Source organism: Schistocerca americana, chromosome 1 (genome assembly GCF_021461395.2).
Source record: "Schistocerca americana isolate TAMUIC-IGC-003095 chromosome 1, iqSchAmer2.1, whole genome shotgun sequence".
NCBI classification, from domain to species: Eukaryota; Metazoa; Arthropoda; class Insecta; order Orthoptera; family Acrididae; genus Schistocerca; species Schistocerca americana.
This window is the reverse complement of record NC_060119.1, coordinates 817,851,037-818,418,584: the sequence shown is the minus strand read 5'-3', so window position 1 is coordinate 818,418,584 and position 567,548 is coordinate 817,851,037. Positions and strand designations below refer to the sequence as shown.

At 41.7% G+C, this 567,548-nt stretch overlaps 2 protein-coding genes across 3 annotated transcripts; both read right to left on the bottom strand.

Annotated features, from left to right (window-relative positions):
• Nucleotides 1-101,453: 101,453 nt before the first annotated feature.
• On the bottom strand, nt 101,454-392,619 carry LOC124612984 (thyrotropin-releasing hormone-degrading ectoenzyme-like). The gene is made up of 19 exons (XM_047141525.1): nt 392,520-392,619; nt 374,800-374,891; nt 366,182-366,444; nt 361,458-361,652; nt 360,649-360,693; nt 354,794-354,949; nt 354,589-354,713; nt 299,797-299,989; nt 278,832-279,000; nt 271,419-271,494; nt 245,490-245,571; nt 227,359-227,542; nt 211,780-211,981; nt 190,309-190,589; nt 182,395-182,573; nt 161,551-161,697; nt 133,447-133,575; nt 126,711-126,792; nt 101,454-102,252 (listed from the first exon to the last, which is right to left on the bottom strand). The coding sequence occupies exons 2-19, from the start codon at nt 374,872-374,874 to the stop codon at nt 102,097-102,099; spliced, it is 2,739 nt and encodes a 912-aa protein (XP_046997481.1). The 5' UTR covers nt 374,875-374,891; nt 392,520-392,619; the 3' UTR covers nt 101,454-102,096.
• Nucleotides 392,620-414,185: 21,566 nt separating this feature from the next.
• Nucleotides 414,186-506,877, bottom strand: LOC124546137 (solute carrier family 22 member 7-like). 2 transcript variants are annotated; one of them, XM_047125014.1, is made up of 9 exons: nt 506,630-506,877; nt 493,590-493,962; nt 484,508-484,735; nt 477,539-477,696; nt 460,983-461,151; nt 452,741-452,962; nt 448,522-448,736; nt 423,927-424,114; nt 414,186-414,543 (listed from the first exon to the last, which is right to left on the bottom strand). In XM_047125014.1, exons 2-9 carry the CDS (start codon nt 493,958-493,960, stop codon nt 414,331-414,333), a joined length of 1,764 nt encoding a protein of 587 aa, XP_046980970.1. In that variant the 5' UTR covers nt 493,961-493,962; nt 506,630-506,877; the 3' UTR covers nt 414,186-414,330. The 2 variants fall into 2 exon arrangements, with proteins under 2 accessions (XP_046980970.1, XP_046980971.1); XM_047125015.1 differs by having other exon boundaries at nt 506,634-506,877.
• Between the last annotated feature and the right edge of the window lie 60,671 nt (nt 506,878-567,548).

Here is a 567,548-nt window from a genome sequence, read left to right as displayed (position 1 = left end):
CTGGTGACATCTTCCCCTCCCCCCCAAAAAATTATGAAAGGAAAAAAGTTTATCATTTACTACACTTTGGCTGTTCATGCAGTGATAATGCTACATCAGGCATAATGTTAATTTATTACTTCCTTGCTATATTTGTAACACGTTTCACAGACAGTATCCGCATATGCCACTGGAAGTACGTGCAAAATTATATAACTGTAAGACACACAGTCAAGGAGATACAACATAATAAATATTGTGCTGCTTGAAAAAGAAACTACCGTTTGAAATTCGCTAGAGATACAGTTCAGTTTTGTGTACAGATGTAGGTGAAATTTGTTATATATAGATGACAAGTGCGTATGCAGGCAAATTCCACGGATAAAAAGATCTTCTTAAACCCCTGAATCGAATTCAACCAAACTTGGAACACATATTACTTACTATCTCGAAAGAAATGCTGTGGGGGTAGGAACCAGCGACTTCCTATTGAGGTGGGGGTGATATACAGAGTGGACCATAATTAACTTCAAAATCTGATATGTGAAAGCAGAGGCCATTTTTGTCCCCTTTAGTAGAGGGTCTCTGTCTCGTTCTCTCTTCCTATATTCAGCTTCTTGAGGTTTTCGGGTTGTATGGAATCATACACTCTCGAAACTTGGACATCTGTGTGGTGTTGGCAACCACAGACGATCTTACTAATAAGAATATCCCTTCACTTTTTATCCAGGCTAAGGATTGGCTATGCACATAGTACATGAGCACATTAAAACGATTTTTACTGTTTATGTTTATTTGTTTTTACCTTTTATCTTTCTAGAGCATTATTGCAGCAAATGATTGAACGTTTTGTCCCACATTTTAAACTATAATTTGTCACTCAATTTTGTTGTAAGAAAGCCAGGTATTTTCACATCTTCTAAAATTCCCTGAGTGATTTAATTTTTGTAACGCATTTTAAGATTTCCTCAAGATTTATGTATCTTTTTTGAAAATACGGGCCAATACAATCTTTGTTAATTTCAAATATAGCATTGAGCTACAGCTTCCTCCTTCGGGTTACTGATCAGAAAGCATGCATTCAGATGTTTTTGATTTCTTGAGGAGTTCAGTTTCCTGTGGCAACCATCGACAGCCTTCGTGGTTTTGTGCCACTGGTTAAAAAAAAACACACACACACATTTCAGTCCATATGGCCAGTGACACAAGCCACCACATGACGCCAGGCTGAGAGGGGTGCCAGAGACGCCAAGGCTGTAATGTTTCTTCTTTTATTGAAGATGGAGGAGAGGAGAATCGTAACGAATTTGCAGTTCATGAAAGTTGACATAAATTCCAGCTTATTATGTACAAAGTGCCTAAAAATGGCGGCGACAAAGGCAATTTGTGGTATTTGTGTGCTGTTAGAGTAAATAACTGTAAATGTCTAGACACGCAATCGAAAACGAAGAACTGTGTTCTGTGCCACATAGCGATCAAAAACTCATAACGGACTCAACATCGAAATCCGAAATAATTAAAGTGCTACAATAGGTAGAGATGCACTTTTAGCAAAAATCTGTGAGTTGGGGCAAAAACTAAGCAAATACATAACAAGTGAAAAGTGCTGTACGGTAAAATGTCTGTCGAACACAGATAATTTAAAATCGCAACTGAAGGCAAATTCATGTTAAACGTCTACCCTGTACTAAGGCCATCCAGAAAAAACAGGTCAACCCAAGTAAACGTACTTCCAGATACTGGTATTGTTCTAGCAAAAAGGCAGTGCAATATGTAAATGTAACTAAAGGCAGTGTTTCTATGCCAATCAGCGAAAACTAAACTGTGGTTAACGACACCATTAGCATTCTGGTAGATAAAGCACATAAACATACGAAATAAAATTACGAGTCGAGGAATACAGTACAGAAGCTGGAAGTTTTAATATTGAGTGACAGTCAAGGCAGGTAAACATACTGGAAAAAAAAACTCGAATTAAAGTATGACATTCAAAGTTTCATTAAGCTCAATGCTCCTTTTCGCCAAGTTTTCAGTGGAATTCATAACTTAGCAGAAGACTTCACTGGGAGTCATACTGTTATATTGACGGCTGGGTCGAACGATACTGAAGTCTCAAATAACAATCTTGAAAACATTGATAACGGCTTACCAAGCGTTCTCCAAATCAATAATAAGACCAATGTTATTTTACACCCAATTCCCAGAAGATTCGACAAAAAATATATAAACAAGAAAGTCAGCATGGTTAATCACCATTTAATGCAAACAGTGAACTGTTCGAAATCGTGTGAAAAAGCAGAATATCCATAAATTTTGAAATGGAAAGACTGTCGCTTGATAATTTCACACGTCTCAGTTTTCGCTTGAACAGACACAGGAAAGAGCAAGTATGCAATAGGCTTTCCTCATCAATTAAAATTAGATGTCGTGTAAAACGGGTGCATTCATCTTTGAAGCAACAAGTCTACCTGAAGACGTCAGTGATTCAACAAAATAAATACAGTGTGAAAGCAAGCGAAACACAAGTGCTATAAATGAAACAAATGCTTCTTGACAAGGGAGTTATAATTAGAAGCACCACAGCATAAGAAAGGCAGGACCCAACCTAGCACGAAGACATTACCCACCTCTCAAAACGAGGACGATTTTTTACAGCTAACAACGCTATATCGAAAAAAGAGGTAAGTGGTCAAGCAGTACTCAATAAAATCCCTAGTTCAAACTTTAAATTGCTCATCCAGAATGTTCAGTCTCTTCCCAACAAACTGAACGAAATCTTAAATAAAAAATCTTTGAATAAATCTTGTTAAAAGATTTGAATGATATTTCTGCTTTATCTTTCACTGAGCACTGGCTGAGTAGAGATATGTTAGAACTGACACACCTGCCTCAGTCCAAATTAGCAGCAATATTTTGTAGAAAAATACTCACACATGGTGGGAGTTGCGTATTTGCCTGAGAAAACATAGAGTTCAATAATAGAACCAAATTTTAGCTTATCCGGAGAAAGTTCAATTTTCTGGAAAGCAATGTTTCATTCTACCGCAGAAAAGAGCAGCAATTCACTCCCTTTTTTAACATGCAAGATAGTCTTGTGGCATTTGTAGACATAAACGGTCTAATAAAGGCTCTCAGAATTAATTACAACCCTGATAAGTGGAGACTCTTTACTTATTCCTCAAAGTTGAGCTCAAAAGCAGTGCTTTTACATATTGGTAATGAGCTTCCTTCTATTCCATTTGGGCATATTGTGCGTATGAAATAGTCATACCAAAACATGAAAATTTTATTATAAGCCATCAAATATAATGACTCTCAATGGCAAATTTGTGGTGGCTTGTAAGTGGTTTGCTATTAGGTATGCAGTTAGGATATACTAAATATTGCTGCTTTCTCTGTGAATGGGATAGACGAGCTCGTGCATTTCATTACAGTAAACATGAATGGCCCACCAGAAAATCTCTTTAACCAGGTATAAAGAACATTAAGAGTAAACCTCTAGTAGACCCTAAAAAGAATCTGCTCCCGCCCTTGCACTTCAAGTTGAGTCTCATGAAAAACTTTGTTAAGGAAATGAACAAAGATGGTGATGCATTTAAGTACTTAAGGCAAAAATTCCCATGCTTACGTGATGCCAAAGTAAAGGAGGGCATCTTTGTAGGCCCACAGGTTCGAGAGATTTTTAGGTACTATAATTTTGATGGAATCATGCAAGTTGAAGAGAAGCATGCATGGGAATGTTTTAATACATTCTGTTTGCAGATCTTATGGAACAAACGAGCAATAAATTACAAGGAGATTGTAGATGAATGTTGTCATCGCATGAAAAACTTGGTTGTCATTGAAAATGCATTTCTAACATAGGCATCTTGACTTCTTCCCCAAAGATTGTGGTGCATTATGTGATGAACATGGGGAGCGATTTCATCAAGATATTGCCACATTTGAGAAGAGGTACGCTGGAAAGTGGAGCCCTGCAATTTTAATAAATTACTGCTGGACTGTCATAAGGGTTGTTCCCAAAGATGTGTATAAACGTCAAGCCAAACGAAAACAGTCATCTTCTGAATTTATCTCTGAACAAAATATGCAGTTGTATATACTGTACATATGGACATTTAACATTTGTAATCCTTTATATACACTCCTGGAAATTGAAATAAGAACACCGTGAATTCATTGTCCCAGGAAGGGGAAACTTTATTGACACATTCCTGGGGTCAGATACATCACATGATCACACTGACAGAACCACAGGCACACAGACACAGGCTACAGAGCATGCACAATGTCGGCACTAGTACAGTGTATATCCACCTTTCGCAGCAATGCAGGCTGCTATTCTCCCATGGAGACGATCGTAGAGATGCTGGATGTAGTCCTGTGGAACGGCTTGCCATGCCATTTCCACCTGGCGCCTCAGTTGGACCAGCGTTCGTGCTGGACGTGCAGACCGCGTGAGACGACGCTTCATCCAGTCCCAAACATGCTCAATGGGGGACAGATCCGGAGATCTTGCTGGCCAGGGTAGTTGACTTACACCTTCTAGAGCACGTTGGGTGGCCGGGGATACATGCGGACGTGCATTGTCCTGTTGGAACAGCAAGTTCCCTTGCCGGTCTAGGAATGGTAGAACGATGGGTTCGATGACGGTTTGGATGTACCGTGCACTATTCAGTGTCCCCTCGACGATCACCAGTGGTGTACGGCCAGTGTAGGAGATCGCTCCCCACACCATGATGCCGGGTGTTGGCCCTGTGTTCCTCGGTCGTATGCAGTCCTGATTGTGGCGCTCACCTGCACGGCGCCAAACACGCATACGACCATCATTGGCACCAAGGCAGAAGCGACTCTCATCGCTGAAGACGACACGTCTCCATTCGTCCCTCCATTCACGCCTGTCGCGACACCACTGGAGGCGGGCTGCACGATGTTGGGGCGTGAGCGGAAGACGGCCTAACGGTGTGCGGGACCGTAGCCCAGCTTCATGGAGACGGTTGCGAATGGTCCTCGCCGATACCCCAGGAGCAACAGTGTCCCTAATTTGCTGGGAAGTGGCGGTGCGGTCCCCTACGGCACTGCGTAGGATCCTACGGTCTTGGCGTGCATCCGTGCGTCGCTGCGGTCCGGTCCCAGGTCGACGGGCACGTGCACCTTCCGCCGACCACTGGCGACAACATCGATGTACTGTGGAGACCTCACGCCCCACGTGTTGAGCAATTCGGCGGTACGTCCACCCGGCCTCCCGCATGCCCACTATACGCCCTCGTTCAAAGTCCGTCAACTGCACATACGGTTCACGTCCACGCTGTCGCGGCATGCTACCAGTGTTAAAGACTGCGATGGAGCTCCGTATGCCACGGCAAACTGGCTGACACTGACGGCGGCGGTGCACAAATGCTGCGCAGCTAGCGCCATTCGACGGCCAACACTGCGGTTCCTGGTGTGTCCGCTGTGCCGTGCGTGTGATCATTCCTTGTACAGCCCTCTCGCAGTGTCCGGAGCAAGTATGGTGGGTCTGACACACCGGTGTCAATGTGTTCTTTTTTCCATTTCCAGGAGTGTACATTTGTGACCAGTTAATTTACATATCTTCTTTTGTGCTTTACACAGTTCTGGTACAAAATAGACTTACAAAGTATTTTCATTCATGTAATATTATCTTAATTTTTTTTCTTAACATTTTGCTTTTGTACTTCCAGAATGGCACTAAAATTTATCACTGCATAACACATAAAATAATTCAAGTAATTATTCACTTAAAATTTGTTATGCTGAATCTTGGAACATGAATGGATATTTAGTTAGTTAGTTATACAAAAATGTAGATTGCTTTTTTATAAAAAAACTAGAGCTAAATATTTATGAAAGATGATGATTTTGTATCATTTTATACTGAAATAAACATAACTAACCCAAAATAATGCAATTTATGCACTTTCACTTCAAACTTGTTGTTCATTATTATTGAGCATATCTGAGATGGCTTGCAGCGTGCTGTTCAGAAGAGATCTCCATCCCCTTGTACTCTAACAGATTTATAGACAGATCTGCAGGATTCATGGAGTCAGTTCCCTCAAGCACTACTTCAGACATTAGTCGAGTCCATGCCACGTTATGCTTCGGGACTTCTGCATGCTCGTGGGGGCCCTATACGATATTAGGCAGATGTACCAGTTTCTTTGCCTCTTCAGTGTATTTCCATTACTCACAGTGATTATAACTAAAGTAGTATAGGAAACTGCACAGAAATGAAGGTTGCCAGTGAGGGCACCATGTGACTGATGGTGACGACACATCCACTGCTGGTGAACAACCGGTATAAATCAGCATGGCTCTGGTTGGAAATATCGCTCTGAAAAACCAGTTGGTCGGAAGTGCCACGGTACCCGCTGCTCCTACAGTAGGATCAGAAATGCCGTGGTCACAACATCCACATAGATGGTTCTACCTGTGAACCCTAAACTATGTCGGCTTTGTTGGCAGCTGGTATGGCTATGTGGTGTTTCTGACCTTTTGTAGGTGCCACAGTTACCTTGGGACTTCCGATCAACCAGTTTTGCACTGTGGGTTTTCCGACCAGCGCCTCCCCCATTGCTGTTTTACACGAGTCATCCACCAGCAGCAGATGTGTTGGCGCCATCAGCCCGTCAGAGCCTTCGCCCAGAATTTTTTTTTCTATACAGTTTCCTAGGCCTGAGCTACTTGAGTTGTACTCATTGCAAGTAATGGAAATAATTACAACAATGAAAGTGTGGTCATCGCTACCAGGTTGCATATATAATGTGATGAGTATCCTATTTGTGCGGGAATTTCGAAAGGAGTAAGTGCCAAGGCCGTTTAAAAATTGGAAATGACAGGATCATGATTGAACAGCGCAGCATCATTTTTGCGCATCTGACAAAGTAGGTATGCAGATTAAGAAACAAATGTATAACTGCAGGAAAAACGTCCACTGACAAAAGAGAATCCCTGTTTTCCAAATTTTTGAAGAGTAATTCCAGGATTTGACAGATAAAGGCTAGATTCCGTAGCCAGTATGTCAAATTACGAGAACTCCAAGGCTGCACTGTGTAAAACCAAACAGGAAGCTAATGGTATGACCTAGAAACATGATGCTAGTTTGGAGATTCCGCTGAGTGAAGACATTCTGAAATTAACTAAAAATATTATTTTTTTGAAAATAGACGATGGCTCTGTTTCTGAGAAAAGAGTCTGGTGTTTGATTCTGAAGAAGCAGAGAAAATCCTGTTTGAACAGTCCTTGTGGAGGGAACATTTGATAGTTGTTCAAAACAATTCAATACTTTTCACCACACACATTTAAATCAGAAGCATAGAAGAAGAGACAAAGACATTTCCTGTTTTATTGGCTTTGATCCCAGATAAAAGTCAAAGTACATATGAAACACTTTTTCTGGATTCAAAAATAAGATGCATGGGCAGTCACCTAAAGCTGCAGTTTCAGACTTTGAAATGGCTACAGTTAAAGCTATGAAAACAATCTTCCCCTAAACTTTCCTTTCCGGTTGCAATTTTCTCTTCACCCAAGATCTGTGGAAGAAAATACGTGAACAGTGGTTAACAGAGGAATACACTTATAGTAAAGAGCTCTGATTGTTTTCCCATATGTGTGCTGTAGTGACACATCTCCCATTAACCAGTATTGATGAAGCGTGGATGGTAATAGTGGAGAGAACGCCCAGTGGAGAAAAGGTCATGAAATATGCAGACTTCTGTATATGCTCAATCAATGGACGGAAAATCTTAGCATTTCAAGTAAAATGTAGTGTGTTTTTAACCAGCAGCACAGTGTGGTCGATGTTGTTGATGTCTGGCATAAGAAACCAAAGCTATCACTATTTCAAAAACAACCGAACATATACTTTCCGATAAATAAGATGAAGGAGGAAGCAGGAAATGCTACATTTGAAGTTCTTATCAGTTTTCAAGAAACAAAAAACATTTTGTTTCTTACAGTGGTAGAATAATTATTCATTGCTACAATTCAGCATAAGCAGTACCATTATCCACCTGTTTCCTCAAACAGATGTGGATGTTTGCAGCAGACCTTTGTAGATAATCGAGCGGTAAGTTTTCAAGAACTTGTCGAATTCGCTCATCCAATTCATCAAGAGTTTTTGGTTTAGTGCGAAAAACTTCATCTTTCACCCACCAACAATGGAAGAAATTATAGGGCGTTAGGTCAGGCCTCCTACCTGGCCATTCAAGGGGGCCACGGCGTCCCAACCAGCGTCCTAGAAAATGGTTGTCATGCCATGCGCGGACAGGTTATGCGAAGTGAGGTGGAGCCCCATCTTGCATAAAGATTACGTCATTATAACTGTCACTTGTGGATACAATACCGTGAACATAACTTTTAAGCACATACCATTCTGCAATCATAGTGCCCCGATTGAGATATGGACCCACAACATTTGTGGATATCATGCCACACTACACTGTGACCCTTGGGCGATGTTGGCTTTGTTCGTCAGCCATCCTCGGATCATCTGTTGCCCGATAATAACGACTGTGCCAGTTAACAAACACCTAATATGACATGCGGCTTCATCTGACCACAGGATTAAACAGAAAATATTGGACCAGTCTTCATATGAAGCAAGCATCAGCTCCCCATATTCCAACCAATGAGCACAGTCTTCCTTGCAGTAACGCAGTTACCGTGAACGATAATTCAACTCTTTCTTCAGAATAGTTCAGACTGCGTTCGGGTTAAACCAACTTCGTGAGATGCTTGGCTTTGTGAATTCTAAGGATTTCGGGTGAGCATTTTCTGAGCCCCTTGCACATTTTCCAGAGGGTCGACCACGTCTTCTGATAGTTGCAATTTCTTATGGACTTTGCACCTAATGAGGCACGAGGTTCTTTCACACTTCGCCAACATCGTTGTACTTGTACCACAGATCGCCATACTTCATACTGGGATGCCAGCTGAGTCTGCTAACGCAAGTTTAAACGTTGCGCCGCGGTGCGCCGCTGATATCTATAATGAAATAAACGAGATGCGTGATATAATCAAAATGTAACGGGAATTTGATAATTTCTCGGTCTTTATAGATAGGATTTTTAGTGTTTTATCTTTTTAGTACACATGTTCCACATGTATGTTTGCATTTTCAGCTATTATGAATATGAAGTTTACTGTTGATAGTCGAAAAGGTTATACGTGTTTTCGAGTGCTCGGCGAATTTTTTCTTTCGAAAGAAATGGATCAAAGAATTTGCATTAAATTTTACTTGAAAAATGGGATAAAGTGCAGCACACCATTCGAAATGTTGATTGTGGCTTTTGGCGAATCGACTATGAGTAAGACAAGAGTTTACTACTGGTATAACCCTAGCACGTCAACTATTGACGACAATGTGAAAGAAGTAAAGAAAATAGTTCTGGAAAATTGCCGAATCACCATCAGAGAGGCTGATGATGATGTCGGCATATCCTTTGGCTCATGCGAAACAATTTTTGTATGTTTTTGGGCATGAAACGTGAAGCAGCGAAGCCTGTTCCGAAATTGTTGAATTTCGACCAAAAACGAAGCTGGGTAGATATCGCTCAGAATTACTGACTAAAGTCGACAACGATGCAAAACTTCTGAAGAATTTTATAGCAGGTGACGACACAGAGGGGTACGAGTATAACGTCGAAACCAAGGTACAATTGTCCCAATGGAAACTACCAGAAGAGCCAACAGCGAGAACAATTTCGGCAAGTTCGTTAGTATGTGACGGTTCTTCTCACTGTTTTCTTCGACTACGATGGGATAGTGCATCATGAGTTGCTGCCTTATGGTCGTACGATCAATAATGAACACTACCTTGAAGTTGTGTTCCGTTTGCGTGAAGCAGTACGAAGATAACCACCATAATTGTGGTAAAACCACTTGTGGAAATTGCATCACGATAATGCTCCCGCTCACACCTCGTTGCTTGCTCATGTCTTTTTCTGTAAAAAAAAAAAAGTAAATAAAAGGGAACAAAATCGTTGTGTTGCCCCAGCGAACATCGCTGGACATGACCCCTGCGACTTCTTTCTACTCGCAAGGCTGAAGAGAATCAGAATTATGAAAGGACGTTATTTTGCCACCATTGATGAGCTAAAAAGAGAATCACTGCAGGAGCTGAACACTGTTAACGATAAGTGAATTTTAGAAGCACTTTCAAGATTGGAAGAAAACGCTGGCACAAGCATATTATATCTCTTGGGGATTACATTGAAGAGGACAAAGACGACGTTGATGAATAAATAAAGATCCTTCAAGAACAACATTTTGATCATACCTCGTATAATATAATAAAGTCAACCACTGCAACGAACAAAATGTTTTTTGTTTCGTGAGAATTAGTTAAATTTAGTAACAATTTTCAGTTGAGTGTTAGTTCCCACTCACCCCATATAACAACGGGAGGGGGGCTATAAGAAGTTTAAAATGTCTGTTTTCCTTACAAGAAACCAAGTGAGAAATTAAAATTCGTAAAATCAACAAAAGGGTTTATTGATTTGCTGCATGTAATGTTGTAGAAAGAGAAAAAAGGTAAAAAAATTACACATGTCTATGTGCGTAGGCAGTCCTAAGCCAGGATAAAATGTCTACCTATGATCTTATTACTAAACGATTGACAAACCCTCTGTCGTCTGTTGCGACTTCCCTTGATGGTCGGAAAACCCACAGTTTAAATACTTGTGGTCGGGAACAACCGAGGTCCACGAGAAATACGGACCTCGCAAAGAATTTGTGACTTCACTCTAGTCGGCTTCTCAGCCATTTCGTGAACGCTCAGCTCCGTGCAGGGCTCACAAGTAATCAATATGTAATTGAAAACGTACCCACTAAAGGTCTTAAATTTTTCGTGTGCTATCGAGAGCTTCCATGTATTTAAGCGCGCAGTCAAGACCTGTTAAACTCGTCTGAAAAAGTTACTCTCCGCTGTTGACGGCTGCTAGCACTTACAAGACCTGCAGTGTCACGTGCTGTGACTTGGCGTCACCGTCTGTCTTTCTCATAGGCATCAGATAATAACATGTTGACGTTACAAGTCGCAAAGCTCAAGTCACCACAGGGTACTGCCTGTCTGTCAACGAGCGCCTTCACCTGGCCGCGATGTTGCCAACGGGCCGTCCGTCTGAGTGAGCAGCAAGCAACCGAAAAGTACTCCGTATTGGAAGTGGCTTGTAAGCTCTAGAATTACTTGCCACTTACGAGATTCTTAGCTTTCATGCTACTTTGCTCTCCAGAAGTTATCTGTGAAATTAGGAAACTGAGATACCGTACGTAAAAATATAAACGTTTCTACTAATTTTTCATTTTGTGAAGTGGAGTCATGATCCTCATTACCACAGTTCTCCGTGGATCTCCAACTGAACTGAAACCACTGTCCTTCCAACTGCAACAATTTAACATATATGAAGTATCCTTGACATATGAGTACATGAATGCGTTTAATAATGGAAGGCAGACTAAATAACATTCAGGATATATTCTTGCTATTTGTGGTCCCAGAGAAATCGATCAATAGCGTAAGATGAAACGACATTCACAGTGTTTGAACAAGGGCTAAACTACCTACAACGGCCACGAAAACCAAACTGGATAATAATAGCGGAGGTTAAGAAAATTAAGTTCTTTTTTAAAATTGTGTAAGTCAGGGTTGTGGCTTACCACAACTGTTGTTCAACTTGTGCGTTGAAGAAGCAAATACAGAAATGAACGAAACTTTTGGGAGATGAATAAAAGTGCAGGGGGAATAGTTACCAAGCAGAAGTAGATTTTCAGAGGTAAAGCGATCCTTCTTCAATAAATGAGCTTTAAGGGGCACTCACACATTCAATACTATTGTCAGTATATTGACAATGTACCTATATATTGACCTTTTGAAGGTAAGTATTTTGAGGTAACGGGCGGGTTGTGGTGCCCTGCAAATATTCTAAGTTCAGAGTTGGTGGCCACCGCTCCGGCCGCTAGGCAAGCAGCGACTCGTTAGCAACCGCGCAATGCCGCACAACAGCCGGACCACGTGGTCCATGGTCCGGCGACCTTTGGATTACGAACCCGAGCGCTGACCGCTGCGCCACGACGCTGTAGAAAATTGTTAATCGTAGAGAGTATTTCACCGCAACGGTTTCTTTTAACTCGATTTTCTCGACAACGGCTGAGAAGTGCATCTTGGTGCTTTGCCACATTACACCTCTGGCCATGGGCTTTTATTATGCGCAGTATGAATCGAATCTGAGTTTCACAATTGGCGCCTCCCCTTGTTAGTGCTAACAGAAAAGCAACACTGCGTGAAATAACCGCAGAAATCAATGTGCGACGTACAACGAACGTATCCGTTGGAACAGTGTGGCGAAATTGGACGTTAATGGGCTATGGTAGTAGACGTACGACGCGAGTGCCTTTTCTAACAGCCCGACATCGCCTGCAGCGCCACCCTTGGGATCGTGACCGTATTGATTGGACCCTAGGCGAGTGGAAAACAGAGGAGTCTCGATTTCAGTTAGTAAGAGCTGATGGTAGAGTTCGATTGTGATGTAGACCCTCGAAGCCATGGACCAAGGTTGTCAACAAGGCACTGTGCAAGCTGGCGGTGGCTCCATAATGGTGTGAGCTGTGTATATACGGGATGGACTGAGTCCTCCGATCCAACTGAACCGATCATTGACTGGAAACGGTTATGTTCGGGTAACTGGAAACCATTTGCAGCCATTCATGGACTTCACGCTCCGCAACAACGATAGAATTGTCACCGGGCCATAATTGTTCGCAATTGGTTTGAACAACATTCTGGACAGTTCAAGTGAATGACTTGGCCACCCAGATCGCCCGACATGAATCCCATCGAACATTTATGGAACATAATCGAGAATCAGTTCGTGTACACCATCTTGCACTGGCAACACTTTCGCAATTATGGACTGCTATAGTGGCAGCGTCGCTCAGTATTTCCGCAAGAGACTTCCAACGACTTGTTGAATCCAGGCCATGTCGAGCTGCTGCACTACGCCTGACAAAAGAATGCCCGAGACGATATTAGGAGGCATCCCATGAATTTTGTCGCCTCAATGCATTTAAATGGATTCAGCCTAAACAATTATGGCTCATTGCGTGTTTCGTGATCATTTTCAACGGAAAGCATCGGTTTGTATGTACCTACAAATGAAATGTATTTTAAAGTGGAAATTTAAGTGACCCTTCGATAGAATCGTCCCAAATTATAGTGTAATATTCAGTTTAATGAGACGCGTTGACGTTCGACATATCAAGCAGAATATCGGGCTTGGATGACAGAAGCTCAAGGAGGACAGGAGGATAGAGACGAATATTGAACCAATGGGACTGCAGCACCACTTGTTCAAACCTTCAGGCTCTGCGTTTTCGAGTAAATAATATTGAAAACTGTTGGTGTACAATGGGGCAGTGGTGGGATTCTCAGACCAATCTGCTCAGGGCCATTTTCACTCACCACAAATCGCACATTTTAAAAATTTACCACATTTTTTTAGAAAAAAGGAAGGAACTGTTTCCACCATCTTACATTTTTTCCGCTATTTGTTTCTCGGTGTATTGTGTTTTCGAATTTTCACCATTTCAGCTTGACTCTTGCTTTCCCAGTCCTTTTCCAGATGTATGTATCTATATAAACGATTTGGGAGACAATCTGAGCAGCCGTCTTCGGTTGTTTGCAGATGACACTGTCGTTTATCGACTAATAAAGTAATCAGAAGATCAAAAGAAACTGCAAAACGACTTAGAAAAAATATCTGAATGGTGCGAAAAGTGGCAGTTTACCCTAAATAACGAAAAGTGTGAGGTCATCCACATGAGTGCTAAAAGGAACTCGTTAAAATTCGGTTACACGCTAAATCAGTCTAATCTAAAAGCCGCAAATTCAACTAAATACCTAGGTATTACCATTACGAACAACTTAAATTGGAAAGAACACATAGAAAATGATGTGGGGAAGGCTAACCAAAGGCTGCGATTTATTGGCAGGATACTTAGAAAATGTAACAGACCTACTAAGGAGACTGCCTACACTACGCTTGTCCGTCCTCTTTTAGAACACTGCTGCGCGGCGTGGGATCAGATAGGACTGACGGAGTACATCGAAAAAGTTCAAAGAAAGGCACCACGTTTCGTATTATCGCGAAATATGGGAGAGAATGTCACAGGAATGATGCAGGATTTAGGCTGGAAATCATTAAAAGAAATACGTTTTTCGTTGCGACGGAATCTTCTCACGAAATTCCAATCGCCAACTTTCTCCTCCGAACGCGAAAATATTTTGTTGACACCGACTCACATAGGGAGAAACGATCACCACGATAAAATAAGGGAAATCAGAGCTCGTACGGAAAGATATAGGTGTCCATTCTTTCCGCGCGCTATACGAGATAGGAATAATAGAGAATAGTGAAGGTGGCTCAATGAACTCTCTGCCAGGCACTTAAATGTGATTTGTAGAGTATCCATGTAGATGTAGATGTAGATAGTGTGAGCGTGAAACGCCATGTTTAAGGTATTCTTATTCACACGTGCTAACGAAGTTGACCGTGTGTTGTTGTAAAAACACATTAACAGTGCGGGGTGGAATATGGTAAGTACGTTATATGATTAGTCGAAATACAGGCATATAAGATCTCCAAATGCAGGGTGATCTCGACATCTCATACTTATCCATCTCACATAGCTATTGAAATTTCTTACTCTTAAAAGAGGAGAGACTATGACCAGTGTATGTCATACCATAGACTGCACATAAAATAACTTGGCCCCTACTAAACCAGATGACATGGCTTGGTAGAGCAGGTGCAGCACAACAGCTGTAAGTTACTCACAATCAGAAGTTGTAAGCTACTAGCGAGTCAGCAAACTATTGTATTAACAGGTGATTCCAGTATAACTAGTAATTCGAAAATCAATCATTTATTATTAAAAACACAATTGTTTGTGGGATTACGCAGAAACTGCAACAGAAAGAGCAATTGATTTTCGCATGACTTGTATATATTTCCTTTCTGTCCTTGTTGCCATGTTAAAAATAACTACTTTTGTGGGAACATAGCAGAGTTTACACTACTTCATCTCATTAACATGCTAACGCAGTTGTAACTGCGACACACTCTTGAAACAGTTTATTACTAAACAAACAACTGAAGATAAATCAGTGTCTTATAAGAAGTTCATGCTCAATGAAAATATAAGTGTGTAAGTTCTTCACTTATGTTGGTTGGTTGGTTGGCTTGGGGGGAGGGGACCAAACAGCGAGGTTCAAAATGGCTCTGAGCACTATGCGACTCAACTGCTGAGGTCATCAGCCGCCTAGAACTTAGAACTAATTAAACCCAACTAACCTAAGGACAGCACACAACACCCAGCCATCACGAGGCAGAGAAAATCCCTGACCCCGCCGGGAATCGAACCCGGGAACCCGGGCGTGGGAAGCGAGAACGCTACCGCACGACCACGAGATGCGGGCAAACAGCGAGGTCATCTGTCCTATCGGATTAGGGAAGGAAATCGGCCATGCGGTTTCAAAGAAACCATCCTGGCATCTGCATGAAGCGATTTAGGGAAATCCCGGAAATCCTGAATCAGGATGACCAGACGAGGGTTTGAACTGTCGTCTTCCCGAATGCGAGTCTAGTGTGCTAACCACTGGTCACTTAGGTTGTCGCAAACCCATGCTAATCCCCATTTCACCAGCTACTGATAGTCCTTAAAATAATTACATCGTACACTGACGGAAAAAAAATCGCAACACCAAGAAGGAGTTAGGCAATATAAAAGAAAGATGGTAGGCGTGTTTCTACATCTGGAAGACGGTGTCTGTTCAAATTCCGCGGCAGTTACATAAGAGTGGCGCCAGTAGCGACACTATGAGGATGCATAGCAGACTTGCTTCGAATACACGCTGTAACGGTCGTGAGCGTTTGTTACCTTTGAGATCGGACGTGGTGAGTTGATGTTAGTCAAGAACGTATTTAAGGCGACAAAGACGCCATTATCAACACCTCATTGAATTGAACGAGATCGTGTAATGTGGCTACAAGAAGCTAGATTTTACTTCTGCGATATTTCACAAAGGCTTGACAGAGTGTAGCCACTGTACATGACTGCTGCCATCAGTGGTCACGAGAATGTACAGTCGCAAGAAGACTGGGGCCCGGGAGGCCACATGGCACTACCAAGAGGGAAGACCATTGTGTTCAACATACGGCTCTGACCCATCGTACTGCGCCTGCAGCAGCAATTTCAGCACCAGTTGGCAACACATTGACACCCTGTAGTGTGCTTCCCGCTGACCCCAAACCACCTTCATTTAGGATTTCAGTGGTGTCAAGCGAAAGCTCATTGGAGGGCAGGGTGGAGGTCTGTTGTATTTTCTGATGAAAGCTGGTTGTGCCTTGGTGCCAGCGATGGCCATGGGTTGGTTAGTAGGAGGCCAATTGACGGCCTGTAATCAACCAGTTTGGGTGCTGGACACACTGGTGGTCCGGGTTGCAATTTCATATGACAGCAGGAGCTATCTCGTGGTTATCGCACGTACCCTGATTTGTACGTCAATGTGGTGATTCGACCTGTTGTGCTGCCGTTCATGAACAGCTTTCTTAGGGGTGTTTCCCAAAAGGATAGCCAGCCGGAGTGGCCGTGTGGTTCTAGTCTGGAGCCGAGCGACCGCTCCGGTCGCAGGTTCGAATCCTGCCTCGGGCATGGATGTGTGTGATGTACTTAGGTTAGTTAGGTTTAATTATTTCTAAGTTCTAGGCGACTGATGACATCAGAACTTAAGTTGCATAGTGCTCAGAGCCATCTGAACCATTTTTTTTGCAAAAGGATAACACTCGGCCACGTACTACTGTTGTAACGTAACGTGATACATACAGTGTCGACATGTTGCCTTGGCTTGTTTGGCCATCAAATCTGTCTCCAATTGGGCTCGTAAGTGACATAATCGGACGCCAACTCCAGCGTCATCCACAACAATCACTAACCGTCCCAGTAGTGACCAACCAAACGCAACAGGCATGGAACTGCATCCCAGACACTGATATCCGGCACTTGTATAACAAAATACGTGAGTGCTTGCATGCTTGCATTCAACGTGCTAGTGGTTACACTGATTACATTTAGGGACCAATGACCTGGCACTTTTGTTCCTCCCCCCCCCCCCTCCCCCCACCTCATTAAACCAACCAACCGATTATTAATGTACCAGCATTTCACATTTGCAACGGCTATCTCGCACATATTTTAACCTGTGTTCTTGCAGTATTAATCACTTAAATATGTTATCTAGACAAATGCATTCCCGAAATTTCATTACTCTACATTAATTATTTTTTGGTGTTGCTATTTCTTCCTTCAGTGTATAACGGTAAACAACGAAGTTTTGCTTGTCAACTACATTACAAAATACTGCCTGCAGATGAGAAGTATGCAAGCTGTAGGAATGCAGCTGTGGATTGTGCCCTTGGTCTACAGGGGGATGATGGGACATTAGGACATAGTGTTTATCGTAAGCCCACGCATACGGACCAATATCTAAATACATCAGGTTGTCATCCATTGTACCAACGCAACCGGGTCTTACGTACATTGATAAAAAGAGCTTACGCCGTCTCAGATGCAGATCGTTTGACACAAGAACTGGACCATCTAAAAGCTATGTTCAAACAGAATGTTTGTACTGACAATAAGGTCCGTCATTCTCTACAAGTTGGACCTTTGCAGGAACCAACAGAAGATACAAGCAAATCGGTGGCATTCCTACCCTTGGCAGGGAGCATATCTTCAAAAATAGGTAGAATTTTAAAGAAATTTAATACTAAAAGTGTATTCCGTCCATCAGCTAAGACCAGAGCCCTGGTGGGCCCAGTGAAGGATAATTTGGGTTTGAGAAAGCCTGGAGTCTAAAAAATTCCCTGCCATTGCCAGAAAGTCTACATTGGACAAACGATTCATATGGTCTGGGATCGTTGCATGGAGCACCAGCGTCATGCGCGTTTACTTCAGCCAGAAAAATCTGCACTGGTAGAACATTGTCTTACTGAAGGACATAAAATGTTGTACGATGAGCCACAAATGACTGCCCATGCATCACAGTATTGGGACTGTGTAGTGAAAGAAGCCATTAAAATCCGTCTATCTGACAATATTAGAAACACAGATGAGGGGTATCCTTCAAGTAAGAGTTGGAACCGTGTTCCTTTTGACGTTAAGAAACAATGGTCCTTGTTTAGGTCTTCGAAATTTGTCAATAGTGTTTGAATATTATGAGAAGGAAAGTTGCTACTCACCATATGCTGGAGATGCTGAGTCGCAGATAGGCACAATAAAAAGATTTTCATACTTAAAGCTTTCAGCCAACGGCATCTGTCAACAATAGATACACATAAGCACAAACACACTCACACAAACGCAACTCACACACATGACTGCAATCTTAGGCAACTGAAACCACACTGCGAGCAGCAGCACCAGTGCATGATGGCAGTGGCGACTGGGTGGGGGAAAGGAGGAGGCTGGGATGGAGAGGGGGAGAGATAGTATGGTGGGGACGATGACCAATGAAATGCTGCAGGTTGGGTGGTGAGGAGTGGGGGAAGTATTGGAAAGGGAGAGAAATAAATAAAAAAAATAAAAAAAAGAGTGGGTGTAGTGGTGGAATGACGGCTGTGTAATGCTGGAATTGGAAGCAGGTAAGGGGCTGGATGGGTGAGGAGAGCAACTAATGAAGGTTGATACTCAGAGGTTTATGGGAATGTAGGACGTGTTGTAGGGAAAGTTACCACCTGCACAGTTCAGAAAAGCTGGTGTTGGTGGGAAGGATCCATGTGGCACAGGCCATGAAGCAGTCATTGAAATGAAGGATATCCTGTTTGGCAGTGTGCTCAGCAACACTTGCTTCCTGGCCACAGTTTGTCAGTGGTCATTCATGTGGATAGACAGCTTCTTGGTTGTCATGTCTACATAAAATGCAGTACAGTGGTTGCAGCTTAGCTTGTAGACTACATGACTGGTTTCACAGGTAGCCCTGCCTTTGATGGGATAGGAGATATTGGTGACCGGACTGGAGTAAGTGGTAGTGGGAGGATGTATGGGGCAGGTCTTCCATCTAGGTCTATTACAGGGGTATGAGCCATGAGGTAAGGGATTGGGAGCAGGGGTTGTGTAAGGATGGATAAGTATATTGTGTAGGTTCGGTGGATGGCAGAATACCACTGTAGGAGGGGTGGGAAGGATAGTGGACAGGACATTTCTCATTTCAGGGCACGATGAGAGGTAATCGAAACCCTGGTGGAGAATGTGATTCAGTTGCTCGAGTCCTAGGTGGTACTGAGCTACGAGGGCAATGCTCCTCTGTGGCCAGATGGTGGGGCTTTGGGAGGTGGTGGGAGACTGGAAAGATAAGGCACGGGAGATGTGTTTTTGTTCAAGGTTGGGAGGATAATTACTGTCAGTGAAGGCTTCAGTGAGACCCTCAGTATATTTCGAGAGGGACTGCTCGTCACTGCAGATGCGGCGACTGTGGGTGGCTAGGCTGTATGGAAGGGACTTCTTGGTATGGAATGGGTGGTTTCTGTCGAATTGGAGGTATTGCTGGTAGTTAGTAGGTTTGATATGGATGGAGGTACTGATGTAGCCATCTTTGAGGTGGAGTTCAACGTCTAGGAAGGTAGCTTGTTGGGTTGAGTAGGACCAGGTGAAGCAAATGGGGGAGAAGTTGTTGAGGTTCTGAAGGAATGTGGATAGCGTGTCCTCACCTTTGATCCAAATAGCAAAGATGTCATCAATGAATCTGAACCAGGTGAGGGGTTTAGGATTCTGAGTGTTTAGGAAGAATTCCTCTAGATGGCCCATGAATAGGTTGGCATAGGATGGTGCCATGCAAGTGTCCATAGCCGTACCTCAGATTTGTTTGTAGGTAATGCCTTCAAAGGAGAAGTAATTGGGGGTGAGCATATAGTTGGTCATTGCGACTATGAAGGAGGCTGCTGGTTTGGAATCCTTCGGGCATTGGGAAAAGTAGTGTTCAACAGTGGTAAGTGCATGGGCATTAGAAATGATAGTGTACAGGGAGGTCGCATCAATAGTGATGGGCAAGGTACTGTGAGGTAAATGGACAGCAACTGTGGAGAGTCGATGGAGGAAATAGTTGGTATCTTTTATATAGGAGGGTAGGTTTTCGGAAATAGATTGAAGGTGTTGGTCTACATGAGCAGAGATTCTCTCAGTGGGGAACAATAACCGGCCACGAAGGGGTACCGTGGGTGATTATGGTAATGGACTTTAGGAAACATGTAGAATGTAGGAATGTGGGGAGTGGTGTGTAGAGAGATGGACTCTGGGGAGAGGTTCTGCGATAGGCCTAAGGATTTGAGTAGTGACTGGAGATCCTGCTGGATTACTGGAATGGGGTCACTGTGGCAAGGTTTGTAGGTGGAAGTGTCTGATAGCTGGTGGAGTCCTTCCGCCAAGTAATCCTTGTGGCTCAGAACAACTGTGGTGGAGTCTTGTCTGCAGGTAGGATTATAATGTTGGGATCAGTTTTTAGATGGTGGACTGCGGTTCTTTCTGCAGATGTAATATTAATCTGCATGTTGAGAAATTTGGGGAATGATGGTGAGGCAAGGTTTGAGGCTAAGAAACTCTTGAAAGTTAACAGGGGCTGGTTTGGGGGCAGTGGGGATGGATCACAGATGGATGGAGGAGTGAACTGGGTTAGGTAGGGTTCAATATTGGTCTTTGGTTGAGTCTGATTGGTAGGGTTGGTGGCGAAAAGTGTTTCCAATGTAGGGACCGGGAAAAGGAGAGAAGATCTTTAACAAGTCCTGCATGATTGAATTTGGGAGTGGGGCAAAAGGTGAGGCGTTTGGAAAGGACTGATATTTCTGTGGGGCTAAGGCTTCTGGAGGAAAAGTTCATGACTATGTTGCGGGTCTGTTTAAGTTCTGGATTCTGTGTGGTGGTGGGAGGGAGTTTTGGAGGGTGCGGTAAGTGTAGTAGGTCTGCGAGACAGGGTTTGTCAGCTACTAGGGGGCGTGGGGGAGGTTTGGACATGACAGCGGCACTCCAAGGTGGGATTAGGAAGTGAGCAGGATGAAGAGCTTTTTGAGGTGGCGTCGTGCATGTTACTCAAGTTCCTGCAGGGCAAGAGTTTCAGTATGTGTTATGGGTTCCAGGAATTTGGGATTGCATAGCAGGAGCATTTTGTGGATGGAGAGAAGGTACTGCAATGAGGTTTGGGCTTGGTTGATATGATTTCGCAGGACTATGTTGGTGAGGGCTAAGGATTGGCGGAATTTGAACCAGTAGGGTCATTATGGAAGGAGGGGTGGCAGCCAGAGATGGGTAATTTGATGGTAAGGCCATTAGGAGGGATTCCATGAGCCAAGCAACAACAGTATGTGGGACTGGGATCTGGCTAGGGATGAAGAGACTTTTCTGTATTGACGCAGATGGAAGGAGCAAGGATCTACCGTGGTCGAAAAATTCGAGAAATTACGTATATAATGTAGAATTACGTCCAGAAAATTTTCGCAAAAATACACTCAAATAAGTGTGAAAATATACTAAAAGAATGAAATGCATGCAAAAGGGGGAAACAAAATGAAATCTGAGGGAGTCGACTATAGCGAAACGAGAAAACTCGCTAAAATTGGCGAGAAGTCACAAGGATAATAGTAAAGAATAACTGATAAAAAATATATATTACTGTGGTTGCAGGTCTGAGGGTGGACAAGTGGGAAGAAGGGGGATGGGAGATGTGACTGGATGGTGGAATTAGTGAGTGCGAACTGGGATAGAACGAAGGAAGTGTCGGGGGTAGGGAGGGGTTCGTAGGATGAGATACAATATCGTACCTCATTGGTAAGGCGCGGGAGTAAACACACACAAAAAAAAAGTGAAATGACGCAGGAAGAGTGATCAATTTGAAAGTATAGTATTAATTATATCAGCGGTAGTAATGTGGGGCATAAGATGCAGCACCAACAATCAGCGTGGTTTTGTAGCCGTCTGTTGTGAGTGGTCGAGACGGTTGATACAGTGTGACTCATTTGGACAGTGATGCCATCGTGTCCATTATGCTGATCAGATACGCATGATGGCTGTTTTGATTGTATTGCTTGTAACATGCTTTAGATATATTTTTTGTGGCTAGTCGTTTATCCCCATGAAGTAATCAATGAGTCTCTGTTCCGTTTGTGGTTCAGTTGGGGTCGTAGCTAATGTGAAGTACCGATTCAGTTCTTTGACTAGGACAATGAGATTAGCTGCACGTTTTACTTTCCCTATGGCAAGACCACGCAGGTTTCTCCATAGGATCGCTGGTCTATTTCAATTGTCAGTTAATGCATTGAGTTTGCATTTCCCACAGCTTGACTGATTCTGTTGTGCTTCTTCTTGTAAGTAATATGATTTTCAGGTGTCTGGCGTAGTTTGTACGCCCGATAAGCAGCGTCTCTGACTTCATAAGCTGTTTTAGTTCCCAGTTAGCCAAGAAGCAGGTATCCTTCTTGCTTTTCTGCTCTTTGGAGGAGCATATTTGTTACATAGTTGAGTAAGTTTGTTAGTAAATCATTTATGTCCGAGAAAGGAATAGAAGGCCTCCCCTGAACTACTTCTTGCAGCTCAGCTGTAATTCACATAAATTAATGCGTTTGAAATCTTGATATGTGGTCGCTGCGGTTTCTATCTGCGATATTCTATCGAGTACATCATGAAATTTGTGCCGTCGGTGAACATGCTAGGTGCAGATATTTGAGAGGTACGAATTACTCTGTTTGGGGATTTCGTTGCAAATATGTTTCGGGATTTCGTTGCAGATATATCTGTGAGAGAGTGACTATTGTTCTTATGATGGGTAGGAGCAAGCTGAAGTAGCGACACGTTTCGAGATGTAAGTATCTGCTTAAATTTCACACTGGGAAGACTCATTCATAGAAAATTTGTGTTAGTGTGACCAGATATAATTATATACTTGTATGTTGGTTGGAGGCTTGAAAGAGCAGCTTCGAAGCAGGCAAACCCGACTACTTCAGAAGTTTTAGGGACGACACATATCAGACACTTTCTTTTAAGAGACTTCATCTCTATGATTATACTCTAACGGAAACAAAAATCGCAGCATAAAGAAGTAGCCGTGTGACATAATCGAAAGACGGTAGGCGTGTTTCCACATCTGAAAGATGATTATTTAAATTTCGCACCAGTGGCGCTAATAGCGTCATTAGGAGGATGGATATCGGGTTTGCTTTAAAGACGCGCTGTAACGGTAGTGAGCGATAGTTAACTTTGAGATTAGACGTGGTGAGTTAATGTTATGCCTTTAACGCGACAAAGAAGTCATTATCAACACCTCACTGAGCCTCGCGGGATTAGCCGAGCGGTCTTAGGCGCTGCAGTCATGGACTGTGCGGCTGTTCCCAGAGGAGGTTCGAGTCATCCCTCGGGCATGGGTGTGTGTGTTTGTCCTTAGGATAATTTAGTTTAAGTAGTGTGTAAGCTTAGGGACTGATGACCTTAGCACTTAAGTCCCATAAGATTTCACACACATTAAAACAACACCTCACTGAGTTTGAACAGGGTCATGTAAAAGGCTACGAGAAGCTGGATGTTCCTTCTTCGATATTTGCAGAATGCCTTGACAGGATTGTAGCCACTGTACATGACTGCTGCTAGTGGTGGTCACGGGAATGTACGGTCGCAAGAGGCCCGTTTCTCCTGATGGCCATGTCGCACTACCGAGAGGGAAGACCATCGTGTTCAGCGAATGGCTCTGGTGCAGTGTACAGCATCTGCAGCAGCAAACTGAGCAGTAATTGGCACCACAGTGACACTTCAAACTTTCACAGATCGTTTACTTCAAGTACAGCTCCGAGCCAGAGGCCTTGTAGCGTGCATTCCACTGACCCCATACCACCGTCATTCGTGACTTCAGTGGTGTCAAGTGACAGGTAGGGGTCTGTTGTCTGTCCTGATAAAAGCTTGTTCTGCCTTGGTGCTAATGATGGCCATGTGTTGGTTAGAAGGAGACCATTTGAGGGCTTGCAACAAACCCGTCTGCAGCTTAGACACACTGGACCTATACCTTGAGTTATGGTCTGGGCTGCGATTTTGTACGACAGCAGGAGCACTCTAATGGTTATCCCATGTACCACGACTGCAAATTTGTACGTCAGTCTGGTGATTCAGCCTGTTGCGCTGCCATTCAAGAATAGCTTTCCAGTTGGTGTCTTCCAACAGGATAACGCTAGCCCACGTACCCATACTGTAATTGAACCTGCTTTAAAGAGTGTCGACATGTTGCCGTGGCCTACTCGATCACCATGTCTATCTCCAAATAATGGTTCAAATGGCTCTGAGCACTATGGGACTTAACATCTATGGTCATCAGTCCCCTTGAACTTAAAACTACTTCAACCTAACTAACCTAAGGACATCACACAACACACAGTCATCACGAGGCAGAGTAAATCACTGACTCCGCCGGGAATCGAACCCGGGAACCCGGGCGCGGGAAGCGAGAACGCTACCGCACGACCACCAGCTGCGGACAGGTCTATCTCCAACGGAACACATATGGGACATCATGGGACGTCAATTCCAGCGTCATCCACAAGCAGCGTTAACCGTCCCTGTATTGACCGATCAAGCGCAACAGGTATGGAACTCCATCCCAAATATTGACATCTGGCACCTGTACAACATAATACATTACACCTGCATGCTTACATTCAACATTCTGACGGTTAAACAAGTTATTAATCTACCAGCATTTCGCAACTACAATGGCTTACTTCGCGCTTGCATTAACCTGTGATCCCGCAATGTTAATCACTTAAATAGCTTACCTAGACAAATGTATTCCCGAAATTTCATTACTCTACATTAATTTTTTTGTGTTGCGATTGTTTCTATTAGTGTGTATTCCTCTTGTTTATCTTCGTTATTGTTGGATGCGTGTGGCACAGTAGGCGATAAATCAGAGGATATGTACGCACCTACTCCAGCCCCTCATTGTTTACATCTGTCATGTTTTAGGAAGATGTAGAAGTTTAGAATTACTGAACTTGTGGGAATACTTGACTTGAGCCAGGTCTCCGACAGAAGTATTATATGAATGTCCATGTATTGAAAGATATCATGGAACTCGTCAAAATGAGCTGGCAGAGACTGGACATTTATGTGTGCAATATGGAACTTAGTGTGCTTGCGTGCAAAGCTCGACAAAATGCCACTGTTGGATGTTAGCAACTCTGGGCCAGCGATTTTGGGGGAACAAAGCGTACTGGGGCGCTTTGAGGTAGGGGAGCCGGGTTCCCGGAAGTGAAAGAGGCAGGTATCTTCAGGGACAAAGTAGGTTTTAGTGGCCAAGGCTAGCAGGCTTTGCACAAGTCGTTGAACAGCCGACTGAGAACAGGAGGAGAATCTCGCTTGACAGAGCTAGAATAATCTGCGCGCAACACATAACCGGAATAAAAACAGAGTGTACTATTAATGGTTCTAATGATGAGTAACAACAGTAATATGATAATAAATTGCTAAATAAAAGTGGAAGTAAGGCAGTGAATTAATCAACTGAAGCAGAGTCCTGCGAGATTAGTGAAGTAATAGTGAAATAACGAATTGTACTGGTACTAAAAGTATGAAAATTGAATACAAAATTTATAGCTGGTACTAAAAATAAACCTAAACAAATAAAGGATAATAACAGGAAGCTGAATAAGGAAAGTATTTCAAAAATAAATTGTTTCCTTACAAAATAAAGACACAAAGATAAACACATAGACTACTATCTCGTCTGTCTATCGTATTGTCTCAGTGTGAACCGCTCCTAGTGGGCTGATGTCTAATTTCCCGAATCACTAACATTCTCAAAGCACTTCGAGTTCCAATAATATCGAGGGCTGCGTTTTGTGGAAGTTGTGATCAGTTTTCCTTGGGGTGGCTGTAGAGCCCTCCAGGAACCACTCATAGGCTATGCATCAAATTAAGTGGAGAGGAAAATTGTTCATATCCTCTTCTACCCATGTCGAATTACCGCCCCAGTTGGCTCTGTCATTGTTCTATTCGCCTGACCCAGCTATATCGAGAGGAGATAGGCTTGTTGTGAAAGTGATCAGAATAAAAAGTAGATGGGCTTGTTTTGAAAGTAGTCAGAGTGCATGAAATGATGCTCTGACCCCAAAGTGGCTTTCAGGCGATTTCAGAGGGAGAGATGGAGGACAGAAAGAAATATCAACACTTAGTTGGACCGATAACATGAAGGTACGTCGTTTAACAATATAAGACTGTAGTCTGCTAACAGTTGAAGAAAAGTTGCGGCATTTCAGTCCGTTGCCTGGAACCCCCATACTGTATCATGAGCTTTAGAGTATCGAAAATTGAATACGTGAGGTGTCTGGGTCTCTATGAAAATTTACACTGGTCTCTATGGGCAATAAAATGAAATTATAGTATATCAACTACCAAACAGTTTTTACGTCCTGACATGAACTCCAGTGGTAACTGTAGCGTTCGCAGTACTGTTCAGTGCTGGCACTGCAGAGTTTAGCGGATGAATAGGGCAGTGAGTGTCACATTTCCCAAGAATCCGATTTTGTCATATTATGTTGTACTTGAAGGATCTAAACAAGACGTTAAACCCAAATCATGTTTTAGAAATCATCAGAGTCAATGGATAAATGATATAGACTGCAGGGAGCAGTCTGTTAGCTCTTATGAGTCGTGTGTGCCACTGGAGGATTCTACATCCCATTCGTTGAACCGATGATATAGATGATACTGTCTTAAGAAAAATGATGGGTATCTAACTGGTCCTGGACAGCCTGATATAGTAATGCTACAAAAAGCATATATATATATATATATATATATATATATATATATATATATATATATATATATATATATATATACCTCAGTCTCATAGGTCACGACCTGACGACCCTGCAGCTGATGAACTCCAACACCTCGATCCTTTTACCAACAAACAAAGTTCAGACGCAAATTTATCGTTTAAAGACTACATCTGAACTTTGTCTGTTCGTGGGCGGACGAAACGTAGCATGCGGACTGGCCTTTAGCCTGAATTAATTTTCATTGTATGTACGTTCACAGATCGTATATTGTTCCGGCGTATATAATATAGCCATACCGCATCCATTACCCTTTCGTCAAACTATCCTACTTTGCTATAGTCTATCACCCCCTTATCCACATCCTCCCCTGACTTCTACCCACTTTAATGGACAAATTAAATCCGCGCATAAAACCCCCACAAAAGCTCGTTCAGTACATTCTGTTAAGGGTATTTTGCCGTGAGCCGTATTTATCTTCATTGCCCGCAATTCCTATCATTATTTGCTGGTACAACGTGAATTTAATTTGTTCACCACCTGACTCTTTTTGTTTTTCATATTTGTTTAACGTGTTTTTAACTCATATAAATATAAATATCTTCCGACTTTCGCTATCCTGTACAGTTACACAGCAGACATATCATCTGATGGTGTTCTGACTGCTATTGCAATGCTTTCGCGATTGTCGACCTTAACACCATAGAAACGTATGCAGCGATCCTTCTACCACAGAGGATCTGTCCCTCGTCAAAATCATCAGACGATCAATTCCAATTACAAAATGATCCAGAGAAAATTTTTGTATGGTGCGAAAAGTGGCAATTGGCACTAAACAGAGAAAAGTGCGAGATCATCCACATGGGTACTAAAAGAAATCCGATAAATTTTGGGTATACGATAAATCACACAAATCTAAGGGCTGTCAATTCGACTAAATACCTAGTAATTACAGTTGCGAGCAACTTAAATTGGAAAGACCACATAGATAATGTTGTGGGGAAAGCGAAACAAAGGCTGCGCTTTGTTGGCAGAACGCTTAGAAGATGCGACAAACCCACTAAAGAGACAGCCTGCATTACACTTGCCCGTCCTCTGCTGGAATATTGCTGCGCGGTGTGGGATCCTTACCAGGTAGGATATACGGAGGACATCGAAAAAGTGCAAAGAAGGGTAGCTCGTTTCGTGGTATCACGCAATAGGGGTGAAAGTGTCACTGATATGATAGGCGAGTTAGGGTGGCAGTCACTGAAACAAAGGCGGTCTTCTTTGCGGCAAGATCTATTTACGAAATTTCGATCACCAACTTTCTCTTCCGAGTGCGAAAATACACTCCTGGAAATGGAAAAAAGAACACATTGACACCGGTGTGTCAGACCCACCATACTTGCTCCGGACACTGCGAGAGGGCTGTACAAGCAATGATCACACGCACGGCACAGCGGACACACCAGGAACCGCGGTGTTGGCCGTCGAATGGCGCTAGCTGCGCAGCATTTGTGCACCGCCGCCGTCAGTGTCAGCCAGTTTGCCGTGGCATACGGAGCTCCATCGCAGTCTTTAACACTGATAGCATGCCGCGACAGCGTGGACGTGAACCGTATGTGCAGTTGACGGACTTTGAGCGAGGGCGTATAGTGGGCATGCGGGAGGCCGGGTGGACGTGCGGCCGAATTGCTCAACACGTGGGGCGTGAGGTCTCCACAGTACATCGATGTTGTCGCCAGTGGTCGGCGGAAGGTGCACGTGCCCGTCGACCTGGGACCGGACCGCAGCGACGCACGGATGCACGCCAAGACCGTAGGATCCTACGCAGTGCCGTAGTGGACCGCACCGCCACTTCCCAGCAAATTAGGGACACTGTTGCTCCTGGGGTATCGGCGAGGACCATTCGCAACCGTCTCCATGAAGCTGGGCTACGGTCCCGCACACCGTTAGGCCGTCTTCCGCTCACGCCCCAACATCGTGCAGCCCGCCTCCAGTGGTGTCGCGACAGGCGTGAATGGAGGGACGAATGGAGACGTGTCGTCTTCAGCGATGAGAGTCGCTTCTGCCTTGGTGCCAATGATGGTCGTATGCGTGTTTGGCGCCGTGCAGGTGAGCGCCACAATCAGGACTGCATACACCCGAGGCACACAGGGCCAACACCCGGCATCATGGTGTGGGGAGCGATCTCCTACACTGGCCGTACACCACTGGTGATCGTCGAGGGGACACTGAATAGTGCACGGTACATCCAAACCGTCATCGAACCCATCGTTCTACCATTCCTAGACCGGCAAGGGAACTTGCTGTTCCAACAGGACAATGCACGTCCGCATGTATCCCGTGCCACCCAACGTGCTCTAGAAGGTGTAAGTCAACTACCCTGGCCAGCAAGATCTCCGGATCTGTCCCCCATTGAGCATGTTTGGGACTGGATGAAGCGTTGTCTCACGCGGTCTGCACGTCCAGCACGAACGCTGGTCCAACCGAGGCGCCAGGTGGAAATGGCATGGCAAGCCGTTCCACAGGACTACATCCAGCATCTCTACGATCGTCTCCATGGGAGAATAGCAGCCTGCATTGCTGCGAAAGGTGGATATACACTGTACTAGTGCCGACATTGTGCATGCTCTGTTGCCTGTGTCTATGTGCCTGTGGTTCTGTCAGTGTGATCATGTGATGTATCTGACTCCAGGAATGTGTCAATAAAGTTTCCCCTTCCTGGGACAATAAATTCACGGTGTTCTTATTTCAATTTCCAGGAGTGTATTTTGTTGACACCCATCATCATAATAAAATAAGAGAAATCAAAGCTCGAGCGGAAAGATTTAGGTGTTCCTTTTTCCCACGCGCCATACGGGAGTGGAATGGTAGAGAAATAGTATGAAAATGGTTCGATGAACCCTCTGCCAGGCACATAAGTGTGAATTGCAGAGTAACCATGTAGATGTAGATGTAGATCGTGGTGTTGGAGTTCATCAGCTGCAGGGTCGTGGTCTAATGAGGCTGAGGCGTGACGTTCCGCAACACTGCTTCTCACGTTGGTCAGGATCTCTACGATTCCACAGGATTAGCGCCCGAGAGGCTAAACATGTTGTTTAACTGGACGTGCAGCACCGTACATCCACTTCATGTGTCTTTAGTTGAGAAATGGGCTTGTTTATATCAAGTCAAGTATCCATACGGACAGCGCGACGACGTGTGGAGGGCCACGTGTACTTTCGACAGTGGCGTTTCAGACGCTTTTGTGGAAGCACACGTGCTCGTTGGGTTTTAAGTTGAGAGAACGGGCAGGCTACTCCATCCGCCAAATATCCATCCTTTTCTAGAACTCCTCTATTTGCAATGTTCGACGCAGTCGTGCATTTTCATCAGTAAAAGTGAAGTCAGGTCCGAACGCACACGGGAAAAGATGCACATGGCGAAGGAGTACTGTGCCACAATAATGTTGACCAGTGAGTAAGTGTACTGTGTTCAAAGATCTGGAGGTGAATACCCCCATGCAACATTATGTATCACCATAACATAACACACGACCGCCAAAACGATTATGTTCGACAACGTGTACTACGTGTTCCCACCTGCCGCCATATGAAGATTACAGATATCTATCATCAACTGCAGTGGCTACTGAGTAGTGGAGCCGGCCGAAGTGGCCTTGCGGTTCTAGGCGCTACAGTCTGGATCTGGGCGACCGCTACGGTTGCAGGTTCGAATCCTGCCCCGGGCATGGATGTGTGTGATGTCCTTAGGTTAGTTAGGTCTAATTAGTTCTAAGTTCTAGGCGACTGATGACCTCAGAAGTTAAGTCGCATAGTGCTCAGAGCCATTTGAACCATTTTTGAGTAGTGGACTGCCAGTCTCTCAATAACCCACGAGCAGATGCTTTCAGTGGATGTGAGATCTGAAGCATAGGCAACATGCAGTCCTGAAAAAATGTTGTCGAAAGGTAACTTCATTGAGACTTCAAGATACTTGTAAAATTTGTCATTCAATAAAAGTATCATTTTATTCGAATCATTGCATATATCTTTCATTCAACTTCTATAGTATGTTGCAACAGTTCTTTCTATGTATACTCCAAATTACGTCGAGCTATATTACTTGTCAGTGACACATCAGGCGAAAGTTATTTTCGTGTTTAATTTATGCACATCAGTTTAGATCGAGAGAAAGCAAATGAGGTGTCTCACAATTTAAAGTTCAGTATTTCACTTCGAATTTTAAAGCGTACTAGAAGATATGTATCTGGTGGATTTTTCTTAATTACCTTGATTACTTTCAAGCAATTTAATCATTTCCAGAATGAATTTTCACTCTGCAGCAGAGTCTGCCGTTATTTGAAGCTTCCTGGTAGATTAATACTGTGTGCCAGACTGGAACTCGAGCCTACAGCATTTGCCTTTTGCGGACAAGTGCTATCAGTGTACGACTCACCACATGCGTTCACAGCTTTACTTCCCCCAGTTGGACGTACCCTCATGCAGCGAAAGATGGGAACGGGTAATGCACCCAGGAACACTGTCGGAAATGATCGTGTTGGTGGTCCATGTGTTGTATTGTGTGAGTCTTAATGTTGCGTGAGGGTACTGACCTCCAAATCTTTGAACACTTTACACACACCGGTCAAAGTTACCCCTGCACTGTTCTTTCTCCATGTGCGTCTTTTCAGTGGTGCATTCAGCCCTGACTTCACGTTTATGGATGACAATGCGCGACCGCATCGAATTGGACTGGTGGAGGAGTTCTCGGAACTAGAAAATCTTCGGCGAATGGGTTGGCCTGCCCGTTCCCCCGACTTAAATTGCATTGAGCACTTGTCAGACGCGTTGGAGAGACGTATTGGAGGAATGGAGCGCGCTACCACGAGAACTCGTTGCCAACCTAGTGGCCAGCATGGCAGCACCATGTAGAGCATGCACTGCCGTCCTTAGTAATCACACATCCTGCTGATAACTGTGTCTAGCCTTTCGTAATGTCTGTGTTATTATTGTCTTTGAATAAAAGTGTCATTTCTGTTCGCCTTATTGCGTATTTCTTCCGATTACCTTCATTGCTATACTGGAGTAGTTCTTTCTATGTTTGGTCCAAGTTTCATCGAGCTATGTTACTTGACAGTGACACATCGCGTGAAAGTTATTTTCGTAACTAAGGTTCGCACACCAGTGCGTATTCAACAGTAGGGTCCTGTTTCTTCTGATATACACTACAGGCCATTAAAATTGCTACACGAAGAAATAATGCAGATGATAAACGGGTATTCACTGGACAAATATTATACAAGAACTGAGATGTGATTACATTTTCACGCAATTTGGGTGCATAGATCCTGAGAAATCAGTACCCAGAACAACCACCTCTGGCCGTACTAACGGTCTCGATACGCCTGGGCATTGAGTCAAACAGAGCTTGGATGGCGTGTACAGGTACAGCTGCCCATGCAGCTTCAACACGATACCACAGTTCATCAAGAGTAGTGACTGGCGTATTGTGACGCGCCAGTTGCTCGGCTACGATTGACCAGACGTTTCCAATTGGTGAGAGATCTGGAGAATGTGCTGGCCAGGGCAGCAGTCGAACATTTTCTGTATCCAGAAAGGCCCGTACAGGACCTGCAACATGCGGTCGTGCATTATCCTGCTGAAATGTAGGGTTTCGCAGGGATCGAATGAAGGGTAGAGCCAAAGGCCGTAACACAAATCGTTCAAATGAGTATGAGCACTATAGGACTTAACATCTGAGGTCATCAGTCCCCTAGACCTTAGAACTACTTAAATCTAACTAACCTAAGGACATCACACACATCCATGCCCGAGGCAGGATTCGAACCTGCGACCGTAGCAGCAGCGCGGCTCCGGACTGGAGCGCCTAGAACCGCACGACCACCGCGGCCGGCACAGACGTGTAACCAGTGGCACCCCATACCAACCCGCCGGGTGATACGCCAGTATGGCGATGACGAATACACGCTTCCAATGTGCGTTCACCGCGATGTCGCCAAACACGGATGCGACCATCATGATGCTGTAAACAGAACGTGGATTCATCCGAAAAAGTGACTTTTTGCCATTGGTACACCCAGGTTCGTCGTTGAGTACACCATCGCAGGCGCTCCCGTCTGTGATGCAGCGCCAAGTGTAACCGCAGCCATGGTCTCCGAGCTGATAGTCCATGATGCTGCAAACGCCGTCGAACTATTCGTGCAGATGGTTGTTGTCTTGCAAACGTCCCCATCTGTTGACTCATGGATCGAGACGTAGCTGCACGATCCGTTACAGCTATGCGGATAAGATGCCTGTCATCTCGACTGCTAGTGATACGAGGCCGTTGGGATCCAGCACGGCGTTCCATATTACCCTCCCGAACCCACCGATTCGATATTCTGCTAACAGTCATTGGATCTCGAACAACGTGAGCAGCAATGTCGCGATACGATAAACCGCAATCGTGATAGGATACAATCCAACTTTTATCAAAATCGGAAACGTGATGGTACGCATTTCTCCTCCTTAGACGAGGCATCACAGCAACGTTTCACCAGGCAACGCCGGTTAACTGCTGTTTGTGTACGAGAAATTGGCTGGAAACTTTCCCCATGTGAGCACGTTGTAGGTGTCGCCACCGGCGCCAACCTTGTGTGAATGCTCTGAAAAGCTAATCATTTGCATATCACAGCATCTTCTTCCTGTCGGTTAAATTTCGCGTCTGTAGCACGTTATCTTCGTGGTGTAGCAATTTTAATGGCCAGTAGTGTATCTGTGAACTCAGCCATTTCACACACCTTTGAACGTCGATAACTCAACTGCGTATTGTGTACATCGTCAACTTTGTTGTTGCAGTTTCGGTACGTTTTGCACGTGGATCGTCTCCAATAGTGATACGAGCTTCTTCTCCCGTTGCAGGACCACATTCTGGGAACGTGCGTTGTCAGACGCGGCCTTATTCCGCCTTCTGAGGGAAAGGTTAACAAGGCCGCCCCTGGGTTCCACGTACCGCTCGCCTCGCTCAAGCGACGAGACGCACCGCGCAGCTGCGCCGCCGCCAGAGCTCGTGCTGCACGGCCGGCCAGTGGGCGGAGCTTCCTGCAGCGTGGGACGCCGCGCCGCGCAGCAGCTGCCGGCTCGCGTTTCCTCTGCTCTGGCGGGTCTTCTTGCGGCCAATCGTTGCTGATTCGATAGGAAAAAGATAAGCTGTCTTCTAGCGATTTTCCTTATATTCTGTTTATAATGCGATCGGTTCTAAATGCTGCAAACCTATCTACAATTACACCGACGGATTGGAAAACATACATCATGAATCACACCAATCAGATATGTATCAAACTTTGCGGATATGCTCATTACATTGTGTTGTAGTTGTGGTCTTCAGTCCAGAGACTGGTATGATCCAGCTCTCCATGCTACTCTATCCTGTGCAAGATTTTTCATCTCCCTGTACCTACTGCAACCTACATCCTTCTGAATCTGCTTAGTGTATTCATCTCTTGGTCTCCATCTACGATTTTTACCCTCCACGCTGCCCCCCAATACTAATTTGGTGATCCCTTGATGCCTCTGAACGTGTCCTACCAACTGATCCCTTCTTCTAGTCAAGTTGTGTCATAAATTTCTCTTTTCTCAAATCTATTCGATACCTCCTCATTAATTATGTGATCTACCCATCTAATCTTCAGCATTCTTCTGAAGCACCACATTTCGAAAGCTTCTATTCTCTTCCTGTCCAAACTATTCATCGTCCACGTTTCACTTCCATACGTGCCTACACTCCATACAAATACTTTCAGAAACGACTTCCTGACACTTAAATCTATACTCGATGTTAACAAATTTCTCTTCTTCAGAAACGCTTTCCTTGCCATTGCCAGTCTACATTTTATATCCTCTCTACTTCGACCATCATCAGTTATTTTGCTCCCCAACTAGCAAAACTCCTTTACTACTTTAAGTGTCTCACTTCCTAGTCTAATTCCCTCTGCATCACCCGACTTAATTCCACTACATTCCATTATCCTCGTTTTGCTTTTGTTGATGTTCATCCTATATCCTCCTTTCAAGACACTATCCATTCCGTTCAACTGCTCTTCCAAGTCCTTTGCTGTCTCTGACAGAATTACAGTGTCATCGGCGAACCTCAAAGTTTTTATTTCTTCTCCATGGATTTTAATCCCAACTCTGAATTTTTCTTTTGCTTCCTTTACAGCTTGCTCAATATACAGATTGAATAACATCGGGCGTTGGCTACAACCCTGTATCACTCCCTTCCCAACCACTGCTTCCCTTTCATCCCCCTTGACTCTTATAACTGCCATCTGGTTTCTGTACAAATTGTAAATAGCCTTTCGCTCCCTGTATTTTACCCCTGCCACCTTTAGAATTTGAAAGAGAGTATTCCAGTCAACATTGTCAAAAGCTTTCTCTAAGTCCACAAATGCTAGAAACGTAGGTTTGCCTTCCCTTAGTCTATTTCCTGAGATAAGTCGTAGGCTCATCGTTGCCTCACGTGTTCCAATATTTCTACGGAATCTAAACTCATCTTCTCCAAGGTCGGCTTCTACCAGTTATTCCATTTGCCTGTAAAGAATTCGTGTTAGTATTTTGCAGCCGTGTCTTACTAAACTGATAATTCGGTAATTTTCACATCTGTCAACACCTGCTTTCTTTAGGATTGCAATTGTTATATTCTTCTTGAAATCATAGGGTATTTCGTCTGTCTCATACATCTTGCTAACCAGGTGGTAGAGTTTTGTTATGCCTCGCTCTCCCAAGGCTGTCAGTAGTTCTAATGGGATGCTGTCTACTCCCGTGGCCTTGTTTCGACTTAGGTCTTTCAGTGCTCTGTCAAACTCTTCACGCAGTGTCATTTCTCCTATTTCATCTTCATCTGCATTCTCTTCCATTTCTATAATATTGTCCTCAAGAACATCGCCTCCTTATAGACCCTCTATATACTCCTTCCACCTTTCTGCTTTCCCTTCTTTGCTTAGAACTGGGTTTGCATCTGAGCTCTTACATAGCGGATATTAAATGATTACATCCATTCAAAAGTGATGTCCATCATTAACATGAGTATGAGGAGTGACCCCAACGGAAAAAAATGTCCTCTTGCATTTGTTACGGTGTGGAAGCAAACAATCCCTGAATGTAATCTTGAATTTATTTCCATGTCTGAAACGCATGCAGTGTCATTTGATGAAGACTGATGCCTGGAGGCTGGAATGAAATTATACATCTTTCTATTGCACCACAGATCTGTGGCTGGCAAATCAGAGGACTGACCAGGCCAGTCAAGGTTTCAAGCATCCGTGCACTCCTCAAGGAATTTATGGTGTGAATTACAGTATGATGTTTTGAATTATCCTGATGTCATACAGTGCCATGTCCACATATACAGATGGCGGTAGTATCGCGTGCACAATGTATAAAAGGGCAGTATTGGCGGAGCTGTCATTTGTACTCAGGTAATTCAATGAAAGCGTTTCCGAAATGATTATAGCCGCTCGACGGCAATTAGCAGACTTTGACAGAGGAATGGTAATTGGAGCTAGGGGCCTGGGACATTCCGTTTCGGAAATCGTTAGGGAATTCAATACTTCCATAGCCTCAGGAGTGTGGCGAGAATACCAAATGTGAGGAATTACCAGTCACCATGGATAAGCCAGTGGGCGACGACCGAGTGTAGCGGTGTTTCCGTAGAGTTGTCCGGGCTAACAGACAAGCAATACCGCGTGAAACAACCGCAGAAATCAATGTGGTACGTACGACGATCGTATCCGTTAGGAAAGGGCAGTGAAATTTGGGGTTAATGGGTTACGGCAGCAGACGATCGGACCGAGTGCCTTTAGTAATAAAACGACATCGCCTGCAGTGCCTCTTCTGGAATCGTGACCATAAAGGCTGCAACCTACAAGACTGGAAAACTATGGCCTGCTCAGACGAATCCCGATTTCAGTTGCTAAGAGCTGACAGTAGGGCTCGAGTGCGGTGTAGACCTCACGAAGCCTTGGACCCAGGTTATCAACAAGGTGCAAGCTGGTGGTGGCTCCGTAATGGTGTGGTCTGTGTGTACGTGGAATGGACTGGATCACCTGGTCAAACTCAACCGATGACTAACTGGAAATGATTACGTTCGGCTACTTGGAGACGATTTGCAGCCATTCATGGACTTCATGTTCCCATACAACGATGGAATTTTTGTCATGATAGTGCACCATGCCACCAGGCCACAGTTGTTCACTATTGATTTGAAGAACACTCTGGACAATTGGAGCAAATGATTTGGCCATCCAGATGGCCCGACGTGAATCCCATCGAATATTTATGGGTCATAATCAAGAGGTCAGTTCGATCACAAAATTCCTGCACAGGCAACAGTTTCGCAATTATGCGCGGGTATAGGGGCAGCACGGCTCATTATTTCTGCAGAGGACTTACAACGACTCGAGCTGCTGCACTATGTCGGGAAACAGAAGTTGCGAAACGATATTAGAAGGATGCCGTGACTTTTGTCGCCCCTGTATGTGCAATTTGATGTTCTGGTCATGAACGCTATGACGGCAGGGTTTACCTTCTCGACACGTCCTGATGAGGATTCTGCCTTCCTCCAATAGTTACCCAATCAGCGCTTTTGTCATGTCCAATAACTCCTTTTATTTGTTTTTAAATAATCAGCTCCTCAAACCGTGACTCCAGGACGAGGAGATATGTGGACCTGCTTCCTGTGAGATTTCAGCAGATCCTCTACGGACACGTTGCCATTCATCTGATCTCCACAAGCAGAAGACAGGCTCATCAGTGAACACCACAGAATGCTACCCAACGTTCCAATTGATTCTGCTTCTACGCCATGCAAGTCTCTGTTGTCTGTGGTATGATGTCGGTGGTAACAGAAGTACAGCAACTCGATATCTCAATTGTGCTGCCAGTAATCTGTCTCCGACAAATTGTTGCGACACCCTCCTTGCACATCTGATCGAATTTCTGCTGTTGTCATCAGTCTGTTCGTTAGAACCAGTTCAAAAATCATATGATAGTTTTGGAAGGACGCGTGCCAACTCTTTTGCCACACTGCTCTTCTGAGTCGATCTCGTCATGTTACGTTCTTCGATCATTTTTCTACCTTTCTCAGAGTCCAAAAGATGGTAATACGCTGCTTATTCACCTTCTCTGAGCATGCTGTATTTCAATCTCCGCCTAAAATATACCGCTAGCGTTAGACATACCCAATAGTCATCATATACTGACAATCATTCTTCATCTCAATGAACTATTTATTTCTGTATTGAAAGTACACTAAGGTGACGAAAGTCATGGGATAGTGATATGCACTTATGCAGATGACGATGATATCTCGTAAATAAGGTATAAAAGAGCAGTGCAGTAGCGGAGCTGTCATTTGCTGATTTTTATGAAAAGGTTTCCGACGTCCCGACGGGAATTGACAGACTTTGAAAGCGGTATGGTAGGTGGAGCTAGACGTTTCATTTTGGTAATCGTTAGGGAACTCAATATTCCGAGATCCACAGCGTCAAGAGTGTGCCGAGGATACCATACTTCAGGCATTACATCTCACCGCGACAATGCTGTGGCCGACGGCCTTCGCTTAACGTCCGAGTGGAGCGGCGTTTGCGTAGAGTTTTCAGTGCTAACAGACGAGCAACACTGCGTGAAATAATCACAGAAATCAGTGTGGGCCGAACGACGTCAAGCGTTGGTTCCGCTAAATAGGTCAGGAGGCCACTACATGCAGGAAGCGGCTACGCGGGTAGCACGGGCTGTGTGGCGTGGACGGGGAGGTTTTTTAGGTTAGAGGGTCTCGGGGAAATACAAAAACGGCTTCATTCTCAAAGGGTACAGGTCGAATACAGGAAGAACGTAGATCCAGGAACCATCGGTATAACACCTGTAAATTGTCGTAGCTGTGTTGGGAAAGTACCAGAACTCCAATCGCTAATAGGAGGCATTGATGCACAATCGTTATAGGCACTGAAAGCTAGCTAAAGCCGTAGATACGTTCAGCCGAAATTTTTGCGAAGAACCTAACGGTGTTCCGAAAGATAAGCTGTACACAGTTGGTGGTGGGATGCTTGGTACTCTTAGAAGTAGGTTATCTTGTAGAGAAATTGAAGCAGATAGTTCCTGTGAGTTTGTACGAACAGAGGTCATTCTTGACAACCGCAATAAAATGATAACCCTCCAACTCAGATAATACAATTGCTGAAAGGTTCATAGAAGACTTGAGTTTAATTTCAAGCATGAACCCGACTCATACCGTCACGGTTGACGGTGACTTCAATTTACCCTCGATATGTTGGCTAAAACACTTGTTTAAATCCGGAGTTACACATAAAACATCATCCGAAATTATGCTAAACGCATTCTCTGAAAATTATTTCGAACAGTTACTTCATGAGCCCACGCGAGTTGCGACCAGTTGTGAAAACACGCTTGACCTCTTAGCAACAAATAATCCTGAACTAATAACGAGCATCAAAACAGATACAGGGATTAGTGAACACAGGGTTGTTGTAGCAAAATTGGATAATGTAACCCCAAGTCTTCCAAAAATAAATGAAAAATATACCTATTCGGAAAAGCAGATAAAAATTCGCTTAAAGCCTTCCTGAGAGATAATATCCACTCATTCCAAATTAATAATATAAGTGTAGACCAGATTTGGCTTAAATTCAAAGAAACAATATACACAGAAACTGAGATATTTATACCAAATAAATTAACAAACGACAGAGCTGATCTCCCTTAGTACGAGAAACGGGTCAGAACACTGTTGCAGAAACAACGAAAAAAACATGCCAAATTTAAACGAACGCTAAATCTCCAAGATTGGCGATCTTTTAGAGAAGCTCGAAATTTAGCGCGGACATCAATGTGAGATACTTATAACAATTTCCACAACGAAACTCTATCTCTAAACCTGACAGAAAATCCAAAGAGATTCTGGTCGTATACGAAGTCAGCTAGCGGCAATACATAATCAACGCCTTCTCTGCGCGATAGCAATGGAAATACTATCGACGACAGAGCTGCCGAAGGAGAGTTACTAAACACAGCCTTTCGAAATTCCTTTACCAGAGAAGACAACGTAAATATTCCAGAATTCGAACAAGAGCAGTTGCCAACATGAGTAACTTAGAAGTAGATATTCCCGGGATAGCGAAGAAACTTAAAACACTTAATAAAAGTAAGTCTTCCAGTCCAGACTGTTTACCAATTAGGTTCTTTCGGAGGACGCAGATGCAATAGCTCCGTACTTAACAATCATATACAGCCACCCGCTCGACGAAATATCCGTACCCGAAGGCAGGAAAGTTGCAAAAATGGTTCAAATGGCTCGGAGCACTATGGGACTTAACATCTGAGGTCATCAGTCCACTAGAACTTAGAACTACTTAAACCTAACTAACCTAAGGACATCACACACATCCATGCCCGAGGCAGGATTCGAACCTGCGACCGTAGCGGTCGCGCGGTTCCGGACTGAAGCGCCTAGAACCGCTCGGCCACATCTGAAAGTTGCACAGGTCACACCAATATTCTAGAAACGTAATAGAAGTAATCCACTGCATTACATGCCCGTATTATTAAGTTCGATATGCAACAGGAGTTTGGAAATATAATGAGTTCGAACATTAGGAATTACCTCGAAGGTAAAAGTCTATTGACACGCTGTCAACACGTATTCAGAAAATATTTTTGTGAAATACACGCGAAGTTCTGAATGTAGTTGATACGGGATTTCAAATTGATTCCGTATTTCTAGATTTCCAGAAGGCTTTTGACACTGTACCACACACGTGGCTTGTAGTAAAATGCGTGCTTCTGGAATATCATCTCAGTTACGTGACTAGATTCGTGATTTCCTGTCAAAGAGGTCACAGTTCGTGGTAATTGACTGAAAGTCATCGAGTAAAAGAGAAGTGATTTCCGGTGTTCCCCAAGGTAGTGTTATAGGCCCTCCTCTGTTCCTTATCTATACACACGATTTAATGGACAATCTGAGCGCGTTTCTTAGGTTGTTTTCAGATGATGTTGTCGTTTATTGACAAGCAAAATTAACAAAAGATCAAAGCAAGTTGATAAACGATTTAGGAAAGATATCTGAATGCTGCGAAAATTGGTAATCTACCCTAATGTGAGATCATCTACATGAATGCTAAAAGGAATCCGTTAAACTTCGGTTACACGATAAATCAGTCTAATCTAAAGGCCTAGAAATTACAATCACGAACAACTTAAATTGGAAAGAAAATACTGTGTGGAAGGCAAACCAAAGAATGCGTTTTATTGCAAACACTTAGAAAATGTAACAGATCTACTAAAGAGACTGCATACACTACGCATGTCCATTCTCTTCTGGAGTATTGCTGCACGGTCTGCGACCCTTACCAGATAGGACTAACGGACTTCGTGGCCGAGCGGTTCTAGGCGCTTCAGTCTGGAAAAGCGCGACCGCTACAGTCGCAGGTTCGAATCCTGCCTGGGGCATGAATGTGTGTGATGTCCTTAGGTTAGTTAGGTTTAAGTAGTTCTAAGTTCTAGGGGACTGATGACCTCAGATGTTAAGCCCCATAGTGCTCAGAGGCATTTGAACCATTTGAACTAACGGACTTCATCGAGAAAGTTCAGAGAAGAGCACCACGTTTCTTATTATCGCGGAATAGGGGAATTTGTCTCATGGACATGATATAGGATTTGGGATGTACACCGTTACAACAAAGGCGTTTTTCGTTGCAGTGGAATCTTCTCATGAAATTTCTATCACCAACTTTCTCCTCTGAATGCGCAAATACACTCCTGGAAATTGAAATAAGAACACCGTGAATTCATTGTCCTAGGAAGGGGAAACTTTATTGACACATTCCTGGGGTCAGATACATCACATGATCACACTGACAGAACCACAGGCACATAGACACAGGCAACAGAGCATGCACAATGTCGGCACTAGTACAGTGTATATCCACCTTTCGCAGCAATGCAGGCTGCTATTCTCCCATGGAGACGATCGTAGAGATGCTGGATGTAGTCCTGTGGAACGGCTTGCCGTGCCATTTCCACCTGGCGCCTCAGTTGGACCAGCGTTCGTGCTGGACGTGCAGACCGCGTGAGACGACGCTTCATCCAGTCCCAAACATGCTCAATGGGGGACAGATCCGGAGATCTTGCTGGCCAGGGTAGTTGACTTACACCTTCTAGAGCACGTTGGGTGGCACGGGATACATGCGGACGTGCATTGTCCTGTTGGAACAGCAAGTTCCCTTGCCGGTCTAGGAATGGTAGAACGATGGGTTCGATGACGGTTTGGATGTACCGTGCACTATTCAGTGTCCCCTCGACGATCACCAGTGGTGTACGGCCAGTGTAGGAGGTCGCTCCCCACACCATGATGCCGGGTGTTGGCCCTGTGTGCCTCGGTCGTATGCAGTCCTGATTGTGGCGCTCACCTGCACGGCGCCAAACACGCATACGACCATCATTGGCACCAAGGCAGAAGCGACTCTCATCGCTGAAGACGACACGTCTCCATTCGTCCCTCCATTCACGCCTGTCGCGACACCACTGGAGGCGGGCTGCACGATGTTGGGGCGTGAGCGGAAGACGGCCTAACGGTGTGCGGGACCGTAGCCCAGCTTCATGGAGACGGTTGCGAATGGTCCTCGCCGATACCCCAGGAGCAACAGTGTCCCTAATTTGCTGGGAAGTGGCGGTGCGGTCCCCTACGGCACTGCGTAGGATCCTACGGTCTTGGCGTGCATCCGTGCGTCGCTGCGGTCCGGTCCCAGGTCGACAGGCACGTGCACCTTCCGCCGCCCACTGGCGACAACATCGATGTACTGTGGAGACCTCACGCCCCACGTGTTGAGCAATTCGGCGGTACGTCCACCCGGCCTCCCGCATGCCCACTATACGCCCTCGCTCAAAGTCCGTCAACTGCACATACGGTTCACGTCCACGCTGTCGCGGCATGCTACCAGTGTTAAAGACTGCGATGGAGGTCCGTATGCCACGGCAAACTGGCTGACACTGACGGCGGCGGTGCACAAATGCTGCGCAGCTAGCGCCATTCGACGGCCAACACCGCGGTTCCTGGTGTGTCCGCTGTGCCGTGCGTGTGATCATTGCTTGTACAGCCCTCTCGCAGTGTCCGGAGCAAGTATGGTGGGTCTGACACACCGGTGTCAATGTGTTCTTTTTTCCATTTCCAGGAGTGTATTTTGTTGACACCAACCTACATAGGGATAAACTATCAGCACAAAAAAATAAGGGAAATCAGAGCTTACACGGGAAGATATAACTGTTCATTTTCTCCGCGAGCTGTTCGACAGTGGAATAGTAGAGAGATGCTGTGAAGATGGCTCGATGAACCCACGGCCAGGCAATTAAATGTGATTTGCTGAGTATCCATGTAGATGTAAATGACGAAAGTATCCCTTACGACAGTGCGGCGAAAATTGGCGGTTAATTAATGGCATCGCCTGCAGTGTCTGTCCTCGGCTCATGACCATATTGGTTGGACCATAGACGACTGAAATACCGTGGCCTGGTGAGATGAGTCCCGATTTCAGTTGGTAAGAGCTGATGGTAGGGTTCGAGTGTGGTGCGGACGCCACGAAACCATGGGCCAAAGTTGTCAACAAGACACTGTGCAAGCTGATGGTAGCTCCATAATGGTGTAGCCTATGCTTACATGGAATGGAGTGGGTTCTTTCTTCCAACTGAACCCATAATTGACTGGAAATGATTACGTTCGGCTACTTGGAGACGATTTGCAGCCATTCATGGACTTCATGTTCCCAAACAACGATGTCAAGTCACCACGCCACAATTGTTCGCAATTGGTTTGAACATTCTGGACAATTGGAGCAAACGATTTGACCACCTAGATCGCCCAACATAAAACCCACCCAACATGTATGTAACATACTCGAGAGTTCAGTTAGTGCACCACATTCTGTACTGGCAACACTTTCGCAATTACACTACTGACCATTAAAATTGCTACACCACGAAGAGAAAGTGCTACAGACGCGAAATTTAACCGACAGGAAGAAGATGCTGTGATATGCAAATGATTAGCTTTTCAGAGCATTCACACAAGATTGGCGCCGGTGGCGACACCTACAACGTGCTCACATGAGGAAAGTTTCCAACCGATTTCTCATACTCAAACAGCTGTAGACCGGCGTTGCCTGGTGAAACGTTGTGATGCCTCGTGTGAGGAGGAGAAATGCATACCATCAAGTTTTCGACTTTGATAAAGGTCGGATTGTAGCCTATCGCGATTGCGGTTTATCGTATCGCGACATTGCTGCTCGCGTTGGTCGATATCCAATGACTGTTAGCAGAATATGGAATCGGTGGGTTCAGGAGGGTAATACGGAACGCCGTGCTGGATTCCAACGGCCTCGTATCACTAGCAGTCGAGATGACATGCATCTTATCCGCATAGCTGTAACGGATCGTGCAGCTACGTCTCGATCCATGAGTCAACTGATGGGGACGTTTGCAAGACAACAACCATCTGCACGAATAGTTCGACGACGTTTGCAGCAGCATGGACTATCAGCTCGGAGACCATGGCTGCGGTTACCCTTGACGCTGCATCACAGACAGGAGCGCCTGTGATGGTGTACTCAACGACGAACCTGGGTGCACGAATGGCAAAACGTCACTTTTTCGGATGAATCTAGGTTCTGTTTACAGCATCATGATGGTCGCATCCGTATTTGGCGACATCGCGGTGAGCGCACATTGGATACGTGTATTCATCATCGCCATACTGGCGTATCACCCGGCGTGATGGTGTGGGGTGCCATTGGTTACACGTCTCGGTCACCTCTTATTCTCACTGACGGCACTTCGAACAGTGTACGTTACATTTCAGATGTTTTACGACCCGTGGCTCTACCCTTCATTCGATACCTGCGAAACCCTACATTTCAGCAGGATAATGCACGACAGCATGTTGCAGGTTCTGTACGGTCCTTCTGGAGACAGAATATGTTCGACTGCTGCCCTATCCAGCACATTCTCCAGATCTCTCACCAATTGAAAACGTCTGGTCAATGGTGGCCGAGCAACTGGCTCGTCACAATACGCCAGTCACTACTCTTGATGAACAGTGGTATCATGTTGAAGCTGCATGGGCAGCTGTATCTATACACTCCATCCAAGCTCTGTTTGACTCAATGCCCAGGCGTATCAAGGCCGTTATTACTGCCAGAGGTTACCTGATTTCTCAGGATATATGCACTCAAATTGCGTGTAAATGTAATCACATGTCAGTTCTAGTATAATATGTTTGTCCAATGAATACCCGTTTATCATTTGCATTTCTCCTTGGTATAGCAATTTTAATGGCCAGTAGTGTATAAACATCTGTAGAGGCAGCATGGCTCAATATTTCTGCAGCGTATTTCCACGTCAAGCTGCTGCACTATTCCGGGCAAAAGGAGGTCAGGCACTATATCAGGAGGTATCCCACAGCTTACTGAAAATAAGTTGACGTTGGAAAATTTTAATCAACATGTGCCACAGGCAAGGAATAGCTGGAGCATCAGTTTGGTAGTGTTATGCCGAAGTGCTCATGATAACTTTCCTTTTTCGTCGGTGTATTTTATCCATGGTAACCTTTCGTGTACTTCAGGATAGCATAGCAGCAACCTTACTGTTCATATGACTTACCATTAGCGACACAAAAATTATAAATTTTCCTTCAGCCGTGTTTATTGATATAAAGAAAATTATATGCGGTAGATTTAGATGCAGATACAGTTGCTTGTTTAAATCGAAACCTGAACTCACGCAAATTCAATCGTACTTGGGCACGCACTTCATTCTTATTTACGTCAGATAACGGACTATATTTAGGCAGATTTATTCTGTCAGTTCGTGTGAGGGGGGCGGGGGTGCCTATATTTAATAACTTACAAAAGAACAGTAAAAGAACAGAAATTATTGCCATATCCACAATTACGGTGGTCGCTAGGCTGACTAGTGGGACTCCGATGACATTTTGCCCCCGGGGCTGTGGTGTGGATGGGGATGAGAAGGGTAGAACACATAAACGTTCGGAAAAGACGTATTTTGGTGTTGAATCCTTAGTACATCTACATCTACATACACACTCCGCAAGTGACTACATGGTGCGTGACGGAGGATACCCTGTGCCACTACTCATTTCCTTTCCTGTTCCACTCGCACAATATAGGTAGTAGTTTTCTCCTCGCGTAATAGAGCGAGGGTATAACGACTATCAATATGCCTCCACACGGGCCCTGATCTCTCGAACCTCCTCTTCATGAAATGCACGTTGGCAGCAGTAGAATAGTTCTGTAGTTAGCTTCTCTAAACTTTCTCAATAGAGCTCCTCGAAAAGAACGTCGCCTTCCCTCCAGTAATTCCCATTTGAGTTCCCACTCCGTAATACTTGTGTGTTCTTTGACCCCACCTGTAACAAATCTAGCAGCCCTCCTCTGAATCGAGAGGTCAGTTCGTGCACAAAATCCTGCTCCAGCAGGAACTGCTTCGATGTCTTCCTTTAATCCCACCTGGTGCAGATCCCAAACATTCGAACAGTACTCAACAACTGGTCTCACCAGTGTCCCATTTGCAGCTTCCTTTACAAATGAACCTCACTTCATTAAAATTCTTCCAATAAAACTAAGTCGACGATTCGCCTACGATCTTAACGTGCTCATTCCATTTCATATCGCTCTGCAACGTTACGCCCAAATATTTCATCGACGTGACTGTGTCAAGCAGCACACTGATAATGCTGTACTGGAACATGATGGGTTTGTTTATCCTACTCATCTATCAACTAAAATTCTTCAGCATATAAAGGTAGCTGTCGTTCAACACACCAGCTTGTGTCCTTCTAAAGCCACTCCACGACGACACCTTCCCATACACCACAGCATCGCGAGCAAATAGCAGCAGACTGCTGTTTAACATATACGCCAGATCATTTATGTACATAGGAAACAACAGCAGTCCTATCACACTTCCCTGGGACACTCCTGACAATAACCCTATCTCTCATGGATACTCCCCATCGAGGATAACATACAGTTTCTGTACCTGGCAGCCTGTTCCATATGCTTGTAGCTTCGTTTGTTAACAGTCAGTAGTGTGGCACTATATTCTGGGTTTATAGACTGATTGGCGACATGCTGATGGTAATTGAGCCATAGGTTAGTGTGTCGGTAAGGGGGTGGGAGGGGGGCGAGGTGAGGATAGTAGCAGGGGTGTCATGTAAAGTATAATTATGGATTGCATAGAACAATTTCTGCCTAACTTGGTGTAAATAAATAAATGTACATTGTGAGGCAATCAGCTAATATATTACATTTGTTGCTGAAAAACGAATCGGATCTCTATGGGAATAGGTGTACTAGGAGCAACGACGTCAAGTGATCACCAAGACACAAAGTGTCACAGAAATGTGAAGAAAAGTATACATCTTCAGGAAATCATGACATATGTCACATGAGAGCTAAAATCATGTCAAACATTCTAAGTGCCAAATCTCATAGTGGTCACGAGACTAATAATAATAATAATAATAACAGTAATAAATGTATCTCTTTTCGTACGTAACTTATTTGTATCCAGAAAATCTGAGAAGGTATTCTGGTACTACCATAGAATTATGCTTTTCATCTCATCACTGAATATTATAAGTCCCATAAAGAAGTTACGGTTTCAGTTGCTGTTAATAATGAGGCACAACATTCCGTTTCTCATAATACAAGTGCAGAAAGACAGCAGTAATGTTTTACTAGTAGAGCATCCGTAAACACAAACCATTTCTGATACACTTTAAATTTTTTACAAGAGAAAAGAAATTAAATTCAAGGGAAAAATCTTTTACTACTGATTTCCGTTTCTTACACAACTGTATCCTTGGGCTTATATGTTACGAACTCTGCTCTAGAGAAAGAAATGACATCATCACAGGTCTTCTTGTTTTGCAACTGATAAACGTGTCTGGTCTTTCCAATGAAGGAGAAGCTCATGCAAGATAACTTGACCCCTGGACAGAAATGCTTTATCATTCCCAGCACTGGGCGAGTTCCCCCCTCTGTTCCGAAGGGGCAGCCACCACAGTATTTGCCGTCTACTAAATTGTGCAGTACAGACCTGCAACCGCACAGGTAACCTCGTGGCCAGCATACGCCTGCGGCGTGCGAGTGAGAGCTCGAGTACGTATGGCGAACGTTAGCGGAAGTTTCCGAAGATTACCGATGTTAATGACACCCGTGAGCGGATGTATACCTGCCACGCGACTGGCTTAGTCGATTGAGAGTTTGTCCGCAGCCACGCGGATTTCACAGACCTGAACTCACTTGCAAATAGGCTGCGAATTTGCGGTGTGCACATGCGCGATACACTTCGCTTAGCACCAAATTTGGCGAAATTTATACGAATGACGAATAACGAGACAGATATAAATTACTATTCGTAATTCGCAAATACCGAATATTATTCGAAACGTTATTCACTTACACAAGAAAAAACACTTGTTCATCATCTGCGAATAAAATGTGTTAAGAATAATAGATAAATCTGAATTTCAATTGCATTTCTTGTCATTTGTGAAGCGAATGTACTTTTCTTTTTTTTACATTAGTTTTCAAAACAACTCTTTTATTGAAACATGCTAAAGGGTACTTTATGTGTTTTATGGAGATTTACCGTTGTGACACTGAAAAAAGTAGTTTCTACATATGCAATGCACTCCTAAATTCGTCATTAATCATGACTTCGATGTATGACTGTCAGCTCAGCATCTTCTTCAGCAAAAATTGAGAAATCATCGGTTCCACTGCAGCTTTTGGCAAGTAATTTGTTGTTATTTCACTTTAACTTCACTTCTCAAATTATATTCGAAATGAAATCTCCTTTTCACGCCATAATGTTATTCGAAACTCGTGACCCAATTAATCTGACATTTCTTTGGCTATTCTGTATCTGAGTTTTGTTGTAAGCCTCCCTTGGTCTTGGAGAGCAATAGAGACGAACTACTTGTTTTTAAGTCGTGGATAAGAATTTGCTGCAATAATTGCAGTTGGTATAGAAAGGCAGAAGTCTTCCAAACGCCTCTTGACACCTTAATGGTACGCAAGTTGCAAGTGTGCTATAATATTACGAACTTTAATATATTCTAGAACCTAGTTTCTCTTCCGAAATTTTTGAATCCTCAAAGCTCTACATAATTGGATAGACGGATGTCGGATCTAAAAACTATTCCATATTCTATCGGTAAACTTACACAGAGTTAATCTTAAAAACATTTGTATGGCAGCATTCCATGAAAGTTGAAGGAGGCTTTAGACTAAAAGTCTGGTGATGTTAATCGTTAGTAACCACTGAGTACTTGCTTGGTTCGCTCATTTTGTAGCATTACAACTACGAATTGCGTAATTATATAAGGAGACATGTACATCCCATAGTGTTAGCAATCTAAGAAAAGTTGTGAGAACTGAGAATTTTTGTCGGCAGCTTTCTCATCGTTGGGTGCTTACGTAGAGTTCTTGTGCCATGTTAGCAGTGGGAGGGGGAGACGTACTGGCAGGTGCAGAGACAACTGAAGGGGGCTTAGTCGGTAGTGCAAGGGCTGTAAAGGCGGAATTCCGCGGAGGCAACACTGGGCAACACGTTGCATCAAGTCGAATGCTACGTGTCGCCTACTGTTGCCTATTTTTAGCGTGCGGCATTGAACCATGCAACAAAGTTGCTGTTGCTCAAAAAATGTGTTGCTTGGTGTCGCATGCTGCAAGTTTCCTGTGTTTGTAGCGTGCGCCTCAGTCAATTCCACTGAAGCAACATCAGGAGAGTGCATCATGTCTCTGCAAACGGTAGCAGCTGCTGCGCTCTTGGTGGTAACCTTGAGTAACAGAAGAAAAAGAAAGAGAAGGAAGCCAAGATGATAGAGAAGAGGATTATTTGTGGATGGTCAAGAATCTCGCAACGAATTTTTCAGGAAACTAACGAGTGACGATGAAACTTTGTTTGAAATTTTTACCCGAATGAGTTTAGAAGAATTTAGGTACCTGCTGCATAAAATCGCACCACTTATAAGAAAATCAGACACCATCTTTCGTGACGCAATACCGGCTGATGTCAGACTATTAGTGACTTCGAGATATTTTGCTTTCCGGATTTCGGAACCAAGTATTTCAAGAATTATTCCACAAGTATGCACAGCTATAATACGTGTTCTACAAGATTTTGTACAGGCAAGCAAGAAAATAGTGTCATAACAAACTTATGCTTGTGTGTAGTACACTTTTGATGTGGAAACATCTTGCAGAAATAAAATATTCAGTTTGAAATGCCGTACTGGACGTTTATATTTTTTTCAATTTTATTCAAATTACACTGTGGTATATTTTCATTTAAGTTCACGATGCTGCTAGGTCAGATCAAAAAAGATCAGTCAGTATTCGTAAATCAGAATCCTCTTGATGTTGTTCTGTTGTGCTAGCAGAGGTTTCAGAGTGAATCAATGAAGGACTGTGTACTTCCAGTTCGTTATCAGCAACGAATACTACTGTAGGACTATTGGGAGGATTTTCTCCATCGTATCTACCCATAGCCGCATGGAATAACATATTTATGTGATGTTTCCCTAGCATTTCTGCTCTATGCGACAAACGCCGTACCTCGTTTGCAACATGCTCGCCGTAGGTTGAAAATTCATCTCTCGCAGCTACTTCTTTTAAGATAGCATATGCTTCTTCCTCGCGTTCTGATTGAGATATAGACCTTAAATTCCTTCTTACTCTCTTCTTGAAGGAAAAAAACAATTTGCCTCCACATCTCGGCCCTTCTTTCTCAACTTCATGACAAGAAGATGCATATTATACAGCTACTGTGTAATCATTGCTTAATGTGCTCGGAGTATCGGGAGCGCTTGACATAGCATCTTCACTCTGTAAAAGCCAAATACGTAAAAAAGTTAATTAATTTCTTCCTTGCCTGTTGCCGTCACTATTTCTTATGATTAATTCTGGGCGACGGTTTTAAGACATAACCCATATGCAGACTTTAAACAAAAATGGTTCAAATGGCTCTAAGAACTATGCGACCAGACAGCTTAGGTCATCAGTCGCCTAGACCTAGAACTACTTAAACCTAACTAACCCAAGGACATCACACACATCCATGCCCGAGGCAGGATTCGAACTTGCGACCGAAGCAGCTGCGCGGCTTGTGACTGCAGCGGCGCAAGCACCACAGCCACCGCGGCCGGCAGACTTTAAACATAATTACAATAATAATAATATTGTTGTTATTGTTTTTGTTGTGGTCATCAGTCCGAAGACTGACTAGTAATACACTGAAATTGGAAAACGCAAAGCACATGCCACTTGTTATGTGTGTGGAGCTATGCAGTTCTCTCGTATTACTAATACTATAATGGTATTTATGGTCATGCAAACTGATTACATCCGAAACCCATGGCACAGAATATTACATCAGTGACTGTGATGGCAAAAACCGCAAAACAACGATGTATCTACAGATTTTTTTTTTTTTTTTTTAGATTCCATCCACTGAAGGCAAATGGAGAAACATTGCAAAAGATTTTGATGTGTCCTGGAATTACCCGCACTGCGGGACTTGTGATGGAAAACATATAGTGATTCAAAACCCAAAGAATAGTGGCAGCATGTTTTTCAGTTATAAAGGGACTTTTAGTATTGTGCTGGTGGACATTGTTGATGCTCACTATTCCTTTTTTACGCTAATGTAGGGTGCCAAGGCCGTATTTCAGACGGTGTATTTCGAGAAACATCGTTCTGCAAAAGAATGGCGAAAAATGAGTTGTCCCTACCGCCTCCGGAACCTCCTTCTGAAAGGAATATAGTGGTACCATACGTATTAGTGGCTGATGATGCATTTCCACTACAGGAGCACATTATGAAACCCTTTTCAGGCTTCCACGAAAGAGGTTCTTGCAGAAGACAGTACAACTACAGACACGCGTTCGCAGAGTAGTGGAGAACAGTTTTGGGTTGTTGGCGTCAGTGTTTCGTGTGTTTAGAAAACCACTATTGCTGTCTGTGGAAATTGCAGAAATCTTTACAAGCTTCGTTTACCTTCATAACTTCTTGAGAAAAAGCTCCACTTCAGAACCACTCTATTCTCCTCAAGGAACATTTGACATTGACACAAACGATGGAAATGTTGTTTGTGGATCATGGAGGTCCGTAATTCAGAATGATTGTGGCATGGACAATTCGCAACGCAAACCCCGGAGATCAGCATTAGAAGCAGAAGTACGGGATCAGTTTATGACGTACTTTGCCTCAAACAAAGGACGCGTCCCTTGGCAAGATCACTACTGACGTGTGCAAACCAAGAGGAAATGCAAGTTGTTATAATTCAAGGAAATGGCAACTTTGAACTGAACTACACGCATTTTTATGTATGTAATCTGTGAAAATGGCTCTGAGTACTATGGGACTCAACACTTGAGGTCATCAGTCCCCTAGAACTTAGAACTACTTAAACCTAACTAACCTAAGGACATCACACACATCCATGCCCGAGGTAGGATTCGAGCCTGCGTCCGTAGCGGTCGCGCGGTTCCAGACTGAAGCGCCTTGAACCACTCGGCCACACCGGCCGGCTATGTAATCTGTGAATAAAAAAACATCCTTTTTGTGGTTCACGGAGACTGACGTAACAAATCAAATGTTCAAATGTGTGTGAAATCTTGTGGGACTTAACTGCTAAGGTCATCAGTCTTTAAGCTTACACACTACTTAACCTAAATTATCCTAATGATAAACACACACACACCCATGCCCGAGGGAGGGCTCGAAACTCTGCCGGCCGGAGTGGCCGAGCGGTTCTAGGCGCTACGGTCCTTAGGTTAGTTAGGTTTAAGTAGTTCTAAGTTCTAGGGGACTGATGACCACAGCAGTTAAGTCCCACAGTGCTCAGAGCCATTTGAACCATTTTTGACTCGAAACTCCGCCGGAACCAGCCGCACAGTCCATGACTGCAACGCCTGAGACCGTTCGGCTAATCCCGCGCGGCACTGACGTAACAGGCCCTAATAAAAATTGCATTAAATTTGGTGATTTTTAAAAGTATTGTACCTCTTTAAACGTTGTTAATATGAACCTAATACTATGTTTAAAATAAAATGTTTACGTTTTTCCTATTTTGCTGTTTATTGCCTACAGTTTCTGCCAACGTATGCCTTTTTGTTGGCTAATGAACCTACTTTATTCTGAATAATTTAATCACAATTAACAAAATGTAGAACAAACTTCATCGCACTTGGGAGAATATTAATTTTGTGGCTCGAAATGACTAAAGGAGTCAGCTACATAAAACCTGGGGAGCACGCCATTAACATAAAGACATGAACTATAATTTTGTAACTACAGAGCACTACAGCAAAGTTGACATCTTGTATCCCGAAATATAACATACATTATCGTAAAAAAGACGTAGTAGTAGATTGTCGAACGAAACCTTACAATAAATAAAATCATTGATGACTGTATACAAGTAGTGAAACATGCTTGAGAATTAAAAACAAAAACATTGTCTTACAAGACGTCGAGTATTTAAGTCAGTATTAAATCTGTAGGCACAGAGAGAGCAACAAAAACACCCACTATGATTGAATAGTCGTAAGTTCACTATTATGAACTTACCTCAAAGTCATCCCCTTCGCTTGTGGTTGAAATGGTTCTCATTGGTTCGTCAACGTCTTGAAGGAATCTCAACAGCTCAGATGCAAACTACTTTCATCCTTTTTTAGGTGATGAACCACTTTTCTTCGTGATTTGCAGTTTTTTATGTTCACGATGGAATGATGTTCGTATTTTTTCTATTTTCTTCTTTGCTTCCACAACACTACAGTCATATTTTTGGCGAGCTGCTCCAGTTTATCGTATCTTAGTCTAATGTCTTTGTAATTACTACTTCGAATGTCCCACAACTCACGCGCATTGTGATGATCTTTAATAAACGTAGTAGTTTTCGCAGTCGTCCACTCCATGTCGCAAGCAACAAGCTGCACGGATCCACTGACTGTTGGATAGCTGACGACAGGGGGCAACAAGTCGTTTCTTGTCGACAGGTGAGGCATGCGGCTGGCAACAAACTGCCTGGTGTTGCATGCGATAATGTCGCATGCGGCGTGTTGCCATGTGTCGCCTTGGTTGAATTGATCCTCGTAGCCGCTCGGAGTGGCCGTGCGATTCTAGGCGCTACAGTCTGGAATCGCAGGACCGCTACGGTCACAGGTTCGAATCCTGCCTGTGGCATGGATCTGTGTGATATCCTTAGGTTAGTTAGGTTTAAGTAGTCCTAAGTTCTAGGGGACTGATGACCTAAGAAGTTTAGCCCCATAGTGCTCAGAGCCATTTGAACCATTTTTTGATCCTCGTAGCATGCGTCATAGCCGCATGCCACATGTTGCCCATATGTTGCCTAGGTGAAATTGCGCCTTTTAAGGCATGAGGCAGCCAGCTTGCCGCAGCGAATAAAACAATGACGTACACTGTAGCTCTCCCAGCTGAACCGCTGTGATTTCGTGGCTCCGCGCTGCCAGTTGTGAGCAGGCTATCTCGAAGGAGAATGAATGTAGCTGCCTTCGGTCTCTTTGCACTTTTAAAGCAGCCAGACCTTGCTCAATTTGCCCGCCGAAGTGGCCGTGCGGTTAAAGGCGCTGCAGTCTGGAACCGCAAGACCGCTACGGTCGCAGGTTCGAATCCTGCCTCGGGCTTGGATGTTTGTGATGTCCTTAGGTTAGTTAGGTTTAACTAGTTCTAAGTTCTAAGGAACTAATGACCTCAGCAGTTGAGTCCCATAGTGCTCAGAGCCATTTTGAACCTTGCTAAATTTCACAATGAATTTCGACAGCACGTAGAACCTGGAGGAATTTCCGTTTCTGGAGGGACGTACAATACGTCTTTAAATTGATAACATTATGAATCACCTCGAAGGGAACGATCTATTGATACGTAATCAGCATGGTTTCAGAAAACATCGTTCTTGTGCAACGCAGCTAGCTCTTTATTCGCACGAAGTAATGGCCACTATCGACAAGGGATCTCAAGTTGATTCCGTATTTCTAGATTTACGGAAAGCTTTTGACACCGTTCCTCACAAGCGACTTCTAATCAAGCTGCGGGCCTATGGGGTATCGTCTCAGTTGTGCGACTGGATTCGTGATTTCCTGTCAGGAAGGTCGCAGTTCGTAGTAATAGACGGCAAATCATCGAGTAAAACTGAAGTGATATCAGGTGTTCCCCAGGGAAGCGTCCTGGGACCTCTGCTGTTCCTGATCTATATAAATGACCTGGGTGACAATCTGAGCAGTTCTCTTAGGTTGTTCGCAGATGATGCTGTAATTTACCGTCTAGTAAGGTCATCCGAAGACCAGTATCAGTTGCAAAGCGATTTAGAAAAGATTGCTGTGTGGTGTGGCAGGTGGCAGTTGACGCTAAATAATGAAAAATGTGAGGTGATCCACATGAGTTCCAAAAGAAATCCGTTGGAATTCGATTACTCGATAAATAGTACAATTCTCAAGGCTGTCAATTCAACTAAGTACCTGGGTGTTAAAATTACGAACAACTTCAGTTGGAAAGACCACATAGATAATATTGTGGGGAAGGCGCGCCAAAGGTTGCGTTTCATTGGCAGGACACTTAGAAGATACACTACACTCGTTCGTCCTCAGTTAGAATATTGCTGCGCGGTGTGGGATCCTTACCAGGTGGGATTGACGGAGGACATCGAAAGGGTGCAAAAAAGGGCAGCTCGTTTTGTATTATCACGTAGTAGGGGAGAGAGTGTGGAAGATATGATACGCGAATTGGGATGGAAGTTATTACAGCAAAGACGTTTTTCGTCGCGGCGAGATCTATTTACGAAATTTCAGTAACCAACTTTCTCTTCCGAATGCGAAAATATTTTGTTGAGCCCGACCTACATAGGTAGGAATGATCATCAAAATAAAATAAGAGAAATCAGAGCTCGAACAGAAAGGTTTAGGTGTTGGTTTTTCCCGCGCGCTGTTCGGGAGTGGAATGGTAGAGAGATAGTATGATTGTGGTTCGACGAACCCTCCGCCAAGCACTTAAATGTGAATTGCAGAGTAGTCATGTAGATGTAGATGTAGATGTCTCTTTCTAGCACATTATTTTATAAAACACTGCATACATTTATTATGACAATTGCAAATTCTTTTCGAAGAGCCATTGAGACATGAAAAATTCTCCATTCTCCGTTTATTTGCCAGAGGGACAAATGGTTCAAATGGCTCTGAGCACTATGGGACTTAACTTCTGAGGTCATCAGTCCCCTAGAACTTAGAACTACTTAAACCTAACTAACGTAAGGACATCACACACATCCATGCCCGAGTCAGGATTCGAACCTACGACCGTACGGTCGCGCGGTTTCAGACTGTAGCGCCTAGAACCTCACGACCACCCTAGCCGGCCCAGAGTGTCAAAAGTGCATTTTATAGACCAGCTAGTCCAACACAATCGGGTTTTAAAGGTTCTTTTATTGTTTGCTAAACTCCTTCCTCCATAAGGACGCATTAAATTGTCAGCCATATCAAATTCCTCTTCTCCAACGACACACGGCATCGGTACTCTTCCGTTTGATGTGGGGCTTTACTAATGATATTTTCAAGTAAAATTGATTTCATAAAATAGTGAACTGGTGATCTGTACGGCACAAAGACAGTACAATGATGGAAAAATAATTTTCATGATTATAGTAAGGTTATGAGAAACAATGCATAACATATTCCACGTCCATCTCTTTCAGCTGATCAGTCACGACTGACCGTCAGCTGGCTGACTGAAATGGCTGCTCAACAATGCGGCTGCCTAGTGCGCTATAGCCCAAACTGCTGAGGCCGCCCACCTATAAGGAAGTCCTTGATTTTCTCCCATCTCTGAATAGACTTATACAGCCAGTTAGAGGGGATCTACATTTCTGCACGCACTCCGAAACACGGTGCAACGTGACTTGGCATTATTGTTATTGTTATAGGTGACAGAAGCGATAAGAAAAGAGAAATTCGCAAGACCAAGTTTAGTCTGCAACTTAAGCCATTGAGCCACAAAGGCGCATTTCTCGACAAACCGTTAATAAGTAATTTATCAAACAGAAACTGCACTGAGCCAAGGCAATAAATATTAATTCTGTACAAAAAGTAAACAAAGAAAATACGATGGCATTATATGTTGTTCGTTATTTAATTTGCAGATAATTTATTGGCGAATAAATTTCTTTGAATGATACACTTATTCAAATAATTATCCACAGTTGGTGGAGGTAAGTTCCTAAGAGACCAAACTGCTAATGTCATCGGTCCCTAGGCTTACGCACTACTTAATCTAACTTACACTGACCCTCGCTAAGGACAACATACACATGCCCGAGGGAGGACTCGAACCTCTGACAGGGAAGCCATGCGAACCGTAGCAAGGCGACCTAGACAACGAGGCTACCCCACGTGGCAATTATCCACATAGAAATCTATCTCTTTTCATCACTACAGCTTATATTGCTTTTTATTTATGTTCATATTACCAAATGTGACGAGTTCTACTAGTTCAAATTTGCTCGGTTTACTCAAGAAAGCCCACAGTGAAGTTCTTTTGTTAGTTAGAAACGAAATTGACAGTTGTAGTCTGTTGTCACACTTCTCAATGTAAATCTTTTTATTTGTTCTGTTCAAAACATGCCAGTGCGATTTTAGCAGCTGACTGAAAGCGAGCATTAATTCGTCATCTATCAATTCACGGAACTATATAGTTTCACAACTGAAAGAATGACGTTCATTAACATTCAATATTCGGTTATCGCTTTAATGTTCGTTATACTGTGGTAACACTTGGTGAATCTTTGGTATACAGCACACACCTTCCTCTGAGAAAACGTGGAAATTCTAACTATAAATGATCTTGAGCCTTTTCCGGGTCCATTTATGCCACTACGTTGCGTCGGAAGCTGTATAGGTAGAGATTATGTTTTCTTACCCAGGTGCAAAGCCACGCGGCTGTTACCCGTCACCGCGTGAGTGAGCACCACCTGATACCGAGTGAGTGAACTGCCAGCCCTCATGCTTCAGCGTACGCGTGCATAGCGAGTGATGTAGACGAACGCTACCCATGTGGATTTGCTACGCGGATGCAGTGCTCTACCTTGGATGCCTTGGCTGTGTTTGCGGCAACACAGCAAGATCACGAGTGTCCTGGAGCACGCCGCAGCCGCCATTGAGTGCTATTGCCCACCGCTGGACGCGACGAGCTGTCTGTGCTGCGCCAAGCACGCTGTCAGTGGCCATATCCATCCTGCATCTAGCAGAGCATTGGCTACCTGCCTGTACCGTCTACACCAGGGCTTCTCAACCTTTTCAGCTGGCGGACCCCTTCTTCAGGCGAAAATCCATGGCGGACCCCTAGTCAGTCAAGAGCACAGCAACTTTAAATTTCAGAGCGGAAGCCATGGGAACTGAAAGCTTCTTAATGCAAGTGCCATGTTCCCAATGACCGCCCCCCCCCCCTCCCCGAAGTATCGATAGTCTTTGGTTTAGAGATGAATGAAAAGAACTTGAAGGTCAAAAATGGACTTATGAAATAGGTAGTGCACTGACAAAGCAAGTTTAACATTTAATGATGCCTGGGACCGCATACGAGCCAGCGAACTCTGTGATTGGTCGACAAAGCTCGATCCACTCAGGCGTAAAAGGTTTCAGCGCAGTCGATCAGAGAAGACGCATTCTCCGGCACTAAACTGTGTATGCGTTCTCACTTTGGAACCGCAAAGGCTGCTTGTGAATACGACCTGAAGTAAAAGTACACATGTTTTTCACACGAAAAAAGTGATGAATTTGATTTTCACATTTTTATTCAATAATTTTACTCATTATTTTACACGATTTGGTGAAACGTGGCCGCGGACCCCATAGAGACCCCTAAGGGGTCCGCGGACCACACGTTGGGAAGCCCTGGTCTACACTGTTGTCGAATAAAGAGATTCCTAGACAGTACAGCTTTAATGACGGATCGTCGGATGACAAAGTGGCATTTACCACCACACTACCGCAACCATGCTCAGGCTGGTGAAAAACAGGCTATCCTGACCGCTTGCAGCCCAGCTCTACTGTGCACCATGGAGGTCACTCATCACCGACACCCTGTAAAGACCTAAATTACTGATTAATTTTATGCTCTTAGTGACCTAAACCTTTACTTAAATGAGTTTTTCCTCGTTCTTGTATTTGCAGATTGGGCTATTGTGGTGTCACCGCCAGACACCACACTTGCTAGGTGGTAGCCTTTAAATCGGCCGCGGTCCGGTAGTATACGTCGGACCCGCGTGTCGCCACTATCAGTGATTGCAGACCGAGCGCCGCCACACGGCAGGTCTAGAGAGACGCCCTAGCACTCGCCCCAGTTGTACAGCCGACTTTGCTAGCGATGGTTCACTGACAAATTACGCTCTCATTTGCCGAGATGATAGTTAGCATAGGCTTCAGCTACGTCATTTGCTACGACATAGCAAGGCGCCATTATCAATTGCTATTTATCTTGTGATGCATGTACCGTCAGACCGATGTTCATCAATTATGGATTAAAGTTAAGTATTCCAGAAGCTACGTACTATTTTTGCTACTATAAAGACCTTGTCCTGTTCCAGACCTCACGCCATCCTGCGTGAGCTTAAACGCGTGCCCTTCAGCCTCCCGTCCTAGTGGATTGGCTGTCTTGCCAGTCCACAACAACTATTTTTTTCGAAAAATCAATTTTTCGTGCTCCTTAACTTTCCACATAGTACGAGGGTCACTCCAAAAGAAATGCACACTATTTTTTTTTAATCCATCTTTTATTCTACTTGTTAGAAAGTTTTACAGTGTTTAGATACATCCCTTAGGAACAATATTTTCATTTCTCCACATAATTTCCATCCCTCTCAACTGACTTACGCCATCTTGGAACCAGCGCGTGTATGCCCGCACGGTAAAATTCTGGACCAACCTGTTGGAGCCACTGTTTGGCAGCGAAGCACAAGGGAGTCATCATCTTCAAACCTTGTTCCACGAAGAGAGCCTGCCAGTTTCCCAAAGAGATAAGTCATATGGAGCTAGGTCAGGACTGTAAGGCGGGTGTTTCAGTGTTGTGCATCCGAGTTTTGTGATCGCTTCCATGGTTTTTTGACTGACATGTGGCCGTGCATTGTCGGGAAACAGCAATACATTCTGCTTTTGCCGGTGTGGTCGAACACGACTCAGTCAAGCTTGATGTTTCTTCAGTGTCGTCACATATGCATAGCAATTTATGGTGGTTCCACTTGGCATGACGTCCACATACAAGAATCCTTCGGAATCGAAAAACACCGTAGCCATAACTTTTCCAGCAGAAGGTGTGGTTTCGAATTTTTCTTGGGTGGATTTGCATGATACCACTCCATTGATTGCCTCTTCGTCTCTGGTGAAAAATGGAGCCATGTTTCATCACCTGTCACAATTCTTCCAAGAAATTCATCTCCACCCTTCTTGCACTGTTCCAAAATTTCGCTGCATACCGTTTTTCTTGTTTGAGCCACTGTCAACTTCCTGGGAACCCACCTGGCACAAATCTTTTTTAACGCCAACGCTTTCAGTATTCTGCAAACACTTCCTTCCCCTATCCTAACGTAGCGTGGCAATTCGTTCACTGTGATGCGTCTGTCAGCAGCAGTCACCAATTCATTAACTCGCTGCACATTGTTTAGAGTGTGTGCAGTACGAGACCTTACCGAAGTTCTTATCAATGTTAGCTGTGCTGGAAGCAAAAGAAAATAACGTGTCATTGAAATCTTAAGTGCTTAATGTTTAAGGGCTTTATATGGCGACTTATGCGTGTGTAACATAATTCATTCCTTAATATCAGATATTTAGTTGTGAATACATGTTGGCATACCGGATAAAAAAGTGTTACCCTAAGACAAATTATAGCCTATATAAGCTACTCGTTCTCGCAAACTCGTCGAAGTGCTCCTCTGCTGCTTTAATTCGTTTGTTAGGCAAGTTACACTTTATGGTTCATCTTTCACAGATTACGCAGTTTTCGTGAAGTATTTTGTCAAATGATCCTGTGGTGCTAGATATTTCTCACACCCAGTGAGCGAGGCGGCGTAATGGTAAGACACTGGACTCGTATACGGGAAGAGGATGGTTCAAATCCTCGTGTGCCGATCCAGACTGAGGTTTCCCGTGTTTTTTCCCCCACATCACTTGAGGCAAATGCTGCGTTGGTTACTCTGGATAGGGCACGGTGTATTTTCTTGTCTGGCGTTTACGTACCCAAGTTTGTACCCTGTTGTTAATGACCCCGTCCTCTGCGGGACGTTAAATCCTGATCGTCTTTCTTTTATTTCTGACAGCGCCATTCCTGAAAGTTCATATGCAGCTGTTACGTCCATACTCTGACACTGTAATACATAACACTTGTATTTTACATTGAAACTTAAAAGCGCAAAAAGCAGTAGGATCCGATTATGGCTTTAAGATATATTGTTTTTGTTTCATTTCTTACTAGTACCGATTACTTTTGTCGTATCCCACGTATCCTTCAGAATGTAAATGAACCTCTCTTTATGTATGGTGGAACATCTATGGATTTAGTGTCTCAAAAGTACGCAAGGAAGATGATTTTAATCTTGCCATCATATATATATAAATATATATATAAATAATTGAATATTCTCAAATGACTTGAAATATACAGGGCTGTTTCTTGATTAGCCCCTTACCTTCTACAACGTCTCTAGGAATAAATTTAAACTGTAACTGGATTGCTTATTAGGTACTGTATTCGCCACTCATGACTGATGCATCGTCATAGCCTTACCACAATGTTTGATCACGCCTAGTTCCTTTCCTTCCTCGTATTCAGTTAATTGACGTTCGATTGCTAAGGCAGATTTGTCTTTTGATCTGGGGGAAGGAGGAAAACGGTTATTTGCTACCTTTCCCTCAGAACAATTTCCATAACAGTATTAGATTATTTTAACTTAGCGAATTATAAGTCTTGACTGAACGATTCTACTAAATTTTTTCCTTCTCATTTTAATTTTCCCTTATTTTTACGTTTCGTTTCAGGGCCACGTCGTTTTTGGAGGCAATGCGTCGGTCGACCCACCCTAGTTACGCCCTGGCTGTTATTGCTGGATAGTTTCCTTGGTTGTGCAGCGATTGTTTTCCACACATTCTCTTAGAGTAAATGTGTCGCGACATGACGTAGTTCTCAACAATAGAGGGGTCTCCCGCAGCAGGCCACGCTGTTGCTCAGCAATAGTTAGAAACGAGTCGACTGGCGAAGAACACAAACGTGCACGTCCCCAGTCATAAAAATTTTGGGGAAAACCGAGAAATGCAGGAAGAGCACAGAGTTTCTACAGCAGTCTGAAGGTAAGACGTCAGCAGACATCTGTATTTCGCCAATATGCCTCACACAAAGTACTGGCGTCAAATCGATTACACCGTTCTGTGAACACTTCACATAAATTTTCACAGGCGTATATATTTAATGAATATGGAAATCTTCGGCATTGTAGTAATATTCAGGGTAATTTTATTTTGCAAACCAGTTATCCAGACTGTTTATATGATTTTTATAATTCTTGTAACTATGGGAAAATCAGAGCACTACAAATTCTACGTTCTTGGGTCTAGTGCAGCAGGGGATACAACCCGTCGGCTTTGATCAATGACGTCATTCCTTAGTCATAGATCGTAATGTCTTCACTTCGAGCCATAGATAATAAAGCAGTTCTGTGTTCTAATAAGCACTATCATTAAAATAACTGAATGTTAATATAAAAGCGATCGCTTGATATTCAGTACATCATTAAACGTGTGATTTAATTAACTTAATATTCGGCCGGTACTTAATATTTATTTCACTTTCTTATTCCACCAATATGTGTATTTCCGTGTTGCGAAGTAAGTAACAGAAATTTGGGAGCTGGCGATCTTTTTTCGTTTTCCAGCTCTAGTATCAGCATGACATTTTCGAATGTGTACTTCCGAAACCCCCATCACAACAACATCTTTCACTTCGCCTTTACACTGACGACACAACTAAAATAATAATAAAGCTGTTATGTTTTAGTTTCGTTTCTTTACTGATTGCTTAATGAAGTAGGATCAGTTTATTCTATCTCGTGAGATTTTTTTTTTTAAAAAAGCCAAAAAGCTCTTATTACGTACTGAAGGGAGCTAGAACACTGAGAAGAATCGCTTCTCGGCTTTTGACAAGATATTGCTTAATACAGTAGGATCAGTTTATTCTATCTCGTGAGATTTTTTTTTAAGTCAAAAAACACTTATGCTTTTGACAAGATCAATGTTTATCTCTCTCGCATTCCTTTGTTTCTCAACATTCTCCTCAGCTCTTTCATCTCTGTAATACATGCTCTCTGGCGACTTGTGACGTCATTGTTCAAAGCCGACGAGTTGTATCCCCTGTTGCACTAGTCCCGCTCCCTTCAGTAGCTGATAAGTGATTTTTGGCTTAAAAAAAAATCTCACGAGATAGAATAAACTGATCCTACTTTATTAAGCAATCAATAAAAAAACTAAACTAAAACATAACAGCAAAAGCGAAAATGGTAAACTGAAAATAGAATAGATTACGAAGTCTTCGTTTTCGCTTTTGCTGTTCTGTTTTAGTTTAGTTTTTTATTGATTGCTTAATAAAGTAGGATCAGTTTATTCTATCTCGTGAGATTTTTTTAAAAAGCCAAAAAACACATCAGCTACTGAAGCATATTGGTGGAATAAGAAAGTGAAATATGGCGAAATAGTGAAATACCTCAATATCATTACGAAAAATATTAAGTACCGTCTGAATAAGAAACAAACAATTAACTTAATTAAATCACACGTTTAATGATTTAGCGAATATCAAGCGATCGCTTTTAGATTCACATTCAATTACTTTAATGATAGCGCTTATTAGAACACAGAACTGCTTTATTATCTAGGCCACTAAGTGAAGACATTACTATCTATGACTAAGGAATGACGTCATTGTTCAAAGCCGACGGGTTGTATCCCCTGCTTCACTAGACCCCCGATACCACCCGTCGGCTTTGACCATTGACGTAATGTGTGATGTTATTTTGTTTGTGCCACAGATTGCTGTCGATTAACGTTAAATGATTTCTCTGGATTTTCGGGACTAGTGCAGCAGGGGATACAACCCGTCGGCTTTGAACAATGACGTCACAAGTCGCCAGAGAGCATGTATTACAAAGATGAAAGAGCTGAGGAGAATGTTGAGAAACAAAGGAATGCGAGAGAGATAAACATTGATCTTGTCAAAAGCATAAGTGTTTTTTGACTTTAAAAAAAAAAAAATCTCACGAGATAGAATAAACTGATCCTACTTTATTAAGCTGCTCCCTTCAGTACCTAATAAGCGTTTTTTGACTTAAAAAAAAAAATCTCACGAGATAGAATAAACTGATCCTACTTTATTAAGCAATATCTTGTCAAAAACCGAGAAGCGATTCTTCTTAGTGTTGTAGCTCCCTTCAGTAGCTAATAAGTGTTTTTTGGCTTTTAAAAAAAAATCTCACGAGATAGAATAAACTGATCCTACTTTATTAAGCAATATCTTGTCAAAAGCCGAGAAGCGATTCTTCGTAGTGTTGTAGCTGCCTTCAGTAGCTGATAAGTGTTTTTTGGCTTTTAAAAAAAAAAAAAATTCACGAGATACAATAAACTGATGCTACTTTATTAAGCAATAGTGTTTTTTTGGCTTTTTTAAAAAAAAAATCTCACGAGATAGAATAAACTGATCCTACTTTATTAAGCAATCAGTAAAAAAACGAAATTGAAACATAACAGCAAAAGCTTATCCGGAACACAGAACTGCTTTATTATCTATGCCTCGAAGTGAAGACATTACGATCTATGACTAAGGAATGACGTCATTGTTCAAAGCCGACGGGTTGTATCCCCTGCTGCACTAGACCCGGATTTTCTTGTTACGCGTGTACATCAAAAATTCGATGTAGATTGTTTTGATTTCATCTCGTTATGTTTTCGACATCTTTTGGTAATGAAAGTAGTCGTGATTTGCAAGTTCTTGATTTCTCACGCTGTGCGTTATGGATGAGTCAGTTGTTTTTACTGCGAAAATTCTGCTTCAGAAAACGAGTGACCGTAAATCAACTATAAAATTTTTGCGATCATTGGGCGTCATTGCTGAATTTTGCAAGTGCAGTGTCTGTGGAAATTATATGGTTTTGACGCAGGTTGGGTCTACATCTACATCTACATTTATACTCCGCAAGCCACCCAACGGTGTGTGGCGGAGGGCACTTTACGCGCCACTGTCATTACCTCCCTTTCCTGTTCCAGTCGCGTATGGTTCGCGGGAAGAACGACTGTCTGAAAGCCTCCGTGCGCGCTCTAATCTCTCTAATTTTACATTCGTCATCTCCTCGGGAGGTATAAGTAGGGGGAAGCAATATATTCGATACTTCATCCAGAAACGCACCCTCTCGAAACCTGGCGAGCAAGCTACACCGCGATGCAGAGCGCCTCTCTTGCAGAGTCTGCCACTTGAGTTTATTAAACATCTCCGTAACGCTATCACGGGTACAAAATAACCCTGTGGCGAAACGCGCCGCTCTTCTTTGGATCTTCTCTATCTCCTCCGTCAACCCGATCTGGTACGGATCCCACATTGATGAGCAATACTAAAGTATAGGTCGAACGAGTGTTTTGTAAGCCACCTCCTTTGTTGATGGACTACATTTTCTAAGGACTCTCCCAATGAATCTCAACCTGGCACCCGCCTTACCAACAATTAATTTTATATGATCATTTCACTTCAAATCGTTCCGCACGCATACTCCCAGATATTTTACAGAAGTAACTGCTACCAGTGTTTGTTCCGCTATCATATAATCATACAATAAAGGATCCTTCTTTCTATGTATTCGCAATACATTACATTTGTCTATGTTAAGGGTCAGTTGCCACTCCCTGCACCAAGTGCCTATCCGCTGCAGATCTTCCTGCATTTCGCTACAATTTTCTAATGCTGCAACTTCTCTGTATACTACAGCATCATCCGCGAAAAGCCGCATGGAACTTTCGACACTATCTACTAGGTCATTTATATATATTGTGAAAAGCAATGGTCCCATAATACTCCCCTGTAGCACGCCAGAGGTTACTTTAACGTCTGTAGACGTCTCTCCATTGATAACAACATGCTGTGTTCTGTTTGCTAAAAACTCTTCAATCCAGCCACACAGCTGGTCTGATATTCCGTAGGCTCTTACTTTATCAGGCGACAGTGCGGAACTGTATCGAACGCCTTCCGGAAGTCAAGAAAAATAGCATCTACCTGGGAGCCTGTATCTAATATTTTCTGGGTCTCATGAACAAATAAAGCGAGTTGGGTCTCACACGATCGCTGTTTCCGGAATCCATGTTGATTCCTACATAGTAGATTCTGGGTTTCCAAAAACGACATGATACTCGAGCAAAAAACATGTTCTAAAATTCTAAAACAGATCGACGTCAGAGATATAGGTCTATAGTTTTGCGCATCTGCTCCACGACCCTTCTTGAAGTCTGGGACTACCTGTGCTCTTTTCCAATCATTTGGAACCTTCCGTTCCTCTAGAGACTTGCGGTACACGGCTGTTAGAAGGGGGGTAAGTTCTTTCGCGTACTCTGTGTAGAATCGAATTGGTATCCCGTCAGGTCCAGTGGACTTTCCTCTGTTGAGTGATTCCAGTTGCTTTTCTATTCCTTCGACACTTATTTCGATGTCAGCCATTTTTTCGTTTGTGCGAGTGTTTAGAGAAGGAACTGCAGTGCGGTCTTCCCCTGTGAAACAGCTTTGGAAAAAGGTGTTTAGTGTTTCAGCTTTACGCGTGTCATCCTCTGTTTCAATGCCATCATCACCCCCGGAGTGTCTGGATATGCTGTTTCGAGCCACTTACTGATTTAACGTCAGACCAGAACTTCCGAGGATTTTCTGTCAAGTCGGTACATAGAATTTTATTTTCGAATTCACTGAACGCTTCACGCATAGCCCCCCTTGCGCTAACTTTGACATCGTTTAGCTTTTGTTTGTCTGAGAGGTTTTGGCTGCGTTTAAACTTGGAGTGACGCTCTCTTTGCTTTCGCAGTAGTTTTCTAACTTTGTTGTACCACGGTGGGTTTTTCCCGTCGCTCACAGTTTTACTCGGCACGTACCTGTCTAAAACGCATTTTACGATTGCCTTGAACTTTTTCCATAAACACTCGACATTGTCTGTGTCGGAACAGAAATTTTCGTTTTGATCTGTTAGGTAGTCTGAAATCTGCCTTCTATTACTTGCTAAACAGATAAACCTTCCTCCCTTTTTTATATTCCTATTAACTTCCATATTCAGGGATGCTGCAACGGCCTTATGATCACTGATTCCCTGTTCTGCTCTTAAAGAGTCGAAAAGTTCGGGTCTGTTTATCAGTAGGTCCAAGATGTTATCTCCACGAGTCGGTTCTCTGTTTAATTGCTCTAGGTAATTTTCGGATGGTGCACTCAGTATAATGTCACTCGATGCTCTGTCCCTACCACCCGTCGTAAACATCTGAGTGTCCCAGTCTATATCTGGTAAATTGAAATCTCCACCTGAGACTACATCATGCTGAGAAAATTTATGTGGAATGTATTCCAAATTTTCTCTCAGTTGTTCTGCCACTAATGCTGCTGAGTCGGGAGGTCGGTAAAAGGAGCAATTATTAACCTAGCTCGGTTGTTGAGTGTAACCTCCACCCATAATAATTCACAGGACCTATCCACTTCTACTTCACTACGGGATAAACTTCTACTAACAGCGACGAACACTCCACCACCGGTTGTATGCAATCTATCCTTTCTAAACACCGTCTGTACCTTTGTAAAAATTTCGGCAGAATTTATCTCTGAAAGAGAAAGTACGAAAGTGGGCACAAAGTTGTTGGGCTTTGGGTCTTTGGAGTAGTAGTTTCTGGAGGAGATTATGCTGATGTTGTATTTCGGGTGTTACCAAATCGGAAAAAGGAAGTCTTGACATCTTTAATAGAAGAATGTGTGGAAGAAGGTTCTGTAGTTCAGTCTGATGGGTTTGCTTCGTGCAAGAAGTTGGGTGGAAGGGGTTATCATAATTTGGTGGTGTATAACAATATTCAGTTCAAAGATTAGAAAGGGGGGGGGGGGCATTCCAGAAGGATTCCAGTGTTGCAAGGCCATTTAGATGAATACTGTTGGAGAAAGAGTATTCCTAAAGGTTATTGTTTATTTCTTGCCTTTATGAAAGTAGTCAGCAAAATGTACACGCTTCGTTTTGTTAGTTAGGTGTTGGTGGGTCTGATACTTGTTTTCTTGTTTTACGTTGCGCTTTTTTATGGTACTATATTGTGCGAGTGCTACTTTTTTAGTTTCTCTGGAGGGAGGATTTTCTTTAGTTTTCATATTTTCTGGTTACAATGATGGGCCGAGGGGTACTGCTGTGTCTCTACCGAAGGGTTTATGTGATTGACTCGTGGTTTCATTTTTTTATTAGGCCTATTTTAAAATTTTGCGTCTGATGGCTGGTGGTAGGAAAGAACTGATTTGGGTGGTACCTCATTCGTGCCTGGCAGTTTGTATTTCTTATTATTTTTTCATTAGTTATTCTGGATTTTGCTTCTTTCGTTACGTTTTGACCTACCATTATTATTTCTTGTTATGTCCTTATTTCGTTCTTGTCAGCCTCGATCTTTGACTCCTCTGGAAGTTCATATGCGGTAAGTTTATTTTAGTGTGTCCACTTTCATGTTTTCGGCGTTTTTGCTGTACTGCTCTTAATTTTCCTTTCATTCCTGATGTATCAGTTTTACTGAGTGTTGTTCTGGAGTCACTGTACCTGGCTTGACTTTCGTGTAGTATAGTTATCGGTTCTAGGGTTTGGTCATTTACGCGTTTCATTTCTTTGCGTATGCAGTAATGTGTGTAAGGATTTTTAATTTTTGAAGTCTAGTCGTATTCTGTAGTTCACCAAGAGGATCATTTTTTAAGCACGTTTCTGATATGTTATAAGACTTTTGCGCAATAAACAGTAATATTAGAATCGGTAACTAGAAATGACCTCCAACATAGGTTGCTTCTAATTAACGATTCCAAATATTCGGTGGTTCATTATTTAGTTCGTTTTTGGAGTATATGTGGAAAATATAATATATGCACTCGTAATTGCTCTCGTGTTCTTATTTATTTGTCATTTTCAATTCGTTTAAATGAAATTCGCAAGTAAATAATAGTCGCGTTAAATGTATTTTATGGCATGCTACATTCATTTGTTTACGAGTATGATCCGTTCCATTCAGATTGTCCATTGCAGCATCTTTGCCTTACGTATGACGTCATTGGTCAAAGCCGACGGGTGGTATCGGACACTAGAATTTATCCGTATGTATTTAATGAATATGGAAATCTTCGGCATTGCATCCAGACTGTTTATATGATTTAGATAATTCTTGTAACTATGGGAAAATCAGAGTACTAAAAATTTTCGTTACAGATGATATCTTTATTTGCTGGTATAGACACTGTTTGGCATGTGGAGCGTGTCACCATAGCGGCTTTAAACCGATGTTTTCCATGTACATATCATAAGAAATAATACATTTTTATAAGAATTTCTAATTTATAGACGAATTTAAAAACTGAGTATTTTTGTCAAAAAATTAATTTGCGGTTTAAATCGTAGAAATCTTATCAAAAGAATGAAATGCCATTTGAAACTGTAGTTTTTGCTTATGTCTGAATAAGAGAAATTTGTTAGCATCAAGTATACATTTAAGTGTCAGTAAGTCTTTTCTAAAAGTATTTGTATGGAGTGTAGCCATGTACGGATGTGAAACATGGACGATAAATAGTTTAGACAAGAAGAGAATAGAAGCTTTCGAAATGTGGTTCTACAGAAGAATGTTGAAGATTAGATGTATAGGTCACGTAACTAACGAGGAGGTACTGAATAGAATTGGGGAGAAGAGGAATTTGTGGCAAAACATGGCTAGAAGAAGGGATCGGTTAGTAGGAATGTTCTGAGCCATCAAGGGATCACAATTGTATTGGCGGGCAGCGTGGAGGTTATAGATCGTAGAGGGAGGCCAAGAGATGAAAGCAGATTCAGAAAGATGTGGGGTGCAGTAGTCAGTTGGAGATGATGAAGCTTCTACAGGATAGAGTAGCATGGAGCGTGCATCACACCAGTCTCTGGACTGAAGAGAACAACAACATGATTACACTACTGGCCATAAAAATTGCTACACCAAGAAGAAATGCAGATGATAAATAGGAATTCATTGGACAAATATATTATACTAGAACTGACATGTGATTGCATTTTCACGCACTTTGGGTGCATAGATCCTGAGAAATTAGTACCCAGAACAACCACCTCTGGCCGTAATGTGGCCTTGATACGCCTGGGCATTGAGTCAAACAAAGCTCGGATGGCGTGTACAGGTACAGCTGCCCATGCAGCTTCAACACGATACCACAGTTCATCAAGAGTTGTGACTGGCGTATTGTGACGAGCCAGTTGCTCGGCCACCATTGACCAGACGTTTTCAGTTGGTGAGAGATCTGGAGAACGTGCTGGATAGGGCAGCGATCGAACATTTTCTGTATCCAGAAAGGCCCGTACAGGACCTGTAACATGCGGTTGTGCATTATGTAGGGTTTCGCAGGGATCGAATGCAGGGTAGAGCCACGGGTCGCAAAATATCTGAAATGTAACGTCCACTGTTCAAATTGCCGTCAATGCGAGCAAGAGGTGACCGAGACGTGTAAGCAGCTCGGGAGTAGCCGAGCAGTCTCAGGCGCTGCAGTCGTGGACTTTGCAGCTGACCCTGGTGGAGGTTCGAGTCCTTCCTCGGGCATGGGTGTGTGTGTTTGTCCTTAGGATAATTTAGGTTAAGTAGTGTTTAAGCTTAGGGACTGATGACCATAGTAGTTAAGTCCCATAAGATTTCACACAAATCTGAACATTTTTGAGACCTGTAACCAATGACACCCCATACCATCACGCCAGGTGATACGCCAGTATGGCGATGACGAATACACGCTTCCAATGTCCGTTCACCGCAATGTCGCCAAACACGGATACGACCATCATGATGCTGTAAACAGAACCTGGATTCATCCAAAAACAGACGTTTTGCCATTCGTACACCAAGATTCGTCGTTGAGTACGCCATCGCAAGCGTTCCTGTCTGTGACACAGCGTCAAGGGTAACCGCAGCCATGGTCTCCGAGCTGATAGTCCGTGCCGTTGGAAACGTCGTCGAACTGTTGGTGCAGATGGTTGTTGTCTTGCAAACGTCCCCATCTGTTGACTCAGGGATCGAGACGTTGCTGTACGATCCGTTACAGCCATGCGGATAAGATGCCTGTCATCTCGACTGCTAGTGACACGAGGCTGTTGGGATCCAGCACGGCGTTCAGTATTACCCTCCTGAACCCACCGATTCCATATTCTGCTAACAGTCATTGGATCTCGACCAGCGAGAGCAGCAATGTCGCGATACGATAAACCGCAATCGCGATAGGCTACAATCCGACCTTTATCAAAGTCGGAAACGTGATCGTACGCATTTCCCCTCTTTACACGAGGCATCATAACAACGTTTCACCAGGCAACGCCGGTCAACTACTGTTTGTGTATGAGACATCGGTTGGAAACTTTCCTCATGTGAGCACGTTGTAGGTGTCGCCACCGGCGCCAACCTTGTGTGAATGCTCTGAAAAGCTAATCATTTGCGTATCACAGCATCTTCTTCCTGTCGGTTAAATTTCGCGTCTGTAGCACGTCATCTTTGTGGTGTAGCAATTTTAATGGCCAGTAGTGTAGATAAGACGTATCCGCTGTCATCTTTAACCAGAGCATTTTGTTTCCTCAGTCCCAGTAAGTGGACCAATAAGTCGTTGGATTCTTGCCTTTCCAGTACTGAGTCCGTCTACAGAGGAGACGGCGTAGAGGACAGTAGTGGAACGCATTCTTTAGTACTGCTCGACTGTTTGGCATCCGCACCAGGTCAGATTGAAGGAAGACATCGAAGCAGTTAAGTCACACTGCTGGATTTGTTACCGGTAGGTTTGAATAGGACGCAAGTATTGCGGAAGATGCTTCGTGAATTCAAATAAAAATCCCTGGAGGGCAGACAATGTACAGTAGTTTATTTCATGACAAATGCTTTAGCTATCCTTACTAGTAGCCAAAATCCATTGTGTGTTCTGACTTTCTACGAATCAGTGCTGAATTAATACAACTGCCTGCTTGACGCGGAAGGATGCAAGCTCGGTTTGAGAAGTTTTTTTCTCCTTCCGCCTCCCCCCCCCCCCCCCCCCCCACCCTCGCATTTCCACTGGCACTTCGGCAGGTACGCCTTTGCGCCTGTTGATCTTAATCATAGTCATCCTGTTTGGACAAAATGCGCACAGGTGGGCGTTTATATAAGAAGATAGAACATTTTGGATTTTCATCCCTGCAGTTTGTGGCATGTTTCTTAGCGCTCTCATAGGCATCAGTCCCCCTCCCCCCCTTCCATTCCCCCCCTGACGCAGTAGCCTACCATATTCTGCTATCCCTTCCTGAAGCTAACGTAAAATTTTAAAGCAATATTTCAACGTAAATATACTAGTGAGTTATATTAGCACTAACAGCCCCAGATCTTCGATATTTCCGAACAGAGGCAAAAGCTTTATAGTGGCGGAAAACTTAATAGTGGTGCCCCCCCCCCCCCCCCCCCCCCACCACCTCGACCGTTTGAGATAGGACGCCAAAAATTTAAAAAAAAATCGATTTTTCAAAAATATATTTATTTTGCAGCGCACATTTTCTGAAGAGTTTGACACACAAAACATGTATGTTCGAGGCATTGTAAGACATGTTATTTGGTCTTACGTGTGCCAGAGCGCAGTGCCACGTCTCTTCTCACAGCATTCTTCTATCGCACGTCACAGGATTTCGTTCTGTGGAATTCAAACGCGTATATTTTGTAATGGAAGCCATCAAACCGATATTCAGGACAGAGGAAATTAAAATGTCGTGGTTCAAATGGCTCAGAGCACTACGGGATTTAACATCTGAGGTCATCAGTCCTCTAAAACTTAGAACTACGAACTACTTAAACATAAGGACATCACACACATCCATGCCCGAGGCAGGATTCGAACCTGCGATCGTAGCGTTCGCGCGGTGCCAGACTGAAGCGTCTAGCACCGCTCGGCCACTTCGGCCAGCGCGAAGTGGATTCCTCTGGCAGAGACATCACGTACACTATGCACGCACTAAAAGATCAGCTTATGATTCGTTCAGAAATCAACTTAGAATGTGTTGAAAATGTTCATAAACCAACAGGGACGCTTCGTAAAACTAGTAAAGACAAGAGACAAGCAAGACAGCACACATTTCTTCAATCCTTAGGTCCCGGCATTTTTTCCCCTCTAATCTTGCTGCAGCTTTACAGGCCGTGCTTTCCTTTCTGCGAAAGAATCTATTACCTCGTCAAAGTTCGTCAAACGTTTTACTATATGAAAAATCAAAATGTCGTTGTCTAATACTGAAAAAGCTGTTTAGTACCCAAGACTGGTACGGTTACTCAATATAATTACGTCTATTTTGTCACTATCTGCTAGATAAAAAGAAATAGGCCTTTCTAATATTGCAGCAATTGTAACAAACGCGAAATAAGCGAGACTGTTTTGTCACAAATGGTAATTTTTATGTACCTCATTTACATAAATAACGCAACAGAATTTAATTCACGAAGTGCCAATATCAATTAGGTCTACTGCAAGCAAAAAGTTTTATGTTAGGAAACAGTTTCACATTTTATTAATATGCTCCAGTTTCCCAAGCATCTGATCGAAAAGTGGTATTAGTAGCATGAAATTTTTACATAAATTTGGACTCGTCATATTCTTCCATATAATTTGTATGCTGTCCCCGTTTCTTCTTCTTCCTCGTTATAACAGACAATCTTGTCATCACTAATTCTTTAATTATTCCTGCCATTGTCAAAACTTATTTTGCGGTTAACTTCACTAACCCTGCCAGAATCACTGATATAGTTACCCCACGTTTATTCTCCGGCTAGACGTTATTACATGTTCGTACAACGCGTTCTTCACGCTATTTCGATAATAGAACTCAAGCGGTTGCTAGCTGGGGAATGTACAACTGGCTATTAGTAGTGTAGCCATCTTGCAAAAATTTTGTCAAAAGTTCATTTTCTCGGATACACTGAAAAGGTAATATGTAATCTTTCCGAATTGTTATTCTTGTTAGGCGTTTCCATCCATTCTGGTAGTCGGAATCTATGGACTTCGCTAGTAATTATAATGACGCTTATCATTCGCAAACCCAACCAACCACATGAACAAACAACGAATGGCATTCAGCCGTTGCGGTTTATTCAGCTCATCTCGTATAGTCCCGTCCCCTTTTGTCTGCGGGAAGTCTTTTTTTCCCCTATATGCGAAGGGGATTAAAAAAATGGTTCAAATGACTCTGAGCACTATGGGACTTAACTTCTGAGGTCATCAATCCCCTAGAACTTGGCACTACTTAAACCTAACTTACCTAAGGACATCACACACATCCATGCCCGAGGCAGGATTCGAACCTGCGACCGTAGTGGTCACACGGTTCCAGATCGTAGCGCCTAGAACCGCTCGGCCACCCCCGGTCGGCTCCGCAAGAGCATTGTTTTTGTAGTTCATATTTGCGTTAAGGAAGGTCGTTATCATAGCTTTTTTTTCCATTTGCCTCCTAGTCAATATAAGTTGCTCCAGTGGCACCAGCCGGCCCGGGTGGCCGAGCGGTTCTAGGCGCTACAGTCTGGAGCCGTGCGTCCGATACGGTCGCAGGTTCGAATCCTGCTTCGGAGATGGATGTGTGTGACGTCCTTAGGTTAGTTAGGTTTAAGTAGTTCTAAGATCCAGGGGACTGATGGCCTTAGAAGTTAAGTCCCATAGTGCTCAGAGCCATTTGATCCATTTTGAACCAGTGGCACCAGCCTATGTAATCCCATCGTATTGAGCATCTTTGTATTGTCTCTTTCTGGCAAACATTTCGGTTTCTTCACGAATGGTGGCCTCTCATATCAACTTTCTGTAGAAAAGAAATTGCTTCCTGTTTTATTCTCTTAGCTTCCGGGCGTTGTGATTTCTCTAATAATACAGGATACATTTCTAAGGGCGTGCTTAAAATCATTATTGTACTTTCTGCACGTATCAAACGTTCACCAGAATCGGATTGAGGACACTTTTAATTGACAAATCACTTGTGCTCATTCAGATCAAACAAAGCGAAAGTTAGTCTTACAATCAACAAGCAGCGAAAACTCGGATGCCCGCACGTAATGAACGCTGCTCACAGTGCAGACGAAGCAGATCGGTAGAAGCTTGTGGCTTTGTGTTAGAAGTAAATGGCAGGAGGGAAAGGTAAAGGTTATTCATTCAATCTGAAGCAGAAGCTTCGCTTCTTCCTCTTGCTTGCAAGTAAATGCTCTGATTTCCACTTTAATTTCCCAAACTTGTGCTTCAGTTTCATTAATGCGTCCACATGTCTGTCGATAAAATGGTGATAACCCACCGTAGACCCATGTGGAACAAAACGTGTAAATGAAAGTTTCGTGTCAATTTCTAATATGTGAAATGCTGTTTAATAAGGCAGAACTGTAAGTACCCTTTATTCCTGAAAAGTGAGAAAACACACGTAATCTCTCACCCATTACAGCCGGTGCTTTAAAACTACTGCACAACTACGCACGCTTAATCATAAATAGTGTCATTATTTTCAATTCAGTAATGTTAAAGCTTCAAATGTGAGTGCATGTGCGGCGAAGTGCCGGGCCTGTAGCTTACGCGACATGGATAAAAAAAACCGCTCTGATAACAAAATGCTCTATGTGCAGAAACGTCGCCGTCGGTAATCCAGTTTCTCATATACCACACAAGCGAATCAAAACAACCGATTCAGTCCGTTGTTGGAAAACAGCCAACTCATTCCGTTGTGTCTTACGTATCGGTTGAATTATTCATTCATTCCTTTGAGAAAACCACTGTGTCGAAACAACCGAATGAAAGCAATCAATTCAATCGGTAGAGGTTTACGAGCCAGTTGAACCGTCATTCATCCAGTCTTTCAAGCGAAACCAGTCTGTCGGAGCAGCTGACGGAACAATTGACACAGTTTGTTGTAATTTTGGACATTGACTCAATCATTCATTCTTTCTTTTCAAGAGAAATCAATCTGCAGTTTTTTTGACGGTTGAACCATATATTTGTTCTATAGGGAAACCACACTTCTGAATGAATGCAACCAGTCTGTAGTACTTTCATCGCCTGAACTAACGCAATTATTCACTACATGGTTGGTTGGTTGGTTTTGGGGAAGGAGACCAGACAGCGAGGTCATCGGTCTCATCGGATTAGGGAAGGACTGGGAAGGAAGTCGGCCGTGCCCTTTGAAAGGAACCATCCCGGCATTTGCCTGGAGCGATTTAGGGAAATCACGGAAAACCTAAATCAGGATGGCCGGACGCGGGATTGAACCGTCGTCCTCCCGAATGCGAGTCCAGTGTCTAACCACTGCGCCACCTCGCTCGGTTCACTACATGGGTCCGGATATCCCCGGAGGATACTCCAACCAGATTGGGTACATGAAGACACCTCAGGGGGTACGCCAAAACTGAAATATGCATTATGCATGTTCATTTAATTGTGTATTGAACAGGCAAATTTTTCTTTTCACATTTTTAAACTAATTAACAAAAATACCAAGGGCAGAGTTGTTCTAGTTACAGTTAACGCATAAATATTGTTAGGGGTACAAAGTCGAGCGGAAAATGTTCCCCTAGGGGTAATTTTAGCGATAGTTGACACTCCGTTTTACTCATAAGTTATGATGATATCCAAAAATAAAAAATCATTTCAATCAAATCCTTCAACACTTGTTAGTGTCAAAGATAAATATTTTATACAGAATTTCACCGGCAACGTAGGTACAAATCATGCCCGTGTACACGAACCGGTTAACATTTCACAGCAGGAACAGTGTTTCACAGGTATAAAGTACTACTCACATTTACTATACAATTTCATAGTCAGCCCTATCTCTGGTCAACACTGGAAAATGTGAAGTTCTGTGATCAATTTCGCAACCCTCTGGAATGCTGGGGAGCTACAGTGGACTCACCAGATCCCGGCACATTCAATTCTGAGCGGAACAATCGATCGTTTTGGCGTTTTATTATTATTGACTGTGCTCTGTTGTCTCCTACCGTCACTGTCATTGACGTTCCTGTATTTGCTTTTTATTCAGTACAGTCTTTGGTCTGCGTTCATGAGTAGTACATTTACTCAATAGTGAACTTTGCATCTGGATCAATAATGTTACATCGGCAACTGGCTGCCGACTAGTTGGCAACGCAGTTACGCGCACGGGGCAACTCAAAACGAGAAACTGCAGGTGCCGTGTGCGACCTCGGTGGAGAGGGACGTGTTACACACGGCGTGTCGAGAACAGATTCAAGCGCAGAAGTAAATGTAGTTCTCTATTATTATTACATACGAATAAAAAAATAAAGAAAATTTTGGATTCATTCGTACATCCAAAGAAGAATAAACCGCAGGCTATACGTAGCAGCCAAGGAGCTGAAACAGGCAGATTCCAAATTCATAGCTTTTTGTAGAACGGGGGTGAGACAGTGATTTGGCGCAGTAGACTTCTGCCGTACCACATCAGTACTTTTATTTTGAAAACTCAAATATCTTGAGATATATATCCACGGAATTGTGGTGATGGTGGTTAGTGCCTTAAATCATTTGCATGCTAACACTGTTGTATTTGGCCGTATCGGAGATTTATGGATTTTCACTGTTTTTCACTCGAAATGTAATTTTACAAAAGGACACAGGCTGCAAGTTACACGTACTATGGGTATGATTTACAGTTGTTAGTACGTACTTCCAACAACGTACAGATGATTTAAACAACATATGTGCTGCACGCTACATCAGCCCCGGATCTACATTTCAGAAACGAGGCAAAAACTTGATAGTGCCCCCCCCCCCCCCTCCCCCGCCCCCTCACCCACTCAAGAGCTTGAGTGTGCACACAAAAATTTTTTAAAAAATTAATTTTTCAAGAATATCTCCATTTTGTAGCGCACGTCTTTCGTGTGACTTAAAATAAAATTTATGGAACACAAAACCAGTAAACACAAGAGGCAGGCAAGACAGCACACATTTCTTCAGTCCTTAGGTCTCGGCAATTTTTTATTCTCTCTAATCTTGCTACAACTTTACAGGCCGTGCTTTCCTTTCTGCGAAAGAATCTAATACCTCATCAAAGTTCGTCAAACGTTTTACTATACGAAAAATCAAAATGTCATTGTCCAATACTGAAAAAGTTGTTAATACGAATAGTACCCAGGACTGGTATGCTTATTCGATTTGATTACGGTTATTTTTGTCACTGTGTGCTAAATAAAAAGAAATAGGCCTTTCTAATATTGCAGTAATTGTAACAAACGCTAAATAAGTGAGACTGTTCGGGCACAAATGGTCATTTTTACGTACCTCATTTTCGTGAATCACACGACAGAATTTAATTCACGAAGTACCAGTATCAAATACCTACTAGGTCAACTGCAAGCAAAAAGTTTTATGTTACGAAATAGTTTCACATTTCATTCACACACTCCAGTTTCTCAAGCATGAGATCGAAACGTAGTCGTAGTACGAAATTTTTATATAAATTTGGTATTGTCATATTCTTCCATATAATTTGTGTGATGTCTCCATTTCTTCTCCTTCCTCGTTCTAACAAACAATCTCGTCATCACTAATTATTTAACTATTCCTGCCATTGTCAAAACTTATTCTGCGGTTAACCTCACTAACCCTGCCAGAATCAGGCACCAGTACTGGTTTAGTTATCCCGCATTTATTCTCGGGATAGGTGTTATTACGTGTTCGTACAACGCGTACTCCGCGGTCCGTGAATACCAGCGTACTCCGCGATCCGTGAATACCAGGGGAAACTTTGAAAAAATCCTGTTTTCTAAACGGTGTAACTCAAGGAATAAGATATGTAAGCCCCTAGAATGCTTACCATCTTTTAAGACATCTTTGGGCAACATTTTTCTGTATGAACCACAGATTTAGCTCACACACTTTTTTAATTGCATTTTTTGTTGCAAGTGAGATAAACCGTACCAATTATTTATGTACATCGTAGGTACACATTATTCAAAGTACAAAGTTTATTTTTTTCGTGTAAGTTCTTTACACTATTATCGTCAAAGCAGACTGTTGAAAAGATGGTACTATCATAAATTGTGGTACAAAATTTTTTTTAAGTATGATTAGCAAAAATTTTGGAAATTAATTCAAAGTTTTTCTTCCAAAAAAACATTTTATTTTAAAAGTTAAGTCACAAGAGTAGTCTACTATTTAGTTAAGCATGTTTTTAGCCAAAGTTTACTAGAACATGAGGTCACTTAACTTTCAGGAAATTCAAGTTAAAGTTAAAACTTGCCTTTTCTATTAAACTTGCTTGGCACTAATGCATCCCAGGTCCATATTCATCTTTTTGCCTGTGTTGTTCTTCCTCCCTTCTCTTTTTCACACTTCTTGTTCTTATTCTTGCTTCTTTGGTAGCTTCCAACACTGATTTTTCTGCTTTGAAGAGTCTCCTTCAGTCAGTGGCTATTACAGGTCAATGCATTTTTAGTCCAACAGGCACTCCCATCAGTTTCATAACATTAAGCCTTGACACTCCACAATGAAACATAGAACCATTTTCAAAGTATTTAGTCCTACTAGAACAGCTTTGTTTACTGTTCCCATATACTATTGCTGAAACAGCAAACAATGACTAAACTATTCCATGAGATTTCGGGATTGCAGCCGGATCATGTTGATTTCTTGCCACGATATTTCGGCTGGCAATCGTCCAGCCATCTTCCGGTGAGTGTCCGTCACTGGAGACAAGTTCCCAGAGTCAACTTTATAGCAAAAAAATTGGCGCGAAAACGCACACGCAGGAGCGTCCTCTATCGAAATCCGCCAACGCCACCTAGGAACAAGGCCTCACAGCGTGACTCGTGACGTCATGACTAGGGGTCTGAAATGACGAGCGGCTTGTTAGGCTCTGGGCCACGTACATGAAAACATTAAACACTTTCCTGGTAGACTACTCATATTATACATAAATCTGTAAACAAATGCTAATCCTTCTCACTGGAGAATTAATTTGTTCAAATTTCGTAAACTATAGCTCCAAAGGTGAAAATACTTTTTCCTAATTCCCGTCACTCATGCGTTTTGCAACTGGGAATTTTTATAATCAGCAGTGTCACGTATATAAAGACATTCAACACTTTCCTGGTAAATTATGCATTGTTTTTTAATTAAAATGTAAACAAACATTAAAACTTTTCATTTCAGAATTAAATTATTCAAATCACATAAACTGTAGCTCCGAAGGTGAAAAACTTTTTCGTTTTGAAAATGCGAATTTCTAATTCCATAACTCTGACAGCACTATTTTCACCGTGTAAGCCGCCTTGCATAATTTAATTGAAAATGAGGTACCGTAATTGGAAAGACTGACAATGAATGGAAGTAGATATTCTGAGACTTGTATCTATGTCAAATTTTATTTCCGTGTGACAGATACCTCATTTGGCAGTCATCTACAGTGTTATACTTAAGAAAACATTACCATACAGAAACTTGCGCAAACTTCACTGAACCTTCTACATACTACTTAGTTTAAGAGATTTGCCAGTAGAAGTTATTAGGTATTATAAATTGACATGGGAACCACACATTAGAATCATTACAAACTCTGAAAAACTTGCCCACTGTAAGCCATTGTTTATCAATTTGAAAATATTAACTGTTATAAACTTGCACATTTACACTGTTCTACTGTATACAAAGACTAACTTACCAGAATACCAGCTTAGGCAGGATTTACTCTCATGGAAATGGGGTTTAACTGAAGAATGGGACACCACCCATCAGCTTCATGTAATGACATATCTTAAGAATCTGTTATTACTTTTTACAGTACAAAGTGATCCATTTATATTGACCCATCCACATACTGATCCCCATCTTTTAATTAAAATATTTGTCATTTGATACACTGATCATTGGCAATGGGTATTACAGTGTTGTAAAAATTTAAAATGTCATCTATAGGGCCATTTGTGAAAGCAGATGAGTGGTATCCCAATCTTCGGTAATGCCAGAACTAGAAATAGTAGGCATCTTCACATACCTTACTGCAGATTATCTAAATCATAGAACAGCAATGTAGTAAGCATGAAGCTGTTTAACAAACTGCCTCTAGAATGGCAGAAGTTTTATTTGATTTATTTAAGCACAAGTAGTACAGTTGGTTATCGGTAAATCCTTCCTACTCACTTGAATGTATGAGTATAAATATCACAATGATAACTGCTCGGTGAGTGTACCATAATTTCCTTAATGATTTCGATTTAAGATGTACTACACAAATCGTTTTAGCTCGAATATTTTATTTATGGAAAATCTGTTGTAACATATTGTTTTTTAATTTGTGTAAAGTAATTTTTGTATACATGCTGTATACTTTTTAAACATTTGTAATTTGACTGTCTATTGCTGCAATAGCTAAATGACAATAAAATTCTTTTATTATTCACTATTTAATGTTGTCCCAGAGGAAATAAAGCACTGCTATTCCAAACTCCAAAAACCTTATCAAATGAAATTGCATAGAATTTCTCTCAAATGAAATATTGGTTGTATTGACAGACTGGACTTGTTCTGCAGATTAATATTTACTTATGATGGCAGACTAACATGCTAATACTGGCAATGAATTGTTCTCCTTGTGAGAATAATTAATTTACTGACTGGACAAAAGTATCTACAAAAACCTGTCAGCCATAGAGCAGGAGCAGCATTAATTATATATTTACTGATGACCAGAAAAGACTATTCCCCTAATTCTATGAGATTGGGGTTTCACAGAGAATTTGTGATAACAAATCAATCTGTAGCAAAGCCTCATGTTTACGGCTGCACCATATTGAAGTGAGCAGAAGGGGTCCAATACATAACATTATCAACAAGATGTATGGGATACTGTGCATGAAATAACAGAAAATAGAAATAAACATTTATTTCACATCATCTTCCCAAGCCTCAAACAGTGAAAATATACAACCACAGTATAATTTAACATTTTTTCAATCTTTTGTACAGTTACTTTTTTAACAATGGTTTCATCATTTCTCCTCTCGGTGAAATTGTTTAGCAAAATATTTGCACAGCAAAACAGTATGCAATTTATGACTGAATCAAGTGAGTGTGTATTTTTACAGTGAAACCCATAAAAAGATTGCTGGGAATGTTGTGGGATGCTACCTTCACAAGTACATTTCTCTGATTTGCCTGTTTTAAAAATAAAATTTCCTGGTCTTTCAGAATTTTCTGTAGAGTTAAATAGACATATGTCACACACACTATTACATCATCAGCAGGATATGTCAACCCTCATCTGTCTTTTACCATAATCAAATAGTCACCCTGCTTCATTTCATCTGTAGTAAGGAATACCTTACAATATTCACAATGGTTTTTTATTAATAGCTTGGTGTGAGCAGTAATCTGCTATGTAATGCAACAGCAGCCAAGTATTCTCATCTATTCCATCATCTTTTTCATCTACCGCTACATTTAAAAATTCTGGTATTGATGTTTCTTTTAATCCCTGAATTTCAGTATGAGTAGAAAAAATATCAGTGGTCTTAATAACAACATCCCCAACTACTTTTGACGAAGCACAAGGGAAAACATAGACTGTGCCCTTAGTTTTTGTTCAGTTTCAAAAACTTGTCTTAGAGAAACATGATAATTTATCCCACATAGCTGGCAGTATTTACCAAACCTGTCTTCTAAACTGTCTGTACTTTTCCTAACAGCAAATATGATCTGTTTTTCTCAGAAAGCCAGTAGTTACTGAAGTCGATGAAAGCAACAGTTGTGTGTTTCAAAGTGCGATGTCTCTTCAGTAAGTTTTCTTTCATCACTACAATCTTCCCAAGAACATAACCATGAGCTGAAGCGCTGTAAGAATTCTTGTATGTGATGGGAATTACTAGTCACAGGTTCTTGGAAAATATTTCTTAACCTCTGTAAAGTTTTTACATTTCCAAATCCCACCAACGATTAATTATTTTTATGAATGTTGCAGTACTTTCCCAGTTGCTAATTGCTTTCTTTGAACCAAATGTGTCCAAAGCAACAACTGTCGTATCATTGAAAATACACAACACTAACTTGACATTTTGTCGCACAATTGTTAGGAAATAGAGACTTCAAAGTTAAGGAACTGCCATATGGTAGTAGTTAAACTTTTTCTATCAAGTGCAATTCTTCCAGTGCTCCAAAAGATGGCAAACCTCCATTCAAACTGTCACCTAAGTCAGGAAAACACAAGATCTGCTACTTTTGCTTAAACCCGTTATTGTGGATACACTTCAGAATATGGACAGTGTCCACAAAATAATACAAAATGCTACTATACCAACAACCTCAAATCCAACTGCTTCTAATTTAAGAATGACTGCTTTAATGTAAGAGAACAGAACATCACCCTGAATAGTATGAACTGGCAGAATAGATACCACATCCTTGTAAGGTGATTCCATGCTCTGAACCATAAAAACTTAGGCACTGGTTGCACATAAAAATTTGTCAGTGTTAAAGGCACATCCTACAATATTTCCAGCTTTGTAATCAAGCTGAGATTACAGATGAATTTCATCCATCAACAGGAGCACAGTTTTATCATCTGAGGATAAAGTACCTACTTTATTTGTGATGTAGCTCATAAATTGATCACCCTGTTGCTCAATGACAGGATTTGTTGAGAGTTTACTACAAAGCCTTGAAAGGGTGTTAGGACTAGGCATAGAAAAACTGTCGCTGTTCCTCAAAAATATGTAAGCATGTGGGCTAATTGAATGGACTAATGACCACATTATCATAGAGTTGATATCATACCTAAATTGAGTTGAACTTCTGCACTTCAAAAATGAAATCTGCTCCTTCAAAAATGTAATTTTAGTTTCGTTTCCTGGCAACTTTTCTAATAAATTTTGCAATAACTGGTCAATTAAAGACAAAATGTTATCTGCAGGAACCTCAGAACTATTATGCAGAAGATAAATGTTCTTAAGAACATCACTTACCTCCTGTATGTTGTTTACTTTCATGGGAAATTTCATGTTTCCAATACATTTCAATTCAATATCATTATTGAAGACACTGAGTAATAAACCACTGCTTATAACTACGTGGCAAAAAATTCTTGGGTAATGATTATGCTTTTGTAACACTAGGCTCACACTGAGAGATTTGTTTATCACTACCCAGTCACTGCACTTTTCACATTCACTCAAATTTGTTTTCAGTTGTTCTAAACTATTGAACGATTTCGCATCAGTCATTTTCGCATGTGTCCACAATTTCTTTGGTAACAATTTGAAGAGCACGATTTTCTAAACACCCCCTGCGAATTTCTGGGTCCTCTCGTAATGCAGTTTGATGACTCGACAAGTAAGATGGGCGTCCAGGCAACTTCGATGGGATGGCAGCTGAAAAATTAATAATGAAATATGAAACCGATCTCACAGCATACTAGTGAAATAAAGATAGTTCTTATGCCACTGTACTTGACTAAGAGCATGTTTCGTAACTCACCTTTTCTCAAGCGTTGACGACCCAACGGTGCTGTCAAGAGTGTACCAGTTTTCGGGTCATACATGCTGGTACTGATTAAAATATCGTCATTCTTGAAATGCAGTTCACTTATCTAAAAACAAGCATACAGTTCTCTTTAAAACATATAACAAAAATTAATGAGGTATGAGATTAAAAATACATTCATCTCTTTAAAATATATAACGAAAATTAATGAGGTATGAGATTATAAATACATTCTTCCGTTTACTGTATTTTGTTCAGTTGGACTACATTTAAAGTAACTATGACACACTAACCAAACAAACACACTGATACTTACAACAGAGTGCTTACTCCGTGTCCAGTCTTGTCTGTGAACAGCTGATAACCATTTTTGTTTTAAATTCTCGTCCGATGGAAAATAAAATACACTGACTTTAGGTCCATTATCGTAACTGCCCCTGCAATTTGGCATACAACACCTTTGGGGCATTGTAACTGAGTATAGATCAAATAACCACTCACGATCAGCACAAAGTGCAATATGGAAACGCTTCGAATCACATGTGTCAATACCTAGCTTCTCGGACCCCTATCCGTGACGTCACAGGCTCAGTAGACTCACGATGTGAGGCCTTGTTCCCAGGTGGCGTTGAATCCGCACCCTCTGGAGCTACTGTTGTATCTGTGGTGCGCAGGTGCATGCATAAACTTGAAAACTACATGACCACCCTCTGTTGGAATGCGCGCCCGCGTCGCTAAAAACAGACATCAGATGTCGCCTGACGCTTCATTATGGATAAAATGTCTTCTCTCAGAGGAAGTTAGAGAGATCACCAGGTCCCAAGCCTTGTCCAGTTGAAAACCGCCATCACAATTTATAAGATTTTGCGCTAGGCGTATCTCCACAGATTCTTTAATTACTGAATCCCAGAAATTTTTCGCTGGGGCCAAGATTTTCGTGGCAGAAAAATCCATAGCGCGTCCTGTGGTAATACAGTGCTCAGCTATGGCCGACTTACTGGGCTGCGAAAGGCGAGTGTGGCATTCATGTTCAACGCACCTTTCATGTACTCTGCATGTCGTCTGACCGATGTAAGCTTTGCCACACTGGCAAGGAATTTTATAGATCCCGGCCTTCCGCAGACCCAGATCATACTTTACTGAACCGAGAAGGGCACTAATCTTCACTGGTGGCTGGAAGATTACTTTAACTTGATGTTTCCTTAGGATCCTGCCTATTTTAGATGAAAGGTTGCCAACGTATGGAAGGAATGCCCTGGACTTGAATAGCTCCTTATCTTCTTGATTTTGTTGGTGGTCATGTTTCTTCCTTCTTAGCACTGTTCTAATCTGATTTGGAGTGTAACCATTACCTCTGAACACCGATTCTGGTTTTCAATTGGACAAGGCTTGGGACCGGTGATCTCTATAATTTCCTCTGAGAGAAGACATTTTATTCATAATGACACATCTGGCGACATCTGATGTCCGTTTTTAGCGATGCGGGCATGCATTCTGACGGAGGGCAGTCATGTAGTTTTCACCTTTACACATGCGCCTGCACACCACAGATAGAACAGTAGCTCCAGAGGGCGAGGATTTCAATAGAGGACTCTCCTGTGACAGAGGCCAATGTGCATGCGTTTTCGCACCAATTTTTTGCCATAAAGTTGACTCCGGGAACTTGCAGTCTCCAGTGACGGACACTCACCTGAAGATGGCTGGACGATTGCCAGCCGAAATATTGTGGCAAGAAGTCAACATGATCCGGCTGCAATCCCGAAATCTCATGGAATATTCAATACGCCAGGAAAACTTCAAGAATCACAATGACTAAACTCTCTGTATAAACAAAAGATAAGCAATTGTAAAGCTTTTGCAGGTTAGCCAACTTAAGGGACTAAAAAGTCATAAAAATGAAACAAATAAGAGTAAAACTTTATTTTTAACAGAGCTGACTGTGTGCCTTCGGGACATTGTGTGTGTGCAGCCACTTTTAAATTCCTCTAATTTTGGTACTTTCCGAGGTCCATTTTCCTGGAAGTAAACTTTTTCTTGTTCAGAAAATTGAAGAGAATTTTTTAAGACAATCATTAAAAAATAGATTTTTTGACAGTTATTCATGTACAAGTCCCTTTAAGTGGCTATTTGGGGACTGTGCAACTGGCCCTTAGTAGTGTACTGATATGGCAAAAGTTTTCTGTCAGAATGTCATTTCCTAGGATACACTGAGAAGATATTTTGAAATATTTCTTACCTATTCCTGTTGGTCATCTATTTTCACTCTGGTAGTCTGAATCTATGGATTTTGCTAATAATTATAACAATGCTTATCATTTGCACACCCAATCAACCATTTAAACAAACAACAATTGGCAGTCACTTGTTCAAATTTATTTGGCTCAGCTCGTATAGCCCCAGTCCCTTTTGTCTGAGGAGAGGTGTTTTATTTCTTGATGCAACAGGTATTCCCCTGGCAGAGACATCACGTACTGTATGTATGCATTAAAAAGTCAACTTATGATTCATTAAGAAATCAACTTAGAATGTGTTGAAGAAAGTTCAACAACCAACAGGGACATGTTTCAAAACCATATGAACAATTAATAGACCAAGGTGTAGTGGATGCTAGGCGCTTTGTGTAACAAGATCTTTTTCTTCATAGAACATGAACTTGGCACCCCGTGAAATAGCCGCCCAGGGCAAATACCCCGGTTTCCCCCCCTCTTGATCCAGGCCTATACTATTCATGTAACATGAAATTCTTTTTCCGCTTAACACCTTGTTTTCTCTACAGATCTCTTCTGCAGTAGCCTGGGAGCTGATAGCTGTGTTAAATTGTGAACGTTTTTTTACTTCTTGTAGAAAGCTAATGTTCACAATCTGCTTGCTCATCTTCAAATTAAACCAATACAGAGCTGTGTTTGACAACACAATGCAACTCAGATTGTTTGGCAACAAGGGCACCAAGTTGTTGGCGGCACCAAGTTGTTGGCAACTGGTTGGCAGCACATTGCCAGTGATTGACTGGGGAATCACTAGGCAGTCACACCCTTTGTGGAGACCAATTTAACTACACAGGAAGTGATTCGCTGTTGATCTGTTACCAACGCATGTCAGCAACGAACTGCTTTCAAGTCGCTCCAGGTGCAGAGGGCCTGAGAAGCATGATGGGAGATATCATACAGCTTGACAAAAAGGGATCCTCAAGATAAAGTCCATGCCAGGAGGGTTCCTATTCTAAAAGTACATTAATTATATAAATTTAAAGAAAATTCAAGAATGATAAATATTTTTTGCAAAAAAATATTTCTATGTGGCAGTATATGCTTAAAAAGCAAATGTATAAGTGGACAAACAATTAAAAAGTATCCTGTATGCTTTCTCTTTGCGTCATGTTAGCAAGGAAACTGAAAGAGAATTATTAGTGATGTGTAGAAACCAATGAGAAGAAAGACAGACCTTCAACAAAACCAAATTCAAAAAGTACTTGTTCATTTTTGGACTTAAATTTACAGTCCAGTTAATAAACTTTTAAAACCAACAGAAATTTGATATTCCTTGCCACAATATGGAAAGTTTGTGTTTAAATAAACAAATACATAAATTTTGAAAATTTTTCATTTTTGGAAGTATATTTCATATTAAGCCCCTCCTTGAAATAAGGTAAAAACGTTTGTAAACCTTAGTAGTGGTTCATGTATAACTGAGAAGGCTGAACTACTATGTAAGTGAAACCACTCAATCTGCAGCTGCTATTTTTGCCAAGTCAAAAGTCAGGCAACTTCAAATAAAAGATACCAGAAATGTTTAATATATTAAAATGTAATGCTTACTAACATTCATCAATTTTTATCCTCTCACTGAAAGTAAACTGCAAATACCACACTTGAGACTTAAAATATTTAAAAGTTGAAAGTGTTTACCTCATACATTGGTGAAAACAATGTGGCCGAGACAGGAACTTATAGACGTATCTGGATGGTTGGATGCAGGTTTTAACCGTCATCCTCCTGAATGTGAGTCAAGTGTGCCAACCATTGCACCACTTCATTTGGTATGGTTTCATGGACTCCTCCCATGGAAAGACACCCTTCCTCATTACAATCTTAAACTTTGCAGCCTCAGGATATGTGCTTCAGGTGATATGCGTGTCCTTCTGATGCATTGTCTCGGCAAGTTTCTGGGGAGACGCCAGTGTGAATTGTAGAGATTCTGGGCATTAATACATGATTTTTTGGCAGCAGTATCTTTCCGTAGAGAGATTAAACTGGACTCTCCCCCCCATTAAGTAGACAAAGACATGCTAGTATATATCGAGGAGGAGTGCATGGCTGAGCATCTTACTGGATCCTGTTTTCAGTATTTCAGAAAATGGCCCAGAACGATACTGTAGGTAAAAGTTCGTAACAACTCTGTGATAGTTGGCCCTCTGATATGACACCATTTGTCCCCAAAATTTGAATGGTGCTCTTCTTCTGAACAGTGTAACTTTCAGGAGGTGCAGGAGTTAACAGTTCAGAACTGCTTTTCACTTGATGGTGGGACACCATGGGTTATGTCCTATCTGGGGAGCTTCCTTTTCAGTACAGCTTGATGAACATTAAGGGATGTTAGAATCTTGGTAGTCCACATTCATGATGGTAATGTTGGCCTGAGAGATCCTGTCACCATATGCTCATGGCAGTATTTTCATTGAGTACACATTGAAACAGCAAAGAACACATCACCTTAGTAATGCATGCAATTGTGCAGCTAACGATCATATTATTATTGTAGTATTAGTACAGAAAGACCTACTACTTACATATTTGCTCCTCAACAAATGGAGTCATCCCCCTTGAGCTGAAAGCGGAGAAAGGTGTCAGCATATATATGGAGTTCTCTGGCTCTGTTATCTGACGTCATCATTTGAATCAATTTCAGTAACTGACTGCAATGCTGAATTCATTTTTATTGGCCTTAGTTATACCTCATCCACACTCATAGCTGAGTTTTCATTGAAGAATTCTACAACAAACAGAAAAAAAGCTTAATGTTAGGTAACTATATTATTCACACACACGGAGAGTGAGAGAGAAAATGAGTATTTATGTTCACAAGATTCAGTAGTTACCCATGCACCATTGTCTGGAGCACCAAGATGGTACATCAAATCCTCCAGCTTTATGAATTATAGTTCCAATCCTCAGTCAACCACACAGGCAGTGTATATTGAATGCCCTGTTAGAGGAATATGTGAATAAATATATTAGGTTTGTGCATAAGTTTGTAGAGTTTTGTCTTGCATGTTGGTATTCCGGTTGCTAAGAGTTTATTTATCAATTGTCATTTTCTACTTGTAGTTCACTGTTGCTGTTTGAGTTTACATATTCTTATTTTGTAACTGGCAGTAGTGAGCTGCACTGTGAACACTAGAAAATGGAGTACCAAGTGGAGAAATCAGAACATTTACAACATATTCTGTTTGAGTTCAATAGAGCGGTGAAAGCAGCAGAGGAGCTAGAAACAGTTCCATTATGTGTGGGGATAATGCCATTGGACAGAGCATTACAATAAACTGGTTTTATTGTCGTAAGGAGGATTGTTTTGCCATTAGTGACACTCCACATTCAAGAACACCATTGGGGTCTGATGAAGAAAGTTTAAACACATTAACCCACAATAATCCACATCAGTGTACTTGATAACTGAGAAAAGTGATGAACTGTGACCATTCCACCATCATGTGACATTTGCATGCAATGGGGAAAGTTTGTAAATCGGCCGTAAGAGTACCACATGCTGTATGTTAAATTTTACAGGAGGTCGTATGGGCCTCTCTGCCTGCTTTTCATCAATTGGCTCATGAGCAGCATTGATCATTCCTATCCTGCATCATTACTGGTGATGAGAAATGGTGTCTTTATGCAGACATAAGGAAAAGAATGGTTGATTTCAAATAAATCAGCAACTCCCAATACAAAGACCTGCATATGCAAAAGATAATGTTATGCATCTGGTGGAACAGGGCTGATGTCGTGCACTATGAATTGTTTACCTGACATGCAACCATCACTGCTGACATTTATTATCAACATCTAACAATCCAAGAGCAATGACCAGGAAGACTGCTTGAAGTGATGCTGCTCCACAATAACACCTGCCCGCATTTTGCTACACTGATGAAAAATGCTTTGTAGGAGTTGGGTTGAGAAGTAGTTCTGCATCCACCTTATTCACCTGATATTGTATACTCTGTTTTTCACCTTTCCCATACACTAACAACCTTCAAGGAACTTCCTTTCCAGATGAAAATGTGCTCCGAACATGGTTCAATGAGTTCTTCACCTCAAAACTACGTGATTTCTACAGTCGTGGAATCGAAAAGTTGCTCCAGCCCTTCCAAACTGTTGTAAATAGTAAAGGAGGATATATTATTGATGACTAAAGTCTCAGTTATGTATATCTGTTTTTTTATTAAACTTATGGAAAAACACTACAAAATAAAAAAAAGAAAGGCAATATCGTTTACTTACAATCCAACTTATTTGTTCATTTTCCAAAGCACATATATTGTCACCATACTTTTTCCTTAGTCTCCAAAGAGGTGGTTGGTTGTAATTCAAGATTCCATATTTTGAAAATGTCACAAAGGCACAACACATTTCCATGGTCTTTGGCCTAAACTATGCTGTCATTATGATCATAGATTATTATTATTATTATTATTATTATTATTATTATTTTAAAGAGCGAACCACCATTTGACTCTGTATTATTATATTTATCTGCTCTACTATCCAGATTTTGTCTTTTATGCCGTTATCAAATACAGTGCTAAAGTTGTCAGAGCATTATGAATGACAGGGTCCTGATCCTATCTAAACAGATAAATAATGGTCTTAAAACTTTTAGCATTGTACTTGATAATGGCATAAAAGCCAAAATTTGGATAATACAGAAATAAATATAATAATACGCAGTCAAATGGGGTTTACTCTTTTAAAAATGATTGCATGACTAAGGCTCAATGCCATTGGAAACTTTTAAGATCATAGGTTCAGAGTGATGTTGCCATATACTGCAATCTGTCCTCTCCCGCTGCTTTCCATGGTAATAGTGAGGCAACCAAAAGCTATTTGTCAAATCTTTGTACCCTGTACTGCACTAAGTGGTTTGGGTGAAGCAAGGATAGTGGAGAATGTGGCCAATACCTGTCCAGCGTAGATCAATGCAACAAATGCAATGTCTTTAAACACAAATTGTCCAAACTGCACACCTGTGACAATGTTTGCACTTTGACACGCCATCATGGAATGCTTCTGGTGTAGAGGAGCACCACCACATTTATTACTAATCACTTACAATTCCTGTGAGAGGAGAGTAATTAATATGATTGTGCAACAATGTGTACACCACTATGTTTGGTGGAAAGATGCCTGATGATTCGAATTCCATTTGGTTGTCTATATGGCCTGTCTTAACACACCCATTTTGCTTTGAGTAATCGATCACACAACTGGTACTAATTCTTTAAACTCCTGTGGGCTGAGCATGCATCCAAATTCATTGCCTTCATAGTAATAAAAGCAAAATGTCAAGTAAATATTGTGCAGTACATTGATATTGTCATTGTTCCATTCAAGTTGTAAATTATCATGTGGTTCATATATGGAATTCAGGAACAATTTTGCATTTGTTTGGTTACATGATCAGTTACACTGGAGTTCTTATTCACATCCCCTCTCCTGTCTGTCTGCCACAACAGAGGAAACAATTGAGGCACTTCTGGTTGAGCAGATGTCTTTATTGATCACCTATGCCTTGATGTTGTTGATAGAACTAGATACTTATATAGGTCTCATGAACAGAAACTTCATGGTAGGTGAACTCCAGAACTTAGCACATGCAAAGGTTTCAGACAGTCCTCATCTGACATGGATATGTGCAGTACTTTCAACACCAACCTATCCAAAACAATTTTATTCTCATTTGCTTGTGCTTCTTAATGCATGCTTTATTACCTGTAACACTTCAAATGAGAATCAGTTCTTGTTTGGTGTTCATAATGACACATTTATTATCATCAAAGGGCCCTATAAACAATTAGAAAGGGATACATTACTAAAGTGATTATATCTGGCTCTGTCAATGAACCATGCTGTGTTTTTAGAATACTCAGCTCTGAATTTGATGTAGATATGTAAGTTTTGAATAATGATGTGATTTCAGTGTTTCAACTCCATTAAGTTTGTATCATATTTCTGCTAGAGCACCTCTTTCAGTCTTCATAAAGTTGCCTTCCAAGGAAAGGAAACTGCTGTTCAAATTTCTTAAATGATCATGATGTTGAATCAAAATTTTTATCATGTCATTATTATTGAACATCGCCACAGCAAAAGGTTTTCTGTGAGATATATTCCTGACAAGTGATTCGTTTGGCATGTCAAACTGTAGTTGTTATACCGAGTGATGTCATTTCAAGGTTTCAGTTCTATCCACTTGAAGACTCATAATTCTGAAATGTTGCCACCTTTTCCTTCCACTAGCTAATTGTTGTACTGACTGGTGTGTGGCCTGCATTTAAACTTTATGCCAACAGTACTGCACCATGATTTCCTCTCCTCATAGATTGACTAGATGGCATAATGTCAGAACACTCACAGAAATGTTGTAACCTACATATCCTTTTTATAGCTCCTGGTAGTATTATAAAAAGCTTCTGTCTATGTCTATGTTGTACACACATTATGTTTACACCATAGAAATGAGTGTCATGTCGTGACACTTTGAACTAAAAGTAATAATGCATTTGCAACTGCTCAGAAAATGTGTTAGTTAATGAAGACAATAAAAACAAGAAGTGGTGTTCTTGTAAGGAGGATCAGCTTTTTTCTGGTCTAGCCATCAAGATGAGATTTCCACTCCTTTTCCAAGCCTGGGATATTGACCATGAGTGTTCTCTTCCCAGACCCTGCATATCACCAATGTGTAACTTTTGACACATCCCTCAGTACCTCATTTCCACAGTTCACAGAAGTTCTGCTTCATACCTTGTGGGACTAGCACTACTGGAAGAAAAGAATTAAGTTTAAAAGGGAGGAGATGAGGTACTGGTTAAAGTAAAGCTCATGATTTGGGCTTGGATAGCAGTCAGTAGAGCAATTATCCATAAAAGGCAAGGGTATTGGTCCAAGTCCTCATCTGGCATATAGTTTTAATCTTCGAGGAAGTTTCAGATCAAATTATAAAGAATGTAGCAACCAGTTGCGGAAACATAATTTATTTATCTTGTTGCAAATCAATTTTGACTGATATTAGTCATCATTGGTGAATTTTTCTAACCGATACATGCCAGAAGTAGAAGTACTTTCCTTGGCAGTACTTCTACTTATGGCATGTATCGGTTAGCAAAATGTGCCGATAATGACTGATATCAGTTGAAATAGATTTGCAACAAGATAAATCAACTATGTTTTCGCGACTGGTTGCTACATTCTTTATAATTTTATATTCCATGATCGCTGCACAGAAAGGGAACTTTATGGAGCCCAACATTCAGAAGTTTCAGATCAGTGCAAACTCTGCTTCAGTGTGGAAATTCACTATGGAAACAATCCCCCATGCTATGGCTTAGGCTTGAAAAATTCTGTGGAGTTTGAAAGGTTGGAGATGAAGTAAAGCTGTGAGGGGAGGGGCTGGAGAACTTCGGTGAAGTTTGAAAGGTTGGAGATGAGGAAGTAAAGCTGTGAGGGGAGGGGAAGGCCCCAGGTTCAGTTCCCAGTCCAGCACACAGTTTTAACCTGACAGGGAGTTTCAAATCAGCACCCACTATGCTGCAAGGTGATAATTCATGATGGAAATGATTTAATTGATGAAAGTAATCAGTGTAAGTAAGAAAAATCTACCAGAAAAAATCCTCTAGTATTCTTTAAAATAGTAAGTTAAACACTGAACTTTAAATTCTCAATTGACACCTCATTTGCTTTCTCTTGATCTATATACCCTTAATAACAATAGGATACTGATCATTATTCTAATATACTGTATTATATTTCATGCTTTCTGAACAAAACATGAAACTAAAAATAATTTTTAGGAAGAAAACTGTCAAATGTTTTGTGAAATGATTTTTCTAAAAGTAAGAAATAAACCAGGTTAGACAAATAGTTGATGTATTTTTGAATGAAGCTTGAAAGACTGTACAGCAAATGAGGTGCCAACTGAGAATACAAAGTTCAATGTTTAACTTGGAATTTTAAAGAGTACTAGAGAATATTTGCCTGATGGGCTATGTCGACAATGCTGTCTGTTGTTGTGTGGCCTTGGCATATTTCTATCATTGTCTATTAGATGACATCTATGCCCAGAGGTGTAAAGAAGTCCAATAATTTTTCAGTTTCAAATGTTTTTCAGTAGAGAATCCTTCAGACATTCAGAAAAGAGAATGTGTGTGGTACAAAAAGACGACGAAGAGAGAAAGGAAGAAAGAAAAAAGACAAAAAGGAATACACTGGAATCATAAATAAGAGAGCAATTCCAGACAGACTGTATATTCTGCTTACAAGGAAACGTCATGAACTTGATGTCATATGATAAGGAGAAAACGCACATTTGCAAGATACCAGCCCCAGCTATCAGACCTGCATAAAAATTTGGACCATAATTCTAATAGTAGCCAGTTAAGACCCTCTGAATGCACAGCTTTTAAATTTTGCATGCACCAGCTGTTGTCACTCACTCTGCCTCATTGCAGCTGCTTAATAGCTAAACATGAAGTACTTTACAGTAAAGTTAGTGAAAGATTTTTGAAATACTGTTTAACATTGGTAACATGCTTTGTCCATTGTGTCAAAGTGTGAGGTTTCTAATAATGCAAATGCATTATTACTTTTAGTTCAAAGTGTCATGACATGACAGTCATCTCTGTGGTGTAAAGATAATGTGTGTACAACATGGACATAGACAAAAGATTTTTATAATACTACCAGAGATATTTTTGCTATGAACATTTTTATGTCACCATGCACAAATGCAGTGTAAATTAATGAAATAACAGTGTGTCATTAAAGAAAGAGTGCAGGACTGTTTAATTATTAAATTTGCTGTTGTGGGTTATTTTCTTTGGATTTTAAGTCTGACACTACTTGCAGGAAATGTTATTCTTCAGTGTGATTGGCATAATTAAACTGCTAATCTAATATCATTAACTTCATTTCATACTAATTCTTCAGTTGCTTAGGTTTATTCATTTTGATGTGTGTACATAGTTGCACTATATCAGTGCAAGAATAATATTAAATGTATGTGAATGCGAGGTTGAAATTACATACTCTTATTAAGCCATCTACCTATTTTTCCCATACAATAACATGTGTTCCCAAACAAGATATCAAAACACGATGGGGAGGTATGTCCACTCCGCACCTCCTTGTCCCTTGCTTTCACCACTAACAGGAGGTCTCTGGTTGTCACTCCACGATATAGTACTTTGTACTCAGGCATTTGGTGGTTGCAGTGGGGCAGAGTAAGTGACAAACAACCAGTGCAGGTGACTTTTAAAAGCTGTACATTCAGGAGGTGATGACTGCATTCTGTTAGAATTATGACCCAAATATGTTGGGGCTGATAATTTGTAAGTGTACTTTTTTCTTCTTAAAATTCAAGGCCAGGTTGGTGATGTATCATTTTTAGTGCTCTTTATATGTAGATAATACACACATCAAAAAAAGTTTTGCATTTCCAAGAGTTCCGGAACCTGCACAGAAAATTGGAATAGAAATCAACGTAAACATCATTTCCGCCCCTTTTATTGCTCATTAAAACCACACATTGCATGTTGTACCACCATGCAGTGAGACCTTCAGAGGTGGTGGTCCAGATTGCTGTACACACTGGTACCTCTAATACCCAGTAGCACATCCTCTTGCCTTGATGCATGCCTGTATTCATTGTGGCATAAATCCATATGTTCATCAAGGCACTGTTGGTCCAGGTTGTCCAGCGCCTCAATGATTCAGTGTGCATCCCTCAGAGTGGTTGGTGGACCATGTCAGCCATAAACAGCGTTTTTCAATGTATCCCAGGGATGTCTGACAGGGTTCATGTCTGGAGAACATGTTAGCCACTCTAGTCCGTTATCCTGAAGGAAGTCATACACAAGATGTGCATGATGGGGGCGTGAATTGTTGTCCATGAAGACGAATGCCTTGGCAATATGCTGCTGATACGGTTGCACTATTGGTCGGAGGATGGCATTCATGTATTGTACATCCGTTACAGCACCTACCTTGACTGCCAGCAGTGTTCGTCAGTCCCACATAATGCCACTCCAAAACAGGCAGGGAACCTTCACCTTGCAGCACTCTCTGGACAGTGTGTCTAAGGCGTTCAGCCTTACCAGGTTGCCTCCAAACATGTCTCCGACGATTCTCTGGTTGAAGGCATATGCAACACTCATCGGTGAAGAGAAAATCATGCCAATCCTGAACACTCCATTCGGCATGTTGTTGGTCCCAACTGTAAAGTGCTGCGTGATGTCATGGTTGCAAAGATGGACCTTGCCATGGACATCAGGAGTGAAGTTGTGCATCATGCAGCCTATTGCGCACAGTTTGTCATAACATGACGTCCTCACAAAAAGCATTATTCAACATGGTGGCATTGTTGTCAGGGTTCCTCCAAGCCATAATCCATAGGTAGCTGTCATCAACTGCAGTAGTAGCCTTTGGGCGGCCCGAGTGAGGCATGTCATTGACAGTTCCTGTCTCTCTGTATCTCCTCCATGTTTGAACAACATTGCTTTGGTTCACTCTGAGATGCCTGGACACTTCCCTTGTTGAGAGCCCTTCCTGGTACAAAGTAACAATGCGGACATGATCAAACTGTGGTATTGACTGTGTAGACATGGATGAACTGCAGACAACACAAGCCATGTACCTCCCTAGTGGAATGTCTGGAACTGGTTGACTAGCAGACTCCGTCTGCCTAATAGGTGCTGCTCATGCATTGTTGTTAACATCTTTGGGTGGGTTTAGGGACATCTCTGAACAGTCAAAGGGACTGTATCCATGATACAATATCCACAGTCAAAATCTATCTTCAGGAGTTCTTGGAACCGGGGTGACGCAATTTTTTTTTTTTTTTTATGTGTGTATGTGCATGTTCCAGATGCTATGGTTCATTGTTTATGATTTTAAGTATTACATAGTGTACTTGATTTTGCACAGTGGTGTCAATCACATTTTTGCTTCAGTGTTCAAATTGCTGTACATGATTTTGAGCATCGGTTCAGGGCACATCAGATGTTTCTCTAATCTGTTATATTTCTTGTTTCTAGACATATCATTTCACAAAATATTTGATAGTTTTTTACTACAGATTTCTTGCAAGTTCAGTAGCTCTCCCCAGCAATAAAGGAGTATTCTGGGCATATCTTGTTTGAACTCAATTATAAGCACCTGCATAATCTGCGTGCTTAACTGATCTTGCTAATTTTCACTCTTGCTCCAACCTACAGCACTCAGGTATTGGTGTAATATGATCTCTTTTGTTATTGTTGGCAGTGAAGGTTCAGCAATGACAAACTATTTACAGATTCTTTTTTTGACTTCCATTTTTCACCAACCCCTTTAAACAGCTATACCTTCATTTTAAGTGAAGAGGTGGTTTGTTATCATTCTCAATTCTCAGTCATTGAGCTTAAGAAAGCAGAAAAACCTAGACACAGAATTGAATTAGTTGTGCCCAAATTTTACTGACTTTGAGACACTTAGTATTGAAATATTTTAACAATGCCACTACCCAGAGACAAGCAGTAAAATGAGAGCAGTAGCAACCATTGTTGATCTGTTAAGTGTGATGAAAAAAATAAAGATGATGTCACAGCTGCATAAAGCAGCCATATTTGTTCATCCGAGAAGTGAAATATTTTGTACTATACAATTTTCATTTCGTGTTAAAAGAAAAAAAGTTGAAAGCCTGCTTTGTTTCTTTGAACTAAACTGTGTACACCAAATGAAGTGAACTGAGTTCACAAAATATGTGACTTCTGTAAAATTCCCTGAAAATTTGCCTCTTTTACACAAAATATTGACCCACACTATATGAATATGACTTAATGGAAATATTCAAGAGTATAAGATGCTTTCACTGTGCAACAGGAAAGAAATGAAGGCGTGAACAAATGTATGAATGATTCTAAGTCACAGTTGTACATGGTATTAACCTTGTGGGACTGAAAGGAGTAGATGTGACCTCCATTATAAGTATATTATGTGCAAAGAGGATGTTTATCCTCATATGGTAACCCTAAGTCTGTTCACAAAAAATGTGAAATATAACAGTTGCAACTAACAAAATCTTGAACAGTGTGAAACCTCATAGCCTCAGCAATGCTGACTTTCCTTACAGGCCATGAACGCGTGCAAAGAATTCGAAATATTCCTGCTGGTATCAGCTGCTTTCTGTTTGACTAATAATTTCATACAGTTGCTTGAATGAATATAAGAGCATGTATGTGATACAAACATTATGCACGGCCATCCTGATTTAGGTTTTCCGTGATTTCCCTAAATCACTCCAGGCAAATGCCGGGATGGTTCCTCTGAAAAGGGCACGGCCGACTTCCTTCCCCATCCTTCCCTAATCCGATGAGACCGATGACCACGCTGTCTGGTCTCCTTCCCCAAACCAACCAACCAAACATTATGCTGATTTCGTACATGAGTGAGGGAAGAAAATAAACCAAAGATTCTGTTGTTAAATTCCTGACTATTAATAAGGAAATCAGACACCAATGACAAACAATGAATTTACATTGTCTCATGATGGGCAGCAAGGCATACAAGTCCACAATATATGAAAATCAGAACAAAAGCAAATTCCGTACACACCAGAATATTTTAAACAATATTAAATCAGTGCATGTGTAATGAACCAATGCGCTAACTTCACTGAAGGACCAGTGCATTACCAATACTGCACCAAAAGCATGTAGCAAGATTTACCACATAAGACACTATGGACTAAAAGACTCAAATTAATTTTTAAGCAGTTTTCTTTAAATAATATTTTTACTATTTTTATTGTTAGATTGCAAAGCCAGACTAGAAAAAAATTATATTATAAAACTGAATTGACCTTTAAAATCCTTGAAAATCGCCATTTGAACTTTCTTCTCCTTCCTTTTCATAATTATTGATGTCCTCTTCATATATAAGGTGGTCTTCAACACTATCAAGAGCATTAATTATGCCACACTTTGTGAAAGAGTTAACAATAACGTCTTCTCTCACTCTAGACCATGACTGTTTCATCAACTGACACACTTCTTTGATTGTAGACTGTTTTAAAGCTCCCTTTGGTATGAATTCATATTGGGTCTCATCCATCACCCATATGTTCCATTCCTCTCTCATGTTTTGTGGAGCTTGTGAATCCGTACAACTCATGTTCATTGCATTTGTGCGCTGCTGCTGCCAGTTGAGGTCATTTATGACAGATAGATAGGTTTCCCATGGCATCGAATATATGGCCATCAAGTATAAGATGCACCTGAATTTTTGAGGCAATATTTCCAAGAAAAAAAGTGTGTGTTATAGTCTGCAAAATACAAATTCTCTGTGACCAATGGAAATTAAATCTGAACATGAATGACTGCATATCTAGAGACTTGAAAGCATTGCAAACAAAATATTATGCCTGGCAAGTAGAATATGCTGTGGCCTCATGACAGTCCTTACAGGTTGTAGCATGAGAACTGCTATCAGAATGTAACCTCAATTCAAATACACACCACCCATAAGCCAGTTCCAACAATTTCTCAGAAGGCACATCAGTTGTCCTTGGCATGGCAGAAATGGAAACAGAATTAATAAAGTTTTGTCTTCCATTGTAAATGGCATGCTATCACATGATCAGGCTTTTGCAGGCCACCTATTGACTAGCTCACTCTAGGTCCAAAGTATCACCTAGAAGCATACCTCCACTTTACCAGCCAAAGACTGCGGTACACTTAGTAATTGATAATCTGGACACAGAATGTCTTCCCAACAGTTTAACAACTCAAAGTGCACATAAAATTAATAGTCTGAAAGATGAATGTTTCATGAAAATCTTTCAAAGTTTATGATAGGCCGGAATCACACTTTTTCAGAATGTTATGGGAAATGGTTCAGGGAAGTTTGGCCATAGAGTGCAAGTCTCATTTCAGTTGATGCCACACTGGATGACTTGCGTGCTGGTGATGAGAATGAAATAATGATGAGGACAACACAACACGCAGTCCACGAGCGGAGAAAATCTTCACCCTGGCCAGGAATTTAACCCAGGCCTGGAGCAGGGGATGCGAGCATGTTACCACTCAGCTAAGCAGGCATACATGTCATCAGAATTATATTTTCACAGATGAGTAATTTTGTAGAACCACAATTAGGTTCAGAAAATTCAATAAGAGGACAATCACTTCCTAATGTCACTGATGAAGGAACAACTTCTAACAATAGGACACAGAAAGGAAAATTAATGGTTCTGGTGTGAGTCACAACACAGTTTTATACTAACAAGAGATGTTCCCAAGTTTTCTGAACTGGCAAAGTCATCCAGTTTTGTTGATTACTAACAGATATTTGAAAGTAGGCTATCTGTTCTCTCTGTCAATTTGAGTAAACTGCTGGAAAAAGGTCAACCATAGGCAGTATGCCATGGGGAGGAGAGACTTCTTTAGTCATGGCACAGAATACAGTGAATGTACAGTGTAATTTAAAACTATCGTCTGAAGTCAGTAACCAACATTTGTTCAGGAAACAGCTGGAGGCATATCATCTCAAGATGGTGCTCTTGTGAATTTGTGTTACTGAAAAGGATATTGTTTCATAGCACATATTCCAAGATTTTTTTCTAGTGACATATGAATTTATTAATTTTAGTTTCCACTGTTATTCTTCCACATGTGCATGTAGATCAACTACTTATCTCTTCAAGTTTCTGTTAACACAACTTATTTCCAAAAACACATGTTAATATACACATGCCAACTAGTACATAAAGATAACCAAACCTACAGACAGATTTGCTGCATTACACTAATGCTTAGTAAAAGGAACAATACAAGATTTATGATACCCAAATTTCAATACAGAGATACCATTTGATTACACTTCATCATACAGTCATACAAATCAGCTAGACTTGTAAATGTATAACTGCTTCTATAGTTGTTCATTAAAATCTACTGTCTACAGCAGAAGCAAATACAAGACACTTCAAAAAACTGCAATTTCTCACATGAAACATAAAACATGGAAAGAAAATTTTTATTGATAGTACACATTTACTGGAAATATTTTGATATGTATTTGTTTCAGGAGTGAAACTAAAATGTGAAGAGTCCAGAGATATCTGCACTTAGTATTCACTGAGATATTGATGTATCCATGATTCAATCTGTGAGACACTGCGATCAGTCCACTTTGTGTGTTCCTTGATGGCTTGCATAGTGTTTCTCAAAACTGGCAGCAGAGATGGTGTGTCACGCTGACGAGCTGCGTAGAAGTCTGAAACCTGGAAGCATTAGCAACACTCAGAAAACAGCAAGTAAATGGAGTTGCTTTGTTTTGAACATTTATGTACAATGTGTTAACTTTAGATGACCAATCATCTTCATAAACCTGAATCTACAGAAGTGGAAATTTTCTGCTGGTAGTCATATGTTTTTTTGTTTCAGCCATCATTACCTAGCTGACAATCCTGTGTGAAGTAGCCATTGTTGTCTGCTGTGTTAAATGTTTTGCGCTTCACTCTCTTTTGTATTGTTTATTTTTTGTGATAAATGTATCCAGTTGTTGCAGTTAGAATCTTTATTAAGCATGCCAATACTTAAGAACTTCTATGTGAAGTGCTTTTAATAATTTTCACAAAGAAACTCTGTCTTGAAATCTGAAAGTCCAAAGACATTCTAGTCATATGTTAAGTATACCAGCAACAAAGCAATCAACATCTTCATTGTGAAATAGCAATGGTAACCGTACTGGTGATAGCGCCATTAAAGCAAACCTACTAATCACATTTTTCTGACAGTCCTTCACCAAAGGAGATGTGGTAAATATTCCAGAGCTCAAATCAAGAACAGCTGCCTTTATGAGTAATCTAGTATACCCTCAGTATAGCAAACCAACTTAAGTCACTTAATAAAGACACGTCTTCTGGTCCAGATTGGATACCAATTACTAAATTTCACTCAGAGTACGCTGATAAAATATCTCCAGTTTTAGCAATCATATACAACCACTACCCATTTGACCTAGGACTAGAAAGCTGCAAGTCACACCAGTACACACAAAAGGAAATACACAATTGTTTGAAAATTGCAACACCAAGGAGGAATGGTCTCAATGATTTCAAAATTGGAGGATTTGTAGAACAGCAGAGCCATAATAAGTGGTTAAGGTTGCAGAGAGATGGCATGTATGTAGGCACAGCAATACCCTCTTATTTGTGACCAGATAGGCCTGTGTTACACCACACTCACTCAGTACAGGATTGTCAAGCAAAGTGGAAACATGAAGCAATTGCTGATATGCCTAGATGATGTCAAAGGACACAATATCAGCATGTGAGTGAGTTCAAATCTGCAGAGTGCTTGGTCTCTGGGAAACAGGTTTGTCGTACCATGATGATATGGGTTGTACAGCACATTCTGCTGTGACAGTGCTGCATGCATGGAACCAGAGGATAAAAGAATGTCATACATAGTGACGAGCAGGTACTGGACCACACAATGCAAACACTGTGCAGGATGACTGCCATTTTGTCCACATGGCTGTAACCAACAGAATAACTTCATCCTCAGTGTTGGCTCAACATTGGAGCACTGAGATGGGTGTGTACGCATCTGCATCAATGGCCCAACATCATTTTTGAGGGTGGATTGTCTTGCATGGCACTGGGTTGGCTTCCACTGACTACCTGTGTTTCAAACTGGAATGGACGTGTGAACACTATCACTGGTGTGCTGAATGTCAAAATGCAGTGTTCTCTTGCAAAATTCCACTTCAATATGTCCTGCAGTGACATCTCCATATGTGTTTGATGTTACCATGGTCAAAGCAATCGAGCAGACTGCTTTGTTGTGTGGCATAGTGGAACGAATGCTGTTTTTGGGGAATGAAGAAAAATCTCTTATGTCATCTGTTGATATTTTATAGCGAACAGTAGGCCGTGATACCATCTGTAGCACATGGTGTGATATGACTACTACTATAATAGATGCTGTGATGTAAAGCTGTGTGTGCTAAAACTACTTTGTTTGAATTCTTTTAAAAAGTAGTAAGTACTAACATTTTGGGGCCAAAACCAGGAGTGTCAACTATGTGCAAGATCTATAGGCAAACTCCACTCCCATACAAGGCCCCTCAGTCATGTGTCTTTGATGATTAGTTTAGCAACAGTCCCAGTGAGTGTGAACAGACCAAGAAGGTCATAAAACTGAGCTGCTACTCAAAGAACACTTCTCTTAGTTGCCAGTGTGTCAGTCAGGTCTTCAGTTATCTTCTGGTAGTCAATGGAGATAGTTATCTTCATAGTTGATTGCCAAGACTCACATTTCAGGCTTTGTTCCATGACCTTGGGTAGATCTTTCAGACTAGTTCCCCATTTGGAAAGGAGAAGGCTTATTTGCAGGAATAGTGTTGTCAGTTCATAATAAACAGTTGTAACCTTATCTCTCACACTAACTATAAAATTGTCCATGAATGTAGAATTGTCTGAGTGGCAACACACATAGATATTTTCCACTGTGTAGTGCTGCTAACTGCCTTATGCCTGCTGACAAAAGGAATGGTCTCAATGAAAGTGGAAATTGCAAACGTTTGAAGTGCTATGATGTCATGTCATTCATAGTGTTGTAGGCACCATTCTCAGTTTTTTTGACATGATACCACTAGAACCTAGAAAGGTTCAAGATCAGTTATAAGAAGGCTTGCACCATGTCAGATGCTAGTCAAATTGGAAGCTGTCAGAATCATAACAGGGTTTTGAGGATGTCTTGCAGTAAATTAGGTCTCATTTCTAGGGTGTGTGATGATGCATTGAACAATATGCTGTATCTGATAAGCCTACTTCCATTGCTGCATTCCACCACTATACAGTGAAGTTTATAAAATATGTTTCCAACTGTATAGTCCTTAGGTGCAGCTTCTACCTGATCCCTCTTAATTTGGTGTGAGGTGTTCTTACAATAAATAACCTTCAGTTCCTCATTCTTTTGCAACTTGTTTTGTAAGGAGCAAATTCACACTTCAGTAGTTATGCCTGTTGTCTCCAGGTCCCAAATGCAATGCAGCTACTTATAAAAAATCTCATTGAAACCACCCTGAATGAGGTCGATGGTTGCCTGGTTAACTGCAGTACCTGCGATTATATTTTAATTGGTAGTTTCAAAGTCACAGTTTTCCAATAATAATCAGTGCTGATTGTGACTTCAATAGGGACGTCTTCAGAGTCTCCTTTCAGATCTGTCAACTGTGAACCCTCCCTCAAGGGCATATCTCCTACATTTCGTAGTACTGTCGGTTTGTATGTGTATTTGTCGCTTTCTAAAGCTGTAGGTTATAACGTGAATGGTGGTGGAGTATTCCATTATGTCAAAATGAAACTTCTTCCTTGAGAGGGATGAAGTGTGGGATGAATCAGATGCCATTATCTTCTGAATTGTGTTTTCAGTGACAGTGATTAAGAGAGATTGAATGGTGAATAAAACTTGACTGACTCCCTGTGCCTAGCACTGCATGTGTCAACGTGCTCCTAACTGATTGGTCCAGTGATACTCACAGGAATGGTTTGCAAGTATGTGATGTAGGGAGTCATCTTTCTTGTCTTATTCACTGTCACAAGGTGGCTATTGCAGATGGAAATGTGGTACACACCCTTTCATTTCACACATGATGCTGTTTCCTGTTTAAAATGCTGATTTTTGTTATGGCCACATCTAAGGCATAAGGAGGAGTGGTTCGATTTATTTGGGATGTCTATGCAAGTCTGTAAGATAACAGCTTTCTGTCAATTTTGGTCCCAGTGCCCCCTTTCTTCGCAGTACATGCAAAAAGGGTCTGAAAGTTGTTGTTCCTTCTTCCTGTCATCCTTCGTTTTACCTTCACATGAAAAGCAGATATGTGGGGTACGTGATCTTCTTGTAGAGTGGTACATCCATGTATATTTCATTCTGAAAATTGCCTCTGTGACTGCACATAGCAATTTGTGGGTGAGCACTCTCCTAGCACTTGGATCTGCTTATGGCAGTCAATGTAGGTAGTTTCGAGAGCCTGAAGTAGAAACATTAAGGTTCTTGAGCAACTCGACTATACTTTGGATAAGCCTGTTCTTATCCTGTGTTTGGATTTTAAAATTTGCTTTGTCTACTCATACATGTTAGCCATAACAGCATTCCCACCAATGAAATCATTGGCTTCCCCAATGTTCCAGAGAGGAACATGTGCTTACTGATAACTGACACTATAAAATTTTTGTCTATGGAAACTGTGAATTGCTGCCATCGAGGTCGGGCTTTTGTGTCACCTGAGAAAGGTGGCAGTTCTCATCCACATAGTTGAATTGGTGAGCTGCAGAGGTTGACAAACATGTATCAGCTGTATTTTTATCCCCCGACTGTATTGTTACTAACAGCCCTTTCCCATCTTGAACAGTGCATTCACATTTGTCTATATAGTTCATGCATGCTTCTGTATTGGCTTCATATTTAGTGTCATCAGGAAATTTCTGTACTGAATCATTTATTGTATACAGCTCTTCTAGGGTTTCCCGCAGGTGGTCCTGACAATGTCTGATTTCCTCTGCAGGCATAGAAACATCAAACATAGTCATCTGGCTCATAAAATGCTTAGCATTTGAGCGTAGAATTGTCTGCTTGTGTCGCAGTTTTGGGAGAATCGGGTCTGTGTCAATCATGTTACATGGTTTTTGCTACTGTCCCAAGGGTGCACCTGTTATAACCACCCCCTAAGAAATGGTCACTGTTGTTAGGAGATGGTACCACTGCTCTGTAGTTCACTGTCTGTATCCTTTAGGAATACTTCCTATTTACCAAAAGATGCCCTTGTTGTCTAGTAGTGCATGCAGTTTCCCTTGGCATTGCACCATAATACTCCTGCTGCACAATATTTTTCTGCCACTAACATCCCTGCTCTGACATCAAACAGCACTTGTAAAAGACAGCAGTGCTGGAAGACATGCAGAATGACAGAGACAACAAAATAAAATGCTTCATTCTCTGTCTACTGGATGTAAAAAAAGACCTGTCAACTGGTCCAGTTCGTCATCTTCCTTGAGATAGGCTGGGATGCATGGGGTGCTGGGAAATGAGAAGTGATTCTTAGGCCATCTGTTGAAATTTGTAGCAAACAGTAGACTGTGCTGCCTTCTGCAGCACACATGTGATGTGGTTGCTACTGTAATGGAGACTGTGAAATAAAGCTATGATGCTTGTATCCCTTTAAATGGTAGCAAGTGACAAGTGCGATAGTTTGGAACACCTTTGGCAATCATGCCTCCTGTGTACTGAGTGAAATGTTAGTATCAACTACTACATCAGGGCAGTTTCAGAGCCTGGGACACTGCCCATCCTGCAGGCAGCTCCACATTTCATATTTCAGCAGGACAGTGCACAGGGACATGGGAGAAAAGTGCAAAATTGTGAGAAAAGTGCAAAATTTTTTTGGTGAACGATGGTTACCACTGCTTTCTTGGCCCACATATTTCCCAGACATGTCACCTCTCAAATGTCTGGGGTATGGTAGTATGGCTGCTTGTTTGTTCTGGTCCTCATGCAACAACTGTTGATGCTTTGTGGATGCTCCTACAAACTGTGTGACAGTCTGTTCCCCAGCAGCATAGCCAGACCCTCTTTGAGTCCACGCCATGATGTCTAGAGGTTCTGACTGCAGCGTGTGGCAGCTTCACACTGTACAGAATTCTCATAGTCAAAGTGCATCTGCAGTTCTGTAATTCACTTGTGTATTGTTATGTCACTAATCCGTGGAATAAATTCCATTGTAGTCACATGTCTCATACTTGGTGTTGCAAATTTCACAAACAGCAGTGCAGAAGTAGTCCACTTTGGAATGTACCCTGCATTAGAAAATTATAAAATACCTTGAAGAAAATTATCTATACAGCCAGCATGGATTCACATAATATCACTCTTGTAAAACACACCTGACTCTCTATTCACACAAAATAATGAGTGCTGTCAATATGGGATCTTGGGTTGATTCCGTATTTATGGACTTCAATCAAATAGCATGGTTATGAAGTATCATCTCAGATGTGTGACTGCATTCATAATTTCCTGTCACAATTCATACTAATCGATGGAAAGTCATTCAGTGAAACAGAAGTGATACCTGGGGTTTCCCAAGGAAGTGTTATAGGCTCTCTGCTGTTCTTAATTTGTATACGTGATTTAGTAGATTATCTGACTAGCTGTCTGAGACTGTTTGCAGATGATGCTGTCGTTTACTGTCTAGATCACACTTCAAATCACACATCAGGTTGCATTATTAGTTACATGTTCCATAGATCATTTGAACAATTCTTTTGTTGTGGGTGAGTCAGTTTATGGGATATGTATACATGATTAGCATTAACATTAATGAATATACTTCATGGCAAGAAAAAAAATGAAACACCTCAAAGACTGTGTACAGTGGCATTTGGGTGTATGAACAGGATTGCATTGTGGACCTGCAGGAAGCTGGACAGATGTAACAACGGATTACTGTACATGTTAGGCACAATGTATTGGTGGTGTGTTGGTGCTTCCTGCAGTGGTGTGTGGGACATTGTCATACCAATAGCCCAGCTTCTGGATGTCCATGTAATAAAGACAGATTTCAAGATCAAAGCATGATGTGAGCAGCAGTGTCCAACTGAAAATCATCCAGGGGTGAAATCTAGATGTATGTTACACCTGCTGTACCCCCATGGACCATTGGTAACCATCTGCTTGGAGTAGGACTAAGATCACATGTGCCCTGGCCAGGTTGTTATTGATTACACATCATCACCAGGCGTGGTGTCTCTGATATTGTGAAAGAGTTGAATGGAAAGTGGAGTGGCATTTACATGTTGTAAGTGATGAGAGTAGGTTCTGTCTGTATGTCAATGATGGACATGCAGATGTATGGCATAGACCTGGTGAGTGACCTATTCTAGAGTGTATTCACTCACGACACACAGGACCCATTGCAGGCTTCAGGGTGTGGCAAACCATCAGTTACAACTTGCGGTCACATTTGGTGTTTCTGCAGGGTAAAGCAATGAGTATCTGCCACATTGCACAATCTATTATCCCCATGTTACTGCCATTTCTTCAATAGGAAGGTGATGTGCTTTTTCAGCAAGATGATGCCCATCCAAATACAGGTGTTGTGATGTAACATGCTCTTCATGGTGTAAAACAGCTGCCTTGGTCAGCAAGGTCACATAATCTCTCGCCAATTGAACATGTGTGGGACATGATAAAGTGGGAACTTACTCATTCTTCAGTGTACACAACAACCATTGCCAAATTTGTAACAAAAAGTGCAAATTGCCTGAGACAGTTTATTGCAAGATGTCATTCAGCACCTCTATGATCAGTTGCATGTGAGAAGACACATTACTGTTGCTGCCAGATGGGGGTACATGGTCTGTTGATGGGACTGTTTGGACAACCTTTACTGTGACATGCTTGTTTCTCTTGGTCTGAATTTCTTTTCATATGCTCTCAAAATGATGAACTGGAACAGAAAGTGTTGTCCAGGAGAAATTATTTTGGTTAGATTTAAAACTTGCTTTGCTACCTATCAGACACTTTGTTTTCAGACAGAACTGCTGCATATTGAACTCCTTTCTGTGCCACTGACAGCTTTAATAAAGTGTAGTAAAGGTCACTTTTCTCATCTAGTGTTGTAGATAAGGACATCACTGTTCTTTTCAAATTGTGATGGATTATTTATAATGAATTTCATTAGTGAATGTGTATTGTGATGGTGCAGTTAAAATGCATCATTCTGTGAAGAGCTGCCTGTGGGGTGGACCCCACATATTATTATTACTGCTTGCTTTTGTGCAATCTGTATATTCTTTCTGACTGTTGAGTTACCCCAGAATATTATTTCAAAAGACCTTACTGAGTGGAAATTTCAGTCATTCTCAGTGTTCGCAATTATACGAAGAGCAAGAGTAGCAGTACTTAATTGTTTGAAAAACTCCAGTTCCAGTTATCATCAGCATGTACACTTAAAAAATTGTAGCATTCTACCCTGTTTACTGACTCCTGCTCATGTGCTACATCAACTGTTGGTATGACTATTTGTTGTGTAGAATCACATATTCAGAATTTAGGGAGAGCTAATTTTCTAATAACTACTTCTTTGGAAAATATGATTTACAATCTCTTCTGTTGCTTTCTCTCTAATGAGATTAATTATAACACTAGTACTGTCTGCAAGAAGTACCAATTCTGCTTGTTGAATGTTACATGGGAGATCATTCTCATACATAAGGAGTAGGTGTGGATTCAGAATTGAACACTGTAGGACTCCATTTGTGATTTCTCCCCAGTCACCAAAATTTTATACCCTGCCAACATTATTTGAATTATTCAGCACGACTTTTTTCGTTCTTTTTATTACCATTTGCATTTAAAGCCACCGATTCCATAAAACTCGAGTTTTTTTTAAGAGTTTAACATGATTTACAAAATCAAATACCTTTGAAGGTCCATAAAAATCACTAACTGGTGATACTCTATTACTTAACGCTTGTAGTATTTGATGAGCAAATGTGTAAATAGCACTCTGTCAAGCAACCCTTATGGAATCCAAATGTGATATTATAAGTAAACTGTTTATACCTAAATGTGAGAATCCTCTTACTAAGGAAATTGGATGATAATTATTTAAGTATTTTTGTCACATTTCTTATGAAGAGGTTCAACAATTGCATCTGACATTTTCTTATCAAGTTTGGACAACTTTTCAGATAAATCATACAAACGAATAGGCTGTCAATTCAGCTAAATCCCTAGGGATTACAATTACAAACAACATAGATTGGAACATATCACACATAATATGTTGTGGGTAAGGTGAACCAAAGACTGCATTTTTTATTGGCAGAACACTTAGAATAAGCAACAAATCCACTAGAGAGACAGCCTATACTACGTTTGTCCATCGTCTTCTGAGGTATTTCTGTGAGCAGTGTAGTGATCCTTAACAAGTAGAATTGACAAAAAACATCAAAAAATTTCAAAGAAGGGCATTTTGTTTTGTGTTATTGTGAAATAGTGAAGAGTGTGTCATTGATATGAGATGCTAGTTTGGGTATCAATCATTAAAACAAAGGGATCTTTCATTGAGGCAAGATCTTTTCATGAAATTTCAGTCATAGATTTTCTCCTCCAAATAAGAAACTGTTTTGAGACTTCATCCACATATGGAGAAATGACCTTCATAATAAAATAAGATTATTTAGATATCACACTGAACGAATTAAGAGCTCATTTTCTAATCTGCTACTGGAGTGAGAAGGTCAAGAAATGTTCTAAAAGTGGTTGTAGGAACTGTCTGTCAAGCACTGAAGCATTAATTGTTGAGTACCTACTGCCAAGCACCGAAGTCTTAATTATTGAGTAGTCATGTAGAAATACATGTAAACACAAGGCAGTTTCAGTTTTGAGTACAAACAACATTTAAGCAGTTTTAACCACCTTGCATGATTTCTGCTTTTGCGGAAGCATGGGACACTGGTTAAGGGCCCTACACTGAGGTAGACAAAGAGGCCTTTTTCACCTCCTCCCACCCATCCCTCACCCCCCATTCCTCACACTGCTCCTCGTCCCATGACAGGTTTGCACTATGGCATTTCTGACCACAGCTTCTGGGAAGAACCAGTAGCTGTTCCAATTACACAATAAAAAGAATAAGTACTTTACAAAAGACCCATATATTTTGGCAATATTGATAAACAGGTTGTCAGGGGACGGACACAAAATTTTCACATGACACATGTTCTTTATTTCATGTATATTATTGTAATAAGCCATGTTGTCCACTATAGTACATTTTTACACCTATTTAGCTTTTTGTTCAAATGTTCAAATGTGTGTGAAAGCTTATGGGTCTTAACTGCTAAGGTCAGCAGTCCCTAAGCTTACACACTACTTAACTTAAATTGTCCTAAGGACAAACACACACACCCATGCCTGAGGGAGGACACGAACCTCCGCCGCGACTAGCCGAATAGTCCATGACTGCAGCGCCTTAGACTGCTCGGCTAATCCCGCACGGCTTAGCTTTATGAATGCTCCTTCTGGCAGTGTATGGTTTGCTTTGGTTGATGCTTTGTGTATACACTTTGTGTATGTGAGTATTTTTTGTACTCTAGTGACAAACTATTGATTTTGAACACCTGTACTTGTCGAATTATTCATTGTACTGATGTAAACTGTTAATAAAATACAGTCATTTGAACACTCACTAAGTAGCTGTAGTTTACAATTTTTTCCATAGGCTTCAGCTGTCATCCTGTGGCACACCTACTGGGTGGTAGACATTCACAAGGGGCACCAGACACTATCATTGTCCTCCCTGCTGTCTTTGCAAGTATGGCCAAGTTATTTTGTGCCCACTCTTTGTGGAGTGACTTAGTGTTTAAAGTATATTTTTGAGAGTATGCAAACAGCCACAAGAACTGTGGTCTTGATTTCACTAATGTACATATGCTGAGTAAGGAAACCAACATTTATAGAAAAAAAATCTGAGAAACTATTGAAATTTCTAAGAGCGTATGTAACTTCAATAGAGAGGATGGCTGTAGGTTCCTACATCATGGCTCCCCACAATCAAGGAAGTGAATACACAGTTGTGGTGTGCGAGCAGTAACAAATAATGCCCTGGAAGCCATTTCTGTGGACAATAATATTTTGGATAAACACTTCCCTCTTTTGCTCTGTCTGTTTTGTTTCCAGCTGAATGATAATGGCCCATGAATAGCTGCAGGGAGAACTTTAGCCAATAACTCTTCTCCAACATAAGTGCAAAAAATCCCTTTGGCAATGGCCCATCAATGGTAGCTACAAGAGATATAGGAAATAATCACCTTCTTTGGCATTAGCATGGGAATACTTCATTTACTATCCAGTGGTGATAACCCACCAATGGCAGCCACAAGAATTTATCCATTACTCTTACTTCTCCAGCATAAGTGTAGGAACTCTCCACTTTATAAGAGTATGCAACACTGGTTTTTGACAGTGTTAAATCAAAAGTGAACACCACAAGAGCATGTAGAATATCTCACTACAAGGGTTGAAATGTTTATCATTTAGAAGAAGTATGATGTGGCCTATCAGTCCAGAAGATTTTAACTTTGATAACATGTTTGTTTGACTCATTGGGTATTAGCACAAAAGAGCTGAAAAATATGAACTGATAGCATTTGGAGCAAATGCCAACTGTCCCAGGAAAGAATATGTATGAAGTTTCATTAACCTTTTTTATGTGATAAATCTAGGATTATATTGCAGCTCTTTTAAGTATCACTTCAATAAGGCCTGCAAAGACTAGCTTAGCCTAATTATAGGACACTCAGAGTCCTTTAAGCAGCAATTCTCCCTCTGCTCTTATACACACAGAATGGGAAACCATGATATATTGTGCAGTGGAAGTATCTTCTGCCATGTGCTTCACACTGGTTTGCAGAATGTGGGTGAAGATGAAGATGTCATATCAGAAGTTGAGAGTTCATGGGAATATGGGGCCAACAATCATTTTGCAATGGTCAGTTACTGAACAACTGTGCACCACTACCTAGTTTGATTTGATGGTTAACAAATTTGGCCCCCTTAATTGAAACCAACTCTCACTTGTTGACTGATTTCCAGAACTGAAATAAACTGTGCAATGATGCCTCCACTATGAATTCAAAGAGAAAAGGCTTCACAATATATTGACACACAACACACAAATTCTCCAGCAGTGCTAGTTTTTTTTCATACAGAGATATAGATTTTAGGGTGATTACATCCAATTATTTCCACTGTTTACATTGCCACTGAAGTGTAACCATTCTATGCCACTGATATACTGTACATTCAATTAAGTTTTGACATTCCTTGGTAGCAGACAAAGGACCAAAAATCTACCAAGCACTAATGGTTGTTCCTTCGGTTCTTGAATGTGGCAGGAAAGCACATCTTCATCACTTTCTGAACACTTCCATATGCAATTTATAATAATTTCTGATACTCTTATCCTGCTGTTTGTAGATGACTTCAGCATCATTACTGTTACACACACTACAGTGCAGTACACTCTTTATAACTCAGAAAATATGGGTTCACTGTAATCAATATATAGTTAACAATACCAGTCTGTGACAGGTCATCATAAATGTGGAACATACCAAGAGAAAAATCCAAATAGTCCAGAGTCAAGTACATCAATAATGTGTGAAATAGCTTTCCAAAATGTCATTCATGTCACAATCCATTAAACAGTCATCAAGTAATTAAGGTAGGGACTTTAGCACAGCACAATTTGTAGTGCCTTCTGGGGTATAGCAATTACATTAACTTTTGGAATCTGTGCACAAGCCGCGTGGGGTAGCTGCGCAGTCTAGGGTGCCTTGTCACGGTCTGCGTGGCTCCACCTGACAGAAGTTCAAGTCCTTCCTCAAGCATGGGTGTGAGTGTTGTCCTTAGTGTAAGTTAGTTTAAGTTAGCTTAAGTAGTGCTTAAGCTCAGAGACTGATGAGTTCTGCAGGTTGGTCCCATAAGACCTTACTACAAATTTCCAATTTCTGTACACAATCAAAGTGCTCATATGTAGAATTAGAGTACTGTATAACAAAAAAAGTGTCCATCCTGTAAACAAAATTCATTTATTGTTTGTATGAGCCCCAGGTCACAAAATGCTTAGAATGGCAGTACTCTTTACCTGCAACTGAATGCGTTTATAAAGGTGCATGATCAGTGTGTTCATTTTGAATTGCCAGGCATCTCTGCACCGTGTGTTTATGTTGAAACATGTTTATAAGATAAGGGATAGCAGGAAAATCTCACTCATTGAAACTTCTTACTGAAGAGGATACATGTCTGTCTACCTACACTGATTTAATACCATTCACAGAATTGCTACATTATAGTGGAGGATATTGTTGCTCTTAGTATCCCAGTAGTACCATCTAATGACAGAAGATTTAATTACAGCAAATGCAACTTATCTTAAGAAAACAATCGACTTGATAAATATGATTTTTCAATTGCCCTGTGTTGAAAAAGTGCTTGCAATAATAATTACACTGAAGCATCGATGGCTCTCATTTCTTAGGCTAGCAATGTGCATTTATGGCAGAGAAAAAGGGAAGTAAGAGAACTGCCCTTCTCTTTATATGTAAAATATCCCTAGTTAGTCCTGTTTGTTGTGAATCTCTCAAATTTGAGCAATATTCTAGGATGGGGTGCATGAGTGTTTTGAAATCAAATCTGCATTTATTTCATTTTCCTAGTATCCTAAGTGAATGAAAGTCAGCAGCCTGCTTTACCTGTGACTGAGCTTATAAGATTGTTCCCTTTCATATCACTACAGATTGTTACACGCAAGCATTAATGTGAGTTGCCTGATATCATTGATACTGCAGTAATAGGATACTACATTTTTTTATCATTTTTGAGTGCACAATTTTATGTTTTTGAACATTTAAACTAAGTTGTCAGTCTTCACATCTATTTAAAACAGCAATTTTGTCTTTAGACAGATGAAAGGATCTGGTTCAATTTGAAATCTTATCAAGATTTATGGAATATTTGTTCAAATTCGTTGCACATTGCCACGGGTAACATAATTCATTTAGTGTAAAAGGGATTTTACTTCAAAAGTAATGCTTATCAAACCACCACTTGCAATATTTTCCTGTGATCTGTTAGAAATGTAAACAGTAGTGAAGTCACACTTGTGGAATGCAGTTCTTGTTGTGAAGTATTACATAGTGTTTGTCCTAAAGTCTTTTATACATTTTGCTGTTGACAAATGCTTGCATGTCATTGTGTTTTGTTGTTGTGAATGGTGCACTTTCTTTGCAACTTAAGTTTTATTTAGGTGTTATTCTCTTGTTTTATTGCTGCAGTATTATTCAGCCATAGCAGGCTAAAGCAAAATTATTTGTTAGAGTATCTGTTCTTACCAGTCAACATTTCAAAAATGTAACTGAAAACTGAAGCAGTGAAAAATTCCCAGGATTTTCCTTGGAAGAAAAATTTCTCATATTTATCCCAGAACCTTCTAAGTAAGTTTATGTACTGAGGCTGTATTGTAAGTTTATTTACATCATGTAAACTATTTACATAAAATATCACAAACTTCACACAGTAAGTTATATTCTGTTCGGTATTCTATGTATTTTTGCTATTAAATTGTGCACTGTATTCACATGGGTGAAAGAAGTGGAGAAATGCATCCAGAAGAAAGGAGAAGACTGGACCAAGGTGAAGACTGGACCAAGGTGAAGATGGAGAGATGGTGGCAAGACAAGACAATGGAGAGGCCTATGTTCCAAAGAGACCCAGCCGGAGGCTGAAAACTGTCCAAGATTATTTTATATTGTGCACTGTATTAAGTATTTATGGTTATTTTCCTTACGTTTGCATATACAGTCTCATACATGAGTAAAATGTATGTAACTATGATACAAAAAATTTTTAAAAAATGAAAATTAAACAATATTTAGAAAAATATAAAACAAAGTAATAAAAATAATAAAAAATAAAAATAAATAAAACAGAAAACCTCCCGTGAGTATATGACCCTGACATGGTGGAGAGGCTCGCATGCTCTAAAGAAACCATACAACACACTGGACAGATTCAACCATACTAGGCAGGTAACTGTAGAGAAGCTGACTAATGATGTCAAGCTCAAGCAACATAGTTTGAAAGACAATAAGAAAAACCTATACTGGTTCAGTCATCACCTGTGTCAACAAAAATCTCCTCTCATAGCCCAAAAAAGTCTAGTGTGTCCTGGGCAGAGTTAGGGATGTAGAAGAAGGGACCTAGCTTTTTGACTTATCTGGCAGCTACAAAGGCATTTAAATCAAAACATCTTGACACATTTGACTTTTTTTTTACATGTTAATCCTACTTTCCCAGTGCAGCTCTCTTAGAGTAAGTTGTTGGCACACCTGCATCATGTAATTTATAGGCTAAATTAGGTCTGGATTGCAGAAGGTCAAAATCTGGCCAGCAAAAGGTATTTTGAAAGTATAAACTTTGTACTCAAATTATTTAAAGACTATTTTTCTGGTATATTAAAAATCATTTGAGCATCACATTATAATTTTTTTTGTAGTAGTGTACAATTTCTGCTGAATAATTAGAATTCTTAATGGTTAGTTATAGGTAAATTAAATATATGCTGCTATGTTGTGCAGCATAGGAGAGTGCGCTGAAGAGCAGTCTGGACGACTGGCACAGTATGTTACATTGATCCACATCAAAGCTCTGTACATACGAATACAACACAATAATTTTATTTAATGAACAAGGAAATTTTAAATTGTTTTTTGTCTCTGCCAACCTCTGAAACCTCTATTAAATTGAAGAGTCATATTCATTTAAACATCTATTTTGTGCTTGTAACTAGAATGATAGCATAAAGCTACTAAATGAAACTTTGGGTGAGTTCACTCATCGATGGTGATCTTTGACAACGAAGTACCTCGTCACACATCAGTAGTTCCATAAAAACTTTCCTCTGGGTAGAGAAGGTCATCAAAAGAATCTCCAGGCATATCTAGCTTCTTACAAGAAAAGCACGGCCTTTCCAGTTTGCTCTATATGCAGAAGCAGTGATGCATGTGTGTTTGGTGCTTAATAAACATCAGAAGCCATTTTCAGACTCTGATAAGCAAAAAAGGATGTTGTTGCTGCAATTCAAGGTACTCCATTGTAGACAAGGACTGAAATTTTGGCTGCTGACAAAAAAAGCTGTTTGCTTGAACTTCTGCAGAAGGTGCCTTGATTCTCCATAGCACTAGATGAATCATGCAACATTACTCATGAGGAACAAATGTCCATTTTTGTGTGATTTTTGGATATTGAAAATAGACAATTTAGGCAGAATTGCTAACAATATTGCCGTTGAAAGGCAAGACTTGCAGAGGAGATTTATGCAAGACTTCTGATGACTTTATGACAAAATGAAACATTAGTTATGATAGAATGGTATGTCTTTCAACTGACAGGACTCCAGCGAAGATCAGGAAAAACAAGATAAGAATCCTGGGCTACTATCTTATCAATGCATAATTCACTAAGCAGTCCTTTGTGGAAAACTAAGTGTTCTCTGAAAAAAGTAATGGACAGATTGATCAAGTTGATTAATTTTATGAGGTCTCATTCTGCTCTTCTGCATGGACAGTTCAAAGAGTTTGTTTTTGACTGTTATTTGGTGCTTTTTGACTTACTACAGTACAACAATGTTCTTTGGCTAAGTAAAGGTTATGCGAGTGAACATTTTCAGTAAATAAAAGAAAACGTAACATCCTTCTTAGGAAACTTGGATCCACAAGAAGCAAGAAACCATTTGGAGTTATTAGCAAATGAACACAGTATGCTAGCTGTAGCTGTCTCAAAAGACATTCTGAAACATTTAAATGCATCCAACACCAAGCTACAAGGAAATGGGATATTCATGTGTGAGCTGATACAAAGTGTGTCTTCCTTCTGTTACAAGCTGAATAATTTTCAAAAAGATGCTGCAAGTCAAGAATGTTTTCCTTTTCCAACAATTTTTGAATATAAAAATAATTCTCAAACAGACATTTCAATGTTTTCAAATTTTATGTCAGATCTTAAGAAGGAATTTGCAGCAAGATTTGAAGACTTTTCACAGACAGAGAAGCTGTCGCAATTCTTAAAATTGCCTTTTATAGTTTATCCAGTGGCAGAATGGACAGATGTGGCTGTGAAGTTGTTCTGCCTTTCACAGCCTTTACTCAAAATGGAGATAATAGACTTGCAGGAATACATTTCTTTGTAAATCTATAAAACTACATCCACTGAAGAATTTTGAAGTAAACATGTCCCAGAAAAATACAAAAATTGCCAAAAAAATTGTCTGTATACCTGGCTACTATGTTTGATTCCACATATATTTGCGAAATTACATATTCAGAAATGAATTTTTTGAAGAACAAGTATCACTCAAGATTAAAGGCCCTCCAACTTGGAGACAGTTTTCACATAAGCTCCACCCAACTTGAACCTAATTTTATGAAACTGGGTCAAGACCACAAATGTAATTTGTCCCATTGGTTTTTTAACTCAAATATGCAAACCTATTGTGTTCCATATTTTGTGAGTGAAGATTAAAGTAAAAAATAGCACTGAATATTTTTTTTCTGGATTTTTCAGAACAAATATGCCTATCTATTGTATTTCATATTATTTATAGAGGACCATAAAAATAAAAAATAGTGAAGAATATGGGGTTTTTCTTCTGGACCTCTACAAAAATTTTCAAAAGCATCCGGACCCCACCTAAAATTACTTTCCGATCCCTGATCTAGAAGATTCATCAGCACTAATAATCAATATACTTGTATAATTTATCATATGGATGAAGTGCATACTTGTAATAGCTAGAAGGTTTTTCTGGGGTGATGAAATTTTTGGTGGTGAATTTGTTCCTGGAGAATGCTAAAACTTTTTTTTTAAATTTCTGGGTGGGATAGGGATGTTGCTTTTTTTCTGCAAGAGGACCATTTATTCCACAAAGCCTGTCCTTGTTACATGTATGGTGAAGGGTATAAGCACAAGTAGACACAAATTTATGTGCTGTTTGAGTGGGATGCATGTACAGCAGGAAGTATCTAAGAGTGGAGATATATCTATAGTGGATGCAGTTTTATATCTATAACCTAATTTTTTACACACAGTTCTTGTATTTTTGTCAGGGTTTACAAGAGAGTTATGTAAAGTGAGTCAATAGTCATTTTTTCATTTATTTTGAAAGGTAGTGATCGCTTATTGGCATTAGTCAGCCAGTCAGGCAGCTGCAACCAGCTGAGATAGAAGCTGCAACAGGGAAGTAACAAATTTTGTGACTTTTACGAGCTCCTATCTAGGAGCAAGTTGTACAATTTCATCTGCGTGCTTTCATAGTTTAGTTTCTTGAGTTTCTGCGTGTTATTTTAATATCTAATAGACACAGTTCTTGCATTTTTGTTTGCTTCAGAAAGTAAACCAGGTTTGTGACATATTACAAGTTCCCAATAGGGGCGAATTATTTAGTCTCAACTGAGTGCTTCAGTAGTTTGGTTTCTGAATCTGTGTGTTAATCTAATTTATTAGATACAGTTCCTACACTTTTGTCAGGGTCTGCAGCAGAATTCCGCTGCACATGTCGATAGTCGTCCGTTTGTCTGGGTGGTTCAGTTTTCCACAGTCTTTACTATGGGTAGGGACTATGATTGTTGAGTGTGTATGCAAGCAGAGTTGGTGACACTTTGCTCTCAACTCCAGGCTGTGATGGCTTTGGTTACACAGCCTGAAGCTACAGTGGACGGGGACCACTGTTGTGGGCCGGACGTGGGTATCCAACAGACTTCCAGCATGTCAGAGCCCTCTGATCAGTCCTTACTGGTGGCCAGCCCAGTTACTGCCCACACTGAGGTTGAGTGGGAGGTCACCTAGGTGCATGGCCAGCAGCAAAAGACTTCCTAGGGGGCCACACATAAGGCATTCCCAGTTAGTCTAACAAACAGATTCCAGATACTGTCTGTGGCTGACACTGTCACTCAGCCAGATGCAGTTGCCTGTCCTGTGTCAGAGGAAACCTTTCAGCCTGCAACATCCAGGCAATCACAGAGGATGGAATCATTGGTAGTTGGAAGCGTCAATGTCGGGTGTGCTTTGGGCTCCTTAGGGACATGGCTGCCAGGAAGGGGAAGAAAGCCAATGTGCACTCCATGTGCATACCAGGTGAAGTCTTTCCAGACATGGAACGGGTCCTTCCGGATGCCATGGAGAGAACAGGGCACAGCCAACTGTGAGTGATGGCTCATATTAGTACCAATGATGTGTGTTGCTTTGAATCGTAAGAGATTCTCTCTGGTTTCGAGCAGCTCACAGAAGTGGTAAATGCTACCAGTCTTGCTTGTGAGATGAAAGCAGAGTTCACCCTTTGCAGCATAGTCGACAGAACTGATTGTGGACTTCTGGTACAGAGCCAATTGGAGAGTCCAAATCAGAGGCTCAGATGGTTCTGTGACTGTGTAGGTCGCAGCTTCCTTGACTTGAGCCATAGGGTTCTGTTCTGCTGAATGGATCAGGAGTCAACTACATGCAGGAGTGGCTACACAGGTAGCAGGGGGTGTGGACTGGGTGGTTTTTTAGGTTAGGGGTTCTCAGGAAAAAACAAAAACGGCTTCAGTCACAAAAGGTGCAGGCTGAATACTGGAAGAATGTAAACAAAGAACATAAATACAGTAACTATTGGTTTAACAGTTGTAAATTGTTGTAGCTGTACTGGGAAAGTACCAGAGGTCCAAGCACTAATAGAAAGTGCACTGAAAGCTGGCCAAAACTGGAGAGAAGTTCCTTTTTTGCATTGAACCTAACAGTATTCTGAAAGAATAAGCATGTTTGTTGCTGTTAGAAATAGTTTAGCTTGTCATGAAATTGAAGTAGATAGTTACTGTGAGTTAGTATGGCAGAGGTCATTCTTGGGAACCAGAATAAAATAATAATTGGATCCTTTTACTGACCTTCCAATTCAGGTGATACAATTGCTGAAAAGTTCAAAGAAAACTTGAGTTTGATTTCAAACACTTATGTGACATTAATTTACCCTCGTTATGTTGGGAATGTTTAATTCCAGAGGTACACATAAAATAGCATCCAAAATAGTGCTAAGTGCATTCTCTAAAAGTTATTTTGAGCAGTTAGTTCATAAGCCCACACGAATAGTAAATGAGCTAATTATGAGCATCAAAACGGATGCAGGGATTAGAGAACACAGGATTGTCAAAAGGAGATTGCATCTTGTAACCCCAAATCTTCCAAAAATAAACGAAAAATATGCCTATTCAAGTGATTCTGGCGTTCCCCAAGGTAGTGTTATAGGCCCTTTGCTGTTCATCTGTATAAATGATATAGGAGACAATATGAGCAGCCTTTGTAGGTTGTTTGCAGATGATGCTGTCATTTATTGACCAGTAAAGTCGTCAGAAAATCAAAACAAGTTGCAAAATGATTTAGAAAAGATATCTAAATGGTTGGAAAATTGGTAATTGACCCTAAATAACAAAAAGTGTGAGATCATCCACATGAGTGCTAAAAGGAGTCTGTTAAACTTTGGTTACATAATAAATCAGTCAAACCTAAAGGCCATAAATTCAACTAAATACCTAGGAATTGCAATTACAAATAACTTAAATTGGAAAGAAGACATAGAAAATGCTATGGGGAACGCTAACCAAAGACTGAGTTTTATTGCCAAGACTCTTTTAGAAAATGTAACAGGTTGACTAAAGAGACTATGCTTGTCCATCCTCTTTTAGAATACTGCTGCATTGTGTGGGATCGTAACCAGATAGGATTGATGGAGTACATCCAGAAAGTTCACAAAGGGCAGCATGTTTTGTATTATCGTGAAATAGGGGAGAGAGTGTCACTGAAATGACACAGGATTTGGGGTGAACATCATTAAAACATAGGCGTTTTTTGCTGCGGCAGAATCTTCTCATGAAATTTCTATCACCAACTTTCTCCTCCAAATGCAGAAATATTTTGTTGACAACAGCCTCCATACAGAGAAATGATCACCATAATAAAATAAGGGAAATCAGAACTTGCACCAGAAGGTATAGATGTTCATTTTTGCACACACTGTACAAGGTTGGAATAATAGAGAATTATTGTGAAGGTGGTTTGATTAACCCTTTGCCAGGCACTTAAATGTGGTTTGCAGAGTGTCCATGTAGGTGTAGATGAGATAATCTCAGAGTGGGGATGCATGCATCGCAATGATTAATGACCCATTGTGTCTTATTGCTCGATGTGACAAATGCTGTGTTGGCTGACATGGAGGTATGTGTCATATTATACAACATGGCAACATGTATCAAATTACTTCATTGACACAATGCATTATATTACATGACATGAGTAAATACTAATAAGTAAAAAAGTGTGAATATTTCATGTGGTTTGATTGAAATATCTCTGAAGCAGCTGTCAGATAAGTTTTAAAGTCATTTTCCATGTTTTACAGTCTAATCTCTGCCTAGGACATATTCACCATTTTTGTGCTATGAAAGGAGCATTTTTCATTCTGGTATAGCATATGAGAATACTTTTGACAGTAAACATATATGTGGTAGTGAGTCAAATGCATTTTGCAAGTCAAGAAATGCAGCATTTACCTGACTGTCTTGATCCACAGCTTCCAGGATGTCATGTAAGAATGTGTGATTTATGTTTTCAGAGTCCATGCTGAGGAGATCAGTCTGTTCAAGATACTTCATTATGTTTGAGCTCAGATTATGCTCTAGTATTCTCCAACAGATGGATGTTCATGGGATTCCAGGAAAAACAAAGAAAGAAAGCAAACAAAATTTGGTCGGAAGAAAGGAGGAACCTCATTGGAAGAAAGGAACAACTGTGGGAGGAGACAAGTCAAAGCAGCAAATAATACCCTCCTGCACCAACATAGACGAAACTGATTATGAAGAACAGAAATTACTTTGTTCATTGTTCTTCACTGGTAAAAAATGGATAAAAATGAACAGTCTTCTGTTTCCACTTTTATGCTTCATATCTATCACTGTCAGCTTCAGTGCAAAAGAATCAGATCTAACTTTGAGTGCCATGATCAACATTTTGCACTGAATAGTAAGATTTTTGTCCAGTCCTGCTATAGTGTGATAATCTAGGCATACATATATCTATTAAATGTTCCTGACAATGTTATGAAAAGGATAGATTGCTACTCACTATATAGAGGAGAATTGAGTCACAGACAGGCACAACAAAATTCTGCTATCCTTTTCATAATACTGTCATGATTCCATTCTGTATTTTCCATTATTAAACATTTACATTATATGAGATTGCAACCACAGATTATCAGCATGCGCACATCAATGCACGGTAGCAGTATGTTCCAAAAAGCTGCGCGCAGAAATGTGATTTTGGAGGTTCTACTGATCAGAGAGATAAAGCTGTCAACTGTTTTGAATAGCCCTTGGCCTAGTGACTATTTGAGTGCTTGGGCATACTGTAGCTATCCTACACTACAGGGTTAACATTAAACATTACTCATTTTCTCCAGTCCAGGCAAACTAAGAAAATCAGTGTGTTTTTTTGCATTAGATATGGTATAGGATCGACCTTAGATGGTTTGTTCATGGGCAGTTCTTGTGATAAACCCGAAAAACCATGATTTTTGGATACCAAAAGCAGCAATTTTGGGGATAGCCACTTCTATAATTTCTATTCATGACAAATCATCAAAATTTTGACCATACGTGTTTAAGATAATGGGAGAACCTTTAACCTTTTCTTGGTATGGTTAAGCATTACTGAGATCCAGAGGTTCAAAGTTACTCCAAGCATAAATTTAGTTTTAATTGAGGTAGTGGACACCAACTTACGCATTTAGTTGCCTTTTTTTACCAATAAATCTTATGAGGCTCTGTCTCTGTATAATTGGCGCATACACATCTATGTCTGTCTTGACCTGTAAATTAGTCGATGGTATACTGTATACTGTAGGAGTAGCCTAAAAATGTTGTCCGAAGTGAACTTGCGTTGCGTTAACTTTATATTATACATACACATTTGTTGATTATATGTGTTGAAGTATATAAATAAACTGCCAAAACTTTCCTGAGCTACAGAATTCATTTTATATAAGCAGCAAACCCTGCTGTAACAGGTAAGGAAGGGAACCAGCTGAAAAATGCTCCTGTCAGAACACAAAAAAGGCAAATACAGAGGGGTCATAAAAAAGTATCCACTGTTTAAAATTTCATAACTGGCAAACTAATTGACAGAGTTGTCTCATCTTTGGTAGTGTAATAGTTTGTAGTTCCGGCAATCGCCACACAAGCGTTGTTTTGCATTGTTTTGTTTTGTCTGATGACAGTCGCCAGATAGTCAGTGTTTTTGTTTTCTTAGTTGCACCTAGTTACACGAGTAAACATGGCTGGCACAAGGCTTACATTTGATGAAAGGAAGTCAGTTTTGAAGTGGTATTTTAAGTACGAAAACATTAATGAGGTTCAACAGTAATGGGGAAATGAGTATCAAACAGAGCCACTGACACGTTTAATGATTCGTCGCATTCGAGACAAATTTGAAGCCGAAGGCTGTGTGAAAGATGTACACAAACAACAATCTGGACAACCTGTAACAGTAACAAGTCCAGCTAACTCCCGTCGTGTGTTACAACAATTCACTCACTCACCACAGAAGTCTATGAGACAGTGTGCCCGTGAAACTGGAGTGAGTCGCTCAAGTGTTCACCGAATTTTGAAGACAGCAAAGTGGAAGTGCTACATCCCACGATTGCTACATGCTATGGAGGATGACCCAGATCGTAGAATGGGGTACTGCGAGTGGTTTACTAACATGGTGCGCAACGATGAAGAGTCTGCAGAGATGATTGTGTGGTCTGATAAGGCACAGTTCAAACTCAATGGTACAGTAAATTGCCACAATTGCATTTACTGGGCCACCAAAAATCCGAACGTCCATGTAGACAAAGCCATGAATTTGCCAGGAGTAAATGTGTGGTGTGGATTGTCTTACCGGGGCTTGATTGGGCCATTCTTCATTGAAGGACAGCTACTGGTGAGGTGTACCTTCAGAAGCTTCAGACACCCATTTTACCTGCCATCCAAGACTTGTATGGAGATGGATGAGTTTACTTTCAACAAGACGGTGCCCCAGCCCACTACCAAAATAATGTTAGGGCGTCTCTCGACAAAAATCTACCAGGAAGATGGATTGGCTGTAGAGGTCCTGTGGAGTATCCACGCATTCCCCAGACCTAACTCCTCCGAACTTTTACCTGTGGGGAACACTAAAGGACATCATTTATCAACAAAAGCCATGCACATTGGATGAACTTCGAGAATACATCATACATTCATGTGCAAATATCCAACTGAACATGTTGCAGTCAGTAGTTCGTGCTGCAGTTCGGTGGCATCGCTTGTGTGTGGATGTTAATGGTGACTATTTCGAACACCTACAGTGATATCTTTAAGTTGGACTTTAAGCTACACTTTTACTAAAAATGAGACAACTCTGTCAATTAGTTTGCAAATTATGGACTTTTAAACAGTGGATACATTTTTTTGACCCCTCTGTATGCTACTTCTTTAAAGAGTCCTACAGAAAAGTAGAGAACCAGTAGGCTCCCTTTCTCACCAAAAATTTTAATATGCGAACATATTCACACTTTTTTGTGCTGAAAGAGTGTAGCAAAGAGACAGAGATGATGACAGAGAGAGGAGACAGTGCCAGTGTAAGAGAAATGGAGAGAAGACAGTGATGGTGGGAGAGAAAGTGACAGTAAAAGGGAAAGAGAGATGAATGAAGACAGTAGCACTGGGAGCCACAGAAAGAGGAGACAGTGATAGCCAGTGAGCTACAGTAGCAGTAAAAGAGAAGGAAATATTGCTAGAGATATAGTAGTGGGACCAAAAGAAAGAGGAGGCAGTGGAAATGAAAAGGAAGAATGGAGACCATACATAAGCTTGTGGGGTCTGGGATGAGGATTAAGGCAGTTGGTTCCCCACTTTTCAGTGAGTCTTGTATAGAGGAGCGTATTTGCCTTTCATTTGCTCTGACAGGAGCATTTTTCAGCTGTTGAATTTAATAAAGGAAACTGATGTGGCTGAAACTTATGTCATTCTTTAAATGGTTCTTACTTAGTATTTCTACTTACGAGATCATATCCATCAGATGTAACAAACTTCGATGTAATTTCACTGACAAGCTTTTCCATTATATCTGGTTTATGCTCGTACCTGAAATAAATGAAGGAGAATATTGTCAGTGTGCAACTCAGTAAGATACACACAATATTATATCCACTTTAGTTTTTGTCATATTATTCGCTCACTTTAATCCAATTAAAAATTACAAATTTCCTCAATACATAAGGACACATACTGAAATGTAGCTCTGGAGGATAAAAGAATAAAGTGTGCACTGCTACCAACAATTTTGAATATTTATTGTTATTAATTTGAAATAATGCACCACATAATCACACAGGACACTGCACATAAAGTGTACCCTTAAATATTTCATAAACAGTTGAAGATGTAGGGACAACATTTTGGGAAACAATAGTATCTAAAGGGGCTAGTATTGGCACATGTTGCAACACCTGCAAGAAAATGTCAAAACGAAATAGCCTGCAATGTGCAATGTGGTGAGACAATTCATGGCTCTTGCTGATGCAACACCTGGACATTCATCCCTATTGGTGCGTGACTATTGCACAAGAACCAATATCACTGTGCTGTCTCATCCTCCACTCTAACCAGATCTGACCCCTTGAGACAGTTTTTAATTTCTAAAGTTGAAAACCCCATTGAAAGGACAAAGATTTGCAATGACAGATGAGATAAATGAAAATTTGCAGACGAAATTCACATGATCCAGCAAGAGGCATACCAAGACTGCTTCCGGAAGTGGAAACGACATTGGAAGCAGTGCGTCAATTGTGGAGCAGAGTATTTTGAAGGAGACCATATACAGTAAGTAAAAGATATGCCTAGAAAAATTTTGTGGAAAAAGTTCTGGAATTTTTTGAACAAACGTCGTATACACACTTAAAGATATAGGTGAGCAGATATTTAGCACAGCAACCATCAGGTCGAGTGCAAATAAATAATAAAGAATAGAATGAGAAAATTACCTTCTATTTTATTAGTCTGGAAACAAAGCGTGTACAATTATACTTTATTTTCATAACCTTGAAACTAGATATAGCTATTGTTGATATGATTATAGTATATGGTCTTGTGCCTTTATTTTGCTGAAATTCACAATAGCACCTTTGAAATATATTTTATTTTAGATTTTTCTTTTATTTGATAAAATGGACAGAATAGCTAGTCAGTCTTGATTTATCCAATAGCAAAGATAATTTTTTTAGTAGTTTCAGTTTAGAACAACTGAGACACAAATGATAAAGAAGTATAGAAAGGTGTGTAGTGTATGAGGGAGTGATTCACTGTAGTTCCATTTAATTATAATTTGAAGTATTTTTCTGGCTGTCCATCAGGCAGTGTCCACACTTGTCTCAGTTTTATGTAGATGCCTATAATACCTTTTTATTTCTTGCAACACATGCACCTTATCAAATTAGTTGTAAATTTCTATCAGATTCTCCAGTGCTACAGCCAGAGCATTTCATGTAGGACAATTGTGTCTAGCAGGCAAATGGTTATCATTTTAAAGTTTTTAAGTTTCAAGCAACACTTTTACAAAAATTCTAAGAATTCCAAACACACCCATTGATAACTGCCAAACACCAGTATTCCTGATGAGGCAACAGTTTGTTGCGAAAGCTTGAATTTCATGTGTATGTTTGTGTTTGTTTGTGTGTCTATCGACCTGCCAGCACTTTTGTTCGGTAAGTCATCTGTGTTTTTAAGTACATATGTATGTTTATATTTTGCATATGTATGGGGCCTCTAACTGCAAACTGCCCTTTATTTACTGAACATATTTTGGTGTTGTTCGGAATTTTTTTAAAAATTGTCTGGTCCTGGGAGGGGCTCGAAATATCGTGGTCCTCAAAATATGGAGGCTCTTCCAGGATCATAGACCCAGGATGGGCTACCCTCTCTGCCCCCCTCAGTCCACCACTGATGATAGTTGTCATTGTTAAAAATGAAACTTTCTGCAAAAATACCTGACAAAGATATATTTATGGAATTCCCATTATTTCAGCCACCAAGCAATGCCAAAATCATGTAAGCAGCCATAGTTAAGCTGAACTGGCATATTTTCGTCTAATACTTCTACACATTTTGAGATATTCCTGTGAAAAATTTTGCTGCAAATCTTGACTCATTTTAATATTCTCTGTTGATCCATCATGGACAGGAGACATGATCTTGTCAAGTAACTATCAATGAAATTCACCAATAGCTGTGTAATTGAGATGTTATTTTATTTTATTTTGACTGCAAATCTTGACTCATTAACATGTTCTCTGTTGATTCATCATTGACAGGACTCATCATCTTGTCAAGTAATTATCAATAAAATTCACCAATCACCGTGTAATTGAGATGTTATTTTATTTTATTTTGGCTATCAGTTTTGGCATTCCACTGTGCCATCTCCAGGCCCAATATGAATCTCTCAAAAATAAATGAGATTGTCATACAGTGCCATATATTCCTGGATGTCATGAGTTCAAAACCATTTCCCAAGTACTTCATTCAAAGACTTGGTAGTAACCCAAGTTGCTTTCATGTCTACCTTCAATCAATCTGACATGGTATGGATCCCAAACACTCGAGCAGTACTCAAGAACAGGTTGCACCAGCATCCTATATGCAGTCTCCTTTTCAGGTGAACTACTCTTTTGTAAAACTCTCCAAATCAACCAAAGTCGACCATTCGCCTTCCCCACCACTGTTCTCACATGCTCATTTGATTTCATATTGCTTTGCAATATTACATCCAGGTATTTAAACACCTTGACAGTGTCAAGCAGGATGCTAGTAATACTATAACCGAACATTACTGGTTTGTTCTTCCTACTCATCCACATTAACTTACATTTTTACACATTTACAACTAGCTGCCATTCTTCGTACCAACTAGAAATTTTGTCCAAGTCATCTTGTATCTTCCCACAATCACTCAACTTTCACAATTTACCATCCATCACATTCAACATCTTACCATACATCACAGCATCATCAGCAAACAACCACAGATTGCTGCTCACCCTGTCTCCCAACTCATTTATGTATATAAACAACAGCGGTCCTATCACACTTCCCTGGGGCATCCCTGATGATACGTTTGTCTCTGATGAACATTTGCCATTGAGGACAACATACTGGGTTCTGTTACTTATAGAGTCTTCAAGCCATTCATATATCTGTAAACTTATTCTGTATGCTTTACCTTTGCTAACAACCTGCAGTGGGGCACCGTGTTAAATGCTTTTGAGAAATCTAGAAATGGAAACAGGCCTGTTGCCCTTCATCCATTGTTTGCAGTACATCATGTGAGAAAAGGGCAAGCTGAGGTTTGCACAAGTGATGCTTTCTAAAACCATGCTGATTTGTGGACATAAGCTTCTCAATATCAAGAAAGTGTATTATATTCGAACTGAGAACGTGTGAGGATTCTGCAGCAAACCAAAGTTAGGGACATTGGTGGGTCCATTATTTTATTCTTCTTATATACTGGAGTCTCTTGCACTTTTTTCCAGTTGCTTGGGACTTTGTGCTGGGCAAGAGATTCATGATAAATGCAATGCCATAGATTTTTCTTTGTAAAACCAAACTGGGATTGCATCCAGATCTGGTGAGTTATTTATTTCAAATCTGTCAGTTGTTTCTCTATGCACGAATGCTTATTACTATATCGTTCATATGATAACCTGTCCAATGGTCAAATGATGGTATATTTGTATGATTCTCCTATGTAAACAATTTCTTGAATGTGAAATTTAAAACTTTGGCTTTCATTCTCCTTGAGCCTGGCCCTGGTAACATATCAACATCACATTTTTGGGAATGAGATGTAAAAAACTATGGGCTCCTTATGTCTGTTTAAGACACAGTGCCCAAATTTGGGCATCCGTATTTTGGTAACCCAGTGCAGACATGGCTGCAGAATCACCTTCAGATGTAGATGGAACATGTCCTTCAGGAGAGATAAGTGTACAATAATTTGTAATGTATAATGTGCTGTTATTGTCAATGTTGACCTAGGGTGAAATTTGAGTCCAGACAGATGGGGAATTAATTGAAAAGTTTACATTTCAAACTGGCTACATTTCATATTAGGACAATATTTCACACTGAAGTCAGAGGCAGCTCGTAACTGCCCCAGCTAGCACTCAAGCTTATTTCAAGGTGGATATTGAGTTTAGGTTCAGTTGAAAATTCAAGATTGAAAAATCAACCTGTTACACAGCTTATTTCAAGGCGGATATTGAGTTTAGGTTCAGTTGAAAATTCAAGATTGAAAAATCAACCTGTTACTCAGTTTACATCAAGCTGTAAAAATTTAGCTTGAATTAAAATAATTTTCCCAAGCTTGAAATAAACTGTAATTTCCCTGGAAGGCTGTACAGCAGATGCGCACGCAGCATAGCTTCCATAGGTGTCCACGAGAAGCGCCACAAGCGTTTATAAGCCTTGCACTGACTCTGCTAGGTTTACGGCCATTTTACTTTTGTGACGCGCGTTAATGATTGTTGACTGTTGTGAAGTTTGTTTTATACTGGAAAATAGTTCGGAAAGTGTGTGGCGTCCCATGCCTTACAGCTACACTGTGTCTGAAGAAGATATATAGTGTATTACAGGTACATTGGTGCATTTTTCTCTAGTGGTACGTTAATATTACAAATGTTAAATGTTATTACGTAACGTAAAGAAATATCATATTGTTTTACGTAGAAAAATTGAGCCTGGATGAAAGTGAAATGGATTACCAGCTAAGAATACATATTACAAGTTGTTCAGCACCACTAAATTAAAACTTAATGTTATTTTACCTTTTTAAAATCTCGCCTTTTTATATATATCGCCCTATTACGTTTGTTTACTTGTAAGTACTCGCGTGTGTCACACTATGAATGAATAATCGTGAAGTGTGAAAAGTGTCTTTGCGAATACAAATAGTAATGACATGGTGAACGGGAAAAAATGCTCAAGAACCAGTCACTACATGGGTGTCAGTCTTTTTTATTTACATAGCTTTGACTGCTCTTCATCTGCTCTTAATTTTGTTGTTCCCTAGGTGAAATAATACTGCAAGGCCTACAGGTACTTTTTAATTTTATTGTTATTTGTAATGTGGCTGAAATCTAAAAAAAGGCAATATTAAAGTATGACAAGGAGAACATTTTTTGTTCTTTTACATTTCAGTTCCACTGAACTGGTAATTTCTTAAATTCATTTCGATTTCATCTTTTATTTCATTTTGATTCAGTTTTACTCACCAAAAAATAATTGTGGATAGAATAAAATGTCTACATTTTTCTAAACCGTAGTTTCCTTATAAGCTTACAGTATGAGGTGTATATGATTTCAAGTAATTGTTTCTTTAAAATTCAGTTTAAATGGCCCTGAAACTGTTAGAAATAGTGACGTGTGGCTTCTTCATGAAGTCATCACAAAATTACCCAAATATCATCTTTACTTTAAAAATTTCAAACAAAAGTTATTTCAAATTACTTTAAAAACTCTTTGGAATGAAGTCACCAGAAGCAGCTGCTTACTCAGTGACGTTTATACTAGTTCATGATTTTTACTGCATCAGTGAGTTTGAAGTTATTTTGCTAATCTGGGGCATAAATTATATTTAGGTTGATCAGTTTAAACTTTTTATATTTTTTATGTTTAGGTATGGCTAACATTTTCTTTTATCTTTTACAGGATCATTATACCGGCAGAAGTCAGCGATAATTGATCCTGCTCTGGTCTGTGTGCTGGGGCCAGAGGGGCTTCAGAATAATTAAATTTTAAAATAAAACAATTTTAAACACTTTGAAAATAAAAAATTTAAACATACATGTCTTGATAATTTTTTTCACACCATTTCCATTCTGGTATTTATTTAATTAGTTAGGTTCAATAAATTCAGATTAATAATTATGTAGCTTAAAACAAGCTGTAAATACCAGGCTGTATTCCACGTGTGTAGATACAGCTGGAGCCAAACTTGATAAGTCAAGCTTGAAATATAGCTTGAACTCTGCCAACTTTGATGTTTGTTTCAAACTTGAATCCAACTAACAGGCCTGAAAATTCCAGCTTTGATCAAGCTTATATACTTGAACTTTACATCTGGAAACAAGTTTGAATCCGGCTTACTGTGCTATCTGGGGTACATTTGCATTTATCTCTGGCTGATATCCCACTCCATTTTTTATCAGACTGAGCTTGTGACCCTTCTCTAATGGCCTCCTCCCCAGCAGGATGTTAAACTCTAAACTTCGTTAAACTCTAAACGTTTTCTTACTTCCAGCCAAACTGTTCAGGAAACATTCCTAAACAACAACTGAAAGTTCTTCAGTAGAGTTCATATTCAATTTGTAAACGATAATTGAGATAGGAAGTTTCTTGAGAAAGAGCTTTAATGAAACATTAGTCAAAAATATCCTTTGATCATGCGTGACACCTTCCAGTAATTCTGTTAAACAACTTTTGTCCAGAGAAAATGCATTTTTTTTTTTTTTTTTTTTTTTTTTTTTTTTTTTTTTTAAAGGGAAAAAGAAAGAAAGAAAGGACAGAAGAGGCATTACATGTCTGGCCAAGAGAGGCATCAGCTACTTTTTGTGAATGGTGTTGTCACCTTTTACCACAGTTTCTCAGTAGCAAAAACTGGCAAAATGATGTCACAAAGCAAACACATTACTGGAAATCTACACAGATCAGCATTATGGAGATAAATATTTTCATGTTACTTACTTCTCTTTAATTTCAGACCAATTGTATGACATAAAGTTGAACAACAGATAGGGATCACCAATCTTGTTGATTACATCTAGAATGTCTTCATCACACAGTGAGTTATTCAGCACAACAGCATCCAGCAATCTGCGAAATCACAAAATATCAGCACAAAAGTAACATGCACATTAATGTTTTAGCTGTGGAATATTATGTAAGGTATCATAATTAATTAGAGCAATTTCCAGTGTTAAGACATAACATATTACATATGAATAATTCTCAAGTTTCATAACAATCCAGCCTTTTCTGGGTCATGAAGTGCTGCAGAAACACTTTCTGTAATGACATCCTAACTAAGCTCTTGTATTTTGATCTATCAAAAATATGATAATCATCTTGAGTATTCAGACTTCTGATATTATCCTCTTCATCACAGTTTTGAAAATGTGATCTATCTCTTACTCGCGCCCAGTTCATTGTATATTCCATTTGTAATCATACACAATGCATAGTCATAATGTTTTAATTATTGCCTCAAGAAATAAAGTTATGTAATTAAATTTCTTTGTGTGTCCTGGTACACACTGAAATCCACACCTCAAAGTGCCATACTATGCTACTATAGGAGCCAAAGTGAAGTGAAGTATCATACAGTAATTGATCTACTGCATTTGAAGGGGGGGAAAATGCTACAACAATCTGTACTGTGAATGTGGAGTGCATGGGAACAATGCACCATTGCTGGTTGTTGGGGATTAATTTGAAATGGGACTCATTACTGAAGATAATTCTACTCCACTTGATGAGATTCCAGGTTGACAACACGTCTAGAGACATCCCGGACAGTGTTGGGATACCAACCTGACTGTTCTACATCTACATATATTCTCTGCTAGCCACCAAGCAGTGTGTGGCAGAGGGCACTATTCGCACCAAAGTCATATTTCTCCCCCTCTGTTCCACTTGCGGATCGCTCAAGGGAAGAATGACTGAACACCTCAGTATGAGCTCTATATTCCCTTGTCTTTGAATGGTGACCATTGCAAGATATGAAAGTTGGTGAAAGTTGGTGATATATATGCTCTACATCCTTGGTGCAGTCGGATTTTGGAATTTAGTGAGCAGCCCCTTCCATTTGGCACGTCATCTATCTGCAAGTGTGTCCCACTTCAAACTTTCTATGAGATTTGTTGCACTCTCACGATGACTAAATGTACGTCATGAATCTTGCCACTCTTCCTTGGACCCACTCAATCTCTTGAATCAGACCCAACTGGTAAGGGTCCCATACAGATGAACACTACTCTAAGACTGGACAAACTAAAGTATTGTAAGCAATTTCCTTTGTTGAAGGACAGCATCGCTTGAGGTTTCTACCAGTAAACCACAATCTAGAGTTCACCTTACCCATTACTTGTGTAATCTGATCATTCCATTTGAGATCATTTTGAATAGTCACACCTAGATACTTGATGGATGTTACCACTTCCAAAGACTGGGCATTTATTTTGTAATCATACACTAATGGGGATTTTTGCTTTGTTATACACAGTAGGCTACACTTAATAATACAGAGAGATAGCTGCCAGTCATCAGTCATTAGACCACGCATTTACTTTCTGCAAATCCTCATTGATTTGTTCACAACTTTCGTGCGATACTACTTTCCTGTAGACTTCAGCATCATCGGCAAACAGTCTCGTGCCACTGTCAGTACCATCAACCTACTTTCCTGTAGACTACAGCATCATCGGCAAACAGTCTAATGCCACTGTCAGTACCATCAACCTACTTTCCTGTAGACTACAGCATCATTGGCAAACAGTCTAATGCCACTGTCAGTATCATCGACCAGATGGTTTATGTAATTCGTAAAAAGCAGCAGATTTATTACACTGCCCTGAGGCACACCTGATGTTACACTTGTTTTTGTTGAAGTCCCGCCATTCAGGACCACATACTGCTCTCCAGTCTGTTAGAAAATTTTCTATCAAACTGCAGAGTCATTGGATAGACCATAACTTTTTGGAGCAAGCGACAGTGTGGAACTGAGTCAAATGCCTTTCAAAAGTCAAGGAATATGGCATCAACCTGGGAGCCGGTATCTAGATCCTGTTGTATATCATGCACAAAGAGGGCCATCTGTGTCTCACATGACTGCTGTTTCCTAAAACCGTGCTGGTTTCTGCAGATGAGCTTCTCAGAGTCTAGAAAGGTCATTATGTCTGAACACAACATATGTTACATAATTCTACAACAAATTGATGTCAGTGAAGTCGGCCAGTAATTATGTGCATCCAATTTTCTACCATTTTTATAGACTGCTATGATCTAGGCCTTCATCTCAGATAGATGATGGATAAGAATGGTGCTATATTTGTAGCATAGTCAACATAAAATCTTACAGGGATACTATCTGGTCCAGATGCTTTCCTAGTGTCTAAGGATCTTAACTGTTTTACAATCCCAGATACACTAAACACTATGTCAGCCATCCTTGCATTTGTTCAGTAATTGAAAGGGGGAATGGTGCTTCAGTCCTCTACTGTAAATCAGCTTTTGAAAGCTAGGTTTAGAATTTCAGCCTTCTGTTCATCATCATCTGTTACATTAACCGTACTGTCAGGAAGCGAAGGTATTGAATTATTTGTAGCGTTCATAGATTTTATGTATGACCAAAATTTTTTGGGGTTATTTGTAGAATCTGCAGATAAAATATTGCTTTCAAATTCATTAAAAGAATCTCTCAGTGACCTTTTGACAGCTACTTTCATTTCACATAATTTCTGTTTGTCAGCGGGGCAGTGACTACTTTTAAAACGACTGTGCAAAATTCTCTGCTGTCTCAGCAACTTCCTAATATGTTTGTAGAACCAAGGTGGATCCTTTCCCTCCCCTATATTTTTACTAGGCACATACATCTCTAGCACGTGGTGGACAATACCTTTAAATTCCGAACAAAGATGCTCAGTATCTTTGCGTCCCGCGGTGAATGCTTAGAGGTGACTGTGAAGATATTCATTAATGACACTTTTGTTTGCTTTCCCAAATAAGAAAACTCTACACTTTTTCTTTGTTGTTGTTTTTTTTTTTTCCGACTTCCACTGACATAAAAGCCAAAATGACATTATGGTCACTAATACCTTCTTCTAGATTAACTTCCTCAAAAAGATGAGGTCTCTTTGCCGCCAAGATATCTATTATGTTCCCATCTCGAGTTGGTTTTCTAATCAATTGCTCAAGGTTGTATGTTGAGAGTGCTCCTATAATAAATTCACACGAGTCTTTGCTTCTGCCCCCTGTGATAAATATGTAATTTTCCCAGTCAATGGACACTAGATAGAAGTCTCCACCGATAACTAATGAATAATTTGGATATTATTTCCTATGTACTCAAGACTTCCCCTGAAACATTCTGTGATGTTTGTTGTGGATGCTGGTGATCTATAAAAACATCCTAATACAATGGTCACTCCTTGTCTGATTGACAGCTTTATCCAGACTATTTCACAGTCTGTCCCAGTATCAATCTCAACTGCATTTAAACAGCTTTTAACTGCAATGAATACACCACCTCCCATAGCATCAGTCCTATCCCTTGTAAACATTGTCCAGTCTGAGTTCAAAATTTCACTGCTATTTATGTCTGGGTTCAACCAGCTTTCGGCACCTTATACAATATTGGCATTACTACAGTTTATTTCAGAGAGTAACTGGGGGATCTTGCTACAGATACTTCAACAATTTATTAACAAGAGATTTAGCATATTTAAATCCTTCGGAATTACCTGTTTAGGCTAACTAATAATTTTTACAATTGGTACACCAACATCAGTGTTATGAGCCCGTAATTTTTCAGGCCATGGTGGTGAACCTAAACTAAAAAACCCCCATGTACACACCTGAAGTACTGTGCTACCTGTGTAGCTGCTCCATGTGTGTAGTGCACCCCTATCTATCTAGGGGCACCCTACAACCTTCCACCTCATAGCATAAGTCAAGGAATCTACAACCATTTTCGTCACAGAGTTGACTTAACCTGTGTATGATGCTGGGTATGACCCTACAGCCTGACAACCGGGAGTGATGGTCTGGGGTGCCATTTCATTTCATAGCAGGACTCCTTTGGTTATCATCCACAGCATCCTTACAACATGGTGGTGTGTTGATGGTATTCTAAGCCCCATTTTGTTGCCCTCAATGGTAAGCTACTTAAGCTTACAGTTCAGCAAGATAATGCCCACTTGCACAAGACGAGAATTTCTGCTACTCTCCATGCCTGCCATACTCAAGCTATCTTAAGCTTACATTTCAGCAAGATAATGCCCACTTGCACAAGACGAGAATTTCTGCTACTCTCCATGCTTGCCATACTCTACCTTGGCCAGCATGGAAGGTTGAGAACATTTAGCACATTGTTGTCAGGGCTCTCCAGCCAGCTCAGGATTTTGACAAGCTAACGTGCCACATCCAACAACTCTATCAGTCAATTCTAAACCAAATAACTGCTTGCATGAGGACTGGAGGTGGACCAACACATTATTGAGTTGTTCAATTTGTGAAGATCTTTCTCTGGAATAAATCATCCATTTTTTTCTGAAGTTGTGATTATTTGTTTGCCTGTACATGTACATCACATCTACTGATTTCTATCATATTCAGATAATTCCTATGTGGTGTGTTTGTTTTCACCCCTCCAGCCTCCCCCTAGAGTGTACATCAAGTTTTATTTGAGATATGACAGTACTCTCAGTTTATCTCGTCTAGTGAACATATAAATCTTTCTACTTGTTCTAGTTACTCTTTTTACTTTGGCAGTCTTTGCTGTTACTACTGCCTCAAGGTCACTAACATTGTCTTTGAAGTGAAGTGGATGTCCTCAAAGAGGTCTGGTTTATTTGTTGCCAGTATAACTAATATTTCTATCATGTGCAAACTTCCAAACTATTCTTCTATGTGGTTGTGAGGGAAAACATTCAGTATTTTTTTCACAGGATGTGCTGTCATGCCCACCACTTATGAAAGAGGAGAGTACTTGAAGTACCTTTGGTATGGTACCTCTGGTAGGTGTCCCTTGGTAGCCATCCTACCCTCCAAATCCATTTTTAGCAGCTGGAACCAGCAGTCCAGGCAGTTTACAGCTGCTTGAAACAACTACTAACTCATCACGACAAAAGGAATCATCATGGGGATGCTTTAGTTGTTTTTGGAACAATCAACAAATATCTTTAAGACTGCTGTTTTCCTTCAAGTTTCTGTATCTGTTTCACTATAAAAATTATCATGCAAGTTCACTTCAATACTAGAGCTATGGAAGAGGTCAAACTGACTGTTTTGAAATTTTGTCTGTCTAAATTACAATATTTTTTTTTCATGAAGCTTAGAAATTTTTGACCTTTTCTTTTCAACAGTAGGAATTACAAATCTGTAACTACACACATTTCATTTATGTCTCGCTGTACATCTAGAACTTTGGAAGTAATCATTTTGACAACTTAACATCTATGCATGTTTGTTGCGTGAGAGTTCTGCAAATGCTCAGATGCACTGCACCCCACTGTGACATGGTGCTACATGTATGCTGTAGCTTGTTGGTTGACTATTTACTGCATTTTGCTGTACCTAAAATGATTCTCTGTAAGCCTTAAAACAGATATAGTACTGAAAGTGGCTCATAAGTTGTCAAACAAGGACAAAGCAAGAGTCTAAAGGTATTGAACGTGGAAGACAAATTTGTAACTGTGCGTGACTGTTATATTCCTCACTGTGTTCAGTCAGATAAAAGTACTTGCAAGTGTCCAGGGGAGATATTCCAGGAACTGTTAGGGCCTGCAGCAGCAAGATAAACTGCTCCATCAAAACAGTAAGTCATTCAGGTATGACTCAGTTATGTTAACCATTTTTTGAGAACTTTTAAATTCTGGAATGATGGGACAGAATGGGTGACTGCGGATCATATCTTGAACTAATGCCATACATGAGGACTGACACCGTTTGTGAAGAGAAACATGAAAATTCACGGCACTGCCAATCCTAGGCAGCTGTTCATAGATGGCAGAAGAAACTGTACACAGTGACAGTATACCATAGGCAACATTGGAAAAACAATTAGTGCATTCCTCATTCTGAACTACATTCATTGATTGCAGTTTTATGAACTCATGGATTTTTCTGTGCTGAGGGAATGGATATTGACAACTGAAAAGAATGGAAATTACCTATCTGACACAATGTCAAAAGATGTATTTAGAGATATCATGAATGTTTTGTCTTTGTATCATAAACAAAGATGAAGACTCAAAATGAACAAATTAACTTCAGAGTCAGAAGTTCAGAATTGTGTTACAGAAAACTGTTCTCTGCTTTATAGTCTGGAATGTAAAATCACAAGTGATTGACAGCTCATTCTCATGAAGGCCAGATGCAGATACGCAAGATACACAGCTTGTAAGCCAGATAAATTTCGCATCAAATTTTGGTTAGTAGTCAGTGGAGACAACCAGTATCAATTGAGCAGATTTCTGTATATGGGAAGGATGAGTATCAACCACAGAATCAAACCCTTTTTGCAGCATCTCATTGTGAAGATCTATGACCTGAACATGTGAAAAATGGTGCCAAAGAGTGTTTTCTGTAGTCAACAATGGGACAAATGATGAAGACAAACATGGAGCAAGTAAGTAATATAGGTGGAATTGCAGTGTTTCACAGTGCAAGAACAATTTGATATCAGTTACATGACACCAATGACAAACCTATGTGTGGGAAATGTATGAACGTAATCTCAAACTAACACCTTGCTTTTAGGGCTGTTTATTATAAGAACATAGAATTTTATTTTCTATAGTATCCTTATCCTAAAATGAATTGGAATATACTTTTCATAAACAAACTTTTTTTACATATAACAATGTTTAAATTACAAAAACGGTTTCCAGAAGCTCTGTTACTGTAGACAATTTGACTGTTACCTCATTTTCTGATATGGCATATAAATGTTCAATGTTCATATAAAAGGTGAAGCTTTTAATACCCAAGAAAGTGGTACAACAAAAGAAGTATCTGGAATAAAACTTTGAGTGTTGAACTTCTTTTCCCTTTCTTCTGATGAGGAAATAGAAAAATAGCAGAATTTCATAGAAAAAAAGACACTATACATTTACATTAAAGACGAAAACTAAATGAAAGATGGCATGATAGTTTTTATATGTGCATAATATGGTTTTGCAGCACAGCAGTCAACTTTATAGCTGTATAGCTACATTTACATTCCACTCATAAAATTTCAAATACTGTCTAGGAGTACAGTAGCGAGTTGGAAACATTTTGCTAATTACATAAATTAGTAACAGTGCTGCAATTAAGTGGAAACAATTTTTTAAACCAAACAGGGCCTAAACAATGATAAGAGTGGGTACTTAATCCTTCATTTTGGCCTCTAAAGGTGATGTATTAGCTGAAAATGATAAAGTAATCATTTACCATTGTGGTGTGAAGATGAAGTTTCCAACGCCCCCCCCCCCCTCCCCCCCCCAATCCCATTCTCCTCCAAGCACTATTTTGCATGTTTGCATTTTGGACATACATCATCACACTGCACCAATACCTCAATATGGGGAGACAGCAGAGGCCTGCAGCATGAGAACACTCCATGTGTCCAACTGCTGATCTGTAACAACTGCAGAGAGCAGTGTTCTCCTCATTCTTTGAATTATTTCATGCCAAAGAAAGAAAAAAAAGATACAAGAATACAAAACCACTGACTGCCAACCATATTCTGAGACAAAGAAAAACTACTATCACTTACATCCAGTTTAAAAGACCACAAACTTTCCAAATACAGTAACAGCCCCTGTCTGTAACAAAGGTGAAAACATTTGCTTTTACTTCAAAATCTGGCCTGATAATCACTGACTTACCCCCTTCCCCTCATTCCCACTACACCCACATCACTGAACTCGGTTCCCCAGCAGCTGGCAACATGTTTTCTACTCATCTGGCATCACCCAGTGAATGGTCTCCTTCCTCTGAATCTTCTCAGCCAACTAATGCTGCTTCCTGGCTGCCTGACATCAGCCAGTGCTCCATGGAGACACAGACTATGGTCTGCAGGACAGCTTGTTCACCTTCTCTTACTGATAACAACCAAATAATCCTTAACCAGAGTTAAAACTCCAGAAGGATAACAAGATGGTTCAAAGGTTAAGGTAGAATCGGCAGCCTCAGCTGCACCAGTTGACTCCCCCCCCCCCCCCCCCAAAAAAAAAGATGTTAAAGTTACACACACTGATGTTCTTCTCTCCAAGTGGAGAAAGCAGAAGCTGAAACATGACCCATATTCTTGTTGCCCTCCAGACAACACTCAATGTTTATCCAGGCATTTCCCTCCAGAAAATTCGATTCCCTGAAACATATAGCCCTACCCTACATAATCGCATAACAATTTTAAAAATGGCACTGGCCCTGAAAGGGCATTGGATGGCTTTGTCATTTGGACTACTATGTATTTTACTTTCTGTTATGCCTATCTTCCTCCAAACAGGAAGCTGATGTATCAGGAGATGGATGAGCTAATCTGTCAGGTACCTTAACATATTTTCCTCCTTGCCAATTTCAATGCCCACAACCCATTTCTGGTTGGTGATAGAAGGTACTCTAATGAAACAAATGATTACAAATGTTGATTACTAAACCATGGAACACCAACTATTTTAAGTGTGGCACTTGGAAAGTTGACAGCTATTGATGTTTCAGTCTGTGGCACCAGCCTCCTCCTCTCAACCCAGTAGAGCATTCATGATGACTTCCATGAGAGTGGTCATTTATTAATTTTCGTGACCCCTATACCATTACCCAACTGATTGCCCTCAACAATGGGTCATCAAGAAAACTCACTGGAGTGCATTCAGTGTCACCCACCCATCCAGTGCAATTCTACAAGGGAATATTGACAACTTAAACCAGGACAAAACTAACCAATACTGAAAGTAGCAGAACTAATGATTGCCCTCTCTTTTGAGACATCTCACTGAAACCAGTCCCCTGGTGGATGCAGGAAATTGCTAAGGCAAAAGAAAATTACAGTTTGGAGCTCCAATGATAAGCATCATCCAACAGTGGAAAAAACCTTGTTGCCTTCAAAAGGCTATGTGCCTGGGAACTCTACCTTATAATATACCAGAAAAAAGAATGCTGGGACAGGTATGTCACTACCACAAGGACTTCACACCTCTTGTCCACAGGTATGGATGAAGTTGTATTATATAATTCGATGGCTCCAAGTATTAACATCATAAGTCCAAAAATGGCTAAACTGAGTTACGATGCTTGGTAGAATTGTTGTCTCCATACTTTTCCCCTGTATAAGTATCGTATCTCTAGTGCCACAACTTAAGCAGCAATAGCAATCTTCAGAATATCGTAAGTCAGCTAAGGGGCTCTTTCACCAATGATAATGATTGCAAGTTATGTTATGATGTTTTCCTGGGAGAATTGTAGCAGAACAAATATTGTAAGTGTAGTTACGATGTTTGTATAGGGAAATTTTACTGTGTAGATGCATGCGATGTTTTTCACTCGCCCATTAAGTTGGTAGCATTGTCGTCCCAGGTTGTTTGTAGCTGACAATAAGTATGTTCATTGTAGATGTGGCCAACAGTATGAGTATAACCAGTTATTTTGCTTAGCACATTAATTGATAAACATCTGTGTGAACAGGTTCCGAGTGTGCTGCTTTTGTAATTAGTATCACTTATTACGTTTTTGGATAATTATGTACTCAAGTAGAGCAATAAAAATAATGGACATGGTTTTCAACCCAACGAGAGATGATGAACGTAAGTACTCATTTTCTTTTATTGTAACAATGATAAAAAACATAATTTTGTATATACAATTGAAAACCTGAAAAAGCCCCAAAATTCTATAGACAACAAAAATAATTACGATTTCTCGTTTTATATACAAATTAAGAATATTTTTCGTAAATTTTTGGCTGCAGTTCTATTTAGTGCTACAAATAATTTGTGTTGTTGCAGTAATAACTATTGTTAGATGCTCTTTGCATCTTTTTACAGGAGATGGAAGTGCAAGTAAAAGGGAACCACTTCTCACTGATGCTGGGTACTCTACTTCGTGGTTTTCTAATGTTCGTCCCAATAATGGCACAGCTGAAATGATAACAGGAAATAGTTCAAAATTAATTGATACATCGTGTTTGGATAATGGTGATGACTCTGTTGCTGATCCTGACTTCGTTGCCACAACAGCTGATGATTCATCAAGCAGCAGTGACGAGAAGGAACAAAAGAGAAGAAAGTTCAAAGGGAAACATAACAAAGACCAAGGTAAACAATAAAAGTTTCTGTAGCATAGTACATTTCGGAAAACAATATAATATAGGCATTTTATTTTAAAATTACGCATTTTTATTGCAGGAGAGATCTTCTTACTAACTACTGGGCAACGCTTAATCTTTCTCCACCCATATCCACAGCGGGACATAATACAACTATATCCTCACCAAACACTGTTAGCACACGACAATGTGAAAATAAGGATAAAAAGACCCGTAAAAGCAGTAGGAACCCAGCCTCATGGATAGTAAATAGAGCAAAAGAATCTCTCAACAGAGTTTTGCACACATTGGTCAAAAAGGTGCTGGAATAAAAGCAAGAGTAATGAAGCCCAGATGCGATCCTAACTTATGCCGACTAAAATGTCATAACAAGTTAACTCAAAAAATCAGGTAGGATATTTTTGAACAGTTCTGGCAGATGGAGGATCATAGCAGACAACAAGAGTTCTTCTGTCGACATGTGAAAAATGTAAGCAGGAAACATTCGAAATGTGGAAGAATCAAGAAGAAAATTTTCAAGACAGTATTCTCTAACAGTCGATGGGAATATCATTATGGTGTGTCAGAAAATGTTTCTGCACGCTCTCTCTATTACAGATATGTGGGTGAGAACTGCCATGCAAAAACTGAGAAAAGATGGAATTCTGTCACCTGAAATGAGAGGAAAGCATTCCAGAAGGGGAAATACAATAGGGCCTCAAATAAAGGAGTCACTGCGAGAGTATATAAACAGCTTTCCTTGTGTAGAGTCACATTACACAAGAAAAGAAACAAGCAGAAAATGCCTTGATGCAGAACTGATCATTGCAAAAATGCACAGAATGTACCAGGAATGGATCAAGGAAAGAAAATATGCCACCATATATCCTGCCACATTAAGGCAATACACTGATATATTCAACCAAGAATACAATTTGTCATTCTTTCAGCCTGAAAAGGATAAGTGTGAACTATGTGAGTTTTACGATAGTTCCTCTAGAGAGGAGAAAGCAAAGTTGGAAGACAAATACATGTTTCACATTGTCAATAAAACTATTGTCAGGGATCTGAAAGAAAAAGACAAAATGAGCTCAATCTCGGACAAGTCCATTATTAGTGCATGTTTCGACCTGTGTTGGCTACTCCCCAGTCTGATGTGAGGCTTTACTACTACAAACGGAAATATTCCACCAACAATTTTACAGTATATGACATGGGGAACAAGGAATGGCATTGCTATGTTTGGCATGAGGCCATTGCCCGCCATGGTCCAAATGAAATAGCTATCTGTCTTTATCATTTCTTGCACATGAAAGCTTGCAAAGGTGGAAAAACATTCAACCTGTACTCTGATAGCTGTGGAGGCCAAAATAAGAACAGATTCCTGTTTTGTATGTTCGTCATTGCTTCTGTTAAGTTTGGAATTTCAATCACACATCGCTTTCTAGAATGGGGTCACTCCAAGAATGAAGGTGACTCAATGCATGCTCTGATCAAAAGAAGAAAGAAGAATCAATTAGTGTACGTTCCGGATCAATGGGCCACTTTAATTAGAATGAGTAAGGTCACTGGGAAGCCATACACAGTTAATGAAATGAGTCGGGACTTAATTTACGACTTCAAGAAAGTAGTACAGAAGGAACAGTGGATGTATGACACTAATCAAAATAAGGTGATGTGGATAAAGTACAGTAAATTGCTGTCTTTGAAGGCCGACCATACGAAGTGTACTTTAAGTGCACTTACAAGGAAGAAGCAAAGTGTATCTTTGTCCAGAAGCGTTCTAGAGGACGACAGTTATCATCCTGCGACATCCTTGAACAGGCATATCATGGAATCTTACCAATCAGTGAACTGAAGTTGAGGGATCTCTTGTCCTTATGTGACAGCAAGTGCATCCCAAGCGTTTATCATCCATTTTATCAAAGCCTGGTTTCAACACAAACTGGTACACCAGAACAACATGACAATGATGTGTCAAGTGCAGATGAATGATGAGCTATTGTCAAAAGTGCTCAAACAATTTTTAATACCTTATTTAGTCAGTTTTTGTTATCATAAAGGAATTGTAAAGCAACTTAGATAGAAATATTCTGTATATTTTTCCAGAGAAAAACATCGTAAGTCGGAAAACTATACTTTTGGAAAAGGGTGGAGCACATTAGTACAGTACATTTAAATCTCTTCATTTATAGCTGTTTATCTGTGAAGTTTCATTACAATTTAAATAAATTCTGATTTACACTGTTTACTTAAACTTTCTTTTGCTTCTCCTCTAAAATTGACAATTTTGAGTTATGATGTTAATACTTGGGGCCATCGAATTTATAGTTAGGGACAGCTTGACCTGAAGCAAGAATAACCAATATCATTTCACAGTATTTGGGCAACACCACCTAGATGGATTTGGGTGGGGTGAGATGATGAAGCTTGCTTGCTGCTGCTTCAGAGATTCCATATTGGATTTCATCATATTCTGTTGTTTCTATATTTCAACTTGCATTCGATGACAGTATGCCGCTTCAAGGCAATGGCACATCGAAAACTTGTCACAAACCTCATTCTCAGTTTCATCTGTTACTGTTAAATGTCAGTTAATGACATCAGTAGTAAGAGCTTTTGGGAGAGTCGAAAATGAACAATGCTAAGATGCTGATTTGAATGTAAGTGATGCGCTCTCATGGTTACAAATATGGAGTCACCGTGTTGGAAGCAGAAGGTTCGCGTCCTGCTACATACAATTTCTTTTTCTCATTTTTGCATTTATATCAGATTCTGTTTCTTAATAGTTCATATAATAGAAGTATGCTGTGCAATATTTTTTATTATTTACATATAAGAGTGGGCTCACTTAAGGGTGAGTTTCTTCAATTTTCTGCCTTCAGTATGATTAAAAAACAAAAGATGAAACTTCCGCAAGTGAAACGATCTGCAACAATATCCATATTCTAGCTTGTTGTGAACACTTTTCTGTTTAGTCAAAATATGTCACTATTTCTGAGGATGTGGATACATAGGAACCTAAGCAGACAGCTTAAATTGCTGTGAGTGAAACAAACAGAAATCGTATGTCCTGTCTTGCTCGTTAGAAATAATTTTCTGTTTATTCCAAATATGTCACGATTTCCAAGGGTGTGTTTGGAAAGGAACATAAGAGTACAGCTTAAATTGCTGAAAATTAAATGAGCAACAAGGGCATTTATTTTCTTGCTTGTCACAGATGTGTAGCCAGTTGAATCATTAACAGCACTTTCATAAATTCAGTGGTCAAGACAAAGATTGCACCACACAGTGAGTGATAAAGAACTTCATGCAAAATAGAGAATGGACACAGATGTTATGGTGCTCAACTGCAATTTGTACCATAATTTTCATACTTAAGGTTTTATGTCTTGTTAAATGATCATTTAAAGAGAAAATATACACTTCACTGTAGTAAGCAACACTATTCAATACAAATAATGCTACAAATTACAAAAACGTTTTCAGTGAATCTTTACAAGGGGTCAGTGTGTGACAAAAACTATTTCATGAATCATTTGCTGACAAATTGTTTTTGCAACGTTTCACATTCAGCTTTCATTATGTCTGCCACAGTGCCCACAGAACACCAAAGATAACTGTGTCCCTGCCTGACCACTCACAAGCACATCCAAAACAAAGCAATCTTATTGGCTCTTGCTACCCTGAAATGCTACTGCATATTCACATTAACGAGTTGTCCCTACTGATTATTACTATATCTGTGGTTTCCAACTAGCATTTTGACTCCACTGTTGTCACAGAACACTTTGCGACACACTTTGCTCAAGCACCTGCATCTGACAGCTACCTCTCAGCCTTCTGTCTACACAAAAGAGGGTAGATAGCAAAGAACCTGTCCTTCATTACTCCCTCAATTGAATCCTCTTGTCAGGTTACCTTTGTGATGCCCCATGGTACATCATCCATAGGTATGGCTGGACCTTTCCATTAGGCCAAATGAAATGATAGACCAGTTCTTGGTGAAATTCCTGTATCAACAGTTATCTATGCTGATAGTTCGAAGGTTGGTGATCACATTGGCCATGTCTTCACTCATTCCAGGGGTTATGAACAATACTCACTACTGTCCAGGCATAATGCTTTTACAGCAGAGTTAGTGGTCATATCATAGTTGAACTTGTTGCACTTTGTTGAAGGAGATTACATGCCATCCTCTGTAATCATTGGTTTTGATCATACACAATCTTCATTCTTACCTCCATATGGGTTGTAGTGACCACAACATAATGTGTTACCACTAGAAAGTCACATTTTTTTCCATTGTGTCATGTTAACCTCACCCTCTCAGACTGGGATTCACTGCTGACTGCAATTACTAAAAAACTTGTGGTCTTCTTGCTTCATACACTGAATGGGGGAAATTAAAATTGAAACTCTTCTTTAAATTAAAACTCTTCCTTAGCCTGCTTCTTCCTGCTTTTTAAGCTACACTGAATTTAAAGAATTAAAAACCATTTTAAAGCTAAATATCTTCTTGAGACATGACAACTTCTCGCTTTTTGTTTTACATGATAAGAAAATGGACCTGGTGGATCTGAATGCCTTTTTGAAGTTGGAACCATTCTTGAGTTTAGCTGACTGCTTTCTTTATATGATATATAAAACATTAAACACCAGTAACAAAAACTCTTCTTGAAACTACATATAAATTGAAGTGTCACCCATCCACCAGTGTCAGCCCAGTTTGCAGGTGAATATAAGTTTAATTTAGTTTTGTTTATGTATTTTTGTAATATTTGTAATGGTTGTGAAGTGTCTAAACTTTTTGTATTTTTTTTTATGTTTCATGTACGGAGAGGGCGGCACAACGAACGGAGACAGCATTTTTGTTGCCGGGACCGGAGAGAAAATTGCTGGCCACTATATGTTGCGGGTCGACAGCCAAAGAGCAACAGAAGATCCTGAAACCGAGTTGTTGTGTCATGCTTCTAAAAATTAAATAATTGAGAATTTGTAATGTTTTGTACAACAATGATATCATAGGAAGTTTAATCTAATTGAAAATGTTAGTTTTGTCTCGTCAAGGCTCAGGTTCATGTGTGTATGTAGGAAGATAATAAACTAGTGGATGCTACTAAAGTTGAAATACGTGTTCCGAGGATTTATTTATGAAGAATTATGTGAATGAATTAATAATATATTTGACAAGATTATTGAATTTTGACAGCGTTCATTGCGACTTTGAATCTCAAAAAGTTTATTCAATGTGGTTCTAATATCGATTAAATCAGATAACGTGTATCAATATAATTTCTGAGGAGAAACAAACGACATCTAAAATTGAAAAAGTTTACGCAAATCAGTTGGCCCGAGTGACGTAATTCTGTGCATACGACTCAAATGATGTTTTACAGCTTCGTTCAAGAACCACTCTGAGACAGTTTAAAAAGAATATAAATGATTTTGAAGTGGGTTGTAACTGACGTAGGTGACGAAGTCTACACATGGTCATATGTCGAAAGAAAATCGTTTATAAGCAAATCTATACGTCGTTACACTACACCGTGGCGACCTTATAAACAGGACTTGTGTGCATCTAAGGCACACAGGTATGAGACAATTAAAACATCAAGAGTCCTTCGGAAGTCGACGCGAGTCTTCGTGGAGCCTTCACCAGCTAGCGGCGACTTCGCGGGTGTGGGCAACTGACGGAGCGCAGCCAAGCAGTATGGTCATGCAGTTATTCCACGAGAAGGCGCATCTGTTGGGCAGCAGCTGAATGCTGCAAACCCCGACAACCTTTTTTCTCCCTAAACTAACAGGCCCAGTACGTCAGCGGGGGCGGGGGGGAGGGGGGGGCATTTCTCCGGCTGGTATTAGAGGTGTTGCTGAGGGCTTCGCCTGTCAACGGTGGGGCCGGGCGTGGTTGCAGCCAGTGACGTCTCCGGTGTTCGACTCAGCATCCTGCTGGTTGCGGAAGCGGGGTCGCAGCATCTCAGTGGCTGCATCGACGGCTGTTACTTCTGCAGCCCATAGCAGCACACTGATCACCGAGAACTACAAACTACAATATTAGTGTCCGGTGAGTTTGTTTCAAGTTGGAAGTGGAGTGTTGTACATAGGGAGTGTGCTTTTACAGGATTGTTGATTACAAGTCTGCGTGTGTAACTAGTTAATATCTTACAATAATGTCGGGAAGTGAAATGTCAGACGAAGAGCAATCTATGTCCGATAGGAGCATGAGATCCATTTTTAGGGCAATCGCTAAATTGAAACAATCTAACGAAGAATCTACTGCTAGATTAAAAGAGGAATTAAAACAGTCTAATGAAGAATCTACTGCTAGATTAAAACAGTCTAACGAAGAATCTATTGCTAGATTAAAAGAGGAATTAAAACAATCTAATGAAGAATCTACTGCTAGATTAAAAGAGAAATTAAAACAATCTAATGAAGAATCTACTGCAAGATTGAAAGAGGAATTAAAACAGTCTAATGCTAGATTAAAAGGGGAGCTAACAAAATCTACAGACAGGTTACAGGAACATCTTAATGAAACCAGTTGAGAACTAAGCGATAAAATAGAGGCTTCTAAAGTTGAAATGCAGGAAAAACTAGTAGGACTTAGTAACAAGATTGCTGATAATTGTAAAAGGTTAGAAGAACATATCCAGGAATCGCGTGAGGAAAAAGCTCGCATGCGAAATGATATTACTGACTTAACCAAGAGACTAGATAATGTCAATGTCTTAGTTGTAAATGAAATAGAGAAAAATAACGATAAGTTACGAGATGAATTTTCTATGCAAACAGAAACTGTTCGTAGAGAATTATTAGAATCTATTAAAGAGGTTTCTACCAAACCTGTAGAGATTTCTTCGATAGATAATGTAGAATTAGAGATATTAACTCATCGAGTAGAAAAAGATCATACTGAAATAGAAAACATGAAATTTTTAATTATTGAAATAGGCAGTAACCTTGAGACTGCCAAAGATAATAACATTGACGAAGGTACAGAGCGTTCACATCGTGAACACAGTGAAGAATCGTTATTAGCTAATCGCGTATCCAATACAGAAATGCGAATTCAGGAAATTACTAAATGGTTATCGGAATTATATAATAATGAAAACATTTCAAGTAGTAGAAGCAATAACGTAATCAGAGACAACAGTCGCAGCCGGCCGGAGTGGCCAAACGGTTAAAGGCGCTACAGTCTGGAACCGCACGACCGCTACGGTCGCAGGTTCGAACCCTGCCTCGGGCATGGATGTGCGTGATGTCCTTAGGTTAGTTAAGTTTAAGTAGTTCTAAGTTCTAGGGGACTTATGACCACAGCAGTTGAGTCCCATAGTGCTCAGAGCCATTTGAACAACAGTCGCATCGAGTTTGCTAGCTCAGACGACAACAATACGAATAAAGAAATCATGGCAAGCCAATCCAATGCAACTCCGTCTCTGCAATCTAAACAAAATCCAACTATGTCTCTCGCAGAATGTTGGGATGAAATAACGACAAATTCAAATGTAGCAAGTCGATTTCCTGTATTCAAAGCAGGAGGCGAACTTCACCCTATAATCTTTATAAAATCTTTTGAAACTTCATTATCTCCTAAATGGAGTAATGAAAAACGGATTCAATTTGTAATAGGACATTTAGAAGCAGAAGCTGCGGAATGGGCAGTATTGCATAGAATTGAATTTAGGGACTGGGATGATTTTGTTAAGCAGTTTAAACAAAATTATTGGTCAAGAGGAAAACAACAACACTTAACTTTAGAGTTGTTAGACCCTCCTCCATATTCTAAACGGTGGGGAGGTTATAGGAATTATTTCGAATGGCATTTAAACTGTGCTAAATTAATTGAAGAACCAATTATTGAAAGTCACCTGATATGAGTCCTAATTAGTAGGTTACCGTATTATATAAAGGAAAGAAAAATGTTATTCTACGAATTGTCTATCCAGACGAAAAAGTTTGCGAACAGATTGTTAAAAATGCTGAACGGAGAATTAAAAGTTATAATCAACATGCTATAGAACCTTGATTTCAGGTAGGAGATCTTGTATTAGTACAATCTCATCCTAAAAGTTTGAAGATCAGTAAGGAATGTAGAAAATTCTTCTTTATCTTTGAAGGTCCATATGTTGTACATAAGATTGTACATCCCAAAGCGTTACTTCTTATGGAACCTTCATCAGGTGTAATTAAAGGATTATATAGTGTTGATCAAATGAAACCCTTCATTCCTAAATAAGTTAATATTTAGTATATGTTACATACGGAAGAGCGTTCATAGTTTATTCATGTGAAGTTTTTCGCGATAATTACGTGTTATTTTAAAGAAATGACAGGAAGCTTAAACAAGTGTTCTACAATAATCTACCGGTACTTCAAAAAGAGAAAGGTAACTAAAAGGGGATTTATATGGAAGAAATTCTGTTATTAGGTCAGAAGGAATTTTGTATATTTTTATATTTACTTGGATAGTAGGAACCAAAGGGGATGGTTAATAATTTTAGGGACCATGGGCGTCCAGAGCTATATGGCTCACGAGAACATAGCAGAGTGCCTTTAATAGAGATTTGTAATAGTGGTAATATAGAACACACCAAACGAGGCTCTCTCGCTTGTTTCTCCTAAATAAATTTCCATTACCCAACAGGGTGTCCGAAGGTAAAGAAATCCGTGCCGAGATTCTAAAGAAAGTTTTGCTTGGTTTCTTCTTGACCTCAGGCATAAATAAAGCATTAGGGAAAAGAATGGCATAAAGTAAATAGTACTATTAGTTATTGTGAGAAACTTATTAGTGATATACAAATTTGGAAAGAATAACTCTAGTAAATGAATAAAACTGAAACTAATCTATCACAATTTGAACGCTCTGTCCTAATGTAACAACGTTAAAGAACGTACTAAATTAGTATTTACTAGCAACTATTAAATGAAAAGGAGTAATCTCCATATATTTGGTTATGAATTACCATAATAGTACAATTAAGAGTAAATGACAAATAGTCACAATAATATCATAGTAAAAGGATTAAATCTATCTAAGAGCAAGGACTCTAGAGTACGTAAAATGTGAGGAAAATGTATTAACAGTTAAATATTGTATATAGAAAAAGATTTATTTTCGGTTGAAACCTGACAAACTGAGCTTGTGGGTGGGGTATGTAGTGGGACGAAATTGAAGCGTCACCCATCCACCAATGTCAGCCCAGTTTGCAGGTGAATATAAGTTTAATTTAGTTTTGTTTATGTATTTTTGTAATATTTGTAATGGTTGTGAAGTGTCTAAACTTTTTGTATTTTTTTTTTTATGTTTCATGTACGGAGAGGGCGGCGCAACGAACGGAGACAGCATCTTCGTTGCCGGGACCGGAGAGAAAATTGCTGACCACTATACGTCGCGGGTCGACTGCCAAAGAGCAACAGAAGATCCTGAAACCGAGTTGTTGCGTCGTGCTTCTAAAAATTAAATAATTGAGAATTTGTAATGTTTTGTACAACAATGATATCATAGGAAGTTTAATCTAATTGAAAGTGTTAGTTTTGTCTCATCAAGGCTCAGGTTCCGTCTGTATGTAGGAAGATAATAAACTAGTGGATGCTACTAAAGTTGAAATACGTGTTCCGAGGATTTATTTATGAAGAATTATGTGAATGAATTAATAATATATTTGACAAGATTATTGAATTTTGACAGCGTTCATCGCGACTTTGAATCTCAAAAAGTTTATTCAATGTGGTTCTAATATCGATTAAATCAGATAACGTGTATCAATATAATTTCTGAGGAGAAACAAACGACATCTAAAATTGAAAAAGTTTACGCAAACCAGTTGGCCCGAGTGACGTAATTCTGTGCATACGACTCAAATGATGTTTTACAGCTTCGTTCAAGAACCACTCTGAGACAGTTTAAAAAGAATATAAATAATTTTGAAGTGGGTTGTAACTGACGTAGGTGACGAAGTCTACACATGGTCATATGTTGAAAGAAAATCGTTTATAAGCAAATCTGTACGTCGTTACACTACACTTGCTTGTTTTAAAATTACATGAAGGTAACACAGAAGTGAAAACCTTCTTCTTGAAGCTAATATTTTTCTTAGAAAAGGATAGTTGCTACTCACCTTATAGCAGAGACGCTGAGTCACAGACAGGCACAACAAAAGAGACTGTCACTACATGAGCATTTGACCCATTTTCTGACAGTCTTTTTGTTGCGCCTATCTGTAACTCAGCATCTCTGCTATATGGTGAGAAGCAACTATTCTTCTCATAATATTGTTCATTCCATCCTGGATTTTCCATTGTTTTATTTTTCTGAGAGACTCATTCTTTCTTCAGAATCTTTATTACACTTAAAATACATTTAAATAAATAAAATTAAACTAAAAAAAAAGTTGCAAAGTGTTTTTCTTCTTGACAAAATAAGATTTAAGTCGAAATGGCATTCTGTTGCACATGTGGTTGACATACAAGACTAATATCCTTTTGGGAACTTAACATTGTTTTCAAAACAAATCTTCATCAATTAAAATTGGAGACCCACAGAACTATTGCTCAGAGATACAGAGGTAGACAGGCTGTTTTCTCTTGAGTTTTGATTGTCAAAAGATCCTTGTTCTCCCTAAGATAATACACCAAATTTCTTACTATTCCAGACAGTTTTGTTTATAAAACCTTTCAGTTGTTCAAGGCATGATTGTCTGTATTCTGCTGATGTAGCAATATACAGCTGGACAGAAGATGATGGCAAGAAATCCTTGAGTGATGTGGCTTCAATTGTATTCAGTGAGTTGAAAGCTGTTGATCTCTCAGGCTTTGACACCATCCACCTGATGGCAGATGGATGTGCAGTACGAAACAAGAATATCAAAATGTTAACGGTGTTGAACATGTTGATGGCCATCTATGCATGAGCAAACATACTGAAGACTGATGTAGTTTTCCCCCTTACTGGTCACTCTTTCCTACCTTCAGATAGGGTGTTCGGCCTAATAGAAAGAAAGCTAAGATGAAAAAGATACCATCAATAATAAAGCTGAGTATCACAAAGTTTTTGAGTAGTATGGAACTCTGAAACAGACTGGAAGAGACTGGGTGTTTTAAGACTGGAAAGAAACAGCCAAGCGGCACATGAAGTCAGCATGTCAGCTCCACTTCAAACTACCAGCATGCAAGCACATAATTTTTTGTAAAATGAAGTCAGGCAAAGTGATGGTCAAAGAAGAACTTGCTCACAATGTAGATATTTGGAGCAGAGAGACCAATTTCTAGTTAACAGCAAACCAGAAGAGATAAACTCTCAGAACACTTCCATTTATACAATGATCAAAATAGAAAAACTTGTTGATGTTGACAGGTTGCTAATCAAACAAATTTAAAATACAAACAAGTTTCATCACAACTAAAAGTCGCGTAAATGAGCAAAACACCTTAAACATCATTAAAATTTTGATCTTATTTTGTATGTACCATTCAGGTTATTGTAGTTTTTACTTTTTTCAATAATATAGTAGAGTTTAAAAGTTAATTTCTTTTACTTTGTATCCAAATTCTTACAATTCACCAGGTGATACTCTTGTAAAAAATTCTCAGCACTATGAAGTGAATCCTGGAGCAAATTGGACACCTGCAAGTATGCTCACATCAAAAATGGACATCTGCACACTTTGGTTTCAAAGATGGATGTCTTTATTTTCAAAAGCAATTTTAAGTGGTTTCTCCAATTTCTGTTGTTGTAGTGCCGAGGTCAATTTTGAATGTAGCTCACAGCCGGACTGGAAATGTTATCACTCAGGAAGACTTGTGACATGTTAATGCTTACTTGAGGGTCCTGAGCCAACTTTTCACCATGCTGTTTCTTGCCAGATGGTAGGTGGTGGAAAGATAATGAGTGATCCCATAGAAAACAGCTAGTTTGTTAAACAAAGAAGACTCAAACAGTCAACTTAATCTATTGCCACATCTACTGGGCGTCCAAACCTTTAAATCCATTTAGTCAAAAAGGCTTATAACGCTGTATCTGCAGAAATGTCAATTGTAGATGAGGTTTCGACCCATTGAGTAGACCTATAGTAGCCATATTGGTTCTGAACTGTAGATAAAAACTGAAAAAACTGCAAAAAGGTGGGAATTTAAGGAGATGGGACCTGGATAAACTGACTAAACCGGAAGTTGTACAGAGCTTCAGGGAGAGCATAAGGGAACAATTAACAGGAATGGGGGAAATAAATACAGTAGAAGAAGAATGGGTAGCTCTGAGGGATGAAGTAGTGAAGGCAGCAGAGGATCAAGTAGGTAAAAAGATGAGGGCTAGTAGAAATCCTTGGGTAACTTAAGAAATATTGAATTTAACTGATGAAAGGAGAAAATATAAAAATGCAGTAAATGATGCAGGCAAAAAGGAATACAAACGTCTCAGAAATGAGATAGACAGGAAGTGCAAAATGGCTAAGCAGGGATGGCTAGAGGACAAATGTAAGTATGTAGAGGCTTATCTCACTAGGGGTAAGATAGATACTGCCTACAGGAAAATTAAAGAGAACTCTGGAGAAAAGAGAACCACTTGTATGAATATCAAGAGCTCAGATGCAAACCCAGATCTAAGCAAAGAAGGGAAAGCAGAAAGGTGGAAGGAGTATATAGATGTACTTTTTGCCTATGTGATTGATGATCTAACAGCATCTTTGTGTATGTGAGATCTCTCTGCTTTTCTTCAGGGTATTGTGTTCCTTGATTTTCACGTCTGATTACAGTAACAAAGTGTATAATATTTATACCACCTTATTCAATTGAGTAGCTTACTATCAAAGTTGGACATCTGTCATTTGCAAGAAACTGAGAAAAACATAATTTTTTATTGCAAAGTGTAGAGCTTGTATATTTCCATGCTGCTTTAGGCATAATTAACTTTAATAGAGCAGAAATGGTTCTGCAAAGTACACAAAAGTTGTAATTAGAGAAACCACTTAAAATTGCTTTTGAAAATAAAGACATCCATCTTTGAAACCAAAATGTGCAGATGTCCATTTTTGATGTGAACATACTTGCAGGTGTCCATTTTTTTGCTCCAGGATTCACTTCATAGTGCTGAGAATTTTTTACAAGAGTATCACCTGGTGAATTGTAAGAATTTGGATACAAAGTAAAGGAATTAACTTTTAAACTCTACTATATTATTGAAAAAAGTAAAAACTACAATAACCTGAATGGTACATACAAAATAAGATCAAAATTTTAATGATGTTTAAGGTGTTTTGCTCATTTATGCGACTATTAGTTGTAATGAAACTTGTTTGTATTTTAAATTTGTTTGATTAGCAACCTGTCAACATCAACAAGTTTCTCTACTTTGAACGTTGTAGAAAAGGGCGATGTACTTGAGGAAAATATTATGGAAATGGAACAGAATGTAGATGAAGATGAAATGGGAGATACGATACTGTGTGAAGAGTTTGACAGAGCACTGAAAGACCTGGGTTGAAACAAGGCCCCGGAAGTAGACAACATTCCATTAGAACTACTGACGGCCTTGGAAGAGCCAGTCCTGACAAAACTCTGCCATCTGGTGAGCAAGATGTATGAGACAGGCGAAATACCCTCAGACTTCAAGAAGAATATAATAATTCCAATCGCAAAGAAAGCAGGTGTTGACAGATGTGAAAATTACCGAACTATCAGTTTAATAAGTCACAGCTGCAAAATACTAACATGAATTCTTTACAGACGAATGGAGAAACTGGTAGAAGCTGACCTCGAGGAAGATCAGTTTGGATTCCGTAGAAATATTGGAACACGTGAGGCAATACTGACCTTACGACTTATCTTAGAAGAAAGATTAAGGCAAGGCAAACCTACGTTTCTAGCATTTGTAGACTTAGAGAAAGCTTATGACAATGTTGACTGGAATACTCTCTTTCAAATTCTGAAGGTGGCAAGGGTAAAATACAGGGATTGAAAGGCTATTTACAATTTGTACAGAAACCAGATGGCAGTTATAAGAGTCGAGGGGCATGAAAGGGAAGCAGTGGTTGGGAAGGGAGTGAGACAGGGTTGTAGCCTCTCCCCGATGTTATTCAGTCTGTATAATGAGCAAGCAGTAAAGGAAACAAAAGAAAAATTCAGAGTAGGTATTAAAATCCATGGAGAAGAAATAAAAACTTTGAGGTTCACCGATGACATTGTAATTCTTCAGAGACAGCAAAGGACTTGGAAGAGCAGTTGAACAGAATGGACAGTGTCTTGAAAGGAGGATATAAGATGAACATCAACAAAAGCAAAACGAGGATAATGGAATGTAGTTGAATTAAGTTGGGTGATGCTGAGTGAATTAGGTTAGAAAATGAGACGCTTAAAGTAGTAAATGAGTTTTTCTATTTGGGGAGCAAAATAACTGATGATGGTCAAAGTAGGGAGGATATAAAATGTAGACCGTCAATGGCGAGGAAAGCATTTCTGAAAAAGAGAAATTTGTTAACATCGAGTGTAGATTTAAGTGTCAGGAAGTCGTTTCTGAAAGTATTTGTATGAAGTGTAGTCATGTATGGAAGTGAAACATGGACGATAAATAGTTTGGACAAGAAGAGAATAGAAGCTTTCGAAATGTGGTGCTACAGAAGAATGCTGAAGGGTAGATGGGTAGATCACATAACTAATGAGGAGGTATTGAATAGAATTGGGGAGAAGAGGAGTTTGTGGCACAACTCGACAAGAAGAAGGGACCAGTTGGTAGGACATGTTCTGAGACATCAAGGGATCACCAATTTAGCATTGGAGGGCAGCATGGAGGGTAAAAATCGTAGAGGGAGACCAAGAGATGAATACACTAAACAGATTCAGAAGGATGTAGGTTGCAATATGTACTGGGAGATGAAGAAGCTTGCACAGGATAGGGTAGCATGGAGAACTGCATCAAACCAGTCCCAGGACTGAATACCACAACAACAACATAATAGCTCAGAATATATGTTAATCCCTGTACAGGCTGTAATGGTCTTATGAGGTCTATGTGGACATGTGGACATGCTGGTTCCCCAGAGGAGTGTGAATATGGTTTCCAACTTTGGCTGACTGACAAGTTAAGCAGGTTGTAACCCACAACTGACAATCATGCCTTACTCTTGGCCAAACTTTTTGGCAGCCCACTTGTATCACTGAATGATAGAACATGATAAACATGAACCAAAGTCAATAATAGTGAGTCAAAAGGTGAGGAAGTACAGGAAATTAGTGTGCTTTTCACCTGAAGTGTAACTGGCCGAAACAAATCTGTTTGAGTGTAGCATCATAAATTTCATTTGCAGAAACCAGTGATTGTAGGTGACACCAAAAATGGTAGGGGTCTTGCCACCAATAGCTTCACTTTTTAGCACTTGTTGGATGTGGACGTCCATTGGTCTGCACAGCCGGCAGAGCTTCTTAACGTATGTATGTTTGCCCTCAGGAGGCATGTTATACACAACATCCAATAACAAAGTTTGTGAGTCCAATGCTCCAACAGTGAGGACGAATTGTATGTTATCATCTGATATGCTATAAGCATAAAAGGAAAGTTCAATAATCTAGAACCGAAGATTAGGCTGTTAGCATGTACAGTGGTGTGCGTTGTTGCAGATGGATAAATAAACAATGTGAGTTTCATGGTCACTATTTCACTGTCTCATATTCTTCTAAATGGTACTCCAAAATTCAAAGGCTTTTAATATAGTCAACAGGAGCAAGTTGAATGGGGCAAGATAACAACCTCGTGATCTACTCAACAATGTTTATTTCATAGCAGTTTCAGTTGGTAAAGCAATTAATCAGTTCAGAAATTGTGAGTCAATCCTTATCAATTCCTTTTGTTTAATGAGGATGGTTTTTATGTGGCAAAAATTACAGAAAATGAGCCATGCTGAAACTGAAAATTCTCCTTTTAGGCTGCAGCATCTAAAGGTCAAAACATAGAAACTCCAAATGAATGTCCTGATGGACATCAGGTAGAGCTAAATGAAGAATTAGGATATTCAACAAATGCTGGTCCCATTAATTGAAACTGGTGCCAATGTGTTTTTGATTTTAAGCTATTGCTTTAAGAAAGACAATGTGATTCGTACAGTATATAAAGTTCAACTGTTTTAACAACTTATCATTATAAATTGATGTTGGTTGATAATGACACACAAAAGGTGAAACTAGAACATTTAAAACAATAAAGAAAACTTTCCAAAGAAGGTACAAGCTGTGTCCTGCATATAATGAATCTGTGTTGAATGACCACGAGAAGACTGGGGATAGAGTTTTGCAAACCGTACACAAGTGGAATGTGGAAAAAATTGTTAGTGAAAAACATTGGTCTAGCATTTTATTAATTTTAAATAGAATAATCCTTTCATTAAATACTGTTGAGTAGAAAATACATAGCAATGTTTAATTAATTAATTTACTTTCTTATACTTACAGGAATAAAATTAAATTCAACTTTTATCAGTAATGCTGTCTTGCCTTGTGAATGAAGTCATCTTGCCCCAGTACTGGGATGAGATGACACTTTTGCATTAACTTATAAAATTGGTGAAATAATTGGATTATATTAAAATAAAAAATTATACTATTAGGTACAATACAATAACACCACATTTTGTTAACAAGTGCAAAGAAAACCAAACCATCTCCAAAAATTAAATTTATTAAACTTGGTTATGCCTTATCATCACTTACTTGCTCTAGTCTCCCTTTATGAAGCATCCTCAGCCTATTATAACAAAACAGTGGTTATGAATTGCAGCAGTAGTTTAATGAGCCTCAAATCTCTCTGGAAGGCATATAGCATGTGGTCATCACTCTGGAGGATAAAGCTTCTATAATTGTAGCAGTAAAGAAACTTCTAGAATCTTCGAAAGTGATAAATGACTCAATTTTCACTGTAGCTGAGTTCAGTTTCCTACCACAAGGATCTGCCAGCTTCAAGAAACAGAGCAACCTTTGACAAAGTCAGTGAAAATTGTGGATGATGCAACACAAAGAATAGAGAGTTTGCCAAAGAAATGGTGTTTCTTTATGAGGGAAAAGTGTAAAATGGTGCTTTCAAAAATCCTGATCTTGATAAACTTCTCAAAAACTCTAGAAGATGACAATTCTGTTGTAGCAGAAGTGGACCCTATAATAGATCAGTCTTTTATATTTGTGCCAACTGCTTCTGTAGATGTTAAGCAGTTATTTCCTCAGATAAAAAAATATATTGTCTGCCAGGACACCGAACATGACTCTGAAAAATTTAAGAAAGCATTTGGTTGTCATGAAACCAATAAGCTTATAGAACATTTCAGTGCATAGGCTTTTAAGGGACATTTTCATTTTTTGTCAAATATGTTAAGTTATTTTAAAAATACAATACAGCATGATATTAACAATTACGCTGATTGTGTTATTGTCTGAATTGTGCACACTAGTAAATGTATAAGTATAATGTAAGATTTTCCTGTATTGCCATTTTAAGTATTTATAATGCCTTTTTCTCTGTCTGTTTGAATGATTTATAATGCCTAAAGATCTGGTCTCTGGTTTTTTTGTTTCCTCATATTACCTAATTTTTTTTTGCTAGCTGTTTGTCTAATTTGATGCTGGTGCTGGAATTCTTTTTTGTTTAAAATGAAACAGCTGGAAAATAGTCACATCTATATAATTACCACCATGTTCCCAATAGATGACTAATGAATGCTTCAAAATAATGTAGTATGGTGACTAGGCACAAGTTTTTACATTAATAATTAAGAAGTGAGTACATGAGGCCTTATACTTACTTGTCTATTCTCTCCTCTTGCTGAGTACAAGAAGCAAAATATTTCAGTGCATCTAAATCAGTTTCATTGTTTTCATTGTGACCAAGAATCTTAACCAATGTTTCCTCCCAAATGTAATGCTCACCCCACTGCAAAACAATACAGTCCCTGGAAAAAATAGGGATAAAGTTTCTAATTAGCAAAGCAAATATCAGCTTTGTACATACTATAGTTACATACCTTAACTATATACTATAGTCTTTGTGAAGTAGATGAAAGCATTCAATTAAAAAAGGGAGCCAAGAATGTTTTCAGGAAAAATTTCATTTTGAGCCAACACATAGCAAACTTCTTCATTTAATACTTAGTTTTGACAAAATAAAGCATGAATTTCTATTCACTGCACAAGCTTTAATATTGAGAGAATTTCTATTTAATGCTAACTACACATGTACTTGTTAACTAATTGAAGGCTTCTAAAGATAATATGAGGGTGTGCTGAAAAGTAATGCTGCCAAAGTTTTTCTATGAAAACTCTTAAGGCTTTTTAAATAAAACAAAAATTGTTAACATTTTACATCTTTATTCAACATGTCTACATACTTGCAGTCCTCTGCCACTAGAGAGCTCCATATTGTGATGTGTAATATTGCAGTGTGTAAAGTAACTATGTCAGTGCATGAGAAACAGCATGCTGTAATGGAGTTTCAAATTTGAAGAATATGTCCACACATGGAGGGCACTCTCCTTCACCATGAAAATGCCAGACCACACATGAGTGCTGTAATATCTGCAACATCCACTGCTTTGGGTTCACTGTCATTGATCAGCCTCCATATGGTCCCAACTTTCCCCAGCCGATTTTCACTTGTTTCCAAAACTTAAAGGACACCTTCAACGGTTTTACTTTGATAGTCATGAAGCAGTGAAAGCAGACATTAGGTTGTGTCTCCATCAACAAAGCCAAACATCCTAAAGCGATGGTGTCAATGAACTGGTCTCTTGCTGGGAGTAATGCATTTGTCACTAGGGTGACTATGTTGAGAAATAAATATGTAGACATGAAAAATAAAGGTGTAAATGTTAATAACATTTATTTTATTTGAAAAGCTTTAAGAGTTTTCACATTTAAAATTCAGAGGTATTACTTTTCAGTATAACCTCATAGACTCCAGTGTTCCACAAAGTCTTTTTGCAGGCCAAATTTTTATGAAATGTAGAGCTGAAAAAAAAATATAGTTACAATTAAAAAAGCATTAAAAATTATGATGGTAGTATAGGAAAATAAAAACTGATATGTTATACTTATCAGAACATCCTTTGGAAATCACTGAGATTTGGCAGATGCAACTAGATGGATAAAACCTGTCACACTGCACTAAAAAAGTAAAGGAAAAAACTAGTTTTTTAGTTGTAATTCCATCAGGTTAGTGAATACCGAATTGCACTTCTCTTTGCCTGCTGAATCACATTAAAGGATCTGGAAACATATGGTAGTACAGCAGGAGACAGCAACTGAGTGACCTGCATCAACTTTTCAGTGTTTTCAACTCCTGAGAGCTCAGAATCCTTCTGCTTTGTAACAATATTACAGAAGGAAAGTTGCTAGTCACCATATATCAGAGATGCTGAGTTGCGATAGGCACAACAAAAATCTTCACACAGTTATAGCTTTCGGCCATTAAGGCCTTGTCAGCAATAGTCACACATACAAACATGCACAAACACACACACACACACACACTCACACACACACACACAAATGCAACTTGCACACACGTCTGCAGTCTCAGACAACTGAAACCACACTGCAGTATGTGTGTGCATGTTTATATTGTGTATCTATTGCTGACAGAGACCTTAATGGCTGAAAGCTAAAATGGTTCAAATGGCTTTAAGCACTACGGGACTTAACATCTGAGGTCATCAGTCCCCTAGACTAAGAACTACTTAAACCTAACTAACCTAAGGACATCACACACATCCATGCCTGAGGCAGGATTCGAACCTGCAACCAAAGCAGTAATGCAGTCCCCTAGAATAAGAACTACTTAAACCTAACTAACCTAAGGACTCACACACATCCATGCCTGAGGCAGGATTCGAACCTGCAACCGTAGCAGCAGTGCAGTTCTGGACTGAAGCGCCTAGAACTGCTCGGCCACAGCGGCCAAAAGCTATAATTGTGTGAATCTTTTTGTTGCTTCTATCGCGACTCAGCATCTCTGCTATATGGTGAGTATCAACTTTCCTTCTCTATATTGTTACATTCCAGCCTGGATTATCCATTGTTTAACTCTTCTGCTTTGTGGTTTTTGTGTCAGCAGACTGACATTTCACTTTCAGAAGTTAAGTATTGGTAAATGAATCTCTTGATCTGTAACTTAGCAAGCTAGTAATTACACCAAAGGTAATCATTGGGACATGTTTCATCAAGAAAATAGGGTGTTAATAAGATTACAAGAGAGTTATTCTTCTGTCTGATAAGACTCGACTATAAACCAAGTACTTGCCATGTTGGGGTGGCTTGTGTGCCTCACTGATATGTATAGCTACATCATAAGTGCAACCACAATGGAGGGGTATCTGTTGAGAGGACAGACAAACACATGGTTCCTGAAGAGGGGCAGCAGCCTTTCTGGTGGTTGCAGGGAGAACACTATGGATGATCAACTTATCTCGTCTTGTAACATCAGCCAACATGGCACTGCTGTGCTTGTACTGCAAATGAGAAAGGGGAAAGGATGAGGGGGAGGCGAATGAAAATTGAACAGCAGCCTCACAGGATCATGGAATATTTCTATTCAAAAATAATCACCATATGCGTTAAGACATTTATCCTACCAGGAGAAGAGATGATCAATTCCTGTTTCATAGAATGTGGTTGGCTACTGAACCGTGCTGACTCTTGCATTTCCTCATCCAATTGAAACTGACGCTCACATATGTCTTTCTTCAGGTTGCCAAAGATGTGAGAATCATACAGTGAAAGATCCAGCCTGTATGGAGGATGTTGCAGCATTTCCCAACCAAAACACCGAAGCATAGTCTTTGTCCAATTGGCAGTGTTGAGTGGGCATTAGCATGCAACAGGATGACTCCATTCGACAGCATTCTGACAGCCTGATGGAAAATGGCAAGGTAACAGTGTAAATATCTCACATCTCCACCACCAAAGAAACCAGATCTTTTCACACAAATTCTGGCAAGGTAATGTTGAACTTCTTCTTTGACTGCAGGGGCCCCTCTGCTCATCAAGTTCATTGAGCATGGAACCAAAATCAACATGCAGGCTATGAAGACACTTTATTGAAACTGTGACATGCCATAAAGTCAAAAAGTCAGTAAAAAGAATGCTGCCAGCAGGAATCATCCTGTTGCATGCCAATTAGACAAAGGTTTCACATCAGCAATATGATTGAGAAACACAGCAACATCTTCCATGATGTGAGGATCCTTCACTCTGTGGTTTCCACATCTTTGGTGACCTGTAGGAAGACATGCATAGATGTCACATTGAGTTGGAGAAGGAAGTGCAAGAGTGAGGGAAAAGTAAAATAGACTTTTGGATCCATCAGTGACCAACAATGTTCTATAAGAAGAAATTGACTATCTCATCTCCCAGTGGGATAAATGTCTTTAAAGCATGTGGTGATTGCTTTTGAATGGAACCATTCCATGGTTCCTTTGTGGTAAGTGTTCCATTTCCATTTGAGTGCTGCTCTATTATATGGTTAAATGATGATGGCATCCTCTTGGGTAAGATACTCAAGAGGTTTATTAGTCACCAATTTGGATCACTGAGCAGGGACTACTAAGGGGGATGTCATCATCAGGAAATGTAAAACTGGAATTTTACACGTCAGAGAATGAAATGTTAGATCCTTTAATCAGGCAGGTAGATTAAAAAATTTAAAAAAGGAACTGGACAGGTTGAAGTTAGATGTAGTGGTAATTAGTGAAATTCAGTGGCAGACAAACAGAGTGTCTGGTCATATGAGTACAGGGTTATAGATACAAAATCAAATAGTGGTAATAGAGGAGAAGGTCTAATGAGGAATAAGGAAACAGGAATGCTGATAAACAACTATGAACAGCATAGTGAACACATTACCATAGCTAAGTTGGGCTCAAAGCCAATTCCCACCTCAGTGGCTCAAGTTTATATGCTAACTTGGTCTGTAGATGATGAAGAGACTGAAAGAATGTATGATGAGGTAAAAGTAATTATTCAGATACTGGAGAGGAAGATTTAATTGTGATGAGGGACCTGTAATTAGATAGTAGGAAAAGGAAGAGAAAGAAAAATAATAGGAGGATATGGACTGAGGAAGAGGAATGAAAAAGGAAGCTGTCCAGTAGAATTTTGCATGGGCCATAATTTAATAATCACTAAAACTTCTTTTAAGAGTTGTGAAATATGGTTTAGTCATGGAAGAGACCTGGAGACACAAGAATGTTTCAGATCAATTGCATAAAGGTGAGACAGAGAATAAAGAATAAGATTTGAAGAAACAGCAAAAAGGTAGCAAATTAAGGAAGTGAGACCTGTCCAAGTTGAAAGAACCAGAGGTTTTGAGAGTTTCAGAGGTAGAATTAGGCAATGCTTGACTGAAATGGTAAAGGAACACAGTAAAATATGAATGTGTAGCTTTGAGAGACAAAATAATGAAGGCAGCAGGGGATCAAACAGATAAAATGGCATTGTCCTGTCGAAATCCTTGGATATCACAGCAGGTGAAACCAAATATAGATGTCGAAAAACGAGATTGACAGAAAGAGAAAATGGTTAAGCAGGAATGACCAGAGGACAAATGCATAGCTATGGAATCACATACAAATAGGGGAAAAGTAGATACCACCTTTGGGAAAATTAAAGAGGCCTGTGGAGAAAAAATATCAAGAGCTCAGATGGAAGAGCAGAACTAAGCAAAGAATGGAAAGGTGGGAGGAATACATAGAGGGACTGTATAATGAATATGTTCTTGAAGGCCATTTTATAGGATGGGAAGAGGAAATAGATGAAGATGAGATGGGAAATATGGTACTGGGAGAAGAATTTGACAGAGCACTGAAAGACCTAATCTGAAACAAGGCCCCTACAGGAAACAAAATTCCCTAAGAAGTGCTGACATCCTTGGGAGAGCCAGCCAGCTATGAACAAACCATTCCACTTGGTGTGCAAGATATATGAGACCTGGGAAATACCATCAGCTTATAAGAAGAAGATAATAACTTCAAGTCCAAAAAAGGCAAGTGCTGACAGGTGTGAAAATTACCAGACTGTCAGTTTCATAAATCACAGTTGCAAAACAATGACGATAATTATTTACAGAAGAATGCAGAACTGGTTAAAGCCAATCTTGGGAAACATACGTTTGGATTTCAGATAAATACAGGAACTTGTGTGGCAACACTGACCCTACAACTTCACTTAGAAGCAAGGTTAACGAAGGCAAACCTATGTTTATAGCATTTGTTGACTTAGAGAAAGCTTTTGACAATGTTGACTGGAATACACTCATTGAAATTCTGAAGCCAGCAGGGATAAAATACAGGGAGAAAAAGGTTATTTACAGCTTATGCAGATACAAGACAGCACTTACATGAATCAAAAGGCATGAGGGGGAAGTACTGCTTGGGAAATGTGTGAGACAGGAGTGTAGCGTACACCCAGTGTTATGCAGTGTTTACACTGGTAGCAGTAAAGGAAAGCAAAGAAACATTTGGAGAAAGAATTGAAGTCCAGGGAGAAGAAATAAAGACTTTGTGGTTTGCCAATGACATTTTAATTCTGTCAGAGAAGTGAAGGACTTGAAAGAGCACTTGAACGGAATGAACAATATTTTTAAAGGAGGGTATAATATGAATGTCCAACAAAATGAAAACAAGGGTAATGGTCTGTAGTCAAATTAAATTGAGTGATGATGAGAAAATTATATTAGGAAACAAGACACTAAAATTAGTACATGAGTTTTGCTATTTGGACGGTAAAACAACTCATGACGGAGACTGGCAATGATGAAGTCATTTCTGAAGAAGAGAAAATTGTTAACATCTTACATAGATTTATGTGTTCTGAACTCTTTTCTGAAAGTATTTGTCTCAAGTGTAGTCTGTATGGAAGTGAAATGTGGGTGATAAATAGTTCAGATAAGAAGAGAAAAGAAGCTTTTGAAACATGGTGCAACAAAGGAATGCTAAAGATTTGACAGATAGATCATGTAACTAATGAGGAGGCACTGAATGGAATTTGGGAGAAAAAAGTTTGCTGCACAGCTTGAGAATGTGTTCTGTGACATCAAGGAATCATCAGTGTAGTGCTGGAGGAAAGTATAAATGTAAAAATTGTAGAGGGTGACCAAGAGGTGGATATAGTAGGCAGTTTCTAATGGATGTAGGTTGCAGTAGTTATTTGGGGCAGAGGATAGAATAACCATGGAGAGATGCATCAGACCAGTCTTCAGACTGGAGACCAGAACAACACAATAAGTCTGGCTGAGATCACATATCTTATTAGTGTTCAGCTTTGAATTATTTCACTTTGTAATGATACGTGCAAGGAATGTACATTATAGCACAAAGCTGTTGAAAACTTGTTCCTGGGCTCAAATACTTTTACTAATTTATTGACTATGATGAATTATTGATAGTAAATCATCTGCCTAAAGAAGAACAGTGTTTAACAGGAACACTACTAATGGCTTCTTATTTTGTTTAGAAAAAAATTGTGGTCATGAGTCAGATGAGATGCACAATATGGACAATGCTAATGAAAAATGCAACTATTTCTAGAACCCTGACAGTCCTGTGAAAAGGATAGATTGCTACTTGCCATGCAGGGGAGATGCTGGGTATCAGACATGCACAACAAAAAGACTTTTATACATTTGAGCTTTCAGCCAAAAGGCCTCATTCTAAAGTAGAAAACACACATATGAACACAGCTCAGACAACACAGGGCCACTGCCTTTGGCCACTGAGTCTTGACACCTTCTTTTCCCCATGTTGAAGAGTTAGGGGAATGATGGTGAGGCAAAGTTTGAGGTTAAGAAATTGTGGAATGTTAACGGGGTGATATGAGGACAGTGGGGGTGGATCATGGTTGGATGGAGAAGTGAGCTGAGTCAGGTAGGGTACAACATTGGCTTTGGGTTGAGTCTGCTTGGCAACAATGATGCCAAAAAAGCATTTCTACTGTAGAGACCAGAAGAAGGAGAGAAGGTCTTTTATCAAGCCCGGAATGATTGAATTTGGGAGTGGGGCACTTATGTGGGACTAAAGCTTTTTCAGGAAAGGCTAATGACTGTGTTCCAACTCTCTTCAGGCTCTGGATTCTGTATGGTGGTGGGAGCAAGTTTTTGAGGATGTGGTAAATGTAGTGGGTCTGCAAGGTGGGGTTTGTCAGCTATGAGGGGATATGGAGCAGGCTTGGATACTGTTGTAGAGGTTGTGGATAGTCATAATTCACTGTGGAAGTAGGAGATGAACAGGTTGGAGAGCTTTCTGAGGTGGCATTATGCATGCTACTTGAGTTCCTGGAGGGCAAGAGTTTCATTGTAGCTGTGAGACAAAGGAATTTGGATTTGCAGAGCAGGAGAATTTCATGGATGAAGTGGAGGTATTGCAATGAGTTTTGGAACAGTTTTACATGGTTTTACAGGACTATGATGATGAGTGCTATGGACTGGCAGAATTTGAAGAGATAAAGGTCATTGTGGAAGGAGGGTTGCAGTTGGGGTGATTCCATGAGCTAGGCAACAGTGTTGGAACAGTATGTGGGACTAGGTTCTGGCTAGGGGTAAGGGAACTTTTCTGTATGGGCACAGATAGTTTGAGAAAGGATCCAGTGTAGGATAGAAAAAAAATGTAAAAAACATAAAGTATGTAAAAATATGTGCAAATAACTAGTAAAGATATATGGGAAAAATTACAAATAGGACAGAACAGATGAAGTATTGGGGAAAAAAGTGAAACCTTGGAGTAAGGCGAATAGTGAAAGACAAAAACAAACTAAAATCAATTTGAAAATACAATGACGTCAAAGAGAAAAATAAATAAAAAAACAGTAAATAAAAAGAGACATCAGTGGATGGATATATTTGAAAAGAGGGGACGGCAGATGTAAATGGATTAGGTGAGGTTAGTACTGGAATACAGAAGGAGAGGCAGTTAGTAGTACAGGGTACAGCAGATCCATGGTACAGAAAGGTATTTGGGGGTTGGGGGATGCAATAATATGTAAGAGTGAGGTAAAAACAGTTCTCAGTTTGAAGCTGTAGGATTAATTATATTGATAGGAATAATGTGGGACATGTGATGTTGTACCAACAAACAGTGTGGTCACATACTGTGTGTTGTTCAGACAAGATGGTTGTTATGGTGTGGCTCATAAGTCAGAGTGTATGTAGTTTGGAAAGCAACAGACAAAACACAGGAAAGAAGAGAAAAGAACATTACAGGCACTGAGTAAAGCTATGTATTAGATAGTTGTGACAAATGAAAACAGCACTGGGTTGCAGGATAGAAGAAAAGCAGCTAGGCAAAATCAAATTATGGAAATTACAAGATGGAATAGTGACAATATTATAAAAAGGACAGATTGATACTCATCAAATAAGGAGATTTTGAATTGCAGAGAGGTGCAGTGAAAAGACTGCAAAACTTCTGAGCTTTCAGCCACAAGGCATTCTTTTAAAGGCAAAAAACATTCATTTGCAACAGTGAGGTGTAAGGTAGGGACCTATAATGATGGTTGATTCTGCACAACTACTCTATTAGCAGCAGAAAGGAAGTGGCTTTTGAATATGAACCACAAATTTTTGATGACAAAGCAAAAAATCAACTGAATCCTCCACCGGGAAACACATCTGGCATGTCATATACAGAATTAGTCACAGTATATGTGTCATATGATAGGAATGTGTTATTGATACACCTAATTTGTATCCCTGGTAAGTGAGTGAGATATGCCTCCTCACCCAATATAGGAGGAGGAGGATATTAGTGTTTAACATCCCGTCGACAACGAGGTCATTAGAGACGGAGCGCAAGCTCGGGTGAGGGAAGGATGGGGAAGGAAATTGGCCATGCCCTTTCAAAGGAACCATCCCGGCATTTGCCTGAAGCGATTTAGGGAAATCACAGAAAACCTAAATCAGGATGGCCGGAGACGGGATTGAACCGTCGTCCTCCCGAATGCAAGTTCACCCAATATAGGTATTCATATGAGAGTGCCATCATTCTCAAGTAAATGAAGAAACCATAATAGTTTACCACATAAGCTGCAACAAATAAATGCAAGTTTCACAATCACACAGTTTCTCTATGCTCTGTCAGAACTTGTGTTTAACATTTTTGAAGTTGCGTTCCACTTTGGAAGTGTTTACTCTTGAATTTCTTTGTTGTAACATAGTTCATATCTGTTTATTTGTTGCTTTAATTTCTGTGAGAAGTCTATGTAGTATCTCACCTGCTCTCACTATTCATCACATTTACTTGCAACAGTAATGTACTCTTACCACATGACTCAACTGCTAAGACTACAGAAAGAAAACAAACATTTCAGTAACCAGATGGACAGTTCATAATGATGTGAAAACAAATAAATAAATAAATGGCATGAGGGAGTTTCAAACATGGCTAGTCTGGTTTACAGTCCAACATCGTGACCACTTAGCCATGACACCATGGCTGTTTAATTTCTCTTGATATTGGACTTGTGAAGCTTGGACCATTCACTGTTTTTATTTTGCTTTTTTTTCACAGTTCAGTACACCGTATTCCTGTTTTCATGCTTGATCTGTGTTCAGTTTCTGAAGGGCTATCCACTTCTGTGTTCAGTTTCTGACGGGCTATCCACTGGGCCATTTTACCACTAAATCTGAGCTGGGTGTGATGGGGAGTTTCCCTAGCGACTAGCAATGTGTTCTTTTCATAAATTGTCATTATTCCAGCCTCTGTTTTCCAATGGCTGATATTTCTAAAACATTTTCTTTCAGCAATTTGAGTCACATATTTTTCCTAAAATAAATGAGATTAAAATTAAACAGAGGCATACACATGACAGGGATAAGAAATGGGAATAAAGAAGTGACTTTGAAAAATTCAGAGTTCTTCCTATTGTAGTGGGACTTGAGTAGCTGTGGAAAATTGGAGTTAAACATGAGCAGTTCTAGGTTGCCATGATGGGCTCAAGTCTTGCTTGTGTGTGGTAAGGTCAGGATGCGGTTTGCGAGACAAGGGATACATGTGGGGAAGCAGCAGACAGACCAGTTGTAGGTACATACACACACAGTCCTTTATTCAATCACACCGATTCTTCATGGAACATCGATTCTTCCATGAACATTAACAAGTCTTTAATCATTCTGTCTATCTAGTACAGTAATTCAAGTGCATTTGCTTCTTCATATAGTATTCAGCTCTGAGTGGCGGGCTTAGACATTACCAGCGGTGAGACAGGAGGGCTGCATGCTTAGTGGAGCATTGACCTGGTGCACTGACTCAGCAATGGTGATGCCACAAGACTTCACACAGCTGCATTGTTGAGCAAGGCAGTATCTTCTGTCATTGCAGCAAGCTGTGGCATTTCTGGTGGCATGGCGATGGTGTTGGCCAAGGTTGACCTGTGGACCAACAACTAGAGAGCAAGGGTGGCTGGCTGGCACAACTTTGGCTGCACTGGTGGGCAGACAGGTGGAGCTCCCTCGTTTGCATTCCAGCAGTGGCAGAGTTGTGGGAGTGGCCCTGACAGACACAGACTGGGCATCACTTACTACCTGGCTGTCTGAATGATAATGAGGTCATGCAGCTTGGCTGAATACAGGTTATGCTTACTGTTTCCACAGTGATAATGGTGTTTCTGTTGCACATAAAGGCATCTAGAGGGTATCAATGTCTGGAAGGTATGGTGTAATCAGCAGTAGGTCAGCCAAGCTGTGTCGATTACATGATGTCTGGCTATGGCCTGGGTCCAACACTCATGGTCTTAAGACAGAGGAGCTGATCACACAGTTCAATTATCAGCACATGCTGTCTTGCTGTGGTCTTTCTGCAGTTCTGGACTCTGACTTCTACTTCAAGTTTTCCAATAGCTTTAGTTTCCTCTCTTCTGTGAAGTAAATTCACCCTTGTATTTTGGTGCAAGTCAGACACAAGTTATTTACAATTATTTACATTTCACATTCCCACCTCCATTCATGTATCACTTTATTCTTTGCATCCTATTCACATTTTCTGTGTGCCTTCTCTATTTTTCTCATTTTCATATCTTTATTTGTCTCACTTTTAGTACTGACAGCAGCTATATTGTTTCATCTTGTGGGAGGGTAGTATGATTCAGGAAGGCATTTTCACCTACTTCTTTTCGCATACTAAGTTTGCCTCTCCCACATTCTCATATTGCATATACCGTATTCCTCTAACTGCTAAAACAGAAATCTCAAATATAACACTAAGACATACCTCACATGTACACAAACAATATGGCACACTGTCCCATGCTAACACTGAACAACCAGCTACATCTTCATGTGTACACTTCTCTTTTCATTAATCCATACATATACTGTTCACTTACTTCAGCACTATGACCTAATAAGTAATGAAACCTACCTTCAAGTTTGCACTAATACCTTATAAATTATCGTTATCAACAAAGAATGAGAATCAATGTACTGTGGGCTGCATTCTACCATATGTGGAACAGAACTGATGTATGCAAATAGAGTGATTTGTGCACTGCCCTATTATTTAGTGATATTGGCCTGTGTGAATTCTGTGTTTTGCACACTGTCCTCTTGCTCCATATTCTTATACCTTAGCAATTCAGAAAAAGTTTATTTGCAACACCAGGAGATCCATGGTAACCTTGCTTTCATCATGTTCTCAGGACATTGTGACTTGGGAATGCGTTCAAATTTTCTTTCTCTTTTCACCATTCCTTAATTAATTCTTCTTGCACTGAGAGATATATCCTGTGGCCCCACTTCAAGAACTCTCCAATACCACTGACCCAGCTATGGGTGCTGTAAATGATTCACCTGTGTCATACAAAATCCATAACTTTTCACAGCCACAGCCACTATATCAACCCCACCTGTGCTGTACAATAGTCCTAAAATACCCCAGCCAAAGGTGCTATAACAGCCTCTCCTGTACTGTCCTGAATTCTTCCCTTCCCACAGGTCCTATAACAGACCCACTTCGGCAATATAATAAAAAATCACTTCAATTCATTTACTTCCATATCTCTTTCAACATCTGATAGATTCTGCCACTATGTCACTTCTTTCAGTTGACTGGCTATTGCTGATGTATTTACTGCTATCGTGAACATTGCTTTGAGAGGGAACTGGAGTAGTTTAATTGACAACATCTAGACCAGTGACGTGTCTCAGCACTTAGGCTGTTTTGAGACAATGCCACATCATGTGAAAACAATAAAACCTAACCCAACAGTACCATTGGAACTCTTTATTCTAGTTCATGTTTATCAACATTATATCATGGCTTAAATCTGTCTTAATGAACTAAGTAGTACCAGATAAATATTTTCTCTGGGTTTCACATTTTCCAGATTACATCTCCTAATATTCCTGGCTTAGCCAAGATATTAAATCCTACATTATGCACATGTCTGATTACTGATACAAATATTACTCTTATGATCCTTTCTCATCCTAAAACCTCTACTTGATACAATTCTGTATTCGCAACAAAAATCCTTTTGCCTCTTCTGGCATACTGTTAAGAAATAACTAGAGTTTCCAGACTATACAAGGTCTTCTGCATCTGAGCGAGACACACTCTCTGCAATGGCCAGCATAATGCCCTATCTTATGGCAAGCCCAACAAACTGTGGAATGTACAGGTAAACTGCACAGTGTGTGTGCTACTAGAGTTAATAGTTTGGCCTTCAGTCCCTTACCAAATGTTGCAATGGTATCTAACCCCGACATTATGGAAAATGTAAGGAAGGTTCAAACCAAAGGATGTATGGAACCCCATGAGTGAAAGTAAAAAGGTTTGTACTGTTACTTACATATATTGTGTCCTTGTTGAATTAATGATCACAGTATTCTGCCATCAGCATATTGTTTATCTTCTTAGTCATTGTTAATCCACCAGTCTTCAAACCATCTCGATTCTGGCACCAAATATAACAGGTGAGTGTAGAATCATCCCTGTTGGCCACCAAAATGTAGCTTTGGGAAAACCAGAGTTGAAAACGAGCAGTTATTGCTTGTCAGGATGGGTTCAGGTCTTCCTGTGGATGTGGTAAGGTCTCTAGTTGATTTGATAGACATATAGGGAAGTGACAGACAGACCAGCAGTGGGCATATATAAAGTCCTTTATTCAACCTCCCAACTTGATTTCTCCATGAATATTAATATGTCTCTAATTATTCCATATGCCTAGTGTTGTGACAGTGCCACGACATTCAAAAGTGCCGCTACGTTAGTACGCGAACACGGCGATAGAGGCGCTCCGCAGCTCGGCCGAGCGCGGGAGCGCCACCTGGTTATGAACGGCGCTGGCCGCATGTCACGGCCTGGCAGTCGAGTGACAGATACGGAGTTAGTAACATGTAACCCGCGAGTGTTTCTACTTTTGTATCTCCACGCACTTTATTAGTGATTAAAGGTTATAACACTTTTTGGCGACGAGGTCGGATATTTTTTTTTCCCCTGCGTTGTGGACTTGTGTGTTCGTGTCAGGGCAGACATGGAACAGCTTATGCAAGCGCTTATTGAACAACAAACACAGCTGACGGCTGCTATTCAGGTGCAACAAACACAGCTGACGGCTGCTATTCAGGCGTTGTCGACGTCGCTTACTCATCGTCTGTCTTCCTCTTCTCCGCCTCCGTTTCCTCCTTATGACGAGGCCGCTGAAGACTGGGAGGATTATGAGAAGCGTTTGCGGCAACACTTCTTGGCTTTCGGTGTTGTCGACGCTCCTATGTGTAAGTCGTTATTTCTATCTTGGATTTCCCCACGGATCTATCAGCTGTTATCTCAGTTAGCCCCTCTGCGGGAACCTGCCTCTCTGTCCTTCCAAGAAATGTGTGACTTATTGTCTAACTATTACCGAAAAAACACCCATGTCGTTGCCGCCCGCGTGACTTTCTACCGGTGTCGTAAACAGCCCCATCAATCTTACCGGGCTTGGGCGGCGGAACTACACGGTCTGAGTCGGAAATGTCAGTTTGTCACGGACACTCATCATGAGTCTTACGCTGATTCAATGCTTCGGGACGCTATTTTACGGCTTGCTCCTGATAAAGAAGTTCGGCAACGTGCCTTACAATTGCCAAACCCGTCGTTGTCGGAAGTTCTCAGCATCGCTCAATCGTTTGAAGTGTCTCACGCTGCTGGTGCGCAAATAGACGCGTGGTGTGATGTAGGCGCTGTACACACCACTTTCGACGCAGACAATGTGCCTGTTTCACAGGAAAACGACGATGTGGCGGCGGTGCACTCGCGTCAACAACGTCGCGTTGGGCCGCCACGCTCGCAGCGAAAACAGCAACCACAGAAGCAGGCTCGTTCCGCCCTTCCTTCTTGTCCACGTTGTTTCGTACAGCATGACAGAGCCGCGTGTCCAAAACGTTGGGCCACGTGTAATTCATGTAGGAAAAAAGGCCACATTGCTTCTGTGTGTCAGTCCCCTAAAGTTCCTGTCGACGAGGACGAGGCATTGGACATGGATGTTAACTGTGTGCTTTCTCAAACGAATAAGTTGTTTGTTACTGTTCGTGTTCTGGATAAAGACATTCGCATGCAAGTGGACACTGGCTCTGCAGTAACTCTCATTAATTCTCGCACGTATTTGGAGTTAGGCTCCCCTTCCTTGTCTCCAGTTACGCGAAATCTACGAACTTATAATAAGCAGAAAATCCCTATCGTTGCCAGTTTGATGCTTCCACTGCCTACAAGTCTGTTGTTCGGCCCCTCACGTTTTATGTGGTGGATCATGCGGGCACTGAAAACCTGTTCGGTTATGATGCTTTCCAGTTGTTCGGGTTTTCCATTGATGATGATGTGCACCTCATATCTGAGGACATTCCGTATCAACAGCTGGATGGCTTGTGTTCTGAATTCTCGTCCGTGTTCTCTGCAGGTCTGGGTCGGGCCAAGGATTTTGAAGCCCACATTACTCTTAAACCTACGGCTCGCCCTAAGTTTTTCCGGGCACGCCCTATTCCGATGGCGTTGCGTGCGCCTGTCAAAGCTGAGATAGACAGGTTAACAGCTTCGGGGATTCTCCTTCCTGTTACCTCCAGCGAATGGGCATCGCCCGTCGTGGTGGTTTCTAAACCAAATGGGAGTCTGCGATTGTGTGGTGATTTTAAAGCCACTGTCAATGCTCAAAGCCTCATTGACACTTATCCTCTTTCCCGTCCTGAGGAGTTATTTACCAAGCTCGCTGGGGGCCAGTTCTTTTCCAAACTTGACTTATCGGAGGCGTACCATCAGTTGCCGCTGGATGCATCTTCCAAGGAATTTCTCGTCATCAACACTCCTTGTGGGTTGTATCAGTACCAGCGGTTACCATTTGGCGTCGCTAGCGCGCCGGCCATTTTTCAGCGGTTTTTGGAACAGCTCACGGCTTCCGTTCCCGGCTGCATCAACTACCTGGATGACATTGTTGTCACGGGGGCCTCCACTGAGGAGCACCTTCGCAATTTGCGTTCACTGTTTCGGGTTCTGCATTCAGCAGGGTTGAAGTGCAATCTGGACAAGTCTCAGTTCTTCCAACCCTCCATTGTGTATCTTGGTTTCCACTTGTCCCGTGAGGGTATACGTCCTCTACGACAGCACGTTGCGGCCATTACCGCTCTACCCCGGCCGTCTACGGTCAAAGAACTTCAGGCGTTTCTCGGCAAGGTTGCTCATTATCACAAATTCATTCCCTCCGCGGCGGCGGTGGCTCATCCTCTGCATCAGCTGTTACGCAAAAACGTTCCTTTCTGTTGGTCCGCCGAGTGTGAGCAGGCTTTTGTCCGCCTGAAGGCTCATTTGCAGTCGGCGCCTTGTCTTGCCACATTCCGTCCGGGTCAGCACTTGGTTCTGGCGACTGACGCGTCACAGTATGGCCTAGGGGCTGTTCTCGCCCATCGGTATGAGGATGGGTCGGAACGCTTCCAAGACCCTCAACGGTGCCCAACGGCGTTACTCTCAAATAGAAAAGGAGGCGCTCGCTATCGTTTATGCTCTGAAAAAGTTCAGCGTTTTTTTGTATGGTTCTAAGTTTCACCTCATCACCGACCACAAGCCGCTGGTCTCTCTGTTCAGCCCCTCGGCGTCGCTTCTGGATAAGGCAGCTCACCGCCTGCAACGTTGGGTTTTATACTTGTCTCGTTTTCACTATGAGATTCACTATCGCCCCACGGCCCAGCACGCCAACGCTGACGCGTTGTCGCGTTTGCCGATGGGCCCCGACCCGGTTTTCGATCGCGATGAACTCCTCTGTTTCCACATTGATGAGGAAGAACGTCGTGCGGTCGAGGGTTTTCCACTTACAGGTTCGCAGGTCGCGTCGGCTACTGCGTGGGATCCGGTCCTGCGTCAGGTGATTGATTTTGTTCAGCGGGGTTGGCCGGACAGGACCAAGGGCCGGGCGTCGGATCCCCTTCGCAACTACCATGCCTTGCGCCTTCGTCTGTCTGTTCGTGAGGGTGTTGTTCTTCTGGCCACGGATGGCGCATCTCCACGGGTTGTGGTGCCCGCCTCTCTTCGCAAAGCTGTTCTCAAACTATTGCATGAGGGCCATTGGGGGATTTCTCGGACTAAGTCCCTGGCCCGCAGGCACGTTTATTGGCCCGGTATCGATTCGGACATCGCCCACATGGTCGCTGCGTGTGCTCAGTGTGTTCAACAACTGGCTGCGCCTCGTACTCTTCCCTCTCCGTGGCCTGATCCGGCGCAGCCGTGGGAACGGGTGCATGCTGACTTTGCCGGCCCCTTCCTCGGCACTTATTGGCTACTGTTGATTGACGCCTTCTCGAAGTTTCCGTTTGTTGTTCGCTGTCCGTCGCCCACCACTGCGGCGACGACGCTGGCTTTGTCAAAAATCTTTGCGCTAGAAGGTCTTCCATCCACGATTGTCACGGACAATGGCCCTCAGTTCTCTTCGCAGGCCTTCCGTGATTTTTGTACTGGACAAGGGATTCATCATGTTACAGCACCGCCCTTCCATCTGCAATCGAATGGGGAGGTCGAGCGCCTTGTCCGCACTTTCAAAAGCCAAATGAAAAAATTCCTTAGTGATTTTTCCACAGATGACGCTCTGTTGCAATTTCTGAGTTCTTATCGCTTCACGCCTCTGGGTGATCGCAGCCCTGCTGAACTCTTGCATGGCCGCCAACCGCGCACCCTACTGCATCTGCTTCACCCTGTCAGGCCTTGTACTGTGTCCCCTAGTGCGGGAAAATACCCGGTGGGCGCCGACGTGTGGGCACGGGGGTATGGATCTCGCCCTAAATGGATTCCTGGGGTGGTCCAGGCTCTTCGCGGCCGCCGGCTTTGTGAAATACGTACGGACGGCGGCATGGTTGTTCGCCATTACGACCAGATGTGCCCACGAGTGGTGGCCACGCCGGTATCACCGCCCCTTTTTTCGTCTCCACCAGCCCGAGAAGCCAGTCCTGTCGCTGCTGCCGATCTTCCGGGCGTGTTGCTGCCGCCGCCGTCGCTACCGCTTCCGAGTACGCCGGAACCGGCCCCAGTCGCGACGCCGCCTTCTCCGGGACCCATCTCGCTGGAGCACACCCCCAGGTCCACGACACCTATGGATGCTGCTCCGGAGTTTTCACCCATCATCTCGTCCAGGGGGCACGTTCCACGCGCCAGCTTCCGTCCTGGACATTTTCGACCATACTCTCGTGTTTCTCCGCGGGATCTTCTCGGGACCTCGCAAGAGGCCATGGATGTCTCCGCACTGTCCGTGTCTCCACGAAAATGAGCGTTTTTTTTTCAAGGGGGGAAAAGTGTTGTGACAGTGCCACGACATTCAAAAGTGCCGCTACGTTAGTACGCGAACACGGCGATAGAGGCGCTCCGCAGCTTGGCCGAGCGCGGGAGCGCCACCTGGTTATGAACGGCGCCGGCCACATGTCACGGCCCGGCAGTCGAGTGACAGATACGGAGTTAGTAACATGTAACCCGCGAGTGTTTCTACTTTTGTATCTCCACGCACTTTATTAGTGATTAAAGGTTATAACACCTAGTATGGTCATTCAAGTGCATTTCCTTCTTCACATATTCTGCACTGAGCAGCAGGTGTAGACATGGCCAGTGGTACAGTGATGTGGGCTGATTAGTCACCTGGACATTGACCTAATGAACTGACTCAGTGATGGTGACACAGCTGCCACACAAAGCTTCATACAGCTGCAGTGCTGAGAAAGGCCATTCAGCAGTATCCTTGGTCATTACGGCAGGTCCAGCATTCCTGATGGCATGACAGTAGTGTGGCTGGTGTCAACAAGCTGATCAAAACTAGAGAGCAGGAGTGGGGAGCTGGAGCCATTGTTGGTTGCTTAGTCTGGGCAGACAGGCAGAGGTTCCTCATTCACTTCCTAGTTGTGGCAGAGTTATGGCAATGGCACGGATAGATGCAGACTGGACATCACTTACTGCCCAGCTGGCTGAATGGCAACAAGGTGATATGGCTGTGCTTAAGTATTCATCCCCCCTGCTGATTCCATGAATCAGTGGTGTTTCTGGGTCATATTGAAGTGTCTGGATGGTGTCGATGTCCAGAAGGTGTGTTCTGACTGGCAGTAGGTTGGCCAATCTGCATTGATTGTGCTCTGTCATGCTGTGGTTTGGTTCTGGTGCTCATGGTCTGACGCCACAGGAGCCAATCACACAGTTCAATGACCAGCAAATGTTGTTTGACTGTGTCCTCATTGCAGTTCTGTGTCCTGATTTTTGCTTCATGTTCCCCTGCAGTTTTATCCATTTCACTATTATACTTGGCAGCTGTTTGTATCTACTATTTTGTGCTAAGCATTTATGAAAAATTACTGCTCTGAGGGAACTGAGAGAAGGATGAACTAATAAACTACAGGAAAAAAACATAAAAAGTTTAAAGAGAAAGTGCAATATAGGCTATGATAAAGTCCAAAAGTGGTTGAAAATGGGAAATCCTGTAGAGAAATAAGGAAAGAATTTCAGGTTGCAATATAGAAAGAAAAATAATTTTGTCCTATTGGACATGTGGGACAGTTGCGTATGGGGAAAATATTAGTAATTTTTTAATGATATAAGGTATGTGAAAAGAAATAACAGTTTTCAGTCTGTGATAGAGGAAGTGGGAGAGGGTGGGAGCAGACTCAATCACATCTGACAAGGACAAATTAGACACTTCAGTCAGTATTTCAGAAGGAATTGGGGAGACTGTAATCTTGTCAAGAATAGGTCAGAAAGATCTATCCAGCTGCTCAGTGATCATTACTCAAATCAAAACAGAAGCTGACAAAGAGAAGGCTTACATACTGAATTCAATCTTCTGAAATTGTTTCATTGCAGGAGATTGTAATCTGGTTCCCCCTTTCAATCTTTACACAAGTGCTGAAATGACAAATATTTAGATAAGTGAATATAGAACACAAAACAGTTAAATGGCTCCACACAGAGAAGGCAATTACACCTTGTGGGATAACTTTATAATTCTGTATAAATTATGTAAAAGAATTTGCTCACCTTTTAACAGCAGTTTATCATAGAATGTTGGGAAACAATAAAGGGCATCAAATGATTATTAAAATGGTCCAGATCATTCCTGATTTCAAGAAGAGCCATAGTCCTACATAGCTGACGTCTGTTGTAGGATTGTACAACATGTTGTATCATTGTGTGTTATGCAGTTTTTGAAGAATCAACACGTCCTCTTGAGGAATCAGTGGGGATTTTGCAAACAATGATTTTGTGAAACTCAGCTTGCTCCATTTGTCCATGAGATACAGAAGACAGTAGATAAAGGTGTTGAACAAAATACAAGCATGCAGAATATGAGACAAACTTTCTGGATTCAAATAGACATCAACATGGCATTCTTAAAGGGATATAATTGATAGATGTAAAAGTAACTTGTGAGACATCAAAAGGAGTGTTATAGAGCCACCATTGTTCATGATACTTATATATGATTTTGTAGATGACTTTACTAAGCTTGATTTTTGAAGTATTCCATCTTATTCACTAGGGACTATTGCAAGAAACTCATAAATTAATACAGAAAAATAATATTCTCAAATATTGTGCCACAGGACAATCAAATGTCTGCCAAACATATTACAGAACGCTATCCTACAACGAAACTGTAATTAAGTTTGGCCTTACATTACACAGTAACAAAACAGATCAAATAAAAATAACTCAAGTGCAAGAATTTGAGATAGCACTAAACAAACTTCTAATGCAGCACTGTTTACATTCTGTACAGAATGTCTCATTATACAAAAGTAGATTTTGTAATGTAGAATGACAGCCTTAATTTAGCTTGTAATAATGCATATAGAGGAACTTTCCTGCTGATGCTGTGTGTACTGTTAATGATGTATGATAAACTTATACCAATAAATATGTAACAAAAAATTTATGTAAGTTTTTTTTCCCCATACTCATGTGTATAAGTGCCTGGCTTATACTTGGGAGCAAGGGCTTCTGTACAGAATGTCTTATTATACAAAAGTAGATTTTGTAATGTACAATGACAGCCTAAATATAGCTTGTAATAATGCATGTAGAGGAACTTTTCTGCTAATTGTGTGTGTATTGTTAATGCTGTATGATAAACTTATACTAATAAATAAGTAACAAAAAGTTTATGTAAGTTTTTCTTTCCCATACTCTTGTGTATAAGTGCCTGGCTTATACTTGGCAGCAAGGGCTTCTGTACAATCTTCTGCTCCATAATGGCACATTATTGTCATAACAATTCCTTGTGGAGTCATTTCATTATGCATGAGTTCCTCATTGAAACCTCCGTATTGTTCATAAAGAGGTGAAAAAAGTTTCCATATATATTCCTGTAGAATAAACATTTCAAAATGATGCCTTATTTAGCATATCAGAATACAATAATATACAAATGATTAATGGAAAATCTCATATAAAGATGTGAAACAAATACTAACAAAGAGATAGAGGGGCTGGCCAGTACTTACCTCAGCTCAGTACAGCCGATAGATACACAAAAAACAGAACTGAAAATTTACGTTCCTAGCTTTCAGAACAAATGTTCCTTCATCAGGAAGGAGAGAGGGGAAAGAAAGGGAAGAAGGGAAAGTGGATTCAGTTACTCACAACCCAGGTTATGAAGCTACAGGGAAAGGAAAACAGGGAGGGTAGCAAGGATAGAGGCATGGTTGTCAGGGGGAAGCTTCCCCCTGACAGAAAAGTTTCCCAGGAGCCTAGAGGAAAGGAGACCAAGAAAAAATGATAGGTAACATTGTCCATGATTTTAAGGTTCAAACCATACTCTAAAAGCACTATGGTAAGATGTATAGAAGTTATTAAGATATTATATTATTGTATATTGCCAAGAGGCTTTTTAATGAGTTTACCAAGCTCCTTTGTAATATTAAAGTGTAAACTAAGTGGAATAAGTAAAACTTGATTCCATTATAAGTTAACTCATTCATTGGTTTTAGTAGTTTTTTTATTTTGATATTTTCCATTTGGAGCATTAAGTATTTTAGATGTGAACACTGATACAAAGCTAGGTGATTTTTGAATGCTAAAACAAGATTCTAATTTTATATTCACAATATGCACTGACAAAAGAAAAATACATGAGGCCATTCTCAAATGATATTTTTCTGTATTTGTTGACAGTGCAGTCAGTTCGCAGTGTGCAATGTAATCAGCAGTACACCCATGGACTCTTCTACTACTGTTTTTCTGTTTACCAAATAACTGAACTAACCTATGCGATTCATCAAAATGTGGATAGACAATAAACTTTGCTCACAGAACGTATTCTTACTTTTAAGCTTTTTACTTTACTTGTTGTTCCTTTCACTATAAATAAATAGAATGAAAGGATAGATGCATATGGTGACATAATTTGTAGATGAGACTGGAGAGCCTTTGAATGACAAGTGAGATGTATTGATGACTTTCGAGTACTGAGAATCTAGCTGAAGAATCAACAAATTGCCTACAGTGTTTGCCTCATGGAGTACAAAACTGATTATTTGTTTTCTGGTAAAAAGTACTGAGCAATAAGAGGCTTTGGATTTAAAAAGATAAAACCCATTTATGAAGCAGTGATAAAACATAAGAAAAAAATCATTAAAAATAATTAACAAAGGAAACAAGTGAATGGAAGTACTAATATCAGTAATTGCAGCTGGCAAAATGTTAAGAATGAGAAGTGTAAAGTTAAACATAGCTGATATTTCAAAGATTTAAGGTTCAAAGCAATGAGAAATGGAGACCAAGAATGGAATAATCAAAGTACAAATTTTTAATAACCTAGCTGGATTAAAAAATGTAAGATAAAGATGTATCGATACCCGCAACATTGCTCAAGTCTGGAGAGGGCATCTATGGTGGAAACAAAGCCGATATCCCAGAACAGTCATATGAACTTCCGTAGTTGGCAAGTATAAGCTGAGTTAGTAACAGACCCTCTTTCAACTGCTGTTATCTGACTTTGCCTCTTCCAATGAACTACAACTGCAATTGTTATTTGTCTGGACCAGTTCTGACTTTTGTTGTTGCTACCTTGACTTATGAACATATGAATATGAGGTTATCAGCACCACCAAGTTTAATGAACCTTTGCTTAATGTCATACGTACAATATGTGTGCATGATAAGTTATTAGTTCTTGAACCAATATCAATATCACTTGTGAACTATTGCAGACTAATTTCTATTTGGAACTACGGCTATTACTAATTTTCATCAAGAACTATAATTGTTTGATTTCATGAGTTACTAGTCAAATTTTAATCTGTTGTTTCAGAAGTTTATCATGTTCAGTAAATTTTGTTGGCCCTAAAGTGAGGAGTACAAAATTGCCAATGAGGAAGTCTGAGTTTTTGTTCACAAAGAGCTACCAAGAATGCAAAATTTCTCAAGTTTTGGCAGCAACAACAAAATTGCATTAAAAATTGGTCAAGCACTTAATTAGTTTGAGGCTGCTCTGCCACCTTGATATTTCAGCTATTTAATGAAGCTCAAAAAGACAAGTAAGTATATCAAAGATGCCTTGAGCTGCAGTTTCAAGAAAGTGATGTCAAATATCCAAACTGACAATGGAACTTTTTGCTGTCTACAAATCCCCAGTTACATTATTTAGTTAAAAAGTTAGCCCTTTTCTCCAATCCATCTGTGCTGTCTTTACCTGATGTATTCTAAAATGCAAGTGATAGTGGGAAGGCTAGAATTCCTAAAACACCACAAGATATACACTGAAACCTATGCATCTTGGATTGCAGATTTTAATGGCTTGAATATAAATTGTAAATTCACGTATGTGCGTGGTGAATCATATGTCAGAAGTTTAATGTATGATGTAATGATTCACTAAGCCCTGGATAAGGATATCTGTACACAAGCTTTAAGACAGTCTCCCTGGCTGAAGTGCTGCAAACTGTACAGGCTGTTGAAACATCACAAGTGGCACAACAAACCTTTTCAGCAGACTTTGATATTTCACATATGGCCCAGAGCCATAGCGATATAATGCAGACTTTTCAATAGCGGACTGTAAAGCGCTGCCATTGATGCACATCATGCACAGTTTATGTCACTATTTTAACCTGGGTGAGGGAAAGCAATTGACTTTCAGGTCCACATTGTCTTAAAGTCATCAGCAAGTCAGAGATTTTGCAAAGCTCATTTAATTCTGTTGACCATGTAGGGTGAGATTAAGATTGAAGTAGAGAGACTAGAAATAACAGCAACCAGTTTTATCTCCTGTTTTCTACAGTCAGTAGGTTTCACCATTAGTGGGACTACAAAGTGTTGCTGCTCTTTTCAGTTATATGAGGACTTTAAGCAGACCATTAATGCTCCAGCTCACATTGATTTTAGTGCCTTGTCTCACCTAGATGACCACTTTCCTAAGCTTTCAGGAAGAAATTTTTTCTAAAACTGATCTAGTTGAGGCGTATTTTCAGTTGGCTCTTGATGAAGATTGCAGGAAGATTTAAGTCTTGAACACACTAATCCTATTGTGTCAATATAACAAAAGACTATTGCGGGGTTTTCATATTCTGTGAGTTATCTCGATGATATTCTGGGCACTGATCACAGGACAGAAGAGCATTTGCACAATCTAGTCCCTTCTGCATAGCCCTTGTAAAGAAAGGCTTTTTCCAAATGTGCCTTCTTTCAGCTAATGGTCACCTTTGTAAGCTATTTCCTCAGTGAGGAGGGTCATCAGCCAGCATAGGCTACTTAGAACATGCCTGGCCCTAAATCCATTAGAACCCTTCAGGTATTTCAATAAAAAGTTAATTATTATGTGTGATTTATTCCAGAGGCAGCCTCAATAGCTCACCAATTACATTGTCTCCATAAGAAGTGAGTCTGCTTTCAGAGCTTAGAAGAATATAATCTCGTTTTTCAGAAGTTAAAATTGGCCCTCCAATCAGCACCCTGGCTTGTATCTTACTAAAACCACTTGCCTCTCATGTTACCAACAGACGCTGGGGCCATCTCCTCTTGTAAGTTAGAGGAAGGTGTGGAGTCACCAATCAGGTCAAAGAAATTTCTTCCCAAAGACATTATTTACAAATAAAAAAGGAAGCACTGGCCATAATATTTGGTGCTCATAAATTTCACATTTTTTTGTATGGGCGCAAATTTGATTTTATTACCAAACGCAAACTACTCATCACTTTTTAGGCCATAGGCAAGATTTCTAAAACATGTGGCACATCATCTTCATTCATGGGCTTCTGCTTGTAGGACTGAGTAGTGGCCCATCTGACTGGTTAATCTGATTATTTTACCATAAATAATGCACAAACTGTATCTCCTTTCCTGGGATGACAAGAACTTTATTAATTTGTAGGTCAAGTAATATAGAACATCTTTTAAACACAATGTACACTAAGACAAGACTCATGAGGAATCAAATAAGATTCTTCTCAACTAGTTACTAAGAGCTATGCACAATGACAGTGATGACAGAACTCACAGTAGAGTGAACATGAACATATAAATTGCTATAAAATAAAAACAAATGTCACAAAGATAACAGACAAACACAGCACTCCTGGAAGTTGGCGTGAAACTAGTTAGACAGTGCAACATTGAACACTCACGGCATGACACATGCACGAAAAACTTGTGCACTACACTGTACAGAACTGCTGGCCCTGGTTGTTACAACTGCCACCTCAGTGGAAGTGGAGTGCCATGTAGGAAGTGAACCGGGAAATGGATACAGCAACCAGATCTCATGTTTCAATGGTTCCCTAGAGTAATGTCATGGCTGGTGCTGCTGCCAGAGTTGCTGTTACTGGACCAGGTGCTTGATATGCTGCTCAGTATGCAATAGCTGGTTGTACTGCCTCAGTAAACAGTTGATGTTGTACTGTTAGTAGGCATATGTCAGTTGTTTGTGATCCACGAAGATGGTAAACTCACAGACTTCCAGCTGATGATGAAAGTATTTGATTTCCATGTACACCACTAACAGTTCTCGATTATATGCACTGAACTTTGTTGAGATTATGTCAATTTCCATGAAAAGCAAGCTAGAGGCTGTCACGCATCATTGTTGTATTGTTTCATTACAGTGCCCATTGCTGTCTGGCTTGCATCTACTGCCAATGCTAACAGCACACTTGGCTGATGGTGCAGTAATAATACAGCTTCTGCTATTACTTGTTTAGCTCATCTGAATGCAGCACACATGCAATCCATCCACATAATTTCTGTTCCTCTCACATTTCAGAGCTGCTAGCACAGCCATTAACAGTTTCTGAATTTCTGCTGCATGTGGTAGATGTTGACAATAAAAATTAAGCAGCCCTAGGAATTGACACAGTTCTTTAACTGTGTAAGGCCAGGAGATCTACAGGATGGTCTCCACTTTGTCAGATAGTGGTAGCCACTTGACAGAGAGTTGCATCTGCCAGGGAAACTGACTTTTGGCTCATCAAACATACACTTTGCTGTGTTCAGAACAATGGCAGATTTTTCCAGCCATCTGAAAACTTCTCTAAGATCCTGGCAATGTTCTTCTGGTGAATACCAATATCTCGTCAAGTTAAGCAAAACAGAATGGTGGGCCTTGTAATGTGGAATCAATAAATCTCTGCCACCTCTATGTAGCATTCCTGAGACCGACTTTCATGAATTTGCTTTCAGTTAGGCCAAATGGTGCAATTATGCCCATCTTCAGGATGTCTTCATTGGTGATCGGTATCTGTGTATATGCCTTGGCACAGTCCAACACACTGTACAGACGGACACTGCTCCATGCTTGGTTGTAATCTTGCAGTTATGGTACTGGATTAATGACTCGGCACTGTGCAAGCATTGAGTGCTCCATAGCCTCTGCATGGACGCCACCCACCACATTTCTTTGGTGTCAGATGCAACAGTGAGGACCAGGGGCTGATGGTCACATGATGCCCTCACAAATCATACTGTCAAACTGGTCCTTAGCAATTGTTAACTGATCTGAGGGTAATTGTCACTTCTACAGAATCCTGCAGCTATCAGTCTGGTAGTTTGGTCAACTATGGTGATGTCAGAGAGAAGGCTGTAGCATGCCAGGAAGTTCACTCCTATTATTGGCTTTGTGATGTCCATGAATTTGAAGTCCCACACGAATGCCAGGTGTAGGCCTAGGTCTATCTCAAATCAGTGAGTGCTGTGCGTCATGATAGAAGAATTGTTTGCAGCAGTCAGACAGAATGACATGTGCAGCCTACATCAGTGTAGCATTGTTCACAGGAAGAAACACAGATTATATTTCCTGTCTGTAAACCAATCACTCACAAATGGATACTGTGATACAGACTGGTAATTGCATAAAGCCTCTACAGCCAATCGCATCTGGCATTTGGGTGCACACAGTGTTAAGTATATCAATGTCCTTGATCACCAAATCTTCTGTGGCACCAACTTAATACCTTTTGTGACTCAGTCAGAGGCACAGATGAAGTAGTGCTGTATAAGTGCTTCTGGGATGTTGATCAGCCATGATGACTACTGTTGTTCTGATGAGACATTAAATGGCTGATCTGCTGGGTCAACATGTCTACCTTTGCCATCAGAGCATCATGGTCAGCATGCAATAGCATCATGGTCAGCATGCAATACTGTGGCAGAAGTACTTACACACTGTGCAGCTGCTACGGTGATAGGTGCACATGACATAACACCCTCGATGTTGTTTATCAGGTCTGCCATGACATCTAAAGACATTTTGACCTGCAAAACTATTATTGTTTTGATGGAAGGCAGCAACTAACTACTTCAGATCGTTCTCAGTAGGCTGTCCAGTATGTTACCAGTGTCAATCTTGCTTCACAGATGCCACAAGTACTGAGAGACTTACAGTCCCAGATGTACTGTGTCAGAACTTGGTGGAGGCATTCTTCTTGCAAAGCTGATACTCGGTGGATAAGCTTTGCCTTCAACCAGTCGTAGGAATAACTCTGGTGGCACAACAATCACATCTTGCACCTCAGTCATGTACTGATGGTCATGCTGGCTCACTACCAGTGCAAACTTGGTAGCATCTGTGGTTATTCCTGAATAAAAGAAACTGGCTTCAATTTGCGCAAGTCAAAGCACCAGATTGTGAGGCCAGAAAGATGTTAATTGTATGGCAAGCCTGAACACAGCAGGGTTGATTCTTATTGGATTTTTCATCACCCTGCAATAATACTTCCTCTTATTTGCATGGCAGGCAGGTGCATATCATGTCACAAACACCAGTTTGGGCATACAGCTGAGTACTGGCCTGTCTGATGAGTTAGCCTGCTTGGTTTGCGATAAATAACACACAAAATGATATCACCTTTGCTGGTACGACAAGGTCTTTATTAGTTCATAGGCCAAGTAATACAGAATGTCTTTTAGACACAGTGTACACCAAGACAAGATTCATGAGAAAAAATTACTGTTGTTGACTGGTTACTACAGTCTATGGATAATGACAGAACTCAGCATAGAGTAAACATGAACATATAAATTGTTGTAAAGTAAAAGGAAACAGTACAGAGTTAAGAGACAAAACGCAGCACCCCCGATCTCTTTTTGGTAATTTAATGACTATATTATTATTTACCAGAAATACTGTAAGGATAGCAGCAAGCTTACACTGAACAATACTATGTACATCACTTGTAATCAGAATATTCAGTTTTTCAGTTTAGAGAATCAGGTAATTTGTAGGAGTGATGACTAATAAGGAATGACTTTTTTGGGTTTTAGAGATTCCTGTTTCATGCTTTGTGTCTGATGGGAACTTGTTCAAAAAGATTGCACCATCCTCCAGATATTCACTTTCAATGCTAGGCTATACTGGAATTATTTTTGGGGCTAATAAGAAGTTGTGAAATGAATTTTTATTGTTAGCAGCAAATATGATTTACATAATGGCAAGTGCTTAATATTTCCAGTATATTGGAAGAGGCTCTGAAATATAAGTAAGTATCTACTTCATATAGCATTCTTAGTAGTAACTTTTGCTGAATAATTACTTTCACATAAGAGTGCCTTCTCCATACATATTTTTATCGCGTTGAATAATTTATGGTTATTTTGTCTATTTTAACTCACCTTTAAGAGAGTCCTTATTCTTGTATATTGCAATTTGTTACGAAGATTTTGAAAAAATCCATTGAAAGCATAGAATGGTTCAACATCATTCTCATCTGACAACATAAGACTTAGATCAAAGGGGACATCATATGACAGATCCCCTGCATCTGCAAGAAGTCCTGCATCTGTTAGTAACTTTGCACGTGTTGTTGCAGATAATCTTATGGAAGAACCCTTAGTCTTTAGATGTTGGAGGATGAGTCTCCAGTTTGCTGGATCATAGTTAACAACAAAGAGACCTGCAAATCAACAAGAGATTTATTTGTGCTCTCTGACTACCAGATGCAACATCATTTTTGTGCATGCAAATAATAATAATAATAATAATAATAATAATAATAATCATATATAAGCCCAGATAAGGTATTGTTCAAATGGCTCTGAGCACTATGGGACTTAACATCAGAGGACATCAGTCCCCTAGACTTAGAACTACGTAAACCTAACTAACCTAAGGACATCACACACATCCATGCCCAAGGCAGGATTCGAACCTGCGACCGCAGCAGCCGTGTGGTTCTGGACTGAAGCACCTAGAGCCGCTCGGCCACAGCGGCCAGCCCGATAAAGTATGCATGTTGACACCCACAGAAGCCATAAAATAGTATACAGGTCACATATTGAGGCACTTCTGATGCTGACTACTTCAATTGTTATTATGTTGATGCTTATGCATTGATCACTATCAGAAATCACTTGATACAGGATGATGGTAAGTTCATTCTTAGAGAGCATTAACCTAGGTGGTAACCAATCAATGATTGACAAAGATATCACTGAACCAATGGATTCTGGGGAGCTCACACCTACATGCCATTGACTAAAAGAAAAGAAAGTGCCATACTTTGCTACTTTCAACATTAACTCACTCTTCAAAACTGAAAAATTGAAAACTATTACAGATTCCCTGGCCAAACAGAAAATCATTGTAACAGTGTTACAAGAGACCAGATACACAGATGGAGCAGTGTTTGAATCAGAAGGATATCAGATTCTGAATAGAAATCCAGGCAAGAGAGTAACGAACACTGTACCTCACACTGGCACAGGTTTTATAATCAATTAACGACCCACCCCAGCTTCATATAGGTAGCACTGAGTATCTGATGACTTATCTGGCATAGTGATAATTTTGTGGGCCACTGCATGGAGTTATGATTAAAGTTCAGAGAAAAAGGTCAGGCAACTGATTAACATGACTTTAATACAACTGAAATGATTTAAGCAGCACAAGCCAGGAAGATTCTCGGGAGGCATGAATATTAGGTTTTCCATATTTAATTGGTCTTTTGAGTGACTTCTCATGGCAGTGATGGCAGCTACCATCCAGTCCACTCTGAAGCAGTGTATCTATTAATGAAAATCACATGAAATGCCTACAGTGGTTCATAAGATTAGCCTTCTCATATAGGTAGGAGAACACAATGGGAGATTTGAATGTATGTAATGTACACAAGAAGAAGATATGTATAGATTGGGGTAATAATAGTTTTGTGTGGCTTAATGCCCTACTGCAAGTCTTTCAATTAGATGTAATTTCATGTCCATACTGGACAACATTGAGTTGGTCCATTTGATGCGCAGGCAGCAGAAAATATCATGGTATCAGTGGAGAAACATTTCCGCTACATGGAATGGTGAAGATCAAATGAAATCTCTCAGTCACACAGCAGCTACCCATGCTGTGAGTTCTGCTATTTGCCACTAGGTGGCAATGGCATCATTTTCACTTGAATCATTATAATTCAGCCAATTTCCATGGAATACTTCCAAATTATATACACAATACACACAAATCTTCCTCAAAGACTGTAAGTAAAAACTGTTTCAAAATGCTTACAGCAGTTCCTGAGATTAGTGTGAACATGCAGACAGAAGTGAGCAGGGTACTTCAGTTTATATATTTAGTGATAAAGAAATGCTGGAAGCCATCACTGACTTCAGATCCAAGAACAGTAGGTTTTCAACACTTTCTTTCAGGGGAGCAAATAAGATATGTGGTCAAAGCACATGCCCCCACAAATGAGAATAACAGAACAGATCCAAAGAATGTAGAAGAATTTTGGGGAGACATGGAGGAGAGACAGTTCAAGATTCCAACCAAAAATGTTGTATTTCTTGCAGACTCCAGTGCTTTATTCAGGAAGAGGAAAATTCAGTAAGATCATTGGGAACTACCCATTCTACAAGAGGACTAATCAAAATGGCAAACAACATGTGAAAGTTTGTGAAAGTTTTGATCTGGAAATGAAGTCAACAGCACATAAAGATCTTCTGTGAAAACAGAAAATGTATCTACAAATTCTTTACTAGGAAAGTTAAAGACTGATCTTGTAGTGAACTTGGGACACGTGGAGAAGGAAATTCAAAATGTCAACATCCTCAGGAGTGAAAACTTACATTTAGGTCTTTTTTTCTAAAATTTATGTCAAAACTAGACACACTACTGATATTGTGAAACTTGATACAGAGAAGCTTATAACCAGATAATATTTTAAGATGAGCTTGAATCAAAAGAACTATCAAGCATGTGTGATGCTATGACTAATAATATATATATATATAATATTTTTCATTTGCTTGTATAGTGTAGAACATGAAGTGTGTGTGACTTTGTTTAATATGCTGTTTTCTACGGGAAATTCCTTATGTAAAGACTAGGATTTTTTTCTGATAATCTTTCAGATAGTTTTGTTAAATGTATCATATGAAACGGAATGCAATAGGCAAAAGTGTTGTAAGAACTGTGGAGCGACAGAGGCATCGGTAGTTGTAGGGTCGAACAGTGTGTGGCAGTCAGTGGCAGATGGCATGTAATCATGGTGGTATGGAAGCAACTACTGTGTGTAGTAATGCTGTGCATTTAATGTGTTGTTAATACTGGATTTTTCTTGTGTTAGATCAGTTTGAAATTTGACTCTATGATGGATATTCTAAACGGACGTCGTATTATGCAAATGCTGTTGGTTTTTGCAGGATGATACATGTGGCAGTGACAATGCACTCGTGAACCGACAGTATAGTTGGCAGTTTAGAATTGAGCTGCATTACGTAAACTGTGAATTTAATATTGCCCATTTTCTTGACTACGATATATGGCATGTACTAAAACACTAACAACCAATGTGGAAACTGTGAACTGTGTTGCTACATAAGTGATTGTTTTCATGGGAACAATTTTATTATGAACTATGAATATTAACAGTAGATGGAATGTCTAACTTCGCAGTTGGCAAGTTATAGCAAATGAAGTGTTAATTTAAACACATCATGTGGTCTGTGCCAAACTATCGTGTATGAAAGTTGCAGTTGAACTAATATGACCTACAGTTGCAGCATAAGCAGTTACTATGACAAATGGATGCTACGCAACTTATTACCACCACCAGCTGAAACAGGATGTAAGGAAAGAGGATATTTTAATGCCAAGGACTCAACTGGATGAACTTACAGGATTCATATCAGCAACTTCAAACTGCTTCTACCACTGTCGCCACATCACGCTGACCCAGAACAGCTAAGACTCAAAACCATTCCTCTCTTCGAGAAACACAATTGTAACCAATTCAATTGCTTTATGCTTTGTAATAGACTATCCCTTAATGTTTCTCTCTATAAATAAAAGTAGTGCATTGTAAAGACTGTTTACCTTCAGTGATTGTTGACCCAACCCCTAACAGTAGTTATTGCCATCATTTATTTGTTTTTGCTTTTCAATATATTTGTATGTACTATTCATTTCACATGTTGTATGCAGCTTTTGGAATAATGTGCTTCGATGTGTATATACAGTAATTTAAACAGGCTGAATTTATTTGTTGCACTGTGAAATGTGGCCAAACATGTAAGTAGAGGCATCTGCCATTGAAATTATTTACACTGACCAATTACAAAGAAGTAGCTTATTTGCCATTGGTTCAAGTTAGCGTTTTGGTGGGAACTTTGAATCTGACAGTTGTCAAAGTATGTGATCTTTGTTTGGATGCCACTTAATGTCATATTCCCATTCATTCATGTTTAGGTGCAAATTTATCTGGATTTAACTGTTACTGGTAAGCAAAATTACAGTACACTGTTTCATTATTTGTCAAATTAGCTTCAGATTGTTTTACTGTTTTCAACTATCATAGGATTTTATTATCAGGATTTTAACAGGATTTGGAAACTTCTCATACAGTGGTGTGCTTTTAAAGTTTCCTGAAGTAAAACAGGTTTGTGGGGTTTACACAATATTAATTTTCTTCATGCAGTTTTTCGTTAAACATTTTCTGATTACAAATTCATGGTCATAGTAAATCTCCAGGAACCATTTTCTTCACAGTCAAGAGCAGTTAAAAGATACATTGACTGATGGTGAAAGGAAAAACTCTGCTGGAGAAAAGAAAGACATATGCATGTTAGTATGCAGAAGGAGGCAAGGCAACCAAAGAGCATCAGAAAGTGTGAGTCATTTGATATTCTCAGAAAATACTATAAATCTAAAAAGCTTTCAAGAAGCAAAAAAAAAAAAAAAAAAAAAAAAAACACTATCAAAACTATCAGGAATCTCAAGCAATAACATGAGAAGGAACACTTAACTCAAATAGAAGAGGACTTCTGAGAGAAAAATATGCTTGCTGTAACAACAAGAAAGGAGAGGTAGTATGCTGGCATGGAAAACAGTTCAATTTTGATTGAGTTCTTTGAAATGCTCCTAAACTGTGAAGCGGTATCTGAGGCATTCAGCTACAACTAGAAACAACCAAATCTCAACTCAGAACACCAACTGTAGAGTAGATTAGAAGCATAATTATTACCTTGAAGAATAGTAACACTACTGTGGAGGACGGTGTAGAGTCCACTATCTGTTTGTGGGGATTTCCTGGTGTGATTTATTAAGAATTTATTAAAAATGGAAATGTTTCTTTCATGTTCAAAACTGTTGTCTGTCCACAGTGCTGTTCCCATCGCCTACATGCTAGAACCAGTCTGTGTTTCAGGCCAGAAGTGGTTTGCAGCTGCCGCGTGCTTTGTGAGTGGTGCCTGCAATGTCTGATAGGAAGTGTGGGAAAGATATCACTTGTGGCTCCAGTAAATATGAACAGAGTTGAAGAGGTTGCTTTCTCAGCCTTTGGGCTGACAGCAAGGACCTTTACTTCACTCTCTTATTCTACTTTTGGCCTTTGGTCCACTTCAGCTCAGCTGCAATGAGTCCTACAGAGGGTTGGTGGCATTTACGTCATCCTTAGGTGTGCTCCACGTATTCCATCAATCATAATATCTTAAGTTATTACTGACTAAAACTTGTTCTTCCATTCAATTTGACAATGGATACACACTTTTACAACAATCCTGATGATCAGTGTCACTCAGTTTCCCACTCTCTGTACAGTTTTGGTGACAGCGTAGTGGGAGACCCCAATCTTTGGTTTTCATGGCTAAATGTTGTGGAGGCCAACTTTGCTGCTGGTCAGTTATAACAGGTCTGGGCGCAGCTTAGCCATGGCTAGCTTTTACCCATCTAAGTCTGGGCATGAGACAATGTGTTATCATCATCAAGATGCAGTCACCTCCTTCGACTACATCATGTAGCAGCTTGTCACGGGTCCTACCACCACACCACCACTGAACAGTTCGTCCTGCCAATGCCAAGAGACTTGGCTTCATGGTGAGACATATTTGCTTCATCACCACCACCTTAGCACTGCTATTTCCTTGAGGGTCATGGGCTCCTCGTCATATATGAGATATTGTGGCACCATCTCAATGTTCCACATTTAATATAAATGTCATGCACCACATGTACCAGTCACCTTGCTGATGACCTGCCAGTGGAGGACATTGAGAACATTGAAATCAAGCAGAATAGGAGAGTTGTTTTGGCTTTACAGGCTGTACATTTCAGAGCATGCAGATCTTTGCTTTGCTTTGTCATGTTATTTTTAGCTATAAATCTGAGTGTTAGTCATTGTAAACTTACCTACCACATGCTCACAGCTACAGAGTGGAGCAGAAGATGGTAGTGAGGACACATTTAAGGTATTGTGGGAACAGTAAATGCATGTTCCCTGAAGAATTATGCATTGGCAGGAGAGTTACAATGATAACAGGGAAAACAGTCAGTACTAAAAACAGATCTGCGTGCCTGAAGGGGCTATGGTGAGGCTAGCGCAGCTGCCATCCTACAATGTAATGTAGTAAATGGTTTTCTCATTGCTACTTTCATCTCTCTCTTTCAAGTAAACCAATTGAGAGTACATTTTTGCAGAATGTACAAGATGTTGGTGGTATTTTTTCATGGCTGGATGGACTCCAGCTGAATGCTGTGTGGTTGATGGTATATGCTGATACATGCATGTACAGAACGTATGTTAAGAAATGCAGAAATATTTGACAAGCTGGCTAATGGGTTATCAGAGAGGAACTCAGGCAAGACAGGTGTGAACTACTACTGAAATAAGTCATCCACCCTTAGGCAGAGACTGTTGGAAGACTATGAGCTGTCTGCAAATCGAATTCACAGGTTGAGAGGAGGCCCGAAGTGACATCTTACTGGAAGAGGCTCAAGTGTGAGTTGTCAATGTATTTATCAGGGGAATTAAACCAAAGGTTGGAACTGAGTGTAGCAGCTTCAGTTTTGACCTAACTTGAGGCACTTCATCATGTGCTATTACAAGAGGAGACTGGATGATTTGTTTCAGCACCTAATTCAAATAATGACACCCCCCCCCCCCCCCTGCATTTCTGCAGATAAGACAAACTGTAGGCAATGCAAGCAACTGGGTCATTCTGTTAACAAATGCTGACTCCTTGCTATCCATATTGTAGGGTGATTGATAACTTAGTTGTTGACTGCCACTGATTGTGTGGCAGATCAGTCTGATGTCAGCAAACATTCCAGAGTTTTAACGGCAATGGGAGACCTAACCCAGGAAAATGCCAGAGAGAACCGAGCAGCAACCTTTCCCTGCTTCCAATATATTAAGTAATCCCATAAATTTTTATAGGTCAAAAGAACATAATGTTTCTAGTCACTGGCAATAAACAGGCATTGCAGCTTCCTCACTGTCTCATTAGTGGTTTGAAGCTGGGGATTTTAAAACCTGTGGCAATTCACTTTGTTGAACTGACAGCTGATGGGAGGAAATATGATGGGTTTGAAATGGAGGCATTGTCAGAAAGGAACAGATTTTTTATGTCATTCTGGGAAGTGATTTTCCATGCCATTTTCAGGGTGTCATTGACTATGGGTCACAAACTGTCCAATTCCCATATTGGTGGGGGAAAAACACTATATTGACGCAAGAAAACAAGAAAAAAAATTGCCTATTTCCCAAGTTTCCACTGAACCAAGTATCTTAGTGGTAAAAGCCAATGTAGTATCAGAAAAGTTCTCTGGGTGGCATCAAGAATCATAGATCGAGCAGAACTATCTTTCATCCTACATCCTACATCCATACTCCACAAGCCACCTGACGGTGTGTGGCGGAAGGTACCTTGAGTACCTCTGTCAGTTCTCCCTTCTATTCCAGTCTCGTATTGTTCATGGAAAGAAAGATTATCGGTATACCTCTGTGTGGGCTCTAATTTCTCTGATTTTATCCTCATGGTCTCTTGGCGAGATATACGTAGGCAGGAGCAATATACTGCTTGATACCTCGGTGAAGGTATGTTCTCAAAACTTCAACAAAAGCCTGTACTGAGCTACTGAGTGTCTCTCTTGCAGAGTCTTCCACTGGAGTTTATCTATCATCTCCATAACGCTTTTGCGATTACTAAATTATTGTGTAATGAAGCTCGCTGCTCTCTGTTGGATCTTCTCTATCTCTTCTATCAACCCTGTCTGGTACAGATCCCACACCAGTGACCAGTATTCAAGCAGTGGGCGAAGAAGTGTACTGTAACCTACTTCCTTTGTTTTATGACTGCATTTCCTTAAGATGAATCTCAGTTTGGCATCGCCGTTACCAACGATTAATTTTATATGGTCATTCCATTTTAAATCACTACTAATGCCTACTCCCAGATAATTTATGGAATTAACTCCTTCCAGTTGCTGACCTGCTACATTGCAGCTAAACGATAAAGGATCTTTCGTTCTGTGTATTCGCAGCACATTACACTTGTCTATATTGAGATTCAATTGCCATTCCCTGCACCATGTGTCAATTCATTGCAGATCCTCCTGCGTTTCAGTACAATTTTCCATGGTTACAACCTCTAGATATACTACACCATCATCCGCAAAAAGCCTCAGTGAACTTCCGATGTTATCCACAATATCATTTATATATATTGTGAATAGCAACGGTCCTACAAAACTCCCCCGTGGCACACCTGAAAACACTCTTACTTCGGCAGACTTCTCTCTGTTCAGAATGACATGCTGCATTCTGTTATCTAGGAACTCTTCAATCCAATCACATAATTGGTCTGATAGTCCATATGCTCTTACTTTGTTCATTAAACAACTGTGGGGAACTGTATCAAATGCCTTGCGGAAGTCAAGAAACATGGCATCTACCTGAGAACCCGTGTCTATGGCCTTCTGAGTCTCGTGGACGAATAGCACAGGCTGGGTTTCACGTGATCGTCTTTTCCAAGAGTAGATTTCTAGTCTTCAGAAAAGTCATTATACTCGAACATAATACATGTTCCAAAATTCTACAGTTAAAAATATTCTTTTTGCTGGGGGAAAATACATTTTTTCCATATTAAGTGACAATGTACTTTCCCTTGGAGCTGTATAACTTATCAGTCCTTTGGATGGTACAGGTTTCATAAATCAACGTTGAACTTCCCAGCACTTTTAAAAATGAAACCCAGAAAAAAATGTATTTTGAAAAGTCCTTTGATATGTGGCAACATGTGCACTTCATATTTTCCTACTACGAATGTATAGACATAAATTCCACCAAATATAGTATGGTAGCTTCCAAAGCAGTGAAATCGAGATTGCGGTGTGCTTTGGTCAGCTAATCATAGTTCATGTCATGTGATCTTACTGACCAATGATAGCAGATATTCAGAGCATATGACATGTAATGTAATCAGCCTAGCAACATCACTGTTAAGTAGTGCAATCGTACATGTAGGAAGAGTTAAGTTTTATTGTATAATATTGGTACAGCTACAAGAAAAGCTAAGCTTTCATGAATAATATTGGTTGTCAAAAATTTTTTACTTTTTTTTTCCTAAGGGTGTGGTTAGGCAGGGTCATAAGAGCATAGTTGAAATTGCAGCAACTGAAAATTACTGACAAAATGGCTCTGAGCACTATGGGACTCAACTGCTGAGGTCATTAGTCCCCTAGAACTTAGAACTAGTTAAACCTAACTAACCTAAGGACATCACAAACATCCATGCCCGAGGCAGGATTCGAACCTGCGACCGTAGCGGTCTTGCGGTTCCAGACTGCAGCGCCTTTAACCACACGGGCACTTCGGCCGGCAAAATTACTGACAAGTATGATAATAAATATCATTCCTATGCACAGAACAGTTTTTGGGGTTACTTGACTAAATACATGTTTTGTTGAGCACTTTGTCTTTTCTATAGAAAAGCCATTTACATGTTAAATTACTAAAGAATTCACCTCACCCTTTCTTTTGAGGGATGATTATACTTTTTGCCACCTTTTGTAATTGACCCTTTGTTTTGAGGGATGATTATACTTTTTGCCACCTTTATTGCGTGATTTGTAATCCATAAAAGAACAAAACCGAATATGAAAGGATAACTTTGAAGCTTGGTCTTTTTTAGTGTGTGTTATCCTTTAAAAGATAACAAATACAAATATGCTAGTAAAGTTTTAAATAATGGCTTAAATGGCTGATCTTCTGAGCCCAAAATTTTTCTAAGTGGCTGGATGTCAAAGTATAAAGTTTTGAATGAGAGTCAAGCACTCAGTGATTTAAGAAATTCATAACATGTTCTCACTCATAAAGAAATTCATGTTGTGGAAAGGAAAATGTTGTTTGAAAGTAACACTTCTCAAAACCACCATTCGCAACATTTTCCCATGTCCTGTTAGAAGTGTAAACAGTAGTGTCATGCTCATTAAAAGCAGTCTGTTGTTTTGAAGTATTGCATAATTTTTGTCCTAAAGCATCTGACACATTTTGCTGAGATGCTCATGTATGAGTACTGTGCTTTGTCATTGTAAATGACACAATTTTTACTGCTGCAGTATTAAAAAAATGGTTCAAATGGCTCTGAGCACTATGGGACTCAACTGCTGTGGTCATAAGTCCCCTAGACCTTAGAACTACTTAAACCTAACTAACCTAAGCACAGCACACAACACCCAGCCATCACGAGGCAGAGAAAATCCCTGACCCCGCCGGGAATCGAACCCGGGAACCCGGGCGTGGGAAGCGAGAACGCTACCGCACGACCACGAGATGCGGGCTTCTGCAGTATTATTCTGCAGCATTGGGCATAAGTACATTTCTTTGCTGGAGTATCAGTTTGCATCAGATAAAATTGCAAAAATTTAACTGAAAACTAAAGCAATGGAAAATTCCTGGTATTCTAAAAAATTTGCAGGTTTTTCATGTATTTTTCCTGGGTGAAAAAATCCTATTTTTCATGGATTTCTCAGGTGGTATATATTTGTCTGATAAATTGTCACATTTGTTGGATACAGAGAGAAGTCTTTTTTTATTTAGGACTAGAGGAATTTGTGTGGCTATTCGAAGGAACACAGTAATTGCCAGCGTCAGATATGATGTATCATAAAATTCTGCTGGACAATGCTAGACTAATAGTACAAAAGCCATATTGAATCCTCTGTCATTTACAGTCTGTTGCAGAGGAAAGTATTTAGCAATAATTAGGTGCTGGAATCATTCAACCATCCTCCAGTCCTTGGGCATCACCTACAGTAATATCGCCCAAAAATTCAGTTAACGTCTGCTAATGTCTTTGTGTGGATATCAAGCAGTGAACAGAGTGACCATGCTTCATAGATAGCAGTCATACTAAAGAATCAAAGGAGCATACAGACTATGAGGTAATATATGGATGATCACTGAATTCTCCATTTGAGCTATGTAAGTTTCTGCCAGGTATCAGTTGAAGTGGGTTAAAAACTTGGTTCAAAGACATAGAATAGCCTAGCAAAAGGTACAGCAGAGTAATTTGCTTGGGTTTTCAGTGGTGAGTCGTACATACGTGGTGGAGCAGATCGGCCCAGTGATAGGAGGATTCAAAGTGGTTTTTTTGTGACAGCCATTCAGGTCTCTACACCAAGAATGCAATGGTGAAGAACACATATCTCGTGTGTTAGCCACTCAATCAGGTTCTGCCATGTGTGACCTGTTTGCATGGTGACAGGAAGTTTCATCGAAAGCCTAGCTGAGGGAGCCAACACATGCTTAAACATATGATGCCTTCCTATTCAGTTTCCGGTACACAGTAGGTTTATACAAACAAAATTTCTGACATTAACTTACTACATTTTTGCTTCTGAGCTCCTATAGATAGCTCACAATTATACATTTACACATACATTTTCTGTCTCTAAGAACTTTGTAACCATTTTGTGATCTAACTCAACACTCTAGGTGGAAGTTGCCATGTTGTGAACAATTTGCTCAACACAAACACCCCACCAAATTTTGTCCATTCATTAAATTTGATCAATATGCTGTTATGTTATGATCCAATGTCAGTGGATGTGGTGCCATGCAATCAACATGTAAGTGCAGTATTAATGACAACAGAATTTGCACAGTGTGAGGCCAGGGCACGAGGAGCTGTGGCATGCCACGCACTCCAATAATAATCAAAAAAATGGTTACTTGGAACATGTTTGAACCACTATAGTTAACCAGCTTAATTGCCTCTATTGGGTGTTCAGCGTGGTGTTAACCATTCCCTGACCTATTTTACTGTTCTGTTGGACAACTTAGCCTGATGCATCTACTTCTCTGTAGCAATACTTGTTGCAACAGCTGACAGTTAGTGGTTAATGTACTGGCCACTGTGTCTGAGTGGTTCTAGGTGCTTCAGTCCAGAACTGCACTGCTGCTACAGTTGCAGGTTCAAATCCTGCCCTGGGCATGGATGTGTGTGATGTCTTTAGGTTAGTTAAGTTTAAGTAGTTCTAAGTCTAGGGGACTGATGACCTCAGATGTTAAGTCCCATAGTGCTTAGAGCCATTTGAACAATTTTGTTGCTTAATGCACATGCATGTGGCAACATCATTACCTACATTGAAAGTCACTATGTCACCAATACATTCTATTGACATCATAGATATTTTGCAGGAATTTGAACACATTTTCTGGCAACTGATAGGATCTCCTTCCCTCTTTTATAACTATGTGGGGCTACTAATAATTCTATATGTGTCAATGTTCCAGAAGCACCTCATCGAGCTAGTGCTGCGATAAACATGCATAGGCTCATGTACCACTTTGCACCATCCATCATCTGTATATCCTGAATGTATCTGCTTCACACATCATACAGGTCATCCATACAAATTACATTCTATGTGAAATAGGGCAGATCACAGTGCAGTCAGTTTAGGGGCTAAGCCTACTATCTATGCCTGTTAAACAGTGTTGTCAATGTTGTCTTCACCACTGCCTGGTCACCTTCCTGTACCACCCCTTGTTGCCCAGCAATAGATTTCTTGACACTTGAAATGTCTGACAGCCTGCCATCACATTGGTTGTGTTCATTAGAAAGCCAGCACGTTCTGTGACACAGCCTAGCAGCTTTCCTGGCCATGACCATAGTGCCACACACTTTGGTCACTGAATGCCAATTCAGCCTGTTCTTTTAATGTAAGGGCCTCCACATGTTCAAACCATGAGCAGATGAGAATGCCTCATTCTGTTGTTGTTTGTCTCACTTCACCACCTCCTCCTGCCATTCTTTGGAGTGGACAGCTTTGGGAATTATTCCCTCTTACATATTTGTGCATGACACACTTTGAGTGGATCCCTTGAACCATCCTTAAAACACAGAATACGATATACACATACACACAAAATATTTATGTACATGAAATATTTACCCCACATTGTTGTTCTGCAGAATAACAGAGAAAAATAAATCAAAAACTTTTGACATAAGATCCTCAATATATATATAATCTTATTGCTCTACTTAACTGAACAGACAAAAAGTTCAAGTCTTCATGCTTACAGACTACAACCAAACATGTATCACACATCTGCATTTAAAATTACTATATGACTCTGTCATTAGCTTATATGATCCTGAAATGACCCAACTGAAACAACACTGCTTACCACTTAAGAAATTGTTTTTGCTACAACACAGAAGTCTCACATACTATTTCAGCCTTCCATGGCTCCTTTTTTCTCTGTAACTCCTGCACTGAAGAGTGTGTGAAATAACTGCCTAAACACAAATGTCTTTTGAAGTCCTTATTTACATACTCGATCTCCTTCATTGCTGTGTCAACAGCTGCTCATTTGGTGCCAGTATTGTGACCATGCTATTAACTGATACGTGTCCCCACCCAAGTATCCAGGATACTAAATAGGGTCTTTGACTCCTAGCAGTGATTCTACCATGACTTCTGTTAAACTCTTATCTGCCCCAAATTTACTGTCACCATAAAGATGTCAATCTCTTGAGCCATTGCTTTGCCATTCAATAATGTAAAATGTTTTGAATGCTTGAAGCTGTCATCTGACCAGCTTTTACAGATGATTCAGCTGCATAACATGCATGATCGTACATCTAGCTTGATGTTCCTTAGCGCTGATTTTCTTCTTCCACCTTTTATGCTTTTTTTGATGATGCTAGCCTTTGCTATTTATCTAGCAATGATTTTTTGTTACTGTTAGTCAACTTTTATTCTGTATTATTGCATCAACTATTTTAACATTTCTGCAGTAGTTTGTTCAGTCCTGACTGTCATCATGTAACATACTTATTTTGAAATCATTGCTTTGCATCTTCCTGTGTGGAAGGCTCTAAGAGCATCATGCTGTTGTTTCCATTTGTGTTGCACTGAGACAAGAATTCAACCCTAACGTTGCAGTCTGTTATTGCCACATGACATGAAAGATAAGGAACTTCCGTTCAACACCTCAGCCATCTTGTCCCTTTCACATCTTCTCCTCCACATACCATTGTGTAACTAAGCATACTGATCTAACATACATGGACAAAATACTTTGACGTTACAATACAGGATGTACATATGAAGTAAGCTTGATTTTATCTAGTATCCCAGTAGACACATTCCCTGTTATGTTACATCTGTTTTTCTGTGGCAACAGCTGCTATTCAATTTTGAATGGCTAATGACTCTTATGTCATATGTCATTGCAGTTGCAATCTCATATCCAATAAGTTAAGAATGACTGTCTATGTCACTTTGTTGAGGTTTGCGTTTTAATTTGCCCATGCTCCCACTCCTACATTTTCAACATACATACTGAAGAGACATGGTGGCACTATGACATCTTGTCACATATGTGGGCTATGTAGTGCCTAAAAAACAACAACAGTAGCAAAAGCAAACAAATACGCTTGCAGAATACAAAGGAAACACCACAGGAAGGGCTTTGGTTGGCCATTGGCTGGACATAGATGTGGCCCCATCTGAGATGATGCCACTGGAAGTTGGCAGGATGTGCACATGCGGTGAAGGAAATTTGGGAGCTTTGAATAATGTATGGTGATGAAGCTTATTGAAACAGTTCAGTTAGCAATTAACAGTAATCCCAGAAGGATCCTGTGTCGGCCAAGCCTCTCACCTCTACTTAGAATTTGCTCTGGCTCTGCTATATTTAATAATTAGCAATCAAGTTAAGAGGAAAGGCTAAAAATTAATTTGGCAAACATCAAGGGTGCCATAGAAACGTTTCTGTAACTTTGAAATACTGCAAAATCAGTACACATATATCTCACAAATTATTAATGAAAATAAAATGGTTTCATTGTTTTATACAAAATATTCACAATCCTTCCTCATCATGCACTACCTCCTCTTATTCCTGGGCCTGCCTAACTTGTATAGAATCTGTCGGTTTTTTTTTTTTTTTTTGAGATAATCTTGTTGCACTCTTTGCATCCTGAATCTGATCCTTTGTAAAATTATCACTTTGTTTATAAGTAGTCTTTTCCCTATCCTTAAATTCATGTACACAGAACAAAAAATTTTTGTTGCCACTCAGTATAACATTTCTTAGCATGCTGAAGTGAAAAAAAAAAGAAAAAAGTCATTCATGGACGCTTTTACTATGTACTCAGAAAGGAAATCATTACAGTCTATAAAAAATTTTAGTAGCATATAATTAGCAAAATCAAAATAACACTTTTTCTCCTTTTTCAAAGTTTCAAATTATAAAATGTCTATTTTCATAATTTTTTAGTAACTTCCACAATTATGTAATTGAGGTGATAAATCTGAAACAGTTATGGACAATCGATAATAGATAGCAGCCATGTTGAAATGTCCAACCCACTCATCCCAATATTAAACAAAAACATGGAATGGTTTTGAGAATCTCTTGTTTACATGAACAATCTTTATGCAAGCTAGAGGCAGAGCTAAGACAGTGAGAGAGGAGAAGAAGATGAAGAAGAAGAAGAAGAAGAAGAAGAAGAAGAAGTTGGAGCAAGGACAGAAGATGAACAGTGTCTAGAGAAGGTAGAAGAAAAAACAAAATGAGCAGCTGTGGATGGATGGCACCTGGAGTACAAGACAATCATCTCAGAAGCTGGCCAGGTGTGGAGCAGCAGCAGCAGGAGCAGGGGCAGGGCTGGTGTGAGGATATGTACAATGCTCTGCCATGGAAGACACAGGTCAGCAGCAGCAGCACAAGATTGTGGACAATGTTCCATAATAGAAGACACACAACAGAAAGTGCAAGAGCAGCAACAAGAATTCATACAGCAAATGAAACAGTTTCTCAAGCATGTCACATGATGAAGATAGTAATTTGCATAATGACACCGCCATCCAACAGACACCCAATAGGCAGTTCATTATTTTGATGAAATAGTTCATGCATGAATGATTGGGTGTCAGTGTCCATTGGACACGGGCCTCCTGCCATCAACCATTCTGTCCGAGGGTTGTGCTCATGCACATGTGCTGGTGGTGTTTCTGCTGTTGCTCTGCCCCCCCCCCCCCCCCCCCAAAGTCAGTTCATCATAGGATATCCCCCTTCCTCTTCTGAACCAGACTCAGTGCAGGTTCCCAGGTCTTACTAAGGAGGTAGTCACTATCACAGCTAATAAGGGCTTTCTTACTCAAACCTTGATAGATTATTTAATTACACAATCCCAGAAGTTAGACTACATCAAATACTCAGTATGGTCACAATCCATTCTGCAAATAGGCAATGTTCAGTAACTGCCAACTTGTTAAGTTGCTGCAGTCTGATGAGCTGCTGCTGTTCTTGGCCATGATATTTAACAGTATATACCATTTGGCCTATGTAAGTCACTGCACATTTGCAGGGGACCTGATAGACCCTGCATTTCTGTACTGTGGGGTCCTCCTATTTACACTACCACACAGTGATGGTGTTTTAGCTGGTTGGCAGAAGACAATTTTCACTTGATGTTTGTCCAGTCCTCACAGGTAATGCACCACAAAATGGAATAAATACAATGGCCACCTCCTCCTGAAGTTTCTCTTCTGTTTCCAACAACTGTACAGTCAGTGTAGGACATAAAGCTCTCTGAATTTGCCACTCTGTGTAGTTGTTTTTCCAGAATGCCATCTTTAGATGTTCAAGTTTTTGGTTGAGACTATCATTGGTGGAGAGGTTGTGTGCACTATGTACCAACATTTTGGGCCCGCTACCCCACAGCACCAGGTGGTGGCACTGTCCACTTGTAAGTATAGATCAGTGTGCATCTTCTTACAGTACACACTGTGGTCCATCGTGCCATCTGCACTTCTTTCTACTATAATGTCCACAAAGAGGAGCATTTCATCCACTTCAGACTTCATGGTGAATTAATATTTTGGTCTATGAAACTGAGATGTCTGAGGAACCATTCAGCTTGTCTCGTCCATGTGGCCATATGACAAATGTGTCATCAACATATTGGAATAAATATGTATCTTTCCATTGAGACTGAGATGGAGTGCCTCTGTGCCCTATTATTAACAGTATTGGTGCCCTGACATACTCATTTGCTGAATACTTGAAAGATATGATTTGTCCTTACATCAGAAAACGTCCACTGGATGTTGGCAGCTCATTGCATGCAAGTACAGGTCTGTGTGGGTCTTCTTCCCATAAACTGAATGGCCTACTGTACCATCTGCCTTCTTCTTTATTAGTATATCCAAGATAGGGTGTCAGCCATTGTCCTCTACTGCCAAGGTGAAAGCAGTGTTTTGATGGATGCTGTTAAAGTGGTCCAGGAACTCATCTGGAGCCTGTCCACCATGCTCCCATACCACCAAAGTATCATTGAAATAATGGGAGAAGTGCTTGGGTTTCTGGCAATCAGTTTGAAGGACCACCTCCTCCAAGTGTCCCATGTAGAGATTTGCAATCCTTGGAGCCAGCGCGGATCCCATGGCCACTCCACCCATCTGTTCACAAAATTCTCCACTGCACTGTAGTGCTGTCATTAATCATTAGTCATTAGTCATTAGTACATGTTCAAGAAGTTTGACTATTTACAGCTTGAAATGCTGAGACAGCAGTGCCAAGGAGTCTTGTTAAGGTACTATTATGAATAGGAATAATATTTTGATGTGGGAGGAATGCCAGCTAGGGAAATGCAGGTATTGTTGATGGTTAGGGTGTCTGATACATACAGAGATGTGGATGGAGTCATCAGAGCAGTGGAAGTCAATGTCCTAGGTGGTGGCATATTTAGTTGAGAAGAATCAGGTGAAGTGGATGGGAGATAAGGTGCTGAGGTTGAGGAAGAATGAGGATAATGCGTCTTGCCCCTGAATACAGATCCTGAAGATATCATTAATGAGCCTGACCATATGACATCCTCTTACGCCATCCTTTTCATGGACCACTTAGAAGATAGTCTTGACCATCTATTTTTCTGGACTGTTTCTGGTGTGATTGTGCTTGCTGTTTCTGGTGTGATTGTACTTGAGCCCTTGATTTGTATGCTTGTACCCTCGCCAAACATAAGATTGAAACTTCCTCCAAGGCCATTGGCTTGTAATTTATGTAATGGAGCAGACTCAGCAGTGTACATTTTGGGACTCCATGTTTTATGTTTTCCATTTCTGGGTTTAGTATTATTTCTGTGGTGCAATTAATCAATGTAGTGCTCTGATTCTTATTAGGAAGTTAAGTCGCCACCTGTGCAAGAGAGATACGAGGGTTATTCCAAAAGTAAGGTCCGGTTATAAAAAAAAAATCAAAACTAAAATGTTTTTTCAAAACAATTGTTTTATTTACATTCCTTACATCTTTATCTATTTTTCTACATAACTTCCATACTTATTTAAACATTTGTCACATCGTTCAACAAGCTTTTGAATGCCCATGTTATAGAAATCGGCCGGCTGTGACGATAACCAGTCCTTAACTGCTTCTTTCACTTCATCATCTGTGTCGAAGCGCTTTCCGCCGAGAAACTCCTTTAAGTAACGGAACAGGTGGAAATCACTTGGCGCCAGGTCCGGACTGTAAGGAGGATGGTCCATCTGTTCACATCCAAATTTCTTGATCAGAGCTTGCGTTTCATTTGCAGTGTGGGGTCTGGCATTGTCATGCAACAACAAGATTCCAGACGACAAAAGACCACGTCGCTTATTCTGGATTGCACGTCGAAGTTTAGTCAGGGTAGCACAGTAGGCGGCTTTATTAATCGTTGTTCCTCTCTCCATAAAGTCGACTAACAATACTCCACGTCTATCCCAGAACACAGTCGCCATAACCTTACGTGTTGAGATTGTCTGCTTTGCCTTGACCTTGACTGGCGATGACGTGTGACGCCATTGCATTGACTGACGTTTAGACTCTGGAGTGATGTGAGAAACCCATGTCTCATCCCCTGTGACAACATTGTCTAAAAGACTGTCACCTTCCTTATGATATCGCTCCAAAAAATCAAGAGCAGAAGCCATTCTTTTCATTCGTTGGGGCTCTGTAAGCAGCCTGGGAACCCAACGGGCACACAATTTGTGAAACTTCAAATGTTCAGACACAATTCTGTACAAAGTTGTTCTACTCACATTTGGAAAATGCATGTCTACGTCTGTAATAGTGAATCGGCGATCTTCACGAATTTTTTTGTCAACCGCATTGACCAAATCGTCTGAAATCACTGATGGTCGGCCACACCGTGGTTCATCGTGCACATTATCCCGTCCTTCATTAAAAGCTTGCACCCACTTGCGCACTTTACTGTCGCTCATTATGTTAGGACCATACACTTCAGTAATCTGCCGATGGATTTCCGCCGCTGAATTGTTTCTTGCAGACAAAAACCGTATCACTGCCCTTACTTCACAATCGGCGGGCTGATCAATTGTCTTAAACATTGTAAAGTGACACTGTGAACTACACTCAGCAACAGTAACAAAGCGAATGGCAGCGTTTGACGCGCAAGGCTTGCCGGGAGTCGGCGCGCATGCGTGTTTTGTCATTGGCGCCAAATTTCAATAGTTACGGCGAATCGGACCTTACTTTTGGAATAACCCTCATACTTACAGTACTTTACTTCTGTATGGGTTAACATAGTCTTCTTCATGCACTTAGTATTAGCAAAACATTACAAATGTAGAACACGATTGATTTTCATCAAACTTCAGGTGACGCATTTCAAAAGGAAAAATGAAAATGTAACTCTGCTGAACGATATATCAGGTCTGTTCAAAAATTTCCAGAACTTTGTCCACACATTTTTTGTACACTTACTTTTTACTTATTGTCCATGGTCTCCATCAAAATACTGCCCTCCACAATTGATACAACATTCCCAATGCCATTTCCTCTCCTGGATTACATGAGGCACTATCTGTGAATTTTCTTATATCTCATCTATTGTTGCAAATCATTGTCCTTTCAATAAGGTTTTCAGCTTTGGGGGGGGGGGGGGGGGGGGGGGGGGAACCTCAGGGGCCAGGTCTGGAGAGTATGAAGGATAAGGCAGCACTGTGATTTCATTTTTTGTGCAATAGCCACACACCAACAGGGATGAATATGTGGATGTGTTATCATGATGCAAGAGCTATGAGTTGTCTCACCACATTCCAGGCTGTTTTCTTCTCACATTTTCTTGCAGGCGTCACAACATGTCTTGATAATACCACTGATTAATAGTTTGTCCATGTGGTGTGATTTCATGATGAACTAATCCTTCAAAGTCAAAGAAAATTATCAGCATGCCTTTGACATTTGACCTGACCTGATGAGTTTTTTTTAATCTTGGAGAACCTTTCCTCACCCATTGTGAAGGCTGAACCTTGGTCTCAACTTCATAACTGTAGAGCCACATCTCATCACCAGTTATGATTGTCTTAAGGAACATCCCATGCTCATTTGCATGATCCAAAAGCTCTTCACAGATTGCAAGGTGAAGGTCTTTCTGGTCTTGACTCATGACTCGTGGGAAAAACTCAGCAGCAGCACAACACATTCCAAGATGCTGTGTCAGGATTTCATGACATGATCCAACTGATAAGTTAAATTCTTCAGCAATGTCTCAGACAGTCAGTCTTTGATTAGCATGCACAATTTTGTTGATGTTCTTGACACGAGCATCATTGTTAGACGTCAAAGGGTCACCTTTAACTTCTATCTGGTCATTTTTAAGGCCTGTGAACCATTTGTAACACCAGTATGGCTGAAGCACTCATCACCGTAGGCTTCCTGCATCATTAGCTGTGTCTCTGTAAAGGTTTCCTTGAGTTTCATGCAAAATTTAGTGCAGTTGCATTTTTCCCTAACTCTGCCATCTTGACATTCACAAATGTCAATGTTCTGCTCAATACAGCACTGAACAATAACTAACAGACATACAACAATGAAACTTCCAGCAGATACGCATTAAGCCCAAGTGTGTGCAGGGATACCAAATGCATTTCACTCCAACACACCATTGGTGCAAAATTATGAATGTTCCAGAATTTTTTGAACAGACCTTTTATTGTGAACTGATGCTTCCTACTCTGTATAAGGCTGACAGAAAGCAACATAAACCACTTTACATTTGAAAAGTAAAGTGTTCAAAAATTTTGAATCTGTGCATACAGTGAAGGACATTTTCTGTTGCAATAAACAAAATTTTAGTAAAGGTTAAATATTATAACATTATCAATAACCAACAAGCATAAAAGACATTCTGGGCTGTGTTCTGACTAAAAGTAACATTCCAAGTGAGAGAGACCCACCATTAGTTATCAGCACTTGATTTTGCTTCTTCCACTATAGCAGGATTTTTGTCTCATGTCGTTATTCATTAAGCTTCCAGAAATAATTACACATGCAAGATAATATTTAAAATACTGACCTATGATGTCAGGGTCAACAAGAATGAAACTGTCGGATGGTGGCATGTTTTCTAAAGTAATTTTTTCTTCTTTTTTCATCCAGAGCACTTGGTCCAACAATCTTCCTTCTCTCTGGTCACTTCTGAGAAGCACAAGTGGCACGTACCACAGATCTCCTCTCCTCTCAGATGATCCATCTGATTTATTTCGAGTAAATGCATGCTGCATAAATATTATTCATTAGAACAACTATACTGAAAACAATTTCCAAAACAAACTATATGAAACAGTTTATCAGCTATCTTAAAAATATTGTTCCAATAAATTTTCAGGTTTTTCTCATGTACTTTGTACAGACCTGCAATGTGTCTACCATTTTTATGCATTACACTGTTTTCTTGAAGCTAATATTCAGTAACATTTACTGAAATATGATAAGGCAGATACTTTAGAGCTGGTTAGTGGTTTAAGAGGCCCACTCTTATATGTAGAATGCAAAGTAAGTTTCCTCCATCTTCTTCACACACTAGTTTTTAACGACAACTTTCTGTAGTTTGCCAGTGGATATGAGAGTCTTGTATTAACATCTTGACTGAGCCATTTATCCTTGGTACAGTAGACTGTTACAGCAGTCATAAACTAACGTGCCCACTACAGAAATGTTGAGATTCACTTTTTTATTGCTTAATTGTGGTATAATTATGGCTGGTTTGATAGCAGTGCCAATCTAACCACATTGTGTACTTTGTTTAACCCCAAAGAAAGTATTTTATCTTACAGTGCAACATCAAATGCCTCCAGAATAGGTTCTCAGCTATGTGAGTGGCTCAAAGACTTATTAGGTAATGCTATCCTGGACAGAAAGTTGCCAACAAATGTGCTATCAGTTTTCAAAACAGTAATGATAATTTATTTAACTGCAACATAGGACATTACCAAAAAAGACAGATAGATTTCTAGAACTTTGAAGAGGTAGACAGATATTCTGTGCCAGTCTGAACATGCTCTAACAACATAGATAGAGCTGTTAAATGTAACATTATCTTCATGTTGAATAAATATAGAGAAAAGAGAAGTTGAAATCACTGAACAGAAAGTATGATTATTGAATCAAGCAATTTTTTGTGGATCAAAATATAGAAAGCTATACTTTGGCTTTTTACTGAAGAATAAAACTCAAGTAATCATAACAATGTCCAGGTACTCAAGGGAGAAGTTTCAAATTTATAGAACACTGAACTGTGCAGAATTATTTGTTATTTCTAACTACACAAATACAGGATAGTAAATCACACAGGATAGCTTGACACTGAGAGTAATTTGAGATAGGTTTTTTTTACCAATGATAACAATCTCTGCTGTTGATTTGTGGGCTGATTATTCCTCCCTCATCCCCCACTTTCTGTAGTCCAAAGTATCTGGAATGCAAGGAAATTAAAATTTTATCTGAATGCCACCTCTTATGCAGACTGCTGGCAATGGTGTTGATACAGCTGCTAGCTGCTGTGATGCTGTGGCTGCTGGTTGATGTACTGCAGGTGAGGTCTGTACAGGTGTCTCCAGAAATGGTGAGGTGTGTGGTTTTGATGTGGTTCCTGGTAAGTACAGACACTTGCAAAATCTCCATGGTGTAGTCTCCTCATAGCAACACCAGAAAGGGGAAGGTACTTGGTAGATGGGCAGGTGAATTGATGAGATTAGAGTAAAGAATAACAGCACAATCGACCTGTGCTTTTTGGATGAAAATGGGTTGTTGACCGTGGCAAGAAGCAGGTGGGCATTGGATCATGGCTAAATGCACCAACTGCAGCAGTTCTAATGGGGATGACAATGGTGCAGGTATGAGACTGTCTGCTGGAATGTGTAATGATTTCTTATACAACTGCTAAAGACTAAAAGGATCAAGGAAAGGCGACCATCCATTTCTCACAGTGGAACATAAGAGCTGTTTTTAGGGTCTGATGCCACCTTTCTACCATCCCATTTCCGATGAGATGGCAGCTTGTTGTATTATGACACTGGAAGCAGCACAACTTGGACAATTCTTGTAAGAAAATATATTTGAACTGCTAGTCCTGATCTGTAGTGATATGAAGGGGAAAACTGAATCATGCTATTCATTATGGTGACAGAGGTCTTTGCTACTGTCTCAGTAGAAATGTCCATAACATGTGTAGTTTCTCTCCATTGAGAGCATATGACCACCACTGTGAAAACATATCTGTAGCCATCCAGAGAGGGAAGTAGATCTATGACATCAGTGTGGGCATGGATGAATCTCACTGACGAGCCATGAAAGTGCCCAATGTAAGTGTGCGCATACCGGTACAGAATACTTGAAAAATCTCATGCATGAGAATGATTTTTGATTGACAGCCACATAAAATGGTCGATCAGTAAACTGATGATCATGTTTGCCCCTGGTGGGACAGACTGTGAGTATTGTCAGAAGCAGCTTTGTGGAGTTTTGGTGAGAAATAGGGCCTTTGGTGTCTGCCAGGAGATGTCACACCATAGTGTGAACTTGGTGCCTGACAAGATTTGGGTAAGATGCAATCCTATGGAAGGGTTAGTCAATAAATGGTATAGCTATGGATCTGCAGTCTGAGCAGCCGCAACTTCTTTTTAGTCCATGGTATTTGCCAAACCCCAGGTGCACAAAAAGTAAGTGTCAACACATTTTTGTGCTTCTATCATGTGTCACAAGTCCAGTGTAAACTGCTTGATTAACTCTGTATGTATGAAGTGCACAGGGGAATGTTTATCACTGGCATTCTGGAATGTGGAGACTGTTGGTTTGTGGTCATTGTAAACTGTCATAGGCTGAGCTTCAATTTCACGGTGAAAGTATTCAACTCCTTCATAAATTCACTAATGGTACAATTTAATTCTTGCCGACATTGGCCAATCTGTTGGTGTATGGCTACACCTATTGTTGTCTATGAGTGGCATTTGTGTAACGACCATTGTCAGCAGGTGGTGGCAATAAAAGTTGACTTTTCTCAGGAAATTTCACAATTGCTGGTAGTCTGACAGCTTCAGAAGGGCTTGTGGAGTTGCTATCTCCTCTGGTAATGGATCAATGTCATCTGTTAAAACTGTATAGCCTAGGAAGGTCATTTCCACTTTGCCAATGTTGCACTTACTTTAATTCAGTGCTCTCCTGTGGTTCTGCAGTTGCTGATGCATTTCCCATGTGTATGGTTTGTATAGTGAGGTGTTTGGTGAAAACACTAGATTGTCTTCAAGATATGCAAAGTGAAATGGAAGCCCCTTTAACACTTCCTCCACAAATGTAGATATATTTGTAAGGTATATTTGAGACCAAAAGGCATAAATTAAGAAGCAAATAAGCTAAAAGATGTAATTACTGCTATCTTCAGGATGTCATAAGGTATCACAGGTCTCTGGTTCTATGCTTGCAATGGTCTATGATGCTTATAACTTTTGTGCTGGATAACACACATAAAATCTTGAATGTTTCATGTCGGGTACCTATCTGGGACCGCCCTGGCATTTAAAGCATGGTCAGCACACCAGATTATCCCAGCTTGGAGTATTTGTTCAGATATGGTCCTCATTCTGTTAGGCACCTTGGGGAAGTTCTACGGGCATACTACAAAATGCGTTGGCCAGATGTGTTAGACATATGATGCAGTGTTGTGTTCTGTAATGGCACACTTAATTAATTAAAGATATCACTGCTTGGTCCCCATTGATTTTCAGGGATGAGAACTATCATTTTTCATATTTTTCATATTTATATTTCCTTTTCAATAGCTTTCAATTACCTTTCCCTGGAGGACATTTGTTTAAGCAAGACTAGATTACTAGATTTCACAGCACAGTAACTGTTCTTTGACTGCAAAAAAACTAGATCACACAGTGGAGGTTCAGGCTTCATCTCAAGCATTTATAATATCTCTGTATTTGTCTGTAACATGTCAGAAGATGTGACAAGGTTTCCTTTCTTCATACTCATAACTAATGTCTGCCATGGGTTCTATTACAAATTGGTGTTGACTATTCCCTGTACCAGGCTGTAAGCAGAGTGCCCCCATATACTGATTATTCTGGTGCCATCAGTAGCATTCTGTAGTCATGCCTTTCTCAAACCTACCATTAATACACTCCTGGAAATGGAAAAAAGAACACATTGACACCGGTGTGTCAGACCCACCATACTTGCTCCGGACACTGCGAGAGGGCTGTACAAGCAATGATCACACGCACGGCACAGCGGACACACCAGGAACCGCGGTGTTGGCCGTCGAATGGCGCTAGCTGCGCAGCATTTGTGCACCGCCGCCGTCAGTGTCAGCCAGTTTGCCGTGGCATACGGAGCTCCATCGCAGTCTTTAACACTGGTAGCATGCCGCGACAGCGTGGACGTGAACCGTATGTGCAGTTGACGGACTTTGAGCGAGGGCGTATAGTGGGCATGCGGGAGGCCGGGTGGACGTTCCGCCGAATTGCTCAACACGTGGGGCGTGAGGTCTCCACAGTACATCGATGTTGTCGCCAGTGGTCGGCGGAAGGTGCACGTGCCCGTCGACCTGGGACCGGACCGCAGCGACGCACGGATGCACGCCAAGACCGTAGGATCCTACGCAGTGCCGTAGGGGACCGCACCGCCACTTCCCAGCAAATTAGGGATACTGTTGCTCCTGGGGTATCGGCGAGGACCATTCGCAACCGTCTCCATGAAGCTGGGCTACGGTCCCGCACACCGTTAGGCCGTCGTCCGCTCACGCCCCAACATCGTGCAGCCCGCCTCCAGTGGTGTCGCGACAGGCGTGAATGGAGGGACGAATGGAGACGTGTCGTCTTCAGCGATGAGAGTCGCTTCTGCCTTGGTGCCAATGATGGTCGTATGCATGTTTGGCGCCGTGCAGGTGAGCGCCACAATCAGGACTGCATACGACCGAGGCACACAGGGCCAACACCCGGCATCATGGTGTGGGGAGCGATCTCCTACACTGGCCGTACACCACTGGTGATCGTCGAGGGGACACTGAATAGTGCACGGTACATCCAAACCGTCATCGAACCCATCGTTCTACCATTTCTAGACCGGCAAGGGAACTTGCTGTTCCAACAGGACAATGCACATCCGCTTGTATCCCGTGCCACCCAACGTGCTCTAGAAGGTGTAAGTCAACTACCCTGGCCAGCAAGATCTCCGGATCTGTCCCCCATTGAGCATGTTTGGGACTGGATGAAGCGTCGTCTCACGCGGTCTGCACGTCCAGCACAAACGCTGGTCCAACTGAGGCGCCAGGTGGAAATGGCATGGCAAGCCGTTCCACAGGACTACACCCAGCATCTCTACGATCGTCTCCATGGGAGAACAGCAGCCTGCATTGCTGCGAAAGGTGGATATACACTGTACTAGTGCCGACATTGTGCATGCTCTGTTGCCTGTGTCTATGTGCCTGTGGTTCTGTCAGTGTGATCATGTGATATATCTGACCCCAGGAATGTGTCAATAAAGTTTCCCCTTCCTGGGACAATGAATTCACGGTGTTCTTATTTCAATTTCCAGGAGTGTATATAATGGGCAAGGAAATTGGCACCCTACATAGGTCTGGCAATGTCCATCACTACAGATGTCCACTTGAAGGAGGTGGTGGGTGTTCCAGCATAATGACAAGCATCAGCACAAAAATCAAGAAGAATACAGCAGAGAGGGCTGTGAGACAACATCAGCCAATAGTACACTGAATAGGACGTCACCACGACTGGAGCGGCATTACACAAAGAGAATAAAAGTGACGTGCCATGGCTGCACTAGTACACTGAGACCAGAAGAGCTGCAGTGATATTAACGATAACAGTGACTAGTGAACTTGTGTGATTAGCTTGCATGGAAATTGTATCTGTCAGAGGACATTGATTATTCACATGTCACCAACTGCTTGCAACCCATCATGTAAAAACAAAAGTTAAGTATTGTCAATTCAATTACAATAATAAACTCGATTAATATGATTTGTCTGAGCCTTTGATCTGGTGATTTGGTGCAATGAGCAGTTAATTCAGTTTTAAAGTGTGGTAAGATTCATGACATGGCAGATGCATATTAATGTCCAAAACCAATGTGTTGCCTATTGGTCTAAATTTCTGATCATTAGCATAAATTGCTCATGATCGTCAGTAACTTGTTGGTGTGTAAAAATTTTTTCCATGACCATGAACAAAATTAGTGGTTGGTCAAGAACAAATGGTGGGCCCCATAAATGAAAATACAGCATGGAAGAACTGCTTCAGGCAACAGGCAGACAGTTCATTGACCCTGAGTGTAGCATTGCTGTTTGCATTCATTGAACCAACAGGAAGTTTTGAGTTGTTTTAGTGCTTAGTTCTTTACACTGTACTATGTTCACTCTCTGCATTGCAAGAAAAGAGTGCTGCAAAAACTGAATTTCATGATGAATTTCTGGGAACTTGTCACAGATGACATGTAACTCACTGTGAATGTCTTCCATTGTTGTGGTGCCATATTTACCTGTCCGTACTTTTACTTGTTCCTACATTGTCAGAATTCATTTATATGGGAAGACTTATGTGCTACAGCAAAATAACATACACAGCACTGAAAAGCACAGAATAACTTTGTATTTCTAACTACACAAATGCAAATAAGTAAATGATACAAGATTACGCAAGACTGAAAGTAACTTCATAGATAAACTTCGTGCCAGAGATAAAACACACTACAGCCAGTTGTTAGATAAATTATTTCTGGAAGCTATTTATGAGAAATCTGGATTAAATGTTGAGCTACAAAAAGAAAAAAAATAATGTCTGTTGTGATTTCAATGTTTATTGTGACAGCTTTGTTTGGTTGTTTTTTTTTTTCCTTTTCCTTACAGTAGTGAATTTTTCAACTTGCATTCAGTAAGATTCTGATTAAATTCTCATGACAGTGCTCTGCCAGAAAAAACCTTTAATCCATTGTTATTGCACATTCTGTAATGCTTAATCAGCAAAAATGAACAAAGATACATGTGCAAGGAAAATATTGAAGCTTTACAGTGATTTGAACTAAATACAAAATAGAGATTGTGGTGGGGTATTTAAGAAAAGTGATGCTAATTTGAAATTTATAGTAATGAGCCTGTATCATAAAATAATTTTTGTCAAAACTTGATCATAAACCTCATAGAATGAAACAGTCATAGAAGTGGTTAATACGCGCTGACACAGAAAAAAAAAAAAGAAATGTATAAAACTGCCAGACCCAAGAAAGATATAAAAAATTACTGAACTGTATTAAAGTTATTAATAGGTCAGGAAATATGCACATCTTAATGGAAATCAGTAATACTGATGATGCCATAATTAAAGCTATAGAGAATACCAACAAAAAATGGACCTGAGAAATTGTCATTCTTTTATATAAATCAGTTTGCCAGTTTTGAAATGTATAATGCCACAAGTAATAAATTTTACAGCTGACACATAAAAGTTATTATATCCCAGAGAACCGAAATGTATGAGAATTCTATAATGAATAAAAACTCTGTACTCCAGAGGAGAGGAGAGATGTTAGAGGGGAGGAAAGGGATGTTAGTGCCCCCACTTGCAGTGTATGTGTCTATGGCTATTTTATAACAGACTGTTTCTAAACGGCAACTATATACAGGGATTAATTTGTGAGTGAAGCAGCAAGTACAGGATAAAATACTTTAGTTGATGAAACAAAGAGATATTTTGAACATGTCTTTCCAAAACAGCACCAAGTAAGAGTACATACAGTCAAACACACAACCTTACCTTGGTGAATGTGTGTACTCTTACCAGAAGAAGAGTAAGAGCTTGATAGCTTGTGTTAATTGTTTCCTATTATGTCTTTCTGTGTGTCATGCAACTGGCCTCCATACATTAAGTCATTGCCTTTCCCTTATTTTTCCTATTTTTCCATGCAGGAATTTTATTACCATTTATTACTAAAATCAATAGCTCACTACCCATGGCTCTAGCCATATTCAGGTTCTTATTTCCTTTCTGAAATGCTGCGTAGCAATAGGGGTCTCTCCTAATGAAGTCAGCACAAAATATTTCTATTGTTAGTTAGTTGCCACCCATCCTTATATGAATATCTTAACTTATTTATCTCGCCAGTCTGTAATGCTCACCAGTCTAGTCCTACCTAATTATACCACCCAAAAACAAAACTAAGTTAATGGCTTTGGTCCTTTGGTAGACGACAGCAGCACTATAATCAAAGGGAAATATGTGAATTCCTTGTACAGAAAGTGAATGAGACCTTCAATGATGCTTACTACCAGTCTATATGCAACAAAGTTACATTGTACACAAAGAAAGCAGTATCAAGAATTTCAATTTGAAGAGCAAAACTGACACTGCTAAATTAAATGGGGATGGTATGTATGTAGGCTATGTAATAAACATAAATTTATAGGAGTGAATATTGATCCTCAGTTAGTCATAGAACACATAAAGGTGCTAGCAAACACAATGAAATCAGCATCTTTTGCCATTACAGACAGCCATACCCACATCTACAGACTGCAGACTACTGTGAAGTGCATAGCAGATGGTACTTCGCATGGCATCAATTCTTATGGTCTCTTTTCACTCCATTCATTTATAGAGTGAGGGAAGAATGACTGCTTGACTGCCTCTGTGTGTACAGTAATTAGTCTAATCTTGTCCTCACAATGCCTACAGTAGTGATACATAGAGGATTGCAATATATTTCTTGATTCCTCACTTGAGGCTGGTCCTTGGAGGTGCATAAGCAGGCTTTCATGGGATAGTTTGCCTCTATCTTCAAGCATCTGCAGGTTCATGTTTTTCATTGTCTCCAGCAGACCCCTGTAACTCAAACAAATCTGTGTCCTTTCATGTTGCCATCCATTGTATAAATCTGTAATCCTCTGTCAGTCCTATGTGATTTGGTTCCCACAGACTTGAAGATTTCTAGTCTGCTCTCTGCCTTGCCTATGACTGAACCTATGTGATCATTCCATTTCATAATACTAAAGATTGTTACATCTCAGAATTTGTATTACTTGATAAATTTCAATTGTGACTCATTGATATTATTCTAACAGGATGTTACATTCTTTCTTTCTTTCTTTCTGTGAAGTGCAAAATTTTATGTTTTGAAACATTTAAAGCCAATTGTCAATCTTTGTGCCACTTTGAAATTGTATCAAGACCTGACTGAATATTTGAACAGCTTTTTTCAGACAGTAATTCATTATGGATAAAGCATCATCAGTAGAAGCTCTGAAGTTAACTACCTAGGTAACAACCTATGGCATGTATTGCATAACTCTACATTATCAGCTCTTCTGATGCATGTCCTGGCATGTCACACAACCTTTGCAGTCTCTGTAAAGCCTTTCACTTAGCTCAGGACCACACTTCTAGGGAGAATGCCACCAATAACTGGAGTGAGCCAAGAATAACGTATGACTTCAGAATCCAGGTGACAGGCACTGCTTGTTCCAGTGTGGTCCACAACCTGCAGTTGGTAACAACCTTTTCCCACAATTGCTGCCAGAAAAGCCCCTTCAGCATGCTGAATGAAGGCTTCAGGCCTACATACTGATCTTTCACATCTCTTACTGACATTTATCAAAGGTGTACCATCACTTGCCGTATTTTTTAACTGTTGAAGATCAGTATAATCAGCATGTAAAAACAAGTGCCATTTGGTTACACATTATTCACATGAGCAATCACTACTTAGCTACACTATTCTGTTGCTGGCAATAAATGGTTAAAATATTAACACAGTTTTCAAACCTTAGAAAAGAGCCATGAGAATAATAATTAGAAATAGTAGTTGGATGCGTTGTAAAGGTAAGTGCATAACATTGTGGATTTGAACCATATTATGAGAACTTATTTACCAGTTAGTTATACACATAGAAAACCTTGATAATTACCACACAAACAAGTCTATCATGGTCATGGGACAAGATCTAGACTGAACTTTCTACTGGGAAATGAAATTGTATAATAAATTACCACAGGAGATTGAAGAGATTGTTGAAACAGATTTTTTCATCATGTTTAACACTTTATTTCAGCTACAAAATGTCTAATTTATATGAAATAGTCAAATGATGTAAATAGAAAAACAGAAGATAAAGAAGGGCACAGTAAAAAAAGCCATTGAAAATCTATACACTATGAAAAGAAACCATTCAGAAAGCCTTTCAATCAATCTGAATACCAGAAGTTGTATATCTGATTGAGATATGGATAGTAAGAAAATCATATTTCTCATCTAGACGAAGTATCAATATGAATTTTTCGGGAGATGTTGCTGTGTATACACTGATGAACAAAAAATTTTGACCATTGCCTTCAACAGGATTGAATGCCACGCAGTGGCACTGCTTGCATGTGACTTATTGAAGCACGTATATAAATGGAGCAGAGGTGAATGGGGAATCATTCTATTGATGATATGGGCCACAAATTGGGAAATCTAATGACAGAAGAGACGTTATTGCTATGGCTCAACATCTGGGAGCAAGCATCTCAGAAGTGGCGAAGTTGGTTGACTTTTCACATGCTGTTGTCATGAGCATCTATGGAAAATAGCTGAAGGATGGTGAAACCACGAATAGGTCATAAGATGTTTGATGAGCAAGTCCTGTGACAGAATGTGCTGGATGAAGGCCTACCTGTTTTGTAAAGCAGTGTAGGTGGTGCTCTGTGGCAGATCTGATAATAGGGTACAATGGCAGTGTTTATGAGCACACTGTTCAGAGCACGTTGTTGAACATGGGGCTTCACAGCAGACAACCCCTATGTGTTTCTGTACTGACCCAATTACATCATCAATTATCATTGCCTTGGCCATCAGATAGTTTATATTGGACTGTGGAAAAGGATATGATGTCTAATTGGCTGCATTATTTTTCTGGTTACACCAGGTTCATAAGCATGTCTGAATATTACAAGATCGAGTGAACAGCTGCTTGAAATATGCATAACGTCATGGATACAGGCCATTGGGAGCAATATTAATGCTATAGTGGACATTCAGCCATACTTCCATGGGAACTGTAGTAGTGACTGAAGGCACAATGACAGCTGTGAATTGCATGACTATTAACGTGGACCACCTGCATTTCTTCATATTTGATGTCATCCTCAATGATGATGGCATCCTCCAGCAGGATAACTGTCCATGTCACAAGGCAATGATCTTACTACGATGGTTTGAGGAGCATGATAGTGAAATCACAATGGTGTCTTGACTACAAAATTCACCCGATCTGAATGTAATAGAACACATCTGGGACACTGTAATGTCTCTTGCACTGGTCTCTCCGTGATATTTTCAGAAATTTTATAAATTATATAACTCAGTACATATCTTGAAATATCTCTTCTTATCTTACTGATTCCTAAACTTTAATATATGATGACTATCAATGCAAAATAGTTTCAAGCCCTATTATTCCTTGGAGCATCCATTTACTCCATGGAATAGCTTCTCTGCTGTCTATGTTTTCTCTTATGAAAGGAATGAGAGATCTTGCTGATTAGCCGTGAAAGTAGGAGGATGTATATGTATGTATTGTTGAGCTAGTCGCTTTCTTGATGAGATTCTGTATGAGAAGGAATTTAATACATGAACCAAACTAAAGTAAGTGTGTTCGCGTATTATTTAACTGATTATTATTGACAATGTCTGCTTACTACGCTGTGTTGCACAGGATCAGTGGGGAACGTCTGATTTACACTGGACAAACCTGCCGTTTTGTATGCTCAAGATATCCAGTTACTTCAAATAAATAGGCTAACACAGTCTTACCAGCAGATCTCTGGTCTTCCCCATGTGATCACTGAAAGTTAATAATTATTACAAATGTTTTCAGGAGATCGACTGACAATTTTCGTTGCACCGAGACTTCGAAATTGCTTCACTGCCTTATGGAATTTAAGTTAAGCTCAATTTAATCAGGATAGAACAGTATTGAACTGTGTGAATGTGATAAGCCTGCTTTGTGAATGAAAATTCCCTAAACATACGCATGTTTTTACTATACTGATCAGTGAAGCTAAATCAGGCCGGTGTGAGAGAGGTTCTTAAATTTTTTGAATACCACAAAAAAAATATTAAAACACTATTAGGTACCAGCTCTGCACACTCAGACTGCTGGAATATAATTTATGGAAATTATATAACTTGTTTCAAATTTAAAATGTTCCTGACAAATTAAATGTTGGAAGAGATTTCAGGATCACAGAAGGTCATCATAAACTTCACTCCACAATATTTCTCTCTCTCTCTCTCTCTCTCTCTCTCTCTCTCTCTCTCTCTCTCTCTCTCTCTCTCTCTTCTATCAATCTTACTTGGTAATGGACCCAGACTGGTGAACAGAGCTCAAGAATCAGTTGAAAAAGTGTCTTGTAAACCATTTCTTCTGTGGATGAGTTACATTAAGATTCTTCCTATGGATCTCAGTCTGATATCTGCTTCGCCTACTGTTTGTTTTATGTAGTCATCCAACTTTAGGTTGCTATGGATAGTTACCCCTAGACATTTTATGGTAGTTGCTGTTTTCAGTAATTTATCATCAATTGTGTGATTGTACAGTAGTGGATTTCTTTTCCTATGTATGCACAATATGTTACATTTATTGATGTCCAGGGTCAGCTGCCAAAGCCTGCAACATTCAGCAAACCACTATAGGCCATTCTGCAAACTGATACTGTGTTCTGGTGCTGCTATTTTCTTATAAACAAGCAAACCATCTGTGAACAGTCTTAAAGAGTGTCCAGTCATCTTCAGGTGACCCATCAAAGACAGTCTTCAGTGGCTCACCTGAAGATGACTTGCAGGTGTCTAGTTGAAACATTGTGGAGTGAAGTTTACAACAACTGGCTGCAATCCCGAAATCTCTTTGAACATGTGACCTGTAGACGTTCGGCGTCAAACACCTATGGAAACCTGCCAAGGGCTAGTCTAATCCTTGCCACACAAAATTCCACTATCTACATCAATACTCCACAAGCCAACAGACAGTGTATGGTGGAGGGTACTTCTGCTGACATTAACTAATCTGCCCTTCTATACTCCAATCGTGAATGGCACATGCGAAAACTGACTTTCAGTATATCTCTATATTAGCTTTAATTTCTCAAATTTCCTCATACGGTCATTTTGCAAGATGTATGTGGGAGGAAGTAATATGTTTCTAGAATGAAATTTTCACTCTACAGTGGAGTGTACGCTGATATGAAACTTCCTGGCAGATTAAAACTGTGTACTGGAGCGAGACTCGAACTTGGGACCTTTGCCTTTCGCGGGCAAGTGCTCTACCAAGTAATATGTTGTCTGACTCTTCCCAGTAAGTACAATCTCAAAATTTCAATAGGAAACCTCTCTGTGATGCACAATGCTTCTATTGTAGCATCTGCCACTGTAGTTTGTTGGGCATCTCTACAATGCTCTGACACTGACCAAATGATCCCATGATGTAACGTGCCACTCTTCGTAGGGTTCTATCTCTCTCTGTCTCTTCTCTCTCTCTTTCTCCCTCTCCTCTGTCTCTGTCTCTCTCTCTCTCTCTCTGTCTCTCTCTCTCTCTCTCTCTCTCTCTCTCTCTCTCGCTCTCTCCCCTTCCTATCAATCCTACTTGGTAAGGATCCCAGATTGATCTCTTTTGTGGCTGAGTTACATTAAAATTCTTCCTATGGATCTCAGTCTGGTATCTGCTTTTCCTACCTTTTGTTTCATGTGGTCATCCAACTTTAGGTTGCTATGGTTAGTTACCACTAGATATTTTATGGTAGATAATGTTTCCAATAATTTATCATCAATGGTGTGATTGTACAGTAGAGGATTTCTTTTCCTACGTATGTACAATATGTTACATTTATTGACGTCCAGGGTCAGCTGCCAGAGCCTGCACCATCCATCAATCCTCTGTAGGCCATTCTGTGAATTGATACTGTGTTCTGGTGCTGCTATTTTATTATAAACAATCACACCACCCGTGAACAGTCTTAAAGAGCTTCTGACTCTCTCTACCAGAACAATAATGGTCTTATCATGCTCCCTTGGGATATCCAGAAATTACCTTTACATCTGTCAGTTTTGTTCTGTTAACAGCAATGTGTTGAGTTCTATCTGCAAGGAAGTCACAGGTTGGAATTAAATGCCTTCCTGAAGTCAAGGAACACCGCATAAACATGAGCACCATTGCCTACAGTGCCATGGACCTCATGGAAGAACAGATTGAGCAAAGTTTTGCAGGATCTCTGTTTGCAGAATCCATATTAATTTTTATAGAGGAGATTTTTATTCTCCAAAGCTCTCATAATTCTTGAACATAAAATGTGTTCCATTTATTCTGGAACAGACTGATGTCAATGATACAGGCCTATAATTATGTGGATCTGCCATCAGACCATTCTTGAAAATAGAAGGAACTTGCACTTTTTTTTCAGTCACTAGGTACTTTCATTGCTCCTGTGAACTATGATTAGGTGCTGCTAAAAGGGGAGCATATTCTTTCACATAATCTTTGTAGAATCTTATAAGTATCTCATGTGGTCCTTATGTATTTCCGCTACTAAGCAATTGTAGTTGCTTTTCACTTCTGTGAGTGGTTATCTCAGTATCCGCCATTTTGATGTTCATACGGTGACTGAAACGAGGCACTGTTTTATGATCTTCCACGGTGAAACAATTTCAGAAGATTGAATTCAGTATTTTGGCCTTCTCCATGTTATCTTCCTTACTTGACTAAGCCATACTGAACAAAGCTTTTGAGTTTTTTTTTTCTTTTTGTGCTCCACGTCTTCATCCTCAGCACTGAATAATGATGTTGCATACTCAGATAACACAAAATATTCAGTGCTGAGGATGAAGGTGTGAGTACAACTAAAAAATGGAAAAGTATTTTCAATGTGTCTTGGACAAGTATGTTCCAACCAAGGTCTTAAGGAATGGGAAAGACCCACCACAGTTTAACATCCTTGGTAGGAAACTCCTATGAAAACAAAGAGAGCTTAATCACAGATTCAAGGGAAGTCATAACCTGGCTGACAAACTGTGTTGCTTTCCAAAGATGGACAGAAACACTATTAAGTAGGAATCATAATGTCTTGGCTCAGATGTGTGCATATCAATGTGAGAAAAGAAATGATGAAATCAGAATAGCACAGGTATTTCTCATAAGGAACAGTTCTTGATATAAACTGATAATATCATATGATCAGGATGAAGAATGACAAATTACCAAAGGTACTTTACTATTAAAAACTGTGATGAAAAATGGATGTCAAATTCTTGCAACATTTAGTTCGCATGATGGTAATTTTGAATCAAAACATTTTCACACATTCATAAGCAAAGAACTTAGATCATATGTTTCAATCAGAAAGCTATCTAAAGAATTAAACTGTGCATATACATGTGCTCATGCCATCTCTCTCTGTCTATGTCTCCCTCCACACACACACACACACACACACACACACAAGGAATGGAGAGATATAGTGGGATGGGGGAGGGGTGGGGAGGGAGGAAGGGAGGGAGAGAAGTAAAAACATTGAACAAATATATGTAAAAAAGTATCATTTGTTACTACCTGTTCAACATATGCTGTCCTTGTATGATAGTTTCTTCTCACCGTGACTACTGGAAATTGCTGAACTTTCATCCACGAGCTAACGATCTTTGACACAGTCACTCCAGGAGGAAGATCTGCGTGCCTTTGGGCTTGATCTTCAATAGCCAAAACCATGTCATCTGATGCAAAAGTCTCATATAATCTGCAAATAAAAACATAATATTATGTAAGCTACCTGATAGTGAAGTTTCTGATTTCTCATGTATTCAGCCCAAGCCGAGATTTCACATTTCATGTGACTCCAGGTGAGTCATCTACATTGTATTAGAATATATATGTTAACCTGAGACTAAATGACAAAAGAAAATGATCTACACAAAATTCACTGGAAAGAACAGCTAGACCAACACTAACACACAGAATTCAGAAAGATACATAGAATTTCTGGTGCATGCAATTCATAAACAGTTTCACCCTATGGACACTGCAAAGAATAGGAAATAAGAAAAGAACTGAAAATGAAGGGTAAGACGTATGGATGTTGGATGGAAGGTACAAACACTCAAAACTTTGAATCAGTGAAGACACTAGGAGTAAGAAAAGATTTGGAAATAAAATGGATTAGTAGAAAAGTCTCTGGCTGCGGAATGTGGATGATGAGCTACTGGTGATTGACAGGTAATACATAAGGGAACATCTGAAAAGTAATCAGAGAGTTTAAATGGAAATGACAGATGTAGAAAGCAATAAAAAGTTAAGAACAAATTACAAGACATGATATCAGATAATGTAATCTAATAAATGGGAAACATCAAAGAGGTAGATGTAACCTGATGCAGAAAATGTAGAGCATTAATGAAACATAAGCTCAAGGTAGCAACGTGACAATAGTAAAGGTGTAAAATTTGGCATAATTTAAAACCAAGCAGATAATGCCTGTCCTTACTGCTTCATTGCACTATCTTCACAGTAACAAAATATCAGGTGTTATTAGTAGTGCCAAGAGTTTGTTTGAGGTCATTTATTCAATTATAGTCCTATTTTTATGAGTGCTACTAATATCCTTTGTTGCATGATGCTTTAAACTTTTTTCATTTACCCTCAATTGTTATACCAGTTTTTATTCACTCCCAATAGAATTCTGTCAAAAATACCAATAATTTCACTACATGTTTTAAGTTATTAAAGTGAGGAGAAGTAAAGAAAAAAAGATATAAAGAATGCAAAATGCCTGAGAATGATCATGTTTTACTTAAACTTGAAACTATATCACCTGGCAGAGAGTCCAAAGATTCTGGTAATGTTTAAAGTACACCAGTGGCAAGACACAGTCAACATCTTCACTCTGGAATAGCAATGATAATGTTTCCACTGACGGTCACATTAAAGGGGAGTTATGAAACATGTTTTTCTGCAATTCCTTCACAAAACGGAGTAAATACTCCTTAATTTGAATCAAGAACAGCTGCCAGCATAAGTAGCACAAAAACAGATATCCTTTATGTAGTAAAGCAGCTTATATCACTTAATAAAGACAAGTCTTTTGGTCCAGATTGTGTACTACTTAGGTTCCTTTCAGAGTACACTCATACAAATGCTCCATACATGGCAACCATATACAACTGATGGTTTGACAAAAGATCCATACCTGAAGACTGGTAAGTTGCCATCATCACACCAATACTGAAGAAAGGAAATATCACTGACATTGATTTGCAGTAGGATTTTGGGTCATATACTGTGTCTAAACATTAAAAATTGCACTGAAGAAAACAATCTATTGACAAAGAGCACAAATTCAGAAAAAATATTCTTTTGGAACACAAACAGCTCTTTATTCTCCTGAAGTAATGAGTAATATTGACAGGGGATCTCAAATTAAATCCAATTTTCCATATTTTCAATAGACCTTTGATACCCTTCCTCACAAACGAGTTCTAATCAAATGGTGTGCCAGTGGAGTACTGTCTCTATTGTGTGATTAGATTTGAGATTTACCATCAGTAAGGTCACAGTTCACAGTGAGACACAGAAAATCATCCAGTAAAATGGAAGTGGAACACAAGCAGTTCTTTGTTCTCATGAAGTAAAGAGTGCTATCAACAGGGGATCTCAAATTAAATACATTTTTCCATATTTTCCTAAGGACTTTGACATCATTCCTCACAAGTGAGTTCCAACCAAATTGCGTCCCTATGGGGTATTCACAGCACTGCATGACTGCATTCAGGATTCCCTGTCAGGAAGGTCACAGTTCGTAGTGAGTCATAGAAAGACATCCAGTAAAACAGAAGTGATACCTGGCATTCCCCAAGAAAGTGTTGCAGGGTCTCTACTTTTTGTAATCTATATAAATTGTTTTGGAGTAAATCTGAACAGCTGTCTTTGATTCCAGAATGAGATATTCACTCTGCAGCAGAGTGTGTGCTGTTACAAAACATCCTCGTAGATTAAAACTGTGTGCCACACCGAGACTCAAACACGGGACCTTTGCCATTTGCAGGCAAGAGCTCTACCATCAGAGCTACCCCAGCACAACTCATGACCCATCCCCACAGCTTCCTTTCTGCCAGTACCTCGTCTCCTACCTTACAAATTCCACAAAAGCTCTTCCGAAAAAATTACAGAACTAGCACTCCTGCAGCAATGGATATTGGGGGCAGATGGCTTAGCACAGCCTTGGGGATTTATCCAGAATGAGATTTCCACTTCGCAGTGGAGTGTGAGTTTATATGAAACTTCCTGACTGATTAAAATGGTGTGCCAGACAATGACTTGAGCTCAAGAACTTTGCCTTTTGCAGGCAAGTGCTCTACCATCTGAGCTACCCAAACACAAATCATGAGCCATCCCCACAGCATCCATTCAGCCAGTATCTCGACTACTAACTTTGAAATTTCATAGAAGCTCTTCTGCGAATGTTGTACAACTAGTACTCCTGGAACAAAGGATATTGTGGTTAAATGGATAACCCACAGCCTTGGGGATGTTTCCAGAAGGAGTTTGTCATTCTCCAGCGGAATGTGGGCTGATTTAAAACTTAAAGGCTGATTAAAAATTGTATGAAAGATCATGACTCAAACTCACAACATTTGCCTTTCACAGGCAAGTGATCTACCATCTAGGCTACCCAAGCGTGAATCACAACATATCCCTACAGCTTCCATTCTGCCAGTACATCATCTCCTACCTTCCAAACTCCACAGCAACTCTTCTGTGAATCTTGCAGAACTAGCAATCCTGGAACAAGGGATACTGGGAGGACATGGCTTACCCACAGTTTTGGGGATGTTTCCAATGTGAGATTTTCACTCTGCAGTGGAGTGAGCATTGATATGATACTTCCTGGCAGATTAAAACTGTGTACCACACAGAGACTCAAAAACGAAACTTTTGGGATTTGCGGGCAAGTGCTCTACCATCAGCACAACCCACGACTTGAGCCCACAGCTTTCATTCCACCAGTACCCATCTTCTACTTTCCAACCTCAACTGAAGTTCTTCTGGAAAACTTGCAGAACTAGCACTCCTGGAACAAAGGATATTGTGGGGACATGGCTTAGCACAGCCTTGGGGATGATTCCAGAATGAGATTTTCACTCCTCACCAGAGAGTGCACTGATATGATACTTCATGGCTGATTAAAACTGTGTGTCAGACCGAGACTCAAACACGAGACTTTTGGTGATCGTGGGTAAGAGCTCTACCATCAGAGCTACCCCAGCATGATCCACGACCCGTCCCCACAGCTTCCATTCAGCCAGTTCCTCATCTCATACATTAAAAAATTCGCATAAGCTCTTCTGCTAATGTTGCAAATCTAGTACTTCTGGAACAGAGGATGTTGGTCAGACATTGCTTAGCACTGCATTGTGGCTGTTTTCAGAATGAGATTTCCTCTCTGCAGCAGAGTGTGTGCAGATATGAAACTTCCTGGCTGATTAAAACTGTATTCTGGAGAAAAACTCAAACCCGGGACCTTTGCGTTTTACATGCAAGTCTCTACCACCTGAGCTACTAAAGCATGAATCACAATCTGTCCCCATGCGTTCCATTCTGTCAGTACCTAGTCTCCTACATTCCAAACTTCACAGAAGCCCTTCTGTGAACTAGTACTCATGGAACAAAGGATATTGCAGGTACATGGCTTACCCACAGCCTTGGAGATGTTGTCATAATGAGTGTTTCATTCTCCAGCGGAGTTTATGCTCATATGATACTTCCTGGCTGATTGAAACTATGTGCCGAACCGAGATTCAAATACGGGACTTTTGCCAATCGCGGGCAAGTACTCTACCGTCTGAGCTACCCCAGCATGACTCACAACCTGACCCCACAGCTTCCATTCTGCTGGTACCTCCCTGCTACCCTCCAAATTTCATTGAAGCTCTTCTCCGAATCTTGTCAAGGGGATGTTTCCAGAATGCGATTTTCACTCTGCGGCAAATGTGCACTGATATGATACTTCCTGGCTGATTATGACTGTCTCCTGGACAGACTTAAACACATGACTTTTGCCATTTGCAGGCTAGTGCCCTAGTACGAATCATGACTCATCCCCACAGGTACCATCCTCCCTGTAGCTCATCCCGTACCTTTCAAACTCCACAGAAGCTCTTCCTGAATCTTGCAGAACTACCACTCCTGGATCAACAGTTATTGGAGGGACATGGCTTAGCTCAGCCTTGGGAATGTTTCCAGAATGATACTTCCACTCTGCAGCAAAGTGTGCACTGACATGAAACTTCCTGGCTGATTAAAAGTGTGTGTCAGAGAAACACTCGAACTCAGGACCTTTGCCTTTCGCAGGCAACTGTTTTACCATCTGAGCTACACAGGCAAAAATCATGATCTGTCCCCACAGATTCCATTCTGCCAGAACCCCATCTCCTACCTTCCAAATTTCATAGAAGATCTTCTGCGAATCTTGTAGAACTAGTACTCATTGAAAGAAGGATACTGCAGATAGATGGATTACTCACAGCCCTGGAGAGTTTTTGGAATGAGTTTTTCATTCTCCAGGGGAATGTGCGCTGATATGAGACTTTGTGGCTGATTAAAGCTGTTTGCTGAACCGAGACTCAAACATGTGACTTTTGCCATTCGCAGGCAAGTGCTATACCATCTGAGCTACCCCAGCATGAATCACAATGCATCCCCACAGCTTCCATTCTGCCAGTAACTCATCTCCTATCTTCCAAATTTCATAGAAGATCTTCCCTGAATCTTGCAGAACTATCACTACTGGAACAACGGATATTAGGGGGACATGGTTTAGCCACAGCCTTGGTGATGTCTCCAGAATACGTTTTCTATACTCCAGTGGAGTGTGTGCTGATATGATACTTCCTTTTGTGATTAAAACTGTGTGCTGGACTAAGAGTCAAACACGGGACTTTTGCAAATTGTGGTGAAGAGCTCTACCATCTGAGCTGCCACAGCACGATGCATGACCCATCGCCACAGCTTCCATTCTGCCAGTACCTTGTCTCCTAGCTTCCAAACTCCCCAGAAGATCTTCCCCAAATTTTGCAGAACTAGCACTCCTGGAACAAAGGATAATGGGGGTACATGGCTTAGTACAGCTTGGAGATGTTTCCAGAATGAGGTTTTCACCCTGCTGCAGAGCGTGCGCTAATATGATACTTCCTGGTAGATTATAACTGTGAGCCGGACCAAAACTCAAACACAGGAGCTTTGCCTTTCGCAAGGTAATTGCTGTACCACTTGAGCTACACAAGCATGAATCACAACCCATCCCCATGGGTTCCATTCAGCCAGTACCACGTCTCCCACATACCAAATTTCATAGAGCTCTTCTGCGACACTTGCAAAACTAGCACTCCTGAAAGAAAGGATTCTGTGGATACATGGCTTACCCACAGCCTTGGAGATGTTTCCAGAATGAGTTTTCATTCTCCAGCGGAGTGTGCACAGATATGATACTTCCTGGCTGATTAAAACTGTTTGTTGGACCGAGATTCAACCACGTAACTTTTGCCTTTCACAGGCAAGTGTTCTACCGTCTGAGCTACACAGGCACAAATCATGATCTGCCCCCACAGGTTCCATTCTGCCAGTACCTCGTCTCCTACCTTCCAAATTTCATAGAAGACCTTCTGCGAATCTTGTAGAAGTAGTACTCATGGAAAAAAGGATACTGCAGATACATGGCTTACCCACAGCCTTGGAGATGTTTCCAGAATAAGTTTTTCATTCTCCAGAGGAGTGTGCACTGATATGATACTTCCTGCAGGATTAAAACTGTGAGAAGGACCGAGACTCAAACATGGGACCTTTGCCTTTCCAAATATGTGCTCTACCATCTGAGCTACCCAAGCACAAATCACGACCCATCACCATGGGTTCCATTCTGCCAGTGCCTCGTTTCCTACCTTTCAAATTTCATAGAAACTCTTCTGCTAACTTTGCAGAACTAGCATTCTTGGAAGAAACAATAAGGCAGAGACATGGCTTAGTCACAGTGTAGGGGATATTTCCAGAATGAGACTTTCAGTCTGCAGCAGAGTTTGCACTGACATGAAACCTCTTGGCAGATTAAAGCTGTGTGCCCATCCTTTGCTGTGCCACTCTGCTCTGCAGTATCCTTTGTTCCACGAGTGCTAGTTCTGCAAGTTTTGCATAAGAACTTCTGTAGAGTTTCGAAGGTAGAAGATGAGGTACAGGCAGAATTTAATCTCTGGGAATGGATCGTGAAGTAGCTCAAATGGTAGAGCACTTGCCCGCGAAAAGCAAGGGTCCTGAGTTTGAGTCTTGGTCTGGCACATAGTTTTAATCAGCCTGGAAGTTTCATGTCAGTACACACTCTGCTGCAGAGTGAAAATGTCATTCTGGAAACATCCCCTAGTCTGTGTCTAAGCCATGTCTCCACGATATCCTTTCTTCCAGGAATGCTAGTTCTGCAAGATTTGCAGAAGAGCTTCTGTGAAAATGGAAGGTAAGACACGAGGTACTGGCAGAATTGAAGTTGTGTGGAGGGGTTGTGAGTTGTGCTTGGGTAGCTCAGATGGTAGAACACTTGCCCACTGAAGGCAAAGGTCCAGAGTTTGAGTCTCCTTCCAGCACACAGTTTTAATTAGCCCTCTTAGATTTATTGCAGATGATGCTATTATTTACCATGTAGTCATACTAAACAGGATCTATTGTATTTCAAGTAATGGAAAATCTAGGATGGAATAACAACTATATTATTGAAGAGACAGACTGCTACTCACCCTATATAAGGGAACACTGAGCTGGAGATTCAAAAAAGGGAGAGTGAAGTCTGTTCACACTCACACTAGCATGGTGGTGACAATCACAAATGATCTACATATTTCACCCCTGCATTGATTAGTTATTTGAATCAAGGTTATGACATGATGCAGGACTGTGATAAAGTCTGTACATATGAGTACAATTACACACGAATACAGGCCCATTCAGAGATAGAAAGTGGATGAAACTTTTGAAGAATGGTGGGTTTAAGGGCAGGGGGAAAAACGTGCCATGGCAAGCACGATGCAAAGAAAATCTCCAAGATATTCAGGGCAGGCAATAAGAGCAGTAGTCAATTGCTTTCTACCTGCAGCAGATCATGCAAGTGTAGATTATGTTAGTAGTGAATACCATACAGTTTGGTACCCAGTGTCATATCTTCTGGCAGTATCATGAACTGTGACTCCCCAACCCCCCCCCCCCCCCCCCCCCCTCCTTTCTCCTCTCCGGTCCACTTTTTCTAGACCACTGTTGGAAGAGTTCCACTGACTCCACCTTGCTTCCGATTTAAATGTTTGGCTACTTCTGGGTACCACAGCAGAAGATACCTGATAATAGGTAGCTTTGCTACGCTATGGAGCTCATTTACCTTGTATGTGTCCCTCTTCTTCACCATAGCATCTTTGATGCATATTATTGCCTACTCAACGAATTAAAGAAATGATATGGTAGCCTGCTTCTTCTTCTTCTCCTCCTCCTTCTCAGGCACTGGCTGTCCCATATTACTGTCCTTCTGCCCTTGGCAAGGTACTCTTTTCTGCCTGTGGATGCCTCCCCCCCATGACACACACACAACTACACAACTACCACTGGTGGGTTATTGCAGCCAGTCATGGTTGACTGACGTGGCAATTGTCTGTCACTTTGTGGCTGTGCTGTCACAAACTGTGGTGGCTTCTTCCTGTTTGTCCAGTTTTGCAGCTTGACTACCACATCCCCAAAACCAGCATGCAACAGCCATTCTTTGACTGCCACCTCATCATGGATGCAAAGCAGCCCCTGGAGGAACACATTGGTGCTCTTATGATGCTGGTTTGGTGGCTTATTCTTCTTTTTGGGCACCACAATGATGTGAGTGACCACAGCATGCATGAGTGCTCTGTAGTCAACCATACTTACTGCTTGCATATCAATTGTGGAATCAGAATCAACAGACTGGACGCTAACTTCTCGCTTGCAGCAAGTGACTATTCGTCATACACCTCTGCCCATCCTGTACAGAAGAGGAACAGGTGTATGGTTGTCATCAGTCCTCCGTCAGCTGGCAAACTCACTGAAATGCATGACCAAAGGCCTCTTTGCTGTATCAGCTATCTTCAGCCCATCTTGTTTGCCTATGTTAGTAAAACACATCTAAAATAAAAAACGGACACATAAGCATTCACACAACTGCAACTCACACATACATGGTGACTATCTCTGGCTACTGAGGGTGGATTGTATTCATCAGCACCTGATGGGAGAAGCAATCTGTAGGTGGTGGGGTTAAGGGGAGACTGACTGTGGAGGGGGAGGGTTAGGGAGGGTAGGGGTGGAGGAAGGTGTAGTGCTGCTAGTGGGAGCTTGTAGGGACATGGTGAGGACAGGACAGGGCTGCTAGGTGCAGTTGAGAATTTCAAGAGGAGAGAGGTAGGGGGTGGGGGTGGGGGTGGGAATACTAGTAGGTGAGCTGCTTGAATAGAAGGCCATCTATTGCTGGATGGGAGCACAGAAGGGGATAGGTAGGTGAAAGACAGGGACTAGGAAAGTTTGAGGCCATGGAGGTAATGGGAATGTAGGATATAGTGCAGGGAGATTCAATTGCAATTCAAAAAGCTGATGTTGGTAGGAAGAATCCAGATTGTGCTGGGTGTGAAGCAGTCACTGAAGTTAAGCACATTGTGTTGGGCAGCATGTTCAGCAACTGCATAATTCATTTGTCTCTTGACCACAGTTTGTCAGTGGCTATTCATGGAGACAGACAGCTTGTTGGTTGTCATGCCCACATGGAAAGCAGCACCATGGTTGCAGCTTAGTTTGTAGATCACATGACTGCTTTCACAGGCAGCCCTGCCTCTGATGCGATAGGAGATGCCCATGACTGGACTGGAGTAGGTGATGGTGGGAAGATGTATGGGACAGGTCTTGCATTTTTGTCTATTGGAGGTGGGAGAAAAAGGAACATAAAAGGAGTGGAGCAGGAAAAGATGGATGGATGTCTTGGCAAAGGACTGCAAATGAATAGGGCTGGAGATGGAAAGGGGAAGTGATGACTGGGCAGAGGGGGTGGAAGCTGTTGGGTGGAGGTTATGGGAACTGTATGTTACCATAGGTTGAGGCCGGCATAATTATGAGAGTAAGAAATGTGTTGTAAGAATAACTCCAATCTGGGCACTCAAGGAAAGCTGGTGGTGGAGGCAAGCATCCAGATGGCTCACATAATGAAGCAGCCATTGAAATCCAGTGTATTATGTTGAGCTACATGTTGTGCTATTTCCTGTCACAACCCCAATCCTCCCATCAGCCCCAAAAACCAGCCACTAAGGAGTGTCCCCTTCATCAGCCAGTACCGCCCTGGACTGGGACAACTGACCATATTCTTCACCTCATTTCATGGTGCAGTGGTAGGTAATCAAACCTACAATGCAGTCTGAAATGAGGGACTTCATATCTGAGATACTTCCCACCCCTTCTAAAGTGGTGTTCTGTCACCCATCAAACCTCCACAACATCCTAGCCCATCCCTATGCCACTCCCTGTCTTAACTCCTTGCCACAAGGATCATATCCCCGTGGAAGACCCAGGTCCAAAATCTGCCCAATCCACCCTCCCAGCTCTTCCTATTACAGTCCTGTCACAGATTTATCCTACCCCATCAGAAGCCAGGCCACCTGTGAAAGCAGCCATATCCTTTACCAGCTCTGCTGAAGTCACTGCACAGCTTCTTATATTGGTATGACTACCAACCAACTGTCCACCATGATGAAGGTCACCACCAAACCGTGGCCAAGAGCAAAGTAGACCGGCCTGTGGCACAACATGCAATTGAACATAACACACTTGATTTCAATGGCTGTTTCACTATCGGGGTCAATCTGGATCCCTCCCTTCATCTCCAGCTTTTCTGAACTGTGCAGATTGGAGTTATCCTTACAACACATTCTCTGCTGCTGTAATTATCCCGGCCTCAACCTACAGTAACATACTGTCCCCGCACTCTCCATCCAACAGTTTCCACCCCATGTTCTATCATCTCTTCCCCATTCTCGTCTCCCACCCTGTTTATTTGCAGTCCTTTGCCAACACATATGACTGTCTTACCCCACTCCTCTTTTGTTTTTGTTCCTTTTTCCTTCACCACCCTGCCCCACAACATCCTGACTCTGCACCTGTCGGCAGACTAATTCCTGTAAACTCCACCAGACAGCCTTCACCTCTCTCCCCACCTATACACTACTGTCCCTTCCCCTTCCCCTTGCCCTTCCCCACCCCCTCCAGATTGCTGCTTGCATTCCAGCCTGAGATGTTGTAGCTGGCAGTCATGTGAGTGAGGTGTGCTTGCTTGTTTGTGTGAGTGTGAATGGTGTGTGTGTGTGTGTGTGTGTGTGTGTGTGTGTGTGTGTGTGTGTGTGTGTGCGTGTGTGTGTGTCTGTGTGTGTGTGTCTTTACTGACGAAGGCTGTCACCAAAAGCTATATGTGAGTGCCTTTTATTCATACCTGTCTGCAACTTGACGTCTCTTCTTTACAGTAAGTAGCAATCTATCTTTTCCTACATTATTGATATACCTACTTGGAGTTTCCATTGTTTGAAAACGTAGTATCCTATGACTATAATATCAATTAGTCACTGTTGCAATCAGCCAACTCATAAAAATACATGGTGTAACACTTTGTAGGGATGTGAAATGGAATGATTACATAGGCTTAGTTGTGGCTAAAGCAAGTGCTAAACTTCACTTTATTGGCAGAATACTGGAGATTTGCAATCAGTCTACAAAGGAGATTGCTTACAAATCACTCGTGTGGCCAGTTCTAGAATATTGCTCAAGTATGTGGGACCCTCACCAAATAGGACTAACAGGGGATACTGAACATATAAAGAGAGGCGCAGCACAAATACTCACAGATTTATTTGATCCATGGGACAGTATAACAGAGATACTAAAGGAACTGAACTGGAAGACTTTTGATGATAAACGTAAACTATACCAGGAAAGTCTATTACCAAAGTTTCAAGAATCATCTTTAGATGATGACTCTAGGTATATACTAAAACCTCCTTCATATCACTCACATAGGAGTTGTGAGGATAAGATTAGAATGATTACCGCATGCTCAGAGGCATTCAAATAATCATTCTTCCTGAGTTCCATACATGAATGGAACAGGAAGAAACTCTAATAACCAGCACAATGTGACATACCCTCTGCCATGCACTTCACAGTGGTTTTCAGAGTGCAGATGTAGATGTAGACCAGCTGCTATCATGATACACAAAACATTGCAGATCTGTCTCACAGTTATGGCCTGGGATCAAACACACCAGATGATGACCACTACCCAGGGGCCCCTGCAGGTTCGTGTTTCCCCACATATGAAAGAGAATTTTTGTGAACATATCTGCTCATAATTTTTCCCTATTACACTCCTGGAAATTGAAATAAGAACACCGTGAATTCATTGTCCCAAGAAGGGGAAACTTTATTGACACATTCCTGGGGTCAGATACATCACATGATCACACTGACAGAACCACAGGCACATAGACACAGGCAACAGAGCATGCACAATGTCGGCACTAGTGCAGTGTATATCCACCTTTCGCAGCAATGCAGGCTGCTATTCTCCCATGGAGACGATCGTAGAGATGCTGGATGTAGTCCTGTGGAACGGCTTGCCATGCCATTTCCACCTGGCGCCTCAGTTGGACCAGCGTTCGTGCTGGACGTGCAGACCGCGTGAGACGACGCTTCATCCAGTCCCAAACATGCTCAATGGGGGACAGATCCGGAGATCTTGCTGGCCAGGGTAGTTGACTTACACCTTCTAGAGCACGTTGGGTGGCACGGGATACATGCGGACGTGCATTGTCCTGTTGGAACAGCAAGTTCCCTTGCCGGTCTAGGAATGGTAGAACGATGGGTTCGATGACGGTTTGGATGTACCGTGCACTATTCAGTGTCCCCTCGACGATCACCAGTGGTGTACGGCCAGTGTAGGAGATCGCTCCCCACACCATGATGCCGGGTGTTGGCCCTGTGTGCCTCGGTCGTATGCAGTCCTGATTGTGGCGCTCACCTGCACGGCGCCAAACACGCATACGACCATCATTGGCACCAAGGCAGAAGCGAATCTCATCGCTGAAGACGACACGTCTCCATTCGTCCCTCCATTCACGCCTGTCGCGACACCACTGGAGGCGGGCTGCACGATGTTGGGGCATGAGCGGAAGACGGCCTAACGGTGTGCGGGACCGTAGCCCAGCTTCATGGAGACGGTTGCGAATGGTCCTCGCCGATACCCCAGGAGCAACAGTGTCCCTAATTTGCTGGGAAGTGGCGGTGCGGTCCCCTACGGCACTGCGTAGGATCCTACGGTCTTGGCGTGCATCCGTGCGTCGCTGCGGTCCGGTCCCAGGTCGACGGGCACGTGCACCTTCCGCCGACCACTGGCGACAACATCGATGTACTGTGGAGACCTCACGCCCCACGTGTTGAGCAATTCGGCGGTACGTCCACCCGGCCTCCCGCATGCCCACTATACGCCCTCGCTCAAAGTCCGTCAACTGCACATACGGTTCACGTCCACGCTGTCGCGGCATGCTACCAGTGTTAAAGACTGCGATGGAGCTCCGTATGCCACGGCAAACTGGCTGACACTGACGGCGGCGGTGCACAAATGCTGCGCAGCTAGCGCCATTCGACGGCCAACACCGCGGTTCCTGGTGTGTCCGCTGTGCCGTGCGTGTGATCATTGCTTGTACAGCCCTCTCGCAGTGTCCGGAGCAAGTATGGTGGGTCTGACACACCGGTGTCAATGTGTTCTTTTTTCCATTTCCAGGAGTGTAGTTTCTACAACGTACTTTCAATACACTGTCAGTGTTAAAAATATAAACGAGCTTAGAGTATGATTATACTAAAACCTGTTCTTACATTCACAGATTTTGCATTTCCAGCAATTTACCTTATTTTCTGTTGGTTCTATTGAAGCCTTATTCTGCATTTTTTATGTGTTGCATTTAATGTCCATTTACAACAAAAGAATTTTTTCTCTTAGTGTTGGCAAGAATGAACAATGCATATGCCTTTAGGAAAAAGTAAAATAGTTATTCAAGAATGTATTTATACATGTTGCTTAATGTAATTTTCCCACCACTTACTGTTGTGAACTTGTACCAGGTACTGATGCTGATATGAAAATATTGATAATTTGTATCAATATTGTAACATATATAATGACAATTTGTGAATTACAAAGTTGGTGTGTCTATTATTTATATTTGTTTTCAAAACTAAAGAAAAATATGAAATTGCACACTATTGAAAGATTAACTAAAGAAAAATATAAAATTGCACACTATTGAAAGATTTTCTATCTACAAGCATGTGTTGTCAAAAAACAGATGTTCCTTTGCTTTTGAGAATGTCTGAATATGACTGTCATACACTACAATAGCTGTGAGATGATTATACAACAATTTTTCTACATCTTCATTAATGAGATTCCTTACAGAAAAATAACATTTTTAAATTAATTATCCTCTTTGTAATGCCAGTCACAAGTTTTTATAAAGCTTCTCACTACTTTAGTTCAGTGGTTTTTAGGTCCACGGCTCCCTTGATCTGAACATAAATAGCTGCCGCACCTTTCACACATATGTGACTCGAAATAAATTAAAGCTTTTTTTTTTTTATATAGTAAGAGTAGTTTTTTCTTTATGAACTGTTGACACAAAACATTTTAATCAACTTCTAATATTACTATATCTTAGTCTTGCTATGAAAATAATGGAAACAATGATCTTCCTTCTTAGTCATCAATCGTCATCACAAGCAGGGCAGGTTTTAGGGCCAAGTGTGCACAAGCAGTCGCTTGAGACACCAAGCATTGTCACACTAGATGCGACCATAGTGCTAAATTTGTGCACAGGGTGTACCATAAGAATGGTGAAAATGACCCATTTCCAACCTCACTTATATTTCAGTTATTTTTGAAGATCTTACCAAGTGCTGAAGGAATAGCAACTAATGTATAAGGGAAGGAACGGAGGGAAGAGCACCAAATGATATGTTGCTCTTGTGGAAAAATGGAGAGGCAGGAGCACTGAACGATACGCCACTTGTTGGGAAGTATGTTCTTGAATTAGCCCTAGGTACAAGATTGGAAACTGCACCTTGCATTGCTTTCTCCACAGTCATTTGTGATCTATAAGTCATTTTGATGACTGCCAATGCTGAAAAATCTACCTCACATAAAATGGTTGTTGGCAAACTGTATCAAAAGTCACAGAGACTTGTGACTCCTCTGAGGATAGTCCTGCTTCATCAAGCTCCAAAACTCAAGCAGGATGAGGAAATGAACTTCGATTTCAGTGTAGAGTTGAAGAAACATCAACAAATCACTGTTGTTCTTCAGTGAAAAGAGTTGATGGAAGTTCTACATTGAAAGGAGCTTTGATCCATTTATGTTAATCACCTTCTTCTGGAAAGTAGTTCAGAAAGCAATTACTGAGTTCAGTAATATGACCCACAAAAACAGATTTCAATTCTTCATTCAACTGAAAGTCACTCTCTTTTAAAATCATGTGAACAAAAGGAAAAACATGATTTATATCTTTGTCATAAAAACGTTTTCTTCCACTATAATGGTTTCTTACAGAAGTCCACCATTTTGCCTGGCAGTAGGAGAATGTTGGTCTCATTACCTCGAAGGAATAAATTCAGTGAATTGAATTTTTGAAAGAGATCATGCAGCTGCATCAGCTTCAAAACAATGTCACTATCTACAAACTTCTTCAAACTCATATGCTTCTCATGACCAGGGTAAGGAGTAAAGTTCATTTCTGAGTACATTGATCCTTCTCAAGACATTCCCATATGAAAGCCAGTGGGAGTTATTGTAAAAAATTATGGAAATGTGCTCAGCTCTCACATTTGTTGAAAACATCCCAACTTAAGCGACCAACTTTTAATTCTCTCGAGCTTCCATCTTCATCAAGTTTGGCCAAGTATTCCTCCACCCTTGTCAAGCTGTGACACCGAGGTCCTCAAAAGAGAATGTTTCTGCGATGGGTGGTGATAGCTGTTGGAGTGCAAATACTGATCCATGTGGGTGGGTCTCCAGCAAAAACTATGGCTCAGACACCCATTTGCTTTACGGGAGACAAGGATGTCAAGGAACAGCATCTGTCTCTGCCTACATTGTGAACTTCATGATATCATGGATACTGATGTGGTCCAAGAATTATCCTGGCTTTACACATCTGTGAGACCAGAGAACAAATGTGTCATTGACTTAATGATAGAAGCAACTAGGCTTTGCAGAAGCTGTGTCCGGAACAATGTCCTCAAAGTACTCCATAAATATTCTGGTTCTAACTGGAGAAAATGGGCTCCCCATTGTGACACTGTCTGTCCAGTTAAAATATCCTCCATCATACAAAAAATTCAGAGACATCAGAGTGTGCTCTTCTGAGGACCTGGGTGTACTGAGCAGAAGCCATCTCAGACACTGAAATCCTGCTGAAAGAACTGAGCCACTTGTGGAAAGGATTCAAGGGAAACAGCTACAAGAATCACCATATTTTGCAAGCCATCTCTCCAAAGACACATAAGCAGAAGAACCCTGAAGAGAACTTGAAGAATCTTGCATTTTTTGCAATTTGTTGGCTCATGACAGGAAAGATAAGTCAGCACCTAAAGAAGTATAAGACATTAGTCTTTAGGGCTCCAGCAAAAATTTGACAACTCATGGAGCCTGTAAAAGATAATGTAGGCCACAAAATGCCAGGAATGTATAAAATACCATATGGGTGTAGACAGTTTTATGTTAGACAGTCTGTGCCCACTACTGAACAGTGCTGTGTAGAAAACAAGAGGTGTTCTCACCTTCAGTACCCTGAGAAACCAACTGTAGCGGAGCATGCTCCAGAAAATGGACATTATATTACATTTGACAAGAAATCTGTTATACATGGACTAAGATTTCTGGGATAGTGTGATAAAAGAAATGATCAAATTTCAATTTTGTGACAACACATCAATAAAGTTGGTGGCATGCAGCTAAACCCGGCTTGGGACCTGGCCCTTTGAGGGTTGAAGCAGATGGGGCAGGTTAGCAGTGAAAACCTTACCAGGCACTGAGGTGACAAAAGTCATGGGATACTCCTAATATCATGCCTGACCTCATTCTGCCTTACTTAGTGCAGCACCTTAACATGACATGGACTGAACAAGTTGTTGGAAGTCCCCTGTGGAAATATTGGGCCTTGCTGCCTCTATGATGCTGCCAGTGCAGGCTGTTGTGCATGAACTGAACTCTTGATTATGTCCCATTCATTTATGCCCTATTAATTTCATGTGATCTGGGTGGCCAAGTCATTTGCTTGAAGTGTCCAGAACGTTCTTCAAACAAATCACAAATAACTGTGGCATGGTGACTTGACATCATGACATGGTGACATGTCATGACATGGTGACATGAATGGCTGCAAATGGTCTCCAAGTAGCCAAGTAGTTGAACATAACCATTTCAAAAAAGTCAGTGATAAGATCAGCTGGAGCAGAGGGGACAGTCCGACCATGTAAAAACAGCCCACAACATTATGGAGTCACCACTAGCTTGCACAGTGCTCTGCTCACAATTTCCACAGCTTTGTGGGGCCTGCACGGCACTAGAGCTTTGAAACAAATGGCACACTGTGGTCATTCTTCACTTCCAACAGCAGGACACGTAAAACCAAAATTCAAAAAGCTTTCATCATACTACTTCCATTTTTTAATCTATTCATGTCTTTAGAACTAAATGACACATTTGAAATAACATGGTTAACACTTACATGCAAATCGTAGAAGACAAACATCAGTTAAAAATCATTAGCAATCAACAAGGAGTCACACAGTACAGACCGCAGTCTAGGTTCCTCCCATAGTGACAATACATACTTGCCAGCCTGATAGATATCACTACTACCATACACATCATTTCTATACTCAGAAAGAAAATTAATGAATCATTATTATGAAAGCATTGTAATGCTCGTACTGTAAGACTGTGACCTCCTTGGGACAGTTTGAAACCCTCTGCTCTAGTTCTGTTTATAACTCACTTTATGTATGTTTAATACATTTTTAAGTCACTTTATTGATACTGTCATGAAATTTTAATGATAATTTTTCTCGTATTTTAGGTTATAAAAATGCAGACCCTTTGGTTATGGTCCCTTTTTCACATTCACAATGAATTTTTGTTAGAGGCAGCTGTCCCCATTGCCCCCCTCACACACCCCATCCCCCTACAGTTGCCCATGACACTATCTACAAATTTTGTCTTATAGGTACACCGAGCAAAGTGCAACAGAATTGTATGCTGCCCTTTTGGACCCAACTAGGAGGACTGTGTTGACCCATACAGTGTACAACTATTTCCATTAGGTCAGTTTGGCATATTTGTTGTTCTTATTTTACAGTTAGGATATTTTTTTCATCAGTAAATTTTATTGTTTCATGCTCTGCTTCCCTTCACTGTAACACTACATACATTTGCAAATATGCAAGTAGTGAACAACTAGTTTTGATAAATTTATATTATTATGGAACAGTTCCACTAATTGATTTAAATGTAGAATGTGTAATCAACAAAGCGTAACATGTCAAAAAATCAGAGTTATTACCTGTCATGTAGAAAGCTGTCAAATGCTGATCTGACAATATTCTCACCAAGTGTATAGTTCAACATTCGAAGTACAGTCGTACCTGAAAATTTATTGAGATAATGTCGGTAATAGATATTAGTAATACAGAAATAATAACCAAATATTTGTGGCATTTATGGGATAATATTTCTCTTAAGTGATTAATAATGCAGAACACTTATTGTTCAAAGTAATATTTTCCGTATTTTGAAATATCACAGACCATGTATTGTAAAAGATACAGAAATATGTCAGAAAGTCAAGGAATGGCTACCATATGCAGCAGTAAATTAAGCAACAGTAAGTTTCACAAATAAATGTGACTACAAGGCACTTGACAGAATGTTTTAGATATGTTGTCAAGTGTCTGCAAATAGCCAGTGCCACATAACAAATGTCAATTGACTTTGTACTGCTATTGCAAATGATACTAATAATGAAGTGGCATGACTGTCTCCTGTTATCATGAATGCTTATTGGAGCTCACAAATTCCTCCTGATCTTGTCAGGGCCCCACAGAGAATCTTATTCAACAGGAAGTTGTAACCTAAAGTTCTGCTGGAAGTTGTCAAAGGAATTCATAGCCATGCTGCCAGGAAAAAAAAAAAATGCCCCATAACCATGTGCTCTGAAATGTTTATCTTAAGAGCTATGAGCACTTGCTCATCTTCGCTACCTTGAAACACAACTCTTCCAATCAATAAGTGCTCACAACTTTTTTAGTATACATTTCAGAGCACATGTTTAGTGGATATTTTTATCTTGTTTTGATCCACACTACCACTTCCCAAAATATGGAAGGCAAAGAGCTTACAGCAGAAGATATTTGTTTCACAGTATCAAAGATCAAGATTTGCTCATAGCTCTTAAGGTATGCATTTTAGAGCCCATGTTTACTTGACTTTTTTGTTTTAAATGATCATTTGTGTTATATTCTGAATACTGACCACCACTTTTGAAGCATCCTGTACTATAAAGGCATATTGTCAATCATTTTTCATCATTTGATATGCGAATAGAAAAAGGGGAAAAATGACAAATATTGATACAAAGTCCCATCTATCTTTGGCTTGGAGAGCATATGTCATATGATGTTGTTAACATTTCACCAGTGCTTACAGTATTTTCACTGTACTGAATGAAAATGGAGGCTCTCATTCAGTCTCCCAGCAACTGCAAGAATATGTGTGTGATAGTATTTTTCAAAGATGAAATCTACAACTATCCATAGACTCCTATAGAGACCAAGAATAGATAATTAAACTAATAACAATATAAGCAGAGGCTATGAGAAAACATTCCTCACACACTGCATATATGAATGAAATAGAAAGAAATTAATTAAATAATTAGTTTACACTTCAGTTGGTAAAAAGTTCTTTATTTTACTCTGTGAGTGGTTTTGGATTTTATCTGGAAGTCCCAGTTTCTAGTGCAATCTGAAAATTACATTTTGGCAAAGCAGCACCAAGAAGCTATCCTATTATGTGGAACAATAAAAATATGTGGATATAGACACAACATATAATATTACTTTATGTAAGATTCATCTTAACACATGAACTTTGTAACAGTGTTGTAACTCTTAATTTTTTTTATTAGCTGTCCATGTACAACCTAACCTAATCTAACCTGTATGTGTTACTACTGTGCATCAAAATACCAGTAGGATGTGTTGAGAGCAAGCACTAACCTTGCATTCATTCATAATCTCTTTCATTATGTTCAATGGATCTCAATGGAAAGGAGATGCTGAATGACTTTAAGCACACATTAGCAAAGCAGTGGAGTAGTTAAAACTGAATAAATGCCAACAAACCACTATAAAGTATGTGTCCTTAATCAAGCTAAACTTAAAATAGCAAAATTGAGAATAACACCAATAAATACATGGTCTCATGTCTATATGTCTGAATAAATTCTTCTCTGGCTTCCAGATGTATCAGGTAGGTATACATCCAGGAGCTTTCTACTACATGTCCTTTGCTCATTGTGTACTATTTGGTTGTTACTTTCATTCTTATATTACAGCCATGGTGCCAGCAGTGACATCACTGGTGCTCAGTTCATTGATGCACAGTTCAATATTTTTCTCCTGCATCTGCCGTGACCATTGCAATCTTTTAATGGTCAGGTGCCTCATTGTACTCTCCTGCTAGCTGTCATCTTTGGTGAGAGTGCTATTAGGTGTTTGGTTTACTATAGTTCTTTTTTTATGCTGTTGTGGAAACCATTAAACCTCATGATGACAGAGGTGTCTTCAATGCAATTTTATGTAGATTTTCCCAAGCACAGATACAAAAATGTCTCATTCTCAATTTAGCACTGTTCTATCATATACCTCATTAAATACAATATACTGTGCGGTGATTTTGGCTGTCTGATGAAACTATAATGCTGAACTCCATTAAACAAGTAACTCCCCAGTTAATTATGTAAATTCTTATTAATATTTGCTCCAACTAAATCATATTTTAACTGTATTAATTTTTGTTGCCTTGCTTGCACTAATACATTAAATGCAATTAACAATGCAAATGGTAACAACAAATTGATCATCAAAAGCAGATCAATTAGATTCACACAGACTACAGCACCAAACAAAAGTTTTGCTGAATAAACTGTTAAAGTGATCACAAAAACCATTAAGTGACAGAAAGGAAATAAAGACTTCTGGCCATGAAGGTATTTCAACCACACTGCAGAACTATTTGACTAAATTGACAGTTATTATACCCCTGCTAATAATTAATTATTTTTTATGTCATTAATTGCCATTTGATTCTGATATTGTATAACACGTATATGTAGTGTAGGCATGAATCTATTCAGTTTTTATTTAGACCTGATTTCATTCAATTTCATTATTCCAGTTAATGCAGATGAGTGGGAAAAACAAAATCCATAATGTTCGAGTACAACATTAATGAGGAGGAGGCGATTAGTGTTTAACATCTCATCGACAATAAGGTCATTAGAGATGGAGCACAAGCTCAGATTATGGAAGGATAGGGAACGAAATTGGCCACACCCTTGTCAGAGGAACCATCCTGTCATTTATCTTAGGCAGTTTAGGACTGAATGACACCCTTCACTAAGTAATTAAGTCATTAATTAAAAATTAGCAACAACTGGTATAAATGTATCTAAATCTAGATATGGTGCCTAAAAAAATCTGCTGACGATATGATGGCAAGAGGAAACGTATAAAGCATAAAGAAATGTGCAAGTCCTTAGAGTCAGTGGCTTCTCTTCTAACAAATGGTGAAGGGAAAGGAAGAGGGGTGGAGGAAAAGGACTTCCTCTTCAATCCTTCTGCTAGAAGAAGGAGCCACTGGCTCTGACATCTTGCACATTTCTTTGTCCTTTAGATGTGCCTTTTGCTGCCACCACATCTATCCAATTACGATCTATTATATTTTCAAAAATGGAATAGTTTTGTTGATATAAATATGGTGCCTGTGCTTGTAAATGGGTTATTCTCAATGTGAATGCATAACGTGGTTCCACTTTTTTTTTTAATTTTCTAAACCACCACATATTTTGTCAACAGTATTATTACCATAACATATAGTCCATCTGAATAAGTAAAATTTAACCCATCTATTTTTCAAACCAAAATGAAGCTTCCAAAATAGCCATGTGTGGTTACCTATCATTATGCTCATATCTCAGTGAAATTTTGGTCTCAGAAACTGTAATGCTAATATCTTCATGAAAGTGTTGGTTGAGCTAGCAAATGAACAACACCTATGTCTAAAAAATTACTGACCAGCAACCAATCAAGTAACACCTATGTAATAGTTTGAGAGAGTCTGAATTCATAATGTTGTATAGAATCTGGCCACTATTGTTTATTCGTGAAATGTGTGTGACTTGTGGCTCAACACACTGAGACACTGACTTCTACAAGTGTGTGATTTTGTATGAACTTCTTTTGAACATGTGCACTGCGTATGCCAAACAGGCACTATGTTCTGCTGATACAGAGTTCAACTTAAAAGTATGATTATGTTGGTAACGTGGTGGTACCTACTTGCATATAGCATCTGATGCAAAATGGGATCTGCTCATCAAAATGTTTATGGTGATAATAAATGTGGAAAAAGCCACATCACTTGAAAATTAGTATACTGTACAATTCCTGGAAATCAGTTTACAGCAGTTTTAGAAGATGTTGATCATTGAGACTCTGAGGGCTTACCAGGCAATTCAGGAAGGCACCATTGCATATGAGAATGTCTTCCTGGTTTGGTATGGCAAAATAAACTCAGATAGTGAAATGGGGCAAAATTATGAGCTTGTGGAACATGATTATTCTGTTATTTTAAATCATAGGAACTTCAGAATGTGTTATTTCAGTAATTTAATTTCTGTCAGTGGATACCAATGATATATCAGAGATAGAGGCATATGTTGTTTTAAATATTACAGTAAAAACTCGATTAACCGTCACTCTTTAAACCGTCAGTTTCTGTTAACCGTCACTGCTGTAACAGCATAATAATACTGTAATAACAGAATGCTCTAAGGTGCAGTGACGCGTTCGCTTTGTTTATTTACTCTATTTTAGTGGGAAGTGAATGTACCCGCCCGCCGTAGAATGGTACATAAAATATGACCTTCAGTTGATGTGCTAACACATCTCCCCCTTTTCTTGTCTTTGTCTCACTTGTGAGTCAACAATCACCACTGGATTGGTTTCTAGTTGTGGCTAGAAGACTGTAATTGTCGCAGTGTATCTAGCGGGCTGTGCCGTGTTATGTGTTTTCCACTTGAATAAGCTTTATTGCCTAATATTTTACACTACCATATTTAGTGCAGATGTGTGTGATACAGTGACTTGTTAAAATGTCTGAAAAACGTAAATGTGTTGTTTTAGGACTTAATCAAAAACTTGACATTATAAAAAGCTTAAGAAAGGGCGAAACTGCGACAAGTGCAGCGCTGATTTATAGTACCGGGAGAACAACAGTTAACGATATAAAACGTGATGCTGATAAAATAGAACAACATGTGTCAACAATTCAGAGCATGGATGGAGATGTGCGAACAAGAAAGACAATGAAACCTGCAAAATATGATTAATTGGTCACTGCAATGTACCGATGGTTTATACAAGCAAGAAGTCAGGGGATTCCACTTTCAGGACCTATAATAATGACCAAGGCTGTTAAAATGAACAACAAACTTGATGGTGACTCATCTTTTAAAGCAAGTATCGGATGGCTCGACAAGTTTAAATTTCGTCGTGGCATTCGTCAACTTGATATCAGTGGAGAAAAACTCAGCGCGGATAGCTCTGTAATTGCTGAGTTCCGGGAACAATTTAAAGAAAAAATGGCTGAACTGAATCTTGTTAGGGAGCAAGTTTACAATTGTGATGAAACTGGGCTTCATTGGAAGGCTTTACCACAAAAGACATTAGCATCACTCTCTGAAAAAGCTGTTCCAGGTTTCAAAGTGCAAAAAAATTGCATCACTGCTATGGTTTGCGCAAATGCCACCGGCAGTCATAGGCTACCCCTACTTGTGATTGGGAAATCAAGAAAACCTCGTGCATTCAAGAATTTGAATTTGAATGCTCTCCCTGCACAATACTACACCCAGAAGAGTGCTTGGATGGATCAATCAGTTTTTTCTGACTGGTTTCCCAAACAATTTGTACCTCAAGTTAGAGCACACTTGGCTGAAAAAAAGTTGCCACAGAAAGTGCTATTACTATTAGACAATGCCCCAATGCACCCTACTTTTGAAATGAAAAGTGATGACGGCAACATAACATGTCTCTTCCTTCCAGCAAACACAACTTCACTTATACAGCCCACGGATCAGGGAATCATCGAAAATATGAAACGTCATTATAGAAAATATTTATCAAAAGTTTGCTCTCATTTCATGAATCAACATCTGTAAAACAGGAGTAGTATTAAAGATGCCATTTTCAATGTTGCCAGTGCATGGAGTGATTTGTCAATGTCAAATCTCAAGAACGGCTGGAATGAACTTTGGCCTCAACCTAGAGGTGAAGAATCGAAGGAACCTGAGTGTGTGACAGTTGACGAGATGGTCAATTTGTTCAATAATTTACAAATCAGCACAAATTTGACGTCTGAAGAAGTATCAGAGTGGTCAGAGTGTGACAAAGTGGGCAGGGGTTTTCAAATTTTGAGTGATGACGAAATTGTTGCCAGCGAAAGTGCCACCAAAGAAGAAGAAGAAGGGGCTGATGAAGACGAGTGTTCAAACCATGAAGAAAAACAAACTATTAGCCATTCAGAGGCTGAAACAATGCTGTCCAAGTGTATATAATGGTTTGAAAGTCAAGAAGAGGCTAATGCAATGCAGGCACTACTGCTCTGAAAAATACGAAATACTGCCGCAGTGAAAGCTCGAACATCAAAAAGGCAGAAGAAATTGACTGACTATTTTCAAGCTAGATAAACTATTTCACTTGTAAGTTTGTAGTACAGTACAGTACTGAACATTATGTATTTTGCAACTTTTGTAGCTGCTGTACGGATGTTTTTTTCATGTAATAAATAGTTTTATTTGCTATTACAATCGTGTTTAATTTGTTTTTGCTCCGAAATATTATTATATTACTGTGAGAGTGATATGTGTCTATACATAACATAATTGATTGAGGTTACGTTTTTGAGGAATACAGTGTTTCTGTTATCCGTCTATTCGCTCAACCGTTCTCTACCACGGTCCCGAAGATGACGGTTAATCGAGTTTCCACTGTATGTCAGTTAAATTTTGTGAGAGATGTCTTGCCTGCAACTAGAATTAGTAATGGTGAAGTGTGTTTATAACTGTGAAATGTTTTCCAGATTAATGATGTATGAATTATGAATGTGATCAGCCAGTAATAGAACAGCAGCAAAAACTAATTTACAATCATTTTGTTCAGTTCAAAGTAAAAATAAAATCAGTTTGCTGCAGTAAAGTGCCATTTTCACGAAATACATGTCAAAATATTGCCTTTCAACTTAAAGTAAATAAATTTTGAGATGTAATAAATAATGTTACTTGAAGCAAACATTATGAAAAAGAAATATTTGTCATGAGGAAGCCCTTCAGGCATGATGATGGTAAATGGAGTATTTTAAAGTAAAGTAATATCCTCACGTAATGTACTGAGATGTAATAAACAAGATTTTGTCCATCATGTAATAGAGAATGAAGTTTCGTAAATAATAGTATTGGCTTGCTGCTATGGTATGTTATTTTTGTATAAGAAACAAGATAGGGATTTTCATGATTAAATATTATATGAGGAAGTAGTATTGAAGTGATGGTAATGGTATAATGAAGCAACAAAGTATAATGAGAAATGTGGAAGAATTAAATGTAATGAAGTATTTGCAGTAATAATGAGAAATATGAGAGGTACTGTGTGTGTGTGAAGCAGCAATTTTGCAAATGCAGTTCTTCAGTTAGTGAATCTAGAAAAGGAATCAAATGAGGTAAGTTTCTTTGGCTCTGAGCTATCTGAAGGTGAATCTTTCACCATATTCAGTAAAACTACTGCAAAATATAGAGTAAATGTGATACTATCACGTAAAAGCAGAATGAAATGGAATACCAAGAAAAGTGTTAAAAGCAGTTTATAAAATAATTATGCAGCCTCTGTTCACAATAGTTAATCAGCCCTTTGAAGATACTCTGAAGTATGAAATAGTTAGACAACTACTCAAAAAACTCGCAAAAGAACATATGGGAAACTATCACTCAGTCTTTTTCTTCCCTCACAATCAAAAACATATGAGAAGATTGACACAATACAAATTTAAAATTTCATACAAAAATTGAACGCAATTTCAAAAAAACAAGCATGTAATTCTAGAAAAGGAAAGCATAATATCTGTTAACAATAAATTTGTGGACAACATAAGCTCCTCTATAGACAACCCCCTGCATGCCACAGGAATCTTTTGTGACCTATCACAGGTCTTTGATAGTGTGACCCACTGCTTGGTACACTCTAATCTGGAAAAATGTGAAATTAGGGGTGCAGTGCTAGAATGGTTTAGCTCCTACCTAGCCAACCAAAGGCAAAAGTGTTTATTACTCGTACATCAGGCAGATGAAATTACTTTTCAGAATGGAGTGCACAAGATTCAGTCTTAGGTCCTATTATGTTTATGCTTTATATAAATTATCTACCACTTAATACTTCATCCCACTCAGTTTTATTTACAGATAAGACATCTGTAATCATTGAAATTAACAGTACTGATCAAATTCCTCAAACACTACAAAGCATATTAGAAAAATTAGCCTCTCTGGTTTAATGAAGGATAAAAACTACCAGCAATGTTCAAGATACCTGATTTATCTTAAGTGGCTCAAAATTAAACATGGAAAAAACTCAGTTATTGCAGTTTAAAACAATATGTCACAGAAACCAGGATTTGGATTGTGTTAAAATCCTATAAATGCAATGTGATAAAACTTTATTATGGGGCTCCAGTATACAGTGCTTTGCAAATTAATTAAATAGCCTAGTGTTTTCCCTGATGATATTATACAACACTACAATCATGAACAGAAGGAAAGTAGTGTATCATAGCTACTTCAAGTCAGTAATGAGACACAGAATTACATTTAACTCTAATACTAGAGCTTCTAAAAAAAATCATCATTAGAAATTTGTACAATATAAAGTGAAGAAATCATGTCACCCACTTCCAAAAAAATCTAAGGATACTAAATGTTACCTCATTGTAAATTTTTGGACTAATGATCTTTGCACATAGCAACCATGATTTATTTGTTGTGAACCAATTTCAACATCATTACACCACCAAGAATTAAAATAACTTTATGCTGACACCTATCATTTAAAACTTTATGCTTAAACTCTGAAGTGTCTGTGACTGAAAATGTATAACAAAATAAAAGGAAAAGTCTGTCTGATTATTAATTTATAATCACTGAAGAAAATATAATATGGTAAACTTGTGCATAAGTGTTAGTATTCAATTAAAGAGTTCATGAGGGATGATCTGAAAAGACAGAACATGTACTCAGGATTAAAACTAGTTATTAAAAATCATCAGTTGTGTATGTATCTAATAAAGTTGTGTATGTATCCAGAACAGTATAGTATATTAACGGTATTTTAAGAAAATGTGTAAACTAGCTTTTTGTATTGATAAGTCTCCTGTATATTAAGTCAATGACTTGAAATTCTGTGTTATGAGACAATAAATTATATTCTATTCTGATCTATTCTGTTGCATTCTATTGCTAAGCTCTGATGATTTTAAAGTTTTTTTTTTTTTAATATAAAAATGTGAGTTAGTATTTCCTACTCACCATCTTTTTCATATTTCAATAATAGTAATTCTTCTGTGGAACAGAAGGAGTTGTCAAGGAGAAACTTTTTCAGTTTGTTTCCAAATTTTACTTTGCTGCCTGTCAGACATTTTGTATCACTGGGTAAGTGATCAAAAATTTTAGTTGTAGCATTATGCACCCCTTTTTGTGCTAAAGATAAAGGTTGAATAATGAATGCCATTTTTGTTCTGACATTTTAATCATGTATATCATGTTCCTTTTGAAATGCACTGGATTACTTACAACAAATAAATATACTGTGAAGTGATAATCAAAATGCCCAACAGATAGCCACATATTACTCTTACAGTATATTTTTGAACAATCAAAAGATGAGTTATCCAAGAACATCACTCCATATGACATTATTGAATAAAAATATATCAACTTACTGATTTGTCTTTTCCCATGGTTTGCAATGATTCTAAGTGCAGATCTATCTGAACTAACTTATTTAGGAGTTCCAAACGTGATTTTCCAGATTAAGAATTATGTAAAAGACAGATTTCTATTCACTGTAAAGGTGACACATTGACAGACAGACACAATAAGAGGACTGTTAAATGCAAAGCTTTCAGCCAAAGCCTTCTTCAGAAAAGAAAACACACATATTTACACAACTAGGCATGCTTGACGTACACATGACTGCTATTTCTGGCTGCTTTACAGAGACTACAACTGTTGCATTGAACGAAAGTAGCAATCAGAAGTGGTACACAGAAGGGGAAGGGATAGCAGAGTATGGGTGGGGTGGGAGGTGGTAAGAATAGTGCTCTCTGGTGAAGTGTGGAGGGACTACTGCAGAAGGCAGCAGATCAAGTGTCAAGAGGTTGTAGGGAGAGGGGGAGGGGAAGAGGGAAGCAGAGAAGGAGAGGAGCAGATAGGGGAAAAGGCTAGTGGGTATGTTACCAAAGAGTGAGCAAATGAGGTTGAGGGAACGTGATTTGGGAGGAAGCTTCAGGACAGAGGAGACAGAAACTGTTGGGTGGAGGGCGTGGGGACACCATTTGTGCAGTTCATAAAGCTAGTGGAGGGGAGCATCCAGATGGCCTGGGTTGAGAAGTGGTATTTAAAACAAAGCATGTTCTGCCACAAGGTGATCCATTTTGTTCTTGACCACAATTTGGAGGTGGTCATTCAGCCTGATAGACAGCTAGTTGGCAGTCATACCAGTATAAAAAGTTGTGCAATGATCACAACAGAGGTGGTATATGACATTGCTGCTTTCATAGGTGGCCTGGCCTCTGATTGGGTAGGACAAGCCTGTGACAGGATGGGAATATAAAGTGCTGGGTGGGTAGACTGGGAAGGTCTTGCATCTGGGTCTTCCACAGGGAAAGGATCCCTGGATGGACTAGGAGTTTGTGGAGTTTGGTTAGGTGAAGGAATACCACTTTAGGAGGGGTGGAAAGGGTCTTGGGTAGGATGTACCTCATTTCAGGACATGGTAATAGATAATTAAAGACCTGATGAAAGATGTGGTTTAGGTGTTCCAGGCAGGGTTTGTGTTTGGTGATGAGCTTCTTTGTAGCTGGTTCTTGGTGGTGGTGGAACAGTAGGGGGTGCATGGAGATATGGCACGGGAAATTTGTTTGTGCAATAGGTATGGAGGTTAGTGCCTGTCTGTGAAGGCCTTTGTGAAAGGGAAAGGGAAATCTTGTCACTGCAGATATATAATTCCTGGGTGGCCAGGCTGTAAGGGAGAGATTTTTTGGTGTGGAAGGGATGGCAGCTGTCAAAATGTGGGCACTGTTGGTGGTTAGTGGGTTTAATGTGGGCAGAGGTGTGGATGGAGCCATCAGAGAGGAGGATGTCAGTGACCTGGAAAGTGAAATGGATGGGAGACAAAGTGTTGGTGTTGTAAGGAATGAGGATAGGGTGTCTTGACCCTGAATCCAGATTATGAGGATATCATCAGTGTACCTGAACCAGAACAGGGTTTTGGGCTTTTAGAAGGCTAAGAAGGTTTACTCAAAATGACCCATAAACAGGTGAGAATGAGAGGATGCCATGTGGTTCTTCATGCAGATATAGCTGTGTGTTAGAAAAAAGTTAGTAAGCTGTATGAGGAATGAGTTAGTGGATTTGTAGGCTGAAGAACACTGGAAGAGGACAGGGGTGGGGATGGTAGAGTTAGTGAAAGTAGAGTTTGGTGTCTCTGATGTGGGAGATTAGATCGCTGGCAATTTGTTGGAGGTGTTGGTCAATAAGAGGTGAAATTCTTTCAGTGGTGGCACAATCTCCAGCTACAATAGGGCATCCAGTATTGTCAGGTCTGTGGATTTTGGAGAGCATATAGAAGGTGGGTGTATGAGGTGTCATGGGGATGAGGAGGGAAACTGATGCGGGGGAGAGGTTCTGGAAAGGGCTTAAGGTTTTAAGCAGTGATTGGAGGTTATGTTGGGCTCCTGGAATGGGATCACTCTGCAGAGTTTATAGGTGGAAGGGTCAGACAATTGGCAAATTCCTTCCACCAGGTAGTCACTGCAGTTCATAATGACAGTGGTGGAAACTTTGTCTGCAGGTAGGATGATTAGGTGAGAATCTGTTTTGAGGCTGTGTATGGCTGTCCTTTCTTCTGCTGAAGGTATGTGTTCTCAGGAAGGGGCTTGGAGAAGGATGGTGAGGCCAAGTGGGAAGTAAGGAATTTCCAGAAGGTGACCAGGGGCTGGTTTTGTGGGAGGAGGGGAGTATCACTGTTGGATGGTGGTATGAACTGGCAGAGTCAGGGTTCAGTACCTGGATTAGGTTGGTTCCAGTTGGAGGGATTGGTGGCAAAGAAATGTTTCTATTTCAGATATCAGGAGAAGGACAGCAAGTCTTCGACAAATCCAACATGGCTAAATCTGGTTGTAGGAATGAAGATGACTTTTGTTTGTTTGCTTGCTTTTTCCAGGTTAAATTCTCCTCAGTATGGATGACTAAAATTTTTAAAGCTTCAGTTCTGCTTATTATTTCCTCAATACACTTAAACATCAGCAGTGGCTGCTGTGTAGGATCATGTGAACACCCTAACTTTTTACACCTTGCATATTTATTGGTTACATTTCTTTGAATGCTGTTAAATGTAACATAGATGCAGTGATCTGAAATGTATGACACTAAATCTACTGCGCTATGCTATGTTGCTACTCCTCTAGTTTTCATGAAACTTGGCATTATGGCTGTGAGCAATCATCAGTCATGCATGTTTTAAGGAGCTTTTGTGCATGTGCAACTGGCATGACAGTATGGATCAAATACACATGGACTTGGTGAACAACGTGCATGGTTCACACTAAGCAGAGCTAGTCCCTACCACTCAGCTACAAGTTTAGGTAAGTGCCACCAGGTGGCAGCAGAATACAGTAGACTTTTATCCCTGTGCATTTGGTATAAACCATGCTAGACAGTTGCACAGTGCTCAGAGATGCCAATTCCCCATTACACAGTAAAATTAGATTTGACGGCATTAAATGTTATAGTTACTCTAGCAAGACCTATTTTTGGGTTTCTGAATGAGGTATAGTATATTAAGTTTTGGACTTTATCATACAATGACACATTTGAGGTAATGAGGACCATACCAGCCTTAACCACATCATTATTGATTTTGAGACTGTAGCATTTATTCGTTTACTCATGCTTCCAACACCTGTTGATCTTCCAGTGAGCCAGATTTATCTGTGCTATAGGTATGCACTATACAGGCTGGTCCATTGATAGTGATTGGGCCAAATATCTCATGAAATAAGCAGCAAACGAAAAAACTACAAAGAACAAAACTCATCTAGCTTGAAGGGGGAAGAAACCATATGTCGCTATGGCTGGCCCGCTAGATGGCACTGCCATAGGTCAAACGGATATCAACTGCATTTTTTGAAATAGGAACCCCCATTTTTTATTACATATTCGTGTAGTAGATAAAGAAATCTGAATGTTTTACTTGGACCACTTTTTTCACTTTGTGATAGACGGCACTGTAATAGTCACAAACATATAAGTATGTGGTATCATGTAACATTCTGCCAGTGCGGACGGTATTTACTTCTTGATACATTAGCCATGTTAAAATGGACCATTTACCAATTGTGGAAAAGGTCAATATCGTATTGACGTATGGATATTGTGATCAAAATGCCCAACCGGCTTGTGCTATGTATGCTGCTCAGTATCCTGGATAACATCATCCAAGTGTCCGGACCATTCACCAGATGGTTACGTTATTTAGGGCAACAGGAAGTGTTCAGCCACATGTGAAACATCAACCACAACCTGCAACAAATGATGATGCCCAAGCAGGTGTTTTAGCTGCTGTTGCGGCTAATCCACACATCAGTAGCAGACAAATTGCGTGAGAATCGGTAATCTCAAAAACATCAGTGTTGAGAATGCTATATCAACATTGATTGCACCCGTACCATATTTCTATGCATCAGGAATTGCATGGCAATGACTTTGAACATCAAGTACAGTTCTGCCACTGGGCACAAGAGAAAGTACAGGATGATGACAGATTTTTTGCACGCGTTCTATGGCTGCGACAAGTGGAACATCAGCGACCTTGGAGGGTTAATGTATGGTATGGCATTATGGCAGGAAGGATAATTGGCCTCCATTTTATCGATGGCATTCTAAATGGTGCAATGTATGCTGATTTTCTATGTAATGTTCTACCGATGTTACTACAAGATGTTTGACTGCCTGACAGAATGGCGATGTACTTCCAACATGATGGATATCTGGCACATAGCTTGCGTGCGGTTGAAGCGGTATTGAATAGCAAATTCATGATAGTTAGATTGGTCATTCAAGTACCATACCATGGCCCACACATTCACTGGATCTGATGTCCCCGGTTTTCTTTCTGTGGGGAAAGTTGAAGGATATTTGCTATCATGATCCACCGACAATGCCTGACAACATGCGCCAGCGCATGTGCGAACGTTATGGATAGTGAGGTACTCACTGTTGAGAAGAATGTCGTTGCATGTATTGCCAAATGCATTGAGGTTGACGGACATCATTTTGAGCATTTATTACATTAATGTGGTATTTACAGGTAATCATGCTGTAACAGCATGCATTCTCATAAGTGATAAGTTCACAAAGGTACATGTATCACATTGGAACAACCGAAATAAAATGTTCAAATGTACCTATGTTCTGTATTTTAATTTAAAAAACCTACCTGTGACCAACCGTTCATCTAAAATTGTGAGCTATATGTTTGTGACTATTACAGCGCCATCTATCACAAAGCGAAAAAAATGGTCCCACTAAAACATTCATATTTCTGTACATACTACATGAATGTGTAATAAAAAATGGGGGTTCCTACTTTAAAAAAACTCAGTTTATATCCTTTTGACCTATGGCAGCCCTATCTAGTGGTCTAACCATAGCGCCATCTGGTTTCCCTCTTCAAGCTAGACAAGTTTCGTTTTTTGTAGTTTTTTCATTTGATGCTTATTTCGTGAGATATTTGGCCTGGTCATGATCAATGGACCACCCTGTGTAGACGAGTACGAACATTCGTGCCTCAGTTTCTTAGATATTTAGGGATCTTGTAGATTTGTGCAAAAAAATTAAAAAAGTATGGAAATGCCCCTGCACACAAAAATGCGAAACAGAGAGTACCAAAAGCTTACACTTCACTTCTTTCTTGCCCTAAACTCTACTTAATTATGTACAAAACAACAAAATTCCATAAAACAATTCTTTCTTTTGTCAGACAAGTATTGCATATTATTATTATTATTATTATTATTATTAGTGGTGGGGGTGTAATTTTATAAATTTGTTCATAAACACAGCTGTAATTTAGCAGATGATATTAATTTCACACTCTCAAATTTATCTGAATCTAATAGCTGGTGAATACTCATGAGCCACTACTGCTGATCATTGGTGCAGTACCCAAAGATGTGCAGAATTGACTATGTCTTGTCTTTTTAAAACTGAGGATGAGACCATTTGCAAAAAACCAGTCAATGATACTTTTAAGAACAAGGTTTCCCAATTTTTCTCTTTCTGTATGTACGCTTTGATTGATTACAGTACTAATGTCATCTGCAAAAAGAAACTATTCTGCTTGTATATTAGGCAGAAGATCATTTATATATACCATGAAGAACAGCGGATAAGATAGAGCCTTTGGGAACCTTTCTGTGATTTTTCCCCAGTCATAGTAGTTGGTCCCCGGACTACAATGGTCACATTAGTGACTAGAACTTTCTGCCCCGCTTTGGTTAGATATGACATCATGCACTGATTGACTATACCATCAACCCCATAAACTGCTATTTATATGTGAGAATACTGTGGTTCACACAGTCAAATGCTCTAAATAGATTGCAGAAAATATCATGTGGTGCTATTTTATTCATTTTGCTAGTAAAATTTTGTGAGTGAACATGCAATGGCATTCTCAGGAGAGCAGCCCTTTTGAAATCCAAACTGTGATTGTTGGGGATGTTATTGTTGCTTAGGTGAGATACTACTCTAGAACACATCACCTCCTGAAAAATTTAGGAAAATGTGTTAGCAGTGGAACAAGTTGATAGTTATTGACGTCTCTCCTATCACCTTCCTTAAAGATGGGTTTGACAACTCCATATTTCAGTCTCTCTTGGAAAATGCCTTGAGTTAGTGGTGCATTACATATTTCACACAAGACAGGGCTTATTATATGAGAACAAATCCTTGGTATATTATTCGAAACACTGTTTTTGAGAGAATGCATAATTTTCTTAATTTCAGAAGGAGAAATTGGCGATATTTTCATATTACTGAAGTTTTTGAGTTTCTTTTTCAGTGTACAGCTCTGATTTTTCTCTTTAATTGTTTGTTTCTTCACTTTCAGCTACTCATTTAAGAAATGATTATTAAACATAGTTACTACCACTGACTCGCCATTTACAGCACCTTCATTAAATGCAACAGTGAAATTATCCTGTTCTTTGGCCAGTTGCCATGTCTCTCATTTCTCCATATCACTTTAACACTGTTGTCAGAATTACTGATTACTGATGTAATGTGCATATTTCTTAATTTTTAATGACTTTTCTTAGTAATTTTGAGTACATTTTGTAGCGTGCAGCTGCTGGCAGGATGTCTACTTGTTCTTACAACAGATACATTTTCCTTTTCCTGTAATGATCAATGATTTTTTTACATGGCTGTTTAATCTCTTTGCCGATTAGCTTATGCAAAACCCTATTTTCAGATAATGATTTGAATTTATGATGGAATAGATGAAATGTTATATCAGAATTTGGTTCATTATACATTTTTTCCCATGTCGTCTCTTGTAAACTGTTCTTAAAAACACTTGCTCAGGAGTCATTAATTATTCTGACTGATAATGGATTTCCACTGAGCAGTATCTATAACAAGAGACGCTTTCTTATTTACCCTTGCTAACAGTGCATCAGGATCAGAGAGAGCATTTGTTACTGGGCACAAAGGTTTTTTTTAGCTTCACTGAACAAAACAAAGAGCTGAGAAGATGTTCAAAGCAACAACCTTGCATTTGTAAACACTTCACTACTCACTGATTTTTACTTTGCTGGATCCTATGTAACACACATGCATCCACCATTGCTGAAGCAATGTTAGTGTGAGCTATTAGGCTGTGTACATTGATGGGTGGAGCACTGTAAACTTGTTCCTTTATGTGCCCTACAAATAAAAATCTAGTTGATTAAGGTCTGTGGACCACAGAAGCCAGAACACTGTACCTTCATAACCAATTCATTTCCCTGTAAATGCTTCATTTAAAAAGTTACACACATTCATTCCAAATTGTGGTGGTGCACCATCATACTGAAACCATAGCTGTTACTGACCAACAAGAGGAAAATTTTCTCTTGTGTCAAGCAAAGTTTAGTAAAGAAATGTTCAATACAGTGGCACATTCAACTTGTCTGACATCAGGTAAGGGGCCAAAACCACTACTTCCATGATTGCAGACCACAGGTTTATGTTGAAACGTGCCTGAAAGCCACTTTCATGGCTAACATGTGGGTTTCATCCTCACCAATAATGACTGTCATAGAGGTTGAAAATACTTTCACAAGTGAAGCTAGATATGTCAGTCCACATCACATTATTCATAAACATTTGTTATCATCCATGTGGTGCAAAAACCATTCACAAAACTGTACTTGTTATCTTCTGCAGCTGATACTTAGTTAACATGTAGTGATATGGATGCAGTTCTTCATGGTGCAACACTTCAACATCAGTTGATGAGATATCTGGAACAGCCTGCGAATATCATTGATATTTCACCATGGTCATTGGGGTATAGCTTCAAGAATCATGTCTTCTCTTTGTACAGTATATCTAGTCCTTGGACACCCTCTCTCCATCAATTGTGGATGAAGGTGTTGCTCCAGGTATTCTTATTTTCATGGCACTTTTGAGGATACCATGCAGCATAGGCATGAGCAGATGCAACAACTTGGTTATCAAATGCATCCAGCAACAAAAGCATATTGATGTATTCATCACTTGTGAACTCCATGAGGAAGCTCCCCTACATGGACTTGACAGGAGCAGTTCTGGTTGTGCACTGGACGATTAGTAGACACATGCATGCAGTTTAATGGATCCCACTGTCATGTGATAGGCTATTGTCATGCAACAAAGTGGTACCTTGCTTATAAACAATGAGAACTAGAGAAGGGACATCTAAAAACTAAAAAAAGAAACTGGTGAGGATTCGAACCATACCTCCATGATGGACATGGGGTTGGTGAACCAGACGTATACTCATTGAGCTATAATAGCTGGTACAGTAATCTAGGTTAATACACATTCCCCTATACATTCCAATGCACTGCATCATGTGGCAGTGTTGCCAGCCCCTCATTTTCATATACACAACTGGCCTTTAAAATTGCTACACCAAGAAGAAATGCAGATGATAAGTGGATGTTCATTGGACAAATATATTATACTAGAACTGACATGTGATTACATTTTCATGCAATTTGGGTGCATAGAGAAATAAGTACCCAGAACAACCACCTCTGGCCATAATAACGACCTTGATACACCTGAGCATTGAGTCAAACAGAGCTTGGATGGTGTGTACAGGTACAGCTGCCCATGCACCTTCAACATGATACCACAGTTTATCAAGAGTAGTGACTGACGTATTGTGACGTGCTAGTTGCTCGGCCGTCATTGACCAGACTTTTTCAGTTAATGGGAGATCTGGAGAATGTGCTGGCCAGGGAAGCAGTTGAACATTTTCTGTATCCACAAAGGCCTGTACAGGACCTGCAACATGCGGTCGTGCATTATCCTGCTGAAATCTAGGGTTTCGCAGGGATCGAATGAAGGGTACAGCCACGGGTCATAACAAATCTGAAATGTAATGTCCACTGTTCAAAGTGCTGTCAATGCGAACAAGAGGTGACCGAGATGTGTAACCAATGGCACCCCATACCATCACGCCAGGTGATACGCCAGTATGGCGATGATGAATACACACTTCCAATGAGCGTTCACCGCAATGTCACCAAACATGGATGCGACCATCATCATGCTGTAAACAGAACTTGGATTCATCTGAGAAAATGACAGTTTGCCATTCATGCACCCAGGTTCATTGTTGAGTACACCATCGCAGGTGCTCCTGTCTGTGATGCAGCGTCAAGCTAACCGCAGCCATGGTCTCCGAGCTGATAGTCCATGCTGCTGCAAACATCATTGAACTGTTGGTGCAGATGGTTGTTGTCTTGCAAACATCCCCATCTGTTGACTCAGGGATCGAGACATGGCTGCACGATCCATTACCGCCATGTGGATAAGATCCCTGTCATCTCGACTGCTAGTGATACAAGGCCATTGGGATCCAGCACGGCATTCCATATTACTCTCCTGAACCCACTGATTCCATATTCTGCTAACAGTAATTGGATCTCGACCAATGCGAGCAGCAATGTTGCGATACGATAAACCGCAATCACGATAGGCTACAATCTGAAGTTTATCAAAGTCAGAAACGTGATGGTGCGCATTTATCCTCCTTACACGAGGCATCACAACAACGTTTCACCAGGCAATGCCGGTCAACTGCTGTTTGTGTATGAGCAATTGGTTGGAAACTTTCCTCATGTCAGCACGTTGTAGGTATCGCCAGCAGCACCAACCTTGTGTGAAAGCTCTGAAAAGCTAATCGTTTGCATATCACAGCATATTCTTCCTGTCGGTTAAATTTAACATCTATAGCATGTCATCTTTTTGGTGTAGCAATTTTAATGGCCAATAGTGTATGTGTTTTCAAAATGTATCTAATCTGATTTGGCTGGATATACTTTTGTTCTTCACCCTCTCTTAATTACCCAGAGAGTTGATGTAAGATGCATTGGCATGTCAAAGCTACAACCAGTGTATACAGTATATTCAAAGTTACAACCAGTATACGCAATACCTTCAAAGTTAAAACCAGTATTTACAAACTGTTTCACCAAGTGCATATGTCCCATATTACAAATTATGGAGTACATCACTGATTCAAGAGTACCGCTGAACTGACATGAAGAGAAAGTTACTAGAGAACATGTTGACACTTAGTGCTGTTAGATGTCGCTTGCATATATTCTAGCTTTTATCAGCTAAAAAACATTATAATTGAATACCTGTTACCATATTTGTATTAAAATTACATATTTATATTTGGAATGGATAATGACATAAATACACAAGCGACCTACAGCTGCACTAAATGTCAACAGTTTCTCTAGTATCTTCCACTGTGTGTCAGTTCAGCAGCACTGTTGCATCAGTGATGTACTCTGTGATCTGTAATATGGATGGATTGACAGCAGTGAGCTTGTTGTATTGAGTTTTCTTTAGTGGCTTCGTTTTCAGTTTCTGTGGTGTGAGTGCACCAGATATTTGTTTGCAATAAATAAAGGAACAATAAGTCATTTTTAATCCAATATACTGTATTTTGCTCTGTGATTTTGTGCCAAACATAATTACAGACATCAGGTTATGGGCTCAGGCAAACGCATACATATGGTATTTGTTTCTGTTCTGTGAATTCATTGCTTTTTATTGGAGTTTTATTCATGTGAACTGTGACACTCAAGTTCCTGGGGCTATCATATTTTGCTGGTCTATTGCAGAAAACCTTCGTTTTTGTTTTGAACTGAGTATTAAAAGTTTGAGTTACATTCAGCCTACATGAAGATGGATAACTTGAAAATGTACAGTATCCAGGAACTTGATGGTAAAAATTTCCAACTGTGGAAATATCATCGAGGGGAAACTGAGGCCAAATGAAAAATGGTTCAAATGGCTCTGAGCACTATGGGACTTAACTGCTACGGTCATCAGTCCCCTAGAACTTAGAACTACTTAAACCTAACTAACCTAAGGACAGCACACAACACCCAGCCATCACGAGGCAGAGAAAATCCCTGACCCCGCCGGGAATCGAACCCGGGAACCCGGGCGTGGGAAGCGAGAACGCTACCGCACGACCACGAGATGCGGGCAAGGCCAAATGAAGCTGGTGGGAGTCAAACTGCTTGGGATGACTTAAATGTTAAGGCAATGCTCATTCTATCTGCTGCGATGGAATTTGACCAATTGGAATCTGTTATGACATGTACAAATGCCGTGGAAATGTGGGCCAGACTAAAGGCTATTCATGAACAGTTATCTGCAGCTTATAAAATGGCCTTGAAGCAGAAATGTTTTGATTACAGAACGTTGCCAACAGACACAATCACACAACACATCAGTCAAGTTGAGTCCTTGACACAAGCATTAGCTGATATTGGGGAACCTGTTACAGAAGCTGACAAAATGGCTAAAATTTTGGGAATTCTGCCAGCAAAGTTTGTAACTTTTTCAACTGCCTGGGACTCATGATCAACAAATGTTCAATAATTTGACTTTAAGGTTATTGAAAAAAAGAACAAAAACTTTTACAATGTGATGAAAACTCAGCAGTCTTTGCAGCAGTTAAAGTGGATAAAACACGCAAGTTCAGTTCAAATACCAGTAACAACAGTACATGTAACATGGTCAGTAGGAAAGATGTTGAATGTTATCACTGTCACAAAAGGGAACATTTTAAATCTGACCGCAGAAAACTTTTAGCAAAACTTAATACGAAAACAGATACGTCTGAGGCCCAAGTGTTGAGTGATGAACACGCATATGTTTTTGCTCCAGGTTGTGAAAACATTTAGTTAACTGACAACGCTGTGTCAAAACATATAACATCACACAAAGAGTGGTTCAAAACATTTAAGCCAATTCAGTTGGATGACTCATTTGTTAAAATTGGAGAAAACTTGATCATCAGAGCAGAAGACGTTGGATCTATTGAAGTATTGGCAACCTCGCACTTTGGAAAAACACTTTATATATTCCTAAGCTAAAGAAAAATCTGTTTTCAATGGGAGCAGTCACAAAAAGAGAAATTAAAGTTATTTTTGGCGACAAGAGAAAGGAAGTTTGCAGTTCAGGTCTAATTGCAGCAGGAATTAAGATGGGCAATCAGTGTTATCAAATGTTGTTTAAATGTCCAAATGTACTACAGGCAAATCCTGTTTCCTGAATTCCAACATGATCTGGCATGAGAGACTTTGGCACATTAATTTCAGTGGTCTCAAGAATATGGCTGATCTGAACTTAATGCCTGGTTTCGATATGAAGAAAGTTGAAAATCTTCATTGTGAACCATGTCAGTATGGCAAGATGAAAAGAAAATCTTTTAACTCAAATTTGGAGTCAAGATCGAAGGTTGCTGGTGAATTTATTCATGTAGATTTGAGTGAATGGATGAGAAAACCGTCTCTTGGAGGTGCACAATTGTACATAGTTTTCAATGATAGTTGCACTTCATACAGGTTCATGTATTTTCTCAACAGTAAGCATGATACTTTCCCTGTGTTTTTGGAATTTCAGAGACTATTGAAAGACAAACTGGAAACAAAATTAAAGTTCTGAGAAGTGACAATGGGACTGAATTCATAAATAAGCAATTTGAAGATTATTTCCAACAAAATGGTGTAATGCATGAGGAAACAAGTCCCTATACACCACAGATGAATGGCTGAATTGAACGAGAAAACTGGTTCATTGCTGAGTGCACACACACGATGTTACTAAGTACTGACTTGTCTCACAAACTGTGGGCTGAGGCAGTATACTGTGCTGCATAATCTTAAATTGTCGACCATGTAAAGCAAATGACAATGTTATGCCATATGAACAATGGTTTGGAAAACCTCCTTCTTTACGACACATGAGGAAGTTTGGATCAGTAGCATATGTACATGTTACAGGTAAATTTAGATCAAAAGGGATAGTAAATCAAAGAAATTGATCATGGTTGGCTATGATGAGTATAGTACCAATTATCACCTCTACAATTCTGAGTCAAAGAAAATTACGATCTTCTGCAATGTCTCTTTCAATGTAGAACAAACCCATAGCTTAAACATAGAAAAAAGATATACTGAATTTTACCTGGGAGACCATGCTGCAGAAGATGTTCAACAGCAATCTGAAGAGTATGATACTGGTGAACAAATGAAAGAAAATCAAAAAGTTGTTCAAGAGGAATATGAAGAGGGTGATACTGGTGAACAAATGAAGGAAAGTCAATGGATGAATCTGAGAGATGAGTCTAATCTGCGGGCACCAAGATATAGCTTGTTCTGCCATTATCTATGAATGTCAAACTTTTGAAGAAGCAATGGCATTGAAAGAGTCAGCAAAGTGGAAAAAAGCAATGGAAAAGGAAGTAACATCCTTGAAGAACAACAAAACTTGGAATCTAGAACCATTACCAAACAACTGTCAGACAGTTGGATGTAAGTGGGCCTATCATGTGAAGCAGAATTCTGAGGGAATAATTAACCACTTCAAAGCTAGATTACGTGCAGTTATTCATAACGAGAACTGATTATGAAGCGACATTCTCTCTTGTCATCCCTGTGGTCCAATATGATTCAATCAGAGTTTTATTAGCCATAGCAGCTTCATAAGATATGCAAATTAGGCAGTTGGATGTTAAGACTGCATTTCTGAATGGGCATTTGAAAGAAGAAGTTCACATGGAGCAACCAAAAGTTTTTGTTATAGAAAGCTCAAATAATGTTTGCAAACTGAAGAAGAGTCTATATAGACCCAAACAATCACCATGTTGTTGGAATCAAAAATTTGTACAGTTTCTCACAGTGTTTGGCTTTGTGCAGCTGAATGCAGACAAATGTGTTTTCCACGCTTTAACAGATGACACTGATGTTTACCTGTCACTTTATGTGGATGATGGCTTGCTTATTTGTAAGTCTCTAAAAATACTGGAAAATGTTTTGACAGCACTGGGATCAATGTTTGAAATTACTGTGGGCAATGGAAAATACTTCTGTGGATTGGAAATTGAACACAGCCCTTCTACAAAAGAAATCTATATAGGCCAGCAAAGATACATCAGTTTTTTTCTTCAGAAGTTCAACATGGATGATTCGAAACCTAACTCCACTCCTTTTGATGTTGGAACCATGTTGCACAGTGGGCAGTCTCCTGCAAACCAACATGAGGTAAACTAGATGGAAAACAAACCATATCGGCAGGGCGTTGGCAGCTTAATGTTTGCAGCAGTTGCCTCATGGCCAGACCTCATGTTCACTGTGAGCATGGTGAGCAGGTTTTTACATAATCCGGGTCCTGATTATTGGCATGCTGTTAAAAGAATTATGAAGTATCTACAGTGGTGGTTGTGTACTTTTCTCAGTGAACTTGGTTTTCAGTTAGGCAAACCAACAACACTCCATGTTGACAATAAAAGTGCTATTTGCCTAATTAAAAACACAGAATATTACAAACACACCAAGCACATTGACATTAAATACCATTATATATGTGAACATGTTGAAAATAATGAGACTGGCGTCTATTATGTTTATTCTAATAAACAGTTGGCAGACCTATTCACCAAACCTTTAACAAGAGACAAATTCATATCAAACAGAAAAGCTCTGTGAATTATCTCAAATCAAACTCATCAAAACAAGAGTGGGAGTGTTGAGAGCAGTGAGCTTGTTGTATTGAGTTTTCTTTAGTGGCTTCATTTTCAGTTTTTGTGGTGTGAGTGCATCAGATATTTATGTTTATTCTTTGTGCAGCCATGTTCTGTGACATTATAAAATTATATCTTTGCTTTTGGTTTTTGTTGTTACGGTTACAGTGTACCTTTGGTTTCAGTAAAGAAAGGAGCAATAAGTTATTTTACTCAAATATACTGTATTTCACTCTGTGATTTTCTGCCTAACATAATTAAAGACATCAGGATGCACTTGGCAAAATGGGTTTCTAAATACTGGTTTCTAACTTTGAATGTAGTGCATCTACTGGTTTTAACTTTGACATGCCAATGCATCTTGCATCAAATGTGCACCTAATTAAGATTTGGAGTACATTTATAGCTCAAAAAACCTGTATTATGGTATGTGCAATAATAATTGCACTTGGCAAAATGGGTTTCTAAATACTGGTTTCTAACTTTGAATGTAGTGCATCTACTGGTTTTAACTCTGACATGCCAATGCATCTTGCATCAAATGTGCACCTAATTAAGATTTGGAGTACATTTATAGCTCAAAAAACCTGTATTATGGTATGTGCAATAATAATTCAATGCTGAAAAATGTTTTACAGTTTATGTACATGTTTCACAGATCAGATGATGATACCTCTGTTTACTGAAAACTGGTCATTGTAAGTAATGGTTTTACAAAGGTGATCTTGGCTGAGAAGTTGTCTTTCTTCAATTTTAATAATCTTTTATATTTAACTTTTATAATTATATGTTGCTCAGATTGGTATAGGATGTGTATGGTTTCAGAGCTCTCTAAATTTTCTAAACAGACAAGAAGCTGTTCTACTTATTACTCAGTCCTCTAATATTCTGATGGAATAAGGTGACCTTCCTTTTCTATGCATTTTTAATAATTTTGTGAGGCTTTTTTGTTATTTTAACTTCTTTCATAACTTGACTTGTTCCACATCCCTTCATTTCTTCATGATGTGATTTACAAAAAAATGACACATGAATAAAAGAATTTGAATGTTATTTAATTCAGTCCTCATACTGATAATTCTACTGGAAGTCACCTGTCTATCTCTTTCCTGCCTCTCTTTACCAACACACTCCCCTCCTGTTCTTGAACACTGCACTTCTTACTGTTCATCATTCTTAGCTGTCATATTTACCTCTTTTATCTCACCCCCTCCCCCTTCAAATAACCCTCCCTTGATGCTTACCAGCCTGGATAGCTCTCATAAACAATACATGTTACTGCAGCTATAGAGTGGTGCATTCGTGTTGATATATGGACATCGGCATGAGAGAGGGTCTTACACTGGAAAGGGAATTGTAGCCACTGAAACTTCTTGTGTTGTTACAGGTAAGTTCTAGGTGTAACTGGGGTAAGTCTGTGAGTCACATGTCAGCTGTCAGTAAGTGGTTGTCTATATGCAGTTTTGTTTATTATTTCCATTCTGAAAATTCATTTATTATAATACCAAAATACACCTTACCTATTGAAGATATGTGTGGAGTACTAGATCTTGTCAACACACTATAAATTATTCCCCAGTTAAGTGACTGAATAGCCTGTAAGAGAAAAGAAACAGAGTACTGTAAGTGAAGTAATGTATGTTGCTAAAACTTTTTGTTAAATGAAGTGTGTTGTGTACAGTTTGTCTTGGGACTTAGCACATTATAGAATAATTCATTCTCTGAGAATATTTGTGTATTTTACAACTTTGAAGTATCTAGTCATAAAAATACCTTCTCATAGTTAGGCAGTTGTGTGAGGAGAGAATTTCAGCTACTATGATTTACATGACTGTCTATAATATACAAATATGTATTTCTTCCTTATTCTTAGCTACAAAGGTGCCAGCTATATGTTAATGAATGTATTCTTATTTTAAGAATATTTTAAATATAATAGAATTATATGCTTTGAATGTCATTAAATTCCTTAATACTTTATCATAATTAAATGAAGTTAAATAATAAAGTACAGTACGTTTAATGCCAAAAACAAATAGTCATTCAAAAGTGAAGATTTGTAGTGTGTTGTACTTTGAGCTGGATTAGTTTATTCTTCATTAGTCATAAATTAAATTCCTGGATAATGAAAAAAAATAACAAGCTTTATTTTCATTTGTTAGAAACTGGTAGCAGTAAAAGCGTTAAACACATCATTTATGTCAATCCACAAAGCCTTCTAAGAGACCTCTTACCAAGAGAGATTGGATTGTTCTTATTAGAACTGATGTCAATAGTGCTCCAGAATTTTTATAGACTTAAACATACATTAATAAAATATGTGAATAACACCTTAAACTTTTTACACTAAAACATACATGAATAAAAACTGACTGAAGGTGAAACTTATGTTTCTCATCTGGTAACAATTACACTAATCTTGAAAAAGCTATGTTATGAATCCCAGATAGGAAGAAAATCCATTAAGGACACTGGTAGCGACTACAGGAATCTATTAAAAAGCCATTTAAAATAGTATTATTATTGACTTCTTTCTACCAGGTCTGTATCATTCACCAGTTGTGGCTGGAGACTAAGTCAAATTTACAATATTAACAAATCACAATACAAATAATGTATGGCATTATAACTAATTTATACAAATTAAACATCTGACTGTGAAATACTATATTGATCAACATATACGCTGACAGAAAAAGAAAATCCCAAGATCAAGAAATAATAAATGTGGACTTATGAAGTTTCAGGAATGTCTATGTAACACATTTGAATGATTAATATTGCAAGATAACAGGTAAATGTAAGAATGAGAAAAACCATTCCAAATTTGAAATGCTAGTACATTAATAAAGAGCGGAACCCAGAATTTTGGATGCAAGCATGCAAACATGCTGCACTGTGTGCAGGTGCTAAATGTCAATTTGTGGGATGGAGTTCCATGCCTGTTGCACTTGGCTGGTCATTACAGAGACAGTTAATTCGGGTTGTGGATGATGCTGGAGTTGTCATCCAATGATGTCCCGTATCTGCTCAATTGGAGGCAGACCTGCTGATTGAGCAGGCCAAGGCAACATGTTGACACACAGTAGAGCATGTTGGGTTACAGTAGCTGATTGAGGATGTGAGTTATCTTGTTGGAAAATACCCCCAGGAATGTTCACGAGTGCTAGCACAATACATCAAAGCAGCAGACTGACATAAAAATACACAGTCAGGATACAGGGGATAACCATGAGAGTGCTCCTGCTGTCATTCCAAATCACACCCCAGATGATAACTTCAGGTGTAGGTCCAGTGTATATAGGCTGCAGAGAGGTTGGTTGCATGCGCTCACCTGACCTCCTTCCAAGCAGAGGCAGAAGTGGCTTTTGTAAGAAATCACAACAGACTTTGCTGATGCAAATGCAGTATGTTGCACCACAGTCATACACGAAACATGATGATCTTCCCTTTCGGTGGTCTCACATGGCTGTCTGGAGCTCAGTCCTCTTACAACCATACCATCCTGTGATGACTGCTGCTAGCAGTGATGTACAGTGGCTGCTTTCCAGCAAGACCTTCTACAATATCATGGAAGGAACACACAGCTTCTCATAGCCTGATTACATGACCCCATTAAAACTCAGTGAGCTGTTAATAATGGCATCTTTGAAATCTTACAGACATTCTTCACTGAAACTAACTAACTATGTCAAATCTCAAAGGCAACAAATGCTCATGACTGTAAAGGCATGTATTTAAGGCAAATCTGATTTGCATCCTCACAGTGGCACTACTAGTGCTGCTCTTATGCAACTGGCATGAAATCTGAATAGATGTCATCTTTCAGATGTAGAAACATATCTACCAACTTTCAGTCAGCTGACACAACTCCTTGGTGGTGAGATTTTTTTCCCCATCAATGTGTTTCATCAATAAATTTACTAAGTTTGGAGAAAGTTCAGTACATTCATTCACTGTCATTAGAGTAAAAAAATTTGTGTATTGAATGAAGGATGGAGTAATAGGGTTTAATGACCCATTGACACATGCTCAGAATGTTCCAAGGGTGGGAAAGGAAACTGTCCATGCCCTTTCAAAACAATCATCCTGGCCTTTAATTAGAGCAATTTAAGGAAGTCAAGGGAAACATAAATCAGGATGGCTGTACAGGGATTTGAAGTATTGTCCTCCCAAATGCAAGTTCTGTGTATTAGCACTGTGCCACTTGACTTGGTTCATGCATTGATAATAGTGAGCACAGTTTTGGGTCTCTGGTCACTTGCAATTTTTTCCTTGAATCCTCCATCTGTAAGATCAGCCTTTCAAGGTTAGTGAATTTAGTATTCTAAGAACAGTTGTCAGAAAGCTATCTCCTGTTTTTGAAAGTAGCTGTGTAGTTCATTTCTCTTGATGAATGTGTTTAGGTTTTCCTTAACATGGGTGAGGCACAATAACATACAATAGCTGTAAATAGCCATAATTCACAGTTTTATGATAGTAGTCTGTGGTGTCTTTTCTTTTTCCATGGTAGAAGCACATTCTTGCATCCTGGTGAAAGCTGCAGCCCACACACAATATGACTTTGGAAGAGAGCATGATATATAGTTACCAGATACTGGACTGTAGTTACTCTTTTCAATCTCCTCAGGAGTTATACTTTGCATGTTGGTTTCTTGCCTACATACTCAGAATTTCCTTTCAAAGAAAGTTGTTGATCAGTTACAAAACATAGCAATTTCAGTGTTTCCAAATGGTCTAGATATGTGTCTTGTTAAGGCTGCTTAATTTTTTTCATTTATTTTCATCTTGTTTGAGATGAATCATTCATTGTCCTTTCTGAATAATTCACCTGATTCCAGGACTACCTGGGTAGAACTATTTTCTTTGGTAAATAGAACAGTGTCATCAACAAATTGTAGCATTTGACCATCTTAGTTTAGATCAGTTACAAAAAAAGAGAAACGATGAAACCTAGTGACATGCTATGTTCTGACTTCTGCACCCAAGATGTTGCTTTTTGAAATGAAGCAATCCACTGTTTGCTTTTAAAGTAGCACTGAAGGATAGCTGATACAGCATCTTTTTGAGTAAGGTCTTGTCGGGGATCCATTCTAATGCTTTGTTGAGGTCACACATTGTGAGTGGCACAGACTCCATCTCCTCAAATGACAATATTATTTTTAATCAAACAATGAAAATTCAAGATGGAATGTAACAATACCAAAGAAGGAAAGTTGCTACTCACCATATAGTGGAGATGCTGAGTCGCGATAGGCACAACAAAAAGATTCACACAATTAAAGCTTTTGGCCTTTGCCAGCAGTAGACACACACACACTCATGCAAACGCAACTTGCAGTCTCAGAGAACTGAAACCACAGTGCGAGCAGCAGCACCAGTGCAAGATGGGAGTGGCAACTGGGTAGGAGTATTATTTTTATTAACTCTGGAGAAGGAATGCTGGTTTTAAAATGTGAGGGCACCCAGCAGACTTTGTACACATGTGAAGAGTAGCTGTCTTTAAGTTACCAAGATAAACACGTATGAGCAAAATCACAGTTTAATCTTAGTTTAATTAAACAGTGATAAAATAAACTCACATCACATGAGCTAAATCACTGTTTAACTGAATGACAATAAAATAAACATTCATTATATCACATTGTTATGTGTAAAAGGGTTACCCCACAGTAATGACCCACTCAAAGCATTAAACAGTGCAGCTGTTTCAGATCCCAGCCAACCACTTATTCAGTTGCTAATTATCTCATAGACAACTGTCTCATTGTGGGATTGTGACACTAACATGGAATCTGGGTCATTTTCTAGCACAGATTATAAATTTTTCTCACTTATCTAATTGTTTATTGTATATAACTGCTGCTTACTTTGATGTATCACAGCACAACCTAACACTGTATGAGCTGAAGCAGTGGTGAAGGAGTAGCTATGGGCTTGAATTGTAAAACAACAGTGAAACAGTATAAGGCAAAGTTCTTTGTGGATGGCGCACTTTATACATAGGTTCACCTATTTAACAGTTAAGAAGTCTCAAGCAGCTGTAGTTGCGGATTTCCCCTTTCAAAAATCATTTCTTGTATCCTAATTTTTATAACAAATTGCATTACTTTGGCTGTGACTGAAATGACTGAAATTGTCTATAGCTTGACATTACGCATGAGTCTCAATTTCTGTGAATTGTTATTGTCCATGATGGTTACTAGAAGTCTCAGAAGATGCCCGTTGGTGAGGAACTCTTCATTTCTGAAGCTAATGGCTGAGCCATTACAGTGATTCTGCATCCTCTGAATATTTGTATGTTTTCACTATTTTCACTACATCATTGGAATGCACATTCTTCCAATTTCCTATATTACAGTGTGTTTTATTTGTTCTGGTAGCAACATGATCCTCTCCCAGGTCTGGAATTTCACATGCATTGTTTTCTGTAACTTTAATAAAGTAGTCATTAATATCATTGAGGCTACAAGCGGAATACTAGAACAGCAAGTTACATATTTATTGTGACACACCATTGTAAATGCTCAAAGTTAAGTATTGTCAATTATCTTACTGTAATGAAATCTCATTAATATGATTTCCTGAATTGTTGCCTAGTGATCTGAGAAAGCAGGTTTCCTAGGCACTCTGCATTAGGCAAGTGAGCAAGACACAATAAACTTGCCACCACTGATGTCTTATTGACAATGGACAAACCTATGTCACTGCAATGACACAACAATCACAGAGGACAGATCCACGATTTGGACCCTGTAACTGTCATTGTCAAGCTCCCTCACATGGACACTTTCTGAACATCATACAAATAATGAATATAATATGCATACAAATGATCCACAGATGTAAATGAGTCATGGAACATGAAACTAACTAATCCCAACAAACCACTGTTCTTGCACACTGTTTACATGTGTAAGGATATTAAAACTGTCAAAAGACTCAGATATGACCATGAAATGTGAACATGTGAGAGAATTTTTAAAATTTAACATAGTGTGAGGCACAGTCTTTTGCAATACACCACTTGATAACAACCTTAAAGCCAAAACTGCAACAATGAAAATAAATAATTTCTACAGTCAGTGGCAAACATGATTTACTTTCAAAAGAGCATTTATTGATTATGGGCCATGTGTTATTGGCACTTTTCCATGTACAAGTAATTAATGATGTTTAAGGTCTATGTGATTCACTAATACATCTCACATCAAATGTGAAGTTCCTGTTTGGAAGCTGATCATCACCAAAAAGGACAGTCATAATAACTATGGGTGGTGTTGTGTAACCAGGGCTTATTTGGAGCAAGGAGGTGCCACAGAAATCCAAGGGAATTATATACTGAACCTACTTTGTCCCCATATTGGCATACGGAAGTGAGACATGGGTAATGCACAAAAGCGACAAAAGTAGAATACAAGCTATGAAATGAAGTTCCAGAGGAGCAGGTTCAGTGTAACAAGACGAGACAGATTGTGAAATGTGTATGTGAGGGAAAGACTAAAGGAGGAACCAGTACAGGACAGGATAGAAAAATCAAGACTGCAGTGGTATGGACACATGAAGAGAATGGATGAGGGAAGAATTCCAAAGAGGATGTTTGATCTGCAACTGGAGGGGAAGAGGCCCAGGGGAAGACCAAGAGATAGATGGGTGAAGGGAGTGAAGGAATGTGTGACGAGAAGAGGAGAGAACTGGACGAAGGTGGAAGAGGGGGAATGGTGGAAAGACAGAACACAATGGAGAGGCTTGTGTTCCCGACAGACCCAGCCAGTGGCTGGAAACTGTCCAAGATGATGATGATGATTATAGTGTTTCCATTTTTTCTTGTGGAATTTTATTTGTAAGGTGTGGGGTAGAGGAAGTAAGCAATACTGCACACAGTAGCTGCAACTCAGAGATGGACAGTATGCTGAAACAAGAGCTACCTGCCTCACACAAAGCAGGTGTCATACCTAAGCTTTCTGCTACATACAGACCACCTACAAAAGTAGATATGACACAATGGAAACAAACACTTCAATATATCATATTTTTTTAAAAAAAAAAGCGAAATTTAAAATGTCTTTCATAGAGATATGCTCATAATGACATTCCAAGCTACAGATAGCATATATGAAAAATGAAACATAGAATCCAACAGCTACCACAGTGTGTCTGCCCACATTACTGGTTGAGCACAGTGAAACACAAAACACTACAGATGAAGTTTTCTGACATTTTTACCAGATTTACAATGCCCAGATGCCAAGAGAGAGATAGCATGCACTCCAGGTTGCAAAGCAGTACAGTTTCTTCTAACTAAACCCAAAATGGCAGAACAAACAAGAACATATATTGTGATATTTTGGAGCCTGACATACTTAGTAATGGGTCCATTCTTGCTCTTAACATAGAGAGACAAATTTCTGCCCCTGGAGTAACTTTTGAGAAACGATCACATTTGACAAAACACTTAGACTGAATCATCAGACACATCCAGGATGATGCTGAACAGTGTCACCACTGCGTCAAAGTAAATTCACTAAATTTTTGTTTCGGAATTACACAATTTCAAACAAATAAACATGATGTTTTGTTCTCAGAAGCACACATTACTCAAGAATGGAAAAGAATAAAAATGAAAATTTGAATCTAATGTCCAGTTGACAGTGAGATCATAAGAGTTGGCCTCAAAGAAAATGAACAGAGATTTAGTAATGAAACATGTTGGCACTTGTTTCACTTAAAGGAGTTAATGAAACAACGGAACGATTAAGAGAACTAAAAACTTCATAGTAATGTCACTTCAAACTAGAATATTTGTATGTTACATTTACTTAATTGTATTCACCACTGTTTAATAACTATATTAATAATGTAATTCTGACAGATCTAAGCTATGACACCTAAAGCACACATGTAGTAACTTTATAATATTTTAATGTACATACTCTTGTGTCTGCAAGTGCTGCAGTGTATCCAATGTATGAGACATAATAGCTAAGGCTGTTTCCAAATGATGCCTCTGACCATGAATGTGGAGTAGTGAGATGAACCAGCCACTGATCACCCATGTACTTTAATAAACTGAGTGGCCATGAGTAACTTTTTACATCGTCACTGCAAAGTAATTTTACATGAGTTGCAGATACACATACAACAATTTTGTAGTATTGTTAATTCATAGCATTTCAGTCACTTCTAACTAATTAAATTGGGAGGGCTGAGAAAGAGAAGAAGCTACAGTCTTTGAAGAAAGTTAAAGAAACTGATGTGGTTAATTTTTTCAGCTAATGATTTATATCACTTTTCTTGTTATTATGGATGTACAATCACTTAAACACCTAAACCTTGCAACCTCATAATATTACAGAAGAGGAGAAAATGTTAAAGGTATTTATAACTTCTTGTGACATCAATGTACTTTATCATTGATTTTTAGGTAAAGAAAAAAGTGTGTTCATTGCAATTCAAAAACTGCCAAAATGCAGATTACCAACACCCCAAAAATAGTCTCTTATTCATTTAGCTTTCTTGATTCATGAATCATTGGATTTTTATAGACTCAGTATGAGACCTAGCAAGGTGGGGGTGGTTGCAGTTGCTACAGCTCTAGTCATTAAACACAGTTATTTTTATTTTTTGCATTGTGCACATGATGTATATAGTATAGCTATGTGAAATGAATTAAAGGCAATGTTCACAAAACTTTATTAGTCACTGAGTAATCTGATGATTTCTTATTTCAAAACAATTTCTTTGGAAAGATGATTATCAATTTTCACTCTGTATAGAAGATGTGGAGTTGAGAGTTTCAATGAGCAAATAGTTAGTTGTTTGTAATGTACCTCAGTCATTTGCCAAAATTCAGTACATAAAATAAAGGGAAGGCAACTATTTTCTTATAGAGGACTGGTGTGCAGTGCACAGAAACAAAAGAAAATAGTTAATGTTAGCTATTGGCTCTTGCTCTTTTCCATACAAGTACACACATTTATGCACACAAATACCCAAATCTACATGCCTGAGGTAGTGGCAAGAGTTTTATAGCTCTGATTTTTTTGATTCTGAAAAAGCCCACTTCTTCGAGAAGAATTTGTTAGTTTCCCATTTATTTGATTTATAAATTTTCATATTTTCGCCATTTCGCAACTCCCTGTGGACATACACATGATATTTACAACCTAGGTAAAATAACTTAATAGTTTTCTCATAACCCTACCCATAGTTAACAGAGTCGTTATTTTTCCCATTGTAATTCCATGGCCTCTAAATTTGCTCTCTTTTGTGTGAATAACCAGTGTGTAACTCCATATTTTGAAATTTATTCTTGCACATGTCTATAAACGTTTGCAGTGTACACACCATAAGCAGTCCCTGATCAGCTATGGAAATATGAACATCTCCATGTAATTAGCAGTCATCGTAGAATTATCGGTTGGAAATAGTCCTGCAAAGACTGAAAAATTCTGTTTCAATTATTTTGTTAATATTATTGAGGCCATTGATGTTGTATTTTGTGATTCTCAGGCTGGTTGTTGGTTGATTCACTAAGCAATCTGGTCAGTTGTCAAGCACTGAATCACATGTTGCTAGGTACCAAATTCTTCAGTTCATATTTTCACACTGTATGTTAGCAAATAACACTTATAAATGAAATGACAGTCTTCGATACACCATGTGTGTTACCTATACTCACTTAACATCATAACAGCTGACTTCTATACTTCAAGTCAGCAGAGTGAGGACATACCATAATTACAACCAAGTATGAAAATACTCAGAAATCCAAAAGTAGATAACACTCAATCTAGTCTAATAATGGGCATCTGAATTACTACAGAATATAAACAATGCAAACTGATGAAATACATAATTTGCAAAGTCTCCTGTTACAAAAAGTAACTACCATTTTAAGAACTGATATTTTTTCAGGAAGCTTAGAAGATGAAGAATCCTGAACACATTTCATCAAACTTGCTGGGTTGTGTGATTATTGAAACACAATCATTTAAATTATGTTGTATTTCTTAATTCTAAAACACAGTAAAATTATTAAAACCACTATTCCTTTCAGATTTGTGCACCAGTAAAATAATACACAACAATTAAAAATCCTCTACCAGAGAACATCATACTTTAATTTAAAAATTTGCATAGCAAATTTATGGAACAACATCAGAGTTCAAATTATCTGTATTAGTAGAAACAACTATAAATTATTTTTCCATACAATAACAAAGATTACATAACTATTAGTAGTAGTAGTAGCAGTAGTTTATTCATCCAGTGACAATGTACATTGTATGGATTTCGTCAAAGAACATAGTATAACAAAAATAAGATAAGGGTGTACAGTTTCCTACATACTACAATGGTTCATTGTACCCATCACAATATTTTGGGGCAATGCAACTTTGATTACTGTGATAATATAAAATTATGAGAAGGATATTTTACGTGAAATACATTAGAAGTAAATAATTGATTTAACAATTTTGTTCTCAGCCTTTTACATGAAATACATTATAATTAAATGCTTGGTGTAATACTTTTGTTCAGAAAAATTAACATTGAGGCTGTGGCAAACATTTACTTTATGGTGCTATTAACATACAGTAAATGAATATAGTTACGTGCTACAAGGTTACTGCAGATATTCATTTATACTATAATAGCAGTTGGTCATTAAGAATTTAAATATTGCTTCCTTGAATGTAGACAATGTTTTTACTTCTTTTAGCTGAACTGGAAGTTAGTTGTACAAAATAGTACCCTGAATGTCGGTTTGTTTTGTATTAAAGCCTTGTTTACTCTTTTTATGTGGACATCATTGCACATTCTTGTATTGTAGGAACGATGATCTGAGTTAGTTTTATAATTACCAATGTGCATTTTTATATTATATAAAGGCATGGTAAGGGTAGAATATTTCGGTGCTGAAATAACTGTTTGGAAGGTATTAGCCTTGTACTGTTTGAAATTATTATAACAACCCGTTTTTGTAAGGTCAAGAACCCCAGAGGGTTAGGCCATAGGTGATAGCAGAGTGGATATAAGCAAAGCACACAGTTCTGTTACACTCTCTACTACACACAGTCATAATTATGCGTAATGCAAAGCAAGCACAACTTAACTTGTTAGTGAGGTACAGAATGTGGGCTTTCCAGTCTAAATTTTCATCAATTTGCACGCCCAAGAATTTTGTGGCAGCTACCCTTTCAATTTGTTTATTTCGAATTTTGAGGTTCACATTATGATGAGACTTTGTTTTCTTGTAATTTATATAATTAGTTTTTGAAATATTTAAGGTTAGCCTGTTCAGTTCAAACCAGTTTTGTGTGTATTCCGAAACTCTGGCGGCAGATGTTGGCAATTTCCTATTTATGTCTGTTACAACAATATTTGCGTCATCACTAAACAAAGTTATATGTGTACCACTGATTGGGATCTTCATATATATATATATATATATATATATATATATATATATATATATATATATATATATAAGAGAGGTCCTAGAACGCTGCCCTGAGGTACTCCAATTGATACGGTCTGCATGTCCGATCTGTACACAAGCTTTGGTTTTTATTGTTTGCTGAGCTAATTTCTACTACCTGTTGTGGAGATGTGACTGAAACCATTTTAATGCAACTAGAATGAGATTTTCACTCTGCAGCAGAGTGTGCGCTGATATGAAACTTCCTGGCAGATTAAAACAGTGTGCTCGACCGAGACACGAACTCGGGACCTTTGCCTTTCGCGGGCAAGTGCACTACCATCTGAGCTACCGAAGCACGACTCACGCTCCTCCTCACAGCTTTACTTCTGCCAGTACCTCGCCTCCTACCTTCCAAACTTTGCAGGAGCTCTCCTGCGAACCTTGCAGAACTAGCACTCCTGAAAGAAAGGATATTGCGGAGACATGGCTTAGCCACAGCCTGGGGGATGTTTCCAGAATGAGATTTTCACTCTGCAGCGCAGTGTGCGCTGATATGAAACTTCCTGGCAGATTAAAACTGTGTGCCCGACCGAGACTCGAACTCGGGACCTTTGCCTTTCGCGGGCAACTCATCGTAAACTGATAGTTTTTAGTTTGTCTAGCAAGATATCATGATCAACAGTATCGAATGCCTCCGATAAGTCCAAGTTTATTCCTACTGTACTGTCATTTCTGGTAATTGCTGTTTCTGTACTCATGCCTTTGTGAAAACCATGTTATTTAACAGACAAAAGATTGAATTTTCCAAGGTAATTTGTAATTATATTTTTCACGACAGTATTATTTTTGAAAATACAGATAACAAAGCTATTGGTCTATAGTTTCACACTTCATATTTATTACCCTTGTTATACAATGGTTTTATTTTTGAAATTTTTAATCTTTGTGGGAATGCCCCTTCTGTTAATGATATGTTTATGATAAGTGAGAGTGCTTCTGCTATCACACTAGCACATTTAATTATGACTGAACCTGGTACCTCGTCAGTTCCAGAGGACATTTCACTCTTCATTGTTTTTATCATCTTAAGAATTTATATGTGGGACACACAAATATTGAATTATCACTTTGCTCTCTTTGAATTGTGGTACTACTATTACTATCACAATTTTTTACTCAGTTTGACTGGAGTGTTTATGAAACAGTCATTTGTGTAACTCGCTAGAGTACCATTTCTGAGTAACAAACTACCATCATCTTTTGATACTTTGTCATCTTGCTTTTAACACTTTTGTTTCTTTCCTTTCTTACTATATTCCATATTGCTTTTGACTTGTTTGCTGTCCCTATGATTACTTTGTCATTGTGCATTGTCTTGGCTGTTTTAATTACCTTCGTATAAATTTTCTTACATGTCTTAACATATCCTGCAAAGTGTTCATCTTGGTTGTCTTTTCTCAGTTGATTGAGAGGTTTTAGCTTTTGACTGGATAGTCTGATAGCGTGTGTTATCCTTGGCTGCTGTTCCTTGGCATGACATTAATTCTTGTCAGTTTTTTTGGAAAATACATCTCAAATATGGATATGAAAATATTATAAAATGCATTGAATGATTTATCAGTTGATGATTTTGAGTATACATCCTCCCAGTTTTCTTTTGCTAACAATTGAATAAAAATATTAGCCTTTTCTTGGTAGAAGTGCCTTTTATATTCGCACTTGCATTTAACCACCTCAGGTACAGAAGAATTTATGCATGTTATTAGTGTGTTGTGGTCTGAAAGACCTAAGTTTACATTTTGTGCCTCAGTAACATCATTTTCGATATTTGTAAAGATATTACCTAGTAGGGGCAAAGATGACTCTGTTGTTCTAGTGGGGCCCGTAAAGCTGTCTTTTTTCTTCATTTTGAATTAAAATGTTGATGTTAAAACCCTCACATACAGTAGTAATACTTTCACATCATTTTTATACAAAATGTTCAGCACTGCTTCCAAATTTAAAAAAAAAATATGTTTTTGACACCTAGTGGTGATCTGTATATTGATATGACAATTAATTTTTTACGCTTCTTCTCAGATTTTAGCTCTGTGGCACATGATTCAAAATGTTTCTCGATATTTAGACAGTACGTTTTAGATCTAACTTTATACTGGAGCTTAGCCCTAGTGTATATGCAAACACTGCAGCAATAATGAGATGCTAAATCAAAATTGCTTATATTCATAAGACTTAATTCACTGACCCTGCATCAATGTTCTGATAGACAAATACAAGAGATATCTACAAAGTTGTTTACGGTGACTTCTAATTCTAACACTTTATTCTTGAGACACTGAATGTTTTGACTTACTATCTTGAAGTATTCGTTATTTTGTCAATACCTGGAGTAGTGCTTCTTTGTTGCTGATTTTTGACACTTATCTGCAATTTTCCTTGGCTACTGATGGTTCTCCTGCTGTTGATGTAGGTTTAGTTGTTATTGCTGTTTCTTCTGTTGTTGTTGTCATTGTTTTTGTTGATGTTGTCGTTGATGGCGGTGGTGGTGGTAATGCTTCCGCTGTCATTTGTGTTGTACTTGCTACAACTGGATTTGGTGATTTTACTGATACTGCTGTTTGTGTTGTAGATATTTGCAGGTGCCTCTTGATTTTTTTCCAGTAATTACTGGGTCATAAGTTCCTTCCCTAGACTTTTCAAGTGAAGGCCATGTGATGTGTGAAACCTGTGCCCAATATTGCTAATATCAACAACATCAACGTTTTTGAATTGCTTGCATATAGCAGAAAGACGATCGTTGGTAACTCTAATCTCCTTGTTTACACAATACCAATGTGGCAAATCGTAGCAGTCACAAAGATACCGTTTGTGTGCTACATACGAACCAGTTGTTTTCTTAATTCTGAGCAACCTGTGGATGTTTCGTTTCTGCATATATCGTTTGAGGCGCCAAACAGAGCTCTTAAGTCGTTTGAAAATAACTCCATAATTTCTTTATAATGGATAGCATTCATTATTTCTGAGAGGGGTGCTTCTAGCTTGACAAATCTCGTGGCTTTCGCAACTGCTGTCTCATTAACACGTGAGGCGATTCCGCGTCCACGGCTATCTGCTAGAGTATAAAGTTTCATCAAGCGATCACGAATTTTTTGCTGCGACATACATAGGTACATGTTGTCGTAGTTTGCGAGTCTTCAGGGGTGCACAAACGACTCGTTTAGGTATCTGAATGTTTGCAGTACCGGTAGCACTTTATGATGCAGAGTCTTCACTTACCGTACTTTGGACGTCATATCCGTTTTTTTAGAGGAATTGGTGAATTTGGTAACTCTCTGCTGTTACCGGTATCACATTTCCACTCCGATATTGTGTTTTTTGCGACGGGCTGAGTTTTTCGTACAGTAAATTGAGCTCTCTTTCGCATACAATGCATATAACGCCATTTTTGCCACCTCTCTCGTAGTTATTACACACGCTATAAGTTGTTTTAGTGTTGATACAAGTTCTTGTATCTGAGTGAAATTTATCATACGATTTACTTGCGTTCTGTTACATGCCTTTGTTACAGTCGTGTTTTAAAACCTTTTTCTCTTCCAGTAACATTGAGATAATGTTGTTTGAACAGTGTTTTTCGTTAAGATTTTGAACTAAATCACCTATGAGACATTTTGAGCAGAACTATATCTTACGTTTTGGATCTGTATTTAACATTTAAAATGGAACACAGTTTTACATACCGCGCACGTTACACCTTTTGCTGTACGTTTCACGCAGATGCAGGGGTCCGAACGTATTGTTTCACTTGATGATGTAGACGCTCCGTGTGTGAAGTTTCCTTCATACCTTCTTCTGGTTTCATTGTTCTTTTCCGTTACTTTTCTGATGATGTAGCACGAAAAACACAAATACTAGCGATATACATCGATACTATTACACATTGTACACTTTTCCTCGTTCTTTTTGTACTTTTGTTCGGACCCTGTATTCTGCCAATCTAGGCCCTACACTCGGCGCCATATTGTCACTTCAGTGTCAATCAGATGAATCAGATGCTGTGAAGTACCATCATATGACACATTTTTATCATAAGCATTGCACATTTAAATTTGCCTGCGTAAGGATATCAAATTGTAATTCTCTAATTGAAACTTGCAGTGGATCAGACATTTTGTGACACTGAGGCAATGTCTGGGAACTTGCTTGGGGTTGCAAATTCCCGTTTCCAGCTTCAGTGAGATCATTGAGAAAATCTTCCTAGTTTTCTTGGGAACAAAGGAATCTGCAGCACGGAACTCAGATCACAGATGATGGAATATGCTAATTCCATGAGATTTTGAGAAGGGGCCATAAAGTGTGATATCTTTCCATAATTTTATCATATAAATCAAGGCTGCATATTTGTCACAGTGTGGCAATGAATCCAAAATGTATTCATAAACCAAATAAAAAGAAGTAAGAATTCTGGCAGCTGAAAAAAAGCCATTTTCTGACTTTTTGCAGACAATTTTTCTGTATTGAATCACTTTACCGAACTGGTAAGAAGATGAGAAGGGTTTAAACAGAAAATCTCTAACACAAGATGGTAAAGGTGACTGAATTTGTTTTACTTAATGTGTGTCTAATAAATCAGAACATTCAAGGTTGGTAGCCATGGTAATCTGTTTACAGAGTGTAACAAAAATCTACAGCACAAACTGCAGAACACATTCCTCACACATAAATGAATAAAATATGTAACATGAACATGGTTATGGAAATGGTTTGTATCCATGTTGCAATTCATTGTATTGTATTGTATTGTATTTTTATTGATCCAGGCAATCATAGTATTGTACAGCTGTACATATGATATTGGATAGGTCAAGAGAGCTATTTACAGTAATTTTTACAAATTGATGTTTACATTATTTTGTAGCAAGGAAATTATCTTTCTTCAACAAAACAGTTAATACAAATCAAAGAGATGTAAGGTTTTACATACAATATTGGATAGGGCAAGGGAACATATTTGCAGGTAATATTTAATAAATTGTTTTTACATTATTTTGCAATGAGGAAGTTAGCTATCTTTAACAAAACAGTAAATGCAAATGTTGTATGGTAAAATACAAACAGCCAATACAAATGTAATAGTAAAGTAGTCCAGTGTATTTCATGGACATGCACAGTATATAATTTTCAGACCTAATTGAACATTTATAATATTTTTTACATTTTTAACCCCTTTCAAAAAAATGATCAACTGCATAAAAGCAATGGTCCAAGAGATATTTTTTTAACTTATGTGTGAAGGCTCTTGGGTTCTTTGTTGCTTTGATTTCATTGGGTAAATTATTATACATTTTTATCCCAACATTTAAAACACTTTTTTGGTAGCAGGTAGTTCTGGACTGAATCATATGTAGGTCAGATTGCTGCCTTGTTGCATAGTTATGAATATCTCCATTGAATTTTAGTGTGCAGTCATTGTTTAACAGGTATGACTTGACAAATGAGACGATATTATAAATGTAAGCAGAGGGCAGTGTCATAATGCCATTTGTTTTGAAATGTTGTCTGCATGATTCGTTATGTCTTAGATTACATATTATGCGTATTGCCATTTTTTGCATTTTGAAAATATATCTACCTCCAGGTGAGTTCCCCCAAAATATGATTCCATACTGTAATGTAGAATGGAAGTAAGCATAATATACATGTATGAGAACAGATTTTGTGACTGATTTTTTGAGTATCCTTAAAATGTAACACACAGTTGAGAGCTTTTTTGAGATATAATTTGTGTGTGTCTCCCACTTAAGATTTTCTGCAAGCCATATGCCAAGAAACTTGACAGAGTCCACACACATAAGCTCTTGGTTATTTAGAATCACATCAGGCATTTCTTGTTTTTGGGATGAGAGTCTGAAGTTGATGTAGGTTGTTTTCTGTATGTTTATAATCAGTTTGTTCTCGTTGAACCATTTGCTGAGTGACGACATAAGCGGTTTAATTTTTTGGTTGTGATCCTCTGTATCAGTACCCGTTATTAGAATACTTGTGTCATCGGCAAATAGTGTGGTATGTCCTGTAGCAAGCTTTGTGCTTATATCATCAATGCATAGCAGAAACAGTATGGGTCCCAGGATTGAGCCTTGTGGCACACCATATCTAATAGGCATTGTGTCAGAGGAGTGGACAGTAGATTGATGGGTGGTTGTATTCTTTTTTTCAAAATTAATTTCAACTTTTTGAAATCTGTTTGACAGGTAAGATTCTAACCATTTGTTTGCAATTCCTCTTATACCTTTATTTGCTAACTTCTTAAGGAGTATGGTATGGTCAATTACATCAAACGCTTTGGATAAATCTAAAAAGATACCAGTAGTGATTTCCTTATTATCCAGTGCTTTTAAGGTTTCGTTGAGATATTCATAAATAGCTGTGGTAGTTGTCTTTTGCTTTCTAAAACCATGCTGGTGTTTTGTCAATAAGGATAGTTTATTAGTAAAGTCTTCCAATCTGGTGTAAAATAATTTTTCAAATATTTTTGAGAATGAGCTGAGCTGTGCTATGGGCCGGTAATTGGCTACATCATTTTTAGAGCCCTTTTTGTGAAGTGGGGTAATTTTAGAAGTCTTTAGTAGGTCAGGGAAAACTCCGTTTGTAAAGGATGTATTTATTATGTGGGTTAGGGGTTCTACAATGGATTCTCCACATTTCTTAACAATTAAATCAGGAATATTGTCACTACCACTGGAGTACTTATTCTTTAGTCCTTTTATAACTGTAAGTACTTCAGGATTGGAGACTTTGTGAAGAAACATTGATGCCTGTACCGGTGCGGTTTCTATTAGTGTTTGGTGTTGAGCATTTGGTCTGTGGCAGTTGTTCTTTATCAGGTTTTCTGCTATTTTGCTAAAATAGTCATTAAAACCATTTACTATTTTTTGGGGATCTGATGTGACTTCATCATTTAGGTTTAGTTTTAATGTTTTGTTTATAACATGCTGCTTACTGTTTGTTTCATTTTTTACAACCGTCCACAAGCCTTTCATTTTATTGTTAGATTCCTTTATAAATTTATCATTGTATAATTTTTTTGCTTGTTGGATAACTTTCCTATAGATTGCAAAATAGGTCTTACAATATGACCTAAACTGATCATCAACGTCATGGTGTTTCATGTGATTTTTTAAGTCACACTTTTTTTGGCTGGAAATCCTTATCCCTTTTGTTACCCATGAGTTTGTGTGTTTGTTTCCGATTTTCCTGGATTTCAGTGGAAATGCAGTATTGAAGTGTTGGAGAAATGTTTCATGGAAGGAATTAAATATGTAGTTTACATCATTTTCTTTATAGACCTCTGCCCAGTTTTCAGCCCTTAACAGATAGTTAAAAAGCCTTATATTATCATCATTAAATTGCCTTTGCATTTTAGTTATTGTGGGATATTGTCCTATGTAATTTAAATTCGCTGTTAGTTTCTTCAACTCATTAATCATGAGAAACACATATGAACAGAATGCACCAGCACACCATATGCAACTCTTTCTCACAGAAGGTGTTTACTATGCCCTCTGTGGGCATTGATACATGCATCAGCCAGCTGTTGGATTGAATGTCAGATGTGCTGATGTATCCATGAAGTATTGTGTATGGTGTCACAGCCTTCCATAACGATGGCACAGAGACTCTGAACATCATGTACTAGCGTTCCATACATAAGACCTTTCAGATGCCCCCATAAATAAAAGTTGTGTTTAGGTATGGAGTTCATGGAGGCCAGACAATTGGTCCATCCGTGCATATCCATCTGTCATTTAGAAGCTGGTGAACGTTCACGCTAAAATTAAGAGGTGCATGAAGTACATGTTTTGTTGCACAGCTAAAGGCACATCTGTTAACACGTCTGGTAGAACATTCTCTACAAAATTATGATAATTTTGTCTACTGAGCCTGTGTGAAAGAGATTGAGGCCCTACCAACCATTCACCAACAATACCAGCCCAAACGCTGACAGAAAATTTTTGTTGATAACTTGCTTCTCCAACAGCTCCTTTAGGACTAATGTCTGCCCATACATGCTGATTGTAAAAACTTACAATACCTCATCTGCGAACAGTACCATTGCATTAAAATTAGCACTGACACTTTCTTGAATAAGCCATCCACAGAAGAGTACCCTGCAGGAAAATCAGCTGCCAATAGTACCTGCACACACTGTATATGGTATGGATACACCTGGTCCTTGTGCAACACTCACCGGACAGTCATATGGTCAACATTTAGTGTTGTTGCTATATGTCTTCTACTGACACTAGGGTTGTCTTCAATGACATGAGGAACTTCCATCTCCTGTTGTGGTGTCCTCATCTCTCTAGGTCTCCCCTGGTCGCAAGCATCAGGCTTAAATGCCCTATTTTCCCTAAACAGATGAGCAGTGGCCTCAAACATTTTCCTGTCAGTGCAACGTCGTCCTGGAAATTTCTCCCAGTACAAATGTTGAGTGTGAGCACCACTGTTGTCAGCTAATCCATGCATCAAATGTACGTCTCCCACCTCTGCATTTGTGTAGACTGCCATTCCATGAGCCAAGTCTGTGATTAACTCTATATAGTAACCTATGTGCTTGTAACAACCACACTGGTCATTAGAACAGTTGATGTTACCTGTAAACGAGCAATGTTGCACATTGTGTGGCAATGGGGATATGTGAAACAAAACACTAGTGGTGCACAACATAACCAGATGTCACTAAGAGTGGCATTGTTCCCTATGATTCTAACATTCTGTTCTTGTGTGTTTCCATTATTAATGACTCGGAGAAAATAAGTTGTAACATGGAAACAAAGCATTTCAAGACCCATGTTCATGTAAGATAATTTCTTCATCTATGAGTGAGTAACATGTCCCGTAATTTGTGCCCTACATTTTTGTTATACACTGTATATAAAAATTCAGCCTCCGTATGTTTGTGCTCACAAAAACTCAAAAGGTAATTGATCAATCGACTTGAAATTTTCATACAACATTGCATTCAAATACGCTTGTGTTCTAATACACCTTTTTTTAAAATGCGTGTACCATATAAGTAAATATGATATATGAAGGGAAACATTATTACCAAAAATCTCGAAAAGTTCTTGAGCAATTTGCTTCAAATTTTCCATGATATTCTAGTGAACATTTCAATGTATGTGTGGTATATATTTTTATACATGTAATACATAAATATATATGTAGTAAACAAGGTAGAAACATTGTTATCAAAAATCTTGAAATGATCTTGCAGACTTACTTCAAATTTTACACAATAATATATATATATATATATATATATATATATATATATATATATATATATATAATAGAGGAAAACATTCCATGCGTGAAAAATATATTTAAAAACAAAGATGATGTGACTTACCATACGAAAGCGCTGGCAGGTCGATAGAAACACAAACAGACACATACATACACACAAAATTCAAGATTTTGTAACAAAGTGTTGCCTCATCAGGAAAGAGGGAAGGAGAGGGAAAGACGAAAGGAAGTGGGTTTTAAGGGAGAGGGTAAGGAGTCATTCCAATCCCGGGAGCGGAAAGACTTACCTTAGGGGGAAAAAAGGACGGGTATACACTCGCACACACACACATATCCATCCACACATATACAGACACAAGCAGACATATTTAAAGACAAAGAGTTTGGGCAGAGATGTCAGTCGAGGCTGAAGTGCAGAGGCAAAGATGATGTTGAATGACCGGTGAGGTATGAGTGGCGGCAACTTGAAATTAGCGGAGATTGAGGCCTGGTGGGTAACAGGAAGAGAGGATATATTGAAGAGCAAGTTCCCATCTCTGGAGTTCGGATAGGTTGGTGTTGGTGGGAAGTATCCAGATAACCCGGACGGTGTAACACTGTGCCAAGATGTGCTGGCCATGCACCAAGGCATGTTTAGCCACAGGGTGATCCTCATTACCAACAAACACTGTCTGCCTGTGTCCATTCATGCGAATGGACAGTTTGTTGCTGGTCATTCCCACATAGAATGCATCACAGTGTAGGCAGGTCAGTTGGTAAATCACGTGGTGCTTTCACATGTGGCTCTGTCTTTGATCGTGTACACCTTCCGGGTTACAGGACTGGAGTAGGTGGTGGTAGGAGGGTGCATGGGACAGGTTTTACACCGGGGGCGGTTACATGGATAGGAGCCAGAGGGTAGGGAAGGTGGTTTGGGGATTTCATAGGCATGAACTAACAGGTTACGAAGGTTAGGTGGATGGCGGAAAGACACTCTTGGTGGAGTGGGGAGGATTTCATGAAGGATGGATCTCATTTCAGGGCAGGATTTGAGGAAGTCGTATCCCTGCTGGAGAGCCACATTCAGAGTCTGGTCCAGTCCCGGAAAGTATCCTGTCACAAGTGGGGCACTTTTGTGGTTCTTCTGTGGGGGATTCTGGGTTTGAGGGGATGAGGAAGTGGCTCTGTTTATTTGCTTGTGTACCAGGTCGGAAGGGTAGTTGCGGGATGCGAAAGCTGTTGTCAGGTTGTTGGTGTAATGGTTCATGGATTCCGGACTGGAGCAGATTCATTTGCCATGAAGACCTAGGCTGTAGGGAAGGGACTGTTTGATGTGGAATGGGTAGCAGCTGTCATAATGGAGGTACTGTTGCTTGTTGGTGGGTTTGATGTGGACGGACGTGTGAAGCTGGCCATTGGACAGCTGGAGGTCAACGTCAAGGAAAGTGGCATGGGATTTGGAGTAGGACCAGGTGAATCTGATGGAACCAAAGAAGTTGAGGTTGGAGAGGAAATTCTGGAGTTCTTCTTCACTGTGAGTTCAGATCATGAAGATATCATCAATAAATCTGTACCAAACTTTGGGTTGGCAGGCCTGGGTAAATAAGAAGGCTTCCTCTAAGCGACCCATGAATAGGTTGGCATACGAGGGGGCCATCCTGGTACCCATGGCTGTTCCCTTTAATTGTTGGTATGTCTGGCCTTCAAAAGTGAAGAAGTTGTGGGTCAGGATGAAGCTGATGAGGAAAGAGGTTTTAGGTAGGGTGGCAGGTGATCGGCGTGAAAGGAAATGCTCCATCACAGCGAGGCCCTGGACATGCGGAATATTTGTGTATAAGGAAGTGGCATCAATGGTTACAAGGATGGTTTCCGGGGGTAACACATTGGGTAAGGATTCCAGGCATTCGAGAAAGTGGTTGGTGTCTTTGATGAAGGATGGGAGACTGCATGTAATGGGTTGAAGGTGTTGATCTACGTAGGCAGAGATACGTTCTGTGGGGGCTTGGTAACCAGCTACAATGGGGCGGCCGGGATGATTGGGTTTGTGGATTTTTGGAAGAAGGTAGAAGATAGGGGTGTGGGGTGTCGGTGGGGTCAGGAGGTTGATGGAGTCAGGTGAAAGGTTTTGCAGGGGGCCTAAGGTTCTGAGGATTCCTTGAAGCTCCACCTGGACATCGGGAATGGGGTTACCTTGGCAAACTTTGTATGTGGTGTTGTCTGAAAGCTGACGCAGCCCCTCAGCCACATACTCCCGACGATCAAGTACCACGGTCGTGGAACCCTTGTCTGCCGGAAGAATGACGATGGATCGGGCAGCCTTCAGATCACAGATAGCCTGGGCTTCAGCAGTTGTGATGTTGGGAGTAGGATTAAGGTTTTTTAAGAAGGATTGAGATGCAAGGCTGGAAGTCAGAAATTCCTGGAAGGTTTGGAGAGGGTGATTTTGAGGAAGAGGAGGTGGGTCCCGCTGCGACGGAGGACGGAACTGTTCCAGGCAGGGTTCAATTTGGATGGTGTCTTGGGGAGTTGGATCATTAGGAGTAGGATTAGGATCATTTTTCTTCGTGGCAAAGTCATATTTCCAGCAGAGAGTACGAGTGTAGGACAGTAAATCTTTGACGAGGGCTGTTTGGTTGAATCTGGGAGTGGGGCTGAAGGTGAGGCCTTTGGATAGGACAGGGGTTTCGGATTGGGAGAGAGGTTTGGAGGAATGGTTAACTACTGAATTAGGGTGTTGTGGTTCCAGATTGTGCTGATTGGAATTTTGAGGTTTTGGAGGGAGTGGAGCTGGAAGTGGGAGATTGAGTAGATGGGAGAGACTGGGTTTGTGTGCAATGAGAGGAGGTTGAGGTTTGCTGGAAACGTTGTGAAGGGTGAGTGAGTTGCCTTTCCGGAGGTGGGAAACCAGGAGATTGGATAGTTTTTTGAGGTGGAGGGTGGCATGCTGTTCTAATTTACTGTTGGCCTGTAGGAGGATGCTCTGAACAGCCGGTGTGGATGTGGGAGAGGAAAGATTAAGGACTTTTATTAAGGATAGGAGTTGGTGGGTGTGTTCATTGGCTGAGTTGATGTGTAGGTGAAGGATTAGGTGGGTGAGGGCAATGGATTGTTCAGTTTGGAACTGGTATAGGGACTGATGGAAAGACGGGTTGCAGCCAGAGATGGGAACTTTAAGTGTGAGGCCTTTGGGGGTAATGCCAAATGTCAGACAAGCCTGAGAAAATAGAATATGGGAGTGTAATCTGGCTAGGGCGAAGGCATGTCTGCGGAGGGAATGTAAATAAAACTTAATGGGATCGTTGTGGGGGTGTTGTGAGGGTGACATGGTATTAGAAGGTGGAAAGTGTAACATGAGGCTGAAATGAAAATGAAAATAAAAATATATGGGGAGGGATAAAGGTGGACTGGAAAGTAACTCGAGATCTGGTGTGAAAAAAGGCGAAAAGGTGTTGGTTACAGCTGGGCTATGTTGGACTTGGGTTGGTAGACAACGATGTGCACAAAGGTTAGGTGGTTGTGTTGCCGCCAAAACACGTTAGAGGACGGAGAAATTCGGGAAAATTTCGAAAAAACTGCGTGTAATATATTAAAAGGAGTGACAATAACAAACGTAATTGTTGGGTTCAAATTAATGACATCAATATAATAGAGGGAAATATTCCACGCGGGAAAAATATATTTAAAATGAAAGATGATGTGACTTACCATACGAAAGCGCTGGCAGGTCGATAGAAACACAAACAGACACATACATACTCACAAAATACAAGCTTTCGCAACAAACTGTTGCCTCACCAGGAAAGAGGGAAGGAGAGGGAAAGACGAAAGGAAGTGTGTTTTAAGGGAGAGGGTAAGGAGTCATTCCAATCCCGGGAGCAGAAAGAGTTGCCTTAGGGGGAAAAAAGGACGGGTATACACTCGCACACACACACATATCCATCCACACATATACTTTCTTCATCATTTTCATAATCTGCCAACACAAAACCACTCCTTTTAATATATTACACGCAGTTTTTTCGAAATTTTCCCGAATTTCTCCGTCCTCTAACGTGTTTTGGTGGCAACACAACCACCTAACCTTTGTGCACATCGTTGTCTACCAACCCAAGTCCAACATAGCCCAGCTGTAACCAACACCTTTTCGCCTTTTTTCACACCAGATCTCGAGTTACTTTCCAGTCCACCTTTATCCCTCCCCATATATTTTTATTTTCATTTTCATTTCATCCTCATGTTACACTTTCCACCTTCTAATATCATGTCACCCTCACAACACCCCCACAACGACCCCATTAAGTTTTATTTACATTCCCTCCGCAAACATGCCTTCGCCCTAGCCAGATTACACTCCCATATTCTATTTTCTCCGGCTTGTCTGACATTTGGCATTACCCCCAAAGGCCTCACACTTAAAGTTCCCATCTCTGGCTGCAACCCTTCTTTCCATCAGTCCCTATACCAGTTCCAAACTGAACAATCCATTGCCCCCACCCACCTAATCCTTCACCTACACATCAACTCAGCCAATGAACACACCCACCAACTCCTATCCTTAATAAAAGTCCTTAATCTTTCCTCTCCCACATCCACACCGGCTGTTCAGAGCATCCTCCTACAGGCCAACAGTAAATTAGAACAGCATGCCACCCTCCACCTCAAAAAACTATCCAATCTCCTGGTTTCCCACCTCCGGAAAGGCAACTCACTCACCCTTCACAACCTTTCCAGCAAACCTCAACCTCCTCTCATTGCACACAAACCCAGTCTCTCCCATCTACTCAATCTCCCACTTCCAGCTCCACTCCCTCCAAAACCTCAAAATTCCAATCAACACAATCTGGAACCACAACACCCTAATTCAGTAGTTAACCAATCCTCCAAACCTCTCTCCCAATCCGAAACCCCTGTCCTATCCAAAGGCCTCACCTTCAGCCCCACTCCCAGATTCAACCAAACAGCCCTCGTCAAAGATTTACTGTCCTACACTCGTACTCTCTGCTGGAAATATGACTTTGCCACGAAGAAAAATGATCCTAATCCTACTCCTAATGATCCAACTCCCCAAGACACCATCCAAATTGAACCCTGCCTGGAACAGTTCCGTCCTCCGTCGCAGCGGGACCCACCTCCTCTTCCTCAAAATCACCCTCTCCAAACCTTCCAGGAATTTCTGACTTCCAGCCTTGCATCTCAATCCTTCTTAAAAAACCTTAATCCTACTCCCAACATCACAACTGCTGAAGCCCAGGCTATCTGTGATCTGAAGGCTGCCCGATCCATCGTCATTCTTCCGGCAGACAAGGGTTCCACGACCGTGGTACTTGATCGTCGGGAGTATGTGGCTGAGGGGCTGCGTCAGCTTTCAGACAACACCACATACAAAGTTTGCCAAGGTAACCCCATTCCCGATGTCCAGGTGGAGCTTCAAGGAATCCTCAGAACCTTAGGCCCCCTGCAAAACCTTTCACCTGACTCCATCAACCTCCTGACCCCACCGACACCCCACACCCCTATCTTCTACCTTCTTCCAAAAATCCACAAACCCAATCATCCCGGCCGCCCCATTGTAGCTGGTTACCAAGCCCCCACAGAACGTATCTCTGCCTACGTAGATCAACACCTTCAACCCATTACATGCAGTCTCCCATCCTTCATCAAAGACACCAACCACTTTCTCGAATGCCTGGAATCCTTACCCAATGTGTTACCCCCGGAAACCATCCTTGTAACCATTGATGCCACTTCCTTATACACAAATATTCCGCATGTCCAGGGCCTCCCTGTGATGGAGCATTTCCTTTCACGCCGATCACCTGCCACCCTACCTAAAACCTCTTTCCTCATCAGCTTCATCCTGACCCACAACTTCTTCACTTTTGAAGGCCAGACATACCAACAATTAAAGGGAACAGCCATGGGTACCAGGATGGCCCCCTCGTATGCCAACCTATTCATGGGTCGCTTAGAGGAAGCCTTCTTATTTACCCAGGCCTGCCAACCCAAAGTTTGGTACAGATTTATTGATGATATCTTCATGATCTGAACTCACAGTGAAGAAGAACTCCAGAATTTCCTCTCCAACCTCAACTTCTTTGGTTCCATCAGATTCACCTGGTCCTACTCCAAATCCCATGCCACTTTCCTTGACGTTGACCTCCAGCTGTCCAATGGCCAGCTTCACACGTCCGTCCACATCAAACCCACCAACAAGCAACAGTACCTCCATTATGACAGCTGCTACCCATTCCACATCAAACAGTCCCTTCCCTACAGCCTAGGTCTTCATGGCAAATGAATCTGCTCCAGTCCGGAATCCATGAACCATTACACCAACAACCTGACAACAGCTTTCGCATCCCGCAACTACCCTTCCGACCTGGTACACAAGCAAATAAACAGAGCCACTTCCTCATCCCCTCAAACCCAGAATCCCCCACAGAAGAACCACAAAAGTGCCCCACTTGTGACAGGATACTTTCCGGGACTGGACCAGACTCTGAATGTGGCTCTCCAGCAGGGATACGACTTCCTCAAATCCTGCCCTGAAATGAGATCCATCCTTCATGAAATCCTCCCCACTCCACCAAGAGTGTCTTTCCGCCATCCACCTAACCTTCGTAACCTGTTAGTTCATGCCTATGAAATCCCCAAACCACCTTCCCTACCCTCTGGCTCCTATCCTTGTAACCGCCCCCGGTGTAAAACCTGTCCCATGCACCCTCCTACCACCACCTACTCCAGTCCTGTAACCCGGATGGTGTACACGATCAAAGACAGAGCCACATGTGAAAGCACCACGTGATTTACCAACTGACCTGCCTACACTGTGATGCATTCTATGTGGGAATGACCAGCAACAAACTGTCCATTCGCATGAATGGACACAGGCAGACAGTGTTTGTTGGTAATGAGGATCACCCTGTGGCTAAACATGCCTTGGTGCACGGCCAGCACATCTTGGCACAGTGTTACACCGTCCGGGTTATCTGGATACTTCCCACCAACACCAACCTATCCGAACTCCAGAGATGGGAACTTGCTCTTCAATATATCCTCTCTTCCTGTTACCCACCAGGCCTCAATCTCCGCTAATTTCAAGTTGCCGCCACTCATACCTCACCGGTCATTCAACATCATCTTTGCCTCTGCACTTCCGCCTCGACTGACATCTCTGCCCAAACTCTTTGTCTTTAAATATGTCTGCTTGTGTCTGTATATGTGTGGATGGATATGTGTGTGTGTGTGCGAGTGAATACCCGTCCTTTTTTCCCCCTAAGGTAAGTCTTTCTGCTCCCGGGATTGGAATGACTCCTTACCCTCTCCCTTAAAACCCACTTCCTTTCGTCTTTCCCTCTCCTTCCCTCTTTCCTGATGAGGCAACACTTTGTTGCAAAAGCTTGAATTTTGTGTGTGTGTATGTGTCTGTTTGTGTTTCTATCGACCTGCCAGCGCTTTCGTATGGTAAGTCAAATCATCTTTGTTTATATATACATCAAAAATTTAAAAAAGTACTAGACCAACTTAATTAATATTTTTATATGTCACTGTAATAAGTGTTTTAACACACATAGGCTACATATTTTTAATATGTATAATGCAAAAATATATTGAAAAATTACAATAGTGAAAATTTGTTAGCAAACAGAAAAATTGGATTTATAGCTTATCAGCTTGCGATTAGAATACCACTACAGAATCTGAATTTGCAGTAACAATAAATGTGTCTCAAGGTCAACAAGGTGGAGGAAGAGAAGATGGACAGAGGGGTGGGAGGAAATTGGCATAGAGAGTGGAAAGGAGAAGATGGACAGTGTGGGGGCGGGAGAAGGTGGAAAGAGAAGGGAGAGAAGAAGACAGACACAGAAAGGGGGAGAGGTGAAGGACAGGGAGAGGAGGAGATAGGGAGCAGAAGGAAACAGAGAGAGAGAGAGAGAGAGAGAGAGAGAAGGAGAATATGGGGGGGTGGGGTGAGAAATGGTAATGAACGGAGAGAGGGGGAAGGAGGAGGAGGTGGACAAAGAGAGGAGCAAGAGGAGATGGTCAGAGACAGGGGAAGTAGGAAATTAGGACATATATCCACTTCCTGTACATATTTAGCAATTTTCCATTTAACCAGACTGAGGTGTAGCAAAGCATGCTCAGGTACTGCTAGTAATAAATAAATTATTTGTCTGTCTACTGACCTGAATACAGAAAGTCCAAAACCTTCATGACTAGACCATATTCCAGGTGCAACAACAATTTGCAAGTCAGGCAATGGATACTTCATCTGAAGGTATGTCTCAATTGTCTTCACAGTTTGTAAAATTTTGTCGCCTATGTTTTGCATATCATCCCTCAAATCTACTGGTGCATACATGTGTAGAGTTGTGGAACCTGTTGACAGATGACTAAGATCAAGTAATGTGTTACTGAGGATGGTGGAAGGCTCACAAGATTTAGTTTGTATTTGGAAATCAGATACAGTGCATTGCAATTCAGTTATACAAACTTGAAGAACTTTTCAAGTTTGTATAACTGAAGCAATGAACATTACCTGCACAACAGTAACGTTGCTGTTTCTGAAAGAAAGTATTACCTAGGGGGAGAGGGATTTACAATCAGAATGGTTTCCCAAGTCATATACAACCTGCTATCTTATCTTTATCTTGATGGAAAAAAGCTCTAATTCTGTAAAAGTCTTCTGGTTGTTCAGTTACCTTACTATGTAAAATAAAATAAATGATATTTTAGCTCTTATAAGAAGTAGCCTTCATGCATGAAATCTCCATTAATACAGCTCTTGATCGATTTCCCATGCAGTGCAATCATTCAGTTGCCATCCGGTACACACAAATGGTAGTCTAATGAGGCTCATGAAGCAATAAGATGCCAACAGTGCATATACAGATGCAGAAGTATATTCACTGAGGGGCTAATTAGGGAAGTTGCAGGCACCCCTCCCCCCCTCCCACACACACACACACACACACACACACAGACACACACACACACACACACACACACACACACACACACACACACACAGAAAAAAAACTAATTCAGTTCACTGAACTTCGAACTTATGAAGACTCCGTGGCTATGTTACCTCATAATAGGTAAGTCTTTTCCTTCCTCCTTCCCTGACTGCTGACTTCAGAAAATGTGGTAGGCTTTACACCACATAAGTTCTGGCAGAGTTGAAAAAGCTTCCAACATCATCAACTACCAATGAAGATGGGGATGACCAAATGCATATTCCTCAAACCATTTGCAGAAAAGGGTGAAAACAGAAATGGTAGCAAAAAATAGTAATAGTGGCTCCTGATAAAAGAACTGAAGTTAATAACTTCAACAAGTCACCAAACAGCCCTAGTTCTTCCAGTAATCCCAGAAATGTGTAGGAACAGAACAGAAAATGTGCAGTGTTATCAATATCATTTGTAAACAGATTAAAGTTCAGATAGTGAATTTGAAATTGATGATAATTTGGACTTAAGTTGAAATCAAAAGACAGAGGACTATGAATTAGATACATACTGTGAGAAAAACTTAGTTTCCAGCTGCAAAGGTAGAAAAACCTTTAATAATCTTCTCCGTCTTCAAGAAGTTGTCAAAGAAGTTAGAGAATTTTGTGTCTGCATTAGAAGAACTTTTTCCAGGATAAATTGTAGGATGAAGTAAATATAAGCTCGATGCAGGAGACATTACAGTCATGGAAATCCCATATGAAACTCATAATTATTCATGGGATGACGTGCTAGTTCTCAAAAATTCTCCTGATAAAATACTTCAAAGTAGGTTGTATGAAGTACTGTATTAGACAGTATTTGGTCTTAGTTTGGCTACTGCATCACTAAAAATTTCCTTTTATGAGCCTAAATATTTTGTGATTCAAAGTTCATAAAATATACTCTTATATGTTTGTGAGTTGGCCAGTGATAATATAAATTTATTTTATCTGCATGTTAAAGATCAGAATTGATTATTACACAGCAATATACTTACATTGTACCATTTCTATGACAATTCTCTGATTTTAGTTTTACTATTGTGTAAAGCTCTGCACTCCTGTAGGTAGACTTAGGGCAAAATTATATGTAAAATTAGTTAAAGTTAAATTTATTTTAACTTTATTACAGATACAGAACTATCTTACTAAACCCTTTCTCGTTATAAAACCAAACGTCAGTAACTTACAACTACCGGTACTTTAATGTCACATAATTTAAGTATTTGTAACAAAATTTAAAAAAGTGAAGCAAAACAAGCCCCAGCTGAAAGTATGCCATAAACAGTATGGGACATCACACTTCTTTGGAAGATGTATAAAGTTACTTACACTCTATCCCTATCTCTATCCCTATCAAGAGATCCTCAAATATAATAAGTTTTTTGTTTGTCACAGTATGCCCTGTGATCATACTTTCATTAATAATAATTAATAATCATTGGTGTGGTGCTGAGTCAAACACTGCATCCAGCTGAATGCCTTGATCCATGGATTTCAGGATCTCATGAGAGCAAACATGAGTTGGAAATTGCATGACTGATATTTCAGATTCCATGTTGGTTGACATGATGGAGGTAATGCTATTTGAAATATCTCATTATGTTTGAGATCGAAATTTGTTCTTAGATTCTACAGCAAAAGAAAGTGAATGATACTGTATGATGATTTTTTAACATCATTTTTTTTACCACCAGGCACTGTTTTCATTTGAGGAATCTACTGCACAATATAATTAGGATAGAGACTAACAGCAGCAAATTATGTATAGAATCTAGCAGGAAATAGGGTGATGGAAAATTTTTGAGATTCAGTGTATTGACATGTGCCTCGAAGGCTCTGACATGCATATCTGCATCATTAGTTTTTATAGCAGTGCAAGAATTAACTGTGTCATCTTCCACTTAAAAATGAAGCTCTGGAAACTATTCACTTGCTGTCCTCAATTTCAGTTCATCTTGTGATTAACAGAGGCTGCACAGTAACCTTAGCATATGACCAGGGTATCTTTAGGTTTTGCGAGAGACTTTCTCGTAAAATTCGACTCTGGTATTCATTGCAGGCTTCACACATTGCTCTTTTGACAGCCGAGTATATTTCATTCATCATCTCCTTACCTACTGTCTATGTTTTGTTTCACAGCTATTATGTAATACTCGCAGTTTGTCCAGTAGTTTTATGACTATAGTTTTATGACTATATATCAGAGATAGTTTCTCCTATCATAAACTGTCCTACCCAGGTTTTGGTCCTGGGAAGTCACAGACTTTAGCTATCTTTCTTCCATCTCTGCCCCCTTCCACCTAAGTCCGAGATAAGCCACAGAAAATGGAAATGCTGGAACATTAATAACCAGTGTAACTGCCAGAATGTTGAATGCAAGCATGTAAATTTGCACATATTGTGTTGTACCGGTGTTGGATGTCAGTTTGTGGAATGAAGATCCATGCCTGTTGTACGTTGTCAGTCAATACACAGATGCTTAATCCTCATTGTGGATGATGCTAGAATTGGTGTCTGAAGATGTCTCATATGTACTCGACTGAAAACAGATCTTGTGCTAGAGCAGGCCAAGGCAACATGTCGACACTCTGCAGAGCATGTTGGGCTACAACAGCGGTATGTGAACGAGCGTTATTCTGTTGGAAAACACCCCCTGGAATGCTTTTCATGAATGGCAGCACAACAGGTTGAATCACCAGTCTGACATACAAATTTGCAGTCAAGGTGCAGTCAAGGGCGCTCCTGCTGTCATGCAAAATCACACCACATGCCATAACTCGAGGTGTAGATCCATTGTGACTAGCATGCAGCCAGGTTGATGCAGCTTCTCAACTGCCCTCCTCCTAATCAACAATCGGCCATCACTGGCACCGAGGAAGAAACAGGTTTCATCAGAGAACACAACAGACTTCCACCCTGCTGTCCAATGAGCTCTCACTTGACACCACTGAAGTCACAATGGTGGTCTTCCCTCTCAGTAGTGGCCATCTGGAGCCTGGTCTTCTTACGATCGCACATTCTTGTAATCCCTGCTGCCAGCAATCATGTACAGTGGCTACATAAATGCAAAGCCTTTCTGCAGTACTGCAGAGGGAACATCCAGCTTCTCATAGCCCTATTACACGACCTTGTTCAATCACAGTGAGTTGTAAGGTAACTAACACTCACAACTGTTACAGCTTGTGTTTAAAGCAAAGCTGATCTGCATCCTCACACTGGCGCTCTTAGCGTCACCCTTGTGCGACTTTCTTTTATGTCACACAACTCCTTCTCCGTGCGTGATTTCCTTTTCCATTAGTGTACAACTTACTTCGACATCCACATTTAATGTGCCAAAGATGTCTAAGATTTTAATAATAATAAACATAAAGTTGGATTCATGCCTGGCTCCTGCTGTTGTTGTTGTAATCTTCAATGTGGGGATTTGTTTGATGCAGCTGTCTGCGATAGTGTATCCTGTGCAAGCCTTTTCATATATGTATAGCCACTATTTTCTTGTGATTTTCATCCCAGGTAGTGTATTTTCCGATTCCCTCACTTTCATTTCCAGTTTTCATTCGTTTATAAGTACAAAAAAACTTATGATATCAGGCATTTTTGTCACCCTGATCACTGTGCTTTTACACCTCACAACGCACAAAATTCTATATAAACCACATTCATGCAACACTACTCACTTCTACTACTCTCTGTTGACCATGAATACATTGCGTTTACTAATGGCAACATTCTTGGGCCGTACACATAGGCCTAAGCCGAGTTAGGTGAAAGCGTGTTGCAGACACGTTCATGCTCCATGTGGTGGTTATTATCAGTAGTGATCACTAAATTAAGTGGAGGCTACTATTACAATCATTACTCGGCGAATGCCACCCATGTTTGATTAGCATAGCACTGATTGTGATAACGATCTTCTCCTTCTAACAGCAAGTACAGATCAGCGGCCATACAGTACAAGTGAACACCACTTCAGCAAATGAAAAGAAATATAACACAATATGCCATTTTAAATTAGCGCCTCATAGTTGTTAACCAGTACTTCAATTTTAAAGGGGTAAGCTTTTTCCGAGTGTATTTTGTCATGCATATGTTTTGTTCCACCAATAGCCATTTGAGGTTCATGAAGATGTGTGCACGTGCTGATGTGTGATCTGGGAGAGCCACTCTTCCGTTCACCAGGAAGGCAACTTTTTCGAGATGGAAATCTCACCATGGACACCGTTAATACGAGAAGTATGTGCCGAGTAAGTTGATTAAGGACGAGAAAGACCCTCTGTGGTTTAAAAACAAAGTTCAGAAAATTCTGTGGAAACAGAACATTCAAAAAATAATGCGGAAATGTCGATGGACAGAATTTAGTTGAATATCAAATGGCTCTGAGCACTATGGAACTCAACTTCTGTGGTCATTAGTCCCCTAGAACTTAGAACTACTTAAACCTAACTAACCTAAGAACATCACACACATCCATGCCCGAGGCAGGATTCGAACCTGCGACCGTAGTGGTCTCGCGGTTCCAGACTGCAGCGCCTAGAACCGCACGGCCACTTCGGCTGGCCAGTTCAATATCGTCCGTCTATAAAAAGACTAGGCGCGAAACATACTTCCACCTTCATTCATACCTGTTAGTGAAAGAAGACTGTGATAACGACCTTCTCCTTCTAACAGCAAGTACAGATCAACGGCCACACAATGCAAGTGAGCTAAGCACAGAAACAAAGACGGCCACTGGGTTTTCCTCTGATGTCACTATGGAAATAGAGCTGCTGTTAACCATAAACTGGCGGGAAATTCAAGATGCTGCATTGTCATGTTAGTGGTTCAAATGGTTCCAATGGCTATAAGCACTATGGAGGTCATCAGTTCCCTAGACTTAAAACTACTTAAACCTAACTAACCAAAGGACATCACACACATCCATGCCCGAGGCAGGATTTGAACCCGCGACCCTAGCAGCAGTGCGGTTCCGGACTGAAGCGCCTAGAATCTCTCGGCCACAGCGACCGGCCACGTTAGTGGAAGTAGGTCACTTGTCTAAATATAGAATTCAAGGTGGCCACTGAGTTTTCCTTGATGTCACTCACATGAAACATAAATTGTTTGTTCCCCATGCAGGTCGAAGCATATTAGCTATTTCCAAGATATGTAAACATGATTACACCCTACAGTCAGTAACTGGTCTGGGCTTGCTTGATGACTTACGGTATTTAACATATTTTCACCAAGCTATATTCACTCAGATGTGGAAGGCTATACAGAATTCAAGATGGCTACTGCATATTCTCTAATGACATCACGCATACTGATTCTCGTAAGTTAAAGTCCATCTCCCCTCTGACATCACTCTAAGTTTGGATCTGACCTGTCGTAAGTCCAGTGGGGATAAGAAATGAGTTTTATGTATTCGTTTTAAACAAACACGGCACCGGGGAGAGCCTTTTCCATGGTCACAATGTTTGCCACCTGAGGACCAAGTGTCACCATCCACCAAGCCACCGCACATCACTGCCACTACTGGAGGGCTGAGCAGACCAAGTCAGCAGTCAGCTGCATGGAGCCACTAGCTCCCGCCGCTCGAATGTCAGGCATGAAGGGCAGACTGTGGTCTCCAATAACAACATGGTGCCACAGAATAGGGAGTGTGGAGAATGAAAACTCATCTGAAATCCATACGCCATAATTCAGTGCTCATGTGTGATATCTGGCATATTCAAACTGAATAAGCAGCTGTATTTGATGCCAAAGGAGAATGGATACATTTTGTTTATTTCAGTAATTGGGTGTTTTAGCTGCTGGGCTTATCTACAAGTAAACAGTTTTGGTCGATGTACTGTAAAATCTATAAAATAATTTATAATGAACAGTAATAAGAAAAAAGGACATACAGTTCCCACAAATAGGCTGACAGTAGTGTAGGAGAAAATGAGTTTTTCTTTTTTCTTATTCTAAACAGTAAAAGCACATTAAACTGGAAAAATACTGTATATAAATGAAGCAAAGAGACATTAACTTCTGCAGTCAGTTTTTTGGTGCAGATTCTCCTTTTCCTTTAAAAAATTGAAAACTATTTGTCTTGGATTTGCGCATCTTCTTCACTACTGTATACACTGAAACGCCAAAGAAACTGGTATAGGCAAGCTATTATTTCTGTATACTTCCTATTCTGTGATGGTACATACTGCCCCAAGATAAAATTTGTGGGTAATATAAAAATTCAAGATAATAATTCCAATTTCCAGAACTAGTATGATGTTTGTAATGGCTCTTCAGCACATCACAATGTGACCCAAATTAAAAGCGGGGAAATTTGAAAATGCAAGTATCACACATATGCTACCCATACTGAATAATGGTGGGAAAATGAGAATGACCTATAGCCCACACAGATATTCTTTAAAGGAATTCACACATACTTGTCCTCTTGGAGAACGTGTACAGATGACTCATAAACCGAAAAAAATAAGTTCAGGTTACCAGCTTGTAAAATTCACCAAGAAAAATTAATGTGTGGTGACTATTAAAACAAGCAACAAGCTGCCTTATTCATAGCAAAGTCCCAGTTCAGTCAAATACACACAAGAAGTTGTATGCAGTAGTCATATAAGGACACCATTTGAGAGATAAACGCGTTTATACTAATTTATAAGTCGAATCAATACCGTTAAAAACGCTGTGAGTGTGTAGTACAGGCCCTATTCTATTCACATGGGACATTTCATGGTGAAAAATCTCATTTGCCATCAGCAACGCAGACCATCACCATCTTCTGAATATAGGTTGAACATACTCATCCAGAATAACACACAATCCTTCTGCTGCTTGGACTCTAGGAGAAAGAGGTGACAGCCTTCATAAACACATCATCATCATCAGTTATCTGCTATATTAGCAGGTCCTTTGCCTCTCCATTTTCTGCGATCCATTGCTTCCTTCTTAAGGCTACTGTATGTTGTACCGTCCATCACGTCATCCAGTATCTGGAATCTCTTCCTTTCTCGCTTCCCTTTCCCTTCTACATAACCTTCTAAAACTGTTTTTATCAGTCCGTCATTCTTTCTTAATATATGCCCAATCCAATTTCTTTTTCTTCTCTTTATTACATCTAGTAACTGTCTTTTCTCTCCCACTCTTCTCAGTACCTCTTCATTTTTTACTCTGTCCATCCAACTTATTCTTTCCATCTTCTGCCATGTCCAGATCTCAAAAGCCTTCAGCCTTTCTCTGTCTTTTTTCCTCATAGTCCACGTTTCAGCGCCATATAGAAGAACACTCCATACAAGACATTTTATGAGTCTAAGTTCTCTGTCCATACCGCTGCAGAAGATTCTCCTTTTCTTATAAAACGCCTCTTTTGCCATTGCTATCCTTGTTTTAATTTCTGTGGTGCACTTCCAGTCGGTGTCTATCCTGCTTCCAAGATACTTAAAATTTTGCACCTGTTCTAGTATTTCTTCATTCAGCATAATTTTTATTTCCTTATTTCCTCCTAGTGCTAATACTTTTGTTTTATTTGTGTTAATTTTCATTCCATATTTTTCCGTTAGTTGCAATGGTGTCTACCAAATCCTGTAATTTTTTTCCCCTGCGGCTAGAAGGACCATGTCATCAGCAAATCTCAAACACCCTGCTCTTCTTCCTCCAATTTCTACTCCTTTTTCGTCTAATGAGCATTGGTCAATCATATTTTCCAAGTAGAGGTTGAAAAGAGTAGGTGATAAACAGCATCATTTTCCTAGTCTGATCCAGTCTGTACTTTCTCCTCTCACTTTAACTGAAACTTTTTGATTAAGATACAATGAGTTTATAAGTCTTCTGGTTTTCCAGTCCACTCTCTTTTCCCTCATTATAGCCTCCAGCTTGTCCCAAATCACACTGTTAAATGCCTTTTCTAGATCTATGAAGCACATATATAGGTCTCTTCCTTTTTCAATAAACCTTTCTCCCAAGACAATGCATCCTTGTAACTCATGCTCTGTCCATCTGTCCATACTTTTGTTTCCTAGCAAGATGACACACACACACACACACACACACACACACACACACACACATAAGAAAAAAAAGTGTGAAAGTTGATCAGTAGGTGGCGCTGTATGTGTCAGAAAGTGTAAATGAAAACACCTGGGCAAGTGCACGATCCATTGAAGTTGTTATAAACATATTGGGTACACGGCTTTTCCTCCTTTCGTGTCTATGACGTTCGCCATGACTGTCTCAATGCAGCATCGCGCTCTGCTTGTAAAGCTGTATTACAAGAATGATGACTGTGCACATATCTCTCTGCAGAAGTTCCAGACACTGAAGTGTTTGAAAAAAGGCATTGGTCCAATGACTGCCGTGTGTCTGGAGAAAATGATTCGGAAATTTGAAAAGACGGGTTCTTTTGGTGTGCAACCTAGAAGAGGGAGGAAACAAACTGATTTGACGTCAGTGGAAGCAATGGTCTCAGCAATACGGGAGGAGACGAGTGGTAGTATGCAAACATATAGTGGATGGAGAATTGTCCGAACATTGTACATAGCCGTGAGCACGGTGCATAAAATCCTACAAAACATCCTTCTTTGCTAGCCATTCAAAATTTAGCCATGTCCACGAGTTGTTTCCTGTTGACCTGCCAGCAAGAGAGACCTTTGCTTTACAATTTCTTGCTTGCATGGAAGTGGACAATGATAGGCCGTGGAAGATTTTGAGGACAGACGAAGCCCACTCCCATCTGACAGGATATGTCAATACACAGAATTGTCGAATATGGGCAACAGAAAATCCACACACAAATCAACCAGTATCACTTCATCCTGACAAGGTCACTGTATGGTGCGGGTTTATGGCATCATTTACCAAACGGCCATATTTTTTCGAAGAGACAAGTACTTCTGGTCCTGTTACCTGTACCCTCCCTGGTAAGCGCTATGAGTGTCTTTTGCGCAACCACGTCATTCCAGCTCCCCAACAGCATGGATGAGTAGATCGGATTATTTTTATGCAAGATGGCTCAACTCTGCACACTGGAAATTCAGTTAAGCAGCTGCTAAGGCGCCATTTCGGAAATGCTAGAATTATCAGCCGTCATTTCCCTATAGCCTGGTCGTCCTGATCATCTGATCTTAATCCACGTTGACTTCTGGCTGTGGAGCTATCTGAAAGATGTTGTGTTTCGATTGCAAACTTAGCTGCACGGAAGGCACGCATTGTGCAACATATTCTGAACGTGACCCCGGAAACACTTCGATCTGTTGTGGAATATGCTGTTCTCGATTTCAACTTGTTGCAGAAAACGGTGCACAGCGTAATGCACATTTGAAACGCCAGTCACACGGAAATTAATAATCCGATTTGAATTTGGTTGAGGCTTTTTCTGGGGCTTTTGGCCCCGGGACAATTAAAAACCAAGGTGATTGATGCTTTTTATGCAGCTTTTGGCCTCAGGACAATTAAAAACCGATGTGAGTGATGCTTTTTATGCGATTTTTGGCTTCAGGGTAATTAAAAACCGATTTTACCCATCCAATGTGATATGACCTTGCCGTGATGGATGGGCTTACATAACTACCAGTAGAACACCTGTACACCCATGCCCACTGAGTAATGCTATTTGTTTAATGTCAAATGTACACCTTTCGCATTGTTGTATGATTCATTTGTCATTTGTAGTCGAGCACTATTACATTATGATACTTCCAGCGCAAACTATTGCGACATTTTGTAACTATTTATTTTTCTTCTGCCACACATTTTCCCCCTTCTCCAATAATATTCCATTGCAATTTGACATCATTCCGACCAATGGCGTTATTTCTAAAGCGATTTGAAAGTTTAACTTTAGTATATATATATATATATATATATATATATATATATATATATATATAAAAAATAGGTGAAAATTTATAAAGTGTTAACTCTCTCTCTCTCTCTCTCTCTCTCTCTCTCACTGATATTGCAACAGCTGAACTGACAAGTTTCATCTGATGTAAAATGTGCTAGGTCTTTTGGATATAGGAACAACTGAACTGTAAAGTTTCTCTGAGATTGGACTGTAAATGTATAAATTACTAAGGCTTTATCTCAAACAGCTGAACTGTTAAGTCTCATGAGATAAGAATATTTGGAGCAAAACTTTTACACAGTAAATGTTTTTTTTTTTTTTTTTTTTTGACAGAGGTAATATATCTTACTTAATTTCTTAATAATTCATGGCTTAGGCCGATTTAGAGCATGTTTCCTCCAGTATGTAACATGCTGGTTTGTATTTATTTCCATTTTGCTCTCATCATACTCCGCTGTATTTCATTATACATTAAAAAGAGGTTACAACCCATCTAACAAAGTGAAAGTACAATGTGATGACCAAGTTGTAAAAACAATATATATATATATATATACATATATATATTGTTTTTACAAGTTTTTGATATGTGTGTGTGTATACACACACACACACACACACACACACACACACACACACACAAGCCGGCCGGAGTGGCCATGCGGTTCTAGGCGCTACAGTTTGGAACCGAGTGACCGCTCCGGTCGCAGGTTCGAATCCTGCCTCAGGCATGGATGTGTGTGATGTCCTTAGGTTAGTTAGGTTTAAGTAGTTCTAAGTTCTAGGCGACTGATGACCTCAGAAGTTAAGTCGCATAGTGCTCAGAGCCATTTGAACCATTTTGAACACACACACACACACACACATATGTATGTGTGTGTGTGCGCACGTGTGTGTGTGTGTGTGTGTGTGTGTGTGTGTGTATACACATATCAAAATAAGTTTTGCAATACCCCGGTTTGCTGAACTCGTGAAGATTGATGTTGACTGTGGATATTGTATCACAGACACAGCCCCTTTGACTGTTCAGAGATGTCACTAAATCTGCCCAACAGTGTAAACAACTATGCATGAGCAGTACCTATTAGACGGAGGGGGTCCGACAGATGATCAGTTCCAGTCGTTCCACCACAAAGGCAGAACACAGCTTGTGTTATCTGTAGTTCAACCATGCTTAGACAGTCAATACAGTGGTTCGATCATGTCCACATTGTTACTTTGGGCCAGGAAGGGCTCTGGACAAGGAAAATGTCCAGGAGTCTCGAAGTGAACCAAAGCGATATTGTTTGGACATGGAGGAAATACAGAGAGACAGGAACTGTCGATGACCGCTACCTACGGATTATGGCTCAGAGGAACCCTGGCAGCAACGCCACATGGTGAATAATGCTTCTCATGCAGCCACAGGACATTGTGTTATGACTCAAACTGTGCACAATAGGCTGCATGATGCACAACTTCACTCCTGATGTCCATAGCAAGGTCCTGCTTTGCAACCACAACACCATGCAGCATTGTACAGATGAGCCCAACAACATGGCGAAAGGACGTCTCAGGAACAGCATCATGTTCTCTTCACTGATGAGTGTCGTATATGCCTTCAACCAGACAATCATCGGAGACGTGTTTGGAGGCAATCCAGTCAGGCTAAACGCCTGAGACACACTGTCCAGTGAGTGCAGCAAGGTGGAGGTTCCCTGCTGTTTTGGGTGGCATTATGTGGGGCCGACGGACGCAGCTGGTGATCTTGGAAGGCGCCTTAATGGCTGTATGATACGTGAATGTCATCCTCCGACCTGTAGAGTAACCATATTGGCAGCATATTGGCGAGGCATTCGTCTTCATGGACGACAATTCGCGCCCCCACCATGCACATCTTGTGAGTGACTTCCTTCAGTATAACCACATCGCTAGACTAGAGTGGCCAGCACGTTCTCCAGACATGAACCCTATCGAACATTACTGGGATGGATTGAAAAGGGCAGTTTATGTCTGACGTGACCCACGAACGACTCTGAGGGATCTAAGACGAATCGCTGTTGAGGAGTGCGACAATCTGGACCAACAGTGCCTTGATGAACTTGTGGATAGTATGCCAAAACGAATACAGGCATGCATCAAAGCAAGAGGACGTGCTACTGGGTAGTAGAAGTAGCAGTGTCTACAGCAATCTGGACCACCACCTCTGAAGATCTCGCTGTATGGTTATACGACATGCAATGTGTGGTTTTCATGAGCATTAAAAAGGGTGGAAATGATGTTCATGTTGATCTCTATTCCAATTTTCTGTACACGTTCCGGAACTCTCGGAAACGAGGTGATGCAAAACCTTTTTTGATGTGGTCTTCAATCCAGAGACTGGTTTGATGCAACTCTCCATGCTAATCTATACTGTGCGGGCTTCAACTCCAAGTAACTACTGCAACCTACATCCTTCTGAATCTGCTTAGTGTATTCATCTCTTGGTCTCCCTCAACGATTTTTACCCCCTACGCTGCCCTCCAATACTAAATTAGTGATCCCTCGATGCCTCAGAACATGTCCTACCAACTGATCCCTTCTTCTAGTCAAGTTACACCACAAATTCCTCTTCTCCCCAATTCTGTTCAGTACCTCCTCATTCGTTACATGATCTACCCATATAATCTTCAGCATTCTTCTGTAACACCACATTTCGAAAGCTTCTACTCTCTCCTTGTCTAAACTATTTATCGTCCATGTTTCACTTCCATACACGTCTACACTCCACAGAAATACTTTCAGAAAATGCTTCCTGACACTTAAATCCATATTCGAAGTTAACAAATTTCTCTTCTTCAGAAACGATTTCGTTGCCATAGCCGGTCTACATTTTATATCCTCTCTACTTCGACCACCATCAGGTATTTTGCTCCCTAAATAGCAAGACTCATGTACTACTTTAACTGTCTCATTTCCGGCCAGCCAGTGTGGCCGAGCGTTTCTAGGTGCTTGCCGACACGGTAGCTCAGCGTGTTCGGTCAGAGAGCCGGTTGGCCTCTGTAATAAAAAAATTGAGTGGAAGGATCAACCACCGAACTTGAACAGGATGTCTTGCGACGTCCGCAACGACCAAACACAATGATCAATAACGAACAAAATGCAAAGAAAAAAAAGGTGCTTTAGTCTGGATCCTCAAGACCGCTACGGTCGCAGGTTCGATTACTGCCTCGGGCATGAATGTGTGTGATGTCCTTAGGTTAGTTAGTTTTAAGTAGTTCTAAGTTCTAGGGGACCAATGACTTCAGATGTTAAGTCCCGTAGTGCTCAGAGCCATTTGAAACATTTTTGTCTCATTTCCTAACCTAATTCCCTCAGCATCACCGGATTTAATTCAACTACATCCCATTATCCTCGTTTTCGTTTTGTTGGTGTTCATCTTATATCCTCGTTTCAATACACTGTCCATTCGATTCAACTGCTCTACCAGGTCTTTGCTGTCTCTGACAGAATTACCATGTCCTCGGCAAACCTGAATAACATTGAGAATAGGTTACAACCCTGTCTCTCTCCCTTCCCAACCACTGCTTCCCTTTCATGTCCCTCAACTCCAATAACTCCTATCTGGTTTCTGTACAAATTGTAAGTAGCCTCTTGCTCCCTGTGCTTTACCCCTGCCACCTTCAGAATTTGAAAGAGGGTATCCAAGTCAACATTCTCAAAAGCTTTCTCTAAGTCTACAAATGCTAGAAACGTAGGTTTGGCTTTCCCTTAATCTATCTTCTAAGGTAGGTAATAGGGTCAGGATTGCCTGTCGTGTTCCAACGTTTCTACAAAATCCAAGCTGATCTTCCCCAAGGTCGGCTTCTGCCAGTTTTTCCATATGTCTGTAAAGAATTCGTGTTAGTATTTTGCAGCTGTGACTTATTAAACTGATAGTTCGGTAATTTTCATACCTGTTAACGCCTGCTTTCTTTGGGATTGGAATTATTATATTCTTCTTGAAGTCTGAGGGTATTTCACCCGTCTCATACATCTTGCTCAGCAGATGGTAGTTTTGTCATGGCTGGCTCTCCCAAGGCTATCAGCAGCTCTAATGGAAGTTGTCTGCTCCCGGGCCATGTTTCGAATTAGGTGTTTCAGTGCTCTGTCAAATTCTTTATGCAGTATCTTATCTTCCATCTCCTTTCATCTACGTTCTCTACTATTTCAATAATATTGCCCTCAAGTACATCGCCCTTGTATAGACCCTCTATATACTCCTTACACCTTTCTGCTTTCCCCTCTTTGCTTAGAACTGGTTTTCCATCTGAGCCCTTGATATTCGTACAAGTGGTTCTCTTAACTACAAAGGTCTCTTCAATTTTCCTGTAGGCAGTATCTATCTTACCCATAGCGATATATGTCTCTACATTCTTACATTTGTCCTGTAGCCATTCCTGCTTAGCTATTTTGCACTTCCTATTGATCTCATTTTTGAGACGTTTATATTCCTTTTTGCCTGCTTCATTTACTGCATTATTATATTTTCTCCTTTCATCAATGAAATTCAACATCTCATCTGTTACCCAAGGATTTCTGCTAGGTCTCGTCTTTTTACCTACTTGATCCTCTGCTGCCTTCACTATTTCATCTCTCAAAGCTACCCATTCTTCTTCTACTGTATTTCTTTCTCACGTTTTTGTCGATCGTTCCCTAATGCTCTCTCTGAAACTCTCTACAACCACTGGTTCTTTCAGTGTATGCGGGTCCCATGTCCTTAAATCCCTAGCTTTTTGCAGTTTCTTCAGTTTTAATCGACAGTTCATATTCAATAGTTTGTGGTTAGAGTCCACATCTGCCCCTGGAAATGTCTTACGATTTAAAACCTGGTTCCTAATAATCAATCTGAAACCTTCCGATGTCTCCACGCCTCTTCCACCTATACAACCTTCTTTCATGATTCTTAAACCAAGTGTTAGCTACGATTATGTTATGCTCTGTGCAAAATTCTACTAAGGTGCTTCCTCTTTCATAAAAATAAAATTACTTTTATGCATTGTTAATATGCATCATTAGTTGTACTTGATGAACTGTGGAAAATAAATCAGTATCATTAATACATGAATTTCTTTTTTTACATCACTCACCACTCTGCAATATTTTCCAAGTAACAGTTTTTATATACTTTAAATTCAGCATGTATTTTACAGAAACTGATTGGAGCACTAATAGACTTAGAAATGCCATCTGCAAATTGTGCTTGTATAGGACTTCTGTCTGTAGCTATAATACTAGCATACTTCGATACGGCACACATACACACACCTATACACACTTCTAACTCCTCCTTCTCACTGTAAACATTACGTTCCATTACACATTTGACAATGTCATCAAAGAATGGGTTAACATACCTTCCTTGCAGATTGAGGTGCTCTATGCAGATGCGTATTGCACCATACAAGCCATGCTGGTTCGTTACTTGCTCACTTTAAATGTGAATATTGTGTTGGATCCTGAAATGTTTACATCATCATATCTCCTCCCCCCTAAAATATCAGAAATGGATACACTGCTACTGCCAAAAATGTTAATGTCCCAAGGGAATAGATTGCTCTCGGTTGTCATGTAATTCTCGATGAAATACAGCTTGCTGCACAAATGATCCCACTGAACATCATTGGGCTTTACCTTTGTATCCCACCAGATATCCCCTATTTCCACTATAAGTTCGAAATCTCTGCTGGGTGCTAAACTGATATTAAAATGCTTAGTTGATATGTAGTCTGAAACAAAAGCATTCTTAAATGACCAAGCTGAAGGATAACGAGTGGTGCAGGTGCTGGATATAGTAGAAACTTAAAGTTTTGAAATAATTCTCTGTCCTGCACTGATATATCAGATGCTTTATGAGAGAGCTTGTCTGTGTGTTGACTTAGTGGTGTAGGGGAATGGTTACATTAGAAACTCAAATCCTGGAAATTGTCATACGTTCTGACTTGATTTTCACTAAAATGGGTCAGCAGCTAGCTTGATTTCTGCTGCTGTTCAAATGTATCAGGTTCTGCATCATCTACATGAGGGCACTGTTGTGCTGAGTGGAAAATACATGTAGACACATAATAACAATAATAACACTGAGGGGGATATCCCTGACAGTGCTTCATGGTGATCATCAGCCTTTCACTGTGGTGTACAGAGCACAAGGATGGATCCACTTGATGACTTATAAGCCTGAATGCTGAAGGTGAGTGGTGGCACATAAAATGAACCAACCATTTTGGACTGGGAACATTGCCGGCTGTACCCATATCCCAGGTCAACTGTCTTGGATGGCCATTTGTCATTTGGGTTCCGGTCTCCATTCAGCTTGATCCCGGTAGGGTATCGTCATAACATCGTGAATAACATACTTGTATATTTGAAATAGTGTGCGTGAGGGGGGGGGGGGGGGGGGAGCAGGTCAGCTATATATAGAAGATGAAATGTGCCTCTGGGTTAGACAGATTCATGATGGTTACTACCTGCAGGTTGACGGTATATGGCCCAGAGATACAATGCTTTCTCTGAGTGTTTTTCTGTGTTGGAACGTCACATATGAACAACATGCTGGAAATCCATGGCAGACACTCCTTCTGAAGTGTTCTGATAGGTTGACTGTATAGGAAATCACCGCATAATGATCGTCCACAACCTTGGCCAGCAGAAAGACTTCTAATGCAAGCTTGTTGTTGAAGAAATCACACCCGAATTCATCGGAAACGTTTTAGATACCCTGGGGAAACATCTGATGTCTGTGTCTGTCGTTTATATGTATTGAGATGTGGGACATTCACAACGTAGTATTACGAAGTGTCTCCTGTTTTCAAGCATTATGAGTATCTGTGGCATCAAGGCTGAATCATGCTATTTTAGTATGAGGGTGTAAGTGTATTGCACACATTTCTCTGATCATGTTCTTCATAGTTATTATGAAACAGAGATCAAAGTGAACTATAGTTCTGTTCTGTTCGTGATGTTACTGCTAAATCAGCAGCATAAACCCTACCTGTTAAGTTCGAACCTCAAATGCTGCTTCCCTGAACACAACTATTCCTATCAAAGAGTTTGTTGTCATTGCATTGGTCATAAAATTGGTATAATAACTAAATTTAACAACAAGTCGTTTCCCATAGTGGCTAACTTGAATCGTAAATTGACTTTGTGAAGTATAGGAGAAGTGGATGAAAGATTTAAAATTGTTGGTAATGTTGTTGGAAACTAACATGAACTGTAAAGGAAAATGGAATAGAAGACGCTAATATGATCAGCTCTAGAGTGCATGACGACAAATCTCCATCGCAACCAGAGACGCCCTGCTAGGACCATAACAGTTAAATAGAGTCCAGACAAAAGTGTAACGCTGTGGTGCGAAATTCAATTCTTTAGACGCAAATTTCGTTGACTTTAATACAATATTCAGATTTTTTCGTGTTTTTTTTTCTGAGTGGATAACAACATTTGATTCTTCGATGTTTATGTTCAAATGTAAGGAATGGATTTGACACGGAAATTATCTGATTTAAGGAGAAAAATGATTGATTTTAGTACTATATTCGCTGATTTCAACGCTAAATTCAGTTTTGTTGGCACAACATTCGTTGCAAAAAAGCATAACGCATAAGACTGTATATCTTCTTTAGGAATAAATTTCATTTATTTCGAAATAATATTCGTTGCTTTCAGCATAAAAGTGTCGTGAAAATTCAATAATTTGCTATATGTAATGCGCTATACAGCATATATAAGACGCAGAAGAAGCCGCGTAGCATAGTTGCCATAGTGTAGTGGTTATGATACTAAATTGTTGGATGGAGGGTCGTGAGATCAAAACTCACTTGATTTGAAAAATTCTAATTTGTATATTCGGTTCAAGTACATTCTAGAAGTATCCACTGGAATGTTCTGTAGCTGTATATACACCGTATGTGTTCTGGCCGGAGGCAGTTCGCAGTATGTGCAAGTTAAGTGAAGTTAGTGTTCGTCATTCATCTACTTACACCTTCCTCTACGTGACATTATTCTGGTGGAGGCGCTGGGTATTGGAACTTGTGGTACCGTATATTATCGACGACACAGTGGCTCCCATCAGGCCACGTCAGAGCCGCCGTTTACGTGGCAAGAAACCCGAGTTCGAGTCATATTCAACAGATCGCAATCTATCAGAGACAGAAGAAGAAGAGGACGTTCGATGACAGCAACTGTGTGCCACCACATGAGACGTCCTTCCGGGTTCTCTGGTGACGATGGCCAACATCTAAACAAGTGGCTGAAGGTATATGAGCGTATAGCCAAATTTAACAAATGGCATGACACCATGTGTTTGGCTAACGTATTTTTCTACAGATAGAGGTACGCAAAGTACCGTCCGCCACACAGCGTCAGGTGGCTTGCGGAGTATGGATTTAGATGTAGATGTAGAGGGCACTGCCAAGCAATGGCATGAGAACAACGAGAAGTTCACAAACTGCGAAGTATTCCAGGCGGAACTGCGCAAGTATTTCGGCGACACATGACGACAGAAGTGCAAGGCTGAAGATAAAGTGCAGGGCACAGCGTCCAGGAGAAACGACAGCATCCCTACACTTAAGACGTCTTGCAGCAGTGTAAAATAGTGCATCCTCGAATGAAGGAGGGAGGTAAGGTTGCACATCTCATGAAGGGTGTCGCTGAGGACATGTATCAAGCCCTACTCCTGAAGGAGGTTTCGGCGGCAGACGACTTCATAAAATGGTGCCAGTATATCGAGACAATGCATCTAAAAAGAATTACAAGCAAGACGTTTGAACGGCTTCCAAACGTCGTATTGATGTCTGTGGTGGAAGAAGAAACTGAGTTCACAAGTGTTCTTCGTCAGATAGTGAGAGAGGAAGTTCAGAAGGCACTTGGATTTCATGGCGAACAGAAAACCGAGACGCTTGAAGAGGTTATAAGAGAGGAAGTGGAACAGACATTGAACCCAACCTCTCGTTCTTCATTTCCCTTTAAAACGGTGAAAAAGTCGAGACCCAGGTGAAGTTCCGTTCCTGCAATGCTGCTTGAGGAATCTGTTTGGGCACCAAGGAAGACTGACGTCTGGAGAACCTAGGATAACCAACCAGTACGTTTCCACTGCAGACGACCGGGACATGTGGTGCGCTGTTGTCGAGAAAGGCGGCGGATATTTGATGACGCCCGCGCCAGAAGACAGCAGACCGATCTCAGCCGACGCCAACTCCGGGACGACGAAGATGAACAAGAAGATGTGGGCACAGGACGACGTAGGTCACCATCGCCACAAGCTAGCAGCTGGAGAAGACGCACCCCAACACGCCGATCAAGGTCTTCATCGCCGTTTAGAAGCTCCAGGCGATCACCTAGCCGCCGCAAGCTGGAAAACTAAAGGGTGCGACCTTCCTTGGAGGTGAGGCCGCCGAAGAGAAAAATCCTCTGTAGTCGATCACTACAGAAATGATAGGAAACTACTTCAGTATCCTCATGAATGGCTGACCAGCCCAAGCTCTTGTGGGCTCTGGAGCATCATATTCAGTCATTTTGGAGAAGTGCCGTCGCCAGTTGCAGAAAACCGTATTCATCGACAGCAAAACATCTCTGCTGAATGTCGCTAAGGGCAAGTATGTAAAACCTACAGGAAGATGTGTCATTCATGTGGTTATAAGTGGCCATACACAGCTCTTAGAACTGATCATCTTAGAAGAGTGTAGTCATGGCGTCATTCTCGGATAGGACTTTTTGAAAGCTCCTCAAGCAATTATAGATTGTGGTCGCTCGAAGATTATGCTAGATGAGATGAGATATTGTGGACAGGAAGATACGTATCCGCGTGTGTGGAGACTATGTGTGCTGGATTAAGTGATCATTCCTGCAGTCAGCGCTAGAAAGGTAGCTGTCATGTGTCATGCCATGCATCAACCCATGGATCTCGTAGTGGAATGTAATAGAAGCATACCACTGAAGAATAACTTCGTCGTCCAAGCCTCTGTCGTCTCGTTTAAGAACGGATTCGGTGAATTGTGGATAGTTAACTGTCGCCGAGAACCGCAGATCCTTCCAAGACGCTTGGGCATAGCAAAAGCTGAGCCATTAACTGCAGAACAGCTGAGCATCATAGAAACCTCCCATGTCGAGTGTGTGGGCGAAATTAGCGCTACCACTACGAGACAAGATCTTCTATCTCGACTATCACCAGATCTCACTAAGGAACAACAGAAAAAGCTACTTGCCATTCTTCAAGAGTTCTCTGAATGCTTCAATCCACAGGTGAAGATCACAGATGCCAGTGGGTATGGGATCCGTGCTGTTCTGGTGCAGATTTCGGATGGAAAAGAGAAGGTTATGGCTTATGCTTCTAGGACACTTACAACAGCCGAGAGAAACTACTCAACTACAGAAAGAGAATGTCTTGCTGTGATCTGGGCCATGTGCAAATTTCGACAGTATCTCTATGGAAGGCCATTCACAGTTGTTACAGACCATTATTCACTTTGTTGGTTGACAGGTCTTAAGGATCCAACAGGACGACTCACCAGGTGGGCACTACGTCTTCAAGAGTATGACATTACCATAATGTACAAAAGTGGAAGAAAACAGCATGAGCCGGCCGCTGTAGAAGACTGGTTCTAGGCGCTTCAGTCCAGAACCCCGCTGCTGCTGTAGTCGCAGGTTCGAATCCTGCCTCGGGCACGGCTGTGTGTGATGTCCTTAGGTTAGTTAGGTTTAAGTAGTTATACGTCTAGGGGACTGATGACCTCAGATGTTAAGTCCCATAGTGCTCAGAGTCATCTGAACCATTTTTTGAAAACACCAAGATGCCGACTGTCTCTCAAGAAACCCTGTGCAAGTCCATCAAGACTGTGATGAGGTTAGTGACTGTCTCGCTGCACTCCAGGATCTCTCTGCTGAGCAGAAGAAGGACACCAAGATATCTCAAATTATGCTTGCCTGAAATCGGTCAGTGGATGTGATGGACAATTGAAGGTAGTTAATGGCTTACTTTGCAAGAAAAACTTTGATCCGTTTTGAAAGAGATGGTTAACAGTGATTCCTAAACACATGCGCTTAGATGTTCTACAGAAATTCCATGACACATCTGAGCCGGCCGCGGTGGTCTAGTGGTTCTAGGCGCGCAGGCCGGAACCGCGGGACTGCTACGGTCGCAGGTTCGAATCCTGCCACGGGCATGGATGTGTGTGCTGTCCTTAGGTTAGTTAGGTTTAAGTAGTTCTAAGTTCTAGGGGACTGATGACCACAGAAGTTAAGTCCCATAGTGCTCAGAGCCATTTGAACCATTTTTTGACACATCTGAGGCCGGACATTTAGGATTTATTAAGACATATAATAGGATCCGCAAGAGATTTTTCTGGCCAGGTTTATTTAGGAGTGTCCATCACTATGTGTCACACTGTCGAGAGTCACATAGGAGAAAGGCAGTTCCTCAGAAACCACCTGGCCCACTCATACCAATTCCACCAGCCGAAATGCCTTTCTAGTGTGTTGAGATTGACCTCAGAGGATTTCCATTGTCTGCTGGTGGCAATAGATGGATTATTGTTTGCACTGAATATCTGACACGCTACGCCATTACAAAAGCCGTGAAAGCAGTCGAAGCATTCGAGGTAGCCAAATTCATCGTAGAAGACATTGTGTTAAGACACGGTGCCCCATGGTCGTTAATTACGGATCGAGGGATAGTTTTTCAGTCGAATCTTGTGACAGAGATAAACCGTCAGTGCAACATTACTCATCACATGACGACTGCCTACCATCCGCAAACTAATGGGCTTACTGAATGTCTTAATAAGACCTTGGCCGTCATGCTATCAATGTTCGTTATTGTTGAGCAGAGCAACTGGGATGAGGTGCAATCTTTCGTGACATTTGCCTACAACACCGCCAAACATGACACCACAGGATTTACGCCATTTTTCGTGGTGCATGGGCGTGAGGCGACGACGACGACGGACACTGCTTCCATTACACCCTGATGACGTGGACGACGACGACGGTGGACACTGTTTCCATTATATCCTGATGACGTGGACGACGACTACATCGGCCAGGTGTTAACCAGAGATGAGGAAACTCGGCAGTTAGCTCGACACTGCACGCTGCAGGCTCAAGAAAACGATCGCCAAAGGTATGACGCGGGCCACCTCCTGTTGTCTACCAGCCTGGTGACCTCGTCTGGATCTACACTCCTGTTCAGAAAGTTGGTCTCTCTGAGAAGCTCCTCACGCGCTACTTTGGACCTTATAAGGTTGCAAGACAGTTGTCTCATGTTACTTTTGAAGTTGAAGATTTCGACCCCGACAGAGACGACGAAAGATCAGAGATACGGTCCACGTCCTTTGATTGAAACCCTGTAAGGATCCTGCAATCCAGCGTAAATTCGAAGCTCCAGCGACAGGCAACAAGTGGAAAGGCAACGAAGAGCGTAGCGGCAAGGGAAGTTCTAAGAAGACCACCACCAGGGTGAACATCAGTCATCGGTAGTTGGAGTATGCAGGACCGATAACTTGTTCCCGGACTAGGACGTCGTAACACCAAGGCGCTATTCTCTTAAGGAGGGAGCAATGTCGCAGAAGAATCTGAGTAGTGCAGTCGCCATAGTGTTGCCGGCACGGTAGCTCAGCGTGTTCGGTCAGAGGGTTAGCTGCCCTCTGTAATAAAAAAACTGAGTTAATCGATCAACAACGAACTTAAACGGATGTCTTATGACCTCCGCCCCGAGCAGATGCAATGAACAAAATTAAACAAAATGAGATTAAAAAAAATAGTGTTGTGGTTATGATACTAGATTGTTGCAGGGAGGGTCGTGCGTTCGAAACTCACCCCATCTGAATAATTTTAATTTCCATATTCGGATAGAGTACATTCTAGAAGTATCCACAAATGGCTCGAATCATTGGACTGGAATGTTCTGTAGCTGTATATATACCATATGTGTTCTGGCCGGAGGCAGTTCACTCCGCGCTCTTGTATGTGCAAGTGCTGAATAAACCTTCGTTAAGTGAAGTTAGTGTTCGTCATTCATTTACTTACACCTTCCTCTACGTGACAATATCACCTTGCTGGGGACTATCAGATTGGTACATTAGTTCGTAGTGTTGTTCTTTTGCATGTTGGAATCCCAGTTCTGCGGGTTTATTGTCAATTGTGATTGATGTGCAGTTTACTATTGCCATTTGAGTTTACATTTTTTCATTTTGTCATTTCTAGATAGAGAGTGGAACTTTGGATGGTACAAAATGGAGTTCCAAGTGGAGGAATCGAAACATTCCCGACATATTCTTCTCTTTCAATTCAGTAAAGGGGTGACAGCGACGGATGCAGCCAAAAACATTTACACTGTGGACATAGCACGGCAAGAAAATGGTTTTCTCGTTTCAAAGAGTGTCATTTTGACATTAGTGACTCTCCACGTTCAGCTAGATCTTTGGGGTTTGAGTAAGATCGTTTAAACGCATTAATCCACAGTGGTCTATGTCAGTGTATGAAGGAACTGTCAAATGTGATCAAGTGTGATCCTTCCAGCATCGAGCGACATTTGCGTGCAATAGGGAAGTTTCAACAATCTGATGTATGAGTACTACATGCTCTAAGCAAAGATCATAAAAATCAATGGGTGGCAATATGAGCATCTCTGTTTGCTTGTCATCTATTGACTCATGAACAACACCGACCATTCCTATCCTATATCATTACTGGTGAAGAGAATTTGTGTCTTTACGCTAACATAGGGAAGCGAAAGGAATGGTTGAGCCCATACAATGCAGCAGCTCTCCACAGAAAGACCTACGCGCATCCACAAAAGATAATGTTATGCTTCTGGTGAAACAGCGATGGTATGGTGTGCTATGAACAGCTTATTTATTGTCAACAACTCGAACATCTTGCAGATGCAACCCAAAAACAACTACCAGGGAGACTGCATAAAGTGACGCTTCTTCACGTTGACGCCCGCCAATATTCTGCTACACTAGCAAGAAATACTTTACAGGAGTTGAGTTGGGAGGTCGTTCCACACCCACCTTACCCACTTGATCTTGTGCCCTGAGATTTTCACCTTCTCTGCTGTCTATCGAACACCATTCAAGAAACTGCCTTTCCGGATGAAAATGCGCTCTAAGCATGGCTCGAGGTGTTCTTCTCCTGGAAACCACGTGATTTCTACAATCGATGAATTGAAATGTTACCCCACCATTGGCACATTGTTTTAAATACTGTAGGAGAATATATTATTGGTGAATAAAGCTTTTGTTAAGCGTATGTGCTGTGTTTATTAAACTTACGGAAACGCGCTTCGAAGTTAGGCGCCAAAGTAATGGAAGTAGCGCTCCCCCGTATCGACTGGCTACGAAAATGTCTCGCAGTCCTGTAGCGTTAGACTCCTGGGGCGCCACTGGATGCTGGACATAACAAGTTATGGGCAGCAGTTTATTTATGAAAGATGCCATCACGTTCTCCTGGAGAGCAAGTAGTGGAAGGAACCATGTCCTATTCACCACCAGTATGTTCAACATATAGTCACATGATGACTAAGAAGTCTGTTGTTGATGGCAGCTGAGTTATTTCATCACGAAATATCTTATGCTAACAGGGTACAGACCAGCTTCATTGTGAAATGTATTTCTTTTTCCGTCAAATGTATTCACGGATTTTTCGATGGCACTGATTCAACTTACAAAATAATATAAATGCATTTAGCTCTCAAATGTTGTTCGTACATGTTTACTGCAAATAACTGCTAGCATGTGTTTGAATGAATACCACTGCAAGCTACCACAAGGCTCTGTCCTCGCTCCTTTCTTTTATCTTCCCTACACTGCTGATAAACCCAAACCACCTCTGCCAAACTACCTCCTTCAGTACGCTGATGACAGTGCTTTCATCGTCCTCTACCCTACACTCCAGAAATCCCAGCGATCCCTCCAAATCCACCTCAATTAGTTTACTTCCTGGTGTAACTAACAGCAGTTCAAGATCGACGCTTCAAAAAGCCAGACAATAATTGTAGGATGAACCACCAACAACTTCCACCTCCATGACTTTCACCTTACCATTTCTTGGGAATTTAACTTGTTGGGACATCTATATCTCTGATTAGTAACACTCTTTGTAAGACATAAAATATTGTAAACTCTTTCGTTATATGTATGTTCTGTGACTGTTCAATAAACTGTTGTCTTAAGTTTGCAAATCGCTGCTTACTACTGTGATTCACTACATAAGAAAATAGGACCGGATCTCGCAAGCTAATTTCCACGATTACTGTTGTGAACCACCGGCCGCGGTGGCCAAGCGGTTCTAGGCGCTTCAGTCCGGAACCACGCTGCTGATACAGTCGCAGGACGAATCCTGCCTCGGGCATGGATGTGTATGATGTCCTTAGATTAGTTAGGTTTAAGTAGTTCTAAGTCTAGTGCTTAGAGCCATTTGAACCATTTGTTGTGAACCACGAACTTTGGAGGCACGTCACGCCACGCAACAAACTCTCCGACGACAACCGTCTGGATAGACAGTGAAGTTCAATTGAATTATCTCGCCACATATTCTGTAGTGTCATTTGTGAAGGCAACTGATTAGATTATCGCCCTTCTATATTGCTATTGTAGCTGATCGATTGGTGCTTTAACGGATTCTCAGATCTTACACTATGCTTGTAGACTGTTTATGACTAGTGGTGCCATCTGTTAGTTGTTTGCCAAATTACGTACTACCTTGAACTGCTTAGACGATTGCAATAACTTCACGATGTCTGACCTGGAAAACGCTGATAGCAATCATCAATTACAACACTTGAAAAGCAAGCGAGAGCAAAAGCTAATATTACACGTATTTCGTCTGAAATATATAACTTTAATAACACAGCTACCATTGAAGATTGTGAATATTCCAAAGATCGATTGCTGGAACTATTGTGTACAGTAATATTTCTTGATGACAAAATACACGATCTTCTCGATAACGTTAATTAGTCAAATGTGACGAATACTTGGACGCAGCTAAGCGCGCTATTGTGCGCATGTCCCAGGGAATAGAGGGGAAATACGAATTCCATGTTGCACACTACCATCAATGATAAACAACCTGCTGCGACCTTCACTTCAGTAGTTCCACCACCTAATAGCAGATGGACCTCTATAAAACCGGAGATGTTTTCTGGAAATGTTAAGAATTCGGCTCGTTTTTGGGAACAGTTCCAGCAATCAATGATCAAGATCCTACAACATCCACCATTCATAAACACATTTTTCTGCGTGGCTACTTAATAAGGGGAAACAAAGTACTTAGTTTCTAGAATGAGATTTTCACTCTGCAGCGGAGTGTGCGCTGAAATGAAACTTCCTGGAAGATTAAAACTGTGTGCCGGACCGAGACTCGAACTCGGGACTTTTGCCTTTCGCGGGCAAGTGCTCCATCACCTGAGCTACCCAAGCACGACTCATTCTGGAAACATCTACATCTACATCTACATTTATGCTCCGCAAGCCACCCAACGGTGTGTGGCGGAGGGCACTTTACGTGCCACTGTCATTACCTCCCTTTCCTGTTCCAGTCGCGTGTGGTTCGCGGGAAGAACGACTGTCTGAAAGCCTCCGTGCGCGCTCTATCTCTCTAATTTTACATTCGTGACCTCCTCGGGAGGTATAAGTAGGGGGAAGCAATATATTCGATACCTCATCCAGAAACGCACCCTCTCGAAACCTGGCGAGCAAGCTACACCGCCATGCAGAGCGCCTCTCTTGCAGAGTCTGCCACTTGAGTTTATTAAACATCTCCGTAACGCTATCACGGTTACCAAATAACCCTGTGACGAAACGCGCCGCTCTTCTTTGGATCTTCTCTATCTCCTCCGTCAAACCGATCTGGTACGGATCCCACACTGATGAGCAATACTCAAGTATAGGTCGAACGAGTGTTTTGTAAGCCACCTCCTTTGTTGATGGACTACATTTTCTAAGCACTCTCCCAATGAATCTCAACCTGTTACCTGCCTTACCAACAATTAATTTTATATGATCATTCCACTTCAAATCGTTCCGCACGCATACTCCCAGATATTTTACAGAAGAAACTGCTACCAGTGTTTGTTCCGCTATCATATAATCATACAATGGCTAAGCCATGTCTCCGCAATATCCTTTCTTTCAGGAGTGCTAGCGCCGGCACGGTAACTCAGCGTGTTCGGTCAGAGGGTTAGCTGCCCTCTGTAATAAAAAACTGAGTTAATGTATCAACGACGAACTGAAACCGGTGTCTTGTGATGTCCGCCCGAGCAGATACAACGAACAAAAACAAACAAAATGAGATTAAAAAGAAAGAAAGAAAGAAAGGTGGTAGAGCACTTGCCCGCGGAAGGCAAAGGCCCTGAGTTCGAGTCTCGGTCCGGCACACAGTCTTAATCTGCCAGGAAGTTTCATATCAACGCACACTCCGCTGCAGAGTGAAAATCTCATTCTGGAAACATCCCCCAGGCTGTGGCTAAGCCATGTCTCCGCAGTATCCTTTCTTTCAGGAGTGCTAGTCCTGCAAGGTTCGCAGGAGAGCTTATGTAAAGTGTGGAAGGTAGAAGACGAGAGACCGGCCGAAGAAAAGCTGTGAGAACGAGGTGTGAGTCGTGCTTGGGTAGCTCAGATGGTAGAGCATTTGCATGGGAAAGACAAAGGTCCCGAGTTCGAGTCTCGGCCCGGCACACAGTTCCAAAGTACCTAGTTGATGGTAGCCCTATTGCTGTGATCCCTGACACGCATGAAGAAAGCAAGAGATTCCTCATAGCACGCTATGGCGATAAAAATAGAATTATACAAACTCACCTGAATTTTTTAGAATTTAGTAAACAAACCCATTCAATTTCTGAATCCAGAATCCCTTAATTATTCATTTATCGAGTGCAACCGCGGCAACTAAGCTTTGCGCGCTCTCGATGAAGACGTAAATGCATATGGTCGCGTGCTAGCACTAAAAATCCTCAGAACTTTTCCGGATGATATCTGCCGACGCTGGCTCATCAATGTCAAACAAACCGGTCTTTGAGAACGGGACATGCTTCAGTTGATGGAATTTATAGGAACAGAAATAGACCATCACTTGCTTCACAGAAGAATAAAACGATGACTTACGCCCCCACAGCTGCAGCCCTTCATGTCGGTGCTAATCAATAACAAATATTACCCAATGGTACTAAAAACTACGGTCGATTTTGTGTCTTTTGCGAAGAACATGGCCATTGGGACCAAGAATGTAATATAGTTATTTACCTTACTGAAAGGAAACAGAAATTGAAAGGTACTAACCGAGCTTTTCTACGCCTAAACAGAGAACATAAAACGTCAGATTCTGGGAAGAAGGGTAGGGAATTTGCTGCTAACTGTAAAAAACGACATTACAAGTCGATATGCGTCGACAGTACGACGTGTAAGAAAGCAGCACAGAGCAATGTCACTTCTGTTAGTAAAGCAGAGGCAACTACACCCACGTTTACCTTCTTGCAAACTGCCCAGGTGCGCATCGTAGGACCAACAGGACTAAGTAACCTCACTTGATGTGCGCTAGAAAATAGAAGCCAAGCATCTGTCATAGCAAAGTCATTAGTAGAAGACCTGAAATTGCCTGCCCTGGACCAACGGTAACTTAGTGTTTGCTCGTTCGCATCTCATACTACCTCCTCGCGATGGTGTAGCCTTGTAAATTTCGAAATTAGAGGAGTACGGTCTAATTCTACGACTTACATCAATGAGTATGAAAGTGACCACTACAGCATACCTCAGCCCAAAGTTCCACAAGATATTGAGAACGTAACACGTATCTGCACACTACAGTTAGCGTATCTACAGACAGATTCCCAAGAAGATATGCCCAGCGAGCTTTGAACTGGTAGTGATCATTACTGGAAGACTGTCGCCGATGATTTACCGATCCGAGTTTCTAAATCCATTGTTCTGTTTCCCATCATATTCTGTCGAATCCTCAGTGGCTGCAGGTCTGGTGTCTCTGCGAATTTAGCTGTTGTTAACTTTGTACTGCAGACTCAAATGCCCACAGACGACCAATTGAGACGATTTTGGGATCTAGATACTAGTGGCACAACTGCGCATCATGATGCGGTAAAGACAAATAAAGATTCTGCCCTTCTTCAAGAATTTCAGGCATCTTGTCTTGTACGGGGTCATCGAAGAGTCGTTCATCTTCCTAAGAAACAAAATATTACTTTATATTGTACTAACAGACTGAAAGCAGAAATTAGATTTTGAAGTTTACGTAAAAGAATTGTTAGCTACGATTCCTGAAGCACACTTACCACCATCTTATGTTGGAGTACTTGCAAAGAACGATGTAGAACTCGGTTCTCCTGAAGACCCAAGTAACACCATATTTTGGCTTCCACATCATGCAGTTAGGAAGGAGAAACTTGGTAAAATAAAGTGGAGGATTGTTTTTGATACGTCTTATCGCGAGATCAACGCACCCTCTCCCGAGAACATTTTAGAGGAGGGACCAAATCTTCTGCCAGAAATACTTGCTGTTCTGACACGGTTCCGAATATACCCCGTCGCTATTATTAGCGATATTACGCAGTCAGTTCTGCAACTTATCTTGCACGAAGACGATAGGGACTTGACAAGATTTCTATGGCACAAAGTTTTTCAGTATAGTCACGGGCACTACCATACGACCAACGAAGTAACGATTTACCGTTTCACTAAACTTCCATTCGGCCAGACATGCAGTCCACTCCTGCTTTCGACAACGTCGAAAGAACACGCTTCTAGACACGAGACCTCATGTCCCGTCGTTACACACATACTCGCCAACAATGTTTTTTTGAATGACTTAGCGTTTCGTTCAGATGACGACAATGAAGCTATCGCTATGTATTACAAACTAACGACCCTTATGGAACTGTTGAACTTTCAATTGACGAAATGGGCCACTACTTCAGATCAGTTACAGGACATATGGAGAACCGAAGGACGAGAGATTACTACATCTACTCAAGTTTTAGGGGTATACTGGAACACAACAACGGACAGCTTTAAAAACATTAACACGGATGATGACACAGAAAAATTATCTCATAACCTACTATCAAAAGGAAACTATTAGAGACTGTAGCTAAATTTTACGATCCACTAGGATTATCCTCTCCTGCGTCAATCATGGCAAAACTATCACTCCAAGGGGGGACTGACTGGAATGAATTGCTACCCAACAATTTCGCAACACAGTGGAATACTTGTTTGCCCACTTTACCTAGAGATGGGTCAGCACGAGTCACCAGATCGGGTTAACTCGGGCTGAGGGCATTTCAAATCAAACCGAGTTAGATTGTTGCTAACACGAGTTGTGTTTAACGGTCCGCGGCGGCCGCTGCTACTGATGACGGTTTCGCGCGAAACTGGAGTTTACCGCCTTCGAGTTGAACGGAGTTCAATCAATGCTTACAGAACGGGATGTCACTTACTGTGATTTTTAAAAGTGCAGTACCTTATTATGATTTCTTTGGTCAAAATTCGTGAAGAGTTTGACAGGTGCTAATTTCGTGGGGGTTAAGATCGTCCGATGGCTGTGCAGATCTTACAGGAAATTAAAAATGGCTATTGAGTGTATTGAAATTTCAGTCTGTAGTGTGGCATTAATTAATCTTAGCAATACCAACGCTTTTTCTATAACGCGCACTACCAGAGGATGTTGTACATTATTCCCACCTTAAAAAAAGTTTAAAAAACACAATTCGTTAATTATTGTTGGCTTATATTAACAAAATCGTTTTTCAAGAGGTAATGATACATAATTAATGTCCTGAACCTGACGATACTGAACACTAGCTTAGTGCCCGCCTCTTCGTTTGTGCAGACTGTGTGGTCTGCACATATTTTTTTCTTCCTTTAATCGAATTTTTATCTTACAAATTGCTAGACATTCTAAACTTTTCACGCTAAATAGGGTCGTAGAAGCAAGGTATTTGCAAACGTACTTCTGATCAAAAAGCGATTCTGGTAGCTGGAGTTTTTGTTAATTATGCCTTTTGTGTTCTTGTGGTGGTATTTCCATAGAAACTTCGTCCCCTAAAACATGTTCCTTTACATCTAACGAGAAGTGAAATACCATTTTTCATGGAGTTACCTTTAAAAAATTTTAATGTAACGAAATATTTTTCTAAGAATTTTATCCCCTCTTTTACTCCCTTAGGGGCTGATTTTTCAAAAATGCTCAAACACGTATATTTTTTCTGACTGAGAAACTATATACCAATTTTCGTAGTTCTACCTTCAAAATTGCTTTATTACCAAAAGATTTACAAAAAGCCTTTCATCCTCTATTTCACCCCCTTTGGTATTCCTTCTTAAACGATGCCAACAGTATAAACTCCACACCGTCTCCAAATTTCAAGTTCTTGTCCTCAGCGGTTTAGTCTGGGTGATATGAGTCAATGAACCAGTCTGACTCTATTCCACCCCGATAGGGGTTGACTTTCCAGAAACAGTGAAACACGTATTTCTTTATTTGTAACTGAGAGGCCAAATACCAATTATCATAGATATAGCGTTAAAAACGATTTCACAGTGAAATTTTTGATAAAACATTTCACACCCTTATTTCACCTCCTTAGGGGTTGAGTATCCGAAAACAATGAAATGCATAGTTTTTTTAAAATATAAATCTAACAGAGAAGCCAAATACAATTTATCTTCAAAAATTCTTGCATGATAAAATGTTTCCGTAAAAACTTACATCCCCTGTTTCACCCCATAGGGGTTCAGTTTCCAGAAACAGTGAATAAAGTATCTTTTATTCCTAACAATTAAACCAAATTCAAATTTTCATAGATTTAGCTTTAAAAATGCTTTCGTAATGAAATATTTCATAAAACGCCCTCTTAGGCGTTGAATTTCGAAAAACAATGAAATAAGTTTTTTTTTTTTCATATAACCGAGAAGTCTAATACCGAGTTTCATAGAGCTAGCTTTAAAAATACTTTAGTAGTTCTTTAAAAACGATTTATTTTCAAAAAAACTTTCACCCACTATTTTACCCCCAGAGGAGCTAAATTTAATAAAAAAAAACCGGAAACACACTGTTCATTATTTCTGACCGAGAAATCAAATGGTGACTTTCGTAGGCCTAGCTTCAAAATTGCCTTAATAGCGACATGTTTTCAAAAAAGCCTTTCATCCCCCATCTCACCCCTTTAGGGTCGAATTTCGAAAAAAAAGACCTTCTCCAGCGAAGCCTACTGTATAAGATCAACACCCTGCGCAAATTTCAAGTTTCAGTCCATATTGGTTTGGTTTGGTCGACGATGAGTCTGTGAGTGAGTGAGTAATCGGGACATTGCCTTTTATATATGGAGATTACATTCATTGTGGAAAGGGACGTAAATATTAAGACCTAAATTTTTGGGTTAAAGCGAAGTAGTGATTTGTGCTTGTGGCAGGACATTTTGCTACAACATCGCCAATTATGAATTGCCCTCAAGAAAAAAATTGACTGATATTTTAGAAGATTTATAATAATATTGAGTGTATAGCTTGTAAGAAATAATTGCAAGAGATGGAACATGTTGCTTTGACATCAGATATTTGGATGACAGGCAATAAAAAAAGTGTTTTCAGTTTGATCACCGATTTCGTATAAGAAACAAAGTTGCATCCAAAAAGGTATGCAAACTGCGCAGACGCTAACGAGAAAAATGAACGCTAGAAGAATTTTCCTACCAACTCGGTTTGGTTATCGTATGTTAAGAGAAGTTACAACTGGAGCAGACGTGAAAGTGGCAAACAACGTCGGAAGATAATTTAGCTTTTCCTGCCAACTCGGTTTGAACGATCTTAGGGTCAACTAGGTTTATGAAACGTACTGTCATGGATTGAGTTAATACTAATTCGAGTTGAGCGCGTTGCACAGTGGTCGACGCTGAGGGACGATGTGTTTCGCATTAGTTCGGAGCTCACCGCTGCTTTCGCGCCTACCGAACTCGAGTTCATCCGAGTCAGATATCTAACCCATCAATAACCCACGCGAACTCAACGTCATTGCAAGTCTATCTTCAAAATTTCAAGCCGAAAGACCAAAATTTGCGCCTTGTGCTGTATCTATCACACTCGTGACTAATATACAGGGTGAGTCACTAATTATTGCCACCTAGAATAACCCCGAAAGTATGATATTAGCCGAAAAGTTTGTGGGACAAATGTTGCCTGGAACAACGGGGACCGTAATAAAACGTGGGTTTTCTACATCTACATCTACATTTATACTCCGCAAGCCACCCAACGGTGTGTGGCGGAGGGCACTTTACGTGCCACTGTCATTACCTCCCTTTCCTGTTCCAGTCGCGTGTGGTTCGCGGGAAGAACGACTGTCTGAAAGCCTCCGTGCGCGCTCTAATCTCTCTAATTTTACATTCGTGATCTCCTCGGGAGGTATAAGTAGGGGGAAGCAATATATTCGATACCTCATCCAGAAACGCACCCTCTCGAAACCTGGCGAGCAAGCTACACCGCCATGCAGAGCGCCTCTCTTGCAGAGTCTGCCACTTGAGTTTATTAAACATCTCCGTAACGCTATCACGGTTACCAAATAACCCTGTGACGAAACGCGCCGCTCTTCTTTGGATCTTCTCTATCTCCTCCGTCAGACCGATCTGGTACTGATCCCACACTGATGAGCAATATTCAAGTATAGGTCGAACGAGTGTTTGGTAAGCCACCTCCTTTGTTGATGGACTACATTTTCTAAGCACTCTCCCAATGAATCTCAACCCGGTACCCGCCTTACCAACAATTAATTTTATATGATCATTCCACTTCAAATCGTTCCGCACGCATACTCCCAGATATTTTACAGAAGTAACTGCTACCAGTGTTTGTTCCGCTATCATATAATCATACAATAAAGGATCCTTCTTTCTATGTATTCGCAATACATTACATTTGTCTATGTTAAGGGTCAGTTGCCACTCCCTGCACCAAGTGCCTATCCGCTGCAGATCTTCCTGCATTTCGCTACAATTTTCTAATGCTGCAACTTCTCTGTATACTACAGCATCATCCGCGAAAAGCCGCATGGAACTTCCGACACTATCTACTAGGTCATTTATATATATTGTGAAAAGCAATGGTCCCATAACACTCCCCTGTGGCACGCCAGAGGTTACTTTAACGTCTGTAGACGTCTCTCCATTGATAACAACATGCTGTGTTCTGTTTGCTAAAAACTCTTCAATCCAGCCACACAGCTGGTCTGATATTCCGTAGGCTCTTACTTTGTTTATCAGGCGACAGTGCGGAACTGTATCGAACGCCTTCCGGAAGTCAAGAAAAATAGCATCTACCTGGGAGCCTGTATCTAATATTTTCTGGGTCTCATGAACAAATAAAGCGAGTTGGGTCTCACACGATCGCTGTTTCCGGAATCCATGTTGATTCCTACATAGTAGATTCTGGGTTTCCAAAAACGACATGATACTCGAGCAAAAAACATGTTCTAAAATTCTACAACAGATCGACGTCAGAGATATAGGTCTATAGTTTTGCGCATCTGCTCGACGACCCTTCTTGAAGACTGGGACTATCTGTGCTCTTTTCCAATCATTTGGAACCCTCCGTTCCTCTAGAGACTTGCGGTACACGGCTGTTAGAAGGGGGGCAAGTTCTTTCGCGTACTTTGTGTAGAATCGAATTGGTATCCCGTCAGGTCCAGTGGACTTTCCTCTATTGAGTGATTCCAGTTGCTTTTCTATTCCTTGGACACTTATTTCGATGTCAGCCATTTTTTCGTTTGTGCGAGGATTTAGAGAAGGAACTGTAGTGCGGTCTTCCTCTGTGAAACAGCTTTGGAAAAAGGTGTTTAGTATTTCAGCTTTACGCGTGTCATCCTCTGTTTCAATGCCATCATCATCCCGTAGTGTCTGGATATGCTGTTTCGAGCCACTTACTGATTTAACGTAAGACCAGAATTTCCTAGGATTTTCTGTCAAGTCGGTACATAGAATTTTACTTTCGAATTCACTGAACGCTTCACGCATAGCCCTCCTTACGCTAACTTTGACATCGTTTAGCTTCTGTCTGTCGGAGAGGTTTTGGCTGCATATAAACTTGGAGTGGAGCTCTCTTTGCTTTCGCAGTAGTTTCCTAACTTTGTTGTTGTACCACGGTGGGTTTTTCCCGTCCCTCACAGTTTTACTCGGCACGTACCTGTCTAAAACGCATTTTACGATTGCCTTGAACTTTTTCCATAAACACTCAACATTGTCAGTGTCGGAACAGAAATTTTCGTTTTGATCTGTTAGGTAGTCTGAAATCTGCCTTCTATTACTCTTGCTAAACAGATAAACCTTCCTCCCTTTTTTTATATTCCTATTAACTTCCATATTCAGGGATGCTGCAACGGCCTTATGATCACTGATTCCCTGTTCTGTAGATACAGAGTCGAAAAGTTCGGGTCTGTTTGTTATCAGTAGGTCCAAGATGTTATCTCCACGAGTCGGTTCTCTGTTTAGTTGCTCGAGGTAATTTTCGGATAGTGCACTCAGTATAATGTCACTCGATGCTCTGTCCCTACCACCCGTCCTAAACATCTGAGTGTCCCAGTCTATATCTGGTAAATAGAAATCTCCACCTAAGACTATAACATGCTGAGAAAATTTATGTGAAATGTATTCCACATTTTCTCTCAGTTGTTCTGCCACTAACGCTGCTGAGTCGGGAGGTCGGTAAAAGGAGCCAATTATTAACCTAGTTCGGTTGTTGAGTGTAACCTCCACCCATAATAATTCACAGGAACTATCCACTTCCACTTCACTACAGGATAAACTACTACTAACAGCAACGAACACTCCACCACCGGTTGCATGCAATCTATCCTTTCTAAACACCGTCTGTACCTTTGTAAAAATTTCGGCAGAATTTATCTCTGGCTTAAGCCAGCTTTCTGTACCTATAACGATTTCAGCTTCGGTGCTTTCTATCAGTGCTTGAAGTTCTGGTACTTTACCAACGCAGCTTCGACAGTTGACAATTACAATACCGATTGCTGCTTGGTCCCCGCATGTCCTGACTTTGCCCCGCACCCGTTGAGGCTGTTGCCCTTTCTGTACTTGCCCAAGGCCATCTAACCTAAAAAACCGCCCAGCCCACGCCACACAACCCCTGCTACCCGTGTAGCCGCTTGTTGCGTGTAGTGGACTCCTGACCTATCCAGCGGAACCCGAAACCCCACCACCCTATGGCGCAAGTCGAGGAATCTGCAGCCCACACGGTCGCAGAACCGTCTCAGCCTCTGATTCAGACCCTCCACTCGGCTCTGTACCAAACGTCCGCAGTCAGTCCTGTCGACGATGCTGCAGATGGTGAGCTCTGCTTTCATCCCGCTAGCGAGACTGGCAGTCTTCACCAAATCAGATAGCCGCCGGAAGCCAGAGAGGATTTCCTCCGATCCATAGCGACACACATCATTGGTGCCGACATGAGCGACCACCTGCAGTTGGGTGCACCCTGTACCCTTCATGGCATCCGGAAGGACCCTTTCCACATCTGGAATGACTCCCCCCGGTATGCACACGGAGTGCACATTGGTTTTCTTCCCATCTCTTGCTGCCATTTCCCTAAGGGGCCCCATTACGCGCCTGACGTTGGAGCTCCCAACTACCAGTAAGCCCACCCTCTGCGACTGCCCGGATCTTGCAGACTGAGGGACAACCTCTGGAACAGGACAAGCAGCCATGTCAGGCCGAAGATCAGTATCAGCCTGAGACAGAGCCTGAAACCGGTTCGTCAGACAAACTGGAGAGGCTTTCCGTTCAGCCCTCCGGTATGTCTTTCGCCCCCTGCCACACCTTGAGACGACCTCCCACTTTACCACAGGTGAGGGATCAGCCTCAATGCGGGCAGTATCCCGGGCAACCACAGTCGTAGTCCGATCAGGGGATGCGTGGGACGAGCTGGCCGTCCCCGACAAACCCCCATCCAGACCCCCACAGTGATGCCCATTGGCAACAGCCTCAAGCTGTGTGACCGAAGCCAACACTGCCTGAAGCTGGGAGCGAAGGGATGCCAACTTAGCCTGCATCCGAACACAGCAGTTGCAGTCCCTATCCATGCTAAAAACTGTTTTGCAAAGAACGTCTGAACTAATCTACAGAGAGCGCAAACAAACCAACAAAATTTAAACGGTTATTAAAATACAAGATTGCCTAGTAAATGCAGTAATGCTGCTACTTGCGCACTGCTGACACACTGCTCGGCGGCGGAAGGAGACTACGCGAATTTACACTATTCAGGTACTAAAACGCGATGCTACAACTCTCAAATACTATAATACGCCCGAAATTTATGAATTAAACAATGCAAGTACCAAAAACACGCAAAGAAATTAAGAATTAAACTATGTAACAAATGAGTGAGCTGGGAGTATACGACTTGCTGCTCAGCTGCTTATCCAACGGCGGCAGGGAGCACACTGACTGTGACCAACCGACACTGGCCGTTCAAAACAAAAACAGAAGACAAACGACTACGCGAATTTACACTATTCAGGTACTAAAACGCGATGCTACAACTCTCAAATACTATAATACGCCCGAAATTTATGAATTAAACAATTAATTTTGGTTGCTAGGTGGGGTCGTGTCAGAGATATGAACGTCAACTTTTTGTTTTTGTGGGATGCTATAGTTTGGTTCTTATTTTATGATAGCGGATATCGAGACGAGTCTCTGAAGGTCAACGAAGGTCACAAATGTGGCATGAACGTCCATTTACGGAAGGTGTTCGAAGTGATGACCATTGGTATCAATGCAGTGCTGCAACCTCCTTATCATGTATTCAGTGATATTCCTTATCTCTTCGGCACTTATCGAAGCACATGCTCTGACAATTCTCTCTCGTATATCGTGCAAATAGCAAATATTCACACCGAATATGGCGTATCCATCTAACGTGCCATTGACATGTATACACCATTCTACGGTTTCGCAATACAATACTAATAGGAATGGTAAGACTAGTATCGTCGAATCAAGCGAATGTGAATGAAGTATTCCTTCGAAGAAGAAGTCGATATGCTTCTCATTTACGGGGAATGCTAACGAAATTCAGTGAGAGCTAGAGACTTATACACTGAAAGATATCCTCAACGTAATCACGTCGTACATTTAAGTATGTGTATGATAAATTGAGAACAACTTAATCTTTAACGTGTCGGAAACATATCCGGCAAAGGAAAGTTACTAACAAAGAAACGAAAATTGGTATTCTTGTCATTGTGGTTCGAGATCCTTGTGTTAATTTGTGTCAAATTGCAAGGGAATCTGGCATGAGCCAGAGTAGTGTTCTTCGTGTTCGGCATCGCCATAAATATCATCCTTACCATATCAGTCACCACCAAGAATTAACTGGTACGGATTGTATGCGTCGTACTGAATTCTGCCTATGGGCTCAACTTCAGATTCAGATGGATGACACATTTATTAATTTTATTTTATTTACTGACGAGGCTACATTCACGAACCGTGGAAATGTTCATTTGAATAATGTGCGTTATTGGGCAATTGAAAATCCATGTTGGCTGCGACAAGTTGCACACCAAAACCCGTGGTCGGTGAATGTATGGTGTGGGATTCTGGAGGGCAGAATTATAGGCCCCTATTTCATCGAAGGAAATCTTTATAATAGGAAGTACACGACATTCCTGCAAGAAACATTAGGTCTGTTATTGGAAGAAATACCTTTAGGAAAAAGGAACAGAATGTGATATCAGCACGATGTGTGTCCGACACATGTTTCGCTGATGGCTAAAAATGAGTTGCAGAGACAGTTCCCAAATCGTTGGACTGGACGCAGAGGAGATGTGTCGTGGCCGTCTCGTTCGCCAGACTTTACGCCTCTGGATTTTTTCTTGTGGGTATGCGTAAAAGACATTGTTGATAAAGACGTTCCACTACACCTGAAGATATACGAGAGAGAATTGTCAGAGCATGTGCTTCGATAAGTACCGATGTGATAAGGAATACCACTCACTCTGGATAAGAAGATAGCAGCACTGCATTGATACCAATGGTCATCACTTCGAACACCTTCTGTAAATGGACGCTCATGCCATGACCTTACTGTTACACATCACTGAATTGGTCTCGATAGCCACTATCAGAAAATAAGTACCATCTGTAGCATCCCGTTTTTTTTTACAGAAAAAACGTTGACCTTCATATCTCAAGCGATCCAACCTCGTAACAAAAAACCAACGTCATATTATGACCCCCGTTGTCCCTTGCAACTTTTGTCCCACAAACTTTTCAGCTACTATCATACTTTCGGAGTTATTCTTGGTGGCAATAGTTAGTGACTCACCCTGTATATAGTTATCGATTGCGAAACCACGGATCTCGGGTTGGTTAACTGAAATGAATCTTAAGCTGCTCAGACGCGAAAGAGAGATGACGTTGAATGTTATAGCAGTTTTGTTTCTTTTTTTCGTCCCAACACCGTTTAGCTCGGTTTGAGCCCGGCTTACTCAAACTTTCAAGTCGGATAACTCGGTCTGGCGTAAACACGAGCTAGCCCATCACCAACTTTACCTCCATTGTCTTGCATTAGTATCCCACGATGGATACGAACTACCAAAGATCGCGACGTTCAGATGCACATATTTTGTGATACTTTGGAACGAGCGAATGGTGCAGCTCTGTATATCTGCACTGTTTTAGATGACAAGACAACGATTCAATTGGCATGTAGCAAGACCAGACTTGCACCTGCCAAAATGATAACACTGCCACGTCTCAAACTTCTAGGGGCACTTGTGGGAGCAGGATTACTAAGATATTTCTGGACAGCTACAGGGTACGTCATTACTCATGCAGTTTTGTGGACGAAACTGCAGTGACCCTAGGCTGTATACGCAGTGATGCGAATCGATGGAAGACTTTCATCTGTAATAGAGTGCCCTAGAAATGATAACATGATAACCCAGCGGATATCACCTAATATGGGGCTTCATGGCAATCAAACCCAATCTACACGTGTTTGGTAGGAAGGACCACCTTGGCTTGGACACTCAAAACAATGTTGGCCATCTGGTACTCTTCATATGCGTCATGACCTCCCGGAAGAAAGAAGGAACGTAAAATACGTGATGGCAGTTGCTATACCTCTCAGCATCATAGAAATTTCCAAATTCAGTTCCTGCTAGAGACTAATTCGTACAAGCAACTGGATTCTTCGCTTCATACGTAAGATTCGTCACGAAGATAAACTTGCTGGAGAGTTGACAGCAATCGAGCTCGCAAATGCACGCATTTACTGGAATAAAACAGTTCCAAAGTCAGTGGTTCACGCTGGAATTTCGCAAACTCCAGAACGTAAACCGATCCAGCAAGACTTTAAAATTGGACACATTCATCCATTCATTGAAAACTCATTCGCCTGGGAGGTAGACTAAAGTCTGCCGACCTCACCAGTGAGGAACGACATCCATTACTTCTAGTTGCTTCACATCGCTTCATGAGATTCCTCATATTACAAACAGTTATTGATATTCGTCATCTTGGTGTCCGAATTGTGTTATCCAAACTTCAGCAAGAATTTTGGATACTTAAAGATCGTCAAACCGTTAAAGAGTTCTGCATACATGTTTACCATGCAAGATCATGAAGACTTCAAGAGGACAAGAAATGGAAACTCCCCCCTCCACAGATCGACTGAGACCATCTAAGCCTTCTACTGCCACCGGCATAGACTTTGCTGGCCCTCTTTATATCAAGGTAGGCATGACAATGGAAAAGGCCTGTATAAACCTCTTCACTTGCCCAACAACACCTGAAGTAAATTTAGAGCTCTGTTCCAATACGAATACCAACACATTTTTGATGGCTTTACAGAAATTTGGTAGTTGATATGGATTGCCACACGCCATCTACATCGACTGTGCAGAGACCTTCACGCCAAGAATTATCGGAACTATTGAACTCACTAACCACCTCAGCAACCCATAGCTTCCTCGCCAAAAACGGAATCATTTGGAAGTCCATTGTACTACAGGCGTGTTGGTGGGGAGGATAGTGGGAGAGGATGGTCGGCACCATCAAGTGATGCTTATGGAAGGTGTTTGGAAGATCAACTCTGACTGCAGAGCAACTCTATACCATTCTGGTCAACATCGAAGCTGCAGTAAACTCTAGGCCAATCTCTCCAGGAGATGACGCAGAACTTCTGCCACCAGCACGTTTTCTGGTTGGTGAAGGCCTGCTAAATGTGCCCACTGGACCAGCACCTACTGTCACACACAATATGACCAAAGAATTTAAAATACAGCAAAAACCAGCAAGTGAATTTTGGAATAGATGGACCAGGGAGTATCTCATAGAGTTTAGGAGCTTCTACGAAGTTAAATACACATCTGCAAGATGTATTGACTTCCAATCTGGTGATCTGGCTTTGATTCAAGAGGATGGACGACCAAGACACATGCAGAAGAAAGGAAAAATAGAAAGATGTGTGCAGGGAAGTGACAATAAAATAAGGACGGTAATATTGTGCACTCCTGAAGGACAGCAGACAGTACATATGGTTCAGCCGGTCACCCACCTGGAGGTTTACCAGGATGGGGAGGATGTTGGGAATTGAAATCATCGGGACATTTATGTCTCTCATCAGTAACACTCTTTGTGAGACATAACATGCTGAAAATCTTTTGCTATATATATGTTCTGTGACTGTTAAATAAATTGTTGTGTTAAGAGTGCAAATGGCTGCTTACTACTGTGATTAACGACAACATTTACGACCATCCCATCCAGTTAAGTAATACACTGAAATATCTTGTACTAACCATCAACTGGCAACTAATGTGGAAACCTCACCTACTAACCATCCAACAGAAAGCTCACAGTAGACTAAAACTACTAACATGCCGAACTTGGGCACCTCTCCACTGTCCTTCACCTGCAAAACCCTATCTGAATCATCCTTTCTTATGCAATTGTTGCATGGGTATCTGCGCCACCTAAGTTCTGTAAGTCCCTCTGGATCCTTGAACGTCAAACACTCTGCCTTGCTTTCTGCATCATTGTACTTTCCCCCACATGTAGCCCTTACCACCTCATCAAACTCCCATCTCTCCTCACTGACACCGAACACCTCCAGACAACCAACACCAGACGTGAACTTGACTCCAACAACCCTATTGTTTCGCTTCTAATTTGCAATCCTAGTATGCTACTGTGCCTTTACCAACACATCACAAAAGCCCTACACCTGCGCATCCTCCACATCCTCTTCTACAGACAACTGTCTCCCCCTCCCCCATTAAGAACACAGTCCCAACATTTACCTAGCCTACCAACTTGTAAAACTGTAGCCTTCCCCTCCTCATCTACTTCTCCCTTTTTGTCTCCCACCAGCCACTCCTACCCCATTAGTACTATGAAACAATCCTTCATCCTCCTTAATGACCAATCTTTCCCCTTTAGTAACAGTCCTTCACCCTCCTACCCTCCTTAACGACCAATCATTCCCCTTCAGTAACAGACTACTTATTCCAGGAGAGGTCCTTCCAGTTTTAGTGACAGCGAAGTGCTTTTTTTTTAAACATTAGTGCTTTGTATAACGTTTAAATTTTTTAAAATATGCTCTTGTTGTTTTTCGTTCTTACCTTTTATTATTGTTTTTCAATGAAAGATGAAGGAATTCGTGTCTCTTGTATATAAAAATTTTATAAATTTCTGCACCAATTTCTTTTTTATTTCACTTCCAAATAATTCATGTATTGGTGTTTTTTCGCCTTTGTTAATTTTATTTGTGCCTTGGCCGAAGCCTGCTTTAAATGAACCACTGATAACACACCCCCATCCCTTATGAGGTGATGGGGATGAAATCACAGTACAGTATGAAAACAAAGGAAGTCTGAACTGGGATTTTGCTATGAACAAGGCAGCATACTGCTGGATTTAATAGGCACCATCTATTCCCTACATTCATTTTTCGTGTATAATTTTACAAGCATGTCACCACAACTTATTTTTTTCGGTTTCTGTGGCATCTGTAAAAGTTCTCCGAGAGGACAAATGTGTTTGAATTCCCCTGCAGAGCGACATTGTGGGCTATGGGTCATTTTTCATTTCTCGTCAGTGTTCAGGGTAGGTCAAAGCATATGTATGATGCTTACATTTTCAAATTTCCCTGCTTTTAACATAGGTCACACTGGGATGTGGCTGCAGCGCCTTCACAAACACCATGCTAGTGGTAGAAATCAGATCTACTAACTTGGATTTTTAAAATTTCCACATTTTTTAACTTAGGACAGTGTGCACTGTGATGGCATGGAAGACTGCAGTCTGCCCTTCACGCCATACAGTGGAGCGGCAGGACATGGCAACTACATGCAACTGACAGTCGGCTTGGCCCTGCCTGGTGCTCCAGAGATGTCAGTGGTAAGTGGTGACTTGGTGGGCAGTAGTGAACAACCAGTAGACAGCAAACTTTGCGACCATGTTCGTGACAACAGAATATTTTGCAGGAATCACACCATAAAAATGGCTCTCCCTGATGTGATGTTAGATTAAATCAAAGAAATAACCACTCCTATCCTTTCCTTAGGACACTTCATATCGAAACTTAGGGTGATGTCAGAAGAGAGATGGACTTTAATCTAGGAGAAGCAGTATGTGAGACATGAGGGTTGAAACCCAGTGGCCATCCTGAATTCTATAAGTGACCTGGCTGCTGTAAACAGCCTTACATGTCCGAGGGAACAAGAACTTGATGGGAACATGTTAAGTAAAATGGTTCAAATTGCTCTGAGCACTATGGGACTTAACATCTGTGGTCATCAGTCCCCTAGAACTTAGAACTACTTAAACCTAACTAACCTAAGGACACCACGCATATCCACGCCCGAGGCAGGATTCGAACCTGCGACCGTAGCGGTTACGCGGTTCCAGACTGAAGCGCCTTTAACCGCACGGCCACACCGGCCGGCCACGTTAAGTAAGTCAGCAGGCAAGTCCAAGCTGGTTACTGCCTTTAAGGTGGAATCGTGTTTACATATCCTTCAATCTGCTGGGGGAACAAAATGGTTCAAATGGCTCTGAGCACTATGGGACTTAACATCTATGGTCATCAGTCCCCTAGAACTTAGAACTACTTAAACCTAACTAACCTAAGGACAGCACACAACACCCAGCCATCACGAGGCAGAGAAAATCCCTGACCCCGCCGGGAATCGAACCCGGGAACCCGGGCGTGGGAAGCGCGAACGCTACCGCATGACCACGAGATGCGGGCGGGGAACAAACACCGATTGCCATTGTCTCAGGTGAGTGACAGCAGGGGCAAGGCCAATGGCCATCTTGGATTCTGTGCTTGGCAAGTGACCTACTTCCACCAACATGACAATGCAACACCTTGAATTTACTCCCAATATATAGTTAAGACAACAGTCCTACTTCCACAGTGATGTCAGGAAAAACCCAGTGACCGTTTTAGATTCTATACTTAGCCCAAGGGACCCACTTCCACCAACAGGACAAGGCACCATCTTGGATTTCCAACCAATTTATATTTATTAAAACTGCCATATGTCCATAGTCACCTATACCACAATTTGGCTATTTTCCATAAGTTTTTGAATTTCCCACCAATTTTTTACTTTCACCCCATTTTATACTTAGGGCACTTGACCTATGTCAGAGGGGCGGGGCCGGAAATCGGACAACAATGTGTGATGTCACCAATGAAACCACTGTAAATCTGGCAATGATGCACTATGTTCCAGAATACCTACAATCTATCTACTACTGCATAAAATTACTAAGCAGACTGAAGGCTTTTATACAGTCACTCGTCGACCAGTCTGGTGTGGTAATAGAAGACAGCAAAGGGAATGCTGAAGGTTCAAATTTCGTGCTTATAAAGTCGTACACTCAGGAAGGCTGTACAGACATACTATCTACTGATCGTTGCACGGACTCCTATACAAATGACATAGAACTAGGCTTCCCTGGTGACAGAGTTGACAACAAAAAAGTCGCTAGATCTGGATGGAATCACAATTCGGTTTTACAGATTCTACATTACTCCACCCCCCCCCCCCCCTCCCCCCCCCCCCTTCTCCCCCACTTAGCTTTCACTTACCGCGAATCTCTCGCCCGCTTCAAAGGCCCAAGTATATGGAAGAAGGTACTGGTGACGCCTGAAGAAGAGGAAAAGGTTAACATTTCAAACCAATATCCTTAAAAGAGGTTTGCTGTAGAGTTCTTGACCACATTGTAACTTGGAATATAATTTATTTCCTGCAGTCAGAAAAGATTCTATCCACAAATCAGCACAGATTTAAGAAGCATTCCTTGTGCAGAACCCATTAATGATAAGCAACAAGCTGCTTCCATAACTCCAGATTTCCGGGAAGTGTTTAACATAACGCTTCACTGCAGATTGTTAACAAATGTCCAAGTAAACGGAATAGGTAGCCAGATATCTGAATGTCTCGAAGACTTTTTAGGTAATAGATCCCAGTATGCTCATCTGGAAGCTGAGTGTACATAAGAGAACAGAGTATCGTCAGGACAGCCGCAGGAACGTGAGGTAGGTCCACTCTTATTCTCTGTATACATAATTGACCTGACAGATAGAGTGAGAAGCAATCTGCGACTGTTTTCTGATAACGTGGTAGTGTACGAGTAGGCCTAAGTGTCACCATTAGGTGACTGTGGGAGGATGTAGGACGACTTGGACAGAATTTATATTTGGTATGATGAATGGCAGCTTGCTCTAAGTGTGGAAACACTTAAGTTACTGCACATGAATCTGAAAAACAATCCTGTAACGTTCGAATACAGTATTAGTTGCATGCTGCTTGACACAGTCACGTCGATTAATTACATAGACGTAACGTGGCACAGAATTATGAAATGGAATGAGCACGTTAAGGTCGTTAGTGGGGAAGACTGTTGGTCGACTTTGGGTTGCTGGGTTAATTTTAGGAAAGTGGCAGATCATCTACACTCCTGGAAATGGAAAAAAGAACACATTGACACCGGTGTGTCAGACCCACCATACTTGCTCCGGACACTGCGAGAGCATGTTTGGGACTGGATGAAGCGTCGTCTCACGCGGTCTGCACGTCCAGCACGAACGCTGGTCCAACTGAGGCGCCAGGTGGAAATGGCATGGCAAGCCGTTCCACAGGACTACATCCAGCATCTCTACGATCGTCTCCATGGGAGAATAGCAGCCTGCATTGCTGCGAAAGGTGGATATACACTGTACTAGTGCCGACATTGTGCATGCTCTGTTGCCTGTGTCTATGTGCCTGTGGTTCTGTCAGTGTGATCATGTGATGTATCTGACCCCAGGAATGTGTCAATAAAGTTTCCCCTTGCTGGGACAATGAATTCACGGTGCTCTTATTTCAATTTCCAGGAGTGTAGAAATAGATCCCAGCTGGCAAGTGAAACCACCTGAGGAATTTCCCAGGACAGCCAGATAACGAGCGAGTTGATGACAGGAATCTTCAAGTTAGCTTTTTTCTGTTTTTCCACTGAGTAATCTAATAATTATAATCAAGTTAAATTTTTAGTTCTTAGATCCTGCTTTTTGTCTTCCCATGCGTTTTATGTTTTTTAAAAGTACTGTTAACTGTAAACTGATTGAAAAATTACGAAGCCACTTTAATGATGCTGATTTTTCAAACACATTGTTCAGAATACAGCCCGTTTTCGACAGGAGTGGTTCACTAAATACAGCAACAAATAAAATACATCACATGTCAGAAACTAAGTAATTCAGGCGTTCTAAATATTTCGTGATTTGTTCATGGTGACAAGAACGTCATGCATCGTTAAAGTGTGTCGAAATTGACGCGTACATATGTACTGGTAGAGATTATATAAAACCTGGGGAGTGGCTTGTACCAACTATTTTTATTCGAGGTCTTCTGAACTTATGATATGATGCAAAGTCATCCAGATAATGTGCCTGTGGGCAAAGAATCATAGCTGATGACTACCTGGACATTTGTTTTGGTACGTTTAATACACAAGGAGAGTGAATTATCGTATTGCAGTTTCATTCCTGCCCCAAGCAAAAGGGCTGGATGTGACATTGAGGCCATAATTCTGAGCACAGGGCGTAAGAGTGCATGAATGTCTTGCACCTGTGTTTGATTGCACTTTCTGCAGCAGCATGCTTGAGTGTACCATCTTTCTACTGCTCACCGCTTAGGCAAACACTGCAAGCCTCACACATGGCACCTGCGTAGTAAGCATCACAATACCTCCTTGGCCACATCAGTTAGCCAACGTTTCGCTGTGCACGTGCTTTCAAGACAGCTTGACACTCACTGTACACGTCGTTTCATAATCCTGATGTGACATTCAGTCGCATTAAAATAACGTTAGGCATGATCGCTTATATAAACACACAGGACAAAAAACGTAGTCATCTCCAGGAGACTTCACGCTAACACTGTGTACCATCGCCCGAGCTTGACGAGGAAGAGAGTCCTAATTTCTTCAGGTATAAAACTGTTAAGGCTTTCGTGGCCACTTGTTGACAAACTGCCTATTGGCTTCCGTCTCGGGTTCTTCAGCCGACGGTCATCTGATGATTTCACTGACGTTTCGCCAACACGAGTGGCTGGAATTGTCAAAGCTTCACCCTCCATTGTCGGTGGTGAACTGGAGCCAAGCTCGCGGGCGCAGCCTAGGTCCGAGGGCTTCTCAGCGGTCTTTTCCGGTGCGGTTCTCCTCTTGCTACCTGCGACAATCGTTCGCTGCAGTACGGGAACCCAGGATACGTTTACCTTAAGGCTTTCCTCTTTCTTGTTGATGCTATTTGCGTGATTTTGTATTTCTACAGCTTCTCTGAACGAGCGGGTGTGATAGTGCTTCTCTACAGCCAGAACTTCCGTAGCGGCGAATTTTATTACGTGGTCGGTCTCAGTAAGTCCGTGCTCTGCCACGGCCAATTTCTCCACCTGCCCCAACCTGCAGTGTCGCTTATGTTCTTTAATCCTGGTGTTGACTGATCGTCCAGTCATTCCGACATAAAATTTTCCTCGTGTGCATGGTATACGGTATATTCCCGACATTGCAAGTGGGTCCCTTTTCTCCTTTGCCGATCTAAGATACTTTTTGATCTTCCTTGCCGGTTTGAAAATCGTCTTTACGCCGTGTTTGCGGAATATATGGCCAATTCTGTCCGTGACTCTGGGAATGTATGGCAGAAAGGCCGTACCCGACATTTGTGTTTCTGATTCCTTACTTCGCCGAGTGTTTGGCTCTGTTACACTTCTAATATAATTTGTGGAGTACCCATTGCTCCTCAGAACGCTTTCCAGGTGTTAGATTTCGCGTCTGAGGTGCTGCGGCTCACATATTCGGCCTGCTCGTGTTACGAGAGTATTAATCATACCCCTTTTCTGGCTCGGGTGGTGGTTTGATAGTTTGCGCAGGTATCGGTCCGTGTGTGTCGGTTTTCGATACACACTGTGTCCCAGGTTTTCGCCATCCCTTTTGACCAGCACATCTAGAAATGGCAGTTTTTTGTCCTTTTCTACTTCCATGGTAAATTTTATGTTGGCATGGACGCTGTTCAAGTGTCTTAGGGAGGAAATAGCCCGTGGTGAAACATTAATGGAAGAGCTTTGTGATGTCTTGCGGGAAAGTGGAACCGATGTGCTCCAGAGCGTATCTGAGTGGCACTTATGTAAACAAAGAAACAACATCAAGGCTGACCAGGATGTCGTTTGGTGTAAGTTTCAGTTTCTTCAGCTTCTCAATGAAATGTCCTGAGTCCTTTATGTATGTGTCGGTCTGCCCCACGTGCGGCTGGAGCAGAGAAGCCAAGTGTTTTGCCAGTTTCTACGTCAGTGAGCCAAGAGCGCTAACAATCGGTCTTAGTCGATCGTTGTTCTTATGGATCTTAGGTAATCCATACAGCCGAGGTGGTAGGGCTTCTGTGTTGCGCAGGTTTCTCTGTATGTCCGCCGGCAGAGAAGAGGCCTTGATTAACCGATTCGTATTCGGTGTGATATGCTGCGTCGGAGCTGCGCTTTGTTTTCGGATCTAATAGGTCTCGAATCTTTCGCTCATAATCTTCGGTCTTCATTACGATGGTCGCGTTCCCCTTATCGTCAGGCAGTACCAATACACTCTTGTCGGCACAGCATCTCCGAGCTAGCGATGTAGTGGTAATTTTCCCATACCACTATTTCACGAGTGTTCTGTGAAATCAGGAATCCGGTAAGACAGCAAATCTCCTGCAAGAACGAAACCAACAAAGATTGAAGAGAATCGTTCAGCGTGACAGGAGTGCAACCCTTCCACAAATTGCTGCACATTTCATTGATGGGCCATCAACAAGTGTCAGCATGCGAACCATTCAACGAAACATCATCGATATGAGCTTTCGGAGCCGAAGGGCAAGCTCGTGTACCCTTGATGACTGCACTACACAAAGCATTACGCCTCGCCTGGACCCGTAAACACCGACATTGGACCGTTGAAGACTGGAAACATGTTTCGTGGTCGGACGAGTCTCGTTTCAAATTGTATCGACCGGATGGACGTGTATGGGTGTGGAGACAACCTCATGAATCCACGGACCTTGCATTCCAGCAGGGGACTGTTGAAGCTGGTGGAGGCTCTGTAATAGTGTGGGGTGTGTGCAGTTAGAGTAATATGGGACCTCTGATACATCTAGATACCTAGACAGGTGACACGTACGTAAGCGTCCTGCCTGATCACCTGCATCCATTAATGTCCATTGGTCATTCCGATGGACTTGGGCTATTCCAACAGGTCAATGCGACACCTTACGCGTTCAGAATTGCTACAGAGTGGCTCCAGGAACACTCTTCTGAGTTTCAAAACATCCGCTGGCCATCCGACTCCCCAGACATGACCATTATTGGACATATCTGGGATGCCTTCCAGTGTACTGTACAGAAGGGATCCAACCCCTCGTACTCTTATGGATTTATGGACTGCCCTGCAGGATTCATGGTTTCGATTCCCTCCAGCACTACTTCAGACAGTCGATTCCCTCCAGCACTACTTCAGACAGTCGATTCCCTGCCACGTCGTGGTGCCGCACTTATGCGTGGTCTCTGGGATCCTACACGATATGAGGCAGGGATGCCAGTTTCTTTCGCTCTTCAGTGTAGAAATAGAAGGAAGTGATGTAAAACGTATGATTCCATTTAATTCCACTTCTACTGTATTTTTATCGATAGCAAATGAAACTGGAACTCCGAAAGCAATGTTTGTTTACTTAATGGTGTCGGTACTGCTTCTTGTTCTTTACATTTTCAGCCTTCAGCTCGTTGTACAACACTTTTAGTGTTCAGGTTTGCAAAAAACTTACGTACTTTATCTTTTATAGCCCATAAACGAATGCAGTGAGATGCTGTCCCAGTAATCAGCGCGGTTAGGTAGCCGTGTGTTATGCGTGGACGAGACCTTTGAAACAGTGTGACCCGGATGTCGGAACGTTTGCGGCTTGAAAGGCAATGAAATACACATGAAAGAAGAGGAAGACCGGACAATGAGTAAAATAAGCCATCGTAGCTTGTGCATGTCAACGAAGTGAATGATAATTGAAATATCAAACAGAACTGCATAGAAGTACACCTCCATGCAGAATAGAATTCTCTTTTTTATCAGATTGTCAGTGCTTTATTCTCACTGTAGTTTACCCATCTTCTCACTTTGAAATCTTATCTGCGATGCGTCATTCAGTGTGTGGCCAATAATAGCAACTTACAGGGTAAAAAAACGATATAACTCTTTAAACATCTTCCAGCATTGTGGAATGCTTTAAATGTGATTAAGGGTATGGTCTGAAAAGCTTAAGACCCCTTAAAATGAATATTTTGCTTTAATATATATTTGAGCAACATTTTAGTAATGATAGCCTAACCTGTGTAAGATGTAGGCCTACCTTTCCAACATTAGTTTATTTGCTTCCTTTTCCGGAATATTTCTCGCCAGTAGGACTGTCAGTTTTTCAGGAATAACCAAACATAGCACAACTGGAATGTACGTCTACTTTGATCATCTGCTTGATTTTACTTTTGAATTTCATTTTTGAGGTTTTCAGAGAATACAATTTTATATCATGTTTTATGATATATCAATAGTTAGTTACTTAGTTTCACGTTCCATGTATCATTTGCACGATAAATCGTAATAATATGGAACAAGTCATTGTATATTGACATCGATTTGTTTTGTAAATATGCCTCCATTCTGATCATTTATTAGTTTTTACGTTTTTTAATTAAAGTCAGACAGATGTTAGTCAGTAATTTCTACCAATCACCATTTACACATAACAGTAATAGATATATTCCGCAGAATAGGAGGAGTTACCGAGAGAAACGCTTTCAGTTTAGTTTCAATTTTTACTTTGCCGTGTGTCGGCATTTTATATCAATGGGTGAGTGATCAAAACTTTTGGTTGCAGCATTGTGAACCCCTGTTTGTGCTACAGACACTCTCAGTGTGGCGTAATGAATGTAATTTTTTTCTTCTGGTACGACAATTATGTGCATAATTGTTATTGATGAAGTGCAGTTAATTATTTACTTCATGAGGGAATAATTTCACTGTGAAATGGGTAGATTACTACTCACACGCCGAGCACAAGGCAGGCACGACGAAAAGCGTGTTCACATAAATCTTGAGCCAAAGGCTTCTTCAGAAAGGAAGCACAGCACACATACACATTCATTCAATCACACACTCACAGCTCACGAATACATGACCGCTGTCTCCGGTAGCCCTAGCAAGAATGTTTTTAAAGGGGAAGGAAATGTGAACAATGAGTAATAACTATCGGCGTGAGGAACTTAGGGCATCAGATGCTGTCCCAACAATCAGCGCGGTTAGGTTGCCGTGTGTTGTGTGCGGACGAGACCATTGAAACTGTGTGACTCGGATGTCGGAGCGTTTGCGGCTTGAAAGGCAATGAAAGAAGATAAAGAACGGACACTGAGTAAAGTAAGCCAAATATGAAGTCAAATGACAGAAATAACCCCATTGCAATAAAAGTAAACAGTGCAACAGTAATTCATGTACACAAAAGAAAATATTGCTTGAATTGTTCCACTTAAGAATTAAATGTGATTCCTCTAACGATAGATTGCGATCGGATCGATTAGTACACCCGTAAACAACGCAAGCTGGCATTTTTGATGAAACAACTACGTCTCCACACAATCACAGTACCTAACACTCTCAAAACTGAGCACGGGGACGTCAGGGTGACGTCACGGTGAAGTATCAGCGCGGTGTACCACGCATGTGTGAATGTGATGAACCTAATGTTTTGGTTTAGTTATGATGGCGGATACCAGCTTCAAATTTGTGATGTAATGAAACCTCCCTCATTTTAAACCTCCATGTCCAGCAATCGCGGAAGAATACATAGGTGTAATGTTTACATGATGTTTATTCTTATGAATAATGGAGTATACTCATGTGAACACGGCTCTTGTAATCTTGAAGGATGGAAGGGTCCACATCATACTCACAATGAAGTTGCAGAAGCAAGGGCAACACTTGCTCGTGGAGAATGTTGAAACATACATCCTTTTCATATTCACGATCACATAAATGAGTGACCTTACGTCATGGCACGAAATACAAAGAAAACAGAAAGGAAACAATTCCGATCTGAACTACTCTCTGAACATGCTACGGATTAAACCTGTCATTGGGCGTCGTTGCATAACTTGATAAGAAGCAGAATCGTGGTTCGCTTGTCCAAACTATACTCTTCTATCAACTACCGTCCAGTTTCTGTGCTGTTAGGCTCATTGAGTTAATGCACGGAATTTTTGGACATGCAATCTTTCTTTACTTACTACCTACGCATTGCTCACAAGTACTAAAATGTCGAATGTTTTGGATATATAAATGTAAAGTTTATTTTGTGTGATTAATGTTGGCAAGAACGAACACCGCGTTCCTCTAGAAAAGCGCAGTAATGTTGCTCAAAAATGTATTCATACTGGTTGAAAAGAAACTGATGGTTCATTACGTTCTTTTCATGGCACTTGCTGTTGTTAAATTGTGCCAGGAGCGTATTGAAACGAAAATATCGACATGTATAAAAAAAACTGTAATATATCATCCCAAAATTCTTTTCAGTGCCCTTCCCTCAAGAGTTAAAAAGATATCAAAGCTACACATTTTTAAAAATGAACTTAAGAAAGTATTTATAAATGAAAGCTTTTATAACGTTGATGAGTATGTAGATTTTATGAATTTGAGGACATCCATAACGTAAGTTAAACATAGGCATGCGTCATTGAATATAATGCAAATGTAGAATTTGTTTGGTTTATGTACTGGGTTATCTGTATGACTCTGTATATATCTTTATGATTTGCTTTTGTGTATGTACTTAATTATCTGCATGAGTTGTATACGGACGCTATTATTTAACTTTATTTTGTGTTAACATATGAAAAGTCCTATATCATTCTACCTGATAAAGTGGATGATCAATGAATGAATAAATAAATAAATAAATAAATATAGTACCAAATGTAATGTCCATTTCTGAAATATCGGTATTCGCTTACCGATTTTTGATATTCCTCTTCGAAACTAAAGAAAAACATCATATTCCATGTCCCAGTTCTTTCAGAAAATCTTGAAATATTGTGTAACTACAAGCACTTGTTGCCCACCAAGAGACATTCCCTTTCGAGATCGTCTGCGTGCTGAGTGTCACAACTTCTACACCTCTAAGGTTGCCATATAAAAGTTTTCGTACATCTTCAAAGTATGAGATTTTTTGAAGAGAAACATAGCGTTTTTAAATTAATTACTCTTTCTGTAATTTCAGTACCAACGTCTTATAAAGTTGTTCATTACTCTATGCATTTTATGCCTGACGTGAAACATTTTTCTATCATTTTATGGTCAGTTTAGTGATAGTTTCCCAGGTATTTTTGGTAATACTACTGTTACACGTCATTTTTCGTATTTCTAATGTAAATTAATTCAAACACAGGGGACAGCTGCCCCTCCTGCCACTCAAACTCTGCGGGCGACAATATCATTAACTCGACTGTACACATTAATTTTAAGTATACGGCTCGCTAATCTATTGTTCCAAAATCTTAAGAGAACTTTTCTTATTCCATTACAACTAACAACACACTTACCAAGGTCACGTCTCGGCTCAAGTGGCACTATTACGTCCGGATCAAAGATAAAAATATTCACTGAAAATGTTGACATGGGTGGTGTCGTCTCAAAATTGTCCCATACCCAACCGGACTGATACAACCTACAGAAAGGACAAGTTGAAAATAAAAATTTGATAGTGCATAGTAATGATATTTCAAATATAGCTTAAAGTATTCTTACATCTTCTCGCTCTTACGAAGTGCCATATTCGAAAGTGATCTCATCCTTTCTGGGCGTCCAATGCTTATATCAAATGGGGCTTTGTATGATAACTCGTCGAAACATGGGAATACCTTACGTGCCTTATTTCTCGTCATGTCTGTAGCCACGAACCACCTGGAAAAAAAATATAAGTCTGAGTGCCTTTCTCATAAGTACAGTAAACAAAATTCAAAAACAGCGCGCTGTCTGTTAAAGTCTCATAGCTATTGCTGTGCGAAATATGGCTCAATGAAAGCAGGTTGTAGTTTGGTAACGCACATTCAGCTGATGACATGGTGTCTTAGTTTCTTGCCAGGGGTATCACTGACGATGCTAATGGTTTAATTGTGAGCAGACTTATACTAATCCTTTTCATGCAAGAAATACATGTGCCGATTCTTCTTGGTAGCAAAGTTAGCAATCATGTAATCTTTAAATTTCTGATCACTTATACGTTGTTTAACCAGTGTTTTCTCTGTGGCAATTAAGCAGAGAGAACTAAACCGGTTGTTTATAGGCCATGTATTGGGAAGCCCAATTTTCAATTTTTTTAAGGGTGCTCGTATTTCTTTCAGAAGAAGCTGCAGTGACAGGGAAAGTAAGAATCAAGTGAATATGCTTTGATACTTCGTCGTAAATATTTTGAAGGTCATTGTCCATTATGAATTTTAAAAGGTCTGCAGGTGGTAAGTAATGTTTCTGTCAATATAAATGTTTCCTACCTCATTTTCCAGTCGCTGTTTGTTGAAGAATGGGTAATTTAGGAGGCGACCGTTCAGTTTAATATTGAGATAAAGTCTTAAGGGACTGGAAGTCACACTCTTTAATACTTATTTCACTACTAAATTTCTTGTTACAGCTTTCAGTAATTGAGGTCACAGCGTCCTTTAACAGACTAGTCATCTTCTCGCTTTTACCATTGCATATACTAATATCACACGCAGTTTTGTGTTGAAGAAGTGCATAGAGATGACCAGCATATACAAATATTTCTGTGTAAAGGCAAAGCATGAACAGGAGTAGAGTTTTATTAAGAATGCTAAGCAAGCCAGAAGCACTGCTGAACGACTCTGCATCACAATCTTCATCATCTGAGGTGATATTTTGGAACGTATCTTTCAGTTCATGAGATTTAAGACATATTACCTGAACAGCTCGTGAACCGAAATTCCAGCATGCAGTAAGTGTCTGAGGCAATTTCTAAGAGTTGCGTTCTCTGTGAGGACTTGCTGAAAGTGAATGTAGTGCTACTGGATTGTAAATGCTAAGCCTCATTACTTTGACACTTTTAGAGAAATGTAACAGCACTAGACTAAGTTTATGAGCTTACCAGTACAAAAATATAGCTTGTGGATACTTTTGTCTAACGAAGTTTTGGACACCTTCAGGTTTACTTGCCAGTGCCGAGGTTCCGCCGTACGTTTGGATCGCTATTTTGTCAGTAACTTCCCAGACAAGCACATTTATAAGCATAGCAGATGGATTCTTTCCCCATGATATCTACTCTCCCCCCCCCCCCTTTTTTTGTAATATCTTCGAGATCATCACTTACATGGAATGTGCACAGTCCCGAAAATCTAAAATTTAGATCAGGACTTATCTAAATTAACTTTTTTTATCCATTTCATTCATTTGATTAGTTAGATGCCATTGGTATAAATAGTTTATCCAAAAACTTTGTTGATTACAAATACCAGTAAGATAGAACTTCGTTACCATTGTTACTATGTAAATGTATACCAAATATCTAATTTTCACAGGAAGTAGATGGAAAGTATATGAATAATTATAGTTGTCCTACAGCTAATGCCAGAGACGTGATAGTAACTTTTGCTCTCACTGTATTTCAGAGTAATTAGCATTTATAGCTGAAACATTGTTACTGAAACAGACTACAATATTTGGGGAAACTAGACACCATAATTCAATAGCAGTTACTGTTGTACTATAATTTTATATTCAGAACAATCTTACCCCGGTATTCACTTAATCAGGAATGTAAATCCTTAATTGTAATTTGTAAAAAGACAGGAAACAACAATAGTTGAGTGTACTACTAATTATTGTAGTATTATAAAAGAGAGGCTGTTGAGAGCCATTTTAGTCAGTCTGCGGCAGGTTATGAAATGAGAAACATACGTGTCTTAAAGATGCGTCGCAGGCGAGTTAGTACAAATTGCAATTAGTATAATATGCCAGGTTTTATCTAAATTTCGCACCCGGGAAATTATTCGGTAATTGAGTGATTGTTTTTGACGATTTACTGAAAACGAACAATTAATCTCTAGAACTGTGACGCATTTTGTGAACAGTGAAAAAAGTACTGAATTGTGTTGTTTCCGTATTGTGCTTACCGTGCACGTCGTTTTCGTTTTGATATGACTATATACTTTTCTACGTACTAAATGCTTTTAACGGCAGTGTAATTAGCGAATGTGCTAGTGATTTACTTGCTACACGTTAATTATTGTGAAGCTGCATTTACGAGGGCAATCCCAAAAGTAAAGTCTCCTATTTTTTTATAAGTACATAGACCTGTTTATTTCTACAATGGTTTACATCAGTTTCCAGATTGAACATTTAGCTATTTCTCGACATAATTCACCATTTCTGTCGATGCATTTTTGTAGTCGCTGTGGCGGTTTTTGTATGCCCATGTCATACCAGCTCGCCGCCATGCTGTTCAGACAGTTATGAAGTGGCGTGATTGTTGCTTAGTCTCAGGTGTAAAGTGCTATGCCCAGGTTTCGTCACCCGTGACAATTGAGTCCAGAAAGTTGTCCCGTTCGGCTGCAAGGCGGTGAAGAAATGAGCGGGAAGCATCAACTCGTTGCCACATGTGGTCCTCAGTCAGCATGCGTGGCACCCATCTCGCGCACACCTTCCTGTAGTTCAATGATTCCGTTAAAATTCTGTGAGCGGTGCTTCGGGAAACCTCAGGAACCAACGTGCACAGATCATCCAGGGTGATCCACCGACCTTCACGCATGCTTTGCTCAACCTTCAACACTGTCTCCTCAGAAACTGACGGTTTCCCGCTCCTTTGTTCGTCGTGAATTTCGGTCCGCCCAGCTGCAAACTCTCTACACCACTTACGAACATTAGTGACATCCATCCACGACTCGCCTTACACTTCCGTCAATTGGCGATGGATTTCAATCGACGCAGTGCCCTTTTCGTTCAAAAACCGAATAACTGCGCGCAATTCGCACTTAGCGGTAACATCCAACGTTAGCTCCATTCTCAACGGCTGCCTCAGCGTGCGCATGTTTACACACAGCACGTGAAGCACTCTTCATAACAGTGTGACCAACTGCCACACAAACAGAGTTCTGCACTTATAAAAAAATAGGAGACCTTACTTTTGGGATTACCCTCGTAGGTTAGGTTACTGCACTCAAACTATCATCTCCATTGTAGAACATTAAGCGAGCATCGTTTCTGACTTAACCGTTATCTATGATAAATAATGGTAAATGATACTCGATGTGGCCATAAACAGTAGGTTATTTAATATCAAAGTGGAATGAAAGTGTTTTGGACTGCAAACCTGGTGTAGACATGTAATTTCAAACAGGTTACTTTTGCCAATTAGGCTACTTTTCAGCGAGATTTGACGGAGGCGCAGTTATGGAAGGCACATTAGCTCAGGTGAACACGGTAATGTTACAGTATGCAATTTCTAATAAATCCTGAGCAGTTTTGTCACTAGAAAAATTGTGAAAACGAATAATTCTTTCTACGAGTTGTGTACAAAACCTCATAATAATATTCATTTGTGACTTACAAAAAAAAAAAAGAAAAAAAAAAAAACACCCATGGTTTCATGTTTGACTCCCAACAAATTCATATGATCGTAATTTTTATGTAATGTGATTCTTAATGGCAACGGTAACAGATTCAGTTAATTCGTTTTGAATTGTGCTGGACATGCCTTTGAACCAAGAAGTGATCCACAAGTGATCACTGTCTAGACAAAAGTTCGAATAATTCAAGGCAGTTCCCTTTGTTGTCGGGACTTTCATCTTCAAAATGTCCTCTGAATGAGAGTTCTTGTTTGCACAAGAAACAAACAACATCAATAAGTCTCTCGGATATGAATCTATTTTGTTTTACTTATGCAGTATGTTTTATGGCAAGAAGTTCGGCTCCTTCAGAAATTGGATGTTCAGTTCGTCCATGATCCAACAACTAAAAACACTCTTGATTCTAAAGATGCCATCTTGAATTCTGGTGTTGCTTGGTTTTTCTGCCAATATTTTTTGTCAAACATACTCCTAAAGAATCACAGCCCCACCAAATAAAATACGTGTCTAAGAATATAATTTTTTTATTAAAGAGCATCATGTAAACCAAGGATACTTTTTGTACCACGAAAATACAAAAATATATTTTTGTCCCATCAACTATTTTAATGACGAAGTGTGTGGTGTGAATCGCTTATCCTGATGAGTGCACTTGGTTTCGTAAGTTCAGCTTGAAAATTATTTGTCATCTAATTCGTGAAAAAAAAAACAACACAAGTGTTCCCTCGGAACAAGCCATAATATGATCTGTTAATCACATACACTCGCGAATCATATTACTAAAACAAGTTTGTTAAACCGGAACTGAACAGCGCGCGAAATAATACACAGTTGCACAGCTAAGACATGTCTCAATGCCACGCTTCTACAACATATGTGACTGGCTGCAGCCCTATCGGCTGCCACGTAGAAATAAGTGGCTGTTTCTAGAAGCCTCCAGTGAACTGTTAAACTGGATAACATGCTTAAAGGATGGAGCGAATGAAACTGTTGTAACATGTAAAACAAACGTACACTGTTTTTAATGCGTTGATATATTCTAACTCTAAAGTTTTGTTGAAATTTTTGGGTAGGCTAAGCCTCAAAAGCCTCTGAAGAGCTACGTCACTGTGGTGTGGAGAGGGGGGAGGGGCACGGCGGCTACTGGACTCTAGCACATTACGACTTTCGAGGCACTTCACATTCATGCAGAAGCGGTTCCGATAGCTGTTTGAGATCGAAAAGTTCAGCAAAATGATTGTGACATTTTTACATAAACATTTCGTTTTGCGCTACACCTTGCATTAATAATTTTGTTTTTTTACAGATGACGAGGCAGGAATGTATGGATAGTACCTAGGGAGATAATTGAAATACGACTTACACTCTGTCGTTGTTGTCTTTTAGCGCTCGTTCGTGATGGCTGGCATCCGGGCAGAAAGTTAACAAAAGCACGTTAACATGCTAGTCGGAGTATTTCTCTGTTTTTTTTTTTCCAAAATGCGATAAAGTACATACGATCCAATTCAGTTCTATAGATCTTTGACATTTGACATCTACATGTAATGTGTAACATGAAGAGTGCTTGTGTTGGCGTAAGAAAGGGGCTAATCGCGGTAATATTGATAGGATAAAAAACACAAAAACATAAATAAAACAATAAATAAATAACGGGTAAATGAACAGAAATTAACCTCGAAAACTATTAGTACTCCTTTACAACGAAGCATTTCAAATTACTCCCAGTAAGTGCAAAGGAATCTCGTCGTGGTTTTAATAGCGATGTTTCCTTACTAGTGCACTCTACTGTAACAAATAAATGCGTACATTTTAACCATATTCTTTATAGCATATTTAGCAAGAAAATAATTTATAAATCAGGAATGAACTTTTTGTGAAAATAGTAACAGTTTTGTCAGGAAGTGCCACATTAGAGAGCACACCGCTGCAGCGTGAATGATTCAACCTACAAAAAAACAGACTTCCCTGTGCCCTATACATGATGAAAGACAATCAGTAAGGTACGGTTTTACATACTAATATACATACCTCTCAGTAAAATCTCCACGCTTGTCGGTAGTGTTCACGTCCGCCCTGTAATATTCGTTAATATAAATTAATAATAGCTTGTGACCATCGTAAAGTAGGCATCATTAGTGCTATGACAATGACTAATGCTTATTATTTGGATTCCTTACATTTACACCGGTTAATTGATGTCGTTACTAAAGTGTTGGACGTATACGGTGGCTCTGTATCCAGTGGGATGTCACAAGCTGTATGTGTGTGTGTGTGTGTGTGTGTGTGTGTGTGTGTGTGTGTGTGTGTGAGTGAGTGTATGTGTATGTGTGTGTGTGTGTGTGTGTGTGTGTGTGTGTGTGTGAGTGAGTGAGTGAGTGTATGTGTGTGTGTGTGTGTGTGTGTGTGTGTGTGTGAGTGAGTGTATGTGTATGTGTGTGTGTGTGTGTGTGTGTGTGTGTGTGTGTGAGTGAGTGAGTGTATGTGTATGTGTGTGTGTGTGTGTGTGTGTGTGAGTGAGTGAGTGTATGTGTATGTGAGTGTGTGTGTGTGTGTGTGTATGTGTGTGTGTGTGTGTGTGTGTGTGTGTGTGTGAGTGAGTGAGTGTATGTGTATGTGCGGGCGAGTACGAGCACGTACACGCGGTAAGTAGGATACGTAAAGAATCAGTAATGCATTTAGACCCTTAAATAATCAGTGGCATGCTGCCTGAAACGTTTATATAGCAGACAAGTTTTAGGTTTGGAGATACGTGGCTATTATAGTATCTCTGAATGTAAGTATCATAAGCAGTCCGTATAAAAAAATATATTTAATTTACATTAAGACCCAAAACGTACTCTTCATCGGAGCACTCGTCAGAATAGCTGTCGAAGTACATGGCCTCTTGACAGCTCCCATTCCTGAGGTCACTCGCAAACTCCAGTGTCAGCTGATAGAGCTGTCCTTGCTGCAAGACGTCAGACAGTTTTACTTCACACCATTCCTTGGGTGACCCTCGTCGTACCTCCACGACGGACACTCTTTTTATTGGCCTGTTGAATAAAGTGTGTTCTTACTCCATGTATCAAGTCAATCAGAGAAGAGCCAACAACAGAACCTTTCTTAAAAGGAAATAATAGTCGTCAATTCATGCAACAATGTTTGAAGCATGCGTGAATTGGCCACAAACTGTAAATTAAAGAACTTGTAGTAGTACAGTGAAAGAAGTGTGATAAATTTGCTACGAGTAATACTTGCTCACATCGATAGGTAATTTCGTGCTGTTTTTCCGTTTCTCACTTTTATGATTAATTCTGTTTTCTAATGACTTCTATCTCGTACCAGTGATCGAATCTCGACTAATCTTCGGTTATTAATAATTTATATGTGATTTGAGGTGCTGCCATTGATAAAATAATGAAGCAGGCAACGCAACACTGGGGAACTGTATAAACACAAGTTTTATACCGTTTCGATTTTTAGTGGCAAAGCTTTCATTCACGTTACTCTCTGTCTAGGGAAAGTCGTCATCAATACACTCCTGGAAATTGAAATAAGAACACCGTGAACTCATTGTCCCAGTAAGGGGAAACTTTATTGACACATTCCTGGGGTCAGATACATCACATGATCACACTGACAGAACCACAGGCACATAGCCACAGGCAACAGAGCATGCACAATGTCGGCACTAGTACAGTGTATATCCACCTTTCGCAGCAATGCAGGCTGCTATTCTCCCATGGAGACGATCGTAGAGATGCTGGATGTAGTCCTGTGGAACGGCTTGCCATGCCATTTCCACCTGGCGCCTCAGTTGGACCAGCGTTCGTGCTGGACGTGCAGACCGCGTGAGACGACGCTTCATCCAGTCCCAAACATGCTCAATGGGGGACAGATCCGGAGATCTTGCTGGCCAGGGTAGTTGACTTACACCTTCTAGAGCACGTTGGGTGGCACGGGATACATGCGGACGTGCATTGTCCTGTTGGAACAGCAAGTTCCCTTGCCGGTCTAGGAATGGTAGAACGATGGGTTCGATGACGGTTTGGATGTACCGTGCACTATTCAGTGTCCCGTCGACGATCACCAGTGGTGTACGGCCAGTGTAGGAGATCGCTCCCCACACCATGATGCCGGGTGTTGGCCCTGTGTGCCTCGGTCGTATGCAGTCCTGATTGTGGCGCTCACCTGCACGGCGCCAAACACGCATACGACCATCATTGGCACCAAGGCAGAAGCGACTTTCATCGCTGAAGACGACACGTCTCCATTCGTCCCTCCATTCACGCCTGTCGCGACACCACTGGAGGCGGGCTGCACGATGTTGGGGCGTGAGCGGAAGACGGCCTAACGGTGTGCGGGACCGTAGCCCAGCTTCATGGAGACGGTTGCGAATGGTCCTCGCCGATACCCCAGGAGCAACAGTGTCCCTAATTTGCTGGGAAGTGGCCTCGCTCAAAGTCCGTCAACCGCACATACGGTTCACGTCCACGCTGTCGCGGCATGCTACCAGTCTTAAAGACTGCGATGGAGCTCCGTATGCCACGGCAAACTGGCTGACACTGACGGCGGCGATGCACAAACGCTGCGCAGCTAGCGCCATTCGACGGCCAACGCCGCGGTTCCTGGTGTGTCCCCTGTGCCGTGCGTGTGATCATTGCTTGTACAGCCCTCTCGCAGTGTCCGGAGCAAGTATGGTGGGTCTGACACACCGGTGTCAATGTGTTCTTTTTTCCATTTCCAGGAGTGTATTACTCCTGGCGCAAAATTAATATACGGGGTGTCTCAGTTGGAATGGTCGATATTGATGGATATGACAGGAACCTCGTTCGAAGTAAAAAAGAGTAGTAACGAAGGGCTCTAAAACGAATACGTTAAGAGCTATGAACACATCTTCATCTTCGATACTGTGAACGAGTCTCCTCTTTATTATTCGTAAAAAAATCGGTTTCGCCGAGATTGCTTTTAAATATTTCAAATGATTATCGGTTTCAAAAGATCTGTGCTGTCATTATTGGATGTTGTAACATACTAGCTGAAGTTCATGATCTGTACAAGCTTGCAAGCCGCATAGTGATGTTGCGTCATTTTACAATAAATGGCAGCAAGGAACATCACCATGTCAAATACAATATACCAGTAATATAAACACAAATCATGTTGTGCTAATGTCCTAGCGCACTCGTTCCACTGACACAGTAATGATCGCCATTTAATGGACGATAGCACTAGAACATAGCACACTATGATTTATGTTTTATATTTGTGTTATTTTAAGTTTTTTCATGCTCATGTTCCTTGCTGGCTTATTGTAAAATGATGCAACATCACTATGTGGCTTGCAACCTTGTAAAGAACATGAACTTCAATCAATATGTTACAAGATCCGATGCTGGCAGCACAGATCTATCGAAACCGGTAATCAATAGAACGATTTACATGCAATCTCGGCGAAACTTATTTTTTAAGAATGGTATAACAATTTAGATCGCCTACAACAGTTGGCCCAATGTCAGACATATATTAATCTATTCTACTCTCTTTGCTTCCATCTTTTGCGAAGTGGTAGCATGGGCTAATACAAGAAAGAAATGTCCACTAAACATGGGCTCTAAAGCACATGCCTTAAGAGCTATGAGAACTTGTCCATCTTCGCTACTGTGAAACACATGTCTTCTACTGAACAAGTGCATTTTGGAGCCCATGTTTACTGGACATATACCTGAATACTGGCCATGCCCAACTGATACACCCTGTATAATAAGAGGGTTGCCTAGAAAGTAATGCACCGCATTTTTTTTTCTCATCCGAAAACAATGCTACGAATGCGAAACGTTACGTATGTATTATTTGAAGTCTCTCGATTTAGCGCGCCAAGTTTCCATCACTTCCGAGAGATAGCGTTGCTGCAGGACAGTTTCAAAATGGCGTCTGTAGGTGATGTACGTCACAAGCAACGTGCTGTCATTGAATTTCACACTGCAGAGAAAGAAACTGTGGGCAAAGTTCATAAATGCTTGTGCAAACTCTATGGAGCATCTGCTGTCGACAGAAGTATAGTTAGTCGGTGGGCACAGAGGGTGAGGTCATCAGATGGTGGTTCGGCAGAGCTGCACGATTTGCAGCGGTCGGGGAGACCATCCACGGCTGTCGCACCTGACATGTTGCACCGAGCTGATATTGTCATTCATTAAAGGATGCCATTCGTGGAAGACATTTTGAGGACGATGAGGAGGTGATTCACACAGCGAAGCAATGGCTCCGCTTCCAGGACAAGGATTGTACCGACATGGCATACACGCCCTTGTTTCGAGCTGGAGGAAGGCCATAGAACGGGATGGAGATTAGGATGTGTGGGTAAAACACCATGCTTTCATGTGGGTAATTCTCATTATGTTCAATAAAGAATTGTTGAAGAAAAAAATGTGGTGCATTACTTTCCGGGCAACGCTCGTAGTATGACACTGTCCGTTGTAATGGTTTCCTGGGCACTTTGCCTTAGGTCGGTTTTGCTCTGCTGTTAAAGACATCTAATGAAGTTGCACTTTTGTAGGACTCTGGGGACTATTTGTGTTTGCTAGCATATTACCAGAAGCATTGTCGTTGATATTATCACAGTGCACAGCGGCGGTTCGCCTACAACGTCTGCGGCCAGTGCGGTCTGGCTGTCAGGAGCAGCCTGCGCTCATTACGGAGTTTGGCTGGTACTCTGAAAGGGACTTTCGAGCGTGTGGTGTCATCTCAGTGATAGTGGTCTCAACACTGCGGCAGTTACTGGCAAAACGCTCCCTACTTCCTAGGCGGTTGACTGCATAAGTCATTCTACTCCCGTCATTATGCTTTTCAGTAAAAGGATGACAGAAGAGAATACTGACACCGTACGAAGAGTGCAGTCATGATGGCAGCCAGAAGAAAACATGTCGCGACTATGGATACCAGTGTGATTTCTGTGTTGTAGCGTACCGATTACGTTATTACTAGGGGACTAGGCCTAGTGGACACGATTCATTAATCGAGTTTAATGTATCCAGAAGGCTCACTTGTCACTTGTAAGGGAACGGTTTAACCTGAAGGAAAAAGGAGAGAATAATCTAATTCCCGCCAAGTGAGTGAGCAGGCTCAGAGAAGCAATGGATAGGGCTATGCCAACTGTCAGAGACTAATGATTTCAGTTAGGTAACTTTAGAAAGGACGTCCGCATGCATTGCAAGTCGTGCCTTCGAAACATAGGAGAGAGAGACAGAGAGAGAGGGAGAGAGAGAAGAACGTTTGAGAATTTAAGTCGTGTCACCTATACTCGACAAAATGGTTCAAATAGCTCTGAGCACTATGGGACTTAACATCTGAGGTCACCAGTCCCCTAGAACTTAGAACTACTTAAACATAACTAACCTAAGGACATCACACACAGCCATGCCCGAGGCAGGATTCGAACCTGCGACCGTAGCGGTCGCGCGGTTCCAGACCGAAGCGCCTAGAACCGCTCGGCCACTCTGGCCGGCTATACTCGGCAAATATACAGCAAACATGCTTGTCAGTTTACGATATTTCATGCAACTGTATAAATAATAAAGCTTACCTGTACTCTCCAAAACTATCCGCTGGGTCAATGACTGATATATCCGCTTTTGAAATACTCAAGTTGTCTCCAGCATTTAGAATCACAGTGTTCGTTGGTGTGAGACATGAAATGTTGACCTCTACTCGGCCTTGGAAATATCCTTTCTGAGGGATAGGCTGCAGCCAAACGTGGTAGCCCACCGGAGTCACATGCCGTGGCAGAAGGGGGCTTTCTTCGATTCCACGTGGGACGCTCAGCGCGCGTTTTCTGCGATTGTGGTTCTGAAATCGCATCCTCCTTATTTTAACTGTCAGTCTCATTGAACATAGAAAGCAGCCAATAATAATACTAAAATAGTAGCTGCCGTGAAAAATGATAGAGTTTTCAAGACACCAAATTACTTTTCAAATATTATTAATCTTTATATTCAGTTATATATTCAATAGATGTGTGATTTACGCAGGGTGGAGAGAAGGCACGGAGGAGTTATAATTGTGAATAACAATTTTGTTTATGATTAGTTTACATTGATAATTAACACGCTAAAAACCAATAGTGAGAAACTTCCCGTCCTTCCTCAGACAGTACTTCAAACAAAAGAAGAGAGAAAAGAATAAATTAAAAGGTTATTCGCAGTTATAATCTCTTCTTGACTTTTGGCCCACTCTCTATTAGAAAGGTGATTTCCACACTGTCGTCTGCTTTCAAGACCATGCGAGTTAAGTAAGATTGACAACAAAAGAGTGGTAAAAAGAAAACTACATGAGAAAATGAAAATTGGCGAGGAGCGAGGAGGACCCGCGCACTGAGTGTTCCGTATGTGCTTAATTATGTTTATAGACAGTTCACCCACTCCCGGAATCGAGAATCAGACACGATTTTTAGCTGTTATCGACATTGATACTCGCATGATACCGGTCCCAGGCATTTCAAGACTTTCGAGAATGTTTTAATTTCAAGTTTGAACTCGGGAATCAGATGACAAAAGAAATACTTTTTGTGTGATGTAACTACAAATTCACAATTTTCTGATTTCTTTCCTTTAGTTGTACTGTGAAACCTTGCTTCAATGGGTCTTAATGTGCGAGTTGATCAGTATCAAAAAACGCGACGTAAATGGCCATAACCTTTGACTTACAAGCTTAAATATTTTGCACCGCCAGTGTCACGTAGACCTTGGTGTGTAATCTCTGTGATAGCATTACATACCCTCTCTACTCGTAATGTTTTATTTTGTTTCATCCCTTCGTCACCGGTGCTTCACTTTATTTGTCAGGTAATGGCTCAAATGGCTCTGAGTACAATGGGACTTAACTTCAGAGGTCATCAGTCCCCTAGAACTTAGAACTACTTAAACCTAACTAACCCAAGGACATCACAGACATCCACGACCGAGGCAGGATTCGAACCTGCGACCGTAGCGGTCGCGCGGTTCCAGACTATAGCGCCTACAACCGCTCGGCCACCATGGCCGGCTGTCAGGTAATGAATTCCATACATAATCACAGGTTGGTTCAAATGGCTCTGAGCACTATGGGACTTAACATCTATGGTCATCAGTCCCCTAGAACTTAGAACTACTTAAACCTAACCAACCTAAGGACATCACACAACACCCAGCCATCACGAGGCAGAGAAAATCCCTGACCCCGCCGGGAATCGAACCCGGGAACCCGGGCGTGGGAAGCGAGAACGCTACCGCACGACCACGAGATGCGGGCATAATCACAGGTAGAACACACTGAAATAATGTGTATATTATTGGATTTTATCAATAAATATATATATGTTACTGAACACTGAAAAGTGGCGTTCTTTATGTGATACTTTTACCAATCCAAAGTCTTGTATACTCTGTTTAGCATGTTATGTCTTTTGTCTACTACCTCTTCCAGCGCCAGGTGTCCCATCATATTTCTCTTTAACTTGCCTCATTTTCTTGCTACGTCTGTTTCAGAGACTCCTTTCCTCACGTACTTTTTAGTAATTATTTATTTCCTACTTCATCGGTACACTCAATTTTCAGCATTCTTCGATACCACAAAATTTCCGAAACTTTCTGTTTCTTCTCCTGCAGACTTTGCATCGTCGATTTTTCACTTCTAAACAACGCTGTACTCGAAATGTACAGTTTCAGGGTCTACTTCCTCAGGTAGGTATCAATATATGATGTGTAAGAGCCTGCCAGAGTGACCGAGCGGTTCTAGGCGCTTCAGTCTGGAACCGCGCGACCGCTACGATCACAGGTTCGAATCCTGCCTCGTGCATGGATGTGTGTGAAGTCCTTAGGTTAGTTAGGTTGAAGTAGTTCTAAGTTATAAGGGACTGGTGACCTCAGAAGTTAAGTCCCATAGTGCTCAGAGCTATTTGAGCCATTTTGATGTGTAAGACGTTTGTAGATGAACTGTTTTTTTTCCCCTCTGTAGTCTTATTCTGATAACTTCCTTGCTTCGGCCATGCTGGGCGTTATTGCTTCCTAGGTAAGAGAATTCCTTCACGTCTTTAAATTATGTTCCTATTCCAGTTTTTACGTTCTTGTTTTGTTTATCCATTATTATATTATTAATCGGCTATGCCAGCTCACGGTTCATGGTTCACTGTCCTAGATGCATATAGACAATCTCATGACTTCCAGGGCAACTGAATTTTAGTATTCCATGTAATTATGGACCAAATTTAGTAATTTAAAATGCTGCTGCAATTTAATCATTAAGTGGCATAATCTTAAGTTACAGTTTAACACAGTAAGACAAGTATTGCTATCGGAAACTGTGTATAGATCTTGAATCAGCGTTAAGTTGCGGCGTGCAAATTATCCAGATTATATTCATACGCTGTTTGAGAATTAGAGCACTTAGCGACTTCCAATAAGCTTTACACATAATTTCAAATATTTACGAAACTTTTCCTCGCTAATAGCACCCTCCCTCCCAAAAGAAACAATAATGGGAAGAAAAAAATCCTCGCTTACCAAATTTTCGCAGTACATGCAGTAAAACTTCAGCGTCACTCATTATGTTTTAATTTGTTTCTTCTCTACCTTTAACTCTGTTCGCAACACATTTTACAGGTGGTACGCACATATACCACTGAATGTACTTGCAACATTGTATCACCGTATGACACAAAGTTCATGAGATATGACGTCATGAAAAACTAGCTTCTGCATAAAATGAAGGGCAAATTACCAAGGCTATATGCATCGAGTATTCGATAATGAGAGTACTTAGCGATTTCTAACAAACTTCACAGACAATTTGAAACCTTTTCTAAACCTTCTCTCGCTTACATGCTTAACGTCAAAAATTTAACACATTAACTTATTTGGAAAGTAATGAGATGTTTGAAGCTATATAATACATGTGAGATTGATTCTTTAAAGAATCGATGGTTTATTGGTTCCGTACTGAGCAGGCTGTCCATTCCTCCCAAAAGGTCTAGTAAGTCTCTCTTATCGTTGGCCAGAAAGGCTAGCCGGGCGGGGTAGACGAGCGGTCAAAGGCGCCTTGTCAAAGTTCGCGCGGTTCCCCCACGTCGGAGGTTCGAGTCCTCCCTCGGGAATAGGCATGTGTGTTGCCCTTAGCGTAAGTTAGTTTATGTTAGATTAAGTAGTGTGTAAGCTTAGGGACCGATGACCTCCACATGTTTGGTCCCATAAGACCTTACCACAAATTTCCAAATTTTCAGAAAGGCTAAGTCGCCTATGGAGCTAAGCATTGAAATACATTCCCCTTGCATGTTTGTTTTCCTTTCGAAATTTTATTCCACTTATTTCATTGCTTTTTCTACGTAGAAGTTTGCCCAAAACAGGCGATAACCTACAGCACTGCCTTATACCTTTCCTAACACGAACGCGGCTTCGTTGAACCTCCACGTTTCTTACTCCATTAGTGTTCATTCATCTGCCTTCGTAACTGCGCTGTTACACGGTTCAATATCATTAACATAACCACCACGTATCTTCGAGGTCAACGTTTAACAACCACTCACAGTCACCAGGTGCGGAAACAGAGTGATTTATCTGACGTCGAGAAGGGCATGAACATTGGAAACACTTCCGCAACTGTTAAGTATGTAAGCTGCTCGCATGTCGCCAGAGTTAAAGTACACCGTGAATTGCAAAATGGCGCCATGGAACATCGGTGTCGAGGCAACTGTGGTACACCACGGGCCATAGAAGACACGGGCGAACGACGGCTGCGGACGTGTGTACTGGTGAGTAGACGTGCAACTGTTGAGCAACTGTGTGCCACATGCCGGCTAGAATTTGCACGCCATTATTGCGACTGGACGTCCTCTTAGTGGGTGCCAAGTGGCATTTTCAGATGAATCGCGTTTAATGTTCCGTGGGACAGTTGCCTATTGACGCGTACGGCGCGGATATTTTTATTTTTTTATTTTTTTTGGCCTTTGAGTGTGTACTCAATTTAGCCATCGGCAACACATAGTGACAATGTACACATAATTGAATAAACAAACACAGAAATGCATATTTACAAGAATAAAAAGCTTAACTGTTACAGTTTTGTACATAATGTTTTAAAAATTGAATTGAATTGAATTGGAAAATAATTAAAAGTGTCTTGGCTTACAATTGACACCAATTCTGAAATATCTTCATCAGCAAGACATATTTATAATTTACGTACACCATTAAAACCTACAGATTGTAACCAGTACTCTTGATGAAGTTAACTATCACTTTATATAGACGAACGTCTTTAGTACACAAAAGAGAAGAAGCTGATTGAGGAAGATGGTAGCCCATACTCAGCAATGTCTTCAGAAAGACCAACCGTTCACGGTCAAAGTTGGGGCACATAAATAAGATGTGGTTGACATCAGCTTCCGACTCAGGATCACACTCACGTGCTGGTGAACTGTAAACGTTGATCCGATGTAGATGTTGTGGGAAATAGGCATGATTGAAGCGGAATCTTATGATGGTAGAAATCGTGGATCGGTCCAGGTGTGTCCTCATGAACCACGGCTGTGAAGGAATCCGAGGTTGTAGCACTGCATAATAACCGCCTTTCGTCTGTTGAGAAACGTTCCACATTTCCTGCCATTGTTGTCCTGCGTGATCCTTGACTTCACGTAAGTAGTCTGTATAAGGAAGGTGCAGATCCAGGACGGTGCCTAAGGTTGCCGCTTGTTTGGCTAATGCATCAACTTCATCATTATAGAGGATACCAGAGTGGGAAGGTACCCACAACAAACGGATCGTCCGGCCCCGGCGCGGATTTCCTGAAAGCAAACACTATGCGATAATCGTCGGAAGGGTCTAGGTCGGAGATGGGGCGTTATGGTCTGGGGAATGTTTCGTGGGACTTTCTCATTGATCTCGACATCCTCGATGGGACAAAGGATCACCACAATGATGTATCAGTCCTTGGGGGCTATATTCAGGCTTCTGACAGGTTGTCACATTAATGTGGTTGTGCAGTGTATTTCGCCTTACACTGCCGAAGAAGGATCATAGGAAGGTATACAATTTTTCTTCAATCTCTAGTCCACTACCAAAGGCAACAGAGTTGCTTCTCTAGTAACTTTTCCCTTCCTGAAACCAAAATGATTTTCGTCCAGTAAGTCTTCAATTATTCTCTCTATTCTTTTATGTATTATTCTGACTAGTTGTTTCCAAGTATAGCTTTTTAAACTAAGCGGTCCGATAGTTTTCATGTTCATCCGCACCTGCCTTATTTAGCGATCTGATGATCATGGTTTTTCTGGAAATTTCGTGTTAAGTCCTCATCTTCGTATATTTTGGCACCAACTGAAATAACCTTCTATGTTATGTTATGTTATGTTATGTTAACCGGGGACCTAGAAACGACGGAGAGGCTCAGTCCCCGCCGCAGCCGCAGTGGTCCGCAACCCTACGGCGGCTACCGCAGTCCACTTCACCCCTCCGCCGCCCCACACCGAACCCAGGGTTATTGTGCGTTCGGTCCCCGGTGGACCCCCCAGGGAACGTCTCACACCAGACGAGTGTAACCCCTATGTTTGCGTGATAAGGTAATGGTGGTGTACGCGTACGTGGAGAACTTGTTTGCGCAGCAATCGCCGACATAGTGTAGCTGAGGCAGAATAAGGGGAACGAGCCCGCATTTGCCGAGGCAGATGGAAAACCGCCTAAAAACCATCCATAGACTGGCTGGCTCGCCAGACCTCGACACAAATCCGCCGGCCGGATTCGTGTCGTGGACCAGGCGCTCCTTCCCGCCCGGAAAGCCGTGCGTTAGACCGCACGGCCAATCAGGCGGGCCTTGAAATAACCTTCTAGGTCCTATATCTCTATAGATTTCAATAATTACAAACTTATGCCATCCGCTCCTGCTGCCTTCTTTGAGCTGAGATCATTCAGAGTTCTGCCGAACTCAGACATCATCATTAGATCATCTATTTCTCCCATATCAACTTCGTACTTCTCTTATATCACAGTTAATCTCCATTGTACAGGTCATCCGCTTGCCATTTCATCAACATTTAATAGAGGTTTCTCTATTTACGCCACGTCAAGTTACGTTTAATCTTAATGTACGCCGTATCGCCTTTTCCTAAAACATGTCTTTGTCAATATCCTGATATTTTCCTCTCATCTACCTTGATTTAGCCTTATAGTAATTTCTGTTGATTTCATTCTAAAACTATCTATACTGCTGTCTTCTCACCTCAGTCCGCAGCTCTTGGTCACGTGGTAGCGAACACGGGGTCCCAGGTTAGATTCCCGGCGGGATCAGGGATTCTCACCTGCCTCGATGTGACTGGGTATTGTTGTGTCGTCTTCATCATCATCATTCATCCCCATTACGGTCGGAGGAAGGCAATGGCAAACCATTTCCGCTAGTACCTTGCCTAGTACAGCGGTGCGGGTCTCCCGCATCGTCCCCTAAGCTATGTCAAGAAGTATGGGACTTCATCATCTCATCTCAAGCTCAAGATTCGCACATATTCTCCATCTATCCATAACCCGAGTATTTACTGCTTTATCAATGCTTGCTTCGCTTCTTCTTTAACTACAGCTGTCTTGACGTAATGCCTGCTGGTTTTTGACTCGTGATTTTCTTTAACGACTTCCCTGACGTCTCGCTGCCGGACAGGAGTCGAGCCTGTGGCAGGAGACTGTGTGTGTGCAGCTGTTGCCCAAACGCCTGAGGGATTATCTTTGGTTATTACCGCTGTGGTTCTCCTCTTGCTACCTGCACCGTTAGTTCGCAGCAGCACCGGAAATTAGCGTTCGTTTACCTTGACGCTTTCTTCTTTCATGTTGAAACTACTGTCATGTTTGTGAATTTCTATGGACTCCTTCAACAAGCGGGCGTCGTAGCTCTTCTCCACAGGGAGAACCTGTTTGTCGGTGGATTTTACTATGTGGTCGGTCTCAAACACCGCCCGCTCCTCTACGGCCGATTTCTCCACTCCTTCCAAAACGCAATAACGTTGATGTTCAGCAATCCTGGTATTCGCGTATCGTAGACATTTCCACACACGCACGTTGCGGTATACTCCCAGCACTGCGAGTGGATTATTTTCGTTCTTTCTCATCTGAAACAGTGTTTAATCTTCTTGGTAGTTCTGCAAATAGTCTTTACTCCGTCTTTTCCCAACATATGGCCGATTCTGTCCGTCACCTATCGTACCCGACATACCTTCTTCCCACTTGTCAGTTTTTCGAGTGTTATTTTCGCGACACTTCTTATGCAACCTGTGGAGACCCTTTGCTCCGCAGGACACATTCCAGGTGTAGAATCTCACGGCCGAGGTGCTGCGCCTCACATATTTATCTTGTGTCTGTTACTCATTCCCCTTTCCTAGCTCGGGTGACGATTTCACAGTTTGTGCAGGTATCTGTCCCTGTGTGTCGCTTTTCGATACACTCTGTGATTCAGGTTCTGACCATTTCTCGTAACCAGCACATCTGAAAAGGATCGGTATTGGTCCTTTGTTACCTCCATAGAAAATTTTATGTTGACATGGTGATTGTTCAGGTGTCTTAGGAAGTCATTGAGTTATTCCTCAGCATGGTTCCATACGACAAAGGAATACGTTTCTCACATCTTCGATAAAAAAAGGTGCCAAATCCAGCGCCTGCCTCACCAAATGCTCTATAAGGAAATTGTGAACCACTGAACTAAGAGGGCTATCCATGGTGACGCCTTCCAGCTGTTCGCAGAAATCACCATTCCTCATAAAGTAGCTGATGGTAAGAGAGCGATGAAAGAGCTTGGTGACACCCTGTGGAAAATGGAAACGGTCTGCTTCCAATACTCATTTGTGTGGTAAACACATGTCGACGACGCCTTCGTCAAGTGGAGTTATGCAACCCGGTTGAGGGATCTAACATTCCAACTTCCGATACGTAGAACGTCAGTTTTGTTACTCCTGATGATGATATTCTTTCCTGACGGCGATGTACAAAATATACTTAGTTTATCTCTTAAAGCAATGTTTACACTTTTTTTAATCACATTATTGCAAGAAAATTGTTTTAAAAGTTAGTTCGTCTTCACAGTAGTTACACAGTGACAGATTAATTTTGAAATTCTCTCTGACATTCGCGAAGAAGAGACAATAATAATAATGACTGATTTATTTCTAATCTAAGAGAATAATGAGACGACGTTTTTACTCACTCCAAAATCATCTGGAAAGAGGCCAGACGCTGCAATTGCGCATACTAGCGCAATAATAAAAGCGTGGAGCTGCATGGTCCACGCTTTGTTTGCTGAAAAGTAAAATAATGCAAAACTTAGTTATTGATGTAGTGTAGAGATTTTTTGGTAACTAGCACCCATCGTAGGAAACAATAGGATGTGATAAAAGTCCCGAACCCATTCCTAATGGCAAGCCACAAGAAATATTTTTACACCAGTCGAAATTACTGGCAGGAATTGACAACTTGTCCCTGAAATCGATCAGTCATTACTGTCTTCTCAGTTGACAATTAGAGTCTCGGCAGGCACTGGTGACAAACGACAAAATTAAAAAGAAGTATCGAAACTGGCTATAAAACTGTCAGCTGCACTTTTATCTGAGTGGTGATAATTTTAACGTTGGGAATACCGCTGTCACTCAAGTTCCAAGAACCACTCCTATGAAACGACGAAACAGTACGTTAAAAGAACTTAACACCAGTTGTAATGAATTTGGATTAAGATAAATGTGAAAATGACTAACGCAATTTTTATGACCCTGTCAAGGAAGGTAAAAGTGAAAATTTCTCATGAGTTAGTGGAACATGAGTTAGTGGAGCAAGTTGACAATTTTAGGTACCTAGGATGCCAAATAACCAGTAACATGACAAGTAATCAAATAGTATTTTCTGATGTGCGGTAAATGCAGAATTAAGAAAAAGATCCGTGAAATGTTTTGTACTTAGTTTTTAATGGATTGTACCGAAACACGCAGCGGAGAAAGGAGAATTGGTGAGAGGATTTTAAGATATGGACATGGAGAGGAATGGAAGACGTAAAATGGAGAGATAAAATGAGAAATGAGGTTCTATTACACAGGGTGGGTGAGAGAAGACACGCACAGAAACCAGTTAAGAGGAGGAAAAGAAACTGACGGCGTCATGTGATGAGAAGAGGCTGCATAATAAAGGTTTCGATCGAAGAAAAGCAAAATTTATGACAGGTTGAAGAATTTCAGACGAAGTGACAGCCAACATGCAAGACACTGAATTTTGCTATTTCTGGAGATGGATGTGAAAGCATCCGTGACTCGTAGAGCAAAATAAAGAGTAAATTTGCGACTGGCTGCTGTAATTGGTCGTATAAGTGTCAGAAATATCAGCTCATTGAAGAGAGTTCTGGAAATCTGCCAAAAGGCATGCACCCGACCAAAAGGCACATTACTGTAACGTCAATCACAGTAATGTGAGAGAACTCTAATTCGTAGGTACATCGAGCAGACCACAGCAGAGAAAATAAAGTACCTAATGTTCCTAGTGTGTAAAACAATATTGGACTCAGAAATAAATAACTACACAAAGCGGAAAGCCTCTCTACATAAGAATATCGTTAAGGGCGATAATGACCCTATGTCACATTTTAGAGAGAAGACCTGTAAAATAATCTAATTCACGGTGGATTGTGAAGGCAGCAGTTCATAAACAATTTATAATTACAGCTGGAAGTGAAAATTGAATATAAATGGGAAAAATACAACATTTTCCCCGCGCAACTCAGTACAACAAGACATTCGGGCAACATTGGGAACTCAGGTAACACATCGGGAATAAATCTTTCAGTCTACAGTGGACTGTGAAACATTCTGGCACATTAAAACTGTGGGCGAACGGGGACTCAGTCCCAGAAGGCAATGTGTCGTGTTCGAATCTGGGTTTGGCGCACATTATCGCTGAGAAACTTTCAATTTCTATATCTTCAATTAGCCAATAATAATTTATTAAATCCTTGTTAGTGCTTGCTTTTTCTTATTGTTGCCTTGATGTAGCGCATCGCATTTAGTGAAATCATATAAACATTATGCTACAAAATATAACACATTAGAAGACGATGCATAATATAGGAACCTGGAAAGGAATGCCAGTGTATGTGACACAATTTTTATAACGGGCAATAAATTCTGCTTTTAAAATTCAAGCCCACAAGAAAAACAATTACAGCTTAAAAACTAAAAACGCACAATACTGAGATTTTCCAGAGTATTCGTATAAAGAATAAATATAATCTCAGTTGAATTTAGTAGTGACACACTCACCAACAAATATTAACGATGAGCCTAACGATTGTGACGAAATTCCGAGTCTACAGCATTTCCTGTTACCGCCAGACTAGTTTTTCACGACACTCAAGCGAAAACTAAGCAGGCGCTGCTGCTCGTCGTCAGAAATAATTGCTGTAACTCAAGTGTCTGGGTGTTTGCCAATTCTTACAATGATACAACCTAACAAGACGAAACGGTCTGAATCACACACCGCCAGATGCCCTTCAAATCAGGAGAAGCAGACTGCGTAAATGTGACGACCCATCTCGAAACTGGCTTAAACTGCGTTCATCATGCGATAAAAATTAGAAACTATGTGATGTGATATTGATTCTTTTTGAGGTAAATATGTGAATGTCGTACAGAAATGTTGGGCACGATGTCTCACAGTTAGCTCTGCCATCGAGTGAAATGGATGTTCTTCCACCGCACACAATGGCTCCTTTCCTAGCGGATATCAGATGTGTATCGTATGCGTGTTCGTGGAGCGTAGGTGAGTGTAATGGATACGTATATAGTGTAGTGTTATGTTTGTGTCGTATGATGATGATGATGACAGAAGACAGAGAGTGAAAGCACATTGCCTACATTTATAAGTTGATTAGTGTCTTGGCTTGCCCGTCTAAATGTCTAAGTTCGATCATAGTTACTAGAACTGTGTAGACTAACAATCATGCTCTTGGAAAACTGAGGGCTTCCAAAAAAAAACGAAGCACTCTAATTCTGCTCATAAGCGTTTTCAAAAGAGGTCGAACAACTGAACAGAGTTTCAGGGCAACCAACTGCCAACGTGGTGGGAAACTCTCCCTAGGCGATTGAATAAGCAACGACGAAATGAGTAAGCTTACAGAAGCGTTGTTTTGAACTGAAGAAAAGACGCAGAACCTTAATATCAGGATGATCACTTGGTGGAAAATACTGCGGAAGGGAAATAGCCCCCTTTCGTATCTTCTCAGGAAAGTTACCAGGAGAAGGATGACTGAACCTTGGGCACTGTGAATCATGAGTTGAGTCTCAGTTTGACTGTTGGAGGGAAGTAACGGGCACATAAAAGAAAGACAGAATTAAATTAACATTTTTGAGTTCATCTTCTTCTGATTGGCCCGCTACGAATTCCTCTCACGGGCAAGCCTCTTCATATCAACGTAGCACTAGCATCCAGCGTCCCAAATTACCTGTTGGGTACATTCCATTGTCTGTCTTCTGCTACAATTTTTACCATCTACAGCTTCCTATAGTACCATGGACGTTATTCCTTAATGCCATAGGACATGTCCTATCAGTCTGTTATTTCTTCTTGCAAATGTTTTTCACATATTTCTCTCTCCTTCCTGATTCTGGGAAGAACCTCTACATTTCTTCGCTGGTCAATCCACCTAATTTTCAACATCTGAAACGCTTCGTTTCTCTTCCGGTTTCCACACAGTGATATGCTGCAAACGCACATGTTTTGAAATTTCTTCTTCAAATTAAGGTCAATATTACATATAAGTATGCTTCATTTGGCCGAGGATGATTTCTTTGACTATGTTAGTCGGCTTTTTATGTCCTTCTTGCTTCGTTCGTCATCTGTTATTTTGCTTCCAAGGTAGCAGAACCCCTTCAGTTCTTCAGTTTTTCCACCAATTTTGATGGTAAGTTTGTCACTAATCTCATTTCTGCTGCTCTTCAGTATTTTCGCCTATCTTCGGTTTATCCTCGATCCATATACCGTTCCCAGTAGACTCTTTATTCCATTCGGCATATCCTGTAATTCTTCCTCTTGTGTCTTAATTTTTCTAAAGTCTTGCTTCCATTATTATGCGCAAGGTCACAGCCGCCTCTCTGGTGCCTTTGCCTTTCCTAAATCCAAACAGCTCGTCATTTAACAAATCCTCAGTTTTCTTTTCTGTTCTTTTGTACAGTATTCTTGCAAGCAACTTGAATGCATGAGCTGTTAGGCTGACAGCGCGATAGTTTTCGCACTTATCTGGCCTTGGTGTCTTTGGGATGGTGTTGATGATATTTTCGAAATGTCTGATGATACGTCTCCATACTCATAGATTCTACAAACCAAAGTGAACAATCCTTTGTTTACCACTTTCCCTATGATTTTATAAATTACGACGGAATGTCATCTATGCCTATCACCTTACTTGATCACAAGTTTCCAAAACTGTTAAACTCTGACTCTAATGTTGGATCCCCTATGTCTTCCGTATTGACTCTCGTTTCTTCTTCTATCAAGTCATTAGACTGTTCCTTCCCCTCGTAGAGAATTTCACCGAAGGTTGTTCCAACTTTTTTATATGTTGAATCAGTCTTCCCGAAAACCGGTTCTTTTTTTATTTCTCCCCATTTTTTCTGCAGCCATTTCGTTTTGGATTACCTGCATTTCCTATTTATTTCATTGCTAAGTGACTTACGTTGATGTATGCCTGTATTTTTGTTCTTCCTTCATTTATCGATTTCTTTTGTTACCTTGCTCTTACCTATATTTGTTCGACCCGCTTCTGTGAGTGCCCTTTTTAGCGAGTCCCTTCCTCCCCCACTCGTTTACCTACTGTGGTATTCATTATCTTAGCGTCTGCAGTCCTATAGAACTTCAAACACATACCATCATTACTCAGTTCTACAGTATCCCACTTCTTTCCACATTTCTTCTTCTGGACGATTTTCTAGACTATAGTCTACTCTTCATGATTACCAAATAGTGATTTAAATTTATATCTACTCCTGCGTAAGCCTTACAATCTATTCCTGATTTCGGAATCTTTTTTCCATAATTTTGACCATTAACCATCTGGAACCTTCCGTGTCTCCAGGACTTTTTCAAAAACACTTCTTCCTCTTGTGCTTTTTCAACAGTTTATTCGCCATTACTAACTTAAATTTGTTGCAGAACTCGACTGACCTTCCTCCTCTCCCATCTCTACTACCAAGACCATATTCTCGCCTACCTCTCTTTGTTTCTTCCTCTAATGTAGTGTTCCACAAGCCTATGATTATTAGATATGCATCTCCCTTTACATACTGAGTTACACGTTCAGTATCCTCATATACTTCTCCAACTTTTCTTCTTCTGCTTGTGATGTTGGCATATATACCTGAAGAACTGTTACATCTACATCTACATGGATACTCTGCAAATCACATTTAAGAGCCTGGCAGAGGGTTCATCGAACCATCTTCACAATTCTCTATTACTCCAATCTCAAATAGCACGCTGAAAGAACGAACAACTATATCTTACCGTACGAGCTCTGATTTCTCGCATTTTATCGTGGTGATCGTTTCTCCCTATGTAGATCGGTGCAAACAAAATATTTTCGCATTCGGAGGAGAAAGTTGGCGATTGGAATTTCATGAGAAGTTTCCGTCGCTACGAAAAACGCCTTTCCTTTAATGAAGTATCATTTCAGTGGCACTCTCTCCCATACTTCGCGATAATACAAAATGCGCTGCCCTTCTTTGAACTTTTTCGATGCACTCCGTCAGTCGTAGCTGGTAAGGATCCCACACCGCGCAGCAGTATTCTAAAAGGGGACGGACAAGCGTAGTGTAGGCAGTCTCCTTAGTAGATCTGTTACATTTTCTAAGTATCCTTCCAATAAAACGCAGTCTTTGGTTAGCCTTCCCTACAACATTTTCTATGTGTTCCTTCCAATTTACGTTGTTCGTAATTGTATTTCCTAGGCATTTAGTTGAATTTACGGTCTTTAGATTTGACTCATTTATCGTGTAACCGAAGTTTAACGGATTCCTTGTAGCACTCGTGTGGATGACCTGACGATTTTCGTTATTTAGGGTCAACTGCCAATTTTCGCACCATTCAGATATCTTTTCCTAATCGTTTTGCAATTTGTTTTGATCTTCTGATGACTTTATTAGTCGATAAACGACAGCGTCATGTGCAAACAACCTCAGACGGATGCTCAGATTGTCTCCCAAATAGTTTATATAGATAAGGAACAGCAAAGGGCCTCAAACACTACCTTGGGGAACGCAAGAAATCACTTCTGTTTTACTCGATGACTTTCCGTCAATTACTACGAACTGTGAACTCTCTGACAGGAAGTCACAAGTCAAGCCATATAACTGAGACGATATTCCATAATCACGCAATGTCACTATAAGCCGCTTATGTGGTGCAGTATCAAAAGCCTTCTGGAAATACGGAAATACGGAATCGATCTGAAATCCGTCAATAGCATTCAACACTTCATGCGAATAAAGAGCTAGTTGTGTTTCAAAAGAACGATGTTTTCTAAACCCATGTTGACTGTATGCCAACAGACCGTTTTCTTCGAGGTAATTCATAATGCTCGAACACAATATATGTTCCAGAATCGTGCTGCACATTAACGTTAATGATGTGGGCCTGCAATTAAGTGGATTACTCCTACTACCATTCTTGAATATTTGTGTGACCTGTGCAACTTTCCAGTCTTTTGGTACAGATCTTTCGTCAAGCGAACGGTTGTATATGATTGTCAAGAATGGAGCTAATGCATCAGCATACTCTGAAAGGAACCTAATTGGTACACAATCTGGACCAGAATACCTGCTTTTATTAAGTGATTTAAGTTGTTTCAATACTCCGAGCCCGCATCTCGTGGTCGTGCGGTAGCGTTCTCGCTTCCCACGCCCGGGTTCCCGGGTTCGATTCCCGGCGGGGTCAGGGATTTTCTCTGCCTCGTGATGGCTGGGTGTTGTGTGCTGTCCTTAGGTTAGTTAGGTTTAAGTAGTTCTAAGTTCTAGGGGACTGATGACCATAGATGTTAAGTCCCATAGTGCTCAGAGCCATCTGAATACTCCGAGGATCTTTACTTCTACGTTACTCATGTTGGCAACTGTTCTTAATTCTAATTCTGGAATATTTAGTTCGTTTTCTTTTGTGAAGGCATTTCGGAAGGTTGTGTTTAGTAACTCTGCTTTGGCAGCACTGTCTTCGATAGTATCTCCATTGCTATCGCGCAGAGAAGGCATTGATTGTTTCTTGCCGCCAACATACTTCACATACGACCAGAATGTCTTTGGATTTTCTGCCAGGTTTCGAGACAAAGTTTCGTTGTGGAAACTTTTGTAAACATCTCGCATTGAAGTCCGCGCAAAATTTCGAGCTTCTGTAAAAGATCGCCAATCCTAGGAATTTTGCGTCTGTTTAAATTTGTCGTGTTTGTTTCGATGTGTCTGCAACAGTGTTCTGACCAGTTTTGTGTACCAAGGAGTATCAATTCCGTCGTTTGTTAATTTGTTTGGTATTAATCTCTCAACTGCTGCCGATACTATTTCTCTGAATTCAAGCCACATCTGGTCTACACTTATATCATTAATTTGGAAGGAATGGAGATTGTCTCTCAGGAAGGGATCAAGTGAATTTTTATCTGCTTTTTTGAGTAGGTTTACTTTTTAGGATTTGTGGGTTATAATTTTCAGTCTCGCTACGACAACCCTGTGTTCACTCATCCTTGTATCGTTATTAACTCAAGATTATTTGTTGCTAAGAGTTCAAGTGTGTTTTCATAACCATTTGCTATTCGCGTGGGCTCATGAACTAACTGCTCGAAATAATTTTCAGAGAATGCGTTTAGCACAATTTAGGATGATGTTTTATGCGTACCTCCGCAATTAAACATGTTTTCACCAACATACCAAGGGTAATTCAAAGTCACCACCAAATATTATCGTATGAGACGGGTACGTGTTTGAAATCAAACTCAAGTTTTCTTTGAACCTTTCAGGAAATGTATCATCTGAATTGGGATGTCGGTATAAGGGTCCAATCATTATTTTATTCCGGTTGCCAACAATGACCTCTGCCCACACTAACTCACAGGAATTATCTACTTCAATTTCGCGACAATCTACTTCTAACAGCAACAAACACGCTACCGCCAACCGTGTTTAGCGAATCTTTCGGAACGCCATTAGGTTCTTCGCAAAAATTTCGGCTTAGCTTATCTCCGGCCTTAGCTAGCTTTTAAATGCCTATAACAATTTGAGCATCCGTGATTTCTACTAGCGCTTGGAGCGCTGGTACTTTTCCAACACAGCTACGACTATTTACGACTGTTATAGCGATGGTTCCTGTATCTACATTTTTCCTGTGTTCGGCCTGCACCCTTTGTGGCTGAAGCCCTTTTTGCGTTTTCCCGAGACCCTCTAAACTAAAAAAACCGCCCAGTCCACGTCAAACAGCCACTGCTACCCGTGCAGCCACCTCCTGCGTATAGTGAACACCTGATCTATTCAGCGGAACCCGAAACCCACCCGCCCCTTGGCGCAAGTCGAGGAATATGCAGCCTACACGACCGCAGAACCCTCTGAGCCTCCAGTCATATAATCGAGCCATCAGTGACCAACGTCTATGAACTGGCTTCTGTAATGTACTGTAGCAACTATTTTCAGTCTGATGGTTGCATGTGTTTCACTATAATGTTTGTCTGACTTTGGAACTGGTCTTGGTTGGACCAACAATAAGATGAGTTTTTGACAAATTTAGACATGGGATTAATTATCAAAATCATACTATTCCCATCAACAAGTACCCTTTTATCTGAAACTTAGATCGTCAGCAGTGTCCATGTGAGTTTTGACCACTCATAGAACTATCTTTTATGTATTTTGATAAATCTGATGCCTGTTGTTAAGGTCGAACTGATCTCATAGAGTAACCTCTAATTGCTTTTAGTAGTGCCACTAACAGATCATCATGTGTTTCGATAAGTAGTACAGACAACTGAGATTTGTAAGTACTTAATTTGAGGGTCCGTTGCGACTTGCAAAGTGTAGTACAATAATCGAACTTCGCTCACCGCTAGTGTGCCTTAACTTGTAAGTTTCAGTAGTAAGAAACAGTCGCTTTTGTTTGCACAAGTAAGACCTGTGCAGATAGTCATAATCCAAAAAGGAATACAATGATACCAACTCCTATACAATCAACTAGGCAGAATGTTATCTTCGTAACGATATAAGCATTTGCATGTGAAAGTGTTAAACTGTGATGTGTTTATCATTGTAATCTGTGCGGAAAATAACTAAAATACTAACAAAAATGATTGTATTTCTACACTACTGGCCATTAAAATTGCTACACCACGAAGATGACGTGCTACAGAAGAGAAATTTAACAGACAGGAGGAAGATGCTGTGATATGCAAATGATTAGCTTTTCAGAGCATTCACACAAGGTTGGCCCCGGTAGCGACACCTACAACGTGCTGACATGAGAAAAGTTTCCAACCGATTTCTCATACACAAACAGTAGTTGACTTTCGTTGCCTGGTGAAACTTTGCTGTGATGCCTCGTGTAAGGAGGAGAAAGGCGTACCATCACGTTTCCGGCTTTGATAAAGGTTGGATTGTAGCCTGTCGCGATTGCGGTTTATCGTATCGCGACATTGCTGCTCGCGTTTGTCGAGATCCAGTGACTGTTAGTAGAATATGGAATCGGTGGGTTTAGGAGGGTAATACGGAACGCCGTGCTGGATTCCAACAGCCTCATATAACTAGCAATCGAGATGACAGGCATCTTATCCGCATGGCTGTAACGGATCGTGCAACCACGTCTCGATCCCTGAGTCGACAGATGGGGACGTTTGCAAGACAACAACCATCTGCACGAACAGTTTGACGAAGCTTGCAGCAGCATGGACTATCAGCTCGGAGACCATGTCTGCGGTTACCCTTGATGCTGTATCACGGACAGGAGCGCCTGCGATGGTGTACTCAACGACGAACCTAGGTGCACGAATGGCAAAACGTCATTTTTTCGGACGAATCCAGGTTCTGTTTACAGCATCATGATGGTTGCATCCGTGTTTGGCGACATCGCGGTGAACGCACATTGGAAGCGTGTATTCGTCATCGCCATACTGGCGTATCACCCGGCGTGATAGTATGGGGTGCCATTGGTTACACGTCTCTGTCACCTCTTGTTCACAATGACGGCACTTTGAACAGTGGACGTTACATTTCAGATGTGTTACGACCCGTGGCTCTACCCTTCATTCGATACCTGCGAAACCCTACATTTCAGCAGGATAATGCACGACCGCATGCTGCAGGTCCTGTACGGGCCTTTCTGGATACAGAAAATGTTCGACTGCTGTCCTGGCCAGCACATTCTCCAGATCTCTCACCAACTGAAAACGTCTGGTCAATGGTGGCCGAGCAACTGGCTCGTCACAATACGCCAGTCACTACTCTTGATGAACTGTGGTAGCGTGTTGAAGCTGCATGGGCAGCTGTACCTGTACACCCCATCCAAGCTCTGTTTGACTCAATGCCCAGGCGTATCAAGGCCGTTATTACGGCCAGAGGTGGTTTCTCTGGGTACTTATTTCTCAGGATCTATGCACCCAAATTGCGTTAAAATGTAATCACATGTCAGTTCTAGTATAATATATTTGTCCAATGAATACCCGTTTATCATCTACATTTCTTCTTGGTGTGGCAATTGTAATGGCCAGTAGTGTAGATTATCAGTCAACGTATGGGCAGGCATAGTCAGTAATTACGAACTAGACCCGTTTCGTCTTCCATCCCACTGAAATGCACCGGTGTACGCAGTGTTCATCAGAGACATACTATCGAGGTACCAGGATCACATCCCACTTGTTATTAATCAGCAGATGTTGTTCAAACGTGATTGATCCCACCTCAATGGACTGAGAGTCAATGAAATACTAGATCAAACATCCCCTGAAAAGTGAATAGGTATAGAACGTCCAGTTTCATTGCTAGCACATTCAGCCAACCTCAAACCACTTGATTTCTTCCTGTGGGGCCGGGTGAAAAGGATACTGGGTATATTACAAAGAGTACAGCAGAACTTTGTGCGATGATGCCATGCCTGCATCGACGCAGGGGGGCGCCATTTTGAACAACTGTTGTAAATGTAACAGCTTGTAAGACTTGTACAAGTAAATGAAAATCATTATTGCGCAACCGAAGACATAGGATTTTCGGTCTCTCTGGCATCGAGTTATGTGCAGCATTATTAGGCAGTTAACGGGGGAAGTTACTTGAGGGTGTTGGGGAATATTCAGCGGGAAGTCTGTACGGCATGATCAGGTTTCGGAAGTAGAGGCCCTCAGTTTGACCTCTATACAAGGCCAAGGTGAAACTTGAGTGGATTTTTGCTTATACCTTTCGACCCTGTCGTTTCCGGACTCGAGTTCCTTACTCAAATTGGTAGTCTTCTTCACCATTCCAAAACGTTTTTAACACAATCCTCGTAGATAGATCGTCTTGTGCAACGATTTCAGTGCGTTGTGCAACCTTTCTAGGTAGAGGGCAATTTTGGGATAATGTTCGGAGACATAAAGATGCCGGATATTATCGTGTGTTACATGCTACTTACGCTAGCAACTCGTAAAGATATGTTGCCACTAACGCAGACTAAACTAGGCCCGCCCTGGTAGCCGTCGTGTCAAAGTGCCATTTCCAGGACAGGAAGGTGCACCAGCCCCGGATCGAATCCACTCTGCGGTCTGACGACGATGGTCGCTGTGCCATCCAGCCTTGACGTAGATTTTAGGCTGTTTCCCTCATCCCACTAGGCGATTAGCAGGTTGGTACCCAAGTCCCGCTTCAGTTACACAATTTCCAAAGATTTTGAAAGAATTCGCTCACTTTCACATCAATAACACTACACGCCGACAGTTGGGGTACACATATTCCATCCCAGAGGGTAACTGGGCGGCAGCATGAGCGGGATCTAGCCACTATTACACTAATCGTGCCAAATCCGTTAATAACCATGCCGTGCGTGCGTCGATGGGGGACAAAAGCAAAAGAAAAAGAACAAAGCAGACCAAACTAAACGTCGCGTCATTTTTCATCCACATCTCGGGGGGACAAGTGTGGTGATCATGATGGGCATGAAAATCACGAAACTGTTTCTTAAACGACGCCACGATTTATTTTTCCGCCATAAGTGCTCAAACGATCTAGTGAAATGGCCTTTTGACGCCGAAGTCGATGAGACATACGGCACTGCAAATTTTCTAACGTTTCTGCAAGTGAATGTGTTGGGGATGTAGTGCACCCGGAAAATCTTCCACGATAGTTCTCTTCATATTATTGTAAGTAAACTGACATTTCCTAGCCGGCCGCTGTGACCAAGCGGTTCTAGGCGCTTCAGTCCGGAACCATGCTGCTGCTACGATCGCGGGTTCGAATCCTACCTCGGGCATGGATGTGTGTGTTGTCCTTAGGTTGGTTAGGTTTAGGTAGTTCTAAGTCTAGGGGACTGATGACGTCAGATGTGAAGTCACATTGTGCTTAGAGCCATTTGAATTTTGACATTTCCTAACTCCCTACCAATGAGTCGATTTGTATTTACCTTAGAGTGAGTCATTTAGGTTCCGTGCATGATACGGTGGCCGATGCGCAGAGACCAGTTTTCGTCCAGAACTCTGGGCGAGTTCATTCGTTTGTCTAAGAGGGGAGACCGACATCATCGTTTGCCCTCTTTTTGCCTGTCGGTGACGTACTGCGATGACAGAATCGGGCTACATGCGCTGCAATCTTTCTCAAATTATTTTACAGAAAGTATTCCTTAAAAAAATCAGTTTTGCATTACTTACGGCTTTATATGTCAGGTTCACAATGACGTGCCCATCATTTCGTTAATGGTCATAGCATATTTACATGGAAGTAGGACACTGAGCGAAATTCGAAAAGGTTTGCAATGAAAAATATGGGTTACTATGATTTTGGGTTTGGTGCTTATTACATAGTATGTAATAAGAAATTAGCTAGAAGAGATAAAAATATATTCTTTAATGAACAGTGCAAGGAAGTTGAAGATAGTAACGTAATGGGGAAGACAAGAGATCTTTACAAGAAAATTAGAGAAATTAAAGGAAAATTCCAGGCAAAAATTGGAATGATAAAAGATAGAAACGGGAAAGATCTGAGTGAAGCAGAGGATGTTAAGGAAAGATGGGCAGAATATGTAGAAGACCTATACAAGAAAGGACTGCATCATGACAGGGCTCCTACTGCTGATGTTAATGTTAATTTAGAACTAGAGCCAGATATTTTGGAGAGCGAAATCCAGTGGGCCCTTGAAAATATGGCTGATAACAAAACTAGTGGACATGATGAAATACCAGCAGAATTGTTTAAAGTCACTGGAAAGGATGCAGTGAAAGTGCTGCACTCAATATATCAAAAAATATGGATCACGCAGCAGTGGCCAGAAGACTGGAAAAGATCAGTATTCATGCCAATTCCAAAGAAGAAAAGTTCTAAAGAATGCTCAGATTACCGAACAATCGCACTTATTTCACATGCTAGCAAAGTTATGTTGAAAATCTTACAAAATAGACTTCGCCTATATCTAGATCGAGAGCTGCCAGAAGAACAAGCTGGATTTAGGAAAGGAAGAGGAACTAGAGATTAAATTGCTAACATTCGGTGGATTATGGAAAAAGCGAGAGAATTCCAGAAAGATGTGTACCTCTGCTTTATTGACTACGCCAAAGCCTTCGACTGCGTCGATCACAACAAATTATGGAACGTACTGAAAAAACATGGGTGTACTAGATCACCTCATTCATCTGATACGGAGTTTAAACCTTGACCAAGAAGCCACGGTGAGAACTATGTATGGAACAACGAAATGGGTAAAGATTCAGAAAGGGGTCCGGCAAGGCTGCATACTGTCACCGTACTTATTCAATCTGTATGCAGAACATGTCATGAGGAATGCGAGGCTAGATGAAGGAGAAACAGGAATTAAAATAGCTGGAATAAATGTAAAAAACCTCAGGTACGCGGATGATACGATCCTGTTGGCAGAAAGTGAAGAAGAATTGAGAACACTCTTACTGAAGGTGAAAGACGAAAGTGAAAAGGCCGGTCCTATGCTGAATGTGAAGAAAACGAAAATTATGGCAACTACACCTACCAATTCGTGGGATATAGCAGGAGAATCATGGAGGTAGTGACCACATTCAGTTATCTCGGTTCCCAGATCTCTGCTGACGGCGACTGCAGCCATGAAATCCGGAGACGTCTGTTGCTCGGTAGACAGGCGATGTCAAACCTTGACAAGGTTGTAAGGTCCAGAGATATAACACTAGCAACAAAGATCCGTATTGTGAGGGCTATGGTCTTTCCAGTTGTGACGTATGGATGTGAGACCTGGACCATTAGAAAGGCTGAACGGCGAAGAACTGACGCCTTCGAATTGTGGTGTTGGAGGAAACTTCTTAGAGTTCCATGGACTGCAAAGAGAACCAACAGATCAATATTGGAGCAAATTAAACCAGATTTCTCCCTGGAAGGTCTAATGTTAAAACAAAAGCTGACCTACTTTGGACACACAATGCGAAGGCATGCCTCGCTGGAAAAAACATTAATGCTGGGGAAGATTGAAGGAACTAGAAGAAGAGGACGTCAGAGGATGAGATGGATCGATGGCATCACAGAAGGAATGTGTTCCAACCTGGAAGGTCTACGGGAGAAAGTGCAAGACAGGAAAAAGTGGCGTGATTTGGTTGATGGGGTCACGAAGAGTCGGAACCGACTAAACAAATAGAGAGAGAGAGAGACATAGTATGTTGCTGTCTATGAAATTTAGCTGACATATAGTATGTTTCTTTAGATTTGGGTGAAGGTCTCTACTTGCCACCAATGTCGAGAAAATTAATCTGATGTAGCACACCCATTTGCGATCACGTCACGTCAGTGATAAAGCCAGAGTGAAATATCCACAACATTTCTCATATTTCATAAGCGATTTGAGATACTGAAATGAGATTTTGGTAAATGATAGCATGCAAAGAGGAGAGTATTTTGACATATTGTTGTTATGCAAAATTTCATTATCTACCGTGTTACTTCACCAGCTACAGACTTTTTCGATGAAAGTACAAAAAGAGAAGCTTAAATTAAAATAATAATCAGCGATTACTATTTACTGCACTTATTTTGGCGCAACGGAAGCATTCCTCATTTGGGATACGAAAGATTGGTTTCCAATTGGAAAATGCATTTTATACTTCTTCTATACTCTCGTGTTCTGCATAACGAGTGCGCTCTCATTGATTCTTCGTGTCACTGTCACCAGTTTTGTGGAATGTTACTTTCCTACAGTAAGGAACTTTAGATATTTGCTTTTACGCCCTTTAGTAATGAAACATATAACGCTTCTCTCTTTTTAAAAACAAAGTGATATTAAAAAATGTGTTGACTAGGTTGAAAACACATCCGTGATCAACAGAATATTGAAGAGGTAGTACAAAACATTTACTGACCTGTTATGGCGAACCTTTCCGATGCGAAACCCGTAATGGCTGAGTTTTACTTAAAAAATATAGTTAGTGATAATGTTTATTACTCACATTAATTTTAACAAAAAATATAATATTTCTGCGTAGCCATGATGTTATAATTTCTTTGAGTGCATTAAAAAGTGGAGGTTTACATCCAATCCAATGAAAACTTAAGTTAGTTGCTATCCTCTTAACAACAGAATGGGCAATGCAAAGCCAAATGTCAGATTTAATGGTCGAGTCCTCCACCAAAATATTTAGGTGTAACTCTTGATAGAACCTTGTCCTGAAAGAAACACGCAGAAAACATCCAAGCAAAGCTGAAGACTCGCAGTTACACCACACAGAAGCTGAGTGGTATGTCACTGGTCGCAAGAGCTACAACACTGCGACGCTCTTTCTTAGAACTCGTCTACTCTGCTGCCCATTGGTGATTTCCTACATAATAGTTTAGAGATGAGGAAAATCAATGTTCAGTGAAATGTAGCAATGAGGACAATAACAGATACATTAGGCCTAGTTTTCTTCGCTGGTTACCACCTCTAAGCGACATTGTGTCACCACATCTGCGAAGACATATTGCCCTTCTACAGGAATTGGAAAAATTAATTAAAACTCCACGGATCCCAGACCACTCCGATGCGGTCACACTTAGAATGAGCCGATTAAAGTCCAAGCACTCACCCATCATATCGAAAGAATCGCTGCAAGAAATAGATTTCTACATCAACTGAAAACTGGTCAGAAACGTTGAGTAGCATTGCTCATAAGGAATAAGACGTGACATAATGCCAGTCGGCGTGGAATTACCGCAACGTACTTGAAAGGCAGTTAACAGGCCTCATACAGGCCATAGTATCCGTGCAGAAATCATCCACCGATGAGGAAAGGCTTCATCTTCTCAATATAACTGTGACAATGAATAGAAGACAATAAAAGACACTGTAACAAGCTGTAGCAGGCGAATTTATCCTGGAAATCAAGAAGATATCTGTGAAGTGGTAGAAGGCATCCCTTGAATGTACTGAAAATTTCGATATTAATTTGTAGATTTATGGTTTCAGGTCTAGTTATTTTGTAAAATTATGCAATTCATTACATTGGTTGCTGTGCAGTTTTTATTGCCATAAGTTAAATAATAAATAAATAATTTCATGGTAGACAGAGTGGCTATTCTTTGCAAACCAAGACAGTGAAATGACTATAGAAAACTTAATAGTGAAATCAATATGTTGTCTTTATAACGCTTTTACTATGCCGAAGTACATTTTTAAGTCACAGTTCTATCAACAGGATGTGAGAACCTTCATTGCAATGTCAACACAACAGAAATCCATATCTGTGAATTCCTTTGATTTGTTTTTTTATATGACAGTCAGCAAGTTTTGAAACGTCCCCTTAGAAAAATTCTGAAATGACTGTGCTGGTAAACCTCTTATGTTATTTGATTTTCAAGCAACTGAGCAAAACTGAACGTACTCAGACATTTCTCTCTTTACTTATTCTGATCATCACTAAACTGACACAATATTTTTTTAGAGCAACGCAATCTGACTTTCAATAATCCCTACAAAAGAATGGCCGTGACTAACAATAACCTATACCTTCCATGAGTCACTTACCTCATAAAAATCTTCGTTACTCAAGCTACTGCAATACAGCGAGCGCCAATACTGCAGGCTAAATAAAAGATTCTAACTACTGAAGGCACTAACTACTGATAGGCACAGTTAGCAAATGAAAGATTTTGATAGAGAACAAACAATATATTTACCTTAATAATGTTCAAAAGTCATCGTATGTATATCTATCAATTCATAACATCCATCTTTACAAATTTCCTTTTTCTGGCGGACACACGTCCAGATCGTCCGTTCTCAAAACTCTGGCATCTCTCTCTCGACATCCACCACTGCTGGCGGCTCACCTACAACTGCGCAACGCTACGCGCTTTTCACATCCAACTGCCCAACACTACAATAGAGAATACTCCAACAATGCCAACCAGCCACAGACAGCACACAGCACAGTCAGTGATTTTCATACAGAGCGCTACGTGGCGTTACCAACATAAAAACCTAAACAGCCTACTTACAGTTTCATAGGTGCGTTGACATAGTACGAAAGTCTTTACATAACAACAGACGATGAAGCTGTGGCTTAGGGCAACAAGGATATAAATACAGCAGATAGATTTTATTATTAAGTTTTCCATCATAATTTCAGTTTTTGGTTAGGCAGGAAAAAATAAAAAAGGACAGAGAGAGACAGGGAATACTGTACAGCCTGTATGCTGCAGCATAATCTTCAGCTGAGTGAAACTGAGGTGAGGATCCGCTGTTAATACTTACTGTGGGCAGGCCTTGTCCGACTGGCGCGTTCGTTATCGAGGTGCGTGGATACTGGACTTCTGACTGACCAGTCGCCTAACCGAGCAGCGCCTGCGGCTCGACTGTCCCGCGCTACGTCACCAGGGCAGTCGGCGGCACCGTGTAAGTGGCCGCAGGCAGGAAGCGCTAATTCGCGAACGGCGGCCAAGAAGAAAGGCACTAGTGGGTAGATTGCAACACGAGACCCCGTCACGTCCCACACCACCACTAGACCTTTCCCGCTACTAATGGAATTGACCCGAATGAAGGACACGGCCACGGGAACCGTCTCCGGAAAGCGACACTCATTTCGCAATACCTTCATCAGAAGCTGCATCAACATTTGAGTACCTGTAAGCTACATCATGATCCTATCTTTAATAAACTGATACACAGACTGCAGCGGACACAGTGACCTTTATAATTAATGTCTAGCTAAACCACCACAGGTCGTGTGATACATCTTCATTACTGGTTTCACTCATCATAAGCGAGCACCCACAGATATTAACTGTCCTGGTAGCAACACATCGTCTGTATGTTTGCGAATCCAACTGGCAGCACTTTACATTGGCGATAATGCCAAGTGGACCTTTAAAACTACAACCTTTTGCCACCAGGGCAATGATGTTTCAGAGTCCCAGGATGCTCGCGCCAGATGAGTTAAACGAGTCAAATACGTCAGATAACACATAACCTGTGCTGGTTTACCTTAAACTGATCCTACATTGTATTACCGTTGATCAATAACAGGCACATATCGGACACTAACATTTTCCTTGTTTAAGTGTTCCGTTATAAAATATATGTGAGTTTGAGTTAGACCCTGCGAAAGGCTCCTAACAGATTAAAATGCGTAATACCTTATCTGAAGCACTTCTAAAGGCAACGGAGGCCATTTTATATTCGATGCCAAAGTTCGTTGGCAAAATTTTGCGAGTTTGTCGAAATCACAAGCTACATGGCGTAAGGCATTTGTTGCTACACGTAAGAAATTTGAATTAAAGAGATGTAAATTCAACCTACTTACGAAATCATTTGGATAGATAAATTATCTACACACATCCAGTTGGATACTTCTGTCATTGTCACCTTCATCTTCAGAAACAAAACCCAGCTGCCATAGCGGAGTGAAACCTTCGCACCTAAAAGTAACTCGTCGTAACTCCAGTCTGCTTCACGTCTGCTGTGCAGCGAGCTACCTTAATTTAAGCATTAACTGTATTTTTCTTACTTGTCACTTCTTCTTCCGTGTGTATTTGCTTTTAGGAAGCTTTAATTGTTGGGTGCTATTAATAGTGTTCCATAGATTTCGTGTTTGTTTTGAATACAGTCAGAGAGAGTCCCTTTAGTCAGCCATAGTGCCAGTAGTGCTAGTGTTTGTTTTCAATACAGTCCAGAGACAGGTAGTGCTATTTTCATTGTTTTCTACAAGAAGTGCCTAGCAACCACAGTTTAGTTAATAAACAGCCGCCTTTAGTGAATTAGCAGTCTAGTTAAAGGTTGATTAACTCTCTTCAGTAAATTGATTCCTTAGGATGGATAGGATGTGTGACTGCTGTGTACGGACGCAGGAGGAGCTGGCCACTGTTCGCGAACAGCTGAGCGTGTTGATGGCCGCGGTCAGCCGTCTTCAGGCTGCTGCCTCGGAGTGTAGCGGCAGTGGGGAGTCTGGTGCGTCGCAAGGTACACCCCAGGTGTTACATGCTTCACCCACTGTCCCTGCTGTCGAGACATCTTCGCGTGTACTGGGCGCGGTTGGGCCACCCTCTCCCCAAGGGTAGTGGTGGGTTCAGCGGCGTTCGCGGCGCACGAGGCGGAGGGTCAATGTGGAGGCTGGCCGTGTGGCATCGCCCGCTCTGCCTGTGAGTGGACATGTGGCTGCTCCTTCAGCAAGGTCCGAGCAGGCACACGGGGGGAGGGGTTTATTAGTTATTGGGAGCTCCAACGTTAGGCGGGTGATGGAGCCCCTTAGGAAAATAGCGGGAAGGTCGGGGAATAATGCCAGTGTTCACTCTGTCTGCTTGCCAGGGGGTCTCATCCGAGATGTGGAGGAGGCTCTGCCGGCGGCGATAGAGAGCACTGGGTGCACCCGACTGCAAATTGTTGCTCATGTCGGCACCAATGACTCCTGCCGTCTGGGTTCAGAGGTCATCCTCAGTTCGTACAGGCGGTTGGCGGAATTAGTGAAGGCGGAAAGCCTCGCTCGCGGGGTGAAATCAGAGCTAACTATTTGTAGTATCGTTCCCAGAACCGATCGCGGTCCTCTGGTTTGGAGCCGAGTGGAAGGCTTAAACCAGAGGCTCAGACGATTCTGCGGAGATCTGGGGTGCAAATTTCTCGACCTCCGCTATCGGGTGGAAAAATGTAGGGTCCCCCTGAATAGGTCAGGCGTGCACTACACGCCGGAAGCGGCTACAAGGGTAGCGGAGTACGTGTGGAGTGCACATGGGGTTTTTTTAGGTTAGAGAATCCCCTCCCTAGGCCCGACAAGACGCCTCCTGAGACGCAGCAAGGTAGGAGTAGGCAAAATGCAACAGGGAATAACAATATTAATGTGCTAATAGTAAACTGCAGGAGCGTCTACAGAAAGGTCCCAGAACTGCTCTCATTAATAAACGGTCACAACGCCCATATAGTACTAGGGACAGAAAGTTGGCTGAAACCAGATGTAAATACACTCCTGGAAATTGAAATAAGAACACCGTGAATTCATTGTCCCAGGAAGGGGAAACTTTATTGACACATTCCTGGGGTCAGATACATCACATGATCACACTGACAGAACCACAGGCACATAGACACAGCCAACAGAGCATGCACAATGTCGGCACTAGTAAAGTGTATATCCACCTTTCGCAGCAATGCAGGCTGCTATTCTCCCATGGAGACGATCGTAGAGATGCTGGATGTAGTCCTGTGGAACAGCTTGCCATGCCATTTCCACCTGGCGCCTCAGTTGGACCAGCGTTCGTGCTGGACGTGCAGACCGCGTGAGACGACGCTTCATCCAGTCCCAAACATGCTCAATGGGGGACAGATCCGGAAATCTTGCTGGCCAGGGTAGTTGACTTACACCTTCTAGAGCACGTTGGGTTGCACGGGATACATGCGGACGTGCATTGTCCTGTTGGAACAGCAAGTTCCCTTGCCGGTCTAGGAATGGTAGAACGATGGGTTCGATGACGGTTTGGATGTACCGTGCACTATTCAGTGTCCCCTCGACGATCACCAGTGGTGTACGGCCAGTGTAGGAGATCGCTCCCCACACCATGATGCCGGGTGTTGGCCCTGTGTGCCTCGGTCGTATGCAGTCCTGATTGTGGCGCTCACCTGCACGGTGCCAAACACGCATACGACCATCATTGGCACCAAGGCAGAAGCGACTCTCATCGCTGAAGATGACACGTCTCCATTCGTCCCTCCATTCACGCCTGTCGCGACATCACTGGAGGCGGGCTGCACGATGTTGGGGCGTGAGCGGAAGACGGCCTAACGGTGTGCGGGACCGTAGCCCAGCTTCATGGAGACGGTTGCGAATGGTCCTCGCCAATACCCCAGGAGCAACAGTGTCCCTAATTTGCTGGGAAGTGGCGGTGCGGTCCCCTACGGCACTGCGTAGGATCCTACGGTCTTGGCGTGCATCCGTGCATCACTGCGGTCCGGTCCCAGGTCGACGGGCACGTGCACCTTCCGCCGACCACTGGCGACAACATCGATGTACTGTGGAGACCTCACGCCCCACGTGTTGAGCAATTCGGCGGTACGTCCACCCGGCCTCCCGCATGCCCACTATACGCCCTCGCTCAAAGTCCGTCAACTGCACATACGGTTCACGTCCACACTGTCGCGGCATGCTACCAGTGTTAAAGACTGCGATGGAGCTCCATATGCCACGGCAAACTGGCTGACACTGACGGCGGCGGTGCACAAATGCTGCGCAGCTAGCGCCATTCGACGGCCAACACCGCGGTTCCTGGTGTGTCCGCTGTGCCGTGCGTGTGATCATTGCTTGTACAGCCCTCTCGCAGTGTCCGGAGCAAGTATGGAGGGTCTGACACACCGGTGTCAATGTGTTCTTTTTTCCATTTCCGGGAGTGTAGTAATGAAATCCTAAACTCAGATTGGAATGTATACCGCAGAGACAGGTTGGACAGTGAAGGGGGAGGCGTGTTTATAGCGATAAGAAGTGCAATAGTATCGAAGGAAATTGACGGAGATCCGAAATGTGAAATGATTTGGGTGAAGGTCATGGTTAAAGCAGGCTCAGACATGGTAATTGTATGTCTCTATAGGCCCCCTGGCTCAGCAGCTGTTGTGGCTGAGCACCTGAAGGATAATTTGGAAAATATTTCGAGTAGATTTCCCCACCATGTTATAGTTCTGGGTGGAGATTTTAATTTGCCGGATATAGACTGGGAGACACAGACGTTCATAACGGGTGGCAGGGACAAAGAATCCAGTGACATTTTTTTAAGTGCTTTATCTGAAAACTACCTTGAGCAGTTAAACAGAGAACCGACTCGTGGCGATAACATATTAGACCTTCTGGTGACAAACAGACCCGAACTATTTGAAAAAGTTAACGCAGAACAGGGAATCAGCGATCATAAAGCGGTTACGGCATCGATGATTTCAGCCGTAAATAGGAATATTAAAAAGGGTAGGAAGATTTTTCTGTTTAGAAAAAGTGACAAAAAGCAGATTTCAGAGTACCTGTTGGCTCAACACAAAAGTTTTGTCTCAAGTACAGATAGTGTTGAGGATCAGTGGACAAAGTTCAAAACCGTCGTACATAATGCGTTAGATGAGTATGTGCCAAGCAAGATCGTAAGAGATGGAAAAGAGCCACCGTGGTACAACAACCGAGTTAGAAAACTGCTGCGGAAGCAAAAGGAACTTCACAGCAAACATAAACATAGCCAAAGCCTTGCAGACAAACAAAAATTACGTGAAGCGAAATGTAGTGTGAGGAGGGCTATGCGAGAGGCGTTCAATGAATTCGAAAGTAAAGTTCTATTTACTGACTTGGCAGAAAATCCTAAGAAATTTTGGTCTTATGTCAAAGCGGTAGGTGGATCAAAACAAAATGTCCAGACACTCTGTGACCAAAATGGTACTGAAACAGAGGATGACAGACTAAAGGCCGAAATACTAAATGTCTTTTTCCAAAGTTGTTTCACAGAGGAAGATTGCACTGTAGTTCCTTCTCTAGATTGTCGCACAGATGACAAAATGGTAGACATCGAAATAGACGACAAAGGGATAGAGAAACAATTAAAATCGCTCAAAAGAGGAAAGGCCTCTGGACCTGATGAGATACCAGTTCAATTTTACACAGAGTACGCGAAGGAACTTGCTCCCCTTCTTGCAGCGGTGTACCGTAGGTCTCTAGAAGAGCGTAGCGTTCCAAAGGATTGGAAAAGGGCACAGGTCATCCCCGTTTTCAAGAAGGGACGTCGAGCAGATGTGCAGAACTACAGAGCTATATCTCTAACGTCAATCAGTTGTAGAATTTTGGAACACGTATTGTGTTCGAGTATAATGACTTTTCTGGAGACTAGAAATCTACTCTGTAGGAATCAGCATGGGTTTCGAAAAAGACGGTCATGTGAAACCCAGCTCGCGCTATTCGTCCACGAGACTCAGAGGGCCATAGACACGGGTTCACAGGTAGATGCCGTGTTTCTTGACATCCGCAAGGCGTTCGATACAGTTCCCCACAGTCGTTTAATGAACAAAGTAAGAGCATATGGACTATCAGACCAATTGTGTGATTGGATTGAGGAGTTCCTGGATAACAGGACGCAGCATGTCATTCTCAATGGAGAGAAGTCTTCCGAAGTAAGAGTGATTTCAGGTGTGCCGCAGGGGAGTGTCATAGGACCGTTGCTATTCACAATATACATAAATGACCTTGTGGATGACATCGGAAGTTCACTGAGGCTTTTTGCGGATGATGCTGTGGTGTATCGAGAGGTTGTAACAATGGAAAATTGTACTGAAATGCAGGAGGATCTGCAGCGAATTGACGCATGGTGCAGGGAATGGCAATTGAATCTCAATGTAGACAAGTGTAATGTGCTGCGAATACACAGAAAGATAGATCCTTTATCATTTAGCTACAAAATAGCAGGTCAGCAACTGGAAGCAGTTAATACCATAAATTATCTGGGAGTACGCATTAGGAGGGATTTAAAATGGAATGATCATATAATGTTGATCGTCGGTAAAGCAGATGCCAGAACTGAGATTCATTGGAAGAATCCTAAGGAAATGCAATCCGAAAACAAAGGAAGTAGGTTACAGTACGCTTGTTCGCCCACTGCTTGAATACTGCTCAGCAGTGTGGGATCCATACCAGGTAGGGTTGATAGAAGATATAGAGAAGATCCAACGGTGAGCAGCGCGCTTCGTTACAGGATCATTTAGTAATCGCGAAAGCGTTACGAAGATGATAGATAAACTCCAGTGGAAGACTCTGCAGGAGAGACGCTCAGTAGCTCGGTACGGGCTTTTGTCAAAGTTTCGAGAACATACCTTCACCGAAGAGTCAAGCAGTATATTGCTCCCTCCTACGTATATCTCGCGAAGAGACCATGAGGATAAAATCAGAGAGAATCCTTCTTTCCACGAACAATGCGAGAATGGAATAGAAGGGAGAACCGATAGAGGTACTCAAGATACCCTCCGCCACACGCCGTCAGGTGGCTTGCGGAGTATGGATGTAGATGTAGATGTAGAACTTATGGCGTGCACCAAGCGAGTTTTTAGGAATGATTACAGTTCACAGTATATATAAATGACCTAGTGGATTATGTCAGCTGATCCATGAGACTGTTCTACATAGAGAAGGCGCAACAGTTATAGCGAAATACTGCAAGGCATACAAGATCTCAAGGCTTAGTGCAGGAACTGGTGGTTAAGACTCGACATAAGCAAATTTAAAGAATTGCATACAAATAGGCGCACATACCAACTAATGTATGATTACACGGTTGCCCAACTATCATTGGAAACAGTCAAATTCGTTATACTCGTATGTTTGGGGATATGCACAACGAGAGATCTAAACTGGAACGATTGCATAAAAGTATTCCCAGGTAACACAGTTGCCACACTGAAATTCACTGGACGAATCCTTAGAAAGTGTAATACACACACCAAAAAAGTTTTGCATCACCTCGGTTCTGAGAGTTCCAGATCCTATACAGAAAATTGGAATAGAGATCAACATAAACATCATTTCCGCCCTTTTATTGCACATAAAAGCTACACATTGCGTGTTGTACCACCGAACAGCGAGATCTTCAGAGGTGGTCGTCCAGATTGCTGTACACACCAATATCTCTAATACCCAGTAGCACGTCCTCTTGCATTGATGCATGCCTGTAATTGTCGTGCCAAACTATCCACAAGTTCATCAAGGCATTGTTGGTTCAGATTGTACCACTCCTCAATGGTGATTCGGCATAGACCCCTCAGAGTGGTTGGTGGGTCGCGTCGTCCATAGACAGCCCTTTTCAGTCTATCCCAGGCATGTTCGATGGGGTTCATGTTTGGAGAACATGCTGGCCACTCTAGTCGAGCGATGTCGTTATCCTGAAGGAATTAATTCACAAGATGTGCACGATGGGGGTGCGAATTGTCGTCCATGAAGACGAATGCCTCATCAGTATGCTGCCGATATGGTAGCATTATCGGTCGGAGGATGGCACTCACGTATCGTACAGCCATTACGGTGCATTCCATGACCACCAGCGGCGTACGTCGTCCCCACATAATGCCACCCCAAAACAGCAGGGAACCTCCACCTTGCTGTACTCTCTGGACAGTGTTCTAAGGCGTACAGACTGACCAGTTTGCCTCCAAACACATCTCCGACGATTGTCTGGTTGAAGGCATATGCGACACTGATCGATGAAGAGGACGTGATGCCAATCCCGAGCGGTCCAACCGGCATGTTGTTGGGACCCTCTGTACCTCGCTGCATGGTGACATGGTTGCAAAGATGGACCCCGCCAAGGTTCAAATGGCTCTGAGCCCTATGGGACTTAACTTCTCAGGTCATCAGGCCCCAAGAACTTAGAATTACTTAAACCTAACTAACCTAAGGACATCACACAAATCCATGCCCGAGGCAGGAATCGAACCTGCGACAGTAGCGGTCGCGCGGTTCCAGGCTGTAGCGCCTAGAACCGCTCGGACACTCCGGCCGGCCCCTCGCCAAGGACTTCGGGAGTGAAGTTGCGCATCATGCAGTCTATTGCGCACAGTTTGAGTCGTAACACGACGTTCTGTGGCTGTATTATGAGCATTATTTAATACGATGGCGTTGCTATCATGGTTCCTCCGAGCCATAATCCGTAGGTAGCTGTCATCCACAGTAGTAGTAGCCCTTGGGCAGCCTGAACGAAGCATGTCATCGGCAGTTCCTGTCTCTCTGTATCTCCTCCATGTCCGAACAACATCGCTTTGGTTCACTCCGAGACGCCTGGACACATCCCTTGCTGAGAGCCCTTCCTGACACAAAGTAACAATGCGGACGCCAGCGAACCACGGTATTGACCGTGTACGCTTGGTTGAACTACAGACAACATGAACTGTGTACCTTCTTCCTGGTGGAATGACTGGAAATGATCAACTGTAGGACCCCATCCGTCTAACAGGTGCTGCTCATGCATGGTTTACATCTATGGGCAGGTTTAGTGACATCTCTGAAGAGTCAAAGGGACTGTGTCTGTTATACAATATCCACGGCCAACGTCTATCTTCAGGAGTTCTTAGAACCAGGGTGAAGCAAAACCTTTTTTTTTATGTGTGTACATCCAAGAAAGAAGTTGCTTGCAAAATCGTTGTTCAACTGATGTTTGAATATTGCTCGTCAGTCTTCACCCACAGTAAATGGGTGTACTAGAGAAAGTGGAGAAGATCAGAAGAAGAACATTGCGTTCGCTACAGGTTCTTTTATTAAGCGCGAAAACGTCACGGAGGTGATCAGACAACTCCCGTTGCAGATGAGGTATTGTGCATCACAGTGTTCTTTCCTGCTAAAATTCCGAGAGCATACATTCCTTGAAGAGTCAACCAATATATTGTCTCCTTCTACTTGTACTTCTAGAAGTCTTCAAACTCACACAAAGCTTACAAACAATCGTTTTCCTGTGCAGTTCTCACGACTAGAACAGGAAAGGGGGGGACTGAATGTGGCAGGCTGTGGCTTGCAAGGTATAGGCGAACATCTGAAACATAGCCAACATGGAAACAAGTAACTTTTTTGTTGTTGACTTAAAAGATCTCTTCCAGGATGTTCATATAGTTATTGGAATTAGTGATTTTGACATAGCTGGAAACACAATGGTCAACCAAGCACTACCACAACTAAGCTAGCAGCAAAGCCTCTGTCTTTCGTAAAATGGGCTAACAGGCCCTCATATTTTAACTCTATCTGAAACATTCGATTGTACCGAGACACATATAGAGAAAATCCAGCTAATGTTTAGGAGATAGTTGGTCGACTTGTAAGGTGTCAAAAGAATCAACACACCTTACATCGAATTCCTGAAACAATTCCAGTTAAATCGATATGTCACAGGACATAGTTATACGAAAATCTACGTATTTTACTGATAGGCAAATCGAATAGACATGCCAACATTTCGTGAATATGAAGCACTAGCTCTCACACTAGTAACTGCACGCACATAATTTCCCAGTCCCGAGCTAAGAGACGCAGTTCTGAGGAAAGAAGAATTTTACGACGGCAACGCCCGTCCCATGTTCGGCCGATACCTTCCCACAGCCGAATATCCAGCGGACACAATGCGACACTGCAGCCACTGCGCAGGGCGCCAGCAAAAGCCGCCCTTGTCCATGCTTTTAACGATGACCCTTCAAAAAATCCTTTCTGCAGAAACACGGTTGTAGATGGCATATAGACGCCCAGGAAGAACCCACTCAAAATATTGGTGACTCATTGTAGCCACCTGTGATGAAACCCATTGGAGTAAAAAAAAAAAAAACAAACAAAAAAAAAAACACGAAGACTGTGATGGGATGCATAAACTCTAGTGGGTGGGGTTATAACAAGTACGAACACTCAGACTGGTCAGAAAGAAAACGCGTGGCAATCACCTCTGATATAGGCAAACGCAGACAGAAAACTTAACTCTCCTCTTGCAGCAAATCGTCGAGTGTTGAGCAAGGCGACCGCACCACGCTGAGACGATTTCGAGAGTAATTATGTGAACACTTTTTCAAAGGCTCGTCTTAACTCTTAAGGAGTTAAACTGCAAAGTCTCCTAGTACAGCGAACTGCACTGAGCACTGAAAGTTAACGCTTGCGAGCGATTTGAGCACAACGATGTACACGCTATTCCAGCCAAATAGCGTGTACCATGCCAATTAACTTAGCTAGGGAATAACTAGGAGTCTCGATTTCCCTGAAGACGTAGGAAATGTATCAGACCGGTGTTTAACAGTCGAGAGAGATTTGGAATAGATTCTCAGGTTCACAGCTCGCGCCGACAGCAGCCACTGCCGCCACCAACGAAAGGTAATCTCATGCGCCCGCGCTACATCAGCAGGTGATATTCTATAGACACTCAGAACTGCGATCATCTCTGTCTCCCCTAATTTTTTCATACATTCAACCATGACCTTTAGTTAAACAAATTCACGATTGTCAGGCTTAATTGAAGTAGATGCGCGCGATATCCGCCCTAACGAAAAGGATTGACCAGCAACTGCAGAGTGCTTTAAACTCTCAAGTTATTGAACTGTTTTAATTGTGCAATTATATTTGCAGTGATGTTTATACACCTTAAACAGACCCCATTTAAGTTTGAGTATTTTCATTGTGCATTTTTAGTTTAATTTATATCTCTGGCCCCAATTGTATTTAGTTTGTTTGTATTTTATCGACCCCCCAGACGTGGTCATCAACAATCTTACATTAAAGAATCTTAGAATAGTTAGGAACTTCGCTTCACAGTTGTGAACACCCAATATCAGTATTTTACCAGTCTGTGCATATGATAATTATGACTGCTCAGTAAAAATAAACCTTAATAAAGAAAATCTAAGATTTTCGTTTTTTTGCTAACGTATAGTTATGCCTGAACCCGTACACTAATTTCTGTTAGTGATAACATTTCCTTTACAGGGAGTGTAGTGGAACTGTCATTGAGCTCATTGTCTGGTGACGTCACTGTCCGTACTGCTGCACTCTTCTGATCTCTGTATGGTGAGCTGGTATCTTCCTACATTGCCGGCCGTAGGTTCAACACAAATCCATCAAATACTTCCAGAGCTTCCTTGCGCAACTGAAGAAAGATCAAAAACAGTCTCACACATGTTGGAAACTTCACAAAATACGTACCCTTTGGAATACTTGAGTATCAGAAACATCTGATAAATAATTTTCGAATACTTTACAAGTCACGACATCTGAAGAGTGGTGAGTAGACTCTGCAGGCACACAGTTGTTAACCAAAACATCCTTCAGTAGCTGTTGGGGCTAAATTCGGTAACAAGAGCCTCCTCCTCCACCAACTGCACTCCAAACAGTGCTAAGATATAATGATCGAGTACTTAGGTTCCAAAAGTAACAAAACTCAGTGGCTACATCCTAACTGGTAACACAGCGAACAAAACACACAACAGGGGAAGGAAGAACTAAAAAGAAGTAAATGATAAAATTCGTTCTAAAATGCACATCAACAAAGTAAAATCGAGAAAAATTGCTGCCATTCGAATTGCATAGCTATCTAAAGGTGGATGAAATATAGATATCCTTATCTGTGCCCTTGAAAGGAAGTTAATAGTACACACATCAAAAAAAGTTTTGCATCACCCCAGTTCCCATAACTCCTGAAGATAGACATTGACTGTGGATATTGTATCACAGACACAGTCCCTTTCCAGAGATGTCCCTAAACCCGCCCAAAGATGTAAACAACTATGCATGAGCAGCGCCTATTAGACGGAGGGGGTCTGACAGCCGATCATTTCCAGTCATTACCCCAGGAAGGAGGTACACAGTTCATGTTGTCTGTAGTTCAACTATGCATGTACGGTCAATACCGCGGTTCGATCGCGTCTGAATTGCTACTTAGTGCCAGGAAGGGCTCTCAACAAGGGAAGTGTCCAGGCGCCATGAACTGAATCAAAGCGATGTTGTTCGGACATGGAGGAGATACAGAGAGACAGGAACTGTCTATGACATCCCTCGCTCAGCCCACCCAATGGCTACTACTCCAGTGGATGACCGCTACCTGCGGATTATGGCTCAGAGGAACCCTGACAGCAATAGTGCTTTTCGTGCAGCCACAGGACGCTGTGTTACGACTCAAACTGTGCACAATAGGCTGCACGATGGCTAACTTCACTCCCGGCGTCCACGACGAGGTCCATCTTTGCAACCACGACACCGTACGGCGCGGTACAGATGGGCCCAACAACATGCCGAATGGGCCACTCAGGACTGGCATCACGTGCTCTTCATCGATCAGTGTCGCATATATTTTCAACCAGACAATCGTTGGAGACGTGTTGGGAGGCAACCTGGTCAGACTGCACGCCTTAGATACACAGTCCAGCGAGCGCAGCAAGGTGGAGGTTCCCTGCTCTTTTGGAGTGGCATTATGTGGGGCCGACGTACGCCGCTGGCGGTCATGGAAGGCACCGTAATGGCTGTACGATACATGAGTGCCATCCTCCGACCGATAGTGCTACCATATCGGCAGCATACTGATGAGGCATTCGTCTTCATGGACGACAATTCGCGCCACCATCGTGCGTATCTTGTGAATTACTTCCTTCAGGATAACGACATCGCTCGACTAGATGGTTCAAATGGCTCTGAGCACTATGGGACTCAACTGCTGAGGTCATTAGTCCCCTAGAACTTAGAACTAGTTAAACCTAACTAACCTAAGGACATCACAAACATCCATGCCCGAGGCAGGATTCGAACCTGCGACCGTAGCGGTCTTGCGGTTCCAGACTGCAGCGCCTTTAACCGCGCTCGACTAGAGTGGCCAGCTTATTCTCCAAACGTGAACCCTATCGAACATGCCTGGAATAGATTGAAAAGGGCTGTTTATGGACGATGTGAACCACCAACCACTCTGCGGTATCTACGCCGAATCGCCGTTGAGGAGTGGTACAATCTGGACCAACCGTGTTTGATGTACTTGTGGATAGTATGTCACGACGAATACAGGCATGCATCAATGCAAGAGGACGTGCTACTGGGTATTAGAGGTACCGGTGAGTACAGCAATTGGGACCACCACGTGTGTGTGTTGGGGCTTATGGGCGCTCAACATGGTGGTCATCAGCGCCCTTGGGACCACCACGTCTGAAGGTCTCGCTGTATGGTGGTACAACATGAAATGTGTGGTTTTCATGAGCAATAGAAAGGGTGGAAGTGATGTTTATGTTTGTCTCTATTCCAATTTTCTGTACAGGTTCCGGGACTCTCGTAACAGAGGTGATGCAAAACTTTTTTTGGTGTGTGTATGTCATACTTTGAGATCTTAGGATCACTTTGTGGATTGCTTATACACCAGTGGCAATGGCAACAATGACCTCGAACAAGTGATGTCATCACTATAGCACTGGTGCGAAGTTCAAAAATCCATGACGGCACATGGAAAAAATTATAAAAATTGAAAGATAGTGGATACGAGAAATTGCACTGCCAGCAGATGGCGGTGGTGGCAAATTTAAAAATGCAGGACGGCTCTGATGAGAAACTTAACTTAAAATTTTTTAGCAACCATTTAAACTGAAACAGTCAACTACTTCACTTAAAAGTGCAAAATGGCGCTCGCAGAAACATAAAAAATAAAATTTAGCGTTCATTGAAATGGAACAGTCAGTCATAGTGCAGTATATTTTACCTAAAATAAACAGTTAATCTGCATATGTAGCCCATCATGTTCAAAAATACCTGAATATTTTGCATCATATTCAAAAGTATTCACTATACAACAGTATTTCCATATACAAAATTCACCTGAAGTGCGTAATTAGCCACCATTTATGACACAAACACACACACACACCATATAAATATTTATGTAAAAAACTATTACCTCCTCAGTAAATTTCATTGCTGTTATGCTTGAGTCTTTCAATAATAATCTTTAACTCGGTGTAGTATTATTTCACACAAATTATCTCAAATCTTTCAGAGTGGATCATTTTTTTATCAACATTATAGTGTGTCAAATTAATCGTCAACCTCCTATTAAACTGAGAGAACTTCCAGATAAGATAAATAAAATTTATGTATTATAATTTTTCTTTATTTTTTACACAATAAGTCACTTTCAAAACACATTTAATATTTTTTATCGTTTTAGATATACACTAAAATCACATTCAGATTTTCTGTTGTAATACAAATCTCATTTTATATTTTTATACATACACGATAACATCAGGAACCACCTTTCAGGTGGCAGTGATCGGAATCAAAGCCTGAAAGCATTAACGTTTTTCGTCTTGTACTGATTAGCCTAGCTTGTGCTGTTTAACTGTAGAAACTACATGGCACTTTGACTGAAATATGTACATGTTGACACAGCATGTCAGTAAGTGGTTTAATGGGATCAGAAAGATATTGTAAAGAAAAAAATATACAACCCAAAAGTGTATTGGAATACGTAAATTGGTTTTTCGTTTCAATAGGTTACTGCTAAGTCAACTGTTCCGCACACAGCAGGGGCCCCATGCAACTGTGTTCACTTTATCTACTACCGTGAAAGGTTTACCACCTGCAGCTGAAAAGAAGAATTTCTTCAAATTTACGATTAATTTTATATTTGGTAAAACTATGCAAAATTGTGGAAAGATGAGGGACATAAAACTAGCGACAGCCTGGGCAGGTAGGGACGAAGCAGCTGTATTGATTGCAAAACATAATTTTCAAAGCAACATTATTTTTACCGAATATTTAGTTGGTATTGAATTAATCGAGTTTCATGTAGTGTTTGACATGCCTTTAGCGGTATGAGTAGCTATTTTAGATATTTCATAGACCCATTTTACAGGCTTTCATTATGGATTTATGCTAAACAAGTTTTCAAAAAACATGTCAAATTATGCTTCGGGGATTTCCGGAATGATATACATACATTGTTTGACACTTCACTTATCCCCGTAAATAATAGATATAGCGTTCCACCGGTAAATAAAAAGAGATTGGAATATTGAGACGAGTTCAATGGTGAACGTATAATTGAATTTGTTGGTCTACAAGCTTCAATTGTTTCACTCGAGACTGAATCAGTATGAGTAATGCGAGAGGAAAGAGTGTGAAACATTATTCTGTTAAAGAGGTAACTAATGACGATTACCAGCAATGTGTGTTGAATGCTGATGCTATTCAGAACCATCATAATTGGCTATTACAATAGCATGTATTCGAGTTTTAAAAGCCGAATACACACGACTCCATTGTAGACTATCATCACTGATTCAAACACACTTCTTAGATGAATCAACCATTATTTATAGCTATGCAGCACTATTTATACTACTGAGGCTTCTTCTTCACTAACAGACTGCAAAATTGCTATGCCATAGTACTCCGACATGCAAAAACATCTCCATGACACAAGCACAGAGGACAGCAGCGCAGTGACTTATCGCTAATAGTGCCACTAAGCACAGCACTAATCAGGGTTTTCAGACTGGTGTTTCGCAACGACTTAGTGTGTGATGTCACGAAATTTTATTCTACCCAGAGATCAAAAAATTTGCAAAAATCAAAATAATTTCTAATAGTGTTCTGCAAGCGTAATATCGACGAATATATGATTTCAAATTTTGAATATCCATGTAAAAATGTAAACTGTTAATGAACTGTATGTGCTTGGTGGCCTAAATTCTTGTCTTACTTAAATGAGTGTATCCTCGTTGTGGTATGTACAGAATGATCCATTGTCCTAGAAACGTCAATTTTTCGAGCCCCTTCAGTTTCTACATAGGTTTATGTGATAACATCAACGTCTACATTCTGCGGCTCACTGTACGCAACGTAGTAATGGACAGTTTTTATTGAACCATACATTAAAATCTGCTCGTGTTTCATTTTCGGATGTAGCGTATGAAGAATGAATACTTCTGCACTTCGATGAGAGCTGTTTATCCGTAATTTCATATGCAGAGTCTCTACATGATAAGTACGTAAGGGGCTGAAAAAATTCTTAGTTTCAGCGCTGAAAGGTGGGTGTTGGAGTTTTCCAAGAACTGTACTGAGAGGTGTACGACGCACTGACTCGAGTCTTGTCGGGTAAGATTGTTCAAGATTTCTGTTACACTCTCTCACCAGGGAAACAGTCTGTGACCATTCGTGCCAGTTTTCAGAACGTAGATATTTCTTTAAAATATTTTTAGCTTGTAAAAAGAACAACAGCCGTATGTTCTGTTAGACACATAGCCTGGCTTTAGATACATTTCTTATCACCATTATCTGTGCTCTAAACAAAAGATAAATGTCATGAGAAAATGTTATTGAAATACTGTGCACTTAATTTTTAAGATCTTTGTGACAGGCAGTACGCATGAAAAAAAAAGATAATAGTCCTACATATGCGTCTATGTTATACCTCATTCCTTAAAACCAGGTTTTTGGTTGTGAATATTCGTTGACAGTAATTGGATATAAAAGTATTATTTTATGCCCAGTTACGGACTCTGCCAGCCTCTCCTCCCCGCAAATCTCGTCGAAGTGCTTCTCTACTGCTTTAACTGGTTTGTTATTCAACGTACTCACGATTGCCCATCTTACACAGATGTTAAACTATCGTGAAGTAGTTTGTTAAAGATCCTTTATTGCTGCATATTTCTCACAGCACCTAACCGACGTAATATAATAGTGCTGTAGTGGCTCGCATTACTGAGAATGATTGTTCAACTCCTTATGTGGCTATCCAGAAATGTTTTCAGTGGTTCGCCCCAAATCACTTGAGGCAAATGCTGGGTTAGTTCCTTTGAAAAGAACATAGTCTGTTTCCTTGCCCAGCCTTCACATACCCGTTTCTAAAGACAAGTTCATATGCAGCTGCAGCATCCATACTCTCCGACTGTTAGGCATTAGACTAGTATTTTACCCCGAAACTTAAAATTTAAAAAGCAGTGTAGAATTCAATAATGGTTTTAAGACCATTTGATACACTTCATTCGTTGAATTTCCTACTCGTAAGAATTGCGTTCTCAGTAGCATTCAGAACGTCAGTGAATCTCTCTTCACATATGCTGTCGCATTTGTCAGAGTAACGCGTTGAATTTAATGTCTTGAAAATGTTCCCGGAAGACAATTTTATCTCCTACCACCGTAGCAAGCTGTGACAAAAAAAAATACATGACTGTTTCTTGATTAACCCTTAGCTCCTTACTATACAGTGACGCCTTTTAGAGTAAATTTAAACCGTAAGTTGATTCTTCATTAGATATTAACCACTAATGACTGACGCATCGTTATAGCCGTGGCTGCAACATCTGCTATTCCCTTCCATTCTACGCAGTGAATTGTTGTTCGAGCGCAGATTTATCTTCGACATAGGCAAAGGAGGAAAAGGATTATTCGCACATCTTTGCCTCAGAAATTTCTAAAATAGTAGTTAATTACTTTAACACAGTGAAAGACATCTCTGGACAATCGATTTTAGTAAAATATCGTATAAGATGAGCCGTAGGGTCAGAATCGGCTCATGCGAGGCATGTCACCGGAATCCAAGCTGATCTACCCCGAGGTCGACTTCTACCAGTTTTTACATTCTTCTGTAAATAATTTGTGTCTGAATTTTGCTTCCATGATCTACTAAGCAGATAGTTCGGTAATAATCAAAGCTATCAACAGCTGCTTTCTTTGGAATAGAAGTTATTACACTCTTTTTGAAGTGTGAGTGTATTTCGCCTGTCTCATATATCTTGCACATAAGGTGGAATAGTTTTGTCATGGTTGGCTCTTCCATTCTGAGGAAATATTGTCACCTCCAGCGGCCTTCTTACGGTTCAGGCCTTTCAGTGCTCCATAAGATCTTACCGCTGTACCGTATCTCCCATCTCATCTTCATCTACATCCTCTTCCCTTTTTGTAATATTGTCCTCCAGCTCATTGCCCTTGTAGTGCCCCTCTATATAATCCTTCCATCTTTCAACCTTTCGTTCTTTGCTTAGCTTTGGCTTGCCACCTGAGCTCTTGATATTCATACAGTTGCTTCTTTAGTCTCCAACGATCTCTTTAATTTTCCTATAAGTGGCGTCTAACTTTTCAACAGTCATGCATGTTTCAACACCCTTGCATTTACCCTCAAGCCATTCTTGCTTAGCTGGTTTGCATTTTTGGTCAGTCTCATTTTTAGACGACTATATTCCTTTTCGACTGACCCGCCACGTTAGCCGAGAGCAGTAATGCGTTGCTTCCTAGACTCAGGTAGGCGGATTACCGGCGTTGGCCAGTGTGCCGGCAAGCCTTGATGTGGTTTTTATGCGGTTTTCCACATTCCACTAGGTGAATACCGGACTGGTCCCCACGTTGCGCCTCAGTTATACGACTCGCAGACATCTGAACACGTTCCATGGATTACACTAAAGGCAGACAGCTGGGGTACACTAATTCCATCCCAGGGGGTACGGGATGGCGGCAGGAAGGGCATCTGGCCACCCCTTAAAAATTAACCTTGCAAATCCGATCCTAACAATGCCGACTCTGTGAAACTGCGGGACAAGGCACCAGAAAAAGAAGAAAGAAGAAGATTCCCTTTCGACTACTCCATTTGCTGGATTCATGTTTCGTAGATTGGATTTAATACCCCATGTATTGTCCAAGGGTATCTACTGAATTTTGTCTTTTTCACTGTTTGATCCTCTGCTGCCTTCACTATTTCATCTTTCAACGCTGCTGATTCTACTTTTATTGTGTACCTTACATCTGTTTCAGTCAATCGCTGCCTAATTATTTCCTTTAAATTCCTAACAACCTCTGAATCCGATCTCATCATGTTCCTACCCTTTTGCAGTTTCTTAAGTAAATTGTGGTCAGAGGCTACATATGTCTCTGGAAATGTCTTACAGTTCAAAGCCTGAAATCAAATGAAACTTACTGCACGCGAATGAACGCTGAGATCCACTAGTAGGAATGCAATGGCGATTAAAAAATGCTTCTCTTATAACTAGTGTTCGAGAGAAGCCTCGTCGGTTCCCACTGCATTGCGCAATCAGCCACACAACAATTCCGACAGCAAAGAACCTTTGTTAAGGTTCTGTGTTCCAAGCCGTGTTCCAGAATTCTTCACTGGGTAATAATATTAATTTTTATTTTTAGATTGGAGGTTCGGCTTTTTACAGAGCGAGAGGGAAAAGACAAAAATGTGTAAAATAGGACTGAGGGTTCTGAAAACTTCTAACTTACATCTGTCGCCGGCCGAAGTGGCCGTGCGGTTAAAGGCGCTGCAGTCTGGAACCGCAAGACCGCTACGGTCTTGCCTCGGGCATGGATGTTTGTGATGTCCTTAGGTTAGTTAGGTTTAACTAGTTCTAAGTTCTAGGGGACTAATGACCTCAGCAGTTGAGTCCCATAGTGCTCAGAGCCATTTTGAACATCTGTCGTCTGTACCATTTATTAAATCGCCGCTGACCACTACACAACTTTCAAAAATATTAAATTAAATGTTTCTTTCTCACAGTTGCCTTCGTACACCTAAGTAATTCGTCAACCTTTTGTTGTAAGTCTCAATAATTTCTCACCAGGCTCCGGCGTATATTAAAAATTAAAATATATTTTTCGAATAAAATTAATTTCAGTCTCCTTCACAAAATTCAATATATTCAAATTCAGATAAACTATTTCTCTAGCTTTCAAACTACAATAAACATTTATTGATATTATATACTTTGTACATTAAAATGAACAGGCCTATCTGATAAACTGGACTCAGCTCAATCCTTTTCCATTAAAATACGGTTAAAATTACGATAAAAGTCTCTCGGAAAAGACAGGGACAATGTGTGAGCCTTGTTCTGAGGGACGTTGGTTTTCGGCAAGTTACAGCTTGTGATCAGATATCTGACAGCGCGGCCATCTTCAGGGGCGTTACACATTCTTCCCATGATCGCGGTTACATAAAAAGAGGAAAATGTTATTTCTGTAGTCACATAACAAACGAGTATTTGAACGTGTAATACAACTCGCAACAGTCTTGATACATTGGATCTGTGATTATAGGTGGCAAGCGTCACTGACAATTTAGTAATACTGCAGTACATATCTTTGTCTAGCGACAGTTATTGTACTGTTTCTCCTGGGTGGACATGAATGTGAAATGTGTAGATTTCATGTTTTTACGGTAGGTATTGTATGAGTAACTTGCGAGTTTTACCAAGAACCAATGTATTATGCCACAATTTATGCCTATTCCATGGCACTGAGATTCTGTGTTTGAACTCTGACGTCTTTTGTCATTACTGTGCTTCTTCTTGGCTTATGATCTGGACGCGAACCGTAAGGAGCGTTTAACGAAGGTTCATCTTGCTGTATCAGCCAATGTAAGTTATTAACAAAACTGAAAATAGAGTTGTTTGTGACTTAAACATTGTGTCTGTGTTGAAATCATTTGTTATCCTAAACCCTGCTTGTCTAGAGTAGACATGGGCCTTAAATGAGATTCTTCATTGTTAGGCGCCATCTTAAAAAATAATTAAGAACTTTCTTTTAGCTCATCGTAGAGACGTGCCGCCAGTTAGAAAACTAAGCCTTTCTTTCAGACTCTACGAGCCTGGTGGACGCTGCAAATAATTTAATAAGATTCACTTTCAGATTTTCTCAAAGTTGCGAGATAACATTCCAGGCAGGAAGGCCTGGTCACAGGATTCTAGTTCTGGTATAAGATTCCATTTGCAAAAGCTGCGCTTGTTATCTTATACTGGGAATCAAGACGAAACCCCTATTTTGAGTTATGGAATTTATGATGAAATATTCTCTGGTGCTATAAACACACGACTTTTAACTTAATGTCAACTAGGCATATATTGAGGAATATCCGTGGTGTTTTAATAGTTAAATAAATGAGTATTTACAATTCCGTAACCCCCTGAGAACTGAGCTAGTTTACTGTGTGCTTCTATGCGTCGGGTTAAATTAAACCACATATTACACTGTTAATAATATTCCTACATTAGTTATTTCTTTTTTATGCTGACCCATTGCATTAATGTGTGATTCTTTTTTATATAAGTCACGGCTCATATTCATTCCATTACGTTCCATTGATAGTAAAGGAAAAGAGTCACAACTATTTTTATTTTATTACATTACATTGTGGCTGGATTTGCCTGACTTTTTTCTACTAATGCTGCCGTCATTCTGTAGACGAGATCAGAGGTAGAAATAGAATACTTGCTTGCTTCATTGCCAAGGTTTAACTGCAAATATTCTTACAAAGTAGACAGCAGCATAAATATCTTAAAAATTGTTTGTGCTTTACATTACGTGCTTACCAATTTACTCATTTGACTTCAAGTTGTGGAGTGCATGAAAGAAGGGAGAAAGAGAGATGATTTGTGGGTTTCAATAATAGGCATAACAGAAGATGACTGAGATAAATAAAAAAAACGTATAGAGTCCTGCTGTGATATACATATTTATTATAAAACGATGATAACGAATGTAAATTTATTATAAATATAGTGTATATGCAGGTACAAACGAAAGACGGAAGCTGTCCAGACGTAGCAACACGGTTGAGGTGACGGGGCGAGAGGATACGTAGCGGTGACGTCAGAGGGGCGGTGGCTGCTGGGAGCGACGCTGGCGCCGCCGGCGGAGGGCGAGGCAACTGAAGTAGGGCTGGTCGCGTCCGAAGGAGCGCGCCTCGTGCAGCGTCTCGGGCAGGCGCACATGCAGCGTCTCGGGCAGGAACGACGCCAGCACGGCGCCCAGCGTCGTGATGCTGCCCACCACCAGGAACGGCAGGCGCGCGTCCCACGTGCCCTGCCAACACGCAGCTCTGTAGCGCCCGCGCGGCGGCTCAATTTACAAATGGTTCAAATGGCTCTGAGCACTATGGGACTTAACATCTGAGGTCATCAGTCCCCTAGAACTTAGAACTACTTAAACGTAACTAACCTAAGGACATCACACACATCCATGCCCGAGGCAGGATTCGAACCTGCGACCGTAGCGGTCGCGCGGTTCCAGACTGAAGCGCCTTTAACCGCGTGGCCACACTGGCCGGCGCTCATTTTACAGAACCGACTTCGGTGTATAGCGTGACATGACAAAATTCATGGGTAGGCGATATGCACGTATAAGGATGGTGATAGTATCGCATACACGAAGTATAAAAGGACAGTGCATTGACGGAGCTGTCATTTGTACTCGTGTGATTCATGTGAGAAGGTTTGCGGCGCGATTATGGGCTCCCGACTTGAATTAACAGACCTTAAACGCGGAATGGTAGTTGGAGCTAGACGCAAGGGAAATTCCGTTTCGGAAACCGTTAGCGTATTCAATATTCAGAGATTCAAAGTATCAAAAGAGTACAGAGAATACCACATTTCAGGCATTACCTCTCAACACGGACAACGCTGTGGCCGACGGCCTTCACTTAACGACTGAGAGCAGCTGGCTTTGCGTAGAGTTGTCCGCGTGAAATAACTACAGAAATCAATCTGGGACGTATGACGAACTTACCAGTTAGGAGAATGGGGCAAAATTTGGCGTTAATGGGCTATTGCAGCAGACGACCGATGCGAGTGCCTTTGCTAGCAGCACGACATCGCCTGCAGCGCCTGTCTTTGGCTCGTGATCATGTTGGTTGGACTCTATACGACTGGAAAAGCGTACCTTGATCGTATGAGTCCCAATGTCAGATGGTAAGAGCTGATGGTAGGGTCGAGTGTGGCGCAGACCCCACGAAGCCATGGACCCAAGTTGTCAACAAGGCACTGTGCCAGCCGGGTGTGGCTCCATAATGCTGTGGGCTGAGTTCTTTGGTACAACTGAACCAATCATTGACTGGAAATCGTTATGTTCGGCTACTTGGGGACCATTTGCAGGTATTTATGAACTTCATATTCCCTAAAAACAAAGGAATTTTTGTGGATGACGATGTACCATGCCACCAGGCCACATTCTGGACAAATTGAGCGAATGATTTCGTGGCCAAGATCGCCCGACATGAAGGTAATTATGGACGGCTACAGAGGTGGTTTGGGTCAATATTTCTGCAGGGGACTTCCAGCGACTTGTTGAGTCCATATCACGTCGAGCTGCTGCACTAGGTCGAGCAAAAGGAGGCCCGACACAATGTTGGGAGGTATCCTATGACTTACGTTACCTCAGTGTAAGGATTCGTCCACACCACTAGCGTGCGGAACATGGCAGTGGTCGACTTGCAGCACATGTCCTAGAACAAAATCTTTGAATTCTGGCGCCAATATGTTTGTTAGGGACATGGCTCACCTGAATACAATCCAAGTCCAATGCGTGTAAACAATGAACTTCTGACACTGTGAAACAAAATTACGAACGCTGTCATTCCACGCAACACAGTTACATGACGTACTTATGAATGCAGTGACTGTGCGAATAGAAAAACACACACACAAGTAATTAAAACAAGCTACTTGCTTCTACGTTTAAAATGAAGAATACCTAATTAACCAGCGCCGAGGAGGTGATTTTAAAATGGGTTGTGACCAACTAATGATAATGAACAGTTTTAAATGAACGCAATCTGTATTCTGCTTTAATTCTGATACAACAGTGGGTCGAGTTTGTCGAATCGGCGCTAAAGGAAGCATCAGTCGATGATGCCGACCTGTCACTGTGTTGTTCTCGGATAACTGTAGTTTCCAGCCTTACAATTCACTTTCTCCAGCTTGTACTGGTGTCAGCTGTACAATTATACACAGGCCGCTGGAAGAACGTCCCTGAGACTCCACACACTTGGAGAGCATTGTGTGGTGAGGACACTTTAGCTCCAGTCCAAGCTCTCGAATTCGTAAACGATGCCGTGATGATGACACCACGTTGCCATCCAAACAACACAAGGTCACACTTTGTGCTGTACTTCCTCCTCCTCCTCCTCCTCCTTTTCTTCTTCTTTCTCTTTTTCTTCTTTTTCGTCATCAGTCTTCCGACTGGTCCGATGCTACCTGCCCCGAATTCACGAGCCGGCCGTTGTGGCCGAGCGGTTCTAGGCGCTTCAGTCCGGAACCGCGCTGCTGCTACAGTCGCAGGTTCGAATCCTGCCTCGGGCATGGATGTGTGTGATCTCCTTAGGTTAGTTAGGTTTAAGTAGTTCTAAGTCTATGCGACTGATGACCTCGGATGTTAAGTCCCATAGTGCTGAGAGCCATTTGAACCATTTTTGAACCATTCGAATTCACGATTTCCCCTCCTGTGCCAAACTCTTCATCTCATAGTAGCATTTGCAACCTACGTCCTCAATAATTTGCTGGATATATTCCAGTCTCTGTCATCCTTTGCAGTTTTTGCCTTCTACAGCTCCCTCTAGTACCATGGAAGTTATTCCCTGATGTCATAACAGATGTCCTACCATCCTGTCCCTTCTTCCTATCAGTGTTTTCCATGTATTCCTTTCCTCGCTGATTTTCCGGAGGGTGTCCTCGTTCCTTTCTTATCAGTCCATCTAATTTTCAACAGTCTTCTGTAGCACCACACCTCACACGCTTCGAGTCTCTTCTGCTTCAGTTTCTCCAGAGTCCATGTTCACACTACCATACAGTGCCGTGCTCCAAACGTATATTCTCAGAAATTTCTTCCTCAAATTAAGGCCTGTGTTTAATAGTATAGACTTCTCTTGGTCAGGAATGTCCTCTTTGCCAGTGCTAGTTTGCTTTATATATCGTTCTCGCTCCGTCTGTCATGGATTATTTTGCTGCCTTGGTAGCGGAATTCCGTAAGTTCATCCACTTCGTGATCACCAATTCTGATATTAAGTTTCCAGCTGTTCTCATTCCGCTACCTCTCGTTACTTTCGTCTTTCTTCGATTTACTCTCAATCGATACTCTGCACTCATTAAACCTTTCATTCCGTTTAGCAGATAGCGTAATTCTTCCTCACTTGCACTCAGGACAGCAAAGTCATCAGCGAATCGTATCGTTGATATCCTTTCACCTTAAATCTTAATTCCAATCCTGAACCTTTCTTTTATTTCCATCATTGCTTCCTCGATATACTGATTGAACGGTAGGGGCGAAAGGCTACATCCTTGTCTGACACCCTTTCTAATACGAGCACTTCGTTCTTGGTCGTCCACTCTAATTATTCCCTCTTGGCTGTTGTACATATTGTATATGACCCGTCTCTCCCTATAGCTTACCCCTAATTTTTTCAGAATTTCGAACATCTTGTACCATTTTACATTGTCAAACGCTTTTTCCGGGTCGACAAATCCTACGAAGGTGTCTTGATTTTTCTTTAGTCTTGCTTCCATTATTAACCGCAACGTCAGAACTGCCTCTCTGAGGCCTTCACCTTTCCCAAGGCCAAACTGATCCTCATCCGAGAGACCCTCAGTTTTCTTTCCATTGTTCTGCATATTATTCTTGGAAACGAGTTTAATGCATGAGTTGTTAAGCTGACTGTGCATTTGTCGGCCCGTGAAATCTTCTAAATTGTGTGCCTGGTGTTTTTCCGAACGTCTTACGATATATCACAAGTCTCATACTTTCTACACACCAACGTGAATAGTCGTTTTGTTGCCACTTCTGCCAATGATTTTAGAAATTCCGATGGAATGTTACCAACCCCCTCTGCCTTATTTGATCTTAAGACTTACAAAGCGCTTTTAAATTCTGACTCTAATACTGGATCCCACATCACTTCCCTATCGACTCCTTTTTCTTTTTCTGTCGCGTCACCAGACAAGTCTTCCCACTTGTTTTACAATTGCACACATTAAAAGCAACAGTAATTGCTCTTGTACTCGTTGACGTGTTTTCTTCAACGTGATGCAGTATGGGCCCTTCCAATTCGGATGTGCGGCCTCTTTTTGGAGCACCACAATTGCGCAATCTGACGTTGGAGGTACCCTTCCTCGCCGTTGTGTAATTGTAGCGAAAAGGTTATGCGATGGTGCCGGGCGCTGTGAAGAACGATCTTGATAAATGCGACGAGCAGCTCTCTCATTACCGTGAGCTTCACCATTCAGAAAGATCATGTCGTTGTATTCTGCAGACGTGTACTCAACCACGTTACTCTAACAGTCGCAGACATGCGAATGAGTCTCGTAACAGGTCAAAGAAGTAGGATGGACGTTAAATGACACCAGCCGATCCGACGTAACCATCATCCACAATGACTGCCCAGTTGCGTAGCCACCTGGCAAACATGTTTTCAAACGGCTATAGCACGCAGACGATAGTTTCCGGGCACGTTTCCGGACGTTGGTTCCTATTCAAAATATTAGGTACTCACTCCCCTCTACAAGTCCTAGAAATATGTAACGGGAATTTTCTAATACCCTGCATAACTATTAAACGTGGAGAGAATATGCGGAACGTAACGAGTTGTTTCTTTTACTACGAGATAGTAAGTTGGTTTTCGAAGAAAAAACCAGCCTTTCGGTGGTATTGAAGAACAGAGGGTTTCGATGGAAAACGTTTTCTGGAAGAAGAAGTCTGCTTGAATAGAATACCGTAGCCTGGAGATGCCGTTTCTTGAGGGAAGTATGCAGACCTCACGAAATCGTTTGGTCAGACGAAACGTGGGGTAAATGCCAGTGATTCCAGACCAAATGCGTGGGCTGGTGACACTGCACGAGTAACAATGAAGTCTCCAGTTGGAGAAGGCAACCGGCTCATTCTTCTACGTGCTAGAACGACCGGTGGGTTTGTTCCAAATGCTTTGTTGTGGTTTTCAACGAAGGTACCTAGGGACCACAACGAGGGAATGGCGGAAACGGAACTTAAAGATTGGTTCGAGCACTCTTTGGTACCAAACATAGAAAAGAAGTACACTATAATATCGATAATGCACCATATCACTACGTTCAATTAAATACAAGGTGCATTCAAGTTCTAAGGCCTCCGATTTTTTTTCTAATTAACTACTCACCCGAAATCGATGAAACTGGCGTTACTTCTCGACGTAATCGCCCTGCAGACGTACACATTTTTCACAACGCTGACGCCATGATTCCATGGCAGCGGCGAAGGCTTCTTTAGGAGTCTGTTTTGACCACTGGAAAATCGCTGAGGCAATAGCAGCACGGCTGGTGAATGTGCGGCCACGGAGAGTGTCTTTCATTGTTGGAAAAAGCCAAAAGTCACTAGGAGCCAGGTCAGGTGAGTAGGGAGCATGAGGAATCACTTCAAAGTTGTTATCACGAAGAAACTGTTGCGTAACGTTAGCTCGATGGGCGGGTGCGTTGTCTTGGTGAAACAGCACACGCGCAGCCCTTCCCGGACGTTTTTTTGCAGTTCAGGAAGGAATTTGTTCTTCAAAACATTTTCGTAGGATGCACCTGTTACCGTAGTGCCCTTTGGAATGCAATGGGTAAGGATTACGCCCTCGCTGTCCCAGAACATGGACCCCATCAATTTTTCAGCACTGGCGGTTACCCGAAATTTTTTTGGTGGCGGTGAATCTGTGTGCTTCCATTGAGCTGACTGGCGCTTTGTTTCTGGATTGAAAAATGGCATCCACGTCTCATCCATTGTCACAACCGACGAAAAGAAAGTCCCATTCATGCTGTCGTTGCGCGTCAACATTGCTTGGCAACGTGCCACACGGGCAGCCATGTGGTCGTCCGTTAGCATTCGTGGCACCCACCTGGATGACACTTTTCGCATTTTCAGGTCGTCATACAGGATTGTGTGCACAGAACCCACAGAAATGCCAACTCTGGAGGCGATCTGTTCAACAGTCATTCGGCGATCCCCCAAAACAATTCTCTCCACTTTCTCGATCATGTCGTCAGACCGGCTTGTGCAAGCCCGAGGTTGTTTCGGTTTGTTGGCACATGATGTTCTGCCTTCATTAAACTGTCGCACCACAAACACACTTTCGACACATCCAAACTCCATCACCACATGTCTCCTTCAACTGTCAATGAATTTCAATTGGTTTCACACCACGCAAATTCAGAAAACGAATGATTGCACGCTGTTCAAGTAAGGAAAACGTCACCATTTTAAGTATTTAAAACAGTTCTCATTCTCGCCGCTGGCGGTAAAATTCCGTCTGCCGTACGGTGCTGCCATCTCTGGGAAGTATTGACAATGAACACGGCCTCATTTTAAAGCAATGCTCATGTTTCTATCTATTTCCAGTCCAGAGAAAAAAAATCGGAGGCCTTAGAACTTGAATGCACCTCGAATATCCCCTGAATCCAGCAGCGGGAAGTGTGACGTAGTGAACTGGCTAGAGAAGAACGGCACCGTTTCCTTTGAAAGGTAAATGATAAAGGCAGAACTGCTAGAAATAGCGCTACAGCATAAATCGTGTATTATCATTTACAGAGACAAAAGTGCAAGAAGAAAATGGTTAAAGAGCTGCATTTCGACTACATTATTCCCAATTCAGTGTAATAGAGCTCATGTGGACTCAGGTGAAGTAAACTGTTGCAGACAGAAATAAGTTTAAAACTGAAAGACTTCGAATTTTTAGTGCATATTATTTCCAAAAAATGGAACAAAATAATAAGAGTAGGGAATGAAAGCACCACCAGCAGCAACAGTGAAGATAGTGACAGTGACATAGGAAATGTGGATAACGACGACACCGCTAAAATTCTTTGCCTTCCACTCATAGTCGCAAGGAGATAAGAGCTGATTTATAGATGAGTCGAAATATCAGAGAGACGCCACAACGTCAATAGAGGGGAACAAAGTGGAAAAGATACTTCATTTAAAAATCTTGCTGGCTTAGCAAACATTTCATACATATCAGAATGCTACATATTTATGACGTAACTGAATCTCAGCAAAGGTGGATAACAGTACAGCATTCAGAGTGAATCTTTCACTCTGCAACGGAGTGTGGTCTGTTATGAAACTTCGTGAAAGATTAAAATTCTGTGAGGCACCAGTACTCGAACCCAGAACGTTACCTTTCGGTGGCACCAAGGAAAAGATCGTTCAGACATTAGGACCTATGTTTTGCAGTTAAGTCCGAAGACTGACTTGATGCAGCTATCCACGCTACTCCACCTCTTCATCTCTCCATAACTGCTGTAGCCAGCCGGCTGGGGTGGCCGAGCGGTTCTAGGCGCTACAGTCTGGAACCGCGTGACCGCTACGGTCGCAGGTTCGAATCCTGCCTCTGGCATGGATGTGTGTGATGTCCTTAGGTTAGTTAGGTTTAAGTAGTTCTAAGTTCTAGGGGACTGATGACCTTAGAAGTTAAGTCCCATAGTGCTCTGAGCCATTTTTTTTGCTGTAGCCAACATCCATTTGAACTTGCTTGCTCCGTTCAGATCGTCACTTTTCATTACAAGTTTTACGCTTCACACTTCTCTTCGTTACTGTTTTAAGAATTTCTTGATGCCTGAGGATGTGTCCTATAGCTCCTCCCATTCTTTCAGTCAAGTTGTGGCATAAATTTCTTTTCCCAATTCGATTGAGCACCTCCTCCTCATTAGGTATTCGACCTACCTACCTAAGCTTCAGCACTTCTCTGCATCAACACATTTCAGAAGCTTCTTTCCTCTTCTGGACCCATCTCTTTATCGTCCAAATTTCACATCCGTACAAGGCTACACCGCAGACAAACATTTTTAGAAAATGTTTCATAACACCTACATTTATATTTGATATTAACAAATTTCTCTTCTTCGCAAACACTTTTCATGCTATTGCGTGGCTGCATTTTATATCCTCTCTGTTTTGGCAACCTTCAGTTATTTTGCTGCATAAACAGCAAAACTCATCTACTACTTTAATTGTCACTTCCTAATCTAATTCCCTCAGCAGCGTCCGATTTAATTAGTCCACATTCCATTATCGTTGTTGTACTTTCCTTGATGATCACTTACAACCTCTTTTCAAGACGTTATTCGAATCAAACATTCTTCAAAGTCTTTTGTCATCCCTCAGAGAACCAATTCTTATTTCTTCTCCATCATCTTCAACAGCGTTTCCAGTTTACTCCTTGGTTTCCTTTACTGCGTGCTCAATGCACAAACTGAATAAAGTCGGAGACAGGTTATAAACCTGCCTCTTTCCCTTCCCAATTAATGCTTCCCTTTCGTCTCTAATAATTGCAGTCTTGTTTCTGTACAAATGTCTCCCTGTACTCTATCCCTGCTACCTTCAGAATTTCAAGGAGTGCACTGCAATACATATTCTCAAAAGTTTTGTCTAAATCTACAAGTGCTATAAACAGCGGTTTGCCTATCTTTAACGTAAGTCGTATGGCCAGTATTGACTTACTTGACGAAAAGGTGCCTCTTGAAGTGCAGTGGTGTGCAAGGTGTGGAATAGAAAACTGTCATTTTAGAAAAAAATCAAAGGAGGAAAATGAAGTGCTCTCAGATAGGAAGGAGTTAACGGATCATTATATAGCCTTGTACCAGTATAAAACTGAATTTCGGAGGGCTGGAAAGAGTGGAAAAATACTATATTACACTGAGAATCATCAAAAAAAAAAAATGTCCCAATGTGTGTGAAATCTTATGGGACTTAACTGCTAAGGTCATCAGTCTCTAAGCTTACACACTACTCAATCTAAATTATCCTAAGGTAAAACACACACACACATGCCAGAGGGAGGACTCGAACCTCCGCCGGGATCAGTTGCACAGTACATGACTGCAGCGCCTCAGACCGCTTGGCTAATCCCGCGCGGCACTGACAATCATCAGAAAAAGGACGATTATCATGGTAGACTGCTTATTACGCCATTATTATTATACGCATTTAATAGTTACTTAAGTCGAACTTAATTGATGTAGAGGAATATTAAGACTTATAAGATTATAGACGTACAGGTATGGGAACATGGGAACAAAACTCAGCAGGCAAAGAACTGGACAACAAGGCAAGGGGGGGGGGGGGGGGGGGAGAGAGAGAGAGAGAGAGAGAGAGAGAGAGAGAGAGAGAGAGAGAAAAATTAGTAACGTTACGTCGTCGATGATGGGGTCATTAGAGACGAAGCTCAAACTCGAACTGGGGAAGAATGAGGAAGGGGATCGGCCTTGTGCTTTTCGAAGGAACTGTATCGACATTTGCCTTAAGCGATGTAGGGAAACCACGGATCGATTAAATCTCGGTGGCCGCTCAGGGTTTGTACCGCCATTCTCTCGCCTGTACCTCCTTGTTCAGTTACACTGGAGGACAAGAAGAAAAGGAAGAAGTAGCAGGACAATGAGATTCAGAGGTGCGGTTCTCGAGGCAGGACTTACGAGGTGCACGATGTAGGGCCCCAGGACGCCTAGGATGCAGGCGGCGATGTTGCCGATGGCGGTGCCGGTCTGCCGCACGCACGTGGGGAACATCTCGTTGGCCTGCAGGAAGGCGGTGTAGTTGACCAGCACCAGGCTCAGCCGGATCCCCACCGACAGCACCGTCATCGCCGGCGACGAGCCGTGCTCTGCAACACACGCCCGCGGCCTCGTCCTGAATCAGTCACACACATGACACCTGCTGCTGCCCGCATCTCGTGGTCGTGCGGTAGCGTTCTTGCTTCCCACGCCCGGGTTCCCGGGTTCGATTATCGGCGGGGTCAGGGATTTCCTCTGCCTCGTGATGGCTGGGTGTTGTGTGCTGTTCTTAGGTTAGTTAGGTTTAAGTCGTTCTAAGTTCTAGGGGACTGATGACCATAGATGTTAAGTCCCATAGTGCTCAGAGCCATTTGAACCATTTGAACACCTGCTGCTGAGGCAGGACGCTGATAGAATCCAAGTGCACAGGCTAGTCTTGTACAAGTAATAGGGTATTACCGCTCGTTTTGTTGTAGATTTGAGCTCTATATTCCGACCGGGCAGAAGAATCACCAGATGTCGTCTTGTGGGATATCCTACCACGTTGAAGCATTCGTTTCTCTTGACGTGGAAGGGAGGTCATACTTCACCGTCCCATCGACTAATAGATCATTACCCAGAGAGCATAGGGCAAGCTATGCCAGGAAATCAGTCATGTCATTTTCTTACGAACCATTCTTGTATCTGCTGTGAGTGACTTAGGGCAACTATGGTAAACCTGAGGCCGCAGACAGGAAGGTGAACACTGCTCCTCCCGCATCCGTGACCGGAATTTTAATCTGTGCATCACTTCGGTGTACCATGATAAATATTACACGTTCTAGACTCAAGTGCAGAAACAGCGTAGCGAGGAACTTACCAAGACAGTCTGGCGACATCAGAGCACGGGCAGCTGCCCTTGTTCATTGGACATATTGGAGACAGCCCTCTGCATCATCAAAACCTGAAATGTGAGGTTTTCCAAACGAAATGTATATCGTCAGATAACATGCAATCCTGAACAGAAGAGATATTACTTTGTTATGTGTCATCAAGGTGCGAGATACTTGTTAGAAATTATTGTTGTTGTTGTTGTCACGTAAATTGTCAAAGTGAGGCGTAACTGGGAAAAAGTGGATGTACAATGGATCCAAAGTAATATGGCACCAAATCGAGACTGGTGCCCTGACGAGAATGATTTATGTTTTGAACGCCATGAGGTGACGCAATTATTGTATAAAGGTGACCCAGCGGAGTGTTAATCTCAATAGTTAGTAGGCAGGTTGGTACTAGTGCCCACAGTATCCTCTAGATGCTTGCTTGGAACAGCTGCCAGAACGAGACTGCCTCGTTCAGTCACAAAACATAATGTGCTGATAGGACCAGAAGCCAGATTCTGGCCTCCAGCCCCAGTACAGAGATTACATATGATGCTCATCCTGTCGCCAACCGGGATGTTCGTAAGGTATGGACACGTTGTGCCCTAGTTCTGCTAGGTGTCACAAGTTTCAGTTGATCCTTCGCAGGAGGACGGGCTGAAATTTGACTGACTGGTAATTGTTGTTTTTGGGGAAGGAGGCCAGACAGCTAGGTCATCGGTCTCATCGGATTAGGGAAGGATGGGGAAGGAACCATCCCGGCATTTGCCTGGAGCGATTTAGGGAAATCACGGAAAACCTAAATCAGGATGGCCGGACGCGGGATTGAACCGTCGTCCTCCCGAATGCGAGTCCAGTGTCTAACCACTGCGCCACCTCGCTCGGTCTTGCCTGGTAGTACTAAAATGTGTTTTAATACAAAAATTCACTTATTTTTGGGTGTATTCCCTTCTCAGGTTTAAAGTTTTTCAGTCATTAGATTCAACTGCTGAAGTGAGATTTTGGAAGGTCTCCCAAATCCTTATCTATAACTCCCATAATATTCTATAGACTGAATACGTTATTAACCAACAAATGCGTTTAGATGTGACGCAGTTTTATAGTTCAGACGCCACAGTTTTCCAATTGACAAATTACACTGGTCGACAAAGTTTTCTTCACAAGATACCTGATTAGTGATCCTAGTGCATGCTGTTACACTAAATTCATATATGCAGTCAGAATTCCTCGGTAGGCACAATTTTTTTGTGACAGCTACTTTTTGAAATTTGATTTTAGCATTTTCTTTGGGCTGTCATAGGAACCTGTGCCTCTTATGTAGCGATTTTATTCCAACAGTATTTGAAGAAATGATACGTAATATCATGCCGAAGCAGCAAACGAGAAGACTGCACAGGTTTATTTATATTTCGTCATGTGAAGACTTGTGCAGACCTGTTAATCTGGCACTGTGATGTGTCAGTACTGAGCTGACTGTGAGCGTGAGAGTACGAATATCACTAGAGCAGTATTACTTCTTTCATTTCTGTGTAGAGTGTATTGTGTATGTTGTGTTTTAGTGTTTTGTTGGTTCATCATGCCACGAAGGTGTGTAAATCATGCAGATAACTTCTGCTATAATTGTGGCGAGCTGACCTTCAAGTCTCTACGGCGACAGTCCACACGACTTGTGAAAGAGTGTTATGAACTTCAGCTGTCACGTGGGAAACTAGGATAAGAGCTGGAGCCCAAACAAGTGCTCTGTTTGGTGTGTTAGACTGTAGACTGAGTGGAAAAATCGTACGCATCATATACCATTTGCAATTCCCCTGATTTGGAGGGAACTGACGGATCGTCTATGGATTGTTATTTTTGTTTAACAAATACTAAAGAAACCACATATAAATCAAAACATGCAGTTAAGTATCGGAATCTGCCCTCTACATCGAGGCCTGTCTTACACAATGAAGATTTCACTACACCAGTATATGCAGATACGATCTTAAATCTACGATTTTGACCAACCTCAAACTGAAAATGATTCAAATGAAAATAAAAATGATCCTACTTATGAGGGTAGTACCTGTTCATCAGAACCATACTTCCCCAGTCAACAAGACCTTAATTACCTGATTCGGGATTTAAACTTGTCTAAACAGCAGACCGAAGTTTTAACTTCCAAATGCTGGAACCTACCGCAACAAGATGTACGAATATGTAGTTATCGCCGCCGCCATAGTGATTTCAAAGACTCCTTCTCAGAAGAAAATAGTACTGTGTTTTGCAATGATATTTATTCTGTTAAGGAAACTTTTGGGCATCAACACCGGCCAGATGGTGGCGATCAATCATAGACTTCTTTAAAGTTAGTTTGAAGGCCGTGTTGCTATTCATTGGTAATGGACTTTAATTAATGTAGCGCATGTCACTAGTATGAAAGAGACATATGACAGTACGCAACTAGTTTTAGAGAAAATCCACTATGAAAAATGTAAACGGAATATGTGGTGACTTAAAGATCACTGCTTTATTGCCTGGTTTGCGACTTGGGCTCACCAAAGACTGCTGTTTTTTGTGCAAATGGGACAACAGACATAGGAGATCTCACTACGCCACAAAATTATGGCCTAATCGTGAATCTCTTATCACTGGTCAGAAAAATGTATCACATTTCCCTCCAGTGAATCCTCAGAAAATATATTTACCCCCATTGCATATTAAACTAGGAAGAATGAAAAATTTCGACAAAGTTATGGATAAATTTTCTGATGGATTCTTCTATTTGAAATCGAAATCATCCAAAGTCAGTGAAGCCAAGCTGGAAGAGGCTGTTTTTATAGGGCCACAAATACGGTCATTAATGGGTGATGAAAACTGTGAAAGATTCTAAAATCCACTAGAAAAAGCAGGCTGGCAGATTTCAAATCTGTAATGTGCAGTATCCTTGGAAACCATAAAGCAGAAAACTATTATGACACATTGACTGATTTTCTACATTATTATAAAGCTATGGGCTGCAACATGTCCTTAAAAATTCACTTCTTAGACTCTCTCTTAGACTTCTTTCTGGAAAATCTTGGGGCTGTCAGAGATGAGCACGGTGAGCGTTTTCATAGGCAAATTTCTACAATGGAAAAGAGGTACCATGACAAGTAGAGTCCTAATGAGCTGGCTCACTACTGCTGCACTAAGGAGAGAGATGTTCCAGATGCAAACTATACCCGAAAATCACTCTCCACTACTCTCCAGATAAACCAGACCGAGTAGTATATCATTTGAGTTAGACAGCTAGTTACCAATGTTGTTACAAATTATCAAAAATTAAAAGGAATATCACACAAAACTCTTGTCTGATGTTTAAAAACGGAAATTATATTTGCATTCGGCGTGACAAATACGTCTAGAATCACATACTTTTATTCTTGTGAAAGAAAAGAGTTCTATTTTATCGGCCAATGTTACCTTTGTCAGCTAGTACAGTGTCCCAAAGAAATGATTATTGTTTTGTTTTTTAATCCATCTTTTCCCCCGTATTTTTCCCCCGTTTCGTCCAGAGAACATACGAAGTATTCCTCAGTTATTATTTTTCTATTTTCAACGTAACCAATGCTGTTATGTGTCAGGAAACACGAGCGTTCGAGCACAAGAAATTCTTTTCGCATGTTTTGTATTCATTAACAGTAAAAACTCAACGTAGTACTAAATTTATTGCCTCTAAAGCTGTATAGACAATACTGAGAAATTTGTTTTCTCGTTTGTTTTGAATCAGCAAATAATTAAGTCCAAATTCATCTTCCACAAACTTCTTGTAGTTCAATCTTCAGATGTCATATTCTTTCTTCTGGTGGCTTTAACTTTTAGCTTCTACATATTGCTCATATCTCTATATTTCCATCGGTAGTTTTCATTTTTGGAACACTGCCAAGTATTTCTCTCTCTTTGTCTTATACCCCCTTATGCCCCGCCTCCAGTGATCCCATCGTCGGCAGGACGTTAAGCCCCATGTTCCTCCCTGATAACCTAAGGGTAGGTTCATCGTCATATTTTGTGATTAGTAAATTGAAATTTGACATTGCATTACTATTAGGAAAACATAGGGACAGTCTGTGTTTATACGCACAAAAAAGAACTGTCTAAAGTACGATTTAGTTTTGGAAGCTGTGGTGGTATGATTGTTGTTGTTGTGGTCTTCAGTCCTGAGACTGGTTTGATGCAGCTCTCCATGCTACTCTATCCCGTGCAAGCTTCTTCATCTCCCAGTACCTACTGCAACCTACATCCTTCTGAATCTGCTTAGTGTATTCATCTCTTGGTCTCCCTCTACGATTTTTACCCTCCTAGCTGCCCTCCAATGCTAAATTTGTGATTCCTTGATGCCTCAGAACATGTCCTACCAACCGGTCTTTTCTTCTTGTCAAGTTGTGCCACAAACTCCTCTTTTCCCCAGTTCTATTCAATACCTCCTCATTAGTCATGTGATCTCCATTCTCTTCTTGTCCAAACTATTCATCGTCCATGTTTCACTTCCATACATGGCTACGCACCATACAAATACTTTCAGAAACGACTTCATGACACTTAAATCAATACTCGATGTTAACAAATTTCTCTTCTTCAGAAACGCTTTCCTTGCCATTGCCAGTCTACATTTTATATCCTCTCTACTTCGACCATCATCAGTTATTTTGCTCTCCATATAGCAAAACTCCTTTACTGCTTTAATTTTCTCATTTCCTAATCTAATTCCCTCAGCATCACACGACTTTATTCGACTACATTCCATAAGACTCGTTTTGCTTTTGTTGATGTTCATCTTATATCCTCCTTTCAAGACACTATCCATTCCGTTCAACTGCTCTTCCAAGTCCTTTGCTGTCTCTGACAGAATTACAATGTCATCGGCGAACCTCAAAGTTTTTATTTCTTCTCCATGGATTTTAATACCTACTCCGAATTTTTCTTTTGTTTCCTTCACTGCTTGCTCAATATACAGATTGAATAACATCGGGGAGAGACTACAACCCTGTCTCACTCCCTTCCCAACCACTGCTTCCCTTTCATGTCCCTCGACTCTTATAACTGCCATCTGGTTTCTGTACAAGTTGTTAACAGCCTTTCGCTCCCTGTATTTTACCCCTGCCACCTTCAGAATTTGAAAGAGAGTATTCCAGTCAACATTGTCAAAAGCTTTCTCTAAGTCTACAAATGCTAGAAATGTAGGTTTGCCTTTCCTTAATCTAGCTTCTAATATAAGTCGTAGGGTCAGTATTGCCACACGTGTTCTAATATTTCTACGAAATCCAAACTGATCTTCCCCGAGGTCGGCTTCTACTAGTTTTTCCATTCTTCTGTAAAGAATTCGCGTTAGTATTTTGCACCTGTGACTTATTAAACTGATAGTTCAGTAATTTTCACATCTGTCAACACCTGCTTTCTTTGGGATTGGAATTATTATGTTCTTCTTGAAGTCTAAGGGTATTTCGCCTGTTTCATACGTCTTGCTCACCAGATGGTAGAGTTTTGTCAGGACTGGCTCTCCCAAGGCTGTCAGTAGTTCTACTGGAATGTTGTCTACTCCGGGGGCCTTGTTTCGACTCAGGTCTTTCAGTGCTCTGTCAAACTCTTCACGCAGTATCGTATCTCCCATTTCATCTTCATCCACATCCTCTTCCATTTCCATAATATTGTCCTCAAGTACATCGCCCTTGTATAGAACCTCTATATACTCCTTCCACCTTTCTGCTTTCCCTTCTTTGCTTAGAACTGGGTTTCCATCTGAACTCTTGATATTCATACAAGTGGTTCTCTTATCTCCAAAGGTCCCTTTAATTTTCCTATAGGCAGTATCTATCTTACCCCTAGTGATACTCGCTTCTACATCCTTACATTTGTCCTCTAGCCATTTTGCACTTCCTGTCGATGTCATTTTTGAGACGTTTGTATTCCTTTTTGCCTGCTTCATTTACTGCATTTTTATATTTTCTCCTTTCATCAATTAAATTCAATATATCTTCTGTTACCCGAGGAGTTCTACTAGCCCTCGTCTTTTTACCTACTTGATCCTCTGGTGCCTTCACTACTTCATCCCTCAGAGCTACCCATTCTTCTTCTACTGTATTTCTTTCTCCCATTCCTGTCAATTGTTCCCTTATGCTCTCCCTGAAACTCTCTACAACCTCTGGTTCTTTCAGTTTATCCAGGTCCCATCTCCTTAAATTCCCACCTTTTTGCAGTTTCTTCAGTTTTAACCTACAGTTCATAACCAATAGATTGTGGTCAGGGTCCACATCTGCTCCTCTAAATGTCTTACAAGTTAAAACCTGATTCCTAAAGCTCTGTCTTACCATTATATAATCTATCTGATACCTTTTAGTATCTCCAGGATTCTTACATGTATACAACCTTCTTTTATGGTTCTTGAACCAAGTGTTCGCTATGATTAACTTATGCTCTGTGCAAAATCCTACCAGGCGGCTTCCTCTTTCATTTCATAGCCCCAATCCATATTCACCTACTACATTTCCTTCTCACCAGTTTCCTACTACCGAGTTCCAGTCACCCATGACTATTAAATTTACGTCTCCCTTCACTATCTGAATAAATTCTTTTATTTCATCATACATTTCTTCAATTTCTTCGTCATCTGCAGAGCTAGTTGGCATATAAACTTGTACTACTGTAGTAGGTGTGGGCTTCGTATCTATCTTGGCCACAATAATGCGTTCACTATGCTGTTTGTAGTAGCTTACCTGCATTCCTATTTTCCTATTCACTATTAAATCTACTCCTGCATTACCCCTATTTGATTTTTTATTTATAACCCTGTAGTCACCTGACCAGAAGTCTTGTTCCTCCTGCCACCGAACTTCACTAATTCCCACTATATCTAACTTTAACCTATCCATTTCCCTTTTTAAATTTTCTAACCTACCTGCCCGATTAAGGGATCTGACATTCCAAGCTCCGATCCGTAGAACGCCAGTTTTCTTTCTCCTGATAACGACATCCTCTTGAGTAGTCCCCGCCCGGAGATCCGAATGGGCGACTATTTTATCTCCGGAATATTTTACCCAAGAGGACGCCATCATCATTTAACCATACAGTAAAGCTGCATGCCCTCGGGAAAAATTACGGCTGTAGTTTCCCCTTGCTTTCAGCCGTTCGCAGTACCAGCACAGCAAGGCCATTTTGGTTAGTGTTACAAGGTCAGATCAGTCAATCATCCAGACTGTTGCCCTTGCAACTACTGAAAAGGCTGCTGCCCCTCTTCAGGAACCACACGTTTGTCTGGCCTCTCAACAGATACCCCTCCGTTGTGGTTGCACCTACGGTATGGCTATCTGTATCGCTGAGGCACGCAAGCCTCCCCACCAACGGCAAGGTCCATGGTTCATGGGGGGGGGGGGGGGCGGGGAGGGATGATTAATAAGTATGAGTAGTTGATTATTCCAGAAATAGAGATTTTGTCTATGGTATTTGGAAGGAAATTTTAAAAAGATGTGTTGCCTTCCTGAAAGTTGCTGAAAACATAATTTCACAAATTTTATGTTGCAGGTTTCTTAGATTAAGTTAAAATTATCATGAAATATTGTTGATAATGAAACACAGAAGTTATTGAAAAAATGTTGATTGTATATAATGTATGAGGTATAAAAATATTGGTGGATGAAATAATTTGTAGAAAAAATTAAAATCAAAGACATTGAGAAAATCTTTATGTTATCCGTAATTGTGTAACATTTTGTGTAAAGTAAAATAATTTGCGTGACTTTAAATAATGACAATGTAATAATACTGTATAACTTTGTTTAAAAGGAACTTAAGAAAGTTAAAATTCAATAATTCATGTATAAAAATGTGTTTTATACTAAAATATGTTGAAACAGTAAAATATGTAATGCTATATGTATTTAATTTTTTTGATATATCATTAAGACGAGTTTAGATTCAGCACACTGCACAAAGAGTTACACTAGTACATGTGTGTGGTCCTATGATGTTTCATATCGTCTTGGTTTCTGACAATCCGTGATGAAATAGAGCAGCATGTGTATCATTACAACAATAAACAGCATATTTATTAACAGAACTACTGAATTTCGATCAGGTACTGTTCGTCTTTATACATCATAACTTTGGAAAATAACAACTGGCACCACTGAAGCAGTAGTCTACTGCCACTGAAAGAGGCGCTGTATGAGACAAACCTAACGTAGAGGCTCATGCCATCTATCGGTTACAATGACGCAATCTGGTTGTAAAAATGGATGCTTTACGAATCACTGTAACGGGCTGCCATCTCGTGGCGGTAACAGGCAAACAGCCTAAGTTACACATTTACTAAACTATACTAAGAAATAATTAAATATTTTACTTTCTGTTTAATTTGTTAAAAAGTTTAGATTATTAAAAGAACTGTAAAATTACGTACTTTGTTTTACAGTCATGGTTTTAGAAATAAGTAATAATTTATAAGGAAACACCCGCATGTTAATCTGAGCGGCTGTATCACACTTTTTTTGGGAAGAGACAGCTCTCAAACAAAGATTGTCTAAGCGGTCAGTGGTAATGTGATCACAGTGCACGTGTATAGTATTTCCATGGTGAAAATCAAGTACTGGTAAAATTAGCCTCGGATGACCGCTGTATGATGCTACTGTTTTATAAAAAGTACAGCCAAACTTTGTGTTACGGAAGAAGAGTTTTTCTCTGACTTATTGTGGAGTAAAAAGCCAGATGTATTGTGGATTATGGGGCTCTGCGAGCTGCAAAAGACGTACAACGGAAGATCCTGTAACTACAAACAGTAAGCTGCCACTTCACTTCCAGCAGCATTTGTTTGAGAGACTTGGACATAGCACGTCATCACGCGAAATGAAACAGTTTTATTTGGTCTGTGCTACAGCATACAGCAGTCCTATTTTGTCAGGCCTCAACTGACGCTGAGTCGCAACATCATTGTTACAGGTAGTGTGCGAAACTCGGTTCATAGATGTTGGCCACTGATAAATCTTGTATGCAACTGGATCTAAAGCCTCAGTGTCAGTTAAGGCCTGAAGATGTTGTACTGAAGCACCGAAACCGGTAGCCATATAATAAATAACACCGGCTGTAGGTGTTCCATTTTATTACGTAAGTGATAAGGAACATAGCATGCACAACTTCAACACTGACGTAAGTGAGTGGTTGAGAATGAAACATATCGATCCCAGCCGCAGTTTAGCACATTTCTTTACTAGACACGGTCCTTATCCTACGCACTGAAACCGCGTGTGTCTGAGATAGATACCTACTTGCACATGCGGCGAAGAATGTTCCCCAGAACATTTTGTCTTCTTCTGCGGGCAATACGCGAGCATTAGACACAGACAGACGACGTAAAAAGAGACAAACATATTTACACAACAATAAGAGACGGGTACAACTAATTGCATTAACAAAAAGTATTTCAAAAACAACACGTGAAGAGTATCCGCGGATACGGCAGACAGGCAGCCTGTATGCAACGAAATAACAATCTCCAGAGGGTGGACGGCGACAGCCACAGTGACAGCGAAAAGAGTAACACTAAAGAGGAACAGGCCGAGGGGGAAGAAGAGATGAAAAAGTAATTAAGACACTTAGAATGATGAACCAGACATAACAAAATAACACGCCAAAATGCACTGACAAATTGTACATATCAGGACAGCGACTACTGGAGCAAATGCAATGTAAGGTGCTGGCGGTCTAACCAAGAAAGTACCCAAATTTGTGTAGGGATGAGCACCTAATATTAGTGCTTATGATTAGCAATAGCATTTCTCTACTACTGACTAGACATTTGTTGTGACTGCCGGTCACCAGCTCGAAGAACCCATTCCTAGGTATTTACTGCTAGTCACAATTGGTGATGGCACTAAGAAATCACTCCTTTATCCAATCATCTGTTTACATTCTTCTTAAAACAACATTTTTTTTTTATATATTTCAACGACAAATTATTGTTTTTTTTAAAGAAGTATTTTTCTTTGTCAAATGTTGCAGATAAAAGCAAAACAAACAAAAAAGCTACGGAACAGGTGATAAACGGAAATCATAAGACGTATGACCCGTTTTGAAACATCAGGTAAGGGGTCTTGAAATTTACATAAATAAATAAATAGTATCGTCACGAAAGTTGTAGTTTGCTGAACAATAAATGACTGTTTTAACAAACTGTTATGACAAAACATAGGACGACAATCAGATATCCACTCGTTGCTCCATCACTACTCCATCCAGGGTGGCGAAATACTGGTTTTTTTACCTCTGACAACCAGGTTATACGACTCATTGTAAAGACCAATCATCCCATGTCTCTACAGATTTCCCAGTATTTCATTTTATCATACAGCTCTTTTGTTGTAGCCTCTTGAATTTCGAACGACTGTGTATTATTGTTAAGTTATGATCTACATGCGGGTCCACGTTTAGGTATCCTGTGTATTCTGTTGTTTGGTTTATAAATATTGAACTGACTATGGCGCAGCCCAGCAGGTATATTCATCTACATTTACATCTACATCTACATCGATGCTCCGCAAGCCACCATACGGTGCGTGGCGGAGGGTGAGTACCACTACTTATCATTACACTTCCTGTTCCATTCGCAAACAAAGCGACGGAAAAATGACTATCTATATGCCTCCGACTGAGTGACTGCTTGTCTCTTCTACATAGACTACCTTCTTTCGTGATTTTGAAAGTAGGCATTCACTACAATCAGCTCAATTGTATCACCTAGAGGAAATGCTCTGTCTTCTCATTTCTTTCCTGTAGCTATTGTTCTCCAGTAATGCTGTCATTCCCATATCGTTCCAGTTACCTAAGACTATCACGTTTTCATCATCCAAACATATTTTAATATTTATAAAGTTTCTTATCACCTGCTTGTGATCTGAGAGTGCAAACTTGTGCAGTGATGATTGATGCACGTTCATATCTTTCATTACATTTTTCGTTTTTCCCACAATATCCAAAAATTCTAAACAACGACGATTCGCAAAAAGTTAGCCTTTTTCTCCTCCCTCTCGGCAGTCCCCTACCAAACAGCCGACTTCTTCACCTTGAGGATACAAGGGACGTTTAATAAGTAACGCAACACATTTTTTTCTGAAAGCAAGTTGGTTTTATTCAGGATTCCAATACACCTTATTATTCCCTAATCTTTTGGTCACAAAACTCTATTTTTCAACATAATCTCCTATTAATTCGACGTCTCGCTGTATCAATAACCTCCCATCACACACGTACTGCTTCCCAAAGAATGCATCCTTCATTGGGCCAAACGAATGAAGTTGGAAGCTGCGAGATCCCGGATGTAGAGTGGATGAGGAGGAACTGATCGCCGGCCGTGGTGGCCGAGCGGTTCTAGGCGCTTCAGTCTGGAACCTCGCGACCACTACGGTCGCAGGTTCGAATCCTGCCTCGGGCATGGATGTATGTGATGTCCTTAGGTTAGTTAGGTTTAAGTAGTTCTAAGTTCTAGGGGACTGATGCCCTCAGATGTTAAGTCCCATAGTGCTCAGAGCCATTTGAACCATTTTTGAGGAACTGATCAGTGAAGTTTTGTGAGCTCCTTTCCTCTTCGCAGACTTGAGTGAGGCAAGGCCGTGTCGTGCAGAAGGGAAAGTTCTTTTGCAATTTTGTGGCGTCGAACAAGTTGAAGTGGAGCTTCCTGGCAGATTAAAACTGTGTGCCGGACCGAAACTCGAACTCGGGACGTTTGCCTTTCGCGGGCAAGTGCTTTACCATCTGAGCTAGCCGAGCACGACTCACGTCCCCTCCTCACAGCTCCACTTCTGCCAGTACCTCGTCTCCTACCTTCCAACGTTACAGAAGATCTCCTGCGAACCTTGCAGAACTAGCACTCCTGAAAGAAAGGATATTGCGGAGACATGGCTTAGCCACAGCCTGTGGGATGTTTCCAGAATGCCCGCGAAAGGCAAAGGTCCTGAGTTCCAGTCTCGGTCCGGCACACAGTTTTAATCTGCCAGGAAGTTTCATATCAGCGCACACTCCGCTGCAGAGCGAAATCTCATTCTGGAAACATCCCCCAGGCTGTGGCTAAGCCATGTCTCCGCAATATCCTTTCTTTCAGGAGTGCTAGTTCTGCATGGTTCGGAGGAGAGCTTCTGTAAAGTTTGGAAGGCAGGAGACGAGGTACTGGCAGAAGTAAAGCTGTGAGTACGGGGCGTGAGTCGTGCTTGGGTAGCTCAGTTGGTAGAGCACTTGCCCGCGAAAGGCAGAGGTCCCGAGTTCGAGTCTCGGTCCGGCACACAGTTTTAATCTGTCAGGAAGTTTCATATCAGCACACACTCCGCTGCAGAGTGAAAAACTCATTCTGGATGTTGAAGTGGTTTCTTCAGTTTCCTGAGAGTAGCACAATACGCTTCAGAGTTGATTGCTGAACCATCAGGGAAGACATCATATAGAATAGCTTCTTCAGAGTCCCAGACGTCCGTCGTCATGACCTTACAGGCTGAGCGTACGGCTTTGAACTTTCTCTTCGGAGGAGAGGTGGTGTCGCGCCACTCCATGGATTGCCGTTTAGATTCGGGTTCGAAATAATGAACCCATGTTTCATCGACTGTGACGATGTTCCACAAAAATTGTCACGATCAGCCTCGTAACGCTCAAGCAGTTCCTCACAGATGGTCCTTGGCTGCTCTTTGTGGTCTTCTGTTTGGCGTCGAGGAACCCCACGTCACACACCTTTGAGTACTCCAAGTGGTGGACGGGTGTGTCAGAACTGCCAACAAAGACGTCCAGTTGTGCAGAGAGGTATGTGACTGCGATCTCCTCGAACGAGAGCGCTCGCACCTTCTAACATCGTAGAAGTCACAGCTGTGTGCGGCCAACCGGTACGCGGGATATCGGACACGTTTGCGTGATCTTGTTCTGATGATGACAAGCGCCGCGCCCAACTCACCGTGCTTTTTTTCACTGGCAGGTCTCCGTAGACATTCTCCAAGAGCTCATAAATATCTGCTATGCTCTGTTTTTCCGCCAAAAGAATCTCTGCTTGGAATGCAACTCAGTTGCAGACGCCATCTGGAATGCTACGTATAGCGCTGCCACCAGTCGGAACTTCATGAAACAATAGGGGCCAAAACGGAAATATTCCACTGTAGCGATGCAAGGTGTACTAAATTTGTTATAAAAGTCCGTAAATTATTCAACTGATGGTATTTTTCAGTATAGGTATTTCGTTCATTCCAAGCAAGTATCAATTCGTGACGTCATCGTCCAGATACGAGTTAACAGTAATCTGAATCCGTTTTAGCAGACTAATAGTTTCTTTCACGGGATAAAATTTTATTGATTATGAAATACAAGTTCTTGAAGTTTACTTAGAATAGGAAATGTTTAGTAATTGCATGGCGCCGGCCGAGGTGGCCGAGCGCTTCTAGGCGCTTCAGCCTGGAACCGCGCGACTGCTACGCTCGCAGGTTCGAATCCTGTCTCGGGCATGGATGTGTGTGATGTCCTTAGGTTAGTTAGGTTTAAGTAGTTCTAAGTTCTAGGGCACTCATGACCTCAGATTTTAAGTCCCATCATAGTGCTCAGAGCCATTCTTGAACCAATTTAATGCCGTAATTTATCTGTTTAATATAAAGGTATTTTGATTTTTGTATGCATGTAAAAAGTGTGAATTTATGTGCGGGGTTTACTCTTAGACGAGAGTGCTAAAAGTGCGTGTTACAGTTCGCTGACCTATGCGGCGAATTTCATTTTGTGATTTTGAGCCGAACAGAGACAAATTCAGTTTCATTTAGACTTTACGTGAGACGGACATAATATGACGTTATTACAAAAAGTCGTTTAGCCCATCAGGGAAAATTGAAACCTGCGCGCTCGATCTGAAACACGTTACACACTAACGCGTGATTGAGATTTCCATTAAATCGCGTATAACAATTGCAATCGTGCTTGGACTTAATCCACGAAGTTTGAAATTACTTTTCGAGACAAATACTGATTTTTGATAAAAATGAACCGAAAATTTATTCAAAATATCGAGATTGTGTTTTAATTAGGGCATACATCACCTTGTTGATCACGTTGCTTAGCAACACTGTAATGCAAATCAATTCATTCATTAGAATGATTTGCGACATAATAAATCCCATTACACATACAAGGTGTTACACGGAATTTGCTGATCGAATGAGAGTATAAGAGTGTTCTTTTCCAGAAATGCCAATAAACCAGCGGTTTCGGAAGTTAAATTACCAACTGTTGTGTAACTTCAGTGATATTGCATTTCACTGACGGACACTATTCTTATTGATAAATGAACATGAATTGCAAGTAGATTTTGAATACTCACCAACATTGTCAAGCAACAGTTCACATCACAACCAATAATAAATGCCAATATAACTGAACGGTCATTACTCATTAAGACATAGCAATCAGCTTGCAATTCTAGGATAAACTGTACCAAATTGTTCCACGCCACTACTAAACTTTTTTCGTGACTCTTCACAAGAGACCTCAAGAAGCTGGGATCAAGAAACAAGAAAAGAAGAGACATCGGTATACCACGATGTCTCACAACAAATTCTGCATTTTTTCAATCGAAATTTGCCGATAAAAATGTGTTGTATAATTTATTGAACGCCCATCGTCTTTTGAGAAGGATTTTGTCATCATGAGAACATTTTCGACTACTGCGTTTATCGAGGACATTTTTTACACCTTAGTTACTGTGACCTCCATTGACTTCTACAGACACAAATCTGTGGTCATTGCTGTTCTTTCGTTTCCTCTCCTTCCCAATTCACGCTCAAGGATGCGTCCTCTTTCATAAACTCTGGCGAGATACCTAGATCGAGCTGTCCCGACGGATTTGAACACCATTCTTCCTGGAAAAGAATCCAGTACCTCAGCCTCTAGGCCACCTCACTTGGTGAAGACACTGAAGTCGTATTAGGACGATTGGAAATCAGAATTCCGTTGCGTTATTATAAGTTACGTTTCCAACGTTTTCCTAACGCCTTTCAGAGGATTCGGAAACAGTTCAAAGTGAAGATGGTTGATTCCCACCGCATTCAATAAACCCTAATACCAGCGTGATGCTATTTTCCACTTCTTCCTCACTTATTCTTTTTACATCTTCGCCCAGTGAAGATATATTTTCTACAGGTTCTTGGTTGCGTGCTAGCAGAAATGATCGTTTGCAGTATACGGTGCCCTGTTGTGCAAGCAACGACCTCACAATCGGACCAGAGTTCCTTGTTGACACGAGTTACGCCGGCAGAAACCGCTTTCCGTTGCGCATCGCGGGATGGCTCTGTTTACGATGCGTCTGTTACGCTGGAGCCTAAGAGCAAACATGCTTAGCTGTCGTTTGTCGCAAGCTATTGTCTCAGGAAAGTGTTCGCTAAAGCCTATTTGACTGATTTCTGTCAGGGTAAACGCGGTGCAAAGAGCTCTCAGCAAACGCAGGGTTCTTCCTAAATACTATCTCTTTTTTCTCCATATGGGAAACTCAGATAAGAGAATGAACGTTATGCACCATTTGTCGACGTTGTGCGACTCTAAGTTACACGCACAGTAAATATTTCTTATCGAGCTGATGCCCCTGTATAATGGAGGAAATGTAAGCTATACCCGCATTCCACTTACTGCATTTTGTGCGTAACACAGTGCGGTTATAATTAAACTTTCGCTACTGGAGCCAGTATAGACGGAAACCTATTTACCGTACGAGTACCCAACTTTCAAGCAATGATGCTCAGATTGTGCCTTGCAAGATTTGCGTTGTCAGTAGCTTAAGGTTATAACCTGCAGTCAGGCGACGTATGGTTGAAAAACATGCTTCATTGCGCATTACGGTTGCAGACAGTCAACATCGGTCTGGATGAGATGAACCAGCCTTTATTCGTAAAGCTGTTTTATCAAAACAACAGCAACAGTGCAGCTACTCTTTGCGAGTATCTACGCTTTAACGCAATACGGAGAGGTCCTCTTTCGCTCCCGGGTTGAAGAAGATGATTCTGAATAACTGGCTATTTGAAAATTGCTTCTGGGAGAGGCTGACGGCCAAATGGGCCACAAATTGTTGAAGAACTTGCTGTTACCATGGCTGAGAATGCTGGGCGCCATGTGCGATCTTCAAGCCGTGCACGAGCTGTGTCACGACAGCTGAAAATTTGATGGACCACCGTTCGAAAAGTGCGGTTCCAGGCTGTCGTGGACGCAGATCATCAGCGTAATGAGCAACGTATATAACGTGGAACGTGGTACGCAATTAATAAATGTTACCCTCTCATGTGGAAATTAAAAAATGTTTCTTTCAAGGGCTTACTCATTATTTCTCTTCCACGTATCCTTACAATGTTTCCACAAAGTTTCATAGTCCTACGACCACTCGTTTCTTGTGCGGGCGCTCTTAAGTAGCGAAAGTTTAAATATAACCACTCTGTATCTCTGAACTCTATAGCGCCCTGCTGAACATTTTAGGATTTTTCCGTGCAGTGTTTTAGTTACAGACTAATTCCATTTCAGAGGGCTGCAAGAGTCTTCTGTATGTCGGCGGTCGATCAGTCTATCGACAGACAAGTTTAGAAGTATCCCCTCTATATGGAGCTCCCTTTGTGTTGTTTTGTTCCCGACAGGGTTTGTGAGTGCAACATTCAGTCCTCCAGCGATTTTTGCAGCTGTCGTCCTCTTATTTTTCGTTAAAATCCACTTCAGTGACTGTTTGTCACTCCCACTTGCAAAATAAGCCCAGAACATCACAGAATTAAAAGGTCGGACAGACTGAAGACTTGCCCTTTCAGTCAGCAGTGTTCAAACAACCAGTAATGCCTGTGGAGCACTACACATAGGCCACCGAAGCAACTATACGCTTAGGCAGACCTCCTAAATGTCGATCCCATGTTACCACAGATTCTGAAACAGTACCCAAGAAATTCATTTTACTTTTAGTAGAGTATTCGGCAAGATTTCCCTCCCCACATTCCAAGAGCCACCAGCGAATGCGCCACTTCTACCACACATTTACGCTGCCAGTGTACGCGCATTACCATCATACCTGAGAATGAGTAGTCCACAGACAGAATTAACTGGTCGAAGGATGAAATTAACAAGATACTTCCTCGAACTCCAGAAGGCGTCTCTGTTACTACTGAAGCCGCGCGGAATTAGCCGAGCGGTCTGGGCCCTGCAGTCATGGGCTATGCGGCTGGTCCCGGCGGAGGTTCGAGTCCTCCCTCGGGCATGGGTGTGTGTGTTTGTCCTTAGGATATTTTAGGTTAAGTAGTGTGTAAGCTTAGGGACTGATGTACTTAGTATTAAGACCCATAAGATTTCACACACATTTCAACCTTTTTGTTACTACTGAATCTCACAAGATGTACTCCCTGATGCCTCACACGTCTACCCCAGCGTTTTTCATACACTCATTGCAACTAAACCATCTTCTTTTAATCAACTACAATTTGCAGTACTGGAAAATATAAAAACTACATTTAGAGTACAGAGCGTGCACAACAATATGGAGACACCGCAAGAAACTCATGACTGAACGTTGATGCAGATGCCAGTCAAGGCTGTAGGTTTCGCTGTTGTATTTCACCAAGTCCGTCACTTGTACAATGTCCTAAATACGTTGCAAGGGTTATTCGTGATCAGAACAGTGCTCTGTGTAGCTGTGAGTGCATTACATCGGAGCTCAGTGACTTCGGATGTGGGCAAGTTTTTGGTGCTCTTAGTCTACAGTGGATGCATTGTTAAGCAAGGTACCCGAAGTGTTTGGTGTTCCAAGACACAACGTATCGCCGGCCGAAGTGGCCGTGCGGTTCTAGGCGCTGCAGTCTGGAACCGCGAGACCACTACGGTCGCAGGTTCGAATCCTGCCTCGGGCATGGATGTGTGTGATGTCCTTAGGTTGGTTACGTTTAACTAGTTCTAAGTTCTAGGGGACTAATGACTTCAGAAGTTGAGTCCCATAGTGCTCAGAGCCATTTGAACCACAACGTATCGAAGATTTATACCGCGTACGAGGAAAGCAGAAAAACATCATCCTCTAAGTCACATCGCGGTGAAAGTGTGTGTTGAGTCATCGTGACGTATGGTCATGGGAGAGGATTGAGACGAAAAATAAGATAACGACACCGAACCCTGTTCGGAACAACACGAAGGGAGCTCCATTTGCAGCGCGAGTTTCCAAATCCTCACATAAGTGGTGCATATGCTCCTAATGGGAAAACGTGATGCAGAAGCTATAAAACCTGGACCACAGAACAATGGAAGGATTTCATTTGGTCGAATGAGTCTTGTTTCACTTTGTTTCTAGCTTCTGGCCGACTTTACCACGGTAAGAGTCCGGTGATGTTAAGGATAGCCATATCGCCGCATTTCGCGGCCCTCATTGTTACTCTGGAAGACTCGCCAGGTTAGCCGAGAGCGCTAATAAGCTGCTTCCTGGACTCGGGTAGGCTCGCCGACCGACCCCGGATCGAATCCGCCCGGCGGATTAACGACGTGGGCCGGTGTGTCGGCCAGCCTGGATGTGGTTTTTAGGCGGTCTTCCACATCCCACTAGGTGAATACCGGGCTGGTCCCCACATCCCGCCTCAGTTACATGCCACGCAGACATTTGTAACACTTCCGCACTATTTCATGGTTTACACTAGACGCAGACAGCTGGGATACACTGATTCCGTCCTGGGGGGTATGGGGTGGCGGCAGGAAGGGCATCCGACCGACCCTTTCAATTAACCTTGCAAATTCCGTTGTAACCACGCCGACCCTGCGACCACTGCGGGACAAAGGCGCAAGTGAAGGAAAGAAAAATTCTTGCTCTGTATGGGCGCATTATTTCCAAGGATTAATTTCCTGATCAGATCCATCCCACGGTACAATGTTTGTTCCCCAATGATGACGCTGTGTTCCAAGATGACAAGGCCCATGTTCACGTCCAGGACTGGTTTTATGAGCACAAGGTTAGATTAGGGCATTTTCACTGGCCACCATAGTTACCAGATCACAATATTATCGACTTTGGTTGTCTACTTTTGAGAGAAGGGTGCATGATCCCTATCCACCTCCATCATCGTTACTTCAACGTGCCACTATTTTGCAGGAATGAAACTTCCTCGAAAACCATACAGGACCTGCATTTATCCACTCCGACCAGCCTGCAAACTGTTTTGAATGCCAACGGGTTTCCTACACCGATTTAGGCATGGTAATGTGTTGTGTTTTGCGTGTTACTTTTGTCCTGTCCTTCGAATAATTAAATTTGTAGGTGATTAGGTGGTATACAGGCTGCCAAATTTAGCACACAGACTTGCCACCAACAGCAGCAACAATATGAAATAGAAGTATTTGTTTTGCTTACCGACGCCACACTATCACGCCACGGTTGGGCCCATATGACTATAACGAACGTAAGGTGGTAAAGCTCGTTATATTCGGAGATTCCGTACTCGGATACGTCAATTGCAGTCCTATACACTGAAGCTAGACTCGTCTGGAAAGATATCGTGATGTCACTCTTGTGTCCAAGGTTATCGTTGGGCGCATCACTGCTGCCTCGTCAAGACATGATGCGTCACTCACCGGTAGCTGCGCTGTCAGTCCATGGTGCTCCAGATGTCACTGTTCGTCTGAATATCTGTTCTGTTGCAAACAGCGCAATATCTGACTTGAGTTCTGTGACGTGTTGTACAGTCCTGCACTGAAAAGCAAACAACCTGTCTGTCCTCTCAGGCACTAGTCGCGTGGAACTACAGTGAACTTGCATGACCTTGATCCTCGTGAATCCGTCGATTCCATATTCGCATGACAGTCGTGGACACTCGTGAAATCCCGACCAACTCGAGCAGTTATATTGCGATACGCTAAACCGTAATGTTTATACGGCATTATTCTACTGCTGTCGAATTCCGACTGGTTCTGATAGCCGTTCTTATTTATTACACGGATCGTAACACAATCTTCTCACAAACAAACAACATTCAAACGTGATATCTGAATGCGAAATCAGCTGCGTAATCTTTCCTTGTATAAAGAGTGTAGATGGTGTTACTCCTACATACTGTGTGAAGTTCCACTGAAATACACACAGAAAAAAACGTTTTGCATCACCCAAGTTCCCAATACTCCTGAAGATAGACGTTGACTGTGGATATTGTATCACAGACACAGTCCCATTGACTGTTCAGAGATGTCACTAAACCCGCCCAAAGATGTAAACAACCATGCATGAGCACCCATTAGACGGAGGGGGTCCGACAGCCGATCAGTTCCCGTCATTCCACCGGGAAGGAGGTACACGGCTCGTGTTGTCTGTAGTTCAACCATGCCTAGACGGTCAATACCGCGGTTCGATCGCGCCCGCATTGTTACTTTGTGCCCGGAAGGCTCTCAACAAGGGATATGTCCAGGCGTCTCGGAGTGAACCAAAGGGATGTTGTTTCGGACATGAAGGAGATACAGAGAGACAGGAACTATCGATGACATGCCTCGCTCAGGCCGCACAAGGGCTTCTATTGCAGTGGATGACCTCTACCTACGGACTATGGCTCGGAGGAACCCTGGCAGCAACGCCACCATGTTGAATAATGCTTTTCGCGCAGTTACAGGACGTCGTGTTAAGACCCAAACTATATGCAATAGGCTGCAAGATGGGCAACTTCACTCCCAATGTCCATGGCAAGGTCCATCTTTGCAACCATGACACCATGTAGCGCGGTACACATGGGCCCAACAACATGCCGAATGGACAGCTCAGGACTGGCATCTCGTTCTCTTCACCGATGAGTGTCGCATTTCTTCAACCAGACAACCGTCGGATACGTGTTCAGAGGCAACCCGGTCCGGCTGAATGCCTTAGGCACAGTGTCCAGCGAGTGCATCAATGTGGAGGTTCCCTGCTGTTTTGGGGTGGCATTATGTGGGGACGACGTACGCCACTGGTGGTCATGGAAGGCGCCGTAACGACTGTACAATACGTGAATGCCATCCTCCGACCGATAGTGCAACCATATCGGCAGCATATTGGCGAGGTATTTGTCTTCATGGACGAAAATTTGCGCCCCCATCGTGCACATCTTGTGAATAACTTGTTTCAGGATAGCGACATCTCTCGACTAAAGTGGCCAGCATGTTCTCCAGACATGAACCCTATCGAAAATGCCTGGGATGGATTGAAAAGGGCGGTTTATGGACGACGTGACCCACCAACCACTCTGAGGGATCTATGCTGAATTGCCATTGAGTAGTGGGACAATCTGGACCAACAGTGCCTTTATGAACTTGAGGATAGTATTCCACGACGAATACAGGCATGCATCAATACAAGCTTCAAATGGCTCTGAGCACTACGCGACTTAACTTCTGAGGTCATCAGTCGCCTAGAACATAGAACTAATTAAAGCTAACTAACCTAAGGACATCACACACATCCATGCCCGAGGCAGGATTCGAACCTGCGACCGTAGCGGTCACCTGTTCCAGACTGTAGCGCCTAGTACCGCACGGCCACTCCGGCCGGCCATCAATACAAGAGGACGTGCTACTGGGTAGTAGAGGTACCAGTGTGTACAGCAATCTGGACCACCACTTCTGAAGCCTCGCTGTATGGTGGCACAACATGCAATGTGTGGTTTTCATGAGGAAAAAAAGGGCGGAAATGATGTTTATGTTGATCTCTATTGCAATTTTCTGTACAAGTTCCGGAACTCTCGGAACAGAGAGTTTATGTTTGTTACAAGGGGCAGTCAAATGAAAACGTGGCAGATAGAAAAGTAAGTAAACTGATTATTGTTTGAAAAAATAGTCGCCATAACTGTAAATAGATTGATCTCACTGTGAGACAAGACGGTCAGTGCCATCGTGGAGAGATGTACGAGATTGCCTGCGGAACTATGGTTGCACACAGGTGTGTACCTCTTCGTGCGAGTCAAATCGACGGTCACGAAAGTCTTTCTTCAGGGCTCCAGAAATACTGAAATCGCATAGGGAGAAATCGGTACTGTATGGAGGATGTGTAAGGGCTTCCCAGCGAAACTTCTGCAGCGTAGTCGAAATAACCTTGGCAACAAGTGGGCGATCATTGTCCTGCAACAGAATGATGCTGTCCGTCAACATTCTTGGGAGTTTAGACTTTACGCCTTTCAGTTTTTGCAAAATGTCCACATATCGCTGTGGGTTAGTTGTGGCGCCTTGCTGCAGAATTTCAATGAGTAGTGGTCCCTCACAATCAAATAAAAAGATCTTCATGACTTTCCCGGAGCTAGCGTTCTTGTTGTTTCGACTACACTACAGAAGTTTCTCTCGGAAGCCATTAAAAATCCTTCATAGGGTCCCGAACTCTTCCCGTGCGACTTCCATATTTTTGGAGACCTGAAGGAAACATTCATGGTCCCCGGTTTGCTTCAGGCGGAGAGGTGCACCATGGGTACAATCATGGCTACATAGGCAACCATAAATATATTTCTGTGAAGGCGTTGACCGTCTCGTCTCACAGTGGAATGAATGTATTAACAGTTATGGCGACTACTTTTTAAATAATGAACAATGTATTCACTATTCTCCATCTGTCTCTTTTCTGCTTGACTGCCCCTTATACAGTCGCAGTTGTGGTGCGCATAGTAACTGAAACTAATGAGTACTCAGCAATAAATTTCCATTGGTTGCTGTATCTCTCGATAGACTTTATGCTTGTCCTGATATAGTCACTCCTCTCGTGAATGGTTCAAGAAAGGAAGCAGTGGAAAGCATGTTAGAAAAACGCCTGCGAGAGGCGAGACTGGAATTGGGATAGCACTTCTTCCTCTCACTTCTTTCTGTCGCAAGGCTCCGCTGGTCTGTGATGTAGGTGTTCGAAAAATAGTCTTACCAGTAGACCTTCCTGTCCAGCTGGCTGTGATTCACTGCACTAACAGTTTTTTTTTACTTTTTTACTACCCTTTTCCCCATAGCTTTGCCCACATACGCATTAAACATGAAGTGCACACATCTCCTCCTGCCCCCTCTTTGTGTCCTCCTCTTCCTCCCCATCTCTCTGTCCATCTCCTCCTCAACCCCTCTCTCTCTCTCCATCTTCTCCTCCCCTTCTCTCTTCCCATCTCTTCCTGTCCCCATCTCATTTTCCATCTCCTCCTGGACACCTCTCAATATTCATACCACCTTTCCCGAATCATCTTCTCCTCCCCATCTTTCTCTGGCCATCCCTTCCTTTCTCCCCCTGCATGTCCAGCCCCTTGTGCACCACTCTCTTCCAATCCATCCTATCCTGCCCCATCTCTCTGTCCAACCTTCTCTGCATCTCAGCCTTCCTCAGCTGTGCCCATACACATGTGTAGCCTCTGCAAAACAGGCTGCTAAGGCAGGCTGATAATACTTGTGCAGTCTACCTGTTCTGCAGGGCACCCTATTCGTGAGGGGATTGTAAACGTTATTTTCTCCCCTACCCGTAGGCAACCACACAAAATCAGGTCGATAAAGCAGAATGATACTACACCAGCACATCATGCCTGTCGTGCAGGACAGCCTATATGATAGGGGTCTGGAAAACCACTTCTTGCTCATGATGTATAGGTTGCCTACAAAACAAATCGGCAGGGCAGCTCGATTCGTGTTAGCCTAGCCTAGCGCTCTGCAGGGGCTTTTACGTGTATAGAAATATGAATATGTATTACCTGCGACAATGGAGGCCGCGATGTAATTCCCAACGGAGGCACCGACGACCGAGCCGACGAGAGTCCAGCGGCGGCCCAAGCGGTCGGCGAGGAAGCGGGCGGCCACGTAGCCCGGCAGCTCGGCCAGCGATTGCACTGACCAGTTGAGGAACGGGTTCCCGCCCAGGTTAGTCACGTTCAGGATGACGCTGTAGTACGCCAGCGAGAATATCATCCTGCACAGGAGGCGAGGCGCCAGGCGCTTTAGCACACCGTGTCTTTTATCGTGGTTGCTATCACAACATGCCTCAAAATGTGACACTTGAGGTTTTTGAATATATTTAAAAATCTTTTAGACGTGCTGCTGGTGGCGGTTGCTGCCATGGGCAGTAATTTATACTCCAGATGAAGTTGGTACGGACTATCATATGTGAAAGATACCTTTACAGATCAAGGAATTTTGCAGTATAAGGCCACTTATAAGTATGATGTTATACCACCACTGTCATTAATGCATGCAGCGCTTCGATTGGGAAGGGTGTCAATGTGCCTGTAACTCTCCTGAGCCAGGGTAGTCCACAGCTATTGTAACTGGTCCTTGATATCGTGGATGCTGGCGCTGGAACGGAGTTGACGTCCAAGTAGGGCTCACACATGTTCTATTCGGGACAGGTCTGAGGATCTTCTTGCGCATGGGAGTACCTCAACATCACACCGACAGTTCGTACAGGTGTCATTTGCGGACAAACAAGGCATGATACTACCTCTTGACAGGTACCACATGAGGATGCAGTATGTATGTGACGTATCGTTTACCATTAGAGTTCCCTCAGTCACTACCAGCCGTGACCTGAAGTCATATCTAATGGCTCTCAACACCATGACGATAGGATACCCACGTGACCCTCCAAACTGTGGGTGAAGGGACCTCTCCCCCGGGTCGTCCCCAAGCTTGCGACGATCGTAAGCGTTGAACACAATGCGATGCCATTCATGATAAGAACATGGCTCCCCAGTCGTGGCACTAATCTAAAAGAAGCCGTTTGTTTGTGTTGGAGTATTAACGACAAAAAAATGGTTCAAATGGCTCTCAGCACTATGGGACTTAACATCTATGGTCATCAGTCCCCTAGAACTTAGAACTACTTAAACCTATTCAACCTAAGGACATCACACAACACCCAGTCATCATGAGGCAGAGAAAATCCCGGACCCCGCCGGGAATCGAACCCGAGAACCCGGGCGCGGGAAGCCCACCGCACGACCACAAGCTGCGGACTATTAACGACAGCCCACGCAAAGCGACGGCACTGCTGCTAGTGACCAGTGGTGGACGATGACGCAGAATGTTTCAGGAAGTTCATTATTTGCTGTCGGAATGCCGGCCGGAATCTTGACGACGATTATACCTGCCCTTACATTCCTACGCGGTTTAACATCGGAACACTGTCAGATTCGAAAGCAGCACAAATGTGGATAATGCACACTTCGACTAGCCAGCCAAATAGAGGGCCTGCCGTTGTGGCCGAGCGGTTCTAGGCGCTTCAGTCTGGAAACGCGCTATCGCTACGGTCGCAGGTTCGAATCCTGCCTCGGACATGGATGTGTGTGATGTCCTTAGGTTAGTTAGGTTTAAGTAGCTCTAAGTTATAGGGGACTGACGACCTCAGATGTTGTCGCATAGTGCTCAGAGCCATTTGAGCCATTTTTGAGACAAATAGAGACCTGCAGTAAGGCCCCTTTCAAACTGTGTCAGTTGCTGATACCGCTGTCTCACACGAGTACCCAGCGTCTCCGTGTTCTCACATCCATCACTCAATATCAGACGCTGTTCATGTCTCTTATAGACGCTACTAGGTTTGGAAACAACTGTGAACGCGAAGAAACACTAATGCTTTCTGGGGGTCATTCTAACTGTCACAGAGAATTGCAACTTTAATCATTTATATGTCCGACAATGGTGACTTCGTGTATGAAGTTGCCATCTCTTCTTTATGCTTCATCTTTTTGTCAGAATGTGTACCCTCCCCCAGGAGCTGGACAGAAGTATGGAAAAACAGTGTGAAATGCATTTTCGAACATAAATGCAGATGCCGGCCAAGCCTGCAGGTTGCACAGGTTACATCTGACCGTGACCGTCACCTGAGCAATGTCCTCCACGCGTTGCAAGTGTCAGTTGTGGTCTGAACAGTATTGTGTGCAACTGTGAGTGCACTGTGTTGGAGCTAAGGGAATCCGAACGTGGGCATGTCGTTGGTGTTGAGATGGTGGGTGCTTCCGTGAGCAACGTAGCCGAAATGTTTGGTGTTTCAAGAGGCATTGTGTCGAAGATTTATATCGCGTACAGGGAAAACAGAAAAACATCATCCACTAAGTCACAGTCTGTGTTGAGTGATCTTGACAGATGGTCATTGAAAAGGATTGCGACGATAAAATGAGAGACGTCAGCGCCAAAGTCACAGCAGAATTGAATGTTGCACTCTCGAACTCCGTCAGTACCAAACCCTGTCACCAGCAGGGAGTTGCAGGTCGAGTTGGAATTCCGAAACCAATAGTCACTGCTGCAAATTATTGTAACAGGAGCAATGGAAGAATGTCAGTTGGCTAGGTGAGTCTTTTTTCACGCTTTTTCTAACTTGCGGCCGAGTTTACGCCCCCAACGGTGAAATGCGGCTAGGGTTCGGTGATAATTTGGGCAGCCATATCGTGCTATTCCATGGCCCCCATGGTTACTCTATAAATTACATTAATGTCAAGGATCATGTGAGCGTGTTCGCTGATCAGGTACATCCCATGGTACAATGCGTGTTCCCCAATGGCGATGCTGTGTTCCAACATGACAGGTCCGTGTTCACGCAGCTCGCATCACCCAAGTATTGTTTTGTGAGCACGAGGATGGAGTTTCTCATTCTCCCGGCCACCACAGTCACTAGATATCTTTATTAATGGGCCTCGTAGTACTGGACTAGATATACAAGTTTAGTCTACGTCCATCTGAAACCTTTATAGTACTTTGAGCTCTGACAATTATTCAAAACGGCGCCACTATTATGCTTTTGTACGCATTCTACTTCGTCAGTTTACCTGATGTGACACATACACTACAGGCAGAATATGGAATCGGTGGGTTCAGGAGGGCAATACGAAACGCCGTGCTGGATCCCACAGGCCTCGTATCACTAGCAGTCGAGATGACAGGCATCTTATGCGCATGACTGTAACGGATCGTGCAGCCACGTCTCGATCCCTGAATCAACAGATGGGGACGTTTTCAAGACAACAACCATCTGCACGAACAGTTCGACGACCTTTGCAAAGCATGGACTATCAGCTGTGGTTATCCTTGACGCTGCATCACAGACAGGAGTGCCTGCGATGGTGTTCTCAACGACGAACCTGGGTACACGAATGGCAGAACGTCATTTTTTCGGATGAATCCAGGTTCTGTTTACAGAATCGTGATGGTCACATCCGTGTTTGGCGTCATCGCGGTCAACGTACATTGGAAGCGTGTATTCGTCATCGCCATACTGGCGTATCACCCGGCGTGATGGTACGGGGTGCCATTGCTTACACGTCTCGGTCACCTCTTGTTCGCATTGACGGCACTTTGAATAGTGGACGTTACATTTCAGATGTGTTACGACCCGTGGCTCTACCCTTAATTCGATCCCTGCGAAACCCTACATTTCAGCAGGATAATGCACGACCGCATGTTGTAGGTCATGTACGGGTCTTTCTGGATACAGAAAATGTTCGACTGCTGCTCTGGCCAGCACATTCTCCAGATCCCTCGCCAACTGAAAACGTCTGGTCAATGGTGGCCGAGCAACTGGCTCATCAGAATACACCAGTCACTACTCTTGATGAACTGTGGTATCGTGTTGAAACTGCATGGGCAGCTGTACCTGTACACGCCATCCAAGCTCTGTTTGACTCAATGCCCAGGCGTATCAAGGCCGTTATTACGGCCAGAGTTGATTGTTCTGGGTACTGATTTCCAGGATCTATGCACCCAAATTGCGTGAAAATGTAATCATATGTCAGTTTTAGTATAATATATTTGTCCAATGAATACCCCTTTATCATCTGCATTTCTTCTTGGTGTAGCAATTTTAATGGCCAGTAGTGCATGTACCGCAAAGGTTACATCTGGAAGGCGCTCGTAAAAGTAATCCTGAAAATATCCGTATCGACAAATCTAATCACCTAAAGCATCTTCAGCCTGTAGACAACATACCTACAGACTGAGAGCAGCATCACGTTGCGGAAGAGTGTCCGGCTGGAGAAGAGGCTGGAGACGCCGACGCCCTTCTCCTTGTGTCCGGCGGCCTCCCGGACGTTCTGAAGAGTCGCCGGCGGCAGGGTGCGGCCGTTGACACGCGCGATCTCTCGCAGCGACGCCAGGCAGCGCTCCTCCTCGCCCTGAGACGCCAGCCACCGCGGAGACTCCGGGAACCACCTGCGTACACCTCACATCACGAATCTACTGTGCTGTGGTCATCTTACCCGCGCTTCATTGTTTTCCAGACGTCAGCAGTTACTTAAAACCAGTTGGGAGTGTTTTAGACTACACGATCAAAAAGTTGACGGAAATTGCGAAATCATTAGAAGCATCATTGCAGTGTCCTCTGAGTCTTTCGTGGTAGCATAAGCGAATAAAATATTCTACGATCACCGTCGTTGCGAATAAACGCCTCGAGTTTTCGACAGCTGCCTCCACCATCGTCAACAAGAAAAAAAAAGCTACTGACCGCCGGAGCACGCGTCGTATTTGATTAGTCGGCGCCCCACAGTACGGAAGGAATGCTACAGGCTTGGCCTCTTCCGCCGAATAACTATGCCCCCTTCGTCGCGGCACCAGATTCCGTTTGCAATTTCTCCCTTGCTGTATCCACTTCCTCTAAACGTGAGTCTTAAATGGTAAGTTCACACTGAAGATGGTCGCCGACGATTCTCTGTGAACCAACATGTTTAGGACTGCTTCCTTGCGTACGGGATGGTGAACACTACGAGGGGTTTTCCGTATTGATTTACACTTTAATTTTTTCCATAACTCACGGTGCATCATTTGGATGATCATTACACATGCAAGTATGTAATACTTTGGTCTAATCTTAGGCGGCAGGACAATCCCAAGAAATGTAATCCTTGTGCAGTGCAGCCCATTTTGCCAACGGCTGTCATTGCGCGATGGGACGACATGGAGTGTGAGCGTGAAGGATAGCACCGGACGACGTGCTTTCTGGGTAAACACTCAGTATATTTACAGGTGATTGGTGGTAGTGTGTGGAAAGTGTGCACTGTGACGAAAAGTGCTCTTGCAACAAGACAGCACTCGTTTCCATATGAGTCGAAAAACCGTGGCAGCCATCGTTGAAATAGGGTTCCAAGTTACTTCTACACCCACCACATTCTCCCGACTTGGCCCCTTGTGATGACCACCTATTCGGGCCTGTGGAGAAACGTCTGCAGGGACATCATTTCGCAGACTTCCGGACCTGCGAGCGGCTGTCCTTTGGTGGGTGCAGCAGACTACAGGAAAGTAGTTCCAGGAAGCCTTCAATAGTTAAAGGGGCTAACTCAGGACAACACTGTGGGAAATCACCTGCAACCCCGTATGGGTACCAGCACTGTAAGTGTTGCAAGAGAACTTTAAGTGACGGTGTGCGCTCTCCACAAACTACCATCAATCGCCTGTGAATATCCGCAGTGTTTACACCCTCCTTCCACAGAAAGCACGTCGTCCAGTGAGGTCTTTGGTGTTCACGCTCCATGTCGTCCGTTCACATAGCAACAGCAGTTGGGAAGATGGGCTGTATTGTGAAGGGATTACACGTTTAGTCAATGTGCTATCACAAACGATTAAAGCGCAGTACTACATGCTTTCAGTTAAAATGATGAGCGAAATCGCACATCATGATTGATTGGAAAATATACTCTGTGGTGTCACCGCCAGACACCACACTTGCTAGGTGGTAGCTTAAATCGGCCGCGGTCCATTTAGTACATGTCGGACCCGCGTGTCGCCACTGTGTGATCACAGACCGAGCGCCACCACAAGGCAGGTCTCGAGATACGGACTAGCACTCGCCCCAGTTGTACGACGACTTTGCTAGCGACTACACTGACGAAGCCTTTCTCTCATTTGCCGAGAGACAGTTAGAATAGCCTTCAGCTAAGTCCATGGCTACGACCTAGCAAGGCGCCATTAACCGTATCTGAAGATAGTCTTATTTGTATTATCAAGAGCGATGTACCACAAGGATAGAATAAAGTTAAGTATTCGAGGAGCTGCATGCTTTTCTTATTAGCATTCAATACTTATCCTGTTCCAGAATTCACGCCCGTCTGCGTTAGATAGCTTCCTTTTCGGCCTCCTCTATCTACAAGGTGTTGGCACATTTACCAACACATCACACTCATGTTCAGAAAAAAGACAGAACACTTTGAATGATTATAAATAGGATGTTCATATTCACAGGATATGTACATTAGTATGTTCTGCAGAAATGATTAGCATTTGAATCATGTCGGCCCTCGGCTTTAAGGTCAACACTGATATCGCAGCTCAACACCAACTACTGGTAAAATGTGCCTGTAGCTATAAACTGAAAGTGATGGATCGTTGTGACTTGTGCAGACGTGCAGGATGCCAAGCAGATGTATGCACGATCCGTATCGTGAAGTCAGTGAGTTTGAAAGAGGGCGTTGAGCATCCGCCCGGGAAATTGCTACTCGTGCGCGACGAAGTGTATCGGCAGTGCAACGGGTCTGTGCTGAATGGAAGGACGAACACGAAGAGACGAGTAACGCCGCACTACCCAGACCACCCCCAAAGAATGTCGACACCTCATCGGAATGGCATTGCAGGACAGATCTGTGTCCTCATCAACTCTGATATAACAGTGGAACAATGAAATACATCGTACACCGCCAAGGGGTTACAGTCCGTCACCGTTTATTACGGCATGGGTTATGTGCACATCGTCCACTTTTCCGCCTGCTTTTGACGAATGTGCAGAAACATGCTAGACGGCAACGGTGAAAGGAACGACGTCATTGGGAAAGGCATCAGGTAGTGTTTTCAGGCGAATCCAGGTTCTGTTTATTTAGAAATGGTGGCCGCATTTTGGTTCGCCGCAGAGTCGGGAAGCGGCATCACAGTTACTGCATTCGCACAAGACGTACAGCACCACATCATGGCCTTGTGGTGTAGTGTGCTATTGGGTACAACCACAAATCACAATTGGTGCGTGTCCAGGGCACTGTGACCAGTGTGACCTACGTGAAAGACATCCTGCGACCCGTAGCCATACCCTTTCTGCACAACACCCCTGATGACAATCTTCAACAATACAATGCACGACCACACGTTGCTGCATAAACACGTGCCTTCTTGATAGCACAGGATGTCAGCCTTTTGCCCTGGCCTGCCAGATCACCAGACTTGCCGCCAATCGAAAATGTGTGGGATATAGTGAAACAACGGGTGCAGTGCTGTGACTCAATGCCAACTACCAGAGATGAACTTTGGAACCAGGCGAATGCAGCATGGATGGCAATACCACAAGACGCCTTTCACGTCTTTTACCCGTCGATGACATCACGCATGGTACAAATTATCAGGGTCTATGGCGAACTCTGTGCCTATTTGGCCACAGGACTTAAGCTGAACCAAGGTGAATGGAATGCTGCTCACTTCTGCAGAACATACTAATGTACATGTCCTGTGAATATGAACGTCCTATATCTTGTCGTTAAAGGTGTTTTTTTCTGAACTTGGGGGTGTATAAGTGTAAATCAATACGGAACGCCTTCGTAACTGCATACAGATAACGGTCGGTGGGGACTGATTTTTAGCGCAATGAATTATCAAGCGTGGCTCCTGCCTTACGCTCAACTTACACGTCCAAGAACGGTAGCTTATCATCCCTCCCCATTTCGTCAGTAAATGTAATGTTGCGACAGACACTGTTATGTGTGCGACAAACTGCTGCAGTGCACTTTCACCATGAGGCCAAACCGAAAGTGTCTTCAGTGTGCAATAGTAAGCCAGACGGGCGCAAAATCGCAGATTTCAAATCTTTTTCCTCAAAATATGCTATGAGAAATTATCCCAAAAAGACACGGGAGATCCAAACGGGCCACCTCTAAACTTCAGCCGTCCACTCGGAGCCCTGTCAGCATAGAAGCTCCATATGCCTGGTGGCGCCTTTGAAGTGGTTGAACACAAGAGAGAAAAGAAAAGTTCTTGGTTTAACCAGACATGACGTCGAGATCAAGGAAACTTTTCGTTGCTACCTTGGTACAGGCGCCGTCCAAAAGCAAGTCTCGCGTCAGCTTATTCAGTTAAAAATTTTCTTCACAAAACTTCTTAAATCATTTGTCCATGTTTCGTTGAAGTGGATTAAGTGTAAGACGGTACTGACATTCCCTTCTTCCTTTTAGTCGATTTATCGCCAACGAAAGCGAAATTGATGGGCGTTTAAAGGAGTTTACTCCTTCAGTTTCGAGAGTTAGGAAATAGTCGACTAAACTGTAACGTGACCGTACTCTGTTTGAAGCTGATCACACGTAATGACCTTAAAACTATAATCACAGATTAAAACATCGAGGAAGGGTAGAATGTTGCTTTGTAAAGCACATGTTTCCCCTCAGCAAGTCAGTACAGCGTTCAGTTGTCGATCGAAGAGCAAGGTCTGTGGTATCTCCTCAAATTAATTCGAAACAGTGGCCTGGGTGTCACCAGTACAACCTGCAGCATAGGGCGTAGAACTGCGAGTGCGAACAGGTCTACTACTGTTGCGGTATTCCAGGATCGAGCCAAATGTGTATATAAAGCTGTTCGGATTGTGACAGCTACCGAGAGGGATTGCGTAGTGAAGAAAGCATTCAACGTGCTTTGAGACGCAGCGGGATACAGTCCCCAACCGAAAATTCAAACTGAAATTTCCGTGGTTTCCCTACACCACTTCGAACTAACATCGCGATTGTTTCCTCGCAAAGGACACCGCCTAATTCATCCTCATTACTGTCATACCAGAGCTTCTATTCCGCCTCTAATGTGCTCATCGACAACGGAGCGTTAAATCCTGACATTCTTTCCTTTTCTCCCGTACGACTGTGCATCGAAAAAGGTAGTCATCCCTTGCCGTGCTCACATAGCTTGTGAGACAATCTTCTACATCCATTGACTTCAAAACGCAACGCTGTCGAGAAAGCAAATCCTGCACCAGCCGAAATGCCATGGTATGAGAAAACTTTGACCTGTAGACCGGCTGTTCTACCACTTTCGGTCTCTCTCTCATTCCTATAACGCGTCTTCTGATATCGACGAGACGTACTGGCACTTGCCTGTTCTTTTCCGTTCTGTTCGAGAATTGTTCATCTCCAGTATGGTTGTGTTTATTGCTTAATTTTTTTTCGTCACTTATGGCAAACTTCGATTTCGTTGTTGTTGTCAACTGCGCCTTGTTGGACACAACGTACGTTTTGTTCTCCACGACATGGGGATTGCATAGTTCAGATGGCCTCTAAGAAATCTTAATAGTTAAATGCTCCTAGACGTACGATATGCATTTATCCTGCACTCTCACTATTAGTGCTACTCATCTACCGCACTGGGCATAAAAATGACCTTTCCCATCAGACAAACAAGGAGAGATGAAGATTAGGTCCGTCGACAACGAAGTCATCAGAGGCAGAGCTGAAGCTCGGATGGGTCAGGGACGGAGAAAGAGAGAGAGAGAGAGAGAGAGAGAGAGAGAGATAGAGGCTGCGTCCTTCAATAAACAATCCCAGATGATGATGATGATAATATTTCGTTTCTGGGGCGCTCAACTGCGTGGTTATTAGCGCCCGTTTTAATTCCCTGTCTTCTCGCTGTCCAGTTTCGCTACTTTTCCCAAATGATGATGAAATGATGAGGACAACACAGACACCAATTCCCGGGAGAAGAAAATTCCCGACTCGGCCTGGAATCGAACCCGGGACTCGTGATCCAGAGGCAGCAACGAGTTTCGGACGAACCCTTCCACCATTCACCTAGAGCGATCTACGGAACCTACGGAAAAACATACAGAATGTTACAAAATGATTCCGACCAACTTCGATGGGTTGTAGAGGGTGTCTTGGGGAACAAATTGAGGACAGGAACCAGTGTCTCGAAACGTCACCCGAGGATGCTACAGAGCGTCAAAGCTACAGGCGCCGACGCTCCCGCTAGGCCATGCCTTCGGCAGCCAACGTGACTTTGTATGGTGATGGACAGCAGGCGGAACGTCTCGCAGTAGACGTGCGTTGTATGTTATTCAGTGATCGCGATTGGTTGCTACGATCGCCAGTGAGAAGATGGAACCAGCTACTGCGTAGACAGGCCTTGCCTCCTAAGAATGTTCATATCCGCAATTGGCCTTTCTCTTAGAGCTCTCTAGAATCTCCAGTGTTTTGCGGTATGTAGGATGTAACAGAAATATACCGTCAGAGGGGACCAAACAGCAAAGCTGTTGCCATGTACACAGTTGGAGTTTGCGGCTACCAGCTGCGTTCAATCAATAACGGCAGAGGTTTCGAGAATTTGGCGCTTTTATTTAATTTGAAGGAATGCAAACGTGAATGCAAAGAGAAGAGAAGGAAACACAATAGTATTTACTGTGACAGGCAATAAAAAACAAATTTCAAAAAGTAAACATTATTATTTATTCTATTTTTGCAAGTAAAATTAGAGAAGGTGTTCAAAATACCTGTATCCAGCTTTGTAGCATGCCTGACGTCTGCGTACCATTGACTGGCGGACTTGCTGAAAGAGACCTGGCATTTTCGACACGTAGTGTGAATCCTTGCTACTGAGTCTTTTCACTGACTCCACTGCGGTTCCGCACACACCGTATTCTTTGGATGAGCCCACAAGAAAACGTCCAACGGGATGAGATCAGGCGACTGACGCGGTGAAGCTGCAGGGCCACATCGACCAATCCAGCGATCTCCAGACTCCAATCTAGTTCTGGCAGCTAGACTGAAGTGTGCGGGTGCCCCATCGTGGTGGGACCACATTCATTGACAGACTACAAGTGGCAACTTCTCCAGAAATTCCGGCAGGACTTCTCGAACGAATGTCGTATAGCTATCGCCTGTGAGTCGAGGAGGAAGCATGTAGGTGCCAATAAAGTAACTGCATATCATGTTAGTCCATAATTTTATGGTAAACTGTCCTTGATGGCCTCGTTCGTGCGTGGCGTGAGGGTTCTCTTCCGTCCAAATATGATAACTGTTAGTGTTGAATATACCCTCTCCGTTGAAGGGCGCCTCGTCCGTGAACAAAGTATGCGCAGTGTAATACTAGTGCATGGCGGAACGCTGGAAAAAACACTACCCGAAATACACACGTGGAACAGAATCATGGGTCATTAGTTCCTGTTCCTTCCGAAAATGGAAAGGGTGCCTTCCCTTTCGCGCTATGTGGTTGCTTTACAATGCGTGTGCCACAGTGCGAGTGACTGCGGATGGGTCTACGTCAAATCTCTATAATACGTCCGCTTCAGATCGTAGTGTGTCTATGCTACATACACGACCTCCACCGATTGGATGTCCTTTGAAACCAACCGTTTTACCAAGACGCTAAGGAATAGCAGCAAACGTAGAATGGCATGGCTGATGCCTATTTCTATCGCTTTACTCGTGAACGCGTAAAGCTTTGTGCCAATTTTCTATTGCCTCAACATAAACGAAATGCATGTCATGCTGCTCGGACCAAGCGAAGTTCTCCGCGATGCGGCATATCAGCATGAGACAAACTGCGAATGATCGCAGTGTTTTTACGACATATGTTTGTCTTTCCCCTCTGCTGCCATTGCTTTACCGGTCTCTACGAAGATGTTCCGACAGGCGTGGACGCGTTCGGTGACATCTAACGTCAAGAATGCTGTCACGACATTGCTAGATCTTCCGCCTGCGGTCCGTCAGCACACAGGCTCGCATTTGCCGCCGAAGGGGTAGCCTAGCGGCAGGCGCCGGCCTCTACAACTTCAACGTTCTGTAGCGTCGTTGGATGACGTCTCTGGACACGGGTTGCTATCCTCAGTTTGTTCATCAAGATACCCTCTACAACCTCTCGAAGTTTGTCGGTCTCGTCTAGTAACATCTTGTATATCTGGGTTCTTTCCATTTCCCAGACAGGAAACCCTTGGTGGGTGAAAATCGTTTATTCCGATCGCTTATTCACGTTTTTCGCTAGCAGCTTACTAATCCAAAGATGTAAAGCAAAATTTGTCGTGAAGAAAAGGTACATGATGACAAAAGTCCGCTTTGTGTGTTTCAGAAGCCATTTTTTAATTTCACACTGGAGTACTTAAGACTGTAAAGAAATAATTAAAAAATATCAATTCTGTCCTGTAATCAAAAATATATTTTCTTTTCTCAACTTTAGAATAAAATTATGAGAAACTAGGCCCAAAGTAGTAAAAACCTTAAATATTACTTACTTCCAGAGTAGTATCGCGAAGCCCAAAGGAGCTGATGTGATTATCATGAAGGGCACCCAGTCGCGACAAGCCCACGCTATCATGGGCATGCCCATCATCCCAAGGGTCCAGCCAACGCACTGCAGCATTGCGACGAAGCCTTTAGTCTCTTCGTCGCTCACCTCCAAGCCTGCAAAAGAATACTGCATCAGGTAAATATCACCAGAACCGTGCACTTTGGCAGTGTGTTCCTTGGACGCCAAAATACTAGTTTGCTACTTTAGATCAGTGGTCATCAAGGTTTTTTGCCCAACTGCCAGTTCTGACATTGTGGGGCGGCATATCGAGCTGCATATGTACCGATCATGTTGGTAATTGATACCTACATAAATTAGTACATTATGAGCCTACAATAGACTAGCCACAGTAAAGGAACGATAAGTTGCCCACCGACCCACAGCTACTGCTCGTTAAAAGTCGTCATCATTCCAACCACTCCGTGTCGATTGCTCCCTGTTTCACATTGCTACCACCCTCAGTGATCTAACAGTTGTGACGCTATAGTTGAGTAGCGAACCGTTGTTATTAACACTGTGAGTGGGCATTACTTTGATCAATAATGGTATTTGTACTTCAGTACACTACTGAATATGGGACAAAAGTTTGATAAATGATTTAGATGTCAGTTATCTTCTATTCACTGCGTTTTATTGCAACATATTTAATTACTTTGATGTTCCTTGCCGCAAGTAAGCACCGCATTTGAAAATGACCGACTCTGTAATGGACGTTCACGAATCCATGTTAGTACAGTGTCAAAATTTATACCATAGGAGATCATAGATACCAATTGCGTACGTCAGTATGCGTTATAGTGCAAGTGGAAGATTAGGGATAGTAAACCTTCCCTAGTGGATGTGCGCCATTACTAAAATGATCAGCCAGAGCTTACCATAAACTGCGAAAAACATATCTACTAGTGAAGGTGAACCATCACTGTACTCGGCTAGGGTAAGTGTACAGTGGCATATTAAAATGAAGGTGTACCATCGCTGTTCTCGGGTTATTAACATTGCGTCCTACAGTGCTACCACCCATCAGCAGAATGTAATTGTCGTCAGTTCGTTATTGTTATGTCATACAGCAGTGTAGTTATGGTTGGCAGTAATGCAGTTACTGTTTACATCAGTGCACCTGTGGTTGGCAGTAGGTCTACGAACATCTTAGAGTGGAATGGGGAAATCTGAGTTATAATTCTGTCTTAATGGACGGAGAAATGTACGAGTCACATATCAGCAAGGATCAATCACTAAAGTCTGGACGGCAGAGGGACGGCAACGACTATAAGTTTTTGAAATTATATGAAGGACTGAAAGTGAATGGAGTAACCAAATTAATACAACCTGTAACTGAAGAAGGTAAGATTAAAAATTATGTTTTTGATGAAGAACTGTATGATATTCTGCATGATGCTCATGTAATGATTGGTCACGGTGGACGCGACCGAATGATGAAATGATTGAAGTCAAAATTCTGTAATATTAAGACCAGAGATGTCCAAATTTACCTTAGCTTGTATGAGCCTTGTTTACAGAAGCAAAAAGGTCAGAGAAAAGGAATAATAGTGAAACTAATGCTGTTCAAGGAGCTAAATCCAGATGTCAAGTTGATCTCATCGACTTCCAATCGCAACCAGATGGAGATTACAAATTCTTAATGGTTTATCAGGACCATCTCACTAAATTCGTTGTTCTCTGCCCACTGAAATCCAAAACAGCTGAAGAGGTATGCGATAACATTATTGACATTTTTACGTTGTTAGGCGCTCCCTCAGTATTGCATTCTGACAATGGTAGAGTTTGTTAACAAAATAATGAGCAGCTTAACTGAACCGTGGCCCAATTTTGGGATAGTCCACGCTAAACCTAGACGCAGTCAGAGACAAGGCAGGGTAGATCGTGCAAATCGAGACATAGAAAATATGCAAACTACGTGGATGCAGGAGCACAACACCGCGGAGTGGAGCCGTGCATTAACATTTGAGCAGCTAATGAAGAAAAGGGGTGAACATTTTGGAATTAAAAGATCTCCGTACGAAGTAATGTTTGGCTGCCGTCCTAAACATGGTCTGTCTTCAACAAGTTTACCTCCTAAAGCAATGATGAAGGTTCACTCTGAGGATGACCTTGAAAATATAATTAATCAATTAAATGTTATCAGTGAGACAGGTACTGAAACGTTGCAGGATAATGATCACTGTAAATCTCCATTGCAAGAGAATAACATGCAAACAGGAACAGAGGTTGATAACAGAGAGAAAGTATTCCAGATAATAATGACTACAGCCTGACATTTTGACGAGTCAACTCGTGCTATTAAAAATGGCAGAACTGAAGCGTACAAGTGCTTAGAAGAACAAGTGCAAAGAATGCGGCAGTGTTCAGATCGCTGCTTCCCAGTACTGGAAAACGACTGCGCTGTGAGAGTTCCAGTTCCCGACTTCGATAGAGGAAGAGGAGATGTTAGGTCGATCTTGGGTGTCGTCCTCGAGACAAACGGCCGATTTCTTCAACCGAATCGGGACGAGAGATGGTGTGCTGAACCAACTGTATGCACGGTAATAAATTTTTTGTTTTTAAATAACTTTGGAAGAGACAATACGACGTGCCACTGTGGCTACAACTACAGCATATTGTTTCAGGTCCCAGTTCAGTACTTGCTCTCTAAGAATAATCTCAAAGGAGTTAGTTTTAGCAGAGAAAACTGTTGCCCTGAGGACAGTTGCGACGTCTCAGTCGATGGGAAGCGGCAGGGGTTCTTCAAATGCAACTGCTAGCAAACATGTCAGTCTCTGAGATGCTTTTGCAAAAACAAAAATGTGTTGCGCAACTCAAAGTGCCGTGGTGCACGTCCTTGTTGCAATAAATGAATTTTACATAATATTACTATGCTTTCAAACTACAGGTGATAAATGCAACTTTCGAAGTAGGACTATTTCGTTATTGCAACCATGGTTCACATTCCTCACCTCTTGGCAGAGAAGACATACATTCACTAATGATAGTGCACTATCTCTAGTCAATGTGTATTGTTTGACAGAACTGGAGTCAGTAGTCCACTTTCACTAAATGGACCAGTGAAGGTGCACTATCACCAGTGATGGTATACTTTCTCTGAAACTTCTATTTCCATTATAACATATGGACTGGAAGATAAACAGTGAAACGTTACTCCTCTCACATTCTCCAACCTTCTAGTGGCCGCCCTACTTAGCCATCTGCGTTATCATGGCCAGTAAATGTACATCCTTAAGCATCTCTTAACGTTAGTTGACATTTTTTGATTGGGTTGTTAGTTACTACACGAATATTACTACAAAATACGACTAAGAACCGCGGGAAGGAAGAACTCTTGATTCGGGGCCCAATGATAAGTTGCACAACTCACTGTTAGCCCATGGACGCGATATATAATAAACAAATGAATACAGAAATAGTTCTCTTTTTTGTTACAGGAACATAAAGTGGCGCTGCTCCGTGCCCAATTTATATTTGACACAGGGTAAGTGTACAGTAGCATATTAAAATGAAGGTGTACCATCGCTGTTCTCGGGTTATTAACATTGCGTCCTACAGTGCTACCACGCATCAGCAGAATGTAATTGTCGTCAGTTCGTTATTGTTATGTCATACAGCAGTGTAGTTATGGTTGGCAGTAATGCAGTTACTGTTTACATCAGTGCACCTGTGGTTGGCAGTAGGTCTACGAGCATCTTAGAGTGGAATGGGGAAATCTGAGTTATAATTCTGTCTTAATGGACGGAGAAATGTTTTCTCATGGATGAGGTAGAGCATACAAGAATACGACCATTTTATTTGCACTGGACGAAATGTGTATGTTTTTTCATGTGGCACGGGCTATATTCCTTCTCTAATGGAACACATTTGAAATTCTGCACTTTGCATCAACTGATTTTCGTCTTACACCCTCCACAGTGTTACACCACAGGGTAGTATCGCCGGCGGACACTAAACATTCGTCCAAGCTCTACCTTGGAAGCTCCTGGAAGTCGAACCGCCTCTGTCAATATCCAGTAGACTGTCGACTATGGGGAACTGCTGAGTGAGTTACAGAAATCACGGAAGTTATTGCAGCAAGAAGAAACGACCGAGCGCCCAAGTCTGCAAGCGAAGCATAACGACATCATGGAAGCCAAGAGATACCGTCATATTACTGAGAAAAGCAGAGTAAGACTAGGTACAACACAACAATACATATTCAGTTGCCGAGCCGGCAGAAAAGAGCCTCTGAAAGTTGAAGCTGCAAAAGTCTGAAGCCACTAGGAGAGCTGTCCGCCCCGATAGCTGAGTTGTCAGCGTGACGGATTGCCGTCCTACGGACCCGGTGAGGCGTAACGCCGTATACCGATCCTGCCTTGGAGGCGGTTGAGTGGGAGACGTGTCTCAGAGCTGGACAGCGACAGATGGTGACGCGAGACAGGACGCGCACGTAGTTTATGTATCAGCCGATAGAGGACAGTATTGGATAGGGGACTGTGATTTTAGTTTCGATTGTGCCCACTAGAGTGCACTAAAGTAATAGAATGTTTTTCATAAACTGTTCTAGTATTTTCATAAAGTGTTATTATGTCTTTTTGTGTATGTAAAATGTTATAAATATGTTTTAGCAGTATGAATGATGCGTGAGTGTGGTTTAAGGTTAATATGAAGATAAGTGTTTAACGACTTACGTAGTAGGATTTAGTGTGGGAACATTTCGAAGAAGTATGGATATGGACAAAGGGGATTTTTGTAGAATCGATTTGTAAAGTAAGTTTATGGTAAAGGGAAAGTTAATTCAGGTATAAATAACAGTAATAAATAACTTTATGCATAAGCAAAACTTCAGCATATTAGATAGTTACGTCGGTAAAAAGTGCAGTCGGTAGGTTTACTATTTTGCGATTGGTTATTGATGAAAAGCGCGGATTGACGCGGGAGAAAGTTGTTTTGCTATTGGCTGTTGAGTAAACTGACCAATGGGAAAGCAATATTCTTCGCGCGCCTTTTTCTGCCGGTAGAGAAGACTTGGAGTATTGTAGAGAGGAGTGGGAGCATAGTCATGAAACAGTTCGGACGTGTGTCGTAGTCGTTCCGATGGAAACGATAAGTTACCGGATCTAGCAGTGTTTCATACATCGAAAGTGTGGTAAAGTGGCGGCATAATTATTCCGATGGGCGTGTAGAAGTTTCGGAATTTTTAAGTGAATTTTGTGACGAGTAAAGACATATATTCCGAGTGGCGTATTGAGAAGGTCGGTGGCTAAAAACTGTGACTGCATTAGGTACCGACAGACTTAATATTTGGTGAGCATTCTCAATCAAAAACAATCAGTATTTTTGTAGCTATTACGTTTTCGGGAAATGCAACACCATAAACTTGCTAATGTGAGTGAAAGGGATTGTGAGTGAATGTGTTAAGACTAGCACGGGCTTGGCAGTGATACTTGTTCACCTAAGTTTCAGAATATAGTAATTGAGGACAAAAATTTCAACCTTCCATTTCGTGTGAAAACTTTCTCCCGAAACGTAGATTAGTGACTTTAATTGCAGCCTGTTTCTCGTCGAAGTACAGTAGGTTTCGCTCGGCTTCCCTACTGATGATATGCTGAGACAATGTTCACAGGTAGGTGCAGGTTCGTCGTAAAGGGACGGAAAGAACCGCGCCGCCGCACCGGGTTCGATTCCCGGTTGGGTCGGTGATTTTCTCCACTCAGGGACTGGGTGTTGTGCTGTCTTCATCATCATTTCATCCCCATCCGTCACGCAGGTCCTCCAATGTGGCGTCGAATGTACTAAGACCTGCACCAAGGAGGCCGGACCTGCCCCGCAAGGGGCCTCCCAGCCAACGACGCCAAACGCTCATTTCCACTAGGAGAGCTGACAGCGAGGGAAAACCAAGGACACGTGATGTCTTTGTTATCCGCACCGCCGCAGAGCACACGGGAAGCGCCAACTTATATACCCCTTCCTTCTTAACAAACGACGGATTGCTGAGTGCTGATTGCCGACTTCCCACTGCGTAGTGTCAGCTGCAGCTGTCCAGTGAGAGGGGAGGCTATGGAGCTCGACCCTCGGCACGCCTAGCTGTCTTCGATCGTCTATGAAGCCACGATTCCGGGTGGAAGGGCGCTGCCGCTGCCAGCTGCATTGCGAAATTCTGATGCAACATTGATGGGGTGCGGAAGCCACCATCACCCTGTAGGCTTGCTGGAGACTTGACCTGCATGACCAGGACGCAGTCCACCATCCGCCTTCGAGAGGTCGAGCACTTCTGCTGCTCATCACGTTCCTGTGGCAGACAACGACGCTGCCAGCTACAGTCTCCTAAACGGGGCTGAGAGCCGACACCTGCTTGCCAGCGAGTACTTCATTTGGATTTTGGGCCTGACTCCTGAGTGCAAGTCTTCGCCGTCAACGAGTGCAGTTTGGAGATCGACTCGTAGAGCTAGAGGCCCTCGGAATTCGCGGGTCAAGAGCCGCCCAGTGGCGTAGCAGAAGCCACCCGAGGCTTTGCTGCACTAGCGGTACTACAAGTCTAGCGCCCACCGTCCTTCTGCCCCTGATGAGGCGCTGCTCCGACGGCCTGGCTGAGGCATGGTGCCTTGGAAGCACAATCCTGTACTGCTGCCTGATAAATGTATTATTGTCAATGATGTTTTATTGGCGCTTTCGAGTGTAACTAGGTCCTCACCACCGCATCCAGCCTGGCTCTCTTCTGATGACTATAGGAGTCTGGGACCGGACTCTTCTAACAGTCTCACGAAACACTGCTTCATTAAAGGGCATGTGATCCTGACGATTTGTCATTCCGCCTCATCATTGCTACTTTACAGCAGCAAGATCGTGCACTTATCCCCTGTGCTAACAATAAGTCACGACCAGCCTTACACTGCTGCAAGCTTCAGCAAGAGAGAACGAGGTGACGGTATGAAGTGACCTCAGCGGCACAGTTCTCGGGCTCGTCATACTCACAGGACTACAGCCGGAACGAAGCACTGACGAAACATCGAGCCTTGATTTGTGAAATATGCAACCCGCAACATTAGTGTCGTTCTCGCTCCGTTTCTGATCTTTAACAGAAAAGTCCATTCTGATACTTATGCAGAAGAAGACTCGCCTGAAAACACGACGCGTGGTGACACTCCCGTGTTCAGTGTTACCCGTCTTCCCGCAGACAAGCCATTTTCTTCGCTCAAGGAATGTGATATAGCTCTACGATCCCTCAGGGGTGAGCTAACAGTTTGTCTTGCCTCGGTAGTGTTTGTCAAATGAGACAATCGCGCATGACGCTGAGCCTCATAAACCCATCTGCTCTGTATTCCTTGTCGAGTTCTGACACAACAGAATGTTTCTACTTAATAAACGAAGTATAACACATTATTCTCACAGACCATTGCCATTCAAATGTTATTTCTGAATGAGGAAACTACTGCACAATCTTTCCTTAGAATGGGAGAACATTAATAAAGTCGACAAACTGGAGGGACGGATTCCTGACTAGAAATAGAGGAAAAAAGGTCCTATAAACATGTGTTCGGAAGTGCATCGTTGCTATGGTAGATGGCACTGACGAATGAAAGTTTCTCAGACCATGTGCGGTGTGTTTCTTATGGGTTGCAGGCTGTGTGATTGAGGCAACATATTGTAAGCAGAAGAATGGTCCGGCATTCATGTTGGGAACAAACCGAGATGGTGATTGTGTACGGCCAAGCAGCTGGAAACGGCCGAGAGGCAGAAACTAGCTCTCCAAATCTGGTGCACGCACAGTTCGTCTGTCCGAAAGGATCCATGATCACAGAAACGCCCAAAAAGGGCTTGAAATGTTGTGTGATGTGGCTGGTGTCTGTGAGAGTATTTGTTTTGCCACAGCCGTGCTGCATCTCGACAGTTTCCATCTGCTTGGCTGTACACAAACACCATCTTGGCTTGTTTTCGACATGAATATCGGGCCCTCCTGCTGCTTACAGTACTCTGCATCAATCAAACAACTTCCAACACACAAGAAAGGCGCGGCAGGTTGTCAGAGGAACTTTTATTCGTCAGCGCCATCTACCGTGGCGCATGTTCATAGACCTGTCTTCCTTAATTTCCAGTCGAGTACAGTCTCTGCAGTTGGTCGTTTTTATTAATGTTAACTCTGTAAACGAAACATAAATGGCGTTACTCCTATCTACTTTGAGCGACTGCGCTGAAATGCTAATCATTTGCACATCCAAACGTCTAGTACACTTCAATCCAATTTGAAATCTGTTGCATGCTGACATAATTGCATTGCACTTTTAATGAGCAGCAGAATAATTAATCAGTCGCATCTCGGGAGGTACTCTGATAGGATACCGCCCTTCGATTGTGCCATTCCAGCACTAATCGAAGCACTAGGTTTTCAGGTGCCAGCCAGCCAGCCGAGCAGCAGCGGTCCAGCCAAGCAGCAGCAGTCCAGCCGAGCAGCAGCGGTCCAGCCAAGCAGCAGCGGTCCAGCCGAGCAGCAGCGGTCCAGTCGAGCAGCAGCGGTCCAGCTGAGCAGCAGCGGTCCAGCCGAGCAGCAGCAGCAGCAGCGATCCCGGCCAGCAGCAGCGGTCCCAGCCGGCAGCAGCGGTCCAGCCAGCAGCAGCGGTCCAGCCAGCCAGCCCTCCAGCAGCACCGGCAGCAGCAGTGGCAGCAGTGGCAGCAGCAGCAGCAGCAGTAGTGAGAGCAGCGGACCCGGCCCTGTCGGCAGCAGCAGCAGCAGCTGTGGCGTTCCTGCCAGCCGTCGCCGTCGCCAGCACCAGCAGCATGGGACTCTGGTCTTTGTCCGTCTTTGTCCTGTGCTTTTTTGTTTATCCCTGTCATCATGTCAGCCCCCGCCACCACTGCCACTACTACCATCACTGCCATTGTGTACACGTCGCCCTCCACCGCCACCATCACCATTGCATGGTGTGCCCAGTCACACCCCCCTCTTTCCATCCCTCCTCTTCTCACTCTCCCTTCACCCTCGCCCTTTGTTGCCCCCTCTCCAGCTTCTTCCTCCCGCTCCTCTCCCTCTGATCCATTCCCCCCACTCCCCCAGCCTGTCACTGCAGCTCCAACTAGGGCGGTGACCCATCGGGCCACTGCCCATGCCCAACTCTCCCCATCGCCTTCGCCATCACCAACATCACCGCCATCACTGTCGCCATCACCGTTGCCTTCACCGTCACCATCTCTGGCGCAGGGACCTGCCCCTTCCCACCACCTCCCTATAGCTGCCGTCCCTCATGTCATCACCCACACTTCTGCCGCCATTAAACGCCCTAGTGGCACCACCACCTCCTCCGCTCCCAAAAAGGCCCCACCCCATCCTCCTTCCCCCCACCCCCCAGGATTCCATGTATATCTCCCCGCCTGGCCCTGCTCCCTCCGCCTCCTCCTCCTCCTCCTCCCCCATCTTTATACAAATACCTCCTCTCCCGTCCCAATCCTTCCCTTCTCAAGGCCTGTAATCTCTCCCTCCTCCTCCGCCAACACATCCCTAGTGCCCCCATCTCCGTCCTCACTCCCAGACGGGATTCCGTTCTCATCTCCTCCTGCAGCCCCACCCTCCATACTGACATCCTCTCCAACCTTCCCATCACCCGTTTTGGCCCCAACGCCTCCCTCACCCCTGCTCCTTCTCCATCTCCTACCCGCCAACCCCGACCCCCGCATCGCCTGCCGACCCTCACCGCCATGATCACTCAGCTTAGTCCTGATGATCACGGAGGAGGAGGTGTTGGCGGAGCCCAAGGCGCATCCCACACTGGAGTTGCAGGCGGTCCGCCGCATTTTTAACTCGGCCGGCCCCACCCGCCTTATGCGGGTTTTCTCCGAGGGCGCCCCCTCCATTGACCGTCTCCTGAAGGAGGGTGCCCTCCTCTTCAACCAGCGCTATAAGGTCGACCCCTCCCATTCCCCTCCTCCATCCCTGCGCTGCCAGAGGTGTCTGCGCTATAACGCACACCCAACAGCCGAGGGCCGCAAGGCCCCTCCTGCCCACACTGTAGGCAAGCACACTTCCTGTGGCAGTGCCCTAACCTTCAATCCCCTCTCTCCTGTAATACCTACAATCTCCCCCATCCCACCTACTCCCAAAATTGTAAGGCCCGACCCCCTCCGACCACTCCTGAACTCACCGTCCCTGTCCGTCCTGTGGATGCCCCGACACCTCCTGGCAATTCCCTTCGTCCCCCCCCCCACCGCTGAGGACATCATCAGGTTCCTCACCATTGTCCTACAAAACGTCCACCCTTTCCAGCGCCCTCACACCCTCCAACAGGTCTCCCTTGCCACCCATTCCGTCTTCCACCTAAATATGTATGCAACCTACTCCCACAACCAGGCCCATTTCACCTTCTCCCATCTCGACACCCTCATCTAAATCGCTGTCATGGCGCGTCAGCACCGTATCCTGTTCAACAACATCCGTTCCCTTCCCACCAACAAGAACCTCTTCATGCACACCCTTGCAACCCACCACGTGGATGCCTTCCTCCTCAATGAAACCTTCCTCCAACCCCACCACACTGTCCCCACTTCACCCTACCTTCTCCACCGCTCTGATAATCCCCTCCCGATTGCGCGTGCCGGAGTTGCCATTGGCCACCATTGCCAGATCCTGGTTCAGCACCAACCTCTCCTTCCCGACCCCACCGAACAACTGATCCTTAGTCTCTTCTTCCCCGGCCTTACCATCACCTGCGCCACCATCTATGTCCACCCTAACACCCCTATTCCTTTCGACTTCCTCTCCCACATTGATCATACCTTCTCCCACATGATCGCCGCCGACCTCAACATCCATAGTCGCTCCACCACCCAGTTAAGGCAGTGGCATTGGTTCCTCTCCACCCTCCAAGGCGACCTCGCCCTCATTCCCCAGCACACCCGCCCCGAATCCAACTCCACTCCCGATGTCATCCTCTCCTCCCCCAACCTCCTTGGCCGCATAGCGGTGGATGTCCTGGACCCCATTGGTAGTGACCATCTCCCTGTCCTCACCATTTCAGACGGTCGTCGCTCCCGCCCCGACCCTCGTAATGACCCTCCCCTGAAGTATGTCCATGATTATTCCCGTGCCAACTGGAATGCCTACTGGGATACCCTCTCCACCCAGGTCGAAGGCCACCCCTTCACCTACCACCACCCTGACGATGTTACCCATGCCACCTCCTTTCTCCAGCAGACCTTGTCTGAGGCTGTGGAGGCCCACGTCCCTAGTGTCGCCATCCACTCCTACCGTCCTAGCTTACCCCCACAGGCTGTCCTCCTCCTCCATGAATCCCACCGTCTCTACCATGCCTTCATCCACATGCTTGACCCAGACACACTACGACGCCACTGGCAACTCCAGCGACACATCCAAAACTTGCTCACGGCTAAGAAACGCCGGGACTGGCAACAGACATGCACCCGTTTAAACGCTACCCTACCTATAAACTCGTCCAATTTCTGGTCAGCCTTCCATCGCCTTACCGGTACTAAACCCTCCCCCTACTATCCTCTTCTCCATGATGATCACCCCTTTCCTGACACCCTTAGTAAGGCCAATCACTTTGCCTCCTACCTTTCCGATGTCTTTTCCATCCCCAATGATCCCCAGTTCGATTACTCCCTCTTCCCGGATGTCCGCGATCAAACTGACACCTCTGACCCCCCTCGCACCTGGTTTCCAGTACTTGGACAGCACTGCACACACGGAACTCAATGCCCCCATCACTACACAGGATCTCATTGCTACACTCCGCACAAAACGCAACACTGCTCCTGGTCACGATCGCGTCACCTACCGCCATCTTCGTGAAGCTCCTGTCTCTTTCCTCTCCACTCTGGCCAGGCTCTACAATGTAGTCCTGTCCACCGGCTACTACCCCGACCTGTGGAAAACCTCCCATATCCTGATGTTCCTTAAACCCGGTAAACTGCCATCCGCCATCTCCTCCTACCATCCCATCAGTCTGACCTCGGTCTTCAGCAAGGTCCTGGAATCCATCCTCACCCGATGCATCCACCAGCATCTCTGCCAGCATCCGCCTCCTTCCCATTACCCAATGTGGCTTTCGACCGTCCTGCTCTTCTGATGACCTTCTCCTCTACCTCACTCATCTCCTTCCTGAACAGCTAAATTCCCATCGCTCCACAATCTTCCTCTCCTTGGACCTCTAACGTGCCTATGACCGCGTATGGCATTCCGGTCTCCTCTTCAAGCTCCAAACCTTCGCCCTTCCCATCAATTACGTCCGTCTGATTGGGTCCTTTCCCTCCCACCGACCTACCTACATCACCATCCATAACATGGATTCCTACACCTTTTTTCCTTCCGCTGGTGTGCTCCAAGGCTCCGTCCTCTCTCCCCTTCTGTACCTTTTGTATACGACGGACATGCCGCCGCCGTCACCCCCTGTCCACCTTCTCCAGTTTCCCGATGACACCGCCTTCCTTTCCCTCTCTTCCACCCTGCAGCGTTCCCAACAACTTCTCCAATCCCATCTTGACCGGTTCACTGCTTGGTGCAACCAGTGGTTGCTCAAGGTCAATCCCTCCAAAACCCAGGCGATCATTGTAGGCAAAACCACCCCTTCCTTCCACCTCCTTGATTTCTATCTCACCATCTATGGCCGTCCTATCGCTCTGACCCCCACCCTTAAGTACCTTGGTGTCACCCTCGACCATCGCCTCTCCTGGACGCCCCATCTCCGGACAATCCAAGCCATGGCACACTCCCAACTCTGTCTCCTCAAGCTCCTTTCCGGCCGTACGTGGGGTCTGGACCCCTCCACCATCCTCCACACCTATAAATCCCTCATCCGCCCTATCCTCTGTTACGCCCATCCTGCCCGGATCTCCGCCCCCCCCCCCCCTACCTTTTAAAAATCCCTTCAGATCCTTGAACGCCATGCTCTCCACCTCGCCTATCGCATCTGTCTCCCCTCCCCCACGCGGATCCTGTATGACCTCATTCCGTTCCCCCACCTCCTCCTTTTCCTTGAACAGATACGGATCCTGTACACCTCCCGAAAACTCGATCCTCCTCACCCGCTTGTCTCCCCCATCCTCTCCCATCCCCACCTGCTGCCGCGCCTGTATTCCCACATCCCACCCAGTCTCCATCTCTTCACCCTCCTTACCCTCTCCCAAGGTGGCATCCGCCTGCTCCCCCTCGCTGATGATGTCCTCCTCCGCTCCATATACCCCTCCTACCAACATTGATCGTCCCTCCCTCTTCCTGTGTTTATTCCTTTGGGCACCCTCCCTCCCTCCTCCATTTCTCCCCACTACTCCCCCCAGGCTTCCCCTCCCCTGTCCCTCTACTCCTCTTCCCATCTCCTCAGCCATTGGCATCTTTGTTCTCCACTCTCCACCCCCCCTCACCATTCTTCCCCTCTTGGCAGGTCCCCAGACTCGCACACACTACGTGGACTTTCGCGCGCCGGAGATCATCGCCATCAGTGTCTCGTGTGTGCCGTCGTGTTTAGTGTTCAGTGTTCACCGCCGCAATCCATTGTTCACCTGTGCCATCGCCATCTTCAGTGTTTGTGCGTCGTGTCAACAGTTTGCAGTGTGGATTATCGTCGAGTGTGAACGGCTCCGTGTTTGTCTTTATGTGTCTACTGCTTTGTTGCCCACCGTTCTGTAACTTATGTGTATTCTCTCTGTTTTTTCTCATTGTGTATTCTATGGCTGAAGAGCAGCGTAGAATGCTGCTGACAGTCTGCCTGTTATACAGGTTTTAAAATAACAATAAAGAAAAAAAAATTAATCAGTATGTACTAACACGTCAGCTTAAGTACTTTTAAGACAGAATTAAGTGATTCTTTGTAAGTCATAGTTACTTAATTTTTCGAAGTTTATCAAAGTGCCTTGGTAATGAAGGACCAAGCAAGACTCTGGAGTTATTAAGAAGGTGCATGTGTATTTGGGTTGGGCAGGTTTCATGTCTTCAACCAGCCATCCTGATCTACGTTTTCTGTGCGTTGCTTCAACCCCAATTTCACTAATATGATTTTAATCGTTACCGATTTCGGCTGTTCATCCTTCATGTTCAGAAACCATTTGCTCCTTAATACTTATGGTTTCTGGAGATGGTCACGTTTGACCAGATACGTCACCGTTAAAGGTCTGCTCCTGTAGTTCTGTCTAGACGGAATACAAATTAACATGGTTCAAATGGCTCTGAAACTATGGGACTTAACTTCTGAGGTCATCAGTCGCCTAGATCTTAGGACTACTTAAATCTAACTAACCTAAGGACACCACACGCATCCATGCCCGAGGCAGGATTCGAACTCGCGACCATAGCGGTCGCGTGGTTCCAGACTGTAGCGCCTAGAACCGCTCGGCCACTCTGGTCGGCCAAATTAACATGTATCAGTCACTTTTCTCCATGGACAGGCTGTCGTTTTCTCGATTGGACCAGAGGCCGGAATGGTTCCTCGGAAAAGGCCATGACCAACTTCCTGCCCTACGTTCGTACATCACGGGTATAGTCCGAACGGCGGAAGAAGAGTCCTTACCGTTAAAGTGGGTTTCAATGGGTTGCTACTTGCATCAATATAACCAATCACGTAACGGGATTTTGTGTACGTCTCCATGGGGACACCTCTGTGTTTCAGTAGATATCTAAACGATTACTGTTTTCAGTCACGCTTCGGTAGCGCCAGCAGCGTCTTGTGCATGGCAATTCAAAGCTGGCATTAGCGCTGCCAGCTCAAAGCACTCTTCTTTCGCGATTCAGAGCTCCATCTCTTTCGACTATGATGTTAGTAGAACGTCGAGTCCTAGCTGTTCTTTCCATTTATAACAAAATAGGAGTTTTCAGGAAAGGTATGGGAAATTATTTCTTTAGGGCTCTCGTACTTTACCATAACTAGCACAGAAATTAGAAATTTGTGGTAAGGTCGGCTACTGAGGGCATCGGTTCCTAACCGTACACACTACATAATCTAACTTAAACTACACTACTGGCCGTTAAGATTGCAACACCACGAAGATGATGTGCTACAGACGTGAAATTTAACTGACAGGAATAAGATGCTGTGATATGCAAATGATTAGCTTTTCAGAGCATTCACACAAGGTTGGTGCCGGTAGCGACACCTACAACGTGCTGACATGAGGAAAGTTTCCAACCGATTTCTCATACACAAACAGCAGTTGAACCGCATCGCCTGGTGACACGTTGTTATGATGCCTCGTGTAAGGAGGAGAAATGCGTACCATCATGTTTCCGACTTTGATAAAGGTCGAATTGTAGCCTATCGCAATTGCGGTTTATCATAACACGACATTGCTGCTCGCGTTGGTCGAGATCCATTGACTGTTAGTAGAGTATGGAATCGGTGGGTTCAGGAGGGTAATACGGAACGCCGCGCTGGATCCAAACGGCCTCGTATCACTAGCAGTCGAGATGACAGGCATCTTATCCGCATGGCTGTAACGGGTCGTGCAGCCACGTCTCGATCCCTGAGTCAACAGATGGAGACGTTTGCAAGACAACAACCATCTGCACGAACAGTTCGACGACGTTTGCAGCAGCATGGACTATCAGCTCGGAGACCGTGGCTGCTGTTACCCTTGACGCTGCATCACAGACAGGAGCGCCTGCGATGGTGTACTCAACGACGAACCTGGGTGCACGAATGGCAAAACGTCATTTTTTCGGATGAATCCAGGTTCTGTTTACAGCATCATGATAGTCGCATGCGTGTTTGGCGACATCGCGGTGAACGCACATTTTAAGCGTGTATTTATCATCGCCATACTGCCGTATCACCCGGCGTGATGGTTCGGGGTGCCATTGGTTACACGTCTCAGTCACCTCTTGTTCGCATTGACGGCACTTTGAACAGTGGACGTTACATTTAAGATGTGTTACGACCCGTGGCTCTACCCGTCATTCGAACCCTGCAAAACCCTACATTTCAGCAGGATAATGTACGACCGCATGTTGTAGGTCCTGTACGGGCCTTTCTGGATACAGAAAATGTTCGACCGCTGCCCTGACCAGCACATTCTCCAGATCTTTCACCAAGTGAAAACGTATGTTCAATGGTGGCCAAGCAACTGGCTCGTCACAATACGCCAGTCACTACTCTTGATGAACTGTGGTATCGTGCTGAAGCTGCATGGGCAACTGTACCTGTACACGCTCTGTTTGACTCAAGGCCCAGGCGTATGAAGGTCGTTATTACAGCCAGAGGTGGTTGTTCTGGGTACTGATTTCTCGGGATCTATGCATCCAAACTGCGTGAAAATGTAATCACATGTCAGTTCTAGTATAATATATTTGTCCAATGAATACCCATTTATCATATGCATTTATTCTTGGTGTAGCAGTTTTAATGGCCAGTAGTGTAACTTACGCTAAGGACAACACACACACACCCATGCCCGAGGGAGGACTCGAACCTCCTACGGTGCGAGCCTCGCGAAGCATGCAAGACGACCCAGACCACGCGGCTACCCCGCGCGGCTACTAGCACAGACTAACTAGCATAAGTTAAATAAAGGTGTTGTACGTACTGAACACGAGAGGTGCCTGGAAGGTGGCGGCATTGGTGGCGCTGGCGAGCAAAGTGACGGCGAAGAAGAGCGGGTAGATGGACGCCGTGCACGCCATCAGGCAGTGTGTCACAGCGGAAGACACCGCCGACAGGAAGAAGGTGGGCCGCCGGCCGTACCTGCGCCGCACAACACACACCTCCCTCAGCCGCAGCCGCTCACCGGCCTCACACAGGCTCTGCACATGTCTACCTTATATACTGGGTTAACACTAACTCTAACGATAACATGTCGGCGGTTGTTCACAGATATTTTCTAAACATTTTCGTGTAAAAGATCTTTGGTCTCTTGTGATTCGTTGCAAAGCAGTAATGTAATTATGACTTGTTCGGTTTGTTACCCCGACAACTTTTGTTTCTCTCAATATATCTTCCCAAGAGTACAAAAGCCTGATTATGAAATCACTGAAGCGTGCAACACAAAACATAGAGTACTGCAACAATCCTCTGATGTTAAACTGCTGCGACATCTTTGTCAGGAACAGCTGAGTACAGCGTCGTCGTAGCACTCTTCCTTTGCATCCACACATGCGATGCGAATCGACCAAATCTTCGTCAACAGATCTAGCCACACTATTGCGAATCACTGGTAACGTCCAACTCACATTCCGAATAAACAACAATTTCTGTTGCTGACAAGTCAGATATATGTACAGTATTTAACAATCATTTTCTGAGCATTGTTGGTGAATTAAATAAAAACTTGGTATCTACAGGAAATCATATAACTCCCTTGGAAAATGCCTTTCCAAGATAGATGTCTGAAAAATTCCTCTGTGATACTGACAAGGGGGAGATTGAGTCAATAACTAAATCACTGAAGACTTAGGACTCTCATGGATATGATGGAGTGCATAGCAGAATATTAAAGTACAGTGTTGCACATGTTAGCCCTATACTCCTATACTTAGTCATATTTGTAATTTTTCCTTTAAGGATGGTCAGTTTCCTGAACGATTAAAGTACTCAGTAGTAAAGTCGCTTTATAAAAAGGGAGAAAGGGATAATGAGACAATTTCAGGCCTGTTTCTATGCCATCAGTGTATTCTAAAATTATTGAAAAGGCTGTGTATGTAAGGATAATTGATCATTTTATATCACATAACTTGCTGTCAAATGCACAGTTTGGCCTTAGAAACCGTTTAACAACTGAAAATGCTATATTCTCTTTTCTCATTGAGGTTCTAGATGGATTAAACAAAAGGTTTCGAACGCGAGGCATATTTTTTGATTAAACTAAGGCCTTTGATTGTGTTGATCACAAAATATTGCTCCAGAAGTTAGACCATTACGGAATACATGGAATAGCTCACAATTGGTTCACCTCTTATTTTAACAACAGACAGCAAAAGTGTTGAGAATGTGTGTGATGTGGGGTCTGAGGGGACGACAGTCAGATGTGGGGTGCCTCAGGGATCAGTGTTGGGGCCACTCCTGTAACTTATTTATTTAAATGATACGCCCTCTAGTATAACAGATAATACTAAACTGTTTCTGTTTGCTGATGACACTAGCTTGGTAGTAAAGGATGTTATGTGCAACATTGGCGCTGTTTCAAATAGTGCAGTTCATGACAAGTTCATGGGTTGTAGAAAACAAACTAACGCTAAATCACAGTAAGACTCAGTTTTACAGTTGCTGACACACAATTCAACGAAACCTGACGTTTTAATTTCACAGAATGGGCATATGATTAGTAAAACTGAACAGTTTCACGAGGTGTTCAGATAGATGGCAAACTTTTGCGGAAAGCCCACGTTCAGAATCTTTTTAGTATTCCAACGGCATCTGAAGTAAGTGAACGTTTGACACGAAAATTAGTCTACTCTGCTTATTTTCATTCGCTTATGTCGCATGGTATTATATTTTGGGGTAACTCAACCCTTTCTAAACCGATATTATTGGATCAGAAACGGGCTGTTTGGGCAATAAGTGGTGTATGTTCGCGAACCTCTTGTCGACCTCTATTCACTAGTCTGGGTATTTTGACATTGCCCTCTCAATATATATATATATATATATATATATTCTTTACTGTCGTTTCTCGTTAACAATTTCAGTTTATTTCCAAGAATTAGCAGCTTTCACTCAGTTAATACTCGGCAGAAATCCAATCTGCATTTGGATTGCACTTCCTTAACTTTCGTGCAGAAAGGTGTGTAGTGTACTGCTGCACCCATTTTCAGTAGCTAGGACAAGAATTCTAAAATCTTAGCAGTAATCCATGAGCTTTCATATCGAAACTGAATGGTTTCCTCATGGGTCATTCCTTCTATTCTGTCGAGGAGTTCCTTGAAAAATTAAGTCGATTCTTATGTTATATTGTTGATTTTGTTTACTTAAACTTATGACTTGACTTTTTTTGGGTTCATAAACATTTCATTTTATCTGTTATTACTTTTACGTTGTAATTTAATGTACTGACACATTCCATGACTTTGCAGATTTGCTCTCAGTTTGGTCCTACGAAACTAGACGTGTAAATAAATAACAAAGTGGCAGCACTGAATGCAAGGTTGAGGGCGAACAGTAGAGCAAATAGCCAACTGAGGGTGAATGGAAGAGATTTTTTTCCAACCGAGTCGCAGTGAACATTCCATTGACGTTTCCTCTGTTGTGCAGATACTTTCAATAATAAGCAGATACATGTACGGATGGGAGTTGGTAGTCAAACGCAAACAATCCGAAACGGTTGCAAAAACAGACATAATGTCTGATGGGATAGCAGCAATCAGTGATTATACAATGTTACTTACAATCTGTCTTGATTGCAAAATTTTTATTCATATGACCGGTTTCGGTTCATCCAGATACATTTGCAGATCTGATATTTCGGTTACAGGAGTAACCCGTCAAATCCAGCAACTTTCACATGCTGCCTCACATGTGATGAACCGAAACCGGTCATATGAATAAAAATTTTGCAATCAAGACGGATTATAAGTAACTCCGAAACGGGCCAACGCAGACTACAGGTCTGCTTTCCCGAAATAGTCAGAAAATATCCCTGAGAAACCTCCGAAATTTCGTCAGTGGAGTTGGGGTTCACGTTGTACGTACAGTGCCTCTATACAGCGCATCATCGCACAACGGAGACTTCTTCCCAATACCGGCGTTTTTCTCTACCACTGAAATCACGTTACAACGAAAAAAACTTAATTGTACGGTTTCATGTATTTCGTATGGGAACAGCAGCCGCCATCACTGGTATCTGAGACTATCACCTGTACTCAAAACTCTTGTTTCGTGGTTGAAATTCACAGGATGATACAGTTTCCAATCATCTGTCTTTAATTTTGCTATTTGTACGAACAATACGTTATGAATTAAGATTTCAGCTTGAGAAATCCGTGTGATTGTCCATTCATGTCTTAATATGAAATTATTTAACCATCTACTCGATAATGTGTTTTTTGTACAAACAGTGAAAATAGCGACAGATGATTGTACTATGTCAAATATACATTACTGGCCATTAAAGTTGCTACACCACGAAGATGACGTGCTACAGACACGAAATTTAACCAACAGAAAGAAGAAGATGTGATATGGAAATGATTAGCTTTTCAGAGAATTCACACAAGGTTGGCGCCGGTGGCGACACCTACAACGTGCTGACATGAGGAAAGTTTCCAACCGATTTCTCATACACAAACAGCAGTTGATCGGCGTTGCTTTCTGACATTGATAAAGGTTGGATTGTAGCCTATCGCGATTGCGGTTTATCGTATCGTAACATTGCTGTTCGCGTTGGTCGAGATCCAATGACTGTTAGCAGAATATGGAATCTGTGGGTTCAGGAGGGTAATACGGAACGCCGTGCTGGATCCCAACGGCCTCGTATCACTAGCAGTCGAGATGACAGGCATTTTATCCGCATGGCTGTAACGAATCGGCATCTAATCCGCATGGCTGGAACGGATCGTGCGGCCACGTCTCGATCCCAGAGTCAACAGATGGGGACGTTTGCAAGACAACAACCATCTGCACGAACAGTTCGAAGGCGTTTGCAGCAGCATGGATTATCAACTCGGAGACCATGGCTGCGGTTACCCTTGACGCTGCATCACAGACAGGAGCGCCTGCGATGGTGTACTCAATGACGAACCTGGGTGCACGAATGGCAAAACGTCATTTTTTCGGATGAATCCAGGTTCTATTAACAGCATCATGATGGTCGCATCCGTGATTGGCGACATCGTGGTGAACGCACATTGGAAGCGTGTGTTCGTCATCGCCATACTGGCGTATCACTCGGCGTGATGGTATGGGGTGCCATTGGTTACACGTCTCGGTCACCTCTTGTTCGCATTGACGGCACTTTGAACAGTGGACGTTACATTTCAGATGTGTTACGACCCGCGGATCTACCCTTCATTCGATCCCTGCGAAACCCTACATTTCAGCAGGATAATGCACGGCCGCATGTTGCAGGTGCTGTACGGGCTTTTATGGATACAGAAAATGTTCCACTGCTGCCCTGGCCAGCACATTCTCCAGGTCTCTCACCAATTGAAAACGTCTGGTCAATGGTAGCCGAGCAACTGGCTCGTCAGAATACGCCAGTCACCACTCTTGATGAACTGTTGTATCGTGTTGAAGCTGCATGGACAGCTGTACATGTACACTACATCCAAGCTCTGTTTGACTCAATGCCCAGGCGTATCAAAGCCGTTATTACGGCCAGAGGTGGTTGTTCTGGGTACTGATTTCTCAGGATCTATGCACCCAAATTGCGTGAAAATGTAATCACATGTCAGTTGTATAATATATTTGTCCAATGAATACCGGTTTATCATCTGCGTTTGTTCTTGGTGTAGCAATTTTAATGGCCAGTAGTGTAATCAGAAAAAATCCCTGAGAAACCTCCGAAATTTCGTCAGTGGGGTTCGGATTCACGTTGTACGTACAGTGCCTCTATACAGCGCATCATCACACAACGCAGACTTCTTCCCAATACCGGCGTTTTTCTCTACCTCTGAATTCGCGTTTCAATGAGAAAAACTTAATTGTACGGTTTCATGTATTTCGTTTGGGAACAGCAGCCGCCATCACTGGTATCTGAGACTATCACCTGTACTCTAAACTCTTGTTTCGTGGTTGAAATTCACAGGATAATATAGTTTCCAATCAGTTGTCTTTAATTTTGCTATTTGTACCTACAATACGTTATGAATTAAGATCTCATCTTCAGAAATCCGTGTGATTGTCCATTCATGTCTTAATATGGAATTATTTAACCCTCTACTCGATAATGTGTTTTTTGTACAAACAGTGAAAATAGCGACAGATGATTGTACACTACTTGCCATTAAAATTGCTGCACCAAGAAGAAATGCAGATGATAAACCGGTATTCATTGGACAAATATATTATACTACAACTGACATACGATTACATTTTCACGCAGTTTGGTTGCATAGATCCTGAGAAATCAGTACCCAGAACAACCACCTCTGGCCGTAATAACGGCCTTGATACGCCTGGGCATTGTGTCAAACAGAGCTTGGATGGCGTGTACAGGTACAGCTGCCCATGCAGCTTCAACACGATACCACAGTTCATCAAGAGTAGTGATTGGCGTATTGTGACGAGGCAGTTGCTCGGCCACCATTGACCAGACGTTTTCAATTGGTGAGAGATCTGGTGAATGTGCTGGTCAAGGCAGCGGTCGAACATTTTCTGTATCCAGAAAGGTCCGTACAGGACCTGCAACGAGCGGTCATGCATTTGGGTTTCGCAGGGATCGAATGAAGGGTAGAGCCACGGGTCGTAACACATTGAAATGTAACGTCCACTGTTCAATGTGCCGTCAATGCGAACAAGAGGTGACCGAGACGTGTAACCAATGGCACCCCGAACCATCACGCCGGGTGATACGGCAGTATGGCGATGATAAATACACGCTTAAAATGTGCGTTCACCGCGATGTCGCCAAACACGGATGCGACTACCATGATGCTGTAAACAGAACCTGGATTCATCCGAAAAAATGACGTTTTGCCATTCGTGCACCCAGGTTCGTCGTTGAGTACACCATCGCAGGCGCTCCTGTCTGTGATGCAGCGTCAAGGCTAACAGCAGCCACGGTCTCCGAGCTGATAGTCCATGCTGCTGCAAACGTCATCGAACTGTTCGTGCCGATGGTTGTTGTCTTGCAAACGTCCCCATCTGTTGAGTCAGGGATCAGGACGTGGCTGCACGATCCGTTACAGCCATGCGGATAAGATGCCTGTCATTTCGACTGCTAGTGATACGAGGCCATTGGGATCGAGCACGGCGTTCCGTATTACCCTCCTGAACCCACAGATTCCATATTCTGCTAACAGTCATTGGATCTCGACCAATGCGAGCAGCAATGTCGCGATACGAGAAACCGCAATCGTGATAGGCTACAATCCGGCCTTTATCACAGTCGGAAACGTGATGGTACGCATTTCTCCTCCTTACACGAGGCATCACAACAACGTTCCACCAGGGAACGCCGGTCTACTGCTGTTTGTGTATGAGAAATCGGTTGGAAACTTTCCTCATGTCAGCACGTTGTAGGTGTCGCCACCGGCGCCAACCTGGTGTGAATGCTCTGAAAAACTAATCATTTGCATATTACAGCATATTCTTCCTGTCGGTTAAATTTCGCGTGTGTAGCACGTCATCTTCGTGGTGTAGCAATTTTAATGGCCAGTAGTGTAGTATGTCAAATATAATATTAATAATTTCGACAGAACTCCCCTTCTTTCCTTTTTTTCGTTTTATCTGTGTTGTGAAACAAATTTTGGGGTTCAGACGTAACTTCTCTGATTACTTGATTAAAGTTTTTTCATTGGCTAAAGCGGTCTTCAGCTAACAATACTTGAGAAACTTAACACGCTAAAGCTTCGAACAACAATATGATTAATGGAGAAACAAACTGACAGTAAATCTGACTTACAGGTCGCCCATGCGAGCGAAGGCGAAGGTGCCAACCACCTCTCCCAGCTGGCCGAAGGAAAGCACGTTGACGGCGCGCAGCCGGCGGTCGCACACCCAGTCCTCCTGCGATGGAGCCGTGCGCGAGAACCACGTGCGGTCGTAGTCCCAGCCCTGCTGGCAGGTCACAGGCTCCCCGCCGCTCGAGTTGAACATGAGGCACTGCTCGAACGAGCCGTTGTCCGCCCTCCTGCACAGTCGTCACCAGTCCGCATCACTTCTGCTTGTGTTGGTGGTGAGATACGTCATCAAGCGATTTTTGGACGGCTAATTGATGATGATATTTTACATTTACACTGAAGCGCCACAGAAACTGGTATAGGCATGCGTATTCAAATACACAGATATGTAAACAGGTAAAATACGGCTCTGCGGTCGGCAACGCCTATTTAGGGCAACTAGTGTCTAGCGCAATGGCAGGTTACAGGATTTAACTGAGTTTGAACGTGGTGTTATAGTCGGCGCACGAGCGGTGGGACACAGTTTCTCCGAGGTAGCGATGAGGCGGGGATTTTCCCGTACGACCATTTCACGAGTGCACTGTGAATATCAGAAATCCGGTAAAACATCAAATCTCCGACATCGCTGCGGCTGGAAAAAGATCCCGTAAAAACGGAACCAACGACGACGGAAGAGAATCGTTCAAAGTGACAAAACTGCAACGCTTCGGCAAACTGCTGCAGATTTCAATGCTGGCCCCATCAACAAGTGACAGCGTGCGAACCGTTCAACGGAACATCACCGACGTGAGGTTTCCGAGCCAAAGGCACTCTTGTGTACCGTTGATGACTGCAGGACACAAAGCTTTATGCCTCGCTTGGGCTCGTCAACACCGATATTGTACTGTTGATGACTGTAAACATGTTGCCTGGTCGGACGAGTTTCGAATTGTATCGAGCGGACGGATGTGTGGGGGATGGACACAGCCTCATCAATCCATAGATCATGCATGTCAGCAGGGGACTGTTCAAGCTGATGGAGGCTCTGTAATTGTATGGGGGGTGTGCAGTTGGAGTGATATTTGACCCCTGATACGTCTAGATACGGCTCTGACAGATGACACGCACGTAAGCATCCTGTTTGATCACCTGCATCCATTCCTGTCCATTGTGCATTCCGGCAGACAATGCGATACTCCACACGTCCAGAATTGCTACAGAGGGCTTCAGGAACACTCTTCTGAGTTTAAACACTTTTGCTGGCCACCAAACTCCTCAGATATGAACATTATTGAGCATATCTGGGATGCCTTGCAACGTGCTGTTTAGAAGAGATCTCCACTTCATCTTACTCTTACGGATTTATGGATAGCTTTGCAGGATTTATGGTGTCCGTTCTCCCCAGCATTAGACATTAGTCGAGTCCATGGCATGTCGTGTTGCCGCACTTCTGCGTGCTCGAGGGGCCTTACACTTTATTAGGCAGGTGTACCAGTTTCTTTGGCTCTTCATTGTATAATTTGAAATACATACTATGTAGTAATAAATAGTAGCTTACTACATATTAGCCGACCAGACAAAAAAATAATTACCACCAAGTAAGCCGCCTGTAGATGTGACCATCAAGAACACTCTGTCTTTCATAGAATAAATTCTCTTAATATTCTGTCTTTATTTCTTATGGTGCTATATATCTCAGAGTTGCTCGCCCCTTGCTCGATGTATCTTCTCTTTCATCTGGACCTTCCATCGTCTTGATCGCCTTGCCTGCAGTCTCTTACCTTCGAGCCGGCCGCATTGGTCAAGCGGTTCTAGGCGCTACAGTCTGGAGCCGCGCGACCTCTACGGTCGCAGGTTCGAATCCTGCCTCGGGCATGGATGTGTGTGATGTCCTTAGGTTAGTTAGGTTTAAGTAGTTCTAAGCTCTAGGGGACTGATGACCACAGCAGTTAAGTCCCATAGTGCTCAGAGCCATTTTTTTCTTACCTTCGATATTGCCTTGGATGATCATCTTTCCCATGTTATCTCTGTCATCGAACTATGTGACCAAAGAACTGCACGATTTGCTGGATACAAATACTGGACAACCTCTTCTCCGCCATCAATTCTTCAGCAATTGATTTGGTTGGTCCGTTTGCTCAGGCACGATATTGTCAGCAAGCTCAGATACGTCCGCATCTCAAAAGCATCAGTTCTTTTCCGGTCCCATTCTCTTATTCTCCACGGATCAGCAACATAAACGAAAACTGGAAACACCAGAGATTTCAGCATTCTCAATTTGGTATGTGGTGATTAGGACTCCCTCTTTCCAAATCACTGTCAGCTTCGATGCAGCATCCCTACCCAGAAAAATTCTGTGTCATATTTGCTGTGTAGAACACCCATCTTTCTGAACCATGAGTGCACATAGACAAAGTGATCAACTTCTTCATACTCTGCCAGTACGCTGGTAGCTGGTAGTGACTCTGTCTGTTATCATGATCGTGATCTTTTACCCATTAATTGACAATCCGGGTTTCTCACTTTCTCTCTTAGCTACACCCCCTAGTCCTTTCATTTCCGTTGTGGTTCTGTAAACAATGTGTCGTCGTCAGCAAATTTTAAATAACTGGTTCTTCGTCTTCCAATTCAGATCCCACCAGTCCAGACACGAAGAAGAAGAGACTCCACAAGCTTCACCAGGTATTCTGCATCAAATTCAAACTGTTCATTGATGATTAGACCCCAAAGAGCTACCAAACTACTACAATGTTTACTGCTATTTTCCACCTGCACTTCCAAACAGTCCGAGATACTTCCTGTGGGATTACGACTGGGTGATTTAGTTGTGTAATCGAGATGTGATAGGGTGCCTGAGTGTTCTTCATACCAGGAATGTAAGAGAGCCATCTTTTTAACATGGTAACTGTGAGTTTGGAAGACTGGAGTATCCTTAAGTCGTCATCTCACAGGCCGTGGCATTCAAGGTGCGCCGGCCGTCGTGGCCGTGCGGTTCTAGGCGCCTCAGTCTGGAGCCGCGTGACCGCTACGGTCGCAGGTTCGAATCTTGCCTCGAGCATGGGTGTGTGTGATGTCCTTAGGTTAGTTAGGTTTAAGTAGTTCTAAGCTCTAGGGGACTGATGACCATAGATGTTAAGTCCCATAGTGCTCAGAGCCATTTGAACCAAGCCATTCAAAGTGCAACGCGCTGACTTGATCTCGGCTATGTTGCTGGACGCTCAGAAATGATTAGACTTGTGCATACGTTACGTGCCCTTCAACGTGGTATACGCGACTGCAGCACTCTCCAGCAGCAGTATGCGCATCAACTACACTATACGCTAAACAGGAGTTCTCAAAATGAACAAGTGTAATCTAGCTGATATCCTTTAAGCCGCCTCACTCAGGACGCGGCAACTGAATCGAAGTGGATCTAGATGCTAAAACCAACCACACGAGATACAGCACCCGCATTGGACATGCTGGTTAATGCCATTTGCCTGTGTACCTAGGTGATTTGTGACTGCAGCGCTCTCCAGCGGCAGATGTCGGCTGTATCTGGCTAGAAAATTACACAGTTTGTTCACGAAACGGACAGGCACAATATTCATACATTAGCTCTATTAAAGCGCATATTTCCTCCCTTGTCTAAATCAGACAAATGTCACGGTGGTTCCTTTGAAAGGGCAGGGCCGCCTTCCTTCCCATCCTTCCATAATCCGATAGGACCGATGATCTCGCTGTTTGTTCCCCTCCCACAAATCAACCAACCCACCGATCTCCCTTGTCCATATGCCAGTCATGTTGTTCTGTCTGCAGAATACGTAAATAATAAGTTCAATATCCATAAACGTGTTATAATACAAAAAGGAAAGTTTCATGTCCAGTCAGTAAGAATGAAGGGATATTTATGTTTCCTTGCAAATAGTGCGGTACAAACATAGAATAATGTTCCACATAAGGGAAGAATTATTTCAACATTTTCATTTTTCTGTAAAATACTAAGACCATTCTTATTTTATCACTGTTAACATCATGTAGCAGAATCACTAGAACATATGAAACAAAAGATTTGAAAGAAGAAACTGCAAAATATCTTACTGCAAGTAGTGGAAGCTCTGTTGGAGATACAACCAACTAAACAAACTTACTCCTCACGGAGAGCACATTCGTATTTAAATAATTTCGATTGTTATAGAACATACTTCCGTCAAATCAATAAGAAAGTATCATAATTTCTTTGGATGTAGTGAGACCTGAACTACCTACACATCACGCAGCACATTGTAATTCTGTGTCTATTCATTACACTACGTTGAACTTCCGTAATATATTGTCTATGGGATCAAAAGTATCCGGACACCTGGCTGAAAATGTCTTACAAGCTCGTGGCGCCCTCTATCGGTAATACTGGAAGCCAGTATGATGTTGACCCATCCTTAGCCTTGATGACAGCTCCCATTCTCGCAGGCATACGTTCAATCAGGTGTTGGAAGGTTGCTTTGGGAATGGCAGCCCTTTCTTCACGGACCGCTGCACAGAGAAGAGGTATCGATGTCAGTCGGTGAGGCTTGGCGAGAAGTCTTCGTTCCAAAGCATCCTAAAGGTGTTCTATAGCATTCAGGTCAAGACTCTGTGGAGGTCAGTCCATTACAGGGATACTATTGTCGTGTAACCACTCCGCCACAGGCCGTGCATTATGAACAGGTGCTCGATCGTGTTGAAAGTTGCAAGCGCCATCCCCGAATTTCTCTTCAACAGTGGAAAGCAAGAAGGTGCTTAAAACGTCAATGTAGGCCTGTGCTGTGATAGTGCCACGCTGAACAACAAAGAGTGCAAACCCCCTCCATGAGAAACACGACCACACCATAACACCAACGCCTCCGAATTTTATTGTTGGCACTACACACGCTGGCAGATGGCGTTCACCGGGCATTCGCCATACCCACACCCTGCCATCGGATCGCCACATTGCGTACCGTGATTCGTCACTCCACATAACGATTTTCCATTGTTCACTCGTCCAATGTTTGCGCTCCTTACATCAAGCGAGGTGTCGTTTGGCTTTTACCAGCGTAACGTGTGGATTATGAGCAGCCGCTCGACCATGAAATCAAAGTTTTCTCACCTCCCGCCTAACTGTCATAGTATTTGCAGTGGATCCTGGTGCAGTTTGTATGGTCTGGATAGATGTCTGCCTGTTACACATTACGACCCTCTTCAACTGTCGGCGGTCTCTGTCAATCTGCAGACGAGGTCGGCCTGTACGCTTTTGTGCTGTATGTGTCCCTTCACGTTTCCACTTCACTATCACATGGGATACAGTGGACCTAGAGATGTCTGGGGGTGTGGAAATCTCGCGTACAGACGTATGGCACAAGTGACACCCTATCACCTGACCACGTTCGAAGTACGTGAGTTCCACGGAGCGCCCCATTCTACTCTTTCACGATGTCTATTGACTCCTGAGGTCGCTGATGTGGAGTACCTGGCGGTAGTTGGCAGCACAATCCACGTAACATGAAAAACGTATGTTTTTGGGGGTGTACAGATACTTTTGATCTCATATGACCATGTCTTGTATGTTACCATCTCCTGAAGACTTCAGCTGCAGATATGTTACTAATTGACATTTACTTATAACAAATTGTACCAAGAAAAATGCCTATTTAAGGATCTTCAAGTGCTCTTGTCTTCAAGCGGCGTACTTTAATAACGTGCAAGTTACAACTCGCAAATTCTTTAACCAGCAATGTGATGTTAGCCGTCATTTTATTACAACAAATCGTACCAGTAACAACAGGTTTTCGACAGACCCTCAATTTTCTGGTACGTTGAAGCGGCATATACGAGGCCTGTTCAGAAAGTAAGCTCCGATTGATTTCCAAATTGAAACCACAGTGAACATCAGAAATGTTTTACTTGTAACAATTAGCTACACCTTTCAGCTACTTCTCTACGTAGTCGCCGTTCTGACTTAGACTTTTGTCATAGCGTTGTACCAACTTTTCAATAGCCTCATCATAGAAGGCAGCCGCCAGTGCTTTCCGCCAATTCTCCACGCTGGCCTACACCTCGTTGTCTGTGTCAAAATGTTGTCTTCAAAGACAGCGGTTCATGTGACCAGAGATGAAACTCAGGGGGAGACAATTGCGGACTGTATTGTGGGTAATCTCACATTTCCATTTGAAAACGATGCAGGAGCATCTTCATTGCCCCTGCAGAATGCGGCTGAGAATTGTCTTGAAGAAGAAACAGCACGACAGTTATGTAATGTTAGCTGCATAGCTTCAGGCGAAATTTCTCACCAGGCCCTCGTACTTGGCGGCAGACACTATTTTCTAGACATCTTTACGCACTCACTGCGAGCTCAGAAATGAGAAGAGCGACGTGATGCTAACTGGGGTTATACTAGAGACACTACCCAACACATCTGTGCAAAGCATTATCGGATTTTCATAGTCGTTTCCATTTCACGACCGATCGGAGCTTACTTTCTGAACGCCCCTCGTATTAGTAGAACGTAATTTATAATATAAAACACACCAAATATGGCCTTCAGCTGAGAGCCATTATGGCTTCTCGCGACTACGTACTGAAAAGAGGTAGCCTGCAAGTGATGAAGGTGCCGTTCTTCCGCCTCACTGGTCTACGTTCGAACACGTGTTAAGAGTATTATCATGCTTGATATTTCTATGCACGTTCACAAAACTCGCCAGCTTGCTCTTTCCACACTATGACGTCGGAAGCTCGGCACGCTCAACGTTGATGTTGGAATGCTCGGTCCGTGTGACGACAGCTTTAGCATGCGCATCACGAAGATGAAGAAGGAAGGGCAACACTTGGGTGACCGAGAATTTTGAAATAAGCATCCCTGTGTTCACGGGAACCTGAATGAGTGTGCCCTAAAACGACACAGTGCAATGCTTAGGACACTGGACTCGCATTCAGGAGGACGACCGTCCAAAATACCTATCCGGCCATCCAGATTTAAGTTTTCTGTGTTTTCCGGAAGTCGCTCCAGGCCAGTACCGGGGTGGTTCTTTTGAAACTGGCACAACCGATTTCCTTCCCCATCCTTTTCTAATCCGAGCTTCTGCTTCGTCTTGTGAGCATACAAGCTGTGGGGGGAGATTAGAGCGGTAGTTTCCCGCCGCAGAGCACGTGGCTGGCGGTTGCTACGGGGCCGTGGCGAGTGGCTAGCGTTTGCGCGGCCTTGGAAAAAACTGAGCGCGAGCTAGGCAGGGGAGCGCATCGTAGCGTTTGCACTCATGGAGGAATTTATATTCCAGAGAAAAACTGATAAAAACAAAACTAAGAGTGACACGAAAGTGCGAGTTGGCACTCATGGACAGAAAGTTATGTAAAGCTAAGTTATCTAGATGCGTCACAAACATATATAATAGTTTAAAAGTTATTGTTGTCTTAACAATTGTAAATTTATGAAAGTTCAAAAGCTAATATCTCGGCAATGCATTGGCCGACTAATATAAACAAAGTGTTTACGGATACGGCTAGTAGAGCTGCATCGAACAGTCATAGCCGATTTAGCGTAGACTATGCACCGTTTTTGAATGAGAGGTCGGAATATGGGATTCGACTGAGAGAAACCGTTTTTGCTAATAAATAAATTTAAAGACACCAAACTAGTGGCAGCATTCTAATGTTTAAAGAGGTAGATGAGTTATTAAATACGTATTTTTATTTGTTTGTTTGTGTTTAGTATAAAAAGTCCGGGAAAAGCAAAATCACGCCACAAGAACATAATTTGTGGAAAAACGGTGATAGATACAAAAAAAATTGGACTTTAGATTGTTATTGCCCGGAAAATTTCCATATGTTTCAATGTATCATATATGTTTTTGTGTATGGTTTTAGAATATTCGTAATTTTTTATTCAAACGTTGTTTTGAGTTATGCAGTCGTTTCGTGGGTGCATAGGGTGGTCATCTTTGAGGACAGTTGAGTTTGAGCGACGCTAAGAGCCGAACGTGCCGCCCATTTGGGGGTAGTATTGGGTTGCTAGCCACGATCGGGGACAAGTATGTATGTAGCGACGTTCGAAAACGATCAAGTTGAGAGCGATATAGTGGTTTAGGACAGCAGACACCAGCGTATTTTGTGAACTGTGAACAGACTGTCGAGTGCCGTGATCGCGACATTTGAATTGTATAGTGCATTGTTGTAGCATGAGTTATTAACGGCCGCCCTTACGTAAGAGCCCCTCAGAGTGCATTTTTTGTTTTTAGTCAATATACTGAAGACTAATCATGGAAAAATAGAAATAAACTGCTTGTTCACATTATAAATCAACGTGAGTGACTCAACATTTTTAAATTTCACTGTAGTACCTGCCTGCATTGTTTTTTTATATTTTATTTCAGCTTGAAAATTGAGTTTACGACAGGTGTGACCTGGAACCTTATGACGAAAAACGTAGCCAAACACTGAGATCAGCCACATTTTTGAGCCGCTCAATTTAACTGAATGTTGAGTGTAACAAAGATATATATTTTCTTGCCATAGCACGTGGGGGCTCGAGCCAGACTATTCAATCTTCAGTCGTAGTGCCCAGTACCATCGTAGTCTCTACTGACTTCACTGTCAGCGGGACGTCAAACTATAACTTCTTTCCTTAAAACACGACAGAACAGTCTTACGTCACAACTACAGCCAGCTCACATTGCGAGTTAAACGCCAAATTGGGCCGTCGGTGCACTCGATCCCTTGCACCACTTGAAAAGAGATGGGATCGTGACTCGTCACACCAGATTAGACGTCTCCAGTCAGCTACTGTCCAGTTTCTGTGTTGTTTGGTCTATTAAAGTCGTGTACATTCACTTGTAGCTGTGGTATATGACACTTTGCAAGGCACACGACTCCAAATGTTCGATGTATGCAGTCCTCTTCGCAATATCCACTCAATAACTGATTGGATTACAGGTCTGGATTACGTCAAGGCCTCTCTCATTGTTTTATGGCGATCCAATGTAGATTAAAAGCTCATTCTGAAAATTATAGAATTAACCTTCGTACACACAAGTCACATTGACGTTTTGAATGCTTACCGAACTTAAAGATGAAGAAGCGTGAGTTAGATATTTTGCCCACGCGTTCAGCGCTTACCTGGGTATGTGCAAGGCCTTCCACTGGTCTTCCGTGTAGTTGGTGGCCTCCCTGCCAGGCACATGGCACCAGTGGTCGGGCACGGTGAGTGCAATGACGATGTTGACGTAGGGCATGCCGGCGAAGATGACGACCAGTAGGTTGAAGGTCCAGTTGAAGCGCCGCTGGAAGCGCCCTCGCGTGCCCGCCGCCTCCATCAGCTTCTCTATCGGCGTCAGCTCGACCACATCGCCCAGACCTAGCTTCTCTTGTTTCTGTTTCTCATCCGGCGGCTTCACTAACGCAGTTAGAAGGTCTTTCTCAAATTCCTTCTGTTTCGTTCCGGTCTGTGCCATTTCTTCACGTTGTTTTGTATTGTATGATGACACCATCCCTAGCAGAAGACAAAATATTCACGTAAACAACATTTCGACATCTTAAAATCTTAAGAAACTGTAAATCACGTTTCATTTCTGTTCATCGTGGTGTTTATCTTATTACACTTCTCTGATGAAATCATCTTTCGTTAAATTTACATGTGTAATGCCGGAGAGATTGGAGGGAATTGCGTTGAGACTGCTTTCTATGGCCACGCGGTGTAGCCACGCGGTCTTAAGCACATTGTGACGGTTCGCGCGGTTCCCGTCGTCGGAGGTTCAAGTCCTCCCTCGGACATAGGTGTGTGTGTTGTCCTTAGCGTAAGTTAATTTAACTTAGGTTAAATAGTGTGTAAGCCTAGGGACCAATGACCTTAGCAGTTTGGAACTTGCCAGCATGCCATGCTATCTGTGAACTCAGTATAAAGCGAACTGAGTACTCAGAGACTTATTGGCAGAGACCATCAGCGAGCACATTGCTTTTACACTGAAGAGCGAAAGGAACTGGTACACCTGTAATATCAAGTAGCCCCCCCCCCCCCACCCCCTCTAAGTTCCCCCTCCCCCTTCTCCCTCACCCCTAGACACAGAAGTGGCGCAACACGACGTGTAACGGACTCAACTAATGTTTGAAGTAGGGCTGACATCAAGAATCCTGCAGGGCTGTCCATAAAACTGTAAGAGTACAAAGGAATGGAGATCTCTTCTGAACAGCACGTTGCAAGGCACTCCATATATGCTCAATAATGTTCATGTCTGGGGAGTTTGGTGGCCAGCGGAATTGCTTAAACTCAGAATAGTGTTCCTGTAGCAATTCTGGTGGAATTACCCAAGTCCATCGGAATGGACAATGGACATGTTGGATGCCGGTGATCAGGCGGGATGCTTACAAACGTGTTACCTGTCAGAGTTGAATCTAGACGTATCAGGGGTCCCGTATCACCCCAACTGCACACGCCCCACACCATTACAGAGCCTTCACCAGATTAAACAGTCCCCTGCTGACATGCAGGGTCCATGGATTCATGAGGTTATCTCCATACATGTCCATCCGCTCAGTATAATTTGAAAGAGACTCGTCCGTCCAGGCAACATGTTTCCAGTCATCAATAGTACACTGTCGGTGGTTTTGACGGACCCAAGTGAGGCGTAAAGCTTTGTGTCGTGCAGTCATCAAGGATGCACGAGTTGGCCTTCGGCTCCGAAAGCCTATATCGCTGATGTTTCGTTGAATGGTTCGCATACTGACACTTGTAGACGGCCATCATTGAAATCTGCAGCAATTTGCTGAAGGGTTGTACTTCTGTCACGTTGAACGACTCTCCTCAGTAGTCCTTGATCCCGTTCTTGCAGGGTTTTTCTCCGGCCGCACCGATGTCGGAGATTTTATGTTTTATTGGATCCATGACATTCGCTGTACGCTCCTGAAATGGTCTTACAGGAAAATCCCCACTTCATCGCTACCTCGGAGTTGCTGTGTCCCATCGCCCGTGCTCCGACTATAACATCACGTTAAAACTCACTTACATCTCGATAACCTGCCATTGTAGCAGCAGGAACCCATCTAACAACTGCGCCAGACACTTGTTTTATATAGCCGTTGCTGATCGCACTGCCGTATTCTGCCTGTTTACATATATCTGTATTTGAATACGCATGCATTCTTTGGTGCTTCAGTGTAACTATTATGTTTATTTCACTCAGTGCTCACGTATATCAGTTATTGGCTATAACAGTTTAGGCTGACATGTCGACAAGTACTTATTGGTTACCGATAACGCCTACTCAGTCGCAACTGATATAGCCTTTGAACAATTCATGTAAGTACTGACTGAAATAAACTCGAAAAGGGTCCATTAGATCCGTTTCATACAGGGAGGCTCTCACTGTGAGCATCAGCTGCAGCTGACGCTACAAGTTACCCGTATGCGACGGTAACATGCCTTTGGAAGAGAGAGGAACTTTTATGCCCATCTAATATGTATGTATTTTTGGGTTTGTATCCCTAAGTTCTAGGGGACTGATGACCTCAGAAGTTAAGTCCCATAGTGCTCAGAGCCATGTGAATTATTTGAACTGCTAAGTGTTTCCTGTCCCTTTGAGCTAAATCAAAACAAAGCTAACGTATCACTACAGTGAATTTTGGTACTACAACCGTCACGTTCACGTGTGGAATCTAGGTACATCTACATCTACATTTATACTCCGCAAGCCACCCAACGGTGTGTGGCGGAGGGCACTTTACGTGCCACTGTCATTACCTCCCTTTCCTGTTCCAGTCGCGTATGGTTCGCGGGAAGAACGACTGTCTGAAAGCCTCCGTGCGCGCTCTAATCTCTCTAATTTTACATTCGTGATCTCCTCGGGAGGTATAAGTAGGGGGAAGCAATATATTCGATACCTCATCCAGAAACGCACCCTCTCGAAACCTGGCGAGCAAGCTACACCGCGATGCAGAGCGCCTCTCTTGCAGAGTCAGCCACTTGAGTTTGTTAAACATCTCCGTAACGCTATCACGGTTACCAAATAACCCTGTGACGAAACGCGCCGCTCTTCTTTGGATAGAGAGAGATGATTGTGCCTCTTCTTCGTCAGTGACCACCTAAATCTGTTTATTTGCCAAATCCGACTTTACATGTTTTTGCAATCTCGAGACCCCTCAGGGACGTTTTCTCTCTGGTGGGCTTACTATAAGTGTGTGATTACTTAGCGGTGGAATACAATGATGTTTCTACTTTCATCGTGCTTGCGAACTGATGCGTCAATGACATCTTTTGTTTATGTCTCGATGTCTCATATGTCCTTTCGCTACTCCTGTTGCGGATAACGCTGTCCCAGTTTATGGGCGCTTCGGTAAATCAGTGCATTACCTCTCTCCTGTATCGATGGGCCACGTACATTAAAAATTATTACGAGTGAAGGCCGTCTGGTTTGTCGTATTAGACTATAATTACAGTTGACCTCTCTAAGTGTGTTCCTTTGCTCTGTTAATTTATTGTCCGTTTTATTCACTTTGGTTATCACACGCATAATGAAAGTAATAAAATTGTGGTTCAGAGTTAACAAAACTGCTTTCAGTTACTGTGTCACACCAGATATATCCTTCTCTGGGGAAATTAATATCCTTTTGTTTATAATCTCGATTCAGAGACAGACAACGTTTTTCAGTAAAAGAAAAAAGTGCAATGAACTCCCATGCTTAAGCCACATGCTTCTGCTGTAACGCCATGGTTCCCATTCATGTTTGCAGTTAGCTTTCATCTGGCGATCCCTACCAGGCTTTTCAAAAAACCAGATGGCTTCATCTGGCGATCCCAGCTTGCAATCTTTGTGAGGAGAAGGAGGTAACTTTTTCATTTGGCGATCCTGACAGGATATTTTTAACCCACTCGCGGGCGCATCTTTTGTAGCAATCCAGCGAAGATAGCTTTTTTTGCTGTCCTATTAGAAATGTGGTCAACTGACTATATTTATTTTCTGATGACTTTTTTGTGTTTTAGGACCTAAAACAGTGGTGTTACATATATTACCATGGCACCTTTGCGAAGTGTTAAAACTGTTGGTAAATGGATTTCACACTTTCCTTTTGTGTGCTGTAATGTGTTGTCATCACACATAAAAAATAATGAACAGCGTTTTCTATTTTTATTGTGTGTTTTCTTTTGTTATTGTTATTATGGTCCTCAGTTCATAGATTGACTGGTCTGATGTAACTCTCCGTGAAACACTATACAGTGCATGCTTCTTCATCTCCCAGTAGCTACTGCAACCAACATCCTTCTGAATCTGCTTAGTGCATTCATCTCTTGGTCTCCCTCTACGATTACGCTGCCCTCCAGCACTAAATTGGTGATCCCTTAATGCCTCAGTACGTGTCCTACAAACCGATCCCTTCTTTCAGTCAAGTTGTGCCACAAATTCCTCTTCTCCCCAATTCTATTCAGTACCTCCTCATTAGTTACATGATCTACCCACATGGGCGTACCCAGCGAGGGGCAGGGGGGAGGGGGGGCAGCTGCACCCCCTAGAAGATATTCGCAGTTATTCACTAGTTTACTGTTTTATTTAATAAGAAATGCTGCGTGTTTTCTCGGATTGTACAAGTGCGTTCTTGTATTTAAAATGTTTATTAAAAGCAGTTTTTCACTGGTTTACTGTTTTATTTAATAAGAAGTGCTGTATGTTGTCTCAAGTCCTTATTCCCTGAGACTAGTATGACCTGCCCCCCCCCCCCCCCCCCCCCCAGTTCAGATCCTGGGTACGCCCTTGTCTACCCATCTAATCTTAGCGTTCCTCTGTAGCACCACTTTCCGAAAACTTCTATTCTCCTCTTGTCTAACTGTTTATTGTGCTTGTTTCACTTCCATACATGGCTACACTCCATACAAATACTTTCAGATGAGACTTCCTGACACTTAAATCTATATTCGATGTTAACTAATTTCTTTTCTTCAGAAACGCTTTCCTTGCCATAGCCAGTCTATATTTTATATTCTCTCTACTTCGATCATCATCAGTTATTTCGTTCCCCAAATAGCAAAACTCATGTATTACTTTCATTGTTTCATTTCCTAATATAATTCCCTCAGCATCACATGATTTAATTCGACTATAGTCCATTATCCTTGGTTTGCTTTTGTTGATATTCATCTTATATCCTCCTTTCAAGACACTGTCCATTCCGTTCAACTGCTCTTCCAGGTCCTTTTTGTCTCTCACAGCATCACAATGTCATCGACAAACCTTACAGTTTGTATTTCTTCTCCGTGGATTTTAATGTCCATTCCAAATTTTTCTTTTGTTTCCTTCACTGCTTGCTCATTATACAGATTGAATAGCATCAAGGATAGGCTACAACCCTGTCTCGCTCCTTTCTCAACCACTGCTTCCCTTTCATGTATCAACTGTAAATTGTCTTTGGCTCCCAGTATTCAGAATTTGAAAGAGAATATTCCAGTCAACATTGTCAAAAGTTTTCTCTAAGTCTACAAATGCTAGAGCCGTAGGATTGTCTTTCCTTAATCTATCTTCTAAAATAAGGTCTAGGGTCAGTAGTGCCTCGCGAGTTCCACCATTTCCACGGAATCCAAACTGATCTTCCCCGAGGTCGGCTTCTACCAGTTTTTCCATTCGTCTGTAAAGAATTCGTGTTAGCATTTTGCAGCCGTGACTTATTATATTGTCAGTTCGGTAATTTTCACACCTGTCAACACCTGCTTTCTTTGGGATTGGAATTATTATATTCTTCTTGAAGTCTGAGGGTATTTCGCCTGTCTCATATACCTTGCTTCCAAGGCCATCAATAGTTCTAATGGAATGTTCTCTACTCCCAGGGCCTTTTTTTTTTTTTTACTTAAATCTTTCAGTGCTCTGTCAAATTCTTCACGCACTATCATACCTCCCATTTCATCTTCATCTACGTCCCCTTCGATTTCCATAATACTGCCCCCAAGTACATCACCTTTGTACAGATCCTTTGTTTACTTCTTCCATTTTTCTGATTTCCCTGGTTTTCCATCTGAGCTCTTGACACTCATAAACATGGTTCTCTTTTTTCCAAAGGTCTCTTTAATTTTCCTGTAGGCAGTATCTATCTTACCCCTAGTGATATATGCCTCTACATCCTTACATTTGTCCCCTAGCCATCCTTGCTTAGCCATTTTGCATTTCCTATCGATCTCACATTTGAGACTTTTGTATTCCTTGTCACCTGCTTCGTTTCTGCATTTTTAAATTTTCTCCTTTCATCAATTAAGTTTAACATCTCTTCTGTTACCCAAGGATTTCTAAAAGCCCTCGTCTTTTTACCTACTTGATCCTCTGCTGCCTTAGCTACTTCATCTCTCAAGGCTATCTATTCTTCTTCTACTGTACTTCTTTTTCCTGTACTTGTCAATCGTCCCCTAATGCTCCCTCTGAAACTCTCTACAAGCTCTGGTTCTTTCAGTTCATCCAGGTACCATGTCCTTAAATAACATTGCAGCGGACTGCCACTAGATTCCTATAAACGCTGTAAGAAAATACGTTTAGAGAGAAGTGTATCTCCCAAGGCCCACGAAAGGGTTCAAGCAGGTAACTTTTAAACTTTTAGTCAGTCCTCTAAGTTTCTGTATATTTGTTAGTGTGCTGCATACATGAAACTGCATTTGATAACGTGTCCCATATTCGACGACCTGGTTGTGGAATTGTGTACAATAACACAACTGTTAAGCCACCTCTACATGATCGTTGCTCTCTTATTTGTTTATCTGTAGAGTGAGGGTCATCATTTCTCGAATAGCATCCCACTCACTTCCATTTCCTCTTCATACGGAGACAACTACTTACGGTTTTTCCAAGTTAGTGAATAAAGGAACTTGTATCAAAACATTTACACAGAAGGACCTGAATGTATACAATCAACCCGTGTAGCTTCCGCTTAGAGGTCTAGCTTGTGAAACAACAATGTGAACCAGACCACACTCGATTCTGCTTTCTGGATTAATGGCTGTTTGTCCCTTATGTCGGTCACTCTGGATGGGGTTTTTTCTTTTATACCTATGGTAGGACTGGTCCCCGTCTCTGTCTCAACTGAAATCATATCAAACATAGTTCTAGAACTATAAGTTGTGCAGATGACGTCGGTCCCACTACACGTAGACGGCGTTGTGGCACCCGAAAGGAAATAATAATCACATTAACAGGTAAGTGATTCACTGTGACCATAGGTTTAAAAAGTGAGGTTGCTGTAAATAAATGAGGATAACACGACAGAGAATAATTGTGGTCCTGAATTAAAATTTCTTGCCAATTTCATTGAAGCATATCACATATGCAACACTTTCGGTGATGTCTGCAATACGTATTGTTTGTATTTGCGTAAGACAACTTTGCACAGGCATAGAATATTTTGTTTCATTTGCCGAAGTTGACATAAACTACTGAGGAGGTATTTTTAAATTAATCATTTTCAAGTGACTCTGTCAACCGAAAAGATTTTGTCAAAATTAATTAAGCTATCTAATTTTTGTCATGTGCTTACCAACGTTTCATTAGATTATTTATAAGATCAAAATTCCTGGATGTATATAGAAAAAGTATCTAAATGTTTTAGTGACAAAAGTATACCACTTTTGAGAAGATGTGTTATTTTACATGTATTTTCATTAGTTTGCAGACTGTAGACCAAGAACCTTATTTATACTTTTAAGTATATTATGTTATAATTCCAGGTCTCCAACTGAAATTACCTATTTCTCTTACTTACACGAATATTACACATTTTCCCGTTGTCAAGTATAAAAAATGTGAGTCTACTTTGTCTTTTTAAGAATGATATTGTCTCTTCTTTTCCAAGAAGACATTAATTATAAAATTTTGGGATGTAAGTTAATACATTCAGTATCTCAGTATGAGAACTAACCAATATTTCCACTTTTTATTTAAAGTGAACATGACACACTTGAAATTATTCATCAATAAACATAGAATGTTTTTAACTAAACCAAAAAATGAGTATTATATTACGTATCACTATTTTACTTTATCATTAGCAAATTACGGAACGTTTATGATAAAAATTTTCTCATACAACTTTTTGGAACATCTATAAATTTCGCCGGATTTGTCATCCTGTTAACACACGTCAAGAATTGTTTGGAAGGAAAACGTGTTTCATCGAAACAATGACAGCTATATACGAGGGCCGTTCAGAAAGTAACCTCCGGTTGATTTAAAAAAATACGCCAAGTTAAATAAAAATATTTTAATATATACATCTTACAACTACATCTTTGCACTATTTTTCTACATAGTCTCCATAGCGATTGAGGCACTTATCGTATCTCTTCACAAGCTTTGAAGTTCCTTCTGCATAAAAATCACCCGCTTGTGCCTGGAGCCAGCCTGTGACCGCATCTTTGAGCTCTTCGTCGTCATCAAACCGCTGTGACCCGAGCCATTTCTTCAAATGCATGAAGAGGTGATAATCACTTGGCGCCAGGTCTGGGCTGTAAGGTGGATGGTTGATAACGTCCCACTTGAAGGACTCAAGAAGGGCCGTTGTTCTGCGAGCAGAGTGAGGACGGGCGTTATCGTGCAAAAAAACGATACCGGAAGTCAGCATACCACGGCGTTTGTTCTGTATAGCCCGTCGTAACTTTTTTATTGTTTCACAGTACACGTCTTGATTAATGGTCGTACCACGTTCCATGAATTCAACCAACAACACCCCTTTGGCATCCCAAAACACCGTTGGCATCAGTTTTCTGGCAGAAAAATCTTGCGAGGCTTTTCTTGGTTTGGTAGGCGAATTTGAATGTGCCCACATCTTTGATTGTCCTTTTGTCTCAGGGTTCACGTACTTAATCCAGGTTTCGTCACCGGTCACGATTCTGTTTAACAATGGTTCTCCTTCGTCCTCATAACGTGACAGAAAGTCTAATGCGGAGGCCATTCTTTGAGTTTTGTGGTGGTCGGTAAGAATTTTGGGCACCCATCGTGCACAGAACTTACGGTAACCCAATCTTGCTGTCACTATCTCGTACAAGAGAGTCTTAGAAATCTGTGGAAAACCAGTAGACAACTCCGACATTGAGAAACGTCGATTTTCACGAACTTTTGCATCAACTGTCTGAACGAGTTCATCAGTCACCAATGATGGTCTACCACTCCTCTCTTCATCATGAACGTTTTCTCGTCCACTTTTAAATAAACGTACCCATTCACGGACAACTCCTTCACTCATAACTCTTGGTCCGTACACGGCACAAAGCTCACGATGAATAGCTGCTGCAGAATATCCTTTGGCTGTAAAAAATCTTATGACAGCACGCACTTCACATTTGGCGGGGTTTTCTATTGCAGCACACATTTCAAACTGCCACAAAAACTAAACTAGCGCAGGTACGACGTTCACTCGACCACGGCTTGATGCCGACTGACCTGTTGAGTGCGTGAACGAACAGATGGCGTCGCTACTCCCCCCACAACCCGCACTGTGACCAATCGGAGGTTACTTTCTGAACCGCCTTCGTATAAAGAGTGGAAATGTCAAACGTTTTAAGTGCAAAATCTCACATTTTTAGGAGAATCAAAAAACAATGAAACTCCTGATACATAGCTTATTTGTATCCCAAAAATTGAGGAAGTGCTTTGATATCACAGAATTATGCTGCTCACCTTATCACTGTAACAATAATGAGACTAATTAGAAAATAAATAATTTTTAAGAACGTTTTAGGTGCCATACCAGGTAACTGAGAGGTTTACAAGTGCCAATAATAAAGTTTTTCTTTCAAGTGCTTTAACACTGAGGTACTGCGTGTCATTTGCGATAGTACAAATTCAGAAATGCATAAGAAATATTTCAATTAATAGAAGTGCAGTCAACAAAAACCATTTCACATATTTCTTAAATTTTTTACAGGACAATACTAAATTGGCGACAAAAATCTCTCAGTATTGACTACTGCTTTTTACACAACTCTGTTCTTGGGATCAGATGTTGCAAAGTTTGCTGTTGCACACCCTGTGTTGTTGAGGAAGAAATGGCAACTTCGTCAACAGATCTTTCTGGTTTGCAACTGATAAACATGGCTGGTCTTTCAAACGAAGTACGGCTTTGCACAAATTTGCCATGATCTTTCCTCTTTTGAGCATACTGACATTTTTCCACTCTTCTGTTTAGAGTAAGAATTTTTTAATATCTTTTTGAGATTGATGAGTGCGAGACGCTTTGATCATGTTGCATTTAGAGATCTTAAGACGCCTTCATTGGCAGCAGAGGTTCTGTAGCATCTTTAAAATCAACTGTCAGATGTATGCCTTGGAATTAAGTGGAATGATTTCGTAGTTTCAGCTGACTCAACATCCTTGCGTAAATCCAGCGGTATAAAAGCCTTGATAACATTTTTTCATTCCTCTGTACAGAGTGTTAGGAAATTCCGGAAACGTCATCCAACGACACTACAGAGCGCTATAGTTATAGGCGCCGATGCCTGTAAATGTATATTTGTATATACAGGGTGGTCAGAAAATGTCTGAAACGCTTGTCGTGATGTTGTGGGGTAGATTGTACTGAGACATAAATGTTAAGAAAAAATTTCGTTATGTTGCACCGTTTCCGAGTTATTAAGCACTGAAAGTAGCCAATCGGGGCGTCGCGCGCTCACATTCAAGCAGCCTGCCAGGGGAGATGTTACCTAACGAGTGCTTTGTTTGGTTAGCAGAAACTTGAATTCGCGCGCGCAACGACCTTATTGGCTAACTTAAATGCTAAATAACTCGGAAACGGCGCAACGTATCGCATTTTTTTCAAACATTTATGTCTCAGTACAATCTGCCCTACAACATCACGACAAGCGTTTCAGACATTTTCTGACCACCCTGTATACAGGTCATTCCTTGATGATGTTATAAACTTTCAAGGATGTGGAGGAGGGCAGAGGAGACGTGTTTCACACTAACAGAGGTGAACAAGTGCTCATACCTCTTAAGGTATGCATTTTGGAGCCAATATTTACTAGACATTTTTTCTTATTTTAGTCCATACTACTACCTCTGAAGTTTCTATAGGAGGTCGGAGAGTGGAGTGTATAAGATTTGCAGACGACATGGTTGTGATGGCAAAGAGTGCAACAGAGATGGAACAAATGTTAGATGATCTAAACACAAAATTAGAAGAATATGGAATGAAGATTAACAAGAAGAAAACGAAAAGTATGGTAATTGAAGGAAAGGGGAGAAAATGCCATATGAAAATAGGGGTAGAGGAAATAGAGCAAGTGAATAACTTCAATTACATGGAAAGCGTAATAATGGATGATATGTATTGCTCAACAGAAATTAGGAAAAGAATTGCAATGGCAAAAGAAGGATTCAAGAGGAAACAGAAATTACTTTGTGGACCACTAAATGAAGATCTGAGGAAGAGACTTGCCAAATGTTACATCTGGAGCATTGCACTATATTGTGCGGAGACCTGGACATTGAGGAAGGAAGATGACAGAAGATTGAAGGCACTAAGGATGTGGAGATGGAGAAGAATGGAAAAAGTAATTGGGAAGACCGAGTAGGGAATGAAGAAGTATTAAGAAGAGTTGGAGAAGAAAGAAACATGCTGAAAGTCATCAGTACGAGAAAACGGAACTGGATTGGACATTGTTTGAGGAGGGACTGTTTATCGAAGGAAGGAATAGAAGGAATGGTGGAGGGAAAAACGAGAAGAGGAAAAAGAAGATGTCAAATGCTGGATCATATCAAAGGAGGCAAACATTCAGAAATGAAAAGACTGGCTATGGAGAGACAAAAGTGGAAGAGGCTTAACCCATGACAAGACCTACCGTAATGCAGAACACCTTAGTACTACTACTACCTCTGAAAGTTGGATGCCCTACATTCACGGCAACAACAATACCGGTACATGTATTCCACTGTCAGAGGTATCAGAATGATTTTCACTTGTAGCTTTCGACTTGTTCGTTTCCGAACCAGGGACCCTTACCTCAAACTGACACATTTACCCATCCCCATCAGCCTTAAAAGTTCGCAACATCATCACAAAATCGCACTGTATGTACTCGTACATCATGTACAAGCGCCGGCGCCTATAACTTTGACGCTCTGTAGCGTCTTTAGATGACGTTTCCGGGTATGGGTTCCTATTCAAAATGCTATGTACTCACTCTCCTCTACAAGTCCTAGAAGTTTGTAACGGGAATTTCCTAACCCTCCGTAATTGCAAAACCTTTGTCGCAGTTCAAAAAGCTGCGCCCACTCACCAAAAACTTGTGTGTGATCTTTTCAAACCAACCCAAGCTAAATGGGTAAACCTTACCGCATGGTACTTGGCACAGAGGAAAGCACTGCTCTGTAGTGAACGTTTGAAACATTTTCTGCATTATTTAGCTCTTGGAACAGGTCTAGAGTCATGTAACAGAGTACCGAGAACACAATATCACTGAAAAAGCGTTTTGTGAAAAAATAACGCATTGAATGTTTGAGATTTCCACTCTTCTCGCAGACATTTTGCGCGCCTCCTAGAAATCTACTTCAGGAAGCGAATTAACAATTGGGAAATATTCTGGACAGTGTTCATGGACCTAAGAGGAGATTACGCAGAGAAGCAGCTGCATTTGTGATATAGAAGCACAGTCTTTGACTGAAAGGCCGAATACTTTTCCCCTCGCTCTTGTAATTGTCAAACTGCAATGAGTCGTATTCTTTTAGAGGTCGAGCAACCGCTGCCAAAGTAGCACAAGGTGAATAAAACCTTGCGCACTGGCTGCCAAAATCATATGATTAAAAAGTCACGATAGGCTTCGCGTTAGTGGAGATGCTTCGTCAGGTAATAAGTTTCTTTATTTTTTTAAACAGTTACGACGCGGCAAAGTAAATGCCTGGAGCCATTTCCCACCGTCGATCGCCAAGATTAAACCAATAGCCCGCTAAAATAGTTGTCTAGGATCAAACTGGCCGTAAACACTCCGCATCATGGCGTTGACATCATAGAAGTGCGCACGGGATCATCAGTACTCTTTACGCTGGCACCTCGCGCACTTTCATGATTGCGTTCCCAGTCAGTTTGATCATAGACAGCTTTTAGGGAGACGAGTTTAATCTTGACGATTAACTGTGGGAATTGCGTCGTAGCATTCACTTTGCCACGCCGTATTTTTAAAAAGAGGATATATATGAAACACTTACTTACTTGCTGGCGAAGGCGCTTGATAAAGCCCGGAGACCGAATTGAGTGGAGAGTAGCACAGCAACGTAGTGGGTGGAGCTGTTACTGAACCATTTGTGCAGTGATGTGCCGAGTGCAGCAGCTATGGAACCAGATGTACGTCGACGCTGTGTGCGTAACAGGTGGCCACTTAAGCAGCTGTGCAGTAGTGTGCGGGGCTAGTCCTCCGCCACCGACGCAGCGCGGCGATGTTGCGGGTGCTCCAAGCAGTGGCGAGGCCGCTGGGCGAAGCGGCTGCCGGGCCATCGGCGCCACCGTTTATAATGAGCGGTACCTCAGCCGCACGACTCTCTTTCATCCACTTAATGCCACAGCAAACAGAAGCTCGTGCTCCGCTACGACAATGTTATCTGCTCCTGCATCCTGCAGTGAAATACAAGCGCTAGGTCACTTGAGCTTGCTGAGGTAAAGTTTTTGCGGGTGAGTTCGATGACCAGTATAGGTTTAGAATTTTCCATGACCTTTGTGAACACAGTTACACTTATGATAAGTAGAAATATAGATCAAGATCAGCGTGGACCCAAAAAGAAATGCGCCATTAGCTTGAATCACAAAGTCACGACATTCCTTTCATTGCTTCAACCATGAAATACCCTGAGTTTCCGAATTTGTGTGTTCGGTATCGTTCACCACGGAAGATAAAGCATATTAGGTCCAAAGAAGAGCGGGAAGATTCGTGACTGGTACATTTAGCCATCGCGAGAGCGTTACAAATCTCATAGAAAGTTTGAAGTGGGACACACTTGCAGATAATCGGCGCGCTAAACAGAAGGGGTTGCTCACTAAATTCCGAAATCCGTACTTCACCGAGGATGTAGAGCATATATTATCACCACCAACTTTCAAATCGCGCAATCATCACCATTCAAAGATAAGGGAAATAAGAGCTCGTACTGAGGCGTTCAGACAGTCGTTTTTCCCTCTCGCGATCCGCGAGTGGAACAGGGGGGGAGGGGGGGGGGAATATGACTCTGGCGCGAATTGTGCCCTCCGCGACACACCCCTTGGTGGCTAGCGGAGTATATATGTAGATATGGATGTAGATATCTTCTTAGAACTGTGTTATACACCGACGGAAAATAAATCGCTACCCAAAATAAATAGTTAATGTGGAGTAACGAAATATCGAGAATACGTTTGTCTAGGTTACATATTTAAGTGATTAACTTTGCAAGATCACAGGTTAATGTAAGCGCGATGTGAAATGCAGATGCGAAATGCTAATACATTAATAGCCAGTGTAACGGCCAGGTTGTTGAATATAAGCATGCAAACGTGGATCTACATACACATGTACGTCTACGTGATTGGTCTGCAATTCACAATAAAGTGCCTGGCAGAGGGTTCAATGAACCACCTTCATGCTGTCTCTCTACCGTTCCACTCTCGAACGGCACGCGGGAAAAACGAGCACTTAAATTTTTTCGTGCGTGCCCTGATTTCTCTTATTTTATCGTGATGATCATTTCTCCCTAAGTAGGTGGGTGCCAACAGAATGTTTTCGCAATCGGAGGAGAAAACTGGTGATTGAACTTTCATGAGAAGATCCCGTCGCAACTAAAAATTCCTTTGTTTTAATGATTGCCACTCCAATTCACGTATCATTTCTGTGACACTATCTCCCCTATTTCGCGATAATACAAAACGGGCTGCCAATACATTGTGTTGTACAGGTGCCGGATGTCAGTTTGTGGAATGTGTTCCATGTCTGTTGCACTTGGTCGGTCAGTACAGTGACAGATAATGCTCTTTGTCTTTTTGAGATATCATATTATGATGTCCCACAGGTACTCATTTGGAGACATATCTGGTCATCGACCAGGCCAAGGCAACATAGCTGCAGAGCATGTTGGGTTATAACAGCGGTTTATGGGCGTTACGCTCTTGTAAAACATCCACCAAATGCTACGAGGGAAGATCGGAAGCCGGCCGGTGTGGCCGAGCGGTTCTAGGCGCTACAGTCTGTAACTGCCCGACTGCTACGGTCGCAGGTTCGAATCCTGCCTCGGGCGTGGATGTGTGTGATGTCATTAGGTTAGTTAGGTTTAAGTGGTTCTAAGTTCTAGGGGACTGATGACCTCAGAAGTTAAGTCCCATAGTGCTCAGAGCCATTTTTTGAATTACCAGACTGATGTATAAATTTACAGTCTTAGTGCGTAATATAACCACGAGCGTGCTCCAGCTGTCATACGAAACCGCACCCCATACCATAACTACAGGTGCAGGTCCAGTGTGTCTAGCATGCAGATAGGTTGGTTGCAGGCGCTCAGCTAACCTCCTTCTATCCAACATATGACCATCACTGGCACCAAAGCAGAACTAGATTTCATCAGAACAAACAATAGACCTCCACCAGCCCTCCAATGGGCTCTCGCTTGGCACCACTGAAGTCATGAGTGGCGGTGGTTTGGGGTCAGTGGAATGTCGCTGCAGGGCGTCTGGCGCAGAGCTGTAACCGATTTGAAACAGTTTGTTGTGTCACTGTGGTGCCAACTGCTGCTCAGATTGCTGCTGTAGAGGCTGTACGATGCGCCAGAGCCATACGCCCAACACGATGGTCTGCCCTCTCAGTAGTGCCACGCGGCCATCCGGAGCCCTGTCTTCTGGCAACCGTACATTCTCGTGACCTCCGCTGCCGGCAGTCATCGAAGTAACTATATTCCTGCCAAGTCTTTCTGCAGTATCGAAGAAGGAACATCCAGCTTCTCATAAGCCCCATTACACGACCTCGGTCAAACACGGTGAGGCGTTAATAAAGGCGTCTTTGTCGCCTTAAAGCCATTTTTGACTAACATCAACTCACCACCTCCATTCTCAAAGTTAACTGATGCTCATGACCGTTACAACGTCTATTTATAGCAAACCTGATTTGCGTCCTCATAGTGGCACTCTTATGCGACTGGCACGAAATCTGAATAGACATCATCTTTCAGTTGTACAAATACGCCAACCAACTTTCGTTTATGTCGCAGATCTCCTTCTCTGTGTTCCGATATTTATCCGTCAGTGTACTGGGTAAGTACCAGGTAGATTTCTAGCCTTGAAATGGAACCACGGAATACGTCCTGACGAATGCGAATTATTTTTAGGACACGAATTCAAAGACGTGTATGTGTACATATGCAAGAGAACAGATTTTAGGAAACACGGGCTGTTTTGTCTTGTCTAATTCTGTACTAGAGATCTGTTGTACCATTTGCCGTTTCTTCGATTCTCCCAAAACGACAATGCCACCGATCCTTCTCAGATATGCCGAGCCGTCTGAGAAAAATGCCATTTACATTCGTCCATTCCACGCTCGTACAGTTTGGAAACGATTACCTGATGCTGTCCTCCTCCAGACAAAGAGAGGCGGGAAGGTGTTTCTGATTGATCTTGCAGGAATAGAAGAACTTGGAAGCTGTTCGAGATATTGTAATAGCTCATGGACAAACTACGTCAGTTATAATTAACTAGTGATTCTACGTCACGAGCAAAGATTTGTATTTGCTAAACATTTATTTACGGTTTGCTTAAGCAAGTGTTCCAAATATATGACATAATTTGGAAGATTGGGCTTCTTCGTTTGGTGTATTCGTTAGTGATGCTCCCCACTGAAGTGTGCCAAGAGAGTTCAAAAGCAAAGCAGCTAGACTACTTTATCGCAAAATTCCATCGAAATAACGATCAGATAATTTCGTTTCTGTAGCCAGCAGGAGAGAGAGATTCTGGACAGCCATCATGCTCCGGTCGAATACCCCTCCATGGAGTGTCGGATAAAAGTAAAGAAAGGTTTCCATGTGATATGGCTAGTATGAAGTCAGACAATAAAATATCCTAAGGTGCTGCACTCCTCTGAAGCAGGAGTGCATGAATTCTACGAGGATCGTGTCTCGCCATATAATACTTGTCTCGTAAATTGACATTACCGTAATTGATGAAGTCACTTCGTCGGTAAAGTGCACTATTTCAAAATGCGTCGTATCGTACTGCAGGCACTGAAGAGCAAACTACTAAAATTCCTGACGACATTCGAAATTCCGGCCTTCCAGTCCTAACTAGCTAATTCTGAATGGAATTCCTGAAGATAATTGATACAACATTTCTTGTCAACATGCCGCGTACCATCGCGGGACTGCTAAGGGTCGCCGCTAGAACAGCTTCTAGGAGTACCTCCGCAGTTACACTTCTCCTCCTTGTACTGTGTGTGTCTTCCCAGCTTCCGGTTTCCACGAGTTTCCCATGAAGGCACTTAGCGGCCACATAAGACTCGAGCGATCGGAATAGAGCCCCTGCTCTACTGACGGCATTCTTTCCGCATTCACCGCCCACGGGTAGCATACCATATCTTTACCTTTTTGTACATGTCTGTGAGCAGGAAACTTCGTCGCAAGAATGAGTTGCCATGTCAAAGTAGGCAGGACTACAAATGGCACACTTCATGTTAGCTATAATGTTAACATTTTTCCTGATGACAGACAAAATAAGCTTCTGATGGAGCAACCAGCGCTAGTATCCAGGACAGTGTGTTACGGACGCTATGTATGTGACACGATCACTTTGTTCATCGGAACAAAAGAGGACTGCACTTAATAAGAAATTCAATGAGCTGCACAAAAACATACGACTTACCACTGAATATGAAAAACACAAGGTTATAAACTTTTTAAATGTGACTATCCATCATGAAAACGGGACTGATGTATTTAATGTTTTCTGAAAGCCAGCCATGTCTGATGGGATAATCCACAATACCTCGTTCACCTCGTGTCACATAAAAAAGCGTTTTTCTTTCATACCACGGAGGACAGGATAATACGTTTAACATTATCTGATAAGATCATTGAAACAGAACTGAAGACGGTCAGACACACAGCCATGGAAAATGGATACAACCCTGAAATAGTTGATGATATCTACACTGATAAGAAAAATAAGAACTATAAGTAGGAGAAAAAAATCTAAATAAATGAAGAGGAAAAATCCCAAAATCATAGAATGCAAGCTTTCAGGGCCGGTTTTGTGCTAGTGCCGATATTTGTTTTATGAGCATAAGGCCGTTGTTCAAGGCATAATCCCCTGCCTGACGATTGGTCTCTCAGTGCTGGAGACATCATTGGAGGGTTTGCAGTCTCGAACAAGCTCAGCAAGCCCAACTGTTTATATGCATCGACGCGACGATCTGTTCGTGACGTCATCAGACCCCTGCCTGAGATCGCGGAGTCGCGCCGACGGATGGTATGGAGCTTGTAGAACGGAACAGTTCGGGCTGTAGTATTTGTTTTATTTAGCACTAGGGACTACAACTTGTCTAATTTTAGTCCTCTTCTGTTAAAGTTGTTTTTGTGCTTTTTAATTTATATGGTTTCTGTGGATTCTAACATAGTAATGATTATATCTGGCTAAAACCACAGTATCAGAGAAACGAATTTGCTGCTTTCCTCGACCCATTGCATGATTTATCCGTCTTGTCCAGGCGACACTTGCTCTTGTGTTCCTTGATGCGGCCATTCGTGCTTCTGTTTGTAGTTCCTATGTACACTTGACCCCAAGTGCAAGGGATTTTGCATACTCCTACTATGGCAAGCGAAGTACTCACAAAATAGGGTATTGACGTAGTGTTTAAACCAAATAGAAAGCTGCGCGAATATTTGAACACCTACGCCCAAATTACGGACACTTCGTTTTAAACCTTACTAGTATTTTCATAGTTGCTAAAAACTCGCAATCACACGTTTTCAGGATTATCTGTATGTACACCCATACTCATAAATTAAGGATAATGCTGATACATGGTGAAACAACGCTCTGGTGGGTGGTTTGCGGGTTTAAATCACCTCGGGGTATGACCATGCGATGCATTTGGTGCGTGTTGGTGCATGTCAGAGTACGTGCAGCGAGTAAGTGCGCAGACTTTTCAGTCGTGCTAGTGGTGACTGTGTGTTGAAAATGGCTCAAAGAACACATATTGATGACGTTATGAGGGGTAGAATACTAGGGCGACTGGAGGCTGTTCAAACACAGCAGGTCATAGTGCCACAAAGTGTGATCTCAAGATTATGGCAACGATCCAGCAGACAGGAAACGTGTCCAGGTGCTATATTATGGGACGTCCAACAACACAACACCACAAGCAGACCGATATCTCACCATCAGTGCCCGCAGACGGCCACAGAGTACTGCAGGTAGCCTAGCTCGGGACCTTACCGCAGCACCTGGAACAGTTGTCTTCAGACACACAGTCTACAGGCGACTGAACAGACATGATTATTCGCCCGGAGACCTACAAGGTGCATTACACTGACCCCTGGTCATTGCAACAGTGGCCCCAGGTTACGTTCACGGACGAGACCAGGTATAGTCTCAACAGTGATTCTCGCAGGGTTTTCATCTGTCGTGAACCAGGAACCAGATACCAAATCCTTAATGTCCTTGAAAGGAACCTGTATGGAGGTCGTGGTTCGATGGTGTGGGGTTGGTTTATGATTGGTGCATGTAAAGCCCTGCATGTCTTTGATAGAGGAACTGTAACAGGTCACGTGTAACGGGACGTCATTTAGCACCAATATGTCCGGCTTTTCAGGGGTGCAGTGGGTCCCACCTTCCTCCTGTTGGATGATAACGCACGGCCCCACCGAGTTGCCATCATGGAGTAGTACCTTGAAGCAGAAGATATCAGGCGAATGGAGTGGCCTACTTGTTCTCCAGACCTAAACTCCATCGAGCACGTCTGGGATGCTCTCGGTCGACATATCGCTGCACGTCTTCAAACACCTACGACACTTCAGGAGCTCTGCCAGGCACTGGTGCAAGAATGGGAGGCTATACCCCAGCAGCTGCTCGACCACCTGATCCAGAGTATGCCAATCCGTTGTGCGGCCTGTGTACGTGTGCATGGTGATCATGTCCCATAATGATGTCGGGGTACATGTGAAGGAAACAGTGGCGTTTAGTAGCACATGTGTTTCGGGACGGTTTTCTCAACTTATCACCAATACCGTGGACTTAAAGATCTGTGTCGTGTGTGTTCCCTATGTGCCTGTGCTATCAGCGCCAGTTTTGTGTAGTGCCACGTTGTGTGGCACCACATTCTGCAATTATCCTTAATTTATGAGCATGAGTGTAGTTACGACTCTGTATAGGGGCTCTTTGACTGCTCTGGAAGATGGCTCATCTAAGATACAACACATGAAATATTAGTTCACTTCATTACATGAATGATAAAACATTTATTTGACGTAATACATGAAGTACGGTGTTCAATATTTACATAAGCACATCTCCATCTGTGATCTGAATAGCGCTTTAGTCCTACTCGATGATGTTGACTGCTACAGCTAAGGTCACTAACTGCGGCAAGGCGGTTCCATGTTCGGCTCTATATTGACCTCCATCCAAGGGTGCTGTTGTGATGAGAGAGAGGGAGTGTCTTCTTCAGCCTCACCCATTCGTCGTTGCGGATTGCAGAGAGACATCGTTAGTGTCTATGGTGCCATTGTGCGTTGCTGGCTTTGGTGTGGAGCCGCTATCTTTGGACGATACCACAAGTGTGTTTTAAAAATGTATTACACTAAAAAGTTTTTTATTTAAATAATTATTTTCCGCCTTTTAGTCTTGTGTGTGTAAAATTTTTCAATCGATTTAAAACGTTCTGATGAAATTACAACGAATATACATGGTAAATTTCAGGTTTATATGAGTTTCTCTTCGCCTCAGCCGAAAAATATATCGTATCCTGCAACATGTATTTCGCGAAAAGACCATGAAGGTGAAAATTATGGAGATTCGATCCCTTATGGAGGCTTATCAAGAATCATTCCAATCACAAGCATCCACGACTGTAACAAGAAAAGGGAGAAATGGCAGTTGTACACAAAGTATCCTGCGCCAAACACCAGACGGGAAAGAAAGTTAATATTGTATTGTCATCCATTTCTGAGCTATGTTGAAAGTTTCAGATCTCTAGCTCCTCGGGAAGTTGGATTCACATCAGTTGCCAAATTTGTGCTGAACAGATAAACATAAAGGAAAGCGACCTAATAAAATCACGTTAAAAAGCATGTACTAGATAAAACTTAAAACAGTGCTAGTAGTTCACACAACGCAGAGAACTGCAGGTGTGTCGATCTCATGGAAGTGACAGACATTTTTTCACATGCTAAACATCCAAATTCCATTCTGTTTGAACAATTCGAACTGAAAAACAAAAAAATATATTGAAAATTTTTGTGATATGTTATTACAAAGGTATTAATAGTCGTGCAGGTCATTTCATTAGCTCTCAATCTACGGTATTTACAAATTGCTATGTGTTACGCAAATGGCGATTCATGATTCTTTGGCGTTTTATTTTGTGTACTCCTTGAATAGTTGCCTGTAATTTACACTCCTGGAAATGGAAAAAAGAACACATTGACACCGGTGTGTCAGACCCACCATACTTGCTCCGGACACTGCGAGAGGGCTGTACAAGCAATGATCACACGCACGGCATAGCGGACACACCAGGAACCGCGGTGTTGGCCGTCGAATGGCGCTAGCTGCGCAGCATTTGTGCACCGCCGCCGTCAGTGTCAGCCAGTTTGCCGTGGCATACGGAGCTCCATCCCAGTCTTTAACACTGGTAGCATGCCGCGACAGCGTGGACGTGAACCGTATGTGCAGTTGACGGACTTTGAGCGAGGGCGTATAGTGGGCATGCGGGAGGCCGGGTGGACGTACCGCCGAATTGCTCAACACGTGGGGCGTGAGGTCCCCACAGTACATCGATGTTGTCGCCAGTGGTCGGCGGAAGGTGCACGTGCCCGTCGACCTGGGACCGGACCGCAGCGACGCACGGATGCACGCCAAGACCGTAGGATCCTACGCAGTGCCGTAGGGGACCGCACCGCCACTTCCCAGCAAATTAGGGACACTGTTGCTCCTGGGGTATCGGCGAGGACCATTCGCAACCGTCTCCATGAAGCTGGGCTACGGTCCCGCACACCGTTAGGCCGTCTTCCGCTCACGCCCCAACATCGTGCAGTCCGCCTCCAGTGGTGTCGCGACAGGCGTGAATGGAGGGACGAATGGAGACGTGTCGTCTTCAGCGATGAGAGTCGCTTCTGCCTTGGTGCCAATGATGGTCGTATGCGTGTTTGGCGCCGTGCAGGTGAGCGCCACAATCAGGACTGCATACGACCGAGGCACACAGGGCCAACACCCGGCATCATGGTGTGGGGAGCGATCTCCTACACTGGCCGTACACCACTGGTGATCGTCGAGGGGACACTGAATAGTGCACGGTACATCCAAACCGTCATCGAACCCATCGTTCTACCATTTCTAGACCGGCAAGGGAACTTGCTGTTCCAACAGGACAATGCACGTCTGCATGTATCCCGTGCCACCCAACGTGCTCTAGAAGATGTAAGTCAACTACCCTGGCCAGCAAGATCTCCGGATCTGTCCCCCATTGAGCATGTTTGGGACTGGATGAAGCGTCGTCTCACGCGGTCTGCACGTCCAGCACGAACGCTGGTCCAACTGAGGCGCCAGGTGGAAATGGCATGGCAAGCCGTTCCACAGGACTACATCCAGCATCTCTACGATCGTCTCCATGGGAGAATAGCAGCCTGCATTGCTGCTAAAGGTGGATATACACCGTACTAGTGCCGACATTGTGCATGCTCTGTTGCCTGTGTCTATGTGCCTGTGGGTCTGTCAGTGTGATCATGTGATGTATCTGACCCCAGGAATGTGTCAATAAAGTTTCCCCTTCCTGGGACAATGAATTCACGGTGTTCTTATTTCAATTTCCAGGAGTGTACATTTTATGCCTCAACCTCTACATGTCTAAACATTACGCCGATTTATAGATATTACATTTTGCATTTTATTTTGATGTATATATTCAACTCTTGTTGTCAACATAAATCTATAGGTATTTCTCGCATTTTACTACAGTTTTAAAATCCCCTTTTCGACGAAATTTTCCTATAACCATGACATGTGTCCAACAGGTGCTGTAAAACGGTCATTACCGAAACCGGTCGCACAATGGAGAATATTTTGAACGTTATATTTTTGAAATAAACCGCTTTCCGCTGCGTATGAACTTTTACAGGAACACGAGCGGTTTCGTGACGTCAAATCACATCTTAAGGTGTACATTTATAAGATAGGAAACATACAATGGGCTTTGTGATAAAAAACAGATACCTATCCTAATAATCTATGCGCTATGACAACCAATGTGGAATACTCACATGTCAGTAAAAATTTAAGCCCTGAAAGAATAAGGGGGACTCGGCCTTCTCAAAATAAAATACTTTTACCCGCAACATGCACGACGTCATACTTCAAATTGACCAGTTGAAAAACTGACATCTTTAAAGCGCATTTAGCTACAACGAAAACAGCAAATAAGAAAACGAGAAAAGACAAAACAATTCCAGTCCCATGGTATGTGGATACGCGCGAAAACGTTTGTAACTTTTCCTGCTGTGTGTATGGTGGCACTAGTGCTCTCCGTGACTCGCATGAGGACATTGACTAGCAGTGTATATAATGGCTTAAATGTTTTACTGACGTGTATTTCATACTGGTTGTCATAGAGCATAGGTTATTAGGACAGGTATCTGTTTCTTATCATAATGTCGGTAGTACGTTTCCTATATTGTAGATGTACGCCTGAAGATATGATTTGACATCACGAAACCGCTCGTGTTCCTATAAAAGTCATGAACAGCTGAAAGAGGTTTATTGCAGAAACATAGATTACTTCAGCAGCAGTTGCCCTTAAGAGAAAACTATTTGTATTTTGAATGTTGCTTAAGTTGTTACATGACGTCATTTCTACGGTTTATAAGAGGCGTGGAACACAGTCACCGAAAAACACAAAACATAGTTTATACAATCCACAAACTGATGGCGCTTATGACTTTCCTCCCTTAGGGCATCCGGTCACAAGGTTATATAATAAAATAAAACTTGCAAACCTGAAAAACTGACGTGATGAACGTTATGTAAAAGAAAGGAGTATGAAAATTATCTCTGTCAAAACACTACTTGTAGAGTTTCAATCCGAAAGATACAAAATGAAATTACTTATCCCATGTTATATGGCAAGGTGAAGCGCACTAACTTTTTGTTGCACTTTTCTGAAACACTGAAATAAGGCCAACATTATATTTAAAAACCCTCAACCATCTACTTAATTTTGTCGCATCTAATGGTCTTCAGAAGGAACATGTGTGTGTGTGTGTGTGTGTGTGTGTGTGTGTGTGTGTGTACCTTCTCAGTCAAGTGAACAGATGTTCAGAAATGGTCATGTTATTGTCATATAATTTTTCAATAAATCTTCGCATTTTATTGTCTCCACTATACCACCTAACGGGAAGTGTATCCTGTCTGCCTCTGCTTACCTCTACATAACAGATCATTCTTGCGATGTTTCCTGTTCTCAGACGTGTGCTCACGGGCTGCCGCGGGAAGAGACTTTCGCCAGAAGAAGTCCCATGTAGAGACCACGATGGTCCGGTAACTACTTCATCACTCATTCTGGCACATATGTAGCTCAAATATGACAGCTAAGATATACACGGTATTCAACAATTGCTGCTACAGTGCTATTGTAGGCGGTATTGTTTCATCATCGAGGTCGACAAGATGGGGGGCAAGGGGGAGGGGAAGGGGCTAAAAACACTAGCATCCCGAAATCTTCCAAATTCTACCTATACACTTATACCGAACCAGGAAATCCACATGCCAAAATAAGTGCAAGTGAGTAATTTCCAGCCGCACGGAGTGGCCTCGCGGTTTGAGGCATCATGTCACGGACTGCGCGGCCCCTCCCGTCGGAGTTTCGAGACCTCCCTCGAGCATGGGTGTGTGTGTTGTTGTTAGCATAAGTTAGTTTAAGTTAGTTTAATTAGTGTGTCTAGGGGCCGATGACCTTAGCAGTTTGGTCGCTTAGGAAGTCACACACATTTGAACATGTGAGTAATTTCCTTTCTTTTTGTAGTATTACCACTGAGCAGCAGTTATAAAAAAAATCATAAATTATGTGCATATCACTTCACAATAATGGCATTTATATATAAATTTTTGTGAGTGGCTTTTTAAAAATAAATTTTGAAGTATGTCAGGTTCTTAGATATTTTAGGTGTTTCTTTCCTGTTTCAAGAGCCATGGCACCTGGAAAATGAGTCGCACAAATGGAGTTTTACCCAAAAAAACTATTAAAATACTCACTGTGTTACGTGCCGTAAACCGTTCACCGAAAAGAGTATCATATACAACAAATTGAAAGAGGACCCTAGAAGAAATCACATAGTGTTCACTGAGAAAGACACTGCATTATACATAGGCTACGAAGCAGCAAATAGTTCACACATGGTTTCATCAAGTTAACTTTTCCAACCAAAAGAAGCTGATCGTGAAGCTCCACATCGATTTTGCTTTTCGAACTGCTGAAAAGAAACCTCTTACATTAGGAGCGGGTCTCACCCAGGCTTACCTACTAGATCCGGTAAAGCTCGTTCTTGTAGAGGACAAAATATAAATAAAATACGTCTTTTTAGCATCATTAACCAAAAGTCGTATCAAGGATGATGCAGTATGGTCAGGTGCTCTTTGAAGTAAGATCAAATTCACTCTCTCCTCCGCAGGTAGACATGTCGACCGACGTTGCACCTTATTCTTAGCTGATAAAAAACCACGGCATGGACAATGATATTTATTTCTTCAATACTACAAGTGACGAACTGGTCTTCCGATCAGTGGAGAATTTTATTGAAGAAAAGCAACGTCACCAATCGAAGTTGGTAGCTATATCTACGGACGGAGCACCCTCCACGTTGGGCATTCCTTCTGGATTCTACACATTGTTGAAATTAGTTGCTCAAAATGCAACGTGTACCGAATGAAAGCTCACCAGAAAAGATATTAGTCAGCCCTTAAAAAGATCACTGTGGTCGCTTTCGAGAGTTATGGATGGTGTAGAACTTGTACAAATCTGTGCTGCGATTCTCCACCACTGACAAAAATTATGGTCGTGGCCTGGTATGCATGTGCCAGCGGGTTTTCGATGGGTCGACGTTGAGAGGTTACAAAATGACTCCGTGAACGAAGTTGCTCGACTCATTCAGATATCAACGAGGACTGTCCAACGTGTCTACAACAATAGCCCTGGTCATAGAAAGAGCCAAACCGACAGCGACCGCCTTGTAAATATAAATCGGTTTCAGACCCGATAAGAACTGTTTCCGTCAGAGAGTGACAGAATGAAACAATTTCCTAGTCAACACTGCGAATGGAACTGCATGCAGTGAACTTTTGCAACCGCTCGTTCGCCTACAGTTCCTGCTAGCGACCTGAACTTTCAATAAGACGAACTGTGTCAGAATGTTTTGAAGAGCACTCTACGGACGTGAGCTTGCTTGTGTGGTTCCCATCTCAGCTGACATCATCTGGGATCACATCGAACGACATGTGGTCGCCTTGAACCCAACTCGGAGCAGTGTCCGTGAAGTGTGAGTGGCGACTGTGCAGCCATGGATCAGCTTGGCTTCACAACGCTTTGGTATCTCCTAGAGTCCATTCCAAGACACGTTGCGGCCGTCATCGGGACAAATGGGGGTGTCACATGGTACTAACTAGATCTAAATAATTCAGTTGCGCAAAAGTGTATCTCTCGTCCTATTAATTAGTCTGAAGTGCTGTTAATATTGCCACTAATACTAGGTTAAGAAGAATGGTTACACATGTACATTACCTACATAGATAACTGGTACTAAGTAAGGACACGAATCAATAAATTACCCATTTACAAGAAAATATTTTCAACTAAAATCTGCCGTTTTGGGAATCAGTGCTTTGTTTTAACGCTGTTGTGTGGAATCGTGTCGTTTGTTTTTGTTTTTAGATGGCGTTACTTGAATGGTAAACAAGCTATTCGCCTTACCCCAAAAACATTTTCTCTACTTAAGCAATTTCACAAAAACTAACTTTAATCCCATTTTAATGCCCATTGAACACTGACACTCATTCTTGCTGCCGCTGCATCAAGACCGTTAACAAATCTTGATGAGAATGTCGTCAAAGAAGTCACGCCTGTTCCATTCTGCCTGGTCTAACGTACCAGAATTATTGTTGTTCCATGTCGTAGTATTAACTTCCCTGAAGGGTCACGTTCATACAAACATTTGCTACAACATCTGTGGTTCCAAGAGAATTGGATGCGATACTCGCTTGCAGAGAGTGTGTGAAAGCTAAAATTGCAGTGTGCTTCCGTTTTCATGAGCACCATTTCTTAATAAACATGTAGGCATAGCTTTCGACAGGAAGGGGGGCAAGAGAGAGCATTTGCCAACCCCACCCCCTGTGGTTAACTATCAGTTCTCCGGGATATAATAAGCTTTTTGTTTGGCCTATAAAATTTAGTTTTTATGGCATGACAGACCCATAACCGACCAACTCATTTATTGGTTCAAAATGGTTCAAATGGCTCTGAGCGCTATGCGGCTTAACTTCTGAGGTCATCATCGCCTAGAACTTAGAACTAATTAAACCTACCTAACCTAAGGACATCACACACATCCATGCCCGAGGCAGGATTCGAACCTGCGACCGTAGCGGTCGCTCGGTTCCAGACTGTAACGCCTAGAACCGCACGGCCACTCCGGCCGGCAACACATTTATTTCAAAAATGGCAGTTTCAGAGTCTTGTCCTCTCACACCATGTGTTAAATTTCTGCGAATCCCCACGAATATAGTTAGCCCAAATACTGTATGGAATCTTCTTAATCAAGGATCTATTTGAAGTTCCTTCAGAACTTTTTTCGTCAAGTTCTAGGTTATGATGTTACAACACAATAGATCCCCTACAGATTTCTCATGTCCTTTTTTGCGTACCTGATAGAATGCTGTACGAGGCGAACGAAGTGAGGTATGTTCACTTCCTCCTGCAATACACTGTAAACATAGCATTCCCTCTTAACTTCGCCACAATATGTCATCTATACACACATCGTATTGTTGTGAGGCAAAAATATATTCTTTTCACGAAGATTTCCAAATAGTTTACTACTACGTTTCCAGAATAGGACTTAAGCTGGGAGCTAATCAAGTCGCAAATCGAGAAGCGCTTAAGGTATGTACCGTAATTTCCATAATCGTGATGCAGCATGTGATTTCTACAGCCATGTAGGAAGTACCTGTCACTGTGTCAACAATGCAGGAGTGTGCGTACCTTACACATTTTTCATACCCACTGTTGCAGTACCCGGTATACCTGCGCGCCACCGTCACTTCTATTAGAAAATATTCGCTCACTTTTGTTTTGGATTGGCACACTCTTATTTTAATGTTAGTATCACTCTCTGCAGCGTGCCCTTGTAAATGTACGTATGAAAGTTGCTTTTCTCTTAAGTAGTCGTTTAGTGGCATTTAATATGGCAACGTGTGACGAAAAAGTATCGTACATTACTGTCTCAGCAGAGCTGTAACGATCTGCATGTCAGTCACTACGTTTACATGCGACACATCTTCCGAAAGACGAAAACCGAATTTCGGAATCTGTTTTTCGCAGTCGTGTTTACATGTTAGGGTCTGAATCGGATTCGCTAGCCCAACTAAATATACTGCCTGGAAAACGGCTGTCACAGTTTCTGATTTAGTCAGCGCAGTCGCTGTTGCCCTTCAATTATACGAGGTGTAAACAGCTTTAGTCTAATATTTCTTCTTATGTTTCATTGTACAAAAATCTACTTCGTCCATATTAGCTGAAAATTTTTAAAAACAAGACGAAACCTGACAGCTAAACCGGTTGCGTTTACATGGAAGCGAAAATTGATTGCGGAATTGGAAAACCGGCAACTAGAAACCGAGTCCCAGTTTCGATTTTGAAGTGTTTACATGATCACCCACAAGCGTTATTGGGAAATAGATTTACGAAATCCGATTTTGGGAACTCCATGTAAAGTGGTGATTGCTAGTTTCTAATTGTCGGCGTTGTAAAACAGCACTGATCCTTTTACCCGTTTTCTGTAATAAACCAATATTTCACAGCAGTGGACACTATTTGAGTAAACATTAATCGTTTGTAAAAGAAAAGGTTTTATTTAAAAAACAAAATTTTAGCACTCTTGCTATGGCAAATTGATATGCTTGATTTTTATTGAAAACGTCTGTCATAACCGAGACCAAACAAATACCGTAAAATACGGTTGTTCATAACTAAAATAACGGTATCTGTTTTAACCTATTGCTCTATCCCATACCTACTGCGCTCTGGATCCTTACGGAACGACGCCAGAACACCAGTTGATGTTCCATCATCCGTAGCCGCTTTTGGTTTGTCTGCAACACATTCAACTTCACGGAGTTTTGCGAGAACTTTCAACATCACACTGTGTATAATGAATTGTCTGTCTGAGTAGCATTGTTTGAAACCCATTTCGGTAATATGGGCGCTCATCTGTCCTGATGTCAGGACGTTCTCAATGCGTTCGTTCATCACTAGTGATGATAAATGGGCTCAACACTTCGAATCGGTAACAAAAAGGGAAAGAACCGTAATTCTAGGATAAAAAAGTTGCGCCCAAATGAAATTATGCGTTGTTTCTCTCGTATAATTCCCTTTATGCATCATGTCACACGACACTCTTCCTCTCTGAAACTTACAAGTTGCATCCAAGATGCGGCTTCCAGAATCACTGCCATGCTGACAACATAGCTTTACAAGTTTAGCCCCTCCTCCGTCACATAGTACTTGACTTTAAATTTACGTCCACCCAACTGTATCAGTTTTATAAAAATGGCTACATACCCATGAATAAACCTGTACGAGTGGTGTTCAGTAAGTAACGCAACACATTTTTTTTCTCGATCAACTTCGTTTAAAAAATAAGTAATTTGTTGTGAAACATAGCGGAATATTCCCGCTTCAACCCCTATAGCTTCATGAAGTTCCGATAGGTGGCGGGGCTATACGTAGTCTTCAAAATGGTGTCTGTGACGGAGGTACGTTCCAGGCAGAGAGCTGTCATTGAGTTATTTTTGGTGCAAGACCAGAGCATAGCACATATTCATAGGCGCTTGTAGAATGTTATGAAGACCTGACAGTGAACAAAAGCACGATGAGTCGTTGGGTGAGGCGTCTGTCCTCATCGGAACAAGGTCGCGCAAGCCTGTCCCATCTCCCGCGTGCCGGCCGGCTCCAAACAGCTGTGACTCCTGCAACGTTGGAACGTTCGGACACTCTCACTCGGAGTGATCGACAGATCACAGTCAAATACCTCGCTGCTCAACTGGACCTCTTTGTTGGTGCTGCTGACACACTCCTACACCAGTTGGGGTACTGAGAGGTATGTTCCCGCTGGGTTCCTCTATGCATAACAGAAGTCCATAAAGAACAACGAAGGATCATCTGGGCGGTATTGCTTGTTCGTTACGAGGCTGATCGTGACAATTTTTTGTCGAATATCGTCACAAGCCATGAAAAATGAGCTCAACACTTCGAGTCGGAAACAAAATGACAATTCGTGAAGAAGCAGTACGTCACCTCCGAAGAAAAAGCTAATAACCGCGCCCTCAGCCGGTAAAGTCTTCTGAGACTATGATGTCCTCCCTCAAGGTGCAACGATAAATTCTGAAGTGTACTGAGTTACTCTCAGGAAATTGAAGAAACGACTTCAGAGTGTTCATCGCCACAAAAATACAGACGAACGGCTCCTTCTTCGTGGTAACCCATGTCCTCACACAAGTCTGCGCACCAGAGAGGAGTTCACAAAACTTCAGTGGACCTTCAACGTTAATAAATGTAAGGTGTTGCGCATAAATAGTCAGAGAGATCCACTACTATTCGGTTGTGCTACTGTCAAAAAATTACTGAAAACAGCAACAACCGTAAAATACTTAGGAGTAACCGTCCCTATCGACGTGAAGGGGGACGAGTATATAGAACCAGCTGTAGGTAAAACAGATGCTAGGCTTAGAGATTCGTTGGAACAATTTTAGGGAAATATAATTTATCCTCGAAAAAAGCGACTTACAAAACGCTAGTACCTTAAGCAGTGTGGATTAATAGAAGGGACAGGGAAGATACAACAAGAGCAATAGGTTTCTCGTAAAATCTTTCAATAAACACAAAAACTTCACGAAACTGTAGTGGGAGACGCTGCATGTTTGACGTTATTCATCTCGACACGTTTACTGTTGTAATTCCTACAACTTTGGTTCCACAAACAGTAGGGCAACGTGTCACTTCCTACCACATACGTGATTCTAAATGACCGCGATGATAAAACCAGAGGAATTGGATCTCGTGCGGGAGGCTCAACGGCAATCATTCTTCCCAAGTACAATTCGGTAACGGAACAGAGGGGAGGGGCAGGGGATAACAGTGATACCAGAAACGCCTTCCGCCACACAATGTAAAATTGACTGCTTAGTCTATAGATAACATAAATTTAGATGTAGAACATAATTCATCAGTTCTTACTTGTAGAAACATAATATCCTGAGTATGTAGCAGCTAGTAAGATCACTTCATCTACAACGCACATGCATAATAGCATCGTCACACCTCTAAACTTGCCTTCTACGGAAAAACCTAAAAGATATTGAAAGTGCACTGTAAAGGCCATAGACGTCGATGCCAGTTGATATATGATTCGCGGGCTTACCATCAGCATTAATCACTGTTGTGAAGCCAGTACTATTAATTGTCCACATTACAATCTTTTTTCTCAAATTATTACCGAAATATTGTTATCTAATTTCGATAAAGTGTGCCCCCACTAGTTTCATTTCGTTGCAAATAAACCAATTGTGTTATATTCAACTGCGGGTTCCTAGTTTTACTTGTTCCCAAAGTTCCCTGTGCGTGCGCTGAAGCATTTCTCTTGCACACCTCGGTGACCTCTAGCCTTCCCGGCTGGCGGAAGGAAGACAGCCGTGACCGTATGTAGTCACGAGACAAGAGGCCGCTATAAGCTGCCGCTCACTGAGCTCAACACAGAGTCACATGCTTAAGCCCCTGTTGTGCCTTACATTCAAAACAGGGGCTCCGTTTTGTGTGTTAACTCCCTATTTATCTCTCGTTCAAGGCGCGGTGATAACAGGCACAATTAAGAGTAATATGAAACGTCCTCTTTCCCAGAAACACTCCCGCATTCTTGCACAACAATACGCATGCATACCGTATCCCGAAGAACGTACACACGGTAGTAACGAGATAGACAGCCTTAAAGGACGTCAAAAACCGCAAAATGGCCAATGATATGTATGTCACAAGATATTCTAAAAATAATAATCCGAAACATTGAGGAAGAATATGTCATTTGGCGTACTCCCTTAGATATGGCATTGATATCGACTAATTGCTGTTTTTCATGTTGGCAAATGTTGCACATTAAAGTAAACCTTTTGTCAATCTGATTTGCAGAATAGTTATGTTTACTCAGTTTGGTTCGGTTGGGTATATTTCGTTCAAACGGGTAAACTTTCATACCTCGCAGTCTTAAATTTATTTCTCCATCGGATATTTGGTGTGCAGTTTACTCTATTTTCAATAATTAAAAAATGTACGAGTGCATTTAAATGTGGATTAGCTTCTCTGTCAGTGGCCTAAAACGTAGATGTCCCAACATCGAAACAGAAGGAAACATCGAGAAAATAAATATAATTTAGTACAGCAAAGGGGCGGTTTAAGGTGTATCACGTAGCTGCTACCGTAAGCATACCAGAACTAAGAATTCAATCAGTTTTACAAGAATTATTAACTAGTAGTAAGCTTCATACAGGATTCGTTGTTGAATGATGACCTAAATAAAGTGCAAAAATAAATTGTTCTAAAAACAATCCAGCTGACTTTGGGCACCTTCTTGTTATGGATTCAAAACCAGCTTCAGGACCAGCAATTAGAGCATGAGTGGATGACAGTAGAAATGATACTAAAAGAATTGACGAACTCTACACAAATCTTCAGGACTTACTCGATAACAGAGATGTGAGAACAGTTCTGTACTGCAAAAGAAAAAGAATCTAAACAATGGAACAAATAGTTTTTTATGTGGACTACGAGTACGCGTATGCTCCTGTCAGCCTACCGAGAAAGGTAACCAGAAGTACATTCACAATAAGAAAACTAAGAATGACATACGAATTCACCAGATTTTGCGTCGTTCGACGACTTTCACTTCTAGCAATTAATAGTGTATTTTGTGAGTGGGAAACACATCCATTTCAGTGGAGAGGTTTGGACCGCCGTAGATGGGTGTTTTGCAGATCTGCTCTTTGACTCTGTGGCAGACAGCATATTCCTGTTTAGTTGCACTGCGCACAGTTTCTCCTTTAGTTGGCGCAAATAATTGTAATATGGTGAGATGAAGTCATGGGGGTGGCAGTAGAGCTACCACATGTTAGCCAGGTAACCTATATCTAGCAGTAGATGCCAAACGGATTATGATGATAGTGAGTAGCTTTCCTTGTCCTCTCTATCGGCACCATGAAGATCGTCGTATCCAACGTGGTTTATTATAGATGGAGACAGAATGTACAATGACGACGCCAATACTTCAACACTTCATTATTCGGAACAAAAGATTTGGTACTGAGACACAAGTTCACCCACTACACTCATGGAAAGTGGGATTGGCGGTGAAACAGAGTAATGGTGTTCTAAGACAGGTGCTTGTCAGTTGTTTCGTAAAGATGGCCCAGTAAGCTGAAACCTAGTTTGAAATAAACAAAAGTCAATAGAACAAAATCGGTGTACCTGTTATTCAACCTTAAACAGACAAAAGTCGTATCTGTCCGCAAATTGGAAATTGTGAAAACAGCCTGCTGGTCGTTTCTGGAAATTCAATTTTATTTGGGAAAATAAGTCAAGTTAAAAAGATGGGAAATTCGAATCAATCGATTGTGTTGAGTTGAAATTACAGAAAAAATTAAAATATGGCAGAAATAGTTCACTTTCCCCATCTCGGTCAGACCCCTCACACCGTGGTAAGTGCCTCGTAAGTCACGAGTCCGACGATTAGTGATGAGTTTTTTAAATTATTTTTGCCATTTTCGTCACTTTCCGTAATTTTCCGCTACTTGTGCACACTGTTCAAGTATTGCACAAGCGATTTGTTACTTCTGCCTATAGCTATTACACTCCAGGACCACGCGTTTAGGGGTACACAGATTTCGTTATATTAAAGCTTTATTTTATCACGTTTTTCATCAAATATGAATTACGGCTTATAAGTTCATAGGTTTCCACGACCAATGTCAATTTAACTAAAATCGTTTTGGGTATTTGGCCGCGCCATCAAGAAAATAGTAAAACAACGAAACGCCGACGTTTCGACCAACTTTTCAGCGGTTCTCTTCAGAACCACGCAGCCTAATATCCAAAACGATTTTATTCAAATATCAAACACGGGTGATTTATTTCTCTATTTTCTCCACAAGTTTCTCAGTATTCAAAAGAAATTGCTTAACTGTTGTTATTCGCATGTTTTCACATCACAACAACCTCTTCTCACATAAAGCCAGAGTATCGCCAAACTCTCTTGCACACACACACACACACACACACACACACACACACACACACACACATCAGACTTACACGTCACATACAAATATCTGATCTGTAGTCACACATGCGCGCAAGCAAACGCATAACTACACAACAAGCGTACAGCCAACCGCACAAATACGCAACACACAGACATGTAGATACTTGCAAATGCAAATTCACATCCACACGCGGACTCGCATGCACAAATACAAGTTACACATGCAAATACATCCCATAAGCACGTAGTCACAGCCGCTATAATTTACGACGAACTATATTTTCAAGCCATATCCTTAACTATAAGTTCAGGTGACACATGCTCAAATGTTAACTGTTAAAGCCAGATTGATTTCTGGTTCCTTGTGAAGTCAGCAAGACTTCAGACTAACACACAACGTGAGTCATGCTCAAGAATTTTTGTAAACCGCCACTATCACGCACTTTAATGAATTTTTCTGTCCTGGTTCGAATGCTCGATATACTGGCGAGAGTGTTCGTGGACACATCGACTAACGACAGTAAACAGTAGGAATGTGTGCACCTAGAGGAAGATAGCATCAAGAGTTGGATGCTACAAGTTTTGAGAATACTCTTCCAATATATTGTTTCTTATGGACGTCTATATTGTCTCAAAGCTCTTTCTTGTATAGAAACTTACATTTCAAAACGTGTAAAATGGACTGAATAAATCTAGAACCCACCTGTGAGGAATATTCTGGTGCTTCTATCCACATGTCGATCACACGTAATTCCAGCTCGTCTGGAAGACGTGTGTCGGACCAGTTGTTCTTGTGTTACATTCCAGCCCGCATACAATAAAGTTTGCAGCCTAAGAGGCATTTGTACAAAATGTAGAGGGCGTAACAAAATTGTGGAACTGCGTATCTTTTTCCACATTGCCTTTATATGGAGCTGATTATAAAGAAATTTCCAGGCTGCCATTATTAGGAGCGTGTGAAGAATTACAGTGACACGTTCAATGAGTGGAAAGTTCAAAAATGTACTCCTTGCCATTAAACTTGCAGGGAGGAGGACCGCAAACAACGAAATTTTACTTATTCTGAGTATACAGTACAGTAGAAAGAATACACTGTAGGCTTTTGATTATTTTGAGGGTAACAGTGGACAGTTTTGCCACCTCTTACAGCAACAAAATGACTCCAATCTGGCTAGAAATCGAGTCAAATTGAACTTGAATTTTTGGCTGCTTCGACTCTATCGATATTTCATCAACTGTAGTGACTGGTGAGTGATAGCACGTCAGTCCTCCGGCAGCCCGTGACTGGATGTTTCAGTGGGTGAGCGATCCGGAAAATTGCCTGTCGAGGCAAAAAGTTGAACACCCTATGTATCGAGGTAAGTCAGACAGCAAGGGAACCATGCGATCTTGCGTTATCTTGTCGAAAAATAACGTCAGAGATGTCTAGAAGATGGGACACAGTCATCAGCCTCAGCATGCTAAAAATGTAATAGCTGCTGGCCAAATTACCTTCTATACGAGTGAGAGGTGGTCGAGTTGTGTACTCAGCGGGACCCTATACCATTAAACGAGGTACTGGGCCCACATGACAATAAGGAATGCAATCTCGCAACGTTCGTTCTAGGCGGAGTCTTCTAAGACGGATACGACGCGCCGGCCTGAGTGGCCGAGCGGTTCTAGGCGCTACAGTCTGGAACCACGCGACCGCTACGGTCGCAGGTTCGAAACTGCCTCGGGCATGGATGTGTGTGATGTCCTTAGGTTAGTTAGGTTTAAGTAGTTCTAAGTTCTAGGGGACTGATGACCTCAGAAGTTAAGTCCCACAGTGCTCAGAGCCATTTGAACCATTTGATACGTCGCATGCTTCGCGCTGAAGCATGGCTCGTCTGGGACGACAACATGAAGCCACTCCCCAATGTTAACGTTGCCCTCGCCGGCCGCCTCCCCCCCTCTGCTGCCACGTCAAGGGAAACCGCAACAATGGCGCCAAGCTGACGGTCTGTGGTGCTCCAGACGTCGTCACACTATCCATAAGGACACCTGTCTCGCTACAACCAAGCTTATTTTTTTTGACAGAAGGTACGTGACGCAGCTGTGCTACCCTGATGGGCGAGTGAAATAGTCTAGCCCAGCGGGCGATAGTTATGAGGAGCTTTTGATATCCCGCATGTTGTTGAGTGTGGACTCTTTAACTCATGAGATCAGTGCGATCCCAAATAATGTGAGCAGCATTATCACGAAATGATAAACTGCAATCTTGTCAGACCATGCTATTGCCGCTGACGAATTCCATCATGCACTGATCTTATTGAGAAAGACCTGTCAGAAACCTTTCATATCTTTTTAATTTTCCAAACTGTTCACTGGCTTTTACCACTTACTAAATTTTTGCGAATATCACCAACGTTTCAGAAAGAACTGTGCCACTGTATTCCTTTGGTTTGCATGTTTGGACCGCACACTTGACTCCTTTTCTAATTCAACTAATATGCAAATGCAGTCTGACAGCAGATGACAAAGAGATAGGTTAATAAAAGGAACACAGGTAGACGGAAAGCGTGTGTCTCACTATTTACTCTTTGACCGGAACATCCGCCTGCTGTAGTTAAAAGTCGTTTCAGATTGGTTTCCGCCAGTAATTTCAGCTCCTTTTAATAAAATCTATATACATGATTTGATATTTCCCTCAATAGGTCAAGGAACAAGCAGATCAGCTCTTACCGAAATAACAGTATCTCGTGCTTATGAGGTAACGTTCGGATGCCGAGTTTCATAGGCGAGTCACGTGCCTCTCCCGGTGAAACAGCCCGTGTGCCATCTGGACAAGAGAGAGCTCACATACAGTGCGGAGACAAAGGTCATGGGATGGTGATATGCTCATATTATTACCACTTACCAAGGCATAAAACTGCACTGCACTGCCGGCGTCGTCATTTGCACTCATTCACGTGAAAAGATTTCCGTCGTGATTATGGCCACACGACGGGAATGAACAGACTTTGAATACGAAATTGTAGTTGGAACTAGACGCATGGGACATTCCATTTCGGAAATCGTTAGGGAATTCAATACTCTGCGATCCACAGTGTGAACAGCGTGCCGAGAACACCAGCTTTCAAGCATTACCTCTCACCACGCACAACGCGGTGGTCGATGGCCTTCACTTAACGATCGAGAGCAGCTGCGTTTTCGTACAGTCGTCAGTGCTAACAGACACGCAATGTTACGTGAAATAACCGCAGAAACATTGTGGGACATGCTACAAGCGCATCCGTTAGGAGTGTGCGGCGAAATTTGACGTTAACGGTCTGTGGCAGCAGACGACCGACGCAATAACCTATGCTAACAGCACTACATCGCCTGCAACGCCTCTACTGGGTTCGTGACTATATCGGTTGGGCACTAGACAACTGTAAAAACCGTGAGGTAAGTCCAGTTTCAATTGGCAAGAGATGATGATAGGGTTCGAATGTGGCGGAGACCCTACGTAGCCATGGACCCAAATTGTCAATAAGGCACTGTGCCAGCTGATGGGGGCACCAACATGGTGTAGCCTGTGCTTACAATAAATCGACTGGGTCCTCTGTTAAGTTCTGCTGCCTGGAGACCATTTGCAGCTATTCATGACCTTCATGTTGCCAAACAACGATTGACTTTTTATTGCTGACAATCCGCCATGTCAGTAGGCCACAAACGTTCACGATTGGTTTGAAGAACGTTCTGGACAGTTCGAGCGAATGTTTCGGCCACCCGGATCGCCTGACATAAAACCCATCGAACACTTATGGGACATAATCGAGAGGTCAGCTCGTACACAAAATCCTGCACCTTCAAAACTTTCGCAATTATGGACAGCTATAGAGTCAGCATTGCTCAATATTTCTTCAGGGGTCTTCCAGCGACTTGTTGAGTCCATTTCACATCGTGTTTCTGCACTACGCCGAGCAAAGGGTGGTCCGTCATGGTACTAGTAGGTATCCCATGACTTTTGTCATCTCACTATAATGTATACAGCAGAGCCGCTGCCCTGGGCGGTCGCTTTACAAGTTCGTTCTCCGCTTTATGGACAGGGGAGGACACTTCTCTCATTAACGGTAGAGACACGCCTCTTTCAGATGCCATGGCATCAACCCAGAAGAAACATCTCAGAAACTGACGATTTTTACGCACCCAATCGAAATGCTCGCGCCAGTGGAGAGTCGACAGGCTGTCAATTGAGTAGGAAGTTACAGCCCAAACACCAACGGTGCTTACCTAGCCCTGTGGAAAGGGTTAAGATTCTTTCAGAAAATGAGCGGAATGGTAAGGGGATATCGAGCATTTGATCAGGTCACGTAAGCTAACACCAAGACTAGAGCTCTCATTGGCCACTAACATGTGACTTTGATCTTTCTGATGCTCATAAGAAGAGAAGAGGGGAGGGGAGTCGTCTGGTAAATTTTCCCTCTTCTGATAGCTTAATAAATACTCTTGTGCCCTAGTTAGCTGATGCGGGTATTTGGTGGACTGTTTTTGGAGAGACATCAGAGTTAGAGAAACGAAAAGCACACAGAACATAATGTTCTGGAGAGCGGTGGACAAAACATTTGGAGTCGGAGCTCGGTGGAGAACAGCGGCTTTCTGGTTCAGGGACAGACTAAGAGCAGTTAGTGTTCGTTCGAGATCCGAGGCTGCAGCCAGAATGCTGAGTTTCTCACTGCGATATTAGGATTTAACTGAGGTTGGCATCATGTGAAGTTTACGAACCTTGTGACCAAATTAGAATCGTTTCACAGCCATAGTCGTGATTCTTGATATTTCTCGCCTCTTTTACAGTAGATACCTTGCGAACCCTCCATACGTATTTTACTTGTAACTGGGGTAGTTTAATACTTCATGTATTTCTTGTTAATTTTGAACAAAGACGTTCGCTATCTTTAGTTTTTACCATGTGTGTAGATCTTTGTAAAATATATGTGTAGTGATCGAATTCTTCTTGATACAAGGGTTGTCCAGAGAGTATGTTCCAATCGGTCGCGAAATGGACTCCACAGTGAAAACCCGATGAAGCATTGCACAGATGAGTTTTGTAGTGTCTCTAGTATGACCGTCGGTCGCATGAAGACGCTCTCTTCAGTTGTGAGCGCTCTGTGAGCGAGTGAAGGTGCCTAAAACAACGATGTCTCCCGCCAAGTAGGAGGGCCCGCTGAGAGGCTTCGCCTTAATGAATGCACCCCACCTAACACAACTGCCACGCACTTCCTTCTTCATGGCAATTCTCAGCCGCACTCTGCAGGGGCAGTGAAGACGCTCCTCCAGCCCTTTCGATGGGAAGTGTTCATCACCCACAACACAACCCTAATTGGCTCATCCTGAGTATCATCTCTGCTCTCATGAAACGATGGATACGAAGACAACACTTGGGCACAGGTTACGCCTATAGACCAGGGTAGAGAATTATCGGAAAGCACAGGCGGCTGCCTTCTATGACGATGGTGTTGGAAATTTGGTATAACGCTCGAACAAATATCTAAGTCGGAGCGGCAACTATGTAGAGAAGTATCTGGAAAGTGTAGCTAACTCTTGCAAATAAAATGTTTCTGATTTTCACTATGGTTTCCTTTTAGCGACCGATCGGAACTTGCTTTCTGGACAACCCTTGTATCATTTTAGTTGTTAATTATACCCATGTCACTTGAATAAGATTGACCAAAGCTATCAACCCTACTTACATGTGAGGGATATTTTTCATTGTGACAGTTCTGTGGTGCAAATCTTCTTTTGAATAACAGACACCTTCTGATCAATCTAAAGGCCATACGAAGTAACTCTAAGATGTTTATTTCTCTCCATGTATTATTAATAGCAGATAGATTTCATTTGGTGAACCCTGTCTCAGTATATGCAAATTAGTGCGAATCTTCGGATAAGTAGTCGGGCTGCACTACGAGCATAAGTGCCTTATATAGGTTAAGATGCCTGCTGATTTACCTTTTTTTCAACTTCAGACGGTTTTCATGGTCTTTCAGCGTTCTATGATACTGCATTGCATGGTGGTTTGATGTGTTTATCCCTTCACATTTTTAATGTGTAACGATTTTGGCGTTTTTCGTAAAAATATGTGTATATGTGATTTTTGTGGGGACATTTGTAGGGAAATCAAGAGGTATGCGTCACTAATTCTTTTTGAGGGTATGTGAGAAGTCTGTCTGAAATGTGTGATGCAACAGATCTACGAGGAGTCCTAGGCCAGTGATGTCTGATCTGGGGGAAGGATCGGCACAATTGGGAGCACGAGGAGCATTTGACAATGAGGTAGAGACATTAGCGAATGCGTACATATGATGTTAACTGTGCGGGGGAAACAGCTTCCTTGTCCAGTGGGGAAGACACTGCGACTTTTATTGGGGTAGTTGAAACACCTAGCGATTGTACAACGATAGAAACTGGTTGTCCGTCAGAGGTTTCACAAAGCTCAGACTCCACTAATATGCAAATGCGTGAAAACGAAAGAAAAGGTAATGAATGACCGACGGGTCGGGAGCCGTTCATGGAGAGTCTTAAGAACATACCTGTAGTTTCTCACATCGAAGAAATAAAAAAAGAAAGCAGGGAAATGAATAAATATTTAAGTGAGCAAAATAAAGATGTGAGTGGGAAAATGGATGAACAAGGCGAACTTCGGTATAGAAAGCTAAACAAGTTAAATAAACTGCATGAAACATGCATGAGACAATGCCGCGAAACGGGGGAGAACCTTACTCATAAAGTCAAGGAGATCAGTAATAGCTTAGACGAGTGGTTCCAAACCCGTAGCCTTCAGCTGAGGGAAGAATTGCAGACCGAACAAGAAGCAAAATTTTCAAGGATCGAGGAAAGGGTTTACACCATGGAAGCAGAACAGATTAAATTACGAGAAGATGTTAAAGGGAATTTGGAAACAGTGCAGCAAGATATCGAAACAGTGTGAGCGCAACAGATAAAATATCAGGCATAGATTACGGTCCACAATGCTGTCGTACAGTGTATGCAAGATAACTTATAATCCATAAGATTAAGTGCTGAGAGGAACAATTTAACTTTCAAAGGTGAGATAAATAAGTTAGCCGAGAGTGTGAAGGCATTATCGTCGTGGATAAAAGCAATGGCGGTACGGCACCTATCGCGGTGGCCAACAATGCCGAAGTTAATTCCTTGTTACAGTTCATAGAAGTGCAATGTGAAATTGATCGGCAGCATTGCGGACGGACACATGAGCTTCATGATCACATGACAGGGGTAGAAAGAAGACTAGGCCACGGCCACGAAAGAGAGGAACGCATGGTAAATGATAAGTGTCGGAGGTACGACGCTGAACATGAAGATGAACGGGATTGCAGACGGAACTGTACGCATCCGTACATGGTACAAAAAGTAACAAGAACGTCCGAGATTTTTCACAATGGCAAGAAATGGACGGCTTCGATTATAAGCATTTCTTGTCTGTACAGAAGTTCGAAGTGTTCCGTAATTCCTCAAATGGGGCTTAGTTAGAACATTCCACATGGCCCAGTGAGTATAGAATTTCCAGTGCGGGCCCTCTGTATGAGACCAATTGCGCGAGAATCTCGTTCATACCGATAATTTTGCCAAGCATTCTTATAAGGGTATTGGTCAGAGGCTGCGCAAGATCATTCTCAAGTCGGCATCATAATGTAACCGAATTACCATCAGTCAAGATTCTTTGAGTATATGGTTCAGAAGAATCAGTTTCTTTACAATACATACAGTCCCACCGAGCTGGTCTGGAGTTGTATCACCAAACTAGCAACACATCTGAGGCGTATTATTTTAGCTGGAAGATGCAAATATGATACTTTTAAAAGCCTAGTCCTGGAACTGGAATATGATGCAGGAGGAAATATGTGAAACGACCAACATGGTTCGAAATACTAGACTGAGCCATCGCGTAACAGAGGATGCAGCAGCAGCCCACATGGCAAAAACGATAGGATGCATGGGTGTGATAGAATTGATAGGCAACACCAACCCTATTGTTCGTGTTGGTGGAATCAACAAGATAACGAGCACTATAAGCATGGGGATAATCATCGTACCGACAGCCCGGATATACGAAACTGGAACAGGCAGACTTACAGGAAAGAAAATTGGTACAGTTGACAGGTAGGAAACACTAACCAATTTGCGGACCTGCAAAGTGTGCAGATACGTTTTGCAGATCCACATAGGAATCTGTCAGAGGAAAGGTCAGCGTCCAACCAATGACAAGTTTCGGCGGCAGAAGGGGTACAGAGAGATGAAGTGCAAGTGGAGATGAAATGTGGTGTTCACCTTCTCTCTGGGGAAGACATAATGGAGATGCTTCTAGACAAAGCCTTTGAAGCAAAAGTTCTAAGAATTACTCCTATTGTATTGCCACCTTTGGGATTAATAGACTTAAATTGTGTTTTTGACACTGACAGGCCTTTTTCTATTATTAGTGAGAACACATTTCGAAGGTGTGAGGAGGTAGAGATCTGTCCTACTTTCCCATTAAAAGGAATCAAAATAAAGGGAGCAATGTTCAGTGAGGCATGAAGCAACGGGCTCGTTTCATGTTTTTGTGTGTCAGGGTGTAGAGAGTGAACCAAGTTTAATAACTGTACCATCGCTGAATGTCGATATGATTTTGGGCGTCGATTTTTTGAGTTTTCACCAAGCAACGGTAAACTTGGGAGGACATGAAACATCACTGAACATTAAGAGAATTGTTGAAAGAATATGATGTGGTAAGATTGAGACAGAAAGGGGTTGTCTTATATGTCTTATGGAAGGTTATTTGGGATCTGAGATGGTGGTAATGACAGACAAGGTACTTTGCTCTCGGAACAGAGGCGAGATGAGTTCCTTGCAAATATGGTAGTAAAGATTGTTGGAGCTGTGGAAGGCATTTCAGACGCTGAGCAATATGAATTGTACGATATCTTACATAAGTATAGGAAGGTATTTTCTGACTTGTCTTTTACCATTCACAGTTTTGAATGTGAATTAAGGGTACGTGGGCACCAGAAGTCCTTTGCCTGGCCTCACACCATTCCCCTTGCTTACAAAACAAAGGAGGAAAGGGGGTCCAAGGCATGCTGGCAAAAGGTGTTATTGAAAGAGAGGTCAGTTAATATAAAAGCCCCCTACTGGGAGTTCCAAAAGGAGACGGCACTGTCCAATTGGTTTTGGATTTGAGACAAATAAATGCAGTCAATTTGTCTGAGACCGATTTACTGGAGAGTTTGGAAGAGTTGTTGCAGAAGTTTCAGGGAGTGGAAGTGTTAACTTCCGAAACCTTGAGTAAAAGCTGCTGGCAGTTTATACTGGCGCCCGCCGCTACCTTGTTGATTTTCGGCGCATCTCACCAATTCAAAAGGCATCCCTTTGGGCTCAATGCCTCTTCTGCTATATTTAATAGAAGGCTGAAAATGATTCTCCCAGGTGTTTTAAATGTTAGACTTATCTTGTGTGATGATGACATTTTGATAGATGAAAAGTCGTGGGCACACCACAATGAGGTCTTAGAAAGATTACTAGTAGTTCCCGAGAAAGCTGGAGTCCCTGTCAACTTGGAAAAACCGCTGTTTTATAGACATAGTATTAAATTCGTAGTTCATATTATCTAGCAAATGGCATTCACCGAGATCAAGAAAAGATTCAGGCAGTGAAAGAACATCCCATCCCACATACTAAGAAACTGTTGAGGGTTCTCCTAGGGTTAATTAACTATTATAAACGCTTTGTTAACTATATCGATTCTGCAAGTTAATGGGAAAAAATGAAGTGTGAAACTGGGATGATGAATGCTTAAGTTGGAGTTCTCTCACAATGTGAGCAAAACTATTTCATGACCGAACTTGAAGCACTTGGGTGTTCGGAAACGTTTGTTTCTTTCTATTTGGGAGAGTAACAAAGACATACATGAATCACAGAGCTCTACAGTTCTTGGTGATGACAAAACTAAGCAATGGGAGGTTAGCTCGTTGGGCACTCTTTTTTTAGAAGTACCAGTTCACTGTCGAGCACATCCCAGGAAATAAATATTGTATTCATTGTCATACGCCCCAAATGGTTTGCCGTACAGTCTTGAAGACAACCTGCGAGAGAATGATGTTCGCTTGTTTTACTTAAAGAATGTGACCTTTCAAAATTATGTAAAGTCAGCAAAAGAGCAAATTATGCGTGCGAAAGACGAAGACTCGCTGATGGATGAAATAAAATGGAAATAATACGAGAGTGACCAATTGGCCATATACCGATATTATTTAGTGAGGGACAATGTACTTTTTAACATCAAGATCCCGGGGATTCTGAATGGTTTTGGTGATCACAGAGGAGTTGATTGATAAGCTAGTGTGGTATACACACTTCAGCTACACTCATTTTGGTGCACAAAAATGTTATGAGAAGTTAAAGGAGCCCTGTTACTTCAACAGTGTGTTGATGAGAATTTGCCAGGCGCTGAATGTGTGCTCTGTGTGCCAAAAGGCGAAACCACTGACGGTATCATAAGCAGAACCATACCACCCAATAATCCAAAGAAATTGTAGGATGTGGCAAAGGTGGATTCATTGGTGGCAGTCACGTGTTTGCACACAGGTTGTTCCTATCCTTTGTGGCAATAGAATTGTCATCGAAGTCTGTGACTTTAGTGCCCTTGTAAAAAGTTGCTGGTAGAAACCTTTTCTTCTGGGAAGTAGTTACGGTTAAACGAGTGATCTCCGACAGTAGTCCAAAATGTAGATCGCGACAGTCGTTGAGCATGACAAAGAACTGTGAAGTTAAACTGGTTTTTATTTCAGTGTACCACTCTTCATCGAAACCAGCAGAGAGGGTCATGAAGGAACTTGAAAATTATGTAGGCACTACTGTTCCAGGCGGCATAAAACGTGGGACGTGCATCTTCAGTCGTTCCAGGGTGTTTTAAACGAACTTACCAATGAATCTACGTTGCTTCTCCCAATTCTCATTCTGAAGAATCAAGAACCGCCTAACGGTATAAAGAAAACGGTACCACGGCCAAAGGTGAGCCGGCTCTGTTGGCAACTAATTGTAGACATGATGTTGGAAAACTTAAAGCAAGCTGTGGAATGTAGAACCAGATATGGGCACACATGGGTGGATCAACTACGATTTCATGCTGGCCAGAAAGTTTACTGCGCACACTGCGAGTGTGTAAGAAACGCAATATATTAACAAAGAAATTTTTCAAGGTTGTTAGCGGTCCATATTGAATACAAAGGATCCCATATCCTAATTCTGTCGAAGTAGAATCGATGTGGACGCACAAGCTAAAATGCTTACGTCCTATTTCACATGTAAACCATGGATAAAGCAGTAGGGAGCGATAAGTATTGGGAAGTATCTCAACATAACTGTGAGTAACAAAGCCATGGTGAATGTAAATATTTCTCTCATGCTTTGTATGTTTTGTTTAATTTGTTTTCATTTGCATAATTGCCTTCAAATGTACGTATTCGTTGTAAAGCGCGTATGGTGCAGTTTCTAATAAATTTGGGTTTCCATGAATGACATTTTTCTAGAAGGGTATTGTATTGGTCGTGTACATAAGCTTCTGGCGATTCCACTCTGTCGGTTAGTTAAGTAATACTTCATACGATGATTTTATTTGTGTGAGCTTAAACGTAAGGTGTCATAAGAAGAAAAGTAGTTGGATTTGATTTTTTCGTAGTATTTTGTTGGAATAAGGTATGGGTATGGAGCGCTGGAGTGGTCTGACAGAGAGAGGAGTGAAATGAATTTGCAGCTTCTAATATTTCCTTAGATTTCTGCTCTTGGTTAGGCTGTTATTCTACTTTTGGATTTAATAAGGAAAGGTCTGCATTTGCCGCATTTTTTGGTCAGTGTGATCGAAATATGTCAGACGGATTTGTTGTCAATTGCTCCAAAGCTGAGTGGCTGTTTTTTCAAATATTTTATTGATGTGAGTGGAATCCTCATGGGGATATAGGTGATCTATATTATGGGCGTGGCAACCTACGGGTCCCTAGCTAAAGAAAAGTATTTCTTTTTATTTTTCTGTTCTGTTTCTTATTTTCATTCTTCCCTACATCTAGATGTATGTGGATTATTTCGCTACTAGTATGGTTAGTATGCCCCTCAGGGGGTATACGTTCGTGTATATGTCGCGTGCTTAGCTAAGGCAAGAAAACATAGCTGCAACAGAATATATAACATATATCGTATTTTATTTATCCTACTGTTTTCTATAATTATTCTGTTCTATATGCGTGAGTGTGAATCTTATACTAGGGTATGCTTGACGTGAAAGTGGAGTGAAATTGGTCGTCCTGTAAGTATGCGTGTGTCCTTGAAAGTGTTTAGACAATCGCAGAAGAGTTTCCTAATGAATGTCTCATGTGACTGAGAATTTTCAGAGATAAATTAGTTGCCAGATTCATGTTGTATGGATTAACAAAATGCTCAGGGAAGGTTTAGTTAGTAAGATCTGCTGAGGTGGTGTTTTTCAGTGAGGTTTTTTTGTGTAATGAGTATTTCTGTGCAGACTGCGGTGGTATTGAATAATTATTGTACGGGGTGGCTATTAGATGTGAGTTTGCCGTGTTTAATGATTCCCTCTTAGTGAGGACGACAATGAGATATTTAATGGTTTTGATTCCCTCTTTGTGAGAATGACAATGTGATTTTCAGGTCTTATTGATTCCTTCTTAGTCAGGGTAGCATTGTGATTCTGATGGCCATGTTGTTGTTCTAGTGATTGACTTGGAAAAAAAATTATATAACCGAAAACCAGCTGGTTCACCGATAAGCGTTATCCCTACAGTGAAGGTCCAACGCTGCCCCACGACTAGTTCACCGCAGCCCACAGAACCTCCGGTGCTGGCACAAGAAGATGTAATCACTCCCCCTCCCTACTTCTGATTCCCGTTTTTGCTGATTACTGTTTCCCATGGCGACTCTGTGAACCAAACATGCCAACACAAATCATGCATTTCCCTGGTGCATGCCCTACAAGGCCTGGCGACACACCACAACTTGTAAGCGGCTACCCACTGCGGCCTCCGGTGTCGCCGCGTCCTCTCGGTACTGCTGACTGCCCACAGCTGCGTCGTGCCACACGAGGAAGCCTCCCTGTGGTGTTGCCTCTGCCAACTCCAAGCCACACGTGCCAACTGGCGAGACTCACGCATAAGTCTCACGGTGGCGCGCGACCATGAGGCCATCAGGGAGAGCGGAAACAGAATCGTGCCCCGAAATTTCAGTTTCATTGCACACTGAAAAGGGCGAGGAATGAATTAATAAATGATCAACTCCACCTTGCAAACTATCTGAATGAGCATTTTAAATTACAGCAGAGAAATTACAACATTAATTCCAAGAACAAGCGTAACACCTGGAAATAAATAAGTACGATGACTTTACTAACAGCCATACAGTAAGAAGTCCGTAAAACCCAACGAAACCTACAAAAAACCCAATCAGTAGAGTTAGATGAAGCACCAACGTGTGTGTTGAAACAATGCATACAGAGTATACAGGCTTCCTTAACAGGCGTAATAAATAAGTTATTTGCATGAAGGAAATATCTAGAGTATTTAAATCAAGCAAGAGTTGTGTCTCTGCTAAAGAAAGGCAATTGAAAGGCATAGGAAACAATTGGCTCGTTTCCCTGCCGTCATCATATCCAATAGTAGTAGTGTTGTTATGAAAGACTGATCAATGAACGTGCAACATTCTATATAAATCATAGTTTGGGTTTCGACGTGGTAGAAGTAAAGACTCAGTCATAGTAGAGTTCATAAACATGGTAGCCCTGCTTGATGCCCCTTACAACGATGGCTAGTTTTGATCATACCTAGAAGATAGGGTACAAAGAGCAGAATAATACAGTCCTTAAATAAGACTCAACTATAAATGAAACACTTATTATAACAAAAATCTGTTCTTATACGAGCTTCTCAACATAGCATATTTCGATCAATACTGGCCTTAAAATAAATCACTGATTTAGTCATGTGAAGAAAATGTCATTGCTGATTACAGCAGTACTGTAGTAACTGAGAAAATAAGGACATTACTTGAAGAGAAAGCAAATAAAACCTCAAAATAAGTGCACAATAGGTCAGTATGAAAGAAAGTAGCTTGAACACAAAGAAAACAAATGCCAAAAATTTCACTTTGAAGATGATGCTGTACAGTTAAACCTAGGCCATACCTCTACTTATTCAGTAACAAAGAATTTCTGGGAGTGAATATCCATTCTCAGTTGAAGTGGTGTGAACACACGAAGATACTTGTAAACGTATGTCGCCAGCATGCTATGCCCTTAAAGTCCTGTTATGAGAGTGTAATAGCTAGAATCTTTCAGTTATATACTCATAAATACACTCAGTTCCTAGTTATGAAATTCATTTGTGGAGAACAGATGCACATAACATGAACACAGTTTCGAAACTATAAAAAAATATCCATATGGATAATAACCAAAATAGTTGTCGAGGTCGATGTAAAATTCTGTTCAACACATTGGGGGTTCTAACTACGCCATGTGAGTACGTATAGCAATCACAGGTGTACCTAAAAAAATAAAATTAATAATTGCTGTACAAACAGTTCTGCCCATGAACATGAAACAGGATCTAGACCTATCGAATAAACATAAAACTCAAACTGCATCTTCTAACAACGAATAAAGCTGTACTATAAACTGCCCAAGGAGATCAAAAAATTACTAACGTGAGCTTATTTTAAAATGCAGTTGAAAAATAGCTGTAAAGCAATACATTCTATGTATCGAAGGATCTCTTAGATAACATAGAGTAAGAATTTAATAAAAAATGTAATGCAACAAAATAATAACAACAATAATAACAAAAAATCTATCATTTCACGCAACAATTTCACACTATATCTACATCTTCTTTTTTTGTTTCTCGAAAACGTTACTTTAGAAAGTATTCAATGTGTAATACTAACATCTTATTCTCTTTCTTAACCCAACATCTCACTCATAAAAGAAGGACTCTGACTCAGTTTTTCAGCCTAGGAAATAGAGAGTTGCGGTAGACAAAATGAAAATTAAGCGTCGTCGCTATGGTCCTGAAGTCAGCTGATAATGTGTCTAATGTTACATTACGAAATAACATGTGTGCAGTGAATACTGCGACTGAGAGTAAGAAAGTAAGCTTCTGCACTACCTCAGGTGGATAGTAATTCAGCAGCTCACTAGGTACCATCAACTGATGGCAAAGGCAACCAAATCGTCTGATCCACGAAGGTGGAAGTGATGCAGCGGCAGCCCACTACAGTTAAGTCTTTCAGGCTGGGCTAGCTGTTCCATCGTAGATCGTAGTCATCCAGGTGGGCAACGAATGGGAGTGTCATAGGTACCACCTTGGGACTGGGTAGCAGCAGGCTGAGTATCAAGCCGTGGAAGTCAGGGTATTTCTACCGATCGGTTTATTCTAATGACGTTATCTTGTGGTAAGGATAAACGCATGTGTCGTAGTTTTCTGCAATAGTCAGCTCTCTACACCGTACCAAGGTGCCCCATCTCCGCTCTTTAGACTTTCAGTTCAGTTATTTCCGCAGTATTTGTGTGCTGAATATCGGTCTTGCATACACCTTGTTGCTTCACTGTGCATGAGGTTACTTCGCTGCAGTGCACTTGGTTCTCTAGCTTGGGTATGGTGTGGCAGTTAGCTCGGTGGTATTCCCCTGCTGCACGCAATATTGGCTGTTCTTCGGGATGTGATTCCAGTCTAAATGTTACAGACTAGCCAGCCTTGGGTTTCACCCCGGTTCTGGCACTTCCGTGAAAACTTTAAAAAATTTCACATTCACTTGGAATATTATTCTGGGATGTAACAACATACAGGGTGATTTTTTTCCCACAGTGTACAAACTCTAGGGATTTATTGATGAGAGGATACGGAACAACAAAAATCTAATTAACTTATGTCCAGAAATGAATGGTTTCCATGTTAGAGACCACATATTCAATTATATATTGTTACAGAGACTGCAGTCTAATAAGCACTGTACGATGCAGCCCAATTACATACAGTATGTGTTGAAAATGATTTCCATGTTCCTCAACTCATGCATGTACGCGCCGTAGCATGTTCTGTCCCACATTTCACATCGTCCAGGCTGCATCCGAACAGTGTTAAAAGACAATGTGAACATGCTGCTCCAGTGCCTCCACATCTAGAATGGTTCTGCATACACGATACTTTTGAGATGACCCCATAACTAGAAATCACACAGATTGAGATCTGCTGAACGAAAAGGCCATGAAATTAGACCATCTCGCCCATCGACCAGGGAAGACACGACTGAGATGCGTCTGGGTGTTAACGGTGAAGTGGGCTGGAGCACCATCACGTAGCAGCCACATAACCCTTCGAATCATCGACGGCACTTCTTCCAGCAGGGGAGGCAAAGTCACCCGCAAGAAACGCCGATAGTTACGGCCTGTCAGGTGACGTGGGAGGAAGACTGGTCCCAAAATACGGTCGCCAATTATCCCGGCTCACACATTTCGGGTGTACCGATCTGATGACTCCCTGTCACCATAGCACGGAGGTCCTGCACACTATCCCACAGATGACTGCTATGAAAGTTGAAGTTACCACTCCGTGTAAAGGTGGCCTCATGTGTAAATAGGATAGATAACTCAAATCCCGGGATCGTGGCTGCCTAGTGAAGAAACAAGTGACAAAACTACTCCCGATGTGGAAAGTCCGTCGTTAGTAAGCCCCGCACACGCTGTAAGTGATGAGGGTAGTAACAATTGTCATGGAAAGTGTCTCACATAGCCGTCTGGCTTACCCTGTACTGGCGGTCCAATTGCCTGGTAGGGACACTGTGGTCGCATCCCACAGCGTTAATCACATCTTCCTCCAAGTCTGGTGTCCGAACATTTCGGGTACGTCCTTCATGATTTCCTGCTTCCTGAAACGATTCTATCTCAGACAAACGGCGAAACACCGTTGCAAACATTGAATGCTGTGGTTGTTGTTGGCGGAAATAGGTCTCCTGATACAAGCTTGCTGCCCGCCGCCTATTGCCATTTGCCCTTCCATACGTAAACACCAAGTCGGCAAGCTCTTGATTCGAATAGGGTACCACTGTGTACACCGCTGTATCACATCCACTACAAGATGAGTCAGCAAGAGAAGTGAATCGGATTCAACATTACCAATTACTATGGCAGTAAAGGGCACCAGGGCACGTCGTATGAGGAACAGTACCACTCTCTAGGATGAAACCATGAATACTGTAACTGACGCTGCATGGTATAGCTAGTATTAGACATCAGTCTCTGAAACAAAGTATGATCTCTAGCATAGAAACCTTTCATTTCTGGACATAAGTTCATTAGGCCTTTTTTGTTCTGTATTCTCTCATCGGTCAATCCCTAGAGCTTTTACACGGTGGAAGAAACCACGCTCTAGGCTGTGGCCCAAGCTCATGACTGGGCTAACTGGCCTGAATGCATGCAAAGTGCAACTTTCCTTCTGAGTGGCACTGGAGGGGGGAGGTGGCAGGGCTATTGTTCCAGACGCCTTTTACCCCTAGGAAAGTTCCCCGTCACGCATTTTATAGTAAGCAGAGTAGCTGAGTAACCATGGATCCGCCCTGGCGGGGCTGGAACAAGGAAAAAACCCCGCACTTATGTGGGACTGAACTCGGAACGTCCAGGATTGGAGAGGACCGGAACCTAGTGCTTTATTCGGAAACCACCACAGCCAGGCCTGTATATACGAATTATGTTATTTTTCTTGTTCTTAAAGTGTTCTTAAGTGTCCCGCTTTCAATACAGCTGTATGTAACTTGTATCATAACTTGTCGTCACAACTTGTTACTCCCATTTTTTCGTTTCGCTTTCCTCGTGGAAACTTACATGCCCTCCTCTGGTAAGGAAGTACGTTTGTGTGTGTGCACGTATGTGTGTACGTGTGTGTGTGTATTTATTTTTCTTTCATACAATTTGTCCCTGCCTCCTTTCTTACCTGTGTCTGTGTATGGCTGTGTAATGGAGACGACAAGAATGTTTTGAAGCATGCTCCTCGGTAGTCAGAGCTGTAACACCAACTACATTTTCTGCTGCCTTGGGTAGCTTAGTGGAAGGAATTGAACGCTCTGTCTTAAAACAAGGTGCAGGTATTGGCAACAGGAGTCTCTTCCTTCTCCCACTAGTGGGGTAGAAGTGTGCTAGAAAGAAAGATTTTGGCTCGCTGTCCACCTGGGGTTGGTAAGTAATGCATGTATTTCGTTTACTATGCTCTTGGATGATGAACAATGTATTCTGTAAACTTATTTTCTCTTGACACTTCAGTTAGTTCAGATCAGTTGCTCATCGCGAACAGTGATTATTCGGCATTTTTGGCGTAAATTCATGTAAGTGAAGGTACCTCATGTCGCATGCTTTGTTCGGGGAAATGACAGTTAGGCCTGGGGTCTGGGCTAGAATTTACAGCATGAAGAACAAGGCTGCTATCGCTATATTTATTTATTTATTTATTTATTTATTTAACCTGATCAGATTAGGGCCATCAGGCCCTCTCTTACATCGGACCAGTGTTCCACACATGCAGCATTTCACACATCAGAGTTACATCATGACCATAGTTTCAATGAGAAAATTAGCTTACTCTTGTGACAATATGAATAAAGAGTAGTGACTAAGACCTAATAAAGCAAATGCGGCAGTATTTTTACAACAGGTACTATAAATACAGATTATGATAAAAGCAATAATAATAACAGTAAAAAAAGTCAAATAATAATGATAAACATGACTAAAACCTAATAAAGTAAATGCTGGCAGTATTTTTACAACAGGTGCTATGCATACAGATTATGATAAAAGCAATAATAATAACAGTAAAAAAAAATCAAATAATAATGACAAACATGAGATAGATTGGCAACAGTAATGAAGGTTTGTGCAGATGTACACTAATATCTTGGTGTGTAAAGTAGATGTTTACTAGTATAGCGAGTTTTGGGGAAGGGAAATTTAAGGAGGGGGAAAGAGGGAAGTAATGAGATGAAGTGCATTCATGTACAGAGGAAGGCATTACTGTTGCTTAAGTAGATACGTCATTAATTATTTTTTGAAGCCGGACATGTTTTTAAGTTCTCTAACACAACGAGTGAGGTTATTCCAGAGTCGGGTTCCCGCTACTGTAAAGGACTTGGAGAAGGTGACTGAGCGATGCAGTGGAACGGAGAGGATTTTATTATAATGGGAACGTGTGTTTCTGTCATGTTGTTCCGACATGAGCGTTCGGGACGAGGAGAGATATGAGGGACAGTGTAAATTTATAAGGCAGTAGATGAGACAGAGTGTATGGAAATCTCTGCGTTTATCTGCACGCAATCAGGACAATTTTGCATATGCTGGTGAAATGTGATCAAAAAGTCGAACGTCACAGATATATCGGACGCAGGCATTCATGACCAGTTCTAGACGTCGGGAATTTTCCTGAGAGAGGCCTTGTAGGATAATATCACTGTAGTCAATGATTGGGAGTATAAGCGTTTGTACTAATTTCTTTTTCAGATCGAAAGGGAAGAGTTTTTTATATTTTTGTAGGACATGAAGGGATGCTGATGCTTTTTCGCACACTGCAGTTATGTGCTCTGTCCAATTTAGATTTTCGTCTATTATTACTCCCAAACTCTTTGCTGAGGGAGAGAAGTTAATATTTGTTCCATTTAGGATAAGAGGTGGTACGGATTCCCGATGTTTTGGGCTAATGAGCTTAGAGTGACCAACAAGTACCGCTTGGGTTTTAGATGGGTTTAGTTTTAGACCTATGTCCTGTGCCCATTTTGACAGTGCATCGAGGTCAGTATTGAAATTTTCAATAGCTTCCTTGAGATTGCGTGGTTTCGCACTTAGATACAACTGAAGGTCATCAGCATACATATGATATTTGCAATAGGTCAGAACCGATGACACATCATTGACACACAGAGAAAACAGTATAGGACCTAATGCTGAGCCTTGGGGAACGCCTGACACTACCTGCCGCCATTGTGATTTTATACTCCCAGACAGGACGCGTTGCTGACGAGACGTCATGTATGAGCGAAACCATTGCACTGCACTTGGTGAGAAATTTAGACCGCTAAATTTGGCTGGTAAGATGTCGAAGTCGGCAGTATCAAATGCTTTGCTGAAATCTAAGAAGCATATGATAGTCGCTTCTTGTCTGTCCATGGCAAGTTTCAGGTCATCTGTCACCTTTATCAGTGCGGATGTTGTGCTTCGATGTTTACGGAAACCTGACTGGTATTCGTCTAGTAGGTTGTTAGTAGTTAGGTAGTTGGTGAGCTGGTCATGAACTGTATATTCTAAGGCCTTTGATAGTGCAGGAAGAAGGCAGATGGGGCGGTAGTCAGAGGGTGCTGTGGCGATGTCCTTTGTAGGCAGTGGCTTAATTTGTCCCTGTTTCCAGGCCTCAGGGAAAACACTTGTGATTAATGAATCGTTGAAAATGTCTGTTATAGAGGGCAGTAGTTGGTCAATAATAGGTTTTACTATCTGGATAGTGATACCATCATGTCCAGTAGATGCTGATCTAATCCGCATTATGGCTTTCTTGACAGTACTGCAAGTGACATGCTGTAGATAGAATTTTTCTTTGCTACAGTCGTTCATCCCCATGAAGTAATTAATGATTCTGCGGTTCAATTTTGGTTGTAGGTAATGTGAAGAATCGGTTTAGTTCTTCAGCTGGGACCATGGGATTTTCTGCAACTTTTATTTTGCCTAAACCGAGACTACGGAGATTTTTCCACAGGATAGCTGGTCTACATCTATTGTCAACTTATGTACGGGCATGTCTGAGCTTAGCGTTTCTCACCGCTTGACTGACTGTTTCGTTTCTGCTTGTATACAGCATGGTTTTCAGGTGTAGGGTGTATCTTGTATGCTCGATGTGCAGCATCTCTGAGCTGTTTTAGTTCATCAGTCAGCCAAGGTGCAGGTTGCCTTTTTACTTTTCTGGTCTTTATTGGAGCATATTTGTCATATAGTTGAGTAATTTTGCTAGTGAAATCCTGAAGTTTGTCGTTTATGTCCATGAGGGGAGTAGAGGTCATCCCCCAAACTATTTCTTGTGCCTCAGTTTCGAGTTCAGACAAATTTATGCGTTTGAGGTCTCGGTATGTAGACAGTTTTTGTTTCTTTCTAGGGCATTCTAGTGAACACGTCATGGAAATGATGTCATGGGCAGACATGCCAGGCGCAGATATTTGAGAGGTGCGGATTATTCTGTTCGAAGATTTCGTTGCGAATATATCTATGAAAGTGTGACTGGTAGTCGTGTGATGAGTAGGTGCCAGCTGAAGTAGCGTCATATTTGAGGAAGAAAGCATCCTCTTAAATTTTCCAGTGGAAGGACTATTGCACAGAAAATTAATGTTAGTGTCACCTGCTATAATTACATGTTCATATGATGATTCGAGACTAGAGAGGGCAGTTTCGAAGCAGGCGAACCCATCTACTTTAGGAGGTTTGTAAAGGACACATATTAAGCACTTTCTGTTAAGTGATTTGATCTCTATGAACATATATTCCACTTGTTTATCTACATTGTTGTCGGATGTGTGTAGTACTGTAGGTGACAAAATGGTTCAAATGGCTCTGAGCACTATGGGACTCAACTTCTGAGGTCATTAGTCCCCTAGAACTTAGAACTACTTAAACCTAACTAACCTAAAGACATCACACACATCCATACCCGAGGCAGGATTCGAACCTGCGACCGTAGCAGTCTCGCGGTTCCAGACTGCAGCGCCTAGAACTGCACGGCCACTTCGGTCGGCACTGTAGGTGACAAATCAGAGCGTATACACACCCCTACTTCGCCCCCTCGTCTGTTGCATCTGTCGTGTCTGAGAAAGGTGCGGATTATTCTGTTCGAAGATTTCGTTGCGAATGATGCGATTTGAACTCGTCGAAGTGAGCTGGCAGAGACTGGACATTTGCATGTGCAATATGCAGGTTGGTGCGTTCGGGTGTTGATTGCCCGAGGAGGCTGCCGACCGATGTTTGCGGGTCGTGGTTAGCGGTGACAAGAGGGTCTACGTTTACGGAAGTTGTTGGAATACTTGGTTTGAGCAAAGTCTCTGACAAAAGTATTACGTGTATATCAGCAGTCTGAAATATATATTTGAACTCGTCGAAGTGAGCTGGCAGAGACTGGACATTTGCATGTGCAATATGCAGGTTGGTGCGTTCGGGTGTTGATTGCCCGAGGAGGCTGCCGACCGATGTTTGCGGGTCGTGGTTAGCGGTGACAAGAGGGTCTACCATGAGAAATGCGGAAGGCGTGTGAAGGAGGGGGGGGGGGGGGTGAGGGAGTGTCCTCCCAGTTCTGTGCAGTGAAAGCGGCCGGGACTGGGAGGGGGTAGGTCCCCGGGGAGGCAACGGGATCTGCGGCCAAGGTCAGCAAGGTCTGCAACGGCTTTGGAAGTAGCGTGGGCTGGCAGGGGAAGGAATTTCGCTAAACACAACAGGAGTAATCTGCACGTTACGACAGAGTGTGATATTAATTTCACTTATGAGGATAACAACTAAAGTATGATGGTGGGTTGCTAATTAATGATTGAAGTGAGACTAACTTATGTAATAATTAACAAAATTACATGAGAAAAACAATTAAAGATGAAAATAGTTATGTGGAGAAACGAAAAGTTGATAATACAAATAATAACAAATATTACACGAGAAAAAATAATTACAGATAAAAAATAGTTATGTAGAGAAACGAACAATTTGATAATACATTAGTTCAGATATGGTTGACAGTGTAAACAATATAAACATACAGGTTAGTGGCACCAAGATTAGACATGATTTAGCATCTAAAGCACAGGCTTTCGAGTTCATTAACACTGCAAATTGTTTTCTTTCCGTTTTCGGTCTTAACCATTATCCTGCCGTCATTTGTCCATACGTTCTGTAGCCCAAATTTCGAAATCGCACTCTTCAAAATGTTTTCTTTCAGAGGTCAGATCCTCGCGTACCGTCAGACCCGTTTCGCGAGATTCTTCTTTGCTCTGAAGATTTCAGATCTTTTCCTATACGACATAAATTTCACTATTATAGGTCTTGGTTTTGTAGAACTTGGCGACTTACGACCCACTCTATGACCTCTGTCAATGTCACTCAGAGTCACCTGCACGCCTAGCTTTTCTTGGACAAGGTTTATCACAAGTACATCTGTGTTCTCTCTGCTGCTATCTGGAATGCCGAACAGTCTGAGATTATTGCGTCTCTGATACTGTTCGAGCTCGTCCGTCTTCTCGATCTATTTCTGTTCGAGCAGTCGTGCTTTCTCCTCACTTGCTTTTAACGATGTGTCCAGTGCACGGATCTCGCTTGCATTCGCCTCCAGAGTTTTCTGTATTTTGTCCGTCACTGCTGCTCAAGTAATTGATTCTGGCCAGTCGCCACCACGTGTACTCCAACTTTATGCTACTTCATTTTCACCAAGTTAATTGCAAAGATCCTTCGTTTCTGACTTAAATGAGCAGTCGTGCTTTCTCCTCACTTGCTTTTAACGATGTGTCCAGTGCACGGATTTCGCTCGCATTCGCCTCCAGAGTTTTCTGTATTTTGTCCGTCACTGCTGCTCAACTAATTGATTCTGGCCAGTCGCCACCACGTGTACTCCAACTTTATGCTACTTCATTTTCACCAAGTTAATTGCAAAGATCCTTCGTTTTTGACTTAAATGAATCCCCCTTCGCCCGCTTAAGTTGAATTTTTACGCACTTACAAGATTTTTACGTAACTGGTTTTGTCCGCACCCGAGGTACGCGTCCGATTGTGAGTGTGCTCGGTCCCATAACACTAATCGGGACGCATAATAGAGAAGAGTTAATAAGAGAACTGCTTACCCATATATATATGTGGAAGGTTTCTGGCCAAAAATCGGCTTTGCATTTTTGTACCCTTGTATGTAGTACCAACAAATTCGCAGGGAACACCAATCTGTACCTCCATGTTGCTGCGCAATGTGTTCTGCGTCCTACCGTACTTTCATTCTTTAGTCAGATCCCAGTAGATTAATAGTTGAATGCATGCCTTACGTACGTCACGTGTGTGAATCTGATTGTGAGGTCCGTCTCGTCCTCTGTAACCTGATAAATCACGCTGGGCCTGATTAAATTATAACACTGACGTTGCATTCCTGAATGTATATATTGTGTTATCTATGTGATATAGCCCCGTTGCCACTTTTAGCAGGTATCTGTGAAATAGTGAGACGATTATTATGTGCTAAGTAATAAATCAACAGCGTAATCACGTCCCCTGCGCTTTTCGCCATTTCCTTATCCTAACCATGGACCTTGCCGTTGGTGGGGTGGCTTGCGTGCCTCAACGATACAGATAGCCATACCGTAGGTGCAACCACAACGGAGGGGTACCTGTTGAGAGGCCAGACAAATGTGTGGTCCCTGAAGAGGGGCAGCAGCCTTTTCAGTAGTTGCAGGGGCAACAGTCTGGATGATTGACTGATCTGGCCTTGTAACACTAACCAAAATGGCCTTGTTGTTCTGGTACTGCGAACGGCTGAAAGCAAGGGGAAATTACAGCCGTAATTTTTCCCGAGGGCATGCAGCTTTACTGTATGATTAAATGATGATGACGTCCTCTCGGGTAAAATATTCCGGAGGTAAAATAGTCCCCCACCCGGATCTCCGGGCGGGGCTACTCAAGAGGACGTTGTTATCAGCAGAGAGAAAACTGGCGTTCTACGGATCGGAGTGTGGAATGTCAGATCCCTTAATCGGGCAGGTAGGTTAGAAAATTTAAAAAGGGAAACGGATAGGTTAAAGTTAGATATAGTGGGAATTAGTGAAGTTCGGTGGCACGAGGAACAAGACATTTGGTCAGGTGAATACAGGGTCATAAATACAAAATCAAATAGGGGTAATGCAGGAGTAGGTTTAATAATGAATAAAAAAATAGGAGTACGGGTAAGCTAATACAAACAGCATAGTGAACACATTATTGTGGCCAAGATAGACACGAAACCCACGCCTAGTACAGTAGTACAAGTTCATATGCCAACTAGCTCTGCAGATGACGAAGAAATTGACGAAATGTATGATGAGATAAAAGAAATTATTCAGGTAGTGAAGGGAGACGAAAATTTGATAGTCATGGGTGACTGGAATTCAAGAGTAGGAAAAGGGAGAGAAGGAAACGTAGTAGGTGAATATGGATTGGGGCTAAGAAATGAAAGAGGAAGCCGCCTGGTAGAATTTTGCGCAGAGCACAACTTAATCATAGCTAACACTTGGTTTAAGAATCATGAAAGAAGGTTGTATACATGGAAGAACCCTGGAGATACTAAAAGGTATCAGACAGATTATATAATGGTAAGGCAGAGATTTAGAAACCAGGTTTTAAATTGTAAGACATTTCCAGGGGCAGATGTGGACTCTGACCACAATCTATTGGTTATGACCTTTAGATTAAAACTGAAGAAACTGCAAAAAGGTGGGAATTTAAGGAGATGGGACCTGGATAAACTGAAAGAACCAGAGGTTGTACAGAGTTTCAGGGAGAGCATGAGGGAACAATTGACAGGAATGGGGGAAAGAAATACAGTAGAAGAAGAATAGGTAGCTTTGAGGGATGAAATAGTGAAGGCAGCAGAGGATCAAGTAGGTAAAAAGACGAGGGATAGTAGAAACCCTTGGATAACAGAAGAAATATTGAATTTAATTGATGAAAGGAGAGAATATAAAAATGCAGTAAATGAAGCAGGCAAAAAGGAATACAAACGTCCCAAAAAATGATATCGACAGGCAGTGCAAAATGGCTAAGCAGGTATGGCTAGAGGACAAATGTAAGGATGTAGAGGCTTATCTCACTAGGAGTAACATAGATACTGCCTACAGGAAAATTAAAGAAACCTTTGGAGAAAGGAGAACCGCTTGCATGAATATCAAAAGTTTTGATGGAAACCAGTTCTAAGCAAAGAAGCGAAAGCAGAAAGGTGGAAGGAGTATATAGAGGGTCTATACAAGGGCGATGTACTTGAGGACAATATTATGGAAATGGAAGAGGATGTAGATCAAGATGAAATGGGAGATATGATACTGCGTGAAGAGTTTGACAGAGCACCGAAAGACCTGAGTCGAAACAAGGCCCCTGGAGTCGACAACATTCCATTAGAACCACTGACAGCCTTGGGAGAACCAGTCCCGACAACACTCTACTATCTGGTGAGCAAGATGTATGAGACAGGCGAAATACCCTCAGACTTCAAGAAGAATATAATAATTCCAATCCCAAAGAAAGCAGGTGTTGACAGATGTGAAAATTACCGAAGTATAAGTTTAATAATCACAGCTGCAAAATACTAACACGAATTCTTTACAGACGAATGGAAAAACTGATAGAAGCCGACCTCGGGGAAGATCAGTTTGGGTTCCGTAGAAATGTTGGAACACGTGAGGCAATACTGACCCTACGACTTATCTTAGAAGAAAGATTAAGGAACGGCAAACCTACGTTTCTAGCATTTGTAGACTTAGAGAAAGCTTTTGACAATGTTGACTGGAATACTCTCTTTCATATTCTGAAGGTGGCAGGGGTAAAATACAGGGAGCAAAGGGCTATTTACAATTTGTACAGAAACCAGATGGCAGTTATAAGAGTCGAGGGGCATGAAAGCTAAGCAGTGGTTGGAAACGGAGTGAAACAGGGTTGTAGCCTATCCCCGATGTTATTCAATCTGTATATTGAGCAAGCAATAAAGGAAACAAAAGAAAGGTTCGGAGTAGGTATTAAAATCTATGGAGAAGAAATAAAAACATTGAGGTTCGCCGATGACATTGTAATTCTGTCAGAGACAGCAAAGGACTTGGAAGAGCAGTTGAACGAAATGGACAGTATCTTGAAAGGAGGGTATAAGATGAACATCAACAAAAGCAAAACGAGGATTATGGAATGTAGTCGAATTAAGTCGGGCGATGCTGAGGGAATTAGATTAGGTAATAAGACACTTAATGTAGTAAATGAGTTTTGCTATTTGGGGAGCAAAATAACTGATCATGGTAGAAGTAGAGAGGATGTAAAATGTAGACTGGCAATTGCAAGGAAATCGTTTCTGAAGAAGAAAAACTTGTTAATATCGAGTATAGATTTAAATGTCAGGAAGTCATTTCTGAAAGTATTTGTATGGAGTGTAGCCATGTATGGAAGTGAAACGTGGACAATAAATAGTTTAGACAAGAAGAGAATAGAAGCTTTTGAAATGTGATGCTACAGAAGAATGCTGAAGATTAGATGGGTAGATCACATAACTAATGAGGAGGTATTGAGTAGAATTGGGGAGAAGAGGAGCTTGTGGCACAACTTGACTAGAAGAAGGGATCGGTTGGTAGGACATGTTCTGAGACATCGAGGGATCACCAATTCAGCATTGGAGGGCAGTGTGGAGAGTAAAAATCGTAGAGGGAGACCACGAGATGAATACACTAAGCAGATTCAGAAGGATGTATGCTGCAGTAGGTACTGGGAGATGAAGAAGCTTGCACAGGATAGAATAGCATGGAGAGCTGCATCAAACGAGTCTCAGGACTGAATACCACAACAACAACAACAACAACAATACTTATTAATGAAATCCCGTAAGAACACAAAAAAACAAAAATCAGACAAATCGGTCTAGTTGCTCTCAGGTAATGAACTTCCATATATGCGAATAAAAATAAATTTAACAACTGTCTATCGAAAACAGTCAACCAGTGGTAATGACATATGCAACTGTTCTGTTACGACGGACTGATCCCTCTGCGGGTGCATCGGGGTCTAGAAAACGGAGAAATGTGAGTGAAGAAGTTTCAGAAACTATCGGCAAAGAGCACGGGAACGGAATGGAGAAGGGCATCGCAAACAATAAAAGTACGTCAATCAACGAAGATGCTATCATCGTCACTGATAAACCACAAGACGGGGAAAATCAGAATGCGTTTGTGCTTGTAGAAGATCGCAGCAAGCGTCACGGCATTCAAAGAATATTCGAAAAACAGTGAAAAATGCTATTCTGAATACGCAGAAAACAAATGCGACGAGGAATTTATGACAAATGAAGGCATGCTGGAAAAATTCTTGGAAAATGGACGCAATAACAAAGTCCCTTGTATACTGAGCCAGTCTTCAAAATAGTTATAGGGAAAGTACAAACCAAGACAGTACCTTGAAATCGGACAAGGCAACAGCGAAGAAAGTGAGAGTATACACACATCCAAAAAAGTTTTGCATCACCTCGGTTCCAAGAGTTCCGGAACGTGTACAGGAAATTCATTTCCGCCCTTTTTATTGCTCATGAAACCCACACATTGCGTGTTGTACCACCACACAGCGAGACCTTCAGAGGTGGTGGTCCAGACTGCTGTACACACCGGTACCTCTGATACCCAGTAGCACGTCCTCTTGCATTGATGCATGCCTATATTCATCGTGGTATACTATCCGCAAGTTCATCAAGGCACTGTTGGTCTACATTGTCCTACTCCTCAACGGCGATTTGACGTAGATCCCTCAAAGTGGTTGGTGGCTCACGTCGTCCATAAACAGTCCTTTTCAGTCTATCCCATGCATGTTCGATAGGTTTGATGTCTGGTGAACATGCTGGCTTCTCTAGTCGAGCGATATCGTTATCCTGAAGGAAGTCATTCACAAGATGTGCACGATGGGGGAGCGAATTGTCGTCCATGAAGACGAATGCCTCGCTTATATGCTGCCGATATGGTTGCACTATCGGTAGGAGGATAGCATTTACGTGTCGCTCAGCCGTTATGACGCCCTCCTTGAACACCAGCGGCGTACGTCGGCCCCTCATAATGCCACCCCAAAACAGCAGGGAACCTCCAATTTACTGCACTAAGGCGTTCAGTCTGACCGGGTTGCCTCCAAACATGTCTCCAACGATTGACTGGTTGAAGGCATATGCGACACTCATCGGCGAAGAGAACGCGATGCCAATCCTGAGGGGTCCATTCGGCATGTTTTTGGGCCCATCTGTATTGCGCTGCATGGTGTCGTGGTTGCAAAGGTGGACTTCGCCATGGGCGTCGGGAGTGAAGTTGCGCATCATGCAGTCTGTTGAGCACAGTTTGAGTCGTAACACGACGTCCTATGGCGCTGCTGTCAGGGTTCCTTCGAGCAGTAGTAGCCCTTGGGTGGCCTGAACGAGTCATGTCATCGACAGTTCCCGTCCCTCTGTATCTCCTCCATGTCTGAACAACATCGCTTTGGTTCACTCCAAGACCCCTGGACACTTCCCTTGTTGAGAGGGCTTCCTGGCACAAAGTAACAATGCGGACGCGATCGAACCGCAGTATTGACAGTCTAGGCGTGGCTGAACTACAGACAACACGAGCCGTGTACCTCCTTCCTGGTGGAATGACTGGAACTTATCGGCTGTCGGACCCCTCCGCCTAATAGGCGCTGCTCATGCATGGTTGTTTAATCTTTTGGTGGGTTTAGTGACATCTCTGAACAGTCAAAGGGACTGTGCCTGTGATAAAATATCCACAGTCAACGCCTCTCTTCAGTTCTGGGAACCGCGGTGACGCAAAACGTTTTTTGGTGTGTGGATATTCAAACTCCTGTTTCGAATATCAGAAAACATAAAGGGGAAATGAAGGACAACGAAACAACGTCAATCTCTGTGTTACATGTCAAAGAATTCCATGACCAGTTAAGTAGCTTTGAGCGGGGTGGGGGGCAGCGCGGCAGAACATTGTACTCTTTGACTGTGCAATAGGAAGTAGTGATGATTTGACGCAGAATTATACAGACGATGTAGAAATTCGTGTAAGGAAAAGAAGGCCGCCCGGTTAGCCGTGTGGTCTAACGCACTGCTTTCCGGACGGGAAGGCGTGCCGGTCACCGGCGCGAAGCCACCTGAACCGCACAATAGCCCTGGGTTCGGTGTGGGGCGGCGGTGGTGTGAGTGGACTGCTGTAACGTGTTGAGGGTTGTGAAACACTGAGGGCTACGGCGGGGACGAAACCTTTCCGTCGTTTCCAGGTCCCCAGTTCCATACAATACAATACAATACAACGAAAATACTTAATGAAATAACATGCAAATGTTGGCAGGACCACCTGAGGAAAGAAAGAGAAGTCTAACAAATCCAAAATTCCGAACTAAATATAAACCATGCATATACACAGTCATACAGAGCCAGGAACAACGGGAAATCAACAGTAGTCCTAAAATTCTAAGGAAATCTTATTCAGCTAGTTCCTAAAATGTAAGAATTTCTTTCACCTGTAATACTTCATAAAGCTCATGTAACAGGAAAAGACTTTTATGTTAACAACCCAAAAACACAAAAAGTGCTGACTGAGATTTATACAAACGCTAGAAGACTCAGCTGACATTTACAGTTGCTATACATTAAAAAATCAATTGCCGCATATATGAAAGGTCATCACCTGAGAACAGCTATACCGATTTGTCTGATTTTTGTTTCGCTGTGTTCGTAATTGTCAGGACAAGGTTTGTGTGAAAGAAAATTTTTGTGAAATACACCAGTAAAGGTGGAAATTTGGATGGTATTTTCGTAGGAGATCTCAATGAAAGAAACGTGATGATCGGTTTGAGAGTTGTACTGTCACGTGTTTTCATTAAAAAAAATTAAAAACAAAGTCACGTTCAGTTTGACAGTTCTGGTGTAGCACGTTTTCATAACAAGAACAAAACCCGCATTGAATGTTGATATTTTCCGAAAAATAACATAATGAAAGCGATATTTCAGTGTGTTATTGGTGGTGATCATATCTTTGGTGTTCTGCAAAGATTGAATTGATGTCAGTTAATGGCAATTTGGTGTGTTGTAAATTTTCAGTTCATTTCAGTTCACGGTTCATTTATTTCGAAAAAAATGCAGACAACGCACAGCCTAAATTACTAGAGATATAGGTATGTTATACAATAAACACTTGCTGTTAAACCGGCTGTGAGAAAGAACATGCTAAGTTGCACAGTGGAAATATGAGATTTTGTTTTCCTTTTCGCAGTCGTTTTTAACAGAAAACAAGAAAGACCTGTGTATGGCTAAATTTATAATCCTTCCTGTTCGTAGATTAAAAGCTGTGCGAAATACTGTCTTCTCAGCCACTATCTTCACAGACCCATCAGACGGAAAGATGTCTCTCATACTGTGTGTACTAATGATTCCAACCGTTTTTCCCATTCATTTTGACATCTATTCCCAATAAATGTTCCTTCTGTAATAGCAATAAATATGCTCAGGAAGAGGAGGGTGAAGAGATGGACAAAGGTGGGTGAGATAATTGGTATAAGGAAGGGGGAGGAGGATGTGGAGAAAGAGAGGAGGGAGTAGGAGATGGATAGAGAGAGTGTGCGATAGGAGATGTACAGGGAGCTGGAGCAAGATGATGGACAGACGAAGGACGGAGGAGGAGAAAATTGACAAAGGGAGGGGAAAGAAGGAGAGGAACAGAGAGAGAGGGAAAAGGAGATTGGGATGTATATCCAGTTCCCATACATATTTAAGAACTGCAAACCATGGCCGGGTTTGCTAGTGTTTTCATAAATTGCACTAAGTTTCTAACAAAAGCTTGAGATATAAAACTCAGTTCATGAAGAGAACGTTCATTTTACATTCCATTATCTTTTAATGTTTTCCGTTTTTATTTGTCTTAATGGGAAAGAAAAACGTGTTAATTTATTCGCTATTAAGGAGAAAATTGGAAATCTAATAAGACGAAAGATTATAATTCTAAAAAGTTATGTTATATTTAACTCTAGATTACTACCCTAGATTACTAATTACCGCACAATCAGCTTAACAGTTCATGCATCCAAGTTGTTGACAAGAACAATGTACAGAAGAATGGAAAAGAAAATTGAGGAGACAGGCAATTCTGACGTTGCGGTTGATAATGAAAACAAGACTAAACAAAAATCAAGCGATGCTCATAGGATTTGTCGACCTGGAAAAAGAGTTAGACTATGCAAAGTGGTGCACGATGTTTGAAATTCTGGGAAAAATAGGGGTAAGCTATTGGGAGCGACGGGTAATATACAGTATGTACATTTAAAAATTTTGCTGACAATTTTGCGTGCGAACATATTCGCGCTTTTTTCTGAGAGAGAAGTAGACGGTGGCAGTGCTCAAGGGACGGAAGAGTAGTAAATACTGCAAGATAGTAGGTAGTGGTTGTGTTGTAGAAAGAGCGAAGTGGACATTGGCAGTGTGAGAGAGGGACACAGTGGCAGTAGAACATAGTTGACAGTGACAGAGCAGTGGTAGGAAAAGAGTGAAGCACACAGTTCCGGGGGGGGGGGGGGGGGAGGGGGGGCGAGGAATAAAGAGAAGGAGAAAGTGGAGGTGGGAGAACCAGTGATAATGAGAGACAGTGACGACAAGGAAGAGAGTCATAGTGACAGTGAGAAGAGACAGCAGCAGTAGGAAGGAATGAACGAGGTATTAGCTATAAGAGAGAGCAAGTAGGAGACAGTGACAGACACAAGGAGGTAATGACAATGAGTTTGGCTGAATGATTGAGTGAGAAGGACAACTGGGAGTGGATGGGTAAGAGCGGCTTACAGAGTGAATGAATTGCAGTTTGTGGGAGTCTGACGTGAGCTGCACGTTAAAAGAGCACGAATATGTTCGCATTCGAAAATTGATGGAAATTTTTTGTAGGTGCTAAGGAAGGTAGAATGAGGCAGCAGTTACCCCCTTTTCAGTTAGAATCTTTTAAATAAACAGGAACATATTTGCATTTTTTGTGCTCTGGCTGGAGCATTTTTCCGCCGGTCTTGCATTATGATCAGTGTGTACCAATTAATAAAAATAACTTTTTGTATCAATTTCATCTCTGACCTCTGCTCCTTGCACTTGGAGATTACCTTGTATAGACAGCCCATATGGCTCTCCAACCTTATACGGATAAAATCAGCAGTAGCTTAACAGTTGACTATTGAATTCACGACCGCTCGCTTTTCATGACGTTCTGAACGGCACGAACAGCGAGTGTGTTACCAAACGCGAGTGCTGTTTACAAAGACTGAAACGAGGCCGTCCTCTGGTGAGTGGGGCGACGCCTATGCCGCGACTGTCCCGTGGCGCACCTCTGGTGGTGCTGCAGGTCCGGCCACGCAGGAAGCGCCAAATCAACGCCGGCCGCGGGCAGAGGCTCAATTATCCGCCTACAAACAAGACCAACGCAAGGAAGCCTGGGCCACGACCGAGGAGTCACAGCCAGACGCGTGAGGATACCCACTCTGCTCTTCGAAAGACGCCAGCTATATAAACAGGACATTCGTTCCATTTTTAATGCATATTTCAACGTTTCATCATGGGGAATAGTTAATCTCTAACTTCTGAAAAAATGAACGAAGAATTTGTTTCCGTTACCTGTGAAGCAGGACTACTGGTTGTTTCTGAGTTTCTTAGCTGACTGATCTGGCACATAAAGAAGTTCTAAGGTTTTCTCGGTGTGCTTGTTTAACGGTGTGTTTCCGCGTATACAGTCGAGTTGACGATTCTTTTTTATGCGTAACATACCTACGACAGAGCCGGTCGTCTTCCTCAGATGTTGTGAGCTGTATTTTTGAGCGTACTCGCTGCCTGGACTCTAACCAGACTGCAAAGTATTGTCGCTGCTAAGCCGTTTAATGCTCGTTTGTATTTCAGAGTACCCACTGATATTCCACGAAGCATACATTCAGTATTTCCTAGCTCTGGCGGATAAAATAGCCGGCTAGATAATAAACTGAGTGCCGGACGCCAAGCTTTGTTTAAACCGAAACCTCCGTCATAGTTTGTAAGCTTTCCGATATCTTTCTTTCGATAGACTTCTTCATTAAACCTTCCCAGAAACACAGCATCTGCTCCATGATACTGGTATCCTGTTTCACGTCATGGTTGTTTGCGAGGCAATACTCAGCGACAGCCGCTTTGCTTGGCTGTTTTATCCCGGTGTGCCGCCGGTGCTCCTTGCACTTCTCCTGACTGTTCTACGTAATAGTCCGTCGCACGTAATGGAATGCGGTATACTCCTGGATTTCGGAGACCTACATCGTCTTCAACATTACAAAGAAGCCTTGTAATCTTTTCTGAGGTGCGCGAAATATATTGGATGCCTCGTTTCTGTAGGAGTCTACCAAACTTTCCTGGGATCTGGTCAGCATAAAAGGTAAATGATTCTTGACTTATCCCTTCTTCCTTAGTCTGAGCCTCTTCCTCAGCTGTTGATTTTGACTGCAACGCCCGCTCAGTTTATCGATGTGAGCACCCATTTCATCGGAACACTATTCGCAGGTGTTTTAATTCTTCGCAAAGACTTGTGTATCACCCAGCCCAACGTTAAACGGTGCTGTAGCCTGCCCGAAAAAATTTGGATGGAATTCTGGCTGGAAATTAAGGGAGGAAGATAGGCTCTTAGCGTTCTACATCTACATCTACATCCATACTCCGCAAGCCACCTGACGATGTGTGGCGGAGGGTACCTTGAGTACCTCTATCGTTTCTCCCTTCTATTCCAGTCTCGTATTCCAAAGCCGACGAGGTCGTTAGAGACAGAGATCGGCTAAGTTAAGGACTGGGAAGGAAAGCTGTAGTGTCCTCTTCTAGGAAACCATTTTGGCAGCTGCCGTAAGTGTTTTAGGAGCACTAAATTTGGACAGCTGGGCGGAATTCATCCCCGCTTCTCCTGAATGCGTACGTACTCGTACCCATTTCTTCATTAATCCGTCACTTCACTCTGTTATTTCGATTTTAGATTTGCATAGGGATACGAAAAAAATCAGACGACATTCTTTGGACCATACAGCAATGAGATATACTTCAGAAAGATATAGTTATGAATTACGGATGGAAATGAAATATGTTGTACCGTGAAGCATTAGCCCGTTATTTATCACACTCCGTGGAAATTTCAATCACATAACGGGTTGTTGTTGTTGTTGTGTTCTTCAGTCCAGAGACTGGTTTGATGCAGCTCTCCATGCTACTCTATTCTGTACAAGCTGCTTCATCTCCCAGTACGTACTGCAGCCTACATCCTTCTGAATCTGCTTAGTGTATTCATCTCTTGGTCTCCCTCTACGGTCTTTACCCTCCACGCTGCCCTCAAATACTAAATTGGTGATCCCTTGATGCCTCAGAACATGTCCTACCAACCGATCCCTTCTTCTAGTCAAGTTGTGCCACAAACTCCTCCCCAATTCTATTCAATACCTTCTCATTAGTTATGTGGTCTACCAATCTAATCTTCAGCATTCTTCTGTAGCACCACATTTCGAAAGCTTCTATTCTCTTCTTGTCCAAACTATTTATCGTCCACGTTTCACTTCCATACCTGGCTACACTCCATACAAATACTTTCAGATGAGATTTCCTGACACTTAAATCTATGCTCGTTGTTAACAAACTTCTCTTATTTAGAAATGCTTCCTTTGGCATTGTCATTCTACATTTTATATCCTCTCTACTTCGACCATCATCATTTATTTTGCTCCCCAAACAGCAAAACTCATTTACTACTTTAAGTGTCTCATTTTCTAATCTAATTCCCTCAGCATCACCCGACTTAATTCGACTACATTCCATTATCCTCGTTTTACTTTTGTTAATGTTCATCTTATATCCTCGTTTCAAGACACTGTCCATCCCGTTCAGCTGCTCTTCCAGGTCCTTTGCTGTCTCTGCCAGAATTACAATGTCATCGGCGAACCTCAAAGTTTTCACATAACGGGTATTGACTTATTAAACTTTCATTTCAATCGTAACTGATGTCCATCATCATTAGTATGAGTTGTGAGCTCCACGACTACGTATAGACTCCTGTATTCGTTGTGATATGGTAGTAAAAAACCACCGAATATCCTCTTGAGAAATTTATTGACATGTTTGAAACATATTCAGTGTCATTTCATGATGGTTCCGAACTTGAGGCGATATGAAAATATATGTATTCCCATCGCACCCCAGACATGCTGTATGGGTGACAGATCAGGGAACAGGAATGGTACATTTCCTCAAGGCATTTCCGGAGTGAACTACAGTGTGGGCTAGCGTTAGCCTATTGCAGTATGACGGTTAATACCCCGGTCATTAAGGATAAGGCAACAGGACTTAGCACTCTTGCTCCAATATGGCGAACATTCAGTTTCCCTTCAACAACCACCAAATGAGTCCCGTTGTCATATCCTATAGTTCTCGTTGCCATGATCACGTGAGTTGGATAAGCATGCGTATCGAGAATTGCGGCTTCTTGTGACCATCAACGGACACTACGACGTCGATCTGACCGCCCGAAAAAGAATCGAGGTTCATCGCTCAACACCACCTAATGCCACTTAGTTTCGCAGCTGACTCTCCCTCGTCACCACGCAAATCTCTGTTGTACATGGTATGGTGTCAGCAGAAAACGACACGCGGAAACATGACATCCAAATACAAATTCCAGCACTCTATTCGCTATAGTTCTTGTTGAAATTCTGTCTACAACCTTTGCCCAGTTTTCAGGTGTTGTCATTCATCTATTCGTCAAAGACGTCGAGCAGTCCTTCTGGAAAGACCAGTGCCCAGTTTTCTTGTCACAATGTTGTCCTGAGTCCATATCGTCACCTCTCATTCTGCTCTCATTCAACTACATCCATCTGTCTGTGTGCTCTTTTGGTATGATGCATCCATGTCCTCATGCAATAATTCGACCTTTCTCAAAGGCCGAGAGGTGGAAATAAGCTACACGTACGCATCTTCTTGGAATTCTGTGATGCGATTCCCATTTCCAGTAACATTAAACACACCGATTATCCATCATGTAGTCACATCATTATCATGTATATGAATAAGTTTATTGTTTTAAGAAATACAACCAGCAACTTTTATATGCATTTTTATGCATGTTAATACGCGTTTCGGGCTTCCACCCATCTTCAGTTAGCCTATAATATACAGGGTGTCCGGGCTAGAAGTATACAAAAACATTTGTTTATACTCAGTACCTATTGAGGTTTATAACTTTACTTGTCCAACATTGCACACACGAGGTCAAGCATTGTAATGCATGTTGACATAGTTCAATGTGAGCATCGTTTGTAGCGTAACAGATGCCGAGACGGTACTACACTTCTCGCCACATGTTCATAAGCATTACAGGTGTTATGGCCTCTACTGGGGTGTAAATCTGTTTTTTTGCAATCTAACAGATCTCGGAAAATGTCCTTGATAGACCCACATGCACTGAAACCAAGAGACGTCAGATCGGGAACCGAGAAGGCCAAGGAATCCGATAGAACGCTCAGGAAACGTCTCATGCAGAAACGTAGTAACATCCCCACGTTAACGGGTGAGGGGCACCATAGTGCTCGAAAATGACGTCGGGAGCATCTCTGTGCATAGTTCGCCAACATGTCGAGATAGCTGTGCCCTGTGACGCATGCATGCGTCATGTGACTCAGCGCTGTTCATGAAATTGTGAGGCTATGTCGATTGCGTATATACTCAGTAATATAAAATATCGAGTTCGTTCGTTATGAGGATTTGTCTGTGTGTACCTCTAGCCCAGACGCCCCAAGTTTGAATCACTAGCACATCGTTAAAACATCGACAACAAATTGGATTCTGCAGCTGCCTTTCTACTTTGCTTGTTGTTATTCCGATTTTCGTGTCTATATAGGTGGCGCAAACACATTTCCGCTTGTATCTTGCACAAAACAGCCCAGTATCCTTCATGTTGCAGACTGGCATCGCATGAAATAAGTGATGACAATATTTGTTTGGGCTGACTCCATTTACACATTTCAAAACCTAAATTGCAAATACACTAGTGACCATTATAATCGCTACACCAGGAAGATGACGTGCTACAGACGCGAAATATAACCGACAGGAAGAAGTTGCTGTGATACGCAAATGAATAGCTTTTCAGAGCATTCACACAACGTTGGCGCCGATGGTGACACCTACAACGTGCTGACATCAGGAAAGTTTCGAACTGATTTCTCATTCACAAACAGCAGTTGACCGGCGTTGCCTGGTGAAACGTTGTTGTGATTCATCGTGTGAGGAGGAGAAATGCGTACCATGACGTTTCCGACTTTGATAAAGGTCGGATTGTAGCCTATCGCGATTGCGGTTTATCGTATCGCGACATTGCTGCTCGCGTTGGTCAAGATCGAATGACTGATAGCACAATATGGAATCGGTGGGTTCAGGAGGGTAATACGGAACGCCGTGCTGGATCCCAACGGCCTCGTATCACTAACAGTCGAGCTGACAGGCATCTTATCCGCATGGTTGTAACGAATCGTACAGCCGCGTCTCGATCCATGAGTCAACAGATGGGGACGTTTGCAAGACAACAACCACCTGCACGAACAGTTCGACGACGTTTGCAGCAGCATGGACTATACGCTCGGAGACCATGGCTGCGGTTACCCTTGACGCTGCATCACAGACAGGAGCGCCTGCGATGGTGTGCTCAACGACGAACCTGTGTGCACGAATGGCAAAACGTCATTTTTTCGGATGAATCCAAGTTCTGTTTACAGGATCATGATGGTCGCATCCGTGTTTGGCGACATCGCAGTGAATGCACATTGGAAGCGTGTATTCGTCATCGCCATACTGGCATATCAGCCGGCGTGATGGTATGGGGTGCCATTGGCTACACGTCTCGGTCACCTCTTGTTCGCATTGACGGCACTTTGAACAGTAGACGTTACATTTCAGATGTGTTACGACCCATGGCTGTACCCTTCATTCGATCCCTGCATTTCAGCAGGATAATGCACGACCGCATGTTGCAGGTCCTGTACGGGCCTTTCTGGATACAGAAAATGTTCGACTGCTGCCCTGGCCAGCACATTCTCCAGATCTCTCACCAATTGGAAACGTCTGGTCAATGGTGCCCGAGCAACTGGCTCGTCACAATACGCCAGTCACTACTCTTGATGAACTGTGGTGTCGTGTTGAAGCTGCACTGGCAGCTGTACCTGTACATGCCATCCAAGCTCTGTTTGACTCAATGCCCAGGCGTATCAAGGCCGTTATTACGGCCAGAGGTGGTTGTTCTGGGTACTGATTTCTCATGATCTATGCACCCAAATTGAGTGAAAATGTAATCACATGTCAGCTCTAGTATAATATATTTGCCCAATGAATACCCGTTTATCATCTGCATGTCTTCTTTGTGTAGCAGTTTTAATGGCCAGTAGTGTATCTGCCGAAACGGCAGAGAAAACGAGCCAGAGGTGGAGGGGTGGGGGGGGGGGGGGGGGGGGGGGAAATCGAGGCTTAAGTCGATGAGTTCCTCGCTATTTTTTTGTTTCAGGTTGCAT

Excerpts from the sequence above, each read along its gene's own strand:
- LOC124612984 (XM_047141525.1), bottom strand. The coding sequence starts at position 374,874 with ATGCAGCTCCACGCTTTTATTATTGCGCTAGTATGCGCAATTGCAGCG. Across the intron at positions 361,653-366,181 it reads GATAGTTTTGGAGAGTACAG|GCCAATAAAAAGAGTGTCCG; the intron begins GTAAGCTTTATT and ends TTTATTCAACAG. Across the intron at positions 354,950-360,648 it reads CGTGGAGATTTTACTGAGAG|GTGGTTCGTGGCTACAGACA; the intron begins GTATGTATATTA and ends TTTTTTTTCCAG.
- LOC124546137 (XM_047125014.1), bottom strand. The coding sequence starts at position 493,960 with ATGGTGTCATCATACAATACAAAACAACGTGAAGAAATGGCACAGACC. Across the intron at positions 452,963-460,982 it reads TTCGCGATACTACTCTGGAA|GTGGTTCCCGGAGTCTCCGC; the intron begins GTAAGTAATATT and ends AGGTGTACGCAG. Across the intron at positions 448,737-452,740 it reads ATGCTGCTCTCAGTCTGTAG|GATGATATTCTCGCTGGCGT; the intron begins GTATGTTGTCTA and ends CCTCCTGTGCAG.